The sequence below is a fragment of the Zalophus californianus genome, chromosome 4 (genome assembly GCF_009762305.2).
Source record: "Zalophus californianus isolate mZalCal1 chromosome 4, mZalCal1.pri.v2, whole genome shotgun sequence".
Lineage (NCBI taxonomy): Eukaryota > Metazoa > Chordata > Mammalia > Carnivora > Otariidae > Zalophus > Zalophus californianus.
In genome coordinates this window covers 144,174,419-144,751,134 of record NC_045598.1, presented here as the reverse complement: position 1 = coordinate 144,751,134, position 576,716 = coordinate 144,174,419, and the positions used below count along the sequence as shown (strand labels likewise).

Below are 576,716 nucleotides of genomic sequence, written 5' to 3'. Positions count from 1 at the left end.
AAGGATTCTGGAGTTGTTTCCCATCTCAGATCCAGTTGTTGTTTTTTTTTTTAATTGACTTGTGTATCTGTTAATTTCAGAATAATAGATTCAATTTGTAGCAAATGCTCAGGATTTTCTTCTATCAGAAAGAAATATTTGAGTGACACAATTTTTTAAATCTCACAAATGTTGACACTGGAATTCTATTTATCAGTTGGTAGACTATGTTTGCTATAGCAAATTTATTCAATGGAAGTTTATAAAGATAAGGCAATAGTTTTACTTACTTCCATTGGCTGGCTTGTTCTGATGGTTATTAACCATAATTCTTGGGGAGGAGATAATAAATTTGAGATACATCTCCAACCAGTATCATTATTCTTTGGAAGGACCCAAGTACAGGAAATCACTACCCTCCCATTCAGAGAAAATGTGTTTTATTGTCTCATTCATTTTTATTTCTTTAAAACATGGTAATAATGCAGAATCTTGTCCAATTTCCTTATTTCTTTAAGTAGTGATACAGAAGGGCAATTTCATAGAGTGCAGAATGTTTTCTGGAATGTCAAGGAGCTACTGTTCATAAGAGGAATTTTGGGCAAATACCCATAATAATCATCCTAAAGTTCAGTAGATGTCCTTTTCCAGATGGGGTATACTTGAAAATTGTAAACTATTTACTTAAAATATAATGTACACAAATAATCTTTGACATTTCAGCTCATGTTATATTGGATGAAAAACCCCAAAAAACGGATTTTTTTTAAGGAACAGAATTGGATAATTACTGAAAAGATTGAAAATGCCAAGTGAGCATATTCTTTCATTCTTTTGGACACGGTATGAAGCACTTTGTGCATTTTGAAGCACTTTAACATCTTGGATACATCTTTAGCTCTGTCATATTAAGAAATTATAAAGGTTAACATTTCTTTTTCATATATTGATACTTTATTTTTATTTTTAAATATAATGAACACTTCTTAAAAATAGAAAACTCAAAAGTATACAATTGATATCATTCTTTCATTATTTTAAGAGTAAAACTAACCAAAATATAACTTTTCTGAGAACATTTATTCCCTACTTTTTTACTAGTACTCTCTTATTCTTAAGTAATTCTTTTTTGTGTTAAAAAATGGAAAATATAGGTTTTGTATTACACATGTAGTCTATTCCAACACAAATGGATAAAACTAATGGAATTTTAAATGCTTCAGCTTATGAATGAAATTTATTTTCATAAAACATACATTTTGCCATTTTGTATTATACACATTTCAATTTAAACCAAAGATTCAGCTTATTTTTCTGGAAACACTTTTAATGATTCTTTACACTGAAGTCCATTGGAAAGAATGTCTTTTTAACTATTCTTTTGGAAACATGATGTATTATTATAAATGGAAACATAAGTAGCAAGAATTAGGAAATAGATTCCTCATTTTACTGTAGGAAAGAAAATGAAGGGGAAAGAAAAGATTTTATTTGAATCTTAAGCACTTCCATGTTTTCCAGATCAGAACATCAAACACAGTTACCTTAACTGTGCACTGGCTATAACCAGGCACTACATATGAGTTAATCATGTAATCTTTAAACCTCAGCTAGTAGCAATTTTGGCCAAATACTGAATAGCTGGGTATGAAAATCAGTAATACTTGATGAAAGCAGAAACTAATTCCTAGTTAGAAAATAAATCTTTTTAACATGAGAATAAATCTGAAATTTTCTGCTGACAATGATTATTATAATTTACTAACTAAGATCTTTTAATAGGGGATGTCTGCATGGCTCAGTTGGTTAAGCATCTGCCTTTGGCTCAGGTCGTGATCCCAGGGTCCTGAGATCAAATTCCACTTTGGGCTCCCTGCTCAGCTGGGAGCCTACTTCTTCCTCTGCCTGCTGCTCCCCCCTGCTTGTGCTCTCTCTCTCTCTGACAAATAAATAAAATCTTTTTAAAAAGTAAATAAAATAAAATATTTTAATGGCTAAATTTTAATGGTATGAAATTACATTGGAGGAGCAAGAACTTCTTGGCACTATCAGTTACTTGTTCTCTCCTGTATTTACAATAGTATACAATAGATGTACAAAATAGAAATACATTTTCAGCTAAGATTGGTGTAGGAACAATTTATTTCTGGGTACTTAATTTTTCTTTAACTCTATGTACCACTCTCAATAAATTTTTACATTTTCATTATAATGTAATCAAAGATGGATTCACTTATTGGATCAGAGGTGATTTATCATGGAAATTCTTTAACATGGTTTTGATGTTTTTTATTTTCAAGAAATTGACATTGGACTTTTAATTTAACCACACCAGATGAGAGGAATTTAAAAATACAGCTTTACTTTTTAAAAATTCTAGTGACCTTAGTGGAATTAAATAACTAAGAAAAAAATAGAATTCTTAATGTTTATTTAATATTATAATTAGTAGTATACTATGTGGTTCTATGATTATTAAGTTATGATGTAATTTAATAATATTATCCTGTCTTACTAAAATTTTTCTAAGCATTTATATAATTTAAAGGATATAAAATTTTTCTAAAGCCATGTAACACATATGTTCTTAGTGTTTGTATTAACTATTAATCTATTTTCCTATTTAGTTAATTATTTTAAGGTTCTTCATAATTGCTAGGAATTATTACTTAACATTTTTTCTTGTAAAACCACATTAGATTGATAAATTTCAACAAATAAAACACATAAGGTTTTTTTCACTTGGAGTTACAAATAAATGCCTACTTTTGCTAGTAAATATTCGGATATTAGCAATTAATCCACATGTTATACACCAGAAATGTCCTTAAATGAACATACAACTATTGATCCTTCTGAAGGTCAAATCTGTAGCAAGACCAAAGAAAATCTTTTGGCAAAATTAAAGGGTCAAAGATGGACTTTGAAATATCTCTAGTAGGTATTTATATTGTTTTTACAGATGGAGAAATTGAAGTAGGTATAAGTCTGAGTAAATTTAAGAAAATTTCCTCTATTTTATATAAATCTGATGAACGTGGACAAAAGTTTTAACCTGACAAAAGTCTTTTTTCCTCTACCTACTTAGGCAATGAAGTTTGAACTTCTCCATTTGCAATACATTTAGGCCAAAATATCTCAGGTCATTCTTTTATTCAAAAAAAATCTGTTGCACATTTTTTTCAAGATTACCTACTATCTATTTACAGTGCTAGGAATATTGCAGTGAACAATGTCTCTACTTTCATGAAACATATATTTTGTTGAATGGCAAGCAATTTTAAAAAGCTAATACATATATAATATATAATGAGCTAAGAAGACAATAACATAAAAAAGTGGGTCAAAGGGTGAGAAGAAGTGTTATTTTAGATTAAAGGTCACAAAATTCTCTTTGATAAAGCAACATATGAACAGAAACATCAGTGAAACAAGGGATAACTTTTAAATCTTTAATACAGAAGTTGTCTCCAATGGTGCAATGAAATAAGTTCATCAAGGTTTTTTTCAGCTTTACCTGTAAGTTTTATACTTTCATTTGATTTCATTGATATCACTAATTGGTGTCCTTTTGAATAAATCTCTTGAACATTTTTTATAAGGTCAGTCTAGTGATGATGAACTCTACCTTTTTTTTTTAATTCTTATTTAGAAGTTTGTTGTTGCTTTTCTTTTCTCACTCTGAGTATATATATCCCTTCTGGCCTATAGCTCCTACTGATAGCATTTTGGGAGTTCCCTTGTATGTAGCAGGTTTCTTTCCTCTTGCTGCTTTTAACAGTCTTTCTTTGTCCTTAACTTTGACAATTTAATTATAATGTATCTCAGTGTGGGTCTTTTTAGATTTTTTTTTTTTTTTGGTACGTTGGGCTTACTGGATGTGAATGTCTGTTTCTAACCCCCAGGTTAAGGGGAAAGCCATTATTTCTTTGACTAAGCTTTCTGCCAGGTTATCCCTCTCTTCTCCTTCTCAGACATTTATAATGTGCATATTCATCAGCTTGATGGTGTCCCATAACCCCTTAAGCTATCTTCACTCTTTTTATTCTTTTTTTTTGCTCTGATTGGATTATTTCTACTGCCTTATCTTTGAATTTGCTGATCCTTTCTTTCATTTGGTCTAGTCTGCTGTTGAATCCCTCTACTAGACTTTTCATTTCAGTTACTGTATTCTTCAGCTCTATAATTTCTGTTTGATACTTTTTATATTTTTTATCTTTTTGTTGAAATACTCACATTGTTCATACATTGTTTTCCTGACCTCAGTAAGCTTCTTTGTAACCATTATGCATTTTCACTGAGGTGGTTTCTGATTTATCTTGTTCTTTTGTTCAGAACATATACCCCTGTTTCTTCATTTTCTTGACACTCTGGATGGGTTTTTGAGCACTGGATAAAACAGCCACCTCTCCCAGTCTTGACAGACTTGTGGAGGAGGTGAACCTCATCCATCATTCTGGCCTGTGCTACTGATTGCCTCTCAACCTTTGTGATTGTCCAAACCCCCATCTTTGTTTATAGTGGCTCCCAGTAGAAGAGGTATGCCAAGACCAATCAATGTCCAAAGGTGTGGGAAATGCCAATATACCTGTTCAGGCTCCTAGAAGACTACTTATTGCCTGCCTCTTTAGCTCCCTGTTGCAGGCTAATTAGAAGCCCAACCTTCAAGCAGCAGCTGGGAATATCAGGTGTTACATATGCAGTCTAGCTCCCATTGGGGAGAAACTGGGAACTGGGTGTTTTTGCCTCCTGATTCTGTACTGAACCAGAGGGAATAGTCACTAGGAGAATTTATGTACCCAAATAGAACCACCACTTTGTCTTGTGTGCTCCCAGGGGATTAATGAATATCAAGCCCCATCACCTCCCAGAGCTAAGTGGTTTGGGAACCAGACATAACAGTTGGTGGGGTGGATCAGGGAACAAGGTCCTTTAGGGGAGAAGCTGTTGACTTTATTTTACCCTTGGAATGAGCTGTGCAGAGACAGAAGGGACATGCCCACCAGCTCTTTGAAGCTCCTTGAAGTGCATGTACACCTATTTGAAAACTGATTTTATTGTTTAATATGGTTCTGTGAGATGTGAATGCCAAGCCCTGTTGGCTGTCAGAGCTAGGAGATTTGAGGGCTCATCCCTCAAGTAGCAGCTACTACTTGAAAAGTTGGGGTACTAGATGTGTAGACTTGCTCCTTCCAGGAAGATGCTGGCAACTTAGTTTCTTTGTTCAAGCTAAATGGAGGAAGAAGTTGGGAAAGTGCCTAGTTCTTTTGGGCTCCAGGGATGATCCTACTCAGCACATAGATGCAGGCTAATTAATAGCCAAACCTTCTGGCAGCAGTTGGGAAAGTATGCAGTCACACCCCTTCCAGTAAAAAACTGGGAGATGGACATTTTTGTCTTCTCTCTCTGCACTGAGCGCAAAGGGAGTCCTTGTGAATCTATTTAACAACTGTTTCTTTATTAGATATCGTCCCGTGAGACTTGTGAATTAATTCCTGTTGGCTCTCAGAGCTAGGTAATTTGGGGGCCTGTCACTCAGGTGGCAACCTTGAAAGTTGGGGAGCTATATATGTGGTCCAAACCCTTCACTCCTCAGGGAAAAGCTGGGAGTTGGGAATTCCCTCATAATCATAAGATATTTTTCTGGGGGTATAGTTTGTGGAGAGAATGTATCTCAGTCTTCCCTACCCATTTTGATTTAGGTACTTTCTCAGCTACCCAGTGTGTAGGAGTCACTCAGCTAGTTTCTAGATTTCTCTCAGAAAGGAACGGATCTGTGTGTAGCTGTGCATCCATGGGAGGAGGGCAAGTCAGGAGGCTCTGATATTGCCATCTTGGTTTTGTCTCAACTCATTTATACTTATGTATGAACTGCTTTAAGAAAGATTCAATGAGAGGGGCACCTGAGTGGCTCAGTAGTTAAGCATCTGCCTTTGGCTCAGGTCATGATCCCAGGATCCTGGGATCGAGCCCCACATCGGGCTCCCTGCTCAGTGGGAAGCCTGCTTCTTCCTCTCCCTCTCCCCCTGCTTGTGTTCCCTCTCTCGCTGTGTCTCTCTCTCTGTCAAATAAACAAATAAAATCTTTTTTTTTTTAAAAGAAGAAAGACTCAATGAGAGAGATGCTAACAAAGTAAGTTTGTTGCTGTGTTTGCTTTAATTTAGTTTTGTTCTATTAGAGCTCTCTCAGTTGAAAAACATAAATATAAATGATATGTGGTATTTTTAGCTTTTTGAAATCCCTAGATATTTTTAAATGAGGTATAAATAGTGGCAACTCTTATTTCTTCTTTACTATAAAATACAATCCAACTTTGTCACTTAATTAATGACATCTATATTTGAACTCTTAGTTTCAAAGAGTTTGAAATTCAAATCAACCACATTGATGTAAGGGTACATAGGAATCATACTAACATAAACAGAGAAGTACTGAATCAGAAGCTCTTAATCTAATAAATGTCTGACACAAGCCTAAGGCAAAATGAAAATATTAGAATCTCTGCTCTTTCTCAAGACACACACATATATATATAACCCAGACTATAACACAAGAATATTGTTAAAATATTTATAATCTTCTCCTTCTGTGCATCTTTTTCTTCCTCCAGTGTCTTCAAAAGTAATAAAGTTAGATTCTGGTCATTATTGCCACCATGAATTAACTCATCCATTACTCTATATTTATTAAGCACTTTTAAATGTTGAATATATGTTCTAAGTAATTTTAAAGGCCTATGTCTTAGGCATTGTACTTACTTCTAAAGATATTCATGGGATTAAACAGAATTCATTCATGACAATGTTTATAGTTTTTAGTTGGTAAGACAGACATTCAAACTAATTATAATAGACATGTGATAATGTAATAACTTTTAAAAACAGAGAGACTGTATACAGAGCTAGAGTAGCTCAGAGAGGTGAATTTTTAACTCTCCATGGAATAGCCAGGGTTGGATTTCCAGAAGATGCCTAAAAATAGGAATGGAGATATTAGCTGAGGGACGATTACCCAGGCATGGAGATGAGAGATACTCCTTCACATGAAAATAAATGTGTACACATAACATTAGGTGGCTAGTACAAAATCAGGACAAACTGGTGTAGCATACTATCATATGAGAATTTTATCCTAACAGTGTTCAGAAAACAGTTAAGTATTTTAAGCAATTAAGCATCATGTTAGAACATTCTTGTCAACCCTTGGTATTGTCAGTCTCTTTTTTTTTTTAACTTTAGTCTTTCTAATGGGTGTATAGTGATGTCTAATTATGGTTCCCCTTTGCATTTCCCTAGAGACAGATGTTAAACAATTTTTCATGTGCTTATTGACAGATATATCACCTTCTTTTGTGAAGTGTCCATTTTAAAAATTTGTACTCTTAAGTTGTAAGAATTCTTTATATATTTCAGACACAAGTCCTTTGTCTGTTATACTTGTTGCAAAAATTTCCTCCCCACCCTCATGCCTTTTCATTTTTGCACCAATGTCATTCTTAAAGCAACTGTTTTTGATTCTGATAAAGTCTAATTTATCTATTTGTATGGTTTTGCTTTCTGAATGCAATTTAAGGAATCTTTCCAGGCTTCAATGTCACAGATTATTTTCCTATGTTTCCTTGTAGAAGTTTTATAGTTTGAGCTTTTCAATTTATGACTATTATCCATTTTGGGTAAATTTGATCTGAGATAAGTTTCAATGTCCAGATCCATAGAGATATCAAATTATTCCAATATCATTTGTTGCAAAGACTTTCTTTTTCAATTGAATGAGATTGGCAACTTTGTGAAAAATCAAATGGCCAAATATGTGTGGAGCTATTTCTGGACTCCCTATTCTGTTCCTTTGATCTGTTCTGAACATGTCTATCTTTTTGTCAATTCCAAATGATCTTGATTGTTCTACATTTTAAAAATTGCTCACACTAATTAAAGTCTCTATTATTTTGTAAAAATTTAAGAATCACCTTGAAAGTTTCTGTTAAAAAGCCTGCTAGTGGGGCTCCTGGGTAGCTCAGTTGGTTAAGTTTCTGCCTTCAGCTCAGGTCATGATCCTGGGGTCCTGGGATTAAGCCCCGGATCAAGCTCCCTGCTCAGTGGGGAGCCTGCTTCTCCCTCTCCCTCTGCCCCTCCCCTCCACTCCTGCACTCTCTTTTTCTCAAATAAATAAACAAAATCTTAAAAAAAAGTTTGCTAGAATGTTGTTAATATCTATAGATTAATAGAGGATTAATTGAGGATGATTAGAATCTTTCAATCCATGAACATGATTAATTGCTCTATTTCTCTACATTTTCAATTTCTTTGAGCAGTGCTTTGCAACTTTCAGTGTAGAGATTTTAGATACCTTTGTTAAATTTCTTATTAGTATTATACAATTTTTGGTGCCTTTACAGATGAAATTGGTTTCATAACTTCATTTTTCATTTTTTATTATTAAATAAAAATACAATTGTTTTTTTAAATATTGACCTTGCATCCTCAACTTCCATATATTGATATATTAGTTATAGTTTTTTATAGATGTTTTGGAATTTGCTAAGAAAAAAATTATCTGAAATTAAATAGTTTTACTTCTCCCTTTCCAACCTGTATACCTTCTGTTTGTTTGTTTGCCTTATCATAATGGCAAAGGTCTCCAGATCAATGTTCAAAATATGTTTGAGAGGAAGAATCCTTCCTCTGTCATGATCTTTCATTCTGAAGAAATTCTTTTAGCATTTATTATAGAGGAGGTCATATGGTAGCAAATTTTCTTCATTTTTATTTACCTAAATATGTTTTGAAAATTTTTAATTTATTCCTTAAAGATAACATTTGTTGTATGTAGAACTCTGTTGACAAAGTTTATTTTTCCAAGTTCTGTAAAATGTGTCATTATCTTTTTCATGGTTTCTAATGAAAAATATGTGGACTTTCAAATAATTATTTCTGTATTATGTAATGTGTCATTTTTCTTTGACTACTTCAAAGACTTTTTCTTTATGTCTGGTATGCAGTGACTTCATTATGCTGTACCTATATGTGATTTTATTTGAATTATATCTTGTGTTGGGTTTGTTGAACTTCTTAAAATTGTGTATTTATGTTTTTCACAAAATATGGGGAGTTTTCAACCATTATTTCTCCAATCATTTCTTATGCCCTATTCTTTTCCTCATCTGAATTGTAAAAATACATTTTTCCCATAGTAATTAATAATAATCTTGTAGAAATATACTTTCAGAATATGTAAATATCTGTGTCTCCTCATGCTTTTACCCATTAATTTTAGTGTCTGTTAATGATTCTTGCTTACAACAGGTATTACAAGGTGTTAGCCAAGTGGTGTTAGCCAAATGTGATTTTCTCTTTCCATTATTTTTCTATGTTCGTTAACTGGTCTCTTATTATAAAGAACTTTCTTTTTTTTATCAGTAATTTTTTTAGTTATTTCTGTATCAACATATATTCATGGCTATTTATTTTATTCTATGTGTTTTAATCTATCACTATCTCATATGTGGCCATTGGGAACTACTTCTTAGTTGGTTCCTGGATCATTTTGTCATGTTATTATCATTTCTTTTTTTTACCTCTTCCTTTCTTTGAGCACCATAAGATAGTCAAATCTCATCTTATTATTTTTCTTTCCCAACAACGAAATCAGCTATTCATGTGATGATTAAAAAATTAGGAGGGAAATAATTTATTGTGAAACAAGTATTAAGTGGTAAGAATTGTAAATGCATGATCTGTTTCAGACACTCAAGGAATCTTTTGGTCTTTCTCATCCATAAAATAATATCTGACTTGTTTGCTCTCTACTGTGATTTAACCATTTTTATGAACACTAAAATTTCATATTTATTATATTTTATCCAATATAATTATTATATCCAAGTCAATCTGAGAGTTTCCTAAATCCTTTTATGGCATTTAACTCCCTCCCATAGAAGTCAAGTAAAAAAATACATTTCAATTTGATGAACAAGTAGTTTCTTAATCTCCTTGGACCAAGGCAAAGAAGTGATTTTGGGTTGTAATTTCTTCTGAGAAAATAGGAATTCCGCAGAGAAAATATGTTCAATGACCTTTTAGTAACGTGCTGCCACATCCTGCCAAAAACTCACATTTCTGTGAAATGTAAAAAGTTTCCTCACAACACACAGTACCAATGCTGAATGATAGATTAAAATCTGCATAGCAGACATTAAATAGTATTAAACCTGGTAAGGGTCTATTCAAGTATAGAAATATAAATTATTTCACTCCTACATTCTTTTAGAAAATATTTACTATAGATATAACTTTAAAAAAGTTTTTAAAAGCAGGTAAGCTCATTCAAACTTCACTCAGTTTTGGAGAAAATATTAAGACAATTGTGCCTGATCAGTAGCCAGACATTACTACTTTTTCAAGATTCTTTAAATTTGCTACTTTACTTTCTGTTGACTAATACATTCCAAGTACAGTGACTTGGTAAGTGTTGGTTTTATGTCGAAATTGTTTTTTAAATATCAAATGGCAACTACAATAAAATTCACATTTTACTCCTAACTTTGATCATTGATTGATAATATGTTTATAAGTTCATTTTTGTGTCCATTTGCCACAAATTTATATTATGCATTTATTAGCATCAAGAATACAGTAATATATAACATAAAAGTGAATATTGATAATAATGTACATGCTAAGAATTCAGAATTTAAAAGGAATCTGAATGGTCTAATTAACAGTCAGAGTAAAATAAAAAGTGAGTTTAATGATAAGTTGGCAGATACTTTAGGTTGAATTTTCGTGGTAATATGTATATTGAATATGTTCAGAGGGCATTTCCTGTAGGTAGATGCATAATGATATGGGGCCCAAAAAGCTAGGTAAGGAAACAAAAATATACTCATCATTTGTTCATTCAGTAGGCAAATATTTACTAAGAGATAAGCACTCATATTTTATTATGGACACACTGACGGCCAGAGAGTGAGAGAAACAGACTTCCATTGTAAAAGCAATTGAACTAGCAAATATAAAGATATGCACATGGTACCTATCACAATTCAATAGATGGAGGATTTAGGGAGGGGGTGCTCTCAGGAGGCTAATTATAAGAGTTGATACTTGGTTAAATATTTACATTCTAGATACTAATAAATGTGATGTGATAATAGATAAATGTGGAAAAGAAACTCAACATCATTAATGATTAGGAAAATGTAAATTAAAACCACAATGTCATAAACTATTAGCATAAATATATTTAAGGGTCGCCTGGGTGGCTCAGTCAGTTAAGCATCTGACTCTTGATTTCAAGTCAGGTTATGATCTCCAGGGTTGTGAGAGTGAGCCTGGTGTCAGGCTCAGCACTGGGCATGGAGCCTGCTTAAGAGTATCTCTCTCCCTCTTCTCTGCCCCTCTCCCCTTTTTCTCCCTCCTTCTCTTAGAAAAAAAAAAAAAGAGTAAATAGATTTAAAAAGTCTGATCATAACAAGTTGCCAATGATATGGGGGAACTAGTATTCTATACACCACTGGTGAAAATGTAAAATGGTAGAGCCACTTTAAAAACTGGCAATATTTTTAAAAGTTAATCATATAGCTACCATACAACCCATCCATTTTACTCATTGGCGTTTATCCAAGAGAAATGAAAGTATATTTTCATACAAAGACCTGTACATGGATATTTTAGCACATTTATTTGTAATGGCCCAAAAACTGGATAAAAAAAATGTCAATCAGTAGACAAGTGGATAAATTATAATATATCCATACAATGAAATTTACTCAACAATACAATGAACTATTGATAAATGAAATAAAATGGATAAATCTAAAAATAATTTTGTGGAGTAAAGGACAAACAAACAAACAAAAACAGTACATTTGTGTGATTCCAGTCATAGAAATTCTAAAAGTGCAAGCTAACCTATTGTGACAGAAAGTCAATCAGTTGTTTCAAGAAAGATGAAGACATAGAGAATGGCAGAATTATTAAGAGACACAAAGAACCTTATGGAAGAGATGGATGTGTTCATTATCTTGATTATGGTTATGTTTTCCTGAGTGACTACATATGTCACAAGTTATTGAATTGTATACTGTAAATATTTGAAGTTATTTGTATGCTAATTATACCCATATAAGTGTATTTAAAAAAATAAAACTAGAATTCTTCATCTATCTTACCTTGTTCTTAACACAGTCTGGGTTCACAGAAATTGTTTTTGTACAGAAAGTCTCATTTTATTAAAGTTACATTAAGTAATCACTATTTTATAATATAACTTCATAAGACAATAAGATAATGATTACCATCATTTGGGGAGGAATAAATGAGGGTACAAAAGGTGGAAAAAATAAAAGAAACACTGTTATTAATATTGGGATTTGAGTAGAGCGAGAACTAAAAATGAATTTTGTTATTTGAGAAATTGTGGTTTTGGGCTTTGCATAATCTTGGGAGGAAAAGACGGAAGGAGGCATGGGTGAAAGAGGCCTGAAGGTGACAAAAATCAATTGTTCATCATTAAGTCCATTAGTTTTATCCCCTCTATTAAATTAGATTAAATCTGGTGCTCTCAGAGTTTTGTTCAGTTTTGTTTTGTTTTTCTTACTCTAAGATTATGTGATCTGTGACTCTTTTTTTTTTGAGGGGGGAGGGGCAGAGAGAGGGGTTGAGAGAGAATCTTAAGCAGGCTCCACCCCATCACAGAACCCAGTGCGGGGCTCCATCTCATGATCCTGAGACCATGACCTGAGTCAAAATCAAGAGTCTGATCTGTGACTCTTGAATAGAATTGCTAATGTCCAGGAGTTAAAAAAGTAATTCCATAGCCCTCCAACATAAACATTGTGTTTATGTCCAGCTAATTAAATTGCATAACCCTTTATGAATGCCATGTTGAAGAAAAAAAACATACTGGCTCATTATAATAAATAAGTTTCTCTTAAAAATGTCCTACTAAAAATAAAATGTGCATTGTGAAAGAATGATAAATTTCAATTGCTCTAAATTGTGAACAGAAAATCTTTCATTGTGTATAATACTCTTAATTCATCAACTCAAGTTGGTCATATTAAATATGTGTTCACATCTGTAAAAGGAAAATAATTCATTCAATTTGTAATACATATCATAAAACATAAAAGATTCATTGTAATATCTTGAAGCAGATCACTATTTGTATTTATAATTTTCAGAATATTGTTGCTAAATGAAATGAAATATGAGTTTTATACATTGAGAAGAACACATAGAAAAAGTTATGTGTCTTTGTTTTTTTCCACTAAGAATTATATTATAAACAAAGAATAGTATTATGAAATCATGTGTAAAAAGAAACAGGAATCAAAGTGCTAGAAAGTCTCTAAAGCTTATCTCTTAGCTATGAAAACAATATTAGAATGATAACCTTTAACAATTTTATGTGGAATCATTAGAGTGTTTCTATAAAACATGTCATACACTGGAATCACATAAAGTGAAGAAGCAATACAGTTTCAAAAAAGTGACAATTCTCTTTGGATTTCTTTTAATTAGTGAAAATAGCTACTAATGTAGGTCTTTTGTAAAAGCAAGTGGTATAACAGAAACTTTCAATAGTGGGGGGAAACCTGTAACTAAGTTTAATTTAGAAAATTATTCATTACTATTATTTTTTTAAAGATTTTATTTAATTTTTTATTTGAGAAAGCAAGAGAGAGAGCACAAGGCAGGGTGGAGGGGCAGAGGGAGAAGCAGACTCTCCCCTGAGCAGGGGGGCCCAATGTGGGGCTCAATCCCAGGACTCTGGGATGATGACCTGTGCAGAAGGCAGACGATTAACCGACTGAGCCACCCAGGCACCCCTCATTACTATTATTTTAAAAAAAGAAAAAAGGTTTCTCCAGAATTAGACTGCATTAAGCATCTAAAAAGTAATAATTGCATGCAGGCTGTGCACAGCTTGCACTTTGAAGAAATTTGTAAGAATTAAATGCTAGACTGTTCAACTACTTCCAAAAATCAATGTGAAAGGGGGTCAAAGAGGAGCACAGCAATTCTTGTGCATGGATCGACAATTATAAGCTAAAGGAAATGTTTAAATGTTTTGCTCCCCTTAGGGACATTTCTGCCTCAGAAGTCTCACTACCTTTAGAAGAAAATCATTTCCTTTGAAAGAGAAAACTTCCAAAGACTTCTCAGTCTGTGAACTGGCATCAGAAGAAACAAGCTTCTTTCTATGGCTATTTACATAACACTTACTACTTAATAGGAAAGTAAACATGTAAACCATGAGGAGGGAAAGGAGGTGAAAGATAAGGATGAGACAATACAGAAAGGAAAAACAAAATGGTATGACAAAAAAAGAAGAATTCAGGATTGTAAAGAACTATTATCTGTCATCTCAGACAAACATTTTGAAATGTAAATGATTCAATAATGAGTACTTTATTTTACAATATCCAACTCCCAGTTAATGCCACCCCTAATTATACATTTCACAGATAAGCCAGCCCTTAAGATTTTTGTATCAATTTTAAAAATGATGAGAAAAATAAATAAAATATTTTATATAAACTTTGCCAAATCTAGTTAGAACAATCTTTCCCAAGAATTGACTAAATTAATTAAGTAACCTGTAAATGCTTAGACATAAACTGTTACCATTCTGCTGTCAATAATGTAGTCATTTTAGAACTTCTCAGAATGTTTACCAAAAGTTGGAGGAAGATTAGAATAGAAATTCAAATTAGTCAATTCTATTTTATTTAGCATATCTCTAAAATGGTTTAGAAGATGGAGGAAGAGCATGAATTAAAATTGCACTTTCATCCAGGACCAGAAGAAAGTATGCACAAAGAGAAAGCAGAGACTTCTGGGGAGGTGGCAGAGTAGGAGGAACTTGAATTCACCTTGTCCCACAGATACACTTAGAAAATACCTATATCAATGTAAATAACCCAGAAAATGACCCAAAGACTGGCAGAAGAGACTCTCCACAACTAGATGTACAGAAGAGGCCACATTGAAGAGGGTAGAAGTATGGAGACATGGTTGGGAGGCAAACTGACCACTAGGACAGTTTGCAGGAGAGAGGAATTTCATGGGTGCAGAGAGAGGAGATGAACAGACCATACCAGGATCCCCAGGCACAAGAGACCCACACAGGGAAGACCAATATCCATAGCATTTGGCTTTGAAAACCAGAGAGGCCTAATTCTTGAGTTCTTACAGTCAGTGGGGCTTAACACCGGGAACCTTAAAATTCAGTGGGCTTGGTTCTGGCAGAGCCAGAGGGTGAAAGGTAACTGAGTCCCTGCCCTTAAAGAGACAGCACCACAAAGAACGCTGCTGAGATATAGCACTGAAGGAGCTGTTTGAGAAATACTTGGGGTATATGGGAGAGAGATTTGTTTACTAATCATAGAGGGTGCACTGGAGGGGCAGGAATCTTTGGGAGACTTCTCCAAGAACTAAGGAGCTGGTGGGCCATTTCCCTCCCCTACCCCCCAGCCTAGATATAGAGACAATTGCGAGAACCCGTGCAGTGTGAACATTCTCCACCTAACTTGCTAACAGCACACCCCACCCCCACATTCTTCAGCAGACTCACCCCCTCTGACTGGCCCTCTGCAAGAGTTCATCCAAAGTGGTGCCACAAACATGGAATTATGCAAGCAGTGCTCACAGAAGCCAGCACTACCTCAAAGTGACTCCTGTCCCAGAGAAATAAGAAGACAACCACACACACGGGTTCAACTGTGGCCCTAGCAGTGGACTGGGGGTAGACATCTGGTCTGACTGCAGGCCTCACCCACTGAAAGCCTTCCAGGGTACAATACAGGGAGAGCACCTTGCAGTTTGGTGCAATCACAGCTTTGGCAAGTTCCTGGTCAGACCCAACTCAACCAAGCTCAAGTCACCCCAGACTGGCCCATTAACAACACAGAGACCAAACCCTGCCAACAACAGGCAAAGAGAGCCATTGTAGATGACTGGACTGAAGGCAAACATAGCTCAGCCAAAATAGCAGGGCACACACAACACACATTGGTGACACCACCAAAGTGCCAGATTCTGGTGAACAGGAGACATTGACCTTCAGGGCACCACAGGACTTCTTCTTCATAAGGCCACTACATGCAAGAGCAGGAGACATAGCTAACACACAGAAACAGGCGCACAGAGTTAGATAAAATGAGAAGAAAGAGAAATATGTCTCAAATGAAAGAACATGACAAAATCACAGCAAGAAAGCTAAATAAAATGGAGATAAGCATGCTTGATAGAGAATTTAAACTAATGGTCATAAAGATACTCACTGGACTTGAGAAAAGACTGTAGGACTTCAGTGAGAGCTTCAACAAAGAGAGAGAAAACATAAAAAAAAGAACCAATCAGCAATGAAGAACTCAATAACTGAAATTAAAAATATACTAGGTAGAATAAATAGTAGAGTAGAGGAACTTGAAGAATTAATCAGTGACCTGAAGCTAAAGACTAATGGAAAGCAATCAAGCTGAACAGGAACACGAAAAAGGACTAATAAACAATGAAAATAGATTGACACCACCAAGCATAACAACGTTTGCATTGTAGGGATCCCAGAAAGAGAAGAGAGAGAAAAGGGGGCAGAAAATTTATTTGAAGAAATAATAGCTGAAAACTTCCTGAATCTGGGGAATGAAACAGACACCCAGATCCAGAAGGCACAGAAAACTCCCAACAAAATCAACCCAAGGAGGTCCACACCAAGACACATAGTAATTAAGATGGCAAAAAGTAGTGATAAAGAGAGAATTTTAAAAAGTAGCAAGAGGAAAGAAAACAATTATGTACAAGGGAAACCCATAAGGCTAAGAGCTAATTTTTCAGCAGAAAATTCGTAGGCCAGAAGAGTGGCATGGTATATTCAAAGTGCTGAAAGAAAAAAAACTTGAACCAAGAATACTCTATCTAGCAAAACTATCATTCAGACTAGAAGGAAAGATAAAGCGTTTTCTAGATAAATGGAAGTTAAAGGAATTCATCACCACTAAATCAACCTTACAAGAAATGCTAAAGGGGTTTCTTTCAGTGGAAAGGTAAGACAATAAGTAGGAGTAAGAAAAGTAGGAAGTACAAAAACAGTAAAATTAAGTATATCTATACAAATCAGTCAAGGGAATAATAAAATAACGTAATGTATGATACCATACACCTGAAACGTGGGGAGTAAAGGAGTAAAAATCTAGTGCTTTCAGAATGGGTTCAAAATTAAACAACCATCAACTTAATGTAGACGGCTATATGCATAAGATGTTATATGTAAACCTAATGGTAACTACAAATCAAAAACTGGTATTAGATATGTAAAAAATAAACAGCACAGATAGGAATCCAAGTATATCACTAAAGAAAGCTGACTAATCATCAAAGAGAGCAAGAGAAGAATGAAATAGGGAAGAACTACAAAGCAACCATAAAACAAAAAAATGGCAATAAAGAGATACCTGTCAGTAATAACCTTGAATGTAAATGGGCTAAATACTCCAATCAAAAGATATAGGGTGATGGGATAGATAAAAAAGCAAGACCTTCTATATTCTGCCTACAAGAGACTCACTTAAGACCTAAAGATACATGCAGATTGAAAGTGAAGGGGATGGAAAAGCATTTTTCATGCAAATGGAAGTGAAAAGAAAGCCAGACTAGCAATACTTATATTGGACAAAATAGACTTTAAAACAAAGACTGAGACAGAGAAGTACACCACATAATCAATCATAAAAGGAACAATCTAACAAAAAGATAAAAAAATTGTAAATATTTATGGGTGTTCCCAATACATAAAGCACATATAGACAAACATAAAGGAAGTAACAGATAGCAATCCAATATTAGAAGGGGACTTTAAAACCCCACTTAAATCAGTGGACAGATCATCCAAACAGAAAATCAACAAGAAAACAGTGGCTTTGAATGACACACTGGACTAGATAGATCCAGCAGATATATTCAGAACATTCCATCCTAAATCAGCAGAATACACTTTCTTCTCAAGTACACATGGAACATTCTCCAAAGTAGATCACATATTAGGCGACAAAACAAGTCTCAACAAATTTAAAATGATTGAAGTCATATCATGCATCTTTTCCAACCACAATGCTATGTAACTAGAAATAAACCACAAGAAAAAATCTGGAAAGAACACAGGTGTATGAGAGATTAATTAACGTGCTACTAAACAATGAATGATTCAACCAAGAAATCAAAGACAAAATTAAAAAAAAATACATGGAGACAAATGAAAATGAAAACACAACGGACCAAAATCTTTGGGATACGGCAAAACCATTATAAGAGGATAGTTTATAGCAATACAGGCCTACCTCAAGAAGCAAGAAAAATCTTCAATAAATAAGTTAGCCTTACACCTAAAGGGGCTGAAAAAAAAAAAAAAAAAACCAAAACAAGTAGAAAGAAGGAAATAATAAAGATTAGAACAGAAATTATATGGAAACTAAAAAAAAGCAGAACAGATTGATGAAACCGGGAGCTGGTTCTTTGAAAACATTGACAAATTTGATAAATCTTTAGCTAGACCTATCTAAAAAAGAGAGAGGACTCAAGTAAACAAAATCAGAAATGACAGGGGAGAAATAAAAACTGACACCTCAGAAATACAAAGGATTATAAGAGAATATTATGAAGAAGTATATGCCAACAAATTGGACAATCTAGAAGAAATGGATAAATTCCTAGAAACATATAAACTCCCAAAACTGAATCAGGAAGAAATTGAATATTTGAACAGACTGATTACCAGCAATGAAAAATGAATCAGTAATCAAAAAACTCCCAAAAAACAAAAGTCCAGGACCAGACAGCTTCACAGGTGAATTCTGCCAAACATTTAAAGAAGGGTTAATACCTATTTTTCTCAAATTTTTTCAAAAAACAGAAGAGCAAGGAAAGCCTCCAAATTCATTCTATGAGGCCAGCAATACCCTGATACCAAAACCAGATAAAGACACTATAAAAAAGAGAAGTATAGGCCAATAACTGATTGAACATAGATGCAAAAATCTTCAACAGAATATTAGCAAAGCAAATCTAAAAATAATAAATAAAAATTTATGCACCCTAATCAAGGGGGATTTATTTCTAGGATGCAAGTGTGGTTCAATATTTGTAACTCAATCAACATGATACATCATATCAACAAGAGAAAGGATAAAAATCATATGATCATTTCAATAAATGCAGAAAAAGCATTTGACAAAGTGCAACATTCATTCATGATAAAAAATCCTCAACAAAGTAAGTTTAGAGGGAACATACCTCAACTTAATAAAGGTCATAAATGAAAAACTCACAGCTAACATCACACTCAATGGTGAAAAATTAGTGGCTTTCCCCCTAAGATTAGGAGAAAGACAAGGATGTTCTTTCACCAATTTTATTCAACATAGCACTGGAAGTATGAGCCACAGCAGTCAGAAAAGAAAAAGAAATAAAAGGCATCCAAATCAGTAGGAAGTACAACTTCCAGTATTTGCAGATGACAGACACTCTATATAGAAAACCCTAACGACTCCACCAAAAAACTGTTAGAACTGATAATTGAACTCAGTAAAGTCACAGGATACAAAATCAATATAGAGAAATCTGTTGCATTTCTATACACTAATAATGAAGCAGCAGAAAGAGAAGTTAAGGAAACAACCCCATATACAATTGTACCAAAAAGAATAAAATACCTAGGAATAAACTTAACCAATGAAGTGAAAAACTTGTACTCTGTAAACTATAAAACACTGATGAAAGAAATTAAAGATAACACAAACAAATGGAAAAATAGTCCATGCTCATGGATTGGAAGAACAAGTATTATTAAAATATTTGTACTGCCCAAAGCAATCTACAGATTTAAAGCAATCTCTATCAAAATACCATCATTTTTCAGAGAACAAATGATCCTAAAATTTTTATGGAACCACAACAGACCCTGAATAGCCAAAGCAATTTTGAAAAAAGAAGAATAAAATTGGAGGTAACCCAAATTTAAAGATATATTACAAAACTGTAGTAATCAGGGGGTGCCTGGGTGACTCAGTCATTAAGTGTCTGCCTTTGGCTCAGGTCATGATCCCAGGATTCTGGGATCGAGCCCCACATTGGGCTCCCTGCTCCATGGGAAGCCCACTTCTCCCTCTCCCACTCCCCCTGCTTGTGTTTCCCTCTCTTGCTGTCTCTCTCTCTGTCAAATGAATAAATAAAATCTTAAAAAAAAAAAAGGTAGTAATCAAAACTGTATTGATCAACAGAACAGAATAGAGAGCCCAGAAATATACCCATGCTTATATTGTCAATTAATTTAGGACAAAAGAGGCAAGAATATACAATGGTGCAAAGACAGCCTATTCAGCAAATGGTGTTGAAAGACTGGACAGCTACATACAAAAGAATGAAGCTGGACCACTTTCTTACACCATACACAAAAATAAACTCAAAATGGATTAAAGACCTAAATATGACACCCGATACTATAAAAATCCTAAAAGAGAGCACAGGCAGTAATTTCTTTAACACCAGCCATAAAAATATTTTTCTACATGGCTCCTAAGGCAAAGGAAACAGAAGCAATAATATACTACTGGGATTACTAAAAATAAAAAGCTTCTGTGCAGCAAAGGAAACAATCAACAAAACTAAAAGATAACCTACTGAATGGGAGAAAATATTTGCAAATAATATATTCAATAAGGAGTTAATATCTAAAATGTATAAAGAACTTATACAACTTAACACCCAAACAACAAATAATCCAATTAAAAATAGGAAGAAGACATGAACAGACATTTGTCCAAAGAAGACATCCAGATGGCCAACAGACACATGAAAAGGTGCCCAACATCACTTACCATCAGGGAAATGCAAATCAAAACCAGCAATGAAATATCACCTCACATTGTCAGAATGGCTAAAATAAAAAACACAAAAAACAAGTGTTGGCAAGGGTGTGGAAAAGAAGGAACCCTCATGCACTGTTGGTGGGAATGAAAACTGGTTCAGCCATGGTGGAAAAATTATGGAGACTTCTCAAAAAAATTAAAAATACAATTACCATATGATCCAGTAATTCCACTACTGGGTATTTACCCAAAAAATAGGGAACACTAATTCAGAAAGATATATGTACACCTATGTTTATTGCAGCATTATTTACAGGAGCCAAAATATAGACACAGTCCAGGTGCCCATCAATAGATGAATGGGTAAAGAAGTGGTATATGTACACAATGGAATACTACTCAGCCCTAAAGAAGAATGAAATCTTACTATTTGCAACAATACTGATGGATCTAAAGGTATAATGGTAAGTGAAATAAGTCACAGAATGACAAATACCATGTGATTTCACTTATATGTGGAATTTAAGAAACAAAACAAATGAAAAAAAGAGACAAAGACTCTTTTTTTTTTAAAGATTTTATTTATTTATTCATGAGAGACAGAGAGAGAGAGAGAGAGAGAGAGAGAGAGAGAGAGGCAGAGGGAGAAGCAGGCTCCCAAGGAGCAGGGAGCCTGATGCGGGACTCGATCCCAGGACCCTGGGATCATGACCTGAGCCGAAGGCAGACGCTTAACCATCTGAGCCACCCAGGCGCCCGAGACAAAGACTCTTAAATGTAGAGAATAAACTAGTAGTTAGCAGAGGAGAGATAAGCAGGGGGAATGGGTGAAATAGGTGAAGGGGATTAAGAGCACACTTATCACGATGAGTACTGAGTAATGTGTAGAACTGTTGAATTACTATATTGTACACCTGAAACTAATATAACACTATGTTAATTATACTAGAATTAAAAAAATAAATTTTGAAAAATAAAGGTAATATTTGAGCTAAAAAATGTTTTTAAATTAAAAAAATAAAATTGCACTTTTTGTTTTTCTGGATTTTTAGAATTAATACTATCCTTTTTCCTCCATAACTAGAGATAATTATAGTTACAGTGGTCTCAATAACAGTGTTCAATGTACATGTGCTCTTTTACTTATGTACTAGATTAGCATATAGTTATATAGTACTTTATAACCATTATAAGTGTGAAGGAGATTAACATTTAAAATATGTGAAATTATTGATTGAGTTTCTGGAATTATATTTTGTAGAATCCATTAGTCTAGACGAGAACCAAAATGGAAAAAAAAAAACCCTCATGTGTTCTTTTACAATCATTAAGAGGTCATGATACTTTTCATAATCATTTCCACACATCACCCTGCATACCTACCCCCATGCATTTTTGGATGACCTAACTTTCCAAACTCTAAGACCTCTTCTAGTTTTCTTCACAATCCCTAGTGAAGGATCTCAACAGACTGTCTACTCTTAAATTCCAGAGCATGTCTGTCATAGCTGTTAAAAAGTTTTCTTGAGTACCCACCCGCTGTGTAGAATTGATTGTCCCAGTAATTAAGGAAAGAGCTAGAATTAGGTAAAAGAAAACAGCCCAGCATTACAAAAAAAAAAAAAAAAAAACAACTTTTTAGTTGATACTTATATTTTCTCTATTCTTTTTCTAGAACAGTGTAGCAGTTTATCCACAAGAAAGGCAATTTCCCCTCACTGAATCTGGCATAGGAATGAACCAGTTATTTAAAGTTTACTTCATATCCTGGTTTTCTATTTCTCCTGTGAAATATTTCCTAGAGACTTTGAAGTAGATCTCAGTAATGGTTGGTCCCACTAAGAGAGAGGATTTTTTTAATTTTACTTCTCATTGTACTGCTTTATGTCATGACCATTCAAAATGTGGAATGAACAAGACATCAGATGTATGTAACTGTAGCTCAAAATGAATGATACTGTGAGCGGTGGCGGTTTGAGATTCGTCGAAACATCCCTCGAATGTGGAAACCACACTTTAAAGAGGCATATTATATTCAACAGCTACTCTTATGACATGGAGACACTGTCAGAATTTTTATTAAAACTAATACTTCTCAAGACTTTATTATAACTACAAAAAAGAATTAGTGTTATCAGATATATGATAATTATTCATGAATATATATAATTTTATATATATATACACATTTGTCTTTTTTTGACAAGAAAACAAAAGGAAAATAATTAGTTTACATAGATTTGTGGTAGATACTTTTTTTTCCTTAACATCACCTCAGATTGTCAGAATGGATTTGAGGGCCTTTTATATGTGAAACACAATGTGAAAGTTGTTGCTTTTATTCTTTAAAAATATTGTTATAGTTCCCAAAGAACAAAAGTGATCTGGTAAGAACTCTTAAAAGAAACAGAATACAAAGCAAAAGGCTTTAAGCAGAAGCTACTAGAGAAGAGCTTCTTTTCTCAAATAATCATAGGGGTAACCAAAGTGCATCATCTCCTGTCGAGAACAGGCTGGGGCTTTGGCCGAGAGGTTGATTAACAAAGCTTGGATTGCTGACCAACCACTCAGAGTCGACTTCACTTGGTAAAAAAGATGTTAGTCTTTCAGGATCCAGAGAGCGGCAATTTTTTGCATATATGATAGCATGTAAAGCATATTAGGAATCATAGAGTTAACTGTGTAGTTACATATCATATGTGTATTAGTTTACTGGGGACACCTTAACAAGGCAACACAAAGTAAGCAGCTTAAAACAGAAATGTATTGTCTCATGATTCTGAAGGCTTGAAGTTCCAGACCAAGATGTGTATAAGGCCGTCCCCCCTCTGAAGGGAGGTCTGTCCCAGACCTCTCTCCTGGTGTTCAGTAGCTCCTTGGTATGCTGTGTCATAACTTCAGTCTTCACATGGCATTCTTCCTATGTGCACGTCTATGTCAAAATTTCCCCTTTTTATATGTGCACCACACATAGTAAGGCCCACCCAATTTCAGTTTGACGTCACCTCAACTCCTTATGTCTGCAATGAACCTACTTTCAAAAAAGATCACATTTTGAGGTACCAGGGGCTAGGACTCCAACAATGTGAATCTTTGACGGGACACAATTCAACCCACAACAACATATAAATATTTCCTACAAGCAAAAGATTAATATATTCTCACACTCAGACTTTGGAATAGTATCTGTAACTCTCATATTATTCATGCATAAATCAAAACATACTATGTTGTGGTAAGCAAAATGAAACCCATTTGTTTGTCTCTAATAAAGTTCCATTTTGGGGGAAACAACCGTGACTTGCAGATAAGCAGTAAGAATGATTTCAAAAGCTACTTTTATAAGATTTTCAAGATTTCAAATCTAGTGCCTTTATCTATTAAGAAAAATTTGACCTTGAAATGTGCTATTACTGAAGATTGATGGAATATGCGTTAACTGGAAGAGCTATTTGATTTTTTTGAGGGCATACAGAGAACCAATCTGAAATTGGCTGAAAGCTAACTCTTGTAGAACAAAAGTGATATAATTAACTCATTTTCACTTTATCTGATGATTTCTTAACTGACAAAGCCCTGTGAAACCACTTCTAACAGGAAGGAAAAAAACCACCTTTTTCTTTTATAAAAAATGTTAGCAAACAATTGTGGCTAGGCTTTAAAGTTTACACCTGTGATGCATATTTTATATCCAGTCAACATCAAAGGGAAAAATAAAGGGCTACTGATTTTCCATTTTATTGTACCTGTATATTTCTTCCTATGTCTTTAATTTCAAAAGGCTTAGACAGCAAAGTTATCAGTTCCTCAGATAAAGAAGGAGCAGACCTTTTAAAATATGTATGAGCAGATTTTCAATAAACCTGAACTGTCATAGACTCCAAATTCATTTTTTAAAGATTTATTTATTTATTTATTTATTTATTTATTTATTTATTTATTTATTTGAGACAGAGAGCAGGAGCATGAGTGGGGTTAGGAGCAGAAGGGGAGGGAGAGAGAGAGAATCTCAAGCAGACTCTGCACTAAGCATGCAGCCTGCGACGGGGCTCCATCTCATAAGCCAAGACCCAGAGTCAGACACTTACCTGACCAAGCCACCCAGGTGCCTCTCAATTCATTTTAACACAAGAAATATTTGTGGACTGCTAACTATATGAAACACATTATAGCAAGCACTATGAAAAGTACAAAGGAGAATAAGATACGGTCCCTTGCCCATGAAGAGCCTATAGTTCATTTAGACAAATGGAAATAACCACACTAGAAAACTAAAGACAGGAGATATCACTATAGAATTAATTTTTAAGTATAATTATTATACTTAATATATTATTATATTAATTTATATAATTATACTTAATATAGTTATTAAGTGTAATAATAACAGTAGCAATAACAATATGCTTAACAATGATATGGTGCTTTTTGTATACCATATGCTGTTCTAAATGCTTTATATATGCATATTTAATCTTAATAACAATATCATGATGTAGATACATTTATTATCCCTATTGTAGAGATGGAGAAAAACTGAGGCAAAGTGAGAATATATAAGTTGGTTTCTGAGACTGCACAGTTAGTAAGAGTTGCAGCTGTGATTCAAATTTAGTGAGTTTGTCTGCGGAATCTTCTCTCTTATCCATTACCATGTACTGTTTCTCCACTCTTCAAATCTCTGGTATCAGTTGGCAAATTAGGGTATTTTTAGTCCAAACACTAATACAACCCACCCAAAAGAATAAAAGTAACCAAAAAGATAAAGCTGAAGAAAGATCCTTGTCACCAAACCAAAAACTGTGAGAAATGTCTTTCAAATATTATCAGCTGGACGAGATTAGGAAAATGTTGGAAAAAAATATCAGATGCTAAAGATATGGAATAGGGGAGGCATTGCTGGTTTCTCCCTCTAACAGATACCTCTCAGACCTAATTTAAGGGAAAGATTTCACAAAAGTAAGTGGAAAGTCCAAGGAATGCTCCCTACTTGGAATGAGTCTAGGGGGATCATGGAAGAAGAAAGGGCATCCTTGAAAGACCCAGTTCCAGCTACAGGATAGCAGAGGCACAGAGCTAAAGGAGAAATGCCATACGCGCTATCTCTACTCCTGCAATCCATCCTTTAAATCTAGAGGAAAACTACCAGAAAAGCTAGGGTAAAGGAATGAGGGAAGGAGTGATCATCCAGACAGTTGCTATTTACAGTCAAGTGAACGGAAATTAAGTACAACAATGAGAATCTGGCACATAGGGGTTCACTTACTGATTTTTTTTTTTTTTTCTGAAGGAGAAAATGCCAATGATTAGGGGAGATTTGTTTAGAAATTATTTTACTCCAGACATACAAATTGAAATTTCTGATTGCCCTGGCTTACTTCCACATCCCATTTCAGAGGTGAGTAATACACAGAAAAGAAGCAGCATGGGGCCTATCCCAAGATATGTTTTTTAAAATCAGGAAAAGGATATAACAAGCAAAAAATGACCACCACCATCAACGATATCAAATCCTTGTAAGAAACAGGAAGAACATTCCACATTTTGTGCTTTTTAAATAGAAATATCACTACCAAATGGCCACACTATTTAGACCCAAAGGAAGAAGAAATCCCTTCCAGATAGCCAATTATAAAAGAGACCCTTTTGACCAAGCTGATTAGCAAAAATGTAGCTTGAATGAATTGTACACACTCATCTGCCTGACTAATCAGGATGAATGCTGCCATCCATTTATTTTTAGCAAGGTCAGAAGCCTCAAGTTCCCTGGACATCCGTTTTCACTAGGACTTACATTATCAATCACGTCTCCATCCTTAAATCTGACCTATTCCCTGTAACCTTTCTTTTCCTTTTATTGTGCCCTCAGGTATATAATGTCTGAGCTAGCAAACTCCTGTATATCAACAATCTTTTATTTGAACTTTTTCCAGTCTTTCTTATCTAGGCTGAAATGACTTTCCCCCAAGGGCACCACTTCCTCTCCTCAAAGGGAAGCTTTTTTAACTCTCACTTCCCAAATATGTTAGGCTCTCTTTGTCTCTTCTCTGTATATCCCTTAGTCTCCAACTAGAGCATCAGGAATATGGAGCAGGAAAAAGTATACATTTTTTTTTTAAATGCAGTGACGAATGCAAGGTAAATAAAAATTTGTAAGCTAAACTTAAATAACTGAAAAGAATGAATTAATTTAGTAAACTGGCCATTTGAGAAAGCAACTTGAGAACTGGACTGCTTTCCAGTTTGACTTACTTGGAGATCCCATTCTGAGCCTTCTCTTCTGTTTTCCCTCCTCTTCACAGACGAGCTCGTTTATTCTAAATCATTTTAAATAGCATTTTTGTGCTAAGAATTCAAATATTCATGTCTCAATCCCAAGTCATTCCCCTATAAACCAAACTCATATAACTCGATTTAATATTTCTACCTCAGGTCCTTACACAACTTACTTTCTCCCTAACTGCTGCTCAAACCAAACCAAACAAAAGCCTCACTCAGACGTTTCTTGTTAATAAATGGTGTCACTGTTTACCTGGTTACTCCAAACCAAGTCAAGTTTCATCTGTGATTCTTCCCATTCTCTCATCCACCTCTAGTGAATCCATCTTCCGTGTCAGAGGTTCTATCTCCAACATATCTGAAATCTCTCTGTCTACTTTCATGCAGCTCCCCTCCCACAGCCTATCATCTCTTCTTCGGATTACTGCATTACTGAGTTAGCTGCCCCCCGACAATAGTCTCCCTGCATCTACTTTCTCCAATTTGCCCAAATGCAATAAATTTGCACATGAGCAAATCAGATTGCTACTCCCTTGCTTAGAAACCTCTAAAAATTTCCTTTTGAATTTTTTTTTTAAGAGAGAGAGCACAAGCAGGGGGGACAGCAGAGGGTGAGGGAGAAGCAGACTCCCCGCTGAGCAAGGAGCCCAATGCAGAACTCGATCCCAGGCCCTGGGATCATGACCTGAGCCAAGGGCAGATGTTCAACTGACTGAGCCACCCAGGCGTCCCAAAATTTCCTTGTGAATTTAAGGTTATATCCATTCTCCCTACTGAACTGAGGATGCCTTGAAACAGGGGTCAGCAAACCATTTTCTGTACAGAGTGAAAAAGTAAATGATTTAGGCTTTGCAAACCCTATGCTTGTGCCACTGTAACACAAGAGCAGCCATAGGAAATATGTAAACAAATGAGTGTGGTAGTGTTTCAGTAAATTTTATTTATGACACTGAAATTTGAATTTCATGTAATTTTACATATTATTCTTTTGATTTTCTCCCAACCATTTAAAAATATAAAAAAACATTCTTAACCCATAGACATATGAGTTAAGTACAAAATGAGGTAATAGGTCGGATTTGGCCTGTGGGCCATAGTTTGCCAACCCATCCTAAATAATTACCCTAGACTACTGACATCTTTTTGTACCTCTCTCCCCTAGATCACTGTGCCCAGCCATATCAGCATTCTTTCTATTTTAAAATACTGCAGTCTTCTCTTTATACAGACCCTGTGCATTTATTCTTATCTTGAATTAAAATATGGCTTCCCTTATGGTGTGAATGGTTTGGCTTATTACTTATTCTTTATCACTCTACAAAAATATGACTGCTTTGTAACTTTTTTTTCCTCTCTAAAGTATTTTTATCCCACCCTAATATCCTTTACTCATAGCACTTATCACTCCAAGAAATTACCTGTGCAATACCATGCATATAGTAGTTACTCAATAAAAGGATGACAGAAATAAAATAATAATTCTTCATACTCACATATAAAACAATGGAAATGTGGAATCTTTGAAAGACAGAAAGTAGCATACCGTATGAAATACAAATAATAGAGAATGGTCACCGTTAACATATACATTGAGGAAGTTCATGAATTTCAAGGAAAAGAAGGGAATTTATAAGCAACCAGGTAATGGAAAAAGTGACATATAAAAGAGAAAATAACAGTTCCCAGTTGGTCTCATAATTTATTGCAACTTTTAGGATTAGAAAAATGGGCAATGATGTTAAATTCTTGGAGAAAGAAAGCTTAAATCAGGGGATTACTTTAAGAATGTAGAAGACTAAGACAAGAATGGTAGTGTGAGGAGTTCCATAGAGGCCATTCCCAGCTAGACCATAACTGGTAAAAGTTACTTTAAAAAATAAAGTCTCTGGAAATTTTTCTAAGGACAAATAGTTAATAAAGAAATACTTATTCAAGAAAAACCTACTAAATCTCAGTAAGAACATTAAGAGTCTATGGCATTTGAGCATTGACTCACATCCTCCTCCCCACCCCCAGCTCAGCATGGTAAAAACCACTCTGGCTCCTTCTTGGCCCAACTTCCTGTCAAGGGCTACAGTAGCTCTTCAGAAGGGGTAAACTGTCAGCATTTCTCATCAGCCAAGCTCCATGTGGCAAAGGTTAAATTAAGGCAAATGCAACTGCCCTTCCGCCACCCAGCCCCACTTGTAGGTTGAAGGCTGTGTTTCAGGCACAGCAGGTCAAGAACACTAAGACTCCAATCCCCTCTCTTCTGCTTGCTTATAAAGCAGAGATTCAACTCTGAGCAAGGAAAGTCAAAAACATCAGAGGCTGCCACCCCAACCCAACACCCAACTCATAAAGCAGGAGAGTCACTTTAAGACAAGTAAGCTAAACTATTACTCATTATTTAAACTTACATCACTATAAATTTACAAATCAAAGATATGGCTATCAATTTATAAATCCTTAATCATACTTCCAAAGATATATAACTGAGAAAATTTATTTGATTTTACTCCAAGTCTTATATGTAAAGAAGAAAATCTTTTTCAATAAAAACAATTATGGATTCTTAATTATGTCATTATGCATTGCAGATATATCTGATATTCAAATGTGCTTTTTTTTCAAAGCCATTTCTATGAATAAAATAAATGCCCATTATTAGATAGGAAAATTTTAAGACTAGATATACTTGAGTTCAACAGACATAGATGTACAAATATGGCAGAGGCTCTCAGAAGTTTAGTCATGGGAGTAGGGGGTCTTTATAGCCAGAGGACTGTCTTCAAAGAGAACTATCTACTTTCAATCACCTCCCTTCATATGTATTGCTGAAGTTGATTTGCTAATATTTTTAAGGATTTTTGTGTCTTGATTGATATTAGCCTAGCATTTCTTTTTTCCTATAATGTTTTTGTAAGATTTGATACCAGGTTGATGTTGACTTCCTGAAACATGGTAGAAAATGTTCATTCCTCCTCTATTTTCTGAAAGACTTCGTATAAGTTTGGTATTATGTCTTCCTTAAATGTTTGATGAATTCACCTGTGAAACTATCTGGACCCCGGGGCACCTGGGTGGCTCAGTCGTTAAGCGTCTGCCTTCGGCTCAGGTCATGATCCCAGGGTCCTGGGATCGAGTTCCACCTCGGGCTCCCTGCTCAGCAGGAGACCTGCTTCTCCCTCTCCCACTCCTCCTGCTTGTGTTCCTGCTCTCGCTGTGTCTCTCCCTGTCAAATAATAAATAAAATCTTTAAAAAAAATAAAAAGAAAAAGAAAAAAAGAAACTATCTGGACCCGGAATTATCTCTGTTTGGAGAGTTTGTTAACAAATGCAAATTACTCTGACTGATAGAAGTTTATTTTGAATTTTTATTTCATGTGTGCCCATTTATAAGTTATGTATTTCAAGGAATTTGTCCATTTCATCTAAATTATTGGATTTATTGTTATGTTACAATGTCCACATTTTACCTATTATTATTCTTTGATATCAATAAGATCTGTGGTGATAGTTGCTCTGTCATTTCAAATGTTGGTAGTCTTTCTCCTTTGCTTTTACTCTCACACCATCTTTTTTTCTCTATCTCTGTTTCTCTATTCGCCTTCCCCTTCCTCTCCCTCTATCGTCAGATTGGAAAACCCTACAAAAATGTCATCTTTTGTAAGATTTTGGCTAATTTTCCAGAATCTTAATATTTAATTGTATCTCAGATCTCTCTGCACTGCCACTCATCATTTTTACATCTAGATTTAATTTCCGGAGTGATTAGTCTCACCCAAGCAGTATTCTTAAAAATACTGAGGACCCCAAAAAGCTCTTGTTTGAGTTACATTTATTGACACCATATTATTAATAACTAAAACTGAGGAATTATTAAAACACAAAATGATACATACCATTAACCATCTGAGTAGGTATGTCATCATAGGGTAATGTGGCCTCTGGAGAACTCCAGAGTAGTAACTCTTAAAAGTGAAAAAAATAAAATAACATCTTAATATTATTGTGAAAATAGTTTTGATACTGTGAATCTTCTGAAAGGGTCTCATGAACAACAACAAAAAAGAGTTCTCAGACAATATTTCAACTACCATAGGGGTAGGTCACAAAGGATCTTCTGAAGTAGCTGCATATGAAAACCAGATTTTGTTAAGTTTTATCCAAATGGACATCCCCATCTTTAGTCTGCACATTATCTTTACTTAAATTTTTATCTATAAAATACTTTAAGGTACTTGAAAGCTGACCTGCCATCAAGAGATGCACTAATCATTTGACAATATCAGCTCCATTGTTTATTTTTTATCACCATTGTATATGTCTTGCCTCTTCAAATATAGTTCATTAGCTATACAACAGAATCTCATATATCTTTTTTTTTTAAAGATTTTATTTATTTATTTGAGAGAGAGAGAATGAGAGACAGCATGAGAGGGAGGAGAGTCAGAGGGAGAAGCAGACTCCCTGCTGAGCAGGGAGCCTGATGTGGGACTCGATCCCGGGACCCCAGGATCATGACCTGAGCCGAAGGCAGTCGCTTAACCAACTGAGCCACCCAGGCGCCCTCTCATATATCTTTTTTTTAAGATTTTATTTATTTATTTATTTGAGAGAGAGAGAGAGAAACAGCATGAGAGGGGAGAGGGTCAGAGGGAGAAGCAAGGTCCCCGCTGAGCTGGGAGCCCAATGTGGGACTCGATCCCAGGACTCCGGGATCATGACCTGAGCCGAAGGCAGTCGCTTAACTAACTGAGCCACCCACGTGTCCCTGAATCTCATATATCCTTAATAAAAAGCTCTGTGTAAATCATACATACTCCAAAATTTAACAATTTGTGTATTAATTTGTATTATGGACCATATTCTCCGGGAGCACCTAAAAATCATTGTAGAACTCTATATTAGCTTTTTCCATAAAGATTCATGAATTCTATAAAATTTTCTGAAAAAAAGCAGTGAAATATAAAACTGTGCTTTACAATATTGTTTTCTTTTCTTCTTGCCTATGTTACTTTAGTAACACCATAAAGAGCACTTACAATTTTGTAAACAAACACTTCATGCTGTATGTGGTTTGCTGACTTTTTAAGAAAATTGGTGGTATGATTTTCTACCGAATAATACCAATACCTCTAATCAGACTATAAAAATAGATTTATGCCTGGTAACAATGAGTATACCCAGTGCCCAGATCTTTGTCTCTAATACTATTTCTTCAATTAACAGAAAGCAGTGTTCCTTGGAAGAACTGCTAATTCTAGGGCTGGAGCTTAGAATATCCAAGATGAGGCTGGAGCATCTTATAGTAAGAGAAAATAAGGACATGCTCAAATATATACACACACACACACACACACACACACAAACTGGGGTATGTCAAAGGGACACACTGAAAGGAGCTCCCTATGGCTAAAGCTGTAACAACTTGAGCAACAAAATAAGCAATGTAATGTTAAATTATAACCCATGACATAATAGTAATATCAATCTAAATTCATATAAATAAATGACTAAATAAATAAGTAAATGGACAAATATAGACAAGTCTCCATGCAGAAGAATTCCAAATAATTTATGTAGATACCTGTGAAACATAACTCTCTTCTCCTTGAGTGGGCTTTGTATAGTGATTTCCTTACAAAGCTGTGAAAATGGAGGAAAAGAGTTACTTTAGAGTGGAAGAATCTAAAATTCAGTACCTTAGCCACGTTGTCAAGGTTAACACTAGCAGTGATAAGTCATGTTGTTACCATGTACCCTTAAAATAATGTGGGGAGAATGGTTACATTCCCGCTGTATTCTTCCTCCTTGAAATCCATAAAATCTGTGGAACCATGAGAAAAACATCACACAAACTCAAATCAAAAGGCAGACTATCCAATATCAGACCAGTACTCCTCAAAACTGCCAGGCCATCAAAAACAAGGGTAGTCTGAGAAACTGTCACAGTCTCAGAAGCCTAAGGAGACATGATGACTATGTATAATGTGGTATCTTGCATGGGGTCCTGAGGAAGAAAAAGAAAGGACATTAAGGTGGGGGAGGAACATAAGGAAATATGAATGAAGAATGCTCTTGAGTTAATAATGTATCAATATTGGTTTATTAACTGTGACAAACGTATCGTGCTGATATAAGTTGTTAAAGGTAGGAAACGGGTAGGGTAATGGGAACTCTACCATTTTCACAATTTTCTGTAAATCTAAAACAATCCTATAATATCCTGCCCAATTTCAATATCATTTATGGCCTTTATTATCATCAACTGATTACATGTGTTTTTCTCTGTGGTTATCGATAAAGTTAAATCCTATGCAAAACACCTTGAACTCTTTAAAAAGACATTGAATATGTAATTCAAGGAAAATATATGTAAAATTGTAATGTTATTTCCTCTGGAGAAGAATTACACATAGGGCAATTTTTAAAGGTTACTTAGTATAGTTGAGAGTTTATAACTTTATTTCTTTTCTCTTGGATCTAATGTTTAATTCCTCTGTTTTTAAAACTTCTCTGTGCCATAGTCTTACTTGTGTATATGCAAAGCAACATATGCAGGTTACTGTGCAGTGGGTGGAAGCAAGTCCCCTTCTATTCATTCTTCTCAAAAGCAAAGCACAAACAAGGTATTTGGCTGAGCCCCAGTTCTTGTTTTTCATTTCCATTTCACCTTAGTTTTATTCATGAGTTGCCAGGCTTTAAATTTTTTTTTCATTTCAAAGTGAATTCTGCTTTTTATTCATTCTTAGGATTCAAAGAGTACAAACACTAACAATTTCTATATATCGCAAATGAGACTTTATGATGAGGAGCAAATCTTTTCAGCTAGGAACATTTTAAATTTGAGTGAACTCTGACAAACGGCCAAAATTTATTTACAAAAGTTTCCACTGGAGGAGCTCTCACATTGAAGTTAGAGTAATGGCTGAAAACAGCATCATCACAATAATACTAACTTCCTCATAGAATTCTTGTGAGAGTTAAATGTGATCATTTTCATAATGTGTTTAAAATTGTGAGGGAACAAAGATGTTAGCTCATATCATCATTAGGATGCTTTAGTAAAAATATTATTATTTCCTGGGCATGTATATATTATACATACCAACTAGTCCACAGCAGAGTCTCTTCAAAAATGGGAAGAAACTGAAGATGTCATGAGACACACTTAATATTTCCCATCTGATTTATAGATTTAGTAGTTGAGAAAGTAGTCCTCTAATCAATGGATTTTTATTTATGTTAATGAATGTTAAACAGGTTTTTTGTTGTTGTTGTTTTTTTTGCCAGAAGAGTAAAAACAAAACAAAACATTTATTTTAGAAAATGTACTAATTCTTTATTAGTATATACTCATTCTTTTAGTTAGGTCAATCATTATTTGCCCGCCATGTATCTGACACTATTTCAGAAATTGTGTTTGGTCCTGATAATTCAAAGTTTAAAAAGACAGATGTTGTTCTTTTCTTTGGTTTATTATCTGCCAGTATCAAAGACTGTGAAACTTAATTTTAGGTGACTGTGTAAGTGGGTGAATATTTGGATCTAGACTTAAAAAGAGAATATGATGTAAATGTACACTGAATTGGAATATAACTTGGTAGATGAATTGATAATAGTCACTGAGGCAGTAGATATAATTATCTAGGGAAATAATAATTGAGAAAGAAAAAAGTTTAGGGCAAAGTCCTCAGAAACTTCAATATGTAATATTTGTACAGAAGAAGGGAAAGGAGCAGCCAAAGAAGTTATGGTGAAACCAAGAGAATGCAGAGTAATAGAAGCAAAGGAAGAAGCTTGTTTCAAAGAGTAAGTGATCAAATGTATTCAATGAAGCTTAGAATTAAAGTAACTGTAAGCCAAAAAAAAAAAAAAGTAGTCCACTGGAGGTCTTTGGAGACGCCTATGAGAATAGAATTAATGAAATCATGGAGTAGAATCTAGCTTAGGCTTAATGAGTGGGAGGCGAGAGGAAATGGAGTCCATGAATGTAGATTCCCTGCCCCCAATGAATTTGGTTAAAAAAATGTTGAGACAGCATTTTTGTTTTAAGGTGGGGCAATCTCGCATATGTTTGATACTTTATGAAATGTAGGAGAGGCACTTAATCAACAGTGCAAATTTCTGAGAATTTAGCAGGTGACATTTAGAACAAAACTGATCTAAGATAAGCAACATAGTTCTAGATTTTAATATGAGGCAAGATTAAAAAATGCTCCAGGGGTAGAGAGATTTGGAAATTTGATGATGGGAAATTGATGGACTAATTGGTTTCTATTTTATCTCCTAAGTAGAAACATAATCATATTTTGAAAAGGCAAGAAAGGGGCTAAGGCAGTCCAAAGTTAGAAGGAAGATTGAACCTAGATATAGAATGAAGTATGAGAATGATCTGTCTAGAGAAATCTAACAGAAATGAAAATCATTATGATGGCTCAGTTGAAGTCAGTCATGAGAGTCAGTATAATCTTCTTGATTGTATCATTTTTCCCAGTAGCCCCTGAATGCAGGAAGTGAAAAGATGGAGTAGGTTCCAAGCTGAAGTGAAGTTCTGCCAAATAAATATTATAGAAGGACAAGGGTGCAAAGGAGTTAAAAAGAATTCAAAAATTGACAAGTAATCACCTGTCCAACAAAAATTTTTGAGTGGCTACCATCACCATATTAAGCATTATGTATTACAGAGGAGAATTAAACAAGGTTCCTGCCCTTAACTATCTCACATTCAAATTTATTACACAGGTACTAAAAGAGTTAATTATAACACTAATGACTAAATGCTGCCTTAAAAATATTCATCAAGTACATTGCCAGCCAGAAAAGTTTTCCCTAACCATGTGGTGGTGAGGTGCTGATGTAGGTCTTATGTGGAGTTAGCCAAACTGTGAAGTTAAGTCCTCCAGACTACAAAGTCTGCCCAAGACTCCTGATCCCAACTACAAAGAGGTGGGGTCCAACTACAAAGTTAGAAGGAAAAGCCCACACAAAACCACTCTTATTTCTGACACCAACTATAAGTCTGGGAAATTCCCAAAACCATCCTTGATAATTCACTAAACAAACTCATAGAATTCACAGAAACTTGTTGTACTCATGGTTATATTTATTATAGGGAAAGGATACATTAAAATCAGCCAAGGGAAGTGATGCATAGAGTCGAGCCTGGGAAGATTTCAAAAGTGAGGCCTCTGTCGTCCTAAGGATATGTTATACACCTGGCATTGATGTGTAACAATATCCATGGTATATTGCCAACCCAGGAAGTTCATCAAAGCTTTGGCATCCAGAGCTCTTGTGGAGACTTCATTACATAGGCAAGATTCATTGGTTGAACTCAGTCTCTAGGTCAATGGATACCCTGTGACCCAAAGTCTCCACCCTAAATCACATGTTGGATCTCTCTGCCATGGTCAGCTGATACCCTAAGACTACTAGGTATGGCTGATCTCACCTTGACTCACCTCATTAGCATAAACTTGCAGAGTCCCAGGGACCCATCATGAATAACAAAGACATTTCTAACACTAGGAGAATTACAGATTATCTCTCAGGAACTAGGCACAAAGACCAGATCTCTCTCTTTGGGCAAGGCCAAATTCCTTATTAGAAAGGTCTGGAGTTTGAATTCAACCCCCCTTCACCCCAGAGTTTGTCCCACCTAGAAACAAGGCAACTGGCTTTTCACAGCAGTCAACCATTGACTATGAATGATGTTAAGATCCCAGGCACCTCCAGCTCCCAACTGCCCCAGACCAGTGTTTTGAAGAAAGTTGCAAGTGCAATTAGAAGCAAAATGCACAAAAGCTGTAAGATTTGCACAAAGAATCGAAATCTGGATGAAGCACTGAGTATCTACTATAGGAATCCATCATAAAAAGATGGATGTTTGAATTGAGTCTTGAAGAAAAGTGGATAGAAGAGGGGAAGAACTATTGCTAGACTAAGAACAAATACCCCCCCAAAAAGAAAAGAAAAATCACTGAAGCATGACCAGCGTAGAGACTTCCAAATATTTCAGTAAAGGTGAAAGTTAGTATGTAAGGCAAAGAATAACAAAAATAAATTCTGCATACATGAGTAAAGGTCAAATCTCTTAAGTCTTGCAAATCTTTGGAAGGAGTCTAGTTATAATACTGAGGCTAGAAGGGTCATTCAAGGATATTAAGGAGGAATTTATTGAACAATGATATTAATAATTACATAGACATCAGATATTTATTTTAGGTGTGTTTGCTCAAAACAACATGTGGCTTTCTTTTAAATTTTATTTTATTATGTTATGTTAATCACCATACATTACATCATTAGTTTCTGATGTAGTGTTCCATGATTCATTGTTTGCCTATGGTCAACTAATCTTCAACAAAGCAGCATGTGACTTTTAAGTACAACTCTTTTGATTTGCCAGCATAATCTTAAAGAGGAACAGTTGTGAATGATCAGTCTGGCTTTAACAGCTAATTGCAGTGAAATACAACATTGTTTGGTTGTGTTTGCAAGTAACAAAACAAGACCTACTCTCTATGTCTTATTCATTAAGAAAAAATGTATTATTGGGCACCTGGGTGGCTCAGATGGTTAAACGTCTGCCTTCGGCTCAGGTCATGATCCCAGGGTATTGGGATCGAGCCCCACATCAGGCTCCTGGTTTAGCGGGGAGCCTGCTTCTCCCTCTGCCCCTCCCCCTGCTCATGCTCTCTCTCTCTCTCTCTCTCTCTCAAATGAATAAATAAGAAAAATTAAATTAAAAAAAAGGAAAGAAAAATGTATTATCTCTGATAACAGAATCCTTGAGGTAAGATGACCCCACTGTGCATCAAAAACTAATGATGTAATGTATGGTGATTAACATAACAATAAAAATTTTTAAAAAATTAAAAATTAAAAAATAAAAAAAAGATGACCCCACTGTGGTTAATTTGGCTCTAGTTCAATTCTGTTTAACCTGTTTGCCAGAAGCCAATTTTCCAGATTTACAATTTTTACAATTATTAGTAAGATTTGAATTTTTAGAAGATGAGAGACTTAGCTGCAATTAAAAACTGGACCATTTCTTCTTCCTTTTATTGTCTCCAGTATGCATTTTTGCTTAGGTCAGTATCAGTCACTTGTGAATAGAATCAAGATGGAATGGTTAACAATATAAATTTTCTTCATATACTAAATAAAATCTAAGTCATTTAGGATTTCTAATAATTTGCATGAGAAAGCATGAAATCTTGACATGTCTCAATTTGAATTTAAAAGAAAGAAGATCCCTATCCTCTTGCTTTGTTTGTTCACTTTCCCCACTCAACATATTTTCTTATAAGGGGGACTAAATTGAGAGATATTGCTGAATATAAAGTTTTAAAATATTTTTAAAAGCTTTTGGCAATGTCTTAGGCACATACAAGGGCAATGTCTTCCCCTATGACATAGGAAATGTGCAGTATTTTAGCCTGTCTCATTTTAATTTACCACTGGAAAACTGAAATGTATTTATGATTTTGGGAAGAGAACGGGGATACAGGTTGAAGTATAGTTGTATTATAAGAATATTAAGACAACATATATATGTAATTTTAATCACTTTTAAATATAGAAATTTACAAATTCAGTTGTTTTAAATGCAAAACCAATTGGGAGACTTGGTATCATTCACATGAGAAGTAACAAGGGCCTGAATGAAGGCAGCAACTGTGAATTTGAAAAGGAAATATGTATGAAAGAGATCTAGAAATTAGAATCAAGGAGAGGAGTTGGTGGAGGGGTGTATGAGTTTCTCGGTTGTGTTTCTTGCTGGATGCAGTTTCATTCATAGAATAAAGGATATAAAAAGTATAAGAGGAAGAGAAGAATTTATGTGTACAAAATATAATGAGACAACTTTGGTTGCTGAGTTTGAGATACTCATTCATTCAGCAAATATTTATTCAATACCTGCTCTCTGACAGGCACTGTGGCAGTGCATGGGAATATTCAATAAAAAATATCAATGGCACATCTATGCCCTATGAGAAAGTTCATGAGCTCTCTCAATGTGGATGTCTATTATATAGTTGTATAAAGAAGGCTAGACCCTAGAACATAGAAAACAGACATAGGCTGGAAATAGCATATTAGGCGGTATTTTTGTATAGTTGAGAATAATCAAAGAGAATGCAGGCTCCAAAGATCAAACCTTGAGGGAGCACCAGATAGAGAAGAACTATACAAAAGAACTTAAAAACCCAGAAATGAGATGAAGTGAGTTATTTAAAATCATAAGCTAAATTTTTATTCTAACAACAATTCACTATAATACAAATTCCAAATAAATATGTTTTCTTCAGTGAACCTCAGATGCACTGGGAACTGAATAAAACACGATTTTGCAGATTTATGACACATTTTCATGACTGATCCATGCACAGTTTGTTTGCTTATTTATTGATTTGTTGGTTGGTTTTTAAAAACAATCTAATGCACAAAATTGGAAACATGGTAACAATCTCCATCTTATTTTATGGTCCCTTCATCCCCTGTCTGTCTTCTCCTACCTATGGTAAGCATTATTTTGAAGTCTGTATTCATCATTGTATGTATATGCATTCCTGGAGAGTCTAGGTATATTGTAAGAATTTTAAAAGAACATGTATGTGTAATTTTAATCACTGCTAAATATAGAAATTTACAATTTTATCATTTTTTCGTTGTTTTAAATGTATAAAAAGGTTATATTTTATATGATCTTCTGGGAACTTTTTAAAAATCTAGTATCACTGATTCATCTATATTGTTGAGTTTGCTGTAATTTATACATTTTAAGAACTGTATATTTTATTATATTAACAGATCCATTTATTAATTTATTACGTTCATGGACATTTTGGTGGTTTCAAGGTTTTGGCATTTTTAAGTTTTGCTGCCATGACTTTCTTGTCTATGTCTCCTCATTCCTCCAGTTGCACCTGAGCCAGAATTTCTCATGTGTGCCTTAAAGTGAGCTGCGTGATCAGAGCATGTGAAAATTCAACTATATTCTGAAAAGGTTGTACCAATTTACATTCACTTCAGGAACAGACATCAGCTCCATATCATTTCAACTCTGGTATTGTCACACTTTTTAATTTTACTGATGAAAGAAATGATATAGTATTGACAGTACTGATAAAGTGTTGCAAAGTTTTTCCCAGTATCTCAAGTTTGTTAATTTTCTTTTTTTTAATATTTATTTGTTTATTTGAGAGAGAGGGAGAGCGGGAGAAGGGCAGAGGGAGAGGGAGAGATAGAATCTCAAGCAGACTCTGCACTGAGCACGGGCTTGAACACAGGACCCTGAGATCATAACCTGAGCTGAAACCAAGAGTCTGTAGCTTTTTTTTTTTAAGATTTTATTTATTTATTTGACAGAGAGAGACACAGCGAGAGAGGGAACACAAGCAGGGGGAGTGGGAGAGGGAGAAGCAGGCTTCCCACTGAGCAGGGAGCCCGATGTGGGGCTCGATCCCAGGACCCTGGGACCATGACCTGAGCTGAAGGCAGATGCCTAATGATGGAGCCACCCAGGTGCCCCCAGAGTCTGCAGCTTAACTGACTGAGCTACCCAGGGGCCCCTCAAGTTTGTAAATTTTCTTATAATCATTTTTGAGATTATTTTTTAAAGATTTTATTAATTAATTTATTTATTTGAGAGAGAGAGAACACAGAGGGAGAGGGAGAGGGAAAAGCAGACTTCCCGCTGAGCAGGGACCCCAACGTGGGACTGGATCCCAGGATCCGGAGATCATGACTAGAGCTGAAGGCTGATACTTAACTGACCGAGCCACCCAGGTGCCCGAGATTATTTTGATGAACAAAAGTTATCAGTTTCTTGGAACTTTTGCCTTATGAAATAGTCTCATTATTTGCTGCATAACAAACTACTCCAAAAATTAGAAGCTTAAAAAAAAAACCACATTTATTTTGCTCATGAACTTACAAATTGGCAAGATGGTAGAGTGACAGCTTTTTTTCAACTTATTCATTGTCTAGCTGAATCTGGAATCATCTGAAGGCTTGTTCACTTAAAATGTCTTGCAGATTGCTGCTAACTGTTGGCTGGGACTTTAGCTAGGGTTGTCCACCAGTATACCTATACATGGCCTCTCCATGTGGCCATAGCTTCCTCATAACACAGTGGAAATGTTCCAAGAAAAAGTGTCCTGACAGAGAAAAAGAGTGAGAGCAAGAGCAAGAGAGAGAGGAGCTAAGGGGAAGCTATATTGTCCTTTATCAGTCTTAGAAAATATGCACCATCACTTTTGCTGCATTCTATTTGTCAAGCCAATCATAAAGGCCTACCAGGTTTTAAAGGGAGAGAAAATAAATTCCATGATTTGATAAGGGAGTGGAAGGTTCTGAAAAGCATAAGGGACCAGAAATACTGCAATATCATTTTAGGAAAATATAATCTTCCGCAAAAATTTTAGGTAAAACCTTGATTTGATTTGGATTTTCTATGGATCCAAGTAACGATTTGCTGAAGAAAAAACAATTTTAGTTCTACCAGCTAAATGTCATCATCAGCTGGAACAAGTATAAATATTTAAAAGGGCCCAGATCTCTTTTCACAGATTAGTCTAAAAGGATGAATTTGGAGCTTAGAGGCAATAAATAGTTAACAAACATTTGAAACTTTGGATATTTGGGGATAAAGCTAAAACGAATATGTTATAAGGTTGTTTGTGGAAATTTGTTTTCATTTCTGGTGGATAAATGCCCAAGGGCAGAATTGCTAGATCATAGAATAGAGATATAAGCTTAACTTCATGAGAGACTACCAAAAAGGTGTCAATATTTTAGAATCAGCTTGTCAATTTCAACAAATATGCCAACAAAGATTTTGATCAGGATTACACTGAAACTATCAATATTAAGAGAATTGACATCTTTAATACTATTGAGTCATCTAATCCATGAATATGATATATCTATTTATTAAGATCTTCTTTAACATCACCAATAATGTCTTATATTTTTCAAGGTAAAGTCTTGCACACAATTTGTTGATTTATTTTAAAATATGTTATGTTTTAAATGCTGTTGTAAATGGTAATTTAAAAGATTTCTAATTGCTTGTTGCTACTATAAAGAAATGTACTGATTTTTCTGTATTGACCTTGTATACTGAGACCATAATACATTCACTTATTAGTTCTAATGATTTGAGGGGGTAGAGTCCATGGAATTTTCTGATTACACAATCATATTATTCATAAATAAACAGTTTTATCTTTTTCTTTCTAAACTTTGTTTGTTATGTCTCTAACTTGCCTTTTTTGCAAGAGCCAGAAGCTCCAGTATAATGTGGAATAGAAGTGATATATGCAGATGTTTTTTGCCTCCTTTCCAATCTTGTGGTGGGGGGGAGAAAAATTCAATATTTCATTGTTAAGTATAAGGCCAGATTTTTATATTATAGCTATGTTGTCCTCATAAAATGAATTGGAAAGACTTTACTTCTCTGTTTTCTGACAGTTTACGATTAGTATAATTTCTTAAATGTATGGTAGTCTTACTAGTAAAGTTATCTGAGCATGGATTTTTTTGTGGAAAAGTGTTTAATTACAAATTCATTTTTTAAGTTGGTAGAAGTCTACTAATATTTTCTATTTCTTCTTAGCATACGTTGTGTATTTGTTGGAGGAAGTTATCAAAAGTACATGAATGCTGGTTGACTGGGAGCTAACCCCAGGCACTCAGAGGCTCTTCTCCCCCTCCCCAGTCCTAGGAACACACAATCTGTCCACTGTTCCCACAGAGAGAGCCACTTTGAAGGACATGGCTTTTGAGAGAGCAATGTGTTGTTGAGACTATCTAGGTAGTATACATAACTGAACTCAGTTAAAGCCTCTATATAAACTTTGAAAATTCTGGCAGATGAATGAGGAGATCTACTTGTCTTGTGGCCACCAGAGACAAGCCTCTTAAGTAAATTTCTTTGCTTATTAGACCCATCACCTATCAATCTGGAATGGCTTACCTCTTTCCTCCGTCTCTCCTTGCCCTCCCTATATTGAGACCAGTTTCAGATTTCACCCAGGGAATTCCTGAGGTTTTGAACCAACAGTATTTCAATATAAGTACTATACTTTTCATATCTAACATTTCCATTTTATTTATGGTTTCTTACTCATGTTTGAGTATATTGGCAATATATTCCCAATATATTAATAATATATTATATTATATATAATATATTTTTATATATAATATAAACTCATGTTTCAGTATATTGGTAATATATTCCCTTATATCTTTTGGTTTGTTTTTAAAGCTAATTTTAAATTCTTAAATTTTAAATTTATGCTTCACTATACTTCTGATAGAACCTATAAATTTTTTGTGTTTGATGTTTTGATAAAATTTGCTCTTCAAATGTCTTGTTTATTTGACCTATGAACTTATTTTTCTCCTGGAGATATCAGCTATTCTGATAGGACTGTGGAATAGTGAAAGTTGGTCCAAATTAGCTCCGAAGAGCTTGAGGAATGGACAATATTAGGTAATATTTTCTCTCTTTTCCCTTAGCTCATTTGTTTTGTTTCTTAAATTCTACATATGAGTGAAATCATATGGTATTTGTCTTTCCCTGACTTATTTCAGTTAGCATTATACTCTCTAGATCTTTCTATAAATAAATTCTTATTTTGGGCTCATATATATTTGATCTTACACACTGGAGATATTCAAATACCATTGATATCTGAGTTTCACAACTTAAATAAATAATCTGATATTTAAAAGGTTAAATTTTGTCTGCTAAAATTGTCAGAAAATATGGAAATTAAAATTATTTTGTGCATTATGATATTTCATTCGCTTTAAATCCATTCTATTTTTTCCCCAAGGAAACATTTTCAGAGATTTCTTACTCAAATTTGGAATAGAAGTGAGTTGTGATTTCAAAAGCATTTTACATGAACATTTTTTGTGATATTTAAAAAGGCAATACACAAAAAGAAAATTCAGAGACCATGTTAGCCAATTAGTCAGCCACCACATAAGCTAGAGAATAAAGCAGGAATTTGGCAGCTATACTGGTATAAAATGATTTTAAAATAATCACAAAGGCTTTAATACCAATTGACAATCCTTGCCTGAGTTAATATACACCTAAAATGGGACTCAATAGGTCATATAGTATAAGAATACACAGATTTAATATCTTGTCTTTATTTTTTTTTACAAGTTTGGTTATGCATTTAACATTGTCTGGAGCATTTCTAGGTAGTGGTGTAGGAGTGTTTTCAAGCCCTCCATACCTAGCCTGCCAAATCACTGGAATTAGAATTCTTCAAAGTTTTAAAATTTAGAAATCATACTTTTTAATTTAGAAAGTTTTCTCTGATTCCTTTGAAATTCTCATTATTTAGATGTTTTTTGTCTCTTCTATTGGTTTTACCACTAGGAGCCAGTAATTCTAATTATTCATCTTGATCTTCCTCCTCAGTTTACTGACTCTCCTGAAATATACTATAATTCATTGTTAGCCACACGTGATTTGGTATTTCTTTTTTTTTAAGATTTTATTTATTTATTTGACAGAGAGAGACACAGGGAGAGAGGGAACACAAGCAGGGGGAGTGGGAGAGGGAGAAGCAGGCTCTCCGCAGAGAAGGGAGCCAGATGTGGGGCTCGATCGCAGGACCCTGGGATTATGACCTGAGCCAAAGGCAGACACTTAATGACTGAACCACCCAGTCGCCCCTGATTTGGTATTTCTATAACATCATTAAAAATTAGGTCTTCTTGACAGAACCAAGTCATAACATTCTGTGTGACATGGCAGATTTTAATCATTTTGATCTGTAGCAAATTGAGCTAGTAAACTTTTTCTATTGCTGAGGTGTAAAGAGGAGGGATCTGCTCTGTAATTAGCTACAGGTAGTTCTTTCAACCACATACATCAGAAGCAAGTCCTTCCAAGGCAATGTTCCCATAGGCCTAACAGAAGTCTCTGGGTTGTAGTGGGAAGAAACTACACCTCAATGAGCAGACATGCACATCCTTTTCCTTCACATTTTTGTTGGCCCATGTCTGAAAACATAGGAATTGTATTTTTTCCCTTAAAATTCCTGAAGTTCTGGATTTGAATATGTGGGTCTCAAATGCAAATTTGAGCAGGAACTCTTTGGTAGAGAGAAAGTTGGAAGAGAGGGTCAGTAATTCATGATTACTTTGCTATATTCACAGAACACCTCTTCTAAGCCACACATTTGATTTCTAAAGAGCTAATGCTGGATGACTATATTTTTCTTCTCTCTCTCTTTTTTTAAAAAGATTTTATTTATTTATTTGACAGAGAGAGTGAGAGAGAGCACAAGAAGGGGGAGCAGGAGAGGGAGAAGCAGGCTCCCCGCTGAGCAGGGAGCCCAATGCAGGGCTCAATCCCAGGACCCTGGGATCATGACCTGAACCGAAGCCAAATGTTTAACCAACTGAACCACCCAGGTGCCCCTGGATGACTATATTTTTCATTGCCATATCTATAACAGGCATCTTCAAACATCAGAAAGTAAGCTGACAGCATTAAAAAAAGGTTAACTTAGTCTGAATCCTCTTTGAGGAATAAAAGTAAATAAAAATCAAATCTAAAAATATTTGGGGTAAAAATTAAGAGGAAACGGATTATATGTAATGATGCCCCACTCTGATTGTTTTCTTTTTCCATTATTGAAAGTTTAAATGCAGGCAAAAATGCAGGTAACAACTTTTTCCTGTAATATAGTTCTGATACTGGGTAAAGTTTAGATCAAAGAATTATTCTAGCCAACCTGTTTTTACTCATTCACATATCGATGAACTTTACTTCATTTTGTCTCTTATAATGACTGTTACTGGATTCCCAGGTCAGGAATAAAAAGATCTTAGATAACATTAACGTATTCACCAAAATCTCAACATATTAGTACACAATATTGGATTTTTATAAATTAGTGATAAGCAAAGCAAAATGGTATAGAACAAAGACAAGAACTTGAAATTTAAAACACCAGATTTCTATCTCTAAGACTAAAACCAAAATTATAAGTGAGCTCTTACAAGTTTCCATCTCTCTTGGCCTTAGACCCCCCATGGGTAAAAGGGCAGAGTAGAACTAGGTTACTCATCAAGTCAGTTTCAGTTTCAAAGTTTCACAATCAAGTCCAAGATATATGTTATTCTATATCTATCTCAGATTAATTGCATAGAATATAGATATAGATTACCATTTAATAGATGCTTTGGGAGATTAGAAACTTTCTTGTACCCTTGAAATCACGTTTACTCACTTTCTTCTCCTGCAACTATTCATGAACAAGATTCTTCAGAACTAGAAAATATTCTTGATAATGTAAAACACAATAAAAAGGAAAGAAATATGCTTCAGACTGAATATGTGCATGTCATATGCCTGTGAATCTTTCAATAGCTGTTTTAACTCAGACAAATCAATCTAATCTCAATTTCCTCACCTGTAAAATGGAAATGATACCATATATTATATCACAACAATAACCTGGGAGTTAAAAGTATGGATGGACTTTACATTTCATAAATGTAATGAGCATATGCCACCTTAATGCATTTTTGCATACTCAGTTAGCAAAATAAAAGTACTTTACTGCTTTCAAATTTTCATCTTTTTCCAGCTTGGTTTTCAGGAGTGTTTTATTTCTTTAGGATGCTCATTTTTCAATTGAAAGTGCAGCATATAATTTAATATATATCATCTCATCCCAAATAGCCTGTTTTCAGTTGCTGTGTACTTTTGGCACAACTGCACAGAGCTCTCCATTACAAATGTCACCTATGATAGATACTATTGGCTGTCAGGCCACTGGCATCTCTGGCCCATGGAGTAGGTCAGCAGGCAATTTTGCAGAGTGTCTGAGCAATCTACAGGAAGAACTTACTCAGCAGCAATACCAATTGCTTTTACTTAAAATTTAATTTGTATGATGAGTGCTTAAAGCAAGTTTTTACTCTTACCACCGCATCAATAGTTTCCAAGAAGAAATTTCAGAGACATAAACAAAAGGGAGATGAAGAGGCAGAAACTTAATGGGAAACAGAGAGTTTGGATGTGAAAGGCCAATTTCTTCTTTTACTTCTCTGACTAGCTGAGACAGCCCATGTACAAGTTTGACTACGGCAGTGAATAGGTCACAGGTTCTTCTTTCTTTATCTTTCTTTTAAAACTCCATTCCTCCTTAAAAGTGACAAGAGATACTCTCTCTGATACTAAAAACATAAGGAATACAGAACAAACACAGGCAGTCATAGAGACTAATTCAACCACTCAATCCATAAATCATAAGGCTCTTTGAGTCTCTTCACAAGGAATGATATGTGCTGCAAATCAAAACCATCATGAGATCACCTCACACCTGTTAGAATGGTTTGCATCAAGAAGAGACCGCAGGTGCTGACAAAGACATGGTGAAAAGGAAACTGTTACATATTGTTGACGAGACTGTAAATTGGTCCACCCACTGTGGGAGGTTCCTGAAAAAGATTAAAAATATATCTACCATATGGTCCAGCAATTCCCCTTCCGGATATATATCCAAAGGAAATGAAACCAGGATTCTGATGGGATATCTGCATCCCCGAGTTTATTGCAGTATTATTCACAATAGCCAAGATATGGAAACAACCCATATGCCCACCCATGGATGAATGGATAAAAAGATGTGGTGCAGGCAGCAGCTTGGGTGGTGGGGGGAGTGGGAGGTGCCAGGCAGCCCAGGTTCTTGAAGGCTTTCCCCACCTGCCACCCCACTAACACCATGCCCAAGAGGAAGGTCAGCTCTGCCAAAAGGGCAGTGAAGGAGGAGCCCAAGAAGAGATCAGCAAAGTTGTCAGCCAAACCTGCTACTACCAAAGTGGAAATGAAGCCAAAAAGGGCCACAGGAAAGGAAAAATCTTCAGGGAAAAAAAAAAAAGTGTAAACAAAAGGGGAAAAGGGTAGCAAAGGAAAAATAGGCTGAAGTGACTAACCAGGAAACAAAAGACTTAACCTGCAGAAAACTGAGAAACTAAAATGAGGAGATTCCAGCCTCTGATGAATCAGGAGAGAAAGAAGCCAAGGCTAATTAATACCATATAGCACGTCTTAGCAGGGGTCCCTGTCTCCCTTCTTGTACAATCCAGAGGAACATTTTTTATCAACTCTTTTATAAATACAAGTTTTTCAGTAGCTCTAGAAGCATTCCTAAGAAAGAAGGAATCCCACCTCATCCCATTTTTTAGTGTAAATGCTTTTTTTTTTTTTTTTAAGAGGTGAAATCATTTGCTGGTTTATTTTTTGGTACAACCAGATAATAGTGGGATATTGATTATGGGAGGCTTTGGTTGTCTTGGGTGCCAGCTTAACATTCCATGGATGGGGTAGTTTCTATATCCTATAATACAAAGCATACTAAGTGGCAATTTGGAGTCAGTCTTGCATTTAATATGTCTTGAACATTTTAAATTGCTTCCAATCCTGTGTTGTTTTCGTAGAATTGTTTCCTAAAGAAAACCACTCCTTGAGCTTGGCTCTCCCTGTCAGAATCTTGTGCACAACATCTTGGTTGTGGTAGTCCAGTTTTCCTACTAACTTTGTTAATGTGCTGTGCAACATTGAAAATTTGAGTAAGTAATGTATATGATATTAAATTGTGAATTAATGAGACTTAGCAATGTAATAGCATATCAACATTTAAAGATATTGGTACTTGATATACTGTTTAAGAAAATTTGCCTCCAAATTTTAAGCTGGAAGATCACTGCAATAACTTTTAGAAAAGAATCACAACTACATGATTTTCTAGATTTTCAGTACATATGTTAAGCATTGTGTACAAACTGAAATGTCTGTGCTGATCCTCAGAACAACAATAAAAACTCGATTATGAAAGAATTTCCCAAAACACATTTAAAAAAAGATGTGGTACATATGTACAATGGAATATTACTCAGCAAGGAAAAAGGACTCTATCCTTCCATTTGCAACAACATGGATGGACTTTGAGCACATCATGCTAAGTGAGATAAATGAGACAGAGAAAGACAAGTACTATACGACATCACTTATATATGAAATCTAAAAAAGTTAAACCTGTAAAAGCAAAAATAAAATGGTGGTTACTGGGTTTGGAGGGAGTTTAAGTGACGGTATTTAAGGAAACAAACTTATAACAAGTGGTAAATAAGCCATAGAGATCTAATGTGCAGTATAACGAATATAGATAAAATATTGCACTATAATTATGTAATGTGATAAATATCACTATATTAACAATCATATAATATATAAATTATCAAAGTAACATGCTGTATACCTTAAACTAACACAATGTGACATGTCAAATTTACTAAATAAAGAAAGGATGTAATTAAGCAGGGTAGTCACTGGACGAACAACTCTGGTATGCTGGAAAGGATAAAAGGAGTAGTAATTGGTTGAAGAATGGAGCAAGTTATTGAAAGTGAGGTAGTCAGTGATAATGTCTACTTTGCAGTCTTGGTCAAATTTTTAAAATGTTGTTCACAAGCACCGTGGTAGGTTTTGACAGTTAAGCCTGTGCAAATATATTCTCTTTAAGTTAATTTTGCTACTGTAGGATTTAGCCTGTATTTTAAAGGGCTACAAACAACATCTTCATTATAAGAAATTACAATAACATTTATCCCATTTTCTCATAACCCTTCCTAGCAAATGGAGAGCTCTATTTATAATTCAAGTATTAATGTTTAGATTAGATAGACTGACACAAATTAAAATACAGGATTTTAATGAATTTCCTAAGTCACTTTTTAAAACCAAGATTTTGCATGATTTCCTCACACCCAGGATTTATATTCTAAAACAAGAACTCATTTTATGAACCCAGTACACACATTGCATCTATCCCAATGTTTGAAAGACAGTGGTGTTTCTTAATAAGTGTTTGTTGAACTCATTATTGGTCTTACAATATGTTTCCGTTTAAAATAGTGGAAAATCTTTGCCTTTAATTTCGCAGGGGCAGAGGGAGAGGGGGAGAGAGAAACTTAAGCAGGCTCCATGCTGGGCATGGAGCCTAATGCAGGGCTTGATCTCACAACCCTGAAATCATGACCTGAGTTGAAATCAAGAGTCAGACACTTAAACAACTGAGCCACTTAGCCATCCCATAAATACTTTATTTCTAAATTTAAAAAAAATAAGATTTTATTTATTTATTTGACACACACACAGAGAGAGAATAAGCAGGGGGAGCGGCAGGCAGAGGGAGAGGGAGAAACAGGCTCCCCGCCGATTAGGGAGCCCAACACAGGACTCTATCCCAGGACCCTAGGATCATGACCTGAGCCGAAGGCAGACGCTTAACCAACTGAGCCAGCCAGGTGCCCCTAAATTTAAAATTTAATTAAATTTTCTAGTTGTTATTTGATCTTTTTGTTTAAAAAGCACTATGTGTGGTTGTTGGTTTGTTTTGTTGTTGTTGCTTTTTTTTGCTTTTTATATCTTTTTAAAAAAAGCCCTCATACTTTGAATATTGATTGTAGTCAATAAGGTAAAAAGTACCCCATCTAGAATGTAACTATTTTCAGTCATTATGTTTTTTAAACTTATTAATATCTATTTTTTATTCTTAATATAAGTGACAGAGTGCACATCTAAATTCATGCTGACTCTGCTTATACTGTAAGATATTACATGGGTTTTCCAACCTTTTTTAAAAATTAGTCTAATAAAACTGATTAAGTAATTATATTACAATCCATTGGAACCAATTCACGACCTGAAACAAAATCCCTACATTAATCTCATATTACTACATTAACTCTGATTAGCTGAATAGCTGAGAGGACAGAGAGCATAGTAGATAAGCCAAAAAAACTTTGATTTTTAATCTGCTTTTAAAAATTATTCTTAAATATAATATAGTTCCAGCTTTAGGTAATACTTTAAATGAACTGAAAATAATCTATTTCTCCATTTCTTAGCAACCTGAATGCCTTTTTTCTCCCTAGATATCATGGATCATACTATGGAATAATACTAACATTGTAGAAGATGGGATAAATAACTGAGTGTGTATTGACACTGGGAATCTGTTTCTAAAACATTTTATTATTGATGGAGACAAATTGTCCCATTTGAAGCTGAACCCTTAGACACAATCTCATTAATCACATAGAGATGTGGGTGGTTGTGGGTAGTTGAGTTGGAGACAGGTGATGGTCATGGTGAAATTCAGACTTACAGATTCAGCAAATGTTGAGCCATGAGTCATTTGGTTCTTCAAGGGTGCTACAATGAAACAAGGAGACCAAAGGAAACCAGAAGTTGTTCAGTAGAAGCCTCAACAAAACTGAGACTTCCCAGAGGAGTAGAAAAGATGGTCAGCTCTGCTCCATTTGCTCCAGAGAAACCTTCCAATTTAATTCATTGGATACCTCTGTTTGATAACCTTCCAAAAAGGGGGATGAAAATGCCTCCTCATTATCAGAGATCATATCTCAGGGCAGGGGATACTTATTTACTTACTGACTTATTTATTTTTATTTCATTTTTTATTTATATAGTTTTAAATTTGTATACCATCATAGGGGATACTTATTTAATAATTCGGGAAGAAGATGGCTGATTTTGACATACAGTCATTGGTATGTTTTTGAGATACAGTGACCTGTAGCAATCTGTTGAAGGGCTTAATTACCTACACCTTGCTCTTTGCAAGCCCCTTTTACTTTTGAAGTATTTACATATTTGTCATTACATCAGTAATGACCTGTACTCATTTGTTAAGGTCTGTCTTCTCCAGACCTAACTTCATGGTGTCAGGGACAACCTTTGTTGGTTTTGTCTTCTTCTCTTTCTTAGTTTCTGGCATAATGCTCAGCTTGTAGAAGATATTTTATATATGCTATTGACTTAAAGAAATACTGACTGACTCCAAGGGGCTTCCCTGCTACTAGATTCAGTGTTGGGGCTGCTCATACATATTTCTGGATCCCTAAAGAATCATGTCCAGAGCAGGGATTCCATTAATTTCAGATTTTCCTAGTATATAGCATGAAATATTTTCCTGTGATTAGTTTATTATTATGAATTTTAGATTTAAAAATTCAGTTTATTCAGTTGAACGTTGATTAAAGTTTATTGAATTGCCATAGTCATAGCTATAAACTTGAATACCTTACCCTAAAATTAAATGACAAAATTCTTCATTCATACTTGTTGAGGACTCTTAATATTTAGGCATTTTCAGAATACATATATTATCTCATTTAAATGGGCCATCTTAACACACTTACAACTTGACATATGAGAAAAGCAAATGAGAAGGAATGGAAATATACATATATCACTCTTTAGTGGATTCACAGTGCTCAGAAAGCTGTGCATATATGTAGTCAGTATGAGAAATAAAACAATGTTATTTAGTCACTGTTTATGAACACATACAGCATCTAAAATATGATGCAAAATATTTCCTGTTCTTCCCATCAAATTTTCTGTGCATGGAATCATTCTTGAAAACATGATCTAGGAATCTTCTATTGTTTCAATCCCTACTTCATCACTGCCTGGTTCGCCTAAGTTTTTTCCTTCGCTCTGTATTTTCCCCCACTTTTGTCCAGTCTTAGAGATAGTCTTATCTCCATTCTGGAAAGAGACAAGTAGATTGGGCTGAGCAAGAGGAATGAAGCTTGGAACATCAAAGTCCTCTCACTGGATCAAGCCAGTTCCTGTTGTTTTCTTGTTAATAGGAATTATTATTATTTTTTTTTTTTTGGTGTATTACTATGCTAAACCTTCTCCCATACATTCTACCAAAGGAATACTTTCCAGGCTGAAATAAGAAAGAAAAGAAGAGAATGGGGGCAAAAGAAAAAAATTGTTCCTAAACTCTCACATCCATCACATAATCCTTAAAGGAATCATGAAGAGTGAACTAAACCTTAGGAATTCAAAAAGTACTTTAATGAGCTCCATGGTTGTTCTTAACATTGCTACTTCTGGAAAAGCAGACTCAACCTAAAATGCATGTTTCTCTGAAGTAAATTAGCTCACACACCAGCGGTATGTGAGAGATGGTACCAACAACATGTGAAGTAATATGGGGTCATTTGTAATTCCCCCAGTGCTTCTAGTGCTTTATTCACCAAATAATGACTGTTGAATGCAAAACACACTAACATAAGCTGGCCCCCCCATGGACAAACATGGTATTGTACAGTGTGTCTACTGACCACAAATTCTTCCCCTCGGTTTATGTACTGGAAATGATCTCCCAAAACTCAGTCTCTTAAAACGACATTTTATTTTATTGTGTTTTTTTGTTTGTTTGTTTGTTTTTAGTTTTCTTTGTGTCAGTAATACAGTACTTCTAAGCTGGGTCCTTGGGCAAAGAATCTGTCCCAGGGATGCAATCAAGGCATAGTCGGGAACTTCAATCATCTCAAGGTTCAACTGAGGGGAAAGTCATTTCTAAACTCACTCCCTTGGCTGTTGGCAGGTTTCAGTTCCTTGTGGGATTTTGGGCTGAAGGCCTGAGTTCCTCCCTGGTTGCTGAGCCAAGATATCTTGCCACATGGGCCACTCCTCAGGGCCGCTCAGAATGTAGCAGTGAGCAACTGAAAGTACAAGAGAGAAGCAAGACAGAAGCTAATCAAAGAATGACATCCTTCACTTTTGCTGTATTCTCTTCATTAGAAGCAAGTCACTAAGACTGGCCCAAATTCACAGGGCATTGATATTAAGAAGCTGAGTCATGGGGACCTATTTGAAGGCTGCCGACCTACTAGACATCTGCATATTTTGCCCTTGACTCGATAATGGAACAATCTGAATTATTTTCTTATTTTCCATCTTATGTTCCATTTAGCAACATCACTCTTTTTCCTTTGAAAGGTAAAATGTTTTATATAGTGTAGTACAGTAATTCACCTAATCGTGATTGTATTACATCCCTGGAAGTCTTGATAAACAGATTACTCAGCCCTAACACAAATTTCTGTTTCAGTTGACCAGGGTTTCAGTGAGCCTGAGAATGTACATTTCTAAAAAGTTCCCAGATGTTGTTGATGCCACTGGACCACTACTTTATTTATTAGGAATCTATCATATCTTTTGAATGATGTTAATATTTTAAATTAGTACTTATATTATTTTTGGTTACAAAGCTGTATAGATATAGAATGATCTACATGAGCCTATTTTCCCCATAAGCCCTGTTATGTTTAGTGTCTGATTTTTCAAAAAATAAGATTTTTTTTCAAGAAGGCATACATTTATAGTATTGTGATCTGTATCTGAAGAGCAAAGCATTGACATATTTTGCAAAAAAAAAAAAATCTATCTTATGGATGATGAGTAAGCATATGGCAATAAAAGACCATACTTTTATTTCCAGTTCTGTGAGAATAAAATGATTAATTCGGGGAATGTCAATACCTGCCGTAACAATTCTAGTAAATACTTTTTTTCCATTTAGGAAAACAAACAAAAATTGAGACATGGCAATAGTTGACCCTTTCTTCTCTTTCTTACATCTCATCGACTCATAACTATGCTCACCTTGGAAAATGAAAGGGCTGGAAAAATTTAAGGACTTTTTCCTTTTTATTTGGTTACCTTCCTCATGTACAAGATATTTATAATCATTTCTCTTTCACATTTTTTGAAAATATATTCTTATAAGCTAACATTGGGCATGCAAGTGTAAAATTTGAAAATAGTATTTACTAGTTCATTATATATAAATAACCTCAAGTTAAGCTGACCCAGGCTTTTCGTGGTAGGTGGCCTTCCAAAGTGGTTAATCACTGGAATGGGACCACTAATCTCATTTATGAAGGCTTACTTTTACAACTCAGCTCAAGGATAATTTTTATGTACAACAAAAAGGAAGGAAAAATAAAACAAAACAAAACAACAACAAAAAACAAAAAACCTCCTCTAGATTGAAACATCGTTTACAATTGGTACAAAGAGATCATCTGAAAGGGTGCATCTGAAAAAGATCAAGCATAGTGTGCTCAAGTGTCTCTGAGGGAGCTGTGAGTCAAATTTGTGTCACCATTGAGACAGGTCCCAGATCTACAAGGACTGTGCACTGCGAGCGAGGCAACCCAATGTGTGGTGCACGCCCCTAAGTGCCGAAGGTGGAACATCATGATATGCACAGACGGCAGGCCTTGACAGAGTCAGAAAAGACCAAAGGATACCTCTGATGAAGTTTTCTGAGTTAAATAGAGGATTTAAATACATTTAAGGTCACATCCCATTCAGTAAGAAGGTTATCTTTATGCAAAAGTCAATCACTTTCAGGTCAGTGTATAGAGAACAGAAAAAACAATCTGTGTTTGAAAAATTAGGGATTCTTCAAAAGTTAGTGTCTTCTTTCTATGTCAAATGAGACACAGGCATTTTAGGACGACACATTTTTTTTTTAAAACACCATGACCATAGGGACACCTGGGTGGTGTAGTCAGTTAAGCCTTCCACTCTTGGTTTTGGCTCAGTCCTGATCTCAGGGTTGTGAGATGGAGCCCCACGCAGAGTCTGTTTGAGATTCTCTCTCCCTCTCCCTCCAGTCCTCCCGCTCCTGCATGCTCTCTCTCTCAATCTCTCCAAAATAAATAAATAAATCCTTTAAAAAAAAAACATGGTAACCATAATCATGTATTTAGATAGAATAATTATAGTTTTTCTCATGTAACAGGATGTCATGGACAACTTCATTTTCTAGGAGATTAGGGCTCTGCCTCATTTCCTCACAGTGTGGAAGTTTTTAATAAACTTCTAGGGTGCTAGATTGGGCATTTTGTTTACAGTTTTGCCTTTTTTGGATCAGTGACCAACCAGAGTGCCAGATATCATGCCATGGAACTTAGGACTTTTTCCTTTTCATTTTGGAAATTTTGGCCATGTTTTATGGCCATGTGATAAAAATGTTATACCATAGCTTCTTTGTAACCTTGAGACAATGAAAACGTCTTTTTTTTTTTAAAGACACATTTATTCAGCATCATGATCAGACTATTACATTTAGCAATCAACAGCATGGGTGCAAAAAAAAAAATTTACACTAAAACCCTTTGTTGGAATGCTTTACACTTTCCACAGAACAGAAACTAAAATAACCTGTTATACAATTAGTCACAAATCCAGTCCTCGAGTTTTTTGCCCATACACATGAGTATTGTCTAAAACAGGTCTTCTTTGTAGCAGCTAGGCCCTGCCACCACTGTGCTTGGCCGAGTTCACAAATCTGTTGTAACCTGTAGCTTCCCTGTTACTTCTCTGGCTCTCCTCTCCTGCTAAACTTTGTTTCCTGGCAGTAATTAAAACCTTCTGCCACTGCCATAGTTACTGCTGCTGCTGCAACCAACATAGCCACCTTGGTTTCATGGTTTGGCAAAGTATTGGCCTCCACCACCATAGGGGCCAGAGCTTCTGCCTCCAAAGTTTCCTCCTTTCATGGGTCCAAAATTTGAGGATTGATTGTTGTAATTGCCAAAATCATTATAGCTTCCGCCACCTCCAAAGTTGCTTCCATCATTACCAAATCCATTATAGCCATCCCCACTGCCACCATATCCACCACCGCCTCGACTGCCACCAAAGCCACCTCGACCACTGAAGTTCCCTCCACGACCAAAGTTGTCATTCCCACCAAAACCACCTCCATGACCACCACCAAAGTTTCCAGAACCACTTCGACCTCTTTGGCTGGATGAAGCACTAGCCATCTCTTGCTTAGATAGGGCTTTCCTTACTTCACAGTTGTGGCCATTAATAGTATGGTATTTTTGAATGACAATCTTGTCTACAGAGTCATGGTCATCAAATGTTACAAAAGAAAAACCTCTCTTTTTGCCACTGCCTCGGTCAGTCATGATCTCGATCACTTCAGTTTTCCCATACTGTTCAAAATAATCTCTTAGATGATGTTCTTCAGTGTCTTCTTTAATGCCACCAACAAAAATCTTTTTCACAGTTAAGTGGGCACCAGGTCTTTGAGAATCTTCTCTTGAGACAGCCCTCTTTGGTTCCACAACTCTTCCATCCACCTTGTGTGGCCTTGCATTCATGGCTGCATCCACCTCCTCCACAGTGGCATACGTGACAAACCCAAAGCCTCTGGAGTGCTTGGTGTTTGGATCTCTCATTACCACACAGTCCGTAAGCGTTCCCCATTGCTCAAAATGGCTCCTCAGAATCTCATCGGTTGTTTCAAAGTTCAAACCTCTGATGAAGAGCTTCCGCAGCTGTTCAGGCTCTTTGGGAGACTCTGACTTAGACATGACGGCGGTGGGAGGGGAGACTTTAACGATGCTTACTCTGCGGCGTCCATGGGCAGAAAGGAGTCAAAAACGTGAGTCTTAGTTGTCATTTCCATTATAACAGTGATGTGCAACAAATAGACTGGTACAAAGAGCTCTACAGATTGATGAGTGTGACATGACCTAGTAGTACAATTTGAGCATTCGAAAATGGTTTTACTACCAGGTAGTATTATTACTAAACATATTGGAAGATGGCAAAAGTAGTATTGGCTTTAATTTGATCAATAAAGATAAATATTTACCTAGCAGACTTCAGTAATCTTGTTTCTCATTCCTCTCTTGCCTTCCAGGTTTGCCTTCTCTTTCCTGTTAATAATAGCTCTTTTCAAACTTCTAAGTGTGGAAAATCATCAAGGTTTAGTCTTCGGATCTTTGCTCTTCTTTCTCCAAACTCTCTCCTAATCCAGTTGCATGATTTCTAACCTCTATGTAAATAGACGACTTCAACATTTTTATCTCAATAGCTCTCTGCTGACATCCAGTCCCATAGCTCTTAAATTCTGTCTGTACCTTGGTATATTGATATTCCCCATTATTATATTCAGAATGTACAAAATGAATTTATCAATGTCAATTCAAAATGTTACTTGTGATGTCTCTACTTTGTCCCAGCTACTCAGATCTGTTAAATCACACATTTTTCAGTATTCTAATTTCATAACTAATTGTTCTTTAAAATTTCATTTGCAAGGTGTTTTGGGGTCTGCCAAACTTAGAGATGCCTCCCCAATCTGGGCCAGATTATGACTATTTTTTCTTAATGAGATGGAAAATTCAATACTACACCTGTGTGTAGAGTGGCGGGCCCTCAAGGGTTTCATGTGCTCTCTAACTGCAATCAAGTGCAATGTCCATCAAGATCTAGATGTTATTCCCACTTTTCTCAGTGCTCTGCCTGAGGAGGATGCTTCATTGTTCAAAGCGCCCTGAGCCACAGAATTAGAATTGCTCCCTCTGTAACTGGAATAGACCAAAGGGAAGTTACCTAAGATTTAAAGATGATCTTCAGCAAAACAAGAGGATGTTTATTTAATCTCTTCTTATTATTCTGGAAATTTTGGAATTGTAGTGAAGTTTATTTCAAGGTTTCTTTTTGCATTGTATAGATAAAAAAGAAATGTTTGTCTCTAATCCATTTTTGAGGACTTACATATCCAAAGATAAAGAAGGCAAGATACCTAAATAAAGGAATTAGTGGCTGTTTCTCATTAAACCTAAAGGCTTGCAGTATATCTCTCAGGAAAAAACTTCAGAGATGTTTGGTTACTTTCTTTGGGACAACAATTATCATCTATGAATATTTTCGATTTCAATGAAATTAAAAAAAATCTTTAAGTGATCAATGTGTGAGGTTTGAGGCCACCTTAAGGTATTTTCCAAAATATCTTTAGTAACATAATGTGATCGTATTTCTTCCTTCCTCTCTGATTGCTACTGCAGTCTGGAATCCATTGGTCTCCAAAACTCTGGTTGCTCCTCTCTTCTACAGTTTTATTATACTTTATTATAATATTTTCAAATCACACTTTCAAAATGTCACTTGTAGCCTCAAAATCCCTTAGTACCTGTGACCTTCCTACATGCTTGGATTGACAATCAGAACCCTCTAGATTGTGACCGTATCCTTGAAATCTTGTTTGTATTTTCTTAAACCCTCAACCTTCACCTTTCCCTGCATATTCGTTGTATATTCTTCTTCCATGACTTTGTCCATGTTTTTGCTTCACTTTGAATTTTCATCCCCCATTTTTTTAATTAATCTATCTTTCAAGACTGTTGGTAGCTGCCGCTTTCTCCATGAGAACATTCCTAATCTTGCCAACACATATAGCTCTTTCCTTCCTATAATGTGATTGTTTTTATTTCTCATTTTACCTTTTATTTATTAGAACAGAAAATATACAAAGTAAGGTGTTTCCACTACTCTTTATGTTATTGGACAGTAGGAAAAAATGTTTTCTATTTTCTGGGGGTTTTTGATATGATGAATACAGCATGCTTGATTTTTAGTTAATATTTATTAGTTGATCAGTATTTAAAAAAATTACAGATGGTTCTCCTCAGGAATGGATAATTAGAGCACATTTTTTTCCTGCTGTGTTTATTATATGCTTATCTTTATAACAAACACAAAAAAAGCAAGGAGAAAGAAAGTGTGTTTATATCCTATAATAAGCCATCTTTTTAATTAACATATTATGATTATATTTGCATTCTTTCCTCATGATAATGCAAAGGCCTTTGCTTATATCTGATCTTTGTATGCTTGTTAATTCAAAGGTATTTGTTAACACTATGACTGCATTCTTTTCTTCTTAGATGTATTGCTTTTGTCTCTCTCTATTTTGGAAGCATGTTTTACACCTTTGCTCTCTGAATTAACAAAACTGTTTTTTTCCTTCTTATTTGATTATCATTTAAGTGAATGAGTCTGCCTCTGTCTTACATAGATCCTAAATAGATAATATTTAGATTTTCCTTCACCTTCCAACATAACCATGGAAGATTTTAAAATTTGATCATCTCTTTCTGATTTTATGTGGTAAAAATTAAAAACTAATACTAGCTTTTTAAAAATAAGCAAATTCCTAAAATAACCACCTCAATCTACATCATATTCATATGCACCATATCCTTATTTCTTATTTATATTTATACATTTCCAAGAGTGAAACGTTTTTACAGATCAGCAAAGAGATCTTCTCCTAGGTCAGGTAAAGGCAGTAACAGAAAATATAAGTGTGACCAAAGTTTTTGTATACTTTCATAAAAAGCATGTTGGCTGCGTAAGAGATTGGGATCATCTCTATTATTTGACTTAAAAAGCATCAAAGCAGTAACGAGACTCACTTTTAAGATTATATGGGAAGACTCCAGCAATGTGCTATTACTGAGGCTAGCAATTATTAAGGTAATGTTGTTGCTAAAATCTTACTGAAATTGTTTGAAAAGGAAGCATGTAATTTTATGAGAGAAATAGTGTTCTCGAAGGGTTGATTCTGTGTTCCTGCTATAGTACCTATTAAATATTGACGTGGTCATATATAATATGAGGTTATCAGAGGGAATGCTTGGTATATTTTTGAATTTAAAAGGGACTTGATGTCAAAAGACTTCATTCTTTCAAATTAATTATTTCTTATTTAGTAAGTATTATCAAATGCCTACAATATGTCTGTGTCCAATGGGGTTGTATAAGTTATTACACTGTCCCTCATGGAGTGGTCCTCTTCCCTGCTGCAGTGAAATCACTTTAATATTGTCCAAAGTACATATCCATGGACTTCACCCAAGAACTTCTGAATAGAACATCTGAGTTGAAAATTGGGAATTTGCCTTTCTAAGAAGTGATCCAGATGATTGCACACTAAAGTTTGAGAATTATTGGGTTAGTGATTAAAAGCATGGATCATTATAGTCATACCAACTTGATTGGAGTCCAGCCATTTTATTTGTAAGCTTGTCATTTTTATAGGACAAATTAACCTATTGTTTTGTCTCCTTGACACACTTAATCTCAGTAAAAAGAGAAAACGATAGACTCTCAGTTACATTGTTTTTATGAGGATTAAGAAGACAGCACAGTGAAGTGCTGAAGCAGAGTTCCTAGAATATTTGACCTGATGTATTGTGGGCCCTAAGATCTGTGCTCATTAACAAGAATATAATGGTAGTCTAAATATGCTAATATCCTTTTAGCTGGATTTTAAAATCTAGTGGAATTTTAAAGTTTAACAAGAATTCAACAAATATTACCTCTTCTGTTAATGATAATGATGATGATGACAAGGACAGAGATCTAAAAAGCTAAATGAAAATAAAAACTAAAGTAGGATCAAATGCTGTCTTTTAGAAAACATTTTTAAAAGAAGAAAGACAGACAGAGGCAAAGAGAAGAATATTTCTGGGAACCATCTATCTTCTCTGTGTTTTATACTTCACATGCTTCTGGCAATCTCTTTTTCTCAGTTACTTGTTTTTTTTATTTAAAGGCTGCTGGATCCCATCACAGTGACCCAGAAATGATAGATCTGGATCATGCATTCATCTTTTTGGAAAAAAATATGCACACATCCTGAGAGTTTTAAGTTTAACATAATTACATGGCTATTATATTTTCAGTAGAAATGATGCTCTGTCTTTATTTATTTTACCCTTCATAATTTCTCCTTTATTATCTTTCTTCCCCCAAGGTTTGCAAAGAATCAGGACTTGTCCACTGCATACAATAATGAGAAAATGAAATAAGATCTTCACTATCATGAGTCTTATATTCCAGTGACTGGGATTAGGATGATACAGATGATAAGTAAATACAAACACAAATGAATAAGTAAGCAAATAGATTAAATTCAGATAGTGATAAATGCTAAGAACAAAATGAGACATGGTGATATCATTGAAAGTGATGGGTGAGCTACTTTAGAATAGAGCATCAGGGAAAGACTGAATAGGTGATGTACCTGGAGGAATAAATTACTTGAAGAATTTGTCATTTAGGAGGATAAAAAAGGGTATTTCAGGCAAAACAACAACAACGAAAAAACCACCTCAAAAGTGGAAATAAACTTATCTACATAGAAGAAAACCAGAGTAACTAGAGAAGCATGAGCAAGAGGTTCCAAGATTGGTTTAAGAGATAATTTGGTACCAGGTGATATGTGGTCTTGAAGGATATGATAAAGAATTTTCAATTTTTTCTAAGGAGAAGGCTTAGCCATTGGAGAGTTTGAGCAATGGAAGGACGTAATCTAATTTATGCTTTTGAAAAAAGAGTTTGGCTACTGTATAAATAGTGGAATATAATGAGACAAGAATGGGGGGTGAAGATATCATTAAGATATAATTATGGGGCACCTGGTTGGCTCTGTCGGGGGAGCATGCAACTCTTGAACTCAGAATTGTGAGTTCGAGCTCCACGTTCAGTGTAGAGATTACTTAAAAATAAAATCTTAAAAGACAGATACAATTGTAATAGTCTAAGTGAAAAATGATGGAGATGGGGAAAGATGATGTTTGGGCTTAACAGACAAATGTCTGGATTGCAGAAAATATTTTCGAGGTGGAGCCAAGGAGATGTACTGATAGATTGAGTGTGTAATGTGAAGGGAGTGAGGAATCTACAAAATCTAGATTTGAGGAAATAGCAAATGGGGTTCAACAGAATATTGCATTTATTGATAAAATTAATTTGGCCATTTAAAATCTGAAATGTGTGGAACTCAATAATGAGTTCGAAGAAAAGGATAAATTTGAGTGCCATCTATGCATAGGTTGTAATTAAAGTCATACGACTTGATTGATTATCTAGAGAGTGTTCCCAGAAAACAAAAATATCTGGAGCAACACAGTCTCTAGAAGTCTGGTAGAGAGAAAGGGAGCCATCAAAGGAGACTTTGAAAAGAGGATAATGAAGGAAGAAGACAATCAGGCATCTTGGGTATCCCTGAAGGCAATGAAAGTGTGTGTTTCAAGAAAGAACTGTAATCACGTATATCAAATGCTGCTAAAAGTCAAGTAAAAAAGGGCAGTGAATTGACCACTGGCTGTGATCATTTGTAATCTCGAAAAGAGATTTTTCATTGGAGTTGTGGGGAGAAAAGCCTCATACAGAATGAGAAGTTAGGAAAGGGAAAGAATAATAAAAAAAGACAACTCTTTCATGGGAGTTTTGCATGAAAGAAGATGAAAAACCGGGGCAGTGACCAGAAGGAATGTGGGGTTATGTGATCATTTTGTTTTAAAAAGATATTAAATAATGTTGCATGCCAATTGGAATAATCCAGCAAAGAGAGAAAAAAACTTGCTGCTGCAGAAGAAAAAAGAAAACATAATTGCAGAAGCAATATCCTTGAGAAAAATTAATGGAAATGGAATTCACAACACAGATGGAAGGGCTGACTTTAAATGGAATCAGAAATTTGTCTTCTATCATATCATAATAAGAATTATACAGTATACAAGGGGGTGGGGTAATGAAATTGGTACAAGTCTTGTCCAAAGAGTAGTATGAGGATAAGTCAGTAATATAGTGTGCACACATATGAAGAGATCCTTGCCCTTTAAAAAGCTTACAGTCAAATAAATAACCATAATAATATTTACATTTTTTTGTATTGCATACTATCCTTGTCAACAATATTTTAATTATATTTAATTATTATACAAATTTTGGCAACTTTACCTGCTTTTATTATCCAGCAAGATGTTATTTTTTAGTCCTTGAACTTTGATGGCACAGAAGCATAGATAGAAGTTTGCCTCATTGCACTTACCCGTTCTTGTAATCATATGTTTGCAAGCTGTTGGCATAGACTGATATTACCTGTCATTTTTTCTGACACCATTTAAATCATAGCAATGGTTTGATAGTTTCCTTAAAATGATGCTATCATTAATTCATTTTCTCAATGAGCAAGTTCTATTTTAAGGAATATATTGTGTTCAAAGGATATAGAATATTTTTTGTCTGAATCAATGAGGGTTATGTCTCTTATATGAGACCCAGTGGTTTATTCTAGCTCAAATAAGTTCACATCAAGGAAAATACCATAGAGTAGTGGTTAACATCCTAGTTTTAACGTCAGGCAGATCTTAGTTTACATAGAATTCCCAGACTATTTGAACTTGGAAATATTTCTTATACTGTTTCTTAACTTTCTCATCTGAAAATAAGGATAATACCTCTCTCTTTCATTACAGTGATATTTTGATGATTAAATAAGATAACATTTGTAAAGCAACAAATGCAATGTCTGGCATGTTATATGGCAAACATTTCGTTTGTATTACTATAATTATTAACATCACTGCTACTACTAGAAAATATTTGAGTGCTTATTACCTATTATGGTAGAGTTTAAACTTTTTAAAGTTTTTAATATATAAATTCTTTTAAATCCTACAGGAGTACAAAGTAAATATTTTGTTTAAAAAATGATATACAAAGAAGTAAAATGATTTTATGAAGGTCACCCAGCTAATAAGTGGCAGAGCACATGAAGAATTTAAACCCTGACAATCTGAGTCCAAAGCCCAAATTCTTAGCTCCTACAATCTGCTGAATCTCACCACTGCTATTCATGAGGGAAAAATATTCCTTCTCTTTTATCCTGTTAAGGTGGGATATTTTCAGTAGCCTTTGTTCCTTATAACATCTTACTAAAGATAACTGTAGCAATGAGGATCTTAGTTATTGCTTTGTTCTGATGATTTTTCCCATTTCTGTGGAAAGGAAGAATGTTTGTGTACCTTGGGTGTACTCAATATTCCATAGGAAGCAATGACAGAAGTAGTAATCCCAATTCTACCAGAAATGGTTTAAAGGTTATTTAATTGTATAAAGGGTAAAATTATAAAAGACGGATTTTATCTTCCAGAAAGAATTCCTTAATCTTTCCATGTGAAGGAACGTGACCTCAATGACCTACAAGAGTTTTATTTCATTGGTACCTTATTCACTCTTTTTTTTTTAAGATTTTATTCATTTGACAAAGAGAGAGAGAGACACAGCGAGAGAGGGAACACAAGCAGAGGGAGTGGGAGAGGGAGAACCAGGCTTCCTGCAGAGCAGGGAGCCCAATGTGGGGCTCGATCCCAGGACCCTGGGATCATGACCTGAGCCGAAGGCAGATGCATTAAAGACTGAGCCACCCAGGTGCCCCGCCCCCCTTATTCACTCTTATGGACAGTAAAAAGACAACACCTCATGTTATTTGCATGACATTATTTTTATTTGGATGATGTGTTTTTCCCTACTCTCATCACAAAAATTGCAAGAGCCCAGATTTATCAATAAGAAAGCAATCTTGATTCTCTTCTAAGCATTTTTCCTACGCCTAAAGGCTCTCTAATTAACTTAGTAATATGGCTTACATAACTACTTTAGTTCAAAGGGCTCTGAATAAACATGTCCATCTTGGCATCATGTGATAGAAAGTGATGCATGGGGGCGCCTGGGTGACTCAGTCATTAAGCGTCTGCCTTCGGCTCAGGTCATGATCCCAGAATCCTGGGATCGAGCCCCACATCAGGCTCCCTGCTCCACAGGCAAGCCTGCTTCTCCCTCTCCTACTCCCTCTGCTTGTGTTCCCTCTCTCGCTGTGTCTCTCTCTGTCAAATAAATAAATAAAATCTTTAAAAAAAAAAAAAGAAAGTGATGCATGGTGCTGAGGCACAGAACTGGATTTTAATATCAAGTAGCATTAGTAAAATGATCTTTTCTCCTCCAGACAGGAGTAACTGAGATGGCCCTGAAATTATACCTCATATTTTCCATTATCAAAACGTATTCACATAGACACTCCTGAATTTCCTCCAAAGATGCTAAAATACTAATCATTGAATGATCATTGAATAGTGTTGAGATAAATAACTTTGCAGACTTTGGAGTCAAACAGATTTTCATTCAAATCCCAACTCTACCACTTACCATCTATGTGCTTCTGGGCCATAACTCGTAATAATACTTAACTTCATATTGTTGTATCGGGTGAGATAACACATAGAACCTACCTGGTACCCTTTTGAGAATACTGCAACCAATGAATAGTAATAATAGTCATGTATATCAATTAGAATATTTTGTTTTACAAATAACATAAAACCCAAACTAGACCAAACTCTAAGGAAATATATTGATTCATGTATGTAACTAGAGGACCAAGGGGAGGGTAGTCTTCAGGATTGGCTAACTCAATTGCCACTTGTGCTATGTCTATGGGATTTCCCTCACTGTGTTCTCCCTTGTTTTGCTTTATCAGGAGAGAGATTTTTGGAAAAAAAGACTCTTGTAATCCACATTGCACACTCTCACACCACACTGTCCAGAGAAAGAAAGAGGAACTATGTCCTTTCTCCATATATAAGTCCCAGCAAATATGCCATGAAACTTTTTGGGCTGAACTGAGTAACTTGCTCATGTATGAATCATTCCTGGGGGCTAGATAATTGGCCTGGACTGATTGGCTTAGGGCTAGACTGTTGTGTCAATCATTGCAGCTAGAAGGGCTTGCTTACCCTTACACCAGCAGGTCAGACATGGAAATCTGAAACTAAAATTAGGGTACTTTGGGGGAGGGTAAAAGTCAGGAATTGATGCAGAGAAGGCAACAAATAACGTCCATTTGGCTTTATTTTCATAATGAGTGTTCCTGTGGGTTTTTTCTTCTAAGTAATTGATGATGTTCTTAATATTTTTCAGTGAATTCTCTAATTGTATAAACAAAAATATATACCAATGCTATTTTTCAGCCTAGTGATGGATAACCTAAGAAAAGTCCTTCAAGTATCAAAGTCATAAAAATTCAAATACAGTTGTTCCAATACCTGGTTCCCATAATTTATACAAAAAGAATTACCGAGTATCCTTCTATTATTACATAAGTTATGGGTCAGCACATAGTATTACATTGTAGACAAATAAACTTGATATTGGTATCTGAAAATTCTATAAAATATACATTTATTAGTAGCATTTGAAATATGTAATTACAATAATTACATAGCAATTAAAATTATATTATATTATAGTTGTATGTTATATATTATATGTATATGTATTATATGTATATTATGTGTATAATTATATAAACCATATATGCACTATTATGATTCATATAAACAGTGTTATATTAATTTTTTCTTAGAATTATTTGGATAATGTTTCCCTTGTTTCTCAATAAGAATATTGATAAGTTAATTAGTTAATATCAAGTATAATCCAGCTTTCTGCATAAACCTAGCTACAAATGCATTAAGTATTCTGATGATCAACCCCTGGTGTTAATATGACTTGTTTCCAGGGTTTTTTTCTTCATTGTACTGTTTGACACATGATGAAGCTAAACCTCTACATGGCTATGAAGTCTGACATCCTGACGGTATAAATGTTACTTTCATCTGTTGAGATTTTGACCCAGCTTTCAATATTTATTCTCTTAATGGTAGATGGTATCTGTATACTCAAATGAAAAAAAAATTTTATTTTTTAAGTTGTTTGGATTTATTCATACATGATTTTGATTCCATGAAACAGCAAAAAACATAAAAAAATAGTAAAAGTTGTGAAATTAGAACATAGAATAAATTCAGGCAGCATTTGGGAACTGTTGTCTATTTCTGGAACTTTTGTGATATGAACAGATTTTTAGATAAGCAGGAAAAATCTCTTATAGAGATCTTCTTCAGTTAACATAAAATTTGAAGGTCATATTTCAGAATATTTTTATCAATTTGACAGAAGAGAGATGCGTGTACGCTTATTACATTTGGATAATATCAGATCTAATTTTCCCTATTTACAATAGGGTTCATAACTTTCATTGTTCTAGAGTTGTGCTACAACCTCACAATTTTTGACCCAGCCTCTGTGATTTACCAAGATACAGAAAGCAGATTCAATCTAATCAGCTCATTCCTTTTGCCATCTTTTATACTGCATCTCCTCTACTTTTCCTTCTAATCTTCACAAAGCCTTAAGAGCAGGTAGAAATGCTACATTTGCCCTGCAGCTAGTTGTGGATACAAAAGACTGCAGTTTTATTTCACAAACAGGTGTTAGAACCACAAAGATGAAAGACCTTACTCTCTGCTAAAATCTGAACCAAGCAATTGTATAGCACTTTCTACCTAAGGTTGGCAAACAAACCTCAAGATTGACTTCCCCAGAAGCAGATAATGATGATATCCATTTGGTTAGTATAACAAGCATGCACCTTTTCTTTTTTATTTATTTATTTATTTATTTGAGAGAGAGAATGAGATAGAGCATGAGAGAGAATGAGATAGAGCATGAGAGGGACAGGGTCAGAAGGAGAAGCAGACTCCCTGCTCAGCAGGGAGCCCGATGCGGGACTCGATCCTGGGACTCCAGGATCATGACCTGAGCCAAAGGCAGTCGCTTAACCAACTGAGCCACCCAGGCACCCAAGCATGCCCCTTTTCTATTAGTCTAAAAAAGCAAAAGATTGCTCAAAATGACTTTATGGTCACTTGGGGAAAATCAAAACATTCCACATCATCTGCCTACTTATTTTATTTTTTATTTATTTTTTTAATTTTATTTTATTATATTATGTTAATCACCATACATTACATCATTAGTTTTTGATGTAGTGTTCCATGATTCATTGTTTGCAAATAACACCCAGTGCTCCATTCAATACATGCCCTCCTTAATACCCATCACCGGGCTAACCCATTCCCCACCCCCCTCCCCTCTATCTCCCTCAGTTTGTTTCTCAGAGTATTTTAAACAGGAAGTTTCAATACACTGAAATATCCTAGCACAGAGTAGTCATCCTTGAAATAGCTGGAGAGCAGTGTAAGAAAAATATTTACTCTCCTAAAAACTGTAAGACAAAGATGCTATACTGTGCTCTATTAAATTTAAATTGATTACTGTCCCACACAACCAGTGTGCACAGGCTGGGCACTGACAATCAGCCATGAAGTGGGGGCTGCCTGTGGCAGTTCCAGAAACACAGCAAGGGATTGATTAAAGTGAGCTTTCCACCATCTGTGGTCACGTTATGCTTGGGATAGTTCATATATCTGCAAGAGCAGCAGTAAATATGCCAACAGAGGCAACAGGTTTCCTTGAAGCAGAAAAGAAAGTGGAGTCGATCAAGCTAAAGCTATAGCTTAAATCTGATAGCAGAGGATTCATAGAAAAGAGCTGACCTTGGCGTTCTGTGTGAAAAGACCATCCAGGATGGAAATATTATGTTAGAAAGACAATTCTTACTTGGAGGATTTATGATTAAAATTTTAATTCATTCTAATATTTGTCCAATTAAATCAGTTATAGGCATTTTGGCTGAGAGTCAACCTTTACATTAGGGAGCAATATTTTTTAAAAGGGTTTGGCTGGAAATGGTGGCTCCAGTGTTTCATTTTATTTGGACGAGAGGAAAAAAGAAGAGAAAGAGAAGAGGGAGAAGATAAATAATCGGACAAAAGGTGACTTTTTCCTCAAAAAGCAATGTTACAAATTATTGGACAATCTCTTAGTTCCATAAAATCTTTTTGTAGGAGTCATAATTTTTGTTCATTCATGCATGCATGCATTCATTCATTCATTCAACAAATGTGTATTGTGTGCTTACTTTGCATATAATGTAAGCGATGAAGCTCTAAGGGAGACAAACATCCTGACCTCCAGGAGTTTACCTTGTAGGTGTACTAAAACCTATGCAATTAGACAAATAGCTATTACAACCATATTTAGGGGTGTTTCATGTTCTTTGATCAGAACAGTCCAGCAAAAAAGTGGCACCTCAAATAGGCATACAACCATATTACCAAGTAATATTGTTCTTTCTCTTTGCAATAACTATTCCATATCTCTTCCTTGGTCTTCCAAACCCTATATATTTTTTTCTCCTCACTTGCACATTGTAATCTTGTATTATATTTTACATAGAGAATGGAAATTATTCCAAAAGATGTTTATCATCTTCTCACGGTCAAATCTACAAACCTATGGTGCATCTGCCAGGAACTTCTTTCTTTTTTACTGAAAAATGGGGGAAAATTTTTCTTTGTCTTAGTAATGGTGAATCCTTTCATATATGCTGCCTTCCCCATGACTTTGCCTCTTTGGTTCTTTCCTCTTCCTGAATCATTAATCTCTCTCTCTCTCTCTCCTGAGTGATTTCCATATGCCAGAAGTCGCTGCTTGACAATATGTTTCACATCGTGGCACACATATAAAGTTATACTAATTTTAAGTCACACTGGGGAAAACCGGTGAGACCGTTCAAGTACTGAGGCGAGTGGCCCCCTCTTCTCAGGCCATCTGGACCTTTGCAGGAGCAACTGTGAGCCTGAGCACTTATGGAGCCATCTTACAATCAAACAAATAGGCAAATAAACAAAAGCCCCTTTACCCCGTATGTCCATTCAGTTCCTTTCTGATATCCTTTATAGCTAAAATTCTTACAATAATTTTCTACATATGCTTTTTCCAGCCATTTCCTTATCTCTCATTTAAAGTAGTCTCTTCAAAATACTCCAATCAAGTCACCTTCTCTGAAATTGTTATCATCAAAAATCAACAAATCTACTGCATATCTCTCTGCCTCTCATTTGAAAGCTTCCTTCTTTGAACTCTATTTTTAGTTCCCTTTATGATGGACTTCAGAATTTCCTGGCTTTTTTCCTGTGCCTTCCTGATTATATTATTTCTCAGCCTCCATTGCTGGCTTCTCTGCTTTTATCTGACCTGAGAACTAGGTTCTGTTTCCTCTTCTCATCCTTCTTTCTTCTTCTCCTTAGATCATCTTATCCAGTCACATGGTTTTTATTACCACATATGTACTAATAAAACTAAATTTAAATTCTAAGTCTAGCCTTCTTGTCTTGGCATTTACATTCAAATGTTTTATTGGCATCTTAAACTTAATGAGTCCAAAATTAAATTCTTCATTCCTTTCTTCCCCAGTCTTCTCCATTTCAATAAAAATTCCACAAGACAATCAATTTTGTAGTAAATATTTCAAGAGTCACCTGGATTTCTCTCTTTTCTTACCTCCCATAACCAACTCATCAGTAAGTGTCAGTAATTCAGTCTACCGTATCCATAGAGAATCTATTGTCTCTTTATTTTCTCTTCTGCTACCATCTTAGTTTAGGTCACCATTCTTTCTCACCTGAATTACTGAGATAAGTTCTTGCCATTTATGCTTACCTCCCACCTTTCCTCTCTAACCTTTTTCTTTTCAGAAAAGCAAAATGGTCTTTGTAAAAGATAAATTATTTAATAGCCCTGAATAAAATGCTTCAAAGTACATAAAATAAAATCTATACCTTTCTATGGTTTACAATGCTCTAAATAATTTGGCCTCTGCTTTTGTCTTTACTTTTTGTCTCTACTTTCGACTCGGTCTACTACCCTCTCACTCACAGACTCCTTGGCTTTCTTTCAGTCACTCATCTAAAAGCCTTATCAAACCAATATCCTTTGGCCTATATATTCTACCCACTTTCTCTTTGTATGATTGCCCCTTGCTTATCTTTTAAGGTTGAACTTAATTGCTTTCTACTCAGGTTTTTTTGTTTTGTTTTGTTTTTTGACCGTCACAACTTGAGTTGGTCTCACCTGTCATTCCTTTTCACAGAATATGGTGCTTTATTTTCATGTCATTTATCATAATTTTTAATTAGGGGTGTCTGGGTGGCTCAGTCGGTTAAGCATCCAGCTCGGTTTCAGCTCAGGTCATGATCTCAGGGTTGTGAAATGCAGCCCTAACTCAGGCTCTGCACTCAGTGCAGAGTCTGCTTGTCCCTCTCCCTCCTCCTCTGCCCTTCCCTCTGCTTGCACACTCTCTCTCAAATACATACATACATACATAAATACAATCTTTAAAAAATAATAATAATTTTTAATTATATTACAACTATTTACCTATCAATTGTCATTTGTTTCTAGAAGGTAAAACTTACAAGGTTAAAGACCATTTTTGTTCTGTTCATAAAAACATAGCAAAGTGCTGCCATACAGTAAGTGTTCAATAAACATATGTTGAATGTGTAGGCCATTCCAATATGGCAGACTGAGACACATGTCTCACTTTATCTCTTTTCTTTCTCAATATCCCCACATAAAAATGTGGAAGAAACTTAAAGAGAACATGGAGATATTCAATTACTGAACACATTTTTAAACAAATAGTTGAAAAACCAAAAGGTAGTCACTATCATAGATTGACTAGAGGGAGCAGAGGAAGCCACAGTCTAGAATATACACTAATGTGGCTGCATTCAGGGAGAGGGCCAAGTCAAGCAATAAGTTCTGCAAAGGGAGAGCCAGAGATATGTAGCTGAAAGCATGGACACGAATTGAAGTTTTGTAAATGGAACAGTTGATTTACCCATTTCTCTCCTCTATATCCTATATGGATACAGAAAGACTTTCAGCCAGTCACTTAAGTCTAGGTAAAAATATTACAGATTTATTTTCTTTGGAAATGATAAAAACTATATGTAAAGGTAAAGCTGATACTGTGAGGTTTTTGTTTGTTTGCTTGCTTTTGTTTTCTTTTAAGATTTTACTTATTTATTTGTCAGAGAGAGTGCACAAGCAGTGGGGGTGGGGAGCTGCAGGCGGAGGGAGAAGCAGTCTTGCCGCTGAGCAGGGAGTCTGACGTGGGGCTCCATCCCAGGACCCTATGGCCAAACAAAGGTAATAGTTTATGGAATACACCACAAGGGAGCGGCCTGCCCCCACCCACTGCCTCCTTGCGGACAGCCTCTCCTCAGCTGTCCTGCCTACTGCTCACTTGTGGAGTATTCCTTTGTTCTGCCTCAGGTGAATTCTTTCACTTCAGGTGCCACAGGCTTCCACCAGATCATCACCCCACATTTGGGGTCCACCATCTAGTCAAGAGACACCTCATTTAGACACCACAAGGACCTAAAGAATTCCTAATAGAATGGAAGCTGAGACTTATGGCTAGATCTATGATTGTAAAATGGCAGCATTGAAAGTTTTTTGAAGTTGTGAAATACTCTGGAATGAAAATAAATCAGTATAAAATATCCATTAATAAATGGGGATTTATATGATGACAAATTTGTTGGTTATACTAAAGGTTAAAGATTATACAGAAAAACCCTCAGAGCAATAAAACAAAATATATTTTTCATCTTGATTTCTATACCCAGTCAAAAATGTCATCAAATGTGAGGACAAAACAAAGATATTTTCAGACCCATAAATGTTATCTCCCGGGAACCCTACCTTAGTAATTTAGTGAATTAAGAGTCTAGAAAATAACAAGGCTGGTAGACATGGAACAGGGTCAGGGAAAAAACAAAGAGATTCAACTTCTCTTGGAGTCCGTTCTGACAATTGTGCTGCAAGATCAGGGGCAACAATTCAAATTGATAAAGAAGGGGAAATGGTTGGCCACCATGAGAGAGGACTCTAAGAAGTATTAGCAGATCCGATGGAAGAGATATCAAAACAGAAACTTGGAAAATACAAAGGAAAGGATAAAGGTGCAGAATTTAAAAAAAGAGAAAACAATCAGAAAGCTTATTAAAAAATTGGAAGTCAGAGTCCAAATGAGAAATAATGCTTGATCTCAGCAATTTTTTGGATAGCATTTTGTTTAATGGAGATTGAAATTTAGTGTTTAGTGCTGCTATGAAATAAGAGTTTTCATATTTCATCTTAGAAAATGTCTTTCCAATCAAATAAGAATTGTTAAATACTGATATTGAGGCCTCAAACAAACACAACATCTGAGCAGTATCAATATCATCTGTTGACTCATCAAGAGCCACAGAAAAGCACTTGAAATCAATTGCCGTTTTCTTTTTGAGTATTGCTGTTTTACGCAAGTTCTTAAATCTTCGAACAATTGCTCTCACCAAAACGCTAGCAGTCTTAATCAAGTTTATTTTTTTTTTTTCTGGTTACCTTTGTTTGGCCATTGCAATAAAACACAATTTAATTAACTCACTATCAATAAATAGTTTTCCTTGCTTGGTTTACAAATAAGCCCCTCAGAAACTTAATTTGGTTCCCGCCTCATTTTCAGTTTTTGTTTTTATGAAGAAATTCTGCCATTACTAAATAGCCCATTTAAAGTTTTCTAATTTTTCAGTCACTTTCTTTTGAATATTGTCATGAGTGTTCAACTACTTGAACACTCATGATATACACTCGATGTATATCAATTCTTTTAGGACAGTTATAATGTCATTGAATAAGAAATGCCATCTTTCGGGGCACCTGGGTGGCTCAGTCGTTAAGTGTCTGCCTTCAGCTCAGGTCATGATCCCAGGGTCCTGGGATCGAGTCCCACATCGGGTTCCCTGCTCCGCGGAGAGCCTGCTTCTCCCTCTCCCACTCCCCCTGCTTGTGTTCCTGCTCTATCTCTCTCTGTCAAATAAATAAATAAAATCTTTAAAAAAAAAAAAAGAAACGCCATCTTTGTCCTCTAATTCTATAACAAAACCTACACACGACTCTGCCTTAAAATCGTGACATTTAAAGTCCACTTTTCTCTTTTTTTTTCTTGTTTTGACATGATGAGTATGCACGGGTAGAAAATAAATAATAAAACAGCACGGTACAATAATACATGTGGCATTCACAATCTTGTCAAGCTGTCACAGTGACGCTCTGAGCCACAGTCCAAGGCTGTGAGAGCACCACATATGGTCTCTCCCGCAATTACTCAGCTTCGTCATTTTAGCCCAGAAGCAGTCAGACACAATATGCAAACAAATGAGCATGGCTGTGTTCGAATAAAACTTTATCAGTAGATGCTGAAATCTGAATTTCATTTAATTGTGATGTACCACAGAATATTTAAAAAATACATTTTTTCAACTCTTTAAAAATGTGGAAACCACTCTTACCTTGCAGGTCTACAAAAACAGTCAGCAAACTGGGTTTGGTCCATAGGCCACTGTGGATTTCCTGATCAGTTTGGACTACCTCCACAGGCTTCCTCGCCCACTGGATTCTGGGTGGGTTTGTCAGCGGGGAATAGTGGCCGAGGACTGGTGGAAGGGAGAAGAGTGAGTTTGGGGCATTTCCTTTCTTGCTGCTGCCCCGTCTGTGGGATTGCTGCAGGCTACTTGTGTACTTCACCTGAAGCTTTTAAGGCTGCATCCCACTACTGAAGGTTTTCATTCCACTCTGGTAGCCTCCTACACATAGCTTTCTCTGTCTCTAGGTTACAGTAACTGCTCCTTACACTTGTCCCTTCATGCGTAGGGGTCGTAAGGGGACTCCAGCTCTAAGAGCCCTGGCCTTATGCGCCACTCTTATGGTTTGCTACAACATGACTTTATAAATGGTTAAAAAAAAAATCCTAATTTTTAAAATATATTTTCTGTTGCGATCCTAACTGGTCCAGGTACTAATACTAATTTCTCAGAGTTGGTGTATGGTGACATGATTTTCCATCACTTCATACATATTAGGCACTTGGTAGATGTAACTGGAGCCCCATGTCCTCTTTTTCCTTGTACACCTTCTCATTAAAACAATTTGTGGGGACGCCTGGGTGGCTCAGTTGGTTAAGCATCTGCCTTTGGCTCAGGTCATGATCCCAGGGTCATGGGATCGAGTCCCACATTGGGCTCCTTGCTGAGCAAGGAGCCTGCTTCTCCCTCTGCCTGCCTCTGTCTCTCTCTCTCTGATAAATAAATAAAATCTTTAAAAAAATAAATAAATAAAACAATTTGTGGTGAGCATAGGTGAGGCTGGAAAGTGAGAGGAGGGTGGGGTGAGGGAGAAAAAGAATCCTTACTCTGAGGGTTCACTCCAAAGTCTTGCAAGTAAATTGTCTCTCAATTTTCTCTGATTAAGTTTATGATTTAAAATGTCCTTTAGCTAGTGGTCTTTATATAACTTCTCCTAACTCTCCACTGAAATACCCAGAAAAAGTGCAAATTAAATGATGGAAACTCAACAACACCAACATTTAGGAATGATTTGCAGACTACTGCCAGAGTTGGAAATATTCACTCCCTTTAGAAGGTAGATGGAATTCAATTGAAAAACTAACCTGAGTTTCCCATGAGTGTTAGGGGCCAGAAACAGCAAAACTGCCAGCCTGGTTGAAGACAGGAAGACCGTCTGTTTCTCTCCTTGTCTCTTGGGACAGAAATGCATTTTCTTAACCAATCAGGGCACAGTCATACCTGCAAAGTATCAGTGTTAGTTTTGAGACTATTCTCCATTTTATAAAATTATTAATTAAGGTATAAAGAAGGCATAGCCTAGGCAAATTGCTTCTAATTTAAAAAAAATTAATTCAACGAACATCTATTGAACATCTACTATATGTCTGTCCCTATATTAGCTGTTGAGAGATTAAGACATTGGTCCCTCAAAGACACTACAGTTTGGTATGAAAATAAGAACAAACAGAATTTAGAACATGGTGTGAAATAACAGCATAGGGCTTAGGAGGTCAGGGAAGATTTCCTGAAGGAAGCAGTATCTAAAAGGAGATATATATATATATATATATATATATATATATATATATATATGTATATATAGTGATTAATGTTGGCTGAATAAGGTGATATGCATTAGAAAGAAGTGTGTATGCATAGTTCTGAAAGAAATATAGTCCCCCCCAAAAAAAAACATTTAAGAGACAATAAACGAATGAAATTTGGAAGGATCCTCTATCAAATAAAAAACAATTTCAGACCTTATATTTTTATATGTTTATTTATTTTTATAAGAGACACTACTTGAAAGGTGATTTCAAAAGGATGGGAATGGGACCATGGCAAAGGAGAGAGGATTACCTTTGCAATAGACAGGACATTGCTACAGTGAGCTCGTCAGGTTCTCAAGGGTTAGGCAAAAGAATTTTTCCTTTATTAGCAGGAGTAAACAAGGCTACAAAGAACCAGGTGTGTGGGGAGTGGGATGAAAGGTGGCATGATTGGATGGTGGCTCTGAGACTCTTTTACTCTGATGCCGGCTTATACTCAGGAGAGGCCCTTAAGGAGAAACTGTAATGCTGGCTCAGGCTGAGGGTGAATCAGATTTTAGGGTCGGGGAAGAAAGAGACTTAACCAGTTTGGTTAACAAGCATTTTGGGGGTGCTTGGGTGGCTCAGTCGTTAAGCGTCTGCCTTCAGCTCAGGTCATGATCCCAGGGTCCTGGGATCAAGCCCCGCATCGGGCTCTCTGCTCCGTGGGAAGCCTGCTTCTCCCTCTCCCACTCCCCCTGCTTGTGTTCCCTCTCTCACTGTGTCACTCTGTGTCAAATAAATAAATAAAATCTTAAAAAAAAAAAAAACAAGCATTTTGTTCCCATTGATCAGTGGAGCAAGCAGTTGAGCTAATCATTTATGAGCAAAGCATAGAATATGGAGAGTCTGTCTAGCCTTGTCATGGTAAAGAAGGAGGCATCCTTGAGTCTTTTCTTTTTTCATTCCTTAACTGGCTCCTTAATTACAAAAAGCTAATTTCTCCAAACCTAAATAAAACTAATTTGGTACATACAATTGTGTGTCAATGATGAGATAACATGCATAGAATTTGAAATAAAGGCACAACAAATACAAAATAATGCATAGAATTAAAGGAGTACTTTTATGAGAGAATGAAGATTATATATAGAAACTATTTGCCTTTGTTCTAGTCAAAGCTGTCTTTCCTTTTTTTTTTTTTGTTAATGAGTTTTATTAAAGCAATGAAAAGCCACTGAAGGATTTTAAGCAGTGTTCTAACATTTATATCTTTAACAGGTTTAGATATCTGACAAGGCCAATCCCCCTTATTTCCTTTTTCTTTTTGAAAAAGTTTTTTTTTTTAATTAACTTATAATGTATTATTTGTTTCAGGGGTACAGGTCTGTGATTCATCAGTCTTATACAACACCCAGTGCTCACCAAAACACATACCCTCTCCATTGTCCATCACCCAGACACCCCATCCTCCCATTTTCAACTTTTCAAGGAACTTCCATACTGTTTTCCGGAGTAGCTGCACCAGCTTGCATTCCTACCAACAGTGTAGGAGGGTTCCCCTTTCTCTGCATCCTCGCCAACATCTGTCATTTCCTGACTTATTAATTTTAGCCATTTTTTATTATGTTATGTTAATCACCATATATTACATCATTAGTTTTTGATGTAGTGTTCCATGATTCATTGTTTGAGTATATTGGCGTGAGGTGGTATCTCATTATAGTTTTGATTTGTATTTTCCTGGTGCCAAGTGATGTTGAGCACTTTTTCATGTGTCTGTTGGCCATTTGTATATCTTCCTTGGAGAAATGTCTGTTCATGTGTTCTGCCCCTTTCTTAATTAGATTATTTGTTCCTTGGGTGTTGAGTTTGATAAGTCCTTTACAGATTTTGGATACTAACCCCTTCTCCCTTTCTATTGGTTGTCTTTTGATTTGTTGACTGTTTCCCTTGCTGTGCAAAAGCTTTTTATCTTGATGAAGTCCCAATAGCTCATTTTTGCCTTTGTTTCCCTTGCCTTTGGAGATGTGCAATCCCTATCAAAATACCATCAACTTTTTTCACAGAGCTGGAAGAAATAATCCTAAAATTTGTATGGAAACAGAAAAGACCCCAAATAGCCAGAGGAATGTTGAAAAACAAAATCAAAGCTGGAGGAATCACAATTCTGGACTTCAAGCTCTATTACAAAGCTGTAATCATCAAGACAGTACGGTACTGGCACAAAAACAGACACATAGATCAATGGAACAGAATGGAGAGTCCATAAATGGACCCACAACCCTATGGTCAACTAATCTTGGACAAAGCAGGAAAGAATGCCCACTGGAAAAAAGGCAGTGTCTTCAACAAATGCTGTTGGGAAAACTGAACAGCCACATGCAGAAGAATGAAACTGGACCATTTCCTTACACCATACACAAAAATAGACTCAAAATGGATGAAAGATCTAAATGTGAGACAGGAATACATCAAAATCCTAGAGGAGAACACAGGTAGCAACACCTTCAACCATGGCTGAAGCAACTTCTTCCTAGACACGTCTCCTTGAGTCTTTTCTAAGTCATATGGGGAAGGGTGGTTCCTTGTCATAAGAAACTTCTGAAACACAAAGCATTGGAGATAAGGAAGGATTTCTTTAACCATCTCTGTTTTCTAGAATCACAGCACTCACTGAGGTAAAGCTCAACGTTGTTACTTTAACGTACTGTGTCTTCACTGGAGTTGTAGATTTACCATGAACTCCATCTGTATAAAATATCAGAGACCAATTCTTGTGGGTAAGAGATGATTCTACTTGACATCAACAGAATCAAACTTAAATATTTGCCCGATGCTGGGAAATGAATGATTTGTTAAAAGCTTACTCATGCATAACTTCCATCCCAAGTTGTATGGTTGTCATCTGATTGATTTAGGTACTTAGTACTGCTACCAAATTACCTTCATTCTTCAGAGCTTTTTTTAAAAAATTTTTTTTGTTATGTTAATCACCATACATTACATCATTAGTTCTTGATGTAGTGTTCCATGATTCATTGTTTGTGCCTAACACCCAGTGCTCCACGCAGAATGTGCCCTCTTTAATACCCATCACCAGGCTAACCCATCCCCCCACCCTCCTCCCCTCTAGAACCCTGAGTTTGTTTTTCAGAGTCCATCATCTCTCATGGTTCATCTCCCCCTCCGACTTCCTCCCCTTCATTCTTCCCCTCCTGCTATCTTCTTCTTTTTCTTTTTTCTTAACATATGTTGCATTATTTGTTTCAGAAGTACAGATCTGTGATTCAACAGTCTTGCATAATTCACAGCGCTGACCATAGCACATACCCTACCCAATGTCTATCACCCAGCCACCCCATCCATCCCACCCCCCACCACTCCAGCAACACTCAGTTTGTTTCCTGAGATTAAGAATTCCTCACATCAGTGAGGTCATATGATACTTGTCTTTCTCTGATTGACTTATTTCACTCAGCATAACACCCTCCAGTTCCATCTAAGTCATTGCAAATGGCAAGATCTCATTCCTTTTGATGGCTGCATAATATTCCATTGTGTATATATACCACCTCTTCTTTATCCATTCATCTGTCGATGGACATCTTGGCTCTTTCCACAGTTTGGCTATTGTGGACATTGCTGCTATAAACATTGGGGTGCACATACCCCTTTGGATCCCTACATTTGTATCTTTGTGGTAAATACCCAGTAGTGCAATTGCTGGATCGTATGGTAGCTCTATTTTCAACGGTTTGAGGAACCTCCATACTGTTTTCCAGAGGGGTTGAACCAGCTTGCATTCCCACCAACAGTGTAGGAGGGTTCCCCTTTCTCCACATCCCCTCCAACATCTGTCGTTTCCTGACTTGTTCATTTTAGCCATTCTGACGGGTGTGAGGTGGTATCTCATTGAGGTTATGATTTGGATTTCCCTGATGCCGAGCAATGTTGAGCACTTTTTCATGTGTCTGTTGGCCATTTGGACGTCTTCCTTGGAAAAATGTCAGTTCATGTCTTCTGCCCATTTCTTGATTGGATTATTTTTTCTTTGGGTGTTGCGTTTGATAAGTTCTTTATAGATTTTGGATACTAGTCCTTTATCTGATATGTCATTTGCAAATATTCCCTCCCATTCTGTTGGTTGTCTTTTGGTTTTGTGGACTGTTTCTTTTGCTGTGCAAAAGCTTTTCATCTTGATGAAATCCCAATAGTTCATTTTTGCCCTGCTTCCCTTGCCTTTTGTGATGTTTCTAGGAATAAGTTGCTGTGGCTGAGGTCGAAGAGGTTGCTGCCCGTGTTCTCCTTTAGGATTTTGATGGACTCCTGTCTCACGTTTAGGTCTTTCAACCATTTGGAGTCTATTTTTGTGTGTGGTGTAAGGAAATGGTCCAGTTTCATTCTTCTGCATGTGGCTGTCCAATTTTCCCAACACCATTTGTTGAAGAGACTGTCTTTTTTCCATTGGACATTCTTTCCTGCTTTCTCAAAGATGAGTTGACCATAGAGTTGAGGGTCCATTTCTGGGCTCTCGATTCTGTTCCATTGATCTATGTGTCTGTTTTTGTGCCAGTACCATACTGTCTTGATGATGACAGCTTTGTAATAGAGCTGGAAGTCCGGAATTGTGATGCCGCCAGCTTTGCTTTTCTTTTTCAATATTCCTCTGGCTATTCCGGGTCTCTTCTGGTTCCATACAAATTTTAGGATTATTTGTTCCATTTCCTGGAAAAAAGTGGATGATATTTTGATGGGAATTGCATTGAATGTGTAGATTGCTCTAGGCAGCATTGACATCTTCACAATGTTTGTTCTTCCAATCCATGAGCATGGAACGTTTTTCCATTTCTTTGTGTCTTCTTCAATTTCTTTCATGAGTATTTTATAGTGTTCTGAGTACAGATCCTTTGCCTGTTTGGTTAAATTTATTCCTAGGTATCTTATGGTTTTGGGTGCAATTGTAAATGGGATTGACTCCTTGATTTGTCTCTCTTCTGTCTTGTTGTTGGTGTATAGGAATGCCACTGATTTCTGTGCATTGATTTTATATCCTGCCACTTTACTGAATTCCTGTATGAGTTCTAGCAGTTTTGGGGTGGAGTCTTTTGGGTTTTCCACATACAGTATCATATCATCTGCAAAGAGTGAGAGTTAGACTTCCTCTCTATTGATTTGGATGCCTTTGATTTCTTTTTGTTGTCTGATTGCTGTGGCTAGCACTTCTAGTACTATGTTGAATAGCAGTGGTAAGAGTGGACATCCCTGCCGCGTTCCTGACCTTAGGGGAAAAGCTCTCGGCTTTTCCTCATTGAGAATGATATTCGCTGTAGGTTTTTCATAGATGGCTTTTATGATGTTGAGGTATGTACCCTCTATCCCTATACTCTGAAGAGTTTTGATCAAGAAAGGATGCTGTACTTTGTCAAATGCTTTTTCTGCATCTATTGAGAGGATCATATGATTCTTATTCTTTCTTTTATTAATGTATTGTATCACGTTGATTGATTTGCAGATGTTGAACCATCCTTGCAGCCCAGGGATAAATCCCACTTGGTCGTGGTGAATAATCCTTTTAATGTACTGTTGGATCCTATTGGCTAGTATTTTGGTGAGAATTTTTGCATCCATGTTCATCAAGGATATTGGTCTGTAATTCTCCTTTTTGATGGGGTCTTTGTATGGTTTTGGGATCAAGGTAATGGTGGCCTCATAAAATGAGTTTGGAAGTTTTCCTTCCACTTCTATTTTTTGGAACAGTTTCACAATAGGTATTAATTCTTCTTTAAATGTTTGGTAGAATTCCCCTGGGAAACCATCTGGCCCTGGGCTTTTGTTTCTTGGGAGATTTTTGATGACTGCTTCAATTTCCTTAGTGGCTATAGGTCTGTTCAGGTTTTCTATTTCTTCCTGGTTCAGTTTTGGTAGTTGATACATCTCTAGGAATGCACCCATTTCTTCCAGGTTATCTAATTTGCTGGCATAGAGTTGCTCATATGTTCTTATAATTGTTTGTATTTCTTTGGTGTTGGTTGTGATCTCTCCTCTTTCATTCATGATTTGTTGATTTGGGTCATTTCTCTTTTCTTTTTGATAAGTCTGGCCAGCGGTTTATCGATCTTGTTAATTCTTTCAAAGAACCAGCTCCTAGTTTCGTTGATCTGTTCTACTGTTCTTTTGGTTTCTAGTTCATTGATTTCTGCTCTGATCTTTATGATTTCTCTTCTCCTGCTGGGTTTAGGCTTTATTTGCTGTTCTTTCTCCAGCTCCTTTAGGTGTAGGGTTAGGTTGTGTATTTGAGACCTTTCTTGTTTCTTGAGAAAGGCTTGTATTGCTATATACTTTCCTCTCAGGACTGCCTTTGCTGTATCCCAAAGATTTTGAACAGTTGTGTTTTCATTTTCATTGGTTTCCATGAATTTTTTTAATTCTTCTTTAATTTCTTGGTTGACCCATTCATTCTTTAGTAAGATGCTCTTTAGCCTCCATGTATTTGAGTTCTTTCCGACTTTCCTCTTGTGATTGAGTTCTAGTTTCAAAGCCTTGTGGTCTGAAAATATGCAGGGAATAATGACAATCTTTTGGTACCAGTTGAGACCTGATTTGTGACCTAGGATGTGATCAATTCTGGAGAATGTTCCTTGGGCACTAGAGAAGAATGTGTATTCCGTTGCTTTGGGATGGAATGTTCTGAATATGTCTGTGAAGTCCATTTGGTCCAGTGTGTCATTTAAAGTCTTTATTTCCTTGTTGATCTTTTGCTTTGATGATCTGTCCATTTCAGTCAGGGGGGTGTTAAAGTCCCCCACTATTATTGTATTGTTGTAAATGTGTTTCTTTGCCTTTGTTATTAATTGCCTTATATAATTGGCTACTCCCATATTAGGGGCATAGATATTTACAATTGTTAGATCTTCTTGTTGGATAGACCCTTTAAGTAGGATATAGTGTCCTTCCTCATCTCTTATTACAGTCTTTGTTTTAGAATCTAATTTGTCTGATATAAGGATTGCCACCCCAGCTTTCTTTTGGTGTCCATTAGCATGGTAAATGGTTTTCCACCCCCTCACTTTCAATCTGGGGGTGTCTTTGGGTCTAAAATGAGCCTCTTGCAGACAGCATATTGATGGGTTTTGTTTTTTAATCCAATCTGATAGCCTGGGTCTTTTGATTGGGGCATTGAGCCCATTTACATTCAGGGTAACTATTGAAAGGTATGAATTTAGTGCCATTGTATTGCCTGTAAGGTGACTGTTACTGTATATTGTCTCTGTTCCTTTCTGATCTATGCTGCTTTTAGGCTCTCTCTTTGCTTACAGGACCCCTTTCAAAATTTCTTGTAGGGCTGGTTTTGTGTTTGCAAATTCCTTTAGTTTTTGTTTGTCCTGGAAGCTTTTTATCTCTCCTTCTATTTTCAATGACATTCTAGCTGGATATAGTATTCTTGGCTGCATATTTTTCTCATTTAGTGCTCTGAAGATATCATGCCAGTCCTTTCTGGCCTGCCAGGTCTCTGTGGATAGGTCTGTTGCCAATCTAATGTTTCTACCATTGTAGGTTACATATCTCTTCTCCTGAGTGGCTTTCAGGATTTTCTCTTTGTCTCTGAGACTCGTAAGTTTTACTATTAGATGTCGGGGTGTTGACCTATTTTTATTGATTTTGAGAGGGGTTCTCTGTGCCTCCTGGATTTTGATGCCTGTTTCCTTCCTCACATTATGGAAGTTCTCTGCTATTATTTGCTCCAATATACCTTCTGACCCTCTCTCTCTTCTTCTTGTGGGATCCCAAGTATTCTAATGTTGTTTCATCTTATCGTATCGCTTATCTCTCGAATTCTGCCCTCGTGATCCTGTAGTTGTTTATCTCTCTTTTTCTCAGCCTCTTTATTTTCTATCATTTGGTCTTCTATATCGCTGATTCTCTCTTCTGCCTCATTTATCCTAGCAGTTAGTGCCCCCATTTTTGATTGCACCTCATTAATAGCCTTTTTGATTTTGACTTGTTTAGATTTTAGTTCTTTTATTTCTCCAGAAAGGGTTTCTCTAATAACTTCCATGCTTTTTTCAAGCCCAGCTAGTATCTTTAAAGTCATGATTCTGAACTTTAGGTCCAACATCGTACTAATGTCCGTATTGAGTAGGTCCCTGGCTGACGGTACTATCTCTTGTTCTTTTTGCTGAGGTGATTTTTTTTGTCTTGTCATTTTGTCCAGAGGAGAATAGATGAACGAGAGAACAAAATGCTAACAGGTTAAAAACGTCCCCAGCAAATATACTCTATACAAATCAGAAAAGACCTGAAACCAGGGGAAAAGAAAGGGAAAGAAAGAAAAAAAAGAAAGAAAAAAAAACAAAAAGAAAAAGATAAATACAAAAACAGAACAATATGAAAAAAACCGAATATGATCAAATATGATCAGGCTAGTGCATAGATCAGTGCCACACACTAGATTTGGGGCATATTTTGGTCTGTTAGAAAAAAGTGCCTTCTAAAATTTTAAAGGAAGAAAGACTTATATATGTACAAAATAAGGGTTGATACAATGAAGGGATGGAAGATGAGTGTAAAGATGAAAATTATAAAAGATTTTATAAAAGGAATTGATACGATAAGAAGTTGTTTGAGAAAAGAAAGAAGATTTAAAAAAAAAGAAAAAAGAAAAAAAGGGAGAGAATGTGATCAGGCAGGAGAAAAGAACAAAGCCATACACTAGTGATTTAAGGTATATTTTGATCTGTTAGAAGAAACTGTATCTCAAAATTTTAAAGAGAGAACAACTTATATATATATGCCAAAAATAAGGGTAACTACTATGAAGGGATAAAATACGACTCTAAAAATGAAAAATAAAAAATGTTTTTTAAAAAAAGGGATTGATAAGATGTTGGCTGAAAAAGGGAAAAAGAAAAATTAAAAAATAACAGTTTAAAAAAAATTAACTTTGAAAAACTAATGAATCATGGTAAAAAAAAAAGCCATGAATTCTATGTGCAGTATTCCCCTAGCGCTGGAGTTCTCCCGTTCTCCTTGATTGGTAAACTTGGTCTTGGCTTGCTGGCTGTTCATGCTGATCTTCTGGGGGAGGGGCCTGTTGCTGTGGTTCCCAAATATCTTTGCCGGAGGCGGAATTGCCCCGCCCTTGTCAGTCCTGGCTAAGCAAGCTGCTCGGGTTTGCTTTCAGGAGCTTTTGTTCCCTGCAAGCTCTGGTACAGCTTTGGAGGACCAGGGTGAAAATGGTGGCCTCCCAATCTCCACTCGGAGGAGCTGAGAACTCGGGGCCCCGCTCCTCAGTACGCCTCCAGAGAAAAGCAGTCACTCCCGTCTCCCCAGTCTCCGGCCACATTCCGCGCTCACCTGGCCTGTGACTGAGCATTTCTATCTCTGGCACCCGACCCCGTGTGGAGTCTCCAAACCCAGCAGATCCCTGCGGTGCATTCCCGTGCCACTCCTCCCGGGGGAGGGAGGGGAGTCTCCCTGGATCTGCCACTTGTTGGGTCCCTGCTGGAGGAGCAGTGGCCCGACTGGGCCGCGGATCACAGTTTATGGGAACTCTGAGCTGAGAGCCCGTGCCTTGGCTCTGTCTCTGCAGCCGGGTTCCCCGCTCCAATACCTGGGAGCTCTGCTGCACTCAGGCACCCCCGGTCTTTCTGTGACCCCAGGGGTCCTGAGACCACACTGTCCTGCGAGGTTTCCACCCCCTGCTTAGCCACTGGAGCAACGTCCCTCAGCGGAACTGGCTTCTGAAAGTTCCAATTTTGGGCTCCGCAGCTCTATCACTTGCCAGAAGTGGCCGACGGAGGCCCCCTCCCCCACAGTCTATCCTCCCGAATATCACCTCGGATTCACTTCTCCGCATGTCCTACCTTCCAGTAAGTGGTTGCTTCTCTGTTCAGAGAGTTGTTGCTACTCTCTTCTTTCTCCTGTTGAGTTCGTAGGTGTTCAGAATGGTTTGATCCCTATTAAGCTGAATTCCTGAGACCAGATGAAATCCAGGTCTCCTACTCCTCCGCCATCTTGCCCCTATCCCCCATTCTTCAGAGCTTTTGACAATACTTTCCTTGTGGGGCCACACCTTCTAGAATGCTAAGTGCCATCAGCCATTACCCTTATTTCATGCCTGGTGACTTCTTGAGCTTTGAAGATCCAAATAACTGTGTGTAAGGTGATGAAGTAGAATGAGGAAACAATGCTCTCACTGTCTCAAAAAGCAGTACTTTCCCAGACGGGAAGGCTATTGAACTTTTTTTTACAGACCTTGGGTTTTTGGGCCAGGGGACAGTTAGTGGGGATAGGGTCAGATGGCTTTTAATCCTCTCTTAATTGTGTTTCTACAAAGAGGCACGAGGTAAGAACACAGTTTTTCTCCAATTTCTGCCAGATTCTGGCCATGGATAGATCTCTTTCCTTCTCCTTAGCTGGAGTTGTTGTGAGACTTGTTGTTGTTTTCAGGGTCTTCATGGGAATTTTCATGAGAAATCAGGAGAAGCAGTATTAGGTGGACAGCTTGCCAAATGCTATTCTTAAACAAAAAACGTAGACTAAAATCTTCTTTACAGAAGCAATTTCTGCTTAAATCAACAAACAGGAAGGCATTTTAGGTACTCAACAAAACTTTGAAAAAGCTCAAAATAGTCTATAAGTATGACAGATCATTCTTAGAATCAAGCAATTAGCCTATGCCCATAAGATTTGGATGAAATAAGTTTGGGCTAATGTAACTCTGTCTAATAAAGAATTATAGCACATGAATTAATGCATAGGAAAATCCCTTGTCATCTAGCTTAAAGAAAGGAAATTGGCCTAGATAGCCTTAAAACTCTCTTCAGACTGACAGAACTTTAGACAGGTTTCTTTTTTTTTATTGTTATGTTAATCACCATATATTACATCATTAGTTTTTGATGCAGTGTTCCATGATTCATTGTTTGTTCATAACACCCAGTGCTCCATGCAGAATGTGCCCCCTAGACAGGTTTCTTCCAGACTATAGGCCTCTGACCTCTCTTCCTACAGCATCTATTTTAGAATACCTGGAATTGTAAATTCTTCCTCTGCTCCTAGGCAGTCTTAACAAGGAATGCCTTTCTCAAGGACCTGAGAGTCATCCCTTTGAAATGTAATCACCAAGAAAGATAGTGTCCCTGTCTCCTAGTCCCTGTGGGAAAATAGAAGCCTAACTTCAATTGCCAATTAGCAAACACAAATGGCCTAATCACATTGACTGCCTCCCCACAACTTCCTCCAGTAATTTACTACTAGCTCACCTCAGAACTGAAAACTCTCCTACCTTTTATTTCAACAAGGTTGAGCTCAATCTCTCTCTCCTATTGCAATAGTCTTGAATAAAGTCTTCCTTGCCTGTTTAACTTTGGTATGACTTTTCTTTGACATTGTTTCTACATTTGTCTTTCAATAGAAATTATGGAGAATGTGTTTTTAGGTAAATGTGAACTTACTTGTTTCTCAGTTTTTAATTGAGTAGTTACTGAAATTTATCATTTCAATTAATGTTCCAAACTACTGTGGAGTTTAAAAAACTCTTTTTAAGACTAAAACAATGGAATTTGATGAAAAGAAAGTCCATGTAATGTAAGTAAAAACTAATGAGATAACATTTAAAAGATATTTTAATCTATGAATATGAAGTTTTCCCATTTCCCTTTTTCTTCTCTTCCTTCCTATCTTTCTTCCTTCTTCCATTTTTATAGGTCTTTCCTCTCAGGTAATTACTGTAGCTTAAAGGACACCAGCTGTTTTCCAATCTGTTCTAATTATCATTTATAAAAGTAAAAAAAATCAGTGAACTTTGGGAAATTTCACACAATTCATAGCATTTACACTAAACACAATTTCTTTTAAATTTATAAAATGTCTTATCACATTTAAGATAAAATATATGTCTTAACCTGTTTTACTTGCTTCATACTTTATTCAGAGTCAAAGAGGAAGAGGGTGATCTTTACATATTTGGGAACCCAGAGGCCTCCCAGACTGTCTTGATTCTGCCAGTCTGTACAGTGATTTATTTTGAGCTAATTCTAATAAATCCTCTCTCTCTCTCTCTCTTTCTTTCCCTCCCTCCTTCTCTTGTTTGGCCTCCTTTCTTGTTGTTATTATAGTTTTTTATGTTATTGTGGGCTAACTCATATTGCGGAGGACATTGCTATCATTGCTAATGGCCCTGCTGCCTTATCCAAAGACAAGTAGTAGTGATTTTAAAACTCAAATGTACATAAGAATTACAGTAGGTACTTGTTGTAAGTGCATATATTTGGACCCACTCTAAGTAATTCTGATTGGAGTACTATCTGGTAGGATTCAGAATTTGCATTTGAAAAAAAGCACTTGATTTAGGTAGAAGAATTGACTATGGGGAAACATCAAGATGGAGTAAAATACATATATCAGAGAAAATTAGAAGAGTGAAAATAATGATTGTGGGGGAGACTAGGTGAATAGAGGATATATGTATGTTTATTAAATAAGAAAAGTAAATGAGAAAGAGGCGCATTCCTGATCCTGGCCCTGTGGACCTTCTGTATGACTTCATTTTCAAATTCTGCTGGCTGTATTTATCTCACATCAGAAGGGAGCTGTACTTCAACCATGCTGTTCTTTTAAAATAAAATCTATTAAAGTTGAGATTATCTAATAAATTAATTACCTATAAATACAGTGATTCCCCTTTCCTTCTTTGCCAGACATATATTTACACTTTCTTCTGGTCATATGTTGCTGATATCCCAGGATTTTCATTCTGTTTAACCCTTAGAAGACTGTTAAACAGATGATTTCACCAAATTTGTCCTCAATCCCCTTTATAGAATGCTAGTTGTTACTCTATAATACTCCAAATAAAGTAATAGATGCATGCATTTCTTTTAGTTCTTTTAAGTGAGGCAGAGTCAGTTGGGAGAGCTAAATGATAAACGTATCAATAATGTGGCATCATGTAATATATATTATTGACTGGTCCTACATCAAAAGAATAAAAGAAAATAATCATGAGTAGAAATAGGAAAATTTTTCTTTTTTTTTTAAGCTATCTCTATGCCCAATGTAGGTTCAAACTCATGACCCCAAGATCAAGAGTCACATGCTCTACCTATGGACTGAGCCAGCCAGGCACCCCAGGAAATTTTTTTAAACAGCTTTTTATGGTTAAGAAATACAAATATCATATGATTTCATCCTTTTGTGGAATTTAAGAAACAAAACAAACAAGCAAAGGGGAAAAAAGAGAGGGGAAGAAACCATGAAACAGACTCTTAACTATAGGAACAAACTGATGGTTTCCAGAGGAAAGAAGTGGGGCATGGGAAATAGGTAATGGGGATTAAGGAGGGCACTGGTGATGTATGGACTTGTTGAATCACCTGAAACTAATACAACACTGTATATTAGCTAACCACAATTAAAATTAAACTTTAAAAAAAAGAAAAGGGGTGCTAAAATTCAAATTCAGGTAATTTGTTATTAGCAATCACTCTTATAATCATAAAACCCACTTACTTTTCAAGAAGATGCTGGTATTTGCCTTTTTGCCTATTTTGAAGTCCCTGATGTCTGAATCCCAACATACATTTTCTAAGTCATCTTTACTCTTTCTTACAATAAAATTCCTTTTCCTCACTTGTAAAATGCAATACTCATCTCACAGAATCTTATAAGGATTAAATGTGGTAATCACATGCTTAACTTATAGTAAATGTTCTGTAAGTATTAGTTCTTCCGTTCCTCCTCTTTCTTCTTCCTCCCATTGTTTTGTTCTTTTTCTGCTTCTTCTATACTTACACTTATTATTATATTTTCATGTTAAACTGAAAAACTTTTTAGCTCTTTAATTTTCTTTACCCAAATCCATATAGTCCATTTTACCATTTTTGTGACATGTCCTATGTTCTCCTTTGTTTTTATACTTCTGTACATTTCTTAGAATTAAACTTTACGTATTTTATAATAACTTGTAATCCCTTACAAAAGAATACTTTGCCTTAGATATTGTAGCATAATGCCATTCATTGAATAGATTTATATTGTGTCTACTGGAAAATAGGTGCCATTTTAACTTATGGATTTTGAGGATCCATTGGAATTTTAAATGTTGGATGTTTTAAATCAAATCCAGTGTTATTATTTTTCACTTCACTGATTAAAGTTGCAGAGAGAAACAATAGAAGTTCAAATATGATTTCTGAGACAAGTTGACATAATATAAAAAGTCAAGATGAAATTCCATAAAGATAAATGAGGTAATTAAGTTAAGAAGATAAAACATTTTGTATAAATACAAATAAGCCATGCTTAGCTTCATGCAAAGACCTAAGAAAAAGTTGTAGGCACCCTGGTTTACAAATTAATTATGTCATTTACATAGTTTCAAAAGAAACAAAGATACCAGGCTAAGTAAATTGTAATGAAATATGTGGATACTTTTTTACCTGGTCTTCCCAGTGTGGAAATGGGAATGATGATTAATGACCTCCATTAAATTGAAAAAGTCCAGGTGATTTTCTTAATCAAAATTTAAAGAACTATTTTAACATAGCAACATATTTGATAATTAGTTGGAGTGTTTAGATTCATATTATTTAATAACCGCATACACTTTATTAAATGTTAAGTGCCAGTATAAAAATTACAAATAGTGTAATAATATATAGATAACTACTGTGTGGCCTTTGTGTAAAGTATAGTTCTTTGTCCTTCTGGTTTCTATTCTCTTCCTCTTTGATCTTCCTTTCTTCCAAGCTGTTGTGTACTTCACCCAAGTTCCCATTCCTTGCTTAGTCAAAGTGTATTGCTTATTATATTGTATTACAGCTAATGTGCCAAATGCTTTCAAATCACAGTCTGTTTTCTGTAAATTTTGTTTAGTTTTAATGTATAGACAGTGGGCTATATTTATATGCTTAGTTTCTATTTCTTCAGCTTAAATGTACAGAAACACTAGAAAAATAACTAATATTTATAGAGTGCTTTGTAGTTAGAAAGCACTTTCACAGGTGTTGTTTCTTTGATATTTAGAACTACCCCATTTCTCTTTTCTTAAAAAATAACTCTGAATCTCTAGGAGTATTTGATTTGCTTAAGGTCGTATAGCTAGTAAATGGCAGAGAAAGGAGTCAAATTGCATCTCCACAATCTGCAAAATCTCTGCCAAATGACTTTCATAGGTGAAATGCCAGGAGTATACAGACCTCCTTGCTTTTGGCAGAAAAAAAAGATTCTCTCTCACTAAATCTTAAAACGAAATTCTTTCCTATTGCTCAGAATACGTAATCGAGGTTTCTTTTATTTTTTGATTAAGATTGCCCAACTCCAGAAACAGAGTCCTCCAAGTCGTACCCAACTCTACGATGGAGGATGTGTTACTATGTCTAGTATGGGACTGGATTTAAGCAATAAGGTTGGCAGTCTGGGCAATGCAGTCTCACACAACAGCTAGATTTTAGTTGGACTCTTCAGGGAATAAGCCCTTACCCTCAACATCTACAAGAATGATCCAAGCAATTCAATCAGCACCTATGATTGGTGTGGCAGACCAATCATCTAGGCCATTGGCAAAAGCCCAGAAGCCAGAAAAATTGTAACAGGATTCAACAGGTACAGTATTGGTCAGAGCTATTAAAACATCCTTGAGTTCTGCCCCCTGAGTTAAGATCGCCTCTCCATTTTTAGTTCAGCATAGCTGGTGCTGATGCTGAATAGTTCAGTTTGGGACATGATCAAATTTTAACTTAGTCAAAACATCAGTGATCCAGACCCAAGAATTTAGGAGAACCTTAGTGAATTGAAAACCCTATCAAGCCAGTTTTGCTTTCAAAGGCATTGGGTGGGTTGGAGATAAGTTTCCCCCTAAATTATAGCTGCCATTTTTTCATATAAAACTGCAATGTTGCTGGGGCCTAACCTGTTGCATTCTTGATTATACATTTTCCATTGAACAAGAGGGGCTTGTTGGCCCTTTCTACCTTGTTTGTTTAGTGTGAGCTGACCTACCTGAAAATGGGAATATCAAGGTAGAGAGTCACACACCTTCATGGTACAGGTACCCAGTTTCTATAAAAGCTCCAATGACAAGCCAACAGCTACTTTAGAAAAAGGGTTTTCCTGGTCAATAAGTCAGGGAGGGCATGACTGCAAAACCCCAAAAGATGCCATGGTGTGAAGGCTACTTTTCACTGTCAGAGGCTCCCATGGCAAACTCATCAGCACTAACATATGTAGCTCAAATGGGACATCAGGGTTGTGTGGCTTTAAAGCACTAGTATTGCTTATTGGTGCAGAGGCTTTTTCCAATTAGCGGATTCCAGCTGACACTTATAAGCATTCACACTACCAGCATGTAAAATATCCATACAATTAATCATCAATTCAGTAGTAGAAGCCATAACAACAACACACTGAATTGGCTCAATGGATCCCACCCACATGGTCACTTAGTTTTCCTTCCCCACTATGAACACTGCCTAAAACCCATATGTTACACTTGGGTACCCCTTCTTTCCATGGGACCAAGTATGATGGTGACTTCAGGGACTCTATCCGACAGAGCCATACATTTTGTGATTCTCCTCTCCCCAAAGTTCCCCAACATCTTCCTGGAGGCCAGAAGAACTGCACCCCACTCCTAAAAAGCTTTCTCCTTAAAGCAGCTGAGGTTGGCATAGAGGGAGAGCAGGGGTGGGTGGGGAGAGGGAAAGAAGGGCTGCACGCAAATAAGCAAGGTGCATTTCTGGCTTCAAGAGGTGCTGCACTTGATCACAAAAACTTATCTACGTTTGTTTCACAAGAATTTATCTATATATTGGTGGTCAGTTTCTCATTCTGCAGTGGGTCATCTCTGTCAGCGCTGTAACCATTTGGAGCAGCAGCAGACTCAATTCTAACCAATGCCTAATCAATTGCTTCCCATGAGATATTTGTTTTTGTTTTTCTCAGGAAATGCTTCCTCAGAGGATCAAAGCTCCCTTATAGCATCCAGGAGCCACTACAAAAACAAAACAAAGCAAAACAAACAAATTAGCAAAATCTTCAGCTCTTTTTCTGTGATCTTCAAGTGGGTCTAAGATTGGCATAAAAGACGGTTAAGAGGGGCTGAGCTCTAAGACAGCCCAGTTATTGCCATTCTTCCTTAATGTGCATTATCTGCCCTTCCCCTTTTCGCTGAAATGAAGTAGCCAAACTTTTAAGGATTCACCTGGTTTCTGCCCATACCTCCTGTGAATTCTCCTTCTTTCATGCTGGTATAGGTAGGTACCCATCTCAAGAACTGTGGTCTGAAACAAAGTAGAAATCTGTCCTCCTAGGACTAAGTTTAGCACTAGTTGTTACAATGGGTGGACCTGAGACTGCTCACCATATTGGTAAGTCCCTCCTCCATCCTTCCTCTCCCTCCCTCCCCATCTGCCCCCACCTAAAGGAGAATTAGCCTCTGCTGCACACTGTTCAGACAGCTGTCTGTGAACCTATTTTCCAGTGGCCGGCATGCAACTGTGCCCAATTTCTTTTTGATAAGAGACAATAAAGTTGAGAACCATTTATTTTCTGGTTGACCAAACAGTTTGATCGGCATGTTCATTATCAATTATCACAGGTTTCCCTTAAATTCTGTCAACCTGCATGGCTCTCATTCTTACTCTGCCAGAAATCCTTGTCTCTCTGTCTGTATCCTGCTTCATTGCTGAAACATCTTTCAAGAACTGTGAAAGGGTTGAGATTTTACCCAACTTGCAAGGTAGTAAAGTTAGCCTGCCATGAAACAGAGACAAAGATTCATGGATGCTGGGAGAAGACACAATACTCCCAATTCAGAGATAAAGGACTTTATTTCTCATAACAGTACCAGTAGTCAGAGTATATGAATTTTGGCATACATTACATGAATCCCAATTCTTCCAGGGAGACACGAAGAGAGCAAGATGACCGCTGCAAACAGTGGGTTTCAAGAGAGGACTCCTAAGCTTAAGAAACTTGAATCTTCTATAATGGGAAGTAAGCATGTCTGCCCCTTGTTTATGTAGGAATCCTTGTCTCATTATGTTGAGCAGCAAGCAAGCCTACTCTTTGCTTCAGAGTGAAACACTACGCCTTCCAAGTCTGATCATTATGCAAACATCTTTGAAAACAAAGTCCAGAACAAAAGCAGTTAGTACTTCACTCATGAGACATGCAGCTATACAAGAGATACACTGAAAACTGTTCCCTAACAATAACAGTAATGTGAAATTATCACTAAATATAATTCTAATTTTAATAAAAATTGTCAGACTCATTTAGGGAATTAAGAATATCTTTCCTAATAAACAAATACTTCCCATGTAAGTTTCATGCTGTTATCTATGCAATTAAAATGAATGAATGTCTCTTTAATATATTTTATTGAAGTTCAAATACTTGTTTATATTCCCCAAATTAGCTAGTAACATTATGGTTCTGTGTTCTGAGAAACAGTGCTAAAATGTTTGTCGAACAAGAAAGGATAGAAACAAATCATAGGGGACTGCCTGTGAGCTGGACAGCGTCAAGAAAACCTGACGAGTTCCTGCTTGATGTATTTTGGTGACATCGAAAGAAGGAGGCAGTTACTGATACTCAGAGGGCCTTAAATCCTCATCTGAAATAGATTAATACATGTTTACCATGTAATAGCATGCTTTAGATAAGAGAGCTAACCAGTATTGTATTTGGTAACATCTGCTTTTATTTAATTGTAGTAGTGACTTAATAGGGTCCATATGGAGTGAGGAGAGTTGTTTTGCAAAATTACATATTGAAACCCTGTTTTGGAGGGATGGAACAGTACTTTTCCCTTCAAAGGTGGCACTTTACAGTAATTTACTTCTTGCTAGCTAAAAACTACCATTTTTTACACAATTTGGATCATAAATTCTGATTTAAGGTAGTGATTTCATTAACAACACATTTTGTGAATTTGTAATTATTTTTACAATTGTGCTCAGCATATAAGCATATAATCAAGCAAATATTTTTTAAATATAATGAAAAGGAATAATGATGTCTTGATAACAAAGCTCACAATGTAGTTACATTTATTAAACACAAAAAGATTTGAGATATTTTAAATTATGATTTGAGATTTTTAAAGCTATGTTCAGAGTAAGAAAAATACAATAGATGGAAATAGTCATACTCTTCAGGGGTGATTTTCATTTAAGTCATCTATCAACAGAGATGAAGTATTCAAATTTTGTTTCACTTCTGTCTTCTCCAACTTGAAGAACTATGTCAATCTAGAAGAAGTGAGAGAGAGAGGAAATCCATGATGTTTGAACAATTAACAAAAAGTAATCTTTTTACATAGGCTCATGTGTTCTACATCCTCAAATCTTTGGGTCTATAGTTTCCAAATGTAACAAATAAATGATTCAATGGAAAAAGTAATGAAGTAAGACTTAAGAGAGCAGCTGGTCTAACCTTGAACAATTTCACTTGAATTATCTGCAATTAATTTGGGGGGCTATAAAATGAGGTGATTAGAAATACACTTGTCTTCTTAAGCCTTCGTTTGGATTAAGAAATGTGTAGGCAAATTAGATTAATGAATATGTCTACCTTCTTACTAACCAATTGCGCTTCCTGTCTATAAAGAATATTGAAATTATTAGGAAATACGATAATAATGAGCCCAGATTCATGACATTGACCAAAGACATTACCCAATACATCTTTTTTTTTTTTTAAAGATTTTATTTATTTATTTGTCAGAAAGAGAGAGAGAGCACAAGCAGGGGGAGCAGCAAGTGGAGGGAGAAGCAGGCTCCCCACTGACCAAGGAGCCCGATGTGGGACTTGATCCCAGGACTCCAGGATCATGACCTGAGCTGAAGGCAGACACTTAACCGACTGAGCCACCCACGCATCCCTACCCATGACATCTTATTCATCACCCAAGACACCTTAGCATTTTGACTGGAGAATCACTGGAAAAGAGCACCCTACCTTCTAAGGTGAGTCCTCCTGAGACATGGGCCACATGACATGGTGACAACCAGGGGTCCAACTGACCAACTGAATCTCACAAGTTCCAGTGTAAGGAAAGGGGAAACTGACATTAATTGACAATTTTTAGTTTTTACCAGGGTCATATACTAATACAAATTCCCTATGAGCTAGCTTATTTTGGTCCAATTCAGCAGAGATCTTAACATATAACAGCAAGTAAATGGAGGAGCCAGGTGTCTTCCCCATTTACCTGACATCAAACATTGTTTTCTATGCATTAAGTCACACTACTACTAAATAAACAATTAAATGAAATAACATTGCTCTTCTGGATGTCTCTTATCTCTTTGAATAGGTTTCACAGCTAGCTCCTTGAGGATAAAGATCAAGGCTTATTCATTACGGTACTTAGAGCCTCGCACAAAATCTGCACACACTAAGTGCTTATTAAATAACTCTTGCATGGAACTAAGACCATATCAAAAATTTATGGAATGTAAGAGTATTTTTCTCTTCAGTGTAAAAGATTTTTATTTAGATGAACATTTGCACCTCTCACTAGTTTTCTACTTGATATAAAAATCCAGAATGTTGAGATGTTTCGATGTGTAATAAGTATGGGAAAATGGCTTGAGAAAATAGAAAAACTAGATGAATTCCTGAGTACCAGCATAAATATTTTCATGGATTATTTAGGAATTAATAGCTTAAGTTATTCTCATTTGCCTGTTCAATTAAAAATAAAAGTGACTTAGGGTGCCTAGCTGGCTCAGTCGGTAGAGCATGCAACTCTTGATCTTAGGGTTGTGAGTCTGAGCCCCACATTAGGTGCAGAGATTACTTAAAAAAATAAAAATATTTTTTAAAAAGTATAAAAAATTAAAAATATAAAAATAAGTCTATTATCAATACATGCTATATTAAAAGCATTAAAAAAGAGAAAAGGTATCATAATGGTGTAGATGAAAGACTTGAAAACTTGAAAAAAATCAAGGAAAATGGAATGGAAAGCAACAAATGGTTGACTAAAGAAAAATTATTATATATGAAAGATAAAGGAGATCCATAATGCACATATTTCTGAATAGGGAATAAAACAAATGAAACAAAAATACTCAATGATATGGCAGAAGGAAATTTGCTGAAATAATGATACCTCTGAATTTTACCAGATTAAGCAGGTGCAACACATTCTGGAGAAATTGACCAAAAAAAAAAAAAAAAGTGAACAGGCTTCCAAAATAAAATTACAGATTTTTGAGGTATGATAGATATATAAAGAACTATACATATTTAATGTGTACAATTTGATGAATTTGGACATATGGAAACACCTCTGATACCCATGATCACTATCAAGGTAACGGACATATCTAATTTAATCTCCCAGACTTTTCCTTGTATCTTTTTGCACACAACTCACTTGTAAGTATTTTCACATAAATCATTCTTGTCTTTTCCATTAGAATGAGATTATGATAAGGATATTCTCTAATCTTTTCACTAGTTGTATTCTAAAACACAGTTAAGTTGGGGTTGCTCTCCATGAATTCATTACCATGCAAGTCACAAACCTCTACTGCATTTTGTTTTAACTCATCTCTACCATATTGAATCTGCCTCCTGATAAAATAAATCTATTGGTTGGAATACTAATTTTGCTACATGAAATAAATATGGGCTTTTAGTTGGAAAACATGGAGTTGAAGCATGACTACCCCTCTACTTGCTATGTGATTTTAGGCAAATTACATATCTTCTCTCATACCATTAAAAGCTGTAGATCTGTGGCAAGCAAGATTTGTGTTCTTGGTGATCAGCTGAACTGGTTTGCCATCACCTTCTTAATTTCTGCTCTTAGAATTCTATAGAGTTAGCCAATTAATCATATGACTCTAACGTGGCACACTATATGCATGCTCATGGTAGTTCCTGAGAATGAAAGACACACCCCATTATATCTTCACAGGAACTGCAGCTGATTTAAGTCACTGGATCTCCATTTCTGTCAAGACTTCCACTCCTATTGCCATTACCTAGGCTCCTGGCAACTCCTTTGATCTTTTCTCCATCATTTCTCTTTTGTTCTTTTTGCTTTCTGTCTCTCACATAATTCTCGGTTTTTGTACAATTGCTTGTTTTTATGAGTATTGCTTTACACCTGGTATGAGGTACACCAATTTCTTTTTTACTTATTTTTTAAATTTTATTTTATTATGTTATGTTAGTCACCATATAATACATCATTAGTTTTTGATGTAGTGATCCATGCTTCATTGTTTTCATATAACACCCAGTGCTCCATGCTGTACCTGCCCTCCTTAATACCCATCACCAGGCTAACCCATCCCCCCAACCTCCTCCCCTCTAACACCCTCAGTTTGTTTCCCAAAGTCCATAGTCCCTCATGGTTCATCTCTTCCTCCGATTTCCCCCCTTCATTTTTCCCTTCCTTCTCCTAATATCCTCCATGCTATTCCTTAGGTTCCACAAATAAGTGAAACCATATGATAATTGACTTTCTCTGCTTGACTTATTTCACTTAGCATCATTTCCTCTGGTCCCATCCATGTTGATGGAAAAGTTGGGTATTCATCTTTTCTGATGACTGAGCATTATTCCATTGTATATATGGACCACATCTTCTTTATCCATTCATCTGTTGAAGGGCATCTCGGCTCTTTCCACAGTTTGGCTATTGCGGACATTGCTGCTATGGACATTGGGGTGCATATGGCCCTTCTTTTCACTACATCTGTGTCGTTGGGGTAAATACCCAGTAGTGCATTGCTGGGTCATAGGGTGGCTCTATTTTTAATTTTTTGAGGCACCTCCACACTGTTTTCCAAAGTGGCTGTACCAACGTGCATTCCCAACAACAGTGTAAGAGGGTTCCCCTTTCTCCACAACCTCTCCAACATTTGTTGTTTCTTGCCTTGTCAATTTTTGTCATTCTAACTGGTGTAAGGTGGTATCTCAGTGTGGTTTTGATTTGAATTTCCCCGGTGGCTAATGATGATGAACATTTTTCATGTGTCTGTTAGCCATTTGTATGTCTTCTTTGGAGAAGTGTCTGTTCATGTATTCTGCCCATTTTTTGACTTGATTATTTGTTTTTTGGGTGTTGAGTTTGAGAAACTCTTTATAGATCTTGGAAATCAGTGCTTTTTCTGTAGTGTCATTTGCAAATATCTTCTCCCATTCTATGGGTTGCCTCTATGTTTTGTTGACTGTTTCCTTTACTGTGCAGAAGTTTTTTATCTTGATGAAGTCCCAGAAGTTCATTTTTGCTTTTGTTTCACTATCCTTTGGAGATGTATCTTGAAAGAAGTTGCCATGGCCGATGTCAAAGAGGTTACTGCCTATGTTCTCTTCTAGAATTTTGATGGATTCCTGTCTCACATTGAGGTCTTTCATCCATTTTGAGTTTATCTTTGTGTATGGTGTTAGAGAATAGTCAAGTTTCATTCTTCTGCATGTGGCTGTCCAATTTTCCCAGCACCATTTATTGAAGAAACTGTCTTTTTTCCATTGCATATTTTTTCCTGCTTTGTCGAAGATTATTTGACCATAGAGGTGAGGGTCCATATCTGGGCTCTCTATTCTGTTCCATTGGTCCATATGTCTGTTTTTGCGCCAATACCATGCTTGGCACACTTGGTCTTGGTAATCACTGCTTTGTAATATAGCTTGAAATTGGGCAATGTGATGCCCCCAGCTTTGTTTTTCTTTTTCAACATTTCCTTGGCATTCAGGATCTTTTCTGATTCCATACAAATTTTAGGATTGTTTGTTCCAGCACTTTGAAAAATGTCATTGGAATTTTGATCGGGATGGCATTGAAGGTATAGATTGCTCTGGGTAGCACAGACATTTTAACAATGTTTATTCTTCCAATCCATGAGCATGGAATGTTTTTCCATCTTTTTGTGTCTTCTTCAATTTCTTTCATGAGTGTTCTGTAGTTCCTAGAGTATAGATCCTTTACCTCTTTGGTTAGGTTTATTCCACGGTATCTTATGGTTTTTGGTACTATTGTAAATTGAATCGTTTCTCTAATTTCTCTTTCTACAGTTGCATTGTTAGTGTATAAGAAAGCAACTGATTTCTGTGCATTGATTTTGTATCCTGCCACATTACTGAATTGCTGAATGAGTTCTAGTAATTTGGGGGTGGAGTCTTTTGCATTTTCCACATAAAGTATCATGTCATCTGTGAAGAGAGGGAGTTTGACTTCTTTGCCAATTTGAATACATTTTATTTCTTTTTGTTGCCTGATTGCTGTTGCTAGGACTTCTAGTACTATGTGAAAAATAGTGGCGAGAGTGGGCATCCTTGTCATGTTCCTGATCTTAAGGGAAAGGCTCTCAGCTTTTCCCCATTGAGGATGATATTCGCTGTGTGTTTTTCGTAGATGGATTTTACAAACTTGAGGAATGTTCCCTCTATCCCTATACTCTGAAAAGTTTTAATCAGGAAAGGATGCTGTATTTTGTCAAATGCTTTTTCTGCATCAATTGAGAGGACCATATGGTTCTTCTCTCTCCTCTTATTAATGTGTTCTATCACATTAATTGATTTTTGAAGGTAGATCCACCCTTGCATCCCAGGGATAAATCCTACTTGGTCATAGTGGATGATCCTTTTAATGTATTGTGGATCCTATTAGCTAGGATTTTGTTGAGGATTTTGGAATCCATATTCATCAGGGATATCAGTCTGAAATTCTCCTTTTTGATGGGGTCTTTGCCTGGTTTGGGGATTAAGGTCATGCTGGCCTCATGGAATGAATCTGTAAGCTTTCCTTCTGTTTCTATTTTTTGAAACAGCTTCAGGAGAATAGGTATTATTTCTTCTTTGAATGTTTGGTAGAATTCCCCAGGAAATCCATCAGGCCCTGGACTCTTATTTTTTGGGAGGTTTTTGATCACTGCTTCAATGTTGTTACTGGTTATGTCAATAACCATATATTATGTTACAACTATTCAGGTTGTCAGTTTCTTCCTGTTTCAGTCTTGGGAGTTTATAGGTTTCCAGGAAGGCATCCATTTCATCCAGGTTGCTCAGCTTATTGGCATATAGTTGTTGAAAATAATTTCTAATAATTGTTTCTATTTCCTTGGTGCTAGTCATGATCTCTCCCCTTTCATTCATAATTTTATTAATTTGGGTCCTTTCTCTTTTCTTTTGAATAAGTCTGGCCAGTGGTTTATCGACCTTTTAATTCTTTCAAAGAACAAGCTTCTAGTTGTGTTGATCGGATCTACTGTGTTTCTGGTTTCTAATTCATTGATCTCTGCTCTAATCCTAATTATTTTTCTTCTAATGTGTGGCTTAGGCATCATTTGTTGCTTTTTCTCTAGTTCTTTAAGGTGTAGAGTTAGTTGGTGAATTCGGGATTTTTCTATTTTTTTGAGTGAGGCTTGGATGGCTATGTATTTTCCCCTTAGGACTGCTTTTGCAGGTTTTGGACTGATGTGTTTTCATTCTCATTGGTTTCCATGAACTGTTTAAGCTCTTCTTTTTCTTTCTTTTCTTTTCTTTCTTTTTTTTTTTTTTTTTTTGATTTCCTGGTTGACCCAAACATTCTTGAGCAGAGTGGTCTTTAGCTTCCAAGTGTTTGAATTTCTTCCAAATTTTTTCTTGTGATTGAGTTCCAGTTTTAGAGCATTATGGTCTGAGAATATGCAGGGAATAATCTCAATCTTTTGGTATTGATCGAGACCTGTTTGTGATTCAGAATGTGGTCTATTCTGGAGAAAGTCCCATACGCACTTGAGAAGAATGCATATTCTGTTGTTTTAGGGTGGAATGTTCTGTATATATCTACGAGGTCCATCTGGTCCAGTGTGTCATTCAAAGCTCTTGTTTCTTTGTTGATTTTCTGCTTAGATGATGCGTCTATTGCTGAGAGTGGAGTATTGAGGTCTCCTACAATTAATGTATTTTTATCAATATGACTCTTAATTTTGGTTAATAATTGGCTTATGTAGATGGCTGCTCCCCTGTTGGGGCATAGATATTTACAATTGTTAGACCTTCTTGTTGGATAGACCGCTTAAGAATGAAATAGTGTCCTTTTGTGTCTCTAACTACAGTCTTTAGTTTAAAATCTAATTTGTCTGATATAAGAATTGCTACCCCAGCTTTCTTTTGAAGTCTGTTGGCATGGAAGATGGATCTCCATCCCTTCACTTTCAGTCGGGATGTATCTTTAGGTTCAAAATGAGTCTCTTGTAGACAGCATATGGGTGTGTCCTGTCTTTTTATCCAATCTGCAACCCTGTGCCATTTTATGGGAGCATTTAGGTCATTCATGTTGAGAGTGATTATTGAAAGATATGAATTAATTGTCATCATGTTGCCTGTGAAGACATTGTTTTTATAGATTGTCCCTGTAAATTTCTTTTCTATATCACTCTTGGGGTCTTTCTCCTTTCATAGAACCCCCCTTAATATTTCTTGCAGGGCCGGCTGAGTGGTCACATATTCTTTCAGTTTCTGCTGGTTTTGGAAGCTCTGCTTCTCTCCATCCATTCTAAATGACAGCCTTGCCGGATAAAGTATTCTTGGATGCATGTTCTTCTTATTTAGTACCCTGAATATGTCTTGCCAGGACTTTCTGGCTTACCAGGTCTCTGTGGATAGGTCTGATGTTATTCTGATGTTCCTCCCTCTGTACGTAAGGAATCTCTTTCCCCTAACTGCCCTTAAGATGGTTTCCTTGGTTCTACGATTTGCCAGTTTTACGCCAGGGCATTGGCCTGTTTTCCTTGATCTTGGGAGGGGTCCTCTCTGCCTCAAGGACATGAGTGTTTGTTTCATTCCCCAGATTAGGGAAGTTCTCAGCTATGATTTGCTCAAATATATCTTCTAGTCCTCTCTCTCTCTCCACCCACTCAGGGATCTCAATAATTCTGACATTAGAATGTTTCATGGTGTCACTTATTTCTCTGATTCTATTTTCATGGATTCTGAGTTGTTTTTCCTGGCCTCCTCTTTTCCCTTCTTGTCTATTAATTGGTTTTCTAAAACACTAATTTGTTCTTCTGCCTTGCTTACCCTAGCTGTTATATTATCTAGATTAGATTGGATCTCATTGATAGCATTTTTAAGTTCTGCCAATTCAACTTTCATTTCTGCCCTTAGAGACTCTATGTTGCCATTAATCGATTTCTCCATTCTAGCTATCATCTTCACAATTGCTACCCTGAATTCCATCTCCGACATCTTGGTTTTATCTGAATCCATTTGTAAATCTGTGGCATAAGTCATAGTCTGAGTCTTTTCTATTTTGGGGGCTCCTCCTCCTAGTTATTCTGTTGAGGGGTGGTTAAGGGAATGTATAGAGTTCAAATTACTGAGCATAACCCAAGCAAGATGCACCTGTTTTCTAGGGACCTTAGGGTTGCTGGCCTCTTGTCTCCCAGCCTGTCTTCTGGGGAAGGGGCCTGCCACACTGGTACTCAAGCAACCCTGTTTGGGCAGAGTTGCCCTCCTCCCTGTGGTGGGAGATAGGCTCAGTGGAAACCATTTTTTGGGGGCTTTTGTTCCTTGGTGGCTTTCCCTGGTGGCTTTCCGTTTCTCTTCCGAGAGTCAGAGCACAAGAGACCATTTCCAACCCTTAGAGCAGAGAGATTGCAGTCTGTTCTTCTGTGAGCTCTCCAGGCCACACCATCTCTGGTTCTGTCTGTGCTGCTATAAACTGCAGCATCCTGGGTTGTGTGTCCCTCAGCAGCACTCCCAGTCCTCACCTCCAGGTCAGGGCACATCTCTGCCCTTTGTGCTTCTAAAACCACTGGCCGTCCCCAGTTTGCATGCGCGACCCCGCTGCTCTGGGTTTCCATCCCAGGGGTTGCCCTAAAGTCCTTTCCCCACCGCTACCAGTCTCTGAGTCTGTGCCCATCCCCAGCGCAGGAGGCTATCGCTCACCAGCTGTGTAGGATCCCCATGGCCAGGCTCCCTCCTGCTGCCGTTTATCCTCCGATACCTGCCAGCGGAATCACAGCTCCCTGTTTGTACCTCAAAATGAACCGCCTGAGATATTCTGTTTGTAGAGATCCAGACCTATCTTACATCTCAGGCTGATTCTGTGGGTGTTCAGAGTGGTCTGGTAGATATCCAGCTCAATTCCAGGGACTGGTTGGAGTAGGGTCCCCTACTCCTTTGCCATCTTTTCCCTCCGAGGTATACCAATTTCTAAGCATGAAGCATAATTCTTTTTCTTACATTTTACTTGGCTACTTTCAGTTGCTAGATGTTCACAGGTCACTTTTACAGAACCAGGAACATTTGTTAGTTTCTTCTTCCTTCCCTTTTACTTTCTCTCTCTTCCTTTAGCACTTCCTCCTTCCCTTCAAATCCTTCCCTTCTACTTTCTCTCTCTTCCTTTAGCACCTCTTCCTTCCCTTCCAATCTTCCTTCCTCCCATGCCTGTTCTCTTGTAATTTTGATTGTATTTCTTTCTTTAGCTTTAAGGAAGTCTAACGTTTGACTTCCAGATAAGTGAAGTGAACTTCTCTCATATATGTCACATATATACACATTATATATAATGTATATATATATAATTCAAGAATAGCTTTACATTATTGTACCTCTTTATACCCAAAGAAGACTTGCCATATAAAATATAAGATACCCAGTCAAATCTGATTTTCAGATAAGCAACAGTTAATTCTTTAGTGTATATCCCAATAATTGCATGGGAAATAATTATACTAAAAATAATTCATTTATCTGAAATTCAAATTTAACCATGAGTCTTGTATTTTTATACGTTGAATATGGCAATCTTAACTAAAGTATTTTTATAGGTCTAACAGGCATGCTTTTTTAATCAAGCAGTGTTGAAAATCATTTTATAATTTTTTGAATGATTTCTTTATTTATTTTAGAGAGAGAGAGAAAGAGAGAGCATGCACAAGCGGGGGGGGGGCAGAGGGAGAGAGAGAGAAGGAAAGCAGATCCCTGCTGAGTGAAGAGCCCAACAATGAAGCAGGGCTCCTTCTGACAATCCTGAGATCTTGCTGAGATCATGACCTGAGCCGAAATCAAGATTTACAGGCTTAACTGAGCCACCCAGGCACCCCAAAAATCATTTTATAATTTTTAACATTAGCACAACTCCACCAAGGAGATGTGGACAACATTCACATCAAGAAGATTAGAAATTACCAAATTAAATTGATAAAATTTTTATTGATGTATATTATACTTGTCATCATAAAACTACCTATTTTCACTTTTATGATAATTTAGTATTATATTTTATTTATTATAACTTACCTTTAATTTATTTTTTTGGAATTAAAATCACAAATATTTGTTTAAAATAGGTAGTCTCTTTATACTAAATCAATAACCTACTTATTCTAAACCACTTGGAAATTTTATTAATTTCCTTGAGCAACTGATTGTACAGAAGAAAAATTAAATACAAGAAGTTTGCAATTCAGCAGATGCTAAATCTTAAGTGATTGAATGGGGATAGGTATAAAACATGATTTTTTTTCTTCTTCCATCAAAGTAGTAGTCCTTAGGGTAGAACAATTTCACATATGTGTCAACATGAAAAGCTATTTTTACATAGAAGTTTTCTTTTTAAGTTATATAATTCATGAAGCAAAGTGATTATCATGTGTTGCTGTACCTACTCAAAAAAAAAAAAAAGCATTAACAGGCTTAAAAGCTTTCCTCCCCTTACACATACACACTATGATGACCCCTAGTGGTGAAGTCAGGCAAATGTGCCTGTACACAGCCAGATACACATGCATAGAATAGCTTTTAATCAAGAAGATTCATGTGGGTATAAAAACACCTTACTATTATATCAGTCCATGTGTTCCTTTGAATTTAATTCAGAGTAAGCTAGAAAATATTTTCATTTACTTAGTACAATCAGAGTATGAAACTTAACGAACATAATGGAAAAAAATTTCAGGTTAAATTGTGTTTATACCTAGTCCATTATTTTAAATTCTGACTTCTTGCAATACAGGTACTGATTGTGGATTTTGAGTTAACACTGATTTATATGTTCACAGTGTTTGAGAAATTTAGGATACTTCAGAAATCCTCTGATTTCAAATTCTTCATTTCTCAAAAAGAGTATATAGAGCAAAGAATGGCTGGGAAGCTTAAATTCAGTCAGCTATTTACTGACAGAGCTAGAACTAAGAAGTAGTCTCCAGACTACTAGCTCAGTGCAATTCTCATACCCAGCAGTGCCTTCTTTTGAAAAGGTCACAATATTTACTATAACAGGAAAAAAAATAGCAGAAATGTGTGGTTCTGTATAGGGACCTAATATTCATTAAAGTAAGCCTATGATATCTTTCCTGAAGGAAGGTATTAATCTTATTCTTTACACAATATATTCATACCCCAAGAGGCAAGAAATAAAGTCCTGCTTTCTGATTAATGTTAAGGTACAGCTAAGTACATATATCAGTGACAAATAAAACTTGGAAAATTTTAAAAATTGAATTTAATAATCTTAAGCCATTATGTTATAATAACAAAGGATCAAAAATATAACCATATAAAACTGAAAATATAGATTTCATTTGCATAGAGAACATTTTACATTCAATTTTAGTATGGAATTTTAGTAAGAGCTCATAAATATTTAAATAATTATGATATAATAAAGGTGTTTTTTAAATTTAAAATCTTGGGGACATTGTAGAGAGGATTCAAATCCCAGATAGGAAAATGAACTAGCTAATCTTTACAGAGTCCCCAGAAACCTTGAGCTTAACATTTTATGGTAACTGTATGTATGTATTGTTTTGTTTAAAACAATTGTAGGCTCATGAGGAGATTTCAGATATATTTTTCTCCTCCTGGTCAGAATCCCAAATCAAGAGTTTTCATGTTTTAATGTTCATTTTTATTTTTATTTATTTTTTTAAGATTTATTTATTTATTGTAGAGAGAGAGTGTGTACCTGCATGCCTGCAAGTGGGTGAGGGGAAGAACAGAAAGAGAGGGAGAGAAGCAGACTCCCCACTGAGCTGGAGCCCAATGTGGGATTCCATCTCATGACCCTGAGATCATGACCTGAGCTGAAACCAAGAGTCCATGGCTTAACAAACTGAGCCACCCAGGTTCCCCTAATTTCATTTTTTTCCAGATTTTATTTATTTATTTGTCAGAGAGAGAGAGAGAGCTCACGAGCAGGGGGAGGGGCAGGCAGAGGGAGAAGCAGGCTCCCTGCTAAGCAAAGAGCCTGATGTGAGAGTTGATCCCATGGCCCTGGGATCATGACCTGAGCTGAAGACAGGCACTTAACCAACTGAGCTACCCAGGCATCCCTCCCCTAATTTCATTTTAAATGAAGGTATTTGAATGGCTCTGCTGATAGGATATTATATATATATTTTAAAATTCAAAAATTATTTTAGCTATGAAAAGCTATATAATTTTGATATGGACAAATTATGGACAAGTTGATCAAGATCCTAAAGGCCATATGCACTTGGAAGCTCCACTGAATATTTTGCTTTGGAAAGTAGTCAAACTCCCATCTTTGGATGTCTTTAAGAAGTAGCTGAATGACTACTTATTAGGAATAGTTAGAATAAATGTTTTCATTCGGTGAGAGCATGAAATGAGGCATCTACTCCTTTCCATTCAATGAAGTGTTTCTATAATTTTTAGATTAACAATTGAGTCCTCACAGTCCTATGAGGTTTGGTCTTAATCCAACTTACATGAAAGCTTAAAATTAAGCAAAATCTCATGTAAATTATATCCAGCTAACTTCATTACCTTATTTTCCAAGGTAAAACAAACATCTGAGTAAGATTCTTTAAAGGTAGAAAATAAAAGTTATCTTAAGAATGACTACACTAAGAATTTTTAAAAAGTAAAATTAAAAATGGGTAAATGCAAATGTACCTTTGATAAGGATAAATTAAAATTCCAAAAGAGTTATTATGTTCCAGAATTATTTTGTAGTAACTCTTTTTTAAAGATTTTATTTATTTATTTATTTATTTCACAGAGAGAGAGAGAGAGAGAGACAGAGACAGAGACAGAGACAGAGCATGTGCATGCATAGAAGTAGGGGGAGGGGCAGAGGAAGAAGCAGGGTCCCCTTTGAGCAGGGGAGCCTGATGAGGGACTCCATCCCAGGGTCCTGGGATCATGACCTGAGCTGAAAGCAGACATTTAACCGACTGAGCCACCCAGGTATCCCTTTTATAGTAACTCTTAAATTGCATCTCTGAGTAGTATATTTGGTTGTCCTATGGAAACTATGAGAGTCTAAGCCAAGGCATAAAATATTTTCATGACTCCTTGGGTTAATATGATGATAATTTTACTTAGAAATATATGATGACAGGGGCACCTGGGTGGCTCAGTTGGTTAAGCGACTGCCTTCGGCTCAGGTCATGATCCCGGAGTCCTGGGATCGAGTCCCACATCGGGCTCCCGGCTCAGCGGGGAGCCTGCTTCTCCCTCTGACCTTCTCCCCTCTCATGCTGTTTCTCTCTCTCTCTCTCTCAAATAAATAAATAAAATCTTTAAAAAAAAGAAATATATGATGACAATTGATATAGAAGAAAAAATTTTTTCTCTTCCATTTTTAAGACTTTTATTTGGGTAAGTTTTAATCTTATAGAGAATAGTCACATATTTCACCAAAAAGCTAAGTAATTACTAACTGTAGTATCAAATTATGATTTGACATTGACTTATGCTCTTATATTAAAATCACACTGCTTACATTTTGATTATATACTCACAAATTCTATGTCTTAGCTCATTTGAAATGATTGTAGCTAATTTTTTCAAAGAAGAAATAAATTCTTGTAAGTCTCCAGATTTCCAGATATTGATTACTTTGTAATTTGCAATGAATGAGTCACTTATTTTTGGCCTTGCCTAGAAACACTATTCCAACAAAAATGGAACCAGATATCTTAATGATATTAATAAAACAATGACAACATCTAACATGTATGATAGATTAAATGAATCTCTTGGGGGCAAAGATTTTATAAATGTGTATGAAATAGTAATTCTCTATTAGACTACCAGACCATTAGAATGCTCTACTCTTCAATGAAGAGGGTAAGAGTGTAGTAAAAGTTGTAGTAGACAACCAAGTTCATTATCATATTAAGTTTGTTAATAATAAGCAACATGTGAATGATTCTGCCTATTCTAGAATTAAGGGAGTGAGATTAAATCATTTCAAAATCATGAAACATACAATGGAAGCACTAGATACACTAGAACTAAGATTATTCAACATCTTTTCTCATCTTTCTATTACTGTCTTTCCTCTAATTATAACTATAGTGATATGGGTTAATTCACTTTTATTTTTGTTCTTATATGTAGAAAAGGACATTTCAACTTAGATGTTTAGTTTCTCATTACTGTGGGAAATTAGCTCATAAAAGATTTTCTGAACTCCATAAGTATAAATTCCAATTCAATGCCTCTAATTTAATATAAAATATTAGCTTCTATATCGTACATTTTTATTGTTATCTTATGGCTTTTATGGATGCCAATCTAATTTCCATTCTGTTTTCCATTTTCTTTTCTGTGCCCATGAACTAATGAAAAGTACATTTAATATAGTACGTAATAGTTCAAAGGGGGCTAATTATATTTTGATAACAATATTAAGGACTGCCATTCTATAGCTCCTTTTCTTTTGCTACAAAATGAAAACCTTTATCATTTCTATTAATACCAATGAAACACACAGCACTTGTTACTCTCTAATATAACCTATTAGGGATATTCTCATAGTGTCTTCACTCGGAACATTTCTAACTTGTTTTAACTTCCTTTGTTAACTACAGTCCCAGTGAATCTTTGCTTCCTGCTTTCTGTGTGTATAGCATGACGCAGCCACATGCTGTAATAATTCCTTATGTTTTTTAGCATTTCAAAATTTACAGAAAGCTTCCACACATAATATCTCATTTAATCCTCACAACTGCCCAGAGAGTATGACATCCCATTTTATAGATGAAGAAAATGAAATTTAGAAACATAATCTTCCTAAAGCTATGCAGTGTCTAAAGGTATCCTCAATTCCTTTTCTCCATTTTTTAAAAAGATTTATTTATTTATTAGAGAGAGAGAGAGAGAGAGTGCAAACATGGGGTGGGAGAAGGGACAGAGAGAGAGAAAAATCTCAAGCAGACTCTGTGCTGAGTGAGGAGCTCAACATGGGGCTTGATCCCAGGGCCCTGAGATCACGACCTGAGCCAGAACCAAGAGTTGGGTGCTTACCTGACTGAGCCACTCAGGCACCCCTCCTCTTCTCCAGCGACCTACAGAATAATATGTCCTTTCTCATCAGATCTGTCACCCCATTCTAAATCATGACAAGTCTGATAATCCATTGAGGATTATAAAATTTTAGTCTATGGCAATTATTTATATGGTCTGGGTGAAACAGCAATGAAACTATGTCTCAACCTGGTGTGTTTGTTCATGGTGTTTTCCTGCATGCCTAACGTAGTTTACAATGAATCTTTTTCTTTTAGAGAAGCAATTCAGCTGTAAGGCAGAATATATGTGTCGTTCGTTACCCTTGCCAACTAGTCACAGGACTTATTTAACTTCAATCTCTTTATTGAGCCTCAATCTCCTCTTCTGAATGTTGAGGAATTTAAAGGAGAGAACTTTAAAGATTTCTTTCCAACTTATACATTCTATGTCTATGCTGAACATGATATATAAGAATAGTAGAAGAGGAATGCTTCAATGACTGGCATGAAGAATAATTGGAGACAAAAAAAGAACAAATGTATGCACAACATACTGGAGGCTACTGCAGTGGTTAGTAATGAGACGACAGAGTATGAATTTATAAGGGACAGTGATAAACTACAAGTGCAGGTGAAGGAATGAATCAAAGTGGTATTGGACAGAAAGACATGACAGCTACCAGTGACTGATTCAACGTAGAGCATAAATTAGTATTGGTCAGAGGTGTTCAAGGTTTAGTGAGAACATGGGTACAGATGAACAAGTGGGTCCAGATTGAAATGTGGGAACTAAGGGATACCCCATCTAAGGAAAAGGTGATAAAGTGGGTTGGGAACATACTGAGTTTTAGGTGAAAGTGATAATATGAATTCTAGACCATAGGATTGGGCTTAAGGCTAGAAATGTAGGAAAATCACTAGGGCAGAAATAACAGATAAAACTTAGTATCGAAGAGTCTCTCTGAGGAAGATGGTAGAACGAAAGAAGAACAAAGTTAGACTCTGGTGTTACAGCATACCAAGGTCACTGGGAAGAACATAGTAGTTGTAGTGCTGGAGGAATGGCCTTACAGGGTGATGGACACAACTATGGCCACAGACAAGACTCCCCCACCACCCTAGCCTAATGGTATGAAAGGCTCTATACCCGGTTTTCTTTTTCCTTCTCTCATCTGGTGAGTTCCTCATACTTCCCAGCCATACTGGACCTCCAAACTTCAGGTAGTGCCTGATGAAGAAATGGGGAAACAGTGGAGGCCATTTCCATTCACTCACCTATACCTAAATCTTATCTCTAAGTTTTGCACTGCTAGCTATTTATTTATGTTGATAGTAAATTCAAGTGAAAACAACCATAAAATCCAAACTTCATTCTTACCTGTCTTAGAAGCTGCCCAAACTGAGATGGCCTTTTTTAACTCTTCACATTTATCTTTTTTTACATTCTCAATCACTTGGTATTTTATGGTGGCTAACAAATGGTCAGTGGGGGAAAGAATGAACAAATAAATGAGCAGAAAACCAAATATTTGAGATACTCATAGTTAAAGGAGAGCATAAGTCAATGAAGGAAACGGGGAAAAAATCATACTATCTTCAGGGGCAGTGATAATAGCTAGCAACTTTTCAACTCTACCCTGTGTATGAATCACAGGGGGATCTTGGTGCAGCAGAGAATCAGCCTTTCCAACAAACTCTAAGACCCTGAGGTTCCACCAGGGACACACCTTAAATTATAAGGCTGTAGCTGGCTGTTCTACATATGCATGCCCCTGCTAATAACAGATGCATGAGAGAATGCCTATAGCTCAGCACTAATTCAATATTCTCTGAATTAAAACAAAACAAAGTGCTGCAGGTTTAATGGATGCAAATAGAGAAGAAAGCACATAAATTGAAATGATAGAGGAATGAACAAGTTTATGTAACTTTCCAAGCTGTAGAACTTATTTCTAAGGCTTTAGTTCATTAAGAAACTGGGTTCCATGATTATATTATTCACCTCTAATGTTATTTTGGGTAGTTGTAATCATTCACACATTTCAGCATGCCACTCAACTGCTCACTTATAAGTATCTATCATTTGCCTCTTGGGATTCATATATATCATTTACTTCTTCAGACACTTTCTCTCCTAAGTAATTTTTATTGAGTTGTTATTAACCTTTGCCGGGGGCAATTGTTATTTTCCTTTGGCTTTCTTATTCATTTTCTTTAATCTTTTTTGGATTCTCTGTTCTCCATTCGCTTGTAATTCTAAGATTATTCATTAGTTTTGTGGAATTGTGAGAAGAAAGGAAGTATGTGACAGAAAGCACACACAGCAAGGGCCAAGAGTTGTGAGGACGGACTTAATTAACACTCTAAATGGAAGAATGATATTCTATATTTTAATTTACTGAGGATAAAAAAACAAGTCCTTCTCTAAGAAGACCGCCAACTAAGAAGCTAACACTACTAAGACATGAGAGTAGGAACTTCTTCATAATCCCGACTCTTAAAAGATAAGGCTACATTACAGATGAGAGATGGAATAAGAAACTTACCTGACAAGGGAAGTGATTACATTTCCACAGGTACCCAGATGAGTCCATATGGGGAACTGTTTCATCAGTCGTATTAGACTAGCACAGATAGAAGTTCTACAAAGATAGTAGATATTAAATGCTTAATAGAACATTTGAAGTAAAAAATATAAGAACTTCTAAAAGCTGACTGTTTCCACAGAGTTGGCAAACATGCAACAAATGTAGTGAAAATTCACTTATCTCCTACTAAGAATTCTTTTAGGGTAAAAAGTCTAAAGCCTGAAATGGCACACAGGACTTTCCCTGATAAGATCTCTGCAACCTCGGACCTTAACCTTACTTTACACACACGTTGGTCTGCAGCCCTGACAAACCATTTGTAGTTCTTCAGATTCATCTTGTAATGCTTACTCCTCCATTGCACACAGGTCTGAAATATCCTTTTCTTATCTGACCTATAAATTTCTACTCTTTCTTCAAGATATCCTTTGAAAACCAGTACTTTTGTGATGCTTTCTCCAAGGACCTCAAGGAAAATCACTACCTTCTTCCACCCTGTTCTGTAGCATCTCACATATGTAATTACCTGAGTCCTTAAAACATTGCCATAATTATTACACGTTGGTCTCAGTATTTTATTTATTTTATTTCTGTTAGTATTTCTAGAACCTTGAACACACATTAATTCATTCATTGCTCATTGAATGCCCACCAAAGAATTTAATAAATGTTTGTAAAAATTTATCATTATTACAAATCATTAATTTGAGATTATCTTTTGAATTTATGATTCCCTACTCTTATTTCCTTGTTTCTTGGCTCCTCAAAAACATAAGTCTCCAAGAATACCTCACTCATATAGGCCCTTACAGTTTCACAGCTGGACTACAACCTTTTTAAACCATTACGTCTTTGCACCCAGTTTCTCCCTATCGCCAATCCTATGCATAATTCTGAAGATAATCTTTCTTAGTACCTATTCCTATCTAAAATGGTTTAGCAATCCTTGTTTGACTATTTGATGAAACGTTAACTCATTATTTCATTGCAAGCTCCTCCCCGTATCTTATCCTCCACATCTCTTTATTTTGAGCTCACGTATTTTCTTCAACAAACAGGTTGCTTGCAGTGAGAAACCCCTTTTCGCTGATAGCAGCACTCAACTTGCATTCCACTTCCTTGACAAAGTCTGCTAATATTCTGGCTCATTTAGCAAGGACTTCACCATTTAGAACTGTTTTCTCATGTACAACTTGCATAAATTTTTTAATTCTCCCTCCTTTCAATAGTATCTCAAGGATTAGGAAAAGGGTAAAGTTTTTTTTTTGTTTCTCTCCCCTAATTTTGCACTTTGCTAAAAATAACGTATATATTAAAATGATTGTTGATTTATTGACAAATACTCTCCACCACATTTTGTTACTTCATTTTGGCACACATCACTGTATAACTTCTATATAATGGTCTTGCTTTCATGTTGCCTTCTAATCATTGTTCTTTTTTTTTTAATGTACGTCATTTCAATCCATGGGTTATAAAACTGTTAAGAGGAGAAATGGATTTCTATATGGAAAGTCACTGTCATGTAGCAGGAACTGCCCTGAACTGGGAGTCAGAAAACTCAGGTCTGAAATCTGCCACTTGAATGGTTTGTTGGAAATATCTTTTATAACCATCATCTCTACATCTGTGAAACAAAAACAAAATCCTCAAAAATGTTGTGAGAATTAAATGAGATACTATGTGTGAAAACATTCTGCAAATTTTAATATGCTATACAATATAAGGTATTTCTTTTTATTATGTCTTCAACATTATTTTGTGGATAGGACATGTTGTGCATGGAGCAGACCGTCAGAAAAGGCTCCCTGAGAGTCTTGGGTCAAAGTAGGTGGGTCATATTTCCTTCAGTTTTTTTAAAGCATTAGCTGCAAAATCCTATTCCTTAGCTTTCTTGTGTTTCTCTTTAGTATACAAATTATTACAGTTCAGTGCAATTTTGGCAAAGCGTTTTTCAACGGTTTTCGTTTGCTTACCAAATATGACCTCTTGCAGGTTTATTTATTGCTCTACCAACTCACCCATGAAATTTGCCTTGTCAATTCCATCTTCCCACCTCACCGAGGTAGCTGTCACACCTGGAGCAGCCTTTATTCTCAACCTCTCCTACATTTCTTTCCCGCGGGCTCCTCTTCCCCTCTGCTGGCTGCCAAGGAGAAGCACATTTATTGGCATGGCCCGCAAACAGAGGCCTGCCTGCTTCCCTTCCCCCTTTCTCTCTCAGCCAAAGCATCACCTGCCAAGGGCTGGCGGTTGCTGCCCCCGCTGTCCACTGCCTCACACTGCTGCGGCTCGAGTCCTTTTTGGCAGCCTCTTCTGAAGTTCCCCTGCCCGCGGCTCTCCTGTGCCGCCGGCCAGCCGCCTCCACCTCCTCCTCCGGCCTGCGGCTCTCCTCGATCCCGCCAGCCTCTCCCCCCGCTCGGTCTGCGCGCAGCCCCTTCCTCCCGCCCTTGCCGGCCGCTTTACTCGCCTTCCCTCAGGCTGCTCCCCCTCTTTTCCTCCTCAGCCCTTCCCCTCGCTCTAGCAGCGGGGTTTCTTTCCAGCGTCCCCACCCTCCCTGGCCCGGGGCTTTGTTAACGCCCGGGACCACCTCTCTTGGGTCCCAGTGTGTACGTACGTCCACCGGATAGAACATTTTTGGAAAGTGAGCATTTTCTTCCCGCTTCTGTATTAGACTAGACACCAACCCCCAAATCCCGTGCCTACTCCCTTAGCCCGAAAAGGCGGGCTGTAGCGATGGTAGAAGAAATTCAGGGAAACAACGGGCCACAGGCTCGGTCGGTGGACCCCAACAAAGTTTTGGACGCTCGGGACTTGCCATCTCAGGCTTCCCAAACTTGACCAGCCTGGCAACCGACGCCAGCGTCCGAACAGCGCGCAGTGACTCCGGTGCTCCCGGATTCCCAGCGCTCCCCCGACCTTCCAGGGACGCTTGATTGAGGACGCCAGCCACTCTCCGGGACCAGGCCTGGGCCGCTCCCCAGCCCCAGCCAGGGTCCGCTGCCTGAGCCCCACCCAGTCCCCAGCAGGGGAGGGGCGCACTTGTTTCTAGATGCTCGGGAGAGGGTGGGCGAGATGAAAGAATGGAGCCGCCCGGGTTGCTGGGTTCCAGTCTCGGGGAAGAGGGGGTGGGCAGTGTGTCAAGGACCTCGTCCCAGTGCAGGGCCCCTCTGGAGGTCTGGCTACTTCCAGTGCGCGGTACAGTAGCGTCTCCCCTTCACAAGCCGTCTCCTTTAAGAAGAGCGCGCGCGTCTGTGTGTGGAGTTGTGTGTGTGCTCATGTGCAGATATGTGTGTGTGTGTGTGTGTGTGTGTGTGTGCGCGCGCGCGCGCGCGCGCCGGTGTGTGTGTGTGTGCGTGTGTGTGTGTGCGCGCGCGCGCTGAGGGCCCGAGAGCCAGGCAGACCCCCGGGAAGGAGGAGTTATGTAGATTACGGATGAACATTCTGGAGGGGAGCGAGGAGAGGAGGGAAGAAGAAGCAGAGGCGAGAAGCGAGGAGCGGCGGAGGCCCTTCCAGCAGAAGCAGGAGGTGGCAGCGGCGGCGGAGGAGTGGGCGGTGGAGGAGGAGAAGAAGGAGGAGGAGGACGCACGGGCTGGAGGCGGCGGCGGCAGCGGCGGCGGCGGCTGCTGCTGCGGCTGCGACTCGGCGCTTTGAGCCGGAACCGCCGGTGAACTTGGGCGCCACGTTCCCGGTGACGGGCCCCCGAGGATGGTGAATGCAGGCTGCTGCTGACCCTACCTCCGCCGCTGTTTCTCGGGGGCTGCCGAGTGCTGGGCCCTCAGTCTCCTACCCTTGTCCGGCTGTGGGTGAACCTGCAGGCTCCTTACCCACCCGGAGGACTTTTTCTGAAAGGAAACCAGGGAGGGAGGGAGAGGGAGAAAGGGAGAAAACGAAGGGGAGCTCGTCCATCCATTGAAGCACAGTTCACTATGATCTTACTCACATTCAGCACTGGAAGACGGTTGGATTTCGTGCATCATTCGGGGGTATTTTTCTTGCAAACCCTGCTTTGGATTTTATGTGCTACCGTCTGCGGAACGGAGCAGTATTTCAATGTGGAGGTAAGAGTATGAGAGCTTTCTTCCTTCTCCCTTGCCTGGGCTGCTCCCTGAAACATTGCGTTCACTCCTGGGATCCTGGTAGCTCAGAGCAGCCTGCGTCTCTACACATTGTTTGCTTTGCAGCCGCCGAGACCCTTGTTGAGTTTCCCTGTGTCTTAGGTGATGGATGCGCGCGAGACTGAGAATCCGTTATCCCCAGCAGCACAAAGCACGATGCTGCGCGCTCGGAGATACATTTGTAGCTGGTCCATGCTTGTCACCCAGGGAAGAGGAGAAGTCCTACATATAGCAAGCGTGTGGCTTAATAAAAGCAGTTTGAGTTTATGATGAATAAACTGTTCAGGAAATACAGAATTCATTGCTTGGCATCATGTGCTTCCTTGGTATTGTTCCTGAAATCTTTCTCCCCATGTTCTGTGCCTAACAAAGGGGGTTAAAATCAAAGAATCTAGAAGAGAGCGTGGGAATACTTCATATGTTTAATAACATTACTTTGTGATAAAACACTTGACTAGACAGTCTTTTTTTTTTTCATTTAGACATAACTTAATACACTGTAACTAGATCTGACTACAGAGGACATGAAATCCATCTCTTTTAAAGTGTCTTCTCTTCCCCTCCCCCGCCAATTGAAAATAAACGTGGCCCAATGTGATAGTTCTGAGGTGTGTTTTTAGTTTGATTTCACACTCTCAGGGCAAAACTGAGAGGTTTTAGTCTGTCATTTGCTTTACTTTGACAGCTTTGGGAACAGACAGACATAAAGCAGAAGGGAACTTGAGGTTAAGGACTTGTCAGACCTCTGCCGAAGTACTCTTCCTGTCATCAACTCAGCACTAAAGCCAGTAATGTGCAGTAAATCAATGAAAGTGTGTATACACCTGGGCTCTAACTCCAGTTTATAACATACACAGTGGAATACAAAGACAGTAAGAGGGTTTTAGTAAAATATACTACTTTTGATGAGATCTTCCGTCTTCTGACGTCTCAAAAGAATTACAATTAAGTCTCTGAAGAATAATGTGATTTTTAAAATATTGTTGATTCTTTTAAAGCTTACTGTCATTTTGTTGAGAGTGTGTTTACACAATAGCAGGACCTGTTGCACAGCATTTGGACATATTTCACGTAACAGATTTATATACAAAGTGTGCATAATAAATGCCATGTGTGAGGCCATATTCTGAATATAACTGTGTTTATATAAACTGTTCTTAGGACTCCATGTAATAAGTGATGGTTGGTAGAGAAACAAAGTATTTGAAAAAGTAAGAACCATTATCAAGAGTTAAAGAAGTTTACAGATGTTAAGTATGATTGTATTACACAGAAACCCCATTTCAAAAACCAAAACGTTTAACCTTTTGAAAAATACAACTTTGGTTTTCTGAGTAAAAAGAGAGATGCAAACGGGCTGAAAGTCCAGACTTCTCTTGATTGCAAATTTGAACTTTTAGAGTTATATGCCACCGATGGATTTTTTCTATCTAACACTGAAATCAAGAGATGATTTAATGTTGAAATGAAGGAGTAACTAGTTCATGGACTGAAGGAATGAAAATGGCAAGCTGTTATTTACGTTGTAAGCCGAAGGGCCTATTGCTTCAGTTTGGTGGTAGTAGTGATGGTGGTAAGGTGAGGCATGGGGAAGGTGGGTAAAAGTAAGTGCTTGGTTTTATTTTGCTCACTATGAAGTTAGAAGGGAGAGTCTGGATTGATGGCTTCTTGCTTTGGGAAAGTCTTAGATTTGCTTTCAGAGATTGTTGGGATGGCATCAGTGTTTGGATGATTATTAAGTTTTCTTTTTGAGGCTAGACATAAATTTTACCGTATTTCTTTATAGTTTGAATCCCTCAGTTCAATCATATTATTATGCAAGAAAAGTTGATTTTACTAAAAAAGAGATTTCATTTCAAATATACATGATCCCTTCTTCAATATGAATGTGAAAAAAAATCGTTCATGGAAAGAGTTATTTTTTAGAGTATTTAAGTTATGTCATCCATATTTATTATACAATGCAAACATGTAATTATGAATGATAAGAGGCTCGTGCAATCTGAGACCTTAAAAACCTCTTTTGATACAAAGGAGATTTCCTAATGACTTAGATTAGATTATGCTTCATAGTTTGTATTATTTCCAATTAGTTTTTTAAGCACTTGAGCATATCCTTAGTTGGGTTTATATACTTCCTTATGTGTAATGATAACCTCTGTTTTTCTTTTTTCAATCATAAGAGTAGCTGCTTGTTAATTCAACATACTATAAAGAACACCTGACATGAATTTCTGCCTGATTCACCTTTATTAGGTATTTCTTTTTGGTAGGAAGCTCTAATGGAAAGAATAGTCCATCACATATTCTCCAGAAAAGCACTTATATTGTGTTCTTCATTCTTGATTGCAAAACATACACGGGGAATGCTTATTTGATTGATTCTCAAGGACAGTCTTAAAATAAACAGTAATGGTATCAATCATGCATGAAGCTCATATGATCATAAATTTTTTTTCTAGCAAGCACACCAAGTTATTATAGTTGGAACGAAGCTTCTGAGAAATGCTTTTTATGCTGACAGCTGAGATTACAATGCTTTATTCCTCACTGAACTTCACAATTGGTGGGACCCTTGTACTTTTCATCCCTATAATTTAAGGTTCAAAAACATTTTCCCCCTGGAGGTTTGGGGATTGAGTAGAAATATTCATGTTAACTCTTTCCTGCCTTATTTTTAAGAATATAAGCATATAATTTCAGTTATCAGAACAGGAGATATTTTTTTAATATGCTGACGAAAGCCTGTTACAGAGAAAGAGTACATTTTATTTGTTTTTGTTTTTAAGAAGCAAAAAGAAATATCTAAACAGCTAAGAAAGGGTCAGACACTACCAGAAGTAGTACTATGGAAGAGATTCAATTCATTCCTCTCCTTATATGTTTTAGGAAGAACACTTTTTAGTCCCAGATTTTCAGTGTATATTTGTTTAAAGACTTTTGTATACTATGGGATCCATTTTTGGGGAGTGGGCCTTTCAGTGTGTAGTCATTACCATGATGCAAAGGAAATACATTGCTAATATTAACTGAAAGTCAAAGACTACTATCATTGGACAGCAATCTGAATCGGAAGTGTTCATTGGTCAGACGAAGCTAAATTGTTAACAAAGACTCAGGATTGTATCTCTATGCTCTAAAATATCATATTGTCTCTAAAATAATGGTCTTCTTATAGGGATTTTCATGATCCTGAGGCTCTTTATTTTTTTAATTTTTGTGGGGTTTTTTGTACATTGCAAGCATTATTTTATGAAATTTGAGATAGAATATAGTTCATGAGGGGCACCTGGGTGGCTCAGTGGGTTATGTTATGTGTCCAACTCTTGATCTCAGCTCAAGTATTGATCTCAGGGTCGTGAGTTCAAGCCCCAACCATCCCCAGCATGGAGCCCGCTTTAAAAAAATATATATATATAGTTCATGATAGTAATAACTTTCATCATCAACTTTGACAGTTTGTCAAATGTTAAATATATGAGCAACATATTCTTTATTGTTTTTTTAAAGAATCACACACATTTCTAATGAGGAAAATTATTTTAAGTCAATGGTAAAATAAAAATGTGGTATTCTGAATGATGCACATATGCATAAGAAGATTACTTTTTTGTGACAAAAATTCTTGATAAAGCAAAAATTGATTTTGTTGTTTTTAATTCACAAAAGAAGGGAGATTCTAGATTTTTAAAAAAGATTTTCATGACAAATACTATGAATCATGAGTGTAACCGTTTCCTGCCTTGCAGTATGTTTCTTTAACTGATTTGGTATTTATTCACCTTTGTCAGGTTTATCTGAATCTACTGGAAAGGTCAGAATAAACAACATGCCTTATTTCATTTGCTCATGGAAGGTTGCTGACACAGATCTGGTCAGCCCCCTTGAGTAAGGGACTGTTTTGATTACATCCCATAATTCTCAGTGTAGCAGTTTTTACTGGGCAGGAACAGGGCCTGTGTCACTGACTGATGCATGAAGGTTTTTATCTACTGCAAATTCCAAGCTTTTCAAGACATCCCAGGTATGCTGGCCATTCAGAATGTTCATAAGGACCCAAAACTATGACCAGGAGACCGGAAGACCCAGTAGCCCTCAGGTTCTTGTGTGTGTCCCCCCTTATGCTTTTCTCTGTTCAGAGTTGTCTGGTCAAGTTCGCCAGATCTAGGGTTGCTCATGAAACCCTTGCAGGTGAGTGTAGCCCAGCAAGGTAGGTTGTCTCTTATTATCCCTGAGAAATCCACAGAGAACAACTTTCCAATTCTGTTCTTTCCTACAGAGTTCGGTTTCCTCTTTCAGGGTCTTCTTTCCCATCAAGTAAAGAGAGTTGGATTCAATAACAGCTTTTTTAATCTCTGGATTCAGGTTAAAAGTGATAGATCTAAAGTTTTTACTTTTTTTATTGCTATTTTAGGTTATGAACATAAAATTTTAAGGTACTTGTTCATTGGTATAATTCTTTTCTCTGAAGTTGTATTAATCAATTATTTTATGTAAATTTATTTCACGGCCTGACCTACCCCAACTACTCAGAATGTACCTATTCAGAATATTTGGTAAATGACCATTTGGAATTATTTCAGGATGAAAAAAAAAAAAAAAGCCATTGGACATTGGAATCAATTACTTAAATTTGTTCAATGTCAAAAGAAAAAAATTCCTTATGCTCCTTCAGGAACTTTCTGACCGTTCAGCATGAATATTCAAATTGAGAAAGTCACTTTTCATGTTACTTTTTGTCACAATTTATTTTAAATATCTGTGAATATAATTACACCCACCAAATTGTTTTTTACTGTGGAGTAGTATAGTGCTTAAGATCACATATTCTGGCACCAGATTGCTGGACTCTAATCCCAGCTCTTTTACTTGCAAGTTAATTATTAAGTTAATAATGGACAAGTTCATTAATCTCTGAGCCTCATTGTACATACTGCCTCATAGAGTGTTTTGATGATTGAATGAATACATGTATATCATATTAGACCGATGGATAGATGGGAACATACCTTCACATAGTTTAACACTCAGTACTTTTTAAATATTATTAGTAAAAAAAAAAAAAGGATGCTGATATAAAGGTAAGTTATCATGATAGCATCTAATTACATAAAAGTCTATCAGGTTAGGACATACCAGCTGGTCCAGGAAGATTTTATTTTAATACCTTTTTCACTTTTAAAAAGTGTAATATACTGAATATCAACCACTAACATCAGTACATTTTCTTCCCGTGGGCTTTTCTTAGACAGTTTAGTTTAGGAATATGATTTGCACATTTTGTCTTGTCATCTGTTACTATCATAGAATGTCAAGTTCAGCTCACACCTTCTTTTACAAGACTGAGTTTGCAGAAATCTGTTCATCTTGTAATACCATGGAAAATAAACAGGACTTATGATTCAGTGGGCTTGTTTATTTTAATTGGCTCAAGGTCCATGTGCTTCCTATCTACAGTAGTGGGATTCAGTATATAACTTGGGCCAGGTCTTTTTTCTACACCTAATCCAGAACATAAAATTCTTTTTTTTTTCAATTAATAGAGGAAGGAGGGGGATGGGCAGCAAAGACATTTTTAAACAGCAACAATCTTGTTCTTACAACACTGGAAATAAAAGGTAGCTAACAATTTAATGTAATGGAGCCCTAGGCCAGAGGTCAAGGGATGCAGGCTTTAACTTTGGTTCTTGTACTAATAGCTTTGATCTTGGACAAGTCATTTCTTTAATGCCTGCATCTGCAAAAACAAAAATTGAATGAAACTATCACCAAAGACAGTTCCAAATTTGAAATTCTATTGTATTTAGCCTCGAAGCTTTACTTTGTACAGATGGAGGAAAATTGTACATATTTACCGTATGATTTGGGGGCAACTAGATGTCAAAGGTATCTGAAGTGGATATCATGAAGACATACAGAATGGGCAACTTATTGCTAACATTTGTTATCATCTGTAGTGACACAGGGTGTTCCATTTTGAAAATACTCCTAGCCTTCTGCTGAGTAATAAAAACATTGGCAGCAAATTATTTGTAATTTTAAAATCAATTTTTGGCCAAGGTAGCATATTTTAAAAATTTAATGTTAAAAACGTGGCTTGATGTTATTTTGAAAAATCGATATCATCTATAAGTTAGCAAATCTTAAAAAGGCAAGGTGAAATAAGATCAATTTTTTTTTTTTTGTGGTGGGAAAGGGTCTCAAATTCAAATTATTATCTATACAAAATATACAAAATGTATTTTGTAGTGAAATGAAATGCTTATACTGTCTATCCCTTTTACCCATTGTGGAAAATAATTTTGGCACATGGCTCTTTGAGGGCTATTTTTATTCTTCATAACACATTTGATTTTGAATGTGAAAAATCAGATTCCATTTGTTTTATAGAATATGCAGCTTATGTGAACAGCAAAAATATTCCATGTTAAAAGGATAAAATACTAAGTAATAATATGTGTGACACTCAATTTTTTTATTTGCCTTCTTTTTCTTTTTTCATGGGAAAGTTATTTATAGATTTTGAGGTTATTCATAAAACCATATTTGATTGTTGCTTCCTGTCATTTAGCACTCTGAATGAATGTTCTTTGTCTTAGTGTTTCACCACAGTCATTTGGCATTGTGCATCCATGGGTTTGGATCAGTGGAATATGTTGATGAGCCTTTTAACAGAAGTTTAGCCAAGGGAATAAGAATAATCCCACTATGGCCCCCTGACCTTTGATTAAATGTGATCTGCGAGTGTAGTATATAAAAGGAGGCTAGAGGGAGCTATTGAGCTGTTTAAAGACTCCAATGGAGTAGAAGAATTTGGTTTAAAATCAAGGACATTAGGTGCAATCACATGCCTTAAAATGAATCATAGCCAATGATAGAGAGTTTAAAGAAATCAATGAACACATGGTTTATGATTTAAGATGTGATATGGGTTTACTGAGAGCCAGTTGGCACCAGTGATTACATATTTGATGAACTAAGAAGGAAATTAGCACTTTTCAGGGAGGCCAGGAGTTCTGGGTATGACAGCTTGACAAAAAAATGTTATAATGCAGGACTGCCTTATATATCCCTTGCTTTTAGGTGTAGAGTAGGTGAGAAGCTATACATTATAGTGACTGCAGGTGCTTTTGACATTCTCATTTTAACTAAAATGTCTAGTGAGATAATTGTAGTCTTAACAGATGAGAGGTGGGCTAAATTTAATTTGACCGTGCCTTTTAGGTTATATGTAGCAAAAATCCAATTTTAAAAGCTTGTGAGACTAAAGTTATCTTATTTTTAATGTTTACCCTAGGCCTTTGTTGAATACATGTTTTTCAACGAAAGCAGATTTTAAAATACAGATTTTACCTATTCTTTTTAAAAAGTATGTATGTACGAAATGAGTCACAAAAGTGTGAAACTGTTACTTCTTTAAATAGGAACCTCAGACATGTTTTCAGTTGAGCAGATTATACTATGACCTGTGGTAGAAGGAGAGAGGATAAAAAAAGGCAGTCACTAATGCATGGGGCACACCAACATTTAATTAAGATATAATATCCTCACAAGCATCATTCAGATTTTTAAAATGTTTCTTAATCTAGTCAGTTAAATGAGACATGGATAAATGAAGTAAGCCATGGCCCCACAGATATTCTCAGGAGAAACAGTCCTTAGAGTGATGTATTCAAATGACCAAATAAACCCAAATAAAATACTCACTGGAATGGAATTTTACAGTATTTGTTTTAGTCACGCTTAAGTTAAGGGGGAATAAACTGCCTCTTTTTAAGGGAAGCTAGATACTTTTGTGAACTTTATTTCATGTCCCCAAATTGCATGCACCTGAGGTGATGTCAGTGGAATGCAGGCTTGTGCCTTAGCACAGGCTGATGCAGAGTCAGACCCTGAGTGATGTCAGTGGAGGCATTTTTTCCATGGGAACTTTCACAGTTGAATTCATACCATGTGGTAATAGTTTCTCATTGTTTATAGTGATTAGATATTTGAACTTGTTTCGGGTTTCTAATGGCTGTGCCTTCATTCCCTCTTTACTTTAAATAATTGCTAGGCAATTCCTCCTTGTGGACCTACTTGTTTCTTCTAGTTTGGAGTCTGGAGGGATTTCATATTTGAGTTATGGCTTATAGGACACCAGGCTTGAAAACCAGGTAAAATTTTATAAAAAGCCACATTTGCATCCCTTCTCCCTTCTTTCATTGTGAAGAAGGGAGAAGAGATTCAAATGACTTCCGGAATCAAATGTATACTCAGTGATTTGTATGAAATTGAGAGCAAATTTATAAAAACTCACTCCCAGTTACCGATGAAACGGTTTTGGAGATCTGGGTGTTTTAATATTGTAACAACTCTATTCATGTAACTTCCTGATTTACTCCTGCATGTGGATTGAGTAAAATTGTTTGTTCCGTTGGTGACTCAAGCAAATTGCTTAAGCAGTCTTTGCCTTATTTTGACGATTCATAAAATTGATTTATGATCTTTACTGTTGGTAGCACAGGTTTTGTAATCATAGCATTGAGAAAATGCCAAGCAATCTCCTTAAATAAGAATAGGGTGTATCTCAGTACCTTCGTTCCCACCAATGAGATGACCAGAGTTTAGAAACAATTATGTGCTGGCATTATAGTATAATTAGACAAGGTCCAAATAACCAATAAAACAGAGGTGCATAGAATTGATTTTATTGAATACCTTCTTTTAATAATAAAAACAATGTTAATTAACACTGGTTGCACATTTGCTGAGTGCCTGATTATGTTCTAAGTGTTTCAAATATATCAACTCATTGAAATTTCATTACAATCTTGTGAGTTAACACTGCTGTTTCTCTTTTACAAATGAGGAATCTGAGACATCAAGGGGTTGAGGAACTTGCTAAGGCCACATAGCTCTGATTCTCCCAAAGTGGAGTAGCCCAGAATCAAAGCAGTCAAGCTGGCTGCAGAGTCTGGGCTCTTAACCGAGTAAATAGAGGCAAGAATCTCCAATTTCCCAATAAGACAGTATGATCAAGTTCCACGGTTCACATCTTTTGTATTTCAAACTGAAAATAGATAATTAATATACAAAATGAAAATGCTAGGTTTACCCTAGCATAGAGTCTTGCCTGGAGTAAAAAACTGAATAGACTGCTGTTGATTTGATTTATTGATTCAAGATTGAGTATGTAGTGCTCCATAGTTTTACTCTTGAATACTCCTTATGATTTTTTCCCCTCATTAGAAAGTTGCTAACCTATGTTTAATTACATATAATATTAAATGTGGCATAATTTCACATTAATCATAGTATTTCCTTTCTCAACTATTTGCCATGTTGCAGTTTTTCTTTTAAATGTGATTTTTAAAAGTTTTAGGAAGATGTGATTACATTCCAACATGAAAAGACTAGAACATTGGAGAAAATGTAAAGGAAAACCCATGACAGGTCTGTGTTCTCGTGCCCTGCATGGAAGAATGTGTATGAATACGGTTACTACCTGGCATGTTCTGTGAGTTTTGGAGTTCGTTATTTTTATATGTTGCAATCAACTGGGTAGAAGCTATAAGGAAACCAGTTTATTTTATTACTTCTAATATATTTAATTGTAATATAAATGAGACTTTCTTCAGAGATAGGTTAATTTTGACATGGATCCATGCTTCAGAAATTAGTGAGCATCTCCTCACTGTTTGAGAATGGACCTGATATCTGGTTATTGTCTTTGTTGTGAAGGGAATGGAAACTTCAATTTGGCGGTTGACCAAAGACTGAAAAAAAAAAAAATCTTTAGTCCTTAAGATCATTGCTGTGTATAGCTTTCAGGGTTCACTTACTTCATTCATTAGCCTTTCAAGGAGAACTGTTTCTAAACCCATTTACAAAGGTGAGAATCTAGCTGATTGTATAACATTTCTCAGTGGTAAATATTCAACTATCTCTCACCTCCTCTACAGACAGTATATCATAATGGCTCTGTGCAAGAACTTGCAAAGAAATGCTTAGAAATCTTAGCTGTATCACTATAAGCTCAGTGAACTTGAGTAAGCCAGGTGATTGATCATGTGCCCCAATTTCTTCATGTGTAAAGTAGAGATAATGGTACCCAACTCATGGGTTTTTGTGAGATTAAAGAGGTAAAGGATAATGGGGCAAGATAAATAACAGGCTCTTGATTTACCCTACTTGGTGAAATAACCAAAATATAGGGAAAAAATGGTGTTCAAGTCATTGGACATCAGATAATGAAGGGATGTCATCCCTAAAAGATGGGAAACAAACAGAATGAACCCTGCAATTGTCTCAGTTGACCGTCTTGATAGAGCTTGCAGATAATAGTACAGGGTATGCAGAACCAGGTTGAGCCAGGCAGGCTCCCTGTGTTAGAGATGGAGCTGGGGGTAGGAGGAGACCAAGGTGACTAGAATTTACAGGTCAGAATTCCAGAAAAAAGAGAGCTTCACAGAGCAAAGAGCACTGGGGGTCTGTAGAGAGTTCCCTTGAATATTTAGTTGAGAACTGATCTGCTCATTCCTGTGAAGTAGCAGTTGGGGGCCGGGAAAAGAAGCAACTAAAGGAATCAGAAGGGACAATGCTTGGTGCTCACACAGGGCTGGGCATAGTGCCCATTCCCATCAGCCATACTTGAAAACCTCATTATTTACAGGCTAGAGGGCAGAGTACTCAGAACCATCCTGCTCCGGGAGTGGGAACAAAGTCCTGGACTGAATACTGCTTTAGTTCTGCTTTAAGAGTCTTAAAAGCAAGGCCTGAAAGGATCGAACTGTTTCTAAGTGACTTAATTGTTTCCCATAACAAAGCTCAATAAGATATACAGGAATACAAAGATATGCAGCACCCAACAGTTTAAAGTTCACAATGTCTGGCATTCAATTAAAAAAAAAAATTACCAAGCATGTAAAGAAGCAGAAAAACACAACTCATAATGAGGAACAGTGTCTATCTAAACTGATCCAGAAGTGACCCAGATGTTGGAATTAGCAGATAAGAATATTAAAACAGTTGTTATAACTGTATTCTTTGTTCAAAAACTTGAGACATGGAAGATATTGAAAAAGACTCAAATTGAATTTGTAGAGATTGAAACCACAATATGTGACATTAAAGATACACTTGAAATTTATAACAGATTTGACATTACTGAAGAAAAAAAAATAGTAAACTTGAAGTCAGCAATATAAGTTATCCAGAGTAAAACACAGGGAGAGAACATTTATAAGGTGAGTGGAACATGGTATATATGGGACAACTTCAGGTGGCCTAATATATGTGTAATCTGAGGGGGCAGAAAGAGTATTTGGAGATATAATGACTAAAGCTTTACCTAATTTTATAGAAAATCTATAAACTCATGGATCAGAGAATCTCAGGGAATCCCAAGTGCAAGGAACATGAAGGAAACTAAACCAAGGCACACCATAATCAAATTGCTCAAATGAGTGATAAACAGAAAGATTTATGAAAAATAAATTTTACAAAGTAACACTAGTAAAAAAGACATTGTTTTATATTTTTTCAAAGACCTGTAATACCCGGCTTAACAAAAGATAGTTGGATTTTCATATTTATTTCTGTATTCACACAATACTGTAAATCATGTAGCCTGTGGTAAACTGCACTGTCAATTGCAAGTAAATGAGAGTGAAAAGACAAATAGCATCATATTAAAATAATTTTGTCCTAGTGGACTGCTGTAAGAGTTTTAGGACCCCCAGGGGTTCCTGGACCAAACTTTGAGAACCATTGTTCAAGCAGGTATTCTGTTTTCTCTTTTCCTCCTGGATATACCAAGATCCATGTACTTCAGAGTCTTCATCAAAATGTTTAAGTCCTTCATTTCTTTCCTACCCCTGTACTCATCCCTTAGTAACCAGCAAATGTTATCTGGCCTTCTCTAATCCCCATCTGCAGCCCCCGCCAGAAAATGAGCCCATTATGCTTTTATAATAACCTTCTCTACTACTTATTCTTCAAAGTACCTTTCATAATTGTAATCACAGAGTATATTATCTTGCCTCAAAGTTGCATACTGTTACATGTATATAAGACAAAAGGCTCACTTTTTTTTTTAAGATTTTATTTATTTATTAATGAGAGACAGAGAGAGAGAGAGAGAGAGAGAGGCAGAGGGAGAAGCAGGCTCCCAAGGAGCAGGGAGCCCGATGCGGTACTCGATCCCAGGACCCTGGGATCATGACCCGAGCTGAAGGCAGACGCTTAACCATCTGAGCCACCCAGGTGCCCCAAAATTACTGTTGAAAATCCATTTAATAGCTCATTAATTGCTAAGACTGGCACATGGACACTCAGAAGCCAAGTATCAATGTCTTTTGTTTCTCTGTGCCTTTGAGTTTTGGTCTTCCTGTCTCTGGAACCATGTAGGCCAAAATTATATTTACTAGAGGAGAAATTTAAGGGGATTTGAATTAAATATTTTTTCTGTTTCCCTGGAGCATATGGCTAAATTTGGTAAATTAAATGCATGTGCCAAAAACCTGTTGTACAAGGTTTCTGTGTAATAGATTCATTTCTGACTCTCACAGTAAATTATAACTTTATGATGAGACAGTGTATCTGCCATGGTCACCAGTGTAATTCATGAGCCTACACTGCCCTAGGAAAAGTACAGAGCTCAGTAGATATGTGCTGAAGGAATGAATGGATTACATCATCCCCTTTCGTGGGTGTTAGTTTCTAGTTTAACTGATATTTTCTGACCCATTTCAATAGTTGTTATTTCCCTTAACTCATTTAGCCCTTATTAGGTGAAAATATGGTACTTATACCTTACATTTGCTTCAGTTACTTTATTAAAAATATTTAGCTTCTAATAATCAAAGATATGTTTATTTTAACGATCAGTGATTAACTGGTAAGGAGCTAGGACTTCCAGATTTTTTTTTAGTCATCTCCATTAAGTTACATTGGTGTATCTGGTATAAACAAGTACTTTATATCTTCCTTCACTGATGTAACATTTGTGTAAGTACCTATTGGCTTGACATTAGAAAAATTGGTCACTTTTTTCAGAAGTGTGTATCCAAACAGCTAGGGAAATAAATATAAAGGAAAAGAACCTTGTTCTAGTTCAGTGACTTCAGTTGTAGTTATTGCTATTAATAAATGGCAACTTTCCCAATACAGTTTCCAGGAAAGAGCAAAAACAATTTTACTTGTATTTCACTGGACATCTTGACTCATTTCAATCGCTCTTTTAGCTACACAGATGAGAAAAATGTTGATATGCTATCAATTTTTCCATCCATTAGCATGTAAAACCCTAAGAGTGCATAATCACATATAATTTGAATTTATAACTTATATGAAAATTGGATCATGTTTATTCTAACAAGTATAATATTGAAGACCCATGAAGAACTGACTCAAGAGATGTTAAAATTTGATGGATTTTCTCTTAATGAACACCTACACATTAGTAATTGGCAGGGTAAGAATAGGGAAAATAGGACTTTCTTCAGTCTTTCATTGATACATGTACTATCTATCTAGATTACATCTTCCTTGGGAGGAGAGGAAATGTAGTCCTCTGAATATTAAACAGTCCATTATTCACTTCTGGGTTTACCAGGGAAAATGAGTCTTCTGGTATAGCATCATATTAGGAATGGCAAGACTTACCAAGTCTTTTGGTTGAATACAGACATCTGCCGGTTCCATTCATTTAAACAACAATCTGGTTTTCTTTTCTTCTTGTTACTTGAATAACTTCCAGAGATTTTGTAGACACACATACATACTTCATTTCTCCCTCTCTTCCTTTTTATAGAAATACATTATTTAAAATGTTCTATATATTTTTAACATAAATATATGCTTTGGAGAATTTTTCATATCAATACATAAAGAACAACTTCATACCTGTATGGTATCTTATAACTTATGTGGTAATTTATTTAACAACATTATTCTTGCTGGACAAATAGGTTATTTTTAAGGTTGTTTCTATTATAAATAATAATACAATATGCTTACTTAAGCATGTGTGAGTTTATTTAACAAATAATATTTCTGGAAGTGTAATTGCTCTATTATTGGCTGTATATTTATCTATAATTTTGGTGAATTCTGCCAAATTGCTATCCCCAAAATACATCAATTTTCTGGTTTTCAGGAGTACTTGGGGTGTCTGGGTGCTCAGTCAGTTAAGTGTGGGACTGTTGATTTTGGCTTAGGGTTGTGAAATTGAGCCCCCAGTCTGGGCGTGGAGCCTGCTTAAGATTCTCTCTCTCCCTCTGCCCCTCTCCTCAGCCTCACGGGTGTGTGCACGTGCATGCTCTCTCTCTCTCTCTCTCTCCCCCTCCTAAAAAAAATAGTTTTCAGCAGTGCTTGAACATGGTTGAATCCACACACACCTGCCATTACTTGCGATTTTTTTTTTCCTAATCTGATGGGTCAAAAGATAATTTGATGCAAATTTAAATGAATATCAATATTCAGCATTTTAAAATACTTTAATCCACTTACATTTTTTATTGCAAGGTTTCCTTTTCCTGCCAGTCCTTGTCTTCTCTTTCTTACTGATTTCTAACAGCTCTATATGTGTTAAGTTGACCCATTCTCTGTCCTGTGTAATATGAATTTATTGACATATTTTGGTTTTGCTAATTTATTTTTCATATTAGTCATTTATATTTTGACTTGTAGTTTTGTATCATGCTTTAAGAAGTATCCAGCATTTTAAAACTGTTTTTAAAAACCCCTGTTTCTTGGGCACCTGGGTGGCTCAGTTGGTTAAGCGACTGCCTCCGGCTCAGGTCATGATCCTGGAGTCCTGGGATCGAGTCCCGCGTTGGGCTCCCTGCTCAGCAGGGAGTCTGCTTCTCCCTCTGACCCTCTTCCCTCTCGTGCTCTCTATCTCTCATTCTCTCTCTCTCAAATAAATAAATAAAATCTTTAAAAAAAAACACTTGTTTCTTTCTTCTTTTTTTTTTTCTGTTTAAATCTTTAAGTCAAATACTTTGGTGCAGGTACAGAAAGTGGAATCTAACTCATTTTCCCCAAAACTGGTTAACAGATGCTTTAGCACTATAAACTGAGTAATACATCGTTTCTCCGTAGCACTTAGGTTTTCTTGAGAACTAATAACTGTAAGGTACAATGCCTTTATAAGACAAATTCGATTCAAGCTGATAGATTCGTGGGTGGTCCAGAGCACCTTTGTTTCACATAGCTAGGCTAGGGCCACTCTGCTGTATATATTGCATGTAGTCTTAAAACCAGAGGAAAACTGGAACATGTTCCCTTGGTGGTGGTAAAAGCATTTGAGGACAAGCAGCCAAATACGATGCCTCTGAAGTCTTAGCCTCTTAACCATCACACAGTGTCTTCTGACCACATTCTTTTGTCCAAGCAAGTTGGTTACATAGTACGGCCCAAGGTCAAGGAGTTTGGATGTACACATTTCCTGTGATGAGGCCAGCACAAGAGTGTGGATGTAGGAAGAGGGGAAATATTGGGATCGGTAATTCAAGCTACAACATCCTCACTGATTTAAAAGCTGCCTTTGTCATATACTAATTTTCACAAATAATTTAATCTATTTTTGGATACAGTTTTTCCCACTGATAATATTTAAATCTTCCTGGGACAACTATTCCTTTCAGTAGTGTTTTGCAGGTTTCTATAGATTTGGAGTTAGTTTTTTCCTTTTCTGTTGCTATTTAGGATGGGAACTTCCACTATATTTACCAAGCAATTTTTATTTAAAGAACAACACTTATTGTGGTGAGCATTTTTTAAGGTATATACAGTAATTGTCACATCACTATGGGTACACCTGAAAGTAATATGTCAAGTATAATTTAAAATATAAAATAAGGGGCACCTGGGTGACTCAGTTGGTTAAGCATCAGACTCTTGATTTTGGCTCAGGTCATGATGACCTCAGGGTCATGAGATTGAGCCCTGCCTTGGGCTCTGTGCTGAGTGGAGCTTACTTGAGATTCTCTCTGCCCCTCTCCCCTCCCCCCCAACACTCTCTCTCTCTCAAAAAAATAAAACAAACCTTGATATTCCCCCCAAAAAAACAAAAAGAAAAGCTATTGATTTTTATATATTAATTATCAAATGCCCACCTTGTTAAATCATCATATTATATAATCCTTTTGTAGATCCTCTTGAGTGGTCTGGACACATGGTCATATTATTTAGACTTAAAGATAATTTTGCCTCCTGTTTTTTCTCATTCTTTTGGATAATTGTGCTGACTAGTTCTTTTAGAGCAGTGTTAAGTAATTATCGTGACACTAGGCACTTTGTCTTTATTCTCATGTTATGGGAGGTGAATACCCATTTATTTTCAATTGTCAATTAAACTTAAACATATTTAAAATCCTAGTTACTTTATCCAGGATAATTAATTCTTGAATCTTGTATTTTGCCTTTAAATTAAAGACTGATGGTGAGACCCAGCATGACCAACATGGCAAGATATTGAAATTTGGTATATTATCAGTATTCTCTATTTTTTCCCTCAATTTTAATGGTTTTTTTACTGTTTCTTATAGTTTCCATGAAAATTTCCTTAAATTTTGGATCTGTGACTTAGTAGTCATGGTATTTCCATGGAATATCACAGTGGTTGGTGGACAAAAATTGTGTTCTGAATGAAACAACAAATGGACTGATTAATTTTGTGATAAAATTTGGACATTTTATTCAAGACTTTTATTCAAGACTCCTGGCTTCATGCAACAGAAAGCGAGTTTGAATCACCTTGTCCAATATAGGAGGTTTATTGGAAAATACTAGTATAGGTCACAGATTGTGGGGAAGGGCTGACCAAACAAGCACTAAAGCTGAGACCTTTGCAGAGCTTTCTCTCTTACCCTCACTCCTGCTTCTCTTTGTTGGTTGGCCTCATTCTCTTGTTGCAGATTGTCTTTTTCCATGTTATACGGTTTCCTCTCACCTGGCAACCATTTCTTTATCACTTTTCTTGGAGAAAATATCTTCCTTCTGCCCATATGCTTATACTTCCAGCTCTGCTATGAAAAGCCCTAAGGAAAGTTTCTCATTAACCCAGTTTGGATCACTTGCCTATTCTTGTAGCTGAAAATACTTTGTGGGACCATGAATGGCAGGCAGCTCCTGTATAATCTGATAGTTGGAGTGGGGGAGTAGTAGTTTCCTCAGCAAAGAGAAGGCATGTTGGACAGAATTTCAACAATAGATGTCTAAAGCAGTTGAATTGATTTATTCTTTTTTTTCTTTTCTGCTTTTCTCTTTTATCTGTTTTCCCCTTCCTTCAGCATTTCCAACTGCTCCCCCTGACCACATATGCACAATGACCTTCATGGCTATTTTTCTCTTCCCCTTTCTTTTCTTTGTCATTATCCCTCCATTTCTCTGCATAAGCTAGGATTAAGGTGTGTTTTCTACTATAGGGTTGTTACCTATTTAGAGACAATTATCATGAGTAAAGTTTCAGTGAAAAGGAGCAATAATAGTCACCATGCAAAAGTGACTCTAAATAACAGAGCCTAGAAATTAGAATAAATGTGGCAGAGTTTTGAACTAGTGTGACTGAGAAAAACACAAAGCTAAGAGACATACTGTTGGGTTCAAGCAATAATTTTTGGACTTATCCTCAGTATCTGTGCTCAAGAGATGAGAGATAAATAACTTTTTTTGTTCCAGAAACTTCTTCAACTAATTTTATTTGACATGTAACAGCAAAGTGCTTAGACTGTTGTTCTTTGTCCCCCTAATTCTTCTTTTTCCATGTTAGGACCTTAACCATAATTTAGATTAATTTAGTGCTTTTTTATTTTTAATTTTTTAAAATTTATTTATTTATTTACTTATTTATTTATTTATGTGAGAGAGAGAGAGAGCACGCACAAGTGGAAGGGCAGTGGAAGAGGGAGAGAGAATGGAGCTGAATGGGGGCTTGATCCCATGATCCTGGGATCATGACCTGAGCCAAAACCAAGAGCTGGATGCTCAACCAACTTAACCACCCACGTGCCCCTAGATCAGTGCTTTCTTAGGTGAGGAATCTAAGGACCTGGTTGTGGACATAATCTTCACCTTAGGCTTCACAGAAAGTTTGTGGTAGAAACCAGAGTAGGAAACAGAGCTTGGGATTCCCATGTTCTCACCAGGGTTTATGAGGAAGTGTGCTGGTGTCAAAAAATGGGCATTCAGCTATGGTATCAATGATCAAATTACAGAAATTACCAATGTGATATGTGATTGATAAATATTATTTGGGTTCTTGCCTACTCTTGACAAAAATACTTTGTGAAACAATAAAAAGTTTTAGCCATTTGAGGATTGATATATGGATTTATTATTTATGTATTTCCTGAAAAAGTTTTAATAGGGCAAAGGGATAGAAAGAAAATACTAGGGCATTATCAAATACCTTCTAAATTCACACTTTGACAAGATCATTTTGTCTCAATCATTTTATTAGAGATATGCTCTTCCTCATTAGCAAAGATGTTTGTGCTGTAGCTATGATTCAGTTATCACAGTTCTAGGCACTATTAAATAAGAGCATCTTTGTTTCATCTTTGTTTAAATTTATCTGTAATGTTACAATTAAACACATTTCTAACTATATACACATAATCTCATATCCATGAATATATATGTGTGTTCATAAAGGAAAGATAGAGAATACAGCATATGTATGCATGCATATATTGAAAGAACTTTCTGAGCTATTTGGGAAATTAGCTTTTTATATACATCTTTTGATTTTCATCTTATTTTTAAACTTTGTAGCAAATAAGACAGTGATATTAAAGGGAGATAACTGTTTTCCTGCTTCCAAGAAAATGTAAAGAAGAGGATCAGACACTTACGCTCCCAGAGTTCTTTTTTTTTCTTAAGTCTTACTTGTGGGGTGTATTGCAGTTATAAAAAGGGAGAGAGGCAGAGATGAGAAGGAGGGATATTGAGGAAACAAGGGAAGCTGAGAAAGGACTTTTCCCCCACTGCACATCATCCCTGGAAGAATTAGTGTTGCTAGAAAGAATATTTGTCTTGTGTTGTAGAATTATTGTATGGAGCCCTAGGAGAGGTAAGCCTAGTCTTTTATTGAGCTTGGTTTAAAATAAAGGATGATATTGTTTTTATGGCAAGGTAGGGTAAATGATATATTAAATTTTAATGCATTAATATGAGGCAAAAATAAATATTTAAGTAATTCTACCTCTCACATTAGTCTTTCAACTTCCTGACTCTACTCACCTTTGAACACGTGTAGAAAGTTGTAAACTTTACAGTTCTTCGTCTTGTTTTTCCCTTCAGTCCATTGTTTCGAAGTCATTTTTGTGCTGGTGACAGATGGCATTTCATTAGCTGGTAGTAGAGTTACTCCAATTTCAGACTCTTGAAAGAACAAGCTCTTCATATCCAGCCTTTCCTTAATCTTAGAGGATAATTTATGAGATAGAAAAATAGAATAGAATTCCCATTCCAGTTTTTCCTGATAGAATGTAGTTTTTTTAATGTTCTGAATAAAAGTATGGCAGTTGATACTATAAAGATATTGGCCACTCTTTTCTAGAAAGGCCACTTGCATATGGTCTGCATTGCTTTTTCCTCTTTAATGTGAATGTTTTTGGCATTTTCCGCCATGGCAGACATTTATATTTGCTTTAATAGAAAGGAAATATAAGCCTAAGTATATAAATATGCATTCTAATTTGTCTAACATCTAGGACACACAAAACGTAGATGTTAAAGCCTTTGCTGTGGTTAGAGTCTGGAGAGACAAGGGATGCAGCCATAAAACTAGAAAATAAGGCAGTGTGTGTTTCCAAGTTCTGATGTTTGTAATACAAACTATCATTTATAGACTCAATTATAGGAGGTTGGAGAGGAATGACTTTGTGATAAGAGGGCTCTTATCTGTTTTCTGAAATACAGTTGACTAAATTATTTTTTCCCAAGACTTATCATTGCAGGATACAATACAACTCGTCTAATAGTATCATTATAAATCACCTCACACTGACTCATCTGATGAAATAGAGACAATTCAGTTCTTAGGTGGCAAGAGCTTTGGTAATATCTGGATAGCTTCAAAATTAGGAGGCAGAATTATTCACTTTTATGTTTGTATTGCAGGGATGTCAATGGTGGTGCTTTTGTTGAAGTATTCTTTGAGGGTGTGGAAGAAGTGAGTGATGGGAAGTGGCACTTCGGCTGCAGGATCCTTTCCTTTTTGGGTTAGTTCTTCCAGGTGGGATCCAGACAGAAGATCAAGAGACACAGTGTTAGTCAGTATTAATTGAAGAATTTGGAGTTCAGAGGACTTTAATTTTTTGCCTTTTTATTTAAACATCATATTGATGCAAGTAGGTAAACAGAAACATGAAGCAGGAGTTTATATGTTCATTTACTGAACAGAAGAGGTTAGCCATGAAAAATATGAACTAATGTGTTTGCAATATATTCCCCTCAAATTGGGAACAGATGCATGTGTAGCTACAGTGTGTAGGTAAACAGGACTGAGTTTTTCACTGAGTAAACTCAGCTTTACCCCCCTGTCCATCATACCTTTCTCCCGTGGAGTTGTCTCTACCTCATTTCCCCCATGTTGTGTAATTTTAAGATGTTAAGCTTAAAAAGAAAAATTTTGCATTTGTACTAAGCAAGTTACAACCTACAAATCTGGTGTTAGAAATGAGCTAAGGCGATTTTACTTATAGGTTGTCCATGTTTAAAAAATTCAGCAGATCCATTTTAAAGTTAAATGCAATCATATATTGAAATTCAGTTTGATTTTTCAAACTGTGTACCTTACCATTATGACATGTGTTTGAAGTAAGATATCGCTTATTAAACAAGATAGATAATACTCATTATTTATGTAGGCAATCATAGAATAAGTAACACTGAAAAGAAAAGAAGCCATTAGTATATTTTTGTTCATCCTCTCTTGCTGTCACTTCTTTTTGTGCTATGGGGCTGTGGGTGTCAAATTTCAATGTGCAAATGAATCATCTGGAGGAGCTTGTCTAAAGTGATGATTCCTTGGCTTCTTCTCCAGAAGGTCTATTTCAGGAGGTTTGAGGTAGAACTTCAGAGTCTCCATTTTGAAAAATGTCTTCCTTCCCCCTCCATGATTTTAATGCTGCCAAACCATTGATCTGGCTTTGGGAAGCATGGTTCTAGAATTTCCTCAAGGATTGTTATCTGAGCAATTCCACGTGTTTTCCATTCCTTTCTCTAAATTGAATTCAGGTTTATTGGCCTGTAATTCTCTGGTTCATCTCTTGTTCCACACGTCAGTTTGGCAATTACAAGCAGTACCTTTTTTACCTCCCAGTCTGCACTTTGATGCCTACATGGATCTGCTTTCTTCTACTATTCCTTACATGGGGGTTTGGGGAAGAGGAGATAAAAATGTTTTAAGGCTATTATGAGTTTTAACGGAATGTACTCAAAATGTTCCTGTCACATTTTTTTCTTCAGTTCTCCTAATGGTGACCCCTTACTGGCTTGTTCCCCTTCTCTCTTTACCTTCTAAAATCACTTTGAACAGGCAAAGGTATAAGTTAGCTACCTTTTTTACTTTATTTACCCATCATTTTCTTTTTTTCTCTATCCTTTTTAAGAGACCTAGATCTTTGCTTTGTGTGCAGCTGAACTTACTGAATTCACTTGCATATGAAGAATTGTAGAATTGTATGTAGAATTGTAATGTTTATTTGTGCTGAATATCTTTGCTCCAATTGTCATCTTCATAGATGTAGCTCCTTTGCTTTGAAAAGTAGTCAATATCGAGCACTTTGCAGATGTGCCAGACACTGTGCTAAATGTTAGGTATATTACCTTACTCCATTTTTAACTCTCTGGGAGATATGAAGTATTATTACCATACTCACTTTATAAACAAGAAAACTGAGGTCATTTAGAAGTTGAAAACTTGCCTAACTAATAATAAATGTGAAAGCTGGGAACCAATTCCAGAGAGTCTAACTCCAGAGCACACAGGCAACTTTGCACAGCACATATAGTAATAAGCTGGGGTAGACTCTCTGTTCTGACTCTCACAAGGACCTTGCTGGCAGAGCAGCCCTGGGTCTTTAAGGAATATATGCCGTCATTTTTTTCTCTAATGGGCAAGTCCTTAAACCATCCTGATCTTTGGGGTAGGCCATATTCAGAGAGGTCATCTCTATGGTTAGCTGAAATGACAAATGCAGCTTTATTCTCTCCAGTACCCACAAGGCACTGTTCTCAGGTCTCAGAGACTTTCTTGGTTATTACAAAGAAGTTGTCTGAGTTTGGGTTTCTTTGCCAGACATTGGCACTTCTTCATTAGAGCACTCTGCAGTCTTTCTTCCATTAATAGCGGCCATTAATAGTACCCATGCCCACCATACTGCCTTTAGCAACTTGCCCTCCTGATTACTCTTGGGGGTCACGTTTTCAGACCTGAGTATGCATGTAGAACGTCAGGCACATGTACTTAGCTTTGTGGGAGCCAACCCTTTGGACAAAGTTATATCTTAGCCAATCTGATAAAAATATAACTATGAAGGGGCTTCTGGGTGGCTCAGTCGTTAAGCGTCTGCCTTTGGCTCAGGTCATGATCCCAGGGTCCTGGGATCAAGCCCTACATCAGGCTCCCTGCTCGGTGGGAAGCCTGCTTCTCCTTCTCCCACTCCGCCTGCTTGTGTTCCCTCTCTCACTGTCTCTCTCTGTCAAAAAATAAATAAAATCCTTAAAAAAAAACTTTAAATAAAAAAATATAACTATGAAATACTAAAACTATTGAAATTCCAGTAAATACCATATGAACCATTGTGCAATATTGGTGGGAATGGTAGATTGGTGCAACCACTGTGGAAAAAAGTGTGGAGATTCCTCAAAAAATAAAAAGTGTAATTACCATATGATCCAGTATTACCTAGAGAAAATGAAACTGCTAATTTGAAAAAAATATATGGATCCCTATGTTTAGTGCAGGATTATTTACAAAAGCCAAGATATGGAAGCAACCCAAGTGTTCATTGACATTGTATACACAAACACACGCATACGCATGCATGTGCGTGCATTATGCAAGATTACTCAGCCATAAAAAAGAATGGGATCTTGACATTTGTGATGACATAGATGGACCTAGAGGTTGGACCTGATGGTAAGTGAGATAAGTCAGAGAAAGACAAATACCATATAATTTCACTCATATGTGGAATTTAAGGAATAAAACAAATGAACAAAGAAAGAAAAAACAAATAGCTTCTTAAATACAGAGTACAAACTGGTGATTGCCAGAGAAGAGGTGCATAGGGGGATGATTAGAATAGATAAAGGGAGGGGTTCCTGGCTGGCTCACTTGGTGGAGCACATGACTCTTCATCTTGGGGTTGTGTGTTCGAGCCTCATGTTGGGTGTAGAGATTACTTACAATCTTTAAAAAAATTTTTCAATTAAAAAACATAAAATAGATAAAGGGGATTAAGAATACACTTATCTTGATGAGCACTGAGAAGCGTATAGAGCTATTGAATCATATCATATACCCAAAACTAATATAGCACTGTATGTTAATTATGCTAGAATAAAAAAAAAAAAGCCACTATTGAAATTCCAGGACTGGATACCATAATATTACCATTTCTTTACAGTAAACATACAGGAAATTTATTTTTAATTTTAAAATAATAATTTTACTGTTCTTTATCACAGACAGTAACTTATTTTGAACTTACTCTATCTTTTTTAAACTGTTTTTAAAAATTACTTATTTACTTATTTGAGAGAGAGTGAGAGAGAGCACGAGCAGGGTGAGGGGCAGAGGGAGAAGCAGACTCCCTGCTGAGCAGGGAGCCTAATGTGGGGCTCGATTCTGGAACTCCGGGATCATGACCCAAGCCAAAGGCAGACGTTTAACCGACCGAGTCACCCAGGTGCCCCGAACTTTATTTTTAAAGAAAAATGTTACCAACTATCTTATTAGTAGTAAATGTGGTTGAAGCCACTACTTTAAATCGTTGTTCACTTCATTTCAGATGTCTTAGAATTCTTGAAGGTAGAGTCATATTGTTCTGCGTTTTATTCCAGCAGAGTGCCTGGCAATTAGTACAAGCTAAATAAATGATTGTAGAATGATGAAGACTGAGAAAATTTGAGGTGGGAAATAATACTGGGTGGTAAGCATATTCTTGGTATTTTATCCAGACTAGTCTCAGTTAGCATTTAGGAATAATGTACTCTCTCTCTCTCTCTCTATATATATATATATTTCCATTATGAATGTATTTCTATTATGAATCATTTTAATTTATCAAGAAAGATATTATATCTAAGGTTTTATTTGATTTTTCTGTTTTTTTTTTCCCTCTGTGTGCCTGTTATGGTACTGTTTTGTATCTTGTTAGAGAAAAATGGTGCAGTACAGGGTTAATGGTAATATCATCTGCATATAAAAATATATCCTGTAAAAGCAGTGTATTACCATCTGTGCTTCACTTATAATTTCCAAAGAAATTACTACACAATTTCCAGAATTACCTTACTTCTTTAACCGACATGTGTTTTATGAAAACAGATTAAGGGTTGGAGAACATTTCTGAATTCTTTCCAGAAACCACCATGGTTATTAGATTTGAGGAACAATTTGAAAAAAAAAAGGCATTTGAAAATATCTTTCTTTGATAGACTCAGCCCCTTTGGAAAATTGAGATCATTCCTAAAAAAAATGCTTAATTTAAATTGCTATTTTAAGGCATAAAATACATTCTCTATACTACAAAGTTTTCTCTGAAAGCACCTATGAATATAGGGTTTATTGGCACTGTCAAATCTATAAGTCTATCACCTCTCTCTTTCATTCTGTTTTATCTTCTTCAACTTTTTATATCATGGATTACTGCTACTAATAGCAGTTTTCACTAGAAATTATTGGGTTTTACTCAGCTGTTATTTTCCTTCCTGGGTCTTTGGAGAAGCTACCTTCTGTTTTCTAGGGATAAGCAATCAAGTATTTGGTTATTAATGGGAAATTAGAACACAGTGTGGTGCATATCTTCCAAATGAGAAGAGACTAATTTTAAATCCAGGAGGAAATATAGAAGCAATGTGTGCCCTTATTAATTACTAGTCATGTCTGTGAGTTAGGATGAGGTTTGATTACTGCAACCTTCATGCCATATCTAGACATATTTTGTAAGATGAAGGGTATACTTGCAACACTAATCTCTTGAAAATTCAGACTGCTTGAGCTAGAATAGTATTTTCACCCAATGCTGAGGGTTCTTCCACTGGTATTCACAGAACCCTAGAGAGTTGGCTATATGGACATCGAGATGCTGTGAACTCTCAGTATTTGTTTATGAGTATACTCTTAAGGTCTTTTCTTCAGATTTTCAAGGTGCTCCATAACCACCCTGACATCAGCTAAGAGTTAAAACTACTGACACTGTGACCTAATACTTAAAAAAGAGTTAATTAAATTATAAGAGTCTCAAAGGATTTTGCTAACTTCTAACTTACAAATATAATTTCTTATTAAATGTTAATCTTTTCGATAAAGAAGGTAATTCTTTTGGAATAATTCTTACGTAATAACTATTGATTTTGGCTTTCCAGTTACTCTTTTCAGGAGGCAGCATCCATTGTGCGATGGAATAAGAATGGACTTTGTATCCAGGCAGTTCCTAGTTAATAATAACACCTTCTCATAATACTAGCTATGTTTAACATTAGGGAAATGATTTAGCATTTCTGAGTCTCAGTGTCTTTGTGTATAAAACAAGACAATAATGCTTACCCAGTACTGCTAGTATGAAGATTAAAGATATTTATAAAGCATTTGGTAAACACCAAATTCTCAAAGTATAACTATTATTCACATTAAAAAACAAAACCTGTTATCTATTGAAAATACAATTTGGTATGTTAATTTTCTCTTATATTTCCATTTTAATCATTTTTCCTTGACTATTAACTTGAAATAAAAAATGTTATCAAAGATTATTCTCTAAAAATCTAGCCTTTGCCTTCCCTTGGACTTTAGTTTTTATTAACTTGTTCCGTGCAAGTATATTTTTCTTCTTAAAGAGAGAGAGCTTTAGTTTGCTGCTATCCTGATTTGGAAAAATACGTGCCTCTCTGCCTCCTTACGCTAAGACACTGAGTTCACTTTTTGAGTTCTAGTGAAAACAGACTCATAGATGAGAATTCTGAAGTGCCTGTCCAAGGCATAAGATCTTCCTGTAGCAGGAAGGATTTTTCTAGTTTACTTCTCTCATTATAGCTCCTTGTAGCTTTGGTAGTAGCTACTGGTTTTGGCACATAGCAATGAATACTATTCTTGGCTTTTTTTTTTTTTTAATCAGTTTGGAATTGGTGTTTAGGTTTCTTGTGAAATGAATTGGGAATTCTCATTCCCTCGCTCCCTGCCTTCTGCCATAGTGTGTTGCAGATTCTAATGCCTGTTGAGAAAGCGGTTCCTCACAAGTGAGGCGAACTTACTGAACTGTTGTTGGATAACTAAATTTAACACATGTCCATAGGGTCATAAAACCCTTGAAGTAGAAAATATTTAAAGATGGAAAAATCTTAGAGGTCTATAGACGTGAGGTCAGAAGAAAATTTGGGGATTATGTAATTCACATCATTTTCATTATACAGAGGAAGAAATTTCAGTTCAAAAAGGTTATAGACTTTCGTAATTGCATGTCTATTAAATGGAAGCCCCTAAGCTGACAGGGCCCTTTCCATTGTGCCACACACCACACAGCAACTTTTCTCTCTACGTATGTATCCTAGGATGACATGAATTGATCCGTAATGCGGGTGTTTACAATATATATTCAATTTTCATTTTTCATGGATTCCATATTTGCAAATTTACCTACTTGCTATAATTTGTTTGTAACTTCAAAATTAATCAATGCCATTTTCCTGGTCATTCGCAGACCTGCGTAGAGAAATGAAAAATGGGTGTCGCTGACATGCACATTCCTGGCTGAGGCTGAATGAGGCAGCCCTGTGCCTTCTTGTTTGGTGCTCATGGAGGGATGAGCAAAGGACAGAGATGGTAGGGGCGGCACAGTACAGTGCAAGAGGCTGTGGTTCAGTTAGACAGGTTCGAATCCCGACTCTGGCACTGGTTAGTAGGGTGGCCTCAGGCAAGTCACTTGACACTTCTGCATCTTGTTTTCTCTTTTATAAATTAAATTTGGTAAATAGTATTTACCAGTCAGAGTTGTGTTTAGGATTTAAGATTATCTAGGTGAGGTAGATGTGTGTGTGTGTGTGTGTGTGTGTGTGTGTGTTTATTTCCTCTGGGAGCCATGAATCAGTATTTGCCAATTAATGTTGATGGTGACTTTGCAGAACATAAACTGTTGTGAAAAACAAGAAATGACTATTTTTAAGTGAGAATTAAAAGAAATGTTTAGTGTAAGATAACTAGCATTATTGCAAAAGTACTTCCTGTGTGAGTGTATGTGTGTGATGTACGTGTATTTTATTTGTTCATGCTTTTGAAGTCTAGTGCTCTATTTTCTCCCTGACAGCAGACCTCTGATGTGAGAATTGTTTGATGACATGCTTTATGGGTCAACTACATGTGCTATTACAACTATTTTCTATTATGCTTGCTTTTATAATAGCTTTAATTTTTTTTCCCTGATGAACAAATAGAAATTTTATAAATATGGAAACATATAAAGAAGAACACAAAAGTGACCCATGTTCCTCTGACTATGGAATTTTCCTTTTTTCTCTGTGATCTCTTACCATTCTGATTCACCCCTCTAGTATGCTTCTCTCCCTGTCCAAGCTGTACCACCTGATTGGAATGTTCTCCCCAGTGCTTCTCAGTCATCTGACTAGCCCATACTTGTTGTCAGGCATCAGTCTCTCTGTCCCCACCCCCCACCATCTGTGAGAAGGGCCCTACCTCTTCTTTACCAACAGAATGAAGTTGTCTATTTTTTGTGTGACTCTCTCCTGTAAGAGACCTGTGAGGTCTCCCATGTAGACTCATGAGGGTAGAACTTTTCATGCCCTTTTTCTTCTTCCCAGAAGGTGCCCAATAACTATTTGTTGAGTGAAAGGATAAATGGGTGTAAATAAATCAATTAGAGAATAGCAAGTGAATAAATGCGTCTTCATCCACATCTCTGATTGTTTCCTTGAGTTAAATCCTAGATTATGGAATTACTAAATCAAAGTCTGTGGCCACGTTGCTTTTCCCAAAAGTTTGTGCCAATTTATACTCCCAACAGAAGTATGAGAATTTCTGTCTTACTGCATTCACATCAACATCAATTTATATATATTTAAAAAACTTTGCCTATATTTGAAGTGAAAAAATGAAATCTTCACTGTTTTAACTTGCAACATCATTGCCCACTGTTGAGTGGATGTTCAGCAATTATGGAATGATGGACTGTATACCTTGATGGCATGTTTAATCAACCTTCTGTATGAGGTTAAGTAGGTGTCAGAATGATCCCAGCATTGTTTGAAATACTTGGTGCCAACAACCTACTGTCATCTGATATAGCACCTGGTACTGTGGCCTTTCAACAACAACAAAAAAATGTGACATCCTGCGAGGTGTGTATTAATTGCTGTGATTACTTAATTGCATTCGGAAGAACCATGTTTTATGGAAGTTCAGAGATGTGTTTATTGTACCATTGCCCAAGCTTGAAAGGAATTATCATTACTATTGGAATGTTTATATTAGTTGTTTTAACCACTGAAATATGTATCATGTTTGTTGATAGTAGGTACATGATCACCCTGTGTCACACACAACAGATTTGTGACTCAAAAGCAAATGAGGCTTTGAGTTGGTACTGGCAAAGTGGTGTGACTAATGTTCACTAATGTTAGGCAACTTCAGAACTATTATTTGTTCATGAAATCAACAGCTGCATTTGTTTAAATTGTTATATTTGAAATGTATGAATATCATTACTCATTCAAGAAGTTCAATCAGACTCCGGAATTCATTCTAGATATTACTCTCCTATTGTTTAAATGATCTTAAAGAAATCGTAGAACTTCTTTGAACCACAGTTTCTTGATCTATAAAATAAGCCCAATACTGGTACCTATCTCGCCATCTTTTTGTAGTGATAACACAAAAACTTCCTGATCAGTCAAAGCTTTGGGCACCTTATCTGATACATAGGAAGTGATCAATAAACATTAGCTATTGCCCAATGCCTTGGATAGTGCCCAGCAAATAATAAGTACTCAGTAAATTATTTGGTGAAAGATTGTGCTTTTTCAACAGATATCTTAGGGCCCTACAATTCATTTATCCATTCATATATCCATTATTTTTGTTCAAATATTTATTGAGTGCCTACTAAATTCCAAGTCCTAATTCCAGGGCCTAATTCCAATTAGGTCAAGGGATTGTAATAGTAAGCAAAAAGAGGCATGGTCCCTGCATCAAGTCAAGGGCTTGAAGCAGGGGATACATTTAAATTAAACAAAAAGAAATTTAATAGTGTGGTAGGTACTATGAATGTATTTTGATACATGGTGTATCTGATGGTTTGAAAACCAATGGTGGGCTTTGATCTAGCTGTGCCAGGCTTTTCCTAACAAGTGACATTTGATCTATTTTCTAAAGAACAGGCAGTAGTTATCTATTTAAAATATGATGAAGGTGGGGAAGCTTCCCAGGCACATCGAATAATATACGGAAGGGGTTGGGAGGGATGGTACTGAGAACAGAGGGCTGTGAGAAAGCCTTTGTGGTTGTGGCTCAGAAAGAGTATGTAAGGGCTGGATGTAAGGGCTGAAATGTTGGTGGAGGATCAGACCACACAGAGCTTGATAGGTGGCTTTTTCTTCATTCTGGGAGCAAGGAAAGCCCTTGCCTGGTCTTCAGTGGGCAAGGAATTTGAGGTTTATGTTGCAGTGGAGAAAGTAAAGAAACTGAAGCCAGAGTACATATAGATAAGCCAGTTGAGTGGCTATTACAGCATTCTAGATGGGGAGATGATGCTGGATTTATGGCACTGAGGCTACAAAGAAGGGAATAAATGCGCTTTTTCAACAAATATTTTAGGGCCCTATAATTCATTTATGCATTTGTGTATCCATTATTTTGTTCAACAAATAGCACTGGTGATCAAAAGCATGGAGACAGGAGGAGTGGAATGTATCAAAATTGAGTGGGTCTCTGCCTCGCATAACAGGCTGAGTGACAGTGACATTCACTGAGGGAGGAAAACACTGGAAGAGAACATGCTCAGAGAAGAAAATCAGAAGTTTGATTTGGAATATAGAGTTTGAGGCATTTGTAGTGAATGATAAGAAAGCAATTTTTAATACTTATTTAAGGTCAGTGAAAGGTTTTGACTGTCACATATAAAGAAGTATAAATATATATACATATACATATATATATTACCCAGTCAAGGCAGGGCATGGAGAAGGCTGCCTATGTGGGAAGGAGGGAAAGGATATTATGAAGACAGAAGAGGACCTGGAGGGAAGGCTCTTATTTTGAGTGGCATTATGTGGGCGAAGGAATATATAAAAGCTATATAGAAGAGGAGCACCCGGAGGGACAAGAGAAAACAAGGAGTATACTGGGCTGGGGAAGTGAGGGAAGAAGTGTATTGAGGAAGAAAGTGGGAAACAGTTAAGCGTGTTGTTGAGAAGTGAAATGAGCTCATTGAACTCATCAGTATGGACCACTGCTGCTCACCAATTGATACCGTCTTGGAAGAATGATGACACTTTAATCCTGATTGGAGTAAGTTAGGAGTAAGCGTTTGGTGAGAAAAGAGATACCATGGGAATAGAAAGCTGGCTTTGAAGAGAAAGAGAAGGGGTCTCATTGGAGGAGGGTGAGATGACAGATAGTTCCACATTTTATTTTTAAGTAGCAGCTGCTTGAGTATGTTTAAAAGCCATTGGAAAAAGTTCTGGAGGCGGATAGTGGTGATGGTTGCATGACAGAGTCAGTGTCACTGAATTGTACACTTACAGGTGGTTAAAATAGTAATTGTTGTGTGTTTTGTAAATTTTTCACAATAATAAAATTTTTAAAAAGAAAAAGGAAAAAAAGGCCTTTGGAAAGATGCAATTGGGAGGGAGAGGTGATATATACAATAAAGAAAAGAGAGAATCAAAAGTCTTTACCTCCCAATAAGGCAGGAAGGGAATGGGACTAATGTGGTTAGAAAGATTTGCCTTAGAAAGAAGAAATAGCTCATCTTTCATAAATAAGTGAGAAAGTGAAGGACTTTTTACAGGGTAGCCTCTTTGGATTCTATTGTCTAAAAGGCCTTGGGCATAAGGTAAAATGGTGAGAAAGAATAAAACATAGTGCTTGTCCTTCTGAGAACTTACAGTCTGTCAGGGAGACAGACAAGTAAATAAGAAATAACAATAACATATGCTAAGTGCTGTTGTAAGGAAAATAAACCACTTACGGGAGCCTATTAACACGGGCACATAATAGAGATTATTAAGAATCAGTGAAGTTTACCTTGAGGAAATAACATTTAAGTTGTAGCCTCGTGGCTAAGTAGGAATTAACCAGGAGGAAACGAGGAGGAGGGGAGAGTGTTTCTGACAGAGGGGGAAAAAAAGCCTAGGAGAAAAGGAAAGAGGGAGGAAGAGGGAGTTTGAAGCATTCAAGGAAGGAATTAAAGCAGCTCATAGTTGGCTGGAATGGGATTATTTTAGGAAGTACTGATGCAAAAACTTGAGCTGTAGAGAGAGGCCAGCCATGCACATGGTGAGTAATGGCACTCTGTAGCCTCCTTCTGGCTGGCCATTTCCCCTGTCTGTCATCTCTCTTCAGAAGTACTTTCCAGTGCTTGCAGACCACAGAGCTGCTACTGACCTTGGTTTTCATGAGACAACAGGTTGTGAGGGAAGGAGCCCCGAGTTAGGAAGCAACTGACCTCCTCCCTCTAGGACTGACTCTACTACTCAGTGCTTGCAAGGGCTGGGATAATTTACTTAACTTCTCAAAGTATCGTTATTGTAAATGGAAGGAATTAAAAGTTAGATGATTCTTCGGATCCTTCTAACTAGTTTATTATTATTACTGTTATTATAGGCTAGATATGCACATATTCAACATGCACCATATTGATAGTAAAAGCCAAATGTTGACAGAAATTATTCAAAAGTTGTTTACCCATGACTGTACATCTGTGATACATAAGCAGCATCATTTGTAAAAGCTGTTAGACTGGTGTGATAAAACATTGCTTCCTGTATTTTGAGAGTTAATACACAGTACAGGGCTACCCTGGGGAATAGAACTAGTGACTCTTGCCATTTCAGGTTACTTTCATTAAAACAGTCGAAGAAAAATATTATCTTAATGGTGTCATCAAGTTAATTTTCTGACAAAATACTACCTGTTGGCAAAAACGGATGATGCTTTGGGACAGGTGATTTATGAAAATCTATGCATTTACTGTTAACAATTATCATTAATTGTTTCAACATTTATTCAGTGCTCAAATACAAAATTGTTAGTACCATCTCAGGCTTTGAAAAATACTTCAAATTAGTCTGTTAGTAAATCATGTTTTATGTTAATTGTTCAGTTAATTGTTGTAGTGACCATGAAATTCACGAGTTAAAACTTTTGAGCATGCTTCAATATATTTTATTTGGTATTGATAAATTACATACATGAATTAGAGCATATGCAAAACAGAAATAAAAAAGAATGTGATTTTAAAATATCAATATAAAAAGAAGTTCTGATATTTTATGCCATCTCCCCAGTAGATTATCCTCTACATTTCCTGGAATGAATAAAGTTTATATTGTGGACCAATATTCTATTACATTAAATCTGGAAATTTCATTTTAAGTATGAATTTCAATAGATTTTTTTTCTCAAGACAAAGGCAAAAGTATTTTATGTTAATCTGTCATCTCTCTATATTAAGTAAATGAAATATTCGATGCCCACTGTACTCAAATTTAAGACATAAATCTGAATTCTTCCTTTAAAAAATATTTTGGTATTGGGGCACCTGGCTGGCTCAGTCATTTAAGTGTCCAACTCTTGATTTCGGCTCAGGTCATGATCTCAGGGTCATAAGATCAAGCTCTGAATCGGGCTTCGTCTGTGCTTGGAGCCTGCTTGGGATTCTCTGTCTCTGCCCCTCCCCCTTGCACGTGTGCTCCCTCTCTCTATATATATTGGTATTTTTAATCTTCTGCCATTTTATTTTACTTGCTTATGGTAGCATGGGTAGAGTTCTCTTTTATATAACTTTACTTTTTTCATGTCAATACATGGAAAAGTAAGTTTTGCGGATGTAGTTTCAGTTTTGGTACACTTTTCAGAAACGTGTCTATTTCCTATATAGACAAAAAAATACATTAACACAACCATATTGTAGTACTAACTTCAGGATATCTTTGTTAACTTACGTGACAAGTAAAAAGAAAGTACAGAGCAAACCATATGTGTATGAATTATGCCACTTAAAACAGATACACTTTGGCTTTTTGTTGGCTCTGATAGTTCTGTAAAACCACAGGCAGATTATTTAAGATCATCCATGGATGGAGACTGCTTGGTAGTGAGAGATGTAGGAGAGAGATGGGGAATGATGGGGAGATGTCTGAATGCTGAACCACTGAGTTTCCTCTACCCCTTTGGGCCGCCTCTTAATTTGTGCTGTCATTAGCATTCTGGACTCAGGGCATTTCTCTCTCTTTTTTTTTAACACTTTAGTTCATGCAGGGCTTTATGATCCTTACCTAGAGGTATCGTAGCTCCGTGAGGCCTCATTGTGTTTCACTGAAGACTGTTCCTTATTAGAGTCCTTTTTAGATGGTAGCTGAGAGGAAATATGGCAAAACATTGAGTGTCCTCTAATAGTAAGCCTTTGTGGCAAACCCTCTTCCATATTTTGTTTTTTCCTCTTTATCACTAAAGGCAGTGTCCCCTTTTATGGGCCAATAGGGGTTGTTCCTCTTGGGACAGGAATTTGTGAGGTCCCAGAAAATTCCTGCCTGCAACTTTATGAGGTGGTTTTTACCTTGCTAATGCTTCCTTGCTCCTATGTGAGAACAATACAATGGGCAATTCATCCCCTCAAAACTTTCATAAAAGTTTCAAAAAGTTCTTTGATGTTATTCTAAAAGCCTCTGAAATATTTCCAGAAGGATGTTACTTTACCCATGCAACACATTAAATCAGTTCTGCCCAACAGAAATATAATGTAGCTATGTAGATAATTTTAAACATTCTAGTAGCTATGTAAAAAAATGCAAAAATAAACAGATTAAATAAAATTTCCATATGTTTTTAATGCAGTTATATCCAAAATATTATTATTTCAACATATAATTAATTATTGAGGTAGTTTACATTTTTGTACATTGCTTTAGCTTTTAGATGTTAAAAATGTGGCTCTATGCACATGTATCTACTGGCTATCAGAATGAACAGTGCAGCACTGGACCAGTAATTCACCCTGTATCTATTTCCCTTCATGGCTGTGTTATCCATGCAAATCCAGGATTATATGATGTACTCCATATAAAAAAGCATCATATTCTAAGCAGAACATTGTAAAATCTCATATTGCTTCCTACAGTCTGAAAGCTTTTCCATCCCAAGGCAGTCCTTTGTTTCCACCAAAGTACAAAAATGATTCTCCCATGATTCTCCCATTTTATGTCAGAACAGTGAAATTTCAGAATTATGTACTAAACTCTCTTCATGTTCTCATTTTGTTTTTAACTTAAGCAATTTAGAAGAGTTTTACTTAGGTAACTTTTAGAGCCTGAGTCATTTCTTCAGGTATAACCATGGCATATGTTCCATAGTAATATTATGTAATTTATGCAGTACTTTTAAGATTGGATTCTCCCAACCTTAGGTCTCTTATGCTTCCCATCACTTCACAGCCCTAGAGAATTAGCAACCTACGTGAAGATATGGCAGCACTAATATTACAACATACCCAGATCTCAGGACCAACTTGGCCACTGAAGCCGTTTATGACCCAACACTATACAGTGGGACTTCCTACACAATAGATACATTCTCACAATCCATTACAGATTTCATATTTTAGAGCCATGTGTGAAACTTAGTGCTACCTGGAGGAACAGATAAACAACATCAGAACAGCCAAAAATATAGGTTTTGGGATTTTATTTGGAGTGGTGATGGTTTAAAAAATATGAAACCAGGAGGAGGAGTGGATTTATGGGCCAGTGATGACAGTTTGAGTTTGCTCTTCCTTGTCCTTTTTTTTTTCCAAGTATTTTTAACAATTTTCCCTGCTATATGTACAATTTCAGGCACATGTAACCACCACCATCACCTTACTCATTGAAGACGCTCAGTACATTTTTGGGAATTCAGTGCAATCAGTAGTGCTGGTGGCAATGTTATAAATACCCTTCAAATACCACCGCATCAGGTATCATTGCATGAGTGTTTGGTTTCTCAAAACAAAAGCAAAAGTGTCATTCTGAGAATTCACTGGACCTGATGGTGATGATATCTAGATACTATTATGGTTGAAAAGTACATGTTTTGAAGATTATTCTGTGTACTAGTCTTAAACACAGTGCAGGCTTGGTAACCAACCATAAATTCATTCCATGTCAAATCTATTGTCCAAAGAGTAGCCAACAGAGTAATGGTGGAATAAACATAATTACCCTTATGGTTCACAAAGGTACTTATGAATTATATTTAAAGTCTGGATGAACATTAATTTTCAAAATAACTGATGCATCTGCCTAGAGCTAAATTTCAGCTATGGTAGATCAGGAGAGAGAAAAAGCATGATACATGTTAGTTTCCAGTCTGCTCTCTTCCAGAGACATCTATGAATCCCTTGATTAGAATCTTCCTAGAGCTTAGATGAATTTCATCCAAATAGCACATCTGGGTATAGACATAGATCTCAAGGCTTTGGGACTTCATCTGAAAGCCTGAATAAAATATTCATAATTAAAGGGATTTGAAGAAAATACTCCTAATCATAGTGACAAATTAAATATATAGGGGAAATACATCCAAAGTAATTAGTATTGAGCTGCTGAGCTTTTCACTGCTTTTGCTCATAATCAAAATTCCACATGTTCTGAAATGGGAATAAAAAGTTAAAATGTAAGAGTTGAGCATCTTAGTTGTACTTTGGTGGCTTAAGAATAGTTAATAGGTATTGCATATGTTCTTTTTCCTAAAGCAGATTTATTTCACTCTTTTAAACCATATAGTGTAATTAAGATATTCTAACTTTACTAATATTCAGTATACAGAAAAATAATCTTTGAGAGTGAAAATTTTATAAAGTGAAGAAAATGTTTACCCAACAATAAAGATACTTGTTTTAGCGTATTACTGTTGAACTTCTCTGATTTGTACATTCAGCTGAGTTTTTAACTTAATATTATTTTTTTAAACATGGGAGCGGAAAGAATGAGACTTGACCTAATTAACATTTAATTAATTTAACCAATGCAGAATGATTAATTAATCTTACAGGGGTTGTCATATTTATAATTTAGAGATGAGGGGTGTTAACTTCTCTTCAGGGACAGGTAATTACCAACCCCTAAGTAGTGCTGGGTAAAATATGTGAATCAGAATGACTATTTTATGCACTTGCTTTCATGGCATAAGATGTGGACTGATGAAGCAAGAGATTTTGGTATTGCAAGTACTACATATTTAAAGGAAATTTTTAAAATATTTTCTTTGAAATCACAGGTAACCATCTTTTGTCTTCATGGTTATTTAGGGTAGTGTTCAGGAATTTTCCAAGAGACTGAGCCGAATATTTGAATAAATATAAAGCAATGCATTTGAACACAGGAAGCAGAGAATTACTTTCATATCTTATTCAAGCTTCTGTAAAGACAGTAGAATTATCCCCAAGGGAAATGAGTAACACGAGAGACCAAAGATGCAGCAGACTGCAGAATATTGGCAGAATATTCAAACACATGCATGCACACACACACACACACACACACACACACACACAAACACTTTAGCATACATATGCACACACTTACACACTACACACAGATTTAAATTTGTAGGGATATAAGAAGCTATATACCATTTGCAGTGTAAGCAATACTTTTGTGTGTATGTAGTGGGCACCACACTGTTTTCATTATTTCTTAAGATAATCTTCATGCCTTGATTCTCTGTATCCACTTCTGCAAATTTTTAAAACTTATTTGCATATAATTTTAATTTTTGAAATGGTTTAATTTGAAATGTTAAAAGACCTGAGTTACACTAGCCTTAAAAAAAAAAATGTATGCACCGGGTCTCAAAAAAATGATTTGGGGTGACAATTAGGGAATGGGGATATCTGTGCCATCTTTACAACCCTGTTATTTGCAAAAGAACTAGTAGTGCTATTAGTTGATTATGTGAAAGGTTGAGCATGAGGACATCATATTCATAGCTTCCAGGAATATGAGGATGGATTACTACCTTGCCTAAGAAGAAAATGAACATTGCTATGTGTTTTTTAAGCATACACAATGACATTATTTATGATATTGGAGAACACTTTTCCCTGGGATTGTTGCTCTATGAATATTAACCATCTCTCATTGTGCAGTTTATTAGACCCAATTCTGATATTCTTATATTAAGTAATATATGACAAGGACTGAATAGAATGAAAGGGATTCTGAAAAAAAATGGCTAATCTTTTTTGGAAGTAAAATCATTATTCAAAATCTCTTCCAGTAACCAGGGGTAATCGAGCTTACTCTTAAAGAGATATTAAAGAAAGACATTACATGACTACTTAGTCTTATTCTATAATTCTGTATCAATTAATAAATAATATTTTTATTTCAGATATTCTCACATTTATTTCTCCTTTTCTTATTATTTTTAGTTATTAGCTATAGTTCCATTGATCCTTATCTAGACACACAAAGAGATTAGCCTACCATTTTGATTCTCATAGTTCCTCTTCAGAAAAGGGCCTATAAGGCTAAAATACATATATTCCTATCTATTTTAGATGTTTGAATTCCCCTCCAGTATCTTATCTGGCTAACTGTTGCTTTAACTGTAGTGACATCTATTGTTCTTTATTCCTTAATGCGATTTTCTCTCTAGCAGACAATAATCTTTTGTAAGGATAGATCAGAGAATTGGGTGATGATGAATAAATATGCATTTGTGTGCATATTCAGGATACTTTTAAGGAAAGTTTTAGCAACGAGTTGTTTCAGCCTGTTTTTTTTACCTTTGTTCAGGACTGTTCTTGGTAGTCATGTTGGCTCCTCTGATTATTTACTTTCACTCCAGGCTAGCCTTAAATATCCTTTTTCTGGTATGATTCTTTGGTCACCTAGCACCTGGAGATGTAGCAGATACTAATTCCCTTGCTTCCTTGAGGAGCATGGATTGAAAGAGTCTGGTCAGACTCAGTGGCCTTTCACAGAGTCCGAATTTAACGACTACCGATTGGATCTTTTACATTTGGGTAGTGCATCTGCTGGAATCTGTTTTTAAGTGAAGTTACATGTCGTCCGCTGTTTCATTCAGGCGGTTATTTTTTCATAGGTTTATTCAACACATTTCTCTTTAGCATCTACTTTGTGCTAAGAAAAGTACTGGATACTAGAGTTATAAATCGAAATAAGATCGTCTCTGTCCTCAAGGACTTTCCACCTTCTGTTGGTAAAAGCAGGTAAAGGTTCACACTCAAGAGTTTGGTGAGAAGTGCCAGCTAGCTGGCTACCATGGAAGCAAGCCCTGGGGGCTTCGGGAGGCAGAGAGAGCTAACTGTAGAACCTGAACTTGAAAGACTAGTTAAGTGTTTGCCAAGTGAAGAAGAGGAAGAGAGTGTAGAAATCCAAGAGAGGGGGTGGGAGCAGTATGTACCGAGGCATAAAGGTGACAGAACATCTAACATATTTAAGGGCATGCAAGGATCTGAGAATGTCTGTAGACTTAGGTATTGAAGATGGGTGAGAAAATATGGATTAGAGAAGTAATCAGAAACCAGGCACAAAGAGTGTTATAAAACACCCCTAAAGGTTTGGGTAATAACTGAAAGATAATAACCCCTCCCTTACAAATATCCTTAAATTCCCTGTTTCTTCCTTCATTGTAGTCATCAGGCAAGCCTCTAGCCCTAAGTAGCCTCAGCAATCCCTAGATCCTATGCTTGCACTCAGGCAACTTAGCACTGCTGAAGAAAAACACAAATTTGGTGATTGGTCTCACTTTAAATTCTTAGTCACAAATCTGAGACACTTGATGCTGCTGAATATTCTACTGCCCTTCCGTAGTGCGCTTGCTTTCCCACAGTCCAAGATGATTATTCTACACCTTCTTTTTCCATAAAATTACTTCTCTCAAAGGTCAATCCATCCAAGATTTTATATATGTAATGCCATTAGAACAGTGTCTAGTATACAGAAAGGGAATAATAAATGTTAGCAATGTTGTTGAGGAAGGTAACAGTTATGACCACAAGGATTTTGACGATGGTGATGCTTTGTGTCCTGTCCTGTCATCTTATCAGCGACTTTGATTCTGCAATTATTCCGTCTCTACTTTTGTAACATCAGCTTCTCCAGTCCGTCATTCCCGTTGGCATATAAACATATATGTATAATTTCTTTTTCTATCTGTGTTCTTACCACTCCGTCACCGCACATTCTCTAACACTCTAACAGCCCATCAGATGTCTACTACCATTCCATAGAATCTCGTTTTTATGAAGAACCCCAATAATATCTATGTTGCCAAGTCCAACTGGCCATGGCCTTGTTGTTCTTTTCTTACTTGACTCCTCCATCCCTTCTGAAGCACTTTCTTCTCTTGGTTTCTATGGCTGAATTCTATCCTGGATTTCCTCTTACTGCTTCTTCCTCTCTCCTTCCTGGCTTTTATGATGACTTCTCTTTACATTTTGTGAGCATCAAGAATCTTTGCTAATGACACTTCATTTGATTACCGAGTTCTTTCCTGGGAGAGAATAACAATGTTTATCATAGAGTTTTTGTTCTATTAAATTATTAAGGGGAAAGATTGAATTTGAAGATGCCTATTGACAGTTTCTAGTATTTGTATGCACTCAGCAACAATTTTATATAGAATTTTTAAATGTTTGAATCGGAAAAAGTGTTTCACAGGTAAAACCTCTGCAAATCTGTAAAATTATTAAAAACACAGTTCATTTCAACCATTCTAATTAGGAAACCATAAGATTGGTATATGGCCATTTGTTCAATTTAATTTGTAGCTACAATGTAGAGTTAGTGCCATTTTGTATCAGAATTTATGCATTATATATCACCCTGTGAAAGATTAGCCCGAAGCAAAATGTCATATTCTTCAGATGGGTGAGCTCAAAGGATTCAGGGCCAGTCTCTCATCAAAGACAGGTTCTTTACTATTTAGCTATTCAGAGCAAGAGAGACACCTTGTTTTTTTCTGGAATGATTTATTTCAAGTCAGCCTAGAAGCAGTGACTGAGCTCTGGAGTCTCATTACAGTTCTGTTTCATTTGATTTGTCCAAAATTACAGAATCATGGGACTTTGACTCTTACATAGGCTCTGGGGAAGAACTCTTGAGGTCAGATAGTCTGAGCTTCTTTTCAATATCCCTGACATGTTCACTTTTGGTGAGCACTGCTCCCTTTACTGCGTGCTTAGAAAACATGTCTGCTAGAATTTCCCTAGCGATCAATGCTCACTGGCCTATAATTCTAAAAATTCATCTCCTGCCAACCTTTTCAACATAGGTTTCACAATTGTATGCCTCTGAGCTTTGGCGGCTTTCCTGTTCCTCGTGACAACACAAATATCCACCATGGTTATGTGATCACATTTACCTGCAAATTATTCCGTTTATTATATATACATATATATAATATGTGATAGTAATTATGATTCTCTTCCTTAGAATTGAATTATTTGGGGTTTAAAGATAACTATAGTGATTTCTTAGTCTTCTCAGGTTGTTTTATCTTTCACTGTGTTTTTTTTAAGATTTTATTTATTTATTATTCTAGAGATGGCGAGAGAGAGATTGTGAGCATGAGTGGGAAGAGGAGCAGAGGGAGAGGGATAAGCAGAGTCCCCACTGAGTGCAGCGCCCACTTGGTGCCAGGACCCTGAAATCATGACCGGAGCCGAAATCAAGAGTTGAATGCTCAACCAACTGAGCCACCCAGGTGCCCCTTACCTTTCACTGTTTACAGTGGTTTTCCTTCGTAGAGAAGTAGAAACAAAGTAGAATTCAAGTCATTCTGCTCTTCCACATATGTTCCAAGCACTAAGCTTTATATCTTGTCATTTTTCTTACTCCAGTATGCTCAATTGATCGATCGATTGATTGATTTTTTGGTGCAAAATGGTGGTTTATTAAAGCACGGGAACAGGACCAGTGGACAGAAAGAACTGCTGCCCTCTCACTATGGGGTTGTGAGGGGTGGCTGATTGTATACTGTGGGGTTGGGGGAGGTAAAGAAAAAAGGGAGGTTTCAAAAGAACTTTCATATGCTAAAGAGGACCTACAAGATAATGGAGGTCTTGCCATTGTCAAGTTAAGGTTGTTTATCCCTCTAGTAAGACATTAACATTAAGGTAGTTGGGAGATTCCTGGAAGAATGTTATGCATGTCTCATCCAGGAGTGGGGGTGGGGGGAGGTTTCAGGGTGTCCGCTTATGCTTTGTCTTCAGCCTGCTTTCAGTTCCCTCTTCATTTCCCCCCCTGAACAATTTTGACCCTTAAATTTTTGAGGTTGTTGAAGGTGGACGGTCTTATCTTCTGTAACGTCTTCCTGCTGAATAGGGGCATAGAGATGTCCCTACCTGTGGGTCAATATTGGTCAGTTGGGGAACGTATAGGGGAGTTACAAAAAGGGGAGGCAGCTGAATCTAATGCAGTCAACATGTATGAACCTCCCTGAGTAGAAGGGATCATCTGTCAGCTGGAAGTTATGGCAGTGAAGGAGTCTAGACACTAGGAAGGGAGACACCAGAAATGACAAAATAATGTTAATATTATAACAAGAAAGAGAAGTCTGAATAAAAGATCTTTGATAGTTGACTTTGGATAATTTTCTTCCAGTTTAGGTGTTTTAAGCCATCACTAAAGGAAAGAGATCATTTAAAGTGCCAAATTGAGTATTCATGTCAGTTAGAAACCCAGAAATATTTTGGTGGTAATCTGGAATGCATACACAGTGTTACTCCAATATGATTTAAAAACATGTTCTCCTTGACCAAAGTTCAGAAGATAATGAGGATAATGATAATGATCTTGATGATAATGGTGATGATGACATGGTGCTAATAGTAATGATAATGCTGCTCCTAATATGACAGCCCTGGTGTTAACAGTGATAATACTACTACTAATATGACACCAACAGCTACACTCCTACACACACATGCCCATGCACACATACAAGTACACACACGTTTAACTCGGTATTTAATACATGCCATGAACTGTACTAAGCACCTTATATACACTTTGTTTCATTTCCATAAAAGCTTTATGAGGTAGGTTTCTTTTTTATTATTATGTTATGTGAATCACCATATGTTACATCATTAGTTTTTATTTTTGAATTTTTGAATTTTTTATTTTATTTTTTATTGTTATGTTAATCACCATACATTACATCATTAGTTTTTGATGTAGTGTTCCATGATTCATTGTTTGTGCATAACACCCAGTGCTCCACGCAGAATGTGCCCATCACCAGGCTAACCCATCCCCCACCCCCTCCCCTCTAGAACCCTCAGTTTGTTTCTCAGAGTCCATAGTCTCTCATGGTTCGTCTTCCCCTCCGATTTAGCCCCCTTCATTCTTCCCCTCCTGCTATCTTCTTTTTTTTTTTTAACATATAATGTATTATTTGTTTCAGAGGTACAGATCTGTGATTCAACAGTCTTGCACAATTCACAGCACTCACCATAGCACATACCCTCCCCAGTGTCTATCACCCAGCCACCCCATCCCTGCCACCCCCCACCACTCCAGCAACCCTCAGTTTGTTTCCTGAGATTAAGAATTCTTCATATCAGTGAGGTCATATGATACATGTCTTTCTCTGATTGGCTTATTTTGCTCAGCATAATACCCTCCAGTTCCATCCATTTGCAAGATTTCATTCCTTTTGATGGCTGCATAAGAAAGGGGAGCCCTCCTACACTGTTGATGGGAATGCAAGCTGGTGCAGCCACTCTGGAAAACAGTATGGAGGGTCCTCAAAAAGTTGAAAATAGAGCTACCCTATGATCCAGCAATTGCACTACTGGGTATTTACCCCAAAGATACAAATGTAGGGATCCAAAGGGGTACGTGCACCCCGATGTTTATAGCAGCAATGTCCACAATAGCCAAACTGTGGAAAGAGCCAAGATATCCATTGACAGATGAATGGATGAAGAAGATGTGGTATATATATACAATGGAATATTATGAGGTAAGTTTTATCTGCATTTAGTAGGTGGACAAATTGAGAACTTAAATATTTCTTCCGTTGTTGCTGAGCTGGGTGTTCAGATCTAGCCTTCTCTAGACCTAAAGCCCATTTATATAACCATAATACAATACATAGATACAAATTCTTTGTATTTTAAATTAACTTTTCTATTATCTGGCAAGTTCCTCTGTGTTTGCTTTGAGACTGTCCCTCTTACCATTTTACTTTTAAGCCAATACTTTTCTTTTTTTTGTCTGGGACTCTCAATTTTGAGGTCCTTTTCATTTTAGCATTTGTATCTAAGAAGTCATACTAAAATTTTTATCTGAAACACTGAGAATCAACTTCTCCTAAAATCTGAATTCTTGACTGACAATGCCTGATGTCCCACTATTAGCTCATATATAAATCATTTTCTATTAAGATTTCTCTGTACACACTTGACCAACACATGTTGTTGTTTTTGTTTTTTTTCTATTTCAGTCAGAGTCAGATCTATAGTAGAAACTCCTACACTTGCTTCTAGTATGGAAGAATGGGGGAAAATTCCACCGGGGGTCAAGAATCCGATAGTGTTCTTCCACAGTAAATGAGAATTCAAATAGGTCATAAGTGGTTGCACTTTCTCATAAGTCCTGTCTCCTGTCTGTCAGTTTTATAATCCATAAATTATCACTTCTTTCTTCTACCTGGTTTGATAGTCTTGGTATCCTCCCCTATAGAATATCATGTTTTCCCTAATTCTTTTTATATTAACTTGATTGGGATTTAAACTGTATCCTAAATCCAAATCAGTTGTTTCTACTTTACTTTAGTCTTGTTCATTTTGTATGCATACATCTAGCAAATACCAGGAACTGTGCCAGGTCCTAGTTGTATAGAGAGGTAAATTAAGGTAGATGTACCTACCTAGTTATCTTTCACATAGTAGTTGAAATGTCCCAAACTTGTTTGGATTCTGATTCAACTAAGCCAACTCTTTTTAGGAGCTCTGGTGGGAAGACAATTAGGTAAATATAATCAGTATGATGAATGTTGAAAGAGATACCAGCAGACTATAAGGCACAAAATAAAGAGCTTTAGCTTATCTAGTGTTTTAAGGAAACATCTTAAAGGAAATGACAATTGGTTTGCTACCCAGGTAAATGAATAGGAGTTGCCCTTGGGTGTTTATTTTGTGCCACAAACATTTTATAGGCTTAGGCTAGGCATCTATTAAGTCAATAACCGCTTAGTCCCTAACTCTTACCACAGGGAGCCTCTCTGATTCTCATTGTCCTTATCCAGAAAATGTGTGTAATAGATTATTATAGATAATCCATGAGATACCTATAATTGTTTTTGTAAACTATACATTGACTTTCAAATACTTTCCCTTATTATGCTTCTAATTATATGCCAGATGCTGTATGGGTTGCAGTGGGAATACAGTGATTGCAGGTCGTATTCTCTGATTCCTGCACAGGTTACCCACTCTTCCTTCTTTTTCTCCCTGGTATTTTTACAGAAGTGATCTGATAAATCTTAGAGGAAATTTGGATGTGGAATTATAACATTAGTTGTTCTGAACTTATTAAAGCTATTTTATTGACTAAATGACTTGGGTTTGGTCTTCAGTTTCCTACTTGAGAATTATGACATTTTAATACATGGATTCATAATAATTACAATACTATATATGTACATATATACATACATATATATAAATGTAGTCATGACATTCCAAAAAGTTTGAAGTGCTTAAATATGAACATGAGTCCATCACTTTAGTCCCATAACATCAGTGTTAGAAGGTGCTTTATACTTGATTCTAATTAGATAAAAAAAAACAGGCAAAGACTTTTTAATGCTTGAATCTAATACGGTGTTTTAGTATCGGTGAATATGTGAAACAGATATGCATTATAAAAGAATGGCTTGTGAAATGAATTCCTTGTATGATGTCTAGTTTTTCTTTAAATTCTACCTAAACACTGTTCTATTTCAAATGGGTCTCCATCAAGAGTAATACTAAGATGTTTTAAGAGTTCATAGAACAGGGCAGTGACCAGTGGTGTGGATGCCATTCTAAGATCTGGGTCAGGATCCAGGAGGTCCATCTGGTTAACACTTCAGTTGCTGGATCATTAATTATTTGAAGGGACTGATTAGGGCAGTGGCTATGTATGAAGCTGGATAGAAGACGTTTTGTGTTGTAGCAATCGGTCAGCCGGCATTGGCACATTCTAGCCAATCCTCAGTCCTGGTCTCAGTCTCAGTTTATTTGTTTTGCTTCATTGTATTTTTTATGCTTTTGAATAAATATGTCTCTCGTCTCTTCTACATCTCCCTATTTCATTGCTGAGATAGGTACAAGGTCCTTTTGTCATGGCTCGTCCTGGTTGCTCTGTGATAGGGTTTCCTTATAGTGAGAGCACTTGTTATTTTGCTCTTTTTCAGACTTAGGCTGCTCACAGTGAAAGACAAGCAGTGAAAGACAGAGTCAAGGCTGTTTGGGCTTAGATGCCTTAGATCAAGCCCCTTTGGGGGCTTCCGAAAAAGCCTGAGTGACCACTCTGACAGTAAGTTGCACTGTCACATCAAATTTTAGTCAAATCTTCAAATCTGACAGGAGTACCTGAGTGATTTCAAATTTTACCATGATCTACTAATAACTGATTAATGCTATTTCCATAAAAAAAGTTTAAAAATTATTAAGCAGTGATATTCTAATGTGAAAAATACCTTGGCACATCACCAAATGTCCTGCTCTTCTTGTGGTCAGCTCTGCAAACTCTATAAGGATCTCTCCATTATCAGCAAGTACAGTGGTTTCTGGTTGCCTGTTATATACAACCCAGGGCTTCAGCTTCTTACACTTGGGGGACTCTGCATAGATTGTACATCCCAAGGTCCTGTGAGAAACTTAGCCTGTCCTCGTATAGGGGATGCAGCTAAGAACCAAGGCCAGTGATCAGTGCTTTCAGTGTGGGGGTGTCACATTGGGAATGGAGAGAATGGAAGACTGGTAAGAGAGAATATCAAGACACAAAGAACAATAAAGGGTGGGGAATTAGGGAAGAAATGAGAGAGAAATACCTATTGATGGGAAAATGGACACAAACAGTGCATTTACATTGATGCCCATCATATGGACAGGAGGAAAACCAAAGCATTTACTTAAAATCCAGATGCTTGGAAGACTAGACCAATGAATTTGTAACTGACTTCTGGGGAGAAATTGGCTTTCAAAGAATAAGAAAAGTTGAACTATTATGGCCCCTCTCCCACCCGCTAGACCAAAGCAGCCCCTGTTTTATTTCTTTTATGTACTAGAGTTCCTATAAAGATTTCATTTGGGGGAGAAAAAAAAAAGAAGACATACAAATTATAGAACTAGACTACCTGCTCCTTAAAGGTCTTCCTTGTATGTGGAGGCATGTTTGTTGAATAGAAGATGAATTCATTTTTGATGGAAAATCTGTTGAAGATCCTAGTGTATTTTGCAGGACTCTCATACAGGTAAAACCTTGTTTAACTCTACCATTTTTCTATATACACCGTATTAAAAACTGTAGTTTCTTTCCTTTGATCTCTTTATTCACACTAGTATATAATGATAATTCAGTTATAAGTGTCATTGAATAAAAATGTGATGTGAATTTTAGAATCCATTATAAACTGTTTCTTAAACATGTTCCCCTTCATTTCTATATTTTCAGATTTTTCTTTATTTGTTAAAACTATGATGAGCTTACACAAATTTGACTGTATTGAATATAATATAACCTAAATTTCCTCATGAATTTTCCTTTCAGTACTTAGAAGTAACATCATTTCACCGTGATGTGCTATATCTGATAATTCTACAAACCCTTAATTTTTAGCATACAGAGGAAAATTTGCAACTAACCCTGAGGGGGCATTCTTTTTCATGCATTCATGAGTGTTTATTAAGTGCCTGGTACTCACCAGGTGTTGTGCTAGCTATATAGAAGTAAGGCAGGTGTGAGTCTTAGCTTACAAAAGCTCACAGTCTGGTGTGAGGAGTCAGGCGTATTAATAAGTGCAAGGGTGTTATGTCAGCAGGCTCTTTTGGGTATTTTCAGGGCACAGAGATCTCACAGTGAGTGGGAGTGAGGCTTGGTTATAGGAAAGTGGTTGAAATCCGAAGTGAAAAGATTTAATTTTAAGACTTGCCCACTAACACCTGGGTGGCTCAGCAGGGTCCTGGGATCGAGTCCCACATCAGGCTCCTTGCTCAGCAGGGAGTCTGCTTCTTGCTCTGCCCGCTGTTCCCCCTGCTTGTGCTCACTCTGTCTCTCTCTGACAAATAAATAGAATCTTAGAAAGAAAAAAAAAAAAAGACTTGCCCACTGCTAACAGAAGTGTCTAGGGCAAGTTACTTAACCCTTTGGACTCCACTCAGTTTTCTGAGCTGTAAAACGGCAATGGATCACCCCCAAATTTTATAAGAATCAAATGGTCATGCTTTCTAAAGTGTTTTGTGATTACATAAATTTCTAAAGGGGCATCAGGGTGGCTCAGTCGGTTAAGCATTGGACTCTTTTTGGTTCAGGTCCTGATCTCATGGTCATGAGATCAAGCCCCCCTTCTGACTCTGCACTGCGTGTGGCGCTTGCATAAGAGTCTCTCTCCTTCTGCCCCTCCCCCCCTCGCTTGCACCCATATTCACTCTCTCAAAAAAAAAAAATTCTAAAGAAATACTAACTTTTTCTCTGTAGGTCCTCCTATGTAAAAGCAAATGAAAGTGCATGATACTGGGGCACCTGGGTGACACAGTTGGTTAACCATCTGCCTTTGGCTCAGGTAATGATCCCAAAGTCCTGGAGTCAAGTCCTGCATCAGGCTCCCTGCTCAGTAGGGAGTCTGCTTCTGTCTGTCCCTCTACCCCTCCCCCCTGCTCATGTGCTCTCTTTCGTTCTCTCTCAGGATAAATAAATTTAAAAAAAAGAAAGTTCATAATATTTATAGGCAGGTATCAGTTAGCAAAATGTGGAATGACCAAGAATGATATCTTAGTTTCCCACAAATGTCCTATAAATTAGCACTCATCACATAAGCCATCTTTTTTCCACATGCATATTCATTTCCTGTGTTCTCCTGCTTTGGTGACTATTTTAGAATGGTTTTAGATTCTTAACTAAGGTAACTGGTTTCTGTGAGGAAATGTATAAAGCAAAGGTTTTCTGGAGTCATGCAATAGCTGTTTGAAGGTAATTGCCACTGATTCAGTGTGATTGAAATCCAAATGACAAAATTGGTTAGAAAAAAATTGCAGTATGTTCCCTTTTTCATGCTCTAGGGCCTCCCATTTAAAAAAACAATAACAGTTACTCACCTTGGGTAGGCACATTTCTTTTTATGTTTCTATAAGCTACTAAGTAGATGATCTGTCAGAGAGCATTAAGTGGACTATACCACTATGAGAAAATGTCCTCAAGGTTGTGCCATGCTCATTTTACCACGGTAGGAAGGAACTTGGGAAAAATAGGGTGTCCGATGAGTGGAAATACGATGCCATACCTAAGGGCCCTGGATGACGTGGCAGGAGACCTAGCTTTTAGGTAATGATGGGACAATTTTTCTGTTTTAAAATCATGAGAGTGGAGCCTAATTCAATATGATTGGTGTCCTTATGAAAAGGGGAGACGTGGGGGCACTTGCGTGGCTCAGTTGGTTAAGCATCTGACTCTTGGTTTCCTCTCATGTCATGATCTCATGGGTCGTGAGTTGGAATCCCAGGTCAGGCTCTGCACTTAGCAGGAAGTCTGACTGAAGATTCTCTCCCCATCCCCCTGTCCCACCCCCCACTTGATAGCTTTCTCTCTCTCTCTTTCTTCCAAATAAGTAAATAAATCATTTTAAAAATGTTTAAAAAGTGGAGATGTCATGTTATAAATAATTTAAGCTTCCAAAAGTAACTATGTGGACACAGAGACATGCATAGAGGGGAAATGATATGAAGAGACATAAAGAGAAGCTGGCCATGTGCAAGCAAAGGTGAGAGGCCTGGAGCACACTCTTCCCTTAGCCCTCCGATGGAACTAGCCCTGGCAGCACCCTACTCTTGGACTTCTGGCCTCCAGAACTGGGAGAGAATAAATTTCTGTCGCTTAAGCCACCCAGTTTGTGGTACTTGGTTACTTCAACCCAAGCACACTACTCTGCGGGGTGGATGGGGTCCTTGCTCTCTGCCATCCTGTAATTTATGTCCTGCTTTAAGTAATTATGCCAGAACAATTTATATATGCTGTAATACATGTGAGAGGATAAATGTCATTGGAAAATTGAAGTCAGTGTCGCTAGATGTCTAAAAAGAAAAAAGCAATTTTTTTTTTTTTGGAAATTGCATCTTTCTTCGTGTTATATTTGCTTTTGAACATATTTGTTGGGAAAATGAAAAATGACTTTATTCCAATGCATGGAGCAGAGTCTTGATTGTCACAATTGATTTTCTGTATTTGTCATTTATATAGAAGGGTGATAGCAAAGATAGTGGTATCTGAGCACTCCTCTTGAATTCAAAAACCTTAACTTGCTCCAGAATTGCCAATTACCTGAAAAGAAGGTTTTAAAAACAGAGTTTAAAACGCTTGCAAAGCCCAAAGAAATTCAGAAATCTAAAAAAAAAAAAAAAAAAAAAAAAAAAGGAAACCGCCAACAGCCTGTAGAACTGCCACTGTATTGATGGAAGCTAACAAACCTGCCCATGTAGATTCTGCTGAGTAGTAAGCAGTTCTTCCAGCAAGGAGCCTCAAGGTGTGTACTTTCTGCCTAATGGATGCAAAAGCAGTAAAGCGTAAGTGGGTGGTTTAACTTTTGTTTCTGCTGAAATCCCAGAAAAATGCTTTAGGATTTTATGAAGTGTAATATTGGTAGACAGTCCATATTACCATGCCAACCTCATGGAAATCTTTGAGAATCAAATAAAATCCAAGCACAATCTGCAAATCTGCAATGGATGTATTTCAAAAATTTTTATATTTTCTTGCTGTAATAAATGTGGACATACTTTTTGTTGCTTCAGTCAAGCCTGTTATGTGGCACTGACCTGAAACACACCTAGCAGTCTTCTACAGAGCCATATTCAAGTAAATTTTATTAGTCATTAAGAACTTTATAGCTTTTATGTTTTTCATGCTCACCTTTTTTCTGTTAATACATCTCTCTGCTATGCATAGTCCTCAGTATTTATGTTTTACTATTTCATTTCTTTGTTTTTTGTCTTTGGTGAGAGTGGAGCTTTGGCTTGAATTGATCCAGAAAGTGGAGCTTTGGCTTGAATTAGGACTCTGGGTCCCAAACTGAAATTCCCTTGTTCTGGCCCTGTGCTCAGTGCTAGAAAATGCAAATAGGGAGACATAAACCTTTGTCTTAGGGAGCTCATAGCTTTTAGAGCTTACTTACATACTACCTAAGTAATCTTGACCAGGTTACTTTTGGAAGCTTAAATTATTTATAACTTTACATGTTTGTTTTGGGAATTAAATGCTATAATGTGTCTGTCCTGCTTGGTATAGTTAGTGCTCAATGCATAGGATACACTCAGTAAATATTAGTTATCTTATTCTTCTTCCATCTATGGATAGTTAGGTGTGTGTGTGTGTGTGTGTGTGTGTGTGTGTGTGTGTGTGTGTGTAGTTATAGTTATGGGTATATAGACATATAGAGAAATGTTAATTCCTGATTTCCTTAGCCTGATATATCATTTTGCCCAATGGTTTGTAGGGAGTCTGAATTGGAGAAGGAGTTTTAATTGAGTAGTTGGATGGAAAACCTATCCTGAGTAGTGAAGTAGAGAGAAGTATTGATTATATTATCAAGTATGGTAGTGAAAAATGACTGATAGGATAGGAATTCAGGAGATTGTAGTTTAGAGGTATAATACTGTTATAAATTGTAGAGGGTATTTTTGTTCTTGATGAAACTGGAGCAGTGAATACACAGTAACATATTTTTCTGGAATGGAGAATATGACTGTCCATGTGCAATAATATTTGACTCATAGTTGGCGTATTTGTCTCCTAAATGTTTTCTAACTTTAATAAACTAAATAACCAAAATCAGTACAGATCTAACCCATTGTTTGCAACTACCTAGATTGTTTATTGTGATGCGCTTGATACTGAGGGGAATGATTAAATTAGAATCAATATGTTCTGCTTAATAAAGCAGGGAAATGTATTCTATATTTGAGGCATATTTTAACAAAAAGTGTTAAATCCATTCAGCACTTCAAAATGCAGTGTATTGCCTTGCCTATGGCAGATTGGACTGTTGAAATGGGCTGTTAGGGTGCTTAAGTACAGGGTATTGCTGGAAATGGGTTAGTTATTTGAGATCACCAGCATAAGAATTAGCCATTTAGTGTATTGAAAACTGTATATGACTTAAACCAACAATGCTTTTCAAATGGGATTCGTTTACCCTTAGAGCACTTAGATATTGAAGGCTAATAGCCAGTTGTTAAAGTGCCTGCCAACTGAGGAACATGACAGAATTCATTAGTGAAAAATGAGGATTTTTCAGTTCTGTAGCTACGTTTATACTTTATATACACTCTTTTTCCTAATTTTTAATCTATATTGTAGTTGCTAAGTCTCATCTGTCATTGTTTAAAATGTTGATTTTTTTCCCCGAATAGTTTTGGTCTGGGTTAATTGGCTTTCCTTCTTGGCAGAAGTAGAAAAGATCTGTCTTTTGGATTTTACTTGTAAATTGATGAAGTCATTTAAGATGTTAGATGATGGAGAGATGATATCCTATTTTTATTAGTAATGTGAATGCTCATTTAGGGCTGTGCAAAATAGAAAAAAAAGAAAATCACTGTATACTTGTTTTAGCAACCTATTCAGAGGCTTTCAATAATTGACTCTAGAAAATAGAAAAAAAATATAAACCTTTTTGGTGAAAAAGTGAGATGAATTGATGATGTCTTAAGTGGCAAGAAAAATAGGTCTTTTACTTTCATTATGTTTTAATTTGTTACTTTGTTATGCAAAAGCAACATGCACTCATTAAGTATGAGTGTTTTGTGAGAAATATTTCGTATGAATGACCATACAGATAAAAATTGTATTCTTTTTTTTTGCAAAGTAATAGAACAATATTATAGAAATGTGGAAAAGTAAAAAGTGAAAAGAATGAAACAGGGGAGGCTGGGTAGCTCAGTTGTTAAGCGTCTGCGTTGAGGTCAGGTCATGATCCCAGGGTCCTGGGATCGAGCCCCACCTCGGGTTCCTTGCTCAGCGGGAGGCCTGCTTCTCCCTCTCCCACTCCCCCTGCTTGTGTTCCCTGTCTCTCTCTGTGTCTCTCTCTGTGAAATGGATAAATAAAATCTTTTAAAAAAAGAAAAGAATGAAACATTTTTACCACTTCAAGTATTCATTTTTTTTTTTAAGATTTATTTATTTTAGAGAGAGAGAGAGGTTGTGGGGAAGGGGCAGAGGGAGAAAGAGAATCCTCAAGCAGACTCCCTGCTGAGCACAGAGCCAGACACAGGCCTTGATCCCAAGACCCTGAGATCATGACCTGAGCTGAAATCCAGAGCCTGATGCTTAACTGACTGAGCCACCCAGGCACCTCTCAAGTATTCTTAATGGTCTGTTTCTTTTTAATGATATCATTGTGGGCCTGTTTTTTTCTACTTTCTTGAAGTGTACATTTTTTCCATAGATATCTGTTCACTTCACTTGGTCAACCCAGTTAAATTAATGCATCTACCTTTAGTGGTAGCGATAAATAAGTGTTTTGGATGCTGAACAAGGAGCCAATAATTGAGTTATTTATTAGATGATGACTTGTTCACATCCATTTACCAGAATGACTGAAATTTAAGGAATCCAGCTTCAACTCGTTTCTGTTTCCACAGACAAACGTCGATGGGTAAGGTGGGATGCTTAGTAGTAGCTGGAACTAGGCGACAGGACCTACATGTGTCGTAAACATTGGTACCTTTTCCTAAAATAATCTTCAACATAATCAGAATTTTTCGTGTCTGTATAGGTTTTGATGGAATCAATGTTCCATCATTAACGTCTATAATCCTATTCGTTGAAAATTTCTTTTTTTCTATTATAAATAATAAGATGGATCTCTGTACATTTCACTTGTCACTATTTTTATTTTTTTTTATTTATTTTTTCTAATGTATTCATTGAGACAGAGAGAGAGAGAGAGAGAGCATGAGCAGGGGGAGAGGCAGAGGCAGAGGGAGAAGCAGGCTCCCCGCCGAGCCAGGAGCCCGATGTGGGGCTCGATCCCAGGACCCCGGGATCATGACCTGAGGCGAAGGCAGATGCTTAACCATCTGAGCCACCCAGGCGCCCCTGCTTGTCACTATTTTTAATTATTTGTCTAGGATTTGATGGATTCATTCTCCACAAAGTACTGTTACTACTTTAGATTATGGTAAATGTGTTACTATTAGTAGGACTGTAACAATATAAAATGCCTTCCCTTGTATATAAACTGCTTCCTTACCAGTATGTGAACATGATCATTTTCACTTTTGTTCTTTAAAATCAATACACTTGTGAGCTTTTGGTCTAATCATTGTTTTATATTCTCTTTGAGACATTTTTGTTGAGAAATCATCTAATTTCGTAGCTGAACCTATTTTTTTCCTAAAGCTGTCACTTTGGCTTGGCAGAAAGTATCCAGAGAGTTATATAAATACTACATGTAGATAGCATCCATCTATGGCTTCCTAGAGATCCTGACTCTGGAGCTAGGCAGACATGGGTTGAAATAACAATTCAGCTACTAGACAAGGCATTTAATCTCTTTGTGCCTCAGAGCCTTCACTTTCTTCATGTTGTAAGTGAAGATGATCAAAGGTGAAAGGTAGGGGGCATACTTCCTCATGTGGCTACCATGTGAAACTCTTTGGACTTCCACGATGGTTGCCACAATTACCACATTGTTCAGATGAAATCTCTGAATCATAGCTATGTAACATATAAATTAGGTAGAACTCGATCAAGTATTTTGATTTTAAATGATTTCTATCACCTAGAGGTATTTTTTTTTCCTACAGTATTCCCTCATTATATTATGCCTTCTCTCTATAAAAAGAAATAACAGAATTTCTAAGTTGTTGAAATAAGAGAACAAAAATAACATGATTCATTTTGTCCAGGTTAGAAATGGAAATATTTTTGGAGGTATAAGCCTTTACTCTTTCCTCTTACTGTAAACAGTTATTTAACACTTAGTGTGTACCACATGTTGGGGAAATCACAGGATAAAATTTTGTTCAAAAGGTATACTTTTTGTACATAAAGTTTTGTTTAGTCTTGGTTGTTTAAGTGATTGTCTTTGTTTTAGAACAAAGGGCTACTAAGGAGGGGGAGAGTTTGGGAAGGAGAATGAGGGCTTAGGCAGAGAGTGATTTTTCAAGTCAGGGGGAGACCTGATGTGGTGTTAGACATGGATTAGTATGCCTTATAGCCGATTCACTGGAAACTCACTCTGGTAAAGCTATTCATAGTATTTGAAATTGAAAACCTATTTTAGCTACTGATCTTAAGTATAGGCTTCTGACTGCAGAACTAGGTGCATTTTAATCATCTTTCTTCTTGAAGGCAGGCATGAAAGGAAATTATATTAACCTAGCAGATGTGTTAACACATGCATCCTGGACAAAGCTTTGGGGAAGGAGAAGATGAGAAGCAAGTCCTGGGCAAGAGAAACATCTTGAAGTGTGACTTTCCTAGCTTCAGGCAGTGAAGTTAGGTGCCCTTCCAATGTGTTCGACTCTTCCTCCCCATCAGCCTACCCTTTTCCTCCTGGAAAAAGTGTTTCTTTCAGAGAGTTGAGAAGTAACGTCCCTGACCCTTATATTTTCTTCCATTTAATTGTAAACTTTATTAAGGCAAGGTTTAGTGTAAACCTTTTTGTATCACCTTTAATGGGAGAGTGAGAGACCGAGTGTATCCAATAGGCAGTACACTCTATAAATGTTTCTAAAAATGAAATGCCAAGGTATTCGTTCATTTAGTCAGTTTAACAAATATTTATTCAGTGCATAGTATGAATCAAGCATTGTTCTTAATGCTTATCATGCATTGGCAAGCAAAAGAAACAAACAGCCTCTGTCCCCATGGGTTTATATTCTAGTGGAATTCATGGCAATAAATTATAAATAAAATTAGAACAAGCTTTACTGTTAGAAATATTAAGTCCCAGGGGCACCTGGGTGGCTCAGTCGTTAAGCGTCTGCCTTCGGCTCAGGTCATGCTCCCGGGGTCCTGGGATCGAGCCCCGCATCGGGCTCCCTGCTCCGCGGGAAGCCTGCTTCTCCCTCTCCCACTCCCCCTGCTTGTGTTCCCTCTCTCGCTGTGTCTCTCTCTGTCAAATAAATAAATTAAAAAAAAAAAAAAGAAATATTAAGTCCCATAAATGGTAGATTCCTTAAAGGGAATTAATCTATTTAGAAAGAGTTGATGTTTACTAGTTGCATGAACTATGCCAACAGTCAAAAGTAATAAAGTATATTTAACATTTTTTTAAAAAATTCAATTAATTAACATATAGTGTATTATTAGTTTCAGAGGTAGAGTTTAGTGATTCATCAGTTGCATATAACACCCAGTGCTCATTACCTCACATGCCCTCCTTAATGCCCATCACCTGGTTACCCCATGCCCCGTTACCCCATCCCCCCACCCGTCTCCACTCCAGCAACCCTCAGTTTGTTTCCTAGAGTTAAGAGTCTCTTATCGTGGGTGCCTGGGTGGCTCAGTCATTAAGCGTCTGCCTTCGGCTCAGGTCATGATCCCAGGGTCCTGGGATCGAGTCCCACATCGGGGTCCCTGCTCGGCAGGAAGCCTGCTTCTCCCCCTCCCACTCCCCCTGCTTGTGTTCCTGCTCTCTCTGTCTCTTTCTCTGTCAAATAAATAAATAAAAATCTAAAAAAAAAAAGAGTCTCTTATCGTTCGTCTCCTTCTCTGATTTTGTCTTATTTTATTTTTCCCTCCCCTCCCCTATGATCCTCTATTTTATTTCTTAAATTCCACATATGAGTGAAATCACATGATAATTGTCTTTCTCTGATTGACTTATTTTGCTTCGCATAATACCCTCTAGTTCCATCCAGGTCGTTGCAAATGGTAAGATTTCATTTTTTGATGGTTGAGTAATATTCCAGACATCTGGGCTCTTTCCATAGTTTGGCTATTGTGGACATTGCTGCTATAAACATTGGGGTGCAGGTTCCCCTTCGAAATGCTATGTTTGTGTCCTTTGGGTAAATACCTAGTAGTGCAGTTAATGGGTCGTAGGGATAAACTATATTTAACTTTCCATTTGTTTGTATTTTTGTCTCCCCATTAGCTACACTTTTTGTACATACATAATTCCATAGATGTGACCTCTAGTAAATCTTCCTAATTTCCTGGAAGGTGACCCCTTCCTTCATTCTCTTCCTTGTACAGGTCTCCAGAGTGTATTGTCCATAGGTATTTACTATTATGTGGATAGGGCTGTCATCCTAGGATTCCGAGCTCTTTAAGAGCAAGATAGTCTTTGAATGAATGCAGATCCTTAAGTTTAAGTGTAATCAACTTTTCTATGTGTAGATTCACTAGATCCATTGAAATAAAATAATATTCAGCATTATTAAATGTTGTAAGAAGAGCTATTAAAAAGATGCAAAGTGACAACTAGTTATAACATTTAAGAAAATTAAATTACTGAATTTTGAAATACAAGAAGGTGAGAAAAGACATTGTACAGAAAGCAGTTGTCATCTTATTGAGGGTAGGACAAAAGAAATTCAGCAGAATTGTAGTGAATCTATGGTTCTTATTTTTGAAAACTCTCATATTATTACATTTAGAATTGCTTAAATAGGTTCTGAAAGAAAGAGAGAATAACACTGAGCTGTGGTGACCTAACAAAAGCTTCCAGCAAAAAAAAGAGCATGGTCATAAAATGTGGACATTTATATTTCTGCTAAGGTGATTATAAGCCAGTGCCCCCCAGTTAGGAGTGTGTTGCCACTCTCCTGATTGTGTGTGTGTGTGTGTGTGTGTGTGTGTGTGTGTTATAGGATGTTTAGGGAAGGATGGCTTGGGAAGAGAGAAGGGAGGAAAGCAAGGTGATGACAGATAAAGTGACATATATATGCTTACTTCTGTAGGTTGACTTTCTTCTTAGAACAGGCCACACGAATTGGCTATAAAGTAAACTTTGTTTCTTTTCTGAGAGTAACCTGGGGCTTAGTCCCAGGCAGGAAACCAAGAACTCGCATATGCATGTAGGGTAGAGGAGAAGGCTGACCAAGGCAAGCAGCATGCCATTGCCTTATGCAAGCCAAACCCTGGCCCTCGTGTTGGTAGGTGTGACTTTCCTGATGTTTTGGGAGAAGCCAAGAAAGGGTCCAAAGCCCTAGAATGTTGAACATCTTTCAAGAACAAAAAAGAAGGCAGGAGCTTAAAGCAGTTTTTGATAGTAGATGTTCAAACTATTTATATTTGTCTAAATCTTATCCATCTTATAGTTTACTAAATTAAAAAGTAATGATTTTCTTTAATTGACAGTATGTAGTTATTTCCACTGATAGGCTAGAAGGTATATGTTCAGTGTGGTTGCCTTCAAAGCCTATCGTGTTATGATCGGCATCTAGGATATTTTCCTACAGATAGAAGGTATTCATAATTGGTTGATTAAACAGGTTCTCACAAAAAGGAATTCATATGCTGGGAGGAAAATTTTCCATAGATCAATCACTTAATTTTGGGAAAGACTTGCCAAATTCTTTGGATGTATTTTAAAATCAGATTGATCCTCATTAGTTACGGATACTTTAAGACTCCTTCATTTGGAGAGGAAAACAAATTATGTTTCAAGGCTTTACCTTCATTTAAAAAACTTTTTTTTATTATTCCACACAGAAATGTTTACTAGACAGAAGGAGGACATGGTGAAATAGCCCTTGTCTTATAATCAGAAGACCTGGGTTGCTATCTTAGGCTCCTTAGCTATGTAACACTGGGCAAGTTATCTAACTTCTGTGCCAGCCAGTTTCATTGCTTATGAAATGAGACATTTTGGACTAGAATAGTTGACATCTAAAATAATAATTCTATTCAAGTAATCAAGGCCCTCTTTAAGGTTGAATTGGATGTTCTTTAATGTTTAACTTTAGGCTTAGCTATTTTCTATAATGCCAACCTTGTATGATTTTTTAACAGAATAACATTATTCAAGAAAATAAAAGCATCGTTAGAAATCTGCCAACTTCACATCACAATCTTCTCTAGGTTTTCTTGTGCTCTTGAATCCCATAGGTCATTTTCAAGTGGTTAGCAGCAATAAAACAAATTGAGACTAAACCAAAATGTCATTCTTTTATACACTCACTTTCTGGGATGGTCTTCACATTTCAGTTTTAGTTCCTATACTGAAAGAGTTCAACAATTCAAGAAACACTTATGAAAGTTCTGCATGGGGATAAAAAGGTGCTTATGCCATGCTCCCACCCTGGGCGAATATTGAGTACGTGGGGAGTTATTCACAAAAGGAGTATATTTCAAAATGATGGGTGCTTGACCAAACTTAAGTCAGCCTCCTGAACCTTCTTCCAGGCCCATTTGTCATTTCCTTGTAGAATCTAGCTGTAGCAAGAACTCTGCTAAGTCGGTTTAACCAGACCCTTCCCTCGCCCCTTGATATTGGATCGGGCCCCTCATCCTTCACCATTTTTCAAGTGATGTATGATCACTCTGGCTTCATTAAGAATCCTGTTAGGTTGGTTTAGCCAAAAATCCCCTTACCCTTGATGGTTCTTCTTAGTAATTTTCCATCCACTGACCCCCACCCTGTTCCTTAGCCCTTGTCCTTCACTGTGTATTTGGAATTAAGCCCAGTTCTGTGCTAAGGTCTCTTATTCCCTATTGCAGTAGTTCTGAATAAAATCTGGTTTTACTGCATTCACTACTACCCAGCTCTGGTTTTTCTTCAACAGTTCTGGTGCCCTGACTTAGATGGGATCAGCTCATCATTGGACCCCCTCACCACTCACCTAGGCCGCTGAGTACATATCTTTGAACATTCTTCACTACTGATTGACTGATTAGGGGTCTATTGGTGAATCCAACTCCTAAGCCCTTGCTCTGTTCAAACATCAAAGAAGCTGGTAGGGACGGATTTTGATTCTTAAGACTCTGAGTATACTCAGAAGCTGGGTTAGGGTCCTAGACAGAGGCTGGGTTAGAGTCCTAGGCTTCTCAGTTTGTGAGAGGCTTGTCTCCGTAAGGAACAGAAGTTGTGTTAGCATCAGTTTTACTCTGATGCTTTTGCAAAAGTGCTTCATCTAAGAAGAAATTCATACAAATGACTCTGATAAGTCCAGGTTTCTGATAACTTTAAAATCATACCACTGAACTGATGGGGCACCTGGCTGGCTCAGCCAGTACAGCACGCAACTCTTGATCTTGGGGTTGTAAGTTCAAGCTCCATGTTTTTTATGAGTTCTTGTTTGAAATATTGCTTATTCTTTAATCTTTTGTTTCCAGATTTAAGGAAACCTTTCCCCTCTTCTCTTCAGCTATGTATAACTTACAACACATTTGGTACATTATGCCTTTGTGGATGGGATTGAAACATTTCTCTTTTACTCCTTATTTGATCCCTCTAGAATTTAGAAACTTTTACTGGATATTCTTATTTTTGTGGTAATATAGTTATTTGCCTAAGTTCAGTAAGAATCCGTTCTTCTTATAACAGGACATAATTGGAAATGTTAGTTATAATACCAAGACTTTGACTGAAATAAAACCCACCTTTGAAAAATTGCCTGGTATCTTGCTTGTAGAGTTTCTAGCTTTATAGATTAGTAATGAAGGTCACTTCCTGGCAGGTCCAGGAATCTCAGGATATTTTGAGGACCTCAAGAAGAAAGTAATTCACTCAAATTTATAGGTATTTCAGGCAAGATCTGATGGTGACTCCTTTGCTTGGATTCCTAGCCTTGAGAGGCTTTTAAAAGTCCAACCTGAGATTGATTATGAAGAGTTCCAGCAGAGCAAACTCAGAAGACCTATGTGGTCAATCACTATTCTTGCTGCATTTATGTAAATAATCAGGCCAAGTTTAAAGAGAAGAGACTTATTTTGCAAACAAATTAATTTTACTTTGATAGAAATGAGAGTGACTGCAGAGAGAAAAATTATGTTTCAATGGAAAATTATAGCATGCCTTTATGAGTATTAAATTCTAGTCCTGTTCGTTGTCTTAGGTTTTGTTATCTCCCTGTAAACTAGACTGGATCCTGAATTCTAGTTTCCTCCCATATCAGACTGCATCTCTCCAAATTAATGCCATCTTTTCCTCCCTTCTGACTTGGAATCATTGAGAACTAAAACTGTCTCTTCCCAAAGCCCTGCAAGCTGAAGTTGGATGACTTGGTAGAGACTTTCAAGGAAGTCCCCATAACAGATCATGTATGGGCAGTCTCTGTGCCTGATGCTGTATGGGGTACTCAGAAAGTTCACCAGTACACCCCATGCCATCACAAGAGACATTCAGACTGCAAACCAGGTTATCTATCGGGTTGTCAGTACGGTCCTCACTCCACCATCTAAAGTTACTCCAAGTCCAGCATCTAGAAATCTTCTTAACTGGTTTACCTCTGGACTTAGAAAGTGTATTTTTAACTCTTAATCCTTGTTTTTCTTTTACTCTCATATAAACTCCCTTCATTAAATGCCTGGCTTCTAATACCATCCAACAAATACCCTTTACTCCCAGGTCCCAACAGATGATTCAATTGGTCCTTAATGAACAGAAGGCAACCAAATGAGAAACAAACATATTTTTCTCTTCTTCAAATAAAAGAATGTCTTTCCTTTCCTTTGAACAAGAATGAGGACTGACAAAGATTCTTTGTTTGACCAAACTTTAGCCAGGATCTTGAATCTTTTGTTAGGCCCATCTGTGTATTTTCTTGACTACTAGGTCAGTTTCACCAGCATCTCCCCACCCTTGATGTGATCACCCTCAATATCTGGTGATCAGGTTGCTTATCCTCCACCATCCTTCAGATGTTATCTGATCACACTGGTCTGTCTTTGGCAAGAATCCCTTTCATCTAGAATTTCCCTTACCCCCCATGGGTCCTCTTAGTAATTTTTCATCTACTGACCCCCCCCCCCCCCCCGTGGCTCTAAATTCCCATTTGCCCATGCTGTATTTGGAATTGAGCTCAGTTGCATGTTGAGGACTCTTTTCCCCTATTGCAATAGTCCTGAATAAAATCTGTCTTCACTGCTTTAACAACTGTCCAGCTCTGGCTTTTTCCTTGACATAAGTGAAGAGATAAAAGGTAGGGTTGGGAATGTAAAACTCAGAAATCAAAGAAACCAGTCCCACTGGGTCACTGCCTGGCTTGATATGTCTGGAAGTGTCCCTCTGCGTCCCACCTTCCCAGTCACTAGCAGTGCCCAGCACTTTTCCTTTTCCATCAAGACCTTTGTACACTGGTGCTTAGGACTCTGCCCCTGTGCTCTGCTTCCAGATCTCTGCCCCAAAGGCTCCTGAAACCGTTTCTCCAGATGTTGAGCTCTTGTCCATTGTGCAGTTGCTATACTGGGTAGACATGGGCAATAGGGTCATTGACTAATGTTGGCCACTGAGTTGTCAGAGATGACTCATGAAGGTACAGATTGCTGCTGGGCACCAAGCGTCTTCAGTAGTATTAACAACAGTATCTTTTGGCTGCTCTTATTGCTGTGTGGCTATGCTGGTTTGGTGGCCAATATTTAGAATTTTGAGTGTGGGTATATAAAAGTTGGAGTTAGATTCAGGAACAAGTTTACTGTATTCTAAGTGTCTTTGGACTCCCCTTCCTAGGGTAGGAAAAAGGTCAAAATCCTACCTCAGAGGAGGCTTTATTTAAAAGAGAAAACAAAACATTAAGTTACATGCTCACATATTAGGTCATTCAACATCAGAGGTTGTTATGGAAAATCCTTTTGACCATTCAGTTTTTCATTTTGGAAAGAAAGAACATTAGCCCATTCATCTAGCTGGAAAGATTGATGCTCGTTAGATACAGGCTAATTGTAAATTAATAAAATTGCTTTTTACAAATAAAACAGTAATTTTGTTAGGTCCTGTCTTTTTTTTTTAAGATTTATCTATTTTAGAGAGAGAGAGAGAGGTCCTGTCTTTGATGAATAATATGGTAGAAGCATTTTTCCTTTATTTTTAAGCATTTAGAACATTACTGATTATAACATGGCTTGGCTTAGAAAATATTCAACTATACAACAAAGAATTGGTGAAGAAAGAATAAATGGGTTAAAAATAGTGCTAGAAAAATCACAAGCTGAAAACAGGAGATGAGCTGTTTAGTAAGATCAGGGAAACCAGGTGCAGAGACATTACAAAGATAAGCTGGGACAACCTTGAGGTTCAACCAAGAGGAGAGATAAGCATGACCTCTGGATAAATGAAAAGATAGAGTAGGAGAAAATGAAGCTTAGTATCTGCAGAAAAGTTCCCTAAAGCTATCACTGCAGAAATTGGGATCTAAATGATTGGATTCCACCATTAAAACAAAACAAAACTGCCCAAGCTGTATGCTTTACTGTGGCAAAATTAGACTCTTGCTCAGCTGTCCATCCTTGGTGTGTATGAGTATAGGAGTATTCTGTGTTCGCTGCACATATATTAAAAATTACAGTTAACCCTTCTCTTCCTGCTTATCTATCAGCAAGTAAGGATCTATTATTTTTAACTCAAATGGATGTATCAAACCTTTATTTACAATGAATGCTGTTCAAGGAGAAGTGCAATTATAGTAGAGGAAAGCTTTACTTTTAGGTTTGAAAAGCTGCTCTTGGTTTAAATTCAGCTTCTATTAATGATCTAGACAGATAACCCGATCTCAGAAAAGCTCTGTTTTCTAACTATAACTTAGGACATGTGTGTGTGTGTGTGTGTGTGTGTGTGTGTATGTGTGTGTGTGTGTGTGTGTGTGCGCGCACGCGCGCATGTTGTGTGTGTGTGTTTGAATTCTTCCCTCTTTTTTCAAATAAAATTTTTATTTAGTATTTATTTTTTTTAAGATTTTATTTATTCATCTGAGAGAGAGAGAGAGAGACAGAGAGAGCACAAGCAGAGGGAGAGGCAGAGGGAGAGGGAGAAGCAGACTCCCCGCTGAGCTGGGAGCCAGGATGTGGGGCTCGATCCCAGGACCTGGAGATCATGACCTGAGCCGAAGGCAGACACTTAACGGCCTAGCCACCCAGGTGCCCCTAAAATTTTTTTTAAAAATAAATTTATTTTTATTTATTTATTTTTTTAACCTTGAACATTTTTTTAAATTTTTTATTGTTATGTTAATCATCATACTTTACATCATTAGTTTTTGATGTTGTGTTCCATGATTCATTGTTTGTGTATAACACCCAGTGTTCCATGCAGAATGTGCCCTCTTTAGTACCCATCACCAGGCTAACCCATCCTCCCACCCCCCTCCCCTCTAGAACCCTCAGTTTGTTTTTTAGAGTCCATTGTCTCTCATGTTCGTCTCTCCTTCCAATTCCCCCCCCTTCATTCTTCCCCTCCTGCTATCTTCTTTTTTTTTTTAACATATATTAGATTTATAGAAAGGTTGTGATGACAATACAGATAAATCCCATATTCTCCAGAATAAGTGTCCCCTATTGTTAACATCTTACACAAGTATGGTACATTTGCCATACACAATTAATGGTCCAAGATTGATACACTGTTATTAACTAAAATCCACATATTATTCAGATTTACTTAGTTTATATGTCATCCAATTTTTGTTCCAAGTTCTCATCCAGAATACCACATTACACTTAGATGCCATATCTCCTTAGCACCTTTGTGCTACAATAACAGTTTCTCAGATTTTCCTTGTTTTTGATGACCTTGACGCTTTTGAGGAGTAGTAGATGTTTTTGTAGACTGTCCCTTAATTGGTATTTGTTTAATGTTTTTCTCACAATTAGACTGAGGTTACCAGTGTTAAGAGGAAGACCACAATGGAAAAGTACCATGTTCATTACATTGTATTAAGAGTACATCCTGTCAACATGACTTATCACTGTGTTGATGTCAATCTTGATCATTTGGCTGAGGTAGTGTTTTTCAGGGTTCTGTACTGTAAAATTGCTCTTTTCCCCCTTCTGTATTATACTCTTTGGAAAGAAGTTACTGCACATAGCCCACACTTAAAAAGTGGGGAATTATGTTCTACCTCCAGGAAAATCCTATTTTATGAAAGATATTGTGACAACTAAGTGTATATAAATGTATTTAAAACTAAATGTATATAAAAGGCCTGGAAAAATATACAGTATCATTTTTTTTAAAGATTTTATTTATTTATTTGCCAGAGTGAGAGTGAGAGCACAAGCAGGGGGAGTGGCAGGCAGAGGGAGAAGCAGGCCTCCTGCTGAGCAGGGAGCCTGATGTGGGACTCGATCCCAGGACCCTGGGATCATGACCTGAGCCGAAGGCAGATGCTTAACCGACTGAGCCACCCAGGCGTCCCATACAGTATCATTATTAATGGCAATCATAGTACTAAGAGTGTCAAATGGCTGTTGGGTGTGCTGTTTAACCAAGATTTCTACAAATAACTGATAAATGTAAAGTTGAAGGAATAGACGGAAAGAAAGAAAAGTGAATTTTAATTAAGGAAGCAACTGTCTTCCTAAGGAATTGCCTTATCAGAATTTCATTTCTGCTCTTCACAGTTCTCAGACATGTGCTCATTTATTTTTCAAATCTACTACTTGGTTAGTGAGTGTTTTTTTTGTTTTCTTTTCAAATCTGTTTGGCTTGAACCAGATGTCAGGATACCTAATTTGCATTATCATTTTATGTACCAAATTTTTACAGACTCTCTCTTTACACTCAATTTATAACCAGTCAACTTTTTAGAGTGATACAAATATATGGAGAGAATGCAACCCAATTATGATTTTTTTAGATGTGCCCATTGGATATAAAAAAAAGAACAAGAATTAAAAGCTATTCTTATACAGCAAGAATGAGTGACTGCAGCCATCTAGATTATATATATATCCTGAAATTTCATTCCTAAGTAAATATCCATAGAAAATTGTTTTTGGTGCACAAACGTACTCAATGTTCATTCAACAGAAACTATAAAAAATATCATAAGAGGGGGCGCCTGGGTGGCTTGGTTGGTTGTGTCTGCCTTCGGCTCAGGTCATGATCCCAGAGTCCTGGGGTCGAGCCCCATGTCCGGCTCCCTGCTCATTTGGGGAGCCTGCTTCTCCCTCTCTCTCTCCCTCCTGCTCATGCTCTTTCTCTCTCTCAAATAAATAAATCTTTAAAAAAAATGTTATAACTCAAAAGAGTGAAATTGGTAATTCATTATTTATTTAAGGCAATAGGGAAAATTGTCAGAAAAGAACTGATCATATACTTTGGGGGAAAATGCAATGAGTGGAAAACAATGATAAATTTAAAATTGTAAGTTGTGAATACCTAGAACTGGAAATTTGGCTACTAAGTAGATTTACAGGTATTTCCATGAAATGTAGAAAAGAAGAGCTGTATTTTTATTCATTTATTATTTTACATAGAAATGTATGCATTAAACCACCAACAAAAATCAATGGTGCATGGGGCACCTGGGTGGCTCAGTTGGTTAAGCCTCCAACTCTTGGTTTTGGCTTGGGTCATGATCTTGGGGTCATGGGTTGGAGCCCTGCGTTGGCTCCACGCTCAGCACAGAGTCTGCCTGGGATTCTCTCTCTCTCTCTCTCCCTTTGCCCCTACCCCTCTTGCATGCACATGCTCTCTCTCACTCTCTCTCTCAATAAATAAAGAAATAAAATCTTTAAAAAAAATCAGTGGTGCATACCATTTTTCAAATGTTTTTATTCAGCATCTTCCAGCATCTAAGTTAGAGCCAAGGAATTACAAATTTGCTGAAGGGCCATGATTGGTTTGGAAATTCAAGGTCAGTTTTAAGAAGGATTCCTTAAAAGCCAGAAAAAGGGTCCTATGTAATCCCTTTGCAGTCCTTGCTGTTGAAAGGAAGCAAGAGCACATGTAGTAGGCAAGAGGTAGTGTGAAGACAGATTTGGTTTTGAATCCCAGATCATTCATTTATTAGCTGTGTGATTTTCAAAAAGGCACTTAACCATTCTGTACCTGTTTTGTATGTGTAGTGGCCTAAAGATGATGTTTGTGAAGTGACCAGTACATTGTAGGTGCTCATTGAAGAGAATCTGTCATTGGAATTTATGTTTGACACTGACCTCTGGTTTACATGACTGCTACTTCACATTGACTTCTTTCGAAAAAAATTTTAAAATGCTTTGCTCTTATTTTGAGAAAATAAGTATTAAAAATTGCTAGATTCCTCAAGCTAGAAGTACATACACCACTCAGGGAAATTAATGTTACAATTGTGTAATCAATTATGTTGCTTTGACTGGACCAAAGTGTTAAGGCTGAATATCCTGAGGAGAGTTTTAAGTTCATTTAATTTTTATTATGTACTTAAAAATGTTTGGGGGATATAATTAAAAATTCTGGAAGACGATGTGAAATGTGACTTAAATTCCTGCAACTCTGTTAAATTCTGTTACATTTTATTCTTGTTAAGAAGCAGAAAACCACTTTTTTTCTGAAATTTTCTTATTAAAAATACTATTCAACTTTATTTTTATCTAGATCTTGATATTAGGTTTTGGAACTTTATTTCTTCATTCTTTATGTTTGACAGATAGAGTATTGGTTTGTTTTTAATGAAGCTGGGAAAATAGTTCAAAGGGGAAATAAGTAAAATGCATTTGCTATTCAAGAGCTGAAAGTGTAGGCAATAATGAAAATCTTCCTATTAACTGTGGTGATTGAGAAATCAGTTGGAGAGCTGTAATTGTCCATTAAGATAATGAGCACCATGAGCTAGAAACAGCATGTGTAGAAAAAGGGCTTGTACAATGCACCATAGGAAAACCAACTATTGGAGCATCATAAGCACTAGAGGAGTATAAAACTACAGAGAATTACAGACACTGAGGCTGCTTTGATAAATTTCAGGGACCTCTTAATGGCACTCTTAAACATGTTTAATATGAATTTTAGGAGGTAAAATATATTCATCATTTACCAATTATCTTTTTTCATATTTTATATTAAGTTGGTTATTGTTGATGATTACTCTACAAAACAATCTGATTTAATAGTTGAGCTCCCTTGGGCTTTACCAAGGAAAAATAAAATTGCTCACATTTGATTAAGTGGTTATAAAATGAAATTAATAGTAGTAGTGTCACCTTTAAACTCTTATGGCTTTTTATTTAAGGAAATGAAAAGTTTGGAACTTTTTAATCTTTTTTTTTTTCCCTTAATATGAGTGCTCAATAGTAGAATTATTTAGAGTGTCTTCTATATGCTGGCATGGTATCAGGTGCTTGGAATTGAAAACTAAGAAATACATGATACCTATGCCCAGTCTATTTAAAGAAAAAAATATACTCTTGTGCAAAATGTTCTATATAGTCAAGCTATATAGTACTTTGCAGAGTTTCTGGTTAGGGAGCCATTAAGCATTGTTGATTTCTGAAGTTGGATCATGAAAATGCAATAGAAATTTGCAAGGCAGCAGTGGAGCCTTTTGGGCACTGAAAATATATGTTTAACCAAAATATTAAGAAATGAAATAATTTGGGAATGGGATTGTTGTTCTCTATGGTGAGAGCCTATTTTGAATGATGGGGAAATAGAAGCAGCTGATAGAAAAGTAGGTAAGTTGGTTACAAAGATGAATGTTTGCCTGTGTAACTAGACTATTAATGTGTGCAAATAGTGTCAAAACAAAAGAAGTAAAATATTTTAGGAATATTATATTTAATTTAGTTAAGCACTTTAGTGCTTGTTGAAAAACAGAATCTTAAAATATGCTTCCTAGCTGAGCTGTCTTGCTTTGGAATATTAGAAACATACTTTGTTGGACAGAGACACAATTCCATCTTTATGCCAACCTCTCTATCCTTGCAGCCTGACTCTATGGTGTAGGATTCTGCAACAATTAGGGTTCTTGCTTCCCTTAGTAAAGTCACTGCCTGGAGGAGGTGTTGGCGGAGGGAAAGGGAATGATACTCCAGAGAAATATTTGTCTGGCCAGGGGGAAGGACGTTCTTAGGTGTCAGTCAGTAGAATATAGCTTCTATTCCTGAATCAGTCCAAGTTAAAGGTCCCTTTTGACATATGGATGTTAAAGTGGGGAGAATACCCTGCAGTCAGAAAGGGTTGGTGTTCTCTTAAAGATTAGAAGATGGATCTCTTCTCTAGCTGAGAATGTGATGTGAGTGTAATTGTAATATCTGACAGGTCTACATTACTTTTTTTTTCATCTTTACTCTGCTTCACTTCAGCCATTCATCAGACCTCTGCGGGACCTAAAGGCAAGTGACAAAGAACTGTTTAGGTCCTAGGCAGTTGCTGAGCACTCCACATAAGTGCCCCTTTCTGATCAGGGCCTATTTATGTTCATTCTTGCCTCTCTGACTTCAAATTTGGCTTTTTACTTAAGTCGGCCTCAGTCCCCATCAGGTTGACCCTCTATGTTGATCCTCCTAGATCCCAGGCATATCAAATGACACTGTGAACTTTGGACTCTTCTCTATCTTGCAGGTTTTATCTGTTTTTGCCCTCTGGTGTCCCCTATTGTCTCTAGGATTGCTGGGTTGCTGGTTCTGTGCTTTGCCAAAGATCTCTAAACTTTGATCCATCCCAGCCAGCTTATTTAAAGAGTTGTGTTGGCTGATAGGCTTTTTTCTTTTTCAACAGATGGAATATGAGATTTCCCCCAAAATCATAACAAGTGGGATTTCAAATTTAATTTGATGAAAATACTCTTTTAAGTCCTCGAAATGGGCCATAGTAATATTCACGGTATTGTGGTAGGGAAACACACTAAAAGTTTATTTTTAATTATGTCCAAGATGACTCCAGGAACAAAATTATTTTTATCAACTTCTGCCTGGGGGACAGTTCCTTTTTCCTGTTCTCAATTCAGAAATCTTTGTGCTACCTTTACACTAGGCAAGTCCTTCTTTGTGTATTGTGATAAGCAGATATGTGAGAAATTACTGTCCTTGGACATCCAGAGTAGAAATACTGGAAGCCTCAGAAGCCATGGAGATTAATTCAGGAGGATTAAGGGAATAGAGGTTCTCCAGTAAAGAGGCAGAGGGGCACCTGTGGGAACCTATGCCTTTGACTGAGACCTTACCTTTTTTTCACCCTGCCTCTGTCTTCTGTATTTCTGAAATTTTTCTTTACATTTTTCATTTATTTCTCCCTGATGCTTTGTGGAAACACTCCTTAATCTATATTGCCAGATCCCTAATTCATTCTTCACCCTGAACCATTCTACTCTTCAATCAATATGTTGAGTTTATTATTTCTACAATTATATTTTGTGCACTTGATATCTCCAGTTGTTTTTTGTTGTTGTTGTTGTTCTATCTTCTTAGGCCTGCTCAAATATTCAAATTTTTCTCTTACCCTTTGATGATATTCTTTATACTTATTTTAAATACTTGTCCTGCCTGAATTCATTAATTCTACATCGTATGGCATAGATGGTTTTGTACATGGTCTGTCATTTACAAAGGTTGCACTATAGGTGGGTAGAATCTCCAGAGATTATCAGCTAATGAAGCCCCAGCCTCAGCTTGTGTCTCCCAGTCTTTGGGAGTTGTGTGTGTGTGGATGGGTGAGGGGGGCACCTCAGGGTAGTGAGTGTTATAATCTGGAGAGATTTTTAAAATATCCATTCCTTGCTGAGTCTTTCCCTCTCCCCTTCTGATTCACTTGGTCTTGTGTGGGGCCCAAGGCTCAGTGTTTTTCAAAAGCTGCCTTGGTAAAGTCAATGTGTCGCCACATTTGAGAACCTCAGACTCCTAAGCATTGTGACAAGAAATGGTAGTAGGAGGAAATGCTTGAGGACAGCCGGGCACACATACTCTGTCATGTGTTGCGTGACTTTATTCCTGCAACTGGGAATGGTAATGAGGTGATTAATGATCCACCCAGGGCAAGGGCCAACAATATACCCAGAGCCTATCCTCCATCCACATCCCAGGACTTGCCTCTTCTCTGGCCTGCTGCATCTGGAGTTGCCCCAGGGTTTTCCCACATTTTCTTGTCAATCTCCCTCTCCTTTTATGCACCCTCTCCTGAATTGGAGGGAAGATGTTCTTGTTGGGAAGCACGATGTTGAGTTCTCTAGTCTGTTCGCCTTGCCCTATGTCCAGCAGCAGAGAATGCCCAGTAGCAGCCAATGAATGCTACACCAGGCACATCAGATGGACTCATGTATCTTGTGTTTCCCCGATGGCTGGCACTTCTTTATACCCCCGGGGTACTCAGTCATCTGCTTCTGAAAACTAATATAATGTTAACAATTTACATGATTAAAGTGTTATAAAAGCCTAAAAATGACAAGGTTAAAAGTGCTTTATAGTAGGAAATATTCCTGTGTAATAGGTGTTATATAAATCTAATGAATCGTTGAACACTACAACAAAAACTTATGATGTACTGTATGCTGGCTAGCTGAACATAATAAAAAATATTCCAACATAATTTTTTAAAGATTTATTTAGTTTTAAAGAGGGGGAGGGACAGAGGGAGAGAGGGATGGAGAAAGAGAGAGAGAGAAGCAGATTGCTGGCTGAGCATGGAGCCTGACAACGGGACTGTATCTCAGGACCCTGAGATCATGACCTGAGCTGAAATCGAGTCTGATGCTTAACCAACTGAGCCACCCAGGTGCCCCTCCAATATAATTTTGTTGAGACTCTTTTTAAAAATTATTTAAAATTTTCCTATTGTATTAAATACTGCCTTCTGAGTATATTTTAAACACTCAGTGAAGACTTAAGATAATCATAGTATTTCTGACTTTGCTCCGTTATGCCTTTGTAGTTCTTGGAACTGTTTAATAGTTTTATTCTTTATTAATTGGATATTATTATTTCCTATGGCCTTCAGAAGAACTGCTCTCCCGGGGTGCGTGGGTGGCGCAGTGGGTTGAGAGTCCAACTCTTGGTTTCTGCTCAGATCATGATCTCAGGGGTGTGAAATTGAGCCCCACTTGGGGCTCTGCATTCAGCTCAAAGTCGGCTTAGGACTTTCTCTCCCTTTCTCTCTGCTCCTCCACACCCCGCCCCCGGTGCTCACTCTCTCTCTTAAATAGATAGATAGATAGATAGATAGATAGATAGATAGATAGATAGATAATAGATAAATCTTAAAAAAGAACTGCTCTCCCTGATTTTCTGTTTTATTCTGTAATAGTTTAAATAAAAGGATAGTCATTTTATTTAGAATTATATAAAAAACAGTAAATACAGAATGAGGCTTAATTTGAGGAATGAAACTCATTTTGTGCCCAATTTTGTGAAATTTATTTTTGTATTTTTGGGAAACAATGTTTGGCATATTTCTTCTTTTAGAACTATGTTCAGATAGTTGAATTTGCTGGATTGAAATAACCACTGGAAGAGCTAGATGGTTACTCTAATTAAGTGGTATCACATGTGTCCTGATATATTATTTTCCTTAAACAACAGTAGAATTAAATCCCCCCACCCCCACTGCATTGCGTACTCTTTTTTTTCCCCCTTTAATTCTGGAGCACATTCCAAGCTCTTGAGCAGATACTATTCTGGTTCCATTAAACATTTCCATAAACATTCTACTATAAATTGAGGTGAAAATGGGGCTGGGTGGTGTTTATCATTCAGTAGGTTTTTAATAAGAACTGTCTTTATGTACACATAATATACCACCAAACTGAAATTTTCTTTTCAACCTTCTTAATAGTTGATGTGAGATAACTACACAGTCTTTAAGGTGACCAGATCGGCCACTCTGCTCATTATTCTACCTGTCACACAGAGGCATCCATACACTCTAGTCCTCAGGTGTGCTGTACAAGATGTGGATAGGTGCATGTTCCTGAATTGGATATGACCAAATTATTGGATGGATTCCATTTTCTAGATATAACAAGTAGTTTATAAAAATATTTGGTCTGTAACTCAACAAGACACCTGAATGATAAATATTAAATTAGAATATAAAATATGTTACTATAAATAGGACATTGAAATGAAAATCTAGGTATCTATAATTTCCTCACTTTTCCTTTTTTAACCAATATTGCCATTACACTGAAATGAAGGAACACTTTACATAGGTACTTGATTAAATAGGTCATTGGAACACTCTTTAATGTTTTTGTAATGCATGGTTTGCACAGAAAAACTTATTTGTGTTATGGAATATGATGTTTTGCAGTCATACCTTCCAATAGGGTAATTTAATGCCCATGAGGCAAATGAAATATACCATGAAATATAAATATATTCTTACTTAAGCTTACCCTCTGATTACTCAAAATTTTGGCAAAGCAAAGATAGCATTATTTTAGTCAGAATGGGAATAGTTTGCTTTATATACAGTGCTTATCAAAAGATCTTTTGTCTGACTTTGAAATCCTTTGCATTGTATGTACCGTTAGAGGCAGAGAACTTGTAGAACAGAGAAAATAGAGAGTAGAAGCAGAAAGTGATTCATGCCATGAAATCTTTACATTTTTTTTCCTGATCTATGCAGACATTGATTATCACACTGACTTGAAAATATCGGATTAATGTTGTCAAGGAGGTTTAAATTCCCAAGATAGGCCATTTTTTTAAAATAAAATTTAACCAATATTATTTTCAATATTACTCAAAATATATTATCAAATCACCGATTTATTCTTATGCTTGATAATTAACACACTATAAAATATGTAATTTTACATAACTGTGGAGGCACTGTGGACTTTTTCTACTTAGAAAAAGTGGATTGACAGAGAAAACAAGTATATGATCTCACTGATACGAGTAATTCTTAATCTCAGGAAACAGACTGAGGGTTGCTGGAGTGGTGGGGGGTGGGAGGGATGGGGTGGCTGGGTGCTAGACACTGGGGAGGGGATGTGCTATGGTGAGTGCTGTGAATTGCATAAGACTGATGAATCACAGACCTGTACCTCTGAAACAAATAATACATTATATGTTTAAAAAAAAAAAAAAAAGAAGAAGAAGAAGAAGATAGCAGGAAGAGAAAAATGAAGGGGGGGAAATCGGAGGGGGAGAAGTACCGTGAGAGACTATGGGCTCTGAGAAACAAACTGAGGGTTTTAGAGGGGAGGGGGTGGGGGGATTAAAAAAAATTGCTGAACTTTTGGGCAAAAAGAAAAAGAAAAAGAAAAAGTGAATTGACTTTCGTCTCTCCTGTTAGCTCTACAATGTTTCATTAAAATTTCAATGCATTCTTTTTTTTTCTTTAAGATTTTATTTATTTATGAGATATGAGATAGAGAGAGAGTGCATGAGGGGGGAAGGTCAAAGGGAGAAGCAGACTCCCCACTGAGCAGGGAGCCCGATGTGGGACTCGATCCTGGGACTCCAGGATCATGACCTGAGCGGAAGGCAGTCACTTAACCAACTGAGCCACCCAGGCGCCCAGTCTGTTTTTGACCAAAATTGAGTTTCTCCCCTGTAAAAATTGCCCCTTCCCCCACATCACAGAAAACCTGTAAAAGATGCCATCTTTGGAGTACACTAAACAAATCAGAACTCTACGCTTGTTTATCTGATAAAAGAATGATTTTTTCCAGCCTTGTTCGGTCCTTAACCTTATCATTTTGGTGGATGTGGCTGAGAATCTTTAAGCTTTCTCCATCTCCTGCGGACGTGATCTTCTGTATTCCTCTTGTAATCTGTCCAGAGAAATACGGTATTGCAGCTGTTCTTTCTTCCTTTGAGGCAGTTCCAGTGGTAAAGTATTTCTCTTTGCCTTATACAGGGTCTGCCGGCGAGAGACTAGCTCAGCTGTCAAAATAGTGTGACTGTTGATTTCTGTGCCTGTCAAGAGTGCACCCAGACTACTGCCAAACTCAGTGTCTGATATTTTAGGGACTCCTAAGCTCATCGACTTAGACTTTTAATAGTGAGACATAGCTTGTGTAGTTCTTGGTTCCCAAGCAGGGAGGACCTTCTGTGGTCAAAACTGTGATGTGAGAACATAAGTATATACATATACTGAGCCGGAAGGACTTCTATTCTAATACTTGTACTATATTGAGAATCACACCTGTTAGGCATAATTGGCAAAACAGAAAGCTGCAGGGTTGAAAGGGAAAAGGTCATGTAAAACATATGGCAAAGACAGAATAAAGATTTTATATTAAAAGCTCAGGGAAGGAAAACAAAGTGAAATTAAATCAGTCTGGGTCTTAAACTCTGCATTCCAGTGTGTATTGGTGTGGAAGGAAGGAGCAGAGAGATATTTCATTTGAGCCGAGGACATATGTTTGGCCTGAGGTTTATTGACAGCATTAGAAGCATAAATCCCTGGGTATTGGAGAGACATCTGAGTAGTATCTACTGAGACTAGGAGGGATAATAATTGAGTAATAGCACAGATATGTTCAAAACCTCTTTGGCACATAATTTTGTTCATGTCTATGAAAGTTATGAAAGTGAAGAAAAATGTTAGAACAGTTATGAGCCAAGACTCTGAGTAGCGCTGCTTGTGTTCAAACTCTGGGTCTTGCTTTTATCAGCTGAGTGACTCTTGACAGGTTATTTAACCTCTCTGCGTCTTGGCTTTCTGGTATTAGGATGAAGAGCATAAGCCTATGGTTAGAATCAAACAGATTAATGAATATAAAGTACTTACAACGGTGCTTGGTACATAGAGAAAAACTAAACACATGTTAGCTAAAAACAAACAAACAAATAAACAAACAGTAGAGTAACCAGGATGTTTATGATAAGGGAAAGGAATGATATGCCACAAGGGAAATTGGACCTGTTTTTACCACTTAGCCTTAAAGTACTCTTCTGCAAGTAGTTTTCAGGACCTCACCCCCAGAGTTTGATGTGGCTTTTGTATTCAGGTCCATAAATGTTTTTCAGTCACATTTAAGATCCTGTAAGGAATATGATATAGTTCTGTAAACTCACAAAATAATAGCAATATCATATACTTTTTTTTTTTGTTTTCCAATTTGTAAGGTTTTTTGGAGATAGATAAGGGAGGCATACTCTACAGATCAGAAAAGTGAGTCTGCTTAGAAATTTGCCTTTATGAATTTGTAATTTAATAGAATACAATTCTGGCTTCAGGCCAAAGAAACATTTATGTTTAGAGTGGTAATCAGCTCTTGCCTTGAGCAAAGGAAACATCGTCAACTTAATTCTAAAGGTTCTTTATTAGTATTTTTTACTGGGTAAATTAAAAAACTTTCGTTACTTTTACCTTCGGTGAAAAACAATTCTGGTAATTAATTTACCTTTGTAAAATACTAAATTGCAGCTGTCTTTTGCTTTGTACTTCCCTCTTGGTTAATACTTTGGCTCAAATGAATGGCTGTAAGAGTAAACTCTAACAACCTGAGCTTTAGATTATCTTCAACGGGCAACCCGAGGACTATTACCTAGAAAGCAGTTCATTATTCATCTCTTTTGAGCAGTTGCCCAAATGAAACAATGGCGTCATACATTATATTAACATGCAGCACAAAAGTTCTCTGCTTACTAAACAGTTCTGAGCTCAGGAAAGGCTTGGGCCGTCTTCCAACTGTTAACGTAGAAAACTTACTTACATCAGCAGAAAGCAAGTATTTAATGCAACGCCATGATCAATCTGAGGACTCTTGCCCTAAATACAGCTTTTTTAGCTTCTACTATCTTATTCTATCTTCCTCCAAATTCTGCTGCTGCATTTCCCTAGTGAAATCATACTGACTAGAAATAAAGTTAGGAAGACCTATATGACAGGAATTAAATATCTTTAGTCTCAAGGATGGCCAGCCAGGCCTGCTGTCACTCATAATTACAAATGGAGCCTTGGATGCTGTGAAGAGAGAACCAGGTGTTGGGCTTTGCCTAGCACATCAACACTCTGATGAGTCTTTGCATCTAGCTTTCCTGTGGCTCCTACGGGTGGAAGTATGAGCAAAATACATCTTCTGCCTTCCTAAATCATGCCAAAAAGAATGATTTCTAATGGCATTTTATCCAAAAATAAAGCCTCAACAAACATATATGACTTTAGGAATATATTTTTTAACTCATTTGTATTTATAACAACCTTTTAAGGCAGAATGGGACTTGAGCACTTCATTTCCACTCACAAAACGTGCTGTGTTACTTCAACAGCTTTACAACACTACTAATTTCGCTACTCTAAACAATGCTTTTCTTTGGAACACAAGCCCTATACATAGTTGTTACCACCAAGTTGGTTCAGTTTAACATACTAGTTTCTAGAGGCCTGATACATGCAGTTGATAACTACAGAGGGTAGAAGATTTAAAAAATAGATCCTAGAAGGTGAAAGTTGTTTTCACCAATATTTTTTCTTTTAAACATCAAGGCATAGCTCAGAACACTTCAGTGGGGAAAAAAAAAATTGGTCTTACTAAGGAATCCGCTTGATAGCTAAACACTTTAGACCACACGGTTAACATTAGGTTACATATGCCTTACAACAAATGTTACCTTGTCTTGTTAAAATAAGCCAGCATGGAACTAGGAAACAAAAACTAGCTGGGCTTTAGTTCTACATGTCACAGTATCACACTCAGAAAGAAATCTTATCTTCCCCCTAAGTATTGTCATGCCAAACAGATTTTTAAAATGTTAACCAATATAAAAACATCCTTGAAAATATATGATCAGAGGGAATGAAGATAAATAGTGGATACACGTACTAGTAGTTCTTGGGGCAGCGCTTAGATGACTTCTTCCGTGTGTGACGCATGTCCTTGCCTTCGAGGGGTGGCATCTCTTCACTGATGGTAATACTGCAGTCGTCAGCGGTGGGTTCGTCTTTGTCGATGCCGGGACCAAGTTTGATCATCCTGAAGATCCTGTTAGCATGTGTCTGGGGAATCTTCCAGACTGAAGCCTGAAGACAGGAGTGCACTTTCGTAGAGCAGGATGACCAGACGACTTTAGGAATATTTTTATCTTTTTTGCTCTAAAACTTGTTGACAACTGTGACTCTCATTTGGGGGAACCATTCTTTACGTCTGAAGGGGAGGCTGGAAGGAGGATGATCACTTATTGAAAGGACCGAGAACTCAACGTTCTTGAGAAGAATGCAGGATCCAGAAAAGCGTGTTCGCAAGTATAGTTAACTTTAGCTTCTGAGACCATTTGCTCTCAGATATGTTAAAGATGTGTATAGGTTAACTGTCACTTCCCAACCAACTGACTTATCTAGTCAACTGTAGGCCATTTGGGGGGAAAAGAAGAATACTTGGGTAATATATGTTAATAACACTCTTCTCTCCCTCATTTTTTTTATTATCATGTTATGTTAATCACCATACATTACATCATTAGTTTTTGATATAGTGTTCCATGATTCATTGTTTGCGTATAACACCCAGTGCTCCATGCAGTATGTGCCCCCTTTATTACCCATCACCAGGCTAACCCATCCCCCGGCTAACCGATCCCCCCACCCCCCTTCTCTCCCTCATTTTTTTCACTGATGTAGGGATGTGAGGATTAACTACTGTCTTCTCGCTAACCTGAAGAAGGCTAAAGATCAAAATTTTTTGGTCATAATATTTAAATTGTGACTCTTCCAGGCCTTTTATTACTGTGATTTGTATTGCCTATGATAAAGTTCTTCTATATTTACAGTTTCAGAGTACTGTTTTTACTTTAGAATGGACTCAACCCATTAGTTTCGGTATGCACGTGGCATTCAGATTGGAAGTTCACCCTGCCTGAGTGGAAGTTATGTAGACAACTTGGTAACAGTGCATTCCTGTGGTACCATCCCCACTACAGTTTATGAGAGCTTGGTTTTGAGTCTTCTGCTGGGGCACAGTTCTTTGTATTTCTGTGTCCACACAACTTTATTGTGAAGTATCATTTGGCTTAAAATATGTCCTCTTGTGAGGCGCCTGGGTGGCTCAGTCATTAAGCGTCTGCCTTCGGCTCAGGTCATGATCCCCGGGTCCTGGGATCGAGCCCCGCATCGGGCTCCCTGCTCAGCCGGGAGCCTGCTTCTCCCTCTCCCACTCCCCCTGCTTGTGTTCCCTCTCTCGCTGTGTCTCTGTGTCAAATAAATAAATAAAATCTTAAAAAAAAAAATGTCCTCTTGCACTCTAATTTTGTCTGGAAATATCCAGAAAGTATATTGTTGATAAGGCAGGGTAACTAGGTCAACTACCATTTGACAATTGACTTAGAAATTTTTGTCTAGAATTTTTACTACAAATTTTAAGATTCAAATGTTAGGAAACAAAAGTAAAGAAACAAAGTGATAAATCTATTGTTTTTTCATCTTTAAAAACGACTACCTATAATTGTGTGCTTTATTTCCATCACCATTAAATGGGAAAAATATATGTTTTATTATCTTCATTTCAAGATATTGACATGAGTTGTTTCCATAGCTTTCTTTTTTATTTTCTTTCCAATTCTAAAATGTTATATATTTTACCCTGTAGCTTAAATAGTGTTTTTCCTAATACTTCATTTATTTTTTTCCAGCTTTATTGAGATATAATTGACAAACAAAATTATAATATATTTGAAATATACATTGTGATGATTTGATATACATGTACATTGCAAAAATATTCCCCCAACTGAAATAATTAACATAACCATCACATCACATATTTATTTTTTATGTGTGTGAGAACACTTAAATTCTACTATCCTTGTAAATTTCAATTATACAATACAGTATTACCAACTATAGTCACCATGTTATACACCAAAGCCCTTATTCATCTTATAACTCAAAATTTATACCCTTCCCAATTTCCCCTACGTGCAACCCCTGGCAACCACTGTTCTACTCTCTATTTCTATGAGTGTGATTTTTTTTTTTTTTTAAGATTCTACATACAAGTGATGCCTTGGTGGCTCAGTCGGTTAAGCATCTGCCTTCAGCTCAAGTCATGATCGCAGGGTCCTGGGATCAAGTCCCGCATCGGGCTCTTCACTCAGTGGGGAGCCTGCTTCTCCCTCTGCTTGTGTGTGCTCACTCTCACTCTCTCTCTGTCTGACAAATAAATAAATAAAATCTTTAAAAAAAAAAAGATTCTATGTATAAGCCATACCATGCATATTAATCTTTCTGTGTTTAGCTTATTTCACTTAGCATAATGCCCTCCAGTTTCATTAATGTTGTCACAAATGTTAATATTTCCTTCTTTTTTTAAGGCTGAATAATGTGCGCGTGCGCACACACACACACACACACACACACACACCACATTTTCTTTATTCATTCATCCATTAGTGGACATTCAGGTTGTTTCCATACCTTGGCTATTGTGAATAAGGCTACAATAAAGATGGCAGTACAGATATCTTTTTAAGATAAAGATTTTATTTCCTTTGGATATATACCCAGAAGTGGGATTGCTGGATCATATGGTAATTTTATTTTTAATTTCATGAGGAACCTCCATACTGTTTTCCATAGTAGCTATACTAATTTACATTCTCATCAACAGTGTTATACAAGGGTTCCCTTTACAATCTCAGTGGCCTTTGTTATCTCTAGTCTTATTGATAAATAGATATCCAAACAGGTGTAAGGTGATATCTCATTATGGCTTTTATTTGCATTTCCCTGATTATTAGTGATGTTAAGCACCTTTTCATATACCTGTTGGCCATTGCTATGTTTTCTGTGGAAAAAAGTCTATTCAGGTCCTTTATCCATTTTTAATTCGCTTATTTGTTTTTATGCTATTGAGGTATATGAATCCATGTGTATTTTAAGTATTAAACTCTAATCAGATATGTGGTTGTAAATATTTTCTCCCATCCCATATGTTGTCTTTTCATTTAATTGATGGTTTTCTTTAATGTGCATAAAATTTTTAGTTTGAAGTAATTCCACTTGTTTATTTTCCTTTTTGTTGCCTTTGCTTTGATGTCAAATCCAAAAAAAAAAAAAAATCATTGCCAAGAATGATATCAAGGAGCTTACCCATTTTGTTTTCTTCTGCAGATTTTATGGTTTCAGTTCTTATGTTTAGGTCTTCAATCTTTTGAGTTGATGTTTGTGTATGATGTAGGATAGTGGTCTAATTTAATTCTTTTGCATGTGAATATCCAGTTTTCCCAGCACCATTTATTGAAGGGAGTATACTTTCCCCATTATATATTCTTGGCTCTTTTGTTGAAAATTAATTAACCATATATATGTGGGTTTATTTCTAGGCTCTCTATTCTATTCCCCTGGTCTATGTATCTGTTTTTATGTCAGTACCTTACTGCTTTGATTACTATAGCTTTGTAATATAGTTTGAAAACAGGAAGCTTGATGCCTCCAGCTTTATTCTTCTTTCTCAACATTGCTGTGGACTATTCAAGTTCTTTTGTGGTTCCATATGAATTTTAGGATTTAAAAAAATTCCACAAGCAATGAAATTTTAATCGGTATTGCACTGTATCTCTATAGGGCTTTGGGTAGTATGGGCATTTTAACAATATTCTTCCAATTCATGAATACAGATTATCTTTCCATTTATTTGTGTCTTCAGTTTCATTCATCAGAGTTTTGTAGTATTCAGTGTACAGATCTTTCACCTCTCTGGTTAAGTTTATTCCTAAGTACTTGAATCTTTTTGATGCTATTGTAAATGGGATTGTTTTCTTAATTTATCTTTTGTATAGTTGTTAATATGTAGAAATGTAACTGAGCTTTGTATATTAATCTTGTATCCTGCAAACTTATTGTATTTACTTATTAGTTACAATAGTATTTTGGTGGAGTCTTTAGGGTTTTTCTAGATATAGTATTAGGTCATCTGCAGATATAGACAATTTTACTTCTTCCTTTCTAATTTGAATGTATTTTATTTCTTTTTCTTGCCTAATTGCTCTGGCTAGAAATTCTAGTACTATGTTGCATAAAAGTTGTGAAAGTGGGAATCTTTGTCTTGTTCTTGATCTTAGAAGAAAAGCTTTTAGCTTTTCACTGATGATTATGATGTTAGCCGTGGGCTTGTCATATCTGGCCTTTATTATGTTGAGATACATTCTTTCTATACTCAGTTTGTTTAGTTTTTATTATGAAAGAATGTTTAATTTTGCCAAATGATTTTTCTACATCTATTAGGAGGATCATATAATTTTTTCCTTCATTTTGTTAATGTGGTATATCACATTTATTAATTTGCATATGTTGAACCATATGCAGTTTTGATTACCGATTTCATCCCCTTACTAGTAACTGGTCTCATAAAATTTCCTGTTTCTTCATTATTCAATCTTGATAGGTTTTATGTTTCTAGAAATTTATCCATTTCTTCCAGGTTATCTAAATTGTTGGCATATAATTGTTCATAGTAGTTTCCAATAATCCATAATACTTTTATGTTATCATTTGCAAGGTCCCCTCTTTCCCATCTGACTGCATTTATGTAAGTCTATCTTTTTTACTTGGTCTAGCTAAAGGTTTGTCAGTTTTATCTTTAGTTTCACTGATTTTTTTTATGTATCTTTTTAGTCTTTATTTATTTCTACTCTGATCTTTGTTATTTCCTTTCTTCTACTAGCTTTGGGCTTAACTTGTTCTTTTTCTAGTTCCCTGAGGGACAAATTTCAGTTGTTTATTTGAAGCTTTTTTTTTTTTTAATGTAGCTATTTCTTGATATGAACATTTCTCTTAGAACTACTCTTGCTTCATTCCTTAAGTTTTGGTATGTTGTATTTCCTTTTTCATTTGTCTCAAGGTATTTTTTATTTCCCTTCTGATTTCTTCTATTACCCATTGATTGTTCAGTAGCATGTTGTTTAATCTGCACATATTTGTGAATCTTGTAGTTTTCTTCTTGTAATTGATTTCCAGTTTCACACTGTTGTTATTGGAAAAGATGCTTGATATGATTTCAGTCTTCTTAAATTTATGAACATATGGTCTAACATATGGTCTATCTTGAGAATGTTCCATGTGTGCTTGAGAAGAATATGAATTCTGCTACTATTGGATGAAATGTTCTGTATCTATATGTTAGGTCTGTCTGGTCTAATATGTATTTTAAGACCATGTTTCCTTATTGATTTTCCATCTGAATGATCTACCCATTGTTGAAAGGTGGCTTTTTAAATACCCTACTATTATGATATTGCTGCTTAGCTCTTCCTTCAGGTATGTTAATATTTACTTTATATATTTAGATGCTCCAGTGTTGGGTTCATACATATTTATAACTGGGATAAGCTCTTGATAAGTTGACCCCTTTATTATTATATAATGTCCTTCATTGTCTTTTATTACAGTTTTTGCCTTAAAGTATATTTAGTCTGATATAAATATAGCTGCCCCTGCCTTCTTTGGTTTCTGTTTGCCCAGAATATCTTTTTTCATCCCTTCACTTTAGCCTGGGTGTTTCCTAAAAGCTGAAGTGAGTCTGTTGTATGCAGCATATAGTTGAGTATTGTTTTTTAATCCTTTCAACTACTCTTTGTCTTTTGATTGGAGAATTTAGTCCATTTACATTTAAAGTAATTATTGGTAGGTATGGACTTACTGTTGCTATCTTATTAAAGATTTTCTGGCTGTTTTACAGTTCTTTGGTTTCTTTCTTCTCTTGCTCTCTTCTTTTGTGATTTGATGAGGGATTTTTGCAGTAGTGGTATCCTTTGATTCCTTTCTCTCTATATTTTTTGTGTATCTACAGTAAATTTTCACTCTGTGGTTTTCATGAAGCTTATATCTTGTAACAGTCTACTTTAAGCTGATAACAACTTACCATCAAATACACAAAATACTACACTTTTTCACTCCCCCCAAATTTTATGTTTTTGATGTCATAATTTCCATATTTTTATATTGTGCATCCATTAGCAAATTATTTTTATTATTTTTTTGAATACTTTTGTTTTTTTAACCTTTATACCAGCATTAAAAGTTATTTGCCCACCACATAACCATATTAGAGTATCTTGAATTAAGCTGTATATTTACCTTGACCTATGAGTTTTATACTTCCTTATATTTTCATGTTGCTAGTTAATATTCTTTCATTTCAGCTTGAATAACTCCCTTTAACATTTCTTGTAATTTCAGTTTAGTTGTGGTGATCTCCTTCAGCTTTTGTTTTTCTGGAAAACTCTTTATCTCTCCTTCACTTTTAAAAGACAACTTTCCCATATATTCTTAGATGACAGTTGTTTTTGTGTGTGTGTGTGTGTGTGTGTGTGTGTGTGTGTGTGTGTTTTCAGCACTTTGAGTTATATCATCCCACTGCCTTCTGGCCTGCAAGGTTTCTGCTAAAAAATATGCTCACAGTTCTTAAGGGTGTTTCTTCCTATATAACACATTTCTTTCCTCTTGCTGCTTTTAAGATTTTCTCTTTGACTTTAACTTTTGACATTTTAATTAAAATGCATCTCAGTGTAGATTTCTTTAGATTCATCTTCTTTGCCATTATTTAGGCTTCTTAGATATGGATGTCTATTTCTTTCCCCAGGCTTGGGAGATTTTTCAACCATTATTTCTTTGAATAAGCTTTCTGCCCCTTCTCTCTCTTCTCCTTCTGTATAACACAAATATGTTCAGCTTGATGGTGACCAATGAGTCCCTTGAGCTATCTTCACTCTTTTTCATTCTTTTTTCTTTTTGCTCCTCTGATTGGATGAATTCCACCATCCTGTCTTTGAGTTTGCTGATCCTTTCTTCTACTTAATCTAGTCTGCAGATAAATCCCTCTATTGAATTTTTCAGTTTAGTTATTATATTCTTCAGATTTCTATTTATTATTTCTTAATGTTTTATATCTTTTATTGAAATTCTTACTTGTTCATGCATTGCATTTTCTACTTTGGCCATCATCTTTGTGATTGTTATTTTTAACTCTCTACTTGGTAAATCACTTATCTTTGTTTTATTAGGATCAGTTTCTTCAGATTTATTTTGTTCTTTTGTTTGAAATACATTTCCTTGTTTCTTGATTTTCCTTGGCTCTGTGTTAGTTTCTGTCCATTGGCTGAAACAGCCACCTTTTCCAACCTTTATAGACTGGTCTCATGTAGGAGATGAGCTTGTCAATAAGCACAGCCCAAGAAGTCTATCTGCTTCTCAAGCCTTTGCACTTGTCTGAGGCATTGTCTTTGTTTTTAGTGGCTACCGGTAGTGAAGGGTGTGCCAAGACCCATCAGTGTCCCAAAAGGGAAGACTGCAGTCATGCAGACTGATTAGAAGCTGGACCCTTAGGCAGCAGCTGGGCATGTATGCTTTTGACTACATACCTCTTCCCAGAAGAAACCGAAAGATGGCCATTTTTGCCTGCTCCTTCTGCACTGACTCCTAGTGGTGTGGGGAGTGCTCATCTGCTCATTAACAACTGCTTCTTTGTTACAGTTCTTTGTGACTCACAAACACAAGCCCTGCTGGCTATTAGAGCTAAGTGATTTGGGGGCCTATCCTTTGAGTGGCAGCTGTTGTAAAAGTTGGAGCGCTAGATAGTGTATCCAGTTCCATTCCAGAGAGACACTGGCAACTCGGTTTTACTTTCTGGTGACTTGATTTTATTGTTGGAATGAGGCTGAGGGAAAATACAGGGACGTGCCCCCTGATCCCCCTGGTGTCTAAGGAGGATTACAGCCCAGCACTAGTTATGTGCTCATTAGAAGCTGGGCTCTCAGGCAGCAGCAGTCAGTCCCCTTCCAGGGAGAGACTAGGAGGTGGGAGTTTTGTCCACTCCCTCTGTGCTCTGCCCTGGGGGAAGAGCCATGGCAAACACCTCTTGCGCTCCTGTGAAGAACTATTCCTTTATTTGCTATAATACTGTGGGACTCCAAGCCCTGTTGACTTTCAGAGCTGGGATCTTCTTTTTTTTGGGGGGGGGTCCTATCCCTCAAATGGGAGCCTTAAAATCTGGAGTGCTAGAGGTGTGGTCCAAACCCTTCACTCCTCAGAGAGAAGCTGGGAATGGAGGTTCCCTCACAATTGTATGACACTCTGCTAAGGGTGGGGTTTATGGCAAGAGTGTGTCTCAGCCTGTCCTACTCATTTAGGTGTGTGTATTTTCTCATTTGCCAAATGTGTAGGAGTCATTCAGCTAGTTTCTGGATTTCTCTGGAGAGAATTACTCCCTGTGTAGCTGTGTACATTCAGTGCATCTGTGGAGCGAGGGATATTTAGGAGCCTCCTGTGTCATTATCTTGGTCCTGCCCCTTAATATCTCATTTATATACTTAACAGTTGTTTGAGTAAATGTTATATTAATTCTTTAATTCTTATGTTTAAGGTCACAGCAAAAACAAATATTCTAAAATATCATCTTTGAAATACTGACCTATGTTATATAAATCATATTGCCCTTGGTATCTTTGCATATCCATCTTAGCTAAAAAGAATACTTAGTAATGAAATTTTTTCTATACATTTAAAATTGTCTCCTTGAGTTAAAAAAGAACTTAATATTAATGCTAACCATGCCTGTTACTTTTTGGGAAGCATTTCTTTTCTGAAAATAAGCTGAATACTATACCTCTAGGGTGATATTACTTGCTACCTTTTGCTTACAGTTTTTAATTTTTCTTACGTTGCATATGTATGAAATACAAAGCATTTTTCCAAGTTTTATTTTTTAATGTTGATGTTTTGAAGGAGATAATCTGGTGTTTTGCAATGACACTGAGAAAGGGTTGTTGGCTATATGCCAAAAAGAAACTTTCGTTTGCCTCGTGGTTGATCATCAGCCTGGCAGAAAGTTCTGTTTCACTAGGCTTTCGGTATTAGACTTCGACTACATTTCCATTTTCTAAAGGGCAATATAATTTTTAATGTATTTCTTTGAGATCTGTCCTTTCAACAGAAAAAAAAATCCTGGTGGGAAATTTGGAAGCAAAATTAGTTCTCATAAACTGTTTCATGAGTATAGAAGTGTAGTTAAGAAAGGATGCTTTTCCTTAGGCATATTTCTTCTAGGTCAGAATGACTACAGATGAAATATTTTTCTACATAGCAAAGTACACTTTTCTAATGATTAGATTGTATGCCCACAGTTTTGCATCTTTTCCCCCTTAAGTTTTGTTCAGACACATGAACAATTTCCTTACTGTGCAAATCCTTATGCTAATAACTGTTTACTTCAGATTTGTTAATGTGCTAGTAATTATATATAATCTTTGTGCAAGCAGGGATTTTTGTGTGACATCTTCACTTATGAGACTCAGAATAGTGACTGGTGAGTAGTGACTGGTACATAGTAGATACTTAGTAAGTACATATGAATGGACAGCTGACTGACTGAATGAATGAATGGGTGTAAGTGATCCAAGCTAACATTAGCTCTCCGCACAGAGCTGTGAATGATGTTGTTTTTGTGCTGAAGGTAGTCATGCTTTTCCTTATATCAGATTACAAGGTACCTCATTATTTCTACCTACCATGGAGAATACAGAAAAATCCATAAACTGCCCCTTTAAGAAAAAAGTATTCCTTTTGAGGACATTTTTGTTTGGTATTGGAAAACATCTTTTATTTAATACAACCACCATTTAGTTGAACTTTTTTGTATAATTTTTTGTACAAAGATTCTTCATGTTTTAAAGAATTTATTAACCTTACATAATCAACTTGATAATATAAACTTTCTTATAATGAAATTAATTTTAAGTGATTCTGTCATGTTTTTCATAACATAATCAAGTTGTAGAATTAATGAATCCTCCTCTAATATGTTTTCATTTGGGGCTTAAACAAAACTCATTGACTCATTTATCCAAATTCATATTTGAGTCATTATACTAAGGCCAACAAATGCAGCATCTCAGATGCCCCTGACCTTGGACATTCACAGTCTAGCAGGGGAGAAGAATAACGGTGGTTAGTGAGTTAAGTGATCTGGCAGGGCATGATGGGAGCATGGAGGAGAGGCATCAAAACCAAATTAGAGAAATCATAGAGCTTTTCTGCAGGAGTTGATGAGCTCGCTGATTTTTTAAGAAATAATTCCATGCTATTTGATGAAGAAAAGTGGTTGCTATGGAACAACGGCGGCAGGCGTTTAAAAAGAGCAAAGAGAATCTGTGAACATACAGAGAAGTAAAAAAGACATAATAAAGGGTTCTATATGGTTGATGGAAATACACGTACGTCAGGAACTCTCAAACATACAGCAAATATTTGTAAAATAGAAAGGGTTAAATGTCTTTTTTTCCTCTTTTTAGCATATGAAACTCTCTACCGAGGTGATTTCAGCCACTCCCAAGGAAAATTCACATATTTATCAAGACTACATGGGGGAGTTATTAAAAAAAACAGTCTGTGGACTTAAAGTTAGCTTTAACTTATTAAAAAAATGTTTCACGCAGAATCCATTTTCTGCCAATGTAGCAACTTGGCAGTAAGAAATAAAAAGAAGAACCACCTTTGAAAATTGAAAAGCATGCTTCTGAACAACTCATAGATTAAAGAAGAGATGATGATACAAATTATAAAATATAAACTGAACGGAAATGACCACTTTGTGTCAGTACCTGTAAAACAAATGTACAGCCCAAATACTACATTAGAACAAATGTTTAAAATGCATTAGCTAAACGTTTAATCTAGAAGTTAGAAAAAACATAGCTGAATATATTCAAAGAATGTCGGAAAAAGCAACTAAGTGAAAATAAGATCATAAATTCAGGAAGTAGAAAAATAGGCATATGATATAATAAACATATAATACAGTGGATCCACAAAATCACATTGGCCCTGTGAAAGGCTAATAAAAATGGACAAACCTCTGGTAGGATTAATAATTTCAAAAGAGAAGGCATAGATACACTGGAAATGGAAATATAACTATCAATGGAACAAAGACTGAAGCGCTCCTAAGAGAATATTATGAAGAACTTCATGCCAACAAGCTCAGAAGATTCAGATGGACGGACTCATTTCCTAGATCACTGCAGTGGCCTCCTAGTCAGTCCTTGACACTTGGTTCTTCCCTCCTCCCAGTTCATTATCCACACAGCACAGAGACCCGTTTACAAAGCAAATCTAATCATGCTACTCTTCTGCTTAAATATAAGCTGTAAATGACTTTCCACTAGTTTCAGGAGAAACTTAATGTTTCCTGCAAGACATGGACTCTTGCTCCCACCTCTCCATTTTCATTTGTCCGTACTCCGTCCTTGCTTACTGCTCTCCAGCCACAGTGTTCTCCTTTCCCTCTGTTCCTGAAATGTGAAATCTTTCTGTCTCAGGCCCTCCACCCATGCTGTGCCATCTCCAGTGATGGCACATTCTTTCACCACATTCTCTTGGATAATTCTTATTTACCTTCCAGATCTCAGCTAAATGTTACTTCTTCCCTGAGAGCTTCTCCGGCACTATAATCCCAGATTAGGTTGCCATGGTACAGCCTTTTCCATCATTCTGTGCTTTTCTTTGACAAGTCCAGACTCATTTAGGCATGATTATATTTAACTTATTTTTTATTATTCACTACATACATGTATACATTTTATAATGTCATGAGTCATGTCTGTTGAATTGACTGCTTTAATCCCCCCAGTACCAGCCTAGGATCTTCCCCATTGTAAATTTTCAGTCCACTTTTTCATTTATTTAGGAAAAAGTATGTGTGTGGGGGGGTTTGGCACACTTTTTATGTATTTAGTTCTCCCAGAAGTTATAGAAACTCAGAAGTGAACAAAACAGGCAAAATTGCAGCCCTTGTCGAGTTTAATTTGATATATATATGTATATAAGAAGGTGTGGATGTGAAACAAATGAGAAAAATGCTGTCAGGTGATGATGATAAGTGCTATGGAGAAAAAAAATATGAGAGGGATGGGATTGTACTTTTAAGTAGTATGGAGAGGAAAGACTTCATTGAGAAGTTGGTATTTGAGTGATGCTTTGAAAGGGCCTTCTGTAATACTTCCAGAAAAAGAGATAATTGCTCCTTCCTCAGGGCTTTTAAAAATTGTGTTTGTAACAACTTCACTATAATTTGTTGTTTTATTTCCTGTCTCTTGCCAGCTTTGATTGTGGCAGCCTTATGGTAATAGTAACTCTTTTATCCTTTAATTCTAATCATACCTATCTTGACCAGTTACTACTTTTTGAATATTAAAGAATACTCGAGTGAATGAAGGTGTTTAAAAGAATATTGCAACATACTTACTTTGCACATAACTTTTAAAAAACAGCTTCATTGAGTTATAACACACAGAATAAGCTACACATATTTAAAGTATACAATTTGGTAAGTTTTGATGTACATATACACTAGTTTTGTAAACCCTTCTTCCTGCCTCTCCTGACTCCCAAATCAACCACTGACCTGCTTTTTGTCACTATAGATTAGTTTCCATTTTATTAAGTTTATATATATAGAGAGAGAGAGAGACAGACCGAGACAGAGAGAGATGGAAATGAATACAGCTGTATGAGTGATTTTGTATAAACTCTTTTGTGTCTGGCTTCTTTCATTTAGCGTACCATTTTGGGATTTATACGTGTCATATGTATCAGTACTTCATTCCTTTTTTATTGTTGAGTAATATTGCATCATATAGATGTAACAGAATTTGTTTATATTTTCCCATTTCGTGGATTTACACAGTGTTTTAATCATTTGTTTGCAACTTACCTCTCCATAGAAATAGCAATAGTAATAAAAACTGCACAGATTGGGGGTTGGAAATGCCAAATTCTAAGGTTGCAAATAGAGAAACAAGTGTAAGACTGTTCTAGATATTTTCCAATTAATAGACGTTTGACATTAGTGTTTACCACATAAAGATCTGAAAATCGTCTATAATCATTGGCATGCTTTTTGGCTATAAGGATGACCAAAGAAATGCTTGAATATTGGTGGAATCCCTACCAGTTAAGTCTATTTTAAAAAATATAGTAAATATAAAACTGTGTGCTTAACTACTGCATTGGAAATCTTCTAAAACTATAATTAAAACCTCATAAAGGCATTGTGGAAAAGAAAACAGAATATAATCACTTTGCCTTTGCATGGAAAATAGATTCCTTTTAGATTAATCTGTCCCTTTCCTATGATGATGCTTAGATAAAGGGGGTATGAAAAATGTAATCTACATAGTTTTGTTTAAGTATTATTTTCTGTCACCACTTTCTTCTGATGTCTAGTCTTAGCCATAAATTAAGTAATCTTAAATAAGGACATTTTGCATCTCATTTTTCTTAGTTTTGAGTTTCATTGGCTTAAAAGGTATTTGTCTATATAGAGATACAACTCTAACTATCCACATGGATCTCTCAACGTCTTTTTTTGTAGAGCAGTGCTAGTCCAAAGGGTAAGTGGGAAGAGAGTGAAAACAAAAGTTCTGCACTGTACTTCCCCTTTCAATGGCCTCGTCTAGATGTTTGTCTACAGTGTTTTTATTTGTTTTTGTTTTTTTTTAAGATTTTATTTATTCATTTGAGAGAGGGAGAGAGAGACAGAGAGAGCACAAGCTGGGGGGAGAGGCAGAGGGAGAGGGTGAAGCAGGCTCCCCGCTGAGCAGGGAACCTGATGTGGGGCTTGATCCCAGGACCTGGAGATCATGACCCGAGCTGAAGGCAGATGCTCAACCATCTGAGCTACCCAGGCGCCCGTCTGCCAGGATTTTTATACTGGTGCAAAGAAGGAGAGGAAGTCATCCAAATAAAAAATGTTTATAAAGATGTTAGAATTTTCATATATTATGTATAAGATCTTTTTAGAATGAAAAGACCTACAGACTTGTAAAAAGTTACTTCAATTGCAAAGAAATAATATTGGAGTTTCAAGCCTCAGCACATGGCTGAGAGAGACTCTTGACAGGTAAATGTCACCTGTTTCTAGAGTCACATCACCAAATGCCAGCTTATCCTGCCTGCAAGAGGGGCCAGTTCAGACATCCGTGGTACAGGTTTAAATGCAAAGAATTCAAGATGTTTAAAGTGCAACACCTATGGAGGGGAAATTGAAAGGCAATCTACAAAAGAGTGAGATATGACAATATTTCCATGTTTGTGGATAATTTCCAATTCTTAGTAATTGACAGTTGATTCCTAGGCTGAGTCCTCTGATAATGGAAGCTGTTTGGCTGGAATTCTAACTGGTTTAACTGAATTGTTTTGATGTATTTATATCTCCCACAATTTTAGATTTAAACTGTTTTATTTTGGGAACATAGTATTGTACAGAGATTAAGAATACAGTCAGAAAAATCTGGGTTTAAAGTTCTGCTTTTTCATACTCTTTATTTTTAGGGTCATGATTGAATTTTTTAACATGTTCAAGATTCACTGACCACATTTAAAAATGGGAATTATTATTTCATTAAACTTTCTAAGATTGTTGGAATACTAAATGAGACACATACAATAACATCTGCTTATAATGCCCAGTGCATAGTTTGTGCTCAGTTAGTGAAAATTAATGGTAGAACTCATATTTATAAGTTTTGATATTTTCTTCAATGCATTTTTCCTTGTTAGTCACTGTCTCCTAGACACTGTCCTTGTATTAAAGATAATAACGTGAAGATAAAGAAAAGAGGCAACATCCTCTCAATGAGGATTCATTAATAACTAATATTTATCTAGCTTAGAAAGCACCGTGTATACATTATCTCCTTTAATCATTTAAAAAATTGAAGAAGTATGTATTATTACCCTGTTTTACAGCATAGCAAATGCTTATGTACACACACGCACACACAGTGAGAGCAAGAGGGAGATTTAAAAAACTTTTTATTTATTTATGTATTTATTATTTTTTATTTTTTAAGTAATTTCTACAGCCACTCTAGGGCTCAAACAATCTCAAGATTAAGTGTTGCATGCGCTATCAACTGAGCCAGCCAAGCACCCCACGTGAGAGAGATTTTTAAGGAATTGGATTAAGTGATTGTGGAGGCTGGCAAGTCCAAAATTTGCAGAGTAGGCATGCAGGCTGGAGATGCAGGGAAGAGTTGATGTGGTAGTTCAAGTCTGAAGGCAATCAAGTAACAGACTTCTCTCTCCCTTGGGAGAGGACTGTTTTTTTTTTTTTCTCTTAAGGGCTTCAGCTGATTGGATGAGACCCACCTACATAATGGAGAGTAATCCACTTCACATAAAGTCTACTGATTTAAATGTTAATCCCATCTAAAAAATATCTTCACAGCATAAATCATAAAAAAAAAAAAATCTAGACTGTGTTTGACCAAATATCTGGGTACCATGGCCTAGCCAATTTGACACATCTGGTTAGCGATCAGTTAACCTGTTAGGTCCCCAGGATACAGATTGGGGATCGCTTCTCATTCATACAGTGTAGATCAGTGGTGGCCCAGACCTAAAAGTGAGTCATAACAAGGAAAAAGAAGGTGATCAGGCTCTGCCCTAGGGTCGGTGTTAAATACTGATATTTATGTTAGGTGGGACCTTCCTTCATCTCGAGTATTGCCATCGGCAGCTAATGTCATCAGCAGTTAATAGTTAAGTAGTACTTATGTGTCGGGCACTGTTCTAAGCACATTACATGTAACCCACTGGGATACATATTTGGGGGTCATAGCACCAAGTAGAAAATGAGGGATACAGATTCCCTTTCAGATGGTCTGACTCCAGTACCTGTGTTCACGACCATTCACGACCATTCTACCATTCCACTGCTTCCTAATTGCCCTGTTCTGTTTCCTCTGCTTTACATGTTCTATGCATGCTTTCCAACTCCATGCACACATTTTCACTTTATGAAACTCCTCTGTTTCCAATAAATCGTTAGTTTCAAGGTAAAAAGTTGGTGGTTTAGTTTATTGCCAGTGCATTCCTTCTAAGATCTAGTTATTTGATTGAATACACCTATGCCCATGTGCTAGGAATTACATTCTGGTTGTCTGACTTGAATGTTGGGGGTTTTGAAGGTGACATATGTAAAACTTTTTTAAAAAGTCATTTGGATGTAATTGAATCTGTATTTTAACATCTATCTGATTATTCTGTGTTCATGATTTTTTTTTAAGATTTTATTTATTTATTTGACAGAGAGAAACACGAGCAGGGGGAGTGGGAGAGGGAGAAGCAGGCTTCCCACGGAGCAGGGAACCCGATGCGGGGCTCAATCCTAGGACCCTGGGATCATGACCTGAGCTGAAGGCAGACGCTTAATGACTGAGCCACCCAGGTGCCCCTGTGTTCATGATTCTTAATATTTTGGGGTGATACAGATTCCTTCAAGAAGTTGATAATGTTATGAAATCTCTGTGCCAAAAGAAAGAAAGAAATGTGCATAAACACAAAATTTTCTTGCCCTTCCAGGAGGCTGGATCACCTGAAGCCCTTCCTGGGGCCATGGGTTAAGAACATCTGACCCATGGTTTAAGCTTTATTTACCCACATGTAGTAACTTCAGGAATGCTGTAAACTTATTATATTACTTTCTGAAAGACATTTAAACAATGAATGAGTAAATGGAATGAAGGGCAATAAATACATACTTTGGGATTTTGAAAGGCCACCTAGCACCTTTCCTCCATTAGTCTTTGACCTTTCTTTACTGCCCTTCTTGACAGCAGGTCTGCCTTTACTGAGTCACCAGAGTTAAAAGGGCCCAGCTCTAATTGTGTCTGTAAGTAAAGGTCAGAGCCTAACCCTGAATTTGCTATATTTGTCCTAATGTCTTTTGAAGGAAACAAAAAATCTGCTGTAGTTAAAGAAGGGTCAAGGAAGAAAAGTTAGTTAAATTATTAAATCATAATGCAGGCATTAATTTTAAAATAATTGCTGGGGAGACCCCATGGAACCCTGAGCCATTAAAGCAGAAAAGAGCTTGGATACATCAGTCCTAAGGGCAAATCTATTCCTGGAATTGTTGGGTAAGAAAAGTAATTGTGTTCACTCGATTTGAATTACATCATACTCTTGCCAAAATACTTTAACTTTTATTAAACTCTCAGGGAAACATGAATACCACGCTTTTGACCTGTAGCATACCCAAAGTTCTAGTTTGTATTTTAGATGAAATTAGGGCTGCAAGATGAGAGAGTCATGTGAATAAACCTATTTGATTAATTAAATGAATTTCTAAGTTATCTACCTGCCATTGGATAATATAAGCACAATCCACTTTATGTTGTTTTATTAAGGATAAATGACTTAAGATTTTTTCTATCCCTAAAAAATGAGCATAAATCTCTGTATTTCTGAGAGATTTATTAAAGTGTACAATGAAACTGATTTAATCATTCATTGCAAGGTTCCTCTTTTTTCTTCTTTTAATCTTTAATTGAAAAAACCTCAAGAAGCTAGACATACCTCCTTAAAGTTGTACATAATATATGTCAGTTTGCATGTTTGGCCATAAAATAGAATTATCACTGTGCAATAATCAGATTTGACACCCACTTTGGGGATCTTTCAAGTAAAGTAATAGAATAATATTGGAAAGCCCAGTGCTTTTGTATGCTGTGCATTAAATATTTGTTCAGATGTGAATCAGCTTTGCTATATGAGAAGTTCCCATGGGACAGGGTCAGTTGTGTTCTGATATTTCTTTTGTTAGGTCGGTGAATTCATCATTCATTCAGCCTTTATTTCAATCTTGCTTTGTGCAGATGGTATGCTGGCAGCTTTGGCCATCAAAAACAGAAAAGCCCAGTCTCTGACACTCAAGAGCTCAACCTCAATAGTGGATGGTGCTCATCTATACAAATAGAATGGGCTCTTGCAATTAGAAGCATAGAGTCCAAGTCTGGTCCGGGGATAAGAGTTGTATCATGCAAGAGGCAGCACTTGGATTTGATCATTGAGGAGCTGGACTTGATAAGGGGAATATGGGATGAGAAGGATATTGAGGCTGATCAAAGGAACTGCCCAAACATAGAGGGAGAGAACATTGTAAGGAAAATGTAGAGAAGGGCACACCATTGGGTTTGGCTGCAACATGGATTGCCAATAGGGGGCTGTTAGGATAGAAATCTAGAAAAGCAGTCTGTGCCATAAAGTGAAAGGGTATGAATTTCTGGCTTAGAAGCTCTTAATTTATCTGATAGGCAACTTTAAAAGCCCTTATTTGTGGGGGGAGGGGGAAAGTGATATAGTTAAAATCACATCTCACATTTATTGAACATTTACTACCTGCTGAGTATTCTGCTAAGAATTTTCATATCTTATTTAAGCCTTATGGAAGATTTAAAAGTAGGTGTGTTACTATTATTCCACAATCTGTGGCTTAGGGACATTAAGTAAATTGGCCCAAATCACTTGGGTAATAAAATAAGTGACAGGGCCAGGGTTCAATGCTTGATTCCCTTGACTCCAGAGTCTGTCCCCCTTATTCACTATCCTATGATCTGACTCAGGCCTTAGGAAAATAATTCTAGAAACACTGTATAATTTAGGTCATTGAGAGAAGACACTAGGGATTATTAAAAAAAGAAAGTGATGAGACATGAAAATAAGGTACTGTTATTAGGAATGCATGGAATGGGCATTAGCATCAGTGCAAAGATCAAAGGAGGGAACTTGGCCTTGATGTCACTGCTTCCTGAAGGGAGATCTTCCTTTTTAAGTAGAGTACACTTACATGACACCTTCAATCCATATGATCCACAATATTTGCATATGTTATATTTTATTTTATTTATTTTTTCTTTTTTTTAAAGATTTTATTTATTTATTTGACAGAGAGAGATAGCGAGAGCAGGAACACAAGCAGGGGGAGTGGGAGAGGGAAAAGCAGGCTTCCCACCGAGCAGGGAGCCCGATGTGGGGCTCGATCACAGGACCCCGGGATCATGACCCGAGCCAAAGGCAGATACTTAACAACTGAGCCACCCAGGCGCCCCATGTTATATTTTATTGGCCTGTACTAATCACTGCTTTTTGTCAACTTGTTTTGTGTTTGTGAATGCTTCATTTTTCTAGGTAGACTCTAAATTCACTGAAAGCAATAATTTGCCTCTCTTATTGAATCTATTCTGCACTGCCTTAACTGAAAGCTAAATAGAGTTGTTGCCCAAAAAGAAATTGTCAACGTACATTGAAAGTCCATTTGCTGGGCGCCTGGGTGGCTCAGATGGTTAAGCGTCTGCCTTCGGCTCAGGTCATGATCCCAGGGTGCTGGGATCGAGTCCCGCATCGAGCTCCCTGCTCCTTGGGAGCCTGCTTCTCCCTCTGCCTCTCTCTCTCTCTGTCTCTCATGAATAAATAAATAAAATCTTTAAAAAAAAAAAAGAAAGTCCATTTGCTGTCTCTGTTGACAGTATTTGATTCATTTCACTGTGCGAGCTAGGTATTGCTGACTTGCATGAACTCTGTTTGTGGGGAAAGTATGTTTGCGCAGTAATCATATATTATTAGATGTGTAGGGAACTTGAGTACTTTTTCTTAAGACTAAAACTATTTTAAAAACTTCAGAATATGCTTGTGACTGTGTGTGTCTGTGAAGAGTTTCACAATACAGAACCATGTGTGAATCATTCAGTACAAAATCTCATTCTTTAGGTGGCCTTGTGGCATTTCTATTGAGAAAGATCATGAGAAATGATCTGATACTTAATAACAAGAACATCACAATATATTGTCTATTTAATATGTAGTAAATGTAGTTCTGTGGAATTTGGAAACCATTTGACTAGTTTAAATAATCTAAGAGGTGTCTTTTTTCTGGGTTCCTGATTCATTGGATGGTTGCTTCAGTGTCCCCATCTGTGAAATGGTTTTCTATGTAGTATATGGTTAAGTCAATGCAATTAAAGAAGTCAAAGCATAGTTTCTTATAAAATCACTTTGAAAAATAAGATGAAAGCTATTTTAGAAGTTCAAATTGGCATTAAATATCCATCAGGGTTTAAACTGACGATGGGGATCACTTCTTTACTTGCCTGTATGTGAACTTTGATCTTCATAGATAAAAGGCTGAAGAAGTAAATTCTTGATAATATCTAGGTTTTTTTTCTCCACTCCATTCCCTCTTTTTGTGGTTTGATGTCTGGGCAGCAAAATAAACCAGAATTTTAAAATATCTTGATCCTGGAAATATCATTAGCACCATTTCATGTCAGAATCTTGAATGTTTTAATATAATTTAGATAAGATGATGAATCAGAAGGATATTTTCAAGGTTATAATCTAAAAATACATATATATATGTTTATTACATTAAAATATTTTAGAAAAAAGTTTTTTAAAGGGTCACATCCTAATACAGAACTTGTTTGAACTTTAACATATTTTAAAATAAAGAAGTTAGGATCATTTTGGTGAAGTTGATATTTTAGGTATAGAAGAGAGGGAACCAGTCAGTGTTGTTTAAGCTGTATAAGACTTGGGAACCTTTAATATTTATAAGCTGATCACCTGGATGGCCTCCCAGTGACCTTCTATGGCTCTCATGAGCTTTGCTTGGAGAAAAGAACTGCATGGCTTAGATGTGACATGTACCATGATTGTTTTGCTTTCTGCTACCACTGGACTTTCATATCTAGACTCAGTGGAATGTGTGCTCTCTTAAGTACCTTCCTGTGCTAACAGAGTTTCTGGTTACAGATTTTAGGTAGACAGAAGCTGGATATTTTCAGATTCTACTTTCAGTTGATTCTAGGGGAGATATGTATATATAGCTCATCAAATGAACTGCAGGACACATGGAAATCTCATATTGACTACAGAATTAATAATTTTATGACTATATTGGGTTAAGTAATAGCTCAGTTTTGAGTTGGATAAGCCAGTTATTTCAGTGAATCATAGAATCTACTCTTTCTGGTTGTTAATTCTACTTTCTTTTCTCAAATCCGTTATGGATATAAAGAAGGATCAAAAAGGGAATTTTATAACTTTTTCAGCTTTCAAGTATTTCAATTTTATAACATTTTCAAGATGATATTGTAGATATCTCAAGCAAAATAACTAAATAATGTTTACTAAGATCCTTCTTTATGTTGGCACTGACATATATATTGCCTAATTCAGTTCAGCAATATTTTCAAGTTGGAAGTTTTCACTCCCATTTTATCAATACTTATACTGAGATTTGGAAAGGTTATATGACGTCCTATATTTGCACAGGTAGTAAATACCACAGGTCTTTCATTAGATGTCTTGGAGTGACTTGATTTCTGAGTTCTAGGATTTTGTAATATATGCAACTTCATATGACTCCCAGAGTAATTACGGATAATAGATATGCAGGTGGCATATATAAAACTGCATAGTAATCTTATAAAACATGATCACATTTCTTAGAAGATATTAATGTTGCTTCTGCATATTGATATTGTTATTGAAAAAAACAAACTTTAAGTAGCTCATATGTAGTATGACTTTCTACTCTTTACCCCATAAATTAGCTTCTTATGTTATCAAGAATCAATATAGTAAAGGGAAATTTTAGTTATTAAAATTTTTTCTATTGCTTTCTTTTCTATCCCTCACTAAAAGCGTAATTTGATCTAGTGACTATCCAGTGTAAGTATTTAGGTTCAGTTTGAAACTACAGTTGAGGTTCTCTGCACATCAATTTTGATGCCTAAACAATGAAACATCACTTGTTCAGATTGTCATTTTGCGGTTCCAGTAGAGGCCTTGTGTGTAATCTGCCCCAGAGTTATCTTTTCACATGTTAGCCCTTGACAGTATTTCACTTACCCTCGGTTACTTAAAATAGTTTATCTTTACCGTTCCTAGGGTGACGTGGTTGTAGGGCAGTGGTTCTCCACGTGTGATCTGCAGACCAGTAGCATCTGCATCACCTGGGACCTTGTTAGAAATGCAAATTCCTGGTCTCACCCCCACTTCCCGGTTCAGAAACTTGAGGGTAGAACCCAGCAATCAGTGTTTTTAAAAGCCCTCTGGATGACCCTAAGGCACTCTAAAGTGTGAGACTCCTAGTCCTAGGGATATGCTAAAATGACGATGAATGTTTACACACAGCTATAGCTTTGTTGTATGACAGTTTGTTTCCATGTAAAATTGTCAGATTTTTTATCACATTTGGGGGTATGTATTTTTCCAAGGTACTTTTTATGTAAGGATGAAAAGACACAACTACTCTGTAAAGAGGGAGAAATAAGACAAACAATTAAAACATACTGGGTATTCTAACCACATCGTAAATTTACCATTCTCTCCCTCCCATGTCCCTGTATGCCTTAAGTGCAGAATTATTTATTCTCAAAATCATTTATTTTTTTAATTAATTAATTAATTAATTTGACAGAGAGAGACACAGCGAGAGAGGGAACACAAGCAGGGGGAGTGGGAGAGGGAGAAGCAGACTCCCCGCCGAGCAGGGAGCCCGATGCGGGGCTCGATCCCAGGACCCTGGGATCATGACCTGAGCCGAAGGCAGACGCTTAATGACTGAGCCACCCAGGCGCCCCTCAGAGTCATTTAGACTTGGACACACATCCACAAGACTTTCATCTCCCTTGTTATCCACATTAATTGGTCTTTAAATTTAGCAGTTCTACTCTCACAATTTATTCAAGGCCATTCTTCTCTTTTTTTTCTCACAATCACCAGGTCATTAAGTCATTGCTCTGGCCCCTTAATTAATCAGGTGCTTTAATTTAATTTATTATGTATAAATAAAAGTCACTAAAATATTGCTTTTACCCTGTCATTCTCAAATAAAAACCAAACTAAACAAAACAAGTTATTGCTTACCTCATGAAAGCCAACTCTCTTATCTCAGCTAAGACTTCTCTGTAATCTAGTTATGACCTGTCGCTTCTGCCTACTACCCCTCCTTTTTTCCTCATGTTTTCTAGCCACATTGAGATTTGGGAGCATACTGTGTTTTCTGTTTTTTATTTCTCATTTTGATATTGTTTCTTTACTCTTTAGTTTACCCTAGAATATGTGTTCTTACAGAATGTGGTCATCTAATAGAATCATTCACCTCATTCACATTTTTAACTTTATTGAGATATAATTGACAAATAAAAAGTGTATATATATTTAATGTGTACAACATGATGATTCGATATACATATGTGTTGCAAAATGAAAACTGACATGGGAAACAAAGGCAGAAGAAAACTTACTAAATTTCCTTACCACTTACAGCCCACTTACAAGTCCTTGAAACAGGCAGTGATATTCCTGTAGGGACTCAACGGCCTCAATGTTGATACTTTGCTAAGGCAAAAGGCAATCTTAGGCTGACCCCTAGGATCCTGTAAGTCTACTTTAACATATAAAAATTCCTGGGGCTTCTGGGTGGCTCAGTTGGTTGAGCCTTCAGCTCAGGTCATGATCCTGGAGTCCCAGGATCGAGCCCCACATTGGGCTCCCTGCTCAGCAGGGAGTCTGCCTCTCCCTCTGACCCTCCCCCCTCTCCTGTTCTCTCTCATTCTCTCTCTCTCTCAAATAAATAAAATCTTAAAAAAAATTCCAAAGGCCTTTTTAGGGCACCTGGGTGGCTCAGTTGGTTAAGCGACTGCCTTCGGCTCAGGTCATGATCCTGGAGTCCCGGGATCGAGTCCCACATCGGGCTCCCTGCTCAGCAGTCTGCTTCTCCCTCTGACCCTTTCCCCTCTCATGCTCTCTCTCTATCTCATTCTCTCTCTCAAATAAATAAATAAAATCTTTAAAAATAAATAAATAAAAAATAAAAAATAAAAATTCCTTTGGAAACTTCCTTTATCTCTACTCCCCGAAGAGACATGTTGGCAGTCATCCCCCAAGCTAATGACCCACCAGTATACATCTGAAGAGTCTCATGACTAAGGTTTTATTAAATAGTAATAAATGGTCTTTTCCTAACAATAGCTAGCCCCCTCAAGGTTCTGGAAACCTTGCTTCCAAAATTCCTTAGAGACTTACCCTATCCCTAAACCCCTCCCAACTTGAAAGTATATAATGGACCACTTCTCATGACCCTGGTGCAGCTCTTTCTGCCCACGGGTCCTGTCCCCATGCTTTAATAAAACCGCCTTTTTTGCACCAAAGACATCTCAAGAATTCTTTCTTGGTTGTTGGCTTTGAACTCTAACATCGTTCCTACATCAAAAACCATAATCAAGCTAATTAACACATCAGTCACCTCACATAGTTAGCATTTTTGTGCATCTGAGAGAACACTTAAGATCTACTCTTCCAGCAAATTTCAAGTATATAATACAATATTATTAACTACAGTTACCATGCTGTGTGTTAGATTCCCAGAAGTTATTCAATTTATAATTAGAAGTTTGTATCCTTTGATCAATATCACCCATTTTTTTAATATGAAAAGAATTATACAGTCTAGAAATCTCAGAATATATATAAAATACACAGGAGAAAATAACAATACAATCTTACCATGTCACTCCAAGCTTATCATTTCATATTAATAATACTATTATTGGGGCGCCAGAGTGGCGCAGTTGGTTAAGCATCTGACTTGATTTCAGTTCAGGTCGTGTTCTCAGGGTCAAAAGATCAAGCCCTGCCTTGGGCTCCATGCTCAGCGTGGAGTCTGCTTAAGTCTCTCTCTCCCTCTGCCCTGCCCCTGCCTCTCTCTCTAAAATAAATAAACAAACAAATAAATATTTTTAATAATTCTATTGTTTATCTTCTTCTTTTGTGTTTTCCCATAGTTGTGACATTATTGTGTACTCAGTTTTTCTTATTTTTATTTTATTTATTTGCCCTCCCACCAACTGTGTTCTTTCTTTCTTTCTTTCTTTCTTTCTTTCTTTCTTTCTTTCTTTCTTTCTTTCTTTTTCTTTCTTTCTCTTTCTTTCTCTCTCTCTCTTTCTTTCTCTCTCTCTCTCTTTCTTTCTTTCTTTCTCTCTCTTTCTTCCTTTCTTTCTTTCTTTCTTTCTTTCTTTCTTTCTTTCTTTCTTTCTTTCTTTCTTTCTCTCTTTCTTTCTTTCTTTCTTTCTTTCTCTCTTTCTTTCTCTCTTTCTCTCTTTCTCTCTTTCTCTCTTTCTTTCTTTCTTTCTTTCTTTCTTTCTTTCTTTCTTTCTCTCTTTCTTTCTTTCTTTCTTTCTTTCTTTCTTTCTCTCTTTCTTTCTCTCTTTCTCTCTTTCTCTCTTTCTTTCTTTCTTTCTTTCTTTCTCTCTTTCTTTCTTTCTTTCTCTCTTTCTCTCTTTCTTTCTTTCTTTCTTTCTTTCTTTCTTTCTCTCTTTCTCTCTTTCTCTCTTTCTTTCTTTCTCTCTTTCTCTCTTTCTTTCTTTCTTTCTTTCTTTCTTTCTTTCTTTCTTTCTCTCTTTCTTTCTTTCTTTCTTTCTTTCTTTCTCTCTTTCTTTCTTTCTTTCTTTCTTTCTTTCTTTCTTTCTTTCTTTCTCTCTCTCTCTCTCTCTCTCTCTCTCTCTCTCTCTCTCTCTCTCTCTCTCTCTCTCTCTCTCTCTCTCTTTCTTTCTTTCTTTCTTTCTTTCTTTCTTTCTTTCTTTCTTTTAGAGCAGCTTTAGATTCACAGCAAAATTGAGAAGGTACAGAGATTTCCCCCACACATGCATGGTCTCCTCATTATCAATATCCCCCACCAGAGTGGCACATTTGTTGTAATTGATGAAACTACATTGGCTCACCATAATTATCCAATGTCCATAGTTTACATTAAGGTTCCTTTTTGTTGTACATTCTATGGGTTTAGACTAATACATGATGACATATATCCATCATTATAGTATCATACAGAGTATTTTTACTATCCTAAAATTCCTCTGTGTTCCATGTATTTATCTTTTCTCTCATCAGCCCCTGGCAACCAGTATTCATTTTATTGTCTCCATAGTTTTGACTTTTCTAGAATGTCGTATAGTTGGAATTACACAGCATGTAGCCTCTTTAGATGGTTTCTTTCACTTAGTAATATGCATTTAAGTTTCCTCTATGTCTTTTCATGAGTTGACAACTCATTTGTTTTTCGTGCTGAATAATATTCTCATATCTGGACAAACCAGTTTATTTATTCACCTACTAAAGGACATCTTGGTTGTTTCCAAGTTTGGGCAGTTATGAATATTTCTATAAACATATATGTGCAGGTTTTTGTGTGAACACAGTTTTCAGCTCCTTTGGGTAAATACCAAAGAGCTTGATTGCTGGATCATCTGGTAAGAGTATATTTAGTTTTTTTCTTTTTAATTTAATTTTATTATGTTATGTTAGTCACCATACATTACATCTTTAGTTTTTGATGTAGTGTTCCATGATTCATTGTTTGCGTATAACACCCGGTGCTCCATTCAATAACATGCCCTCCTTAATACCCATCACCAGGCTAACCCATCCCCCCACCCCTCCCCTCTAAAACCCTCAGTTTGCTTCTCAGAGTCCATAGTCTCTCATGGTTCTTCTCCCCCTCCGATTTCCCCCCCTTCATTTTTCCCTTCCTACTACCTTTTTTTTTTTTTAACATATAATGTATTATTTGTTTCAGAGGTACAGGTCTGTGATTCATCAGTCTTACACAATTCACAACGCTCACCATAGCACATACCCTCCCCAATATCTATCTTTTAGTTTTATAAGAAACTGCCAAACTTGTCTTCCAGAGTGGCTATCCCATTTTGCATTCCCATTAGCAAAGAATAACAGTTCCTATTGTTCCACATTCTGACCAGTATTTGGTTATTCTAATCATTCTAATAGGCATATAGTGGTATTTCATTATTTTCATTTGCATTTCCCTGAAGTCATATGATATGGAATGTTTTTTCATATGCTTATTTACCATCTGTATATCTTCTTTGGTGAGGTGTCTATAAAAGGTCATTAGCCCATATTTTCTTTGGGGTATTTTCTTTTTTGTCGTTGTAAGTGTGCTTTGTGCGTTTTGGATAGTAGTCCTTCATAAATGTTTTCTCCCAGTCTGTGGTTTGTTTTCTTATTCTCTTGAAGTTTTCAGTTTATGTAGTGCTTTCCATAAAAATTTTTAGGCTATTAAATTTTTGCTTTTAAATATAATTTCATTGATTTCACAATAGCCTAGTAGGAATGTTCCATAGTTTATTTAATAGTTGCCTTCTGACTGGACATGCAGGCTATTTCAGGCTGTATTCATGGGGGGAGGAGTGGCTGTGATAAATATTGGCATAAAGAAATCTTTGTATATCTCCAATGTACTCATATTTTTGGTGTTAAGATAGTTTCTCAGAAGTGAAGTTATTCCATTTAATGTTATAAATATGTAAATAAAAATCATTTGTAATGCATCATATAGAAGGAGCTACACATTATATTTTAATAAATGTACTTCCAGTCTTTGGCAATCATTTTTTTATATGTATTTGGTACCATACAAATTATTTCTTGGTATTTTTCTTTCTTTTTTAAGCTTTTGTTTATTTAAGTAATCTCTGTACCCCCTGTGGGACTTGAAACACAACTCCGAGATCAAGAGTGCACGCTCCTCCAAGTGAGCCAGCCAGGCACCCTTCTTGATATTTTTCTATTAACATTTAACATAAGCATTAGAGTTCATAAAAATAATTTTAATTGCTGTGCAATATTTCATTTAAAAGTTATCAGTATTTAATCATTTTCATTGCTTATACTTATTTTGATATGTCTGTTAAAATAATTCTTTAGGAAAATTTTTGTACAATGTGTCTTTCTGGTTCCTCATTATTTTCTTACAATAATTTCCTGAAATTGCATCAAAGGGTATGATCATAAATACCCTTGAAACATCTGGCCAAAATTGTTTCTAAAATGGTTTGCCAATTTATACCATTAGCAGTGCAGGAGATTGTTTGATTCAGTGCTCCCTTTTTAGCATTGAAGATAATGTTTTAATCATTGCTAAGTTTATAGGGGAAAACAGTATTTTGTTTTAATTTGCATTTCTTTGATTAGTCGTCTTTGAATATTCTATGTTCATTAGTCATTTGTATTTCTTCTAGGAATTTTCTGTATGTAGTCATTGCCAATTTCTAAATTATGGTTGTATGAGTTTCCATTTGCTGTTAAGATATTAACTCTTTGTTGATTAAAGTCATTTAAGAAAATAATGACAATTGTTTTTTATGTTCTTAGATATTTTGTGGAGTTTCCTTTCCAAAGTTAAACAGTGACTGTTGTGCTTCAGATACGAAGTGTCTGCTTATGAAACAGAAATTAATTTTTTTCCTATAGACATTATAGTCTTTTAATTTTTTTGAACAAGAGTAGAAAACACAATCAGCTTTATACGTGAGAGGGAACAAACATAGAGCCTAGGAAATGTATACTAGAGAGGGGCAAGGCAACAACCTGGACACTTAAGAAGCTGACTTATGGGGGAGAAGATTTCTATCACCTGACCTTAGGGAAAGAGGAAGTGAGTAGAATTAACATATACCCAACTGAGACTGACACATCTTTGTCAAGTTTTTGTAACAGGGTATTTTGGCTTAGTAAGGTTTCTTTATATTTGTGTTTGTAATTTTCTAAACCTCTTGTTAGGTTTGGGAGTTATAAATTTGATGTTATAAAAACCTATCATTTTTTCTGGGGTAATTTTTCATCTCTTTTCTGCATCAAAATCCCCTCCCTTATGAGATATTAAATAAGCATTCCCTATGACTTTATAAAAATGTAATTTGATGTTTTATATTTAATGCTTTAAATATCTTGGCGTTAATTATTATGCTCTATGTGTATAGTAGAAATTTGAATTATTTTCTCTTTCCCTCGAGTCAACCCATTGTCTGAAAGCAGAGATCCTTAACTGCTTTTGTGAGACAAACTGTGATCTGACAGATTATACCTAAGTATTATTCATCTTAATTTCCTTGCCCATTTTTTACAGGATGGTTTCTTAATGGGATATAGTTGACTGATTTGTTTATTCTCTCTATGTTACTTTCGTGTATTTGTATGTAGGAAGAAGAAGGAACAGAACAAACTGGATATTAAACCTCAGGTTACTGTTATCCTGTTCCTAAATATTTTCATCAATTTATTTCTAAGAAAGTTAAAAAACAAAGTAGGCCCTTTGAGTATATCTTGCTTTAGTGTGTTTCAAGAAACAAATTTCTCCTAAATGTTTTATACAAGAAGTGGGTTTTTTTAAAGCTCCTATTAGTTGCCATGAACACAGTTGAAAGGCTAATATTTTTATATTTGGAAAATATTTTTAACTTATATGAAAAAGTTTTCAAACTTTAATACATTAAAAAACTAATATAAGAGAAATGGGGGACACACCAATAGAAAAATGGACAGAGTATGAATCTGCAATTCACACATTTCACACAAACACAGAGTCTAATCTTCCCAATATTCTAATAAATATAAATGGAAAGAATAAGATACATTTATTGACAAAAATAATTATAATTCAGAGTGTTATCAAGAATGTGGGAAAATGGGGCGCCTGGATGACTCAGTCGTTAAGCATCTGCCTTCGGCTCAGATCATGATCCCAGGGTCCTGGGATCAAGTTCCACATCGGACTCCCTGCTTGACGGGAAGCCTGCTTCTCCCTCTCCCACTCTCCCTGCTTGTGTTCCCTCTCTCGCTGTCTCTCTCTCTGTTAAAAAATAAATAAAATCTTAAAAAAAAAGTGGGAAAATGGATGATTTCAAACATGGATTATGGGAGAACTGAAAAATAATGCAACTTTTCTAGAATGCAATGTGGCAGTATCAAACTTTAAAATATTTACACACATTGATTCTAACTTGGCACTTCTAAGAATTTTCACGTGAGAAGAATCAGTGTTATGCACAAATCTTCTTTTAAAGTGTTATGTATAATAATGACTAATTTGAAACAATCTAAATTTCCAGCAGTAGGGATGGTTTAATTGATGGTAAATTTACATCTAATAATCCTGTGTAACCATTATACTTAATGTTTTAGAGGATTAATGATACAGAAAAATATTCATGAGGTAGATTGGAAGGATGAAAACAATTCTGTATGTAGCATAAGCCTAATGCATAATTACATCTGAACATTTTTATATATTTGTTGGGGGAGGGGTGGGGTGTGTGTGTGTGTGTGTGTGTGTGTGTGTGTGTGTGTGTGTATTTGGAGTGTGGGTGGGTATGGTAGAGAATATGAAGGTTGGTAGGTGTGTTAGTGGGTATGTTTATGGATTTGGGACAATTGTGAGAAAATGGAAATGTGTGTATTTGGGGTATGTATGTAGGTTTGTAGATATGTATGCTTGTTTATGGGTGTGTGAATGTGTCAACAAATACTCAAAGATGAAGAAATTCAAAGGCAGTACATTGAAATGATCATCATAGCTATAGTTAAATAGGCAGGATTAATTTTCTTAATTATATTTTTTCTCCAATGGATATATTTTCAAGCATTTGTGTGTTTTCATGTATTTCATTTTATGTAGAGAAAGATTGTTACAATTAATTAAAATAAAAATTTTTTCAGTAATTATAAAGAAGTATCCCTAAGGATTATAAATAACCTCTAAATTCCAATAAATATGCTAATAAATTCTACTTAACTAGGATAAAATGATAAAGTGGATGAATTTTAAATACAGAAAATGGACAGGCAGCAATTTGTATACACATTTCTGCTTTACCGTGGAAACATTTCGTGTGTGAGGTGTGAAGTTTTAATTTGAACTAAATAATGTTAGTTGAGCTATTCTGTTTTCTCTCTCAGTGCATTTTCATCTGTTCCAAACACATAAAATATCTTATGGATGTTTCACATTAAAGCTAGTTAAACTTAAAATTATATGGTTTCAGAATGTATTTTTGATTTGAAAAAATCCTTTATGTCTCACTGTAAAATTAAAGTTATTATTTCAAATATTTAAACAGGTGGTACTTGTTCATAAATGATCTGAAGCGGTAGTCAGGATTTATTTAGCACTTCACTCAGGAAACATAGCAGAAAAGATCAGAGGTTAATCTAATCCGTTATGACAGAGACTCTCTCAGATTGTGTTCAGAGATGTTAATGGGTGTCCTGAAAAAAATATATAAATTAAAGGTTGTGTGGTCAAATAAGGTTGGGAAATGCTGTCTACTCTAATCCTCTCCTGTTGCTTTTCACTTCATATTAGCTCTCTCAGGTCCCTTAGAAAGAAACCTATTTAACTTTGTTTAATTCCGCATTTACCACATAAATTTGACTATGGAATTCTTTCTTTCTTTTTTTTTTTTTTTTGCTTTTTCATGGATTTCCCATTCACATGTTGTGAAAGTAGAATTCTATAATTGGAGAAATGGTGTGCTAAATTCTTCAGTTCAAGCATAGTAACATTTATTTTCAGGTCAAAATAGTTGTTTCCAACAGTTTTGCATGGCTAATTTATTCAGATCATCCTAAAAATAAGAACAAATTAAGGTAATAAGTAGTAATTTAGGATGAAGTCACCAAAATTTATTTCTAAGTATTTGATATACAAATTGTATAGTTGATCATTTTCATAAACTGCCTAAATAAAAAGTCTTTTGCAAGCAACAAACATGCGTATTAGGAAAGGTAACTAACTGTTGATGGAGAAAAATTAACCAAAAAAATCTGTTTATAATATATGTAGCTATTTTTATTGCCATATTTTGAGTCTTTCCTAGGTAATCATGTATATCCTAGTCAGACAAATAAATGATTCATATTACATGGTGTCCAGAATCCTGCATTAAATATTTGAAGAGCAACTAAAGATAAAAGTAGACCTCAATTTCTTATAGCCTGATGTTGCACAGAATGAAAACAGATCAATTTCCTTATCAGTAAAAACTGCCATTAGATACATAGGACCAATACCAGCATTTTAAAGTTTGAAACTGTTTTACACATGAGACCTTAATAGTACCTTCCTCACAGTCCTCCAGAGGCCCTCACATTGTGGCCTAATTCACCTTTGTATCCTTCTGGTCTACTACCACTCAGATTGTGACTTTTCCTTCTATAATCTGTGCATTTTTGGTTCTCATGTCCTTTGTCATGTTCTTACAGCTCATCTCTACTTTTTCTATCAAAATCTTGCATTTTTTAGGTCCATAGCAAGTACTTTCTGCCTGGTAAACCATTTATGATTGTCTCAGAATGAAGTGATCTCTTTCTCATGCAGATTAATACTATTTTTAAGTCTTTTTTTTTAAACAATTTTATGTATTTATTATTTAAAGCATGCAAGCAGGGGGAGGGGTAGAGGGAGATGGGGAGAGAGAATCCCAAGCAGGCTCCTTGCTGAGCGCAGAGCCTGACTTGGGACTCAATCCCAGGATCTCAGGTCAAGATCTTGACCTGAGCCAAAACCAAGAGTTGGAGCCTTAACTGACTGAGCCACCCAGATGCCCCAAAACTATTTTTGTCTTTTACGTCCACTTGATTGTAGTTGATTTATTGACCATTTTATCAATATAGATATTAAAAAAAAAACATGAAGCAAGAGAATGATTTCTTTTCTAAAATAAGTATAGAACAAGTATATAAAAAGATGGTCATTTTGTAATACAACAAGCCAAATACCTCTTAAAGCTGTGATGGAAGATAATACATTAACTTATTTGTATTTGTTTAAAATAATTATGTTTAGGGGCGCCTGCGTGGCTCAGTCGTTAAGCGTCTGCTGTTGGCTCAGGTCACGCTCTCAGGGTCCTGGGATCGAGCCCCGCATCGGGCTCCCTGCTCTGTGGGAAGCCTGCTTCTCCCTCTCCCACTCCCCCTGCTTGTGTTCCCTCTCTCGCTGTGTTTCTCTGTCAAATAAATAAATAAAATCTTTAAAAAATAATAATTATGTTTATAGGCTTCTACCTTTTTATGTCTTAGTGACACATTGGGTGAGAGTATCAAAAATAAATACTCTTCACTTTCTGAATTTTGATAATTAGTGTTAAAACTTTTTAATTTATCCCTTGACGTTTTAATATATTTTCTATTATTGGCGCCTGGGTGGCTCAGTTGGTTAAGCAACTGCCTTCGGCTCAGGTCATGATCCTGGAGTCCCGGGATCGAGTCCCACATCGGGCTCCCTGCTCAGCAGGGAGTCTGCTTCTCCCTCTGACCCTCTTCCCTCTCGTGCTCTCTATCTCTCATTCTCTCTCTCTCAAATAAATAAATAAAATCTTTAAAAAAATATATATATATATTTTCTATTATTTTGCATTCATTTGCATTTTTCTTTTTTGGGGGAAATTATTTCAATTCATTCTGCCTACTGATTATATTTTATTATAGTTTGGCAGTAATACTTTTTTATTTTCCAAGGGATTTTATTTTTCTCTTTTTTTTGTATATGTATATGAGTTCTCTCTGAGAATGCTAATTAGAAGGATTTTACTTTATTATTGAAGTATAGTTGGCATATAATGTTATATTAGTTTCGGGTGTACAACATAGTGATTTGATAATTCTATACATTACTCAGGGATCACCTCAATAAGTGTAGTCACCAAATGTCACCATACAACATTATTGCAATATTATTGACTATATTCCTTTTTCTTTTTTTTTTTTAAAGATTTTATTTATTTATTTGACAGACAGAGACACAGCAAGAGAGGGAACACAAGGAGAGGGAGTGGGAGAGGGAGAAGCAGGCTTCCCACCGAGCAGGGAGTCCGACGCGGGGCTCCATCCCAGGACCCTGGGATCACGACCTGAGCCGAAGGCAGACGCTCAACGACTGAGCCACCCGGGCGCCCCTATATTCCTTTTTTTTTTTTTAAGATTATTTATTTATTTATTTGACAGAGGCACAGCAAGAGAGGAAACACAAGCAGGGGGAGTGGGAGAGGGAGAAGCAGCCTTCCTGCTGAGCAGGGAGCCCGATGCTGGGCTCTATCCCAGGACCCTGGGATCATGACCCAAGCTGAAGGCAGACGCCTAACGACTGAGCCACCCAGGTGCCCCATTGACTATATTCCTTATGCTGTACTTGTGATTTACTTATTTTATAACTGGAAGTTTGTACCTCTTAATCCCCTTCACAGATCTCAGCCTACGCAGCCCCGACCCTCCCCCCCCAGCAACAAGCAATTATCTGTATTCAAGAGTCTGATTGTTCTTTTGTTTGTTCATTTGTTTTGTTTTTTAGATCCCACATATGAGTGAAATCATATGGCATTTGTCTTTATCTGACTTCTTTCACTTAGCATAATACCCTGTAGGTCCAACCATGTTATTGCAAATGGCAAAATTTCATTCTTTTTTTTTTTGGCATTTTCTTTGGGTATGGTTTTTCTGTGATTCTTTTTTAATGTCATATTATTTACTTTTTTTCAATTCTTAGTTTAGAGGTTTTCTTCAATTATCTGGTGATCTTTAGCTATCAGTACCTGTGTAAGACTAAGGCACTAAAAATTTACTGAATATTAAGGCTGGGCTTGCCAATTGGAGGCTTTGGCATAGATAGTTGTATAGCAATCTGGACTCTTGGTGTTCACTATTTTTTTTTTAAGATTTTATTTATTTATTTGAGAGAGAGAGACAGCAGGAGCAGAGCAGGGGGAGGGGCAGAGGTAGAGGGAGAATCAGGCTCCCCGCTGAGCAGGGAGTCTGACCCAGGGCCCCATCCCAGGACCCTGGGATCATGACCTGAGCCAAAGGCTGACTGAGCCACCCAGACACCCCCAGCTTTCACTATTAATAGAGAGTTTTCTTCTGGCATTTGATTTTTCTTGAGAAGTATTACTGCCTGAGGAAAATACACCTGGCTGCCAGCCTGAGACCTAGGTGGGGAAAAGACAGGGAGTCTCACCATTAAATATGCAGGCTATCATTCATCCAAGCCTCCTTCCTCTCCACACTGGTCATTCCAGTGCCTGATCTCTGTGGTTCACTCCTAACTCCTACCATGACTCCCATTCCTGAGTTCTGAGGCTTTTTGGTTAAATTTCCCAGAAACCAATCCTCATCTGGTTGCAGGATAGTCATCTGGGTACACAGCTGACCCAGAGTATATTTTTGAGAGTCTGACTGATTCTGATATGACTTTTAGACAATCCTTTGTGGGGTTTTTCCTAATTTAGTAGGATTTCAGGAGGGTGCAAGATAAATGCATATACTCAATCTGCTAAGTTTATCCAGAAATCTTAAATATCCCCTTTGTACATATGCAAAACATTAGTATTATATGTTATATATAATTTTGATATGACAGAGCATGAAAAGCAAATTTGTTCATAGCAGCCACCTCACAATGACCTCATCTGAGTGATTTTTCTTTCTTTTGCTGATAACAGTTTTCTTTGATAATTATGTACAGATAATTATGCCTCTAAGAAATAAAGATCTTGCAACTCCTAATGAATAGATCTACCTAGGCAACAATTATCAATGACTGATTAGATACATATTAATGGTACACAACACAACCTATGAAGTATTCTGGCTGAAAAAAGTATATTACACACACACAAATCTTCTTTAGCTCTAACTACCAATTTATAGGATATGTAGGGCATTGCAGACCATGATAAATGTCACCATAAAGGTGCAGTCAGCAGACTGTAGACATATGGATTGAAAGAATCTATGGATTGAAACAATCTGGTTCCTCAGTAACAACAAAATCAGAAGAAAAGAAAAAGATGAACTTGGGGGAACTTAGAAACTAAAAAATAAAAACTTAAAAAATACAATAATCAAAATGCATGGGACTTAACTTGGATTCTGGTGAAAGCAAACTATAAAAACCAATTACAAAGTAATTGGGAAAATAAAGAAAATGGATAGTTGGAGATACTGAGAAATTATAGTATATGTTTTAGGTATGATAATGCTATTGTAGTTATTTTAAAGAATTCATATCTATAAAAGTTGGTATGAAATACATTATTAGTGAAATGATATGCCTAGTGATATTTTTTTAGATTGGCTTTATAATAGTCTGGGTGTAGGAGTGAGGGTATTGATGAAACAAGACTGGGAATGTATTGATAATTGTTGAAGGTGGTATGAGTACATTCGATTAATTGACCATTCTCCCTGCTTTGGTCTTGCTTGAAAATTTGCATAATAAGTAAGAAAAAGGGGGGGCAAGAGTGGCTCAGTCCCTTAAGTCTCTCCCCACTCTCTCTGCTCAGTGGGGAGCTTGCTTCTCCCTCTCCCTCTGCCTGCTGCTCTGCTAGCTTGTTCTCTCTCTCTTTCTCTCTCTGTCAAATAAATAAATCTTTAAAAAATAATAAGTAAAAAAAAAAAGAGAGAAGAAGACTGCTTTGACTCCCTCCAAAGTTATCTGCTTCTGAAAAATTCAACTCAGAATTCAAAGCACTTTTTTTTTTTTTAAGATTTATTTATTTATTTTAGAGGTAGAGAAAGAGAAAGAGGGGAACGGGGTTGGTGCAGAGGGAGAGGGAGAGAGAAACCCAAGCAGACTCCACCTGAGCACGGAGGGCAAGGTGGGGCTCAGTCTCAGGACCCTGAGATCAGACCTGAGCTAAAACCAAGAGTTGGAGGCTTAACCAACGGTGCCACCCAGGCGCCCCTCAAATTCAAAGCACTTCTAATTCAAAATAAGAAAATGGAATTAAGGATGCTGGTCTGCAGTTTGAAATGTAAAGCTCTGCATTTGACACTACAGTGCCGGCGCCAAAATACACATATGGATCAGAGCTAAATATTGAAATAGTCATAAATAACCCTGGAATATTTTGAAGTTTTGTTTTATTCCAGCGAACATTGTCATTGTATAAAATATTCCATTAAATGGCTATCTGTCCTATAGCCCATTGCATGTTTAGCTTTTTCAGTGTACCAGAGGGCTCAATGAATCCTTAAAATGAATGAGATTCTGATCCCAAAAGGCTACTTAAAAAGAAAAAAGTCTTATGGGATAATAAAGCCATAGCTTTTCCTTTTTATGTGTTATATGACTTCTGTGCTCATCACTCTCTAGTGGTCCATGATCTCATGCAGAGGAAAAGCCAAAGTCTTTAAAACGGCTGTATGGCCTAATATTTCTTGACTCTCGGGAATTTTTTTTTTTTTTTTGACTCATCTACTATTTCTCTCCCCTCTCTCACTCCATTGTAGCTTCAAACGCATACTCTGGCCTTATGTCCTTGACAGTTGCTGCTGCCTCTGCCTAGGAACCTAGAAAGCTCTTCCCTAATATATCTGCATACCTCACTCCTTTACCTTCCTCCAGTCTTCCTCAAAATGTCACCTTCTCAGTGAGGTTGTGCTTGCCTGTCACATCACTAACTCGCCCTTCCCAATCCTCATCTCTTGCTTTGTTTTTTTCCTGTGGCTCTTATCTCTGTATGATATTCTGTATATTTACCTTCTTGTCATCATATTTCTTTATTGTTTATTATCTTTCTCACTTCACCTAACTGAGAGCTATATTAGGACCAAGATTTTTATCTTGTTTATGGTCTGCTCCAATGCTAGAGTGTCTTGCACATAGATGGTGCTCCATAAATACTTAGTGATTAAATTTAATGAATTATCTGACAATTTAAGGGTACATACTAAAATGTTACTTATTTTTTAAGAGTTTCTAAAATTTAATAATCATAAACCATTATTAGTTGTTTTCTGCAGTTTACTTAGGATGTTAATTCAATATCATATTATGAAGTTTGATTGCTGTGCAGTCTTCCTCCTGACAGTCTATCAGATTTCTGGTAAGATGTACTTGGCATCAGGGCACCATTAATGTTTTCTAGATTTGGTGAACATTTTCAGTTGCTGAAATTCTTGCTTCAGATTTAAATTGTCCTAATTTAGATTACTGAGATTTTCTTAGCTTCCTGTGCATCATAGACTAATGCATACTTTCAAATAGTGTTTTTGGTTTATGTTTATCCAGTGGTCAAATAAGAGATAAGAATGTATTATGACCTATATATTAATAATTTATGCCATTATTCCTAAGGGGAATGTATGCATAATACCCACCCTCCTCAATTTTTTCCTTGGTAGTTGTTTTGTTTACTAAAGAGAGATAGGTAATAAAAATAGAAAATTATAAGATCTTTTGCTTGATAAAGTGGGTCATAGTAAAAGTGAGCAAAGCAGAACAATAAAAAAAATAGTACAGCTTGTCTGTCGTTTTTCAGTGCTTTGTCACATATGTTCAAGAACCAAGGTCAAGGTGGGGGTGGGGAGCAGAAGAAGAGACCACCTCGCATAGATATGTGCATTTCCTGTGACGTGAAAGATATATCTCCAAACATCTATTGGCTTAGCCAGGTGAATTCTTTGAATTTTCCCATAAAGAATTATGTAATTTGTAAATTATGTTATTTTTCTATCTTTCTTATCATTTTCATATTTATTTTTTATTATGTGAATTAAATGAAAATGGTGATAATAGGGGTCAATATTTTTTTCCGATTTTAAGGAGAGTACCTCTAGATCAGAACCGCTTGAACTATCTTTGGCCTGGGGTTAGGGGTGGGGTTGGTGCTGGTGGAGATAGGAGGTTTGTTACACAGAGAGGGCGTTGATCACATGACTGAATATGTTAAGGATAATGAAACCTAGTATTCATATTGTCAAAGAAGGGCATTACAAATACAAAAGGAGAAAATAATTGTTTGAACCCTGTGGCGGGTTAACTGATAATTGTAAGCCACGGTTTTAAATACATATGTAAATGGATATAGAAAGAAATACAGATTTAAGTATATGTGAATATGTAAGAGAGCAATATAATAATAATGTAAATATATGTGTGTATGTGAACATGTATGTACACACCCAGTCCCTAGCTCATACCTTGGGAGAGCTAAGATCAGTGACAATCCAGTAATCATCTTTTCCCCAGATACTGCCTTCCTTTTTTAAATTTTATTTTTTAAATTTTTATTTAAATTCTAATTAACATATAGTGTTATATTGTTTTCAGGAGTAGAATTTAGTGATTCATCACTTAACATATAACACCCAGTGTTCATTACAACAAATGCCCTCCTTAAATACCCATCACCCATTTAGCCCATCCCCCACCCACCTCCCTCCATCAACCCTCAGTTTGTTCTCTATAGTTAAAAGAGTCTCTTATGGTTTGTTTCCCTCTCTCTCTCTCTCTTTTTTCCCTTCCCATATGTTTTGTTTCTTAAATTCCAGATATTGCCTTCTAAATACCATTCTCTATTAAAAGCAACTGCAACTTCTTAGAGAAATGACTGATTCCAGGACTGAGGCTAGGAAAGCATTAACATGACCCTAGAATCTCTTATTTTGCTAGAATGCAAGAAAATCCTTAAAGAATTATGTCAAAAGGACACAGATAATAGCTTGAAGACCCTCCTACTATTAGAACATCAAAGTAAGTAATGATAGTAATCAGTCATAACTCATTGAATAAAATAGCAAGCCATGAGTCCATACAGACATAAATACATAAGTAAATAATTTGAAATTTCATGAGGAACAGGGTATTTATCTAATTTTAGTACATTCCGTAACTTTACAGTGGAGAAACCTAGCAGACACCACCTAATCAAGTGATCAACGTAAACATTATCATTAACGGAACAAATTGAAATAAAGCACCACCTGATGGATGCTCACAGCATCACCTCAAGATAGTCCTGTCAGAGATAACCAAATCTAATCATGAGACAGTGTTAGGAAAACCAAAACTGATGGACATTCGCAAAAATAACTGGCTGGTATTCTCCCAAAGTGTCAATATCATGAAAGTGAAGAAAAGATTGAGGTGATATTCCAGACTGAGGAGATTAAGGTGACATTGTCAAGCAACTCATGCTTTTGAACTGGATCCTTTGCTATTAAAACTATTATTGAGGGGGCGCCTGGGTGGCTCAGTTGGTTAAGCATCTGCCTTTGGCTCAGGTTATGATCTCAGGGTTCTGGGATAGAGCCCTGTGTTGGGCTTCCTACTCAGCAGGGAGTCTGCTTCCTCTCTCCCTCTCCCTCTGCCCTTAGCCCTGCTCATGCTCATGTGCTGTCTCTCAAATAAATAAATTAAATCTTTTAAAAAAATATTATAGAGACAACTGGATAACTTTGAATGAGATCTGATGATTATATGATAATGCTTCAGTGTGAATTTCTTGACATTGGGGATTATATTTAGCTATCCAGGAAAGTGTTCATATTTATAAGAAATAGAGTTTTCAGGGTATTGTAGCATCATTTTATTGGCAGCCTATTCTAAATATTTCAAAACTATGAAAAGCTCTGTACTGTACCTGCAATTTTTTCTAGTATGATTATTTCACAATTAAAAAAGAAATCTGTGGTAATAAACCAGTTTTAAAATTTTACATCTATAATGGATCAATTTTGTAATAAACAAAAGTGATAAACACTTTTGTAAAATGCACTAAAATATTACATAATATCAAAATACTGTAATAGTTAAAAGCTTACTCTTATCTTCTGTACTCTGTCTTGTCACAGATAAGCCAGAAACAGTCATGAATGACTTCAGATTTGTACCTGTCTATAGACCATACTTTGAAGAACACTACTCCAGATTACATATAATCTTTTGTGATAAAATATGTATTCATTATTATATGAAAATGGTTTTCAGGTGGCACAAATGTACTTTTGAACAGGCATAGGCATTATCTAATGGTTTTCTAAAAGGCTGTTGAGATGGAATCTAAAGATGATGCTGTATTGCTGGATTTTTCTGTTCATGGAATAACCCCAGCTTGGTATATGCATTAGTCATTCATGTGAGTTAGGATCCTGGCAGGAACAGGTGGTGCACTCGACAGTGTTGAACCAAAAAGAGTTTTGTGAGGGGACTGTTTCCTGAGATTTAGGGTGGGTTAAGGAACCTACAGGGGGATGGTGTGGTGGCCTGAGATTACCAACAGCTGGAAGTCGTTATTATTTTTAGGACTAGGAAGGCAAGAGGGCAGTGATTCAATTTTCAGAGCCTGGTGAGATTCCTGAAAGAATAAATGCTCAACAGATGTGTAGCCATAGGGAAATGCAGTGAGGGTAGTGGAATTGGAATGAATATCTCAGCTTCTCCTTTCTTCTGTTCTCTGTTATCTACTGTTAGAGCTTCCTATTTGCTCAATCCAACTGGAAGTCAAATGGCAAGAGAGCCCAAATGGTACAGCCCATAGAGGTCAGCCTCCCAAGGTACAGAGCACTATAAAAAAGGCAGATGGAAACTAAACCACAAAGCATTTTGTAGAAGTGTTTTTAGATTCATTTGCTATTACTTTTTTAAGCTTCCTATCTGTTCAGTCATGAAACTTGTCTCCAACTTGCTTATTTTTCATTCATTGAATGAGTCCAGATGAATTCTGCCCACTTATGCTAAGCTCTCTTCTTCAAGTGTTTGAAAGATTTCTGACTAAAGATTATCACACTGTAGATAGGCAGATGAATCAAGAGTAGTGACAGGGAGATCATTACCCTTATAGGAGATCATTACCACTTTTCAGTTTTAGAAGTTTGAAGCCTAATCTAAGGCTAAGAGTGGAGAAATGAAGATGAGTCTGAGATGTATTCACTGTGCAGTCAGTCAGATATGTACAAGAGAGACGAGAAAGAGAATGTGTTGAAGGTAACTTGCAGATTTGGAATTTGGTTGCTTGACAGTATCATTTACCTATATAAATTACAACTTAAGGGCTGGACCACATTTTGCCTACGCTGGGAACCAAATGAGCAGTGATAAAGCCTCAGTTTTAAACATGGTGCCTGTGAGGTGCCTGTGGAAACATCTAGATGTAGATGTTTGGCAGAAAATGTGATATGCAGTTTGGCAGCTCTGAAGAGGCCTCATCTGGAATTACACTTGGAGGAGTCATCAATATTTATGTATTGATTAAAGACATTATTTAAAAAAAATTTTTTTTATTAGAGAGACAGTGGGGAAGGAGCAGAGGAAGAGGGAAAGAGAGAATCTTAATCAGGCTTTATGCCCAGCACAGAGCCTGACATGGGTCTCAATCTCACAGCCCCAAGATCATGACCTGAGCTGAAATCAAGAGTTGGATGCTTAACTACCGAGCCACCCAGGCACCCCAAGGCTTTATTATTGTTGTTGTTGTTGTTATTAGCAGCCTCCAAATATTGAAAAACCACAATGTGCCTGGTGCTTGGTAGAATCAGAGTTCACTAAGTTGCTTCCTTAGGAGAACATGAGTTCTCTACATGTAGAAAAATTGGAATACGTAGATTATTCTCAAACTTTTGGAATATCATTTGGGAGTGAGGAGAGAGTGGGAAGGAAGAGACATCAGCAAATAGAAAGAGAATAATCTGATTTCTTTCCAACTTGATATATGTTGTTAACTATTCTAAGTGATGACTGTTTTTCTTTGGTCTGTAATTACAAAATTAATATATAGCCTCAAGTACACAGTCATGAAGCTTGTGAGAAAAACAGCAGTTAGGATTAGGAGTAGAAAACAAAAATGTGCTCCTTCTAAAGCGATCTTGTGACTGTTATAATTGATCTTATAATTGGTCATTTTTTTGTCTTTACTCTGAGTTTTAGGGAATTCAGGGAGTTAGGTGAATGGCATCTATACCAGATATTAGAGTAGACATAATAATCTATATTAATTTTGCCACTGGCACATTATCTTATTGTCTACTCTTTTCCCCTTAAATGTCAGTGTTATCTCTTTTAATCCTATTGAATATATTTTTCTGTGAACAACATCATATATTGAATGGGGTAGAATATTTTTGAAATAAATCTAAATGTAATCATGTAATTCTGTTTCACAGAGCAGTTTTCCTTATTCCCCAACAATTCGAAATTGCAGGGTTGACCCATTTCACATTTTAATTTGCTGTATTTATCAGGTCAAAATAACATGTTAAACACAAATGAGTAATGTATAAGAATCAGTGTGGAAGATTTTAACATAATGTTTACTGGATTAGTAGTCTAATGATACTGCTACAGAAATACAGAACTCATTATGTTTAATCAGTGCAAGTGCAGTCCCTGAAATCTATTTAAATTGCATTGTTTAGGCAATCTTTGAATATTATGTGGGATATCATCTGTTATACAGAGAAAGGACTGCTTTTAACCAGACTTTGCCTCTGAGTTTTCATTTATTTAATAGGTCTTTTAAAAGCATAATAATAGAATAGTTAAATAGTAAAAGTAAAAGTTACCTGGAATCTTCTGTTTCAACCCTTTACCCACAAATTCCATTCATAAGAGTTAAACATCCTTAATGATTTCTTGTGTAAACAGGTAGAAGTTTTCTGTGCCCATGCAAGCATAACATATAGGTATGTGTGTACATGTGTCTACATATGGGTCCATCTGATTCTTCTTTATGAGTATATAATAATCAAATATAATCATTTGCTCATTCATTCAGTATTTATTGAGTACCTACTCCATGCCAGGAACTGTTCTGTCTGTAGTTTAGTAAGGCACACATAGTCCCTGCCCTCATGAAACCCAGAGTCCAGAAGGTGGGAGACAAAATAAATATCTATTTTGGAAATTACTCTAGAGGAATTAAATAGTTATTTAAATATAAAATAATAGGAGAGGTCTGTTTATTTAGGATGAGTTGTCAAGGCTGCTATCTGAGGAGGTACCATTTGAGCTGAGACCTGGAATATTGAAAGGAAGAAATGAGACACCAAGAGAAGGTCATAGTTTCTTCCTCACACTATTATATAGAATCTCCGTGAAATATTATAGCACAATTCATTTATCCATTCCATTCTCTGGTTAGGTTTCCTTTTAATTTTTGTTTTGTTCTGTTTTGTTTTGCACACAAGTCTCTGGTGCACATGTGTAAGAATTTCTCTAAGGAGGGGAGCCTGGGTGGCTCAGTCCTTAAGCATCTGCCTTCAGCTCAGGTCACGGTCCCAGGGTCCTAGGATCTAGCCCAGCATCGGGCTCCCTGCTCTGCAGGAAGCCTGCTTCTCCCTCTCCCACTGTGTCTCTCTCTGTCAAATAAATAAAAATCTTTAAAAAAAAAAATTTCTCTAAGGAATATACCCTACAAATTTGTTTAGAGTATTTACATCTACTTTAATACATTCCAAATTGTTTCCCGACATACTGTATAAATTTACATTCCCATCAGCATTGCGGAAGAGGGCCTCTTGCTCTACAGCTTTGCCAGGGCTTTGTAATGCGAAGTTTGCGGGGGGGGGGGGGGGGTGTTTTGTTAAGTTTTATCGGTCTTGATGGATGTGACCTGAAATAATCCTCTGTCAACTTCCATGACACTGCCGATTCTTTCCCTATTTCTCTGGTGTCTCCATTGTGTCTTTTTTTGGCCTCTTTTCTTTGCCACCCCTTAACTGTTGGTGTTTCATTTTTCTACTTTGTGTTCTCTCTCTTTTACTTCTTACCTTCCTCTCTCTGTCCCACTATTGTCCTCAAATAGCACAGTCCTTATGATTTTGTCAGTCCTGCTATATGACTGTTTACATCACCAGGAAACATAAGATGACAAAGATGTAGTTTATCTGCCTTGTTACCAGAGAGAAGCCAAATAAAGGTGAGGGAAGGCAAGCTCAGCTGATGCATATAAATCATGCTTGAACCCGTAGGATAACTAAGCCATGGATTTGTAGAATTAAGCAAAGGTAGCAATTCGTATAGATAAAATAAGTGCAGTTAGGGACATATTCTCAGAAGAAAAGAGGAAAAACTAACATTGATGCCTGTGCCAGACTTATCTTGTTAATATAAATTACAAGACATGACAGGAGACTGAGCGGAATCCAGGAAGTAGAAAACAGGATTCATGGTAGAGAGAGGATACAGCTCAAAGTACTGGAACCTCAGAGGATAAGATCCCAGAGAGGCTCATGAGATGCTCATCAGCAATGGTATGTGCTAGCAGAGGAACAGGTTTTTTTTGTTTTGTGGTTTCTTCCCAGGGGGTGTAGAGATCAGAGATATTTTGTCAGGAATGTAACAAATCTGTTACCTAAAATTGTCATATATTCTTCAGATATTTTGGAAATATAATTATGTTATATAACTAATTGTAACGTATACAAGTGTATATTTTTGATTCACTATTGCTGAACTATTTGGTGCCATACTCTATGGTAAGTACTCTTGTAGGGATATTTTATTGAATCCTCAATACAATCCTTAGGTAGTGATATTATCTCCATTTCACAGATGTACAAACTGAGACTTACAAAGGCCCTGTGTTTTGCTCAAGACCGTAACTTGTGGGTATGTGATCCAGGCTTGAGCCTGTATCCTCTGGACTCAGCGGCTGTGCCCATATCCACCTTAGAACATTACCTGTCACATGATGATTTAAGTGCTCAGTGAGCTGCCTGCACACGAAAGAGAGAGAGATAAGAAAATATAAAGACTTCAAGGAAGACTGGGACTTGATTGGTCAAGCCATATTGGTGTGTGCAGGATAATGATGGTATGGAACTGGTAGGAACATAAGCAAACCCTGGGAAACACATTCCATGGCCCATAAATCAGTTTGAGTAATATTCATATACATGTTTTTATTTTATTTTATTTATTTATTTGACAGAGAGAGACCAGCGAGAGAGGGAACACAAGCAGGGGGAGTGGGAGAGGGAGAAGCAGGCTCCCCGCGGAGTAGGGAGCCCCATGTGGGGCTCAGTCCCAGGACCCCGGGATCATGACCTGAGCCGAAGGCAGACGCTTAACGGCTGAGCCACCCAGGCACCCCAGTATACATGTTTTTAAAGAGGGTTGAGTTTGCAGAAGTAGATACATTCTGAGCTTTTGGAGTTTATTAAATATAAGAAAAGAGTTTTAAACCAGTTCAGGAAGTAAATGATAGCAATCATAGTGTCTTGAGCAGGAAAGTTAAAAAAAGGAAATGATATTTTAGGCTAATTAATCTTTCAGTACTAAGTAGGGTAGATCAAAATGGAAAGAATATGGAGCCAGGGAAATGAATTAGGCAATTAGGCAAGTGTTGCAATATTCAAGTACAAGTAAAGGAGAGCCTACTCTAAGGAAGTGACCTTGGAGATGGAAAGAGGACAGAGGAGCCTTTTTATAAACTAAGGAGATTTAAATGCCTTGAAATGCTTTTTGAGGTATGTTTAAGTTCTATCACCATCACCCCAAAGCTCTACCCTCAGAGTTTTGGGTGACCTATCCAGGTGCACCTTTGGTGCCCATATAAGCTTCCATCAGAATGTTTCCTTGTTTCTTTGACAGCTTGACTATGAACTCCTTAATGGCAAACACGTTGAAGTTTCTTTGTATCCTAGTGCCTAGCATTCAAAACCCCCCAAAAAACAGTATGCACATAAGTGGTATAACAATAGTAATAGTAGTAACAACAACTGCAACATACTTTATAGCTTGCAAAGTTGTATCTACCTCTCAAATGTATCCTGAAATCATCTACTTATCCATCTTCCCAGCTACTGCCAGCATTGCATTTACTTCCTAACTGCCCCTACTTTATTCATATTTTCTCCAATTAATTACCCACACAGTAGCCAGAATGACACTTTCCTAACCCAAACATGATCATATCACTTAGAGGTTTAAAACCCTTTTCTGCTTCCTATATCACACTCACACATATTAAATGCTATAAGTTATTGCATGACTTGATCGTGTAACTCTTTCCTAGACTCATTCCCTCTTAGCCAAAGTGGCTTTCTTTCAGTTCCTTGAAAATGCAAAGCTCTTTCATGCTTAGTCCACTTATCTATTACTGTGAAACAATTAGGCCCAAAGCTGAGTGGGTTAAAACAACAACAGCATTCATTTTATTCACAAATCTGTAGTTTGGGCAAGGCTCAGCAAGGGTAGCTTGTTTCTCTAAGTGCTACTCATAGGCTGGGAGCTAGAATCATGTGAATGCATATTAGTCCCTTGTCTCAGTTAGTTGATGCCAGCTCACTGGAGGGACTTCACATGAGAATGTCAGAGGGAATCTTCATGTGGCCTCTGTATGTGGCCTGGCTTCCTTACAATTTGGATGCTGGGTTCCCAGGGTGATTTTCCCAAGAGAGAGGCAGCAGAAGACTTTTCTAACATAGCCTTAAAAGTTGGGCAGCATCTCGTCCTTCCATCATACTCTGCTAATCAAAAGCAAGTAATAAAAGTAGCCCATAACCAAGGGGAGGGGAAATTAGACTCCTCCTTTTGATAGGACAAGTGTCAAAGAATTTGTACACATGTTTTAAAACCACCACCCATGCTTCTGGGCATATATGCCTGCCCATCTCTGCCTTAGTATGAGCTTCTCTCTTTTTTCTCCTTTGCTTTTTCTTATATTTGGAGTTTCAGTTCAACTCTCAGTTCATGTGTCTTCTTATCCTCTAAATCTAAATTAGATCCTTCATTTAGATTTCACAACACTCTGTTCTGTTTAAAGCGCTTATTACAATCTGAAATGACATATTTATTTGGAGATCGCTTATTTCCTGTTGGTCTTCCAAGCCATCAGTCTGAATGCTCCAGTAGACCAAGGGCTACTTTTGTATTGTTCAGTGTGGTGATCTTGAGGCCTAGCCAAGAACTTATACATAATAAGATTTTAGTAAATATTTCAGTAAAAATTAGTGCACCGTGGAAGAGTTGGGTTTTTTATTCATTTTTTTTAAATTCCTTCCTCTTTAGAAGAATCTGGAATACTTCTTATCCTTGAGAAACTTTAATTTCCACTCATTAATCCTAAAGCATATATTATTTTTAAAACACAGGTATCTTATTTTGGGCGAAAAAAAAAAAACCCTTCTAATTATAATTGTTAAAAAGCATTTATTCTCCAAATACTTTAATTATAATAGATGTTAAACTCTTTCAACCTTAATACTATGTTATTCCCTTAAAAAAAATTTTCACATTTCCAAGAAATATACACCTTCTGGGGCAAAGGATGCTTTCACAATTTTGAAGCACAAGATTGTCCCTGGAGATAAAAAGCTTGATTGGTGAGTACTGGCAGTTGGAATACATGTGTTTTTGTTGTTGTCTTTATTTTTTTAAGATTTATTTATTTTTTTATTTAAGAGAGAGAGAGTGCACGCACTCGCAGTATTTGGGGAAGGGGCAGAGGGAGAAAATCTTCAAGCAGACTCCCCACTGAGTGTGGAACCCAAAGAAGGACTCTGTCTCACAACCCATGAGATCATAGCCTGAACCAAAACCAAGAGTCCGATGCTTAGCCGACTGCGCCACCCAGGTGCCCCTTGTTGTTGTTTTTAAATATTCTTCCGTATTCACTCTGTCTTCTGGAGTTCTGTCAGGACAATTATTAATTGTCCTTCCCTACTTCAAAATTAAGTGCAAAGTTTAGTGCTTCCAAAATCTCAGTATAATAATTAATTGGTAAAATCAAACCTCTTTTCTTACCATATGGTGGAAATCAGAAAGAGATTTGCCTTTAGAGGACTATGCTGTTTCGAAAGAAATGAAAGTTTCACTTTTAGAGACTAAGAATACTTTTCAGCCTTTTGAGAGCTCCTTTTCCTCCCTCTTTGCTAGTTGCTAGGGTTCTGTTGGACAGATAAGTAATAATGTCATTCAATTTATGTTTTTTTTTTTCAGCAACATGTCCCAACTACCCACGGATGAGATTCAGCTATGTGAAATAAGACAGCTGATTTCTGACCTAGAATGACCTGTTTGGGCCACCCTTAATCTTACATCATAAAGGCTAGTTTATCAAGGACTCACTCTTTTTGGCTTCCTGGCAATTGTTAAGAACAAGAGCCATTCTAGATTCACACTCCTATGAGACTCATATCCCTGGATATCACCTACTTGCTCTGTAACCCTGAGCAAGTTGATTAACCCTTCTCAGCCTGTTTCCTCATCTGTAAAATGAAGATAATAATACCAACCTCACAGGTTTGTTGTGATAAAATTATATGAGCCAGTATATTAAGGAGATTAACACAGCACCTGACTTAATAAATGTAAGCTCTTGGTGTGTTGTTTACACTGAATATCAGTACTTCCTGAAAGCAATTTTAAAGCTGTAAAAACAGTTCCACGTTGATTTTTATCTCCAGATGTGGGGATGAAAGTTGAATCTCAAAAGGCAAAGATGAAAACTGCTAAGTGCTTTTCTAACATTGACCCAAACTGTCGCTCATACTTTACCTTGCTCTGTATTTCCTAGAATTATTCCAAGCTGCCTGGAAGTTACTAACCTTTGCTATGGATGCGATGAACTGAGATTTATTGTTCACATTTGGAGCCTAGTTGTATATGTGGGGGGGGTGAATAATTGGGTAGTTAAACCAACCCAGTGGGTTCTCTATTTATCTAGCCCTTGTAATTCCATTACTCCAGCTCAGAAAATTGTTCTAGGTGTTGTGCCTATCATGTTGAAAGAGATATATAAAGATAAAGAACAAACACATAAGTCAACAGAGCTACCATATAACAGTCATGATAAGTGTGGTGAGGGACTTAAACAGGATGCTCCCTGGTGTTTGTGGTAGTGGTAAAGTGGAAACAGGGAAGGTTTCTTTGAAGAAGTCTAATTTGACCTAAATTTTAAAGGATGGAGAGAAATGTATTTTTGTATTTCATACATGGGAAAGGTAAATGCAGTACCCCAAGGCAGGAAAGAATTTAGCTGGTTCTTGGCGGGGGGAGGATAAAAAAAGACCATATGCCTGGAATTACTATGAAAAGAAGTTAAAGATTCAACAGTGACTGTGCATGGACTTGTCGGCCACAGTAAGGAATCTAAATTTTACATTAAGTCACTGGGAAACTGCTGAAGGGTTATAATCAAGTGAATGATATTCCCTGATCTACATTTAAAAAGATATAGCACTTATTAAAAAAAAAAAAAGAAGAAAAGCAAAGAACAGAAGATAACAGGTGTTGGTGAGGAAGAAAAGAAATTGGACACCCTTGTGCATTACTTGTGGGAATGTAAAATGGTGAAGCCCCTGGAAAACAGTAAGGCAGTCCCTCAAAAAGTTATATGTAGATTTACCATAAAATGCAGCAATTCCACTTCTAAATACATACCCCCCAAAACTGAAAGCAGGGATCTGAAAAGATATTTGTAGACCAGTGTTTATAACAGCATTCTTTATAATATCCAAAAAGATGGAAGCAGCTAAAATTTTGACGGATCAATGGGTAAACAAAAAGGTGTATATACATACAATGTCCTATTATTCAGCTTTAAAAATGTTACATACTACAAGTTGTAACGTGGATGAACCTTGAGAACATCCTAGATGAAATAAATCAGATGCAAAAGGACAAATACTGCATGATTCCACTTACCTGAGTTACCTACAGTAGTGAAATTCATAGAAAGTAGAATAGTGGTTACCAAAGACTGGGAGAAGAGGTTAAAGGAGGAGTTATTGTTTAATGCATATAGAATTTCAGTTTGGAATGATGAAAAATTCTGGAGATGGATAGTGGTGATGGATACGTAACAATGTAAATGTGTCTAATGCCACTGAATTGTTAAGTTGAAAATGGTTAAAATGGTAAATTTGGGGTTGTGTTTTTATCAAAAAAATTAAAAAAAAGACAACTCGTTGGATGAGAGCGAGGTAGCAATATGAAAGCAGAGACCAGTTGGGGAATCTTGTAATTTTTGGTGATAAAATGATGGTGTCCTAGACAAAGGGGTGTCAGCAGAAATAAGGCTTGCTTTCAAGGTAAAGTTGGAGCTAAGGAGTGATGATGGATTAGATGTGAATGATGAGGAAAAGGCAGGATTAAGGGTAATTCTGTATTTGGGGTTTAAACATCAGTGTGATAGCAGTCCTGGCATTAGGGCAAGGTCAGGGTTAGAGGGTTAAATTGGTCTGTCATCAGCAAAGAGATGGTATTTGAGGGATTAATTTTAGAAGAGATAACCAAGGAAAGTGTAGATACAGTTGACCAGCAGTATCAAAGCTACAATAAGAAAGTGCCATGAAAGAGTGAAGAAGGGATAAGTCTCTGGCAAAGAGCATTTCAGTGTTTTTTTGTGTTTTTTTTTTTTTAAACTGTAAAACTGAAGTGGCCATACATGAAATAGTCGAGCATGGAAATAAGAATATTAATTGGGTGGGGCAGTTTGGACCATGCGAGCCTGTTTTGCATTGGCAATTAGAGAAGCCCTTAGAGGTAGGAGTGAGTGTTACACCCAGAACATAGGCAACCACGGTAAGATATACTTTCATGATTTAAAATGGGATGGTTTGTTTGCATAAAAACTGAACACTGTCAGTTACTGTAGATGTATTTTCAGATGGTCTGCCTTCTTGTTTTGAAATGTGAATAGGTCTCCTAGGATTTCCCAGGATAGAGACAGGCAGCTGGGTGTCTCCCATGTCTAAGAGGCAGCCTAGAATAACAGAGAGAGCCAAGCGTGGGTATCTGTCAGATCTATGTTTGAATACTGATCATTCCTCTTATAGTGGTCATCCTTGGGCAAGTTATTTAATCGTTCTGGGGTGTATTCTTTCATTTTGAAAACAGAGATAATAGTGCTTAACTCAACAGACGTGTTATAAGGGATAAAGACAATGCATGTAAATTGGTACATAGTGGGCAATAAAGGAAGGGTTGCTGTTCTTATGGACATCTGTTGGGAGTGGGACTCAAATTTCAGTGTGACCAAAGAATTCCATGGAGCAAAGTAACAAAGGCATATTTTGAGGCTAAATCATGAATGGCTTGGAAATCATCCTAAGAAATTTATTCTATAGGACTTGAGTAGCTTCAATAGTGTATGACTGAAAGGAAGAGCTTGGGAATTGTCACAGTCAGAATGTAATATATAGATATTGATAACTGTCTTCTCATCCCTTAGGGAGAGTAAGTATATCACATTGGAGAGAATTTAAGGAAGTAGCTTCATTTTTAAAAATAGAGTACTTTCTATCAGATCAGTGATCCTCCACACTTTTGATAGCATATCTCCATCAATCAATTTTTTTAACATTTACCCTCTCTTATTTATAATTCTATTCATGAACAGATGTACTAAACATGGTATATATTATGAAACATACTCAAAATAGAAATATTAAGATGAGCTAAGGATGTCATAAAATTTTAAAAAATATTTTTTGTTTTACTTATTAATTGTATTTATATTGTTTTGCTCCTATTAGGACTATCATTAATTATCATCCTGGAGAATTCTGACTACAGTATAATACTGATTTAACACTTGGAAAAACAGCAATTTCAAGACCCATGTAAAATTACCATGGCCAAAAAAGACATCTCAACACCTCACAAGGAAACGTACATGAAACTGAAAAAGTTTCATTACATCATTAGCTGATTGCAACTCATGAACCTCGTTTTATAATCCTACCCATCAATTATGCAAAACTTTTTTGGTAAAATTCAGACAGTAAATTTCCATATTCCATGATGTCTATCAGTTGTCCCTGAAAACTAATCAGGTGTTGCATTTTCATATTTTTAACAAATGGGCTTAAAATCCCACTAAAATTATTCTTTTTTAGCAGGCTATCTTATAGGTAGAAAATTCTGTTGCTGGAATTTTATTTTATTTTATTTTTTAAACATTTTTATTTATTTGAGAGAGAGAGCACAAGCACGGGGGCAGGGGGAGAGGGTGGTGGGAAGGGGACAGAGCAGAGGGAGAGGAAGAAGCAGACTCCCCACAAGTAGGCAGCCCAATGTGGGGCTCTATCCCTGAGCCAAAGGCATACACTTAACCAACTGAGCAACTCCGGCACCCCCTCAAATTTTATTTCTATTTTTTCTATATTTATTTATTTTTTAGAAAGAGAGCACCCTGGCGGGGAATGGGGGAGGGCAAAGGGAGAGGGGGAGAGAGAGTATTAAGCAGGCTCCACACCCAGCTCAGAACCTGACACATAGGGTTCGAGCTCATGGCCCTGTGGTCATGACCTGAGGCAAAATCAAGAGTTAGATGCTTAATGGACTGAGCCACCCAGGCGCCCCTGTTGCTCGAATTTTAAAGTAGGAAATTGAGAGAGTTTTTTGTTTTTTAAGAGAGAGTTTTAATAGGTGAAGTATTTATATCTTTTTGAGTACAAAGTCTTGTGATAATGGAAACATTTCTAAACACGCATTTTTAACATACTCTCTACATGGCACATCTTTCTTTCAAAAGTAGATTCTTTCTCCTACATTACTAAAACATCACTTTTACCTTGAGACAGATTACTTTCAAAGTAGCTGTTGAGTAGCGTACTATTATTTGCAGCCAGTTCCCTTTACAGAAAAAGGCAACACTGTTGTCTTTTTGTAAAAGAAATGCATAGCTTATTCAAGTTTGACAACTCTTTAAAGTACATTTTCATAAGATAACCAAGAAACATATATATATGGTACAAAATATGTTTTTGGCCATTCCCCATCATATCACAAAGTATTATAGAATTTCTACTTTTAAGATGATATAACCCACAAATTCATTTAATCTGTCACAGAAAAATAGTGGTGTTATAATGTGCTAGAATCAAGCTAACTGTTGCAGGTGATTCTGTAAACCCCTCCACACTGTGGAACTCTACCTCCTTCCTCCAGACACCTGCTGGAATGTAGGTGACAAATAAATGTCTGTCCACGTGAGGGCTCCAGTATCAATCTGAACATTAAATAAAAGTGAAGTTGATTTCCTCTTATTTTGTAGATAGGTGTATTCATGCATGAATGTGTGGATGCATGCATTACATAAAATGCTGTGGCATTTTGAGCCTACATCTCAATGGGATATTTTATACTCCTACTTGAAGACCCTGAGATTAATCTCCTTATCATTTTTTGGTGTGTTGGTGAGATTGAATCTGCCCCTAGAAAATAAGGGCGAGTTGAGTTGATCATCCACCTGACTCAGGCTCAAGGACATGCCTTTTAGAAAATTCACAGGATGCGTTGCCCAGCACTTCATTCACTACTGTAAGGAAGCACAGATTTGAGGAGATTTTTACTCTATTTAGCTTTGCGAGGTGATTTTGATAAAAAGTAGAATCATGTTAATAATTAATATAAGTAGTTACTATTTGGGTAATTATTTCTGTCCACCTGAGAAACTGGGGATAGTGAGATGACATAATGCCCTGCTATTGTTCATTGTTGGTTGAGTTTTGTCTTTTTGAGTTTTTTTGGTCTTGTTTTGTCAGTGTGTATGTGCGTGGACACTATATATTCATCTTTAAAAATGTAAAACATACTTAGGAAAAACCATAAGGAAACCAATATAGCATACTACTCAAACTTTCCAGTACAATGACTAGCATGTGATAGAATCCCAATTAAAAACAACTGTTTTTTTAATTTGGTGGGGGGTTTTGTTTTTATTTGTTTGATCACTGGAGCTCAGCCATTACTATTTGAGGGGATTTCCTCTCATAGCTATGGAATACCAACTGCAGTTCACTTGAATGCAGAATGGAAAAATCTCTCCCTAGCCTTTATATCATAAGTTTTTAGTTTCTATCATAAATTAGAGAATTTCATATTAAGGTGAAAAATATGGTCATCATGATCATTATAATTTTTACTAATGATCCAGCTATTTTTCCATCTCCTTGTCCAAAAGGCAGTTGTCTCTTGATTGCTAAGATGTTCAATGGTGTAACTTTTGGTCCTCCCACTGTTTGATTTCCATTTTAAGAAGCCATTTAAATCGACAGTAAAATTCTAAAGGAATTGAATTCTATATGTGCAATTTCATACACTGATTCATTCATGGTACGATGGGATGGTGATTTAGAACCCATTTAGATTTTTGAATGAACAGAAAGGCTAATTTCTGCCTCATTAACTTATCCTATGAATTTTCAATTTGACCAATTCTGAATGACTACTCCCACATCAATTTAGTTTTTTGGTTAATAGGTAGTTATAATTCATATTTATAGCCACTTTTCAGACTAGAAAATTTAGCCCCTAAATTCTGCCCTTCTTTGTAACTATGAAATATATGCTATTTCAGGGGAAAATGTCCTTTAACCTTTGCTAACTCTGTGGGTAATATACAAAATAGGGGAGGGACACTTTTTAGTTGTTAATTTTAGTTAATAACAGAATTTTAACATTTAGAAGTCTCACTGAAAAATGGAAAATAATTTTATAATATTGAAAACTATTAAAAATGCTTTCCTTTATCAAGAAAGTCAGTTAATTATATCAGATTATATGTTAATCATTACATACTTAAATTTTTTTGTTAATAAATATGTTAAAATTTAATATGAATTCAATAATTTTAAAAATGACATCCCAAAATAATAAAAAAATATATAATTGTGTAAATTGAAGTGATTGTTACTAAAATACCATAAAATACTATAAAGTAAATACTATAAATAAAACTGTTACCTTTGCCCTTTTCCTTCTATATTGAGTGCTGTAATTTGGATCATATGATCACGGGGCCCATGGACTTTGCATTTGACCATACCACACATGAGTTGCAATGAGCTTTACCTGAAATCACTTGCTCAGTCACAAATAGACATGATATCTGACATATATTCTAAAATATATCCCTACCTGCCTTAATAAATTCATTAGTTTAATTATTTAAATTCTTCTTGGAAAAATATCTAAGCATCCTTTCAAGATGTTCTCTCTGTATGTTGGGTCCTGCCAGTGATGGAATTTTAATCTGGTTCTTGCGTTTGTGATTCACCTGAGTAAATGAATAGGAGTATCTTAATGTTATATTAAGGCATTGATAAACTTACTAGCTTTAACAACTGGAGGAAAATTTACTTCTCTAGATTTTAGTACTGGCCTGAGAGACTAAATAAAAATATATATTCTAAAAATCCTCTGTTTATATTTGTTATTAGTCATGAGAACTGCTAATGTCTCCTTTTTGTTGTTGATAACCATCTTTCAGGATACCACACTGATATATGGGTGTGGGTAGCTGAGTCAATTAATACAGGTTTTTCCAATATGGTTACATGAAATATTAGTGACAAAGATATTCTTTATTAAGGGATTTACTAAAACTTTGCATGCATGCTACTCTTATTTATACTACAGTCTGGTAAAGGCAATATCTATTGGCACAGAATTTATATTTAAATGTCTACCTTTTATTGCTTGGTAAGTCCTCTTACTCTGCAGAGACCAGCGCTCTTCCGGTTGTTCCTCCATTTGAATAATCACTAAGGGCAGGAAATTGGTTTTGTCTCCAAGATAGCAAGATAATTTGACTATGTTAGTAACACAGGGAAGGTAATTCAAGGTTAGACTTTGTTGCTGCATTTGAGGTTCTGTGGTTGCTTGTCCTCATGATAATGACACGGACGAATTCCCAGACAGTAAAAGGAATCAAGTTTTGCCTCCAAAGAAACTTGTTTCTTGATAGTTTTCCAGTGCTCTCAAATGCGTGTGTCTATCCAGTAAGCAAAAGAAGGCAAAACAAAGAAAACAAAATAAAAATAAGTTGTCTTTCCTCACAACTCTGATTCTTTACATCTTACCTGCATTTCAGTCTTGCCCCATTCCAAGGACATCAGGAACAATTTCAAGAACTCTGAGCAATTAGTAAGCATAAAATAATAATATGATTGAGCAAAAAATGTGCTGGTGGCTTTATGTGTTCTCAGTCCTCACATCAAACCTGCAAATTCAACATTTTCCCCAAATGCATACATGAGGAAATTATTCCTTAACTACCCATTATATGCCTTTGAGAGCACTGAAGAAAATATTAAGAGACAAGCAATCTCAGAAGGCAAACTTATTTCCTGTCATCCAGGAAATTTAAACATTAAACATTAAAAACAATGTTTAAAACAGGGATATATTTCAAATAACAATGTACGAGGATGAAGTCTGTGGTATAGTCTTTAAGGGGATAAGGTGTACCTTCAAATATTACTTTGTATATTTAATTTTCTATCAAATAAGATATTAAAGGTTGTAATTTAATAGAAAAGAGAAATGTTTTCTATGTCACTTCTGTCATATTTCAATTTTTTTAAAGATTTTATTTATTCATTTGACAGAGAGAGAGAGAGAGAGTGCAGCAGCAGAGGGAGAGGGAGAAGCAGACTCCCCGCTGAGCAGGGAGCCCCAATTGGGACTCGATCCCGGGACTCTGGGACCATGACCCCCGGGACCATGACCCGAGCTGAAGGCAGACGCTTAACTGACTGAGCCACCCAGGCGCCCTCATATTTGAATTTTTAAAATTTCCTTTCGTTACTCTAGATTGATAAGGTGCTAAGGCTACCCACCATGCTCTATTTATATAACACAAGGGTTTTTGTTCTATATACATAGAATAAGGTGACTTATAACAGAGTTTCCTATACCTCTATGATGATTATGGACCAGTGTTTGAATCTGATATACACTTTTTATACCTGATCGTCATTCAATGGTGACTTAAGAGTCAGTGTTTACAAAGCTCTCTGGATTTTGGCCATAGTGGTTTTCTACCGTTGATGCTGAGTGTCCTGTCCACCTTGTATTTGGTCAGTTTTACATCACCATGGTGATCAACTTAGTCTCCTCTAAGGAGCGTTAGCATCTTACGTAGGGCTATTTGGTACAGATTTCTTTTCTCTATCATACCAAAAATGATCAGACTCTCAGAATTCTGTGGTGTCAACAGCTTAAACTAAGTAGTTAGTGTAAGACAAAAACAAACTCAAGAGACTATACTCTCTCGGTGTTTAAGATTATTTAAGCAAGTATTTGTTTATCCCTGCAGTTTTTGAGTTTTGGATGTAAAGATACACTGTGGATCAAATTAATACTTCAGGTTTTGTTTTTTATATTCATGTAGAGTATGATTGTCCACAGCAGTTTTAATAAGAAATGTTATTGATGGCTTGCTGGTTTCATACTCTTAACATGACACTGATATGCTTGATTTTCCACTGTTTTGTGGAAAGATGCATTGCAAGTTTCCACTGAGAATTACTTTTGGTCAATTCTTGATGATATCAAAGATTTCTTAATTAACAAATAACAATGATACTAAGAATGGTAAACTCAAGGTGACCCATAATCTCAATGACAGTTATCAACAAAAAACAAACTTTGACCATAAAATGGTAGGTCCCTGAGATTTTCTGATATTTTTCAATTAAAAAGAATTATTCACTTCTCAATCATTTAGAAAAAATTGACTTTCATGATAAATGGCATAATATAAAAGAGACCTTGAAGAAAAATCACAATTTATTTATTTTTTCTCCTTTAAATTACAATTTATTTTTTTATTATTCCAACTCATTTGTTTGAAAGGGTAACGCATAAATCAATATATATTTTTATAACATGCTATTTTTTTCATTATCCATTTAAAATTTATATATTTTATAGTCTTTCTATTTGTATAGTTTTCTCTTTGCTGTCACCATAAACGATGTGGTTGCCAGTAGCTTAGCACCCATGAGTAACCTAGCAACAAGTCAGCTCTCTAACAAGTAAGAAATAAATGCAAACAAAGTGTTATGGGAAAAAGAGTTCAATTTCAGAATATTAGTGCATGTATACTGTTAAATATCAAGATGAAATCTTCTAATTTGGGGGAAATTGCATTACAATGTAGGTATTGAATTTTCTAGTAAATAATACATTGGCAGTAAAATCTTGTCTCCTTCATTCAGAAAACAAATGGAATCTATTTCAGACTGCAGCACTGTTGACTAGGTAACTCTGAATATATGTGTCTTCCCTGGAAGCCTATTCATTACAGATTAGATGAGAGGAGTGTCTTGGCATGTTTTCACCAAGTGGTAGATGAATTTACTAGATGGAGTTTCAAAAGTAAACCTTCCTGACAGTGAGGTATTGTTGATCTCTTAAACAGTTTTAGAATAAATGTTTTATTTTATTTTCAAAGGGTTGTGCTTAGAGTTCTAAACTTTTGGGGGCATCATTTTCTTGGAAGTACTACAAATGAATCCACCTTGTTTTTTCACACATCAAGACTTTGGTATATTTAATATTAGTCTCTTTTGGTGAAATTTAATTTATGTCATTACTGTTTGTTTTCACTGAGAAAATAGCTCTCCTCTTTTTTAGTGGTCAGGTCATAGCGAAAGTATATCAGGTATTGGGGAAAAGCTGTAGCTTCATAGGATCATCATTTGTATGATGAATAGACCCAGGTGGCGAGGGAAAGACATACTGGTGAATACCTTCCACTAAATAGCACAGCTTCTATTCTGTGTGACAGGCAGAATTACTTGGCCTTTCTAAATTTGACAGGCAGTTCACTGCACTTCAAGAAATCTTAGTGTCCCATGGAAGATTGAGGTAAGGGACAGAAGGAGGGGATATGAGCTGAACATATGACTGTGCATTTAAAATGAATGCATAGAATTGTAGAACTGGAAAGCATCTGCTTTCTGGTGAAATTTTTTTTTCCCCAAATACCCTGAGTTTTAGGTTACTTTAAAATTCTGACCTTAAATGACTGAATTGTTGCTATAATCACGATTGGGATGTGAGCTCAACTCTGACATCTTTCTCTCACTATCCACACAGGATCTCCCTTCTCTGGGGAAGAGGAGAATAAAAATCATGAGATCCTTAAAGAGAGACCCAAACATACTTAACAAGATAGTCTGATTTCATCTATATATGAGAATTTTGGTCACTTACATTATTTGGATTGAAGTACGTCACCTTAAATAAATGAAAGACTATTCTTTACATGAGAAACACTCACCTACCCTTGAAGACATCTAACCACAATTGAATAGATTAATCCATGAAATTTATACTCAAAATGTCATGACAGAATAATATGGTCTATATTGTTGATGCTACTCATGATGGCTACAGCCCTTGGTTAGTTGTTCAGGAAAGTGACATTTTAGATGTGGTATATGCACGTTAACTACCCCTTCCCGCATAGATGTCTCAATGGGGTTATTGTTGAAACGGTATCATCCCTTATTTTGGGAAGTTGAGTTCCTAAAGGGCAGGGGTCATATCTTATTTGTTAGCCAGTATTGAGCATAGTTCCTTACAAACAATAAGCTTGGAACCAATGACTAACCTTTTTCTTTTCAGTTAGTGTTTGTAGGTGTGCTAGAAAGATCCACAGCGATCACCAAAATTATATTAAACTACAGAATATATGTTAAAAAGAGATAAAACACTTAAATAATATAGGCCCTTGTAGAGGAAATAAAGTTTAAAGATACACTATGGACATAACTTAGTTACTGTAAAGTTATTGTTCAATTTTGAGGTTGATCTAAAAGGAACTGTCCTTATTGCAGGTTTGGTTACAAAAGTACGGCTACCTTCCACCAACTGACCCCAGAATGTCGGTGCTGCGCTCCGCGGAGACCATGCAGGCCGCCTTAGCTGCCATGCAGCAGTTCTACGGCATTAACATGACAGGAAAAGTGGACAGAAACACAATTGAGTAAGTAATGGCATCCGCTCTCTTTCCTCTTGTGGTCTTTGAGCCAAACTTAGTAGTCTGAAAAAGTTTAAGTGAACTCCGCCAACCACAAGTGGAGCAATTTGTCTCCTGTCCCTTTTCTTTGGAATTTAACCTGTTTCAACCCTACTCCGCTAGGATGTCCGGTTTGTCAAGTCAAATTTACTCACTTGATTTTAGCGGCACTTTTTCAAAACGGGCAGGAGAAAGAACAATGAGAGTCAGAGTAAATGTATGGTTGAAGCTATTTTAGGAAGAGCTATGTCAGCGATGTGTTGGAGCTGGCTTGTTCTGCTGCTGCGGACATGTTGGGCACATCTCTTCCCTGTTAAGTGACATGATATCAGTAGCTTCAAATTGGCCAGAGTAGAAATATTGACACTAAGGAAAATGGGAAACAATACAAATCAGGGCTCTTTTTGGGGTGGAAGGGTATTAGAGAGTCAGTTAACAGTTTATTAGCCACCTATTTGTGGTAATTTTCTACATGAGTTAAATCAAGGAGAGGTTCCTGCAAGTCTCTCTTTTCAATTTTTCATTAGCAAATGGTTTGTTTTGACTCTTTAATAATATTTGTGATTTTATGGATCGATTCATCAATCATTTGTTCATTTATTTAGTCAACCAGTAACTCATTACTGGGCATTGCATCTGTGAAAGAGGCATAAAACAGATCAGAAGACAGAGTCTCTTCTTCAGAGGAACTTCAAGTTAACTGTGTAGCTAGACATAATCACAAGTTATTTTACCACAGGTACACTGTAAATTCTGTAACATTATGAAACAGCATTATTGTTTTTGGACAGCAAAGGAGGAAGTGATTAATTCTGTCGGTGCATGGAAGAATCATCTGTGTTTATTGAGTCCTTGATACTCACAAAGTAAATCTACTTCATCATTTAATATGACCATCATACATCAACTCTCCACAGTAGGGAAGACAAGGATATATTTTTCTCTCTACACTTTCAAATAAAGAAACTAAAAGTCGAAGGCTAAGTGAAGTCCAGAGTAGTTGCAGAATCCAGACCTTTTGATGTTTAGTCAGAGAATTTTCTACTATACCATGTTGTGAACCTCAAGAAATGACACAATTATTTTTCTTTTTAAATCTTAAATACCTGAAATTACTTGACTCAGGTATATATAATTTTTACATATTAAACTAACTTACTATATAATTTAAAAATTATATTTTGCCTTCTAATACTTACAGCATGGCATTAGTTGTATGTTCCTATTTTGTCAAGACAGTACGAGTACATAATAAAAGGCTTGAAGATTAAACATCAAAGCAGTTTTAAAAAATAAATATAATTACCTCTCCTAGCATTTTTAAGAAATACGTAAATATTAACTTTGGTATACCATTTTGGAAAATAGAACCAAGAATTAATATAATGCATTTTGCAAGAATGAGAAACTTGTTATTAATATTGGGAATAGGACTTGGATATTTTGACTCTGCTGCCCTCTATTCATTGCAGTTCTCTGTTAATAGTGTCCTAAATAAATACAGCTTTAAATTAATTTTAATTACAATTATAAATTAATTTTAAAGATAGCTTGTTAAGTTAATAAGCAAACCCAACAAGTCCTATATTTTGTTGTTGTGTATAGTACAGAATTCCATTTAAATCATACTTTCAATCCCAACATTTTACAAAGTGCTCTGAACAGCTTTTATGCTCCCTAATGCAGAGCTGTTATCTTCTGATTGACTTTCTTGGACCATATGACACAGTTTTTAAAAATACAATAAATTGAGAGCTTGGAAAACAAATTCCTTTGAATCTGCTTATTACCAGATACTAAATTCAGAAAGCAGAGTTCTATAGAAGGTGGCATCTGTGTTTCCTCTCCATTTTGAGAGCTCCTGCTGGTCATTGGAAGGACTCAAGATGGATAGGTTTGATTTCCTAAGATTTCCTAAGATAGCTGGAAAAAGGTCTTTGTCAGAAGATGATGGAAGAGGAATGTGTGCAGGATTTATTTAGGCCGCTTATGTGGGAAGGGTCTGAACAGTTTTTAGTTGTTCTCTGGCAGGACAATGTCAAATGCAGAGGTGCAGAAAAAGACCCCGTGTCCTTTTCTGCCACACAGTGGCTCAGATTCCAGACCAGGAGAAATGATGGTGTCAGTGTGTAGGAGTTAAAGTGGCATTTCTGTGAATTATAGCATTGTAGAGAAAAGATCAACTGTATAGGCAACCTTTAATTTAAAACCAACCAGTGTTTTGATCTGTTTTCTTTAACCAAACTTGTTCTAATTCAGTTTTTTTTCTTTTTTCTTTCCTTTCTTCTTCTTTTTTTTTAATTGGAAATGCATCTTTATCTTTACATACATTATTATTCTTAGATGAGCCCATCAAAGCCCGGTTAAACCCTCATCATCGGCCCATCCTAGATTGCCCTGCTTCTTCTCTCCCTATGGCATCCACGTTGTCACTCAGACTAGAAACCCTGTGCCTTCACTGGCCTCCTGTCTGGTTTTTTCCACTGATGTATCCCCAGTCTTGGGGTGGTATTGTGCAGGGTACTCAGCTCAAATAGTGTCCTATTTTTGGAAGTATAATCCCATAATCATGCTACTTAAGCAATTGTCTGTGCTTTTGTAATCTCAAATGAATGTGTCGTAACAATCCATGCTGAAGTTGTACTCTATTATTTTACACAGTCAAATTATAAAGTATGAATTTTTATCTAAACCTTATCACATAAAATATGGGCTACAATTATAGACCTAAAATTACTCCTCAGTATTAAAATAATGTCTTAAGATTCATTTTCATATGCTATAAACTTTTATCTAATTGTAGGCTCTTGTCAAGATCAGTTGGGTTTTTAAATTAAATAATTATGTCCTCTTTTGTCAGACAGACATTTGATGCATTCAGTCTGTAATTCTTGGGTAATTAAAAGTAATGATGCCGTTGTGGTGATCCCTATATTATGTTGAAGAAATTAACCACTTTCCAGCAACAAATTTAGGTATTACCTTAAATGGCTTATTATATTGCTTTCATATCAGTTAGCACTGGTGTTGGAGAGACAGTAATGAATACTTATCCCCCTACCCTAAAACGAGCTCATTATCATATGTTGCAATGGTTCTTCAAAATTATGGGTTGCTTAGCTAATTTTTATAAGCAAGCTTACTTGAATTCCTTAATAAGTGAAGCAATTTATGTTATGCATGAAAAAGGATTATTTTAGCATGGAGGGAAAAAGATAGCAAGGCAATAATGAAAATGAGTCTAATGTGTTTTTACAGTATTAATGGTAGGTATTTTAAAATGTTAATTCATCTTTTATGTGTACACATTATCATGCATTGAAGCATGCTTGATGAGATATCATTTTTAAGGTGATCTTTCTTTTTTATCTCCTTCCATATATGTGTGTATACATATACACACATATACATGTATACACACATGAATATGCAAATATACACATATATTCATACATATGTAGGATGATCTGAGTATTCTACTTAATTTACTTAATTTATCTTAATTAAAATTAAGACTGAATGTGTAGCTTTTTTCAAATAATTATTATGAAACCACAGTGGTATTTGAATTCTCCTAATTTGAGAATTGAAATATTTATTTAGCTATATCAAGAACAATAAGCTTTGGGGCTTAATTTTCAAAAGGTTTCATGATTTTCAGTCGTTTGTCTAATTATCAAGTAAAGACTCTCTTTCAATCTAGGTATAAAAGATAAGTTCATCAGTAATTAAATTTCTTTTTCTTTATTTCTAATTATAGCAATGGGACTGAAACACTATAACATTATAGGATGGATCAATCCTTATTTTGGTAACTACGGAAGGGTGGTTGATAGCTAAATCAGCCTCATTCCCCTTCTGGAAGGTGAAAGGTGAAAGCTTAAATGAGAGCTGACACTAACTGAGCTTTTTCTTCACATTGCAGATCATGGAGGTTTATTACATCTATTCTCTGTGATTAGGTTTTCAAGTACACTAACTGCAGTTTCAGCTTTGTGAATAACCTGTGTCCATGCAGGTAGTTCATGATTTGATCGAAAAAAGAAACTCTGGACCAGAGTGAGCTGTCAACCTAATGTCAACATTTTGAGCCCTGAGTTAATTCACTTTTAGAAAATCTTCTTCATGACTCTTGCACTTGGCTCTATGAGTACAAACAAAACCTAAGGATTTTTAAAGTCATAAAAATTAACATTTTTAAAACTTTGTAAAATGATCACTATAAATAGTAGATATTACTCTTACCTTCCATTAGAACATGGAAAAGTCTGGAGGATAGAAACCTGTTAATTATGCAGATGAACATTTTCTTACATTACATAGATATAATTTGTGAGTTATTTTTTTTTCTTGTGGTAAAGGTAGGCATATGTACCCAGAGCCACTGTGTGGTACCACTCCAACTCCAGGGGACACCATTCCTATGTTACACATTTTATTGAAATGCTGTCTTCCTTCAGCCCCACTATTGGGGCACCAGGTGTGTAGACTCAACCTGAAGGCATCCTTTACAGTCATGCAATGAGAGGCCTGATATGTTTGACTCGAATACCCAACTCTTTAAAAAAAAAAGTTACCGAAACCAACAGACACTGTTTCATATATAGTGGCTCTAATTACTGCAAATTTGTTTAGAAGTTTGTGGCTGCTTTATTCACATAAAACAGAGGATTGTGTCTCTGGTGCTATCTGTATTATGAAAACAACAGGCTATCCCTGTTTTAAATAACAAGGGATGTTAACACATAGGTCAAGGTGATCTGAAACATGTTAATATCAGTATGTTGCTGTTGTTGCAGCTTCTACTATGAGTCCAGCCGCTTCCTGATGTTTGTAAAATAATAATTATTATAAATTAATAACCATAGCAGGTGCTATTTGCCAGGCACTGTTCTAAGTGTTTCACATGACTTAACTAATTTAATCCTCACATTAATTCAATAATATTTTCACTTCTACATTGTAGATGAGGAAACCGAGAAATAGAAAGAAACAATAGTCAGACCAATGTCCCAGGGCTGGAGAGTTGGTGGAGGTGGGGTTGGAGCCCAAGCAGTCTGGCTCTAGGATCCCTGCTCCTAACTTTTACAATGTCACTCCTGTCAAGAACACTGATTTCAGATGTTTTTCCTTTCTAAGTTCAGTTAATTTAAGGAAACCATGAATGCTCTGCCCAACTAATCTGAAAATGCCATGGGTTCTAAACAATTAAATCAATACTGAATATCAGTATTGCATTTATGCAAACAGAGGGGGTGTCGTGATTTACACCTTGAAAGTACAAAATGACTTTCTTGTAGCTCCCTCCCACCGCCAATGCCAGTCCCACGTCTTTGTTTGCTTTGGAATGTCAACTTACAATTCTTAGCAAACGAGTCAGGAATGAAGCACATGTATATGAACTGCTGTGTATTGACACACAGAAGAAGTATGTTTTAGCAATGGAACTTTCACAAAAGAAGCACTGCTTGAAAATAGCCCGCACACATGCACACACACACATTCTCTTCAACCCATGTTTCTTTCAGGTGATACAGTTGTTACTTGAGGTGAGACAATCAATCAATTCTACTTGTACATGGAGAGTTTTGCACTCTCGTGTACAAGTATATATGGGTTTTATCAAATTCATATATGAATGCAACTAATATTTGGTGTATGATAACTAGAAATAAATCCCAGGGTCAGACTCTACCTGAATAACAATATTAACATGCCAACTTTACCTTTAGTATTAGACATTTAATTCATTGATGAGTCCTGTTAAACACTAATCATTATTTTTATCCACCAAGAACTTTAAAAACTGTAGTAGAAAGAACCTGACTCCTTATGAAATTAAAGAATGATTTAAATGTTTCGAGTCACATAAAAGGCCCAAAGGCCAATTTAGCTCAGATACCATGTGTCATACATATTTAGTGGCATGATGTGCTCCTGTCATATTTTGGGGATTTTGCATAATTTGATAAATAATTCCTGCTAATATATCTATGCCAGAATATTTGGATACAAATATTGGTGAAGTTAACATAGAGTGTTCTCAACTCGACCAACCCTTATTAAGAGTTTTTTGCATTAAATTACTAATCGATATTAGATTATTCCTGTACTTATGTGTATTTCTTACACTTAAGTCATCTGCTTTATGATTTAGTTTTACATAAAAATGTCTACAGGGTTGTCCATGCAATAAGCATTTGCTCAAGGCACACACCTGTGAAGAGTTACAAAGTCTTCAAGAAACATGGACAGTAAGGGGGATCAGCATGTACAAAAGAGACATGCAGACTCAATTCATTTGCTTCATTTTCTTATTGAAGACTTCACTGGGTATACCCCATTATTCCTGGCTTTCTGCCCTGACTCAGGCCAGTGGAAGACAGAGATACAAATTGGAACACATAGTATAATCCATGCCATGTTGGAATGGTAAACTGTATCTCTATGAGTTGAATAATGAAGGATGTTTAGGATTCTCAGTGTGAAAAAAGAGGAAGTTATGCCAGACAGAGGTCACTGCATACAAAGGCAGAAAGAGGTTTAGTTCTGTAGGAACCTGAGTGGATCTTAGAAAGTAGAGGGGGGTGGCAGGGGATCCTCCTTAAGTAAGCCTGAGTCAGATTCTTTCTATATAAGTATTTTCATGCCCAGAATATATAGAGAACACATCTGTGTTCTGGAAAGATTTGTCTTTAGGAATGAGAAGGACAGCATTAGTGAGAGAGAGAGAAGAGGAATTTTGGAGGCAAAAAAGACTGCATCCTGCTTGATTAGATGTGAGGAGAGAGCAGTGGAGAATATTATCTGGGTATCTAACTTAGGCATTAGAAGGATGTTAAGACTTTTTTGGCTGAAATAAACATCAGAGGAATTGTTACAAATCTGGGTAGGAAAATCAAAATTTTTTACATGTAAATTAGAAATAATGACAGGGTATCTTCACAGAGGTATGACAGCATTTAAGCCATTATATAGTAATTTTTTTTAATCATGCATGTCTTGCCTATAGACTGTGAACTCAAAAAGGGCTTCTTGCCTTGTTTATCTTTCTAGTCACACTTTTTTGTTATATCTCTTAACATGTTATAAAAGCTGAAAAATATTACAAGATGAATGAATAAGGATTTAGTGAGTAAATAAACAAAGAAGTTGGAACATAAGAAAAAACACATATTTAATGGGCAAAGCCTAAGAAATACATAAAGAATTCAGTAGAGATATCTTTCAGCACAAGAATCTAATACTCATCCATATAAACCCTATCCTTTGGAAGATGCAGTGCTTCACTGGAAAAATTTTTACTAGATCCAACATATGCATGACTTAAAATGGAAATTTATATTAATAAATTTAATTTCCTTTTCAATTGCTACCTTCCTCTTTTAATTTTATTGATTATTAAAATAATTTTAGACAATATGTCCTCATTAGCAATACATTTTATCCTGATAATAGGTAATTCCATTTTGTCAAATTTCATCCCACTATCCATTTCCAAATTATTTCTCTTCCCAGAATGCTAACTTAAATATTTTTCTTAGCAAAATGTAAGTGTAACCACTTCCCACACTTAGTAAATTTATTCATCTTTAATAATTATATATTATTTATTCTCTTAGTGCTTTTAGTGAAATAAATAAGCATAAAAACCTGCCTTAGGAATATTACAGTTTTTGCTGAGAATATAATTAATGAAATACCCATATGTAAAAGCCACTTAAATCATAATAACCTCTCCAATGCTTAATATTTGCTAGTTAAATCTGTATCTGTATCTTACAGTATGTAATAACAATTAATGATTTTTCATTTAAAAAATACAAAGTGTCCCTATCCACTTAATCATTGAATATCTCTTATATTCCAGGGGTTGTACAAGGTATATAGTCTATATATATATATATATATATATATACACCTTGTATATAGTATACAGATATATAGATCTTAGTATATAGATCCCCTGCCCTTGAGTGTTTACAGTCTAGTGAAATATCTCTCAAATGAAGTGGTTGAGGAATGCCCTTGAAGTATTAGTTAAAAATAGGAGAGCTCCATTCTCAACTCTACAGAATTCAATTCCGTAGGACCATATAGCCTCCTAGGAGTTGGGAGACTTTAATAAAGGGAAAGCGATTTTTTTGAAGTAACTCCACAATGCATTATAAATAGGATGGAATTTTTTAAGTTTGATAACCTCAGTGTCTACATTGTCTGTCTACGGGCAGAATAAAAAAGGAGAAATTTTTTTTTCAATACTTATGGTAAAAGTGTCATCTTTCTTAAAAAGCAAAAGTCATGATTTCATTGTTGTATGAAGTTATTATTGTTTATAAGAGCTCATTAGCTGATTTATCCATGTAACATGTAAACTATTTCTTTCATTTTCACAAAATGGACATCTTTAGATAGTCATCTCTATAGTCAATTATTTTCCATTTAAAGAGTATAGAAATTTTCAAGTATCTGATGAAATACAGCAAAAATTGATTCTTTTCTCATTTCTACTTTCTGAAGCATATAGCACCATGAAGATTTTGCACTAGCTTTGTAATTGTTAAATTAAATGTGCTAATGAATGATAAAGCCATTTTATGAGTCACCAAAGAAGCACTACTCAAAATCATGAAAATCTTTCTTCTTAGATAAGAAGCAAGACTACATCGAAAACAGGACATTTGACCAATGAGACTGTAGAAAAGAAGTTCCATGACTGTATTTGTATAAGTATTAAAAATTAATCAAAAAACAGCATGTCATTTTCCTAATATAATTATATTAAACCTTATTTGTACGATGCTAACACCTCATATCCAGGAAAAAAATTAAGCATTGAATTTGGTTATTAATTACTGATTTAAAAAAATGGTTCTTACTTATAAATTGGAGTAATGATCAAAGTGAAAAGAAGAAAAAAGTGGAGAAAGGCAAATGTTATTTAAATAATTTACTTCTATATAAGCTAGAAGAGAGAATAGAAAATACCCTCTCAAATCCTGAAATTTAAGGTCATGTAACAGATTTTAAAAATTGTTGAATGTTAAACCTGGAGGAGACCTTAGTGAAAATTTATTTTTAAAAGTCTCTTTTTATGGATGAGACTAGGAATTAGTGACTTGCCCTAGGTCACAAATCTTGTTAAAAACAGATTCTAGTTAGAAGCATAAGAGGACCTCAGTCTACAGTAAGCTCAAAATGAATTAGAGAAAGAAAAAAATATCTAAAAGAGCTGAGTTGGAAACCACTGATTCTTGATCATTCAGGGACAAAATATGCTTTCTACTTAGATTTAAATTGTAAGGAAATTGACAACTTTCTTCTTTATGTTTTCCCATTTTCATAATCACTGTCATAGATTACCTTCTCAATTGATTTCCTTTTGAAATTCATGATTAGGGTTGTTGGTAAATAACTGGAAAATACTGCTTTTTGCAGCTGGATGAAGAAGCCTCGATGTGGTGTACCTGACCAGACAAGAGGTAGCTCCAAATTTAATGTTCGTCGAAAGCGATATGCATTAACAGGACAGAAGTGGCAACACAAACACATCACTTACAGGTATAAGAACTGATGATGAATTGCTGTTTTCTCCATTTTTCACCACTATTTATTTTGACATTTTGTTTGACATCTTATGCACATTGACTACATGGTAACATATAGTTACACAATATATATAATGTTAATGTAGGGAACTGAGAACTGCCATTTAGAAGAGAATAAATTGCCTATTTGGAGGCCTTTTAAATATTTCTTAAATACTTGGTCTCATTTGTAAACTGTATCTTCAAGCTTCTTGAAAGAATACCAAATCCTGAGGGACTCTGAGATGAGTATTGTAACACGTTACATTCTTTATTTTTTTTTAAGATTTTATTTATTTACTTGAGAGAGTGTGAGAGAGAGCGTGAGAGAGAGAGAGAGCACATGCAGGGGGCAGGGGCAGAGGGAGAAGCAGGCTCCTTGCTGAGCAGGGAGCCCGATGTAGGACCCGAACCCAGGACCCTGAGATCAAACACTTAGCCAAATGAGCCACCCAGGTGCCCCATTACATTCTTTAATTAGGATTCATAATCTAAAAGTAATCAAATAATAAAGTTTATAAATAATTGTCATCTAAACAAAATGTCTTTGGATCTACTATTTATTTTTAGTATCAACTCAAGTCATTTTACTTTCTATCTTATTGGCAACAATGCAGATGGATCATTGTTTCTTATTTTGTCTTCAGTGAAGGATGCCAAAGGGATGCCAGTGTCTTCCAAACTGGAGGGACGTTTGCTGCTATTGGAGATGTTCCTATTTATTCATTAATTCATTGAACAACTGTGTATTGAGTCTCAGTTTGAACAAAAACAGTTCTAGGCACTGGGGATATAGAAATATGTAAAACATGGAGATTCTGTTTGTCCTCTTGGAATTTACAGTTATGTGATTAAGTTGAAGAATCATATAAATGTGATGACTGTTATGAAAGGGGAGGAACAAGATGCAAGAGGAATGTAAAACAGGGCCATCCAACCCACTCTAGAAAACCAGGGAAAGGCTTCCTGAAGAAATGACCTTTCAGCCAACACTCACAGAAAGAGAAGCATGTGTTAGACCAAAGGGCAAGGGAAGAGGCAGGGCACGTCAGGGGAAGGGTAAGATGTCAGGAATACATGAATAAAAGACATTTATAATTCTCATTCTTTATATAAATAACCCTTCACATATGCTTAAAGATAAAATTTAAAACTCGGTATATAGATTTTCTACCAGTATATCTGGTTTGTGCCATTTGAACTTATTTTAGTTATTTTGAGAACACTTTTCCTTTTTTTTTTTATAAAGATTTTATTTATTTATTTGACAGAGAGAGACACAGCGAGAGAAGGAACACAAGCAGGGGGAGTGGGAGAGGGAGAAGCATGCTCCCCGCCGAGCAGGGAGCCCCAACACAAGGCTCCATCCCGGGACCCTGGGAGCATGACCTGAGCCGAAGGCAGACGCTTAATGACTGAGCCACCCAGGCACCCTTTGAGAACACTTTTCAGTGTTGTTTTATATTCTTAAGCTAATCCTCCCAGATAGCATGCTCCTAGATTTTTTATGCAACTCATTTCAGTTACTTCTGCAGATAAGAAAAATCAAAGAGGAAGCAGTCTTAAGCCAAGCCCATGTAGTAAATGTGAAGTGTTGGAAAAATGCCTTAAGAAACAACAACAAAATACCTGCTACCTCTAAGTCTGTTCTACAACATTGCACAGCTACTTATAGTTGTAAGGAAATAAAAGATATAAGGACTTGTAAAGAAAGAACACTATCATTAGTAAGTTTATATCATTTTCTATATAGAAAACACAGAATAAACTCTAGATAATTTTCAGAAATAATAAAAGAATATGGCCAACTTTTTAAAAAAATAATACATTTCATGTTTTACTTTTAGGTAATACAATTTTAGGTTTAAAGAAAAGTTGAGCAGATAATACAAGTAGTTCCCATATATTACACCCCCCCACCACATATACACACTCATAGTTTCTCCTATTAAGATCTTGCATTAGTGTGATCCGTTTGTCAAAATTGCTGAGCCACTGTTGCTATATTATTCCTAACTAAAGTCCATAATGACAGTAGGGTTCATAGTTCTCCTAGTCTGTGGTTTGTCTTCTACAGAGCAGAAGTTTTAATTTTAATAAAGTCCAACTTATCAATTATTTTCTTCCTTTATTGTGCTTTTGGTGTTATATCAAAAAAATCATTTCCAAATCTGAGGTCACTTAGTTTTTCTTCTATGTCAACTTATATCACCTGAAAAAAAGGAGTATTTTTTCCTTCCCAATGTGTTTATCTTTTATTTTCTTTTCTTGTCTTATTACATAAGGGAGAGCTGTCAGTAAAATGTTGAATAGGAGTGTTGAAGGCAAACATGATTGCCTTTTTCTCAATCTTTAGGTGAAAAGCATCTAGTTCCTCACCATTAAGTATGATGTAGGCTGTAGGCTTCTTTCTAGATGTTTATCAAGTTGAGGAAGCTCACCCTATTCCAAGTTTGCTGAAAGTTTTTATTAAAAATAAGTGCTGGATTTTATGAAATGCTTTTTCTGTACCTATTCATATGATCATATGATCACATGATTTTTCTTCTTTAGCCTTTTAATGTGATTGATTACATTAATTGATTTTCAGTTGAACCAGCCTCTCATGCCTAGGGTAAATCCTACTTTGTCATGGTGAATCATTTTTTTTTACACATTGTTGGATTTGATTTGCTAATTTTTTGTTCAGGATTTTTACATGTATGTTCATGAGTGATATTGATATGTGGTTTTTCTTTCTTTTAAAGTTTTATCTGGGTTAGGTAGGAGAGTAATGCTAACCTCATGGAATGGGTTAGAAAGTGTTCCCTTTACTTCAGTTTTCTGGAGGAGATTGTAGAGAATTGGTATGATTTCTGACTAAAATGTTTAGTAAACCCAATGCAACTATTTGGGCCTGGTTCTTTTTTCTTTGACAGTTACTAATTTTTAATTAAATCTATTTAATAGATACAGTCCTGTTCAGATTATCTATTTCTCTTTGTGTAAGTTTTTATAGATTGTGTTTTTTCAAACGAGTTGGTCCATTAAATCTGTATTAGTCTGCTCAGGCTGCCATCACAAAATATCACAGCCTGGGTAACTTAAACAACAGAAATTTAATTTTCCCAGTTCCAGAGGCTAGAAGTCCAGATTAACATGCTGTCAAGGTTGGTTTTGGTGAGATTTCTCCTTCTGGCTTGTAGATGGCCACCTTCTCATTGTGTCCTTTCTGCTGTGCATGTGTGGAGAGAAAGATTTCTGCTGGGTTTTTGTTTTTTTTTTTTCTCTTCTTATAAGAAGTCATACCAAATTAGGACCCCGCCCTTATGACTTCATTTAACCTTATTTACTTTCCTTAAAGGCTCTATTTCCAAATATAGTTAAATTGGGGGCTGGGGTTTCAATTTATTTATGCCAGAGAAAACCTTATAGGTCATTGGGGAAAAGGAAGGCCTCTTTTACTTACTAAGTTCTTCTGTAATAATTAGTTATCCATATAGAAAACAATTAAATTAGGTTCTTACCCCATAACATATAAACAATTAGTAAATATTAATTAGATTAATGTGTATATTCAACTTTAGAAGTACAAAACACACAGCTCTGCATGTTGATATTTATTGTTTTCGTTTCAGATAGTGTATTTTTTCTGGCCTGATTTCCAGACTTAACGGTGTACCCTGTTTAGTGTCTCTGCGTACTTAGGTACTGACTACACCATTCATTTAAGAAAGAAAGAAAGAAAGAAAGAAAGAAAGAAAGAAAGAAAGAAAGAAAGAAAGAAAGAAAGAAAGAAACTGTTAAGAGCCATTATGTTCAGAACTAATCATAATTCCATTGAAGCTGTGTCCCTATACTGACAATTGTCTCAGCCCAGTTTTGAATACTCAAATAATTAGGTGTCTATCCCTGTAAGCTTCCTGGTTATTGATAAACACATAATGTGGTTAAGAGTCCTATTTTGGAGCAAGAAAGATCTGGATTTGAATCCTGGCTCTGATACTTGCTACCTGTAAGACCAGGATCAAGTTACTTAATCATTTTCCCTGTGTGAAAAGTGAGTACTGTAACACTACCTACCTCATAAAGCTTAGGAGGTAATTAAGTCAGGTCATGGTGGGGGGGAACCCCCCAGAAACAAACAAAATAGCTCAACACAGTGCTTGAAACATAGTGCTTAGTAAATGCCAACTATCATTTTAACTTGTTTTAATTTATGAGACAATTAACAGAAATTGTTGAGAGTATTCTAACAGAATTATACAAAGTTGAGGGTGAGAGCTAAGGATATTAAATTTTAAAGTTAGTGTATGTAAAAGTGTTAAAAACTTGCCCTGTGTAAAATAAGTACTGTATAAGCCTTTGCTGCTACTTTTATTACTATATTTAGAAAAACAAAAACAAAATATTACATTTCAGCTAAAAAAAAATTACTTGTTAAAAGGATAGCAGAAATGTGCCATTACAGAATGAAGCCATGAGTCGGAGTGGGGGTGGTGAAATCTAGGTTTTATTTGATGGCAAACTCATTGTGAGCCAATGGTACAGTGTGGCTAAATAAGAACTAAAATGAACAGCTTAGATTGATAGAAAGCAGAGTGTCCAAAGCAGTGATGATGGCAATTTTTTCCTCTTTGCTTTGTTGGCCAGGCTTTACCTGATGTATCCTTTTCTCTTTGGTCTACCACATTTCCAGCAGCTTCTTGGCAAATTAAAGTGCACCTCTAAAAAAGAAATCAAAATGCTGAGAGATCTTACAAACAGTCTGCATGAGAAAGGGCTCAAGATTAGAGCCAAGGATTCTCAATATGATGGAAAAAATATTTAAGGGAGAAATTTTCAGTTATTCTCAAATAAAAGGCTTTCAGAAGAACCTAATATTTTGAGCTATTGGAAAATTAAATCATTCATCCTACAAGTCTTCATTGTTGGACGCATATAAACCAAGCAATTTATTACTTGTCAAGGAAATTAGAGACCATTTGTGGAATGGTTGGAAAGTTAGATTATATAATTTTAAAATCTCTTCCTATCTTTAAAATGTGGAGTTGGAAGGAACCTTGCACAATGACTCCATTTAGAGGGAATGTCCAGGCTCCCATGCTTTCCACTTTAATGACCTCGGTGCTTGATGCCTAGGAATGGGAACTTCTGAGGTTGTACCAGAAGAATCATTTAAGTAGTTAGGGGTATATAACTTTGGCTGATACATAATTGACATGCTGGTAATAATTATAGTATAAATACGGGTGGCCATTCATCTCTTAATTGAATCTTTATGATCAATTTTTCTTTTGGCAAATTTTGCTTCTTGGGTAATTAGATGTTGTACATTCAATAAATGGTTATTGAACAGCATTATGTGACAGCACTGGCAATAGATGAGTTAAGCAAGGCCCCCACTCTCATAGAAAATATAGTCGAATGTGGGAGACAGGTGTGTTTAAGTGAATAATTGCAGAATAGTATACTGTATTGTTACTTCGGACCTTACAGGAACTTCATTACATCAGAGACCATATCCATTTTATGTTCCCTAGAACCTAGTAGAGTGCTGCTGTGTGTTATGCCCTAATTAAATAGCTGTTGAATAAATTAATGAATTCTTTGTAGGCTTTGGTTAAGCTTTATGCAAAATAATAGGAATGTAATGAGTAAGCTCATTTTTTAGCAAATATATCTTTATTTCCCGTTTATTAAATATTGTGTAAAATAAGCTTAGCCTAAAATCTTTTTCTTTATAAAATCTAAATTCCAAAATAATATGTAATAAGTGTCCCATGGAATATGTACTTAAACTGCCTGATGCATCTGTTTTTAAACTGGGTTATATTAACAAGTATTCATAATATATTAATTAATGTGATAATAGTATGTTATGTTACATTAATTGGTATTGATTTTCCTAGTAAATTCTCCTTTAACTAACCTTGATTTTAAATGAATGTTTGTGTGACTCCTGAGGATACATACCAGAAGTTATTATTTTTACTTTCATAACATATGCAGAGTTGGGATGTTTGGGTGGCTCGATTGGTTAAACGTCTGCCTTCAGCTCAGGTCATGTCCCAGGATCCTGGGATCAAGTTTCGCATCAGGCTCCTTGCTCGACTGGGAGCCTTCTTCTCCCTCTGCCTGCCACTCCCCCTGCTTGTGCTCTCTCTCTCTCTCTCTCTCTCTCTGACAAATAAATAAATAAAAATCTTAAAAAACGTAATATATGCAGAGAAAAGAAACCTAGAAGTTGCTAAAGAATAATCAGTTCCTCCCCAGAAGCTTTTCTTACTCTCTAAAACCAGTTACGTCACTGAATTTGATGATCCTGTTGACTTCACAGAGAATTCAGGTTGTGTGTCCAGAGGATACACGGCAGGTAGTAAAACAGACACTCTATAAATAAAACCCAAAATACTATGTACTTTAGTCTACCTTACCTGGAAAACTAGCATCTTGTGAAATCGTGAAATATTTAATATAAGCTTTTCTAGAGAAAGAGACTCCATATTCAATTTCAATTCTCTGACCATTTCTTGTACAGAAAAAAAAAAGTAAAGCCACATCAACCATACAAACATAATATGAATGAAAATATATTAGTCTATTTAGTTCTCTCTTGATAGAATATTATAATACATTCTGGATATGGATCTGAAAATAACTATATATTTTATTATTTTTCCTCTATTATACTCTTAGCAATTGTCTACTTTCCCAGTTACAATAAATTCCATTTAGTTGCCATTTTTCACAAAATGTTAGTATGCTTTTCTGGACAACTAATTTTTGTCTGTTGAATTTAGTATTTATCCTTGACCATACCAAAATAATTTTGACACAAGTATATATACAACTTCTGGATCTTAGCTAGATGCTGAAGTATTAGGTTTGTTTGTTTTTTTACTTCCTTTAAAATTAAAGATAAAACATTACACTCACTTTGAAAAAGATTTATCACTCTGTCAAAATTTAAAGAGCAAATAATCATTATTAATATATAGAGTAGTTATTAAATAAATTACTATGGATCCAGTGATGTTAAAACTAGAGAATCCTGACTTTACACAGTAATACTAGGCACTGGGTAATATTTACTATGTCACTCGAGTAACTTATTAGAGTTTACTTCATTTGAAAGGACAAAACCTATTGCAATGGCCTTGTTTCACATTTACTGTAATATTGTTCAAATGAACAAATGTTTGATATTTTTACATTTTACATTCATCCATTTTACAGAACTAATGAAGCAAAATAATTCCTCCAGTGTCATCAATAAAGAAAACACATACATATTTCAGTAGAGTTTTGTTAATAAAGGTCTCATTCCCTCAGAATTTCCTGTTTCTCTGAATGCCAAATTCTTACGCTTTTAAAAATTATCTTAGAAGTAGTGTAGTAAACTTAACATCTCACTTATCATTGTGAGATTTATATGTTTTCACTGAGAATAAAAAAGGCAGAGTATAAGCTTCTTTTAACCTTTAATACACAATACAAATGCCAAAATATTTAGTTTTTTTTCTTACTTTCATATTAGAGATAAAATGCTCTAACTTTGGAAAAGATTTATTACTCTCTGAAAAAGTTAAAGAGGAAATACTCCATGATTAATATGTGGAATTGTTATTAAATGAATTGGTATGGATTCAGTGCAGTTAAAGCTAGGGAATCCTGACTTTACACAGTTATCTTGTAAGTCAATTGACATACCTCACTACCAATTGTTCCAATGAATAAAGAGGTAAAAAAAAAATTTTCCACTTGATCAGCTTTATTATGTAGGGTTGTGTAAGGCATGGTCATTAATGAATTAATGGTAACATTTATTAATTTTTTTAGGTAAAAGTTTCAAAATTTAGCAACATGGAGGTTTAAAAGAATCAGTGAAATGGCATAATGGAAAAACCTGATAAAGTCTTCAAAAAATGAAATAAATTGTCTTATTAGAATGAAAAGTATGCTCACTCTAAGTACTCTGTCTACAGAAAAGCAAAGTAAAAACATTTTTTTTAAAGATTTTATTTATCTGTTTGACAGAGAGAGACACAGGGAGAGAGGGAGCACAAGCAGGGGGAGTGGGAGAGGGAGAAGCAGGGTTCCTGCCGAGCAGGGAGCCCGATGTGGGGCTCGATGCCAGGACCCTGGGATCATGACCTGAGCTGAAGGCAGACGCTTCACTGACTGAGCCACCCAGGCGCCCCAAAACATTTTAAAATTAAATTAGTTCTGTTAAGTTTTTGAAACATAACCTTCATTTTATTCATTTTATAGCATTTTTTGTTTTGCAAATATATATATTAATAACTTTGTGCATCATGTATTAGAACTACTAACAGTCCTATTATTCTTTATATCACATATCTCCGTTGCCCTTATTATTTCAATTATTAGTAAATACAAAATACATCTTAATGGCATAAAAATTCCTAAATGTCTTTGTACTTCATTCAGAACACTAACTTGGAAGTACACTTGTGTGTCTTTTAAAGATTTATTTGTTTATTTGAGAGAGAGAGAGAGAGAGAGAGGGCACGTGAGAGAGCACGGTGGGGAGGAGCAGAAAGAGATGAAGAGAAAGTCTTAAGCAGACTCTGTACTGGGTGAGGAGCCCCAGGTGGGGCTTGATCTCATGACCCTGAGATCAGGACCCTGAGACTATGACCTGAGCTGAAAAGGGTTGGAAGTTTAACCGACTGCGCCACCCAGGCACCCATTATGTGTCTTGTATTTACTAATGACATTACAAATGTTGTGGTTAAGTATATTTTGGAAGTTAATCGAGCTTGGCTTTGAAAAACACGGTGATGTATTTACAAATCCAAATGATACTCTACATTTTTTTTAAGATTTTATTTATTTGAGAGAGAAAATGAGAGCAGGGGGCAGGGGGGGAGCAGAGGGAGGAGCTGAAGGAGAGGGACAAGCAGACTCTGTGCTGAGCATGGAGCTGGACATGGGGCTTGATCGCACGACCCTGAGAGCATGACCTGAGCCGAAATCAAGAGTCTGACGCTTAACCAACTGAGCCACCCAGGCGCCCCCACATTTATTATTCTTCATTATGTTGCTTCATTTTTCTCAGAACCATTATATACTTATATACATATCATACTAATGATTTTTTCTTTTGTATGATTATCTTTTATTTCAAAACAAAATAAATTCTTCATTACACATTGAATACAACACCAATTCCCATTAACAATACCCTCAGAATATATAATGAAATGGTCTAATTCTTCATATCTCCATGACTACCACTCTGGGACATGTCTCTGTCTTCTCTTGCTTGGGCTTCCAAAATGTTCCTTTGCTTCCATGCTTGTCTTCTTATTCATTTTTCATCAGAAACAGTGATCTTTGTAAGTAAAGATCTTTGTAGAATAATACCAAAATACTTCTCTGCTTAAAACTCCCTAGTGGTTTCCTTTCACAGAGTATAACTTGCTTCCTGCCTGTTCTCTTTAATCTCAAACCACTGTCCTGAGTGTTCATTTTACACCATTTCCCTGAGCACTCCCATTCTTTGAACTGGCCAAATGTGTGTGAGCTCCTCACTGTTCCTTCTGGCTAGAAACTCGTGCTAGCTAAGCATGTGTGGCTCCTTTTGTCATTGAAATCCCATTTATCATCTACTCACCTTACCTCCTCACCCTTCACTTGTTGCCATCTGTAATTATCTTTTTGATGTTGTTGGGTTTTTGTGTGTGTATCTCTTATCACTAAAATATATAAGTTTTACAAGAGCAGAGTCTTATTCACAGCTCTATCTCTTATGCACCTAGAGCAGTAGCCCTTATGTAGTACGTTCTTTCAAATAATGTGTCATAAAAATACTTCCCTACAAATGAGGGTCTTCCTGTAGGGTGGGAGTAAAATAGAAGACTCCTAGGAAAATTAATTTAGATGAAATTCAAAGTTACAACATTAATCTGAATGCTCTTCAGCCATCAGACAGGAAATTTAGAGATTAACAAGCCAGACAGAAGCATCACCGGATGTCTCAATATAGAAATTTACCCTTTCTCAAAATAGAGTTCAGAGCATCACGCTGAAAGGACATGAAATTAAACAAGTAAAACAACAATAACAAAGTACTGTATAACGTTCTCCTTGAACAGGCTTGAATTATTTTACTCTGTCCATCCTTTGGCTCAGCTCAGAAAATATGGTGTCTTCCTTGGCACCTCCTTTTCTCTCACAGCCTTAGTCCAACCATCAGTACATCTTGGCAGGTGTATCCTCAAAATTTATCCAGAATTCATCTACTTCTCCATATCTCTGCTGGTAGTGCCCTGGCCCCCACCGTCATCTCTCACCTAAAGTTTTGCAAGAGTTCCCAGTGGGTCTGCCTGCTTCAACTCTTGCTTCACTTAGTCTATTTTCCACATAATGCACAGTCATTTGTTTAAAAAGTGTAAGTCCAATATCACTTAGCTCATTATGCTCCAGTTCCGCCCCTCGCACTTAGAACAAAAGCCAAACTCTTTACAGTGGCCAAAATCTTTGATTTTATGCTACCTTTCTGGCCTCATATCCAGCTGTGGCCATCTCACCATTCTTGGAGCTCACTAAGCATGTCTCCAACTTCAAGGCCTTTCACTGGTCATTTCTCCTTCCCTGGAACACTCCCTGCCCCAACTCCATTTCCACCTGGTTTGCTTCTTCATTTTCTTTATATACAATGAATGATAATTTACCATCAAATAATGTATATATGTATTAGAAAATAGTGAAAACCTTGTTTTAGATGTGTGGTCTAGCTTAGACAATGGATTCTTGAGTCAGAATGTTTAAGCTGAAAAACCAGCTCTACCACTCTAAATTTTCTCTTAAGTTTTCTACTGTAAAATGCTTGCCTGGCTCATAGTAAATGCTCAGTTAACACCATTATTATTATTTCGGTATGATACCTGCCTAATATTTGTAATTATTGAGACATAGCTACAAGTGGGCTAAAAATATAATTTGCATATTATTTTTCCACTGGAAAGTATATCTGAAATTTTTTCTATGCTGCTAAATAGCCTAAAATGGCAAAAAATAATTTTGAGTCCTATTTATATTGACATGTAATAGAGACACCATAACTTTACTACTCCATCATTTTAAATTGTTTAGCTTCCATTTCTCTTTTATTACTGCATTGCAATAAATATTCCTTCTTTTATGTATTAAGATTTTTTTAGTATAAATGTATGGATTCATGGACGTAAGATTGTTGGTCGAAGTGGCCATTTGATATTAGCCTCAAGAAAAGTAAACTAAATAAATAATGTCCAAGTCACTCTTTAATTTCATATAATTTTAAATTTTTGTTTTAATACAAAAAGCCATTCACTCACATTGCTTTTTATAACAAGAAAGAATTAAGTATATCATAAGAAACTATAATTAATTAACCTTTTCTTTAAAAAACTAAGAAATAACTTTGTGTCTGCTGAATTGGTGTTCATAGATAAAGAATAACACAACGACATTGTTTGGAAGTAACATGTGTGCACACAATGATGTGCCCCTAAAAGTAATGATAACAAGAAAGAAACTGAATTTTTCATTTCAGCTCGAGACTCTTGCACCTGTTTGATCATTTGGCAAAGCTGCCTTTCTGTTGTTCAGGAGGCAAAGTGACTGATTGATCCAGTTACCCTACTGTTAACCCATTCTGCAGAGAACTTCTGTTTATAGCCTTGCCAGATGAATACTATACTGCTGAGAATTAAATGACCCCAGTGTAATGAAACCTAGCTATAAAGATATGAGGCATTGATTAATTTCGTTCCTATTTAATATAAGGCTGTTTTTCCAGTATTTTACTCAACTGAATAGAACAAAATCTGTAAAAAGTCAATCTGTAATAAGTCAGATTGTATATTAAAAAGACATACTTATTATTCTCTTCTCTAAATTTCAGTATAAAGAACGTAACTCCTAAAGTAGGAGACCCTGAAACCCGCAAAGCTATTCGCCGTGCCTTTGATGTGTGGCAGAATGTAACTCCTCTGACATTTGAAGAAGTTCCTTACAGTGAATTGGAAAATGGCAAACGCGATGTGGATATAACCATCATTTTCGCATCTGGTTTTCATGGAGATAGTTCTCCCTTTGATGGAGAGGGAGGGTTTTTGGCACATGCCTACTTCCCTGGACCAGGAATTGGGGGAGATACTCATTTTGACTCAGATGAGCCATGGACACTAGGAAATCCTAATCATGATGGTAAGTGCATTGCATAGCTTTTTACATTGCAAATAGTTTTATTTTTATTTTTGGAATGCCCAAGTGATTTAGTAATTTAGAAACTTTTAAGGTGTTGATTCTAAATTTGTTTTTAAAATGATAAAACATGATATGAAGCTTTTTGATAACATTTTAGAACAAGAATTTCTATGGGTCAGTAGACATTACTAGTTTTTTGTGTGGTCTGTTGCCTAGAGATTAGAACTTTACACTGTGTTCTGTAAATAGAGTGAATTTTGTTTTCTATAAAATGTCACTTAAAAGACTTCATAGTATTTTAAGTCGTGGAACATGCTTAAGGAAATTCTTCTATTTTTCTACACTATATTGCAGTGTTTCCACTTAAAACTTAACCTGATTGACATTTGTAGTGTAGCTTCTGCCATCTTTCCTGTTCTTTTCTATTATCACCTTTCTAGTTTGTAAAATTTTGCTCCTTTCATCCTTATTTCCCTTTTCTTGGTCTCCCAATATGATACGACTACATAATTTATTTTTTTATATTATATCTTTAATTTTATCAAAAAACCACTTTCTGCAAATCTGTTCCAACAAATCTGTCAGATTTTTAATCTTTATTCTGATATGCAAAAATAAATTTAAAATAACTTGATAACTAAAAGAATAGTTACTTCGTATAAGAAGCATGTGTTTCTTCCTAGATTACAATCCATACTTCAATTTTATGTTTAAAAAGTGTTCACATAATTATAGGATCCTAGAGTTAGAAGATTCCTAAGCATCCACTTTTTTAAATTCTTGTAATCAAGACTTAAATATTTTTCTTCCTCACCATAGTAGAATTTTGTTGAAAATACAGCATGCATTGTTTTAGTGACAGCTAATCAGCTAATAAAACTCTTAATTCCTCCTTGATGAGTTAAACCCAGTCATCAAATTAAGCTTTGTTAGTTCATCAGAAAGTTTAGTTAGCGGGATTAGTGTAATAGCCTTGCATTTTGAGAATGCACAGGGTTCAAACATATTATGGGTAGAATGAAATAAGTTGAGTTAAATTTAAAATAACATCAATTTTCAAAGAAAGAAAATATAATAAATACCTGTTCCTGTTTTCCAAAAGAAAATAAAACATCTAGTATTCAATAAAATAGCCTTTTGCATTATTATTAATAGGCATATTGACTATGAATTTATGACTTCATTTTTAAGAACTGATTTGGAGACAAATGGAAGTATGTTGAGAGATTTCACTATATAGTAGTGTAATGAAAGCCAAAAACTTTGAAGTTGAGCAGGCTGCATTCAATTCCTGGCTAACTGATCATTAGCTCAAGAAGCCTCTACCATGCCGTATGCTTATTTTCACTCTGTATGTTGTATTGCAGGGCTGGGACATTGCAAGTAGACATGCTTTCTATTCAGGAATGTTTAACCTACTGTATGCCTGAGCATCCAATAATAAAATATCTGCAACATGATAGTAGGCCCACACTGGTTTGATACATAAGTCATTTAAAATTAAATGTGTTTATCTTATTTTAATTTTTTTTTTTTATTAAGTGGGCTCCACACCCAACATGGGGCTCAAACTCATGACCTTGAGATCAAGACCTGACCTGAGATCAAGAGTCGGATGCTCAAGCGATGAGCTACCCAGGCACCCCATCTTATTTTTATCAAAATTACACAGGCATTCTAATGAAGTAGTTCAGACATCTTCAAGTCAATTGTTAATATAAATGTTTGCATTCTAAATGATTGAGAAGAATAGCACTTATAAAGGTAGAATTTTGCTGATGGAGGCAAAACTGCATTTGTTTCTGGGAAAAGACTTCTTCTGGAATTCTAAACAGAGAAAATTATTTTTTATTCTAGTAATTATAATTCCAAAATTATATTTTATTCTAATAATAGATCTGATTGTTAAGGCTACTGTAATTCTGGATCTTTGAAGTTGTGTTAATTTGGGTGATGGTGCCTATCAAATGGCCTATATTTTCTCTTAAAATATTGAAATCCTTAAGAAAGCTGCACATGTTTTTTATCCTCTATTAACTGCATTTTTTAGGTATCAAGAAATACTTTTTGAAAATAAACAAAAAACTTTAAGAAAAAATCTATAGGGACATCTGAGTTGACAGAGGAAATGAGAATGTTTACACTGATTTAAGTATGATTGCTCTTTATGAATGCTTCTGTGTTTTGCACAACTTAAGAGGTTTTCCAAGGAATTTATATGTGAGATAGAATTGAAATAGAACATATGAGCTAAAGATATACAATCATGCCAATGGACTTTTGACTCAGGTTATGTATTAATACAATTTATACTGTAGAAGTATAATAATTTTTGTACATAGGCATACTGTTAAACAAAACAAATTATTTGATAATTAGTGTTTCATTTGGAAGAAAATATTTCTTTACTGATCAAATAAACATATTTTTTTCTTTTGAGTGAGCTTAAGGAAAATGACTACAAAATCATAGTGTTTCAGAATTGTAGGGGATTAGGGAGAAGTTACTGTCTGTTCAAGATGTAATACCATAAAGATTTACTGCTTAATTGAAATTCAGACTTTTAACTAGCAACAGCAGGACAGCTAAGGTGGTGTCATACTGAAGTATTGATCATTTATCAAAAGAACAGCCTCTAGCTTTGCTGTGTTACTGGTGCTTGTGGGGAGAATTAATGCATTTGTACATCCTACATCCTGTCTGTAAGATTACCTTTTTGTATCACATACATATAAGGAACAATTCTGACATCTTCATTGATAAACTTCTTTTTTTACTCTAGTCCTCAAATGCCCCCAAGCTTACTTAACTGAAAAATTTTCTTTCTTTCCTATTCACAGCTCTTAAGCACCTAGAAAACAGAGCAGCTTGATAATTTAGGAAAAATGCAAATGAAAAGAGCCTCTTGATAAGTACCCAGCTCATTTTCCACAGCATATTGCTCAGCTAATGAAGGCAATTTGAATTCTGTCTGCCTCAAAAGAGATAAACAGTGTCTTGGGCTGCCAGTAACCTTTAATTCATTGTTACCCACTTTCCTATCAATTTGCTTATAGTCATGATACCTTTCAAAAACTCAAAGTAAAACCCATTAAGTAAACTACACAATAATCATATTAAAATAAATAAATAAATACATCACACACACACACACACACACACACACACACACACACACACACACACACTCCCCCACCTAATAAAAATAATGCTACTTTTTTCTAAGAGTTTTTTTTTTCATGGAATGGATAAGCAAAACATATGCATAGTAATTCTAAATAGAAAATGTTACTGTGATATGTTTTTTTTGAAAAGTATACATTGCCTAAAGTGAGTTGGAAAATTTAACTCTAGCAAAATGTTAAGATTAATTTTGAGCATCATTATCATATTGTTTCCTTGGCTATGGTATAAAGTTTAAATGGCACTATCAGTGTAAACACAAACTTACCACAAAGATTCTAATTAGACAAGTGTGTACTGCAGTAATAAGATTTCAAATCGATAATCTCTAAGCAAAAAGGTTACCTATTAAAATGTTATATAAAACTACAACAGAAAAATATCTAGAAGCAAGTCTTACTATACCATAGAGTTGCAATTCTATTAACAGGAAGAATACATTGCATTGGCTCTGTTTATTATCAGAAAAATCACTGCCTGCAATAAGAAGATGATCAGGAGGTGCTCAAGGCTGTTGTGGCAGTCTGCCTAAAAACTAGGGAGGGAGAAATGATGATAAAAATTGTATTAAGATATCAAAACCCTTAAATCTATTACATCATTGTGATGGTTAGTTTTACATGTCAATTTGACTGGGCTAAAGGGTACACATATAGCAAATAAACATGATTTCTGGATGTGTCTGTGAGGTTGTTTCTGGAGGAGATTAGCATTTGATTCAGAAGACTGAGTAAAGAAGATCCTCCCTCCCCAATGTGGGCAGGCATCATCCAATCCATTGAGGGCCAAAATAGAAAAAAAAAAAAAAAAAAAGACTCTTTTCTTGAGCTGAGACACATCTTTTCCTGCCCTTGGAGACCAGAATTGGTTTTTGGGCTATCAGTCTCTGACTGAATTATACCTTTGGTTTTCCAGGTTCTCCAGCTTGCAGATGGCAGATCGTGAGACTTCTCAGCCTCCATAACCTTTTGAGCTAATTCCTATAATAAATCTCCTCCTAAATATCTGTATATATCCTATTGGTTCTGTTTTTCTGAGAATCCTGGCTAATATAACCATTAAATGTGAAGCAGCCAAATTCTACATGTAAGCCCACTCATTCTTTGAATAAACCTAGGTGAAGTTAAAAATCTTCATGATGTGATGCCCGAGTCAATGGACTTGATTTGTGTCGACTGGGGAGAGTTAACTTTCTGGAGGAGATACTTTGTCATTGGCACACTAGAGGTGCATTGGTGCCAAGAAGTAAACTTAGGCCTTAACCAGCTGTCTGCCATCTCCCAACTTTTTCTGCTCATTTTGCAACCGTAACTGCTTTATAATATTTTTCCATTGCTTACGGGATCTTGACTTTCATCTTTGAGGACAGGAGAATTTGGATGCCAAATAGGTATTTAACAAGAGGCCTGGAAGTGCTATAGTGTGTGGGAATATTGTCCAGATCAATCTTTCCTGTGCTTTTTTTTTTTTTTTTTAAGATTTTACTTATTTATTTGACAGAGAGAAAGAGCAAGAGAGGGAACACAAGCAGGGGGAATGGGAGAGGGAGAAGCAGGCTTCCCGCTGAACAGGGAACCCGATGTGGGGCTCGATCCCAGGACCCTGGGATCATGACCTGAGCCAAAGGCAGACGCTGAATGACTGAGCCACCCAGGCGCCCCTTTCCTGTGCTTTTTTAAAGATAAGGGAATCACTTGATATGACTAAGCAGTCAAGGACATTAATCTATCTTTAAAAACAGAGTACTTACTGAGATTTTAAAATCTAAAAATATTAGCTTTCTACCACACAGTTCTTACCTTACCATGTTTTACCAAAACTTGGACGCTCTCTCTCTCAAATTAACTTGGCTTTCCAAAACTATAATAGGGATATTTTTGTGTGTTTTTAAAAACATGACTTCTTTCCTGGAATAAACTTAATTTCACTGAGTTTATTTTATTTCAGTGCAGTGGTGACTCTAATGGTCTTGAGTTTTTCAAAACCTCTCAATTACATTGCTTCACACGATTACTGTGCGGTATCTACTTACTTACTAGATCCTTGTGTGCAGTTGGAGAAAAGCAGATGAATTGGTGTCATATACTCAAAACATTTCATTATATCAGTTTTAATGAAGTATGTAGATGGATCATGAACATTAAAATACATATAGTATAGAACTCTTAGTAAGTGAAACAGGTAAGACCAGAGATTTGAGTGGCTTACCACGATAGAATTTTATTTCTTGCTCATATGGTGGGGCAGAGGACTGTCCACTCACTTGATCTAAGACCCAGAAAAATCGAGCCTCAGCCATCATCAACACATGATTTCCAGAATTGCCTTGGTCATTACCATCCAGACAGTAGCTGGGAGACCTGAGATAGATTTGCTCACGGAGTGGTGTTATGTGCCAGACCTGGAAGTGGCAAGTAACATTCCTGACAAGTTCCATGAATTAGAATTCAATTCCATGGCCACACCTAATCTTGGAAAAGGCTGGAGAAAGGTGATTGGTTTGATGAGCAACTAGCCAGTGTCTGCACACCAATATGTTAGGAGGTAAAAATAATACTAGTTTGACATTAGATACACTCTGCATCTGTGAATTAGCTGCTTAATCATAATTTGCCTTATTGACCAATAAATATTGACCATTATTTAGTTTCTGTTATTCCTCTCCTTATATAGATTTGTAGAATTTGCTTTGTAATTTATCTTCATATATGTTATTTATCCTTACATTTAGGTGGTCATCAACAAGGCAAAATAGAGTAGAAATTTTGAATTTAGCCATTAGTTTACCAATATAAAAAATTAATGCCTTTAAGTTTTTGAGAAAATACAATTATTAAAATTAATAATTTTAGTGTTTTATTGTCTAAATTAAGATTTGTAGTTAACTTTTACCTTAGTTTTGCACCATTATTTTTTTGTAGAATTACAACCATACCATTACAAAACCTGGCATAGTACCACCTTAATAATTTCCTTACAGTTTAAGCACAACAAAACTATCCAGTAATTATTCCCACATTTAATTTATAACTCGCTTCTTCATTTGAAATCAAATGTTGCCACAATTCACCTCCTCCCCAGTGTATTGATTGCATATCAAGGCAGCAGCAGAAATAGCTCTTGGTGCAATCCACAGTGGAAATTGTAGTTTGTCATTGATTTAATGCATCAGAGAACAAGACCACTGTGGGCTTCAAGGAACGTTGCACGTGTCTTAGGCAAGGCTATAATAGATGCATGTGTACTGAGAAGTGGAGACTGACCTAAGATCATGTGAAATCAAGAACCTAAAAAAACAGGGAAATCAAGAAGTAGTTAAAAACCTCTCTGCTGGGGCGCCTGGGTGGCTCAGTTGGTTGAGCTTCCAATTCTTGATTTAAGCTCAGGTCATGATCTCAGGGTTGTGAGATTGAGCCCTGTGTTGGGCTCCACGATGGGCATGGAGCTTGCATGGGAGTCTCTCTCTCTCTCTCTCTCTCTCTCTCTCTCTCTCTCTTCCCCCCCCACCGCCCCGTCTGCTCCTCCCCCCTCATCCTGCACTTGTTCTCTCTCTCAAGGAAAAAAAAAAGATCCCTCTCTGCTGGTTTATCATCAATCTCATTCAAAGTTTCATAGAGCCAAATTTAATTGAGCTTTTAGTATGTCTCAGATACTGTTTTAAATTCATTGTATGTCCTTAACTCATTTACTCCTCACCACAAACTTATAAAGTAGATAGTGGAATTACTTCCATTTTGCAAGAAAATTGAGGCACAGAAAAGTTTGGTAACTAGCCAAAGGTTATCTAGTTGGTAACAACAAAATGAGAGCCTTAAAATGATACTAAAGAACCAGGGAAAGGGAGAATCTACTTGAAGACTCAGGAGAAAAGCCTATCACTGAAAATATTTTATCAAGTGAATCAAAACAACAATATTGAAAACAACTCTGAATACCCATAAAGGCTCTCTATGGAACAGCAAAAGAAACCTATTATTACTGTAAAAACTGAGTCTGTCATATGGAAGGAAAATCTTGGTAAGCATTTTCAGAAAAGCATGATAAGATAAAATGTTGTGAAATTCAAGGATAGATAAAGAAGACCTGGTAGATAGCTCCCGCTTAAGACTTATAGATTCTCCCAAAGGAGGGAAGAGTGGGAAATTTAAGCAAAAGAAATATACAAACACATAATAGCAAAAACATCGTATTCTAAAATAAGAGAGTACTATGCAATTCAAAGTCATTGCATTCATTGCAAAATTTACAAAATCAGATCCATAAATAAATCCATCCTACAAGTAAATATAAATATTCCATTAACCATGACACTGTTTATCTCTTTCAAAGTAGACAGATTTCAAAAATTGTGGGGAGGAGTTCCGTATACATTAATGGCATCATCTCTGGCCACTGCTCATAAATGCCAGTAGGAACCCAAATATTTCTTCCAATCAAAAATGTCTCTTTTTTGTCAACTGTCCACTTGGGGCAAAATCATCCTCACATGAGAAACACAGGTCTAGATGACAGGATAATTAAAAGTGAATAGCAGTAATAGCTAAAACTAGGAAGTTTGGTTTTATCTAATTTGTTGAAATTATTTAGTGACATGTTAATGAGATCGATTTCTCTTATGGCCCATTAGAATCCACTAAACTCTTTTGAGCAAGGGAATAAAATGAACATACCGATGATTTAGGAAATTTTACGCAGGTTGCAGAATATAAACTACCTCAGAAGGAGGAAAATAGGAGGAGTTGAGGGTGCATCTGTTCAGGGTTAGTTTCTCTATTGAAATTGTGCAGCCTCTTTTCAATACTATCTCCTATACCATCATTTAATTCAAAACATGTACTAGAGAATTACAGAATATTAAAAATGGGATAATAAAAAAAATTAAAATAAAAATGGGATACTGTTTGAAAACACATCACAGCAATAGTAGATTTTGTTAAAATAAGAACATATAATTATATATCAGGAACAATTTAATTTTTAACTGTAAAGTTTGACTTTTACAAATGTAAAAATTCTGATGACTCTACCCTACCCAAAAGCAAGAGTCTTTGATTACTTCTCTGTGGCAATTCTAGTTCAATGACTTTATTAAAGTCATTATTTACAGTTTTTTAAAAAAATATTCTGATCAGAATCTCAAATTATGTTTTGACTACATTTAATTTTAAATTTGCTCCTGCATAAAAGTAAATATTTGTTTCTGGTTAAACACTGAGGTATTCAATTTCAGAATTAGAAAAGTCATCTTAAGTAGCATATTATTATATAAGAATTTTCAGAATAATAACTTATTTCCTATTTACTGCAGCTTATTTTTACACATAGGAAATGGGACTTCACTCTAAGATTATTCCTGATTATATTAATCTAGAATATATACAAAATAGCCAGTCTAAATTCCCTTTCTCTGATTTTATCTTAACTTACTAGACCAAACTTTATCATTTTTTCTTCTATTTTATAGCAGAAGTCTCCAAAGTGTGTGTATGTGTATGTGTGTATGGTACATTCAGACTATTTTCTTAGAGCAAAATTGGTGCTTTTTTAGAACTTTCCTCCACTTGCCAATATTTACTTTTTTAGAACCACCTGATCCTTTTAATTTTATTATTAAAGGATGCATATTGGGTAGAATATGAGAGCAAGAAAACTGATACTCATTTAGTTCTAGTAGATTTACTCATCCAGGACAGTGCTGAAGTAGGAAATACTAACAAGAAAATACATTTTTATGCTATATTAAACACATTTTTACAATTACATATTAAACAAGTGGCAAGTAACCCCAGTTTAAAAGTTTTTTACCTAATGAAACTTTTCATTAGAGTCCTTTTTGAGAGTGATTTTATCAACAAAAATTTTAGCTAGATGAGTGGTATTAATGTTTTTCTACCTAGTAGAAACATGCAGAGGAAATGTTCACTTCTCTTTTGCAGCTTATTTCTTTGCAAGGTGATGCAGAAAAATTAAATTAGCTGTAACGTTTAAACCTTTAAACTTCCAACCTAATTCCCTTGACTTAACAGATAACCATGCATCTCATATTGAAATCAGTTTATATAATTATATTCACACTTTTCCTTTCTACCTCTTCTTTGACATTTATTCATTGTTTCTTACTGAATTTCTGCCTCTGGGGAAAAATGGATACATTTTATGTTCACCACTCCCTCCAACATAAAGTCCTACTCAGTCCTCAAGACCCCTGCCCTTGGGGTGCCTGGGTGGCTCAGTAGGTTAAGCACAGGACTCAATTTCCACTCAGGTCATGATCTCAAGGTGGTGATACCCATCCCCCTGTCGGGTCAGGCTTTGCGCTGGATGTGGAGCCTACTGAAGATTCTCTTTCCTTCTCCCTCCATCCCTCCGTCCCCATCTCTCTTAAAAAAAAAAAAAAATTGAGAAAAAGAAAAAGACCCTGCCTTTATCTAATCAGCCTGCCACACCTTGGCCTAATCAGTAGCTCCTTTAGATGTAACTTTTTGGTCCACAAAATATATAGCACATTTTTTAAAATTTAAATTCAGTTAATTAACATATAGTATATTATTGGTTTCAGAGGTAGAGGTCAGTGATTCATTAGTCTTATATAACACCCACTGCTTATTACATCGTGTGCCATCCTTAATGTCTATCACCCAGTTACCCCATCGCCCCCTCTCCTCCCCTCTAGCAACCTTCAGTTTGTTTCCTATGATTAAGAGTCTCTTATGGTTTGTCTCCCTGATTTCATCTTGTTTGATTTTTTTCCTCTCTTCCCCTATGATCCTCTGTTCTGTTTCTTAAATTCCACATGAGTGAGATCATATGATAATTGTCTTTCTCTGATTGACTTATTTCGCTTAGCTTAAGCGAAATAGTCTAGTTCCGTCCACGTCATTGCAAGTGGCAAGATTTCATTTTTTGATGGCTGAGTAGTATGCCACTGTATATATATATACCACATCTCCTTTATCCATTCATCGGTCGATGGACATCTGAGCTCTTTCCACAGTTTGGCTATTGTGGACACTACTGCTGTAAACATTGGGGTGCAGATGCCCCTTTGGATCACTACATTTTTATCTTTGGGGTAAATACCCAGTTGTGCAACTTCTGGTTATCAGAGTAGCTCTATTTTCAACTTTTTGAGGAACCTCCATACTGTTTTCCAGAGTGGCTGCACCAGTTTGCATTCCGACCAACAGTGTAGGAGGCTTCCCCTTTCTCCGCATCCCTGGCAACATCTGTCTTTTCCTGACTTGTTAATTTTAGCCATTCTGACTGGTGTGAGGTGGTATCTCATTGTGGTTTTGATTTGTATTTCCCTGATACCGAGTGATGTGGAACATTTTTTCATGTGTCTGTTGGCTATTTGTATGTCTTCTTTGCAGAAATATCTGTTCATGTCTTCTATTTCTTGATTGGATTATTTATTCTTTGGGTGTTGAGTTTGATAAGTTCTTTATAGATTTTGGATGCTAGCCCTTTATCTGATATGTCATTTGCAAATATCTTCTCTCATTCTTTCAGTTGTGTTTTGGTTTTATCGACTGTGTCCTTTGCTGTGCAAAAGCTGTTTATCTTGATGAAGTCCCCATAGTTCATTTTTGCCTTTGTTTCCCTTGCCTTTGGAGATGTGTCTAGCAAGAAGTTGCTGTGGCCAAGGTCAGAGAGGTTGCTGCCTGTATTCTCCTCTAGGATTTTGATGGATTCTTGTCTCACATTTAGGTCTTAGATCCATTTTGAGTTTATCTTTGTGTATGGTGTAAGGAAGTGGTCCAGTTTCATTCTTCTGTCTGTGACTATCCAATTTTCCCAACACCATTTGTTGAAGAGACTTTTTTCCATTGGATACTCTTTCCTGCCTTGTCAAAGATTAGTTGATCATAGAGTTGAGGGTCCATTTCTGGGTTCTCTATTCTGTTCCATTGATCTAAGTATAGCACATTTTCTTTACTATTTAAAAAAAACCGTGAATTCTTATGGAATAAATGAAATCAAAACTAGAGATAGGGTATCTTACAAAATAAATTTCCAGACAAAATAGATCATAAATTTTCATTTGCTTAATATATTTAAAATAATCATTTTAGTCAAGTAATAGAAGGACTTCAAGTAGAACTCTTTGCATTTCAGCCTGCAGTCAGTTGGCCCAAGTCACCAGAAGGAAATTAGAGAATCTATCAAGAAGCTTTGGGAAATAGTTCCCTTTACCTCTGTTTATTATCAACTCATATGAGTTAAGTCAAACTAACCTAACTCACCCTGATTTATGTTCAGCCCTGAGAATATTCATTCCTAAATATTATCCCTTTGATACCGGAGACTGGGGGAGTTTTGGGGCCCTGAGACCTCAACCAGCACACCAGCTGGTGCCAGGTTCTTGACTTCACTGGGAGAAAGAATTCAAGTACAAGTCAGAGTAAAGTATAGCAGCAGAACCTTTATTGCAAAGCAAAAGTACACATTCCAGAGGGGGAGTGCAGGCACACTCAGAGGATCTGAGTTAGGAAGAGTAGATGGGGGGGGGGGCTTTCATCTTTATGAGCAGTTATAATCAAGGGGTGGAATATACATGTAATATCATTCTACAAATAGGCAGAGATTTCTAGGAACTCAAATATCATTGCACATGCTCTATGCAAGTTACTATGCACAGGCACGATCTAATTTTTTTGGCATATACTCTAAATATACTCTGAATGTGCAATTGGTCCTCTAGCACCTCTGGTGGAGGGGTCATTCTCCATCATTTGTAAGCTAACAGGGTATTTGTGCACACGCCTGCCTGTTGACTGGAACAGCAACAGGATGCCTATGGCTCTGAGAAAACAGGGCTATCACAGCGTTTACTCAGTTGTCAAACATTCTGTCAGTAGTCAGACTCAGTTCCCCATCTTTTGTTCTCCTGCAATTACCCAGCCTTTTCCTATTCTACCTGTCTCATCGTCAAGACAGAAGGGTTGGGGCAATTATAGGAGGAAGGATATCAGTATCATCACACCTTCCCTCAAGCTGAATGTTCTCTTCATCTCTGTTCAGGACCCCATGAGTTTATACTCAGAAAATATGCATGCACTTTGGTGTAAGTAGATATCAAATGATAAGGTTCAAAAATAAAGTGAAATTTTCTTCATTTTTTTTTTTTTTGAAGCAGCTTCAACCTTTTCTTTATTTTTCATGGCACTGATCTAGGAGTAACCACACTTTCTACTCAAAATGACCTTGTGACATTGACTTACTTAGTTTTCATTTAAGATGATGCAGTCAGCTTCCTGCTTTGCTCTTCGTAGATTTGACCTAATGGGTTCCATCAAATCCTTTTTTCTTCAAAGTACCAATATAGGCATATACCTACTCTGAAATAGCTATATATCTCCATATCTTACAAATAAAGAGCAAAATGATTATTAACCTTCAGATAAAGATAAACTGTATTTCTCAGTGCCTATATCATGGCTATTAACAATAGACCAATTGAGATATCAATTCTACCATATTTAGGCATCTCTTAAACTAACCAAGCTCTTGTTTCCCTATTTGTAATACAGGCAGAGGATGGTGGTTATCAAGGTTATAACCACCATTTGAACACATTAAACCTGTCAAAACACCTACTGCAATGCCTGGAACATAATAAATACCAAAATAAATGCTAAAACAATAGTTTTCTTCCTGATAGCTGTAGTGGTGACTGCATATTTGATTTAATATTGAACCCATAATTTCTAATAACTCGTTAACTGTGATATAGTTTATAATATGATTAATCATATGTATGAATTCCTGGAGTGAAATTTAATAAAATGCAGAAGTTAGAAAGAAAATCATTAAAATCATCTTCAACACTTTCACTCAAAGACAACCATTGCAAAGTCTGAGAGATTTAATATCCTAATATATTGATTGCTAGATAAAATAGAGATATAAGTCTGGACAGTTGTACATATAATTATTATATTGTATATGATTTAAAAATATTTATATTTTTCACTGCACATTATTTGCCCATAGTTTTCCTAAACTCACTAAAACATCTTCAGTATAGCCCAATATTCTGCCACGTAAGTGAATATAATTTATGGCAGTTATACCAATGGACAAAAATTTAGGTTATTTCCAATTTTACCTGTTAGTTATAATGAACATATTTTTGCATAAATTTTTGTTGACACACTAGCTATTTATTTATTTTTCCTAGTTATTTCTCAGGAATAGAGTCACATATGGCCAAGAAACATAAACTTTTTAAAAGAACTTGATATGTTATTAGGTTATTTTTTAAAATGCAGAACCAATTTACACTTCCACCAGCAGTGGATAAGCATGTCCTGTTGAACATGAGTATAGTGGTAAAACAATAACCATGGTATAGTGGTAAAAATAATAATAAAAAACAATGATACTAGTATGGTCTAGCTGTTAAGCACTGTTAGGTACCATAGATCAATTTTCATTTAGTCCTCACTGAAACTCTATTATGTAGATTCTGCTCTTCTCCCAAGATTACAGATGGGGAAAGTGAAATACAAAGGGTTAAGTAGTGCGTCCAACGTAATAGTTTATAGGTGGGAATCCAGGTCATTTGTCCATATAGGATAACTCTACCGCATGCAAATTCAAGCACCTAAAGCCACCCACCTGAATGTAACTCTAATAATACCTAATTTTTTCACTTTGACCAATTTGAATAGAGAAAAGTTTAATTTCACCCATTTACACACTTTGTTAGTTGATTGGCACATATTTGTTAAATGATTGGCATATACATTTGTATGTGTTATTCAGTTTTATGTGTTTTGTGAATGTTCACTAGCTATTTCTCACCTTTATTCCTATTGGACTATTCTGCTAAATTATTTTCATTAATTTGTTAGAGGTCTTTAAATAGAAAGGATATTGATTGTTTATCTCATGTTCTCCCACTTGCTCATTTTCAGGAAGTAGGAGAGAGCTAAACTGCCTTCTTTCATGAGGAAGAATAAGGAGGCTACTATCTCTATTTGGCTTGCTGATGGGGAACAACCTTCCTTTATTTGTGTACCAGGTTGACAGTCATAGGTTATTTCCCTCTTGTTGTATTACATTTTTTTTCTGTTTCATCACAGATATTTTATTGATAACTTGGATGAGGCCAGTGTCAATATTTGATCTCACTGATATTTTAACTTTGATGATTTTTCAGATGGTACATCCTTTTGTCTTTTTGGAGTTTAAAAACTCCTGCTATTGTAATAGCAGAGTATATATTTCTTCATTTCTTCAAGCATAGAATGTGGTTTAGCAGACAGTACTTTATCCATTTTCTTTTTTTAAATTTTTGATGTGAAATAATTGCTTTTCTGAGTTCTTGTAGGTAGCAGTGCTTTCTAATCAAAATGTTATGAAATGCACTCAGTAAGGTTATTAAGACTTTTGCAAAATATATAAAAACACTATAAAGAATTTTGTTATATATTTGGAATCTTACAAAAAACTAATTCAGTAGAATTACGTTCATGTCAACAGGGGAAACCAGATTAATTATATCTTTCCAGTTTCCATAATTGGATAAATTATAGTTTGAGTTTAAGGCACATGTAGCTGTTGTGATGCTTTTAAAGTATGTCCACAAACTCTTTGACACTTGTTCCTTTGAAACATGGAGCTTAATTCTTCTCTCAATGAACATGGGCCATTTAGGGAATCACTTCTAATGAATAGAATGTGGTGGAAGTGATACTATGTAACTTCTAAGTCTAGGTCATAAAAAAGATACAACTTCTGCTTGGAGCTTGTAAGACCCCTCCCTCCCTTCTTCTCTTTCCCCTTATTCTTTCTCAAGACTTTTGCCTGTAGAGCCCAATCACCATGTTTCATAGAAACCCAGGTCATATGGAGAGACCCAGGTGGAGATGGACCTCCACCACCAATTTGCGAGGTCTGTGAGTGAGCCACGTCAGAAGTGGATCCTCCTGTGTCAGCCAGCTTTTCAGGAGGCTACAGATCCAGCATACATGTAATTGCAACCTCATTAGAGACACCAGGGCACAATTCCCCAGCCAAGCTTCTTACAAATTTCTGGCCCACAAAATCCATGAGAGACAATGAATGATTATTGTTGTTTAAATGCACTCCATTTTGTGGAGATCAGTGATACAGCACAAAATAAATAACACAACTTTATACCAAGGCAAAGAAGGACATTTATGAAATTACCCAGAAAATTCAAAACAAAATCACAGCAATATTTTGTAGATAATAAATACAGGAAAAGTAGGGAAAATTAATACAAATTACTAATTGAAATATGGCCAGTTTTTCCAATGGTCTTTACCTCTGTTCATTAATGAACATGTAAAACAACATAGTGTTAATAACTTTGATTCTTCTGCTTACATCAGAAAATAAAGAACAGGGTAGAGAACTGGCCATATTTCCTGCTTTTCCCATATTTTTTGGAAGGAAAGTTAATAATTATGTGGACAAAGAATGGAAAATATGCCCAAATATACAAAGATGAACCTTTTTTTCGCAAAGAAGGATTTTACTAGAGTCTTAGACGAAAGTTTATGTAATACACATGTGTGAAATACTGTGAGTTTAAATAGAATAACCTATAGGGAAGATGTAGAATATGTAGAAATAGCTACACATTTGACAAGAGAATGCTTAATAATGGGGTACTGAGAATAAGTTCTATAACCCATGATTTCACAAATTACTTAAAGATGAGAATGCATTGAGAAGCATTTGACTTTTTAAGAACCCTAAACACAATCAAGAAAAATGCTGAGGTAATCTGAAAAGCTAAAAGGGAACTCACAGAAATATGATTGGGCGTAAAATTGGAAGATGTGCTTATTATGAGAATGTGTAGGAATTTATCTGTAGAAAAATAATTCAAATGAGATGTACAAAATGTCAGAATGTGAACAATCAGCTATAAGTGAAGAACTTAGTATTTGGTGCCGAAATAGCTTAGAGATAATTTAGGGGGAAAATTTTTTTTATGTCCAAAAAAGTATGCTTAGAATTTAAATTATCAGAAGCATTTGAAAATGTCTTTATTGCTCACTGGCGAAGTCAAAAGAGTAGTTGAGTGTACCTTAAAAACATATACAGCAGAGCCAATGGCAGAGCTTATGGCAGAAGGAGGTTCCCATTGAGATTTAAAAAAAAAAAAAGATAAAATCACATGTGTGTGTTTAAAGATATCAAAGAGCCATCAGGAAATCCAGGACTTGAGATGTGAAGATCCTGATGGGGGTTTAAAAAAGAGCCAAAGAAAGAAAGGTGAACCCATATACTAGGTAATTTTGAGGCTTTTTGCAGATTCTGGTTGGGGCTTCAGGTAGAGATGCTATTATGATGCAGAGAATCCAGAAGAACTTTTAAGAATCTCATAAAGATGGAAAGACAAAATAATAATAATAATAATAATAATTAGAGTTTGAGGCCATGAAGGCAGCCAGGATTGAGGGACCAAGATTCCTAAAAGTAGGGAAACACTGAGAGGTAAGCCTCAATACTTGGTTGTACCCTTCAGGCTTTTGCCAAATTTGTAAACTGCACAGGATGAAAGACTCAGAGACAAGCAAACCACTAAAGCACCAAGCAGAGCTTTTAGTTGATTCATGGTGGTGAGGATACAAAAATTAGAGGGTAAGACCTGTTGAGGATGAGAGACTCTGGTAAACATCACACCTTCCAGCTGGGACATGTAGAGAGATACACATCAGGAGCAGGATCTTAAAGGGAATATAAATCAGACTTCACTCAGTGTCTGAAAGATTTCAAGAGATAGGCCCTCATTTTTAGGTACCTACCAGAGGATATGGTGACTAGTCTGTGGATGAAAATATCATCATCTAGAATCTTCTGATTTTTTATACACAATCCTTGGCACTCATAATATTACTAGGCAACCCAAAGAACTGGACCCAGAGATAAACATGTGTGCGTGCACGTGTGCATACATGATCCAAATATTGGAATTATCATTCTTAGACTTTAAAATAACAGGGATGAATATATCTAAGAAATAGATTAGAAGATGGGGAAGGATTTCAGCAGTTAAATGGAATCATTATGAAGGGTCAAAAAGAAACACTTGAACTAAATAACTGAAATTAAGAACTTAATAAATGTATTTAATGGAAGAGTGGGCATAGTAGAAGAGATGATGTATAATAGATCAATATCCAGCTGAAACATAGAGAAATCAAGACTAATTTAATAGAGAACAAATCAGAGATATACAAATATGTCACACTGAAAAAGATTTAACATGTGGAAATTCAGATCCTGAAAAGGGAGAAAATAGAAAAAGGCAATATTTAAAGAGAAAATGGCAGGAAAGATTCCAAAACAAATAAAAAATATCCCACCACAGATTGAAGAATTGTTGGAATCCCAGTAAGATTAAGCACAAAGAAAATTACTCAAAGACACATCATGATAAAACTACTAAAATCACAGGAGAAAATTTTAAAAGCAGTTAGAGGGTCAAAAAGGGGAGGAAGGCAAATTTCCTTAGGAGAAAAACAATAGCACTGACTTCTGACTTCTCAGCATTAACATGAAAGTCAAAAGATAAAAGAATGACATCTTCTATAACATGTTTAAAGAAGATAACAGCTAACCTAAAACTCTGTTTCTGCAAAAATATCTTTCAAAAATGAACACAAAGTAAGTTTCCACTCAAAGAAAATCCAGATTAACTTGTTGGTAACAGATCCACAGTAGAATAAATCCTAAAGGATTTCAGGCAGATGGTAGTGCAAAGGTCCAAGAATAGCCCTCAAGTAGGAAAATTCCCAACAGAGGATTTCTACCACCAGGGATCAAGACTGTTAGTAAAGCTACCATAATAACCAGAGTGTTGTAATGGCGTAAGGATAGATAAGGGGACTTTATTACTGGAACAATATAGAGTCCAGGAATATATCCTCACATGTATAATCCATTGTTTAATGACTGTCATTATATAGCAGTATAATAAAGAAAAGACAGCCTTTTTGACAAATATTTCTAATTTGACTCGATATCTATATGGACGCAAAAAGTTGAACACTGACAGCTAACTTCACACCATATATTTTAATGTGAAAGGTAGAACTATTAAGTTTATAAGTCTATCATAGGAATATATCTTCAGAAGTATGTATAGGTATCTATAGAAGTAAGTATATATAGAAGTATGTATAGGAATTTTTTTAAACAAAACATTTAAAAAGCCATAAATTGACTTCATTGTAATTACGACCATTTTTTCATTAAAAAAAATCATTAAGAGTATGAAAAGACAAGTTATTTGGAGGAGATATTTCTAATACCTATATGTAAAGGAACAATATGGAGAATATATTGTTGGAATAGAATCTTTATAGATTCTTGAATTTCTTGCAAGTACTAACTACTCATTTTTTCCTGGGGTATCTTTTTACAGTGTCTATAACAGCAGACAGCCTGGAAAGATGCCGACAATGTACTCCTCTGGAGCAAAGAGCTGTCATACTTAAGGTTCAGTGTAATAAGTATAACACCTTCCTCTAGAACAAAGAGTAGGCATATTTAGTGCCCATTATTTTTAAAAAAATTGGCTCCCTAATCTCAGAGTTTCTCTTCTTTAATACATCACATTGAATATGCAGAAATACATCCAGACCTATCCATGTGACTCTTAGAGGACTTGGGGTAAAGGGAAACTAATGAAAATACACTGATGCTCATGATGCATGATTAGCTGTAAGTAGTACTGTCCTCTTTCTTGGACCCGGGGGTCTCATGTCTTCTTCCAGCCTGAAATCATGGCAGGCTAACTTCTTACCTTCCAAATAGTGCAAAATCTCACCCTTCACAGCCCTTGATATGTATAAAGAATACCACCACATCAAAAATAAGTAGGCAACCCAATAATAAAATGGGCAGAAGGCTTGAAGAAGTATTTTGCAATAAGGAATATGTGACTAACTGTATGAAAATTGCTCAACATCATTAGTCTTCTGGGAAATATAAATTAAAACCACAATGAGATACCAGTCATCCTGCAGAGCGGCTAATAGAAAAGATTGACTATAGCAATTGTTCCTGGGAACATGAAACAATTGTAGCTTCATAAGGTGCCCCCGGAGGAGGTGAAAATTGATACAGACATTTTAGAAGACTATTTGTCACTTTTTCAGCTGAGTATATGCAGACCCAATGAATAGGCATTTTTATTGTGTGGGTGTGTACACACACACACAAAAAAGAGAATATTAAATCTGCAGCAGGTCTGGGGGACATGATAAGGTAACTTCTGAATATACTTATATGAGATTGCTATGATGCAGTGAAATTTGGGTTAGGAACTCAGAAGAAAAAGTGGCTTAGTATTATGCTCTTACAAGTCTTTATTGTATAAGTAGTTTAAGCATGGTAGTGACTAAGGAGCCATAGAAAGGGTACAGAAAGAAAACAAACTAAAATAAAATAAAATCCGTGTTTAATATTTAGAGGGTGGAAGAGAAAAAATCATGAAGAGTACCTTGGAGTAGTTGAAACAGTAGAACATAAAGTAGCCTCGTGGGAAGTTGAAAAGAGCTGAGTTTTAAGAAAGCAGATGTTAAATAAAAGTAGATGTCCAGAAAGAAATGATCTGGATTTCCTGAGAGATGGAAGGTGGATTTAAGTTGAAAGATAAGGGGGAAGTGAAGTAGTAGAGATATAAAGCATTCTTGGAACTTGGGCGTAAAGTGGAGAGCACTGTCATAGTTTGTGGGTTCCCATGTCTCCCTCAGTTTGGTAACATTAATTTTTTTTAGTAAACTTTTTTATTGTAAAATATACATATTATAAAATTTCACAGATCCTAAACGTACAGCAAAATTCATCTTCACAAATTAAAGAAAACATGTAATCAATCCCCAGATCAAGAAATAGAATATTGCTATAATCCATCTCTTGTGACAACTTCCTGGTCACTAAATCCCCAATGTCACTGTTGTCAGATTCCTATCACCAAAGATTAATTTGCATGTTTCTGAACTCTACGTTAAGGAAATCAAACTGTATATTGTATTCTGTGGATCACTTTTTAAACAGATTAATCCATGGTTTTGTATATTATTCATTCTCATTACTGTGTAGTATGCTACTGAATAAATAATACCGTAGATTAATTATCATGTTGTTGATATGCGGTGGGGTCATTCGAGTTTGGGGCTACTAAAAATAGTGCTGTTTCTGAACATGCTACTATTACATGTCTCTTCGTACACACTAGTCTATGCAGACTTTTAGCACTTGTAACACTTGTAAGACTTTCTTTACTTGTTAACGTATCTAACAATTTTGGACTGAGACTGGGACTTTATCTTATTGGTCACTGATACCACTATGCTAGCAAGACTTTAGATGCTAAGCATATGGTTTTTGAATGAATTGATATCTCTGTGATTTTAGCTGTTAGTATTTTTCTGTTTATTTATAAGTCTCCCTATCAGACTAAGCTAATTGAGAGTCAGTTCTGTGTGCTTAATCCAATACTTGGTAAGTGTTTGCTTAATGAATAAATGCATGTAGTGGAATTAGGTTTGGCTGAAATAAACTTTGATTAGGGACTTGTAAGAGACAGATCAATAACTAAGTCTTCAAATAGTTTAAAGGAAGAGAATGCATAAAGAATCAGTGGAATGATTTTGAGATAGTGGATTCATTAAGGAAATAGGAAAGAGTTATTGTTATCTCTTTTTTTTATGGAAAAGCTTATTGGTGAAAGTCCTATTCATATAATTTTTCCAGAAATGAACAGACTGGAGAATAACAAATCAAATAGCTGTCACTCTTAAGATATTTTAGGACAAGTCATCACAATAAGCCTACATATGTCAGTGGCAATAGATTCTCATGTAAAGGGTGGGACAGAAGAATAGATTAGCAGGTCACATATATAGCCAGGCAATTTGGAAGGAAAGAATAAAGGTGAAAATAATAAAGGGCAGATACAAAGAACATTTGTATTAAATCAGCTGCTAGAAGAAAAGCAGTATTATCTCTAGAAAGGTATGACCTATTAATTAATTGGGATGTGTTGAGAAGATACATAAGAAAGTAGAAGAGATATGTGGATTAAAATTATTTAGAGTTTCAGAAATCTTTGACAGTGCTTAATCCTAAGGACCATAAAACAGGTGATTGCTATCAAATTATGGTGTAGGTGGACCCACTTTATCAAGAAAAGAAAATTGGCTTAGAAACGGAAATGAAATCTGTGGAAAACACAAGCACTTCACTGCATGAAAATAGTGTTTCTTAGGAATATCTTTTCTACATATATAATTTAGAGAAATTTGAGTATCTTTAAGATGATTTAAACTCTCCTAGATATTGAATATTCAAATATAAAGGAATAAAACCCAAATCTCTTTATTTGTGTGAATGTGAAAACACAAAGTGCTTTTGGTAATCTAGGAGCTATGTGTCTTTAATAGCTTATTAGCCCAAAGGAAACTCTGGAGTTTTTAAAGTGATTGCATGTGGTTAGTATTTTTGTTAGAATTGGTAACATACTGTTGGAATTTTCTAATTAGCTGAGTGAGAAGTATATGTTATAAAATAATTTTAAGTTATATACTTACATGTCCATTTTTCCACAGGTGTTTTACATTTTTATTCATGAGGGTCTTGATTTTTAAGCATTTGTTCCTCAAAAAAGGCTCTGACTTTTCTTTGTTTTTGTATTCCATTTTCTATATAACAGACAGCTATGCTTAATGATCTGCATGCTGGTGACGAATTACAATCCACTTTCTTTCCTTTTTTTTTTTCACACAATTGACTTGAAGATGATTATCACAAGATGAAGGTCAGCAGGATACAAAATAACAAAAGTGAACATAATTAACATGTTAGTTGAAGATTTGATAGTTGTAATAGGAACTATGATAATTAGAGAAAAATGTAGTGAGATTTTCATATTAACTTTTTTAATAATATTTGTCACATTGTTAATTCAGGTTCCAAGTGTTACATTTAATTCTGCATCGTTATCTCTAGCTCTACTTTTGTTTGTCCAAAAAGTTGGCTACTGAACCTTAAGAGTCATGAATCTGAAAATGTATCTGCATAATCTCTTTGCCAAAGATTTAGAGGAAGGACTCTAGATTGCTCGTTATTATAACATGTGGAGACTGTGACTACTGTGGCACAACCAAATGGAAAGTATATTCTTCGTAAATCAACAAATATCATTACTCATCCAGTAAAGTTCAGTTTAACTACTACTAGTTCCTTTATATCTTTTACTTCCTGATTCTCCAGACTGTTTAGAAGAAAATTGACTGAGGAGGGCTCTTGTAAATTCTTAGTGTGCAGGTAAAGATGAAGAAGCCCCTGTATTTCTGCATGCTTCTTGGGAGAACAGTTCTGAACATAAATATTTAATTTTGGAATTTGGCAGGTTGGATCCGCTCTATATCTATTTAAGAATTATATTGAAAAGTAGCAGATTTTGAAGGTTGTAATTTTCCCCTAGAGCCAATTTATTAAAGTTAACAGCAGGATAATTTGATAGGATTCTTATTTCCTCTACGCTTAAGCAACATGAATTCCCCAAACAGTGTGTGAAATAAAATTCATCATAAATAATTTAGATCATTTATCATTGTTATTGGAGAAAATAAAGAAGGCACAGTGTTAAAGGGGAGAGAAATTGCTGACTTTGAAGACAAACAGACCTGAAATTTGAATTCTGGTTCTGCCAGTTACCAGTAATATTCCTTATTATTTATTTAACAATCCTAGCTATCCAATTTCCTCGTATGGAAAATGCAGTTGGAAAAACCTCCCTTCCTTACTGTAATGAGTGCAGACACCTAGCACAATATCTGAAAATGGTAGCAAAATGGTAGCATCCACTGTTATTATTGATGTTGAAGTAGCCAGCCTCCAAGATGGCTGCCAGCGATCTACTTTTTGGCAATTAAACACTTGCGTAATCCCCTACCCCTGTCCAGCTATGAGAGCTGGATGTGATTCACACCTAATGAATAGAATATGGAGGAAGTGATCGTAAATCACTTCCAAGATTAGATTATAAATGACTGCAGCTTCTGTCTTAAGATATTCCTTCTGTCTCTCTCATCAGTCACAATAGAGGAATCCAGAGAGCATGTGATGGGGACACTTAGGCAACATATGAAAAGACAATGTGATGAGAATCATGTCTTTGTCCAATAGCTAGCAGGAGCCGTGGCATGCCCACAATTACTTGACTCAGCTTTGAAGCAGAGTTGTACCAGTCAAGATTTGACAGCCCAGCCAACAGCTTTCCTACAGCCTCATGAAAAATCTTGAGCAGTTAAACCACTCTGCAATTCCTGACTCACAGGAATTTTGAGATAATTAATGACTTGTTTTAAACTGCTCATTTGTTGTGTACAAATGAATAAAACCATGATATCATTATTGAAGTTATTTACAAAGAATAACTGAAAAATCATATTTTAAGGATTTTTCCAAGGCTTTTCAATTATTAAAACTTACTTCTATATATATATATATATGTATATATATATATATATACACACACACACACACACACACACACACAAAATACTTAATTTCCACTTTTTTACAGAAGATATATTAATAATTTTAGTGGAATATACAAAATTTCTGTGTCTCCAGAGCTAAAAAATAGCTTTTGGTAAATATCACTTTGTTGTTAGGATAACTAAGGAAACAGAGCAGAACAAGGCCAGAGGGGGTAATGAAAATAGGCATGGTAGTTTCAAAGGGAAATTCTATTTCTGAAGAAGACATAACCCTTGCAGCAATAAGCGACGTGATGGAATAAATGGAATCATTCATATGTAGTTCAATTTTCATTTCTTAGGATTGACTGTCCAAGGTTGTTTGATCACAGTAAAGCAGATACTAAAATTTTAAACAATAAGAGAAAAGTAGTTAATGCTTTTTACTATTTATATATGGGGGAAGCATGAAAAAAAGTGCGAGAGGTGAAAATTAATAGAGTAAGGGGGAGTGTTAAGAATTAAACTGTGTATTGACAAACAGTGGCAGATGGGTTGCATAGGAAAGGCCGGACCAGATTATGGAGGGTAGTGTTTAATGGCTTAATTGCACTGTAATAGCAAGAAACAATTTTAATATTTCGAGCAATGGAGTAATATGATGATAGGGATATTTTATTAACACCTCTTCATGTGGCATAGCATGGTAGGTGTTCTCTAGAAGAGTATAATTAAGTTCCTCAGAGACTTCTGTATCTCTTGTGAATGACATCTATCACTGGTTGGGCATGCAGTGGACAATAAATTCTTACTTTATGTTATTAAAATTCAGGAAACAGTTCATGAGCAGACATTAAAGGGAATGATATTCTTTTTGGTGTCAGCATTGTTTCTCTTTTTCATTTGTGTCATAAGGTTACCTTAATTTCTTCTGTGTTGGTTTCAGTGATGAAGTTTATTTAAGACAAGTTTGTGTGTGTGGTGGGATTGGGGGTGATAAATTAACTGAGAATCCTATTCAGCACAGGGAAAAGGTTCTAGGTTCAAACAGACATGGGTACAAACTTGCCTGGGCCGCTCACCGGCTTTTAAGCTATTTACTGCAAACCTTTGTTTCTTCTGCTATTATTTGGGGGTTATTGTACCTACCAAAAGAGGTATTGTGAGGATTAACTTTCTGGACCCTAGTGACTATTCCATGGATGTTAATTTTCATTCCCTGTTAGTAAATGAGGAAACTACTTCCCAGTTAATTAGGCATTTTGCAATTAAAAGATAATTAGTAGTAGACGAAATTTCAAAATCAGGAATTTACATGCCTAGCTTTTTTTTTTAAAAGTCCATATTTCTGATACATTTTTAAGTCTTCCTGTCTGCTGGAAGAAATTCCCAAGACTGCATTGAAGTTTTATGAATTTATTTTTGTAGAGTTTGTGAAATTCATGAAACATAGATGCTTTGCTCATTGCTTTACTTTTAACACACACACACATCACACAAACACACACACACACACACACACACACACACACACACACACACGTCAAGACATTTAGGTTATGGTTTCCTTCCAAGTCATGTATCCTGGGGGGGTGGAATTCTTCAGAACATTTGAAATTCGTAAACACATTGCCAACAGACTATTCTCCCAATTTCTAAGCTAAAACTCTGGCCTTTCAAATATTTGTTTACTAAATAAAATGAAACAAGCTGTTCTGCTACACCTATGGTGAAATAATTAAAATGAGACTTACAGTTACAGAATATGTTGACTAAATCACAGCCAGAGGAAAAGCATTTCTATTATTAAAAAAAAGAAATGTCCTTTTGTTTTTGTTTTCATTTTCATTCTCTATTTTGGTTTCACCTCTCTAAAAGCAAACTTAAAGATAAATAGATAGGAAGACACTTAGGTGACATTATATCCTTTTGAAAGATCCAGAAATATTTTTCCTCAAAATTTGCTGTGTGAATGGCAGGCCAAACATGAATCTTCTGATTTTGTTCATATGTGCCATATGGATGTATATTTTTAAGTCCACTACTTGACTTAAATATTTTTGATGAGCCATTTCACTTAATACTCGTTGTTGATTGCACAAATAATTATCAAATTTGTGATTCTTTAATTCTTTATACATGAAGGATAAATTATTGCTCAATTAAAATTATGCATTTATTTTATCACACTCAGAACACAAATGTGAGCTCAGATCACTGTTCTAAAAAAAGAATTGCAGAAAGTCAAACACATTTACCTTTTCTCATTGGCATCAATAGCTATAAGTAGTTATAAATAAATTCATATGTTTCATATATTATATATTTCATATATATTATTTTATATAAGAATTCATATTTATGTATGTATTATATATAATATGTGCATTATATATATAAAATAGAAAGCCTGCTGTAAGAATACTTGATGATGTTAAGGTGCTAAGCTTATAATTACTTTTACATTTTGCACATTTTTGGTCTGGTTTCACTATTTATTATTCTGTGGAAAAAGAAAGGCTGGCAAGAGTAAGAAAGGAAGACTGCTTTAGAAAAAAGCAAAAAATGAAAAGGTTCCTTTTAAAAATTAATATTTTAAAAAATCATCTTGTTGAGCAAAAACAGGTTCTTCTGGGAAAATGCTTCATTTAGGGAAAGAAGAGGAAACAGGAGTTCTGAATGAGTCATGAAGTTATTATGGCTTCTTTACTTGCTGTTATTTGATTTATATATAAATGTTTTATAAAAACATTTGTTTATAATCTTTTAATAAATCTTTGGGTATAGAGGATTGTTTTTATATATATTTGCTTTTGCTTTTTTTCCTCTGAAAGATTATCCATACCTAAATGACTAAGTCTCTCATAGCAGAAAAATGAATTATCAGGTGGAAATGAACTAGAAAAATTCGGAAAACAACTAAAATTTTATCCTCCCCCCAGATTTTAAATTCTGTAATTCTTTACTCTGCTCCTATCAGAAAACAAGCAGTTGTACTGAATTAAGTCAGTCCCTTCTACCCATGTAAACATATCCAGGTGCAAAGAAACATGTTGTATGGCTTTACTCTTAGGGCAATACACAACCCACCCAATACACAATCTGTTCAAATCTTTCTGTAACACCCTTTCACTTCCTTTCCTGTTAACTCCTCTTGCTACCTAATTCCCTTGGTACACCCCTTCTGTGAAGGACTGTATTCTAGACCTCAAGAGCTGATAATTTTAACCTGTTCTTTAATTTTTGTTTTCCTTCAGGAAGTGGAAATGAACCAGTTAACTACCAGGTCTATCCAGGTGCGCAAATGAGCCCCACCCCATGTCAACTCCCTTAGGCTTCTTCCTTGCCCATCCTAAAAAACAAACAAACAAACAAACTTCCCCAACATTTTTCTGGAGACAGAGACTCATGATTGGCTTTAGTAAGTGTAAGGAGGAGGTTCTCCAAGGTAAAACAAAAGAAAAAAAAAAAAAACCCACAAAGTTTTTGGTGCCCAAACCTTTAGTCTGAAAAAGTAAGTAGGTATTAATTATTTTGCAAATTATTTTTCGCATATGTAAGGATATATTGGATTCCAGCTTTATGAAGGTTTTGATAGATAGGCTGATAGGAAACAGGCATTTCTCACCTCATGCACAGAAAGACTGACCTTGAGCTTGCAGCTGTGTATGCTATTTAGAGCCCTTGCCTTTTCCAGTTCTGCCTCTTTGCATCATAGTAAGCCCGGAGCTCTTACTCAAAAAGAGCTAACCTATCTCATTATTGTGACCCAGCCCTTGTGTATTAGCTCTTTTGTAAAGCAATGGTGTTACAGTAAGCCTTTCAAGCACCTCTGTCACAGGATAAACTCCTGTCGGTAAAGAAATGCTTAAAGCCAAGTGCAAATAGGAATTACAGTCTAGATATGCTGCTATAAGCTACTGCATGAAATTTTGTTTTTTGTGGGGTTTTTTTTACCATTTCTTGCTAATTATTCTTCATCCAGTACAACAATTACAACAAAAATCCAATTTCAGATGCTCCATGAAAACAATTATATATATGAACATTTATATTTATATTTATATTTATATAAAGGTGTTATGTGGACATATTTATATGTTATATAAGTGAAATATTTATATAAAGGTCTTAAATGGACAGCTTTTAAGATCATAACCATTTAGTATACTTTGAAAATGAAAATCAGAATCTAGGTTCAATTTTTCTCTAACAGTAATGATAGTAAAATATGAGGTAGTTTTTTACATGGATTTTGTTGCTCAAGGGGTTATGATGAACTCTAACTTCATAATAGAAAATAGCATAACTCAAAAGAATTATTTCAATCATTCTAGCATCCAAGTATTTTCTTTCCCTGTCTCAGGGACTCCTCTTTTCTATTCCCTTCATCACTATCTACGTTTAGGTCTTCATCACCTAATAATCTTGACTGTTGAAGGAGTCTTCTACCTGTTCTCTTAGGTTTCAGCCATATCCCACTCCAATCATACCTGCAGACTGATGCCAGGTTGCCCTAAGCAATATCGTCTTGATATTAACTTCTCATAGTACTCTATTGCCTCCTTCATAATGATCAAACTCTTAAAGCTAGCATCCAGAACTCCCCCATACTTGATCCTAACATATTTTCCAACCTTGTCACTCCCATACATTTGTACCAAGACTGTGTCGGTGCATGGGAACTGATATTTTAAATTCCTGTTTTGATACTTACTAGGTTTCTGACTGAATAAGCCAATGTAAAATGAAGAATTTAGTCTCTTAACTCAAAAGTTTATGAAGTCTATTGATTATAGAAATAGAAGTAATTCCTCACTAGCACTATCTCAGCACTAAACTATGTCGTAGGTTTTGTGCAAAGTATTTTCTATATACATGATGGTATTTAACCCACCGACAACCCTATAAGTAGGTGATGTTAGACCGACTTTACAAATAAACCTGATCACAGGGACATCAGTAATTTATTAAGTTTTATACACACAGTAGCTGAGTTAGAATTTTCGAGCTGGTTTGCCTTAAAGGATGTAAGTGGAGTAAAACTAACTTCAAAATCACATGCAATAATGTGCAAACGCACTCATTTTTCTTGGGAGAATTTGCATAGTTACTCAGATTCTCTGAGGAGCTTGTGAGCCCAAAAGAACTGAGAATCGCTGAACTAAACTCTCAGTTTCTTAATTAAGAACAGAGGATTTGGGCAATTTATCTCTAGAGACCCTGGTACTTCATATTGTCTGTCACATGGTAGAAAAATCAAGTACATGTTAGGATGAATTGTTTATCAGTAGTTCAGTAATTCTGTCAATAGTTCCTTGCACACAGTAGATAATGAGTAATTTTTTAAAGAATATATGTCACATAGTTGCTGCTGGTCTGGAGACTATAGCACATAATACCAGGATTGCTCTACCAGGCATAATGAGAATGATGACTGGGTAAACAGGACTTACCATTCGCATACAGTAAAAGGGCATATAATTCAAATCAGCTGCTGCAAAGTGGCATTGCAATTTATTATATGATCACTTTTGTTTAAACGGTCACTAAAATTGATCTCTTTTGCACTAGCACAGGGAGAGGGAAGTAGGCCTCCAGAATCATTCTGACCTTCAAATTGAGCCGCCCAGGGGAAAACGGTAGCACAGCTAAACCACACATGAATGAATTACATAGGACATAACTGAAAATGTTTTTATACTCCTAACTAGGCTCAATAGGAGAGGGGGAAAAAATCTTGTTAATATCATGGTGCAGTTAGCCACATCCAATCTTGATTTTTTTTTTTTAGCAAGACTTCTCTGAATTTAATAAAGACATGTCTAATTCACCAAACCACAGACTTCATATCCAAATTTAGCCTGAAGGAATAAAACATGTACTTTGGCTTTGATAATTCAAATATCTTCCTTGGGTGTCCACTTTACCTGGCTAGCATAGACCTGAGTTGTTTTAATTATATTGATTTATTCTAAGCTAATTAAATTAAAAATTGTAAGTGTTTGGTAGTAGTCTATCTTTGAAAATACCTTTATTGATTTTTGGAAGACCTATTAGATGGCCCTGTGTTTCCCTTACATTTAAGTACCTGGTGTTTAATTCTGCCTTGTTAGTGTGTCCTATTGGCTTTAAACCTAACCACATCCAAACAGGCAACTCCGTAACATTCCCAGCAAACCCTCCTGAATTGTTAAAGAAATGTTTTGAAATAAGATTTTATAAAAATGAAAGTTCAGTTAGCAGTAGTACTAATTTCTTCTCTTTTGCAAATATTTTCTTTGAGGCTTTGAGACTTAACTATAAATTCAATTGAAAATGACTGAAACTTTTTGAACAGCCAGGGTTGTACTGAGGACATACATTTTATTTTACTTTTTTATTTTATTTTATTTTGCTTTATTTTATTTTAGGAAATACATTTTAAAATATTAAGTTTAGCATGACTTCAGTGGAGAAAAGAAGGAGTAAGTACTGCTTTAGATTCAAACTCCTGGAAAGAGGTCTTACACAGCAGCTGCCCTCTGGTGCACAGTCGGAAGCCTTGAGGAGGTGTTTCGAGTGGAGGAAAAGAGAAATCCATTTCCTCAGCACACTCAGTTTGGGGCTGTGGGCCAAGACTGTGTGGAGGGCTTAAATCGATTCCTGCCACTTACTGGGTAACTCTGGCCACACAGTCTGTGGGAGTCTTCATTTCCTAATCTGTAAAACGGTGAGAATAAGAAAATTTAGCTACTATGGTGAGACATAGATAAGGTAATACATGTAGAGGACGTCCGGTATTTCTTGCTGTTGCTTTTAGAACATTCTATAAAAGCATCTCATTTCCTTTCTTTTAGTCTCAGGGCATCATTAATGGTACTGTGTACAACCAAACAGTTTCAAGCATAAGTGAGAGTAAATGAGATCTGTCATTCAAGAGAACTCAACAAACTTGATCTGACACACGTCGGGGCCGTTTGTAACTGTAACTTCATTGCATTATATTTGCCCATCTGTGATGACTGCAATAATAAACTGTTTTCCTAGTCAAACCATGCCTGGCTCGACTGGGAGAAAGCAGTTAGAGGAGGAGCCTGGGGGTCATTCTGAAGTTTGAGGCCCTTGGGGAACAGCCAAGTCTAGGGGAAGTGTTGAGGACAGGAACAGTGGGCAGGGGAGAGGCAAGAGAAGGGCTCCAAGCCTTTGAGGAACCGGAGACTTGATGGAAGAGTAAAAGCAGCAGAAAGAGATGTGAGAAAATCTGCCCCCAAATCAGCATCTGGCAGCTTCTATCTTGCAGAGCACAGCTGTGAGCTCACTCCTGTCTGAAGCTGGGCAGCTGGTAAAATACAGCCCAACCCTCTCCTGCATGGGCTGCCTGGCCGAGCAAGTTCACAGCCTCTGAGAGCGATTGGAAAAGGACAGGAAGCAAGCAAGTACAGGTCGTGAAGTTTCAACAACAAGTTCAGTGGCATAATTCTGATTCATAATAGGTGCTTAATAAAAACTATTCCAGTCTTGTTCTTTTTTCACCCTATCAGAGTTTTCTGGCTGTCTGGCAGGGAGCGCAGGTTTTGCCAGCCACCAAGGGAGCGGCCTTCTCTTCAGGGATGTGCAAAGAGAGTAGAAGTTAGTATAGGTGCAACCGAGGTGCCAGGCTTTACACATTTGAAGGAACATCTGAGGGGCACCTGGGGGGCTCAGTCGGTTGAAGGGTTGAGCATCTGCCTTCGGCTCAGGTCATGATCCCAGGGTCCTGGGATCGAGCCCCGCACTGGGCTTCCTGCTCAGTGGGGAGTCTGCTTCTCCCTCTGCCTTTCCCTTCCCCCACCATACCGCCACCCCGGCTTGTGCTCCCTCGCTCACTCTCTCAAATAAATAAAACCTTAAAAAAAGGAAAAGGAAAGGAAAGAAGGATGGCAGGAAGGAAGGGAAAAGGAAGGAAGGAAGGAAGGAAAGGAAGGAAGGAAGGAAGGAAGGAAGGAAGGAAGGAAGGAAGGAAGGAAGGAAGGAAGGAAGGAAGGAAGGAAGGAAGGATATTTGAGGCAGGGAAATAGCTGATTATTTCCATCTCTGGAAATTTTCAGTCACAAACTTTCTCTCAGACTTAGGGTTACTGCCAAATCTTTTGGTTTCTGTAGAGATATAGCTGCACTGAACAATATTTAATGCCCATCTTCATCTCGGGATTATTGTAGAAGTACTCAGATGCTTCAGTGTAGCCTCCTTTTCTACTCAGTTCTTTTTTTTTTTTCCAGTTTTTCTTCCCTATCTCCTAATTGTAATCAAATGGAGAAGAGTTAGTGTGTTAAACCATCCTGTATTATTTATAATCTATTGCTGCATAAAAAATCAACCCAAAACTTAGCAACTTCAAACAACAAACATTTATGATCTCACACAGTTCTGAGTGTCAGGAATCTAGGAGCAGCTTAGCTGGGTGATTTTGGTCCAAGGTGGGTCATGAATGTGCAGTGAAATAATTGGGTGGAGCTGCAGTTATCTGAATGGACTGGAGAATCTACTTCCCAGCTCATTCCCATGACTGTTGTCAGGAAACCTCAGTTCTTCTCCATAGGGCTGTTTACACAACATGGCAGCTGGCTTTTCCAGAGTCGGTAATTAGAGAATCAGAGAGAGAGGGAGAGAGAGAGAACACCAAGATGGAATTCATGATGTATTTTATGATCTACCACTAGAAATCAAATACCCTCAGTTCTACCATATTCTGCTACAGTGAGCTGACAGAGTGGGGGTAAAAACCAGGAGGGGTTTCTCAACTGGCAGAACATGCTGTATGGAAAGTCTCGTCCATCTTTTCTATTTATTAGGCCCTGGGGAAATTTATACTAATCAAAGATTTGATGATGGTTTCTGAATGTTACTTCTACACATGGATTTAAATATTTTAGGTTTAAATGTTTAAACATTTAAAATTATGAATCTGCTTAAATTTGTTCTGTAAGTCATTTAACTTACAAGTAAATATTTAGAGCATCTGTGCATCAGAAGCTGTCAGGGCAATTTGGTATGTGTTATGATCCAGTTATGTTTACAAAAGGCCAAGGATACACAGAGACAGAGGAATCAAATTTACCTGGGGAGTGGGAGAAGGCTTCACAGAGGAGGTCATTTTGAGTTTTGTTTTAAAGGATTAATGAGATTTTTGCAAGACTCACTAAGAGAAAAGCAGTAAGATATAAGAAAAAAAATGTTGAGTTTTAGAAGACAACATAGAGAACCATACCATCTTTACAAAGCTATAAGTTATTTAAACATACATATTTGATAAAAATATCAAATAGAAGCAAGGTAATGAGAAAGGAAAAACTCAGGTTAGTGATTACCCACGGAGGGAGCGGGACAGCCAAAGGTATGAGATGAGAGAGAAACCAGAGAGAGATTCAATGGTGCTGGTGATATTCTAGTGTTTGCTTGGGTCGGTAGGACTATAAATGTTAGAAATATTTATAACAGCTTTTTATGTATGAAATATTATATAGTCATTTTTAACATTCAGGATATGTTGCCAGCAGAGGGAATAGCATATGAAAATGCATGGAGGGATGAAACAGCTTGGAATAAAACATAAAGACATAATTATGACAAGAAAATTATAAATAATGCATTATCTTTCATAATATACAGTTCAGTGTTCGAAATTGTATTGGAGTATACAAAGGAAAGAAGATTAGAAAGACAATTGAAAGCAACCAACTCAAAACTCAAAATCTTACAAAAGGAGCAAGTACTATTTCTGTATTGAGAATCAGGAGGCTGATTTATCCTTTGTTGCCTGCATGGTGATAAGATCAAGGCATATTACCATTAAGAATCTCAAATAATGTGCATTAATGATAAGTTACAGAAGCAGTTACTATTTTCATCATTAGGAAAGAGGTCTGGTGCATTTTAATTGTCTAAATCTCATCATATGCCAACAACTTTTGTTCCTAGTGGAATTCAAATCACAGGGTGGTACTTTATTTAACAACTTACCCTTTTAAACTATTGTGAAGCTGCAAGTAAGGTTTAATTATATTATTGCCAATCATCTGAAGAATGGTAATTACTTGGAGCTCTTGGCCAGTTTTTCTGATTAAAAGTGCTATGGTGTACTGAACAGGTCAGAGGTTCACATCCTGATCCTATTAATTTTCTTCTTCCTTAGACAAGGAATGACTCCATCCTTGGAAAAGGTGCTTAGGAAAAATTTGATTGATCTGAAGAGAACAGATACATGAAATGAAATAACTTCTGCTGTTGTTACTACTTTGTTTTCCTTGTTGGTTTTTTGTATTTCTCTCATTAAGGAAAGAAAAAAGAAAAGAAAGAAATTGTGACTAAAAGACTATTTTTCCTGTGAGAGATTTGAAGTACTTTTAATAATTCAACAAGGTTAGCAGGGTTGACGCATGACTAAAAGCGGTATTTATCTGCCAGAGAGTGAGAGGACGAGTTCCTACGTATTTATTCCAGAACAACGTTCAGGGTACCTTATTCTGGGGAAGAGGACGTGATATACAAGGAGGAATGGTATAAAGGTTGGATTTTTTTTGCTTTTGAAGAATAAAAACAAAACATAATCCCTGTAAGGCTACATTGGGACTTTCTGACTAAGAAATTATATCTGTTTTGCCACAAGAAGGCCAAGAGTGTCTAAAGGTATTTTCTGAATCAGCGCTATCTTGCCGAGCTGGGTTGTCACTGTAGCTATTCCTGGGAAACCGAAGTGCCAACTCCTGTTCTTGGTTCAGCTGCCTTGGTTTCTGTTGGTCCTTTGGCTGCTTGCTAGATCTTTGTTTTGTCATTAGGTCTGCTCCTGGTGAAAAATTTCTTTCACTTTCTGCCCACTGATAATACATTCCAGCCAAACTTTACCCATATTTTCTGGGTGTGGGTGTGGCCAGAGGCGGGACCTACACCTGTCCTTCTGCCGCTTTCCATGTTACTTGCGGTTGCCACGTGTCATCAACATCAGGTGTATATCTTAACAATGGTGTCTCTGCTTCGAACTCACAAAGGTGTTCACTTTGAGTTGGTGTTAGATGTGTGGCATCTAAAAATGCCTGCAACTTTCCTTCCCCACACACTCTCCCCTGAGCTTACCCTCTGACACACAATCCTTGGAAGTCTTCTTGTTTTACATACTTGCAAACACTCTCATAATCCCCGCATCTCTTCTTAAATAACTCCTTCCTTCCTTCTGTTTTTTTAGCTCTCCCTGTGACTTGACCGTGGGGCCTAGATGGTCCCCAATAGCCGTGTTTCTTCAGTTTTCACTCCAAGTGACATCCTTAAAGAACGGTTTCCTGTTTTCAGCCTGACCTGTCTTTTGATTTTCTACTGCCTTTTTTACCATTCCCTCACATCCCTTGCTCCCTCCAGTTACTTTAATTCCTCCTCCGTAATAGTTAATAAAATCAGGCCTGTTCTGCATTCTCTAGCAATTTCCTCTAGACTCTGTCCTCTTTTCTTTAGCTATGAGCACAAGTATTTGCTGACATTTATTCAGCAATGAGTCGCTGACAGTGTTGGGTACTTTAGTTCCGTTGTCTGAACCATATAAAAATAGTGGCCTCCTCAGTCTTCTCTTATCGCATTCTCTTTCCATTCTAATTCTTGGCATGATGTCACAAAACAGATTTGGGGGGGAGGAGGGGAATAGGGAGAGGTAGGTAAAAGGCTATAAACTTTCAGTCATAAGATGAGTAAGGTCTGAGGATCTAATGTATAACACAGTGATTATAGTTGATAACATTCTTGGATGATTGAAGTTTGATAAGAGAGGAGAAGTCAAATGTTCCCACTAGAAAGAAAAAAAGATAGTTAAATATGTGAGGTGATGTATATGTTAATTAACTCAGTGGGGAAGAGTCCTTTCAAAATGTGTACATATATCAAATCTCCATGAGGGATACTTGAAATATCTTACGATTTTATTTTTCAGTTATACCTCAGTAGAGCTAGGGAAAATAAAGAAGAAAGTTCTGAGCCACATTTAGGTGAAAATAGCATTCTATTCTTTACTACCCAGATTCAAATTAGTCCTCCAGTCCCTGGAAACTGATCCATTCATCCAACTTACTTAAAGATTAGTCATCTACTATGTGCCAGGCAATGTTTTTGAACAGGAAACACAACATAAATGATGCACAGTTTCAGTCTTTAAAGAATTCAAAATATATTGGGAAGACTTACCGAAAGATGATGACAATACAGTGCAATTGCTATGACGGGGGATGTGCCAGGGTCTGTGGGACCCTAAAGCAGAGAGCCTTCGGGAACAGCACCCCTTGGGGAAATGACTTCATAGAGAAGGTAACATTTGAGCAGTAGTATCAGGTCTGCTTGATGTGCTTCCAACATGGAGGCAGGGTACAGAGGGGGATTCCAGAAAGAAGACAGTTAATGCAGAGATCTTAAGGAAAGAACAAGCACATTCTTCTCTGACCAGAAAGAGGAAAATAAAGGGAGGGGGGCGGAGATAAAATGTTGGAAAGGAAGGACAAGGACTAATGTATGAAGGGTCTTGGTTATCTTTAGGAGGAATGTGAAATTATCTTGTAGGCAGTGGAAAAGCGAAAAAAATTGAAGCAAAGACAATTACAGGAAGTTGTCCTTGCAACCGCTGTACGTTGTTTCCCCTGTATCCCCTCTAATTTCATCCCCTGTCTTCTCTTAAGTCAAGTTCTTAAATTCCTTTAAACATACTCAAGTAATAATAATCTCTTATATTTGATATATTGGAGTCTGAGGTCTAATTTGATTAGGACCCTTACCTCCATTCCTTTTTATCACCATAGGAAGCATAGGAGAAGACACCCCCCTCCCCTGGGACTCTAATTTCCGTAGGACTTCTACATTGCTGTCTCTCCCTCCATTTCCTTCCCTTCTCTATCTTCTGAAACTTTAGAGAAGTTTCAAGTCAATCGTTAGCAAAATCCCCTTAATAATCAACTTATTTTGAGACTATTTCCTTTGGGTTCTTTTTTGTAACTAACACTGGTCTCTCCACTGATTATACTCCTTCTCTTACATCCTTCTGTTTTCTCCTTCTACCGCAAGGGCTGGAGTCACGGTATATGTCCCGCCTTATTTCTTTTTAATGGTACTTCAAGATTATTCTCCTTTCCTCCTCCATAAAAACTTCAAGTTTTGACTGTGATTTTGTCAAACTGTCCCATCCACTGTCTCTCCTTGCTATAATCATCTACTAGTTCTCAAGTCATTTTCCCTCCTTCTTTGATGATCTCATTTCCTGGTTCAGTCCTACTCTCAACACTATTCTTGTTTTTAATTCTTGGTGATCTCATTGTTGATGTAGAAAATTTTGCCAGTGTTCTGGGCTCTTAGATATTGAGTCTCCTCTCCAATTTCATATTCCATCCCAACTCAGAGACTCACTTCCATGGGTATATCCTTGATATTGCTCTTTACAAATCGCAATTTTGAATATCTACTGTGACTATCACTGAATATTTTTCTAGCTCACTCCTGCTAATATCATGACTAAAAGCACAAAAACAAAAAAAACCTTTGACCACTTCAGAATTTAAGAGTTAATCTTAAATTGATCTTATTACCCTCCTTCCTCATCCCATGCTATCCCTTCCTTCCTTACATGACACAAATACCATGGCGAAGTCAAAAATCACTCCCTTACATATACCCACAGCGCCTTTGTCTTTCCCTCTGCTTTTCAGTTACCTAGAGATACCAAAAGTCCGGTGAAATCAATACTGCTACTTTGATATCTGCATACACACCGCCAAATAAGGCTGAAGAAGGAAGACATAGCGCATAATGAAGCCAATCTCACTTTAAATTCATGATCATGAATGCTGCCTGACAATTATCCGATATTTCCCTAGTCCTCTCCTTACAACTGACCTATTTAAATATTTCATACGTTCTTCTCTCTTTTTCCTATTATTCTCTCAGTTGATGAATATTCCTGTTTCACTAAGCAAATTAAAGCATTCAGAACTTAACACTCAAAAAAAGGAACTCTTGGCTTTGCTTCCTGCCTCTCACCTCCACCAACACAAAAAGCAACAAAAACATGTTCGTCCTATGGTTTTCTCCATCTCAGTGAATGGCAACTTCATTCTTCTAGGTGTAGGGCCAGAAAACGTGGTGCTGTCTTTGATGGTTTTCTTTGCTCACCCTTTGCATCTTGTCCTTTAAGAAACCCTGTGATTCTCCTTTCAGTATCACTTCAGTGCTGCTGAAGTGAGCACTGTGATTCTCCTTTCAAAATATATCAAGAATGTTATGCTTCTGTCTACCTCATTACTTCCACTTTGGTCCAGGTGACCAGCACTTTTGCCTGAATTATTGCACTAACTTCAGAGATTGAATCATGCTGCTTCCTTTGTCCACTGTACTTGATTCTCGAGAGCAATCACGAGAGTGGTCCTGTTTGAAATGTAAGTCGGGTTATGTCCCTCCTGTACTCAAAAACTTAAAATTATCCCCACCACAGTCAGACTAGAAGCCCAAACCATTACTGTTATTTAAAATTCCATACATGTTTTCATCTCTGACTTCATCTTTTCTCTGCCTTGCTATTTCTCCTTATCATTTATCACTGTGTCACATTCTGTATATTTTACTTTTCTATCTTGATTCTTTCCCGTACCTATTAAAATGTAAATGCCATAAGGACAGGGATTTTCGTATGTTTTGTTCACTACTATATTTATTGCCAAAGCCTAGATCAATGCCTCACTTATAGTAGGCATGCAGTAAAAGTAGTGGAATGAATGGATGATTTAATGAATGAGATTGTTTTCACATGGCTGCATTGTCTAATCTGTTGTGCATGCTAATACTTTTATAGTTGTGTGATTTACTGTAGTAATTCAAAGGATGATCTCTAATCAGACTCAGAGAAGTTTGAATTTCATCTGCACCTTGCTACATGAATTTGCAAGTTGCATTTAATGTCTCCAAGTCTTGTCTTCTCATTTTTAAAAAATGGACATCATAATAGTAACTGACTCAAAAGATAATTTAAGAATTAAATGAGAAAATGCAGGTAGAATGTTCAAAATGTCCAGGGCAAAGTTAGCAAACTTTTAATAAATCTAGTTAATATTTTTTAATTAAACCTAATACATATTATATTATTTTTCTTTTTGTGCCTTCATTTGCACATTTAAGTAATTTTATAAGTGGAGAAGATAAGCTCTTTGAGATTGGAAATGTGAACTTGTATTTCTTTTTAAACCCTTCCAATGTGTTTCACACCGGTATTTAATCAGTTGTTCTTTGAGAGTCAGGCACCTGAAGTGTTTTGAATGGCTCTTTTTCAGTATGCTAAGGTCATATGATGAAGCAGCCCCACGGTTTTCATCCATTTTTCTATGACAGACTACTCCGGAGTAGGAAAAAAATGTTATGTACTCAGCTTTTGTGTAAAAACAAGACAAAACAGAACAAAAACCTCCGAAGGGAATTACCATAATGCATTATAAAAAATGTTTGAAGAGAGTTTTCCTAAAAATGACACTCAGGAAGTTCACTGAAATCATTTGCAATTCATCTGTGCAAAACTTTACACTTCATGTTCAATCATTTTAAACTTTCCACTTAGGAACATAACCCTTAGAAGTCTAATAGTCCCAACTGTTGGATGCTCACATAGTTTAACTAAATTTTTAGAATTAACAAATATACATGTAGGACTGGCTCTTTTGCTCATGAGTTTAATTATGATGATCCAGAAGGGGGCAACATGTAGGGGTCATCAGCAGGGCTGTGACAGCACAAAGCTTCTCTGAGAGTCTGCACCAAACACACTTCACTGTGCAAGTTTACCACAGGTGGGAGAGATTTTTTTTTCCTTCCGTGAGAAACAGCCACTCTAAATAAATATATTTTGTTCAGATTGCGTATGAGTTGATTAGAATTTGTATTCACAAAGCTAGGACTAGAATCCTGGTTATTATGACTGCTAGCCTATGACTTTTATTTTACACTTCCGTATTGCGATATTCTAGGCTAATTTAAAGAAAAGCCTTCATCTAGGAGTTAAAATAACCTTGAGTTCTAATCACACCTCTGTAAAATGCAAAGATCTGCTGTTCTTGACAAGACTTGTTCACCTTTATGCCTTAGTTTACTCACCTGTGTAAAAGGAGGGATTGTGTCTGCCCTGTATTTTTTACTGCTTGTTAGCATTATGTGCGATGTAAAGATATTTAAAAGTACTTTCTAGTCAGAACGATATTTCAACAGCAGTAGTAGCAATTTCTGATGCTCCTGCTCTTTCTTCCACTTTTAGTCTTTGTTCTTTCCATTCAGTTTCTAAATTTCTGTGACTACATTAACATCACCTCCCACCCCCCACCTTCTCAGAAATAGCGCATTGGATTTTGCCAGTAGAAAATCCAATGATAAAATCACACTGATAGTGAAATAAAGAGCTCCTCCTCTTTTTCTTGGGTGAAATTTTGATAACACCAAATTGTCCTTCCCAATTCTGTACTTGGATATTAGTTACAATAGCATCTTTTCTTCTCATTTTCACAGGAAATGACTTATTTCTTGTAGCAGTTCACGAACTGGGACATGCTCTGGGATTGGAGCATTCCAATGACCCCACTGCCATCATGGCCCCATTTTACCAGTACATGGAAACTGACAACTTCAAACTACCTAATGATGATTTGCAAGGCATCCAGAAAATTTATGGTAGGTTACCACTGTTTTTGTTTGGTTAACCCTACAGTGAAGTCTAGAATTCCTGCTGTTTTTCTTCTTTGAGATGGATGCTCTAAGTATATGAGAGAGATAAATACTGAGAATTAAGAAAAAAAAATAGTCTGACCTATTGGCAGAAGTCTTATATCAATTAAGTTTTGTTGGCAGTAGTCCAGATATCTTAATATACAGATTATAGTAAATCTACACACTGATTAATTTTTCTGAGTTTAATTGAAACCTGCAGTTACAGCAAAGATCTGACAAACTTTAGTATTTAAAATCCAGGTAAAAAAATATAATAAATGAATATAACCAATAAAAACAGTGAGAAATATAAGATCTTCTTATAAGATACTGAGATTTTGGTAAAAACTGACAGATTGACCCTCAGTTTATGATACTTGATGTTAGTCAGTTACGGCATAAATCACTGTTGAGGTTGCAGAACATACTCTTGTGTAATGGCTATAATAAAATGACCTCAAAAGCATGTAATTATTGACTAAGTGAAAGTTAACAAACATGGAAGTGGAAGTTAACAAATGGCAAAGTTTACTTACACCTGATTCAAAATAAATTTCTAATATACTAAGATCATTTTTATTTATGGGGTTCAGTCAGTGAATACAAATTAAGACAAAAGGGAGAAAGACTATAATCCTAACTCCCTCAACAGAACCACTGACCTTTATAAAGGCATTTATTTCACACATAATTGTTAAGAACTTGACATTTATAATTTACATATAGAGAGTATGCTTTACTAAATTAGTGAAGTGATGCTTTCATTTTACAATACAAAGGCAAATGTGTGTTATCTGTATGTTAATATCCAGTATCCAGAAGGTGTCTTTTGCATTTTTAAATAGCATAGTTTAAGTTCACTAATTTGTATGGCATTCATTAGTTTTTCAATTTCAATATCTCAGTGGTAACCATTCTCTCAGGGTTAAAATAGGATTTGGAGGAAAAAAAATGTCAACTTTTGTGCTGCTCTTTATTTTGGGGATACTGAGAAAAGGGAAATGTCTCAGACTCAAAGCTAAGTAGCACATGTGTCGAACGTCCGAGCCTATGCCTAATTTGTGCCATCAGAAATTCCTCCTAAGTGGGTAACTGAGGTTAAGGAAGGCTCTTTCTCATGACCTCATGAATTAGTAGTCTAGACTGAAGGTCTGCAAAAGAATATTTTTTCCATATCTAAATATTAAGTGTGAACAGCTCTGTATTTCTTTTTAAAAACACAAATTCCTTGAGGAATGATGCTTTACATCTGTACCAAATTATATGTGTAAACTTTGGCTTAATTTAGAAACCTCTTTTTAGAAATACTTCTTCACATTAATATTTTACTAGTGGCATTTTAATCAATAGGTGTTTTAGATTCAGTATTCAAATGAAACACTCATCTAGCAATTTGTCAAAACATGTCATTAGAAGAAAATAATGAAAGTCAGGAAAAGGTTATAAAAACGTTTGGAGACACAGGATAGAATAAACTTTGATTCGTTAATGTTTATCCTCTAGAACTATTTGCATAGAATCATTGTCTATCAAAACCTAGGATTAACTTGGGTGAAGCTTACATGCATGGTTCCAGTATTCATCTTCATTTATGTATTATTTATACACCTCCTATTTCCAAAAAGGATTTGAAAGCAGCTTTTCCAATAAAGACTCTGGCGAAGCTATAAAAAATATCATTAAAAATTAACAAAGAAAGTTCAGTGACTTGGATTCAGAACTTAGCATGTTAAGGACTTTCTGAGAGACTTGGCAATGGTGTGTTGGGTACGATGATTTGTTTGTTCAGAAAACATACAATCTTAAAAACTTCTTAGCTCACTTAATATGTGCCCTCCCCTCATGAGTGATTGTCCTCGGCAGCAGACTGTCCAGCACTGTTCCAGTGTTAAGTGAGCCAAGTGCTTTCCTCATATTTTCAAAGGTCCACCTGACAAGATTCCTCCACCGACAAGACCTCTACCGACAGTGCCCCCACACCGCTCCATTCCTCCAGCCGACCCACGCAAGAATGACAGGCCCAAACCTCCTCGGCCTCCCACTGGCAGACCTTCCTATCCTGGAGCCAAACCCAACATCTGCGATGGGAACTTTAACACTCTAGCTATTCTTCGCCGGGAGATGTTTGTTTTCAAGGTAGGAGGCTGTGATTTTTTTTTTTTTTTTTAACGGTAGATCAAGTGTCTACGGTGTAGCTTTAGAAAACAAGTTCTCATTCATTCTCACACTACCTTCCCAGACCTCTCACAGTTAGAAGTTTCAAAAAAGCATCTTAAAAAATAAACGCACAAATGAGCTTAAATGTCTAGCAGAAGATTGCTGTAACGTTCTATTTGAGGAATGCATTTATGTCAGCAGAAGCTAAAATGCCTAGAAATGTGAGGGTAAGAAAATGCTGCATGTTACGAACAGATAAAAAAGCATAATTGAAATCATGAATAGGAACTAATAGGGATGATTTGCTTGGGAGCTTAGCCACTTCCAGGCGTGCTAGAGCTATTCTATCTTTGATTTGCACATCTTTATGAGATCCCTATGATTTCACTTGACAATTAAAGCATTGTTTTTTAGAAGTAGTAGTGATCATTTTGTTTGGGGTCTACTGGCAGGAATTTGAGTTAATATGAAACCATCATTTTGATTTTACAAAAGTTTATGTCATTTTCTTTAGTCAGACATTTATATATACCTGATTTATATTATTTTTTAAGAAGGTTACAAGTAAAACTAACATTACATTTTGCTAAGTGTGCCTTTTAATGTCATTGGGTTCTCAGACAACACTAACAAGCAGTGTATTAAAGTAAGTTACATAATGAACTTACAAAGTAAGTTTAATCTAATGTTGAAAGGTGAATATAGTGTAATAGTGAAAAATATTTTCTCCCTCAATATTGTAAACTGATCTGAAAAACTGATGAAAAAATATAAGTATTATGTTGGCATTAGCATATTAAAATAACCACATCTTAGCAATACCATCCGTTTAAAAAGAAAATAATGTGCTCTCTTTTTGGGTAGACGTGAATCAATAAATAATGAAATATTGTCCTACTTATGCAGAATTTCCTGTCTTCCAGAGGCTACACTTTAAAAATATAATTTCATATAATTTTTAATAGACAAAGTACTCTATTTCCTTTATTGGAAAATAAGATTTGGATTTGATATAATATGCACAAGAGCATCATACTTTCCAGGAAAAATCGATGCTTTTGTTCAAACACATGAATAGATTTTTGAATTCTGTAAATGCTCTGCAATGCTTAATTAGATATCTCCCATTCAATTTAAGTAGATTAATAAATTTAGATTCAAGGAGTAAAAAATAAAAGCTCTCTCTCTCTCTCTTTCTCTTTATATACAGCCACTCGTTGTGGCTCAGCCCGCAGCAACTAGTTGAAATGAAAACAAAATGCAGTCATTTGTGTATTCTACAAGACACTAAATGACATTTGAAGGATTTTGTTTTCTCCGATTTGGCCAAATTCCAACATCCCAGCTTTATAGCTTGATATCATAGTCATATCAACAAATTGATAAACTTATCTGAGAATATGGTGTGAAGTGGACTCTGGGTACATCCTTTCCATCCTTCCTAGCTGTCTAACTAGATGGCCGATCTCAGAAAAGACTGATATCTTCAAGTGTAACAATCATTTTCACCAGCCATTCTGCTCTGCACACTGGGAGTGTTCTTGACTGACAAAATAAGGTCTTGTGATCACTGGTTCCTGGAATCAGGAATGGATAAAAAGCACATAGACCAACTCTCAAGTAGAATACAGTAGCCACTCTTAATATCAGAACAGGTATATGAGAAATATGAATAAGGTCTGCTTCTCTAACCTCTCATGTTACCTTGGCTTCCTTAATCAAAATTCTATTGGAGAGGGGCGCCTGGGTGGCTCAGTCGCTGGGCGTCTGCCTTCGGCTCAGGTCATGATCCCAGTGTCCTGGGATCGAGCCCCGCATCGGGCTCCCTGCTCTGCGGGAAGCCTGCTTCTCCCTCTCCCACTCCCCCTGCTTGTGTTCCCTCTCTTGCTGTGTCTCTCTCTGTCAAATAAATAAATAAAAAATCTTAAAAACAAAACAAAACAAAACTCTATAGGAAAGAGTTCCGAAACTCTGTCTGAATAATTTCTTTTTTCCACTGGTCCCTGCCCTCTTTCTAAGAATAATTACTGTTGAGGATATCTTCTGATAGGCATTGCATTCTTTTTCATCTCCACTTACTTGATGGATTTTGTATGACATGACTTGATAATTTTCATACTCATCTCCTCTTTCGTAGAATGCCCAGGGTGGTTTACTAGGCACCAGGGATGTACGAATAGAAGGTAGTATCCCTTTCTTTATGGAGCTCATATTCCAGGAGTGAAGACAAACATGAATTTAAGTACTTTCAAGATGTAGGAGTAAAAGGTACAACATGGACATGAAGAGAAAGTACTGAAGTCTAGCTGAATAGTTCCAGAAAACTTGACTGAGAAAAAGCTTATGCTGAATTTTGAGAGAAAAATTTCTTAGGCACATTAAAGAAATTGGTATTTGGTGTACTAAAAAGTTGGTGTATTGAGGGAGAGAAAATAGATATATTAACTCTAGTGCAAAGTGACAAATTATATAAATTGGAAATAAACAAGAAAGCATGATTGAGTGATACCTGCTCTTAATTAATAGCTACTATGGATTGGGTAACTAATATGTCCCTAAATGTATCTGGGCACTTTACATCCATAATCTCTAAATCTGATAATAACTCTGCAAGATGCACAGAATTCTCTATTTTACAAATGAGAAAACTGAGAATCAGAAAAGTTAAGTAGTTAGTCTGAGTTACAAGGTTTGTAAGTGGTAGTCAGTAGATGAACACAGGTCTACTTGATTCTAAAATCTGTGTTTTTCCCACTAAGCTTTGTTACCTGAAAGAGTAAGGGAAAGTTCAAATGAAAGGTGGCAGGCTTTAAACTATATCTTAAAATAATAAATATGCAAGAAATATTTATTGAGCTCCTACTGTGAGATGTTGTTTTAGGCACCGGCCATGTGTTAGTAAACAAAACAGCTAGACCCTGGCTTCTTGGAGCTTACATTCTAGCTTTCAAAGTGCTTCACACAGAGGTTCTCCATGGGTCACTGAACTATGTGGGAAAGCATCCACAGATTCTGTTTTCCTTTATTAATAACTGCTGGCCCACTAAGTTATCCCTTTATACCTAAATAGACTAGACTAACTTTACCTCAAATTAATGTCATTTCCCCATACGTGTTCTACTTGCCTGAAATTACTCTCTGCCAGTCTCTCTTGTGCATGCCTGCCTTTTAAATTTTCTTTTACTATACTCATCATTAGTTTCATAGTTTGCTCCTTATCAACTATTCCTTCAAGTATATTTTAGGATCACCCACTCTTTGATCTCACTTTTACTAACGTAACTTGATTCTCTACTTTTCTTCACTACAGATTCTCTACACAAATTAGAAACCTCTTGATCTCCTCAACCTTACTCACCCAACACTCATTTCACTGTGGTTTTAATATCTGGGGCTTCCTTGCAAGCCTCTGCTTATCTAAAACTTCCCTCCTCAATGTCTTCCACATGTCCCAACCTCTCTGACTATTCTTCAACCCCAGATCTCTTTCTAGTGATTTCTATATTTATTCTCTACATTCAATTAGCATATTTTAAATTTCTATCTTCTCTATTTCTCATGGTAGTACATTCCTTAACTAGATTATAAACTTCGTCAAAGCAGGGACTGGTTCTTTTGGGCTTCATAACGCTCAAGCTAATGAGTAAGGATCTCAATATAAGAATTATCTAATGAAAATAAAACTACTATTTTGTTTATACAACAGTAATCAACCAATACGACGTTACTGAAAATATTTCATTCTGCTAGTTTGTTATTCCTTGCCCAAAGATTTCCGTATGCTTTACTTAAAATCCATATGTGTGTTTTTACTTAAATTCTGAAAATCTAGATATAAGTAAAAGGTAATATCATCAGATAATTTTGTTTTCTTATTAGAAAGGAACTTTTCTTTAGAATGGTTAGTTGTAGCCTAATTCTTTTTAGGAGCAAAATTCCTCTTCAGAGATTTGATTTACATTGAGCTTTGCAGACACTCATTTATTTGAAGTGAGTTCACCTGGACATGTATCTAAATGGAAATATAACAAGCATTACATATATAATGTACAACATATATTTTAATTATGTGTGTGTGTATGTGTGTGTGTGTGTGTGTGTATTTCTGTCCCATCCTATAGATAAAATCCTGAATATATTCACATGAGAAAGTTAAGCCTTCCATGCAGCTTCATAATCTTTGGGGAACATAAACCATCTAAAGCAAGAAAATGAAAATCAAAACAAAATGCCAAGGAACAGAGGAATAAAATAGTGATACGAGAGAAGCTTTGTCCTTCCTCAAAAGAGGTGATTTTTAAGAGTGTTCCCTGCAGAGTTTATACTGTGCATATCACAGGAGGTTGCTGTTGTGACCAAGCTGACAACAGGAAGATCTGACTGTTCAAATGAAGACTCAAAGGTCTTCGGGACTACAAGATAAAAACATGGACTATTTAGCTATTTTGTGGTGTAAAAGAAAGCGGAATTAGCCAAACTTGTATAGGATATGTTTCAGCACACAATATTTTGTTATATGGGAAAGAATGCAGTAGTAACTCTTCTTCCTGAAATTGAAGATAGGAAGAAAAACTGTATCCACACCTGCAGTTCTTTTAGCATGTGCAGACACGTGTGTGTGCATGCACACACGCTCACACACACACACACACACACACACACACACACAGAAGGTTTCACTTGGCAACTGACCAGTTCTTTAAATCAAGGGGAACAAACAAAGGCCAGTGCTTGACAACAGAGCCAGAAAGGATAGTGTTAAAAGTCACTTTTACACTGTTTCGTGGAACAGCATTCACGGAAGTACAGTAAAGTGTCTTCCCAATTAGTAGAGAAGAAGGCTTAAGGCTCTGAGTAAGGAAAGCATTTCATCGTATACCGAGAAAACCACAAAAAAAAAAAAAGAAAAGAAAAGAAAGCAAACCAACCCAGAAATCACTTGGTTCTTTTTTCTTTATCAAATTCTTGTCTATTCATGTTTATTCATCACAAAACTATGTGTTGTTAAATATGACCATCTTCACTTATGACTACCTACTTAATTCTACTGAAGAATCATAGTTACTTTTATTTCCAGAGAAACAAATCTGTCCAGGTTCTGCCCTTATTAATACTAGCTTAACTTCCATTGAAAGTACAGTGTCTCATTAGCCAAGCCTAGTAAGTACAGGGTATGACCCAATTTCATTTGCAAGATGGTGGTTTTGTTTCATAAGAGAAGAGATTGTATATGAGAGACAGAGAGAGAGAATGAGAGAGGTTCAAGAGGTGAGGAAATGAGGAGACACTGCAAAAGGGTAAAACTTTCAGTTATAAGTCCTGGAGACCTAATATACAGCATGGTGACTATAGTTAATAATAATGTATCGCTTACTTGAAATTCGCTAAAGTAGAGCTCAGTTGTTCTCACCATGAAAAAACAAATAGGTAACTATGTGAGGTGATGGATAGATCTATCAGTTTGATTGTGGTAATCATTTCACAGTGTATACTTATAACAAATCATCAAGTTGTATACCTTAAATATACACCATTTTTATTTGTCAATAGACCTCAATAAAGTTGGGGCAAAAAGCCAAGGTTCTTTCAGTTGCCCACAGGCTGCATGATCACTGCATTTTCCCTTACCTCTCTGATCTCACCCCCTCTTTCCTTGCTCATTTTTACTCACTCAGTGCCAGCCACCCTTGTCTCCCTGCTGTGTTTGAACTTGCCAGGCACTCTTCCCTGTCAAATACCAAATACTCATGTATCTTCCAGATTTCTTGGCTGTTTGTAAAGCAGCAGAAGGCTATCTCCAATCTCTGTTCCTGCACAGTCTGCTTCTACATAGGTCTGCATGGAGCTAGATATATGAAAGGAAACAACAATATTTGTAGAAATAGAGTTTTTGTAGAATAGAGTTTATGGTGGGTTATATAAACTTTGTGCCATTTTTGTGACTCTGAAGACTAGATTTGCCATTTACAATTGGAAGAATTCTCTCCCAGCTCTTAACCTAATCATGTCATTCATTCTTGTTGCATACTTGTATGTCCTTGTTTACATCAGTATAGGATAATGCTTAAAGTTTTAGACATTAGAGATAGATTTGGAGTCAGAACCCATTTGTCATAGTCTCCAGACAAGGAGCCTGCTCCTGTATTTACTGCTGGATTGTGCCATGCCATGAACATAGCAGACAATAAATAGCCTTAAAAATATCTCTGAGCTTATTTTCCTTATCTGTATAATGGCTAACAAATTCCATCATAGGTATATAGTAAGCTCAGGAAATGGTAGCTTTTTTGTAGCCAGACAGACTTGGCATTTGGAATTACTCATTATATTCATTAACTCAAATTCCCATGCTGTTTGAAATTATTTTTTAAAATAATTTTTAGCTGAGTAAAGATCACAAAAAAATGGCTCTAATTTGTATTTTTAAGGGAAAGGAATGGAGTGGTTTGTGATTGTTGTTGTTATTCATATCATTTTATTCAATGAAATAATTTAAAAAGTATTCTTTTGTCAGATGGGCATGCATGGGTGGTTCAGTCAGTTAAGCGTCTGATTGTTGGTTTTGGCTCAGGTCATGACCTCATGGGTCGTGGGATGGAGCTGGTCTGGCTCCTGCTCCATGCTCAGTGAGGAGTCTGCTTGAACATTCTCTCCCTCTGCCCCTCCCCCCACTCGTGCGCTCTCCCTCTCTCTCTCTCAAATAAATAATTTAATCTTAAAAAATATATATATTCTGTTGTCAGAGAATCCAAAAAGTGTTTAAAAAAGAAATACTTAGAGAAATTACACAACAGAGGGTAATCTAAAACTACTCTGAGTCATCGTTTGATTCAGTACTACCAGGAAGTATTAACTGATATTAATAGTATGTTGTAATTGGGGCTCAATTTACATTAGACCAAAGGGAGCTATTGACAAGACACTGCAAGCAGAGTATTAATTAAATTTCCTTGGAGTACAAAACCACAGTCTTTCGAATATTTTAGGTAAGTAAACATTTTAGGTAGCAACTGGAATTATGTGTAATACTGAATTTTAATGTCAATATTAATTGACATTCAAAATATTTGTATTCTCTATGGCTTAAGATTTACTCCTTGAAATATTTAAATTCTTTACTGACATTTCCTGACCGTTGGGGCAAGTGTCTTAAGTATTCAGAAGAATGGATTCACAGTCACCTACATTTCCAATCTTCTCTCTGGTCACCTTATTTTTAGGTGACTTCAAACGTTTTAAGCATATATTTGGATACTTGCTTTGGATTCAGTAAAACTGTTTTTATTAATAATATAAAGTAGAACATTTAATATATGCTTACAAATAGACCCATAAATACAGAGAACAAATGGGTGTTTGACAGAGAGGACGGGATAGGGGAATGGGCAAAATGAGTGAGGGGGAGTGGGAGATAGAGGTGTCCAATTACAGAATGAATAAGTCACAAGGATGAGAGTACAACAGAGGGGCAGAGGCAATGGTATTGTATTAGCAGTGTATAGTGACAGATGGCAGCTACATTTGCAGTGAGGGCAGCATAAATGCAAGCTGGTGCAGCCACTGTGGAAAACAGTATGGAGGTTCCTCAAAAAGTGAAAGATAGATTTACCCTATGACCCAGCAATTGCATTACTAGGTATTTACCTAAAGAATACAAAAACACTAATTTGAAGGGATACATGCACCCCAATGTTTATAGCAGCATTATCAACAATAGCCAAACTGTGGAAAGAGCCCAGGTGGCCATCAAATGACAGATGGATAAAGAAAATATGATATATATGATATATGGAATATTACTCAGCCATAAAAAAGAATGAAATCTTGCCATTTGCAATGATGTGGATGGAGCTAGACAGTATGATGCTAAGCGAAATAAGCCAGTCAGAGAAAAACAAATAACATATGATTTCACTCACATGTGGAATTTAAGAAACAAGACAAATGAACATGGGCGGCAGAAAAGAGAGGGCAACCATGAACCACACTCTTAACTATAGAGAACAAACTGATGGTTACCAGAGGGGAAGTGGGTGGGGGGATGGGTTAAGTAGGTGATTGAAATTAAGGAGGGCACTTGTGATGAGCACCAGGTGTTGTACGTAAGTGCTGAATCACTAAATTCTACACCTGAAACTAATATTACACTGCATGTTAACTGGAATTTAAATAAAAAATTAAAACAAAAATCACTATGTTGCACACCTGAAACTAATGTAACATTATATGTCAACTATATTCCAATGGAAAAAAGTAAAAAAAAAAATACATCTATATATGCTTGCAGTGCATATATTGGAGACTAAACTATGTTTTATCATGTACAGTTTGATATAAATTTATAATATGAATAGAAAAATTCCATATAATCATGCAAAAATGTTTTCAGAAAGTATATTGTGAGCTAATTTGAAAAATCCTCTCACTCCAAGCAATATCAATCTTCCTCTTCTACAGTTATTAATAATCTAAATCTTTTCAGTATCAAAAATATGTTTTATTCCATGTTTGTCATAATCTATAGCTTTATATTGAGATTTTTACAAAGAAAGTGCTCACATTCACAATTTATTGTTTAGAGCACTTTTACCTTAATGCAAGATTAATAAGCAGTTTCGTTCAAAATTTATACTGTACAGGGGCGCCTGGGTGGCCCAGTTGGTTAAGCCACTGCCTTCAGCTCAGGTCATGATCCTGGAGTCCCAGGATCGAGTCCCACATCGGGCTCCCTGCTCGGCGGGGAGTCTGCTTCTCCCTCTGACCCTCTTCCCTCTCATGCTCTCTATCTCTCATTCTCTCTCTCTCAAATAAATAAATAAAATCTTTAAAAAAAAAGATTTATACTGTACATAAAAAGTAGATTTTGTTTTATATTAGAAGTTTTTAAAATAGCACTTCTCCAGTTTTTATCTTTCATATTTGGCATTTTTGACTGTGCCACTTTTGACTTCTTATATTTCTGTAAAGCAAAAATGAGACTTTATTTTTTCCATTCCCTTTTTAAACTTTCAGTTAACAATGTTGTGATTATCATTGTGCTTTGTGGAGTAGGTGAAGTTATTTAAATATTCAGCCAGCTCTTCAGAATTTCTTAGAAGCATTTGTTTATCTTTTGCTTGTGGAAATATATAAAACATATAGAAATACATAAAATAGAGGCCAAAGCTATCATTATTTGCAAATTATATGATAGTCTACCTGAAAAATTCCTCGAAAGTCAATGGTGGTGATGGTGGGGGGTGGGGGACTAATTAATGGTGTTATGAAAGATGTCCTGAACCATAGTAAAACAGTGAAATATAGCTTTAAGTTCTAATAAGCTCTTTGACTATATAATTGAAAAATATTTTTCTTGACATAAAAAAGCAACTCACAGGATTAAACTTAACTAGCGGTACTTGTCCTATTGGCAGCATTCAATAAATATTTATTAAATGAACAACGTTTTGGGGCACTTGGGTGGCTCAGTCAGTTAAGCATCGGACTCTTGATCTCAGCTCAGGTCATGATCTCAGGGTTGTGGGACTGAGCCCCATGTCAGGCTCCGTGCCAGTGGGGAGTCTGCTTGAGCTTCTCTCTCTCCCACTCCCTCTGCCCCTCCCCAAAACTGACTCTTTCTCTGTCTCAAATAAAAAAAAAAAAAAGATCTTTTTAAAAAGTGAACAGTGTTGGGCGCCTGGGTGGCTCAGTTGGTTAAGCGACTGCCTTCGGCTCAGGTCATGATCCTGGAGTCCCGGGATCGAGTCCCGCATCGGGCTCCCTGCTCAGCCGGGAGTCTGCTTCTCCTTCTGATCCTCTTCCCTCTCGTGCTCTCTATATCTCATTCTCTCTCTCTCAAATAAATAAATAAGATCTTTAAAAATAAAAAAAAAATAAAAAGTGAACAGTGTTTTTACTTCTCACTCTATCTTCTTTGCATTTAACTTCCATGAGGGAGGTTCTTGACTATTTTGTTCATTCTTTATGTGCTTCTTATGATACTTTAAAGTCTCAGAGCATTATGTTATGTTTATTTACGTGACTATTTTTAAAGAAGGTAAAATTTGTGTCAATAGCAAATGAGTAAGATTGAAAAAAATATTTCAAGTTTAAGCTACAGCATTAGTATATCTTACAATAAAAAGGGAAGTATGCATAGTTTCCAAATTAGTAATCCCCTGCATGGTAATTCATCCTGAAATAATAAAGTAAATCTAAAATGAACAATGATATTCATCATAGCTTTCTTGCCAGTAGGAGAAAAATTTGCATGCAACCCAAATTATCCAGTAATATGGTAGTGGTATAGCAAATAAATAGTATATCAACTCAAAGAAATATAATCATTTAAAAGGTTAATTATGGAGAATGAAACAATAGGACATGATTATTATGTATACACACGTATAAAATAGGAAAATTTAAAATTTTACATATCATGAATTGCATTATTTGAAAGATGTATTGACAAAACAGGGAAATTCTAGAAAAATGATGCTAGACAAATCTTAGAATGATGGAATTATGAGTAGCTTTTAAAAATCTGTAGTGTAGAGATGCTTTATATACATTTAATAGCTCAAAATATAGTGGCATAAAAGAAGCTTGGTAACTGTGAAGGTTGTAACACATTAAGGGACAGTGAAGCCATATCATTTTCAAAAAATACAGGTAGGCAAAAGCTATTAAAGTATTCAATGACTTTTACCTTGGACTGTGACTAAAAATGTCCTTGTTCAAAATTACAGTGACAACTTTCAATAATATAATTTAACCTGGCTAGCAAAGATGTCCAATTAGATGAGAATCTGTGCCCACTTGAGTAGGATCAGCCTCTAGTGAATCAAGCTCACTAAATATTTTGTTTATCTACAGTTTTGCAATTTTGTAGGCACCATGGTGAGAATTTTTTCAGTTTACTATAGAAATACTTTAAAATCATGCAAAGTGACGTGATATTTGGCAACTAATCCAGAGAGTATTGTTAATTTATACAACATGAGGACTGCCATATAGCAGTGTTTGTCAGTTCAACAAACACTGATAAACTGTACGCTGCGTAAGGCACTGAGCACAGAGACTGGTACACAACAGATGTTCAAGTAATTTCAGCAACTACTAATATCGTCATAGTTGTTGATGACATTGTTATTATTACTAGCAGTATCAGTGTTGTGAAAAGCATGTGGTTGACCTTAAAAAGTTGCAGAAGAGTCTATGACAACAATCCTTGCTCTTAAGAAACTAACTACTGGTACTCTTTTATTCATTCTTTTTTATTTTTTAATGAAGTTTTGGCTGGTTTCCAAAGACTAGCTAGACATTGGGAATGTTCTTTCCCTCAGGGAGATAACAGTCTAGCAGAGGAGGTTTCAGTAACTAGATCACCGTAATGCATCATGATGGGCTGTAATAGGCTAAGGCACAGAGTGCAGAGAGGACACAACGGAAGGCCACATAAACTGGGAAAGACTTCACGTAGAGGGCATCTAATCTGCATCTGTAAGAACAGTGTAAAGTTAGCCACGCTCAGAGGTCAGAAGGGGTATGGTGCAGTAGGGAGCTAATCAAGTTTGTTATAAACACCAAAGCAGGGAAATTGACAAACGAGGCTGGAGAGACACAAGTGGGACTCCTTCATAAAGGGTCTTACATGCCCCGTTGAGAACTCGAGGCTTTGTTCTGCAGGTTAGGTTAACTGGCCAACAGAGTTGACCCAGGAGTGACTAGGTTGGAAGAGAGAGCAGAGCTAATGGGAAACATTGAGCAAATATTAGCTCTGCGAGAAGAACTGCTAAGAGCAAGATAGAACCCCATTCCTAAAATGTGGGATTGAAGACAACTAGCAAAACAGGGATTTGAAGATGAGGACAAAAGAGCAGCTCTAAGAATGCTGCTCAAGGAGCGGGTGGCTGGACAATGAGTCACAGAGGGCCAGGACTGACTTTAAAAATAAATCAAACAAGCAAGCAGGCAAGCAAGCTTGCCTTTAAATGTCACAGGGAGCTGAAATTATGAAGGGACTCAGAGAGGGCCAAAGAAAAAGATGTCCTATTGGGAATTGGATGAGAAGTACCAGGTCTTTCAAGAATATTGAGAATATTGAGACTTCTGTAAAAAATAAGTTACAGTGTTTCCCTTTCTCTGTAAAAATATTATTTACTGAAACTTCACTCAAGGAGAGGTGCGTCGTATTCTTAATCTGTCAGGACAGGAAGCATTTTTAGGGAGAATTAAAAGTGGTTATTGTGAAACCACTGCTTTTTAGCGTCTCACCTGGAACAGTTGCTGAGTCTCTGCATTCATTGGTCTGTGCTACTTTATTTGTGAAGTGCAGTTATTTGTGGCAGTTACTGGTGAACGCATTAAGCAAACAAAGACTGTTTATATCCTTGAGCTGAAGCTCGAAGGAGCTGATGTAAGAGCTGGCCACTTGTGTGCCCCTGACACAAAACCTCCTCATCCATAATCCTGAAGTCCCTTGGAATAGAGAACATGTTCCAAGTAGTCCACTGCATTTGCAGTTACTATCAGAAATAGAAATGCTGAAGCTTCTGGTTGGTTCCTAAAACTTTGTCATGTAATACTATAATTGTGTTATCATGTATATCAACCCTGTTTCTCTGTTGCTCACATAAACAAAAGATCAGATAGAGGATTAAAAATAAATTTGGTGATGAGAATTCTGAACACTGTTGAAAAAAATCATAGGATTTACTAAATATACATATAAGGTCAATTCCTCTATTTCCCCCTTGGGTATTTTTGGGAGATTTTTTTTTCCTTGCATAAATATATGGGAAATAGTTTATGTAGGAAAATACAGGAAGTGGTTATTGATACATAGTCATATTTAATTAATTTATTTAGTTGAAAATCTGTATTGAGTCTCTGTTGTATTTAAGAAAATATATTGGGGCACCTGGGTGGCTCAGTCGTTGGGCGTCTCCCTTCGGCTCAGGTCATGATCCCAGTGTCCTGGGATCAGGCCCCGCATCGGGCTCCTGGCTCCACGGGAAGCCTGTTTCTCCCTCTCCCACTCCCCCTGCTTGTGTTCCCTCTCTCACTGTGTCTCTCTCTGTCAAATAAAGAAAGTCTTTGAAAAAAAAAAAAAATACTAGGTTATAGTAAAAATGGAAAAGCCCAGGCTTTGGATCTTGTATGAGCAGGATTCCATAACTAAGCCTGAGTTTTATTCTCTCAGATTAGAATCTCTGTGCCTGCCCCAGTGCTACTTGCTTAAAGAGCTTACTGCTCATTGTGGGAAACAGACATTAATCACGGACTCGGAAGACAAGTAAAATTGTACCTGTAGTAACTTCAAAGTAAAAGTATATGGTGCAATAAACACATATAAATAATTGTTTTGTTTTAGTTTTTAATACCTGATTAATATCAGGAAAGGCTTTTCTGAGGAAGAGATACTTGAACTAACAATGAGCTATCCCCTATTTCATGTAAGAAAAACTATATATTCTGTTGAAAAGAAATTTAGACTAAAAGTCAGGAGGCATGGGTTCTGGTGTCAGGATATTGTTACCATGATGAGCATTTCCTTTTTGGACTCTATATTTCAGAGATACCAAGTAAGGCAGTATTAGCTAGATAATCCTTCTCACAATGAGATAAAATATATGAAATGTGTTTGAATGTTTAAAAGAGCTGCACTAATGTGAGATGTTGTCATCATTGGCACAAATTTTAGAATGTTTTTTTAATGCATTAACACCAATATGTCACTTTTACAGTTTTAAATTTCATGAAGTCAGTATATGTTATATTGGAAGCTACAGGGGTCTTAAAAACTAGGTTTCTAAAGAGTGTGGTTACCAAAGTAACAGTTATCAGAAGCGTTATGAAACCTGAAAAGTATGACAAATTAAAATCAAGATTGGGAAGTAAAGTTTTAACTAAATACCACCCATTTTCCTCATCCTCTTTGGCTTTCATTTAAAGAATTCTGTTTTCCCATAGTGGATAAATTGATTCTTATAGTCTTCTCAGAATATGTATATAGAGTGGCTCTTGTGAAATTATTTCATTCAATTATTTTGTGAAAATAATTCATTTTGAACATATCCTTATTACAGCATTTCTAAGAAGAAATTGATATCATAATAACAGGGTAATTTATTTTGCTGTAATTATGGTGATTAAAGTAAACAATTCATCATAAAGAACCCATATATTTGTTGTTCATGGAATGAGTGCAAAATAATGGTCATATAATTCTATAAACATCTAAAATTTTACTCAAGTTTACCTGTAATTTTCTTTACAAATTTATAGACTTGTTCACTTATTTTGGTTTTATTTTTTATGTAGGTAAATTGACTTTCATAATATTGTACTTGGATTTACTTTCACATCAAACTTAGAGCTGGGTCATGTTGATACTGGGCACTAAAGTTGTTTCCTACTTGGCTTTCCTTTTCTTAAAAGTCAATGAGTGTTAAGAATTTCCAACGAAGTATTTGGTTGTCGGGTTTTGTTTTTATTTTTAAATTTGTAAATCTATCCTTGACCCTTGAATTAAATACTTGCCGTGTGATAAAGAGTTGGCCTAGGCCAAGAGGAGGTCTGACCTTTTGCAATGGGCTTTGTGGAAGTATTCCCTGTCATACCTGATAGCATTGTCTTTGTTTAGGGTGGGGGCTGGCTACACAAGAAAAACAAAAAAAATCATGTGATATAGGGTGGGTAGGGGCTTTGGGTGATGTGGTATCCATTGACCTAGATACTGAATCTAATCATGTGGACAGCCAATCAATCAGACATGCCTGCAAAACAAAGCACTGATAAAAAATCAAGACACTGAAGCTCAGGCGCGCTTCCCTGTTTGACAGTAGCCCGTGGATATTGTCACACACTGATACCAGGATGGTAATGCACCCCTAGGACAATGGAAGCTTCTCAGATGCTACTCTACAAATCTCTTCGTTTGGTTGATTTTTGATCTGCATTCTCTCCCTGTAAGAACTAAAACTTTAAAGTATAATAGTTTCCAGTGATTTTTTTTTTTTTTTGAGTCTTCAAATCTTAGAATATTCTTGGGAACCCCTGAACTTGTGGTTGGTGTGAAAAGTGAGGGTGGTCCTGTGTGGAGTCTTCCCTCTATCTAACTTTATAGTTGGACCCTACCTTGTTGCAGTTGGGGTCGGAAGTCTTGGGCAGTCTTGGCAATCTGGAGGACTATGCTCTGAACTTCAGTTTGGTTAATTCTAGGAATTTGACAATATCTAAATCCCCAAAATTCCTTAAACTCAGTGACAGCTCCACATTCTTCGGTTTAAATCCATGTTTTGAAAAATTAAATAGCTTATAATGTATCATCTTTTCTACTAGAATGCCTCCTTGAATCTGAACATAGCTTTGTAATTCTTCAGCAAACTTATTTATAGATTTCCTTATGATTGATTTTCATTTTCACATTGGAAGGATGGGGCGTTCTCATGTCCCAAGCCCCAGTCTTCTTCTATTCCCATAGTTTGAATAGAATGTTTGAGTAGCTAATTATACATAGAAACAATCCTTGGCAACTTAGGATAACACTTAGTCCAGCGGTAAATTCTATACTTAAGGCCTCAGATGAAAGACCAAGAACTTAAGTTCCTTGTTTTTTAAACTAGTTCTATTTATCTTGTTTATTTTTAAAAACACCAAAAGACAAAAAACAAAAGCAGTGATCCTCTGAATAAACGAGAAAGCAGGAAATAAAATTCTCAATTTTGATCAAAATGTCATTGGCATTTGAATTTGAAATAAAGACACTTGAAATACTGATTTCATTTTAATACAGTGTGGCCAAATAGGACATTTTCAGTTTTTTTTTATTAATAATTCAGTGTATTAAACATTTCTTCCTCATATCCCTATGGGATCTAGGGAAACAACTCATAATCAAACTCAGTATTTGTTCATTGAAACTTATAAATTGTTCCAATAAACCAGAGTTAAAAGTCTCTAAAAAGTCTCATGTCAGTTCACATCCAGCTCTCTGCCAAATAAATTTGTTCCAAACTCAAGGAGCAACTTTCTTTTTTCAAGCTGTTTGAATTTTACAATTGTGAATAAGAGATTATAGACATAAACAATGAATATTGTACAATAATGTAAATAAATGGTATTTTGACTATTTTTCTTTTCCTTTAATGATATTTCAGGAATAACATTATCTGTTTGGAAATTTCATGAGGTACAAATAGTAAGAAGTTGTGTGCAGTAAGAAGTTTAACAAGTTACAGTTGGTTTTTTTCTATCACTCTCTTATTTACTGCTCTGTTCCCAATGCCTAGCAAAGCACCTAGCTTTGGGAGGTGAAAAATAGGTCATTATTAAACGAATGAACTCTAGATAATCAGTTACTTGAAAAGTCTTTTGAATGCTCAGCTAATAACGTGACCATGTTATTCAAGAAGATACTTTCAGGGACACCCCTACATTTTCATAGAATCATTTGATAATTAAGAATAGATTCATGTTTAACGGCTATACTCAATTTTGAAGTGTATGTCATGAGAGCAGAAAATCATCATACAAACAATATTCACTAATTCATCAAGAGGGGTTTTTGTTGTTGCTCGTCCTTTAAAATATTTGTAAATAGGATCATCACTCCTATGAATTTTCATTAAGCTTTAGCAGAGTTGGAAACTTGCCGACAATCCCCATTTTCCCTACAACTTTATGTCTAAACTGAAAGAGAAACTCAAAAATTCCATTCTGTAAGGTGTTTATGGTATGTATCTCTATGATCCTAGGTCATAGAGATAATTGAATTACCCTGATGTACAGAAGACCAAAGCCAGAACCCAAGGCTCTTAGTCTGTACTCCTTACTATGCTATTTGGTTTTGTTTCCAGTGGCAAAAGAAAAAAAATCCTTTGGACATTTCAGTCTATCTGTAATTGTAATAATTACAATAAACTTGCAAAAAATTTAAGGCAATTTTCAAAGCAAAATTAATAGTTTTTTTTAAATGCCTTTCAGCAAATTGTTGCCTTCTTTTCCGCTATACCACTAACCATTGCCAGTAGTAAAATATTAATGTACTGTAAAATTTGTGAAGCTGTGCCTTTTATTTTTGTACCTAATCAACTCTCTCTATAATTTTGTAACCAGGTGGCCCACCCTGAATTACCGTTGCAAGCTATATGCATTAATAATATGGAAACTACAGGAATGAAATAACCCTTTGAAAGTGGTTAGGAAGGCCAAAGAAAGAAAACTGAAATCCTTTTGACAAGCAGTTTCTGAAGCTGCTGACATTCCTTTAAAGGCTTTTTCATGTTGGCGCACAGAGAGGCTTTGCATAGCACACCAAGTAAAACCTATTAACTGCCGCTCCAGTACAAGGAACTAACAGTTTTCCATGAGACCTGGAAAGAAAATGGACAAACTTTCCTATTGCTGACCTTTCAGTTTGAAATTATGTTTTTGAAGTGTTGGATGAGGGAAAGAAAGACATAACTTCTTTTGGGATGTGTTGCTGGTCAATATCTACCTCTTTCATTTCCTTGAGAGCTGTGTTTTGCAATGACATACATATTTTATAAATTATAGAATAAAGAAACATTTTGAACCCTGGATCCGTGCTACATAAACTAAACAATAGAACATAGCAAGAGGGAAAAATGTACTATTTCTTTGGTTACCTCATGTTTTACAATTTTGGTCAATAAAAACTTTTGGAAATGAAGCAATAACCCCTCTTACTTGGCATTGAAAACAGTTTAATGTAAATTTAAAAATTAGTTAACAATATCATTATCTAATACTCTTTTTTACTCTTCTAATTGCTGTCAAGAATTTCAGATAATTATAATTTTTTTACAAATTAGTCTACAGATTAATAATGGCACAAAATAATCTTAATAAGTTATTTTGGTAGTAATAATATTTGTCAATAGAATACTGTGGTTATCTTGCCTGTATTTGTTATTTGCAAGGATTCTGTTGGTTATTTAGGGGAAACCAACATAGAATAGTTATTTTAGAGTTAAAGCATGTTTGGGCAAAAGAAATGAATATAATTATCCTACATTAAAAATATACCATCATGCTGCCCCAAAAACCCACAGTATGTAGTTATGTTGTATGTGAAATAAAGAGTTCTTTCTGTTATTTCCAGTAACATACTCCACTCTGGTCTAGACCCAAGATAGACCTGCCTTATACTAAATAAATGTTATGGTACTTCATATTAAAGTGAGAAGTCAGTGTGGGTTTTGGGCAGAGACTGATAGAGCATGTACAGCTTGTTTTCTTAAAGGTCTTTAATTATGCATTTCAGACATGAAACATACATAGTATCACTGAAATTGCTAGTATATACATGAAAATAAAAGGGAAAAAACACTGTTAAATGTTTTATTTTGTGTTTAGCTATAACCCAGACATTCCTGAAACAAGGTATAAAACGTAAGCATTTGTAATCTGCCTATCCAGGTAAGACCTAAAATCATGTCTCTTCTGCTTTAAAAATGCCATTTTGGAGTTATTTTAAAATATCAACAATTATTTGTATTATTTTTTAACTTTTTAAAAACTTTTACATTAAATTTCATTTGTAAAATATACAAAGAACAACCAAAATCTGGATATAGAAGAAAATTAAGGTAGTGTAAATCAGAATTGCCTTGTACTTTGAGATGCTAAAAATGTCTAGGATGGAGGCCAACTGTTATTCAGTGGTGAAAGTCACTGTGTTTCAATGTATAGTCCTTGGGTTTATAGGTAGGCTGCCTCAGTGGCTCAGGCTCTAAAGAATTCAGTTAACAGGGGCGCCTGGGTGGCTCAGTCATTAAGCATCTGCCTTCGGCTCAGGTCATGATCCCAGGGTCCTGGGATTGAGCCCCGCATCGGGCTCCCTGCTCCGCGGGGAGCCTGCTTCTCCCTCTCCTACTCCCTCTGCTTGTGTTCCCTCTCTCGCTGTGTTTCTCTCTGTCAAATAAATAAATAAAATCTTAAAAAAAACAAAAGAATTCAGTTAACAAAGTCACAAAAGACTGGCTGATGGATGAGCTAAAATGACAACTTATCAGTTTACAGTAATAATTATAATTATCACAAAGAAAAATATGAATTATTTTTGCATTATAAGCCATAGAATAATCAGAAGGCTGTTTCTGAAGCAGTTGGAAATCTTGTGTCTTTGGAGCCATCATTTTTTGATAGCCTGATACTCCCAGATTTACTGCTAGCACATAGTTGAAATTGTACATGGTTACATCTGTTAAGTTTTCCAGATATACACTCCTTAGTATTAAGTCCACCTCACCAAAATCTGCCTATTTGTACCCTTTTCTGGACAACGTACAGTCAAAATCACCCATTTTTAAAACTTCCACTTATAATGTTAACTAACTTGAATTTAAATAAAATCTTGCAGGAAAAAAAATTAAAAGAAAGAAAACAAAACTTCCACTTAGAGAGGATTTCTTTAGAAGAGTGAGGACCTGAGACTTACATACCTTTGTCATTCTTCAATAGATTTGCATCCCCAGTTTCCCCAAGAGATACCCTCCATCTCGAGTGTGTTATTACTCCAGATGGCCAATCTCATCGATTACAAGCTAACTCCTTATTTAACTTTCATAAAGGTAAATTATGTTTATAATATATAATTCTGAAGTTACTACATTTCAAATATAAAGTTTGGAGAAGTTAATAAAGATCAAATGGGAGAAAAGAGTGAATGTATTTTTTATTTGAAAAAAATGCCTTTATATTTTACAAAAGCACATTTCCACCATGAATAACTTTAATCCCCATCTCTTGTTCAAAGCATTCATTGATTTATTTGTGTGATAAATATTTATAAGTCTCCTGCCTTTGCCCGGCAGCCTTCTAGGATCTGGGATATTGCAGTGAACATCACAAAATCCTTCTCCTACAACAAGCTTTATTTTAGTGGAGGAGGGACAGTCAAAATCAAATAAATATATGCAAATATGGAAGGACTCAATAAATGCAATGGTGAAAATGAAATAGAGCAATATGAAAGAAGTTAGAGATTGAAACAGGGGTGAAGGGGCTACTGTAGTTTGGGTGGTCAAGAAGGATCTTATGAAGAGGTGGCATTTTAGTGCAGGTTTAAACAACAAAATTAACCAGCAATGCAAAGATATGAGGAAATAGCATTCCAGTCAGACCCACAGCTAAATAACATTAAGTTTTTGTTCCTGAAAGTTGTGGTTTGGGGCCTCCACCTATGATCCCACAATTAGCATTTCAACGGACTATCTCAGCAGAGCTGTAGAAACATTCCAAGTTCCTGATCACTAGGTTATAGTGTTTCTGCTAAAAACTGGCTCTAGAAACACTGGTGCCTTAGGATTATCTCAGTCAACATTTTCACATAGTCTTGGACCACTACTGCATTTATTCTAATGGCAATACAGGAGCCTTAAAACAAATCAGGATGTGGAAAAAAATCATAACATTCATCAGGCACTCAAGCAGCACTGTTTAATAAAACTTGCTGCAGTGATGAAAATGTTTTATGTGTATATGCTGTCCAGAATGGTAGCCACTAGTTATATATGGCTATTAGATACTTCAAATGTAACTAGTGCAACTGAGAAACTGCTTTTTTAATTAATTTAATTTAAATGTAAATAGTACCATGTGGCTAATGGCTACCATATTGACAAAACAGGTCTAGAGAATTAATTTTAAATAATTGATCAGTGTTTTGGACCAGACAAGTTAATTAATTCTTTAAAATTCTGATGTCACACCTTTGGAGTATTATAAGGGATAAAATGAAACATATCTTAATCTATACTTTATTGATTAAAAGCATATCTTAAACACAGTATATTTATAATGAATTAGTCATTTTGCTGCCACCACACCTTCTCATTTGTTTTTCCTTTGACACAGGCTGAAATCTAGTTTTCTCTCCTTGACTTTAGAGGTAATGGTGCAATACTCTACATAGGAAAGAAACTGAACCGGAACAATGTACAAAAAGCTATTAAATTGAAAAACACATTAGTCTCTGTTCCCTTGATGTGTTTTGTGTTCACAGTCATAATTTCCACTATTTCTGACTAGTAAGAAAAAGCAGTGACAGAATCTGATTGAGGAAGAAAAATCTGAAAGAATCTTCTGGGGAAAAAGTAGGTATTACTGGTGTACTAAAAAAAAAAAGAGAGAGAGAAAGAATGAATGAATGATAGCATAAAAATATTACAAAGCAATAGATAATCCATATTATTTGTTGGTCATTAACAGTAGAAAATATCTCATTTTTATCACAGCAATGGATATTTTATTTAGGTATGATTGCTTGTTACTAATCTCAAAAAAAAAAAAAAAAACACCTGCAGAAATCAGCTATGAAAGTAATAATGTTCACTGAGCCCCAAAATGAAGTTACTATAGGTGGAAATGCATTTAAGGTTAATAGGAAAGAGGAAGAAAGACTTTCCATTTCCAAGATTTTCCAGAAACAATATAGATTATGTTTGTTATTCTAGCTTGGCAGATTGAACTCAATATATGTAATGTTCGAGAATGGCTTTTGGTAGTCACATTAATTTTGTATAAACCGGATCATATGAGACCTATTCAAACCACCAAAGTAGTAATAATTACAATATTACCCAAGGCCATCTTGTTTTTTTTTTTTCTAATCTTCAGCTTTGGCTTTGCAATTGAATGAAGCAATGCATATTTCGTAAAGTTCTATAAAAATATATCGTAGGACACATTTTGGGTTATAATCAGTAATATACAGGTAATTTTTTAAATTGTCAAATAATTGATAATTTCTGTTAAAGAGTTTGACCACTAAAAGATAGGTGAGCTGGACCATATATCACCAACTCACTTTATGCAGGAGATAACTCATTAACTCAGTTTTCCTTTCAGAAAATAATGGTGTAAATGTTGCCTGATACAAAAAAATCTGAGCCACAAATATCTAACATTTAGAAACATTGTTATCGATAGCAATGGTTTTTATATTGTTTTTTTAATTTTTGCATAGAGCATTTATACACTTAAAGTAAAATGATTCATTTTTTAACATTCATTTAAATATTAACTCTTTCAGTTCAATTAAAATAGTACTTTCTTCATACAATAATCAATAACCAAATTTTCAGGAATAGATATGTGGCATAAAGTGAGATTCATCTATATTCATTATGCTGTAAAATGAATCACAATTGCAAATTCTTTTTTAACAACACAATAAAATTCAAGAAAAGTTGAAAAGCTCTGAAACCTTGCAAAAAAGATAAATATGAATTTATTTTGGTCTTCATATATAAGCAGAAGACAGAAAAAATTAAATGTCTCAACTAAATAATCAGGTTTCCTCTCTTCCACTTCCATGTGAATTTGAATCCTCATGAAGAGATGCAAGCAGGGTTACATAGTCTCAGTTATACTGGAACTTTCATCTATCTCTTCCAACAGACAAGTTTGAAATGGGCGTAGCAAAAATGAGCATCTGAAATACATGCTATATTGAGCAGAGGAATTTTTCCACATACCTAAATATTTTACATAAACTCATCTTTTTTAATACTTCTATTTTTTATTACTCCTTAACACTTAATTTGCTTATTGCTTATTATCTGCAGTATTGTTCACTTGATACTCTCACTCAGGAATATGTTTCATTATTTAGCATTTACCACTTTACCTAACTCAAATTCCTTCTTTTCTCCAGGCACTGCCAACGTGCTTCCCTCCAAAAATCCCTAGACTTTCTTTTCTGACCCTCCCCAGGTATAGCACAATCTCTGTCAGAGCCCTCTAATTCTCATTTCTTCAAAAAAAAAAAATTAACATTTTATTTATTTATTTGAGAGAGAGAAAGAGAGCACAGAGGGCGAGTGGGAGGGAGAAGCTGACTCCCTGCTGAGCAGAGAGCCCAATGTGATGCAGGGCTCAATCCAGGATCCTGGGATCATGACCTGACCCAAAGGCAGACGCATAACTGACTGAGGCACCCAGTTGCCCCATAATTCTCATTTCTTTTTACTTCATTTCCTCCTAATTTTAGTCCTTCATTTCTATACCTGTTTTCTTATATATTCTATTTTATTGACTTGGCATTGGATGCCCCATCAAGCTGCTATCTTTTCATTTCATACTGCATTCTGTGAGGTTGATTCTAGAATTGCCTCTCTTTCCTTAGTTACTACTCCACCCCTCCTAGAGCACCCATCTCCATCATCTGCCACTTAAATTTCTGGTTTTCAAACCTCATTTCCTCTTCTCCCAAAAAGATATGTCCTCTCCTGCCCATCATCACCCTCATTCTGATGGGGCATAGATTATTCTGTAATCTCCTTTGGTATGATGTGTGTTAACTTCCTTTTCTATAATATTCCAAAAGTTTTCCTATGAAAGCCTAGTCAACTCACCTTCAGAAGCTTCTGAAATTCCTCTCAAATTGTCAATCTTCCAGCCAAGTGAAAGAGATATTCTCTCTCTTTAATGCAAAAATATTACCATGTTAAACTTCTATACTTTGTCAAAACATCAAATCCTATATACTATATTTAATCTTCTGTTATTAGATTCCTTATTGCTTAGAATAATTTTCATAAATTATTTGGCCATCAGTAGTTGTTCAGGGCTCCATTATTTGAATGATTAGGAAAGTTCTTTACTTATTGTTATTTTGGAGAAGTTTCTCCTCCCCGCCCCCCAACGGTAAGCAAATAGTGCTTATTCATATTTGTTGCACTTGCTAGAAATGAACCAGTAGCACAAGTGCTTTCCATTTGTTAATGGTGATAATCTGACTTCCTTCAGGACTGCCTGAGAACTCCATCATCACTAGTACATCCAGTTGTCTGTTGACGATTTTCTTTGAGTTTAAAGAAGGGCGGTTACCTTTTGAACTCCATTTTTTAGTAAATAAACCACAGCAAAACATTGGCAACACAAGGAATGTTTTCAAGAGCATATTAGCATAAAGCAATTAGGCAATGGTAATGAGGATTAGTCTCTCCTGTTATGGCAACAACTGCTCCTGAACCCTGAAACAGTCACTTAGGAATCTTTCAGGGTTTTTTACTCTATAATTTCTTGGGAATTCTCTTCCCAATCTACTCTTATCTCTTAGGAGCAAACCTCTAATTCAACATAGGCCTTTAACACCTAATTTGTTGACAACTCATTTTGTGTTCCTTGGACAGGAAAAAAAAAAATTTTCCCCCTGGCACATTTCCCTCCTGGGCCTTTCTTGCCTGCCTTCCTCCGTGCCCTCCCCGCTCACGGCCCAAGCCTCTGCACTTGCTCACAGCTTTAAAGTGGAGTCTATTGATGACTCTTTACTTCTGTTCAGTGTGTTATTATTTCTGGCTATCTGCACTATCCACTTCTTTGAGTTCAGTGAGTTTCCTTTTGTGATTGAAGAAGAAGCCAAAAATTAATAATCCATAGCACTAGCTCAATCTTTGGCTCTCCCTTGTGATATCATGAAACATCTCTTTTCTACCCTCCATGGCATGAACATGTGCAGCACCCTGACCACCACTCACCACTCTACAAGATGCAATGGGAATAAATGGAAAGGTTACCTAAAGGGCAAGAGTCCTTGGAGAATAGTCTTTGTTTTAAGTAAATATCCCTAGAGGTAGTGAAGCCTGAATTGAGTCTTTAAAAAAGGGGGCGGGGGGGGGGGGTAGGGGTGGAGAGAGAGAGAGAAAGCAAAGAATGATAATGATACTCATGGGAAAGAGGGTAACACATAGAAACAGGCTGGCAAATGGATCATTTCCATACAGTGGTCTAAGTACGCTGATAGATGTGCGGTGCTTACAGGGGCGGTAAAGAGGGGGCCTGAGAAAGCCTTTCTGTGTGGATCCTTAAGTTAAATATTGACCCAACCCAATCCCCCTGCATCCGGGCCAAGGAAAAGATTTGCTGACATGTCCTCTCTCTTTCACTGATTTTCTCTTCGAACACTTTTCAACACCTAATGCTGGTCATTGTGGCAGGGTTGAGGAGTACAGTGTTTGAATAAGATAGATGAGGTGCATATTCTGATGAGAGACAGGGGAGCAAATAAACAAGATGATTTCTTAGAACAATAGGTATTATGAAAAAAATAAAACATGAGGAGCTGATAGAAAAAGATTGAGGAAAGACAACTTTAGATTGGGTGGTTAAAAACTAAATTGAATACACTGCCCTATGTACCTTGAGTAAAAATTGCCATAAACTTTATTCAGCAGGAACATAGTTTTTATTGTAAATGAAGCATCTTTCTTCAGGTCAAAAATAAAGTGATGGTAATTCTTGATAGGTGTGCTAATGACACAGCTGTTTTCCGGCTCATTATATTCACTACATGGTAGTTCCCATTTTATAGAGGCAGCAATAACAGCATTTCATACAGTCTTTTGAAATTAGTTGTTTGCCTGCTCCCCTCTAGACTGAATGTACACTCTTAAAGAGTTCATATTTTTGGAATCCAGAACTGCTAGTGCAGTGGGAGGAATGAAACCTTTCATATTTTTCAACACTTAATTATATGATATGTGAATTGAAATTTAGATCTCTCTGCCAATATTCATGATCCTCAGATCCCAAAGGAGGGGGAAAAAAAGTAAAATGTCATAGTACTGTGTGGTGCAATTATATCTGGAATTTGAGGCTCCTTACCTTAAGTGCAGTGCACTGATGAAGCATTTTTTAGTACACTGTTCTCTTCTGCATCATAACCATCACAAAGTGGTTTCTGAACAAGAGTGGATGCAAGAAGAAACAAGAAAAAAGGTAAGGACCTAAAAAGAAAACAGGGTCAACATACACACATTTTTTCTCTTTCTCCTCAGATCTTTCTGTTCTGGGACCTAAGCAACACTTCTTTACCATTCATTATTCACATATATAAATGGATTAAAAACCATAAATATTTATGTTATTATGTGTTATATTATGCATGAATAATTATGAATTTTTAAGTTTCAAAAATTAGTATTAAGTCAGGACTTAATAAATGCTAATTAACAAGAAAGTGATCCACATCTGACATATCACCTAACCTTTTGGTATCCAGATTTTTCAATCTAAATTAATCTAAAAACAAAGGATTTTTTTTAACATTTGGAGGCTATAAAAGTTATTGTGTATATTTAGCATAAGTCGTAAATAAAATATTCTGCAAATGCCATATCTCCCTTCCTTTGAAACACAAATATATTTTATTTATTAAAATAATTTACAAAAAATAAAATAATTTACATTTCATTCTTCCTTGAAACTAGTCAGACATTAAGGAATATTCCAGAATTGTGAGTTTTGAAATGATTTAGAAGAGTCACCTGTTAATATGTTACTTCCTTCCCCTATTATCGTGAATCTGTGTTTTGAACATTTTTCAAAAATGTAGACACTATCCAAAGTGATTTGACCCATAGAGGTGGAAGAATTTTCCTTTTTTCCTTGTAGGTTCTTTGGCTGGTCTAACAATTAAACTGACATAAGACAGATTAACAGGAGAAAAGTAAATTTAGTTCCATATGTATGGAGCCCAATAAAATAGAAGACCCAAAGGCAAGCCAGGCAGTTGAGGCTTATATGCCATCATGAGCTAAGGAATGGGATAGGAACCTGGGTCTTCAAAGGGGAAGAGGGTAATTCACGGGACATAAGAAAAGCAGATGTTTGGTAATTAGATGTTTGCCCTGCCATACATACTGGTTGTTCCGATAAAAAGTTATCTCTGGTAATAGCTCTATTTCTCCACCAGGCCTCCTATCTAGGTAGTTCAGGGGGAAGTAAATTTTTTTCTTGAACCTGCTGGGTCTTGATTGCCTTCAGCTCAAAATATCCACATGCCAAAGTGGCACATTTTGGGATGGCATATTCTGCTCCCCTTCAGATCTGTTGAGATGTACTGCAGCATTATTTCTCCCAGAATTACATCTGGTTAATCTTTGAAAATTGTGATGAGCCCTGAAAATTGTGCCTGAAAAATCATTGCAGAAATTCATGACTGTCTTAGTGAGAATGTGTATTTTAGTGGTTGCTTTGAACAGGTTTTCTCCTAAAGTTTATATACCAAAACCCAGTTTGTGTCAGCTCTTTTGATAAGATAATGAAAGCTTCCCAGAATGGCATTGTCTTTGCCAGATACATCGATTAAGCATCCCTTAGAATTTTTTTTTCCTCCAAGTTATAATTTTACTTTTTCTTTCCCAGTGTTGAAAAAGAAATACAGCTAATTAAATGTAAATGGCCTTGTTTTCTTTCTTTAAATACTACAATATAATTCTTGGTACAGGCAGTAAATTTGAATACAATAGTGTGATATCAAATTAGTGCGTTTATAATATATTTGTATGGTTTTATAAGGTGTGATTTCTTTATTTTCAGTTCACATATGCTACTTTTGAATGGAGCATGAATTACACTTAATTAAATGGCACGGACATAGTTTTGTTTCTTTTTTAAAGCATAAAGATGTTGGTTGTAGCATTATTTACAGTAACAAATTTAAATGGGGGTGCCTGGGTGGCTTAGTCAGTTTCTACTCTTGGTTTCTGCTCAGGTCATGACTGCAGGGGTCCTGGCATCCAGCCCAAGCCTGGCTCTGTGCTCAGTGGGGAGTCTACTTGAAGATTCTCTCTGCCCCTCCCCATCTCTCAAATGAATAAATAAATCTTTAAAAAAATAAAATAAAAATAAATGGCTCAAATGGAGGCTTACTAATCTTACATTTGCTAGCCAGAATACTATTTAACCATTGCAAATACTTAGTGATAATATAATAATATTTTATCATAAAGGGATTGCCTATGTATTTTCAGGTTTTTTTAAACTTGAGTATATACTTTAAAAATTTTATTATAAAAAATTTCAAAAATACAGAAAAGTTGGAAGAATGAATACATACACCCTTTATATCTAGATTTAACAATTGTAAGTGCTTACCTGTATTTTCTCTGTGTGCATGTAAGAGAGAGAGAGAAAGCAATGCAACATGCATGCCCAAGTTTTCGGTGAAACATTTGAAAGAAGGTTGTTGATAGCAGGAAACTGCATCTCTAAATACCGTATCTAGAGACTAGGTAGAGCGTCATGAGCACAAAAGGGACCTGGAATGGATGTGCAGGGGCTGGAGACAAGGACCGAGTTCAAATTCCATTTTAGATGCAGTAGGAGGCAAATCGGTAGCTTTGAGTTGGCACTGCAGTCTGTGAGCTACAGTGGTGGCTCGGAGTAGGATGGTGACAGTGATGATGGCAAGGAATCAAGAGTTTTGAGATGCTATTTCCGAGGTGGGGAAGACTGGAGGAAGCCCACAGTGGCATGGCAGGCGAGGGCTGAGAGAGCAACTGATGCCTTCTGGAAATGTTCAGCTTGGACACGTGAGGCATTCACAGATTCACATCAAGTTTTTGGTTAAATAACAAATACATATATTAGAAGAGAAGTAAAAGTAGATCAGGTCTACTAACTGGCTTCTAAAAAGAAGTCTGAAAATAGCACCCTCTCCTGAGCGTAGATCCATAACCGATCTTTGTATTCAGACAGCAGGAGGATACTTGTTCTCTAGACTTGTCAGCAAACAATATGCCTGTATTAAGACAGAATTTTAAAGGGAATTTAAAAAAGCAAACCAATTTCTCTTGTATGTTATTGTCTCCTGGTGTACACCCTGCAGTACTCTGTGTATTTGTTATCTTTGTGAACAAAGTGGTCTGCCTGGGACCCATGCTACATGGAAAGAAAAATCTGTGTAAACTTGTATCTAAAGTGAAATATTGGGGTTTAAGTAGGAATTCCTCTTTGATAGTTTTTAAGCACTATTTTTTTCATGAGTTGATTTTGCAAATGTGCTAGTTTTGACTATTTTTAGGGTATGTTTCCACCCCTCCCACCCCCTTTTATAAGGGTGGTAGCCAAAAAAAGGCCAGTAGCAAGATAGAAACAACAGATTTAGAGCTCAGATTCTTCTTTCTTTCCCTTTACACCGAAGGCCAAAACAAAACCTACGTTGTTTGGAAGGGTGAAACAATTTTTTTTTCCTGCATGGTTCAAAGACCTTTATATATCATACCTTTCTAAATAATGGAATAGATACTAAACATCTGCCTGTTCAAGTGGAACTTGTGTATTCTTGTGACATCTGCATAGCTTTTGACTTCTAAAAGGATAACTTACCTTTACTTTGTCCTTTCCTCCTTAAATGTGTTTCCTTTCAAGAAATATTTAGTAAGCTTCTACCATGTGCAAGACATTTTTCTGGAAATGGGGAACCACAAATGAACAAAGACAGATATCTTTGCCATTGTGGAGCTTATATTCTAGTGGAGAGAGAATGAACAATAAATGAAACGTGTACTGTGTTAAACAGTGATCAACATGGTGAAGGGGAATAAAGCAAGGGAGGGTGAGATTGAAAGCACATGTGGGTGGGTGGAGTGAGGGAATTCAATTTTAGATAGTGTGGTCAGAGGAGGTTTCACTTAGAAGGAAAATTTGCATAGAGACTTAAAGAGCATTTTAAATATCCTCTCCCTATGAATCGTTCACAAGCTCGATTTCTGAAATGGCAATCTAGAGTGCCTGCGATATGTTTACAGCCTCTGTGACAGAGTGCTTGCTGAATTATTTGTACCATTGCTTTCTACCACTCTGAGAAGGTGTGGATAAGTTGAATAGAAGCACAACCTGAATATTGACGATTTATATCACTCTCCACCAAGGCTGCTGTCAATCAGAAATCATTCTGAATTCACCTATGATTCCATACTACTCTCTGAATTTTTGCAAATTGACTACGCCTATCTCGAGGCAAAATTTCCATTTCTTCCTATATTAGTGGCAAGTTGAGATTGTGTTCCTATCTTCACACAGCAGCATATGTCTGTCCCAAAGAAGCCACTGGCCTTGTCTCAGTATTAGGGAGATAGAACAATGTGAAGTGCTTCTCTGAGAAAAACTGGAATATAGTTCAGGCTTTTTTTTTTTACCTGATTTTTTTCTGACCTTTCAGCTCAGAGAGCTTTCAGTTTCATTGTTCCATTAATAATGATGGTCAGTTATTTCTTTGTCCGAGTCCATTTTTTATAATTTTTGGATATCTATTACAATAACTGAAGAATATTTTATGTGGAGGGGCACCTGGGTGGCACATCGGTTAAGCATCTGATTGTTTTCGGCTCGGGTCCTGATCTCAGGGTCTTGAGATGAAGCCCTGCATTGGGCTCTGCACTCAGCATGGATTCTGCTTGAGTTTCTGTCTCCCTCTCCCTCTGCCCCTCCCACTCATGCTCTCTTTCTCTCTAAAATAAATAAATCTTTAAAAAAACCAACAACAGTATTTTAGGTAGAGAGTGACATAGTTTTACTACCCAGTTAAAAGCTCTCATAGTTCAACAAAAAGATGCTGGCGTTCTTTTAAATTATCAGAATAGGGGCACCTAGGTGGTGCAGTTGGTTAAGCCTCTGTCTCTTGGTTTTGGCCCAGGTCATGGTCTTGCAGTCCTGGGATGGAGTTCTGTGTCGGGCTCCACACTCAATGCAGAGTCTGCTTGGGTTTCTCTCTCCCTCTTCCTCCGCCCCTCCCTGCCATGTTCTCTCTCTCTCTCTCTCAAATAAATAAATAAGTAAATCTATAAAAAAATAAAAATAAATAAATTATCAGATCAGAATATCATCTGCTCACATACTATTAGCAGTAAGCCCTGGATCTTCATGCCCATGTTAATTTTCCTGGATCAATTTTTTTCATAGAGTACCTTTGTATTTTAAGATCAGTTTAATGTGTCTGCTATATGTGAATCAAGATATGTATTAATTCCAGGTTAGCTGGCACCATAAAAATTATCAAGAAAAGGTTAATAACATAAGATACTGGTAGGAAAGAGATGCATGGCTAGAGCCATAATATGGCTTAAGTCTGAAGAGGGAACAAAGAACAGCAGCTAAAACCGTCAACAGGATTGTGAAGGAAAGTAAAATAACTAGTTTCAATATAATTTCAACGATAATAACAGCCAACTGTGTGCCAGGTCCTCAGAAAGTCCTAAAACCAGTAATTAGGGGCGCCTGGGTGGCTCGGTCCGTTAAGTGTCCGACTCTTGATCTTAGCTCAGGTCTTCATCTCAGGGTTTTGAGTTCAAGCCCTGCACTGGGCTCCACTGGGCCTGGAGCCTACATAAAAATAAAATAAAGTAAAATAAGACAGTATTTATACTATGAGTCAGTTATTAGTTTGTAACAACTCAATGACTAGTATCTTGACCAGGATAACCGTTATTAAGGGACAGAGCAAGAATAGGATACAAACTTAGAGCTGTTAATGAAGCTACTTCCTTCTTTTTATAAAAAAAGTTCCTAGAGAAGACAGCTCAGGATAACTAGAATGAAGTACAACTATCCAGAGATTCCTAAGAAAATTTTTATATTCGGATTGGTTTAGACAGGAAAAGGTTCATTTTTATCATTTCACTTGAAATCCAAGAATCCCCAGTTGATTGTGTGTGTGTGAATGACTATATGAATAACTCGCAAATCCTAGAAAATCTAGTCAGGCTAAACTATTGTAAGCCAAAAGATTGGGAAAGCCCTACAGTAAATCACTCATTAATGTCTAAGTAGGGGAAATTGGAAGTATTTTTGTGAAACAGACTTATCTAAGTAGTACAAATATATGATCTCCAAGTGAAATGTTGTTTGTAAATACAAAATTTTGAAATGAAGTGAAATAGTATATTTTAAAATATACCAAGTTTTTCTAATACTAAAGCACTTTGGATAGTCTTTATTCTGAAATTTTCCACAGAAAATAACTGAATGTCATCAGGTATAACATTTTTTTGGAAGTTATTTTTTTTTGCCATTAATAAGAATTTATGGTGAAACATATTGTATGCAAGCTAATGATTAATTCAACATTTATAAATACTTGCTATGGGGCAAGTCATGTGTTTTCATTAGAGATAAGAGTAGACACTTTTTACATAAAATGACTGATGCTATGATTGAGTAAAGTCAGGATATTGTGAGAGCATATAGGAGAGGCAGTCGACCCAGACTGGAATCACTGTGATGATTTTTTTCAAGATAACTTTGTTCATTTAGGGTGACCATATAATTTATCATCCAAACCAAAATATATTTGAGGGTGAAAGAGGACACTACTTACAATTACAGGGGATGATGGGTATAATGTGGGCATAGCCGGAGGGATGGCCTCTTTATTCCATCCCTACCATTTTAGGTGTGGAGATCCTGTATATGTCTGTGAATGTATACAAGTCCAATGCTGCTCTCTTATTCAGGAATACTGACTTCATCCACAAATCTGGGAGTGATTTGTCTGTGCTACTTCTGTTTTGTTTTTTTTTTTTTTTTCCATCTAAAAACCCTGGAGATAATGTAAAACGCTAAAGTTAAATATTTTTATATTATCTTTTAATCACATTGTATGGATTAAAGATTGGGCAGTTAGCTACAAAAACAATTGTGATCACTGTAAGCAAGTTGATTAGCTGTTTCTTTGATGGTTTTGGTGTGAGACAGTGAAAATGATACTAGTTTAGTTTTAGAAGGGTTACACCATTGCACAGGGAAATGCCATGGAGGCCTGCATGTTTGTTGAGAGATGCTTTTGCTTGGTTTGCAGGACCAGTGGTTTTGGCGAGTGAGAAACAACAGGGTGATGGATGGATACCCCATGCAAATTACTTACTTCTGGCGGGGCTTGCCTCCTAGTATCGATGCAGTTTATGAAAACAGTGATGGGAATTTTGTCTTCTTTAAAGGTAAGGAATTTTTCCCATGTCTTGCTCTGTTGTATTTTGGTCATTTTGTCCAGGGCTCTATAGCACACATAGAGATGAATAAGTAAAACCTGTTGAGTGAGGTTAGGTAGCTAATTCATCTTATGAAAGGAAATGCATATGTTGACTAGAAATATAAGTGAAAAGGAAAAAAAAGAAATATAAATGAAGTAAAGTCAATGATAATGTTTAACTCTAATTTATGTTTTCTTATATGGCGTTCTCATATATAAGTCAAATTTAGAAGGCATTGTGTTATTTCTTAGAATTTTTTAGATTTGGCTTAAAATATGAAAAGAAATGAATGAACAAATTGATAATAAAAAGCCATTTTTCCACTAACCAAAGGTTTTTGAGTTTTATGTTTTTTTTTTTTTAGAGTATTTGGAGTTACTTGCTATTTTTATAAAATGAAATCTATTTTACTTATTTTCATATACGGTATAATCTCTTAAGCTTTACTTGATTTAGTAAGTTTGTTAGTTTCCAGTAAACTAAGAAATTGCTCATAAAGGCAAGGAAAACTCATGAGTAGGAAAAAAATTCACCCAATTAATTTCACCCAATAAAATTTATTGGTTGTTATTTATCTAAGTGACAAATTTTAATTGCACAAATACTAACTGCCTGGCATGCAAAAGTAAGATTACCTGGTAAAATGAACTTATTCGGGGCATCTGGGTGGCTCAGTCAGTTAAGTGGCTGACTTCAGCTAAGGTCATGATCTCACAGTCCTGAGATTGAGCCTTTTATTGGGCTCCATGCTCAGCAGGGAGTCTGTTTCTCCCTCTCTCTTTCCTCTACTCCTCCCCCTTCTTGTGCTTTCTCTCTCTCTCTAATAAATAAATAAGATATATTTTTTTAAAAAGTGAACTTAGTCAAGTGCTTGGTATTCCATCCTCAAAACTTGCTTCAAAACAGTAAGTCATAAATCTGTGGGGGGAAACACAGGGAAAAGAAAGAGATTGAGTTGGAGGACTGACAGAATTGTGAGGAAAAGGTATAGGATAGAACTACCCTACAACTCAGCAATTGATATTTACCCAAGGATACAGAAATACTGATTCAGAGGGGCACATGCACCCTGATGTTTATAGCAGCATTATCAGCAATAGCCAAGTTATGGAAACAGCCCAAATGTCCATCAACTGATGGATGGATAAAGGAGATGTGGGGTGTGTGTGTGTGTGTGTGTGTGTGTGTGTGTGTGTGTGTGTAGCAGAATATTACTCAGCCATCAAAAAGAATGAAATTTTGCCATTTGCAATGATGTGGATGGAGCTAGAGTGTATTATGCTAAGTGAAATAAGTCAGATAAAAACAAATTTAAGACACAAAACAGATGAACATAGGGGAAGCAAAAAAAAAAAAAAGAGAGAGAGGAAATACTGTTGTATTTCCCCTATCTTAAACCAGGGATTGACATTTTACTATAGAGAACAAACTGAGGGCTGATGGAGGGAGGGGGGATGGGCTAAATGGGGGATGGGCATTAAGGAGGGCACTTGTGATGAGCACTGGGTGTTACATGTAAGTGATGAATCACTGAATTTTACTCCTGAAACCAATATTATACTGTATATTAACTAACTAGGATTTAAATAAAAACTTGAAACAAACAAAAAAAGATATTTGAGCTGAAACTGAGAACTAGAGTGCAGAACATATCAACTGATTGACTGATTGATTGATTGATTGACTGTATTAGCCAAGAACTTAAAGAGCTGAAAAGAAGTTTAAACAGGCATAGAGGTAGAAGGAAAGAAAAGGGGATCTTAACACCTCAAAAAAGCAATTATTCCCAGATTCAAACTAGATGAATTTATAGTAATGATGAGGATAATGAAAACAATAGAGTATGAGAAACACTTGAAATATTTTAAGTGAGATACAAACTATCCATATAAAATGAAAGTGTATACCTGGGATTTATTTTATCTTTACAGATTGTTCCTGGAGGAAAGAGGAGGGTGTAGTACATTAGTTTTAAGCACATAAGGATTCTGCAATCATACTGCCAGTTTTGAACAGTTAATAGCTGTATGAACTGGGCAAATCACTTAATTCTCTTTGTCTCAGTTTCTCCATCTGGGAATGGGGTTAGTATTACTCCCCATTTCAGGATTAGCTTGAGGACTAAATTAATTACTACATGTGAGGTGCTTGGCACATACAAGTTTTTGATAAATCTCAGCTATTGCTATTACTAGTATGGTTATTGGTAATTTATTGCCCTCCTGCTGTCTACAATAAGCATATAAATGAAGTGGACATGCATTGTACCACTGTGGACAAAGAAAGGATACCATATAAAGATTCTGAATCTTAGGGGCATGATATTTGGAAGGAAATTACCCTCCCCTACACTCTTCGTTGGTCCTATGAGCAGTAGCAACAGAAACAAAGGAAGAATAAGCCCAAGGTAGCTTTCAGCTTGAAGGCCATCCCAGGAGGCACCATCCCACCACAGGATCCTTAGTGCTCTCTGACAAAACTGCCTGAGCAAAAACTGCCATAGTCATAAATCAGTGTTCTGACAGCTCTTTTTATTGCCGTAGGGCCTTCTCACTTTCATTCATTTTGCTCCTCTCACCCATTCACTTGTGGAACGGGTAAGCTCCTTTTCATTTTGCAACAGCCAACAGAAAAGGCACCTCCTCAGAATGTCCCTCTGCCCATCCTCTTTAAAGTGGAGGGGAGGGGGGTGGGGGGGATGGGTTAGCCCGGTGATGGGTATTAAAGAGGGCACGTACTGAAGGGGGCACTGGGTGTTATGCACAAACAATGAATCATGGAACACTACATCAAAAACTGATGATGTAATGTAGGGTGATTCATATAACATAATAAAATTTTTAAAAAATGTAAAATTAAAAAAAAAAGTAGTACCTTCCAAATTGCACATGGAAACCACAACTTCCAACACAGCACATGGAATAATCTGAAATTACCTACAGCATTCAAATGTAAATTTCATGAGAGATTTATCCATAGTTTCTTGCACACTACTGTATTTTCAGTTCTTAGAACAGTGCTGGCGCATAGTAGGTGCTTAACAAACATTTTAACAAAAACAATATGGGTGAATATGATTTGACTTGGTATGGTGTTTCTTATATTATGATGCTAGCAATAGGAGTAACTTTGTTTCCTGTTACATATTTATTCAACTTCTAGAATGTTGTACTTGTCAGTGGTCTCTCCTGATATACTGCTAGTATCAGGAAATGCCTAATCTTAGAACTCTTGTCATTCCAAGGATCCTGCTGTGGTGCTTCCTTCCTCCACTTTTCTCTCCACAGTTCTTTCAGGTAAACCTTCTCCAAACCCAGCCATGAATACACAGCTTCCCTGTTCCAAATATCTTTGCTTTTCCAGAGGGAGCCAGAAGCTCTGGGTAATGCAGTAAGACCACCCCCTCTTCTAGTATTCACCTTACCGCTGGCAGGAGAGTTAAGAGCTCCAGAACATGGGACTTGAGTTAATACACCACTCCCTTCACTATCCCCACCACAACACCACAATCACAATCAAAATGACCATCTCAGCCTGCTGCTATCTATTTATGACCTTTATCACCTCAAAAAGTACAGCTTTTCTGAGGAATCAAATCATTCCTCATCCTAAGACTATCCTCCTCATTTTGCTATATGGGCCGTAAAGCAGTCTGAACCTCATCTCTAGCAGTCCAATTTCCCCTCCTTATTCTAAATCTCTACATACCATCTCAGAACTATATATTTCACTTATTTATTGTTTATCTGTATTCTTCTTACTAGAATATCAGCTCCATAAGGGCAAAGTCTTCTCTCCCCCATTCTTTTTCTTTTATACTGTTGTATTCCCCATATCTTAAACCATGGATTGACAGACTTTTCAGTAATGACCAAATAGCAAATATTTTAAGCTTTGCAACCCATACCATCTCTATTACATATCCTTTTTTTTTAACCTTCAAAAATGTAAAAACTCTTCTTAGATCATAGGCTGTACAAAAATAAGCATTGTTCATAGTTTGCTGCCCTCTGGAATATAGTAAATTTTTTTTATATACCTGGAATATAGTAAACAGTAAACAAAGATTTATTGAATGAATAAAGAATAAAATTCAAGCCCTAATCTGTATCCATTTTCACAGACAGCCCTATCAAAGTTAGTCTCAGCCTGTCCTGGCCATACTGGACCATTGCTACTAATGGATTTAAACATTACTCTTCTTCAGGTTGCTCCTTCCTTTAGCCTTTTTTACCTTCAGTTTCTTTCTCTTTGTCTTTCCCTTCTTTCCCTTTATGTCCTTTATGTTTCTTCTCTTCTGATCTACACGAATACAATAGTACTTGTACTTAACTAGCTTTGCCTGTTATTCACCCTATTTAACTAAAGTCCATGTTGGGATATAAACTTATTTAATCATGCATTTCCTAAGTGTACTCAGTATTAGCCTTATTTTCATCTTACCTAAGAATTTGAAGGTATGCATTTCAATATAAGTAAAAATGAGTGTTTAATTATAAAGTCTAAATACTATCTTAGTAATATAAAAATAGGCATAATGTTATATTCAAATGAATCTTTATAAATATCTGAAGAAAAATGGGAAGCCACAGATCCAATTAAAACTTCATACTTTGGTATAATTTATATAATTTTTAAAACTTTGGGTGAAATTATATGTGTGCATATATGTCATATGCAGTGGGAGTTGTCAGTATATAAATTATGAAAATGTAAGCAACTTGTCCTCTATAAATGTGATCAGTTCTATATTCTTAATAGAATCTTACTGCTTTTCAGTATGTTAAAGTATAGCATATCAAAATATATTGATGTGTCTTCTGCTTCCAACCACAATGTAAATAATAGGGGTCAGATTTATCCTCCCACCTAAACCCACCAACAATTGGAGAAAGCATATAAAACAATGATTTTCATGACACTGGACAGCAAGAAACAAAAGGTAGTAAACCTGAGAGTCAGGAAACAAAGAGAAATGAGCCTGGAAATTGTCCCAGTTTCCTGTTTTGGGAGAGTTTCCAGGCTATGGAACTAGATAGTGGAATCCAGGTGGTGTTCAGAAGACTGTCTCAGTTGAGAGGAACAGAGCTCAGGGTCAAAGGACAGCAAGGTGGCCTCGGTGCACAGAGCAAAGCAATGCAGAGGAGAGAGATGCACAGAGTGCAGACACAGAAATTAGCAGAGGAATCCCCTAAAGTATGGGAGGAAGAATTGGTCAGCATATGTATGTAGGGAAACTACTGATGTGTAGAATAAGAATCATTTAGTAGGATGAAATAGGACAGTTCCTGACACTCACACAGCACTAACAGTACTGATTCCCACCAGCTACCTCTCCATGGCCATTGGATAGAACACCGAAAAGGATCTTACCTCAGTAGTGGGAATGCTTATCCTAGAATGTTCCACTCCTACCTAAAAAATCTTCAAAGACCTGAAGCAATCAAATTGTTTCCAAGTAACAGTCCTAGGACAAAGCTCAAGAATATTTCTAAGGATACAAAAATATTCATCCAATAAGGAAAAATTCACAGCATCTGACCTCTTGCATAAGAGTGGGGACAGACAACGATGTCACATATCAATTTTATTTATTATTGTACTGGAGATTTTATGTAGCATAATGAGGCAAGATATATAATAAATAAAATGATATTCACAGTATGACTGTCCATGTTGAAAATTAGATGCAGTCAACGCATTATCTCTAACGGACAAGTGAATTTAGCAAGGTTGCAAGATATAAGACCATTATACAAAAAATAATTGTATTTCTCTATATTTTCAAAAACTGGTGAAGGGTCTGAAATTTTACCCTATTTGTAAGCTCACTTTCATGGATGTTGGTAGAAACACAGGATTCCTAAGTCAGAGAAGAAGACAGAGACAAAGGCATTTGTATGAGTCCCCTGAGCCCCTGATTCCCAAAGGGTGTTGTGAAGAGGACCAGGTGAATCCTGTACATATAATCAGTTGCATTGCAGGAGAGGAACCACAAGCTTAGAGAACCTAAATATTTCATAATGAGCAGTAAGCTTCTTTAAATTTTATCCCAAAGGGAGACATTTTCTTTATTATACTGGACAATAAGCACATCTTTTTCCTTTGCTGTGGAGGAGACAGACTCTATAACCCAAGATTGTTGCTATACAAATATCTTTCAAAATATAGTCCAGAGCAAAGGCAGTCATTGCCTCTGTTCACCAGACATGCTGAAAATCAAGTGACTTATGGAAAATTGTCTCCCATCACAAAGTAGCAAAGAATAGTCAAGAATTGAAAATTAAAAAAAAATTACAGTAGCATCAAAAAATGTTAAATACTTAGAGATCAGTCCAAAAGATACATGAATGACCTCTACGCTAAAAACACAAAATTTTGCTAAATAAAGTAAAGAAGACAAATAAATGAACAAATATGTCTTATTAGTTTGAAAACTCAATATTGTTATAGCTCTCACCAAATGTATCTGTACATTAAGTGCAATAACAATCAAAATCCCCACAAGGCTTTTTGTATTAATTTAATCACGCTGATTCTAAAATTCATGTGCAAAATGCAAAAGACCTAGTATAGACAAAACCATTTCTAAAACACTAATTGAATTGCAGTCTTATTTGAAAGCTACAGTAATGAAGACAGTGTGGCATTGTCATAAAGATTAAAAAAAAAATCAGTGTAACAGACTACAGAACAGATGGACAAGTAATTCTGACAAAGGTACAAAGGAAATTCAGGGGAAAAAAGATAATCTTTTCAATGAATGATGCTGAAACCATGGGATATCCATATGCAAAAAAAAAAAAAAAAAAACTCTAATCCAAACTTTGTACCATATACAGAAATTAAGTGGTCCTAACCTAAATAGGAGTTATAACTATAAAACAACTAGAAGAAAAATAGGAGATAAATATATGTGACTTCGGTTTAGGCAAAATTTCATATGTTTGATTTCAAAATCACAATCCATAAAAGAAACATTGATGAATTTGACTTTATCAAAATTAAAAGTTTCTGCTCTTCAAAAATACTTTTAATAAAAAAATATGCCTTAGACTAGGTATATGCAAACCATATATATGATGAAGGGTTTGTATCCAGAAGAAATAAAGAACTCTCAAAACTGAAAAAGAAAACAAGCAACTCAATAAAAATGAGCAAAGAATTTAAACAGAAACTTTACCATGGTTGATCTATGGATGGCAAATAACCACACAAAAAGATGCTTACCAGTATTAATCATTAGGGAAATGCAAGTTACAACCACCATGAGAGGGGCACCTGGGTGGCTCAGTCAGTTAAGGGTCCGACTCTTGGTTTTCTCTCAGGTCAGGATCTCAGGGTCGTGAGATCAAGCTGCACATGGAGCTCTTCACTCGGTGCGGAGTCTGCTTGAGGTTATCTCCCTCTCCCTTCCCCACTCCGCTCGTGCGCTCTCGCTCTCGCTCTCTCTCTCTCTCTCTCTCAAATAGATAAATAAAATCTTAAAACACACCCCCACACACACAATGAGATACTACTGCCTACTTAATAGAATGGCTAAAATTAAAAACACTGATCATGCCAAGTGTTGAGAGTTCCTTAAAAAGTTAAATACATAGTTACTGTATGATCCAGCCATTGCACTTAGATATTTTCCCAAGGCAAATGAGAACATATGTCCAAAGACATCTACACAAATACTCAAAACAGATGTACTTGTAATCACCCCAAATCAGAAGTAATTCTAATATCCTCAACTGGTGAATGGATCATCAAGCTGGTATATCCATATAATGAAATGCTACTTAGCAATAAAAAGGATGAATTACCAATTTACACTACAACATAGATGAAGCTCAAAGTAATTATGCTCAGTAAAGGAATTCAGACAAAAAAGAGTACTCATATTAAGCTCTAGGAAATGCAAACTGATGCATAGTGACAGAAAGGTGCCTGAAGGCAGGTCAGAATTGAGCAGGAGTACAAAGAAGCATGAGAAAACTTAGGGTGATCTATATGTTCGCTATTTTGATATATTGATATTTTGACAGATACATATGTGAAAACTTAACATATTATATACTGAAATAGGTGCTATTTATTGTATGTTAATGGTACCACAGTACGGCTTTACTAAAAAACAGCTTTACTAAGGACGTCAGTTTATGTTGGAATAGTTTAAGTAACTATTTCATAAATTTAATACACTGGCGACTGTGGGTAGTAAAATTTTGCTCCTGCATTATTCTATAGCATGTTAATTATGAGCACCCAAATTAACACTATGCTGGTTTCCGTCCCTTACTTTAACTCAGTGATAATTAAGCAGAGTGTCCCCATATAGCAGAGATGCCTCATTCCCAGCAACCTCTCTTCTTGGCTGTATTTCTAGTATCATTGAGAATAGTAGAATGTGGAACTAACTAAATCTTAATATAGAATTAATCCATTTACTGAAGATATATTTAAAATATTAATTCCAATTTAGTCTTAGACTTTACTGCTTACAATGATTATTACTGTAGTTTCTAATTAAGTATTTATATTGGAATGACTATGTAAAATGTAAGTTGATGCCCGCATTTGAAATAATTTCATCATTGTTATTTTATATTGCTTATCTAGGTTATTTTTACTCTCTATTCTAATTTCCCTACTCTTATTTTTGTCTATTTTTTAGTTATGTTGTACTATGTTATCACATCTTTTTCCTTTAAGAGCCTTCAAATTTTTGTGTAATAAAGCAAGGTATAAGTAAGTAGATACATATTTTAAGGAATTTTTTCATTCTGCCTCACATATGTATATGTGTGTGTACTGTTTTTAAGAAGCAAATATATAATATCTCCCTTTACTAATCAGGGTTTCCCTCAGTGTAGCTTGCTTATATTTGAATGTGGGCCTATATACAAACCACACAATTTCAGCTAGTCAGCTATTTTAACATCACTCAGGTAAATCAAATAGAGTAACATTTTGTAAGCACAATCAACCCAGATGTTTATATTCTCAATTACTAGTCATGTTCAGGCTGAATGGTTATGAGATAATATCAAAAATAAATTTTGAAAATTGAGTTGGTACAATTCTCTCAAGAACTGAAAATAATTTTTAAAATGAACATTCCAGTGCTGTCAAAATCAGTAACAGTCAAAATCAAGTAGTTGAAAGGTCTCAAAATTCATATTGTTGCTATCACTTAACTTTAAGCAGTACTTATCATCCTATTTGACAGTTTCATTTCAAGAGGCAAAAATCATTTATAGAATTGGAAGCAAAATATCTAGGATGTTAAAGAGCAGGGTAATAAAGGTTAGGAATAAGAAGGCATACAAAAGATGTGTATCATAAAAGAAGAGTTGTCTAAAATATGTGGCACTGGAAAGTGGCAAAGAAAATAACTGGTTAAAAATTATGTAATTTGCATTATTCTTTTATTTCAAATACTCCTATAAACTAGCAGTTTCCTTTTGCTGCTTGCAAATCTTCACTCTTGAAAGGTTTAGGGTGTGCTAATGAAGTTCATATGAGGTAGAAATACACTGTTTCTTACATGGTGCAATGGATAACCTGAAAGATCTTCTACTATAAATAGATGAATGCAATGATTACTTATTTCCCTATAGGAGGTAATGGAAAATTATGCCTAAAGAGCTACACTAGATTAAGGAATCTACATTCAGTGGCCTTGATACACACAAAAATAGATTCCTAACATGTGAATTGTGCTATTTCTTGAAGTATAATATTCAGAGAATTTTAATATTAGTGTTTATATTATATATTGGCATGAAGTAATCATCTGAACCAAGGGACCAAACATATAATATTTGGAAAAATCTTCCTTGATCATTTACCTCTACTTATTTGTAACAATTCAAAGAGTCCATGATATGTTTTTATTATGGCTGTTTTTATTCACATTTTAAACTACAATATTTTCCCATCAGTAAATCTTGTGTCTAGTTTTTTTTCCATTTTCCAAAATTTTTATCATATCCTCTTATTTACTATGTCAGGTTTGAGTTCCCTGGGAAGCAAACCCTGAAATAAAGTTACGAGGAGAGAAGTAAGCCTCTGAAAAGCAAAGAGGGAAAAGGCAAGACTAGCCTGGAAAGCCTTGGACTATGCTATAGATGTGACAGGGTCTTGGCGAACCAAACAAGGAGCTCGAGAGCAAAGACTGCCTGTTCGAGGAGTCTCACGTAGAGTAGAAATGGCCAGGATTTAGGATGTGCCATGCTCAGTCATTGGCTGGATGCTGCCCAAAAAGAGCAGGGCTTTGGCCCATCCCAAGGCACTTAGCTGACTTCTTGGCCCCGTTATCAGATCCAAAGGCATTTGGTTGATTAATAGGCCAGTTCTTTCTTGAAGAGAAGTTTAATAAGCTGCCAAGTCAGTGGCTGCCACATTTGTGGAAATATTCAAAACTCTCTGCTTACTAAATGATGTTGTAGAACCTGGCAAAATAAATGCTGGTAATAAGTCGTACAACCTCCATAGTTGGGTATTTGTTCAAATTTCTTGAGTAAGCAGCCTATAAACAATATAGAATATAGAACTTAATTCAAATAATTGGCACTAACATAGATCAGTGTACTTAATCATTTATTATTGATATTATTTATTTGAATTGGTATCAAGCAAATTTGAACAGTAGGATATTGCATTCTATAAAAATAGTAAGTGCCATATATTGGGTACCGTGATCTGAGTATAGTATGGGTATATTATACATTTGATTTCTCCTTATTTCCAGGTCTCTGAATGGGAGGTGCTAGTATCTAATGTATGAAATAGGAAAGGAAGATTCAGATTTAGTTACTTGCCCAAGATCTCACAGCGAACAATTGGCAGAGCTGTCAACCCTTAGTTCTATCTGCTTTCAAGGCTGTTTGATGTTCCACTAAGCCATAGAATCTAATACAAAAAATATTAATTCTTTATTACTTTTTTTAAATCCCTGAAGTGTTCTCTAAGAATATGTCAATGTTGAACAATAATTAGCCCAATAAACGATAGTTATTAAGTAATCTAAGTGCAGTCTTCTTTTATATGAAGAAAATCCAGCCTTTAAGGAACTAATGTTCTCTTTAATGTAGAAGGACACATAGCAAATATGTTTGGCTTTGTGGATCATATGGTTTTTCAATCATAACTACTAAACTCTGTCATTGTAGGGTGAAAGCAGACTAGACCATATGTAATAAATAGATGTGACTGCATTCTGATAAAATTTTATTTACAAAAACTGGTGGCCCTAGTTTACTAACCAATGTTGTAATAAAAGATACAAAATATAAATGTGTAAGGAGAGTTTTGTGGCCTCCACAAGACAAAAATAGAGTTGATTTTTTTAGTTAATAAATTATAAAGGGTATCTGATTACTGAGGATACAATGAACAAGGCATGAGCAGAATACAGTGGATTAATTAATAAATACTTCCAATAATAAATATGGAATGATTACTTGATAAAGCAGGAAGGAAGCAGAAAATCATCGCAATTCTGAAAGCCAGACAGAGTGTAAATGTGTTCTATTGAGAGAGTCCATTTGGAATAGCAAGTTGAGCACTGAATTAAAATACCTGGACTGTAGTACAAATATATTAGCTATTGGTTGTGTGCTTTTAAGCACATCACTTCACTTCTTTGGCCTGTAAAATAAATGTGTTAGGCTGGATTCTCAACCATTTTTCTGATCTAGTACATCTGAACAATACAGTGCACTCCCATTAGTAACAATGCGCCAGTCCAAGGGTGTTAGAAAAGCATGTACAAATCTTAGCTTGATAAAAATTTTAAAAAGTCATTAGAAAATACAGTTTTCCTTGTAGGAATAACCATATAATTTAAAAATTTTTCAAGGGATTATTTGCTTAGTGCCTGTTTCCTCTGCTGCTCCAGCAGCTTTATAAGAGCAAGAATCTGTTTCTTTCACTGGTATCTACAGTCCTAGCTTAGTGACTGGCTATAAGAGGCTCTTAATAAACAGACATTGGATGGATGGATGGATGGATGGATGGATGGATGGATGGATGAATCTCATTGGTGAATTACTGGAATAGGTGGTCTGTAAAGTTGTCTCCAACGGTAAACATTCTTTGAGGTTATTCTTTTTATTTATAAAGCTTCTCTGTCTTTAACTCAGACTTGTTGATATTTTCCTCTGCATTCTGCCAAGTACAATGTCAGTAAGGACCAGTTCTTTCCACTTGCTCCAGAATATGTGAACCTCATAGGAAATCCAGTAAATGCCTTCATTATGCCAAAGAGGCAATATTTTCCTTGAGAATCAGACCATCTGATGGTAAGGTCGTTAAAAATCTACCTCTCCAATGTTAAAAAAAAAAAAAAGTTGCATATGAATCTCCCATACTTAAAAATATTAACAAGAGAAATAAAGTTACTTCAACTTTGTCATGTGAAAGTCTTATCAAGATACAAAAGGAATTGTATAATTGTATTAATTAGGTGTTATTAATAAACACCTGGAGATTTAACTGTGTAATTCATAATCTTTGTTGAGTTATTTTCTTAAATTCTAAGCCACAAATACTCAGCAGGCAAGGTGTTGTATTTCTTAATTTTTTTGTGTATAACTGCTGGGATCTCATCATATAATTCTATAGGAAATGTTTGCTGATGAGTTTTCTGTTTTGCTTTGTTTTTTGAAGGGAATATGAGTGCATTAAAAAGGAAAAAAAAATCCCCTGCTGTATGTTCCCAACAGGGGGAAAAATGCTAATTGAATGCTAATCTTCTATACAAAGTCCTTGATTATTAACCGTGAGAGGCTCATTCTTTCTCCCTTTTATTGACTGAAAACTCTTGACCAACAGTATAGGGAAGTACTTCTGAAACACATTTTTTTCTTTTTTAAAAAAAAAAAACAAGAATTTCCTGGAAGAACTGTACTCTTTTTCTTTTTTCACATAGTATTCCCTTCTGAGAAACCCTGGAAAACATAAACTAGGGTTCTGTGAACATACTCTCATGCTACCTGCACCAGGGCATCCTGGATATCCGTGAGCCTAGTGATATCACTGTACAAGGCCTGGAAAAAGTATGAAGAAATTTTCATGGATAGGATAGAGATAAAGAACTATAAACAGAAGTAGTATAACGTTTAATAGAATGTTGCTGCTTAAAAGAAGACATAACCAACCGAGTTTAGCAGATAACAGGTTTACTCTAAATAGCAAGCATGGAGGGCACTGGAACTATATTATCCTTTCCTAAATAAAACTGAGATGAAAAGAAAGAATGCAATAGTCACTGAGGTAGAGGCTAACATAGAACAGAACTTTCTTTTTATTGTATTGTTTTAAGACTTTCTATTTTAAATGCTACAGAGATAGGACTAAAATATTGAGCAAGCTGGGAAACAGTTGTCTGGATTTTCCGTCTCACTAACTCTGGCAAGAAAGTGATCTGGGCCCTTGGGGTATTTTTTTCTTTAGAAAATATTCAGATTAAACAATGGCTCAGGATAGGGGTATATTTTTATGATAGTATTTCCCAACGCACAGTTAAATATAATTACTTAAATGGCCCTCCAACACAATACTGGGACATGCCTTTTTATTTTCTGACTTGTTAGTGGTTAGAAAACTCATTTTTTTTTCTGCTTTACTAACAAGATTCAAGACTAAGGCCTACAATGTTATTTATGTAGCCTTTTCATTTTTGTTTTGATCTTATATTTGGTTATTCATGTAAAATTAAACATATATCTTTGAATTAATAATCATTTATTAAGCACCTACTACTTTCCAGGCATTATATATAATGGTGTCAGACACAGTGTTTGTCCCTCAGGTTGCTCACAGCCTACAGCAGGTGGCAGCCTTGTGATCCATTAAAGCACTAAGTTATATGTACTAAAAGTATACCAAGTAATATGGTAAAGGGGAAGACTACATACTTTGTCAATGTAAGAGGCCCACCTTATTCAGATAGTAACTGCTTTCCAGAGAAATGATGTTAAGCTAAGTTTTGAAAAAGTCATACCCATTTTCCAGAAATGGAAATAAATGAAATGGAGATGAAATAAGAGACTCATATTGAGAAGAATCTCGAGATGACATATAGATGAGTTTGTGTTTTATGCCGAATGCAATGGTAAACCACTGAAAATTTTAAACAAAAGAGAGATAAAATCAGGTATGCATCTTAGAGAGATCACTTTAATGACCTTGTGGAAGACAGATAAAAGTGGGACTGAAGGCAAGGAGATAAGAAAGGAGGTTATTGAAATAATACAAGCTAGAAAACAAAAGTGTTGCTCTTAAGGCACATGGATGGAAGACAGTATGGTGCCCTGGCTAAAAGCCAGGACTTTGGCTAACAGACTTGGGGCTCAAGCATATCTCATACCTTGTGTGATTTTTGGATGGCCAAAAATTAAAACCGAACAATAATTACTCAGTTAAAAGAAAAATAAACCCAACCAGATTAATTGAGTTTAGGGGCGGGTGTGTAACAGGAAGTCATTCAAGAACTGGCTACACTTGCCATTTCTCTAATAAGCCTCCTGGTCTCTCCCTGTTTGTAGCTTTGCTCTTTGCATCTACTCCATTCTCTTTTCTCTTTCAGTTCCTTTCTCTGGTTACTCAGTTTATATATCCTCATAAGGTATGCTTGCCTATGGCCATCATGCTCTTCGAGCCTCATACTATATAATGAATAGGCATTTCCTTCTGCTGAGTGGAATGTCTCTCAATATTTCCTGGGTCACATTCCCAAGAAAGAAAAATGAATGGCTCTGCTCATCTCTGCTCATCTGCCTAAACTATGATCCATAACGCTGCAGCATTTTGACTGGCTCTAGCCTTGGATGGTAATATAGAGAGAAGATATGGAGAATAGTGAGACCTACTTCAGAGCTTGTGAAAAAAACAATTACCTTTAGAAGGGATAATTGAAAAGTTTACCTATATCAGTGGCAATAAGAATGAACTGCAGGGGAGAGGTTTAAGGAAAAGTTTAGAAATCAAAGCAGCTGAATGTAATGATCCATCAGATATGAAACATAATAAACAGGGAGGTTTCTGATGTGATGCATTGAGTAATTAGCAGGCCATCTACCCAAATAGGGAAAACGGGAAGAACGGTCCTTTGATGAGTTCAAATTTGAACTTATGGGTCAACTTTGTCGAAAATCCCAGCAGGTAGCTCTATATACTGTTTGGCTCTCAAGAGCTATTTGGATTAGAGATAGCCATTTATGACCACTCTCTTTTTTGGCTTCTAAGGTTTTCTTTTACTTTAGTCTTCCTCCCTGCCTCTTCTACGTCCTTTGCATTTGCCTACTCTTACCTCTTCCCTTGTGATCTCTTTGAGGGCCATATATTTCTAGAAGCCCAGTTTTGGTTCCTCTTTATCTTCTCCATATATTCTTCACTGGATAATTTCTTCAAATCCTAAATTAATAAATACCATATTTATGCTTGTGACTTACAAACTGTAATCTTCAAACTCACATATCCAGTTGCTTACTTCACATCTCAAACTCTCAGTTTGAAACCCTTATAGCCCATACACCCCAGTCTTCTTTGGCTTATTTTATATCATTATTATTCTCTTGTTTAGAAAAGTCAGAACTTGAAGATTATCCTTGTTACTATCTTTTTTTAATTCCCCACAGCCAGCCCAAAGGCAATGTCTATCAATTCCATCTCCAAAATGTGGCATGACTCCATTTTCTTTCTTCCATGACTATTGCTGTCACCTTGTTACAGGCTATTAGCAAAGAACTTTTTAACTATTTGGTGGCTTCTTATTTCACTTAAAATGAAGTTTAGATTTTGACAAAGACCACATGATCCTTACCTCTGTCCTTAGCACATTCCTACGACATTGTGGTCTAGCTCTCTAACAAGGTTCTTCCCATTAGGGCATTTGTCCTTGGTGTTTCTACCCCTTCAAACTATATTCACTGTGCTGGCTTTTTTGAATTATGTAAATTACAATTCACATGTCATCTGAATAAAGGGATCTTTCCTGTGTCCAGTACAAGCAACCCCTCCACCCAACGCCATCACTTTTACATTAATGTATTTTTTTCTGTATCTTTAAAATACTTTTCTCTCTGAAATTACCTTTGTTTTCTTGTTTAAGGTCAGTTTTCCCATACCCCTTCCCTAGAATTTAAGCTCCAAGAGGCAGACGTGTTGCCTTTCTTATTCACTGCTACATCTCCAGTGCCTAGAATACTTCCTAATAAGTTTACTAAGTTGTCGATGAATGATTCAATTAATTCTTGCAAAAGACCATTGATGGATCCTCTCATTTCCATTCTTCTCTTTATGGTCCATTTTCCACAAAAGACAAAAGTCATGTTTTGAAAATATAAAACAGATCACATCCCTCCATTAATTTTATCTCTTTGATGGTTTCCCAGTCACTCAAAATAAGACTGAAACCTACCATATACGTTTGCAGTACCACTCTCTTCTTGTTCATTACACACCACTGATCTTTTCATTTTTAATCATACCAAACTCCTTTGCTTGGGATACTGTTCCTGACATTCAGCACAGAGATATCATCTTCTTCTCTTTCTTTAAATTTTGGTTTAAGTGTTATTTCTTCAGAGAGACTTTCCTGATCGCCTTACTTAAAGGAATTTCCCCCTTGGGATTTCTTTTTTCTCAGCCCCTGATGTATTTCCTTTGTAGCATCCAGTAGTTTTTCAACTACTACAATTATATTTTTGTATATTTGGTTTTCATCTGCCCAATCGACTAGAATGCAGGATGATCAGTATAGTGAACAGGTCTGTCTTGTTCTCTTTAGTATCCTTAGTACCTAACATGATAATTGGGACACTGAAGGTACTTAATAAATGTTGTTTTTTAAAAATGATATCAAATGGTAGTAGAGGCTCTTGAAGTAAATAAGATTACTCCTGTTACAAACTAGAGACACCTAACTAAATCTAGCCTGAAAACATGATATTTTTGCTTTGTGTTGTGTTGTTTTAGGCAGGAACATGTTTTTAATTTTTTTTTATTTCCTTAAGGTGTAACATGAATGCTACAGGCTATCATAGTCCTCATCTAGGAGTAGTAATGAAATATTCTAACAAGTAAGGCTTACATCTATCAGAAAGAACATAGGATACTTTGTCAGATATTAATAGATATTAACTGTTTTACTTCACCAGATGCTAACCCCAGAAGGAGTTAGTGATAAGAGATACTAATTGCAGAAAGATCCAGAAGGACCAGGGGAAGAAGTCTTGGGGTGTGGGTTTGAGGGGAGATAGACATTTAGGGCAAAGTATGTTTGCTGACTTTCATTAAAGTGTCTCAATATTTGAATAGCCTGCTCCCTCCACTCCTACCTGGCCCTTGTAAGTATTTAAGTTTGGGACCCCCACCCTTACCTCCTACCTCCTGATTTAGAATAAGAAGAGAGGAGGTCAGAGAACAAAGCCCTAGGAAATGTCAACATTTAAGGACTGAGGGGGGAAAGAAAAAGCCCAGAATGGAGCAGCTGGAGGAAAAAGACCCCCCCCACCCCCAAAAATGGTTTTCTAGCAGCTTAGAGAGAGAAGTGATTTAAGTGAGCAATTGTGTCAATAGATAAGGGTAGAGAATTATTTCCTTGAAAGACATTGCTGACTCTAGAACAAAAGTTTTCAGTGGAAAGTAAGTGTTAAATCAGTTTTCAGTGGAGTGAGGAATGGTTATAGACTACTTGAGAGGCATACCAAAGAGGGGAGTGGTAGGCACGGTACAGGACACGAGGAAGTGTGTTGTAATTTCAAAACAGCAATAAAACTGACTCAAGTTTGTCTTCTTAATATTGCCATACTCTAGCAATTCCAAACAAGGTTAGGGTTAGAATTCTCCTCCCCTAGGTTACGGCTCTTATTAAAGAGAGGGATAGTATAACCGTTAAAAAAGGGCATAGGGTCAAAGGAGGATGACTTTCTAAGATTAAAGGAACTTGTGAATGTTTGTAATAGGAGAGGACCAGCTTAGAGGATGTGTTTCAATAGAGTAAAGGTTATAACAATAAAGCAACCTGAGGATATACAGAATGCACAAAACACAGTAATGATTTAGCCTTAAATAAAAATAGCATGTCTAATTCCTAGAGGAAAAATCCTGATTCTTGATTCAGAATTGTTGTATTATGGCAAGTTGTAGATCTTTTTTATTTCTTAAATTAATTCACAAATTCTAATTATATTATTAAATAGTTACTCATTTTATCCACTTTTGAAGATAATCTTCTAATAATAACGTCTGTATTCCAAATGTGACTACTACTTATTTTATGGATTTCATGTAAAATTACTTTAAATTCACTGTATTAATAGATATATTCTAATTTCTGATATTAAATTATTATATTCTGCATTTGCACTTATTTCATACAGGTAACAAATACTGGGTATTTAAGGATACAACTCTTCAACCTGGTTATCCTCATGACTTGATTACTCTTGGAAGTGGAATTCCCCCGCATGGTATTGATTCAGCCATTTGGTGGGAAGATGTTGGGAAAACCTATTTCTTCAAGGGGGACAGGTCAGTACACATTTCACATGAGGAAAATGGTTAACTAATGTTTACAGAAGTTAATATTTCTACTCTATAATAGACTGTTGATTAAGAATCTGTGTGAATATAAAGATAATTAATGAAATCAAAAATATTTTAACATATTTTTAAATAATATTCAAGATAAATCTTCCTGTAACATACCTAAATAATATGACCTTCTTATGAATATATGTATTCTTCCTCTTCTGCATAAGCTTAACATGCCTATAAATCTGTGTAGGCAATGTATATGTATCTTACAATGCATTTTCTTGTCATTTTACTTAACTTTATTTAAAAAACACATTTTCACAAAGGCTTTTTTTTTTGGCTTTCATATTGAAAGTTAAATTTTTATACTTTGCATGCTGTTAATTGTAAATGTTTTCAAACAATTTCAGTTTAGTCATGAGTTCTATTTCTTAAGAAGCTAATTATTTAGGTACCAACAAGTCAGTCACTTAGCTTAAAGTGTAAACTCTCTTCCCTGCAACTCTCTTTCATTTCTTTTCCTTTCCTTTCCTTTCTTTTTTTATGGCATTAGTAAAAATTAAGTGAACTGTTAGTCTTATGACTTGTAGCATCTACTAGGCATACATAGCTTCACTCCTGTGTATCTTTGATATAAATTACACATAAAATGCAACTTGAAGTCTATATTTTTTATTAATTTAAATTAATATTAGGTAGAAAAAGTAATAGAGATGAAAAATAAATTTTTAATTACACTATTACTAGCTGGGTCAAATGTGACACTCAATATAATTTTTATTAGTATGTAGAAGGACTTAAGTATGCATTTTACTGAGTTTTATAGTAAATTAAAAATACACATCCTTACACATAAACACACATATGAACAACAGGCTTTAATGCCCATCTAGCTAGTACTGAGTTTGCCATATAATCTTCGCATAGTATAACCTTATAAACTGTCTCCAACTTTAGGAGAAAACTGTGTGAGTATAAAAACTTTATTTTACAATTTGCAATTTTTAACATTGATTTCAAACATTGAGCTTTATCTGTGAACCAAAAACTCCTATAATTTTTCTCCATGGATAAGAATGTATACTTTTCAATTTATTCTGTTGCTAGCTCTCTATATATTTGATTTGTATATACTTCTATAACAAAATGTTTTAATACACGATCATGAAACTAAGGTGCTAAATGATTACAAAATCACAAAACAAAAAAGGTCTATCAAACAAAAATTTTATTAAAGGAGATGCTATTTATAGCCACAAAAAGTATATGATTCTCAGCAAGATATAAGTGTAATAGAGTATGGTAGAAGAATGAAGAAATTGCTGGCTACAGCATGGTGACCACTAATGAAAATAAATCTGCAAATTTAGAACATATTCTTTAAAATAACAACCCTGAAGGTTGTTAGAGTTTAAGTCCGCGGCTGATTTAATTGCTTGGATGTACTCTTTCAGGACCAGGTTCAATAAGGAGTTTTTTATTGTTTTGGGTTTTTTTGTTTGTTTTTGGAGAAAAGTGTAGAAACAAAAGGCTGACAAAACACATTTCTGCAGGACAGAACATGAAACTTAGCTTTCATGCAACAGTTTTCACAGGATTACACAGATGGTAATAAAAACTGCCACTCTATTATCAGATAGCCTATTTTTTTCATACATGCAGGCATTACTTTTAAAATGTTTCCAATATAAAAATTTAGCACTTATTGAAAAAATTAAGTTTAGAAACTAAATGCGCACTGCCTCAAATCAGTGAAATCAATGAAGGTTAGATACCAAATTCATACTAAAATAAAGGCAATAGTAAATAGGAAAAGGAGTTTTAGTTCATTTGTTTCCTACTTGAGAAGCTACATGCAAATATAGCAAAATATATAGAAGAAATACTTTGAGCTCTGCCTAAATAATTGGTTTTATAGGTTTAAAAATATTTAAAAGCAGGAATCCAGTTAATTTCCATGTGTGTGATCTTGTGTAAGATTTCATAAGTCATAGATGTTTTGTAAGCAGATTACTTCATATTCACATAATTCTATAATTCCAGAATCACAATTTACCAATATATTCATTCTGGATTAAAAATATGTGGACAAGACATTAAACTACCTATAACAGAAACAAACAACAATTTGGCTGTCACTTTTATATATGAAGTCAGTGTATCTTTCTTCCTTATAGATACTCTATATTTTTAATACTTAACCAAATTTTAATGTTTTATTTATTTTCTATGTATATTTTTGAGAGAAAACACTGAAAATTGTTTTGTCCTTCCTTCTCCTCTTTCTCCCACTGCCTTCTTTCTGCTTAAGGAGGGTGGCGGGGCGGGTTGGGGGGGGTGGGTGTCGATTAATAGCTTTCTATTTCTCCAAGGCTAAGATTAGAAAGGGTTTTAGAGGTAATCTAGTCCAGGTATAAAAAACTCAATTGCTTTAAAGGGCTGGGCAAATAAGAAATAAACTACTGGATACAGCAATAATATGTAAGGCAGTAGTAGGGAGTGATGGGTACTGTAGTGAGCTGGAAAGTACAAATACACTAGAAAAGCACTCAAAACCAGAATCATTTATTTAATTTGCTAGACAAACAAAGCACAGCTTTAAATTAGATTTGGTCCAAGTGCTACCATATGTCAGCCCTGCATCTTGTTCATGTCCCATCCAATGTGTAGACACACTCAATTATACTCCACAGGAATTCATCCTACTCTAAACCCAACTGCCCATGGTGACAGTATGACTATGAGACAGCCTTTTCCATTCTCAATAGCTCTAATTCCTACTTCCTTAAGATTTCTATAGTAGTCCTGGCTTAGCCCTCATTCATTTATTCAAAAAAATATTTTGAGCACATATGATGTGACCTGTGCTGGAAAGGACCACAAGGCTTCTGCTCCCATGGCACTTAACTTCTATTAAAGGAGACAATAGTAAACAGTAAACAAGTAAATGAGCCTGAAACTTTAATGTTGAGAAAAGCTACAAAGAAATAAAGTAAAGTGACAATGTGATAGAGACTCATGGGTAGTAAGGAACAGTTAGAAAATTAGTGTGGAAGTCAGAGAAGCCCTCACTTATGAAGGGGACACTAAAGTGGGGATTTGAATGGGTGAAGTTTCAGCCACATGAAGCTGTTTGGAACAATATATTGTAGGCAGATGACGTAGTAGTGCAAAAGCAATAATACCGCAAGGTTTAAATCAGTTAAAACATTGTGTCTAGAGAATAGCAAGTTAAGTGGTAAACCAGGAAGTCAAATAGGTAAGCAGGGACCAGATTATTTGGGGCCCTATAGATCATAGCAAAGATGGATTTTATTTTAAGTACAATGGAAAGGCATTGGAGAATTTTCAACAGGAAAGGGAAATGATCTTATGTATTCACAAACATCACTGTGGTTTCTGTGTGAAGAATGGGCTTCAGGAGTGGAAGCAAAGAGGGTAACTGGCAGGTTGCTGGAGTAGTACAGGGAGATATGATGGTGGTAGTGGAGATAGAGCAAAAAGGGTGGGTACAGGATATATTTTGAATGTAATCAGAACAAGTCTTTGTTATGGCTTGGATCTTAGGGGTGAGAAAAAAGAAAATTTAACTTCTAGGTCTTTCACCTGAAAAATTGAGTAGATGGTGCCATTTCTGGAAATAGGGCAGACAGGGGAAGGAATATTGGGGAAAAGGGATTAAAGGATTGAAATGTTCATCTTTAGATTGAGATGCCTGTTTTACATGCCAACTGGAGGAATCAAGTAGGTACTTGGATAATTGAGTTTGCTTCTCAGTGGAAAGATCAGTCTGAGGTATACATTGGAGAATGATTGACATAATTTGTATTAAAAGCAGGGGCCTACATCAAATCTCCTAAGTATTTAAGAGCTAGCTAAAGAAGAATAGTTGAAATGATGGCTCTTTAAATAGATCTATAAAGTCAGATTAAAATTTCCACTATTTCACTATTTTACATATAGCCTGGAACTTAGTTCCTCAGATTCCTACTTGCCCTTTTTTTAATACACTATAATTTGATACTCAGATACATTTTGGATCCTCCTAGCATTTAACTCTAAAATGCTATGTTTCTAAATCATCTCTCAGCATCTTCTCACAAATATACACAGGACCCTATTGCCATATTTCATTCTAAGCTTGAATTTTAAGATATTTTCAATGAAAGACAAAATTTAGATCCACTTTGGTTTTTATTATTATTACCACTAATAGTCAAACAGAAAAACATATTTATTTCCTCCAGCTTAACTTGTGTGTTTATGAAGTAATTACTCAATATGTTTTTTAAATCATCCAACACAGTATAAATTGATATTTCTAATTCTGTTACATGTTTAAGAATGTTTCTGAAAAGTGGAATTTTTGTATAACTACTTGGGTATGAAAAAAAGAAATGGTCCTATATTTTGTGTAACCTAAGAGAAGCAAGTGGTCTTGGCTCTGTAGTACAGAAATGAGACAAAGTAGGATGAAGAAATGGCTGTGTCATGTGAAATAACCCTTGGAGCCACTTTTTGTTCAGTTTGAATTCAGTATCCAGCAACATCCCATTAAAGTATGGCATTCTAGAATTTTCTATAACTTTTTTTTCCTTAGCAGAGAAAGTGTTTAACAAAATGTTGTATACCATTACATGGACAGTTTTTGTCTCTTATGGATATAACCCATGATCAAGTAAAAAAAAATGATGAATACATCTCATTTCTAATTATAATTTATTTTGAAGCATTGATTCACAATGCTTTTCTCAAAGAATCAGCAATTTAAAGTCATAATTCTAAAGTAGAGATAACGGATATATCAGAAGAAGAACTTAAAATAGCTTTTATCATTTGCTGACTCTCCTGCCAAAATTCCAATTTTTTCCATTATAATACCCAAGTTGTAACCCCTCAAATGGTTCATTTACACAGGTTTCATCTGAATATGTTAATATGCTTCTCAATGAACCCCTAAGCTCATTTTTCAGGAAGAAAAAAAATCAGTGGGATGAGCTTTTTGTTTACACCAAAATATGTTTAAATATGTTGGAAATTAAAATGCAAACCTGTATTTATGAATAAGCCTCAGCACCTCTTATAAGGCAGCTCTGAATATAGTTAGATGATTCTAACTATACACATTCAAGTTTACTGGATATATATCAAAGCTGCCACACAGCAGATAACCTGAGGGTCCAAGCCTATGTTGAGTATTTCAGAGATTGTGAAATGATTCCAAATTATAGTTTTGCATTATCTGTTAGTGATGAAAGAGAAAAATTCTGATAAATTCATACCAGAATTATGTTCCTACAAGAGAGTGTAATAAAATTCACATTCCATTTATGTTTCCTTGAAATGTGATCTCTATGAATCTTATGTGCCTGGCTCAAAAAAGTATTGATGGGTCAATGGATCTATGAATGAACAGAAGGAGAAAAGAAGGAAATTAGACTCAAGCAATATATCTTAAGAGTTTGAGAGACAGCAGTAAGAGTAACAATGCCCTGCCAAGGGAAATAATAACAGTAATATGCTAAACTATGAACCCAACAGCATTAGAGTCTCAACTCTGCAACATTTCAAAGGAGCAAATGTGATTAAATCATTATCTTTTAATGCTCTAGCATTGACTGAGTTGAGTGACCATACATACTAAATCTATGTTTAGGACATCATCACAGAAAACACTGTAATATGCAATATAAAAGATTGTTGAGGGATTTAAATGAAAAATAAAACAATGTATGTGTATAAATTTACTTTATAGCTACAAAAACCTACATAAATTATTGGTATTGTTACAAGAACGTTGTTACAACTATTTCTCAGAGAACAACCCTAGTTTCTAAGTATGTAGTTAATCTTTCTTAACTCACATACAGGGTGTGATCCCATTGTCCCAAGGATTTTTAATTGTTCCAAACTTCTGGCTTAACAATATGTAAAAGCTTACTTTAAGTTATAGCTTATATCTAAAAATGGTATTTATTGTAAAATATGTCATTATTTAATCTATCATGGAGGGAAAAACCCTACCAAGTAAACTTTGATACAGTATCTATTGTCAAGTGCATTCTGATTTTAGTGATGTAAAATGTGGAAAAAAATGTTTCTTAGAATCCAAAAATAAGGCATTTGACTAGTTCTCTCTGAGAGGTTTTCTTTGTGGTCAAGTGCAGGAACTAGTTGCCGTATATTGTAAACCCCACCGAAATATTTACTTGAGAGAAGATATCTTGAAATTTTGAGCGTGATCTCAACCACTTTAACCATTCTATACTCATCACAGAATGTTTGGTGAAAAAGAATATTCACAAATATTTTTAAAGCAGATGATCCCATGAACTAAATGTGAAAGAAATATACTTCAAAACTGGTAGAACAATACGCTAATGATTCTGCCTACTTGTCTTCAGAAAGACAGGTCCAGTCACCTTTATATTAGCTCAGTCTTCTCCATGAAGCTTTTCCTGACCTTTCCATCGGATCTGTTCTCATCTTCTTGTGATAGAATCTGCAACAAATACCTATAAGAGGGTATTTATCTTTTTGGATAAAATCTGCCTTGTGGTTACTTATCGGAATACTTTCTGAAATAATATTTTTCTCTTTTCCATTTAAACATTGAAAATGGAAGAGTTGCCAATATTCCACATGTTACTTGAGTGGATATTTCTAGGGAATTACAGCAAAACCTAGTGTACAAAACCCCACAACTCTGTAGATAAAGAATCTTCCATAGGCCTAGAATAAAAAAAATCCAGAAAAGACCATAAAAACTATTTTTTTCTGATTTCAGCCGAAGTGCCTAATCCCAAGATAATGCATTAAGTATGTCACTTCCCAAACCTGTGTTGGTAAAACATTAGCTTTAGCAGATGTTAAGAGATATTTAGTGGAAAAGAAGACAAAAGGTTGTTACATAAATTTAAATTTGGAAAACATATTTGGTGTGCACAGAGGAAAGAGTGGGGACTTTAAAAAAAAAGATTTTATTTATTTATTTGACAGAGAGAGCACAAGCAGGGGGAGCAGCAGAGGGAGAAGAGAAGCAGGCTCCCCACTGAGCAGGGAGCCTGATGTGGGGATCGGTCCCAGGACCTGAGCCAAAGGCAAACATTTAACTAACTGAGCCACCCAGGTGCCCCAAGAATAGGGACTTTTAAAATCAGATAGAACTAGTTATAAATCTAACCCTCATTGTCCTCTTAGAATTCTCCTCTCTTAAAAGGGGCCAATGATGACTATCTCATAGGTTTGTTGTGATTAAATGAGATAATGCATAGATCATAGGCCTGCCTTAAAGTATGCAACATACTGGAAACTGTCAATGGTTTCATCCCAGTTTTGTCATTCCTTTTGAACATTCAGGACATAAACTCATTTAATTCTTAGAACATTTTAAACAATAATGAGTGATCCAAAGTAGGTCTGGTTACAGTCTATTCACTGGATGTCTAGCAGTTCTGTGAGAGTGGCTCATGGGCCACCCTGTGAAGGCATGGGGTTCTGAGAGTTCTGACTCTTGGCAAGTTTTCCTTTTATTTGTTCTTCTGTCTATACACTAAGGACTCCAGTCAAGACCTGCCCTAAAGTCTACAATATACCCAATTGCCTCATCAACAATTCTTCACTTTGATGTCTTGCAGGTACCTGAAATTCACATATCTAAAACCAAACTCATGATTCTTCAAACCAACCCAACTTACCTTCCCCCATTTCCTTATCTTACTGAATGGCAACATTATTCTTCCACATGTTCAGGCCCCAAACTCTTGAGTTATGCTCAACTTCCTTCTCTCGCATCCTGCATTCAATCCATTAGTAAGCTCTTTGGGAGTTTCCTTCAAAATATATTCCAATCTCTTGAATTATCATTAACTCTACAGTTTACATTCTAGTCCAAGGTTATTGCAGTGACATCCTAATTGGTATCCCTGCTTCTATTTTTACCTCCTTAAGTCTGTTTAACTCACAGCAGCCAGCATGTTCCTTTCAAACATAAGCCATATCTTGAAGCTCCCCTGCTCAAAATCTGTGTTGGCTTCACATATCCCTTAGTGGAAAACCAGAGGCTTTGCTATTGTATAAAGGTCTATCTAATCTTAGACTCTGGTTCCCACTCTGACCTTTTCATCCATATGTTAACCTCAGCTTATTTTAGTTTATGAGAATAAACTAGTGACCCCAGCCTCTTTGTGGATGCTTAAGTACTCCAAGTTTGTGCTTGCCACAGTAACTGTCATTAACTAGTTCCTCTACCTGGAAAGTATTTCTCCCAAAAACTATATATGTTATACCTCACTTCTTTCTGCTCAAATGTCTGATAAAGAAAGGACCTCTCTGTCCACTAATTAAAATTGCTTCTCCATATTCCTAGCTAACTTTATCTGCTTGTTTTCTTAATCTTACCACCTCCTATCACAGTATGTATTTACTAATAAATTGTTTTATTACCTATAATCCATACATATCCTAAAATACAAGACTGATGAGAGCTGGAGAATGTCTGTTTTGTTCAAAGTTATATCTCTGATACCTAAAATATGCCAGGAACATAAAAGGTACTCCGTAAATATTTCTTAAATGAATAAATGAATGAATAAATGAATCAAGATTCTGCTGAAGATGATTCCAAAAAAAACAAAAGTGCTCTGCTGCCTAGGATTTGTAAAAGAGTGCCTGGGTGGCTCAGTCAGTTGGGTATCTGCCTTTGGCTCAGGTCATGGTCTCAGGGTCCTGGGATCGGGCCCCGCGTCGGGCTCTTTGCTCAGCAAGGGAGCCTGCTTCTCCCTCTGCCTGCCGCTCCCCCTGCTTGTGTTCTTTCTCTCCAATAAACAAATAAAGTCTTAAAATTTAAAAAAAAGAAAGATTTATAAAAAGTCATGAGACCTCTTATTTATCCATAGGTTGGCGATACCTTTTTGAATCGTAAATATATCTAGCAACCACAATGTATTTAGCTAGAATTTTTAAATTAATTTTAGCAGACTGAATAAATATACAATAACAATACCCACTTTTAACATGTGCAAGAAATAGAGTGAACGCTGTTTGTGTCCAGTGTGTTTCTAGCGTTTTTAATCAGTCCTGTAAATCATTAACAGATAGCATATAGCAAGGATTTAATGAGTGTTAGCTATTACTGTGTATACATAATTTCCTTCCCTACGCACGTGTTTTTTTGTTTTGTTTTGTTTATTATCCTTTTTAGGTATTGGAGATACAGTGAAGAAATGAAGACCATGGATCCTGGCTATCCCAAACCAATCACAGTCTGGAAAGGTATCCCTGAATCTCCTCAAGGAGCCTTTGTGCACAAAGAAAATGGTATGCAGCATGTGCATTATATATTTCATGAGTTTACTAAATATTTCAACAATGAATTCTAATTTTTCATTATGTTAAATTAAATCATTAGGGAGTACCATACTAGGGCTATAATGTATTATATTTACATGAACTTTCCATCCTAGATTTATGTTTAATATTATGCTCTAGATGTTTTTTAACCTCAGCTTATATTAGTTTATGAGAAAAAAAATAAAGGCAATTTTTAAAAATGGAGGGTGTGGATACCTTCAAAGTAACATCACCTATTTTTCTATTAAAATTCCTATAAAGTTAGTAACAGACATACACAGGACAGGAGCTGGTCACAAGGAAGGTATGTTGTAAGTGTGGGCTGAGACACAAAGACACCTGGCAATTATGCATGTTGAAGATTTTAATTTTTCATGTATCAGCAAACAGGCAAGATCCCAACTGAATACAATTGGGCTAAGTGATTGTATGATTGCTTAATAGCAAGAAGCAGAGCGGAGAGCTGACCACGTTCCTTGCTCTCCATCTCAGGATTTGAGTTTCAGCCAAATCCTAAGTGGAAAGTTAGCCAAGGGAGGGAAAATCCATATACTCCTATCTGTGGGCATATGTAAAGTCTCAACATTTCTCTCCTCATTCAGAAAGCAGTAAATAGGAATAAACCATAGTAATAATGCAAAATAGGATTTATACACAATATTCCAGAACAAAGGAAAGAAATCATTCTGAAATACACAGAAAAAAACATACCCCATCAAATGATTTATAAGAACCATAAGAAAATTATATACCATACCCATCCTCAATAGCATGAAAAGTCTGTAACATATGCAACAAGAATAAAATAAACATCATTTGCAAAAACAAAATTAAATATATCAGATGAGGAAAGAAAGTTAACTGAAGAAATAGGAGGAAAATGAAAAACACCATCACTGAAGATTATAATTAACGATCAGCATATATTGCCTGAGTTTAAGACAACCATACACTGAGTGTAAACCTGAAGGAACTGTGACCCAGGACCAATAAACACCAGTCAGAAAAGTCAAAGTACACAAACTATTTTGACCCTTGTTATATGAAATGACATACTACATTCTGTATGATAGTGCCCCACAAGTAATATGCTGTAGGGAGAGGCAAAGTCAAAAAGAACCTTGAAGCCCTAATCATAGCACTTGTAGAGAATTATAGATTTTGTGTATATTCTATAGGTTCAGAAAATTAAAGGACCAAGTTAAGATACAGAGCCTGTATGTGATAAAAGCAAAAATCCATAGAAGAGGACAGATAAAGAAGAAAACATATCTGTCAAAAAGATATCAATAAGAAAATGAAGGAAGTAACAGTGCAGTCACATCGGAGGCAATTAATCAGATCAAAATAGGGCCCAAAACTCCAACTATGCAGATGAGGATGAAAAGGACCAAGAAATGAAAAAAAAAATTTGAAAAATGATCACATGGAGGCAGAAAACTGAGATCACCCCTACGAATTATAGGTGTCACCAAGGAAGAAACTAGAGGGAGGAGATTTCTTGACGTTAGAATAAAGGGGTTATTAAAGCCCAGATAAAACCAACTCTAGCTAATATTTACAGAAGTCTTAGCACTGCTGTAGACTGTCTTCAATAAAAGTTATCACATTCCGTGCAAAAATAGTGCAAAGAAAATTCAACCAAGATCTTACTGCAGTGTTATTAACTCTAGGAAGTTTGGTAACAGTTTCTTATTTCTTGTCTTTATTTTATTAATTTTCTAAACTGAGTTTATCTTTTAAGATAAAAATAACTTTTAAAATAAGTAATAAATTGTTTCAAAAGATTGAAAAAGTAGACATAATACACATAATCTTAATTCCTTACCACATTAACAGTTTTCTTTTTCCCTGTTTCTATATACAAGGCCACTAATACCTGAGATTTGATTTAGATTCTCTGGAAATAAATCATATTTATATAAAAATAACAAAAAATCTTGCTACCCCTGCCCCATGATTTTTCATATTTTTTTCCATCTGAATATTTAATAATATTCATTCAGTATAAATCAGTGAAATTGTGCCGAAAAGTATATTCTAGACTGAATCAACTCTTTCATAAATAGTTTCTAAACAAGTATGAAGCAACATCTCAAAATTTTTAAATTAGACTATGTGATTGTATTCTTTTTATGTTATATTAATACAATTAACAAAATACTATCAATTTTCACAGAAGTGAAAATTTTATGTGTTGTACAAAACAGGACTGAGACTTCCAAGAGCATTTCCCCAAGATCTTCCCACCTCAAGGGTCAATTACAAAAGAAAAAAAATAAATAACAGTTTTCTTATATTCAGAATTTCATGATTTCTTTTCACATAGCAAAAAATAACTTTGTAAAATACTGACAAATGAAGCATTTTGGGAAAATCAATGCTTACAAATGAATACAAACTGCAGATGAAACGGCAATATTTCTATGTCTTCTAGACCTTTCCTGGTCCAGCCCCCCCTTTGATATCCCTCAACACTGACCTCACTCTTCATCTTTCAGAATATTCTCCTTGAATATCCTTTTGTGATCATCCTATCTCTTGTACTCAAATCTCATATTACAGTGATCAGCTTATATGCTCATGATCCCCTCTAGTGCAAACTGTTTGAAGGCAGTCACATACTAAACATTCAATAAATATTAGTTGTATAAATTAATTTTATCCCTCCCATTATTCTAAAAATTCCCTCCCTGGAGGCAATCTCTCATCTGTCTGAAACCCTTGTTCTGTAATAGCAATATCAAAGAATCTAGAAGGCTTTGGTCTATCAACAGCAAATTCTCCACTTTTTATTATCTACAAATTTCATGCTTGTAGCTTCTTACCTTAAATTCATACTTTATACAGTTTCTTCCCTTAGGTTTGTGTATGAAAGATAACAAGTTCAAATTACTAAGTAAATGCATTTATATTTATATTTTGACTCAGAGTAATCCCCTGTAACTCTATACACATGAACTTCCTTGGAATCTTCTAGTGATAATCTTAAACAAACAAATGGAAGTCCACAAATTCAGCAACTCACCTATAGAATTTTGAAGGATATTTTTCATATTAAGGTGGAACGTGCCTCCATATACACCTACTGCTATTAATTCTGCCATCTTTACAAATGAAATTTGAATTCTTGTGCTATTTATTGAATGCCTATCATGTATCAGATATACTACATAAAGTCATTACCTAATTTAGTTGTCCAATATAAATACCTTTTTATGTCATATATTATTATTTATAAATAAGTAAGTTGGCATCAGTTAAAGTAACTTATTCATAATCATAAAAAAGGTAAGATTATATATTTGAGGTTTGAAACTAGAACAGTCGAGCCCCACTGAATGTGATGTAATGCACTACCTCCAAAGAGGAAAAGTTAACACCTTTCTCTACAGTATATCATTAAAGTAACTGATTATCTGCCATGTCTGGTTAAATTTTTCATCTTGTCATACTACACAAATCCAGGCTTTCTCAGAATGTAGCTTCCTGAGCCATCATCCTCCTGCTTTTCACCTGTAAAACCATCTTAAGTATTTTTCATTTTTCTCTTTACTTTTAGTCCTTGAAAATACAACAATCTAAATGAGATCTGACTCATGCAGAATATAGTGGAATGATTTCTTCTTGGCACTCATTATTTGACCATGTTTTAAGCAACAGTGAGTTTTTAACACATACTAAAGTTGTAGTAAAGAATTGCTTCATTCCCTCTCCTTCAAATTGTTTCTATGTTAATTGCTGTCAAGCCATATCACCTAGGTATTCTATATTCCCTCCTTAGAAAATGCAATCTTAAGGCAAATACAAGACTCTACTTTTCAGACTGTTGTCTTTCACCTTACTGATTGCTGTTAAAACAGTTTTGACTATTTTAGCCTATTCAATTAGTTTGACTCTTGATTCTGTTGATTTGCTGTAGTCCCTACTCCCCACTCTCATTCTCTGTTAAAATGTACAAGTGTGATTCAAACACATATTTCCACAAGAGTCAGTTTATTCATTCACATTTATTAAATACTAATTAACTTCTTACTAATAAACATATAAAAGTGGAAGACAGAGAGCACACAGACATTGTCATCCAGGGACATCTAAGTTAGAACAAGAGAATTATGATGGACAGTGTCTCGTTACATTTTAGGACTAAACAATAGAAAAGTCACCAGTAAAATCTGGTCAAATATGGGAGAAAAAAAGTGATCACATAATACATTATAGCCCCCCTGAATTCCTTCTCAGGATTTCTCAACAAGTAATAATTCGGGTAAGAATTCATCTGATGTTGCTATTCTTAATAAGCATAACATCTTACAAGAGTATATCATCAAAGCTATTCTTAAAAAGGAAAAAAAAAATGAGTACATAAACATTTCTTCTACCAACTGCTATTTCATATTCTCATTACTGAATGAGATGAATATTGTGAGATTAAGTTTTGACAGATTTCTATTGCAGTCCACTTATTTTCAAATACTTTTATTATTTAACTTCTACTGACTAGACGTGTTATCTCTAACAAGCATATTCAGTAAACTACAATTCTCCTCTATATGGAGTGTGCTACTATAAAATTTGGCCTCCATAAATATGAAAATGGAAACTTCTGAACTTTTGTATGGTACCAAGTAGGTTCACAGTGATTAGCTTTGACTAAAAATTAAAGATGAGGACCCTTCCAGCTGTTGGTTTCCAGTTTATAAATATAAGAAGTATGTTCACCTGTTCTGAAGGTCTGTTTAATTCTAAATCAATGCCATTATTCAACAGTGATTGTCTAATGTACTGTTATTTGGCAAGTCCTCAACATTTCTTCATCCAAGCTTGTTGAGTAATTACATTGGATTTCATTAGTGTGATCAAATACCAGCTCCCTGCTGAAATATTTGAATCTATATCACCTGTTTTCACTTGGCATGTTACTCTGATTGCAAAATTGCCCTTCAAAACGAAAGGCAACAGCAGATTTTTATGGCATTGAACAGAATTACTTCCAAAATGAAGTGACCTGAAGTGATGGTCTAGCCTAGATGAAATTTTTTGAAAGTGTCAGAGTTTTTTGTTGTATGGGTTTTACCTATCACAACCTGTGATGTTTAATCAAGATGCGTTTGTTAAAGGACACAGTTTTTTAAAAAATCATTAAGTGTTCAGGTCTAGAACTAGATCAAGATTTAAATTCTGCTTTCACCAGGACTTGGACATCTTATCTCTAAGCCTCAGTATCTTTGCCTGAAAAGTATAGGTAAATAATTCTACTTGACAGAGTGGTTATGAGGATTAAAATATGTCTTTACTGAGCTTTAAACACAATACTTCTTCCATAATAGGTGTTTAATAATACAGGATAAAGAAAACCCTCATTAATGATTACTAACCCTAAAGTAGGCATACTGTTCAAAATAGTTCCCAAAATATAGTTTTTAAGTAATGATAACATTAAAATATTTCTTCTTGGTTTCTTGAAGTTTGTCTCAAAGCAGGAATTAAGTCCAATGAGTGCAGTCACAAAGAAACTTGACATGAAGAAGCTCTGGATGAAAAGAAAAACTTTTTTTTTCCCCCAACAAAAACAACAATTTAGAGAATAGTTCTAAGAAAAACACACATATCTGTAGCTTAATTGTCACGAGCTTTCAAAGTCTATTATCTGCATACATAATTTTGGAACATAAGTCATATGTATTGCTAGTTACATGAACCTTCCACATACTACATCCTTCCCCATGAAATATGTTAGTTGGAACTATTAAAGATAGAATTATAGATTTATTTATAGTCGATTAATCCTTTATTATGTAAGTAAATAAGAACGTTAAGTGAAAAGGGCAAAAGGAGTAGGGACAAAATGGGTATGATCTAGAGTCAGAAATAAGGTTAGTGCAGAAAATACCCTAAGTACCTATTTACTTATTAAGATTCCTAGCAAAGAAAACATCTCGTTTCATGACTTATGAGCTGTTATGATTTCTTGTCCAAATTACAAAAGCAAACCTAGCGTTTAAGTACAACTGCTCCCAATTCTAAGATGATTAGAAATTTCCCCTGAGGTGTTTCCTGGAGTGGCCTCCTCATAATGCATTGTACAATGTCTTCAACAGCAGTCTGCAGGGACCTAGTGCTTCAATTCATAAGGCTGTTTCAGCATATTTCAGAATAGGTTGGTATTATCACCCTGATGGGTAAATCTGAAACTGCAACCTTACAAGTAAGAAATAGGATAAAGTTCTCTTTCCAGACTAGGAGTAGATTTGTTCAGCATGATCTTTCAACTGTCCTCTATAGATATTTTGACTCATGGCGAAGCTTTCCATAGATGGGCATTAGAGGGCACAACTCCAGATTTATTTCAACAGAGAGCTAAGCTGAAGATAATGTTTTCTTCCTACCAAAATGGAAGGGCCTTAAAATACATCTTTTAGGGGTGCCTGGGTGGCTCAGTTGGTTAAGCGACTGCCTTCGGCTCAGGTCATGATCCCAGGGTCCTGGGATCGAGCCTCACATCGGGCTCCCTGCTCAGCAGAGAGCCTGCTTCTCCCTCTCCCTCTGCCTGCCGCTCTGCCTACTTGTGCTCTCTGTGTCAAATAAATAAAATCTTTAAAAAGAAAATACATCTTTTAAAAAGTAGCCTAATGTAAGTTAATAAGAATTTCTATACATATACACTTTCAAAATAAGTGGTACCTATGTGTGTGTGTTTCCCCTTCTAGGCTTTACGTATTTCTACAAAGGAAAGGAGTACTGGAAATTCAACAACCAGATACTCAAAGTAGAACCTGGATATCCCAGATCCATCCTCAAGGATTTTATGGGCTGTGATGGACCAACAGACAGAGATAAAGAAGGACACAGCCCACCAGACGATGTAGACATTGTCATCAAACTGGACAACACAGCCAGCACTGTGAAAGCCATAGCTATTGTCATTCCCTGCATCTTGGCCTTATGCCTCCTTGTATTGGTTTACACTGTGTTCCAGTTCAAGAGGAAAGGAACACCCCGCCACATACTGTACTGTAAACGCTCTATGCAAGAGTGGGTGTGATGTAGGGTTTTTTTTCTTTCTTTCTTTTCCAGGAGTTTGTGGTAACTTGAGATTCAAGACAAGAGCTGTTATGCTGTTTCCTAGCTAGGAGCAGGCTTGTGGCAGCCTGATTCAGGGCTGACCTTTCAAACCCAGAGGGTTGCTGGTCCTGCACATGAGTGGAAATACACTCATGGGGAAGCTTCCATGATGCACAGTATCTGCCGTTCTTCAGTCCTTTGTCTTTCTTTGTCATTCAGTTCTAGGCCTTTCCTCTGCACGCTCAATGCCCAGTAAATTTTCAGGATTAACTAAAGAAGAGGAAAAAAAGAAGAAAAGATTCTTCTTAAAGGTTTCTAATATTATTTTCCTTCTGAAGTCTGAGCCCATATCTGGGGGAAAAAAGCAAAATGGAAAAACCCATGAATTTTTTGCTTTAAAGCAAAGAAAAAAAAGGTTAAACAAAAAACCCACAATTGAACTTTCAGGAAAGTGTGAAGACCCAAAACAGCTTTGTCTCCAAAGAAGATAGCTCTCTGACTGCTATGGATAGTCTCCTACACTTCATTTTTGTCAGGTGGGAGATCTGGAATACACATGCAGGACTTTAGACTGTTGGGACAGCCATTTTCCAACAAACAAGGGGCCAAAATATCTGCAATATAGTAACAGCCTTAATAATACATCCATTTTTCGTTTTATACAGCTGTTCTCAGCTATGTCCTCAATGTTTCATCACATTTATATTCATAGCTATATTCAAACAGGACCTTTTGATTGTTTTGAAGTGTTTCTAATCCCCTTCCTGCCACCTGACCCCTACATCATTGTGATAATCTCCCCAAGTTGTATTAGGCCATTGCCCCAGGCCTTTCATGGGTCTGTCAGGAATATTCATTAAGAGCAAGAAGCAGTATGTCTCCAAAGTGGTTTAAAGTGACAGTTATTTTACAAGGATATGTGACACTAGTAATACATTGGTGTAACCCTTTGAGAACTATCAGACCAGCTTTCAGAGTCTTAGGATTGTCAGTCTTGCTATCTGGTAAATTATAGAACTGGGCAATGGTAAAAGCAGGCACAGGTTCAAGAAGTTCAGGTTTTTAAAACAGATATCCTATAGCCCCATGTAATTTTTAAGCGATTTGCGGTACTACATAAATGCGTTTATAGTAAACAGAAATGTTACTTGCCAAAAATTTTTCTGGCAAATAAAAAGGTATTTTATTAAGAAAATGCTAAGAGTGAAATTTTATTTGAAGAACTGATTATAATAGCTTAAGTCTTTTTTCCCTTAGACATATTGAATTTCTGTTTTAAAATCCATTGCATGAAAATTCAGTTTGCCTTGGTACATGCAGTTAGCATTGCCATTTTAAAAATGACTTAAAATGATGACTCTGAGATTGCATGAATATCCTCCAGTACATTACCTATTGCATGTCAACCATAGTTCTCAAAGGGTTAGTGTGGCTTCTGGCATTTAGCCATCCATTTGATCACTGACAGAGCCAAGAGACCACCAAAGCATTTCATTGTTGAGTGTAATTTGTCCTAACAGCAGTATTGTCATTTTCATGTGACCTGCAGAGCAGGTTTGTATCAATATTTTTTTCCTAGAGAAAAGTCAGCAACTGACAGACCTCTTTATTGATTTTTAGGAGCTGCTTCTTGCAGTGAAAGGCTTTACAGCCACTGGGCTGTGAACTTATTAGAGATGGTCAGACGGAATGCACCCCATGAGTCAGACATTGGCTTTGTGTGAAAGCCAGCTTTTGAGGGGATTAGCTTTTGAAACAATGAACAGCTTGCCTTGAACTTGATTATTGATCTGTTGACTGTCATTAACAACAACTTAAACATTGTCTTCTGTGAAAATTTTCCTTGAGGAGTCCTGTTCTGTGTCTTTGCCCTTTGACCTTTAACTTGCAAACTGGCACAAACTGAAGGAAATCTGGTATTGCTTCTCCTTTGGAGTGTTAATTGTACTCTAAAACCCTAGTAAGGATGAGCTGTTTCCTTAGAGTAGAGAGAGAGAAAGTGTTGATGGTGGATCTGCAGATGGACACTTTGCTATTTACATGCACACTCGAAAAATGCCCTATAGGTAGAAGTGACTTTTAATTTTCCTTTAATATAATTTCAAGTCTAAATTCATCATTTTAAGTACAAATATAAAACTATAGGGAAAAAAAAAAAAAACCTCAAAATACTTGAATGGCCAGTGTGGCTTTTATACAAAGCAGGAATTTTATACTAGTGAAAATTTCTTACTCATTTGCTAATAATACACATTTCCAGATGATTTTTAATGAGTGTAGGTACACATTCTTATTTGGAAATGGATAGTTTGGCTGCCTTGAATTTATATTTATACTCAACATAACATGAAAATTAGAATATCTTTCGGTTAAACAACATGTTTATGAATTGGTTTGGGAAAATATTTTGTAATCATGGGTGGCATGCTGCAAAGCCTTTGCAGATTGTTATTTCTTACAACCTGAACATATATAATGTAAGGATAAGAAAAAAAGAACAGTTAAAAAAGAGGAATGGCTTTACAGCAAAACATTATGTAATGCAAACTGTATTTTGACAAGATTATCAGAGATTATGTATGTGAGGGCCAAGAAAGAAAGCATGGGGAGAGGACCAAAATCAGTCCCATAGCTTTACTTCAGTGCTTCCATTCTAGATGATGCTGATATTATAAAGAGTTAGCCACTTCTACTGAGTATGGAGGACTATATACGTAAGCTCACTCATACAGTGTTTGCTTATGGGAGGGTTTAATCCTTTTAGGACCTTGATGTCAAGAAAAAAGATGACTGGAAATTATATTTTGCTAAACATAGAAATGAGGAACTATGTTATTTGGGGACATGGGTAAATCATTGAGGAATTCCATCAACCTGCATTAAACATTGATTTTATTTTTTTTCTAAAATGAGAAAGAAACTGAAGAAGCAATCTTTTGCCTCTTTACTCATTTGTCACAATATCCTGATCCATCATAAGACTATTAGTATATAAGGGCTGGAAAATAATCATAGCATTAAGAAAGGAAAGACCCTATCATTATGCTTGAATTCTGAAAATGTCATGGATAAGTGTTGGGTCATATTTACTTCAATATGAAATGAGATTTATGTGATAAGAAAAGGCATATACAGCTTCTCTCTTTACTAGAATAGTTAAATTTTCAGGCTGTGAGACTACAAGAGATAAGAAAATATTAAGTTCCATATAATCACAAACATCAAGATTCTATTTGTTTATTGTACACAGAGCACTTTGTGAGTATGGTTGCTGACTCCTCTTCCTCTTGGGGTTTGGGGGAAAAAAGTCTCAATCCTATTGGAGTAGTGAAAGGGACAGTGACCAATTGGTCTAGCAAATAAGAATAGTGATTCAAAAACGTGGAATAAATTTCCATGGGTCAACAATATAATGTACCAAGTTCAGTATCAATAGAAACATACAGTCTATCAAATATTTTTCATCACACATCATTAATAGCATGGAAAGTTCAGACCTAGGGTTTCTCAAATTGAAAAACACATTCATGATCACAAAACATAATTCTTCTGTTTCATTTTTAATACTTTAATATAAACACAAATGTAAACAAAGTAATGTTCCTTACATAAATTAACTCTATAGTCTATAATTTTAGCCAGATATTATTGTTCTGTATATTATTAACTGGACTGAAATGAAGTATTAAAATAAACAGTCTGTATTCCCTATAAAACAGTAAATCTACATCAGACCATAGAGGAGGTTGTGAATTTAACTATTGACCCCTTTTAGAACAAAGTGTCTGCTAACATGGCAATCAGAACAGGTGAATACAGAAACTCTTTACAACTGCAGAGATACCATAGATAAATTAGAGAACATTATATGATACTAGCAAAGACAACTTCTGTTATAAATCAGAGGGCAAGGCTTTTCTGAATCAGATGTAATAAATTACTAAGTAATAATTTACAGAAAATAATTACTAAGTAATAAAGGATAGAGACTGATTTACTAAAATAAGCAAATGTTACTTTTACTAGTCAGATTGGTTGTAATCTTTTTCTATTGACATAATTTGTTTCATATACGATATACTTATTTTTATTCCCTTTCTGTGGGTGATTAAAAAAACACAATGTGGTGGATGAGAACACTGCCCAACTTCACTGGTAGTTCCAATATGTGGATGATGTGTATATACTGGATCCTAGGTATAGTAATATAATACTTCCAAGTTCTGCATATTATGCTGATATCTCTAGTATCAAATACACGCCCACACTTTGTGAATCTTACATAGAGTAACAAATGTGTCCATATTGACTAAATTCAATGTGCTATCTGAAGAGAGATGGATGTTATAATCAAGTAGACTGAGTTAACACAGAGTCATGAAAAGATTTTTTTTTTTTTAAGTTTTGGAATTATTTCCAGAAACTAATAAAGGCGGTGATTTACTGATAGTATTGAGTCTGTGAGATTGTAACATATACTGAAACAACCTCGTGGATGGTGGTGAAATCTTTTTCAGCAAACATAGCAAAGAGTTCATTTAATTTTTGATGCTCTCAAGAGCACATTCCAAAATAACACAGATGTCAAAGAGAACATGCCGTCTAAACCAAAAATGTTAAATTCAGATAAGCTATTTATAAATAGCTGTAAATATAATCTCAGCCAATATATGATATCACAAAAGGTTTCAAGTCAATAGTATTAGAGGATTTAATCATTCCATTGCATCTCATGCACCTTCATGATATTAATTTATTTTGACTGCAGGTTATATAACTGCGAAAGGATATCTATCTTTGTTTTAGGTTCCTTGTTGCTGAAAAGGGAACCATAGCTACATCAGAAATATTTTATCAGTAATATTTTTAAAATTAGAATTTTATATGATAAAGAAAACAGCAACCAGGTGGAGCACCACACCATAAATATGAAAATTAAATACTATATATATTAAACATAATGGAAATGGAGGAAAAAGAAAAATGAGTGTTTTGTAAAATATAAAAACATACTACAGCACTCCTTAATACAACTGGAAATTTTACTTTAGCAAGTATAAAAATAGAGAAAAATGCAACTTCAAGCTCTTCATGTTAGTAATGGGTATGTGATATATCAATGTATATAATTAGCCAGTTGTTTTTAGATGTTACCCTGCACAAACACATCTGATACTAATGCACTGCCTTATAGGCTAAAAATGTCAAAAGTTAGGTGTTCAGTAACCTCAATTGGAAAGATATATGTTAGAATCTCCTGAGAAAAGCCATTTCTCTAGGACAGAAATTTACCTCAGTAATCACGTAACATAAACACTTGGCATAGTAGCAAAGAAATTGCCTTAGTGTTCTAATCTCACCTAATTGTAACCTTTGTCTTTCTGTCCTATTCAAATCATTTTTTGTTTCCACTGGTATCATTGTGAAATGATTCAGAGATATTTCAGGTCAGATGAATAACATCAATTACAAATATCTCTTTCAACATTTTATACGTATTTCTACTTTGAAATTTAAACCAATAGTATAAGAATGAACACTGATCCAAACAAACACTGACAAATTCACAGAAATTGAGTGAAAAACAGATATTATAAAATTTGTCAATATTCTGGTAGAATACTGAAGTAGCAGCCTTCGATTTTTAAACAGAATTGTGAGCTTATAATTGGACAGAAACATGCATCTTTTTTTAGAACAATGCTAATTCTTTATATGAAGTAAGGGTATAAGATCATGAGTACTATAAAACAGTACATAACTAAAGCTCTTAAAGGAAAATGAGGGCATACCCAGTTAACTCATGGTTAGTGCCTAAGTATAAAAAACATATGAAAGATATTTATGAAGATTTTAAAAATTATATGCCTTTCCAATTTAAAGAGCAGTGCGTCTTAAAAATCTGTCTTATACTAACTAACATTGGACTGGGGGTAATATTCAAGGTTGCACTCAATGTGGCCTTACATTCAAGGGCACACTGGGCATTGTAAGACAAATACATCATAAACTAGAATGTTGTGCTGATTCACATAACTTTGCCATGTGCTCTGCTATAGAGCTGAATTTATATGCCCTTAAGAAGGGAGAAGAAAATCAATATAGATATGAAAATATGATAATTGTATCATGTTAGGCCACTTAGCTTCAGAGTAAGATGTCGTTAACCCTTATTTCACATAGAAAAACCGGAAGGAGAGACTGGTGAACAAGAATAAAATGGTTAACTTTTCGACTTACGAAGATGTTTCCTGAGTATTTTATCTACTTGTTTTTCTCCATGAAAAAAAAATCACACAAAATACAGACATATCTGTAGCATTTGGTCTGTAGCTAGATTTGATCCCAGGCATAACACTTTTTGACACAGGCCTTTTTATAAATGCCTCATATACGATGAAGCTTTGGTGAGATGTGACTGCATGGTAGGTTGCTTTTTTTCTAGGATAGGATATGGTGCTGCTTGTACTTGCCACATTTTATATGAATATATGTTTCTATGTTGGCCTGTCTTGCTAAGATATGGATGAATAAAGCCTGGTGTGAGCTGTCTATTTGCAAAGTCACTAGAATGCATGTTTCATTTGTTCTTTCGTAATGCCAATTTGAACGTTTTCCCTCTCTATATATTGGTAACCCAGTTGTGAAGGTAAAACATAGTTTTCTTGAGTGATTGATTCAATCCTTAAATCAATGTCATAATTTTTGCTACCACTGAAACAACACCACAGAGGCCACATTATTGCCTGTCTTCTCACAGCTCTTGAGTAGGTCCTACTGCCTGGGTAAAATTAGGGTTGTTTTTGGTTTTGTTTTTTTGTTACTTCTTTTCTATCCGAAGTGGAATACATTATTCTTTTCTATGTTCATAAATACAAAATTTCACAATCTTTGTTACTTTGTTACTTTCAAACAAACCTTATTTCTTAACAAGGACGATTGGGTGTCTGGTTTTTCTGCTCCTCCAATCCTTGTTTGCTTTCTGAAATTATTTGTTTGCTTTCTGTGTGTCACCCCAAACTACAGATGGTTGGGAGGGATATATTATTTTGTATTGTCTTATGTAGTCTGTGCCCATATTTGCATTCCTTCCCATTTCCACCTTGCCCCCTTTTTTTTACAGATTTGATTTTTCCTTCTGTTTATGAAAACCAGAATTGAGCAGCACTGTATATCAGGCATGGGCCCAGAAAATATATTTTTGTTCCTCAGTAATTTCCTTCACAAGTTTCAGGCAAAGACAGTTCCCAATCAATTTCACACACCTTCCAATCTCTTACATTGGATTCTAACTTTTTTAGAGTTATTCCCCTGAGAAAAGTGAAATGCTGAGTATGAAGGCTGTTGTCTGTTGATAAGCCACCTAAGGAACTTTGCTTTTGGAGAATGTATCTTAAATAATTATACAGGAAAGTAAATACCATAAGATAGTGTTCTCTTTAAGGTATATCATGTGTACATGAATGCCTAAAACCTCAATTCTTTATCTGTTTCCCTTTATGTGTAAATTACATAAATTATATATTATAAAGAGAGAGAATGAAAGAATAAGGGGTATTATAGTGGCAGCTTTTTGCTGCATTGGTTTTGACTGCATCAGCATTTTTATTGTGGACCTCTATTTTCAGGGGTTTTAGAGACTCACCCATAAAAATTTGCTTCAAGCTTAAAAGTCTTGAAAGATTTTTTTTTAGGTATATAATTTTAAACAAATATATTTTGTTTTTATATTATAGGAAGGAAATAAATGGAGTTTACTAGTTCAAATTTGTGCTACTATAACTTTTAATAAACCTAATTTTTAGCAAAAACATAGTCCATAGTCTATTGATGATTTTTTAAAAGAATCAATTATTGATATTGAGAAAATTGCCTGCTTCATCAGTGTAGTAATCTATCTTCGGGATGTTTTAAAATCTGTATACCTATATAAACATTATCTTGATTCCAGTAGTGGATCAGTATGATAATGAACACAATTTATGCCATCCATATGAGCTATCTGGTAATATAGACTTGGAAATATATATATAGTGTGTGTATGTGTATATGTGTGTGTATATATGATGTGTGTGTGTGTGTATGCATGTGTGTGTATATATATATATATATATATATATATACACACACATACATATTTAACAGATTAAGGGGAAAAAGCTCCCATAAATTTAGTTTGTCAAATAAATACCATATGCTATATTAAAAAATAATTGCACATACATTTGTCTTTCAGAGCCAGAATGAGATGCAAGCAATTGCAAAGGAAAGTTGTCTCTTGGATAAACAGTAGACATTTTATAGCTTCTTATGAAAATCATTTTTCCTTTCTATATTGTGGTTATGGGAAATTAAAAGAATGTAATGCATAAAATTAATGCAGACTTTATTTAAATAACATTAAAAAAATGAAGCAGAGAGAAACACTAAGAAATTAAATATTTAGGCTATTATCTTGTGGTTGTCTGACAATACTTGCCTTTATTTTAATTCCCCATGATATTTTCAGTAATGGAGAGGATATTAAAATCTAACTTTAAATTTCTGGATTGTTAACATTACATTCAACACTACTTCATTAAGTTTCTGATAATATGTAGTCTTCTGTGTGCAAGGAAAGAAATAAATAACACATTTATTTGCTGAATGAGCTTTAAGGTTTGGAAGTTTTTAGTGATTTTTTTGCCCACACAGGATTCTATACATTTATTAACATCTTAAATCTGGCATATATATTTTTTTTTCAGATAGCTTCTACTGACAAACACAAAGCTTGTTTGTGTGCAAATATAAGGCAAATAAATGGTGCTAAAGTGTATTACGACTGTCAGATATAATCAGGCAAAATTTTGTGGTGCTTAATTTTTTCATTGATTTTATTGATCAATGCATCAAACAGTGTTTATTATTCACAAATTGTCTTTTATTAGTAAATCAAGGCCTCATAGCACATTGTTAAATAAAATGGTTGACTAGTCCATGTAACAGCTCACCAAGCTACTATCTCTTCAACTCCTTATAATGTTGCGTCATTAAAGGTCAAGGGGTCATGCTATTAATCTCATCGCTGTAGACCATTAACATGACTGAACTTTTCCACGAAGTACTTATGTTTACAATGCTATAACCCTTTGACTGCTGCGGCAACCTTTAACCACACAAATGTCACAAGCTAGAATCATCAGCATGGTTCTTGCCATGGCAATCAAAGAGTTAAGGGATGTGCAGTGATTTGTTTTGTATTTATTAATTTATATTTATTTTGTTTCCATTCAAGGAGGGGACTTGGGGTGGGGCAGTTTTTGTCTGCTGTAAGTGTCTTAACCTAGGGAAGGGTTAAATGGCTTTTTATACTATTGCATCTTCTGTATTTACCATCAATTCATTGTGTTGTAATTAAAAAAACTGTCAATAAATAAGAGAAAAGAAAAACAGTTCATATACTTGGTGGTTTTACTTAATGAATGATATACATACATTTATAACTAATATGGAGGCTGTGATCTATAGCAGTAGACTTTACTATATATTCCTTCCTAATCAATATGAAACAGAAAATGAAAATTCTTAAGTAATTTAGGCCAAGATTTCCTGTGTTTCCCTGAATGAGCAAGTATATTAAACTGGCCATATCAACTGGAGAATTGTTTATGGACTAACTAGATGTATGTGACGGGCCAAGGACAGGAGCAGGAAGCATTACTGCATCAGATATATTTCAGGCAAGTAGCCATGAACATAGGATTTGTTAAGATTTCATCACTACCTAACAAGAATAAAGAGTAATTTTTGGATAGGTGAGTATAACTTACTGTTTAAAGTCATACATCATGACTGTCTAGGTAAATTTAATCAAAGGAGTTAATTGTTATATCAAAAATCTTGGACAGAATCCCATTCAAGAACTTTTTTTCTTAATGATAGGACTACAGTAAAGGATGGCCATGAATAACCATGAATAAAGAACTGACTTGTAGAAAACATAAGCAAAGATAAACATTTCCTTATCTACATTTTTATAAATTATCTTGAACACAGGATCAACTATGAAATCTCTTACAATGTCAAATACTTGCATGTAATCAAGTGCTGAAGCAAGAGTTTCCTAAAAATCATATCTAATATGTATCAATTATTCCAAATGGTCATCTGAACTTTAGGAAGAATTAGGAATGCATACTGGGAATAAAGAAAAATATGTTCCTTCATGTGAAAATCAAGACTCATCTATGCACCAAGAAACGAATCTTATAAATTTTAATCCACACATAAAAGAGGAGCACTGAAGCAAGGTACCTAAGACAATCATAAGGGATTTCATTGTCTGAAGTAATAAACAGTAGACTAGAGGGACAGAGAACTGTTTGTATTCAGTCTTTGAAATCTGTTTCTAAGGTGCATCCCTGAGAATTTGCGTATCTATCTCAAAGAGTTTAAAGGAAGACTCATAGATAAGAGTTGTTGGACTTTTGAAACATGTCAGCCCATAAGAACCTAAAAGGTTAGCCAAGCAACAATATATTGTATTTTCATTTGTAAAAGGCTTTTTTTTTTCACCTTAACTACAGTGTTTATTTACAGCCTTCATTATCCCATTCGTGCAGCCCAAACACTATGCATCTTAGAAATGATTAAACAACAATGGCAAATTTCTCACCTCTAAAATATCCCTTAAATTGGGCTACTGATCCGGTATCAATGGAGATGTATGTATTGCGAACCTCCTTTAGCCACCTTCTCGAAGACTGAGGAAGCACCAGCATCACAGCATCAGGCCACGAAGGCCAAGTCCCTGACAGGAGGACAAACCACACTGGACAGCAGTGTGAAGTCCGCTGAACAAACACTGCTCATTGTAAAAGGCTTTTAAACAAAAGATAACGTTTATTTTTATAAGGCTGTCAACAATATGAAACCATAAATAATCAGGCAGAATTCAAGAATAAATCTCCTTTTTTTTTTATTATCAAAGAGGGGGAAAAAAGCGACAAATATCAATCTAACCTAGTAAAGTATTTTTCTTACATACCTGAATTTTATTTATTTAATATCAAAATATAGTATTATATGACCTATCTTGCATGATTGTTGCCATAATCAAGGACCAAACTAGAATGATACTATATAGCACGCTACAGAAACAAATACCATTGAGGTGAATGACAATGTTTGCATATTTTAAATCTTTTACACAAAGTATTTGAATGGGCAGAACTTCAAGCCAGTTTGACACCCTCTGCCACCCCCTCAGTTAGCTACCTCCAAGTGTCACTAGCTCTCCGCTCTTCCTTCCTTCTTCTTCCTCTTCCTTCTCCTCACCTTCACCTCTTTTCTCTCTTCTCTCCCCCCTTAATTATTCTATTCCTTGAAAAATATATATATAATTCACTCCTTTCATGTGTTCTTTACACTCATTCTTTAAAATTTTGTGGCACTCCTCACCACCCATTTCTTTAAATTTAACTAGTCTAATTCTCTATCTTACCTGGCTTCGTAAGAGTATTTAATACTGATGGTTACTCTGCCATTAATACTTCTGCTCCTTCAGGTCAGGACCTATTAATTTCTTATTCCTTTTCTATACCTAGGGCTGCTGCAGAACCTAGCTCATAGTCTGTGCTCAGGAAAATGTTGGCTTTTAGATATTAGGGCTTAAAAATCTTTTCCCCTACCCTATCTATCTTTTTAAACTAATTCTTGTGAATTTACCTAAGTCCCCTCTATGTTCTTAACTTCCTTTATTCTACATTCTCTCCTGGACCCTTCTGCACAAGCATGGCTTTAGCGTTGTGGATATGATGTCTCACAAAATCCAGGTTGACAATTTTCACCCACTTGCTGGACAAACTAATCTGGATTTTTCTTCTGTTTCCCAGATTCAATCTCCTAAATATAAAGCATCAACATCCCTTTTTCCCCCCAAAATAAGCATGCTTCCTCCCGAATTATTTAATTTATTAATACACTAAATTCTCTTGGTTATTTATCCATGAAAATATTGTGTTCTTGGCCTTTCCCTTTCCCCTTGCCTCTGATGTCCCCCCCTTTTGATATTTACCAGGTCTATGAATTCTACTTCAACAATATTATTGGCATCTAATTTCTCCTTGACATTCTTGTCCTAGTTAGGGTTCATAACTTCTTCCCTTCTGAATCTTCTTGCCTAATTCAATCTCTTTCTTTTCTAGCCTATGTACACATTCCTGGCAGAACAATCTTTTCAAATTAGAGTTTGAATCATATCAATCCTTTATTAAAACAAAGATTTTTATAGGAAGACCCTTAAAAATCTATTTTTAACTTGCTTTTCAAACTTTTTCACCAGTATATATTTTTATACCTGAACCATCCAAATACTTGCCACTCCTCACCCATAGTTTGGCTCATGCTGTTCTCTCTACTTTGAATTTCTATTTGCGGTTCTACAAACCGCATTCTTCTTGGTTTGTTTTGTTTTTGTTTTATTTTTGGTCCCTCCTCCAGCATCTAATTCAGTGCCTTGAATGAAGAAGCTCTAGAAATGTTTACTACACTAAATTAAATTGTATTTTTAAGTTTTGTTATTATACAAGTTTTATTTTGCTTTGTTATATATTCTCTAACCTGTTTTCTAGGAGTCTTATGAATAAAGATATTTTAAAGTATTTGTTTCCAAGATAAAATGTTTTAAGGAGTTGACCTTGATTCTTTCCAAGGCATTACTTTTTTCAAGACCTCATTAAATATTGTTTATCAAACCATAAAGAAAGCCTCAAGTTTAGGCTAATCTCTTTTTAATATTTACCTTTTACCTCTAATAGGCACCTTTTAAACCAGAGGAAATTTTCCAGGAACAGTAGCCAAGTAAAAGTGGGAAGACTCTTTGGGAGGCACCAGTGAATACAGAATGTTATCAGGACTTAAAATATTAAAAAAACCATGGGCGCCTGGGTGGCTCAGTCGGTTAAGTATCTGACCCTTGATCTCAGCTCAGGTCTCGATCTCAGGGTTGTGAGTTCAAGCCCCACGCTGGGCTCCACACTGGGCGTGGAGCCTGCTTAAATAAAAAAAAAAATATTCAAACTATCAAGGTCTGCTTACTTAAATGTGTGCATAGATATAAGAGAAATGGTTATTCACATTCTTATCATATTCCCTTACAAAAGAGACAATGTGAAAAGACTTTGAAATAGTAATCACTCTGCCTACTCAAAGGAAAATGCAGTTCAAATCCTCACAGGGCCAGTGTTGGTCTAGAAGACAGGATGTTGACATGGTGCTCAATCTGGAAGGTTTTAAGTAAGAGTTTGGTGACGGGTTCAAAAGGGAAAGAGTCAAGTCACAGACAAAAGGGACGACACGTACAAACAGTTCAACAGCAAAAAAAATTACTTGTTGCTTAGAACAGTTATTGGCCTTTACACTAACAAGAGCTTTCACCAGAGAATTCTTTGTAGATTTTACCTGGCATGTAACATGTGTCTAAAAGCAATAGCAACACCTTCAGGTCAAATGATGGATCAGTGACAGGCATATAATTTCACTTCCTCCTGAAGTGAAAGCCCTACTAAAACTATAAAAAATGGATTTTCTTTTTCTTTTTTCTTTTCTTTTTCTTTTTTCTTTCCTCTCTCCTCCTTCCCCTCCCCTCTCCTCTCCTTTCCTTTCCTTTTTTTCTCCAAAAGACTTAGGAGAAGGGAATACAGGGGGAGAAGACAACACCAACATTTGGGAAGCTGGAAGCAGATGGGTATCTGGTAACTGGCTCAGCAGACCCAAGGAGTCATAAACTGGCAGGAGCAATCAGAGAACAACCTCAGAATACATCACATAGAATGCAGAAGGCTCAGGGAATGGAAGCATCAAGGACCTGTGGAAATGGGGTGAACAGAACTGTATAAATTAAGAACTGAAAACTGTTTACAGGAAACAGTTAAATACTCTAGGTCCTGTCCAAGCCTCCCTGCTTTGGGGCAACTGCTCTTCCTCTCCCCAACCAATAACTCAAGTTTTGTTCTGTGGAGATGGTAAAAGAAGGTCTCTGAATTGGGGAATGCCGGTGTTCTCTACCAAAAAGAGAGGATTAAGTGAACTTCTATGTTTGGAATGTTAATACAGACACCTCCCAGACTTCCTCTGCTTCATCACTGGGATGTCAGCAGGTAGTTTTGGGGAGAATTTGTTGTTGTTGTTGTTTTCTTTAGCCAAAAAAATTGAATAACTCTTCTCTGGTGAATCTGACAATCCAAGAAGAAAAACAATAAAATATGAAATCAGGGTTTCTCCAACAAAAGGCCAGCAAGATTACCCTTTATTAAAGTTTGTACTGACAAGTCCCACCCATGCAGTCAGTGTTTCCAATTAGCTTTTTGTTTTCTCCTGTGAAACAGGATCAGACAGCTGAGGATTTCTAGGCATCTAAAGAAAAGTTCAAACAATCACAGTGACCCAAACAAACAAACACAAAAATAACAAGAAGGAAACATTATGCATCATTAAAAAAGTTTTACAACAATCATTATCTCTTAGAGGGAAAATTTTTTTTAATCATTTGCAAAGAAATTGAAAACTGATAGGAACAATTAAAAACTCAATAGATTGGAAGACGAAGTAAATTTTTTTTCTTCCCATGTTCCATTCCTCAGATATACAATATACTTCACTAAATAATGAAAGATCCAAGAAACACTGAATTCAGAAAAACAGGAGTTTGAACAAAAGGAAGAAAGAAGTAAAGGGATTATCCAAAAGAGTGGTGAAGGACACTTGCAGGATTACAATGGTGCACCAGTCATAAAAGACAAGCAGTTCAGACTGGAGCAGCAAGGCCGAGAGAAAAGCATGTTAAGGGCTCCATCTTCATGACTTTTGTCATTGTGCCATCTTTTTCAACCTATGAAGCTACAGTGAAATGTGCTCCATTAGAACAAGAAAACAAATGAATACTAACACATAAGATCTGAGGAATAGGAGCACCTGGGTGGCTCAGTTGGTTAAGCGTCTGCCTTTGGCTCAGGTCATGATCCCGGGGTCCTGGCATCGGGCCCCGTGTCAGGCTCCCTGCTCAGGGGGGAGACTGCTTCTCCCTCTCCCGTTCCCTCTGCTTGTGCTCTCTCTCTGTCAAATAAATAAATAAAATCTTAAAAAAAAAGATCTGAAGAATAGAGATTCCATTTTTTGAGAAATTCAAAGAAGTTTCCTACAATAACACAAAGATAAATCCTGGAATAACAGGCCTAAAGAGCAGCTAGTCCAAATAGGAGAATGGATGACTCTAGTAGATGTGTGTGTGTGTGTGTGTGTGTGTGTGTTTGTGTGTGTGTGTGTATACATATATTCACAAATAAACATAAAATGAAACCAATAAATTACTTGATGCGATTGATGTTGTGGGAAATTGTACCTAGAGATTTATGTAAGATGTAAGGATAATTAGCAGTAGATAAAATAAAAAATGAAGCAGTTGTAAAAACTAGGCAAATATTAAAGGAACAGTTTTTAAAAAATATAGGTCCAATTCAGTGCTCAGTTCTGAATAGCTATAGGCATGATAATGTAAAAATAGAATCTTTAATCAAAAACTGTAATAAACTCTTATTTAGAGCATGAAGGAGGGGAAGCAGAAGAGATGACACAGGAAGACAGTTTAGTCTTCATCTAACATAACAGGAAATCAAGAGATGATGTCTAAAATTTATTTAAAGTACATATGTATTACTTAGAAATAATGAGGTGTTCAATTCCAGAAGGAAAAAAAAAAGCCAAAAATATTAAAAGAGGTTTTAGAGATGAGGAGTGGGGGATAAGGGTAGGAATGCTTCTAATTTTTATAGTGTTATTTCAGCATTAAATGATGTTTTAAATGACTTAACTGTATTAATCTGTTAATAGAAAGTTTAAGTTAAAACACAAAAACTATCTATGGTCAGCAAGTCCAAAATCTGCATGAACATAAGGATGCTCTGCCCATGACTCCACTGCTTTTCCTCTGCCTCTGGACATTAATCATATTAATTTGATTGCAGTTTTTCTTTTCACCCACTTCCATTCTCCACCCTTCTTTTATAGTGTTTGTGGTCCCTCACTCGGCAGAGAAAAAAGGGAGTAATGAAAATCCTGGCAGCCCTTTTCAAGGACACTTGACCCTTGCCTTAGGGAGATATTTGGTCAAATGTTTTTGGATGGTGACAGCTTAAGAAAGATAGATGTTTCAGTTTATTGAGTGTGAAAAATATTCTTCAAAGGAAGGGTTAGTGGGGTAATAGTCAGTAAAATTAAACTGGAATAAGATGTCAACCAACTCTAGGTCATCTGCCCTACCAGAAATAAGAATCCTGAAGAAATCGGTAAGATTTAAGATCTGATACAAATTTTTGTAGGCTCTAAAGAAATACTTATAACTTTTAACATGTTATATGTCAATTTAATGGTGTTACAGTGAAATTATAAATTACTCTTTCTGAAAATTGTCCATTCTTTTGGTATTAAATCTTTTACATTTTAAATATTACCTAGGACAGGGAATAAGATGTACAAAGTTAAGTAGGGAGTCAAATTTTCTAAATTATTGTACCTCATTGTAATTAGTATATTATATATCCTAAGACACATAGCACAATATAACATAACATCTGATAGGTAATATGAGAAATATTATAGGTATAACAAAATCATGAGAGAATCTAGATGGTGACTCTATTTGAGACTATCATGAAAGACTTTATAAAAAGGGTAATGCATTAAAAAAGTAGGTTAACAAGTGAACAACAGGAAAGCAGCATTTTAGGCAAAAGCTATAATTTATAGAAAGGCATACAAGTGTAGGAGAGCATAGCACATTTGGGAAAAGTAATTATTCTGGAACTGGAGCCCCATGTACATGAAGGAGAACTATAAAAGATAAGTTCAAAGATTTAGGCAAGTGCTAGATCATGAAAGGATTTGATGCCTCTAAATCTTTTTGCCCAGCCTACTTGGTGATTCTATGAGCTACCCACTACACTTTTTTTTTTTTTAAGATTTTATCCATTTATTTAAGAGGGAGAGAATGAGAGAGACAGCATTAGAGGAGAGAGGGTCAGAGGGAGAAGCAGACTCCCCGCCGAGCAGGGAGCCCGATGCGGGACTCGATCCCAGGACTCCAGGACCGTGACCCGAGCCGAAGGCAGTCGCCCAACCAACTGAGCCACCCAGGCGCCCCTACCCACTACAGTTTTATTGCATTTTTTTGGATAAAGTCAGGCAGAATTATTTTATTTTTTTCCATTTTTATTCAATGTATGTAAACTAAAACAAAAAACCAGCTCACCAATTTCTCTAACTCCTCGCCCCCTGCCTCTTGCAACTACTAATTTGTTTTCTATATCTATGAGCTTGGCTTTTTTGTTTTTCAGATTCCACATATAAGGGAGATCACTCAGTATTTGTCTTTCCCTGCCTGACTTAGTTCCCTTAGGATAATGCCTTTGAGGTCCGTCCATGTCACAATGGCAAGAGTTCATTCTTTTTTATGGCTGAATAATATTCTATTGTGTGTGTGTGTGTGTGTGTGTTATAAATTTTAAGATTATTGTATTTCTGTGAAAAATATCATTAGAATTTTGATAGGGATTGCATTGAATCTGCAGTTTGCTTTGGGTAATACCAACATTTTAACAATAATAATTCTTCCAATCCGTGAGCATAGAATATCTTCCCATTTATTTGTGTGTGCTTCAATTTATTTTATTAATTTTTTTCAATATATAAGTCTTTTACCTCCTTTGTTATATTAATTCCTAGGTTATTTTTTTCAGTGCAATTGTAAACTGGATTATTTTCTTAATTTTTCTTTCTGATGGTTATTAGTGTGAAGAAATGCAACACATTTTTGTGTATTGATTTTGTATCCTACAACTTTACTGAATTTGTTATTAGTTCCAACAGTTTTTTGATGGAGTCTTTAGGATAGAGTCTTTAGTCTTTGCATAATATTGTGTCATCTGCAAACTGTAACAGTTTTACTTCTTCTTTCCAATTTGGATGTTTTTTCATTTTCTCACCTAATTTCTCTGGGTAGGACTTCCAGTACTATATTGAATAAAAGTGGCAAGAGTGGACATCCTTCTCTTGTTCCTGACCTTAGAGGAATATCTTTCAAGTTTTCACCATTGAGTGTGATGTAGGCTGTGGGCTTGTCATACAGGCTTCATTATGTTAAGGTACATTTCCTCAAATTCCATTTTTTGAAGATTTTTTATTATGAATGGATGTTGAATTTTGTCTAACACCTTTTCTGCATCTATTGAGATGATCATATGATTTTTATCCTTTATTTTGTTTATGTGGCTTATCACATTGATTTGCAGAAGTTAACCATCCTTGCATCCCTGCAGTAAATCCTATTTGACTGTGGTGTATGATTCTTTGAATATGTATTGTTGCATTCGGTTTGCAAATATTTTGTTGAGGATTTTTGCATCTGTATTCATCAGTGACATTGGTATGTAATTTTCTTTTTTGTGGTGTTCTTGTCTAGTTCTGGTAATGCTGGTCTCACAAAATGTAATTGGAAGAGTTTCCCCCACCCCTATTTATTTTTGGAATAGTCTGAGAAAATTGGTATTACTTCTTCTTTGAATGTTTGGGAGAATTCATCAGTGAACCCATCTGGTCCTGGACTTTTGTCTGTTCAGATTTTCTATTTCATCATGATTCAGTCTTGGCAGGTTCTATGTTTCTAAGAATGTATCCATTTCTTCTAGATTGCCCAATTTGTTTGTATGTAATTATTTATTATAGTCTCTTATTTCTGTGGTATTAGTCATAACATCTCTTCTTTCATTTCTGATTTCATTTAACTGTATCTTTTCCTTTTCTTGAGTTGTCTAACTAAAAGTTTGTCAATTTTGTTTATCTTTTCAAAGAACCAGCTCTTAGTTTTAATTCTTTTCCATTGTCTTTTTGGTCTCTATTTCATTTATTTCTGCTCTTTTTTTATTTCCTTCCTTCTACTAACTTTGGGCTTCATTTGTTCTTCTCTTTCTAGTTCCCTGAGGTATAAAGTTAGATTGCTTATTTGAGATTTTTCTTCTTTTTCAACATAGCAAGAACTTCCCCCTTAAATGTTTTTGCTGCATCCCAAAAATTTTGGTATGCTGGATTTCCATTTTCATTTGTCTGAGAAATTTTTTTTATTTCTCTTTAATATCTTCTTTGGCCCACTGGTTATTCAGTAGCATATTGTTTAATCTCCACACATTTGTGAATTTTCCAGTTTTCTCATATAATTAATTTTTAGTTTCATACCACTGTGATCAGAAAAGATACTGATATTATTTGAATCTTCTTAAAATTATTAAGACTTTTTCTGTGCTTTAACATATGATCTTGAAAAACATTCCATGTGCACTTGAGAAGGAGCTGTATTCTGTTGCTTTTGGATGAAATGTTCTTTAAATATCTGTTAAGTCCATCTGGTCTAACATGTCATTTAAGGCTTATGTTTCCTTACTGATTTTCTGTCTGGATGATCTGTCCATTTATGTAAGTTGGGTATTAAAGTTCCCTACTATTGTATTGCTGCCTATTTCTCCACAGTGGTTTTCTTAGGCATGCTACTAAGACCCTTGACTGAAACAGTTGTTGGCAGGGGAAGCTTAGTGACATAGAATTGGGAATGATTTATCTGCCCTAATTAGACAATGAATGGTGAAAGTTATTTTAAAGAGATATATACATTTGATACCTAATGGAAGATGGAGGCAAATCAATCAAATTATCACCTACATTACCTGGTATAAGGTACAACTGAAGTCAAGGCTTCAGAAGACCCAGTTGCTACTGCTACATAGCTGTATGAAAGACATGAGAACATTAAAGACTATAAGCTAAAGACCTTACTTGTAATAACATATGAAAGCTTAAAGAATGAAAGTTTAAGTTAAATTCATATTTTCTTGGCTTAGGCATTTGCTGAAAACTAAGGACTTCCTATGAATTTCTTAATTTTTGCAACCACAGGTTTGAGTGAACTAAAATAAAACCCTTGTTTGATTCAATATGTTGCCAAATTTCAGTATCCATTAATTCGCAGCTTCATTAGATGTATTTCATAAAATGGAGGGTTGGGTTGGTAAAGAACAGAACTATAGTCATTGAAATTGGAGGATTTATAGTATTCAGAGTATTCTCAAATTTCCAGTCTACTATGAGCTTAAGTATCTCCTTCCACGCCTTAATTGTCTCCAGATCTAAAAGCTGGAGTCATATTCTAACATACCCTGAGGAGGAATTAATTATAATGTCAAACACAGGAGGAAACAGTTTACATACCAAAGTTACAAAATTTAGCTACTTTATGCATCCAGGTTCTAGGGAATATGTATGAGAATGTATTCTGAAGGTGCCAGACCAAAAAGGGAATAACATATTTTTTAACTGGCTAAATTTAGCAATATGGTTTAATTACTAGAGGTTCTGTAACAAATGAACTAGGTCAAGCAGCAGGGAATATTGTACAACTGGAATCAAAACTGGTTCACATAATTGATGAGATGCCAAAAATTCCTTGATATGATAAAGAAGAAGGATCTGAAGACTTAGTGAGCTGGAATGTTGGGGTGGATATATCACATGTAACTCACTCAACCACACCCAACCATATTCCCAGATGGGGGTCCAGAAGCCAGTCTCTGTGATAGGAGGAGGAGCATCATCCACTTTGAAAGAACATTTTAGTGGTTGTTCTCTGCTAAGTCGGAAAGCTAATAACAGAAACTATAGATGAAAAGGGTTTGTTATTTCAACGAGGATTCTATTACTATTTCAGTGATAGATTCCAAGAATGGAAAAGCCCAAGTAACAGTAATTGATCACTAGAGGCATAAGGGGTATGTGGTTACCATTAAAATCAGTGGATCTCTGGAGGTAGCTATTTAGTCATAAAAGCCCCTGAGAGCAAAATAAAGAGCATCCCACAAAGTTCTATCTGAAGTGTAGAACTGATAAAAATAATAAATCTGGTGAACAGAGATCTGATTAAAGCCTCATTAGAGATCTAGAGCTTTCTCAGTTGACCTGAATCAGTTATCAGACCTGAATAGTTCACAGAGTCAACATCTATTGAAATAAAAATGAAGCATCTGCTTACCCTTGAGAAAGAACCTTTCAATATTATCACAATTTTGACAGTGAATCTTTCCTTTTCCCTTTCCTAAAGGCCATTTTCCAGGATAAACATGTTCCAGAGTAAGATAAAGAGCCAGTCTTTTCATGGATATTTAAACACTGACTTTGCTCTAATTCGATTTCCTAGGGATCGAAATAGCAACTCTGATCTTCTAGGCAGGTGTCTTATGGAGAGAGATTTTGATTCAAGGTAGCCCCTAAAGGATATTAACATATACCATGGTTATTTACCTAATGAACTGGGAATATTACCTTTAGTATTTGGTAGTCTTTTCTTGGATATCCATCTATGTTAAGAGTGATCATTATAAGTAGGACCCAGTGGAAGGTCCCAGGGTGCCCTATTCACATAAAATTAAAACTATATCTCTGGAATGATGCATTAAAAATTTAGAGCTATCATCAAAGATTTGGAAAAATTCAAAGCATACCCATTTAATACTCTGCCTTAGCCAGTGAAGAATATGAATGGGTTTTGGAGAATGATGGTAGATTGTCATGATGATAATCAGATGATGATTTAAATTGTCACGGGTATTCCAGAATCTTGTATTGGAATAAACTTTACAGTCCCTGTCACTTACTTGCAGCTACTGATCTAACAGATGATTTTTGTTTGTTTGTTTATTCCAATTAGTACAGAATATCAGATTCAGTTGTTCCACTTGGCAAGAATAGCAGCATACCTTGCCATATTGCCACGATGGTATGTCAAAACTGTATTATAATTTGGTTTGAAAGGAGATAAATCATTCTTACCCTTACACAGAATTCTTGCTTGCCAACTACACTGATGACAGAATGCTGATAGAACAGCCAAGAGATGCACATGCATACATGTCAACACATGGGATATGAATATGGGACAAAGACATCTGCCCTATACAAAGAAATTTCTAGATGTCTAATTATTCAGGGCATGTCAGAATATTCTCTATAAATTAATAATAATAAATTATTAATAAGTTGCTATACCTTACAGACATTACCATCAAGAAAGAGGCAATGTACTATTGTGGATACGGCTCTTTAACTCATTTACTCAATAATCTAAGAATGCTAAATTTGAGTGGAGCTCAGAGAAAGAGGTATTTGTCCACAGTGTAAACAATCTGCTATCTGGCTATCTTTACCCAGTGCATCTTCTTATGTTCAAACTGTCTTTAGAAGACTCAACATACAGCAAATCTGTGATAAGAGAAATCTTTAGAGCTCTGTAACAAGAATCATGCACTTTTAGTCAAGTAACTATTCTCATTTTGAAAAATGATTCTTGACTTGTTACTATGCTGTATTAGATATTAGACCACCAACCACAAGCGCTGGCACTTTTCATGAACTGAGTATCTGATGTACCATGCCAAAAAGTTAAGCACATCAGCAGGACTCCATTATCAAGGGGAAGTGGTATATACTGGATGAGGTCCAAGAAAGTCACAAATACACAAGCTGCATGAAAAGTAATGCACATTCCCCATTTACCTGTACCTGCTGCAAAATCACCCCTCCCTCAAGTTACAGCAGCAAATAGGAGGAAAAATTTCCAGTTTGTTTTATGGGTTACTTGAAATGCTGGTACCAACAGAAGAGTACTGTTGTAGCATAGGAGTCCAACTCAGGAGTGGCTCTGAAGGAGAGTGGGGAAAAGAAATTGTTCCAGTGATAAATTTTCACTTTGCTAAAAGAGAGATGGTCTGAAGTGTCTACACTGATACACAGACTGTGGCTAATAGTTTCACTGGATGATCTGGGAGTTGAAGGGGAAAGATTGGAATCACAGTAACCAATTTGTCAGTGGACATTCTTCATTGTCTCAGTTTTTAGAAACAGAGTAATCATTTTCACAACAACGCTTTCTCCTTATTAAAATTAATATCTACTTAACTAATGGCATTGCTCGTGGTTTGAATTTTTGACTATAAAATATGATACTTTAGATGTAAGAACATTTTTTTTTTCCTGAACAATATCAGAGATGTGACATTGTCATCTGGCTTGTTCGTAACTATCCAAGTTTAAAAGTTTAAAAAACTAGAAGCAAAGCTACTAAAATATTTTAACTAATATTACCATTTTCACTTTTTCTCACTTTTCCCTGAGAGGGTAGTGTAGTGTGGTAAGTAGAGCTGGATAGGAGTCCAGTGAATCACTAACTAAATTTTGAGAATCAGGCAAGTTATCTCCCTGATCCTTTTGTTCTCCGTCTATACAAAATTATTGTTTTACTAGTCCTTTTCTGTTCCAGGATTCTAAAGATGACTGAAATGAGAGGATTATTAAGATGACAAGGCTTCATAAAAAAACAAACATTTATATGACAACATGGATAAGCTGCTATTACAACAGTTCTTTTTGGGGGCTATTTTGGAGTAAAATAGTTTCATCTCTTAAATCACACATTTTAGAAACTGATTTCACATCACATTTTCTTAAATACAGTACTGCAGTGTTTCTCAAAGATTGCTAATTATAATGAACATTTAAGGCACTGAGTGGTCATAGATTCCTGAGTTCCACCTCAGGCTTGCTGAATTAAATTTAACAAACACTTCAAATATTTTTGATGTTTGGCCAAAGTTTAGAAACACAGTCATTTGCTATTGCTAATCCTTCCCTGAGAATATTAATTGCTTAACCAATAAAAATCTTAACTTTCCTGGGAGCAGGGGCCATGTGACACAGTCTTATCATTTCCCATAATGCCAAGCCAAAGTTTGGGGACACAACAGATAGTATATATGTGTGTACATATTTGGCAAGGTGCTTTTAATTTAATGAACAAGGATTGTAGAATGAAAAGGTGATTGAAGGTGTATTTTCTTCTAAATAAAAGAAGACTTTTTAATAGATTTGACAGCTGGAACCGTTCCAATTTGAATTTGTTTGTGGTTGTGAATTATTCAATACACTGACAGTGATGTTTGATTTGAAACTCATTCATTCGTTCACCAGTCACATGCAAAACACCTCCTAAAGAGCATTTTTAATTGCCCAGATGTTTCTGTGAAATTACTGCCATTAATCACAGTATTGATTATGCTTCTCCTGTTTTCCGGCAGTCTTCTATTTTTAAACAGTCCCCTGAAGTGACATACGGAAGCATCCTTGTTACCCATGACTTTCTAGTTTGCAATATAATTGATAGATGAAAAATTCATTGTGAATCATTTAAATCTGCTGCTGTTGTTGAAAAGGTGGTTATTTTTGTCACTTCCTGTTTGCCACAAAGCATGTTCTATGCTGCAGTTTCAACAACTGGGCCACTTTTTCTCCAGTCAGCATTTCCCTGCACATAGAATTGGCCTTAGGCAAAACTGTCTAGGATGCAAAATTTTTTGGCTCTCCCCCAGCTCACTTGCCAGCACACCTCCTCAGCCTGCCCCTACTTACTGCTTTTCAAACTACAGGCTTACAGATTGTATTCAGTTTCAAAGTTCTCAGCTATCAACCAGCTTAGCTTAAAATGTATAAATCTGTATATCTCTTAGACATATCTGCATCTGGATAATCAATACACATTTTACCTCAAAACCAGAACACATGTATGGAATAATAGTTTTGAAAATCACTTTTAAAAAATCCTAGCACTTACTAAGGACTATCTTTTAGGCCAACTTAATTACTTTTATTTTGGTGTAGGACAGATTATCAGTTAGTGTTAAATGATGTCATTCTGGGCCTCAGTTCCCTAATTGTAAAATAAAATTACTGAGCTGGATTATTCAAAGTCACTTTTGAGTAGCTAGAGGAGAACCAACACATGCATGCAACCCACAGCTTCCCCATTTGTTTTTCTATCCCCAGCTGTATCTTTTATCTCAAGGAGCTATACACCCAAGCTCCTTCCACCAGCTCTCCAACCGATGGCTACTTCTTATGTACCTTGATGACACATTCTACTCTAAAAAGGATAGACCCATACAGTTCTGGAAGCAGGTTCAGAGCTATTTGGGCTGAGAATTCCAGATCCCAAGTGCCAGAGCATGTGTGTGTGTGTCATCTCTGGATTGATACACCTGCTCAGTCCTGTGGATTCCACACCTTGTGAAAAAGAATACAGCCAGAAGAGCTCAAAAAGCAGGAGCCTAGTGCAGAGACCCTATTGCCCAGGTGGAAGAATAAGACTGGGTATGGCTAAGGGACTATTCTGTTCCATCCTAACTTGAATGCTTTACACTTTTACTGTTATGTTATTCTATGTTGTCCACTGATCCAGTTCTTGGTTAATTCTGTGGTCATGATGGACGTAACCAAATAGTCATTTCCTTGTCGTAGAACTCTTAAGATCTCTCTCTCTCTTTTTCTTTCTGCAAATGTTAATAGTTTTATCGTAAATATCCTGTATGTTTATAACTATTCCTTTTCCTATTTTCTATGCTACAGTTCCATGAGATGCTTGGAATACAGATTTATAAGCTCTGCAAAGGGCTTGCTACAAGTCAGATATCAGAATAATTTTTCTCTCCGTTATTCATTGTGATGGTAGGAAGGGTTTATATAAAGGTGCTCTAGCTTTAGGACTGGAGGAGAACGATGCCTATGTTGTCTGTCAAGTGAAATTCTTCTCCATGCAGAAATCATTGTCTAGTATATCTTGTGTTTCACAATCAGATGTTTTTCTCCTTTCTTTCTGTAGTTTTGCAATTTAACCATTCCAACACTACTTGTATGAATTACATTTATAAATTAAACACTGCTGTTAATTCCATTGTTAATGAAACTGTTTTCAAGGCTCTTTCTACTCTGATATCATCTGCCTGGAGCAAAAATATTTTTTAAGGAAAAATAATTAATACATTCTACAGAGGAGAGAATTTCTAATTAAGGAGAAACTAAACTGATCCCTGACTCTCATGCCTAGTCAGAAACAGTTCTTATTTTAAAAATTAAATTCCTTAGAAATAATTTTAAAATATTAATCAGAAGGAAAAAAGTATTAAAAAGTAGTGGCTTATTTGTAGACTTTTAATTACAGAAACTAGTAAAACAGAAACTATTTTGGCTCATATTTTCATATTATATAGCATTATGATTAATGTTAATAAGAAGAGCTATTGATATATCAATCTCATGGACTTTGCTAAAAATAAGGAGTGGCCATAGTTTTCATATCCGATATTATAAACATGAGAATAATTTTTTTCTGTTGCTCACTGTGGTGTTGGGAAGGGTTTATATACAGTGCTCTAGCTTCAGGACTAGTAGTGAAGTAAACAGTGGGTTTCTTTCTTTAACAACCTTCTTTAATCAGTTTCAACTTGAATTTTCTGTACTGTAGTCTTTAATTCCCCAGAGTTCTCCTACAAGGCTTTGCCAGTGTTGGACTCAAATACACACTTGTAAGAATGGTTAATAGAAGCCTTTCCTAACTATTAGCCTTATCTATAACTTTATATTAAAAGCCATGAATTCATATGCATAACTTAATCTAACCACCCACACCACATTGTTTTCCCGAAGTTGTCAGCTCTTAACTGAAAGAACTTGAACTTGACTTCAGATTTCTCTGACTCTAAAAATCCTCAAACTCAGTGAGATTATTGTCCAAGCCCCATCCACTCTATAGATATACCCTCCACTTTCTCCTCCTCCATCAATTAAGGCTAATAGTTAGGAAAGGCTTCTAAAATCTGGATGTAAATACTGAGTTGTGTTGATAATTTGCACAATTAGGACAATATCAAGAGGAGGATTCCAGGCACTTTAGAGAACCTCTGGAAGTCCCACAAATAATGTGCATGTGTTGGAGGGAAACGTTGATGAATGTTCTGTTCTTATTCCTGATTTTTAGTCTTTCAAGGATTTAAAGAAACAGTATGCCACAAATGCTGCTTCATTCAATTAGTCCAATGAAAGTGTTCTTAAAACAGGTGTGGAAAAAAAAATCTGGCATGCTATAGATGAATGAAAAGAGGAGAAACAATGTGATGTGTATTTACTCTAGCTATATAGTTTACATTTTAGAAGAGACCATATTTAGTCTATTGAAAGTGAAGGAAGTCACCAAATTAATAGATGTGAAAAGGATGCATTTGTAACATCACTTCAGAGTTGCTGGAAGTTGACTGGAGAGAAAATCCAGTTTTGAATTTATTAACTGTGCCTCTCATCAGGGTGAAGAAATGAATAAAAAATTATAAAAATATATTACAAGCCATTTTTCAAGACCTAAAAAAATAACATGAACTGCAATCCTTTGTCAAATACAAATGCACAAAGTAACCTTTGTTTTAACTATCTCTTTAAGAAAGAATAAATAGTGATGGGGGGCATTCAAATAATGTAATTGATGGAGGAGGAGAAAGTGGAGGGTATATCTATAGAGTGGATGGGGCTTGGACAATAATCTCACTGAGTTTGAGGATTTTTAGAGTCAGAGAAATCTGAAGTCAAGTTCAAGTTCTTTCAGTTAAGAGCTGACAACTTCGGGAAAACAATGTGGTGTGGGTGGTTAGATTAAGCTGTGCATATGAATTCATGGTTTTTAATATAAAGTTATAGATAAGCATATATGAAAATATATTTAAGTATGTGTATGTATATGTGTACACATACATATATCCTTTGTTGCTTCAGAGGACCTGCAATCCATGACCTTCTAAGCAGCAATAAGCATAATTATAGCACTCAAGTCTTGGTTTTTAAATACCATTATTCACTAAAATGATCCATGGCACATTAGAGAGGAGGTTGATTCTAGGGCTGAGACGGGGAAATACAAAAAGAACCTGGAATATCTTCGTGTGCCAGGAAGTGAGGAAGTGTTTCAAAAGAGATGGGGTCATGTCAAAAGGACAAAAGTATCATATTGAAGGGGGTTCAAGTGGTCAAGGTAGTCAAATTTGGAAAAATTTGAGTGTGAAAAAAATAGAGTAATGGATTATAACACAGTAGCTAAAATATAAATTTGTGGGTTTCTACTGATATAAATATATAAATGAATACATAAATAAATGGGGCAGAAGGGAACATTCTTCCCTATAGTGGGATGCTAACCGATGAATATAGAAAGAGCTAGAAAATCATCAATGGATTAAAAAACTGGTGGATTAAAGTTTTATGGGATACAAAATATTTTTATAGTCTGAAATTATCTCTTCACAAACTGCTTACTAATTACAAATGGAAAACAATAACTTCCAAGTGAAGAAACCTGGTAGATTCCACAATAACAAAATGATAAAGTTAACATTACCAACATTAGGAAAACATTACATGCCTTCTAATAGGATTCACTAAGGAAGAAGAGCATCATGGTGTTTTTGCCAAAAATATATAACCTGAACCTAATGATGAGGAAATAAAAAAAAAAAATCCCAAAATGGGGGATCCTCTACAAAATAACTGGCCTGCATTCATCAATAATGTCAAGATCAAGCAAAACAAAGAAAAGCTTAAAAATTTCCAATTAAAGGAGACTAAACAGACATGACAACTAATTGTAGTGCCTAACCCTGGACTAAGAAAATCATAGCTATAAAGTATTTTATTGGGACATTTGACAAAATTTGAGTATGAGTTACAGATTAGAAAAAATATTTTGTATCATTTTTAAATTTCCTGGTTTTGATAATTTGTCAAAAAGAATATATTTTTATTTAAGAAATACAAAATGAAGTACTTAGAAGTAGTGGCATGATCCTTCCACTTAACTCTCAAAAAGTTCAGAAACACAGAGAAAGAGCGAAACAGAGAGAAAATGGATGGTCAAGCAAATGGGGCAAAATGTAAAAAATTGTGAATCTTGATAAAGGAACAACATAGTTGTTGTTATATTATTTTTGACACTTCCCTGCAAGTCTGTAATTATATTAAAATATAAGGGGTAGTAAAAAAAGGAAGGAAGGGAGGAAGGAGAGTGGGAGGGAGGGAGGTTGGCTGTGGCCTTAAGGTAGAATGGGTTTCCTCTGGTTTGGTAGTTTGCAATGTCTAGAATGAAGGGGTCAGGGAGGGATGGGTGGCACTTTATATGAACATCCATCCAAACTTATTCCTGCAGGGCTAGTTACCAGATTTGTTGGTACTCTGCTGCTGTCATACTCTTCACTTATGACCATCAAAATATAATAAATATAGGTTACTTCTGGGTCACCAAGGAAATGTTAAATTGACCTGGTTGTTGGTGTATACTTACTATTTACTACTCCGTTGAATTGCAATGTGTCTTTTTGTTGCAATGTTATAATGCTGCATATAATCTATATGTTTAAGAACAAAGTAGAGATTTCAGAGCCCAAATGGTTATAAAATATCTCTACCCACAGCTAACATAGCGACCACCAATTTTTGATCTGTTGTATGACTTGGTAGTTGAAACACAGTAACTATTCATTTGAGAAGGAAAATTTCTTTTTACTGTTAAGAAAATTAAGTGATGATTATTCAAATAGTATAATATGAAAGGGATGTAACAGAACAAAACCCCAATGGCCTTTGAAAATCTAAATTGGAAAATTACATTTCTCAATGCAATTTTAATTAAAGCAGTTGAATTTAAGTAGTTGAGATAAACAAGGAATTGGAAGCCCTAAACCTTAATTTATCACTTTGATAGGGCAGATTATAGAAACTGTATTTTAAATGTAGGTCCCCGTTGGTTTGAGCTACAGAACTCCATCAGATACTGTGCTGCCAGGCACTCCTGGTCTTTCATTTAATTGTCTTCTTGCATAGTTGATTAAATAAAGACTAGTGTTTAGTATCGTCACAGTATTTTACAAGCTTTAACAAATGAAGCCAACAGCTTTTCTATGAGGTGGGCTAGCCCCAATGCTTTACTCTCATTTACAGATGGATAAATAGAAGACTCAAGGTTTCAAACATTATAGTAACAGAAAAGTAGAAGGTCATACATGGTAACTTCTACCTAGGTCTCTGAACCATTTCTAGTATGTTTCATGTGTTGATCACAAGAAAACTTCGGATATTTTAACAGTTGTTGGGATTATACGGCACTGGTGAGGAGACCAAGCCTAGCTAGTTTTCTGTATTTCCTTTAAACATTTCACCAGAGAAAGAAGGGAAAGGTTGTTTTGTAGTAACCACTTATATTAGTTTTCTGCTGCCACTGTAACAAATTACCATAAACAGTGGCTTAAGAAAAACACAGATTTATTCTCTTACAGTCCTGGAGGTCAGAAATCCTAAAATCAAGGTGTCATCTGGACTGGTTCCTTCTAGAGGCTTTAAAGCAAAATTAATTTCTTTGCTTTTGCAAGCTTCTAGAAGCTGCCTGCATTCCTTGGCTCATGGCTCCTTCCTCCATCTTCAACACTAGCATCTTAACATGGTCATATCTCTTTCACTGACTCTACCCCTGCTGCTCCCCTCTTATAAGGGTTTGTGTGATTATCTGCCCCACTGGGATAATTCGGGATATTCTCTCCCATTCTAAAGATCCTTAACTTATTATATCTGCAAATATGCTTTTACTATATAAAGTAACACATTGACAGGTCCAGGCATTAGGATATGGGTATCTTTGGGTGGTCATTTTTCAGTCTACCATACCTCTGAAAATGTATGTAGGGAGGAAGGTAACTGATATCCATGTTGTCTTCCCTTTATACTCTTTGGATTAGAATTCCTGAGGTTTTAGGTGGCTACTGAGACAAAAAAGTTAACCCCAAGCACACGCCTCAGCTGGAATGGAGAACTAGGGAAACAATATAATACAGTCAATCAGAGTGAGGGCTTTGTAATAGAAAGATCTGGATTCCAACCCTATACGGTACTGGATGAGCAAATCTCTGGTTGATGAATGAGCAAGCGAGTTAAAACAACAAAAAGATACTATCTTATATCAATTCTCCAAATCTCCTGCACTTTTTTTTTTTTACAAATTTATTTCATACTACCTCTTAAAACATCTTTTCCTCTGACCCAAGAAATTTCTTGTTGACATATTACCTGAAACATATTGAAAAGTCACCATTATGGATTATTACCCAGAGGAAGAAAATATCCCCTTTATCTCTCTTTTCCCTCCCTCCTAACCGAAGCTTCTACTACTAGTCTTGACTTGGCCATTTACCAATAAAGAGACCTTAGGCAAGCCACACAATTCTCTGAGCCTCAACTTTCCTATTTCTAAAATGGGCACAATAATCCTTACTTCTGTTGGTGAGAAAAAAAATTGACTCTACCCTTCAAAGTTCTTTTGACTGTTCTAAGAATTAAATTAACATGAGACCAACAAACAGAAGAAAATCAAGTTTAATTCCATATACAGAAGAAAATCAAGTTTAATTCCATATACAGGGGTTCCCAAAGAACATGAGGCGCATCGGAAGTCAGGCAATTGAACTTATATGTCATCCAGAGCTAAGGAGACAGGGATAAGAACATGGGACTTCAAATGAAAGGAAGATAATACACAGGAAGATGAAAAAGAGTAAATGTTTGGTAAACAAATGTTTGCTGGACCAACAGAAATAATGGGACATAGAAAGGAATTTTAATAGACTTTGCTAAGTTTCTCCGTCTACCACACCTAGTTCATATTATACTATAGTTATCTATGATGATAGCTACCTTTTAAATTCTTTTAGGCAGCTAGAGGGAAGGTCAGCTTCTTCCTGAGTCTTCTATTTCTTAAGAATAATCAGCTTAAAATAATCCACATGCCAAAGAGACATATTTTGGGGTGGCAAATTTTCCCCTACACTTCAATAGTTTTGTAGGCTTTTAGTGAGATCATGTGTGAAGACCAGCTGGCACATATTAAATGGTAGCTAAAAAACAAAAATAAATCCAAAAACCTTGGGATATGTTCCTCTCAAGAAATCCACTCCTCAAATTCCATTTTAAGCAAACACTTTTAGGCTATTCAGCCTGAAAACATGAGGAGTATATGACAACAGAACCAGTAAGGGTAAGGATATAAAAATCTTCTCTTTTAATAAATAAATATATTTTACATATATATTTAAAAAATAAATACCTACGTAGTACTAGGTACTATAGTATAAGTACTAGGCACAATTCTCCAGATGTGCAGTTTCAGAGAAGGTAAGTCACTAGATATAACTTGAAAAGCGCTATGATCAAGAGAAACAAATTAGTTATAAGTACATGGAGCAGACAGCCTCTTCTTTTTGACATCTGTGGAATAAGGTGGTGAAAACAAATTGGATAACAGCACAAATGACACTAATTCCTGGGTAAGTAAACATACTTGACAAAGAACTTGCATCCTTTGTTCCTTTGTTCCTTTGGTCCTTTGTTTTTAAGGCCCTGGGCAGATAAGAAAGAATTGCTTCTCAGGCAACACCAGAGAAACTACAGGTAAAATACCAGTCCAACAATATCAACACAAAATCTTTTTCTTTTTTTTTCTTTAGCACAAAATCATTTCTATTCACCCAAATTAGACCTATGTCCTGGTTGACTGCCCATGAAAACAGTAGTATTTTCTTCAACTAATTACACCGTTTCCTTACAAAGAATAGTCTGAACTTTATCTGATTTCTTCTCTAAATGATAGTCCCTGTTCTAACCAAACTGCTTCATTCAGTACTGTGCTTTTCAGTGGAAAGGATAAGGAGCCAGTCCCTTGTAGTTAAGCCCTTTTGTTCTTTATTTCTGCTCCTATCAAGTATCAACTGTCTCCACCTAGTTCCTCCCCATTCGAATATTCCACAACCTAAAGTCTAAGTAATTCCCAAACCACCACAAAAATATCAGTCAAGAGAACAAACATTCAGAGGGAAAAAAGAGTGGGTGTGTGTTGGGACTCTTTCTTTCTTAATGAGTTTCAAGCATGTTCCATGTATCACTTTCATATTCTATTAGTGCAGACTGGAATATGATTTATGAACTTGTATTACTTTTAGTAAAATTCCACTGAAATAGAACAATTCAGGTGTCCTCCAGAATTGTTTATAATAGGATTTTATCTTTATTAGAAAGAAAACAGCACTAGTTCCAGCTGTTCTTACTTTGGATAAAATTCACTTTTCATCAGTAGAATGTACAAAGTTTAGTTTGACAGCTGGCTTCATATAGTTAAATGCTATTTCATGTTATTTAGTTTAAATTTTCTCTCATAATGCTAGGAACAGATAAGATGAGACCCAGGTGCTGAATGGCAAATTTTTAGTTCTGATCGAATAGGCTTTGTCAACAAAGTTGGAAAAGTGAAAGAAGAATTAAAACAGAACTGCTAAGAAACTTATGTGAATGAAATCTAAAGACTATAGCCTGGTATTTTCATGAGTTTTGCCAAAAGTATAAAAGAAAATAATAAAAACTGGTCCTATCAACAGAACTATATATTATAGAAAATAAAATAGCTACTAAAGAAAACTCACAACAAAATGAAAATGCAGTATTTGTGCTCCTTTCATGTCTCCTTCCCAATCATAATCTCTCAAAATGAAAATTAAAAAAAAAATCCAAAACATCCATGGCTAATCATTCTTCACTTAGGAGACATAAACTAAGAGGTTTTCTAGTTCACTGGATTTCAGTGGAGGAGGTAACCAACTAACCAACATCTAATTCTAGGACACTTCATTTGTGAACTAGACCATGATTTCAATACTATATGCAAACAGAGGTATTAAAGTTGCTTACTTTTTATTATGACAGCAGGTTGAACCATCTCCCACAAAAGTCGCACAATCAAGTGCACTATCATTATAGTTGGGAAATGGTGTATAGTTAGAGCACTGGAATTGGAAAGTGTACTGGAGACTCTTCTTAGCTCAGCTGGGCAAGCAAGGCCATTGGCTATTTAGAAATCGGGATACAGGCAGCCAGCTCTCAAAGCCAGGCACACCATCAGCAGGTTCATAGGCTTGAAATAAATTTATCAGGCAGTATTTTTAAGCCTTAAAATTTTCATTATTTTTCCTGGCATGTTGAATTTCAAACCTCATCTATTTTCTCACCCCTTCATACAGCATGCTGAAAGTTGCCAAAATATCTCTCCCTAATATAGACATCCTGGAATAGGGAGGTGACTAGACACTGCATCATCTTTGGAAGCTCTCAGCTAACCTATGAAAGCAGCCTTTCACTATTTCTCTGCTGTAGTTATTTCCCATTTAATATAGTCTAAATAGCAATGTGTACATGGGGCATATGTAAGTGTGTGTTGTAATGGTCATCTCTTTTAGTCTACTTCTTTGGCCATAAACAACAAAGTGTATTAGGTAACTGAAGAGATTATCCAGAAAGATTCTAAAGCATTATTAAGAAATTAAATATTTAAATAATTAATATATTTTATACTTATAAATAGTCCCATCATATCTACTATATGCAAAGCTCTGTAAAAGGCTGTGTAAAACAGGAAACTAACTGAAGCATTTGGTCATACAGATATTCATAACCCAGCAAGGGTGGTGGGGGGGTGGCAGGAGATAGGGTCGTATAAATTACAGTAGACAAACCATAGTTAATAAATAGCATAGCTAACATTTTAGGGCAGTTACTTTGTGCTGGGCACTGGTACTATATACTTTACATTTATTTTCTCATTTTTTCTTCATACTTTCATGAAATAGGGTATAAGAAAAACCACCTGGTTTTCCATCTGTGTCTTTCTTTCTTGTGTGTCTCCTTTACTTTCACACTACTGTCACAGGCACATAGGACACTTCTGTTCACCGAATGTATGGAGGTTTTTCCCCACACCAAGCAATTCTCTGTGACACCAGCTGGGTGGCATACAATTCAACTCAATTCTGGCATTATTTACCCAGAGGTAGCATCAGATCCCACAGGTTAAAGGCTCAGTCCCACAAAATTGCCTCCCCCACCCCCAACTTCAGATGCCAGTCTTAAGCCCTGGATGTTCCCTGTGCTTCTGACCAACCTACTATAGATGGAGGTTTCCAACGATCCCCTCGTTGGATTTGATTAATTTGCTAGAGTGGCTCACAGAACTCAGGTAAACATTCATGTTTACTGGTGCAGGATCATCACAGTGTAGCTGTGGTGTGTCACCCGCCCTACGTGGATGTGTTTGCCATCCTGGAACCTCTCCAAAACCCTGGCCATTGGGATTTTATATAGGCTCCCTCACATAGGCATGATCAATTTATTAACTCCTTTTCCAGCTCCTCTCCCCTCTCTGGATGATGGGAGGTGGGGATAAAAATTCCAAGCTTCTAGTCATGGCTTGGTCTTTCTGGTGATCAACCCCCATCCAGCTGCAATCTAAGAGGAACCCACCCAGAGTTGCCTCAATAGAACAAAAGATGGTCCTAGTACTCTTATCATTTAGGAGTTTTCAAGGGTTTTAGGAGCTCTGAGTCAGGAACTGGAGACAGAGACCAATATATATATTTCTTATTATTTCACAGACAGATACTATTATTGTCCTTGTTTTATGTATAAGGAAACTGAAACCCAGAGTTAAGGGATTTGCTTAACATTACATAACTAAAAGTGATTCATTCATTAAATGATTCATCCATTCATTTATTTATCCAATCAATAAATACTTACTCTGTACTCGTTATGTGCCAAACACTGTTTAGGTACAAATGAGGTAGAGCAATCGACATAACATTCAAAATCCTTGCTCTGAGGAAGCTTACATTTTAATGGGAATAGATTGGAAGACAAACAGAATACAAATTAACACATAATATGTCAGGAGGCAATAAATGGAAAGAAGACTGAAACAGGACAAAGTGATAGACATAATGGTTTGTTGGTAGGGATGTACTATTTTTTTTATAGGGTGTCAGAGATAACCTATCTGAAGAGGTAGCATTTGAACTCTTTTCATTTAGTTCGAAAATTCAATAATGTCACAACATTTTTTCTTATGAAAATAACGTGTGCTGAGGAATATTTAGAAATATTAAAAAAACATAAAAGAGGAAATAAAAACTCATCAAACAAAATCCAAAGCGAAAAGCATCCATTATTCCACCACCCATAGGTAACTACTATCACTGTTTTAATGTTTGTCCTATGAGATAATCAGAACATCAAGACCATACTGCTTAGGCAATTTTATATTATGTTTTCTTTTCCTATTTTGGATTTATTTCAGTATCACTGCATATTCTTGTAACATATGATTTTAATACTTGCATAGTATTCAACTACATGAACAAGCCACAGTTTATTTAACCTTTCTCTTGTATTTATCCTTTCTGTTGGATGTGTATATTACTTCAAAGTTTTCACTATTATAAATAATACCTGGATGATGACTTTTGTACATAACTTGTAGGCTTCTCCTGTTAATTACCTAGAACAAATTCTTAAGTGCTGAATTCCTGGGGAAACCTGTACAAAGCCAAATTTACTTTCTAGAAAGCTCATAAATCATTTTTCCAACAACCTTGCATGAGTACCAATTTATAACACCCTTTCTAATTGGATTATTTAATATGTACTTCAGCTGATTTTATAAATGAAAAATGTCGTTATAATTTACATTTGGGATATTGATCTTTTATTGAAAAACACCTAAATTCAGATCCCCAAATCTGGATAATTGATGAGAATCCTAGCTTATCTGTTATAGGGAAAGCAGGTTAGTTGAAGAGACTTCTTTCCAATTCTGATCTGTAGAAAGAGTGATGGCAGAACTCATTTTTGGCTTAAATCTCTCATTCATTCATCCATTCATTTTTTAAAGATTTTATTTATTTATTTGACAGAGAGAGGCAGCAAGAGAGAGAACACAAGCAGAGGGAGTGGGAAAGGGAGAAGCAGGCTTGCCGCTGAGCAGGGAGCCCAGTGCAGGGCTTGATCCCAGGACCCTGGAATCATGACCTGAGTCAAAGGCAGACGCTTAACGACTGAGCCACCCAGGCGCCCCTTTTCATTCATTTATTATCCAGTTATAAAATAGTGCTTACCATGTGACAAACAGTATTCTAAGCTCTGAGGGGCTAAAATCCCACTAAGTAAACATATAGTCACATTTTGATAACTGCCACAAAAAATGTAACTCCACCAGCATACAGACTCCATGAGAACAGAATTTTTGACTATTTTTGTTGACTATTATATCCCTAATACTTAATACAGTACTTGGAACATAACAGGTACATAGTGAATATTTGGCAAATGACATAATAAATAAGCAAAATAAATAAAGGAAGTTAATAGGATAGAGAATATTTGATGTGTGTTTGTGTGCACGCGCATGCTAATTAATATCAGATGGTTAGAGAGGGGCTCAATGCCAACATAATGTCAGCAGATGCCTTGGTCCTTAAGAGTACTGGTAAGAGGGCCAGTGTGGGTACTTTGGAGACAGGGAGGAAGAGAGCAGAAGATGCACTGTTGAGAAGGAATGGGGAGAGGGGACCATGTAAAGTCACGTTTGGTCTAAGTGAGATGAAAATCCATGGAAGAGTTTTAAACGAATTAGTGACAAGATCCAAATTTCAATTATGCATATTAAAAGGAATACTCTTTCTTCCAGATTTTAGAGGCAGAGAACATAAGCAAGTGTACCATTTAAGGAGAGGCTGTTGCAATATCCATGATGTGGTGACAATGCCTTGGAACAGAATATTAGCAGTGGAAACAGTAAGAAGTTCTGGCTAGATTTGGAAAACAGAGCCATCAGAAGCTTCTGTTATTTAGGATGCAGTATCACAGAAAAATTTGAGTCAAGGGAAATTCCAAGAATTCTGGCCCAAGTGACTGGAAGGACAGAGCTGTCTTTTGCTGGTAAGAAGTTATATAAAGAACATTAAAAAAAAGTGTTTTTTTTAAATAGGGAATTTACGAAATTATTTTAGGATATGTTTAAATTGGTTTTCACAACTTTGTGAAGCAATAAACGGTATTTAATGTTATTGAAAATGCTTTAAACAGACTAAAATTCTCCACTTTAGGAATTAAAGTGGATAACAACTGAAAAACAAAATGAGTTTATTTTGAATTATTCAGAGTCATATATATATCTTCATAAAAAGCTGTTCCACTAAAATTCAGAGTAACATTCCCTTTGAGTCCTCAAATTTAGTAACATATCAAGGTGAGGGGGCAGTCTTCACTTTGCTGCAGAAAATGTAGCGGCTTTGGCTCCTTGATAGCCCTTGAGTTAAAAATATGTCAAAGATGCCTTATACACATGTCAGTACCTAGAGGATACCCAGTAATGTGCTGACAGCACCTAGCAAGTGGTCTTTGTGAGCCCAGGGAGGATGATGTCTGAATTGTTACTGCTAATCTAACTTTATCTTTATCCACAGGCTAGTAAGTGCTTGAAAATACCAATTATATAGTGTTTCAGTGTTGGAAATTTATACATGAATAATTTTAATTCTTATTATAAATTAGTATTGCCAGCTGAAATTGACTGTGTGAATATCTTTACACCTTGCAATAATTTCACTTTACATTCTACTCATAAATTTAATCCTTAACAAATAATTTCCTAACCCTTCTGTAAAATATTCAAAACATATTTCAATGCTTTCTTGTAATAATGTAGATGTGGAAATGATTACCCAAAGGGAAACTCCTTATGTCTTAGCAATCTAAGGCATCTATGTTATGATGCTATAGATTTTTCTCTAGGTTTCTTGAACTATCAACAACTCTTTTAATTAAGAGGAAGAGAACTAAAAGACCACAGTGATAGGTTTTGGGAAACACTGTAGGGTAATGTTTTATGGCAATATGAAAGAAATATATACCACAGCAGTGAGGATGTATAGCTTCCTCCAATGCAGAGGGTACTGGTCAAGCTCAACTAACAAGAGATATTAATAATGAAATTGGTTACAAATACACATACACACTTTTAAAAAAAGGATTTATGTGCAGTAAGTTACTAACTGGATCATATGAAGTATTCTCAAAAAGAAACAGTAATTTTTATTTTGAGAAAATTCACCCAAATTAATTCTAAAGTTCATGCAGTCATCCTATTTCGAGGTTCACACTAAAAGCTTTTCCCTCTGATTTTTCTCTATTAATACAGAATCCCTCAGGAACCTAAACTCAGGAAGCCTCCTGCATGCATCATAAATTTTCTACTGACATATTTAACCCAACTTCCTCTGTTGGAGCCTAGTGTATTAACAAATAACTCCTCTGACTTCCTAGAACACACACCTTTATTGAGTTACAAAACGACCGTTTTCAGGCCTATTGGAACACAAAACAAAGCTCTCCTTTTTTACCATGGGCCCAGTGAAGGCCACTTTGATTCCTCCATCAACACTAGGAACTGCCAGAAAAATTTCATTTTTTTTCCTGTGCCTGTTGGCAGTAGGAGAGAAGTTCTAATGAGTTCATTGTCAGCAAACACACTTTCTTGGATTGCAGATTGCTAAATTACACATCAGTTACACTTTTAGTCTCTGGATGTGAATGTGTCAGTGTTCTTCCTCTCCTGAAACTTTGCCAATTAGGAAGCAGATTCTCCTATCCTGTATTTCAAAGCCTTATTCATGAACTGACATTAGTGTTACAATTTCAGTAATGGACCCTAAAAAAGCATTACGACTAAATGGTTCTAATTTCAATTATGAATGACATCGTATAGAATGAATGCTTAGACAGATGCTTCAGACTCCCAACTAAATACACTATGTTCTAATTGCTTTGCAATCTTTCAATTCAAATCAAGTGAACACTTCAACCCTGTTGCTTCAGTCTTTCCAAGAAGGTAAACACTGGGCTTTAATGGGCTGTGCTAATAATAACTACGCAAAGCAGTTAAACAAAACTCTAATTCTTTAGAAAGCTGGCAATAAAAAGAAAGTGAAGAAGGCCTGTAAGTATGAGATTAGTGCTAAACTTAAAACAAAACAAAACAAAACAAAACAAAACAGAAAACCTTTGGAAGCTCTGATAGCCTATTTAAAGAGACAAAGAATTCTCCTAAAATTTTTGTTTTGATATATGAAGGCAACAAAATGAAATTCAAGGTAGACGAGAGGACTTCCCTTTCATTTCTTTCCATTCTTAGATCCTTATCAGGGAATAGTCCCAACTAGCTCAGAAAATTTATTTAAAAACCTGTTTTACTTGGATGGTTGCTGTATTTTAATCTCAGAGTAATTTAAAAAAATACTTTTCACAACTCTATCTAGTTACCCATTTCTAAATATGAATCAAAAATAGGGCTGTGAGAAACAACTGACAATAGAAAGCAGGACACAGCATGAGGCTAGTTATATGACAATAATTTCTTGCTTTCTGAGGATTCTAAGAAAGAACTGAGGCATTAGGCCAGGGTGAGTATTAGGACAATAATTCGAGAGTTAGGGGAAACACGGGATAAAAACTCAGTGATTCCTATTCTCCCTGAAATGTTTAATTTGACATACAAATGAAATATATTCATATGATAAAACATTTAGGCACTCAATAATGTTTGCTGAAAACATTTAGGAAATGAAAATGAAAAATGCAGAATTCATTACTTTATAATTATACAACCATAAGTCACTGTATGTTTTTACAAAGTACTTCCCAATCCTAGTCTTCACTTTAGAGCAAAAGAAATAGAATTGAATTAGCATTAGCCATAATGACTCTGAGCTGAACAGCACTTTACAACTTTCCCATATATTATTTCATTGTTGGGTGTTAAATGCCCTGTACTACACCACTCCAAAGCATGCCGAAAGCAGCATTCACTCCCCCATACCCAGAGTGCGATGAGCTCATCGGGCCATTTTGCCACTTCATCAGTCCCTGCATCATTATCTGGAGAAACATGGTAAAAGAGCAAGTCCAAGTGTAACTATTTATGGGATACTGCTGAGGAGTGTAATTATGGAGTCTCAAATAATTTACCATAACAAGATTTTAGAATGTTTTAATTTCCCAGCTTTCATCAGTTAGAGAATTCCTACTAAAAATTCCAAATTATAATTTTAGAACACAAAATAAGATGGACAAATCAGATCCAATAAGCTTCTGTTCACACCTTTTATTCAAGAAACTCTAATTCTTTTGAACTCCAGTTTGTCCAATTTACAGAAGCAGACTGTTCCTTCCTTTCTAAATATTTCAAATTGTCTCATTTTCTTAAGTAATATGAGGTTGTTTTAAACTAGTTTTGTGTGCCCTAAAAATATGATTAGGTAGAAGGATTGTGAAGCAATATGCTGTCAACAGATAAAACCCATTATCAATATATACTGATCAGCTCAAAATAAACATGAAGCCCAAGTGACACACTCTGTTTAACAACAACAACAACAAGAGTAAATCACTGAGTTGGATATGAGAAATGATTTTAATTACTGAGAGTTTGGGTTTACTATTTCCAGGTACTTTCACATATTTCCTTATCACAAGTGAGATATTGTTGCACAACATTACAGTTGGGAAAACTGAGGCTCAGAACATCTAAGAAAAACAGTACTGGACAGGGTAGCACATAATATCCAATATGATTTTAGTACCAGAGTTTCTACCAACTTAAGCAGTTTATTCAAACTTGCCAAGCTTCATTTCCTCATCTATATATTGGGGATAATAACAATACCTACACCTCATACAGTTGTGAGAATTCAATAAGAATATTAATATAAGGTTCTTAGCATAGTGTTTGAACATAGTAAGTATCCAGTAAATGTTAATTTATTATTAATATATTAATTACTATAAATCAATATTATATATTAATATTATATATTAATAACTATTGTTATTAATAATTTATACTTTATCCAGAGATACTGTCCAAAAAGTGGCAGATCTGATTTGATGCTAGTTCTGAGTCCAGAAACTTTGCTCTTAGCCATTACATTGTTTGTAAAATGAGAGCATTCTAAATGTACCACATGATTTTCTAGTCCTGAAATATTGTGATATTGGGGCACAAAGATGTTTGTTAATTCCTCATTTTAGTTATTCTATCCAAATGTGTATTGCCACTATCAGATCACAGAGATCACTAATTATACAATGAATTTAGTCTACAAGAAAGTTAAGTGGTGATTCCTTGCTTAGAATCAATTATCTAACCTTAAAAACTTGTGCTAAAATGAGGAACATATCCGTGTAGCATAGGGTACTTTATTTATAATAATGTAAGTTTGAAATAAAAAAAAGTCAGGTTCCTGTTTGAATTCTATAAATAGAATAGGCATCATCTCAACTACACGTATGGCTCAAAATTGGCTCCGCCCACAATGGACTTTTTTTTTTTTAATTTTAACTTTGAACCACAAGGCATATACATTAGTAGGTTAAATTTTCTTTGCTTTATTGGTGAAAGGAATTAGGTGAATCCCACCAGGGAGCTAATTGGGTTTGAAAAGCCACAAATAATCCAAATACCTCAGTTAAACTGACTTAAATGGAACTATCTTGATTTTGAGTTATCATTTTGCATTGTCCCTTTCAAGAGTACAATATTATGTGGAGTTGCAGGACATCAATGGGAAGATTAAGTAAAGATTCTGAGTATCTGTGACTGTATCCCTAATTACGGCTTCACATAGAGTAGTTGGTTCAGCTCACAGCATATTATTTGACAATGGCTGAGCTTTATTTCTGGAAAGAGGAGCTCCGAAAACTGTTTATGTTTAAAAAAATGATATTTCTTCCACTGGACTGAGTTCTTATTTATATATAATTGTGACTTACTCTATTTTTTCACTGGTGACTATTTCTCATATTCATTCACCCATGAGATGTTCATGGTCAAGGGTAGATCTTGAGAGTGTTTAGCAAGCAAAACTCCTAGTAAGATAACTAAACATTACGTACAAACATGTGTATTTAAATTTACCTTTAATATACTGAATGTTTCAATATGAAACTTAATAGAGGCATATTAATCATTTACTGAAAAAAGAAAATCCACATTCTAAAGCTAACCAAATATAACATTTGAAAAATCTACTATATAAGAGGAGATACATGATTATCTGCTAATATAAATTGGTCTTGATCATGGACTATCTCAAAAAACTGGCTGCCATTTCATTTATGGATAACACCATCAGGAAATAGAGTAATTTCTTCAAGTCTGTTCTCTTTCACAAAATTTTAGGCTTTATTTCAATTGTGGTTTTCCTTTGAGATTGCCATTATTTGGTCTTTGTTATCCCTTAGAAAATGGAAGAAATGTAAATCTCTCTTTGAAGACTGATTTACAAAGATGGGAAAGAATATGGGAAAGGCTGTTTCCAGTCTCATTTATAGAATAGTGTCTCTGTGTGAAGGGAAACCAGTATCCAAGTATATGTGGAAAAAGAGCTTTTTAACAAAGAAATAAAAAAGGCTATGAGTTTGAGAGTCATCAAGTTTATCTTTTTCCTCAAAATAGGACAAAAATTAAAATATTTCAAAATATAGTATGGGGCTTTCATTCTTGCCACCTATTTGCTATCTCACAGCCAACCCATACTGTCAAATAACCTGGGATGAAGAAGAACCAAAAATCCTTCAACCACAATCTGGCTCAGTGAGAGCACTTTTATCTATTTCTGGACTTCTAATGGAAACAACAAAAAAGGGTTGATTGTGTGCCTCAATCTAGTCTCCTATGGTTCCTGGCCACACTCTTCATTTGTGATGTGAGCTATGCTTCTGACTCTGAAAGATGAGTTTCCACAAAGTATTGTGACCAGATTCCTAGTTAATGACATGATTTTCCCAAAATCGATGTGTACATTGGAATTTGCCCCCAGTAAGCCTAATAGATATATCTTTTCTCCATAAGGCACATCAAAGCCATCCTGCACTTTGGAATACCAGACAGCACTTTAACTCTATACTTGGGGACATCTTAAATAGCAAAATCATCAACAAAAAGCACAAAATGCAAAAACTATGGCTGTGAAAAAGTCACCTGTTTACAGTATAAGAGCTGAAGCAAGAAGACAGTGTCACTTTGTTTGACTTAGCTGGTAATATATGCCTTGGGCAACTTGAATTTTTCACTGTTCTGTGAATGTCCAGGAAGGACTGAAAAAGCACCAGAAGTACTGGTGTTATGACTGGGTTACAAATAAATTTTAGTACATAAGTAAATTAAAAACTACAGAATATATGAATAATGAGGATCAACTATATATAGTATCTATACATACACTGGGTATTTTTTTAAATTTCTAGTTGCATAGGAGCTATTTCCTTATTTTTTTGTGTGTATGTACTATTAATATTTCAGTATATCCAATCTTGGTGGAGTCTTAAGAATACATAAGTAAGTACAAGTGAACATATAGTTCATGCTGTGCTCATACATTTTCTAGTCAACTCATGTTCCTAATGCTATAATTTATAAGTGGCCCACTGTATGATTGTCCTGTTGATACTCTTTGGTCATAAAGAGCTCAACTCCAAAACTGTTACAAAATATTCCATATTGACATGGGCGTGTGATAAAGGCAAAGTTAGAAGGCTTTGTGGTAAAGTCATGATCATCCTTATGAACATATTTGTTCCACTTTTTTTTAAAGCATTTATTTATTTGGGGGGGGGAGGGGAGACCGGCAGAGGGACTGGGACAAGCAGACTCCCTGCTGAGCAGACTTGATCCCAGGACCCTGGGATCATGACCTGAGCTAAAAGTAGATGCTTAACTGACCTAGCCACCCAGGCACCCCATTTGTTCCACTTTTAACAAAAGAATGATACTATGCTGGGGCACCTGGGTTACTCAGTTGGTTAAGTATCTGACTCTTGATCTCAGCCCAGGTCTTGATCTCAGGGTCATGAGTTCAAGCCCCATACTGGGCTCCATGCAGGGCATGGAGCCGACTTAAAAAAAAAAAAAAAAAGAATGATACTATGCTGTGATATGCTGTGATTCATGAGATTAAACAAGAATGCATGTTTTCTATTTTTGGGGAATGTACAAACTATAAAAGAGAAAATTCAGATTAAAAATAGTACTCTTTAATTAATTAAATCTTCTCAATATCAGTATTAAGTTGGGCTTACATTATTTTATTCATTCGTATTGAGTAAGTTTCAATTAACAATATTTGCAAAATTTAGTTAAGGGTGGTCAGTTAGGACAGCTAGATGGCCCAAATAGGGATCCAAAATATGACCATGGTTTCATATGCATTGTAACAGAATAAACTGAGATAACCAGTTATAAACAGCAGTAATACCAATTAGTGTATTTTAAAAGATTTTATTTATTTTATTTGAGAGAAAGTGAGCTAGAGAGCACAAGCTGGGGGAGAGGCAGAGGGAGAGAGAGAGAGAGAAGCAGGCTCCCTGCTGAGCAGGGAGCCCAATCCTAGGACCCTGATATCATGACCTGAGCCGAAGGCAGACCCTTAACCAACTGAGCCACCCAGGTGCCCCATCAATTAGTGTATTTTAAATAAGAAACCACAGACTGAAGGTTTCTTGGGTTTTTGAACTCACATTCTATCTAATTCATGAGAGGTGGTGTGGTAATGAGATGTATTTCTTGGTCACTGTCATCAAACTCTATTTAATCGGATGATACTTTTTTCAATGGAGTTGAATTTTTTTAAAAAGATTTCATTTATTTATATGTCAGAGAGAGAGTGTGCGTGCATGAGCAGGGGGGGAGGGGCAGAGGGTAAGCAAGGAGACCGATGTGGGACTCAATCCCAGAACACTGGGATCATGACCTGAGCTGAAGGCAGACACTTAACCAACTGAGTCACCCAGGCACCCCTATGGAGTTGACTTTCAAGCAGAGTCATGGAAGATGCAAAAGAAAGTAGTTCTTGTGATGCATTAAGTATACCTAACTATTCTTAAGTATGCTGAGACAAGGTGAATGGATGAAAAAACAGGGAATTAGAGAAGGAAGCCATTATGGGGCTTCCCAGGGCCTGTGCCTGCAGTGAGGCTGTGAATCACTGGGTCAAAGTTTCAGTGGTCAATTTTAAGCAGGCCATGGAAAAACAAAATCTCTCCAGAAATTTTCTCCCCAATAGTATGCGCTTTGATTTTAGAACATCTCTGAAAAAAATATAGATTGAAGACCTCCCCCAAGATATCAGATTCATAGGAGGTACTAATATCCCAGGGTTGGAGAAAACCCCAAAAATAATTTCTGGAAGCTGTTATTTATAAGCACTTAAGTACCTGACTAGGTCTCTAAGATTTATATTTCTGAAATTTGAAAGAATTGGTTTTCTTGAGGTTTCAGAAAACCTACTATATGGGCCTAGGGATTATCTTTTAAAACCTTCCTGTGGTTACTAAGATCAATGACCACCAGGGTAGATAGTAGAGAAAAGTTAAGACAAAAGAATTGAGCTGCACTGATGATATAAACTCATGAGCTATTATGGAGAAATATGGGCACATTTGTCATACTTGAATGCAGGAATGAGGGCCAATTGTAAAATTCTAAGTTTTCAGATCTAACACTGATACAGAAGAAGAACACTAAGAAGAATTTAGGGAAGGGGCACCTGGGAGCCTCGGTCGGTTAAGTGTCTGCCTTCTGCTCAGGTCATAATATCAGGGTCCTGGGATAAAGCCTTGCATCGGGCTCCCTCCCTCTGCCTGCTGCTTCCCCTGCTTGTCCTTTTTCTCTGTCAAATAAATAAATAAAATCTTAAAAATAAATAAAGAATTTGGGGAAGACTCTGGTTGGTTTGTTTGTTTGTTTTTCCCCCTGGAAAATTCAACATCTTTTTATAATGAATACAGCTGTACATTTATTTTTGGGGTATTTTAATGAGTCTTTTGGGATTTTATGTATCTGATCATAAGTAGAATATATTAATAACTGATTTTATATATCTATAGGAACAGGGAAAAGCCTCAGTTAAGACAGCTTTAAAAAAATAACTTTGATTTGGGCACCTGGGTGGTACAGTGGGCTAAGCATCCAACTCTTGGTTTCAGCTCAGGTCACGATTTCAGGGTCCTGAGCTAGAGCCCCACCTTGGGCTCTGCACTCAGCGGGGAGTCTGCTTAGATTCTCTAACTCTCCTTTTGTCCCTCCCCCTGCTCCTTCTCTTTTTTGCTGTCTAAAATAAATAAATCTAAACCATAATAAGTTTGATTTAGATATTCTCTATTGTATACAAAGTTTTTTACATAATAGAGACTGTTTTTATTTGAATATGTATGTTTGTTCCTTAAAGTCTGCAAGGTGGATCACTTCAGCAAGTGAGCAAGTGATCTAACCATTTAACTCCCTTTGCAAAGTTTTCAGTTATTATCCTCCAAAATGACAGATAGAATAGGGTATAGAAAAGACATTGCCTCCAATTCTCCCATGTTGTATAGAATGTCTTACTTATTCAGGACAACATGAAATAAATGTATGCTATAACCACATGCAACATCATATTAAATTTTGCACATGACATTTGCAATATGGAAAGCTAGACGCCAATAACTTTTTTTCAAACAATACTTTAAAAATTCTTTGACAACACTTAAAAGGAGAAAGTTTAAAGCAAAAATTTACCCTGCCACTCTGTGCCACTGTAATACATTCACTGTTTTATTGCTTCAATATAATCTTTAAGACCTTCCTTGCCCAAATTCACATACAATTTTAAATATTATCTCATATTTCCATAGTCTTCACAACTTTCATATTTTAATGGCTGAAAAATATTGTGTTAAGTTGATGGAGATTCACTTACATGATCAATCTTCTGTTGCCAGATAGTATGTTTTCCTCCTCCCTTGCCCCAACCCTGGCATTACAAAAAAAAGAAGAAAAATTTGTAATTTATACCTCTGTAAGCCTTTTTCTTTTTCTTTTGAATACTTTCCTTGGGATGGATGTCTTGGAATTAAGTTACTGGTCAGCAATTTTATTTTGGTTGTTTCTTGCCATGTCTCCCTAGGGAGAAATCACATACTTAGCGTTCAAGTGTATTTGTTCATATATAGATTTTCCAGATTATTTTAGATCAAAGTATGCCATATGTTTAAATGGAAATATTAACAACAGGAATAGCCATCATTTCCGAACACAGAGATTTAACTTAATAAATTAGTATATTTAGGGCGCCTGGGTGGCTCAGATGGTTGGGCATCTGCCTTCGGCTCAGGTCATGATCCCAGGGTCCTGGGATCGAGTCCCGCATCGGGCTCCCTGCTCCTTGGGAGCCTGCTTCTCCCTCTGCTTCTCTCCCTCTCTCTCTCCCTCTATCTCTCATGAATAAATAAATAAAATATTAAAAAAAAAGAGTACATCAGATAAACTAGAGCAACACTCCCTACCCTCCATACCAAGTGCTACAGACAAGAGTATGCTTCGAAATCAGACAAACCTGCATTCAAATCCAGATGTTTCTACCTACTTGGTTATTTTCCTCTTCCTCATTGGGAAAAGAAAGGATAATACGTATCTCCTATGGTCACTGTTAGAATAAAATAAAATGAGGAAAAAATTACTGAGGTCAGAGCTTAATAAATCTAAGACCTTTGTGTTCTTTCTAGAGATGATGAAAAGTCATCTGGGCCCTATCTTAAATTCAGTATTAGTTAATTTCTGGGATTACAAAGTGTCTGGTTGTCCCATAGTTTATGGATAGCAAGCACATTCAAATGGGAAGAATGGCATTGCTATGACTGTCTAAAGATTACCAATTCCTGATTTACTTTTGTAGCAGAAATGAGACAATGTGTGCAGTTATGAACTCATGGGTGCAGGTGTGAGTTTGATGATATTGCTTCTTTATATCCGGCCCTTATTTAGGCTTTGACGTACTTGTGTATGTCTAAGCCTCTATAAAACTATGTTTATTTTCTGGACAAAAGGACAAAATTATTTTACTGGTCAAATTAAAGGAAAGCTCCAAATATTTGCAGCCCCATGTTTGACAAAACAAGCCAGAAATATTGGCCAGTTTGAATAGTATGCTGGACAGTACTAAGCGGTAGATTATTTGCATGTAGAAAAACACAGACTGACCCCTAGGTAAGGCCACAGTTTATACAGAGCTTGCATGATTTGCCTGTGAAGAGAACACATTCATCTCTTTGGTACTTGAAGGCAGAGAGGCAGGCCTGTGAAGAAAGAAAACTAGTAAAGACAAAGGATATGAGACAGCAAACAAATGCAAACATTTGTCCTTAGTCATATATAGTTTTTGCTATCCTCCAAATAAATGGTATTGTTAGGAACTAGTCTCTCCTGAGGGATCACTGGCACCCCCTCACCAGACAACTTCCTGAAGGTTTGAAGGAAAGTCTAAACTTTACAGTGTCATGGGGAGCTGAAGAAACCATTTATTCTGGTCTTGCATGACAATCATGTGAAAATGACTTTCATTAATTCAACAGTGAGTTCTACGCACTTCTAAAGATGTCCAGCTGTATCCTGCTGATAGTCACAAAGACAACTGTCAGGAATTCTAAGTGTTGCACTCTGCTTTACCATGGCACTGCATTTGCACTTGTCTCATTTCTCCCTTGTTGCTTTTGTATTTCTTGCCATATAATTTTATTAAGAATTTTTAAAAGAGAGAAAAATCCCATAAACTTCAAGTAACATTTCATCAAAGATTACAAAGAGGATACCACCAAAGAGAAGCAGCCCAATATTCAGTCACATTAAGAGTCCCTACTATGAAACCCATGGATTTGACAGAAGGCTTTGTTGAGCTGCTCAGATTTTTTCATTCGTGTGAGGCAACACTGGCAGTTAGATACCTTGTTATACATTTTGTTCAGGCAAAGTATGCTTAATTTACATACACCTGACTTTTCAGTCAAACAACTGGGGTAATGCAAAATTTCTCAGGTCATAAAAAGAACAATTGAAAGGATGCAAAGAAACAAAATTTAGATGGATGTAACTCAGAAATGTTATTTGTCACTGCAGATATTTCTTTTATTTTTAATTTTTTAAATTGAACTTCCTGGAATCTCTAATCACTTCAACTGGACAAGAGTAAAAAAAGGATGTTTGTTTCTACCTCAATCTAAATAGAAATCTTGGAATTCTTAAGTAACAGTTAAGTCAATTTCTCCCTACAGATAAGTTAGTCTGAAAGAGTACCCAGATTTTAGAGGGATATGCAGTCACTTATTTGAGGCCATCTTTTACCCTCCTCTTTTGATGCCCTTCCACTATCAATGTGACTAAAGTAGAAAGAGCATATTTGAAGAGCACAGGAAAAAAAAAAGTTGAAAACAATTCATACATCAGTTCTAGTTGAAACATAATTATGACCCATAGGAAAAAAAGTTTGTTTCAGGAAAGTAATAAACGAACCAAATACTTAAATCATGTCCCCTCATCATGGAGAATGTGCCACTAGGTACCGCTGGTACCTGCCCAAGCCAGAATATGTAAATTCAAGACCTCCTCCGCCCCCACCAACCCGCTCAAACGGAGAGAGCTTTTCCTTGGGCGCTGTTTGTTTCCTAACCGCATCCTGATAGAGCCCTAAATTAACAATTTTTTCAATCCCTTCCTTGAGTCTACCGACGCATAACCCGCTCCCTGAGAGCACTTTGGGAGTCCGCATTATTTTAGAGCACTTAAACGTTTTAAATTACTCTTTAGTTTGCAAAATCACTAATTTATTGTGTCATGTTAATGAACTGTCCCAAAGCACCTTTCCAAAGAGGAAAATGTTTCCAGAGAGTAGTTGATACACTGAACAGAATCTATTTAAAATTTATTCACGTAAGATTTTGAAAATATTAATCAGCTACCTGACAGTCTGGGTTTTCATATTTTTAAACCTCAGAGCATCAGGGAAGTAGCCACTATTTAATCATTTCTCAAGAGGCATCCTGCTCTAGTGGAAATTGCAAGGATCAGGGAGGGAAAACAGGTTTTAAGTTGTACCCAACGCCAAGTGATCGGTAATGGCTTCTTAAAGTGCTGGGTAGAAAAGGATTCTGGGATGACATGGAAGCGAGGCACAAAGGGGTATTGAAATTGATTAGCGATGTCTGTCATGCGCTCAGGAAAAGACCATGGCAGTTTATGTGCCACAGATACACAGCCTGCATAGACTATGTAGATAAAAGCCCTAGATTCCAACCATGGCGTTCTAATTTTAAAGTTCTAGATCTTGTGTAACTAAAGCTTTCAGTTTCAGGTTCCTCATCAGTAAAGAAGGGAAGGATATACTTGTTGCTGTTTTCTTCTCAAAAGCAGAGGAGAACAAGTGAAAAAAAAAACTTATTTTAAAGCAGTGTTTACTGATTTTTTGTTTTGAGAAAGTTCTTCAAAGTACAACCAAAAAAAACCATTTTGTCCCAATATGAAACAAAGTTATCTTTAATAATTAGGCACACAGAACAGTGTCCAAGCTCATTTTGAGCCTCCTTGCCATGCAGTAAGACCAGCCGCGCTGGTCTGGAGAGCCTCGGAGAAGAACATGGCGGGCCAAACTGTCGCCTTTCCCCAGCAGCACCAGACGAGAATCTCGGGAGAGCTGGGGATGACCGGTGCGCATGCTCCCAAAGCCCAGGCCGAGGGCGTCCCGGGACCACAACCCGCTGGAAATGCGGAGTCAGTGCGGGGTCTGCTGAAGCCCAGTGGGCAGCGATTTTCCAGGGGAAGGAGCGGAGTGAAGAGCAGCAAGGCCCATAAAAGGTCCTGGGGGAGGTAACAAGGAGTCCAGCCTTGAAAGGAAGTGCTCTTGGACTGGGCCTTGTGCTTCTAGAGAATGAAATGCCAGCCTGGATTTGTGCGGTGAGCTTCCCTCCTATAGAGCCGTATGAGGATTTAATTACTTCCCTTTTTATCGTGGTTAAAGAAAAAATTTCATTGCAACCTCCTTAAACTCATATTTTCCAAGTTAATTGAGTATACAGAAGACTGCCACCCAGTGAGCTAGGTATACACACCAAATGCTTTGGTTCCCATTCTTTTGCTTTGAGATATGTGCTGACATATTTAGGTGTGAAATAATATGTCTAGAATTTGCTTCAGAATAATGGAGATATAAATGAAATATGAATGGCCATTAAGTGATGACTGTTGAAGCTGCATGGTAGTTCTCATGACTCAGTACTTCTGTACTTGTGAGAAATTTTTCGTAATAAACTTAAAAATAATAAAACAGGTACAAAAAATTCTTTTAAAATATTTTAAGGTCACAAAATCTGAAAACTGCACAGAGGAACGTATATTTTATTATAAAATCCCTATTATTTCAATTAGACCGAGAACTTAATTTAGTTGCCATTTGTGAAGTGTGGAAAACTTTTAAGATCATTTGATTAAATGTAAATGCATCCTTTTTATTTGTGTTACTTTTATGTAATGCCCTAAATATGCTGCTAAACATGTGCATAGAATATTATAAATTATGAAAGAGTAAATATTTCCTCAGATACCCAAATTGTTTTACATCACACTGAGTAATAACTGTTTTCATTTTTAAGTAATGTTTTCATTATTATAAGACACAGGTTCAGCAAGTACAGAATTATAAATCCATTCTCTTCAGATTTAAAATGGCACAGTTAATTCTTCAGCTAATATATCTCAATATATATTATTCATTTTCCCCTATTAAAAGATAAACTGAGGCACATTAAAATTTACAAGAGTTTATTTGAATAAAAATGGACTAGAATCAGGCAGAGCCAAACAGAAAGTGGTTAGGAGCGCTCTACCAATAGGATTGAAGGAAGAGGTTTTTCTAGAGAACCTGGGAAGCAAAGCAAGGAAATTATTCCATTGTCTATACCTTAAATGCTTTCTTTGGAAAAGCCTAGCTGGCTGTTTGTGATTGTTCTTAAGTGTCCTTTTTTTTTTCAGATTCCAGTGAATGACTCTGGCTGAAGTTTTGGTTTGCTTACATAAGCTATGAGGACATTAGAGCCACCTCAGCCTAATGGCCTTCTTGTTTAATTACTTTAACACCCCTAATTTTGTTTCTAAAAATTAGAGCTATATATTTGTATTAGGCAAGAGGATATTTTTTACTCTGTTTGCTACCTCTGTATTCTGAGGACATCTTGCTAAGAATCTCTCAAGTATCTTGTGAAGTTGATTTTTTTATTCATTGTAGTGGCAGCAGCTGGTAGATTTGAGAAGCAAGAATGGTAATTAACAGTGACAGAGGACAGAAAATTTAAACTGAAAATGACCACATTCCTTTATTTGTAGTAGAAAAATAAGCTTTTCATAGAAAAGATTGTAGCTCTAAGAGTTGGTGTAAGAAACCCAAGGAATATCAACTAGTAATGTAATTAAATGTAGACACTCTCTATGCAAAACTAGGACAATCAGCTGAAAACTGAAAAATTGTTGTCAGCTAGTTGTTTTGTCTGTATGATAGGGGAAAAAAAGGTGGGTTGAGGTTTTGTTTTTATTTTTGCATTGTTCAATTGATTCATATTTTAAACATTATATTAATTAGGTATTTTGTTCTGTGGGGCACAGGATTAGAAAACTGTATAACAATTTCAGAGGGGCAACCGCATTAAAGTTCAGTAATGGTGGTTGTTGTTGGTTGGTTAATTGATTTAACGTCAGGCAGGTTATTTTAAGTCTCAGGAGGAATGTTTTTACAACTGAACAAGAAAGACTTCTTTAAGAAAGTATAACCTTATGAGTTAATCAATTTTTAAAGCAAGCACTTCTTTCTTCTTTCCACACGGTATAGAATTTTAAATACTGAAGGCAAATTAGAAGGTGTAAACTGAATTCATAGGTAAAATACAGTTTTTCAATTGGATACAGAAAAGGCAAAGGGAAAATTCTACACTTGATATATAATCTCTTCAGTTATTTACTATCTCATTCAACTCCAGTGACTTTTCATTTGTTGCTGCGTTCACTTAACTGCTTCATTAAGAAAAATACTTTCATGTAGGACTCAAAATTTTCCTCAGAAATACCAGTACTAGAAATCTGGAGACACCAAAAAGGAGCCACTTATAAGGGTAAAAAATGCTGAATGAAAAATTTTGTTTTATCTTGTAATATCCTGCACATTTTGCGCTCTGCATTGCAGAAACTCGTATTTGTTTAAAAAAGAAAAAAAAAGATTTTTTAATGATTTACTAGGAGACCAGAGATAAGAATCTATAATTTCCTACCTGGTGGTAGAGTAGTGTAAATTATGCTTTCTCTGGATGTAGAGTGCTTAGTTTCAAATTCCACTCTTCTTCCTAGTGGTGTTCTTGGTCAAGTTCCTTAGTTTCTCTATGCCTTAGTTTCATTAACTCAAAAATGGAAAGATTAATACCTCTTACAGATTCAGAGTGAGAATTAAAAGCAAAAACATTTGTAAACTTCTTACACCAGTGACTGAACACATGATAAATACTCTGGAAAATCAGCTATTATTTGTATCGGTCCTTATATATAAGAAAATTTGAACTGTAAAGAGTTAAATGCCTATCGGGTATAGCATCTTCATATATTCTCTTTTCTACATGTTACAGTACTTTGAGGAACAGCACCTTTATAAATACAAGAATGCAACCACTTTTCAAAAATCAACCCTTCTGTATATATTTATTGAGCATTTACCAAATATTCTGTTAGACACCAGGAATACCTAGAATGCTAAAGAGAGGGTAGAATGCAATCTTTTTTAGCTATTACTGGAATTTTTGTAATTACAATGATGTGCATTTTATGTTAATTCAGATTTTGCTAGTTTAAAATAGTATAAAATATTAACAAAATCTTGTTTTATGAACCAAATTTTCAAAAAAATAATGCAAGTGCTTATTTGCATTTATTTCTATGAGATACTCAGTCTTAGATTAAGTGAGTTTTGAATAATACAAAGTCTTCAAGATTACATGCTTTACATAAAATTTTTATTACCGGGGCACCTGGGTGGCTCAGTTTGTTAAGTGTCTGTTTCGGCTCAAGTCATGATCTCAGGGTCCTGGAATCAAGCCCTGCCCTGCATTGGGCTCTCTGCTCAGTGGGGAGTCTGCTTCCCCTCTCCCTTTCCCTCTGCCCTTCCCCATGCTCATGCTCACTTGCTCTCTCTCTCTCAAACAAATACATAAAATCTTTGGGAGCCTGCGTGGCTCAGTTGTTAAGCGTCTGCCTTCGGCTCAGGTCATGATTTCAGGGTCCTAGGATAGAGCTCCGTATTGGGCTCCCTGCTCAGCAGGAAGCCTGCTTCTCCCTTTCCCTCTGCCATTCCCCAGCTTGTGCTCTCTGGCTCTCTCTCTTGTCAAATAAATAAATAAAATCTTAAAAAAATAATAAACATCTTTAAAAAAATAAAAATAATAGACTGAGAGGGTTTCCAGTCAGTGGTTACCCTCTTTTGTCAAAAGACTTTAAAGAAAAATTTTGATTGAAGTGTGACATATACCTAGAAAGGTACACAAATCGTAGGACTACATACAGTTTGATGAATTTTTACAAATTTATCACACTATTTTAATCAACATACACCTCAGAATCAACATATTACCAGAAAATTAAGAAACTTTTCTTAGGCTCCCTGCAGGTTGACTACCCCACTATAAGGGAAACCTCTATCCTAACTTCAAATACCATTGATTGATTAGTTTTGCTTGTTTTTCTACTGTATATAAAAGTCATTCAGTATATATTCTTTTGTGTCTAACTCATTTTAGGCAGTATTATGTTTGCATTTTTTTTCCTCCACACAAATGTATATGGGACATCCCATTGGGGTTACAACTAAATATTGTATGTTTACATATGGTAGAGGTTGTATAAATACATTTTATGCATGATCATATTTAATAACAATCTGAGAAATAGGTGGTACTATTACTTGAACTTGATTGATGTGAACACTAAGCCTCAGAGTGGTACATAATTTTCCCAGGATGTGCAATTGTAAGTGGTAAAACTGAGAGTCTCAACTCAGTTCTAACTTCAAAGCCCAAAGAATCCTCAAACTTTGTTATAGCTCTCATATTAGAAATATTATTTTACCAAGACCTTGGTTCATGCATGAGAGATATACTTGATTTGGGAGAAGAGCCAATTTTAAAATCTTAGCTTGCTGATAAATATTGTTGGCAATGTACAAAATTGTATTGACTGGAGTAATTAATGGTATGGCGTGATATTTTATAAATCTGTAAAAGGAGCTACTTTTTCCCCCCTGAAATTAAATAACCTAGTATTAGTTAACCATGTGATGAGTAATAACAGTTTTTCAGATTTCAAAATCAGAAGTTACACAAAAATATGTCAGATAGTCAGGAAAAAGTCATTCACTGCAGCTCTCTCTTCTGCTTTGCAAGTAGTTGCCATAATTCATATTCTGAGCATATTCTAGACAAAACTCAACATATAATGGTAGGGGTTTTTTGTGTCTTAAATACATAACAAACCTCTAACTTCCCTTAAGCTAAAAGATTCAAATATTTGGTAGCAAGAATTAAAAATAAATCAATATTTTAAAGTAATAAAAAAGAGGACCTCTTTTCAAAGAATAGTTCATATAAGAAGCTTTTAACAAGTGTCTACCAACAGGGGCACCTGGATGGCTCAGTCAGTTAAGCATCTGCCTTCATTTCAGCTCAGGGCATGATCCTAGGGTTCTGGGATCAAGCCCCACATCAGGCTCCCTGTTCAGCGGGGAGCCTGCTTCTCAGGCTCATATGTCATCAAGATTCTAACGTTTGAGCTAAATGCATTAACTTGGCATATAGAATTACATCATTTGGAAAAGAGGTAAGTATGGTTTGTGGGTACAAAGAAATATAGTTTCAGGTGATCAAAAGGGCAGATAGTAGAAAGACTACTAGTTTTCCAGTATTAGATCACTCTTCTATAATATCATTTGTATTAAAAATTAAACTTTCTTCAATCATAGTTTATATTCTCCAGGTTCCTTTGCAATCATACCTATCTTTTACTAAGTTTTATAAAGATTTACTCACTTTTACTAACTTTAGCAATGGTGTGTGAAGAGGTAGTGTGTGCTTCCTTCAGGTTATACCCTTAAAAAGGCATGCCCTCCTTACCCCATTCCTTCATCTAGCTTTCTGAAACATGAAGTTGGTGATGAGTTATCTGGGGTCATGTGGACAAGGAAACCATCCTGGGGTACTGATGCTACAGCTGGTCTGAGTTGCTGGCTGCCATATAAGCCCTTGACCACCAGCTTGTCTCCTAAGGGAAATAAACTGTCTTGTTTAATTCATTTTAATTTGGCAGTGCACCACAAAATACTGATTTGCCACAATTTCGGGTGTGCCAAAATAATGATCTCCTCAGCCCTTAGAGTAGCCAGGCAGAGCCTGAAGCTGCTAGAACCATTCGGCTAGTTACCATTTTCTCAAAAGATCTTAAAAACAAACAAACAAAACCCACAAAATATAATTGACCTACAATGTTATATTAGTTTCAGGTGTACAACATTGATTCACTAATTCTATACCCTACTCAAGTTCTCAGCAGGGTAAGTGGAATCACCATCTGTCACCATATAACATTATTACAGTATTATTGACTATATTCCCTATGCTGTACTTTTTCATTTAATGCTTTTCTATGTATGTCATTACATTAGAAACAAAGGGAAATACTGCCCTAATCAATACAGAGTCCTGTTGTTTTAGGTTATGGGTAGCATGCTGCATTGTAACCTTGAGAATGCTCAGTGTAACAACAAGAAATACAACACAGAAGTAACTAGTCTAAGGATGCCTGGCTGGCTCAGTAGGAAGAGCATACGACTCTTGATCTCAGGGTTGTAAGTTCGAGCCCCATGTTTGGTGTAGAGATTACTTAAAAATGAAATCTTAAAAAAAAAAAAAAACGAAAGAAAAGAAGATGAATAAGGAAGCCACAGACTGGGAGAAAATGCTTGCAAACCTGACAAGTCTTATACCCAAAATTATATAAAGAATCTCTGTAATTCAACAATAAAAAAAATGCAATTCAAAAAAAAAAAGTCTGCAACTGGTGGCAAGCAGAATGTCCTTTTATGATAATCCAAAATAGCGCTCATCCATAAGCCCTCAGCCTGAGAAAGTGTAAAATCAGCTTGCAGCTCTGACCTACATACACCTGGTGTCCTCCTCCATTCTTTCAGGTTATTGAAAGGATCCAACAGGGGCGTGCCTAAGTAGGAAACAAGAAGGCCTCAGGGATCTCTATGCACCGACTCCACTGCATATGCTTCATTGTGTTCTCAGCCCAACTTCCTAGCCAAAGCAATAAATCCCCTATGTGAAAGTAATCCCAGCAAATTCCAAGTTGTCATTTTTGCCTATCCTCAACAGACATCATCCTCGGTGGTCTGGCCTAGACTCCCTATTACTCTTTAGAATAATTTCAAAGAGGCTTAATGTAAAAAAATAAACCCAGAGGGTAAAGTAGATCATGCCATTAACATTAACAAGAGTTGTAGATAAGCAATCCATTGCAAAAATATTTAATATAACTCTTTGGCCACAAGCATAAGAAAATTTCTAGTTGCCTTTTGAATTTATACAGGATCAGAGATCCTCAGAGTTGGTCATAAACAAAACTGATTTAATGACTCCTTGTTTGGAACACTAAACTATTCACAGATGTTAAGAAATAAAGTAAAAATGGGTTGGCAGATAGGATGCTGAGGCCCTACAGCCTCCACCCACCTAGTCACTTCCTTAAGGGAATGAAAACTCAGTGTTCCTTTTGACCACCCTGGGCTTGCTAAGTCTCAAAGGTCTCTATGCATCTGTGACTAATGGTTTCTTTTCTGTCTGGAGTTTAAGTGTGAAACAATTTGAAGAGGACCACACCTTCCCTGTAGGCCTTTATTAACATGAGAGGGGAAAAATGAGTGTTCCTCCCAACTGGGAAAGTGGGAACTAAACTACAGAAGTACCTTATCTAGTGCCATATTAAACAATGTTATAGGACATGGAGCCAGAAAGCTCCTTTTCTGGAGTTGTCCCCTGACTCTAACCAATCTTCCCTTCTAAAAGAAATCTTGACTGTGGCGTTTGCCATATGGCAAAATTGTATGGCGTATGACACAGGATGTAAGAAACCAAACACAGACTGGCCATTGACCTAGGATCTGTGGCCCAGAATGGAAACGGGTTGGTAGATCTTCTCTTTTAAGAATCTGGAGGTTTAAGGAAGAGGGGTGCCTGGGTGGCTCAGTTGGTTACACTGCCAACTCTTGATTTCAGCTCAGGTTGTGATCTGGGATCAAGCCTCTCATTGGCTCCACACTCAGGGAGTCTGCCTGAGGATTTCTCTCCCTCTGCCCCTCCTCCACTCTGTCACGCTGGTGTTCTTTCTCTCTCTCCCTCTCTCTAAAATAAATAAATCTTAAAAAAAAAAGAATCTGAAGGAAGAAATATGAAGCAAATGAACTACTTGACAATAGGAACTAAAGAAGCAAAGTCATGGTATGAAGGAGTTACTTCTTTGCCTAACAAACTCTTGTTACACAAATTTCAGCATAAACTTGACTTTATGATGACTTCCATTACTTTTAGACTAAAATTCCTTGCCTGCAGTGTAATGAACTTGTCCTGGTTATACTCACCATAATGACATATTTAAGATCTTTTCCTTCTCATACTGTAAATACATATGATTACTCAAGTGAGAAACCTGGTCATTCATGAATCTTCCCTCTTCTTTATTCCCCAAATTCAAACTATCAGTAAGCACTGTAATCCCTACTTCCAAAATATATTTCAAAGCCAACTACCTTTTTCTCATTACCAATTGCCAGTTTACTATTGTCTCTCCCCTAGACAACAAAAGCCTCCAATAGTCTAAGTGGTTTCCAATTTCTGCTTTCACCTCCTGTCTATCCATTTTTTACCAAGCTAACTGAATGATCTTTGTAAAATGTAAATTGTTCCAAATCACCTACCTGCCTAAAATGATTCAGAAACTTTCTGTTGTGTTTAGAAAAAAGTCCAAACTCTTTGACACAGAATATAAAGCATGCATGATCTTTCAGCTGCCTAACCTTTGTTAAAAAACAAAATTCAGCTGGGTAAATTTGAAGACCTAATTGGCTTAATTCAGCATTTCACGAATTGGGCATCACATCCCATCTAGCAAGTAGAGAGGAGCTGCAAGGAGCTGTACAAAATGGAAAGTTTTTATAGATAGCAAGGGGTGAAAAGGTAAGTTTTCTAACGAAGAGTTGATTGCTTCAAATTATGTCACCTATCTTTGGGGGAAGTTGGGGTCTGTCATGCAGATTACCTCACTAGTGTTGACCAGGAAACTTCAGATTGACTGGTTAAAGGTCACATTTCTGGGAGAGGTTGAAACTTCAGTTAAGTCCTGGTTTGCTGTCCTGAGGGCAAGCGACTCCATTTTGGTCCCTTGTTTCTCGTTTAATATCCTTGTGGTGAGCACGCTATGAAGGCACACACACAAATTGTGTCTTTCCCCAGTGTCAGCTTTATTCAATCATAGAGCAAAGTTAAATCACAATTATAAAGCAGGTTCAGGATTCCAGACTCGATGACCGTTCACCATGTGATTAAACTTGGTTTCTTCCACAACATACAAAGCAGGACGGAAGACAAGCCACACAACAAACAAAATTAACAGAAGGGTGCAGGAAGTAAATGAACCAAACGCGAAATCATCCTGTGGGCGCACAGTTGAGATGAGGCCTCGGTATGTTCTGTGTCAGCTCTTGGCACTTACTGCTTCTGATGTTTAAGCAGTGAAGGATCTTGGTTCTGTTCAGAGATCAATCAGGCAGAGCCTTCTGGGGTAGTTGCCTTTTTTAAGGGGTCGGACATGGAGGGGTCAGCTGAAGAGTCTGACAGTTTGCTGCCCAAATCCTTCACTTTTAAAAGGAATTTAGTTTTGAGTCTCTGCAGACCTACTCTGGTTCTACTCGTTATCAGTTCTGGAGTGTCAGCTGACGTTGGTCCTGGGATATCTCCTAGCTGCGGGACCTTCACTGCTTGCGTCATTGCTTGACACAGGCTCCTGCTTGACCTGAGAGACTCCATTTTGCTCTCTATAATGCTGAAACCTCATCTCATGCCATTTCCTCCTTGCTTGGGTTCCCTTTCACCACCTACTTTTCAGTTCTTCGAATGTACTAAGCTGTGTTCCACTTCAGAGCCATTATCGGGGCATCCTGCCACTTGGCTATCCTCAATTTTCAGAGGGCATTTCCTCAAAGGGTCCTCCTTACTGCCTGTTCTAAAATAATTTTTCTTGTTATTCTCTCTGAAAACAACTTTTAAAGTCCTTTTCATATTTTGATAGTGTGTTTATTTTTATGATTACTTGTCTCTCCCTGTGAACTGCCAGGTGCATGTGGGCAGGGGCCATATCTTCTTGCTTTAGCACATTAGTATAGTGCTTTGCTCATAATAGGTAAAAATAAAAACAAATGAAAACCTCTGAGTAATGAGTGATAATACATGCTCCTTTGTTCTTTGGAATTAAAAAAAAACTATAGTAAAGTGAATCTATTTAATAGTCTTGAAGAAGGAAAGAATGTATGTGTGTTGATAACATAATTTGGTATTCAAAAGGAGAAAGGGATACCACTATCTTAGATTATTTTTTAGATTATTTTTATTCATTTTTTGGTGGTTAGCTTGTTGATTATCTGTCCCTCCCTGTTGAATGTAAGCTTCCTGATGGCAAGGCCTTTGCCTATGTTGTTCATAGCTATATCTCCAGCATCTCTAAAAAATGATTTTAATATATAAATAATATGTGGATTGGGGTGCCTGGGTGGCTCGGTCAGTTGAGCATCAGTCTCTTGATTTCATCTCCAGTAATGATCTCAGGGTCATAAAATCAACTGGAGTGGGGCTTCCTGCTCAACGGGGAGTCTGCTTCTCTCTCTCTCTCTCTCTCTCTGTCCCTCTCCACACTGGTGCTCGCATTCTCTCTGTCTCTCTTTCTCAAATAAATAATTCTTTAAAAAAAAGAAATGAATTTAAAAATTACTGTTGAAGAGTAGCAGAGGATGATGCAGGTACAGAGAACTACAAATAACATTTAGGAACTTACCATGTAAATTAGAACATATTCCCTTTTGGGGTTAGTTCTTGGCTCTTGGCTAAACTTTTGTCTAATGACAAATTTATTAAAAGGATGTGTGGAAACTTGCATTATAAGTGAAACTTGTGGATTTCAACCATGGGTAAAAGAAAGAATTGAACATCTACTGTCCTAAATAGCAATTCTATTAGAAATATTGCAATGGAAACCTTGTATTTGAGGAAGGATAATGTAATCAAGGCTCTTTACCAAAGAGATTACAGGATTCAGAAGGCAATTTCCTGGTTAGTACAACTTAAATTCATTCCTGTTTTTGACTTATACATCAAAAGGAATATCTCCTAGAAGTCTGAGAATATTAGTTCTCTAATTCAAACAACCTAAATATTTGGCTGCCTTAAATCTGCACTAAGATACTGTCATATCTGTGCAGCAAATTTAAAGGGATGCGATATGTGTTTGTTTCTCAAAAAAATAGTTCCTTGAGTACTGCCTTCATATATACTGTTCATTCGTTTAACACTTACCTATCACCAATGTTTGGGAAATTTTGCATAAATGAGTGCTGCTTAAAACAATTATTTACAGTCCCTATAGAGGTCCAGTGAATGGACCAGATCTTTCATTCTCAATCTTTAACTTCACGTTAGCATTGTCTGGGGGCAATTTTAAAATGATCTATCCCTAGGTACCACCAAAGGGGGGGTTCATTCCAATTATATTTGAATTTCTGGTCGAAGGATCAAATATGGATTTTTTTAAAGCTCCTGTGAATAGCTGGGGTTGCTGGATGAATTGCTATCATTTGTTAATGAAGCAGCCCTTTTCTCTTCATGCTTTTCTGAGCTGAGTTAATGTTCACTGAACACAAAATGGGCCAGCATAAGTGTCTGCCATTTTCTCCATTTGAGGCCATGAATACTAAGAGACTTTGCCTTTTTCACTTCTTTTCAGTCAGCTTTGTATTAGCTTTGATTTGTAAATATCCTTTTTAGTAGAGAATAGATAACAAGATTTTTTTCAAGCCTCTATAGCCAGTTGTGTTGTCTGTTAGTGAAAACTTGTAGAACTGGACACAGTCAGTACAGGCTCCTTCTACACATAACTAAGAATAGTTTCTGGTCAGACTCCACAGATCACTTGTATTATGCATAATATGTCACTTTGAGTTTTCACAGTTTAAAATAGTCTAATAAATGAAATATTTCTTTTATTAAAAGACTAGTCTGCCAAATTAAGAATCTAGCACTTTACAGAATGAGAAAGTAGAGTGAGTATTAGGGGCCAGGAAAAATAGACTTAGGAGCTTCAGGATATTTTCTTCCCATCTTATTGTTAAATACCCTTTCAGGTCCATCTCGTCATAATTTATTTATTATAATATGTATCCCCAAAGTGATGAAACTTTCCGTAATTGTGTGATTTTCAGCTGAAGTGTTGCATAAAGGCAGAAAATGAGACTTTTTCCCCTGGTTGTGTGAGTAGTGATATTAGACGTTATCGGAAAAGAGTGTGTTAGACCAAAGACGAGATAAAGACTGCCAGGAAAGCCATGTCAGTTCATGGTATTAATCTTGTCCTAAACGGTATTGATCATGTGCTGGCATCCCTGGAACAAAGCCATTTATGTGGAAGCCAAGGAGAGGAAGAGCAGGTGGCCGGCAGAGGAGTCCTGGCACTCACAAAGCTGCCCCTGTTTAGTGGCCCAGCCTTGAAAAGCTGCCTTGCTGGCGGAACTGAGTGAATGAATCCCAATGTGATTGACACACTGTATCAGTGGATGCTTCTGACTCATCATTAGCATGCACATGGAACTAGGAAATTTAAATGAATTGCCATAATCTTTGTACACCAGCTCAAAATGCCAGTCTGTTAAAAGTCGTTTCTTTTTTTCCAATTAACTATATTTGGAGTAGATGGTTGAGAATGCACTTTTGGCCCAACAAATTAATGGGGCTTCAACAATTCACTAGGCATAGTTGTTCTTCAGGGAAAAGAAATTAAGAAAGCAATGGCTAAGCTGATATTCAATCATGACAGTTTCCTTTTAGTTGAGATCCCTATTAAAAGCCAATTTACTAATCCAATTCACATTGGGTTAGTAAAAACATCCTTTGACCATATTTTTATAGAATCAATTATTCTTTTTGTATCTTTACCAAATTCGTGAATCATCTCTACTAATCATCATCTCCATGATATCTAGTTTCTTTTTTCTAGCAAAAACCTTGGTGGACAATGTACATGGGCTTAGAATGATGAGGGGAACATCATGAAGTTTTCCAGAAATTAGAATGTATAAGCAAGCAGTTTAAAGAAAAGCTACATATGGTGCTTTGTGGACCCAGAGATATTAGTGTCTTTGCTTCATGATTATCAGTTCCTATCAGGTTTAATATGCTGCTATTGAATATAACTTATGAACAAAGCAGGGTTTCTTGGTAAATAAACATCGGTTTTACAAATAACACAGGCATAGGCACACAGATGGCTCTGGCCTTGTTTATCTTTCCCTTTATCTCTGGAACCTCCTAAGGCTGCTCAGTGGGAGTCAGTATATAAAAAGCAACCAAACAGTGCTGATAAAAATTTTTTTTTTAAAATAAATTTAAAAAGACTGTAGGTTTGGGAATAGATGGCTATGATGATGATGATTTAATTTGAAAAGTAGTAAGTATTTAAGGTTCTGATCCTGGGATAAAAGGTAGATTTCCTGGCTTTATTAAAGATGATACTTCTTGCTCTTATCTGAGATTTCTCTCTGTCATTGTATATGTTTCTCCCCTTTGTTATAAGTCTCTGAAAAATCTGTCAATTAACAATATTTTTGTGTACCTCTTTCTCCTTTTCTTAGTGTATCCACAAGTAGGGTGAAGAAGCTAAGGGCCGCTCATATAATCACATGAATCAGTTCAGTAAGTGAAGTCCTTTGTAATACCTAGTTGCAACCAACTCTTTGAAAGGGTGGGAGATTTTATTAGGGTAAGATCATTTTGAAATAATTGGGAGATAAATCAGACTTTCGGGAGATACTTCTTTGGGAAGCAACAGGTCATATTACCAGAAATGAAGAGGAAATTTTCTCACTTTTTTATTGCCTTTTCTTTTTAGTATCTTTCCCTTTTTTCCCCCTTCACTTGATTTTCTGCTTGTTAATAAAAAGACCATTTGAGAGCCTAGCTTCAGAAGATATGTACAAAAGCATATATTAAAGAGAATTGTGAAAAGTTGATGAGAAGGTTATAGTGACAATGACAAAAAAATGGTACTAACATCAGGGTGTAAAGGAAAAGGTGCTTCCAAGAATTTATCTCCCCACCTGAACCTTCTGAAGTGAGGAAGTGGCCATGTCTTTGTTTTATACATCAGACACTGTGTTAGGTAGTTTATCAACCTTGTTCATTTAACCTTTAAAAGAACCCTGTGTGGTTAGTATTATTCCATTCTTGCAGGAGACAGAAGATCACAGATATAAAGGAAATTGCCCAGGGTGACACAATGAGAGGTATTGTACCTAGAATTGAACATGATTCAAATGATGATGCACAACATTGTTTATGTGGGAAAATGTGACCTTATAAATAACATTTAAAAGTACAATCATTATATATTGGGGATGACCTGCAATGAAACTGTTTTAAAAGGGAGAAAAAGTACTTTGAATCAACATTATATATTTGAGAATAACAAAATCTGTCACTTTTCTGGTTTTGAGGAAAGCATTTGCAACAAAGTAATATGATTTTGAAAGTTTATGTGCATTGTTAGGTTGATCACTGTACAAAGGCACCTTGCTGAGGGGATGAGTAGAGCCAAGGTCCATCCACTAGGCCTTGAATTTCGAAGGTACCATTTTCTTTTTTATGTTTTTTAAAGATTTTCTTTGAGAGAGAGAGAAAGAGCATGAGAGAGGGGAAGGTCAGAGAGAGCAGCAGACTCCCTGCTGAGCACGGACCCCAATGTGGGACTCCATTCTGGGACTCCAGGATCATGACCTGAGTCAAAGGCAGTCGCTTAACCAACTGAGCCACCCAGGCGCCCAGAGGGTACAATTTTCTGATTGTTTTCTCTTCCCTAAAGGAGACACATTTTTCTGATTGATTGCTTTTTCTCCCAAAGGAGTTCCTTTTTCTATTTTTACAAAGATGAACATGCTTCTTTCCATGATTTTCTTCTCTCTTGATAGCAGAACTACATGTTACTGGATAGCAGAGGGCTCAATACGAAAGTCAGCCAGTGTCAACCAGATCTTAGTAATTAAACAGTTTTAAAAGTTTAATCATGACACGGCCTGTTAAATCAGTTTCCTCCTTGAAATAGAAACTAGTATACACTCTCCTAAAGTCCCTGTTGCAAATCATGCATAAACACTAGCAGGCCATCCAGAAGAGACTACTGTTAAGACAGAGCATGGCTGAGTTAACATTCTGGTAAGAGTGACCATGAAACAATTCTTTCAAATGCATAGGATACAGAAAAACAAATGCAGAAAAAGGTAATTTGGATAATTCAGAAAAATTCAGACAAATAAAAGAGCCCTTTAAAAATAAGGTCAGTATCAGGTGAGAAAAGTGTTTAGGGAATATTAATTCAGGGTTTATTATTTTCCTACAAAAATGGTGTAACTTCAAAACCTTTTACATGAGAAACGAGACAAAGATTTTGTTGTCTTTATGCAACTTTAATGTGGTTAATGCAAATTGATAGTGTTGCTAATTATAATGACTGCATTTTTATCTAGATGGTTTTCTGTGTATAAAACCTGCACTTGTAATATTGATGAAGTGTTTATAGACATTTGGGTGGAATTTGTTTTGTTTTAAGGCAGCTTTATGATTATTACTTCTATTAATATATAAACATTTTCTCTGTCTTAGCAATGAAAGTCCTTCCTTAAGTAATGAGAAACAACAAAAACCAGAATATATTACCCACTAAGGAAAAGTAGTTGAGCATCATAAAATGAATACACAAAACCTCAAAATATAGAATTCTTTAAATAAAAGAAAATCTATTTTGTTTCAGTGGCCAGTAATGAACATTAAAACTAGTAAAGCAAAAATCCTTTGCGACTATTTAAGTGAAGACAAATCAACAACTAAGGGCTGCAAAGTACATTTGAGACTGCCTCATTAATATTAATTTTAGATACATAGAAGTATCAGCTCATTGTAAGAAACACTATAGGATGTAAGTATTCAAGAAAAGGAAAAAATAATTGGGCTATTTCTTCTGCAAAACATAAGTATGATTTAGAGAAGTGTAATTTACAGAAAAATGTTTGTATTATTCAGATATTTGAAAATGGATTTTCAGAGTTGGCACATAAGTCCAGTTAGAGAAAAATTATATCTGTATTAAACATAATGAATTCAAGAATAATACAATTGGATGTTTCTAATATAGAGATATATATATGGTTTATTTGTTTTCACTTTTGTTTTTCAGAGAATTGCATTACATTTGAACATCACTGTCATGATGTTCACTATAAAAGTTAGATTCTAGCTCCCCAGACTCAACTAGCTCTCTAAATTGTAATAAATAACTTCTCTAAGCTTCAATATCTTCATCTGTACAATGGGACTCAACTTATCAGGCTGTTACACTGATTGTTTGAGATAATGCCCATGAATACTCTCAGCATAAAGCAAAAATAGCACATATTTAATTAACTTCATTTAATATAGTTCAATTTAGTAAAAGTGGAGTACTGTATAAAAGCAGTTTTTGTCTTGGTGATTTTTATTTTATAATATATACAGCCTTTTTTATGAAGTGTACATGAGATATTTTTAAAATAGAAATAAGAGTTGTCAGATTGAATAGATCTATCTGAAATCTCTTAGCAAGTGGTGGCATTGGGTTGATCTGACTCCAAAGTGTGTGCTGACCACTACATTATGCAGTTTCATATTTATGAAGCATGATTCAAGTTAATGTAATCTCTATGAAGAGACATTGACTGTGAAATAGTCCCACTAGGATTCTTTCAATAGAATATTTGTGTTTAAAACACCAAAGGGACCTGTTGTAGGATAATTTCAATAGAAGTGGTGCTAGCTATTATTAAAGTGATAATAGAAATAATATCATCAGTTTGTGTAGTCTATATAGTGTAAAGAAGTAGCCTAAAATGAGTGAGGATGGAATTGCTTTGGAAAATTCTCGGATGGGGTCAGAGATTGCTTAAATAATTATTTGAAATGTTGAAAGGGTGAGAAAAAGAATTATAATCAAATTGGGTGGGAAAATAATGCTCAAATCAAGACTCCATTAGGGTGCCCTGATATAGTGCTTAGTGATGAAAGCATTTTTCAGCTAGGGATGCTTGTGACCATAAGCCAAGAGGTAGTATAGCAGAGTGCACATGAGGTTTTTTTGCCTACTGCCTGAGTTTATATCCCAACTCCAGTGGATACTGTTTGTGGTTTGTAGGGTAAATTAGTCAACCCCTATATAGTTCACTGTTGTTTTCTCATGTGTAAATTGGGGATAATATTACTTCTCCATAGTTTTATTATGATGATTAAATCGCCTATTAGATGTAAAATGGATGGAATAATATTTGACATACAAAAACATCTCCTGAAAAATAGTTAGCATTTGATAAATATTTGCTGTTCTTGTTATTTTTATTGCTATTATTTTATTATGGGATTCTTAAGAGTTTCTGTATTCTTTCTCATTTGCATTTCACTCTTAAAACCTGCTGCAGCCAGCCTTTTGTCATCAGCCTTCCTTTAAGCGTTCTTTACAAGTTTACCAATAAACTTCCAGTTACATAATCCAATAAAACTTTTTTAGTACTTTTCTTTTTTGACCTCTCAGTAGTATTTGTAATGTTGATCTATTTTTTCTCTTTGAAACTGTCTTCCTTCAGAGTCTGTGAGACTCTATGAGTTTTAAGAATCCTGTGATACATGTCAAGCCTTTAGCAATGTGTCTGGTACACAGACATGCTATATGCTAGTATATAGTTGTGTTATTTTTATTTTACCTATCTTCATGTGAAAGTTCCATATTTCTCATTATCTTTTCAATGATACCTCTCATAAGTCATACCTATGTCATAGCAAATGCTATGGTGTATTCTCTTACCTACTACAAAGCTTGCTGGAGAGTAGGCTCACATTGTATACCTTTGATTCCATAAATACTCAAAACCCTGCACACAGATGTTTATAGCAGCTTTATTTATAATTGCCAAAATTTCATAGCAACCAAGATGTCTCTCCATAGGTGAATGGATTGATAAATGGGTTCATCCAGACAGTGGAATATTATTCAGCACTAAAAACAAATGAGATGTCAAATCATGAAAAAAACAGGGAGGAACTTTAAATGCATATTATTAAGTGAAGGAAGCCAATCTGAAAGGCATATATGATGCCTTTTCTTTTGTATGATTCCAACTGTATGGTATTCCGGAAAAGGTAAAATTATGGAGACGGTAAAAAGATCAGTGTTTGCCAGGAGTTTTGAGGAGAAGGAAAGGATGAATAGGCGAAGCACAGAAGACTTTTAGGACAGTGAAACAGTTCCATATGACATTGTCATGTGGAATAATTTCACTGCCAGTGTCATACACATCATTATATATTTGTGGACATTCATGGCATGTGCAATGCTGAGAGTGAGCCCTAATGTAAACTGTCGACATTGGGTGGTTATGATGTGTCTGTGTGTTTGTTTATTGATTATAACAAATGTACCTCTCTAGTGCAGTATGTTGATAATGGAAGAAGGGGTGTGTCTGAGGGGGACAGGGAGTATATGGGAGCTCTATACTTTCTGCTCGATTTCGTTGTAAATCTAAAACTGCTCTAAAAAATAAAGCTTATTAAAAATAAACAATCATATCTTAAGGGGACAGGCTGATCAGTGAAGATTTACCAGAGCAAACAACATTTGAACTGGAGTTTGAAGCATTAGTAAATGTAATTGTAATTGTAATTGTAAATATAAAAGGCAGACAAAAGAGAAAAAAGCATCTTGAGCAGAGGGAACAGCCCACATAAGTGTTTGGAGGCTTGAAAAAGCATTTTGAGTTTAGAAGAGGACATAGGCAGATTAGTCAGATTAGTATTGCTGAAATATAATTTAGCTAAACAAATACTCCTAATTTTAAAAAATGATATAATTTGTAAGTCTCTAACTCAAATTTAATCTTCTTAAATCAGTTCTTATCTTTTGATTGTTTTTTCTTCTCTGAAAATAGTCACCAATTATAAACATAAGGTAAAAATATTTTGATAAGCTGACAATTGATGAACATAAATGCATCCGGCCTCAGTTGAGGTAAGAGTCCTTTTGATCTGTTCACGAGAAAACAAGGACCCTCTGACTCATACAGCTTCCTTTGTGTATCTGAAGACCATGCTTAAATAGTGTTTAATCCACTGAAAGAGACACTGTAGTTCACTAAAATGACATCCTGTGGCCTCAAAAGGAGATTTTTGATTCAGTTCCTACAGGACATAAAGTGTTTTTACAGGCCTTACAAGAAAGCACTGTTCAAGTTGTAACACTAAGGCTTCTTTCATCCCATAGAGGATAAAATTTATGGCAAAGAGTATTTACTCATCTCTTCTCACAATAGTTAGGGAGCAGAGCACCAAGAAAGGGTAGTTTAGATACCTCACTTGTAAGTGGAACTAATCCTGGTAAGATACTATCCAGAGTAAAAGTACTAGAGCACAACATAGTGAATCATTTTTTTCTACAGACTATTTTTGGGTTATTCAGCTTTATGAATGTACCCATTGATGCTCTCCTTGAGTTAAGGAAGCATTTTAAAACATGAAATGCTATGGAAAATTTGTAATACATAGTTTATGTGTGTGTGGGGGGGTGTTTTTAATGGGAAAAAATCAAGCCTTGAATAGCTTCTCATTCACTGTTCATTCATTGCTTCCTTCTTTCATAAAATGATTATTGAAAGACTCCATATGCAAAGCATTGGGGAGAGGACCTTGAGGACACTAGATACAGAATCTTCTCTCAAATGCTGCTTATAATTTAAAGGGAGCTTAAGTATTCTGGTTTTGTTGAGTGCAAATGTGCAGGCATATTCACTGCATATCACATTTTGACTGCTAATACTAATTGCATATTGTAAAGTATATCCAAATACACTTTTAAACTGTTCTTCATGTCATTTATTGTGTTAATACAGCAGACAAACATTCAGAAATGAGGTGTTTTTCAATGCTCAGAATCATTTGGAAGCACCTAATAAAGGGATTGACTACTTTCTATAAGTTGTTTTTTATGATAATAAATCATGTATACAAGTAATTAAGATTGGTCATTTTTTATTGTTCTTGATCTTCTGAATGAGTATTGCATAAGAACTGGTAGTTTTAAAAATTCTTTTTCATCATTAGGAATTTACTTCTTGATAGAAGGAAAAATAAACGAGGACAGAAAGTGGTAAGATAGGCTCCTAAATATTGAAACAGAGAATTTTCTCACTGTGAATGAATAATAATATCCTTTTCTTAACAGCTTTCAGAACCCAGATCAGGAGGAGATTTTCTTTAGGAACTATGTGGCTTAAGTAACAAAGACTCTTATTAGAGATATTGATGGGGTCTCTTTTTGTTTTGCTTATTCTAGACATATATTCATATAATAGATATTTCTTTTGAAAGTGTAAAAGTTTACTATATGGCAAATTTCAGCAATAACAAACTAAAGATATCATAGAAATAATCTACTTCTATTTTCTTTCAAACAATTCCTAGAATAAATCATAATAATCAGTGAATTGAACATCTGAAGATGGCGTCTACTTTGGACATGCAAACATCCCATAATTTTAAATACTATAATATTTTATACCATCCTTCTCACAGAAACTATTAAGTAGCCATTTCCCATCTGTGTACGGTGATAGGTCACCCAGATGGTATTGATGTTTGCTCAAAAGACGTCTTTGAACATCTGCTGTATTGAACATTAAAGTTTTTTTTTTTCTTTTGATCAAAAATTGTGGGTTTTTTGCCCTTGTTATACCATGGACAATCTAAATAAATCCATACTAGAGGACAGAAAAGCTACTGGTTTTTCCTGATGAGGGTCAAAGAGAGCAAATTATGAGGGCAAATATAAAGAAAAAAATGAATCTAAGTTATCATCTGTGAGTTTTATAAAATTGTGAAAATATGAATCCAAGATCAACTGTCTGTCTAGTTTTTTAAATGTTCGAATTCAGTGTTCAGGTTGAGCCAGTGGTATGCTGGTAAAATGGCTTTCTGGAAAGGAAAAAACCCGTATCACCAGCACAACAACAAAAAACAAGCCCGGATTTGTTGTAGTATTTGCCAATTTCCATGGTATAAATACTCCCACCATGGAGAGTTGAAGTTAACTGATTCAGCAGCTTCTCACAAAATTCCTGATTTTTAACAATTAGCCATTGTGAATCAGTAAGAGCTAACTCCAGAACACTACTCATTGTATCCATGATAGAAATAACATATGCTTCTTCTCATAAAGGATGCTATAAAGTCCAATTTGTTCTACATAAACAGATGTTTCAGTTTACCTTTCCTCTTAAGTAGCCATTTTTAATTGCTATAGAATCTTCTACCCAGGTAGCATATACATTTGAGTAATATAGTTAGTTACCCAATTGTTTCTCTTCTCCATTTTCCTCCAATAAATGTTTATTGCTTATTAATGGGATGTGGGTGCTAGGATGCTTAGAGGGAGGTTGAATTTGAAGATTATAAAAAATGCTGCAAAATAAATGCACCACTTGACCTATATAATTTGTATTTCATCTGACTTTTTCTGAACTTGTACTAAAATTTGACATCACTAACCCCACGATGTATCCATAATATATGAGGCCAGTAAAATATCTTATTATTCTGTAATTCAAGCCAGTCACTTCCTTTATAACATCAAGGCCATGTTATTATGGACACTCCAATAAACAAATTTCATAAGGGAGATGATATTATGAATACTGAGTTATCTGTTATAGTTTATAAGAATTTATGAAGACCCTGACCCTCATTTTATTTTTTGAGGGGCTAGTCCTCAAGCAGTCCAAAAGCTTATCTGAGCCTTTTTTTAAATAAAATTGAATATATTTGTTGTAGGACATATTCCAAAATTTATCAGCTTATGATAGTAATAAACATTTATTAGTTCACCCAGTTCCTGTGGGTCACAAATTTAGGAGAGGTGTAGCAGGGTGGTTCTGGTTTTGGGTCTTATGAAGTTCAGTCGAGATGTCTACCAGGTCTGCAGTCACTGAAGGTCTGACTGGGATTATAGGATCTGCTTCCAGTATGACTTGTCTGTGGCTGGCTAGATGGTATTGTCAGTTGGAGAAATCATAGTCTCTTGCCACATGGGCCTCTTCAAAGGGCTACTTGACTAGTCTCACAACACGACAGCTTTCCTTTAGAGAAAGTGGTCCTAGAGAGAGCAAGGTGGAGGTAGCAGTGTTTTGCATGATCTATGCTCAAAATCCAAGCATTGCAATTTCCACAACATCCTAGTGGTCACATAGATCAGCCCTGTAAGAGGAAACCACACTAGAGGATGAGGAAGAGAAGGGGAGAATCACGGGGGGCATCTTGGACCACATGGAGTTTTGTTTTGCTTTTTTTTTTTAAGATTTTATTTACTTTTTTGACAGAGAGAGACAAAGCAAGAGGGAACACAAGCAGGGGGAGTGGGAGAGGGAGAAGCAGGCTTCCTACTGAGCAGGGAACCCAATGTGGGGCTTGATCCCAGGACCCTGGGATCATGACCTGAGCCAAAGGCAGACGCTTAACGACTGAGCCACCCAGGTGCCCCTTGTTTTGGTTTAAACAAGGTCTTCAGAAAAGTATCCTGATGATCGGGATTTTTGATCAACTGAGCCAATAGAGTGATAGGCCAAAAGATTTCAATGAAAAGTGGCACTAACCAATGTATACTGTATGAAATATAAAAATTATTATGAAGTCCTTTTTTTTTTTGCCTTGATAATTCTTTCTTTAAAAAATAAATGAACATGGTCGGTGATTGACTCAGAGGACAAAAGCAGGGTTCGGTTTCATTTGTGCAATAGTAGAACAGAATAGCACAATCCCCAAAGCCGAACTATCTACATTGAAAACCCTGTTTTTCCACTCACTAGCTGGGTGACCTTGAACAATTAAATAGCTCTCTGCCTTAGTTTCCTTATTTGAAAAATCCTATGATAGAACCAGTTTACAAGATGATTTTTAGGGTTGGACTACTTAGCATACATAGAGTGTTTAGAAGAATGCCTTCATATAATAAACGCTGTATAAATTTTGGCTTGTTTTTTCCTCATTGAGTTGCTAGTGTTAGACTCTAACAAATATCTACCATTTTTTGGAGGAGGTGGACATACTATATATACATCACAGATTTTCCTATCTTAATTCCTCATGGCAAAACTGCAACATAGGTTGTCATTTTCATCTTACACATGAAGAAGCTGAGATGAATCATGGTAGGGTGCTAGCTTAAATGAGATAGTAGAAAGGATTGGGCCCCAGATTTATTTGGTGGTTCTGATTCTGAGGATATTTCTGGGGTTTAGCAAAAAAGATAGTAAAGATTTTGCCAACAGCTGTACACATTAAAACTTCAGTTTTGTTAACTGCCCCATCTTATGGGTGAAATAGAATGACTTAAGATATACCAAATTTTTGGTTTGACCTCAATATTCTCTATCTACTCTCTGGCCAAAATCTGCTTTTCCAGTGCAGGTTTAGTCTGAATATTTCCAAATAATCAAATGTCTACTTCACTGATATTTTCCTCATAACCTTGATGCTGTGCATTGATAATAATGTGATTACATACTCTAACGTATCTAAAAGCATAACAACATTGATATTAAGAACAATATATGCCATTTACATTCATTTTTAATGTCTGAGTACTGACTTTCAAATATTGGTTAGTATTGTAGATATAATATGGAGTGAAATATTTTTGTGTGTTTTTTATGGTAAAATTCAATCCACTATATTAAGTATCAATTATATTTATGTCACAAGATTGTGAAAAATTCTAAGAGAAGAGAGAGCACAAGCAGGGCGAGTGGCAGAGGGAGAGGGAGAAGCAGGCTCCTGGGATCCCAGGACCATGGAATCATGACCTGAGCTGAAGGCAGGTGCTTAACTGACTGAGCCACCCAGGCACTCCTATGAAGAACATTTTTGAACAAGTACACATTTACAAAAATTAATAATTTGAGGCAGAATAATACAGATGAGATTATAATATAACTTTATAATTTATGTGTTTGTAAGCTATATGTCCATTAAACATTAATAATTATCATTCATAATATTAAACAAAATTAAGCAGTCTTTGATTTTTTAATTATTTAATTTCATTAAGCCACAAGGCTTGTCAGTAAAAAAGTACTGTTTGAGGGGCACCTGGGTGGCTCAGTTGGTTAAGCGGCTGCCTTTGGCTCAGGTCCTGACCTCAGGGTTCTGGGATCGAGCCCCACATCAGGCTCCCTGGTGAGTGGGGAGCCTGCTTCTCTCCCTCTGACCCTCCTCCATGCTTGTGCTCTCTTTGTCTCAAATAAATGGATAAAATCTTTAAAAAAAAAGTTTAAAAAAGTACTGTTTGAGGAGTTTTTACTTCTTGTAAAGAATTAAAAACGATCTAAATATTACATGAAGAAGAAAAATTCCAAAATCGTGTGTGACAGTACCAACAATAAAACTTCAATTCAGACAGAATGTATATAAAAGTATAAAGAAAATAAGAAAACATGAGAGAAAAAGATGTCCCCCCAACATACTTGTTTTTATGAAACAACTAAAACACTGACTTTACAGGAAGCTTTAAGAGAAAAACTTTTTTAGAGAACTGAAAATATAAATGTTAAAGTCCCAACAAAACCTTGTTGAAATAATTGCTACTAACTGGCAACTCTTCAAAAGTTAAAATTGAAGGGTTTTTCAGATTTGCTAGGCTGATTTTGTCCATTTATTCTGGCATTGTAGCTCTGTGACAGCCAGTGGGCTACATTTGATTTCGTAGTTTCTTACAAGATAAGAAAAAGCATATTATTTTGAAATGGAGTAATTAGAACAATATACACTGAACATTTCATTGAGAGTTCAGTCTCATCTCTGTGTAATGACAGGGAAGCTTGCTCTCTTATATGGGGGAATAGGCTGGGAATTCAAGTGTATACTTGCAATTATAACAAGAGTCTCTGGTTGAGAAGACCACCAAAATATGTACTTTAGGATCAGAAATAAGGGATAAATTATAAAATCACCAGAAATGGGGATGGACCTTATTTATAGATTTACTTTGTTCTGAAGCCAGGATCTACTTATTTGGTGTGCTTCCTAAAATTTGTAACACAAATTCTAGGGATTTCAGCACTTCCCTGAACAGATCATTTCATGTGCCAGTACATACATTCTTTTTCTAATATTCAAGAATAAATCCTCTTTTAAAAAATTTTATCCAACAATAATAAGTACTATTCAGGATTTAATGAGCCTGGTTTTCTCCCCTGTGGGCCTGAATAAATGCTCTCTGGAGCTGCCAGGATTTATGCAGGGAAGGGAGTGGGGGGAGGAAAGAGCACAGCTTCTTTCCTGTGTTCAAGCACCACAGGATTCTGCTTAGCCCCAGGAAGTAACTGCACTCTATCCCTGAAGGGGCAGTGGGAGTTGGGGAAGGGCAGAAAAAAAAAACAGGAGGGAAAGAGAATGCACCATTTTCAGCAAACAGAGCACTGATTTGACCAATCGATAGGAATCCAGGAAAAAATTTGATGAACAAATTCTACATACAGTATTTTAAATAAATAAGAAAGAATGGAATATGAAAGGAATATGCATTCAAGAATCAGTCCTTTACTGCTTAGTCACTAAATGATCCTGGATAAATTGCCTAATTTCTAAGCCTTAATTTTCTTACCTGTAAAAATTCAAATAACTCTTTCAGAAGATTGTTTTAATGGTGAAATTTAAAAAAAAAAGTACTTCCCAATGATTGTTTTCTGCCCTTCAGTCTTTCTTCCCACTTATTTCTTTAGCAAAATATAGAAGTAAAAATACCACATGTTAAGAGCATGTTTTAAATATTCTTTTGCACCTTTCTTATTCACTCAGTTTAATATTTACTTAATGTGCTTGTCCTGGGGAAGAGTTGTTAATACAGAAATAAATAACACTTTTAGTTCAGAACACAGACACACAAACAAATGAGTAAATGCAGTAAACTCCACTCTAGATAGATATAGACATGGTTCCAGAAAAACACAGAGGAAAGAAAAAATTCATGTGAGGGAGTTAGGGTTACTGTGACAGGTATGAATCTTCCTCCACAAAGGCAAAGAAATGTCAGACTTTAAGTCAAATGCTTCTTGAGTATCCCACTGTACTGAAGGAAAATCCTATCTCAGTTGTTATTAGGTGGCCTGTGCCTTCATTAGACTTTACATAGGCTTCCTTGCTACCTGTAAAATATGAGATAGGTGTTATCCATCATTGTCTGCACCCACATAATTTGGCAATTTGAAGTTTTGTGGTAGGCTGAATAATGGCCCCCAAAATGTACCCACCTCCTAATCCCTGGAATCTGTGTGTTTCCTTATATAGCAGGGGGAGCTTTGTGATTAAGTTATGGATTTTGAAATGGGGAGAGTATCCTGTATTATCCAGGTGGGCTCTAAATATAACCAAAAGAGGTCTTTATAAGAGGATGATAAGAGGGTCAAAGAAGAAGTAGCAGATGTGATGATGGAAGCAAGAATTTGAAGTGATTTCAGGAAGGGTTCATGAGTCCAGGAATGCAGGTTGCCTCCAGAAGCTAGAAAAGGCAAGGAAATGGATTCTTTTCCTAGAGCCTCTAGAAAGAACCAGCTTTGCTAACACATTGGCTTTAACGCAGTGGAACTGATTTCAGATTTCTGGCCTCCAGAAGTCTAAGAAATTTGTGTAATTTTAAGCCACCATGTTTGTGGTAAATTGTTACTGCCGTGGTAAGAAATTAATACATGTTTCATGCCACCTTGGGTCTCAGGACATTTTGTCAAGGTTGGGGATATTAATGTTTGGGACCCTGGTACACCCTTGTTCCAGAGAGTAGAATGGAGATCTCAACTGTTGGGTTACCAACCCATATTATTTTCTGAGTTTAGGTAAAAGTTTTTTTCTCTGTGACTGCTACTAAGAGTGGTCAACTCTTTCCAGCATAATTCTCTGCTGGGCCTTTAGGGAAAAGGTTATTAACTGGTGAATTTGTGGGTTACAGTTAGCCTACAGGTTTGGTTTTGATTAGTGTATATTTGAATTTTTATTTAAAACTCAAGAAATTTCCTGTTAAGTAAATGTAGATTTCTGCCTTCTTTTGAAAAGTTGGAAAGTCTGACAAATATGGCATTCCCATGAGGAAACTGTTGTATAGAGTTGTCTCTTTTAGTCAGAGTGTGTGCTTGCCAGTTAGAAGTCTGCAGTGATACTCCCTCACTCATTTAACTTGCCTGGCTAATGTAGACATTTGAGTTTGTGATCAATTCTTAATGCCATTAAATTCAAGAAAGAGAGTATCTTTAGTCACCTGCTGCTTGGGACCTTGCAACCCAATCTTCGCTCAAGAAGGAAAGCAAAAAGGGTCTGGAGTGTTTATAACAGGATGGGAATAAAAACAGTATGAACAAAATCAACCATAAAAATAAATAATAAATTATTTTTCCATAAAAGTTCCAAAGAGGCAATGACATTCGAACTTGGTCTTAAAGGATGAAGACACAAGAGTTAGTGTGACAGGGTGGTAAATTATCATGGACTGTGGCTTTCTCACTGACCCAAACCCTGAGATGTCTTAAGAGTAAGAAGAATACCTGGAGCTGAAGAACTAAAGACAGGCAGAAGGTGCTGGGAGGGGCTGGAGAAGGTATCATTCTGGGGAAGACAGAAAGCTCAGATGGTAGAAGGCTAGAGGCAGTGGTCAAAGGATGAGTTGGAGAACAAGCTGGAGGAAGGACCTTGAGGTTTTGTTGTTGTTGTTGTTGTTGTTGTTTTCCTTTCTACTCCATTAACTGGATCGTTGGTGATTATTGCCTGTCTCATCAATGATGTGAGACAGAATCTGTTAAGGTAGATTGAGTTGGAGATACATTTAGTTTGGATTTAATGGGGGATATGTGTTTGGTTTATAGTTACTTCTCTGTAGTTATTTTATCTGCCCTGATAAAAGAATGGCTATACTTAAAAGCTCAGAACTGTTTCTAGGTTATCTGTAATATAATATAGAGTATCTTATCTTACTCATAAATGTGCATTATCCCAGCATTCCTGGCCTGGTGGGAAGGACCCCAAGGTTTAAGAAATTGTAGAAAGCAGTAATAATCCTTATTGACCTAAATGATTCTGTTTGTATCTGTATGTACAACCTGGTTTGAATTGGGATATATTTTTAAAGTCATTAGAAAACAAACAAAAAAAGAAAACCATGAATTGGCATTTATACCCAGAGCTCCTTCTAGCCTATGTGATGAATTAGAAAACAGAGTCCCTTCCTGTGCAGGGACTAGCCCTGAGCTGGATTGCAAGGTTGATGAGCATGGGGGAGATTGGATTTTCACCTCCCATGTTGCCCAGGCACCAAATCCTGTTGTCTAGTGCACAGCATGACAACTGTATGCAGTGACCCTGTAGCACACACACAGACAGTGAGAGTCAAGGGTTGGGGAAAGAAGTACAAGTGGTAGAAATCTTAAATGTGTAGGAATAGAGGTTGTTGTTGTTGTTTTTAATTTAAAATAAAAAATATTAGTCATTGTCATGAAGGTTCTTTAAAGTGGTGGCATTTTACTCTCACTGTTTATCAGTATCACCTGGGAAACTGGTATAAAATAACAAACCCCTCCTTGGGTCCCAACCCTGGAATTTTTATTTAAATTGGTTGTGGGTTGTTACTCCGTGATGTTACTCCGTGGCCTGCATATCTTAAAGTATAGCAATGGCATCGTAGAAGTTCTTTATAAATTTGAGAAAAAAATTCCTCAAACAAGATTCTCTACTAAGTGTGGTATGCCATGTTCTATTTCACGGCCATTCTTGTCATAGGGAAATTTTTATAAATGTGTAATAAGTGAATGATTTTATTATTTACTAAATGCAAAAAAAGGATAACAGGCATAATTAGGGTTGGAATTTCATCAGTGATATAGATTTTAATCTTCTAATCCACCATTGATTAATATGCTTTGGATAATATTGAGAGTAGAATAAATTTGTTTATACTGTAATTTTGGATTATATTTTCTACTTTCCCATCATCTCCTTTTCCAACTATCCTTACATAATAAGGGTTGATCATACATTTTCAAATTTGGAGGTTTTGTTTTTGTTGGCATGATGGGAGATAGGAGTACACAGATTTCATAGAAATTCCTAATATGGCTGTAAAATTGTTGTAAACTCTTAATAAATGGCCACTCACCTAGATTTATGGAGGCTCAGAGAGAACAATTATTATAGTTTAGTTGTTAAAATGGAAAAAAATTTAAGGCAAAAGTTTTGTGAATTCAATTCAAAGAAATTATTCATATAGTAGATAAAATATAATAAAGTGAAACAGAACACTTCATGAAGAAATGCAGAGCTTCTTGCTGATTTATGGATTGTCAGAACAACACATTCTCATTGAGGAGGACTGACTTTGCTCACAGTGGATTAAAGTTTGTCCCATAGTACACAGAGTTATAAATATATTACAGAAATAAGCAGAAGTGTAGCAATAGATCATAGTTTAAATGACTGCTTTGTATAAAGTTATTTAAAAATAAATATTGCAATAATTATTATCTGTGGTCATTTTTCCTTTGGTGTCAGCATCTACTAAAACAAATAAAGCCATTCAAATTATTCTTAGGAAGGTACTCCACTTCTTGTGAGGTTTATTTTAAGAGATCTGTCTACATGAACATGCCTATTCTCTGCTCCAAATCAAACTAGAAAAGTATTTTTTTAAAAGTATGAAAACAAACACTTAAAGTTTCTTCTCTGTTTGTAGTGCAGTTCAGATTTCTATTTGGAGAGAACATTAATTGTCCAGCAATGCGAAGGGAGAGTTAAGTGGAATGTGGAAATGATTTTCAATATCCTTTCTAGATCAGTACCCAGTTTTAATATAGAACAGGTGTGTGTGACTTTACATGTAAGTCAAAAAATAGATATGGTCATTAGTGTATTCAAGCATAGACAAAAATCTGTCTAAAGCATTAAGAAGCAAAGAAAATTGGAAAATTCTGAAAATGTACTTGAATTTCTCCTTTTTTTGTCTTTTCAAAAATGACAATTGTATGGAAATTTCTATATTTCAGTAGAACACAAAACTTTTTGTTGTTTTCTCTACACCATTCTTTTCAGATTTTATAGAGGAATACAATAAGGTGAAGTTCTTGCAAGAAAGAAACCCATAGTAGGCAATATATTATCTTCAAATATTGCACATTTAGACATACACATAGAGCTGTTGTCCTACTGTTTTGTTTTTGTTTTTGTTTTTGTTTTCGTTTAGATTGAGTCCAGTTCCCTAAGCTAAATGCTGAGCCAGACACTGGTAGTGATAATAACTGAGGAACAGAGTGAAAGCACAGATACATCTCCAACTGCTCAGGGCTGAGCGATGGTAAACAGCAACAAGATTCAAAACACAGAATTGGTTAAGGAAAAGCTTACATTTCTGTTTGCTATGTTTAAAAGAATCTGTCTTTCAGACTCGAATTTTTGAACATTGTGATACCATATGGGCATTCACTGGGGCCTCTTTATACATTAGCTAGACTTGACTTTTCTGAACAGCATTCACCAGATGTGATAGGAAGTCTACAAGGGCAAATTTTCAAGCATTAAAAGAACCAGTGTTCTCTGTAGATATGATTGTTTTAAGAGTGTGTGGTGGCATTCATACAAGGAAATTTCATATCATGTGAGACCAGAGGCCATCACAGAGTTCACGCTGGAGAGACATACTGAAATACTGTTGTGGTGAGTTTCTGTCAACTAAGTTGTTTCATTATTTAAGATACTGAGTATGTCCATGCAGGATATTTAAGAAAGTTTAAAATAACTAGAAGACCTGACATTTACCTTGGAAGATAATTGCATTTAATGGAGGAGACAAAGGGTTATTTGCCATATACTTTTGTTCATATTCAGCCTCCAGTGCCCTTTCTCCCAATCTCCATGAGTCAGGCAATTACCCAAGCTTCAACATCCAATTCAAATGCCACCTTCCTGCATGATGGTTTCACTGTTCTTTCAGTGAAGAATTCAGCTAGAATCCATGTCTCCTTTCTCTACCCCATTCATGTGATGAACACTAATTGCACTGTCTTTTTTCTACTTTGTATATCCGATTACATACTAGGAGCTCCCTGAGGACAGGAAACATGTATTAAATAGCATTGCTGAACATTCTAAATGCTGAAAGGTTAGTGAGTGATGCTGGAGGAAAAAGAAAATCTTAAAATTAATCTCTAATTTTGCTCCTTGCACATCCCATGGAAATGGAATAAGAACTAAGAGGAACACAATAGGGGTTTTTATCTTTGCTCACTATACAGAGGTTTTCTTGAGGACCTCAAGCTTTTTCACTTTCTCTAAGAATGGCCCCCAGACACGCACTCAAATTGCTTTCCTGGGGATAGGCAGACATGAGTTTATATCCTATTTATGGGCTTTCTTAAACTAGAGAAAAGGAGCCGATACCAAGCATGATCTATCACTGTGATACCATGCTCAAATCCAGATGGCTCAGAGCTCAAAGGTGTGAGAAGTTCAAGGCAATTGTAAAAAACATTCTGGATTTTCCAACAACTGTACCAGGGCTCTTCCTCTCTTCTGGCCATTCTACTTTGTCTTGGGCTGCAAAAGTCAGCAACACTTTTTGTCAGCTCTCAGATCTTCATAATTGTTCCTTGGCAAGTTCTAGTGGTAGTTGAGTATATACATCTGTGTAAACATGAGCATTATCTGTGCTTTAAGAATTAACCATAAACATGTTAATATCACCAAGCACTGACCATGCATGTTTTCAAAGAGAATAGCAGAAACACACACACACACACACACACACACACACACTCACACACACACACTTTTAAAGAAGTGAAGGGGGTGAAGGATACTCTTAGGGCTATAAAGGTTATAACAGGGAAGAATGGAAATGGTGAAGGGCTGAACTTACTAGATAATTGGATGTGAGTGATGAATTTGAGCTTCATGAAGAGAGGAAGTCTTGAGCACAGTTTTGAAGACAAAATTAAATAAGGTAAATGTGATTTATTTCCCATCCTGAGAGCAATCCACTGATAAAGGTGTGCTTTTTAATTAAATGTCTGTGATCTGGTATCACATTCAATACTATCATTGTAAGGGAGGAAGATATTTTCCTTTTACCTTTCTAGGTTCTTTGAAGTCTAATAATTAAATTGACATAAGACAGATTACTGGGAAAAACAAATTTAATTTCATATATATGGGAGCTTCATAAAAATATGAGACCCAAGGGTAAGTTGGGGCTTATATTCCATTCTGAGCTAAGAAACAGGATAGAGGTCTGGGAATTCAAAGGGAAGGAAGACAATTCATGGGAACTTGGGAAGAGCAAATATTTTATAAACAAATGTTTGTCGTGCCATGCAAAGACAATGGGACACAGAGAGGAATTTGAGCAAGTGGGCCCTGCCAAGCTTACTATAGCTTACCATAACCAGAACATGTTTTTTGTAGTTATGTCTGGTGATAGCTCTCTTCTTAGACCAAGCCCTCTAATATTCTTATAGGCAGCTAAGTGTTAGGTAAAAAGCTCTTCCTGAGTCTTTTGGGCCTCAATTGTCTTTAGCTCAATATAATCTGCATGCCATAGTGGCATATTCAGGGGTGGTCTATTATGCTCCCTTTCACCTTGTACTTGCTAAAGGCTATGGTTGAGATCAGCACTTGCACAAAACTTCCGATATTGCTATAGTTTGTGAAAGCAGGAAACCCTAAAATGTGAATCTTGACTTTGTCAAGTATAAGGAGGAAAGACATTGTAGATAACCACAAGAAGAATCTCACCCTTCAGTGCTTATCACAATTCCTTTTTCTGTCCCAAACTGTGAGACTATGCAGAGAGCATCTTTCTTTGCAAGTGTTCTCAGAGAAAATTGTTGTAGAAGCTAAATTTTGACATACCCTACTAAATGGGCTTAGCAGGGCTCTTAGCAGGGAGGTTTAATTTCTGTATGTTGCCAGGGAGGATCCAGAAACCATTTCCTCCTGTGACCAAAGGGATTTCTGTATTTCTTGACTCAGAATTGAAAAGATTTAAAATTGTGCAGAGGCTCTGGTGAGGCAGAATAGTTTTCCTGTCATTGAACTGTCTTCTGTATCATTAAATTAGCATTGCTTTGGAGTTTGAAAAGGAAAGGCCAATTGCCAAATAAAACAAACTCTATATGTTCTGATGTTAATGGTTGACTGGAAAATGTCTTTATCTTTCTCAATGACTGTGTAATTTTTCCTTTAACCATATGGAAATATAATTCAGCTGGATTGCCCATTAGGAGTTATGAATTTCAAGTGTAAGAAAAAAACTCTACCTATATAATAAACTGTGCTTCACTGACAAAGAAATATGTTTTGTTTTACAAATAAGAGAATTGGGAGAGAAAAAAAGCCACAAGAAGTTGTGTAAAAAAAGTTGAATATTAAGGTGGTGGTCAACATAAGATGTAACACATTTTCTCAGAAATAAATGATCCAAATGATTTGTTTTTTTCCATTAAGTGTGACAAGAAATTTTTGAACAATTGCTAGGAAAACTTCCTTATTAAAGGCACTTTGGAACATTCTGTTAAAACTTTGCTTTATCCACAACTTTCTCACCCTTTTCCCAGCCAATATCAAAGTCTTCCTCTGTTGCTTCAGGTTAAGGTTTTTGGGATTGTTTTTGTTTTTTGTTTTTTCTTTTTGTTTGTTTGTTCTGGGGTTTTTTTGGTCTGGTTTGGTGAAAAATCCTCCTCATGCTTTAACCTGCCCTTAGACCAGTTCATGATTCACCCTCTTTGCCAGAGCAGCCCCTAAGTGCAAATCTGAGCAGGCCACTCTTTTGTCTAATTTTTTTTTTTTTGAGACACAAACAAAATCTTACCTGATTGAATTGATGTCAAATTTGAAACTTCAAATTCTGCCATTTTCTGTCTCACACATTTTGTTCAATCAAAATGGTTATTTATTTAACAAATAGTTATAGAGCACTTACTCTATATCATCCCATTCTAGGTCATGTGGCTAAACAGACCCAGTATCTACTCCTGTTGGGCTCACATTCCAGGGCCCTTTGTTCTCAAAGCTCATTATGTTATTCTACAAATCCATGTCTTTCATTATGGTAACTTTGTTTTTCCCACCTTCATCTGGCCATGTCCTTATTTTCTGAAGATTCAACTCAAACTACATGTCTTTCAGGAAGTCTTTGGTGGTGGTTCTGTACTCTGTCAATTTAACTGAGTTGGACTGTGGTAACTAGAATTCCTTTCCCTGCATTGTTCCAAGGTAGAGTTGATTACAAGGACATTTTTTTGAGATTTGGAAGGTGAAAATGAAGCAGCAGTCATTTTTAGACTCTTAAAGTCAGTGTGGGTGCTCAGCACTGTGGCCTTGGATCTGTTTGCTCACCTGCTAGTATGCGTGGCACCTAGGCCTGCAGTTCTCCCAGCTGCCACCAGCTCTTCTCCTTCAGCATGTGCATCTCTGTGGCAAAATATGCCAGCTTCTTCTGTGTATCTCCTGCATCATTAAGGCTGGAAATGGTTCCAATTTCTCCTTAGGGTGTCCAGTTTCTTCTCATGAATTCTCTTTATCTCTGTGAATTCCAATTTGTCATTGTTCTTCCTGTCTTACATCCATAGTTTATTCCTGAATTGTGGCCTAACTAATCTGTTGCCATCTCAGACCCAACACTAAATGCAGAAGCCAAAGTCTTGGGTCGACTTGTCCACCACCAGCCAGAATTGTGGAACATTTAATTCTTGTACTGAGTCACTTATTCAGTATCACTCACAGTGATTCTGCTTTTCTGACTGAAACCAGACTGATACAGAGGTTGTTACCAGAAATGGGGTGTCAGTAACAAAACTCTAAAATATATGGTATTAGCTTTCAGACTAGTCAATGGGAGGACCAGGAAGGGCCCTGAGGAGATGGTTAACAGAAGCATGATGGGCCTCCAGGATACTGTTGGTGAAGGTTAAATGCAAGTGGGAAAAGGAGAATTTTGTTATATCTTGGGGAAAAATTTAGTGCAACCCTTGTCTGCTATAATGTAGAAAATAGAAAATATACCTAAGGAACTGATGGAACTGATTAAAAGAACTTCCCAACAGAATGTTTAAAGTATCAGCTAGTTTCTTTTAGCCAAATATCATAAATTACAGAGAGAGAAATGAGCTAAGGAGGGAAATATTCAGTTTTGAAGCAGAAATTAGAAAACATGTAAGTATCCAAGATTTGTTGGAAGTTGATAATAAAACCACTTTCCTATCCTCTATCTCCCAAACAAAATATTCTCTGCTAAAAAAAAAAAAAAAAAAGGCTTCAGGGCAAAGATCAAATCCAGGATGCAGATAGGAAAATACAGCCTTTGGGCAGGTCATAAATGAGGTCAAGGATGTGACTGTGAACCTTTTGTTATGACTTAAATTGGTGGCTCATAGACATTTTGACACAGATTAAAGGCAAAAGACCTTCTAAGTATCTTAAGGATATGTCTTGCATATCCTCTCCTCTAAGTAATATGGTTTTTAAGAATCTTGAGGTCATTATCTGACAGCAGCCTCATGAGGACCTAAAGTAGAGAAAAACTTACTTAAAAATTTTGTAGGTGTGACTTTTTTTGCCTAATGGAATGTAATATAACTTCATGTATTAAAACAAATTTTTTTAAGGAATTCTGTTATGTTGGACTAAAAGGTATAGAGGCAGTACAAAATGAAATGAGACTTTTGGAATCCCAAATATCTACAGATTGGAGTTAAACTGAGAAAACTACTCATCTCAGAAACTAATCAGATTTTGTAAACTGCTCAGACAAAGGCTACATTTAGGAAAAGGAAGAATGATTTAGAGAGTAGAAATAGAAGACTGGAGGGTGGAGCTAAGATCTATGGAATACAACTCCCAGCAACTTGGAAATTAACAACATGGACCCTGTTGGATATTAGAATTGCTGTAGACCAATAACATTTTTTTCTCCTTTCCTACTTTCCAAACAGGAGGGCTAGTCTCGTGATGTGTGAATTGTGCATTTGCTAAGGACCCTTTGCTTAGAAGGGCCCTGCGTTAGTTTATCTTTTTTTTTTTTTTTAAGATTCTATTTATTTAGTTAGCTGAGAAAGAATGAGAGAGAGAGAGTGGGCGAGCAGAGGGGAGGAACAGAAGGGGAGGAGCAGAGGGGAAAGAATCCCAAGCAGACTCCATGCTGAGTGAGGAGACCAATGCAGGGCTCTATCTCACAACCTTAGGTCATGACCTGAGCTGAAACCAAGAGTCAGATGTTTAACCAACTGAGCCACGCAGGTGCCTGTGGGCTAGTTTAATTCTCTGCTGTCAACATCTTGAAATTCTTAATATTTGAACAGGGGCTTTGCATTTTAAATTTGCACTGGAACCCACAAATTATACAGCTGGTCCTACACTGGAGTGTTTATTGCAGGTAGTCTAGGGTTCTCCCGTCATTTTATATTTTGTGTGTGGTGGGGGTAGATACCTTGCCTCTTGTATCACTAGTCTCCAGACTGAAGGGAACCTATGGAACCATGTCCAAAGAGCTTCATCTGTGCCTGGATTAGATGATGAAATCCTGGGCCTTGTACCTGAGCCAAAGGCTGTTAATGGGATGAGACTTTTTAGGGGGCTTAAGAAGTCTGCTGAAGGATTCTTCTTGAATCCACATGGGCCTTTGATTACTTCAGCCAATAGAGTGGTACAAGTAACAGCATGTGGCTTCTGAGGTGAGGTCATAAAAAGTCCAGGCAGCTTCCTCCTGGTTCTCTTAGGATGCTCACTGTTGAGACACTCCTTAGAACCCAGATGCCATTCTGTGAGAACTCTAGATCAAATATAGGTGTTCCAGTCAACAGTCGCAACTGAGCCCAAACGTTAGTACCATCCCAGGTGTGTATGCAAGAGAAGGCTGGAGAAGATTCTAATCCTCAGCCTTTCAAGTTTTCCTAGACCATGCATAAGATATCATCGAACAAAATCAAGCCATCCCTGCTCTACTGTGTCCAAATTCCTGACTGCAGACTGCATCAGTATAACTCAGTGGTAGTTATTAATTTACTGCCACTAAGCTGGTGGTGGTTTGTTATGTAAAAATATTATACATTGTGTTATAAATTTTATTATTAAAATTAAAAATATTTTATATACACATATATTTTTATTTTTAGTAATAAAATTTTATATATATATAATATACACTAAAATACCTTCTATAGCTAAAATTTTATATATTTTAAAAATAAACTTAAATACCTAGAATTTTATATATATATATATAATAGACACTAGATATACACTAAATATATATATGTGTACATATATATATAATATACACTAGAATACCTTCCTTCTCCTGCCCACTTAAGTTTGATTAGATAATATTCCTCTAAATCTTCATATTTAACTTTGCAACTGATTCTTTATTCTTACTCTACTGTGTTGCAATTTATATGCTCATATCTGTCTTACTATTAGTGGAGAGCAGTGCCATATTCATCTGTGTAACCAAGTGTCCTGCACAGAGTGGGTTCCCAAATACTATTTGATGAAATATTCAACATAACTGCAAATACGGTTTCTTCCTTAACTACTGGCCACTCCATTTAATGACTTCAAAGACTCAGCTCAGGTATGAAATTATTCTATTTCAAATTCTTGCCTCAACAGTAATTAAATTGAAAATCTTTGAGTCAGGCAAGCTAAGTAAGCATTAAACTCACAGTTCTGCTCTGAGCACGGCTGCATTGACAAGACTTAACAATTCACCACATCCTTCCTGATCTGTGGCTTATTTTTCCTCTGACATAGGCGTAGAGGTCCAGGTTTATGAGAAGTAAGCAGTAATGCCTGGCTAATTCTGAAACCCATTCCCCTGCCTTTGCCTAACAGGTGATCCAATGCTTTACTCCCATCCAGTCATCAGGAACCCCCCTGCTACCCGCCCCCCCGCCAAGATAAAATCCTTCCTATGGGAGAAGATTCCTTAGCATTTCTAGCATGGTGGTCAAGAGATCAGGCTTTGGAATCAGAAAGACCACAGTCCCAATTCATCATCTACCTCATTGAACAGAGTATCTGAAGCACTCTGAGTTTCATTTCCTCACCTGTGAATGGGGATAATAATAGTATCTAACTCACAGGTTGTGGTTAGAAATAAAATAAGAAAATGCATATAAGATTTTTGCCATAGAGTAAACATTAAAGAAATTTTAGCTATTATGCTCTCCACACCAGTATTCAAGGCTTAGCATCAAGTCTCTATTTCAGCCTCTCTACCCTTACTTCTAAAACGGGTTTATGCTTCTTTCCCAAGTCTTAGTTCCCATCTTTTGCTCCTGGTTCTTTAATATGGCCCTTTCCCCAGATCCTTCTTTTGCCCTAGTTGTTTTTCTTTTTCTTATTTATTTCTTTGTTTCCTGGTAACCATATATCCACTGGTACCTCTCCCAGTAATGTGACTTGAAATGTGACTCTGACTTATTCCACAAAGGTCTAGGAATCCTGCTCTGGATCACAGTCCTGAAGATGCAGTTACTATCTGGTGTTCAGCCACAGTGATGGAACCAGATTTGGAGTCCTTCATCTCATGTATTTGATTCTAACATTTTTTTTCTACTGCCCCTACTAGCCTTCTAGCCACTGTCTAGTTTGACTCTGGAGAGCGCCACACATTTTAAACTCCATCTGAACTGCCAGATTGAATCTTCTGAACAGAATTATCTGCCCCAAAATGTCTGTACGTCATCAACCACACTCAGTTTGATCCAAAGATAATGCAGTATAAAGAATCTTTGAGTAGAGCCTGGAGGGACTTATATATCTCCTGTCTCAGGCCAGGATTGGTTCTAGAAAAAATGAAGAAGATTAGGGCTGTAGAAAGGGAATAGCTCCTCTCACCTGAGGGGTGGAAAAGTAAACATAGAGGTCTTTGGGGAAACAATGGCCTGATTAAAATTGTGGGAGTGGGAAGTGAAGAGGAATGGAAATACTCAGGAGACTAAAAACAAAAAGTCATGACAGAAGGGTATGAAGGAACTTGATACAAAAACCAATTCAAGGGCACGAGGTAAATGGTGGTTGCCCCTATTAGACTAGGAAGTTGAAAAGAAAGGGAAATAACTTTATGATTAATGATTCATTGTGATAGAATTTGAGGTCATGGCAGAATTATTTGGTAGAATTTTTTAGTAAGAAACTGAAAATACATTATTAAAACTCATATAATGACTCAGGGTAGGATTTAAAGTTTTGGAATTCAGCAGAGTAGAAGCTGTGTGAATGAGTGAGAAAAAAAAGTAATATAAAGTGGGCACATTGGTGGGCTACACACATCTAAGAGGAGCATGTGATGAACCAGTGGGGAAAAACTCAGAAGGAGATGTTGAAGATTGAAGGAGAACAAAGCTAGTCTATTAATAGGGATGCCTTGAGAAGTGGGTTTCAAGAAGAATGATCACTAGTAACAAACGCGTAAGAAAGGTCAAGGAGGATGAAGTAGAGAAATAACTATTGAATTTTAAACAAGATCATTGGTGTCAGCCAGGAGAGCGGTTTCAGTACACCTATGTGGATGAAAGCCAGCTTTCATGTGATTAAGAAAGGTGGTGAAAAATTAAGCAGTAAAAATTGTATTTCTAGCATCCTGAATCATTAATCTTAATGTACTCCTGCAGTTCACTGACTCTCCAAGTTGCTGGAAACCTTTGAGATCTCATAGTTCAACATCTTAGAGTAAAAAGTCTGGGGAGTTGGTAATAAAACCTCTACACTTTAACTTCCAGGAACTTTTTGGGAACTCACTATCTCAGGACATAATGTATTCATTTGTTAAAAGGTCTTTCTTACTAACTCATGACATAGTAATTTGAGTAGATATATGGTTCTCTTGGCATTGTTTTACCCATTTGTGCTCTGGGTATCTAAATAACCATGGTTCTGTAGGTTCAGACATTGACTTCTCCTTTTCTTTTTTTTTTTAATACCACGACAGAGGCTTTATCAATGCTATTTTCAAAATAAATATTCAAATTACTGTGGCTGATGAGCCTGGCAGTAATTTACTCCCTACATTCATAGAAGTTAGTGGGAGCTTTTGTTTACTCCACAAAAAGAAAAACAAAACAGATGATGTAAAAATTGCTATTGGAAATACTGCAGACCAATTCGTATCACATCTCATTTTCTGATAAATATCCAATTTTAAAAGAATAAGTCAAACTTATACAACCTTTGGTCACATGTTGCTTTGAAATATTTCATAGTTGAGTATGTGTGCTTTTCTTTGTTTCAGTCTTTCAGAAATATAAGAGATTTTGTTGTCAAATAGCAGAGGTGAATTGTAGTCAAATTCTTATAACTGTAGTCCCAAACAGAATGAGACTTTTAATATGCTGTGTTTATTGTTTATTTACAGTCACATTGACATCTATCTAGAGGAGAGTAAAATAAATGGAATGAAGTGCGAAAGACTAACTTTCACATCTGTTTGCAAGATGAGATTTTAGTGACTTGGGAGAGTACCTGACATTTCCAAAATTCACATTCCTTGAATTCACTGAAGAGGGAAGAAATACTCGTGTCTGGTGACCTCATCAGAATTGTTAAGGAGAGGACTTATACATAAATATGTCACCATATTATTAGATATTTTAGGTACATACCATCATGAGAACACCTACAGAAATAGATTATTTCTAACAGTCTTCAACTACAGAAAGCCCTATACAAAATATGAAGAAGGTGAAAACTCCTGACCAAGCCATATTGTCTCTCCTAAAGGTCCTTCTAATCATAGGATTTCTTCCCTACAATCTCCCTCTAGTTTAATAATACTATCTTTCTAACCGAAATCAAAAACTAATAGGGAGCTTCCTGTTCTTAGTCAATCCTGGACAACTTAGAGTGTATGAAGGGCTTGAATTGGATATTGAATACATCTGACTCAAAGCATGTCCAATATGCCTTGAGAAGTAATGTGAAATGCCAGAGGAGTTATTTTAAGAGGTAGAAATGCTAGAGAGGACAGAAAGGAACATTCAATAGATATTGTTTTAGAGAAAGCTATTATAATGAATAAGATCACAAAATTGCCTATATGATTTAATTTGAGATACATATCCTCATTGGCACATTATAGCATCTTGACCCACATGGCACAGTGTTAGTGTATCTTTGCGAATGCCATATATCTTTCCAAATAGCTAACTATCTACAAACTGTAGCCCCAGTTCTTCTATGGGATTATAGTGTGGGATTGGAGATGGGGGTCTGCTGAGAGCTGTTATCAGAGACAATTTAACAGGATTTATAGTATTTTTTATATGGCTTATGAGTCCAGCTTCCCAGTGGGATCCTAGTAAGAGGACCTGCCCCAGGTTAGGATACTAATAGTGCTATGCTAAAAATCCACTTTGATAGTTTCAAGCAAGATAATCATTCTGTTTCTTATTCTTTACTTTTCTGAATCTGAATTTCTTATCCTTCTACCTCTTTGATCCTTATGACTCTGTGTTGAAATAATTTCATCTTTTATATTCCCTATAATGGCAGAGGCATGGAGGATAATGGTGTTCAACATGTTTTAAAGACCTTGAAATCAGAGCTACAGGGAAAAATGGAGGTAGACATTGAGAATTAATAATGCTGATTAATTTCAGAGTCTTTCCAAGGAGTACTTATGAAAGGCAGTGCCAACTTTGGCAATTTGTTTTACTGTTATACTGTAGTATTTAGCAGGATGGAAGCAGTCTCCTTAATTTATACCATTTTTACATGTCATTGTTATGCCTGTGCATGAGAAAGCATCACAAACCCTCTTTGTCAAGAATTATGGTTGGAGGAATACATTCTTTATAGATAATTAAGGTTGGAGGAATATATTCTGTGGAATTTTCCCATGTTCATTCACAAATGACATTGTTTCTCTTTAAAAAAAAGTTTAAATTCTGTTGGATATTTTAATAAAGAGCAAATATCCATATGCATAAAAATAATTTAGACTGCTGTTTAGCATGACCAACAATAATCAACTGTCTATAACTTTATTCAGTATACATTGTTGAATTCATACAGCAAAAAAATTGGGTTTATGATTTAAAAAAACAGAAAATAACAAGTGTTGCCAACCATGAGGAGAAGTTAGAACCTCTGTACATTGCTGGTGGGGAGATAAAGTTGTTTAGCTACTGTGGAAAGCAGTTTGGTGGTTCCTCAAAAACTTAAGCATCGAATTACCATATGAACCAGCATTTCTGCTTTTAGGTAGGTTTGTAACCAAAAGAATTGAGAATGGTTATCAAAGGAAAACCTGGGGGCGCCTGGGTGGCTTAGTTGGTTGAGCAGCTGCCTTCAGCTCCGGTCATGATCCCAGGGTCCTGGGATCGAGTCCCATATCGGGCTCCCTGCTCAGCAGGGACCCTGCTTCTCCCTTTTACACTCCCCCTGCTGTGTTTCCTGTCTTGCTCTCTCTCTCTCTGTCAATTAAATAAATAAATAAAATCTTCAAGAAAAAAGAAAAGGAAAACCTGTATGCAAATGTTCATAGCAACACTCTTTACAGTAATGAGAAGGTAGAGACAGCCCAAATGCCCATGGACAGATGAATAAACAAATTTGGTATTTATATATAGTGGAATACTATTCAGCAGTAAAAAGGAATGAAGTACTTAATGATGAGTGCTACAATGTGGATGAACTTCAAAAACATTATGCTGGGTGAAAGAGGACAAACACAGAAGTTTACATATTCTATGATTCCATTTATATGAAGTATACAAAATAGACCCATGGAAAAAGAAAGCAAATGGGTGGTAGCCAGGGGCTAGTGGAGGGGGAAGGAATTGAGGAAACTACTAAAGAAGGACGGGGTTTTATTATGGAGTGATGGAAATGTTTGGGGACTACATAGAGGTTGTGGTTGCACAGCATTGTGAATGTACTGAATGCCACTTAATTGTTCACTTTAAATGATTTTTACATCATGTGAATTTTATCTCAATAAAAATGTTTGTGTTTATATAAATAACTGTTTAAATTCAAGATTTAGGCAGTTTTTCCCAGCATGTTATATTGGGTGCAGTTTTATTCGCACCTTATAGAGTTAATCAGTTTCTGTTTCCTAAAGGAAAATGACAGAAGTCAAGGTTTCTAATTCCTGCTTTAGGAATTTCTACCATAGCTATGTCCTGCTTTAAACTGTATCTAGTAATTAAAACAGTAGTTGGAAAACAGATTACTGGGGACTTACTCACTTTCCAACATATATTTTACACTTCAGAATAATTTTAAATATTGGATTGCTCCATTATTTAAAGTTGGAAGTTATTTTCTAAAATGTAACTTCCAGACATTTCAGGAACATCTCTTCGCCAACAAAATTTCACAGCAATCTTCCAGAAATTTAATTGCTTCCTTTATCATCCAGCTGGAGAAGTGGTTTACCTGACTTGCTTGGCTCTATCAAGTGTTGGAGGGAGGCACACTTGGGCACCATCCACTGGTGGTGTGTGGCTAAGTGGAATATTATTACAATAAGCACAACAGATTCCTCATGTACCACTCACTTGGTTGCTCTGTTACTGGCAAAAAAATATCTTGAGTTTGCCTCTGCACCAGTGCATACTATTATAGCTGGTTCCTATTAAATGTAATAATTTGGTTTTTGTCTTTGGGATATTTCTTACTGAGGCCAAAATCTTTGGTAATGTGATTGGATTGGGACAAAGGGACAAATATAGATTGTTTTCCTCAAGTATCTTGTTTCTAATACAAGCACATGATTGAATCCTTTGTTTCATTTTAATTCTTTTATTTGGTAGATACTTGATAGAATGAAAATAATTGCTATTGATGGCCCCATTAAATGAAATTTAATTGGTAAAGGAAGAAATATTTTCTTCCTTTCACTCGTGAATTCAGCCTCTGAGACCATAGAAATACATAGGATGTATTAAAAGATTGGAAGTGTAGTCATATATATCTTATGTTTATGTCACTTTTTCTCATCAGAATAAGTTTTGTTTACACACTACTGAAATAGGGTGCATGTCCACTGGCTACTGGAAAATCCTGCCTAATACCACAGATATGTACATTATTGGAATTATAACATAAGGACATGTTTTTATTAATGACAATTATAGATTTATGCTCTTCTATTCAGAAATAACTTCATATATTTTATTTGTACAATATGTACACTCAGCAAAAGGCTCATCTTTCCATTAACTTCAGTTATAATTCAGTTTCCTAATATGGTACTGTTTCAGTAGGACAATGTATTAATTCAAAGACATAAATCCATTACAGTTTTCAAATAGTAGCAGCAAATTACGCATAAATTGGAAGTGCAAAATCATAACCAAAATCTGTTTAAAATTTGGATAACAAATATTGCCTTGGAGATACAAAGAACAACAGAAGTACATTTGAACAACTCTAAAAATTTAACTACTTATATGCACAGTAAGTAACCCGAAAATCATGCAGACTAAAACTTAACAGATCTAAGGATAAGAATAATCCAGAAATTGAACATAAAACTGTAATATTTTTATATTTAAGCACTTGAAAATAGAAGTATGGCATGGCAGGACATATTATTCATCTCACTACTGGCATATTCAGCTCAGATCAGGAGTTTCATAGAGTATTAATTTTTATTATGGACTCCACATGTTTCTGATCTTGAAGAAGTGAAAATCAGACAATTTATATATTGGGAAAAATGGAAAGAAATTAATATCATTTAATTTGAAAAAGAGAAAGATGAGGGGAGTCAGTCATCTTTATTTTTAATTTCTTAATTTATATAGTGTCTACTACAGGTAAGACACAATGTTCTTCCCTGCTAGGCACAATCATGAACTTACTGCACTTCCTTCAAGAAGATTAGTCTCTCTCTCTTTGTGTGTGTGTGTGTGTGTGTGTATGGGGGAATGACTCAGGTATAAAAAATAACTGTAGGAAGAGATGGAATTACATTTTAAGGAGATTTGGAGGAATCAGTTACAGCTGGTTGAAGACAACCTTTCTGGAAGGGTAAGATTTGCATTTGGCAAATGACATTTAAAAAGAAGTAGGTGTGGAAGGCAGAACCTGTGTCTCTCATTCACTGCTGTAACCCAAATGATAACAAGTCCCTGGAACAAAGAAGTGCCCAAAACATACTTGTATTTGATAAAAGAACTGTGGGCAAAAATTGGGGAGGGGACTTAGGAAGACATTATAGGTGGAAGGAACAACATAAGAAAGGCTATAGAAAATAAAAGAAGAATTTGGGGAAATGATGGCCCATCCAGTTTTTCTGGGGTTTTATGGATGTGTAATAAAAAAATGGAAGCTTACATTTGTTGAGCACCTGATTTTCCAGGTTTTGTACATTATCTCTAATTCCCATTTTATACATGAAGAAACTGAGGGTTAAGTTACTCATGGTTAAAACTTTATTAAGCACTAGGCTCTGCTTCTGATAATGGTCAGGTAAACCTCTCAGACCAGCCACTCCACAGATAACAATTATGAACTCAGAATAAAATGTGAAAAACAAGCATACAGCATAAGCAAAAGGAGGAACAGTTTGTTGACACTTAGGAAAAGGAAAGAGGCTGGGTAAATTTCATTAGGCTCAGGTCTTTAGGAAGTTAAAAGGAAAAGCATTAGAAATGGTGACTATATGGGGAAATAAATCCATGTTTTCCTATTAAGACCTTTAAAATATAAATGACTACTTAAAGCAAAAATTGTAGCATTGTATTGTGAGGTTTGTAATGTCTTGTTCATATGATAGCTTAAGAGAATAAATAGACCTAAACAGCAGCAAAATTTCTAAATTTCACATGCTTTAGTACAATATTATTTTCTGTGTGATGTTCCTAACTTCTTTATTGAATTTATTATTTTGAAATATATGTAGATGCACATACAGTTGTAAGAAACAGTACAGAAAGGTACCATCTACACTTTAGCCACTTCCCCCAAAGGTGACATCTGACAGAACTATGTAATACAATATCACAAGCAGGATAATGACATTGACATTGTCCTTTTATGGCTATACTGACTTTGCCTCCACATTCAGTCTCTTGTTAACTCCTGGCAACCATTAATCTGTTTTCCATTTCTAGAATTTTATCTTCTTAAGAACACCATATAAATGAAATTATGCAGTAGGTAATTTGGGGGTATTGGCCTTTTTCACTCAGCATTCTTTGGAGTCACCCAGAGTGTGTTTATCACACTAGTTTGATCCTTTTTATTGCTGAGCAGTATTCAATGGCATGGATGTACCACATTTTATTTAACCGTTCACCTGTTGCAGGACATCTGGGTTGTTTTCAGTTTGGGGCTATTACAAATAAAGCTAGAATAATCATTCATATACAGGTTTTGTGTGATCATAAATCTTTACCTCTCAGAGATAAATGCCCAGGAGTGCAATTGCTAAGTGATATAGTAGTTACAGATTTGATTTTTAAAGAAACTGATTTCCAAATTGGCTGTACAATTTAACATTCCCATCAGTAATGCATGAGTAATCCAGTTTTTCCACATCCTTTCCAGCAATTAGTAGTGTCACTATTTTATTTATTTCAGCCATTCTGATAGCTATGTTGTAGTAACTTATGATGAATTTAATTTGCATTTCCCTAATGGCTACTGATGTTGAACATCTCTTCATGTGCATATTTGCCACCTGCAATATCCTTGTCTGTGGCGAAATGTCTCTTCATGTCTTTTGCATATTTTTAATTGGATTTTTTATTTTTTACTGTTGAGTTTTAAAAGTATGTCTATTCCATCTTCCTGAAAGTGAAAGCCTACAATGTTTAAAAAAAAAACAAACCATCTTTGTGTATAATAAACTATATATTTAAAACATACAGTTTGAAAAGCTTTTATTTACATATACACCTATTAAATTGACAAACTGGTCCTAAAATTTATATGGATGTGGCAAGGACCTAAAATAGCTAAACCAATTTTGAAAAATAACAGTTGGTGGACTTCCTGTCTTCAAGACTAATTATAAAGATTTAGTAGTCAAAATTCAGTTGTCAACATATTGAGGCATTGAAATAAGGATTCACAAACAGGTTGATGGAACAGGAGAGAGGGTCTCAAAATAGACTCATGTTTAAGTAGTCATTTTATTTCATTACACTGATAACACAGCAAAGCAATTGGAAAAGAAAGGTCTTTTCGATAAATTGTACTGACCAACTTATGGCCCTGTGGAAAATAGTAAACTTCAACTCTTATTTTATACACCATACCTAAAAATTAATTCCAAATGGATCACAAAATTCTATGAAATAATGAAAATCATGAAACCAGAAGAGACTATTCTATCTAGAATATGTATAGAAGATTCTTTCAGTAGCTCAGGTGAAAGGTAATAAGGAATTGAAAAGAGGGAAAACATCTGAGCATCTGTAGAGAGTGAGTGGTTTGACAGGGTTCCACAACTGGCTGTGGGAGCTAAGGGAGTGAAAGTTATCAAATGTATCTGTGACTTTGCCACTTAGTAGCGATGTAATTAAGAACATCTCAACAGAAATAAGGAATGAAAACCATGTGTTCCCATCTGGATAGGTTATGAACACCTGAAATGTTCAGAAGGGTTGTGACCAAGTTTCTTCACATAACCACCGAAGAAAAATCCACAAATGTAATATTAGATGCAAGAGCAATGGAGGGCAGGGAGGGCTTACCTCTATGGAGAGCTGTTTGACTAGTTAATGAATAGCCAGGCGGCTGTGGGATTCTCTTCTTTCCTCAGATAAGATGTGGATTGGGAATGAGTGATTGCCAACATCTGGTGAATTTTAGTTAAGACGCAGTGAGCCAAATTATTTATTTTCTCTGTCTGTTTTGTATGAGTCATCAGGTAGACAAATCAATGAGGTTACTGAATCAATTTTTGAAAAACTTTTTTAGTTTTTTAAGCATCATCCCTCATCTTGGGGTGATGAAAACATGGTTCTTCAGTAGATTGCTTCTGCTCTTGCAGTCTACCAAATTCCACATCCATCATTAAAGGGCAAGATTCATATACCCAGTATACATAAGTACTTAATTATTGAGGCGGGCAGACTAGAGGAAGAAACTTGTCTCTATCACAGATAATTCTGAAGAAAATATTAAAATAAAAATAGAAGGTTGAAAATGTTAATTTAAATGTTTTGAATTTGTATCTTCCAAAGGAAAATATAGATTCATTTTATACAAACATCCAGAACCACTGTTTTACAATACATAAATGAAAAGATATTTGTAATTTTACCAACTAATTCAGTTTTGTTTGCTAATTTATTTCCTATATAAATGAGACAACTCTTTTATGAGATAATGACATTTCACTTCACATTACTTTAAAATTATACATCTTTTCAGGTATTTAACTTAATATTAAATTTTCTTTTAATTTCTGAAGTCTGATTTCATCTTTACATTGTTTTCCATTGTCTCCTTTTATTTCCTCTTTTCTTCATTCCATTTTGTACTAATAGATTGATGACTCTTGAAAGAACTTATATTGTATTAAGTATAGTTTTGCAAAAAAAAAAGTCTAATGCAGTGTTTTAAATATAATTAGACAAAGTAAATGAATGAAAGATGCTTGAAACCCATATCAAGAATTTATGGTTCTGTAATAGATTTTTCTGTGATACACATTAATACTATTATTTTTAAGCAAATATTGTTATTCTTTGATTTAACTAATGTGGAACTTAAGAAACAATGTATGTGAGAAGACAATGCTCTTTAATGATATAAACACTTAATGTGTGATTACAATTTTCTGTTATTTAATCCAAAAAGACATAGAAATCTTGCTCATACAAAACACAAATTTTCCTAACAGCCTTTTGCTCCATTTTCAAGTTATCTGGGCTAAGGTCATTCCTACAGGGGGGAAAAAAAGACCACCTACTAAGAGGCTATAATAATTTGCATTTTTTATATATTCTTATATTTTAAATTTCAGCTAGATAGTTCCACGTTTGTCCTGCTAATACTCAGTGACACTCTTGATCACTTGGAATTTAACATATCAAATCTAAAGTCATTATTTTCTGTTTCATTAAGGCATAATATTACAGTTTCTCAAAATCCTTAATTTTTTAAAAATTAAAAATCTTTAAAAAGATTTTATTTATTTGACAGAGAGAAAGAGAGGGAGCACAAGCAGGGGGAGTGGCAGAGGGAGAGGGAGAAGCAGGCTCCCTGCTGAGCAAGGAGCCGATGCGGGACTCTATCCCAGGATCCTAAGATCATGACCTGAGCCAAAGGTAGATGCTTAATGGACTGAGCCACCCAAGTGCCCCAAAATCCTTAATTTTTAACTATGACATTAATATTCTCAGATCATAAAGGTCATAAAGAGCCTTTCTTAAAGAGGAAAGGCTTTTACACTTCTACATGTGTTTTTACACTTCTATCTACAACTCTGCTAGCACAATCTAAAACCTCAGTAGTTATCTGTAGATTCAAATTAAACTTAAGTTTAGGACCCAAATCTCAAATGTAAAATCTTCCTTTCTCACATATTCTCTGTATTCCACCAATTTCAACATTATGACAGCTGACCTCCTCCAGGTTTTCTGTGCAGAACAAAGTGTGAACTGTGTATTACGATCCCATTTAAACTCCATGCCTGCCTGAATCCAGATCCAGTTTGGTCATTGGGCATTGGCTGTCAAATATCAACTGTAGTCACTATCAGCTCTGGCTTTTTAAATCCCCATAATAACCATGAGTAGGTCAACTTTGTTAATCCCATCTTAAGAAGAGGGTCCTGAGACTTAGAGAAGTCAAGAGACTTACTGGATTCTGCACTGCTAGTGATAATGGGAAGCAAGAACTAATCCCAGGCCTGTTCAGCTCCAAAGCAGCAACACAGTCATCTGTGTTTCCATAAACAACCCTATTAGCCTTCATCATTTTTCCCTCTGAGTTTCTAACCTCTATTCTGTCTTGGATATTCTACACAGTGTAGCCAGACTAATAATCTTTATTTTTTTAAATCTCTGTCCAAGTATGTAGAATGATTTCTTACTACTTGTGGGATAAAATCCAAATTCTTTCCCTCTTTTATGGGTCTTGAGAGGAGTTTTCCAGTGACAAGAAGAGACAAATTACAATAAATCTTAAACAGCAAGAGAAGGGATATAGAAAAAATTAAATTGAGGAGGCTAAATTTGTACTGGACATTTGGATTATACATGTCCTTTTGAAAGCTGAAGTTTAAGAAATATATAGCTCTATTTCTCAGTCAGCTTGGGTTGCCATAACAAAATACCATAGACTGGGTGGCTTCAACAACAGGAATGTATTTCTTGTAGTTTTGGAGCCTGAGAAGTCCAAGATCATGATGCCAACTGATTGGGTTCCCTGAGTGAGGGCTCTTCCAGGCTTGCAGATGGCCACCTTCTCACTGTGTCTTCACATGGTGGGGGCAGGGAGAAAGAGAGAGAGAGCAAGCAAGCTCTGGTCTTTTTTCTTTGTAGAAGGATACATGTTTCATCATGGGGGGTCCAGTCTCATGACCTCATCTAAATCTAATTATCTCCTAAAGGTTCTACCTCCAAATACCATCACATTGAGGATGAGGACTTCAGCATATGAATTTGGGGGGACATAAACAGTCCCTAATAACAATATATACATACATATAGTTTAATAGATTAAAAGATGTAATGGAAAGACATGAGAAGAGATAAAGATTTTGGGGTGGCTTTGATAAGCATAAATTCAAGACTATAAAAATGTATTATTAGTAAAAAAAATAGTTTTATAAAAGGCAACTATCATTTCAAATCTCTTTTCTGTGCCATGCATTGTTCCAGATTTATGGAAACATGGTTAAAATCTCTATTCTTTAAAACGAGGAAATATGTGAAGAAAAAACAAGTTAAAAACTGAATGTACTGATCTAGAAAATATATATAAATATATAGTTAAATAAAATGAGGAAATAGAGGGTCAAAAATCTAAGTGTGTTGCCCAAAGTTACACAGCTAAAAGGTTACACATCTCGGATCTTAACTGGCATCCTGAGTCCATACGCAGCATTCATTCTGTTACACACACTGGATCATGACTGGACTGCAGGTAGATAATAAAATTTAAAAAGAGTAGCAGTTTTCATTTTTGGAAAACAGACCAAAACTTACTCAAGGTTCATATCCACTTAGCAAATAAAAGCCCAAAACATTAAAAGCTGGAGCAGGGGTGCCTGGGTGGCGCAGTTGGTTAAAGTGTCTAACTCTTGGTTTCAGCTCAGGTCATGCTCTCAGGGTCATGACAGCATCGGGCTCTGTGCTCAATGTGGAGTGTGCTTGAGACTGTCTCTCCCTCTGTGCTTCTTGCCCCACTTGCTCGTTCTCTCTCCTTCTCTCTCTCTCTCAAATAAATAAATCTTTAAAAGTTAAAATAAAATAAAAGCTGGAGTAGATTTTGGCAGCCAGGTTTCCATTGGCTAAACTGGATTCAATTTGGTTTGGACCTTTGTATATAACATATACTTTATAAGTGCCTGCCAACTGAACAGGGTCTCCTATAGAAGAGACTTACCAAGAAAAAAAATTATAGAAATACCACTTTCTCAGCTCTTCCCCAGAAAGCTAAGCAAGGGTAACACAAATCTTAATATGATTTTTAGGGATAATTTCAGTGTGTAGAGGATCTTTTACACATTATTTAATAAACCAAGATATTAAAAATAAAATATATCCACATTATCACCATTTTTTAAAGAATTAGTTTTTCGGGTATATACTTTGTAGATAATTAAAATTCAGTCATGTTATATATAAATGATGATAAAACCATGATGTTAATAATGATATAATACATCTCGCATTACTCAAGCCAGGAAAATTTATAGTGTTCACCATAAGTTGTACATACCACCTCAGTAATCTGGTATGACCCAAATCAAATTCCAACATTTAATTTTCATTTGAATGTCTGAATCCCACCTTCCCATTTTATAAGAATATTTTTTGATATGTGAAGGGTTATTGTACCTTTGAAAAGTGTTTTTGGTTAATATTTCTTAAAGAAATATAGCACATAAACATATCCCATAGATTCTAAATTACAGAGTCAATACTCTCTATGTGGGTGCATCTGTATTCCCTATGGATTTGTATGGCTGGATTGCTAATAGTACAGTAAACCATGATCCTATTATAACTTATTACAGTCTTGTTTGCTGAACTACATATCAACATTTCTGCTTTATTGTCTTATTGTTAAACCGAAAATAAAAGGTAATTAATTTCACATTTACCATTTGGAACAGCATAATGACCTTGAAATTCAAATAACAAATGAGCCACTTTTTCTGTTGAGACTTTTTTACTGCTGTCCCATGTTCCTCAAGGCATTCCAACGCACAGTACTCTGTTTTAATTCACGTAAAATTTAGACCTTGACTTTCAGTTCTGTGACCTCCTAGCTTTTCTATAAGGAGTATTTCATCTTAATTCTCCTAGATGAACATGATAGCTTATACTGTTGCACCCAAATACTTGAACATTTAAGTATTGGAAAAAGAGAGCTGTTTTTTTCATATAAATCTTTATTATACCAAATTCAACTTATATTAGGTGCTGAAGCATCTGAAGTTCAATGTCCTATTATTTATTACAGTTCTTGTAGAGATAATATAAACCATCATGACTATGAAGGATTTATTTCAGAATAATTATCTTCTTTAAGTCATAAAATTCTTGAAAAGATTTTGATTATGTTAATAGCTTAATGATTATGGCCTAGACCTGAAGCAGGGGCCAATTCTGAAACTGAGTCTATGTGCATATCATAACTAGTTGATTGGTCAGTTATTTTAAGCAACTGGTTGCAAAGAAAAATAAATAAAATAGATAACCAGATCAAATCAGGTTTCTGGCAGTGCCATAAGAAACTATTGGCTGAATATTTTACTCTTAAATGGAAATTTTTTGTAGACATAGCCTCAGGCATATATAGAAGGAGCAGCTTACTTTATTTTTGTTTTGACTTGAAACTCTGCTCTAAGATTCCACAGCCTTTGTCTTGAATAGTTACACTGGATCATTTCTCACAGAGGCTTAAAAGCTTGACTGTGTCTAAAACACAACATTTTGTTTTCTTCAAGAAAATTATGACCTTTGTAAAGTGAGGTCATGAAGTAATGAGATGTTCTTTATATTTCGGGTAAATTGGCAGTGAAGGTAATTCTAAAACAGAAGTTCCAAAGAACATTTTAAATAATGAGAGCTTTGTTGGAAAAAGCACTCAACATCTGGATATGACCATCTTGAAGGACAACACTTGTTTTGTTATAGAAATTCTGACATATCCTTGTTTTAAAACCAAACAGAACAACATAAAATCCATTGCATCATTTTGGTTTAACCATCTATATCACTTGCTGTGGAGTTTTAGAAAACTGAAGATAATGTATTTTTCTGCAAGTTTCTTTGATTAAAGTGTTTTGGGGAACTTGGCTTATTAATTCTAGTTTAGGCCAGTTGTGAGATAAACCTACTGTAAACCAGAGAAACAATGAAATTGTTTGAAGAGGCTGAGCAAAAAAAGAAAATGATGATGAGGGAAAGAGCCAGTAGGACCTAGTTCTGTAAGTCTGATTCTAGCCTAGATTTTTGACATAAAGTCAGATGTGATATGTAGTCTAGCTCAGCTTCTGAAGGTGGGACAGAGAAACATGTTGTGGGCAGAATTGAGAGAAAAAACAAATTCCAGAACTCCCTGGCATTCTCAGGTCCAAGCGACTAGGTGATTGCTACCAACACAGTAGCTAATGTGGACTTAATAAGCATTTAACTCTGTTGTAATTTGTGATCATGGTTATTTTGTCAAGTTTATTTCAAATGGTCTGCTTTTTTTCTTTAGAGAAAAAATAGAGAAGAATGGGTAAATTTTTCACACAGGACTCCATGTGAAAGTGCTGGTGAATAGGGAAAAAAGCATCAACAATATCAATCTGACATTTCCCAATCCACTCCTTATTAGAAGCAGTTCAATTTTCTATATTTGAAAGAGCAACCCTTTACTAAATCAGGGATTTTGCCTGTTTCTTCCAGTTGTTCCTTATCCTTGAACACCTCCTAGAGTAAGAAAACCTCATGAACTCAATGAGCGATTGAGGTAGCTCAGTTCCTCCTTCCTTGCTTTATTGCCTATTGCCTTTTTGCTGAGTGTGAATCTGGGTAAAAGGTTATAGAAATTGGGAAAGGGTATGATTCAATGGTAGCTGAATGGGTTCTTCACACAAGGCACACAAATTCTACTGTTGTTTCTAGAGTCTCCCTTTGTTAATTTAAAAATTTCCCTTTCTTTTTTTTTTAAAGATTTATTTATTTATTTTGAGAGAGTGAGAATGAGGGGGAGAGAGAGAGAGAGCACATGAGAGGGGGGAGGGCCAGAGGGAGAAGCAGCTTCCTCGCTGAGCAGGGAGCCTGATACGGGACTCGATCCCGGGACTCCAGGATCATGACCTGAGCCGAAGGCAGTCGCTTAACCAACTGAGCCACCCAGGCGCCCAAAAATTTCCCTTTCTTTAAATCTGCATTCAAATCTAATTGTGAATGAGCCCCGGAGAGGTTATCCTAGACACTGGAACTCACTCTTGTATGAAGCAGTCATGTTCAGCTTTGATGTCTCAGCAAACAGCTGTGCTTTAAGCTCAGATCTTTTTTTCTTTTTTAAGATTTTTATTTATTTATTTGTCAGAAAAAGAGAGAGCACAAGCAGGGGGGAGCAACAGGCAGAGGCAGAGGGAAAAGCAGGCTCCCTGCTGAGCAAGGAGCCTGAGGCAGGACTCAATCCCAGGACCCTGGGATCATGACCTGAGCTGAAGGCAGACGTTTAACCAACTGAGCCACCCAGGCACCCCAAGCCCAGATCTTTTTTTAATTTTTTTCAGCAAGTGGTTCAGTTGATACATTAGCCAGGACTTGAGATTTTTCTTTGAGAAATGGTACTAAAGTTCCTCTGGGAGTAATGGGTGTGATCGTCCTTCCCCCAGGATCATGTGGAGTCACAACATAGGGCTGCACTTCCCTTGTCTTGCTGAGTTCCATGTTTGGGGCAGAAGAACTGGGCTAAAGTTCAGACACTTGGCACACAGCAAATCAGAGTGGGGATTTGTTGTGTGGCCGTCATCACTATCCATTTCCAGAACTTTTTCATCTTTTCAAACAGAGAAGGCCCCGGGGGACCACCTATGGTAGCATAAGGATAACTTGCTAAAACAAAATTGAATAGGAGATCAGTTAATGTTATTACTGTGGGGTATGAGATGTAAGCCATCTTCTCCATCTTGGCCATAAAATCTCTGTAAATTCAAAATCCAGAAGCTGTTTAGGGTATTTGGACTTCCTAGACTGCACCCCTCCCCCCCCTTTTTTTTTACTTGTACACACACATTCACAGCAGCATTATTTACAATAGCCAAAAGGTGGAAACAACAAACAAATGTGATCTATACATACGGTACAGTATTATTAAGCCTTAAAAAGGAATCCTGACATGTGCTACATGAATGAACCTTGAGGATACTATGCAAAGTGAAAAGGACAAAAACTGTATGATTCCACTTACCTAGAGTAGTCTAGAGATACCTAGAGAACTCATATTCATAGAGACAGAAAGTAGAATGGTGATTTCCAGAGTCTGAGGAGAAGAGAGAAATGGGAGTTGTTATTGAATGGGTACAGAATTTCTGTTTGGAAAGATGAAAAATTCTGGAAATGGATGGACAGTGGTGATGGCCACACAACAATATAAATATTGGCACTGAACTATACATGTTAAAAATGGTTAAAGTGGTAGATTTTATCAAATGGTCCACATACACACATATAAATTGACCCAAACTGAGAAAGATTCAGCCTGCCTAGGTGAAGAGACAGCTGTCTTTACATAAAGCAACAGACTAATTCACATGCTGCAAATTATTTTCCTGTAATAGTAAGTAGACCAGAAACCAACCTAGGTCAATTTGAACCCAAACATTGGGGGAAATCCATAATTAAAATCATTTCATTGAATCACTGTATTGTACATCTGAAGCTAATACAACACTGTATATTAACTATACTGGAATTAAAATGAAACCTTAATAAATAAAAAAATAAAATGATTTCACCATGTGTTATTTTAGTTTTGTAATTTTCACATGCCTTTTTATGTTAAATTCAATTTTAAATAAATTGATATTATTGAAAATACATAGTACAGATTATATATTCGAGTTCTAGAATCCAGATTTTCTCTAAGAAACAGGTAGGGGTCTGACACCTAAGGATATGTTTTTTGACAGTTACTGGATTCCGCTGGACATTATTGACCTAATCTTTTGCACCTTGTTTTCTTGTTGCTAAGCAACTCACTTGTTCAACAATCAAGTAAAATGTTCCCTTCCCTTTCTCTCCCTTCACAGAAAGTAGAATAGGGTGGAGCCTGAATATTCCACATGGTTATTCATTTAGCATGAAAAGAAAATAAAAAAAATTAATTATAAATTTACCTGGAAAATATTGCATCCTTTTTTTTGAAGCATAACTAAAATATTTGGAACACATATACCTGAAAATGATGCCAGTTTTACCTACAGGTTTTCTTATTGTACCACATTTTTGCTTTCACTAATTGACAGTGTTTCAAGAAATTACTATAGCATAGATTGAAGTGTTTGAAGCATATGCTAAAGGTTAAAGTATTAAAGAATACAGGTCTAAAGTGTCCAACAATGATCATCTAACAGGCTTAACACTGTTAAATTTAACATGGCTAGTTCTATGCAATTCAATCTTGTACATTGCTATGTGTCAAGTTGAGAAATATATTATGTTCCAATTTATAAAAGGACCTACCTCTTGAGTAGTATACTGAGAAAAAGAAAATCAAGTGTTAAAAGGTCCCAGCGGTATCCTAGCAACTTACTTAGGGTCTTGGAAACAAGGACTTGTGCATTGAATCAATTCCAGGAATTTGTGGCACTAGCCAATGTTGAGATGGGGAAACTGCCAAGCCTGGGAAGAGAGGTGATAATTATTATATGCCAGGTGGTGTTTGTTATCAGTAGGCTAACTTCTTCCATTTTGTTTCCTCCAATGAACATAAGATTACTATGGTTTTAGTTAGTGCTGTTTCTCGACAGAAAAGTCTGTTGCCACCCAAAATTAACAGAGTTGACAAATGTATAGTGAATATTTACTACCAAGCCTGAATAGTTACATAAGTTATATTGTTTAAACCTTTCCATAGTCCTTGAAAGTAGCTATGATTACTCACATTTTACAGCTGTGGAAATTGACGCTCACTAAGGCAAAGTGATTCACCCTAAATGGCATATCTAGTCACTAGCCTGACTGGGATTGGAATCCAGGCCTCTGATTTGTGTCTGAGCAACAGAGCTGCTGCTAAGGAGTAAAGATGAATTCAGTGTTTATAATATAAATCAGATCTATTCATCTCTGGGTTTGCAGGTCAACACAGAGCCCAGGAGAATGCTGGACTGTTAATACACAATTCCTCTGCAGGCTAAAGGATGTGTGTGCTTTGTTCAAACTTAGTTTAATTTAGTTCTCATGGTACGATTTTACTGTTGCTGTCATATTACTGATATTCTTTCTCTCTCTCTCTCTCTCTCTCTCTCTCCCTCTCTCCTTTTACTTTCTTTCTCAGGGTTGCTTTAATATTATGACCTGTGAACATATTTTTTTTCCAGATTCATCTTTGATCTTCAAGTACTTCTACCCAAACATCAATAAGATTCCAGGGTAGAAATAATCTCTCTTGAGCTTTTGTGTTGAAATGAATTGGTTTCAGCCTTTAATCTTGGAAAATAATGGTCAGTTGCCATGATTTCACATTTGTTTACTTAAATGCACAGACTTTTCTGTCTTGTAAAATCTGGTCTAGGTCAGCATGTACTGATAACCTACAAATCAAACCCCAGGATCCTGCATAGGAATAGCTCTATCTCTATTTGTCTTCCAGTTAGAATTTCTGCATACCATCAGGTTTGTAATGGATTAATTCCAAGTTTTTGGCCAGAAGTTAATTTAAATTCTTGCCTCACTGACTTCCACTCAGCGTCTCTTAAATTGGTATGAGACTCAGTGGTAGTAACTCATGGATGTTTGTTGTTTTCAAGATTAATTTGAAAAGCACCATAAGAGAACTCACCTAAAGGTGTAAATTAGAGTGAAGAGATTTCAAAGAATTAAACATCTTTGAAAAATCTTGTTTTTATGTGATATGACCAACAAGAAAGATTAGCAGCTATCCCTTCCTCTTGGAGTTTATATTCTATCACAAGCCAATGCAAACTGTTTACCAAAAAACAGATGTGCTAATATCTTTTACTTCCCCATATTCTTTTCCTTAGAGTCCATTCTTTTGAAAAATAGTAAAATGGTACATGCAGCATTAATGCTTTTCCAGAATGCATTTTTAATATTTTTTCCAATGTGAGATTATCAGAGAAAAGAGCAAAGAGCCACAAATTATGCAAATCTTCCCACTGCGATTGAAAAATTTGGCTGCATATAAAAATTGTCACCGGTAATTGCAGAGTCAGAATGAATTGTGGCCTTAAGGCACTTGAACAGAAGGTCTAATGAACCTTGCATCTCACAAAACGGCATAATATGTGGCCATTAAGTTAAAAACAAAAAACGTACAGCTTGCCACCATGGAGCCACCAGAGCAGTTGGATTATGGGTGGAACGTGCCCTTGTATGCTACATATGTTATCTTGTATTATTACCACAGTGAATTTAGAAATAAAAGCTGTTTATATAAAGTGAGGCAGCTAAGCTCCGTTACAGATATTTATTTGGTACTATACTCTTTGTGCATATACCTGAGATCACACATGTATATTTGCTCTGCTTATTTTAAATTTAAATGACGATTTTTTTTTCAAACCATTTTAAAGTATTGACTTCACCCTAACACCTTGCTTATCTAACATGTCATGTGGTTACTGGTGATTCCGTTGCATAAACACTGAAAAACAGCAAACACCAGATATAAGCACACACAGTAGTTTCATCCCACACCCTAAAGTTCAGGGCCCTTAGAGTCGTTGAATCGGTGTTTATGCTTATATTAGAAGGTTGGTTTTGGATGTAGTATGTAGTCTTGTGGAAATTTCTTTCTTTAACTAGATTGAGCACCAAGCAAAATAACATTTACCAACTGAACAGAATCACAGTGTAAAATTCCAGAGAGCTTGCCACGTAGGATTTTAGTTTCACAATGCTGGGATCTTTAAGAGAGGGCACGTAATACAGAATTGAGTCATCCTTCCCTTTTGCAAATGCATCCTGCTTTTTTGGAAAATGGTTGCCATGCATATTTCTATCAAATTTCATCCACTTAGAAGTAAGGGAGAAAGAAATACCCTAAAAATCATTGTTTCTGAAAAATGGATAGAAGAGGTGTCTAGAATGAATGCTGTTTTTGACCACATGGATCGGTAAGGTCTAAAAAGGTAACAACCACGGATTAAAACGCAAGTTAAAAATAAAATGAAGTGAACACTGAAGAGCAGTCTGAGCATCCATATTAAAAGTACTGTTGCATTGACTGAGAAACTAACTTATCTGTACGATATTTTTAGTATCTTTTAAAGCTTGAATCATTATGTTGAAATGATTTTACAGCTCATCATAAGATCAGCTATAGTTACTATATATCCTCAGTGAATAAAACAGATGAAAAAACAAGGGATTAATGTTTGTCATTGTAGAATATAAAAATTAGCAGCAATTTCTAGGAACTGAACTCTTAACTGTTTGGTTTTGTTTTTTTTTTTAAAAAACCTGATTACTATATCCTCCTGACTGTTAGTATTAGAAATCAAGAAGTAATTTGTTGAGGGAAGCTTAAGCTGTCTGCAGTGTCTGATGCAGTTTTACTAGGACCTTTAGTGAAACTCACATCTAAGCAAAGGAATATCAGAGTATTGATTAAATATGAGTCTCAGCTGGAATAGCTATGCTTGATTCCATTCAAATCACATACTTTCAAGAATTTAAATTCAGGTATTATTTTTAGGTATTATTTAACAAACCTTTTTGAAATGACAATTTGTGATTCTGGATTTTATTTTATAAGGGCATTTTGCTGATGGAATTTTAGTAACTTTAGTAAACTGGAAGTAGATATGTTGCCTGGAGGATAAAAACTAGGACAAGAATTCCTCACATTAGCAGACTGTAGTCGGCTTTGCACAGAAATGGGTACATCATGTGTGGTGTTTTCTCTCACAAATGTACTATACATACTGAACAGATGATGTCAGGAAAGTGTTCTATGCTCATTCCCCACCCCCACCCCCCATGTTTCTGTTTTTTAAAGGTTGAGATTAGGGGGAAAGCAGGGAAATGTGGAGTCTGCCTGAGCAAGAAAACAGGATAGCAATGACAAAGATTGAAGTGCAGTCTTTTTGTAGTCTTCGCCTTGACCATTCTTACATGTACTATTTATTCATGTCTGTGTTTTTTAAAAAAGGAAATTAATGTATGAGTTGAAAAGATCATCTTAGTAAAAGGACTGTAGCCCCGTGATATACTTAATGCCGCTAATCTTCTCAATATCGGGGAAACTCACAACTGTATCAGGCTTCTAAGTCATCATGTGGGCCCCAGTGCACTGTCCCCTTCCAATTTAGCCTCCATGTAAGACTATGCTCTTTCTAAAACATAAGCGAGATCATATTATTTTCATCTTTTCTACTAAAAATAAATCCAATAAAAACATCCTGAAAAGTACTGTTTTTGGAATATGGGTGAAAGAGAGGTCTAACATGAGTACTATTTTTCATTTCATAGATCTGCTAGGTCCAAAAGACGAAACAGTCACAGACTGTAAAACCCAAGTAATGGATAAAATGAAATGCACAGAATAGCAGTCTGAGGATCCATGTTAAAAGTGATGCTTCTACGGACTGATGCTGAAAACTTTTGATATGCCCTTATCCCATCAGAATTCCTTTGCTTGGTACAAAAGGCTATACGTGATGAGGTCCCTTTCAGTTTTTGCAGCCTTATCTTTCTGCCACTCTCCTTGGGGTATTCAGTATTCCAGCAAGACCACATCACTTAGGAGGCTTAGAAGGAACCAGGCAGTGTTTGAATCTGTGTGCTTTTTGGAGTATATCCACTTATCTGATAAGCCCCTACTTTACTTTCTGTGTCCAGTCCATATTCTTTAGGTTATCAGACTAGTTTGGCTGCCTCTCATGGGCTAGTGAAGATTCATTTTGAAAATGTAGGGGCAACAGAGGGTTGCTAAAGCTTTATTTTGCAAAGTAAAGATAATTAACATCAAACAAAATACAAGTAACAAGCTATCAGCTGCAATCACATCATTTTATTAAAAAAAGAACATTTTAATATAAAAAAGGAAGAATGTAAATAAATTCAATAAAAATAATTAGCCTTTCAGAAATATCAGTCTATGTTTCTTGTCAGTCTCATTTTATTCTGGACTGGCAAAAACTTCATTAGACAGATTCTATTCTACAGAGCAGTATTTTAGAAAAATTTCCAGGGCGGAGGCAAATAAGGACAATCTCTTTCAATTTCCGGTGATTGTTACAATTATTGTTCAGTACCACAGCTATTTTTTTTTTTTTGCATGCTGTTTCCCTTTCTAGAAAGTAAATTATTAATGACATAATCTAAGTTTTATTCATCTTAGTATCATCTGCACCTAGTGGAGTACCTAGTATATAATGTGGACACAGTGTTGGTTGAATGAATGGAAATTTAAAAATGAAGACAATGCATCCTACTGTTGGACAGCTTTAGTTGTTAGAAAATTTCTTATGCTGAATTGAAATTCTTCCCTAGATCTTCCAGTTCTGTTGCAAAAAACAATTCTATTTCCTACTCCCAAATAGCAAGCCTTTAAATACTCAAGCTGATCTTTTCTTTAGGCCACATACCTCAGTTCCTTAAAATAACTGTAGAAGGAAAATGTTTAGACTCTTTCCAATACGCTGTTCCTTCTAAATCAACTCAATCAGGTCTCTTTTTATCGTTCTTAAATTATGGCAATATGGTGGAGGCATTGTGTAAAAAGATTTGGATGCAAAAAATCTGGATTCCAGTTCTTACTTAGCTGTTACTTAGCTTAGTTGAAAATGCAATCTGGGATGATTGACTAAAATTTTCTGAGATTTCGTTTCATTATGTGTGAAATTAGGATGATAATGATCAAAAATAATGTGTGTAGAATCTCTGCATGTGGTCTGGAATAAAGTAAGTGCTCTGTTAACTTCTGTAATAGACCTAATATATAATAGTAAAACACAAAAGAAAATGTGTGTCATTCACATAAACTGTCCAAGGCATTTTCACATGGGTGGGATGGGGCTGGGGGGACTCTGAACTGAATGTTTTTGTCCCCCTGAAATTCATATGTTGAAACCTAATCTCCAATGTGATGCTATTTGGAGGTGGGGCCTTTGGCAGATGATTAGGTCATGAGGGTAGAGCCCTCATGGATGTATTAGTTCACTTATAAAAGAGACCCCAGAGGGCTCCTTTCCCCATTTTGCCATGTGCACACACTGTGGGAAGATGCCCGGCTATGAACCAGGCAGTGCGCCCTCACCAGGCAGGGACTCTGCCAAAACCTTGCTCTTGGATGTAGCCTCTAGAACTCTGGAGAAACAACAAAAACCTATTTTTTGTTTTTTGTTCTTTAAATATTTTATTTATTCATTTGAGAGAGAGCACAAGCCCAGGGAGGGGCAGAGGGAGAGGGAGAAGCAGACTCCCCGCTGAGGTGCGAGCCCCACGTGGGGCTCCATCCCAGGACCCTGAGATCATGACCTGAGCCGAAGGCAGACGCTTAACTATCTGAGCCACCAGGTGCCCCAAAACTCTTGTTTAAGCCACCCAGTGTATGGTATTTTTGTGATAGCAGCCCAAATGGACTAAGACAGGGGTTAAACTCCCAGTGGTCTTTCAGAGACCCAGGTTGGTGGATCCTCTGTTATCTTTAACATGGGCTTCCAGGGTCACCATGGATGACCTCCCAGTTAGCAAGAAAAGGGGATAGAGTGGAACAGAGGAACAAGAAAGGGGGGCTTTTATGTGCCAAACATGGAAGCAGCATATGTCATTTTGAGTCCCTTTGCTAGTTTAGGACTTACAGGGTTATGCCAAAGTTCAAGCAGTATGGGAAATATGGTTGAGCCAGGTGAACCAGAGGAAGGGAGAATGGAATTTGACGAACCATGCTACACTGTCCATTATAGCTCAAGAAAGTCTATTAAATTAGATTAAGATGGCTAATGTTACTTTGTAGTCTCATTTTATTGTTGGATCACATTAAATTTGTGGTCATGTTCACAATTTGTGAATTTTTAAATGTAAATTGTTCTCTACTCCTCTATAAATCTGGGTAATATTTTTTAAAATAAAAATATACTTTATTAAAAAATTTTTGAAAATCCTTTATTCTTATTTACAAAAGAAAAACACAATGACTAATAATTTGGAAAATACATGAAAGCCTAAAAAAAGAAAAGTAGAGGTTTTCCAAAGCACATAAATGAAGGTAAAAATAAATATCTTTAAGATACTATGAAGATAAGATTTTATATCTATGAGAAAATATATTGGGCAAATTGGCTTCCAGGGTTAACCATATTTGTTAACATTTGGCAGTATAAACGTTGCAGTTATTTTCCTATGCAAATATATAGTTTTTAACCAAAATTGGATTATTGTCTTTTATATTTTCTGTGATTGGCTTTTAAAATATATTATGAACTTTTTCTTTTGTAATTGTATTCATTTTTCTATCCTGAGCAACAAATTATCACAACCTAGTAGCTTTAAACAACAAACTTTTTTTTTTTTTTTTTTTTTTTTTAGTCTTAGCGTTTCCATGGATCAGGAATCCAGGCTCAGCATAAGTAGGTTCTCATCTCGGGGTGTTAGTCTGGATTCAAAGTATTAGCTGGGCTGCATTCTCATCTGGAGTTCAGCTTCCTCTTCCAGTTCATTCAGGTTATTAGACAGTTAGGTTTCCACTAGTTACTGGACAGGTCCCTCTTTTCCTGCCAGCTGTTAGCTGGGAGTGGTGCTCATTCTCAGCTACAAGAGGCTGCCTGAAGTCCTGGCCACTTGGCTGCCTCTCATGGCAGCTTCCTTCTTCAAAGTCAGCAGAATAATACCTGTTGTGCTTTGCATCTCTTCTTTCAGGAAGCTCCCTGTCCCTTTCAGGGGCCAAATTGATTAGGTCAGGTCCATCCAAGGTAATCTCCCTTTTGATTATTTCAAAGTCAATTGATTTGAGACCTTAATTGCATCTATAAAATCTCTTGATCATATAAACTAACCTAATCACTGGGGTGAAATCCATCATATCCACAGGTTTAGGCAACAATTGGAAGGGGATTATACAGGGCTTATTCCTGGGGGGAGGGGATGGAATACAAGAATCGTGGGGGCCATCTGAGAATTCTGCCAACCACAGTCATTGATTTTTTTTTTTCATGCAGTTTGTAATATATATTAAAGCTGTTGGCCATACATTTGTGATTATCTTCCTGTTGGGCATAGGGTATAATGGCACTTCCCTGCCCCCTTGCAGTTAAGGATGGCTACATGACTTCTTGTGGCCAGTGGATTGTGAAAGAAAGTGATATGTGTCACTTCTGAATGGAAGTCTTAAGAACCAGTGAGGAATTTAGCAACTTTTACTTTCTTTCTGGCACAGCAACCAGAAATGACTGAGATGGGGCTGCTTTGTTCTTAAACCTCAGTTACTTTGATGCACAGAGCCCTGTTGCCAACAGGCAGGAGCAAGAAATAACTTGTGTTGTTTGAAACCAGTAAATTTCAAAAAACCAGTCCATTATAACAGGAAAATGCCACCTCTCATCTTTGATACATTACACTTTGGATACATATACTTATCTATAGTTAACCTATAGATAAAATTTTACATATATTCTTGCTAAATGTTACTGTAATGATTTTGGCCTAGCTTTCCAGCTTGCCAAAATAATTTTGAATTTGATTCTGTAATCATCTTAGCAATGCCTTTCAGTTTGGGATCACCTGAACATTTGATAAGTAGCCTTAGATGTCTTAATCCAAATAATGAACACAAATACTGATTATGACTGGTTCACTGATTGAGCCTTCTGCCATGTCCCTAGAGAGATCCTCCATATGACAAACAACCATTAATCACCATTCCCTGGTGCTGTTATTCAACAGAATTATGTAAAATGTGTGTCTATGATTTAGTGTTCAAAAAAATAATAGGTGAAATAAATAAAAGATGTGATAAAATAAAAGCACAATATTATGTCATGATTTTTTAAACTATTTTTAACAGTTCTATTTAGGTGTAATTTACATGCCATGAAATTCACTCATTGTAAGCATCTTTTTCAGTGATGCCCATTTCCCCTTCCAATTTCCTCCTTAAGACTTCTTGCAGAAACTTGTGCTTTGTCCCAGGATTGTCAAAGGCTTTTTGTGCCCTTCTCAGTTCCTATGCAATAGCTGTCTTTTGCCTTTGTCCAGTAGGCTTTCCCATACTGGCTGTCTTACAAAATTTGTGCTTCCCAAGACATTTCCCCATGTCACACAATCTTGAACTTGAGGTTTCTCTAGCCTGTATTATGTAATACTTCTGTTTTCCAACATCGACTACATAGGGTCATTATACATCTGCTTTTTAAATTCATGTTGTATTTGTCCCCTAGTCATCTGAAAGTAGTCAAGCAAATCAAGGTCAAGATAATATTCATGGAATTATAAAAATACATTTATCTTCCTCCCTGTCCCTCTCTGTGTATATACAAATTACATATTAATGGTAATCAGCAGTATGAGATTCCACCAAACGTGGATATAAACTGAATAACCTGGTTTCCACCCAAACTTGGTTATACATAGGGTAAGCATATATTCTAGTTTACCCTGAACAGTCTTGTTTACTTCTTTTTTCTCAGGGTAAGTATTAATTGTTCCCTCTTTCAGTCTCAGATAGAGCCTCTTTTGGACGACAAATTATATGATCACCCTAATATAGGGTTTGGCTTAAAAAAAAAACAACTTCTGGGGTGCCTGGGTGGCTCAGTTGGTTAAGTGTCTGCCTTCGGCTCAGGTTATGATTTCAGGGTGCTGGGATCGAGCCCCACATCAGGCTCCCTGCTCAGGGGAGAGTCTGCTTCTCCCTCTCCCTCTGTTCCTCCTCCCCCTTGTGTGCACATGCTTTCTCTCTCGAATAAATAAATAAAATCTTCTAAAAAACTTCTGAAATCACTACAAGTGTTCAACAAGCCCTTCATCATAGCTGCTCCCCAGGTTTGAAGTTTTCAGGGAATAATTGGAATTTGCAAACCCGACAGTGAACAAGCTATCATGTAGTATAAACAAATAAGGAAAGGTCATCACATTGTTCTTGTGCTTTTCATTCATTTGGGGTTTTACCAGGAAAACAAATACTAACATTTTACTACACAGGCTAACTGATCCCTGGTAATTAAGAAAATGTCTGGAAAATTCTAGAACTTGTGTAAGCACTACAACTTCCCAATCCATACATGCAGATACACAGCAGCCCCATGTTTGCTGATGTTTGTCATATAATTGACTCAAGTACAGGTTACTAATTTAGATTATCGAGGAATTAGTGTTGCTGTTGTTTTAATTTGTAAATGGTGTATTCTAATTCACGAGATTGTTGTGTAAATTAAAAACAACATAATATGATAAAATATGTGAAGTACCTCTCACAGAACCCAACACAACAAACATTAGAATTTATCTCTTGTATAAATGCTTGTTAATAAAGTGGCTGCCAAGAGCACCATTTGAGAGAAACAATAGGACCATCACTAGAGTGGTGATGAATGCTACTCTATAGATAGTGAAGTCTGTCATAGGTGCAAGAAGAGGAGAGAGTGTTCCTTAGTGTTCACATGGTACATTTCCCATCTGTGAAATAATTCATATTTATAATTAATTTAGTTTTTTTCTTAATATTTTTTACTCCCAAGTAAGTTATTTTAATTGTTAATATTCATGGATGTTAAAGTTTTAAATTTTATTATTTGATCAGTTTAACGATACTCTCAAAGGAATCATTTTTTTTCTCCTTCTCCTTCACTCAAAGATGTTTCCTCCTGCAGGCACCAGAAGGTTGTAAACAAGCCTGTGGTGTATGAGCTTTTGGTGACGACGAAGGAAAGAGTGAAGAGACATAGCTGTTGGGTTCATGTCTGTTTCATTTCAGACTTAATATGTTCAAATCTGACCTATTTAAATAATATCTAAAAATGTTGTTCTTAATACATCAGTGCTCAATTAAAAAAAAAAGGATGCTCCTTATTGGCTAAGAGTAGGAAAGTCATTGGCAAAATGATGAGGTAGGTAAAATTTGTCTTTGAAATTCTTCACCGCTATGTTCAGTCCCCTCACCAACCACGATCCCAGTCTGATTTATGAATGTCTTCCAGTCTCCCATCCCCAACCCTAGCCTCAGTGCTTTCATGATATAACTAAGAAGACAAATGAAGAGTAATTTTCATTATTTGTTACTATCTTAATGGTTTATCTTCATGTCTTCACCCCCAGGAGTATCAGTATTTAAAAAGAGAATGTTAAATACAAAGAAATATATTGGTGGTCAGAGGATTATAAGCATTTGTAATTTGCCTAGGAGAGAAAATTTTGGCAAATAAGCCTCACATCATCTTACAAATAAAATGTTTTACACACACACATGATTTCTTATTCCATCTCAAGCCTGACTGTGATTAGAACACTATGTATAATCTTTTCATTGTGTTCATTTTACCCATCCTCCTTTATCATTTATCACTTTTTAGGTTGAAGCTCTTGCTCCAAGTATTTTACTGTATTTTATGCTTAGTTTGTTCATTCTTATTACTATTCTTTCATGAATTTCATCTGTCCCTAATGACCTTCCTTCTCTAGTCCATCTATTTAAATTCTTTTCATCCTTATAATATTCAGATTGAGCACTGTTTTTTTGCATCAACCAAGTATTCGTTAAACTCATCACTATGACAGATATAGTGAATTATATTAATGGGTTCAGAGACAACATGAATTCATGAAAAAAGAAGAAGAAAAGTGGAATATAGGATTGAGTGGTTTGATAGATAGCATTATGGCCCTCCAGATGTGTCCATGTCATAATCCTTGGAACCTGTGAATATGTTAGGTTGTATGGCAAAAGGAAATGTAGGTTGTAGATAGAATTAAAGTTGCTAATCAAGATAGGGAGATTATCCTGGTTTATCCAGTTGGCTCCAACATAATCCCAATAGTCCTTACATAATAGAAGAAGAAGACAGAAGAATGAGAACAAGAGAGATGGCATTGTGAGAAAGATGTGAACAGCCTTTGCTAGCAACTATGAGCCAAGGAATACTGGCAGCTTCTAGAAGCTTGAAAAGGCAAGAAAATGGATTCTGTCTCAGAAGTTCTGGAACAGAATTGCAGCCTTGCCTACAACTTGATTTAGGTCAGTGAGACCCACAGAATACTTAAAACTATAAAAAATAAATAAATTCATACCATTTTCAGCCACTAGGTTTGTGGTAAGGTGTTACAGCAGCAACAGGGAACTAATACAAGCACGATGGAAAACTCAGGATCCAAATAAGATGTTAACCGGAAGTACAAGAATGATGAGGAGTTTGAAGGTATATTGTGTTAAGAATAGCTGAAGAAATTGGAAACAATTACTTGGAAAATGGCAAATTGAATTGGGTTTATAATAATTACTATTATATATTTTATAGACATGAAAAATAACTTAGTTAATATTTTCAAAATATATGCTAGGCTTTGTAGGATATTAATATTAATTTAATCTTCAGAACAATCATATGAGCTAGATACTCCTATTATTTTCCACAAAAAGTTAATTGAAATGCAGAGAAGTTAAATAACTTGTCCCAAGGTCTTATGGCTACTAAGGGGGAGATGAGATTTGAACAGACACAGTGTAATTCCAAGACCTTTTATTCCTAACTAATATGCTATTCTGAGGGAGGGAACTCTTCTATTCTATGATTTCAAAGGAAAAAACTGGGATCTGAGAGGTAGAAATGACAATGATTTATACTAGCTCTGGTGAAAGAAGAAATGCTAAAGCACAAAGCTGTCAATAGTTAATTTAGTTGAGATGTGATGCACATTGATTTGGTTGAGAAATAGTAGGGATGTGGTTGAGTGAAGGCAGAGATTTATTGCTAGAGAAGGAACCACCTGTGTCCCAAGTGAGAAAATCAGATGAAAGTGAAGAAGGTAAGTAGTGAAAGTGCCTGATGCCCTTGAAAGAGTAGAAAAGTAGCGGGAGAAAAGATCTGGGATGCTTCAGTTTCTGGTGCTGTCTCCGGAAAAATACAGTATGCCTGAAAGAACTTGATGACTGCCAGGAAAAGGGGAAAGGGAAAAAGCTGTAGAAAACTGGTTATTAGCATAAACAGACACTTATTATCCATAAGCAATAACTCAAAGGAGTAATTCCGTCACATATCCTAAGTTGAAAAATGAAGATTGATAGAGTCGCATTAATATATAGGAAGAAAACTTTGGTTTACACTAAATCTTCATCTTGAAAGCAGCTTTAGGTCAAAGGAGTATATTTTTATCTTGAATACTTACTATTGACCCTGTAATTTGCTGTGCTTATACCTGAAAAATGTAGCTGTAAATAAAGAATAAGGAACAGTCCTTTAACAAAATCAATTAAAATTACTTTCATCCTGTAACATTTATAGACTACATGAAACATAGACAAACTTTATTGACACTGGAAATTGGCATCTTCTTGGATTTGGAGTTAAGCAAATGATTTTTCCATTTCAGCGTCTTCCTTTCATTTAGGTTAAAATCTCCACTAAGAGGCTTTTCCTTCCTCTTTGTTTGAAAACCCAACACATGCTAAGTATCAGGCAAGAGTAACATTTTTTGTCAATTCAGTTCCAGTCCAAATATTATATTGACCACGTTTACAGAATTTGGTTGTTTTGTTCTTACACCAAATAATAAATGTTCCCATTGGTATCCAGTAGGTGGCTCAATATTTTGGTTGGCAGATTATTTTCACTTGGAGAATTATTCATATATTTTAAAATGTGTTGTAACTAAAACTGAATACTCAGGTGCAAGACCTGTAGAACAGGGGTAAGATTTCTTTAAAACAAAGTGCTTCAGGGCAAATGTTAAACTGATTTTACATGTGGCTACAAATGATCTGGACTTTTCCTTTAAATTGTTTATAAGAACTTGTATTTTTTTTTTAAAGACCAGTCTTTGAAAAGTCATAAGACAAATTGATACCTCTTAATTTATCTCATCTTTGAAGATTGTGTGTGTGTGTGTGTGTGTGTGTAAAGGAAGGAAAACTGGGAAGAAATCAGAGAGGGAGAAAAACCATTAGAGGCTCTTGACTCTGGGGAAACAAACTGAGTGTTGCAGAAGGGAGGGGTGGGGGGAGGAGGTAACTGGGTGATGGGCATTAAGGGGGCACGTGATCTGATGAACTCTGGGTGTTAGATGCAACTAATGAATCATTGAACACTACATCAAAAACTAATGAGGTACTATATGTTGGCTAATTGAATTTAAAATTTTTTTAAAAAGGAAGCTATATAAGATGTGGGAGATTTGACACAGGAAAAGAGAAGTAACAAACCTATTTAACTAAAATTTATCCTATTGTACCTTGAGTTCCTAAATTCTGTAATAGAACATGGATCTTAGAATTAGCCTGAAACTTAAAGAACCAGTAGATTTTTACCTATATGTAAATCAGTCTTCTAAGGGAATTATCGTAACCTAAAGGATAAATGAAAAATCAGTCACGTATTTTATTTGCCTGATCTCTAGGAAGACACTGTGAACTGGATCAGCCTTCTTCCCTCTCCCACATCTTCACAATTGGTGTCCCTCTTTGCTCAAACAGCGAGTTGTAAGATTTCTGCTCTAACCAGACTCTAACAAGTCTACTATAAGTATATTAAGAACATTCTTGAGATCAAAGATCTTTCCCCCCAGGAATGCAAACAGGGTGCAGTTGGAACCTGTAGGGTGTGCTTTGCGCTTTAGATGTGTGTAGGGGAGTGAGTACAGGTCCAGATGGAGGGCAGGGAGATGATGGGCTGGTAGGTGCTGAGAGTCAGCAGTGGGTCAGAGGATGGCATATTCAGGGAAGCCTGATCTCATGGAATATCAGGAGTTCCATGGGGGTGGGAGGAGAGTCCCAGGAAGAGAAACACCTAGGTTCTTCCCAGACTTGACCATGAGGCATCTGGCTCACATCATTTACCACACAAACCCCAGTCCTCGTGGATACCTTGCCACCTACCCACCCTCACTTAAAGTTATAGTGCAACAGTGCCTTGCCCCAGCCAGGTGTGTCCTTGAGATCAAGGATGAAGTTATGAAAACTCAACATGTAACATTTATCTGGAACATGAAAGGCACTCAGTAAATGCTTATTGAATGAAGATGAGAAAAATTGATTTTTGAAAGCTAACCTGCAGTCTCATTATCTTTACAGAAATCGATCTATTTAATTAAACAAGAGACCTGGATCATCTCTGCAGTGTGGATGACCCTAAACGGGACATCCTAATAAATAACTGTATTATCTATCTACCAGCACTTTCTGTGTAGAATTTTAGGTTTTTATTTTTATCAATAAATTGTTGATTTTCTGAACTATTTCTATTGTGCTTTTATGGATAGTACCTAGTCTCTGAAGATGACCTCTATAAACAATCTCTCTCCTCCTTTTATGCACATTCCTCTACTTACAGCTTGGCAGCTTACTTACATCAGAAGGTTGAGCCTAACCTTCCCCACTCCCACCAAATCTCCCAGCCTTGATTCTGTGATGGCCTTGTGACTGGTTTTAACCAAAAGAATGTGGCAGAAGTGACATTCTGGGAGTTCTGAACCAAGACTTTAAGAAGCCTGGCAGCTTTACTTTCCTGACTTTTGGAACGTAGCCTTCATGCTGGGAGAAGCCCAAAGCACATGGAACAGTACTTAAGTGGGTATCAAGGCTCTCCGATGGACACTCCTGCTGAGCTACCAGCTGACAGTCAGAGCTCATTACCATCCATGTAAGTGAACTATCCTGACATAGCAGTGCAGTTGAGTCCCCAGATGACTGCAGCCTCTGTTAACATCATGGGGAGCAGAACGGACCAGGTGAGCTCAGGATGCTCACGACATTGTAAGAGATAATAAAGCAGTTGTTGTTTTAAGTTACTTAATTTTGGGATTGTTTGCTACACAACAAAAGACAACTGAAACTATAGGCTCCTTCTAGGACATCAAGATAGCTTAATTAAAAAAAATTTAATAACATATGACTTATAAATCCAAAAAATATTTGAGCTCCAGCATTGCTCTGTGGAAATTATAATATTAAGCTGTCTTATTAATATAACATACAATAACTGTCTTACTAAAATAAAATACAAGAGGGGCACATCGATGGCTTAGTCAAGTGGCTGCCTTCAGCTCAGGTCATGATCTCAGGGTCCTGAGATTGAGCCCTACATTGGGCTCCCCACTCAGTGGGGAGTCTGCTACCTCTCCCTCTTCTGATCCCCCTGCTTATGTTCTCTTGCTCATGCGCTCTCTCTCTCAAGTAAAAAATAAAATCTTAAAAAACAATAAAATACAAGAGAAAATTATTTCAATTATTGGTATTAGTCACAGAATTCATGTGTTTTCCTGCATGTGCATACTATGCATTGGCTTGTAGTAGAGACCATACTTTGCCCCCCAGTATTTGTTTTCTTCTAGTATCTGATTTTTGGTTGGACATGTAACAGCTCAGAATGAAGACTGCATTTATCAACCTGCCAAGCTGCTTTAATTTCTGGTCTAGAAGATATAAACAGGAATATCCTGTGCAAGCTTATAGAGTCTGCTTGCCTCTTCATCATTTCTTCCTACTGATGGAGATGGATAATGGATTTAGAACACATCTTAGATCAAGAGGACAAGGTCATATATAGAAAGGGCCCTGGGTCCCAGTGAGGTACCCTGTTCACCTTGCTCACCTTCTCACATGATAAACTGGTTCTAACTTGTTTGACCCATCATTATCAAGATTCTGTAATAAGTGTAGCTAGTCTTAATCCTCAGTAACAGATGAAGTGAACCAGTATTAGGCTGAAGCCATTTGCTAGTAGCCTACGTTTTTATATGTATTTTTGCAACCGAGATTGCTAGAGCACATTTTACACCCTCAATGCTCAGTTTCCTTCATATAAAGTAGATATGATCATAACTACCTTCAACTAATTTTCTTCTTAAAATGCCATTGTGGGGTGGGGGGCGCCTGGGTGGCTCAGTCAGCTAAGCGTCTACCTTTGGCTCAGGTCATGATCCTGGGGTCCTGGGATGAGCCCTGAGTCAGACTCCCTGCTCATTGGGGAATCTCCTTCTCCTTCTCCCTCTTCCTCTCCCCCTGCTCATGCTCTCTCTCTCAAATAAATCAATAAAATCTTTTAAAAATGCCATTAGGAAGTATGAATTATGTGATAACTAGCATCAAGATAACTCAGAATCTTCCCATTAACAAAATACTTCAACAGTTTTTCATCTCTAATAACATATTTGAGTGTTAAACAGAGAGAATAAGGAAAGAGAAGATGCCAGTTTGGGGAAAGAAGATGTATGTTAATGTAAATGATACAAAATGAAGCTGTCCAAAGGATTATATGGGCAAGTTGAATGATAATGTAGCATAAACATGCACGCACAGAGGAGATGTGAAAGGACAGACATAACGGGGCAGATGAGACAACTGTGAAGGCAGTAATTTTAACATTAACATGCCTGTGGAGGATGTTACTTTAAGGCACTAGTGTAACACATTAGTATGTAATTAAAGCAGCATGTTGAGAGTCATAGTGCTTGCTTGTGTCTGTCTGGCAGAACATGACTGAGGCATAGGAGAGAATTAGGTTTAATATTACCATCTTAATTTAGTGAAAATAGTGAGTTTTCACTCTTCTGCAGAATAGGTGTATCCATGAAAGTGTTTTGGTACAAATGCTCAGCAGCCTAGTATCATTGCCCTCTCTTTCTTCCCTTACCTGTGGGAAGTACCTTTTCTAATTATAATCTTCCAATTACCATCATCTCATCTGCTGTTACTTTTGTGTGAATGATGGTTGATAAAGGCTTTGCTTCCTGGATTGGTTACTATTTCCCAATGGCAAAATAATATGCATGAAAAAGGAGATACAAAAAGATATATTGAATTTATTTTTGTTTTGTTTTGTTTTTTTCCAAAGTTTTTTTTTATTATGTTAATAACCATACATTACATCATTAGTTTTTGATGTAGTGTTCCATGATTCATTGTTTGCGTATAACACCCAGTGCTCCATTCAGTATATGCCCTCTTTAATACCCATCACCAGGCTAACCCATTCCCTACCCCACCCCCCTCTAGAACCCTCAGTTTGTTTCTCAGAGTCCATAGTCTCTCATGGTTCGTCTCCCCCTCCAATTTGCCCCCCTTCATTTTTCCCTTCCTACTATCTTCTTTTTTTTTAACATATAATGTATTATTTGTTTCAGAGGTACAGGTCTGTGATTCAACAGTCTTACACAATTCGCAGTGCTCACCATAGCACATACCCTCCCCAATGTCTATCACCCAGCCACCCCATCCCTCCGACCCCCCACCACTCCAGCAAACCTCAGTTTGTTTCCTGAGATGAAGAATTCCTCATATCAGTGAGATCATATGATTTATACATGTCTTTCTCTGGTTGACTTATTTCACTCAGCATAATACCCTCCAGTTCCATCCACGTCATTGCAAATGGCAAGATGTCATTCCTTTTGATGGCTTCATAATATTCCATTGAATATATATATACCACATCTTTATCCATTCAGCCTTTGATGGACATCTTGGCTCTTTCCATAGTTTGGCTATTGTGGACATTGCTGCTATAAACATCAGGGTGCACGTACCACTTTGGATCCCTACATTTGCATCTTTGGGGTAAATACGCAGGTGCAATTGCTGGGTCGTAGCTCTATTTTCAACTTTTTGAGGAACCTCCATACTGTTTTCTAGAGTGGCTGCACCAGCGTGCATTCCCACCAACAGTGTAGGAGGGTTCCCCTTTCTCCGCATCCCTGCCAACATCTGTCATTTCCTGACTTGTTAATTTTAGCCATTCTGACTGGTGTGAGGTGGTAGCTCACTGAGGTTTTGATTTGGATTTCCCTGATGCCGAGCGATGTTGAGCACTTTTTCATGGGTCTGTTGGCCATTTGGATGTCTTCTTTGGAAAAATGTCTGTTCATGTCTTCGGCCCATTTCTTGATTGGATCATTTGTTCTTTGGGTGTTGAGTTTGATAAGTTCTTTATAGATTTTGGATACTAGCCCTTTATCTGATATGTCATTTGCAAATATCTTCTCCCATTCTGTCGATTGTCTTTTGGTTTTGTTGACTGTTTTTTTTTCCTGTGCAAAAGCTTTTTATCTTGATGAAGTCCCAATAGTTCATTTTTGCCCTTGGTTCCCTTGCCTTTGGGGATGTTTCTAGGAAGAAGTTGCTGTGGCTGAGGTCAAAGAGGTTGCTGCCTGTGTTCTCCTTTAGGATTTTGATGGACTCCTGTCTCAGATTTAGGTCTTTCAACCATTTGGAGTCTATTTTTGTGTGTGGTGTAAGGAAATGGTCCAGATACATTCTTCTGTATGTGGCTGTCCAATTTTCCCAACACCATTTGTTGAAGAGACTGTCTTTTTTCCCACTGGATATTCTTTCCTGCTTTGTCGAAGATTAGTTGACCATAGAGTTGTGGGTCCATTTCTGGGTTCACTGTTCTGTTCCATTGATCTATGTGTCTGTTTTTGTGCCAGTACCATACTGTCTTGATGATGACAGCTTTGTAATAGAGCTTGAAGTCCGGAATTGTGATGCCACCAGCTTTGCTTTTCTTTTTCAATATTCCTCTGGCTATTTGGGGTCTTTTCTGGTTCCATACAAATTTTAGGATTATTTGTTCCATTTCTTTGAAAAAAGTGGATGGTATTTTGATGGGGATTGCATTGAATGTGTAGATTGCTCTAGGTAGCATTGACATCTTCACAATATTTGTTCTTCGAATCCATGAGCATGGAAAGTTTTTCCATTTCTTTGTCTTCCTCAATTTCTTTAATGAGTATTTCATAGTTTTCTGAGTACAGATTCTTTGCCTCTTTGGTTAGATTTATTCCTAGGTATCTTATGATTTTGGGTACGGCTGTAAATGGGATTGACTCTTAATTTCTCTTTCTTCTGTCTTGTTGGTGTATATAAATGCCACTGCTTTCTGTGCACTGATTTTATATCCTGTCACTTTATTGAATTCCTGTATGAGTTCTAGCAGTTTTGGGGTGGAGTCTTTTGGGTTTTCCACATAAAGTATCATATCATCTGCAAAGAGTCAGAGTTTGACTTCTTTGCCAATTCAGATGCCTTTATTTCTTTTTGTTGTCTGATTGCTGAGGCTAGGAATTCTAGTACTATGTTGAATAGCAGTGGTGATAGTGGACATCCCTGCCATGTTCCTGACTTTAGGGGGAAAGGTCTCAGGGTTTCCCCATTGAGAATGATATTCACTATGGGTTTTTCATAGATGGCTTTTATGATATTGAGGTAGGTACACTCTATCCTTATACTCTGAAGAGTTTTGATCAAGAAAGGATGCTGTACTTTGTCAAATGCTTTTTCTGCATCTATTGAGAGGATCATATGGTTCTTGTTCTTTCTTTTATTAATGTATTGTATCACATTGATTGATTTGCAGATGTTGAACCAACCTTGCAGCCCAGGGATAAATCCTACTTGGTCGTGATGAATAATCCTTTTAATGTACTGTTGGATCCTATTGGCTAGTATTTTGGTGAGAATTTTTGCACCCATATTCATCAAAGATATTGGTCTATAATTCTCCTTTTTGATGGGGTCTTTGTCTGGTTTTGGGATCAAGGTAATGGTGGCCTCATAAAACGAGTTTGGAAGTTTTCCTTCTATTTCTATTTTTTGGAAGAGTTTCAGAAGAATAGGTATTAATTCTTCTTTAAATGTTTGGTAGAATTCCCCTGGGAAGCCATCTGGCCCTGGGCTTTTGTTTTTTGGGAGATTTTTGATGACTGCTTCAATTTCCTTAGTGGTTATAGGTCTGTTCAGGTTTTCTATTTCTTCCTGGTTCAATTTTGGTAGTTTATACATCTCTGGGAATTCATCCATTTCTTCCAGATCATCTAATTTGCTGGCATATGGTTGCTCATAATATGTTCTTATAATTGTTTGTATCTCTTTGGTGTTGTGATCTCTCTTCTTCCATTCATGATTTTATTTATTTGGGTCATTTCTCTTTTATTTTTGATAAGTCTGGCCAAGGGTTTATCAATCTTGTTAATTCTTTCAAAGAAGCAGCTCCTAGTTTCATTGATCTGTTGTACTGGTCTTTTGGTTTCTATTTCATTGACTTCTGCTCTGATCTTTATTATTTCTCTTCTCCTGCTGGGTTTAGGCTTTCTTTGCTGTTCTTTCTCTAGCTCCTTTAGGTGTAGGGTTAGGTTGTGTATTTGAGACCTTTCTTATTTCTTGAGACAGGCTTGTATTCTATATACTTTCCTCTTAGGACTGCTGCATCCCAAAGATTTTGAGCAGTTGTGTTTTCATTTTCATTTGTTTCCATGAATTTTTTTTAATTCTTCTTTATTTTCCTGGTTGACCCATTCATTCTTTAGTAGGATGCCCTTTAGCCTCCACGTATTTGAGTTCTTTCCGACTTTCCTCTTGTGACTGAGTTCTAGTTTCAAAGCATTGTGGTCTGAAAATATGTAGGGAATGATCCCAATCTTTTGGTACCGGTTGAGACCTGATTTGTGACCTAGGATGTGATCTATTCTGGAAAATGTTCCGTGAGCACTAGAGAAGAATGTGTATTCTGTTGCTTTGGGATGGAATGTTCTGAATATATCTGTGAAGTCCATTTGGTCCAGTGTGTCCTTTAACGTCTTTATTTCCTTGTTGATCATTTGCTTAGATGATATCTCCATTTCAGTGAGGGGGGTGTTAAAGTCTCTCACTATTATTGTATTGTTGTTGATGTGTTTCTTTGCTTTTGTTATTAATTGCCTTATATAATTGGCTGTTCCCATGTTAGGGGCATAGATATTTACAATTGTTAGATCTTCTTGTTGGATAGACCCTTTAATAATGATATAGTGTCCCTCCTCATCTCTTATTATAGTCTTTGGTTTAAAATCTAATTTGTCTGATATAAGGATTGCCACCCCAGCTTTCTTTTGGTGTCCTTTGGCGTGGTAAATCATTTTCCACCCCCTCACTTTCAATCTGGGGGTGTCTTTGGGTCTAAAATGAGTCTCTTGCAGACAGTATATCAATGGGTCTTGTTTTTTATCCAATCTGATACCCAGTATCTTTTATTGGGGCACTTAGCCCATTTCCATTCAGGGTAACTATTGAAAGATATGAATTTTGTGCCACAGTATTGCCTGTAAAGTGACTATTACTGTATATTGTTTGTGTTCCTTTCTGGTCTGTGTTGCTTTTAGGCTCTCTCTTTGCTTAGAGTACCCCTTTCAATATTTCTTGTAGGGCTGGTTTCGTGTTTGTAAATTCCTTTAGTTTTTTTTTTTTTTTTTTTTGTACTGGAGGCTTTTGATCTCTCCATCTATTTTCCATGATAGCCTAGCTGGATATAGTATTCTTGGCTGCATATTTTTCTCATTTAGTGCTCTGAATATATCATGCCAGTCCTTTTTGGCCTGCCAGGTCTCTGTGGATAGGTCTGTTGCCAATATAATGTTTCTACCATTGTAGATTACAGATCTCCTCTCCTGAGCTGCTTTCAGGATTATCTCTTTGTCTCTGAGACTCATAAGTTTTACTATTAGATGTCGGGGTTTGACCTTGTTTTTATTGATTTCGAGGGGGTTTCTCTGTGCCTCCTGGATTTTGATGCCTGTTACCTTCCCCACATTAGGGAAGTTCTCTGCTATAATTTGCTCCAATATACCTTCTACCCCTCTCTCTCTCTCTTTCTTCTTCTGGGATCTCAATTATTCTAATATTGTTTCATCTTATGGTATCACTTATCTTTCAAATTCTGCCCTCGTGATCCAGTAGTTATCTCTCTTTTTTTCAGCTTCTTTATTTTCCATCATTTGGTCTTCTGTATCACTAATTCTCTCTTCTGCCTCATTTATCCTAGCAGTTAGAGCTTCCATTTTTTATTGCACTTCATCAATAGCCTTTTTGATTTCGACTTGGTTAGATTTTAGTTCTTTTATTTCTCCAGAAAGGGTTTCTCTAATATCTTCCATGCTTTTTTCAAGCCCAGCTAGTATATTTAAAATCGTCATTCTGAACTCTAGTTCTGACACCTTACTAATGTCCATATTGATTAGGTCCCTGGCAGTCGGTACGGCCTCTTTTTTTTTTTTTTTTGAGGTGATTTTTTTCCATCTTGTCATTCTGTCCAGAGGAGAACAGATGAATGAGAGAACAAAATGCTAACAGGGTAACAATGACCCCAGAAAAATATACACTAAACAAATCAGAAGAGACCGAAACCGGGGGAAAAGAAAGGGAAAGAAAGAAAAAAGAAAAGAAAAAAGATAAAAAACAAACAAAAACAGAATATGATCAAATATGATCAGGCTGGTGCATAGATCAGTGCCACACACTAGATTTGGGGCATATTTTGGTCTGTTAGAAGAAAGTGCCTCCCAAAATTTTAAAGAAAAAAACTTATATATGTACAAAAATAAGGGTAAATATGGTGAAGGGATGAAATATGACTGTAAAGCTGAAAATTATAAAAGATTTTATAAAAGGAATTGATAAGAAGTTGGTTGAAAAAAGAGAAGAGGATTAAAAAAAAAGGGAGAGAATGTGATCAGGCAAGAGACTAAAACAAAGCCATACACTAGAAATTTATGGTATATTTTGGTCTGTTAGAAGAAACTGTATCCCAAAATTTTAAAGAGAGAACTATGTGTATACCATGAAGGGATAGAATATGAGTCTAAAAATGAAATAAAGATTTTTTTACAAAGGGATTGATAAGATGTTGGTTGAAAAAGGGGAAAAGAAAAATTAAAAAAATAGAAAAAAATTTAAAAAATTAACTTTGAAAGACTAAAGAATCATGGTAAACAAGCCATGAATTCTATGTGCAGTATTCCCCTAGCGCTGGAGTTCTGCCATTCTCATTGATCAGTAAACTTGGTCTTGGCTGGCTGTTCTTGCTGATCTTCTGGGGGAGGGGCCTGTTGCCGTGGTTCCCAAATGTCTTTGCCGGAGGCGGAATTGCCCCTCCCTTGCTGGTCCGGGCTAAGTAATCTGCTCGGGTTTGCTCTCAGGATCTTTTGTTCCCTGCAAGCTTTCCATACAGCTTTGGAGGATGAGAGTGAAAATGGCAGCCTCCCAATCTCTGCCCCGGAGGAGCTGAGAACTTGGGGCCCCACTCCTCAGTGCACCCCCAGAGAAAAGCAGTCAGTCACTCCCGTCTCCCCAATCTCCGCCGCACTCCCTGCTCACCCAGCCTGTGACCGGGCGATTCTATCTCTGGCACCTGACCCCGTGTGGAGTCTCCAAACCCAGCAGATCCCTGCGGTGCGCTCCCCCGCCGCTCCTCCCAGGGGAGGAAGGGGAGTCTCCCGGATCTGCCGCTTGTTGAGTCCCTGCTGGAGGAGCAGTGGCCTGACTGTGCTGCGGATCATGGTTTATGGCAACCCCAAGCTGAGAGCCCACGCCTCGGCTCCGTCTCTGCAGCCAGCTTCCCCACTCCGATACCTGGGAGCTCTGCCGCACTCAGGCACCCCCGGTCTTTCTGTGACCCCGAGGGTCCTGAGACCACACTGTCCCTGCGAAGATTCCACCCCCCGCTTAGCCACTGGAGCGACGTCCCTCAGCAGAGCTGACTTCTAAAAGTTCCGATTTTGTGCTCCACGGCTCTATCACTTGCCAGAAGCGGAGAACGGAGTCCCCCTCCCCTGCCGCCTATCCTCCCGAATTTCGCCTCGGATTCACTTCTCCGCATGTCCTACCTTCCAGAAAGTGGTCGCTTTTCTGTTCAGAGAGTTGCTGCTATTCTTTCCTTTGATCTTCTGTTGAGTTTGTAGGTGTTCAGAATGGTTTGATCCCTATCTAGCTGAATTCCTAGGACCAGATGAAATTTAGGTCTCCTACTCCTCTGCCATCTTGTTCCTCCCCGCCAAAAAGATATATTTAAATTATTTTTTAATAACAAGGGATTGTTTTTTACCACAGTACCCCCCATTTTTAAATTACCACAATAGGGGCACCTGGGTGGCTCAGTCAGTTAGGCGACTGCCTTCGGCTCGGGTCATGATCTCAGGGTCCTGAGATCCAGCCCCACATCGGGCTCCCCACTCAGCAGAAAGCCTGCTTCTCCCTCTCCCACCCCTTCTGCTTGTGTTCCCTCTCTGTCAAATAAATAAATAAAGTCTTAAAAAAATAAATAACCACAATATACTCCCCCCTCACACACACGCACACACACAGACATAAACACATAAGAATACATTCTCTTAATTTTATTCCATAATATGCTCAGCAGTGTTTTTCAAAAATTGAAGATGTCTCCATCTTGCATATATTAAATTTATTTCATAAAGCTCAAGTATACATAATTCTTGTCATTTTTTGTGTATTTAATATTATGACAAATGCCAGTTTTATCCCTATATGTATAAAATCCCTTTTCAATCCTTCTAAAATAGCTTATTGTTTTCCTGTAGAAGTGAATTTCAAGCTTTGATTATGTGCATTATCTCTTAAAATTTATCTTTCTGATTTATTGAAGCAACTCCAGCTATTCCCTAGTTAACCATATTTTTGAAGCTAAACTATATCTTGATGGAAATGCACAGTGTCAAAAAATAGATGAGAAATATGTGGACATTTGCCTGGCTATCCATATCTTCTTAAAAATGGAAATGATTCACAAAAACCTGCGAAAGGGAAATTTGTGATTCAGGAAGAGTAACATTCAGACTGCTACAGATTGTTTCTGTCACTAAAGACTTCTCTGGCATATTGAAAGATGCAGTTTGGGATTCCCCTTTTGTAGAGTACAAGGAATTTCCCTGCTCCCTAACTCCCACATAGATATTTTTCCCCTACATAGATATTAACTGGTGTCTGAATTCCTTTAAAAGTGGTGAGCTAATAAAAAAGTCTTTATGGTTTGTTCTTCATTCTTTGACAAAGTCATACATTCTACTGCTAAGACAATTTGGTATGTGGAAGTCTCTAAAGGTTTTATATATGAAGAAGGCAGAGGTATCAGGTTTATAATTTCACTAACGCTCTGATTGAAATCTGAACTTGATCCCATGTTCCATCCTTGTTTTCATGAACTCACATCTTGATCCATTTCACTGCTACAGATCACAAAAGAAAGAACGACATGAGCCTACAAAGTGAGAATTTATAAATTTAGAAGAAATTAAGGAGGATAGTTTCAGTGCCATTAATTGTTTAGGTCATTCCAGGGGCACGTTTTTCAAAATAACTATGATTTTTAGTACTGGATTTCTTTGTAAAAATAGCATAAGTAAAATTTGTCAATTAGAAAAAATATGGTACCATGTCAAACTCATCTCATAGTACCTGCTAACCACCCATGAAGAAATGAAGGAACTGTTCCCATGGCCATTCTCTTGTTTAACAAAGCCAATTGATGTCTTTTGGGAACTTTCACCTCCAGGTTGGAATTTTTCACCAGTACTCTTGTTCACTGGCAGGTATTGGACTCTACACTGCCAACTTCGAAAAGATTCATTATTCTCCTGTGCATTACTAACTCTAGAGGTAGGCAAAAATGCCAGAACTCTCATGAGCGAAATACAATCTCATATGATACATATTTTTTATCTGGTTTCCAGACTCCTAGAGTTAGATAAATGATGTAATTTTGAGAATTTTTTCCCTCTAAATTGAACCCCAATTTAAATCCTCTTTGGAAGCAAATGTGAAAGTGAATTTTATTTTCTCCTTATTTTGTGTAGTATTTTAAATTCTATCTGCTCTTGTGTAGCTTAAAAGTACTATCTTTCCTTCAAGATAGTTTATATAGAGTGAGAAATGAGGTGGTATTTGGATAATGACATGTCTTAATTCATGAAGTTCATTGGCCAAAACGGATAATGTCAACAAGTACACTTTTGGATTGCAGGTGGAATTCCATCAAATAATATAAGCTTACACATTTGAGATGGTTTCAGGTGTTCGCCTGGGCAGCTGCACTGCCTTGCCTTTGCATGTAGAGATAAGCCAGAGAGAGAGGACAAGGAGAGCAGAGAGGGAAGACTCACTTTAGCAGAGTCCTTAGGCTAGTCTTTTTATAGTGAAGAAACAAAATATTTGCTAGCCTGCTGAAATGGATTGCCTTTATTGATGGAAATTAGTTGTTTGATCATTAAAATGTGCACAACTTAAGTGTATTCCTGGTTGTGGTTATGTGTTTGCTTTTTCCTTTTGGGTTCATAAAGACCATCAATAATTAAGCAACACCTGGAATCCCTATAGCAATTTTGAAAAGCATTAAAATTAAAAGATCAAAAAAATAAAATTAAAAGATCAAATATACTTTTTCTGTGAACCTGTGGAGGGGAAATGACAGCCCTCATTTTCCCTTGAGGTGTTCAAAGGTAATGAGTTATAAAAGTAGATAGCTAACATAGGTTTTATTTGGTTAGCCTGGGCTGTATTGCTGTTAAAGTATACAAGCTATACTGTTGTAAATTCTATACTGTAAAAGAAAACACTCCTGTCTGATGGAGAATGGGTTCAAACATTCTTATTGTATGCACAGTACACCCATCACTGATTTTACACTACTATTCTCCTTTCCTAGAAACTCTAAAACCTATTTTCTATTATTCATATTTTGTCATTTCCCTGCCTCAATGAACTTTATGTAAAACTTTGGACTACAGATTTTGTAGGAAATATATATATATATATATATATATATATATATATATATATATATTTCCTAAAGTTGGAGTCATTTATCTAGACAGATGGTCATGCTAGTTGAACACATTGTGCATAAATGCTACATAGCATAACCAGAGTATAGAATGTTCTCTTTTATAAAAAGAGTTTGGTTGAGAAAAGTCACCATACATTATGGAGAAAAAACGTACTTCACCTATGTGCTACAAATTTTTCAAAAAAATTATTGAACACAAAGATCAGTGTGATAATGATTTATTTTCTTTGATTCAATGGCTCATCATTATGTATAGTTGAGCTGAATTCTAGTTAATGGTTTATTTTAGTAATTTTTCACACAAATTTGCAGGTGGGGAAATAATATTGAGTCTGTGTTTATGTTAGGATTTGACATATGCTAAATCATTTCAATCTTATCTTTCTCATAGAATAGCTATGATTAATAGTTCAGTTTTACAGTTGAGAAAACAAACTCAGAAGCATTCATTACTGTGCATAAAGACATGCATTTGAAGGCTGGTGCAGTGGTCTTACTTAAAGTACAGCTCTCATGCTGTTCCTGTCCTCAGAACCTTTGGTGGTGTCCCATTATGAACCAAATAAAACACAGATCTTCAGGAGATATCACCATAAATGGATTTCATTCTATGTTTTTCTTTACTTCCAACTTCTATAACCCAGCACACCCTGAAAATATTCTGAGATTCCCTATCTTTGTTCCTGGTCCATGCTCCTCTCCACCTCCATATGGAATTCTTTTTGTCATCTCTGCCAATGAATATCCTCTCCCTCCTTCATGGTCCAGATCAATTGCCAGCTACCCATGAGTGTTCCTCAGTTGTTCAGGTAGAATGAGTATTCCCTCCTCAAGAGAAAAAAATAATATATCTTTATTACCAACAATCTTCTGTTCAGGAAATCAGTTGTATATGTGTCTATTTCATTGCTTCTGGTAAGTTATATTCTCCTAGAAAAAAGTTATGCTTTATTTATATGTATCTTTTACTTTACCCATTATAATATCTTGCATAGAGTAAGCACTTAATAAATATTTTTGAATTGGCTTTCTGGTTGAGAGAATATTTTATAAATTAGCTTTTTGTATATTCAGAAATATTGGAAATGGACAAGGTCTGATTAATATAGGAGTGTCACACTGATACATGATGCATATATTCTAGAGATCTCTACAATATGTAGCATGAATATTTGATAATGTTCTATTTTATTGTTATAAATTTAGTCCTTTGATTAACTTCTAGAAAGCAGCTCATCTAACATCAGATATAAATATTGAAAACAATTAAAATTAGGTAGGTTTCCTGTTTATACTAAGGACACGTGGCATATCTTTTTTTTTTTTAAGATTTTATTTCAGAGAGAAAGAGTGTGAGTGAGAGAGGTGGGGAAGGGAGAAGCAGAGCAGGGAGAGAGAAGGAGGGAGAAAGAATCTCAAGCTGACTCCACACTGAGCGGGGAGCCCAATGCAGGGCTCAATCTTGATGATGACGTGAGCGAAAACCAAGAGTCCGATGCTTAACCAACTGAGTCTCCCAGGCTCCCTGACTCATGGTATATCTTTAGCTCTCTACACCATTCTTTCAAAACAAGATAAATTATTTATTTTTGTTATCCTAGATATTCCTTTGGCAGTGTTCAGTCATTTGTTCATAGTGACAATTGCCGGTTATAGAAATAATTTTTATAATCACTAATAGCAGTGACTTAGTATTTCAACAGTTTGTTAGGTCGGACTAAATCGTAGATCATAGACTCTTAAGGATCATTTAGTTAAGGACTTCTTAGTATTGGTTTATAGATTTAGAGATGTAGGTGATCCCTTTCAGCTTGCATGCAAAATGTTAGTATTTGTATGTTCTACCACTTTACTGCTGTAGCTTTTTGCATTTTCTCATACATTGCTGTGACTTCCTAAAATCTCAATAACCAGTGAAATCATCCCACTAAATTTACATATCAGCCCCAGAGAGATGTAAAGACAACACACGGCATTGGCATCCTGAAACCAGAACCCAGGTCTTTCAGTTTCATGTACAATTTTTCTGGATATTATGCTAACTGATGCCATATTGAAAATTCATAACATTAAAGATAAACATAGGAAAACGATATATTGAATGACAATAAGAATCAAGCTTACTACTCATTTTTTTGTCCTTTTAATTCCTAAATTAATTCTGGAAACAGAATTAGTACAAGATATATAGTCACAACATGACAAATTCTTAGCCTTTATTTCTGTTTATTTTTTTCATATTAAACATTTTCTTTGAAGCAAGTAGAAGCTCTGCATCTTGTGATAAGTCTCTGAAGTACAGAGGAAATGAAAATCTGACAAACACCTCTAATGAAGTAAGCAATCATTTGAATTATTTTTTTGTTTAGGTAAAATATAAATGATTGTACTTTTGACTTGAACAAAATTCAGCATTTATTTTATCATTATGCATTCTGACAATTCATTTTTTAATACAACAGCAAAGCCCCCACCCCCCCCACAAAAAGGAAAGAAAAGAAAAAAAATTAAGTGAACTAAAACAGGTATGACAAATATTAAGAACCTTACTCATTTTCTAGATAAAGGGGAAACGATTACTGTTGATGCTTCATACATAGTAAGTTTTCAGTGCATTTTATCAATTAAAATACTAAACAAACACTGTTATTTTATCCTATCATTATTATAGTAAACTAGAACTTTAGATCAAAAATCCAATTTCCTAGAACAATTTGTTAAATGTCTGATTCTCCAAAGGCCTGTTTGTACCCCTTCTGGTGATTTTTGTCTTGCACAAATTCATGACTCTACAATTTACAGTTATGATACATTATAAGTAATACGTTTTAAAAATCAATGTTTCATAATCAAAAATGACCTTTTTCACATATATCGACCATCTGAGTTACTGATTAATTAAATTCCATCTGTATTCTTTCTAAAACAGGAATTCAAGGTGGTTCATCTGTTTCCTGGGCTGGAAGGAGGTGATTTTCTTGAACTTGGCAAAAAATTGCAAATTTTCTGACTAGGACTAAGTATAAACTATGGCCACAAAACATATATGTATCCCTCTTTTCCTCTGTACCTCTCTTACTTTTTCACTTCCTCTCACTCTCCCTCCCACCACCTATGCCAAGTTCTCTAGCTCAGTGAAAGAGAATTGTTTGACTAACATGGCACTCTAGCCTAAAGCATTTCTAGAAGTATGTATATATTCCAGCAAATCTGTCCCTAAGACTCAGGTCAAGATCCATGTCAAGATCTTCTCTGAAGGGTGTGAGATTTTACCCTAATTGCAAGCTAACAAGTGAGCCTGCCAGTTTCATAGGTATTGATGCAAGATACAAGACTCTTGGCACAGAGACAAAGGACTTTATTACTTGCAATAGAGCAGACACCATTAACTTCATGTTTGCATTGTTACCCAAGTCCCATAGGCCTGGGTGAAGGGGCAACCAAGAAGGATGTGTGCATGTAGTGGGGTTTGAGGAAAGTTGAGGAAACATGAGCTTAGGAAACCTCATTCCTTTAAAATGGCTGTAAGCAAACCTGCTAACCATTTGCCACAAACAGAAGTATCTCTTTATTATCTTGGGATGCAAACAAACCTCTCTTCTGCCCCAGAGGAAGACCCTATCTCTAACTAATGGTTATTCCCCATACAAGTATCTGTGAAAAGATAGTCCAGAACAAAAGCTGTCACAAGACATGTGGAAATGGGAGAGACCCTAAGAGTTTTCTTGTATTGCCCAACAAATAGTGGCAGACATGATCCTGTTAGTAAGAGTGTATGTAGAGACATGAATTTATGCCCTCTGGTTTATGTTTGCATGCTATTTTCATCTTAAGCAAAAATAATTGAAATGCAGAAGTATAATTAATCTAAAGTTGTTATGATAAAACTGGCGGAGATGAAATAATAATGCCCAGTGCTGGTGAGAATTTAGAAAATGGGTACTTCTGCTAATGTTAGTGTAATTGGGCACATTTTTTAATAGGCAAATTTGTCATTATGTATCAAAAGTCTTAAAATGTGTGTGACAAATGCTCTAGGAGTTTTTCCAAACAAATCAATACAGACGTGGACCGTATTAGTTATGTTTTCTATAAAAACAAGAAAATAAGAATTACTTATAAATAAAAAGAGGTGATTTAAGCAAATTCTAGTTCACTCATATAATGTACTATAATATATAAAATAAAAACCATGTTATGGAAAAATTCTTATCACCATTGTAAAATATTCACAGTATAGGGCTAGAGGCTACAAAGCAATGTATACTACAATATTTTTCTACAAAGGAAGTACATATCTTTGTATGCATGTGAGTATATAAATGTAGAATTACTGAGAAATTACATACTAAAATGTTTGTTAATGGTGATTGAAATGAAAAATTGAAATTACTGGTTATCTGTTAACAAATTTATTTGCTTTAGGCTTTTCTGCTTTTCTAAGATTTTTATATTATTTTTGGTAACTATTCATGTGTTATTTTATAATTAGAAATATGTTTTTTAACTTTGAAATCAGACTTTTTTTTAAAGATTTTATTTATTTATTTGACAGAGAGAGACACAGCAAGAGAGGGAACACAAGCGGGGGAGTGGGAGAGGGAGAAGCAGGCTTCCCGCAGGGCAGGGAGCCTGATTCGGGGCTCGATCCCAATCAGGACCTGAGCCGAAGGCAGACACTTAATGACTGAGCCACCCAGGCGCCCCGAATTCAGACTTTCTGATGTGAACTAGAGAATTATTTATCCTGTATTTCTAAATGATTGGTTATAACAAAGGCATAAGAGGTGAGATAGTGTCTTTAGATCATCCCTCACCATCCATCTTGGGTACAAACATGGTGTTGAAAAAAAAATAAGTTAATAATAAGCATAGAATTAAAATATATGAATTATTTCATAAATTGCATTTTCTTCTTTAGGAAAAAAATGTATATACTTCTGATCAAAATTACTGAATGAGATATCAAAATGTCCAGTATTTTAAATGCCAATGTTAAGAAGAGATAACGTCCTAACAATTGTATGCAGTTTTGATTTTCATATTGGAAAAAAGGACTATTTATACCTCCATGGAATTGTTTTATGGAAAATGCTTACACATGGCAGCTTAGAGCATTCTGTCATCATTTAGAATCAAATCACAAAAATTATAAAATCAAGCTAGTTTATATTTTTAAAACTATAAAATATATGAATTTTAAATACTAGCCAAAAATAAATAAATAAATAAATAAATACTAGCAAATGAAAAAAAGGTTTTTTCTATTTTCAATACCATGAATTTTAATTTCAGTACATACTTTACTATACTTTTTCCCATACACCAAATCTAACATTATTTTTTAGAAATAATCAACAAATCATGCTTAGTCTTGCATAATTAATTCAAAGTTAATAAAATAGTGTTCACCACTTGTAAAATGGGAAATATTAAAATTTGTACTATAGTACAGATTTTACAAAATAATTTTAAAATAAAGTTTTAATAAAATACTAATTTAAATATTAACTTTAAATCACATCAAATTTGCTATAAAAATGATAAAATTAATTTTTAAATTCCTTACTGTGTTCAGAAATTATATATAATTGTGTAGGAAAGATCTTGGTATGCACACAAGACAGAGAAGGCACATATGTTTGGAGCACAGTGATTAAATGTGAATATTTTTTTAAACAAAAACACACACCCTAAGTACAACAAAAACCTCATCTACCAAATCTCCTATCTTCAACTCTTATAAATTGTCTTATGTGGTGAGCTAATGTGTTTTGTTTGCCCCCCACCCAGATGCACAGTTTACTCTTCTTCCTCTACTGTCTGCCCTAGCAAGCTGTCCCAATAGCATACTCAGTGATGTTTCAATGACATCGCAATAGCATACTCAATGATGTTTCATTCAGCCATGGTGGGAGTATTTACCACCATGGAAACCCAAACATGCTGTAATTCAGAGGGTTTTTTTTCCCCCTTCTGTTCCCAAGAGCCAGTGGTTAAACATTTACCAGCATAAGGCTCTGCCTCTTATATATACCCAAGGCTATTAATTACATAAATTATCAAAAAGTTTAAGCTGAGAATTAACATTAAGAGTGTGTGTGTGTGTGTGTGTGTGTGTGTGTAAAACTGAAAGGAAATTGAAGGAATTACCTGTTGATGAGAATCCCTACCACTCTTCTCCTGATAGAAAAATAAATGTGATCAGATAGCATTTAAGATGAGGCACAATGAAAGAGGAGAATTCCTGAACAAATGAAATAACTGTTATTTGGTAGTATATTAACTCGAGTGAAGTATTGGGGAAATTGAGAGAATGTTAAAGGAAAGGAACCCTATTTAATCTTTATAACAGAGGAAATAAAATGTGGTATTCTTGTCATCCTTACTAGTTCATCAATATTTACTGAATCAAATCCAGCTTCCCCTCTTCCCTGGAATTTAATAGTTAGAAAGAGGTCTGCTATAGTATCAATTACTTGAAGGATTATGTACAGTTATAAAAGTATTGGGAAGGACAAGAAAACAAATATTAATCAAAACTCTTAGTAGTAATTCTTACTATTGAAAAAAATACATACCTAGAACAAAAAGCGTAGATAATTCCTTTACCACAAGCTTTTTTTTCCCCAAACTAATACCCTTAAACATATAATGAACAGTAACTCCAAGGTTTCTGAAGTTATAATAATGTGCTTATCAAAGAAAAAAATAACTCCAGTTAAATACTTTCCTCCTTGTAACAAAAGCTGTAGTGAAGATATATCACAAACAGATGGTGCAGAGGATGTGAGCCGGCTGGATGATGGCAGGATAATATCACTAAACCAGAATAAATTCCTGCTTGAGCCTGAGCATGGAACTGCTCAGAGAAATAGATAAGAAGCCAACATATTGGGGTTGGAAACACAGACATATCTGCTTAATATCCAAGTAACGGATCTCAAATTATCAGGAAAGATTGAGGATGGAATTGAGTTGTAAGACAGGTCAAAGGGAGGTAGTCACATTCTTACTGTGATGGTAATGTAACGGCAATCCTAAGGAACTCTGTAGAGCCACACAACCCTGCAAAGCTTTAAATAAATGCACATCTACAAATTCCACCAAGCACTCCACAGTTTCTGCAAGCCAGGATTGCTTAACATATGGCATGTGGGCATGCAGACCCTTTTATATGTGTAGATCTATATGCAAAAATGAGGAGGAATGTGGAATTGAAATGTGATAATTGTCCTTTTGTGCTTGCTCTTTTGGGTGTGCCTATGTGTGTTAAGGATTAATGTGGGTGAGAAAGGAAGTAAGGAGAAGGCAGGAGGCCTGGTTCACTCTAATCATCTACTTGTTGACTCCAAAAGCAAAAAAATTGGACATCTGTATGCATTGATCCTTCCCTTACTGAAGTATAAGGCTAATGAAAAGCAAATAATGTTCAGTTGTGCAGAAGTTTAAATATAACATCAATAGAGTTTTAGATAGGTTAGGTGTGATACTATATTTTTGCATGATTTATCATACAATTGAATTTTGAACTAAAAATGTACATATTAGAGACTTGAGATTTATCTCAGCACGAATTCAACAACTGAATATAACTTAAAACAATTTATATATTTTATGTTTCAAATCTTTTCTCAAAGCATCAAACAATATGGCTTAATTAAAAAACATGAGGCTATCATTAACTCATTTAGATTATTCATTCTCTCACTGACAGCTATATCTTAAATCATGTTATGATTCTATTCACCAAAATCCGTGATTTAATTTTTTTTTAAAAAGTACTTTGATGGACATCAATACATTTTAAAACTCATCTGTGCATATCTGAAAATGAATGATGCTGTAAAGTTAGTATTTGGAGAAACTGAAAGAAAGAAATTTCATGAGGCATTTTGTCAGACTCTTCTGACAAAATGAATCATGAAAACAATCTGTTTTTAAGTATAAGATAATTTAAAAAGCCTAAAGATTGATGAGCAGTGCCATGCAAAAGTGTTAATTGACTACAGTAAATATTATGTGTAAGGCACAGAGCAGTTGATGGTGGGAGTGTCGAGAACTTTTTAAAAAAAATGTATTTTTATTGAAGTACAGCATACGTATAGAAAGTGCTCAAATCACAATTACACAGCTTGATGAATTTTTGATGTGGGAGAAACCCACATAACCAGCACTTGGATCAAGAACCAGAATATTTCCAGCCCCCAGAGTTCCAACTTATGCACTGTTCGATCACGACATTTACTCCCAGGGGTAACCTGTATCCTGAATTCTTCCACTGTGGATTAGTTTTGCCTAAAACACGTTCCTTTTCAAATCTCTCTTCTCATTCCATCCTTCTCCTCCTCTTTGTGCTCATCACTGTAACATTTATACAGCTTTTACCACATGCCAAGAGCCCTACATACACTGTGTTATTCAGTCTTTAAGACAACCCTATAGAAAAATTTTTTAAAAAATTAAAAAAATCCTATATCATTATTATTCTCTACATTATATAAATGAAGAAATTGAGGCTTAGAGTATTTAAGTAAATATCCAGTAGTAAAACAGATCTTAGATTCTTATCACTCCAACTTTAAGACATCATACTAACAGGACCCACCTTGTTTTCACATGAGTAGTTTTACTCTTACAAAGCTTTGATTTCTTTGGAAAAAAATATTTGTCGGGGCACCTGGGTGGCTCAGTCATTAAGTGTCTGCCTTCAGCTCAGGTCATGATCTCAGGGTCCTGGGATCGAGCCCCACATTGGGCTCCCTGCTCGGCGGGAGGACTGCTTCTCCCTCTCCCAATCCCCCTGCTTGTGTTCCTGCTCTCTCTGTGTCTCTGTCAAATAAGTAAAATATTAAAAATATATATATATATATATATTTGTCAATGCACAGGCACAGAAGCTAAAATATTGTTATAGCATCTGCCTATACACACACATGCACATATCTATATATAGTATATATACATATATACATTAATTTCATTGCAGAGTTTATGTATATTTGGGGATATGAGAGAACACATTGTTGGAGAAAGATTCATGTAAGTTTTCTGTTGAGAATCACTGCAGCACCAAATCAGTATTTCTAATGGGAATGTGTATATGTTAAGGCAGAAAAAGAATGGTTGAGAAAGACTGGTCTAACCAAAGAGAATGACACATTACAGTCACCTAAGGAATAATTCAGACTCTGAATTCTATGGTAGGATGTAAAAGAAGTATAATGTAGCTCAGCAAAGTGAGCATTTAGTTCTGTTGGGGTGGATGTGGGTAGACTCAGGAAGTCTTCAAAAAAAGATTATTTTTCTACTAGTTCTAGAAGGGATGATAGTGTTAAAAATGGAGTATTTGAGGCAGAGAAATTAATTAGCATGATCAGGCACACAGGGCCACAAGCAGTAAAGGAGGACTGCAAGTAGTAAGGTGTGGACAAACTTGAAATGGAAAATGTAGAAAGGTCCATTGTAAGGCTGTGGATTTTCAGAACATAGCTCCCAAACAGGTGGCCTCTTTGAACTAAAAGAGAGTCATGTCTAAATGCAGTGTGGCATCTTGAATTGGATCCTGGAACTGAAAAAAGACATGAGTGAAAAACTGGCAAAACCCAAGGAAAGTCTGGAGTTTAGGTCATATTAATGCACTATAGTTTTGACAAATATACCATAGTTTTATAAAATGTTAACATTAGGGATGAAGGATGGATGAAGAAGAGAAGTACTCTGTGTACTATTTATGCAACTGCAACTTTTCTGTAAATCTAAATTTATCCTCAAATTAAAATTTTATTCAAAATTTAAAAAAAGTGTTAGGTGTCAAAGAGATAGTTTTCTCATTTTGTTCTTTCCTCTTCTCACCATACCTTGGGCATATAGTGACTTGCTCCATGGCCACTTGAAAGAGGAATATAGCAGAATAAACCCTTTACTAACAAGAAGCAACAAAGGAACTTCATGTAGCTGTTGCATCCTAATCATTTTGTTCCTTCCCACCTTCTCTCACCACTTACCCCAAGAACAGCAAATCTTGAAAAGGAGCAGAGGAATGTGTTTGTCTTAATCAGCTTTGGCTACTATTACAAAATACCATAGACAGAGTGGTTTAAACAACAGGAATTTATAGCTCACAGTTCTGGAAACTGGAAGTGTGAGATCGAGTTGCCAGCAGGATTGGTATCTTCTAAGGAGTCTTTCCTTGGGTTGCAGATATCCTCATATGGTCTTTCCTCAGTGTGTATGGGGAGGGAGGGTGGGAGGAAGACAGAGCACAAACTCTTCAGCTCCTTTTTAAAAGGGCACTAATCCCATCATGAGGACCTCATCCCTCATGACCTCATCTAAATCTACCTCTGAAGGTCCCCATCTACAAATATTATCAAATTGGGGGTTAGGGCTTCAAAATAAGAATTTAGGGGGGAACACAATTAGTCCATAACAGTATTAGGGCTAGGCTTACTGGGCAAATGGAGATAGATTACCTAACAGTAAGACCAGCCTCTCTACCCCAAGAGCATTCCCACCCATCCCAAACTCACTAGAGCAGCAGTCACTGACCACCAAGTGTTCTCTCCTCTTGCCAAGTATCAGGTTGGTAAACATGAGCACACAGGAAATATAAGGAGATGTTTGAGGAACATGACTCAAAGGAGAATTAATGAACTAAAAAATATATATGCATTTTTTATATTGAATAACTCTGTGATTGATGAGGTGAATCAGATCCAGATGAGTGAGTCCCAAGCACATATCCATACAAATCTATTGCAGAATTGCCTAGAGTTATATATACAGGAAAAGACCCAAGGAGAAGTAAGTTTCTATAAGGGTTCATATGGCTCTCCCAGTCTCAGACATTATCTTCAGTAACTATGTATCTCCCCAATAGGGAGATAATGTTGTAGATTGTGTCATGTATTCTGACTGTACTTAACTCATTTTGAAATCCTTAGATAAGAAAATACTGTTGCCATATCCAAGCATTGCTTGTGTGTAATGCATTTATCAATCTGAGCCTACCAGTGACATTTGTTGATACAATGGCCACTGAGATAAAAGATTTAACCACAACTGATAGGTTGAAATAGATATGTGGAGCTGTACTTCTAGTTAATACCAAACCACTCCTTTAGAGGCAAACATGGAACAATTGTGAAAGGCAAACTAAGCCATAAAGGAACACTTAATATCTAAAAAGTAAATATCCTATAGATTATGTTCTTTAATGACAATGTAATAAAATATTAAATTGAGGGGGGGAAAAAACTAAAAAAATCATTTCTGTTAGGAAACTAAAAGTATATACCATTATATTAAGGGATAGCATAAGGCAAATTAACAAACACTTAGAATTAAAAAACAAGAAACGACAACATATTGAAATAAATACATAGATAAAACCAGTGAACTGAAGAACAATAACCATACACACATACAAAAATAGGTAACAAAACTGGAAGATAGTTCTTTAAAAATATTAATAAGATTGTTGAGTCTTTGGCAAAGCTGGTGCATGAAAAGAATAAAAGAAAAAATCAGAATGAAAGAACAGATATTACTTCAGCGAGAACAATAATCAAAAAAACAATTGCAAGGATATTATGAATAACTACTAAGTAATAGTAGTACATTTGAAAACCTAGATGAAATAGATAATTTTCTTGGAAAATATACAATTTCAATATTGGAATAAGAATAAAAAGAAAAACTGAGTAGATCAGGGACTATGGACTTCACAATTCCAGAGCATTCAAGAAATAATAATAGCCAACATTTGTATAACATTTACAGGTGTCAAGCACTGTTCTAAAACCTTTACATATATTAGTATATTTCTCCCCAACAGTTCTAAACATTATATGTTGTAATTGTTCCCATTTTACAGATAGGAACTTGGAGTCACAAATTGGTAAGTTGCCCACAGTCACACAGCCAACAAGAGGCAGAACAGTGATTTTATTGCATGAGGTCGTATCACACTCATCTTCTTAAATACTCTATAGAACTGTCTCTCTAAATTGAAATACCTTAATTTGTTGATTCTAAAATGCATTTTTTCACAGTTTAACATCTCCAAAATCAGGATACATCTAACACTGAAAACACCATTACTTCCCATTGGCCTGGTACATTTTTTAAAAATATATCATAAACTTAGATGTTATTTCCAGTTTCATGAAAGGAAAAAAAGATGCAACTTTCAGCATTTCAGTCAATCATTTGAGGAAGAAATATGAGTCTTAGCTATTTTCTGAAACACTTTTTTTTGAGACTTTCTAATAAAATCAAAAAGTGTCAGCATCAAAATTTACAGATGGTATTAGTGTCTTCGAAGAAATCATAGAGGTGAGACTGCTGCATTACCAATGCTTTTGTAAGCACAAAGGCTGGTGCTATACAGAAAACATAGGCCTTGATGACTCTAAGTCTAATCATATAGAGCTCTAAAAAAGTCTGAAAAAATATTTTCCAAAAGATTTAAAATATTCAGGGATAAGAAATTCATTGTGTAACTTTCTTTTCATAGTGTATATAAATTGTACATTTTATAATTGCTGATATCTTGGCTTGGCTATAATGAAATGTGGTAATAGGCAAAGACTTCAATCCACATGACAGAGACTTTCACTAAATATCTATTATCCCTTTTTCCTTTAGTGACTGAATTACTTTGCTCTGCTCTATCTGTCTCTGCCTCCTGTCTCAATTTTGAGTATACTGAAACCAACTAAGACTACAGTTCCCAGTATCCCTTGAAGCTAAATGAGACCATGTGACCACATTCTGGCCAATGTTTGTGGTGGAAGTGGTAGTGCAACTTCTAGGTTGTACTCCTAAGGGGAAGAGTCAGCTGTCTGATTTCTTTTCTCACATTCCTGTTTACTGGAATGTGGCAGCATTTCAAGCATCCATTTGAGACTGTGAGATGCCAGCCACATTCTGAGTTTGTGGAATCACAGAGAGAAGGAGCCAACTCTGTGTCTTACAATGAATGTGACAAGTATGTACTAAAGAATACCCAACTAAAGATTCCTGAGTTTTGATTGGTGGAAAAGCAAAGACTTTTTTTTTTTCTAGAAGGCTATATTTTATCTAGAGTTTATATGTTAAATAGGATTTATGTGTTCTGAAATTTACTAGCAAAGCATAAGAAACCAAGAAATACATTTTCAAGAGAAAGAGATATTTTCTAAACAATATTCTTCAACTTTAGTTACACAGAAAACAGATGAAGGTTGAGATCACAGCCACTGAGTTGATACTCTAATAAAAAAACAATATCTTGGGGCGGCTGGCTGGCTCAGTCGTTAAGTGTCTGCCTTCAGCTCAGGTCATGAACTCAGGGTCCTGGGATCAAGTCCCCCATCGGGCTCCCTGCTCTGCGGGAAGCCTGCTTCTCCCTCTCCCACTCCCCCTGCTTGTGTTCCCTCTCTTGCTCTTTCTCTCTGTCAAATAAATAAATAAAATCTTAAAAACAATATCTTAACCTTATATCTTGCCCTGATTAAATTATGAAGACTTTAAAATATCTGAAACTTTGTCAGAGACATGGGAAGAACTCCTCTAAAATGAAAATTTTTTTCTCAATTGTTATAAAGTATAATTTATTATTAACTTTGGCAGGCTTGTGTATGGTGTGTATGGGTGTGGGTACATGTACACATATGTGCACGTGGGTGGGTATGAGACAGACCTAGGATTTAATAAAACATGTTTTAAGGTTTTAATTTAGCTTAATATTTCCAGTTTTAAAAATAGAGCCTTTTCATCCCCCTCCTCCACCAAAGCATGTTGTTTTATAACAAACCTTAAGGAAATGAGATTCAAGATTTTACTAAAGAGCTTATCTTGGCAAAATTAGAGTTGGGGCACTTCCAAGTTCCCACATGGAAAATAAATTCTCATGAGAGATGACCTTTTCATTTGGAGTCAGATATTCGGCTAATATGAGGAGTCAGTGGATGAAGAATTACATCAAAAACACGTGAAGTTTAGTAGGTGAAACTACCAAACCATAATGAAATGCCAGTGAATTACTTTGTTCCTTAAATTAATTATTGTAAAAAGGAACTCATTTTTATTTGCCTCAAAAAGTGTATGTTTTAGAGAAGAAATTAGAACAGCTTCATATAAAAACAACCATATTTTTATAAATATAACTATTTTAGGGATCGTATTAATATTAGCTATGATAATATTATTATGGATCATGATATTTGCAAAGTGCTGGGACTGATGTTAAGTACTTTGCATACATTTATGTTAATATTTTCATCTAACAATTTCTCAAGATGAGAAAACTGAGGTACATAGAAATTAACTTGCCCAGGGTCATACCAATAGTAAATGATAGTTATACAATTAAAAATCAGGTCCAAGGGGTGCCTGGTAGCTCGTCTGCCTTCTTTATTTTAAATATCCTTCTCCAGGGGGCACCTGAGTGGCTCAATCAGTTAAGTGTCTGCCTTCTGCTCAGGTCATGATCCCAGGGTCCTGGGATCAAGCCCTACATCTGGGCTCCCTGCTGAGTGGGGAGTCTGCTTCTCCCTTCCCTATGCCTGCCACTCCCCTTGCTTGGTTCTCTCTCTCTCAATCTCTCTCTCTCTGTGTGTCAAATAAATAAATAGAATCTTAAAAAAAAAATCAGGTCCAAATTCAGTCTCTTTCTTCTGTATCACAAAGATTCATGTTTTGACTAAAAACCAAATTAGAAGATATGAGGAATTTTAGTATATTTAAAATGAGAAAGGGGATTCTAGATTGATTGAAATACCTAAGGACTGCTTAGCCAAGGTACAGGAGATATAAGTACATTTATTTAATGCTGCCTAAATACTATTTAGGTATTATTTCTATACATTTAACTGTTCATATTATACTTTCTGGCTATCTGAAAGCAATCACTCACATATAGACAGATAGGATTTTGTACTTGTTTTAGTAATCAGCTTTCCTCTTTTGGGCTTTAGATGTAAGCTATATAAATGTTTTTATGTATGTGTTTATACAAACATACTCAAAGATATTAAAATAACAGATGATGCTAGTTATTGTCTAGAATTTTATCAAAAGAAAGTGCAATTTGTGAGAAAAAGAGCATAAACATTAGTGTGGATTTGTTTTATTAGAAAAGGACATTTCTTCAAAGATCTAAATATATCTTGGGATAGAGGACATAGAAGAAAGCTAATATATCTATATTATAACAGTACAGCCCATTTAAAGCAATTTGACGCTCATTGAGTACATTCAAATGACTTTTTAAGATTATGAAACCTGCCTTGTCTTGCCAAGGACAAATGAATGGCCTGCTACTCAACCAACTGTGTTGTTTCATATAAGGATTAACATCCCTCCACCTAAATCATTAGCTTATAAAATTGAAGACAATTTTTTGGCAGAAATTAGCTGAGGTTCCAGGTGGTATCTCTCTGCATTTTTATTGGCATGACAATTAAAACCACCTCTAATAATCAGAACATTATATTAAAAAATAAATATTGTAGTTAGGTAAATATAGAGGGTTTAAAAGGTCTGTGCTTTTTTGTTCTAATATTAGGTGGGAAAAATTTTATCAAGAGATTCTGATATTCAACAGTGATATTTTCAAATATTAATGGCTCTACTGTCCACAATTCTTCAGGAAAAACTGTTAGTCTCTATTAATACTTTATATTTGTGCTTAATACCAAGATAAAAAAATATCCTCTTTTATCAGTTTTTTTAATAGGCTATTTTTTAGAGCATTTTTAGGTTCACAGAAAACTTAGTGGATTTTTAGGGCAGTGCATTTGATACTATAATGGTGGGTTCTTCTCATTAGTCATTTGTTAAAACCCAAAGAATATACAATACCAAAAAGGAACCCTAATAAAAACTATAGACTTTGTGTGATAATAATGTGTCAATCAATGTAAGTTCATTGATTGTAACAAACACACCACTGTGGTGCAGAATCTTGATAGTGGGAAAGGTTATGTGTGGTGTGGGAGTGTAGAGGGTGCAGGAAGGGGTAAATAGAAACGTTCAGTATTTTCCACTAAATTTTTCTGCAGATAACAGAGCAGGATCTAGTGGAATTAATTCCAGGAATGTAAATTTGGTTTAGCATTTGAAAATCAACCAGTTGGATATCATCACATTCATAGAAAGAAGTTAATAGATCTTTTCAAAAGATATAGAAAAAGGTTTTGATAAAATTTGACACCCATTCATGATTTAGCTTTTAGCAAACTAGTGCCAGACAGAACTTCCTTAATTTAATAAAGTTTTCTATAAAAAACCTACAGATAACATCATTTATACTGATGGAATATTACATACAGACAGTCCCTGATTTAGAATGGCTTGACTTACAGCTTTTTGACTTTATGATGGTGCAAAAGATATAAGCAAGCATTCAGTAAAAAGCGTAATTCAAATTTTGATTTTTGATCTTTTCCAGGGCTAGTGATATGTGGTATGATCCATACTCTGTTGTGATGCTGGTCAGCACCTAGCTGCAGCTCCCAGTCAGCCATACCATCACAAGGGTAAATAACCAATGCACTTATGACCATTCTGTACAGAATGCAACCATTCTGTTTTTCACTTTCAGTACAATATTCAATAAATTACATGAGGCTATTCAACACTTTTTTATTATGTTATGTTAATCACCATACATTACATCATTAGTTTTTGATGTAGTGTTCCATGATTCATTGTTTGCGTATAACACCCAGTGCTCCATTCAGTAGGTGCCCTTTTTAATACCCATCACCAGCTGACCCATCCCCCCACCCCCTCCCCTCTAGAACCCTCAGTTTGTTTCTCGGAGTCCATAGTCTCTCATGGTTCGTCTCCCCCTCCGATTTCCCCCCCCTTCATTTTTCCCTTCCTGCTAACTTCTTTTTTTTTTTTTAACATACAATGTATTATTTGTTTCAGAGGTACAGGTCTGTGATTCAACAGTCTTACACAATTCACAGCTCTCACCATAGCACATACCCTCCCCAATGTCTATCACCTAGCCACCCCATCCCTCCCACCCCCCACCACTCCAGCAACCCTCAGTTTGTTTCCTGAGATTAAGAATAGGCTTTCCAACAACCCAGACCCTTCCATGGGAACCAGGAGTCACTTTACCTTCTTTATACTACAAAGTTTGTTTCCCATAGTGCCTGACTATCCACTTTGTTCTTAAATGCAACTTGGGTGACTTTGTGTGATATGCAGTGTCCTCCCTTGGTCTTTGAATATATATATATATAATTATCAAACTATTATCAATCTTATCTGTCCAGTGTTGGGAGTCATGTGTTCAGCCATTTCCCAACCTTGATGGGAATCCCTCCCTCATCAATGGGATGAATGGGAAAAGATTAAAATAGGCAGGTCTTGTACTTGAGTAAAACAGTGGGTGAGAGACTGGACCCCTAATGGAACTTCGGATACTCAAGATTCCTTCCAGGAATTGGAGAGAAGGAACAGAGGTCTGCCTTCTCTAAGCATATTGAGATTACTAATGTACAATGTGGGCAACTGACAGCTGGTAGAGTTGAGATGACTCCTGCCACACGTACTGGTAGCTACACAGCTCTGGTAAAGTCCCTGGGCATGTGAGAATATACCACATAGCTCCAGAAGGTGTCTAATATACCTAATGCTCCCAGGAATGTCCTCAGTATACATATATGGATGAATGAGGTTCAACTGATGGCTCCCTCCCTCATAAAGGCTACTTTCATAGCTTCTCTCTGAAGCAAATCATTCCCTGCACTCCTAAGGCCTTTGTCCAGTGTGAATTTTCTGGTGCTGAAAAAAGGCCTTTGGCTGAAGGTGTTTCCCACATTCACTGCACTTACAAGTCCTGTCTGGGCTGTGAATTTTCTGGTGTTGAATTAGGAACACACATTTGGCTGAAGTCTTCCTCACATAATACCTTTCTCTGCTGTAAACATTTGATGCCAAATGAGGTTGGACCTTTTGCTAAATCATATCCAATATTCACTTCATTCACAGGACCTTGTTTCAGGATGAACTCTCCAGTGTTGAATTGGGCTAGGGATGTAGCTAAAGAATTTCCCACACTCACCACATTCATTTGGCCTTTTTCCATTATGAATCCTCTGATGTTTAATTAGCTGGAGATTTTGTATTAAAAAAGTTGCCATATTCAAAATGCCCTTCTCCAATGTGAATCCTCCAGTGCTCAATAAGATTGGAGTTGTAGATAAAGGATTTTCCCCATTTGCTGCAGTCAGAAGTCTTTTCCCCAGTGTCAACACTTTGATGTTGAATGGGGTAGAAGCATTGGCCAAGGAAATTCCCACAATTGCTGCACTTGTAAGGTGTTTCTCCCAATGTATAATTTATGGTGTATGGATTTATGGTTAAATAATTCCTGCATTCATCGTATTCATAAGGATTTTTATCCAGTGTGTATTCTCTAGTGAACAAGTATCTATTGTGATTAAAGTTTCTCCCATACTCAGTGCATTTGTAATGCCTTTGTTCAGTGTGAAAGGCCTCTTCCCACTTGGTGTTCCCGTGTGGCTCTCCATCCTTCACTATGAGTAACCTGATGTTTGAGAAGACTTGAGTTGGTTGGGGAATCCTCACCCTCCCCACATGTGAAGGACTTCTATGAACGTGGACTCTATAGTTCTTCAAATCTGACATCCTGCACTTCTGAAGGGTTTCTCTCCACTGTGTAGTTTCTGGTGTGGTGAAGGTTTACACTAAACCAGAAACCTCTCTCACATACACAATACATTATGACTGCCATTTGAATACACAGTTGGAAAATACCTTTCAAGAGAGGGCCACACATACAATGGAATGGACCTTCTGGTTAAACATATCTGCCTTGGGAGCCTTGACCTGTGACTCTCCATGTACAAAACATTCAGCTCAGGGCCGTCTGGGTGGCTCAGTTGGTTAAGCGACTGCCTTGGGTTCAGGTCATGATCCTGGAGTCCCTGGATCGAGTCCCGCATTGGGCTCCCTGCTTGGCAGGGAGTCTGCTTCTCCCTCTGACCCTCCCCCGCCTCATGTACTTTCTCTCTCTCTCTCTCAAATAAACAAAAATCTTTAAATAAAAAAAAAAAAACATTCAGCTCAGAAGGTGCTTCTTCAGCCTTTACACCAACAACAGGTCAGGTCCCTCCAAGCCCTTCTTGCTATGGCTGGAATCATATCTGATTGGTCAGGTACTATATTAGTCTCACAGGGTTGCCATTACAAAATACCTCAGACTGAGTAGCTGAAACAACAGAAATTTATTTACTCACAATTCTGGAGGCTGGAAGTTCAAGATCAAGGTGCTGGCAGGTTTGGTTTCTCCTGAGACTTCTCTCCTTGGTTTGCAGAGACAGCCACCTTCTTGCTGTGTACTCACATGGCTTTTCCTCTATGTACATGCAACACTGATACCTTTTCCTCTTCCTATAAGGACATCAGTCATGTTGGATTAGAGCCTCACCCTTATGACCATATTTACCTTTCTAAAGGCCCTATTTCCAAGTACAGTCACAGTGCAAATTGGGGCTTCAACATACCGATTTTGTAGGGACACAATTTAATCCATAACAGGTGCCAAGAGCTCTCTCTGCTCCAGTTGGATAATTTCTAGGACCTAGAAGATGCAAATCTTCTGCAGGTCCCTAAGTAGTTCTGCAATCATAAGAACCAAAAAGCATCCAAAATGACCACTACTATACAGTTGGATTTTTTTTTAAGATTTATTTATTTATTTGACAGCAAGAGACAGCAAGAGAGGGAACACAAGGCAGGAGAGTGGGGGAGAGAAGCAGGCTCCCCACGCGAGCAGGGAGCCCAATGGTGGGGCTTGATTCCAGGACCCTGGATCATGACCTGAGCCAAAGGCAGATGCTTAATGACTGAGCTACCCAGGGGGCCCCTATAGTTGGGTTTTTTTAAAGACAGAATTTGGATGGGAAAGGGAGAATGTGCCCCATACACATGAAGACTATAAAATCTAAATATTCTTCTGAAGATCCAGTTGGCAAGAGGTAGCAAATTTCAGAATTTTGCACACTTTTTTGAGTCAAAATAATAATTATATTTCCAGGAATTTATTTACAAAAACACCTAATGGACATGCCCAGAGATTTGTTGATTTTCTACTACTTTCCTATATGTAACATACAATTTGATACATAAAATATATGTAGGAATATATTTTGATAAGCAAATTGTTATATAACTCATATATCCCATACTGGAATATCACATCATTATTTGCAATTTGTCAATATAATAATAGCTTGGGGGAAAATAAAAGGAATAGTATGCTAAAAGTAAATGATATAATATGGCCCTAAGATGTCTACACAATAAAAAAAATGCATTTTAGAGAGGAAGAAGTTTGTGTGTGTGTGTGTGTGTGTGTGTGGTGTGTGTGTGTGTTGTGTGTGTGTAGTAGTAGTAGAATGTCCATAGAGAGGAAACTTTGTTGTTGTTAAGCAAGTGAACAAGTAATTGTGGCCAAATTGAGTCTGAAGATCAAGTAAGTTACTTTTTTTTTGAACACAGATACCTTTGTTTTAGAAAAAATTATCAAGATAGTTACAAAAAAGCAAGATAACTACCCACCTACCTAATACAGGAACAATAATTTCAAATGTAGATACTGTGGACTGAAATATAAAATGTGATGCAAATTGGGTTTATCTTCAGCCAAACTTTGACCTTGAAGAATTAGAGAAAATCTACTCCTAAATATTTAGATATTGAATTGTTTTTTCCCATATGGTTTTTAGACAGAACAACACAAGATTTCAGGAAACATATTGAAAATGATGAGACTTGCTTTTTCTATGCCAAAGGGGGGGGAAAAAAGAAAGAGCACATCCTGTGAGTGAGGGTGGGGTTTCCCCTGAAGGAAACGGCCCTTCCCACTGTCCTTCCTGCTATGGAGAGAATGGGTGTGTTCTGGAAAACAAGGAGAGAAAAAACTTTTTCCACTGTCTAGGGCCAAAATGTTGAGAGTCTTTGTGGTAAATGGGTCCACAGAGTTTCCTTGGTAATGTGTGGGGAGTAATAACTAGTTATCTGACACATGAAGTGATTAGGAGATAGCAGTGGCCCTCAGTCTATGTCAGGTCCTTTGAGTTCAGAGTTACCACTGCTACTGCCAATGAAATACCTACCTCTTTCTGATTATTAAGATCGATTACTCCTGCTGGATGGAGACTCCTTTCCTTGCCTGCTGTCAGTGCTCTGCTGGTAAATGTTTAACAGCCAGTTCTGGGTGTAGGGGTAGCATCTGTAGCATTTGCAATTTGTAGCATTTGCAGTTTCCATGGTGTAACTACTCCTATTTTAGCTAATTTCAAGCTACTAATGCTAAATTACTGTTGAGAAGGGATGCACATAATTGGCTCTGGCAGCCAGTTTGAGCCTGCTGGTCTCCTGGCATGAGAAGCTTGAAGAAGAAGAAGAAGAAAGACGAAAGAAGAAAGAAGAAGAAGAAGCTTGAAGTGACAGAACAGCAGCTATAGTTTAATATTGAATGGGAATATTCCTGTGCCCCATTATAGATGCATTTCCTTTCTGGAATCATGATCTCTAGAATTGTCTCTGTAATTGAAATTTGCAGGGACAAATTTTCCAAGTGAGTCCCAGAGAATGGTGGTAAGCTGGGTTGCTCCTTCTACCCCTTAGTTCATGGACCTATGAACTCCACCACTGGGGATACAGCACCATATAATGTTTGTTGATTCAGGGTACATACTGCATCTTAGAAGATGGTTCCCTATGCTTGCAGTATCTTATCTCCAGGTTTGTACTTTAAGGGTATTGTCAAAAGGTCATTCCATTGATCTAAACATACTGTCAGTTTCTTTGATAGAACCAGTGGATCCCCTAGTCATGTGCCCACTGTTGTATCTCATTTGCCATGAAGTGTGACAAAGAGAGCCTTAATATTCCTTTACCTCCCTTTTCTTGTAGCATTTACTTTAGAAAAGTTATAAATTCTTTCTGTATTCCTTTGACATGTAAATGTTTTTATTTTATTTTTTAAAGATGACAATTTTTTGAATGTATAGATTGCTCTAGGTAGCATTGACATTTTAACAATATTTGTTCTTCCAATCCATGAGCATGGAATATTTTTCCATTTCTTTGTGTCTTCCTCAATTTATTTCATAAGTGTTCTGTAGTTTTCAGAGTACAGATCCTTTACCTCTTTGGTTAGGTTTATTCCTAGCTATCTTATGGTTTTTGGTGCAACTGTAAATGGGATGAATTCCTTAATTTCTCTTTCTTCTGTCTCATTATTAGTGTATAAAAATGCAACAGATTTCTGTGCATCAATATCTTGACATGTTGCTGAATTCCTGTATGAGATCTAGTAATTTTTGGATGGAGTCTTTAGGGTTTTCCACATAAATGCAATCCCTATCAAAATACCATCAGCATTTTTCACAGAGCTAGAACAATTAGTCCTAAAGTTTGTATGGAACCAGAAAAGACCTTGAATAGCCAGAGAAATGTTGAAAAAGAAAACCAAAACTGGTGGCATCATAATTCCAAACTTCAAGCTCTATTACAAAGCTGTAATCATTGAACACTACATCAGAAACTAAAGATATACTATATGTTGGCTAATTGAACTTGAGGGGAAAAAAAAAGCTGTAATCATCAAGACAGTATAGTACTGGCATAAAAACACAGAGATCAGTGGAACAGAATAGAGAACCCAGAAATGGACCCTCAACTCTATGGTCAACTTATCTTTGACAAAGCAGGAAAGAATATCCAATGGAAAAAAAGTCTCTAACAAATGGTGTTGGGAAAATTGGACAGCCACATGCAGAAAAATGAAACTGAACCATTTCCTTATACCATACATAAAATAAACTCAAAATGGATGAAAGACCTAACTGTTGAGATAGAAATCCATCAGAATCCTAGAGGAGAACATAGGCAGCAATCTCTTTGACCTCAGCCACAGCAACTTCTTGCTAGACACTTCTCCAAAGGCAAGGGAAACAAAAGCAAAAAATGAACTATTGGGACTTCATCAAGATAAAAAGCTTCTGCACAACAAAGGAAACAGTTAACAGAACTAAAAGGCAACCTATGGAATGGGAGGAGATATTTGCAAATGACATATCAGAGAAAGGGTTAGTATCCAAAATCTATAAAGAACTTATCAAACTCAACATCGAAAAAACAAATAATCCAGTCAAGAAATGGGCAGAAGACCTGAACAGACATTTCTCCAAAGAAGACGTACAAATGGCCAACAAACACAAGAAAAAATGTTCCACATCACTTGGCATCAGGGAAATACAAATCAAAACCACAATGAGATGCCACTTCATACCAGTCAGAATGGCTAAAATTAACAAATCAAGAAACAACAGATGTTGGTGAGGATGCAGGGAAAAGGACGCTTTCACGCTGTTGGTGGGAATGCAAGCTGGTACAACCACTCTGGAAAACAGTATGGAGATTCCTCAAGAAGTTAAAAATAGAGCTACCCTACAACCCAGCAATTGAACTACTAGGTATTTACCCCAAAGATACAAATGCATTGATCTGAAGGAGCACCTGCATCCCAATATTTATAGCAGCAATGTCCACAATAGCCAAACTATGGAAAGAACCCAGATGTCCATCGACAGGTGAATGGATAAAGAAGATGTGGTATATACATATACAATGGAATATCATGCAGCCATCAGAAAAGATGAAATCTTATCATTTACAACAACATGGATGGAACTGGAGGGTATTATGCTAAGCAAAATAAGTCAATCAAAGAAAGACAATTATCATATGGTTTCATTCATATGTGGAATTTAAGAAACAAAACAGAAGATCATAGGGGAAGGGATAGAAAAATAAGACAATCATAGAAGGAGACAAACTATAAGAGGCTCTTAACTATAAGAAACAAACTGAGGTTTGCTGGAGGGGAGAGGGGTGGAAGGATGGAGTAACTGTGTGACGGGCATTAAGGAGGTCATGTGATATAACGGGTGTTATATGCTACGGCTGAATAACTGAACTCTACATCTGAAACTAATGATACACTATATACTATATGTTAACTAATTGAATTTAAATAAAATAAGTAAAAAAAAGATTACATTTTTTTAAGACATCTCTACACCCAACGTGGGGCTCAAACTCATGACCCTGAGAGTAAGAGTCACGTGCTCCACTGATTGAGCCAGCCAGGCACCCCTGACATGTATTTTTTTTAAAAGCCTCCTACAAGGGGCGCCTGGATGGCAAAGTCAGTGGAGCATCCGACTCTTGGTTTCGGCTCAGGTCGTGATCTCAGGGTCATGAACTTGGGGTTGTGGAATCAAGCCCCTCGATGAGCCCCTCACTGAGCCCCACGTCAAGCCCCACTTTCAGCCCTGCGTCAGGCTCTGCTCTGAGCGTGAGATTGCTTAAGATTCCCACCCCACCCCCAGGGCTCTTTCTCTCTCTTAAGTAAACAAATCTTAAAAAAAAAGCCTTTTCCTGTTTTACAACCCAGGAAAGTCTTTCACCTGGAGTCATTCTTTGAAATGTAGTCATCAAGGAAGGTAGGGCCTGTATCTCCCAGATTCTGTGGGAGGATAGAAGCCTAACTTCTGTGAACACTAATTAGCCAATATAGATGACTAAACGCAGAGAAAAACATTTGCAAATTCAAGAATAAGTCAGTGTGTTTGACATATCCCATTGATCAACCTTCCCAGTAATATCCTCTGGTATTTTTCCACTAGCTCACCCCAACACTTAAAAATCCTCCTGTCTTTTGTTTCAACAGAGTTGAGTTCATACTGAGCTTTGGCTTCTCTACTCTTTTGCAGCATTTAAAAAAGTCTTCCTTGACTATTTAACTTTGTTTAGTGCAATTTTTGCTGTGACACTGGGTCTCTTGGTCTGAGGTGATATTTTGTGAAATGCTGAGTAGGTGGCTCTAATATTGTAAATTTTTGGATTTTGGGGCTAGCTGAGGCCATGGAGGTGGGAAAGGCATGCAATACATGGAAAAAGATGGATCCTTTTTCCTTTCAGATTGAATGAGTCCAGTATAAGTCAACTTGCCACCAATAGTCTGGTACTTGCCTCAAGTGATGATTATATATTTCAGCGTTTGTCCTTATGATTAGCAAAGCAGATGTCAAGCAGACTTATTTTGGCATTATGAGTGGGACCTATGTTATTGAGCCCATACATAGCCTTTATCACTGCCGTCATAGTTACATGAGTACATAAGACAGCACTGGGGTGGTTGATAGCAATGACAAGTTGTGTTCAGCTGGCTGTTTTCTATTTGTCTGTTTAATGTCCCTCAGTGATGGATATTCTCTGGTCCATGATACAAAGATCTTCATACTTGGTTCTCACCCAGTTAGACATATTCACAGATCTCCTTTTCACCATTTTTTCCTCCAGGTATCTGACCCATAAACAAAGCCATTTGCCAGGGCTAATGAGTCTGTATTTATTTTTACCTTAGGACAATCGTCTTTTCACACAAAGTAGATAACCAGGGGCAGTGGCCAAAGCTCTGTTCATTTGATAGATTTCTCCTCATCACTCCCTTTCAAGTGACTTTCTTAAGTGGGGCATATAGAACTGCAATGCATTTTTGGGTTGGACTCATATTTTGGACCAACCTATCCATAAACCAAACTAGGCTTTTTCCTTCCTATTTCAGTTAGTCATAGGGAATCCTCATGCTACTCTAAATGCGGGCTGAAGAACAGTCTCTGGTATAGTGGCTGTAGGTACCATGGGCTTCTGAGCACCCTGCTCTCTCTATATATAGGTCCATGGGATTGTGGTGGCTGGCAGTCCAAAATACACATGACAGAACAGCCAGCTGGAAACTTAGGTAAAAACAAAAACAAACCTGAGAAAGAAAGAGAGAGAGAGAGAGGAAGAAAAAAAGAAAGAAAGAGAGAAAGAAAGAGAAAGAAAGAAAGAAAGAAAGAAAGAGAGAGAAAGAAAAAGAAAAAGAGAGAGAAAGAAAGAAAGAAAGAAAGAGAAAGAAAAAAGAAAGAAAGAAAGAGAGAGAGAGAAAGAAAGAAGGAAGGAAAGAAAGAAGAAAGAAAGAAAGAAGAAAAGAAAAAAAGAAAGAAAGAAAGAAAGAAAGAAAGAAAGAAAGAAAGAAAGAAAGAAGAAAGAAAGAAAAGAAGAAAGAAAGAAAGAAAGAAAGAAAAAAGAAAGAAAGAAGAAGGGAAGGAAGGGAAGGAAGGAAGAAGGAAGGAAGGAAGAAAGAAGAAGAAAGGAAAGAGAAAGAAAGAAAGAAAGAAAGAAAGAAGAAATGAAAGAAAGAAAGAAAGAAGAAAGAAAGAAAGAGAAGAAAGAAAGAAAAGAAAGAAGAAGAAAGAAAGAAAGAAAGAAGAAAGAAAGAAAGAAAGAAAAGAAAGAAAAGAAGAAAGAAAGAAAGAAAGAAAGAAAGAAAGAAAGAAAGAAAGAAAGAAAAGAAAGAAAGAAAGAAAGAAGAAAGAAAGAAAAGAAAGAAAGAAAGAAAAGTAAGAAAGAAAGATAAGAAGAAAAGAAAGAAAGAAGAAGGAAAGAAAGAAAGAAAGAAAGACAAACAGGTAAAAGGTAAAGTCACAGTCCTGAGTCTGAAAATCCATAGGTCAGACCAGCAGTCTGGAAACTCAGACAGGATTTCTATATTAATCTTGAGACAGAATTCCTTTTTCTGTAGAAAACCTCAGTTTTTACTCTTAAGGGCTTCAACTGATTGAATGAAGTACACCCCCATCATGGAGGGTAATGTTCTTAAAGGCAACTGTTTTTAAATGTCAAATACCTTCATAGCAACATCTAGAATAGGGTTTAACCAAACTGGACACCGCCATAGCCTAACCAAGTTGATGCATAAAATTAACCATCACGGTATTTATCTCCTTGTAGAAGGTAGGATTTTATTTACTTATTTATTTAATTTTTCATGCTTTCAAACATTTGGACAGTTTTATCTAATAACACAAGAAACATCTCATTTTTTGGTGAAAGTCTTTTATTGTTTGTTATATAGGCCATTATTAATTCATCCTGCCTAGAATTTAGTGGAGGTTATAAGCAGAACTATCAACTGAAGATAAATGTTCCAGTAACTCATAAAGCCTTAAGAAGAGAAGTTCAACAAACATCAAAATTATTTTAGTCATTATTAGGGCTAATAAATAGTTTTTTGATGGTGGTATTTCAAGTTAATGACCAGGAAAATAAAAATCTCTTATTTTTAATCCATACTTGATTTAAAACATGTCTTTGTTGATCATACACTCTGAGCAAGGCCACTGTGCTAAGTGTAGTAGAGTTTTCACAATTTCATGGCAATAAACTCTTATCCCCAAGGAGGGGAAATTTAAAACGCTGAAATGTACATTAAGAGTTGGTGTTATTACAGTATTTAAGAAATGCAAAGAAGAGAATTATGACCAGTCCCATTCCCATTACAGTCATCTAGTAAATCAGAATGCACATCTTCAGTAAATATCCTTACCCTGACTTCTCCCTGCTGAGATGCTATTAGCCTCTGTTAAGGTAATATTCTCCCTAATAGTGCTAAGCAATAAACTGAGCTTTTTCTCATCAACAAATTGTTCTAGTTACAAAGACTTAATTTTAAAGGGATTTGTAAAAAGGTGGGGAAAAGTGCTTAAAAATAAACCAAAGTCATTTCAACCCAAAATTTTAAAGCTGCTATTTATTTTAAACACAGTTTATGTAATGAATTCCCCTTCATTTCCCTCCCCCCTTCCAAAGGGTAGCTCTTAGATTTCATTAAAAAACAAATGGAGATTTTTTTTTCTGTTTTAAGTTGAGACCCAGATTTTATCTGTACTTGGTGGGGGTCCTGTTTGTTAATTAGCAAATTTACATGCAAATCATTTCTAGTTTCCAACACTAACATTTCTAGCTTCATTACTGGCAAATTTTTGTAGTAGTAGGGGGTGGGGATAGAATTAACATTTTCGCTTTTATTTTGTCAGGCAAATCTTGCAAAATTCCTAGGACTGATGAACAAATAAGACCTTGCATGTATATCTGGAGGACAGAAATCAATTACACATGTCTAGGAATAAACAACCAACTTTGGATGCAAAGAACATCAAGTGAAGTCTTCAAAAGGTGTAATTTAAAGAGCATTTTTAGCTTCCTAATTACTTTATTGAACTTTTAACTTCCTTCTTAAGTAAAGATTGTTTCTTGTTACAAATGGCTTTCATTAGGAGACGTGTCCTTTTTACCTTCTGTTCTTGGGAAAAACAGACTATTCTGAGTAAATTGGCAGGAAAGAGAACATGGAAAACTGTCCTATTGGGGGATGAGTCAAGGCCTTGGCTTTATGTAGCTGATTTACATTAGCACTTGAAAATTGTACAAGAACATTTAATAATCTGTTTAAGTTTTCATTAATTACTGACATCCTACTTTAGCTCAGCTATGTTTGTGATAGTTCATAATCACTATATTCCAGGATCTTCTTCCTTCTGGCTCACTACTAATTTTCATTTTTCATATATTCTTAATGGAGAAAAAAAACACTTTTTCATGACAGTGTCTCACACTAGAGAATAAAGGACAGTAAGAAATAGTGTTCATCTGTTAAGATTTATGTAATATTATGTCTCTCTTTAGATTAAAAAATTGTCCAAGAAAAATTTACTGAAATAAGATAGGACAAAGCTGATTAAAAGATTATTTTGGAATTGTGAGGTACTTGCATGAGGGGTAATGCTCTTTAAAGCTGCTTCTATGCACACTTCATCCCTAATCATTCCTTACCTATTCTTTATTCCACCGTACCCTCACACACATCTACTTTTGGTACAACCATCCTGCAGATAGTGTTCTTCTGGCATTAGTCACTATCAGTCTCCTAACATTAGTCAGTGCATTTCCTATAACTCAGAGCCCAATCCTTTAGTGAAACATCATGTTTTCATGGTAGCAGCTCTTAGTGGACTGTGTCCTTCATCCATCAGTATGATTACTCTACTTGTAAAGGCAAGTTATCTGTTCTGGGTAAAATTCTGTTTCCTCCTATTCAAAAATATATGCTATTTGAAAGGTTTGTTATTACTTCTAAAAACATTTCAATGATTTCCTCTTCTTAAAATTTTAAAATCCTCACAAACCTTGCCAGGACTGCCTGATTTGGCTCCTGACCTCTCTAAATTTGTCTCTTACTGCCATTCTCTCATCACTTTACTGAGATATAATTGACATACAATAAATGTACATAGTTAAAGCTTACAATCTGATGTTTTGACATACTTATACACCAATGAAACCATATCATTATTGTCAAGATGATAAACTTATATATCACTCTCTGAAGTTTCTTAAAGTCCTTTTATAATTCCTCCCTCCCAACCTCTTTCCTCTCCCTGGGAACCAGTGACAGCTTTCTGTCACTGTAGGTGAGTTCCAGAGTTTTATATAAATGGAAGAATACATTTATATACATTGTGTGTATTCTTTTTAATCTGGCTTCTTTAGCATAATTATGAGAGTCATTCATGTTGTTAATTGTATCAATAGTTCATTTCTTGTGACTGCTAAGTTGGATTCCATTGTATGAATATGCCATATTTATTCACCTGTTGATGGATACTTTTGTTGTTTCTAACTTTTGACTATTTCAAATAAAATTGGTATGAATATTTGCACAAGTCATTGTATAGACATATCTTCCTTTTTGGAAGAATACTTAGCATTAAAATGGCTGGATAATATATTAAGTGCTTGCTTAGCAGTTTAACCTGCCAGGCTGTTTTTCAGGGTGTTTGTATCATTTTGTATGTCTGCCAGTTGTGCATGAGAGTTTTATTTTCTCCACATTCTCACCAACACTTGATATAGTCAGTGTTTTAAACTTAGACATTGCTAATAGGTTTGCATTGGTATATTATAGCTTTAATTTTTTTTCTTTAATTACCAGTGATGGTGAGCATCTTTTTATGTACTTATTTGAAATCCAATATATATTTCTGATGATGTGTCTTTTCAAATTTTTATCCATTCTTTTAGGTTAGTTTTTTGTTTGCTGTCCATTGTCATCGTTTGGTTTCAAGTTTTCTTTACTTGAAATGTATGGATGCAAGTTCTTTATCAGATCTATGCTTTGCAGATAGTTCTTACTAGTTTGTAGCTTACCTTTTCATTCTCCTATCAGTATCTTTAAAAGAACAGAAGTTTTTTTAATTTTAATGGAAGTCAGTTTATTTTTCTTTTACAGATTTTGTTTTTGATATCATACTTAAGAATTCCCTAACCTAAGGTCACAAAGATTTTCCCTATGGTTTTTATAGTTTTAGGTTTTATACTTAAGTCTAGGATCAATTTTGAGTTAATTTGAATATCTGGTGCAAGGTATTGATCAAAATCCACTTTTTGCATAAGGATATTCAATTGTTTCAGTATAATATGTTGAAAGACTATCCTTTGTCTACTGAATTGCTTTTCGATTTTGTCAAAAATCATTTCTCTATATACATATGAATATATTTCTGGCCTCTGTATTCAATTCCATTGATCTATTTATTTGTCTTGATGCAAATACCGTGCTATATTGATTACTGCAGTTTTATTTTGTCTTAAAATCAGGTAGTATTAGCCTTCAGGCTTTGTTCTTCTTTTGCTAGGTTGTTTTGCCTATTCTAGGTCCTTTGAATTTCATTATAAACTCTACAATCAGCTTGTAAATTGCTAAAAAAAAAGTAATTTTTTTGTTTTATTGAGTTATAATTTACATACCATAAAATTCACACATTTTATATGTGCAGTTGAAAGAGTTTAAATACGTTTATAGAGTTGGGAAACCATAAAAATTGTTTTAAAATATGTTCGGGATCCCCAAAATATTCCTCTTACCTGTTGGCAGTCAGTTTCCTTTCCCACCACCAACCCTAAGTAAACACTAATTTTTTGTTGTTGTTTATGTTTCTCTAGATGTGTCTTTTCTGGATATTTTATATGAATGGAATCATATATAATATGTGATGCATCCAACTTCTTTTACTTTATCAGTACATCATTCATTTTTATTGTTGAATAGTAAGTATTCCATTGTATGGATAACCAGATACAGTTTATCCATTAACTTATTAGTGAACATTTGGGTTGTTTCCAATTTTTGGCATCTTTGAAGGATGCTATATAAACATTTGCATGCAAGTCTTCATGTGGACATATAGTTTCACTCTCTTGGGTAGGTTCTTAGGAATGTAATTGTTGGGTCACAGGCTAACTTAACCTTTAAAAAATAGATTTCATTTTTCAGAGCATTTTTAGGTTCATAGCAAAATTGAGCACAAAATATACAGAGTCTCTATAAATCCCCTTCCCCACAAATGCATAACCTTCTCCACTATCAGCATCCCTCACTAGAGTGGTACATTTGTTACAGTTGATGAACCTACACTGACACATTATTGTCACCCAAACTCTGTAGTTTATATTGGGTTTCTTTTTGATGTTGTTAAGTTCTCTGGGTTTTGAGAAATGTACAATGACATATATCCACCATTATAGTATCATACGAAGTATTTTCACTGCCCTAAATATCCTCTGTGCTCTGCCTGTTCATTGCTTCCTCTCCCCTAATCCCTGACAACCACTGATCTTTTTACTGTCTCCGTGGTATCACCTTATCAGAATGTCCTATAGTCAGAATCATGCAGTCTTTTCAGATTCATTTCTTTCACTTAGTAATATGCATGTAAACTTCTTCCATATCTTTTCATGGTTTGATAGCTCATTTGCTTTTATCACTGAATAATATTGTACTGACTGGATGTACCAGTTTGTTTATCCATTCATCGACTGAAGGGCATCTTTATTGTTTCAAGTTTTGGCATTTATGAATAGTAAAGCTACTATAAACATCTGTGTCCATGTTTTTGTGTGGACATAAGTTTTCAAGTTTTCAACTCATTTGGGTAAATACCCAGGAATGTGATACTGGACTGTATGGTAAGAGTGTGTTTAATTTTCTAAGAAACCAACAAACTGTCTTCCAAAGTGGCTGTACACCGTGTATTTTCCTCAGCTATGAATGAGAATTCCTGTCGCTCCACACTTCTTTCAGCTTTTGGTGAAATTACAGATTTTGGCCATTCTAATAGGTATATAGTAATAACTCATTATTGTTTTAATTTTCAATTCCCTAATGACCTATGAGGTAGAGAATGTTTTCATATGCTTACATGCCATCTGTATATCTTCTTTGGTGAGGTGTCTGATCAGGTCTCTTGCCCATTTTTAAATCAGGTTTTTAATTTTCTTATTGTTGAGCTTTGAGGTCTTTGCATATTTTGGATTACAGTCTTTAATCAGAGTATTTTGCAAGTATTTTGCAAATATGGGACACATTTCATTCTCTTGATAGCATCACTTGCAGAGCAGAGTTTTTTTTTTTTTAAAGATTTTATTTATTTATTTGACAGATAGCAGATAGCGAGAGCAGGAACACAAGCAGGGGGAGTGAGAGAGGGAGAAGCAGGCTTCCTGCCGAGCAGGGAGCCCGATGCAGGGCTCAATCCCAAGACCCTGGGATCATGACCTGAGCCGAAGGCAGACGCTTAACGACTGAGCCACCCAGGCACCCCCGGAGCAGAGTTTTTAAAATTATTTTAATGAGGCCAAGCTTATCAATTATTTCTTTCATGAACTGTGACTTTGTTGTTGCATCTAAAAAGTCATTGCTGTACTCAAGGTCACTTAATTTTTTTCCAAAGTAATCTCTAGGAGTTTTACAGTTTCGTGTTTTACCTTTAGGCCTGTGATCCATTTTGAGTTAATTTTAGTGAAGGGTGTATATCTGTGTCTGGATTCATTAATAAATTTTTTTTTAATTTGTCTGGTTTCACAAGTTCATAGTTGGGAAAGAAATTTACTTTAGGATGAATTGTATTTTGAATGTCACTTATAACTGATTTAGATTATATTTAAATAAGACTCTAGATGAATCAATACTGGAATGAGTTAAGACTTTTTGGGGGGCTGTTGGGATGGAATGAAAGCATTTTGCATTTGAGAAAACCATGAATTTTGGGGAGTTCTGGGGTCGAATGATATGGATTCAATTCAATCCCTCAAAATACATATATTGAAGCCCTATCCCCCAATGTGTGATAGTATTTGGAAATAGGCCTTTGGGAGGTAATTAGGGTTAGATAAGGTCATGAAAGTGGGTCTTCCATTATGGGATTAATGCCCTTACCCTTCTTGTATCTCTCTCCCTCCATGAACACACACTGAGGAATAGCCATGTGAGCAGACAGTGAGTTTGCACCTATCTGCAAGTCAGGAGGGGAGTCCACACCAGAACCCAATCTCCTAGCATCCTAATCTTAGACTTCCAGACTCTAGATCTGTAAGAAAATAAATTTCTGTTGTTTAAGCCATCCAGTGTTTGCTATTTTGTTTTGGCAAAATGGTGACAAAATAGATGGTGACTGAGCTGAGTCACCATCCATTTGTGAGGTATTATCTTTCCATAATCAGAGGAAAAACCTATCCACTACTCTGTTTTGTTTCCTTTCTTTTTTTTTTTTTTTAAGATTTTATCTATTTATTTGAGAGAGAGAGAGCACAAGCTCTCTGCGGGGAGAGCCGCAGAGGGAGAGGGAGAGAAGCAGGCTCTCCACCGAGCAGGGAGGCTAATGTGGGGCTCCATCTCAGGACCCTGGGATCATGACCTGAGCCAAAGGCAGACTCTTAACCGATTGATCCACACAGGTGTTCACTCTGTTTTGTTTCTGTTTACAGTAATCAGGACCCTCTTGGTTTTTTGTTTGTTTTTACAGAGAGAGCAAGAGAGAGGGAAGGGTCAGAGGGAGACGGAGAGAGAAAATCCCAAGCAGACTCCCTGCTGAGTGCAGAGCCCTACCCCGGGCTTGATTCTAGGACTCCAAGATCATTACCTGAGCCGAAACTAACAGCTAGCCGCTTAACCGACCAAGTCACCCAGGTGGCCCTGGACCCTTTTGGTTTTTATAGATAGAAACTGAACACACACACAAAAACTTAAAGCAATAAAGGAATCAACTGGGTTATGTAACTGGGATGTCTAAGGGAAGGCTGAATCATGAGGTTAAAAATATTATTAGAATTCCATCTCAGCCTCCTATAACTCTAATGACCTATACCTGGAGACAGTCTCCTATGTAGAAGCAAAATGGGTACAGGACAAGTCTCTGTTTCAGATTCCCTGCTGAGCAGTATCATTCCTGTTGCCTTCTACACCCTCCCTCACATCATAATAGAGATACCTGAACCACATTTTCCTGAGCTCCTTATCAGCAGTTTCCTGTTAAGACTTTAACAATGAGTAGCACATTTTGAGGAGGTTTGAAAATTCTAAGAGAAGGAGAAGCCATTATTCTCCAGCTGTAGGCAGGTATGTGGGCAGGGAGTCTACAGACATGGGTTTTACCATCAACTTCCAGGCATCCTGTTAGAATCACCCACATTGTTGCTGCCAGCATCTGAAATGACTGGAAAGCTTTTCTGTAAATCTCATACTTCTAATTTCCGTGAACTCCAGCAGTGGTCTTTCTGATCTTTATTTTCCAGCTTTTCCAAGGGCTGTGTAAGCCTCTCATAACCCATTTCAGGACCCTTCCTGCTTGAAATGCTTAGGAGAGTCTGTTTTCCTATCAGTATATTGGGGGATATAGTAAACACAATACATCCCTTACAAGCTGTTGGTCTCAGAGAATAAGAAAAGGACCCCTTTTAGTATCCATATCGATTTCCTCAAATAAACTAATTTTACTAATTATGTTATTTGCCCATATCTGCAAAAACTCAGTGTGTTTAGGCTCAGCCTTTGGAAGTTCCCTATATTTACAGCATGGATGGTGGGACCCTTTGTAGACAAGAGTCACAAACAATGGAAAAGTGGAAGTTTCCAAAAGATCAGAATAGAAGTGATAACAGAAGAGCAAGATATCTACAGTGCTGTTCTTTTGATCAACACATAATATCTACACTACTAAGTATTTTTGGTTTTGCCTGTTATAAAATAATGGAATAAACTGTATTGCTCAATGAAGGTACATGGTACTTACTGGAGACAGAGACTTCAAAATTCTGTTAGCATTTGAATTTAAAAAAGAGCAGTTATATCCAGTTTAATTCATGTAATTATGGCTATCGATTCACTGACAGATTAATGAGGGAAACATCCCATAACTTAAAAAAAAGAACTATAATCTTTCACCTCTCTAAAAGAGTTTTAACATTTTTTCACCTTAGCAACTAATTAATAAATAACTTCAATCACATAATTTTTATATACAGAAATGATGCACTTATTACAAACATCATAGCATTTTCTTATATGTTTCCTTATAAATTTTGAATTTTTAAAATTTGGTACATCAAATTACAAGAAATTGAGAAATAATAGAATATCATGTGTTATGCTATTTCTATTTTTATAGTATAGAATATTTTAGACATAAAGTGCACTAACAATGTTTTAGTTAGGGTAAAAGCTGAAGAGTTCTTATAGAGACATAAAAACAAATGATATAAGCAAGATAAAAGTTTGTTTCTGCCTTTTATATTACTATTACAAAGCAGCTGTTAAAAATTGACAGACAGTTCTCCTTAGATTCATTCAGAGGGTCCCCAGATCTCTTCATTTTGTGTCTCTTCCATGTCTTATGGTATTATTTAAATTTTCTTGATTGAGACTGGCCAATGCTATGTGTTGGTTGAAGCCCATTGTAAAAGAAAGATGTGGATCACAGAGGAGACATACCTGCTATAATTGACATATATTAATTTCAGCTGTACAATATAATGATTCAATATTTGTATACACTGCAAAATGATCACCACAATAAATCTAGTTCCCATCTGTCACCATGCAGAGATACATGATTTTTTGTTGTTGTAATGAGAATTTTAAAAGATTTACTCTCTTAGCAGCATTAAAATATATAATACAGTATTATTGAATATAGTCCCTATGCTCTATATTATATCCCCATGATTTATTTTATAACTGAAAGTTTGTACCTTTTGACCCCCTCTACCCATTTTGCCCACACCCAAAACCCCATTCCCCTAAGGCAACCACCAATCTGTTATCTGTATCCATTGGTTTAAGTTTGTTTGTTTTGTATTTTAGATCCCATGTATACGTGAAATCATATAGTATTGTCTCTCTCTAACTTCTCTTAGCACAATACCTTCAAGGTTCACCCATGTTGGATCTTGCAAATGGCAAGATTTCCTTTTTTTAATGGTTCAGTAGCATTCTATCGTGTGTGTGTGTGTGTGTGTGTGTGTGTGTGTGTGTACACTCCTTCATTCATCAGTAGATGCTTAGGATATTTCCATATCTTGGCTATTATAAATAATGCTGTGGTAAACTTAGGGTGCATATATCTTTTCAAATTCATGTTTTCATTTTCTTTGGATAAATACCCAGAAGTAGAATTGCTGGATCATGTGGTAGTTTTATTTTTAATTTCTTGAGTAATCTATATACTGTTTTGTATAGTGACTTAATTAACTAATCAATCACTCATTTAATTAATTTATCTATCTCTCCAACATTCATTCATTCACTAGTTCATCTAGAACTACATGCATGATTAGGGGCCTGATTGCAGGGATTACCTTCTAGGAATACTTCTGATTCATATTATATGTAAATGCAAAATTGAAAAGAAAAATGATAAAAATTATATGTGCTGATTATATGAGAATGTAAATTAGTGATTTTTCTCAGCAATAACAGAGAGGCACATGCTTCTTCACCTGGAACAATTTTAGATAGTCATTTGTTGGGTGAAATAGTGGCAGTTCTTTCAGATTACTCTTACAGCTGGCTTGGATTCTATGACTAATATTATACAGTATCCTGTATATAGTGGTATCTGTGTTACATTTGAACGGACTGTTGCAACACATTGTGAGAACATTTCCACTGCCAGTCAAGTTTCAGATGGCTTCATTCAGCTCACCTGACCGGCCCAACTTGGATGTCTCCTAGTTACTCATCCATAGCTTTAAACACAGGCATACATTGCTTCATTATAGGTGGCTCTGTAAGATTATAGGTTATTTTTTATTTAATGCAAGATCCCCCAAACAACTATTTTGACAACTCATGGGAATGAAGAAATACCATTTGGGAAAAAGCAAATTTTACAGCAGTGTAGAAGGTGGGACTTGATCATTGCTTTTTTTTCATCATTAAACCTGGTTTGGAACTCACTGTTTGGGATCCCCCTAAGAAAGCAGATAATGACTTTATTTTGAAAACTGCTGAGTATGTTTTTTGCCCCCCAGTACCTCATTTAACAGTGCCTGAAATGCCCATACTCATTCTTTGTGTTAAGGCAATGTACTAAATTAAAATTCTTAAGCCTATAGGCAAATAATTATTTTAGCTATTAACACCTAGATAAAAATTGCATAACCAATTATTAAGGCCTGGCAAATGGACTAGATAGGATTTGATTGGGAACAAAGGAGAAAGAAAAAAAGGATGGATGGGTGGATGGAAGAAAGGAAGAAAAGAAGGAAGGGAGAGGAAGCGAGGGAGGGAAGAAGGGAGAGAGGGAGAGAAAGGAAGAAGAGGAAAAAAAGAAAGAGAAAGAAAGAAGGAAGGAAGGAAGGAGGGGCGCCTGGGTGCCTCAGTCTGTTAAGCTTCTGCCTTCAGCTCAGGTCATGATCTCAGGGTCCTGGGATGGAGCCCTGGGGAGTCTGCTTCTCCCTCTGCCCTCCCCACTGCTTGTGTGCTGTCTCTCTCTCAAATACATAAAAAAAAATCTTTAAAAAAAATGAAAGGTATGAAGGGAGGGAGGGCGGAAGGAAGGAAGGAAGGAAGGAAGGAAGGAAGGAAGGAAGCCAAGAGGAATACTTCAAGAAGTGAGACTGAGAATAGAGAATTTCATGCAGTAATAAAGCAGGAGAAAGCTTCTGGGTAAGGGGAAATATCAGAATGGAGAAGAGAGAAACTACAAACCCTTTTATATGCTTCATAAGTTTGCTTAGTGTTTCTTGTGTTGATGCTACACTTTCATTTTTCTTCTGTCTTCTCAAATGATTAAGGTCTTTTCTATTTTTTGTTTTAAACCAATTTATTGAGGTATAATTGACATGTAAAAATGGTACATATTTAATATACTCAATGAATTTGGGGATATGTATACATCCATTATATCATCACCATCATCAAGGCCATGGATATATCCATCACCACCCAAAGTTTCCTCCTGCTCCCTATATTACTGCTGTGTGTGTGTGTGTGTGTGTGTGTGTTTGTGTATGTGTGTGTGTGTGTGTGAAATAAGGACATTTAACATAAGATCTACTTTCTTAGCAAATTTTAAGTATACAGTGCAGTATTTTTAGCTATAGGCAGAGGCATGCTATATAGTAGATCTCCAGAATTTATATATCTTGTATAACTGAAACTTTGTACCCTTCGACCAGCATCTCCTCATTTCTGCCAGCCCCTGGTAAGCACCTTTCTACTCTCTGCTTCTATGAGTTTACTTTTTTACATTCCACATATAAGTGAAATGTTACATAGCATAATGTCCTCCAGGTCCATTCATGGTGTCACAAATTGCAGACTCTCCTTTTTTAAGGCTGAGTATTATTTCACTGTATGTATATACCACATTTTCTTTATCTATTCATCTGTTGATGGACATTTGTTTGTTGGCTATTGTGAATAGTGCTGCAGTGAACACAGGAGTGCAGATATTGCTTCAAAATGGTGATGTCATTTCCTTCTGATATATACCCAGCAATGGGATGTTGGATCATATGGTAGTTCTAGCTTTTTTTGAGGAACCTCCATATGTTTCCCAGAAAGTCTGTACCAATTTGCATTCCCACCAACAGTGTATCAGCATTTCCTTTTCTTCCCATATTCAGCAACACTTATAATTCTTTTTTAAATAATAGCCATCCTAATGGGTGTGAAGTGATGTATCAGTGTATTTGACTTGCCTTTCTCTGAAAATTAGTAATATTGAGCATCTTTTCATGTACATGTTCACCGTTTTTCTTTGGAGAAATGTCTCTCCAAAGAGAAATGGGTGGCTTGGGTATATGCCAAATTCTTTTGCCAATTCTTCAGATTGGGTTATTTATTTTTTATTATTTTTGCTATTGAGTTTTGGAGTTCCTTATATATTTTAGATATTAATCGCTTACCAGATATATGATTTGCAAATATCATCTCCCATTTTGTAGGTTGCCTTTTCATTTTGTTGATTGTTTCCTTTGCTCTGCAGAGCTTTTTGGTTTATTTTTACTTTTATTGCCTATGCTTTTGGTGTCATTCAAAATATCTTTACCAAGACCAGTATCAAGGAGCTTTTTGTCTATGTTCACTGCTAGGAGTTTTAGGATTTCAGGTTTTATGTTTGTCTCTAATCCAGTTTGATTTTGTGTATGAGAAAACTGCTCTGCCATCCAGTGGCTTCTACTAAACCTTCTCCAGTGAGGTCTGCACCTTGTTTCCGTGTTTGTTCTTCCTTAAGTACTCTTCCTCTTATAGTATGTCATACAGTTTCATTATATACTACAGCTATTTTATCAGTTTAGTAATTCTTCATATTAAGCTTCTCCTGTTAAATCACAGAGAGTTCTAGCTCCAGTTGGGTCCAGTACAATGCTATAGTATTTCTTATAATTTTATTTTTCCCCTAAACTAGAGATTCTTTAAAAAAATTTTTTTTTTAAGATTTTATTTATTTGACAGAGAGAGCACAGCAGGCAGAGGGAGTGGGAGAGGGAGAAGCAGGCCCCCTGCCAAGCAAGGAGCCCGATGTAGGGCTCGATCCCAAGACCCTGGGATCATGACCTGAGCCGAAGGCAGATGCTTAACCGACTGAGCCACCCAGGTGGCCCTAAACTAGAGATTCTTAATGGGTGGCTTGGGTATATGCCAAATTCTTTCAACTGCATCAATGGATAAGGCTTAAGAGGAAGTGTCCATAACCCCTCCCCCTGATTTTTATGTATATCTTAGAAGAGAGGACCATTGCTCTCAACAAATTCTCAAAGATGTCAGTGATCAACAGAAGATTAAGGATCATTTATTCTAATCTATAAAGTGAGTCTCAAACCTGACTGCATTTTAGAATCACCTGTGCAGCTTAAAACTACCACTGCCCAGGCCCCACCCTAGATCAATTAAGCCAGAATTTCTAAAGATGGGACTTGGTTTCTTTAAAAGCACTTCAGGGGATTCTGATGTGAAGTCAAGGTTGAGAAACACTGCTTTAGATGCTCACTGCCATTTTGGTTTCTCGTACTCTTTATACTCTCAATCATTGCTTTATCATTCTTGTTTATAATGGAAGACTGTTGGACAGAAACCAGGCCCCCTCTAGGGCATCAAAAGTGCTCTTACAAAAGTGCTCTTACAGCAATTTAATACTCGAATTTTTTAAATATTTTATTTATTTATTTTCAAGAGAGAGAGAGAATGACTTGGGGGAGGGGCAGAGGGAGAAGCAGACTCCTCGATGAGCAGGGAGCCCGATGCAGGATGATCCCAAGACTCTGGGATCATGACCTGAGCCAAAGACAGACGCTTAACCGACTGAGCCACCCAGGCACCCAATACTCTAATTTTTAAACCATTTTCCTCATAATGCCTTCAATATAAAATTACTCTACATTAGTAGTCATTCCTAAGCAATGAGCAGATGTGGGTTATGACAAATAAATAAGTCAGTCCTATTTCTTTTATGTGGAGGGCAAAAAGCCCTACAGCAGGTAAATAATGCCCTCATGGTTATGACACAGAAAAATATTCAAGATAAAATGATCTTTCAAGTGCTAGAAAATGACCTTTTGGAGAAAATTTCCCAAGTGCTGTTTAGAGGGCTCATTTAGAAAATGCCACCTAACCACTGAGTAAAGGCATGTTCTGAACAAAATGATTTTATATTTAGTTTGAACTTTATACAAGCAATTTGGCTGTTCCTGATATAACATGCAGTGACAAGAAAAAAGAGATTAACACCATTCTTTCTAAGTATTGAAGTATAAACTGACTAAGCATGCCAAATCTAAGAGTCGATTTACTTTTTCAAATAGTGTCATGATAAGTTTTGTGATATTCTTTATTTCTGCCACAAAGAGATTAAGATATTTTTATAGAAAACCTTAAACATCATGTGGCACAAATTATGTCATATAAATAAAGGAGAAAATAAAATACATTGTTATACATATTCCACATTCTTTTCTGGTTTTCTGCAAATATTCTTAACAAAATTTTATCAATGACGTGTTGACCGGCTGGGCTTCAGAGTTCCTGTGTATTTGTTGTTAACTGCTGTTGACTAAATGTGTCCCCCGCTACCCCAAATTCATACTGAAATTCTAACCCCCAAGGTGATGGATTAGGAAGGGGGGCCTTTGGGAGATGGAGGGTGAAGCCCTCATGAATGTGATTAGCATCCTTATAAAAGAGACCCAAGGGGCACCTGGGTGGCTCAGATGGTGAAGCATCTACCTTCAGCTCAGGTCATGATCTCCAAGTCCTGGGATCGAGCCCCACGTTGGGCTCCCAGCTCAGTAGGCAGTCTGCTTCTTCCTCTTCCTCTACTCTCCCTCTGCTTGTGCTCTCTGTCTCTTTCTCTCTCTCAAATAAATAAATAAAATCTTAAAAAAGAAGAGAGAGAGAGAGACCCAAGACAGCTTCATCATTCCTTCTGCCAAGGTAGGACATGAGAAACAAACAAGGAACCACCTGTCTGTGAACCAAGAAGCCAGCCCTCACCAGACAGCCAATGTGCTGACACCTGGATCTTGTCATTCCCAACCTCTGGAACTGTAAGAAATAAAGTTCTGTTGTTTATAAGCCACCCAGTCTAGGGCATTTTGCTATAGCAGTCCAAACTGACTAAAACAGAATCTTACTAAGTAAAGATGTCACGTTCTTGATTTCCAGCTAATTCCCTCATCCTGTCTAACAGAATCCTACTTAAACAAATGGTTTTTCTATAATAGATCTAAGGTCAGTAGTATATTCAGCTGGATCAAACTAGGACATTATTTTAAAGTATATGATTGATCATGGAAGACTGTCACCAGTGCTGTGAACCTAATGCTTTTGCCCTAAATCTGAGTAGTTTGGTGAGAAATTATTTGGGCTCAAGAGTGGAGGTAATATTGACATAAATGAAACTTCAGTTATACAGATTCTTCCTGATTTGAATTATGACCATTACTTTCCTCTGTAGACTATGAAGTCTATTTCTTGGAAAACATATTAAGAACATTTGAAGGAAAGTAGTGGGGTAACAATATTAAGGAGAAAAAAAATTAGGAGAATTTAGCCAGTGATTGACTTTAGTACTACTGATTAGAATAGACTTAAAAGTACGTAATACACACACACACTCTCTTTGAAATTTGGACACTTTCTATATATGAATGAGAGACTGACACAAAGGAGCTAAAATAAAACAAAGGTTCTGTAAAAAAAATCTATGAAAAGACTTAAAATGGATTATTTCCTTACAGAAAAGTATAAATTCACTCAGTTTTACAGTGTATAAAAATTGGCTATTGCAATTTTACTGAGAATTAAATATGAGATATTTAGGTTGGATAGAAGATGTTTTTGGTCAGATAGTAGTGTATTATTTTCCTAGGGCTGACATAATGAAGTTCAACAAACTGACAACAGAAATTTATTCTCTCACAGTTCTATAGCCTAGAAGTCCAATATCAAGGTATTAGTTGGATTCGTTCCTTCTGGGTGCTCTGATTGGGAAATCTTCCCCATGCTCTTCTCTTACCTTCTGATGATTGCCAGCAATACCTGGCACTTCTTAGCTCAGACAAATCACTCCCGTCTCTGTGTTCATCATCACATGGCATTCTTCCTGTGTGTCTCTATGTCCAAATCCCCCTTTTCTAATAAGGATACCAGTCACTGGATTAGGTCCTACCCTAATCTAGTATGACCTCATCTCAACTTGATTACATTTGCAAAACCTTATTTCCAAGTAAGGTCACGTTTACAGGTACCAGGTGGTAGGGTTTAAACATAGCTTTTTTGAGGACACAATTTTACTCATTACAGATAGTATTTCAAGAAGACTTAGAATATTCTTTCAGAGATTTTTGGTTATGCAAACATTTTAGAACATTTTAACTTTTTTGCTCTTCAAATTATATGCTATTTTTACTATGTATTTTAATTCTTTATGTATATTTTAAACCTAAGACATTCTTATTTATACAGTCAGTATTCATGTAGATTCATTCATATAACTCTTTCCTTTCTTCTTGATTACTTCTTGAATTTCCCATGTGTATTTAATTGTATGTATGTGTATGTGTATGGAAAACCTACATGCAATTTTTCTTATCAAAGTGATATGGACAAAATGGACTAAATGTCTTTTTATTGTCTCCTTAAGAACATGGTTCTATAATAAATTCATTTAGTGCCTTCAATAGAGGTCACTTTACTCGAGGCAATGTTTTTCAAGTTTTCAGTTTGTCAAATACCACAACTTTAATTCTGTGCTGATAAATAAAATGTACCTTTAGTCACTATTGAAATAGAATCAAAAGTTGAAGATTAAAAAGTGAGAGAATTTAATATCCAGTGTCTTTCTGTGTGTGGGAAAATAGGCACTCACAGCTTCATTTGTTGGAGGCCTTTTTTTTTTTTAAAGATTTTATTTATTTGAGAGAGAGAGAGTAAGATAGAGAGAGCCCAAGAGGGAGTAGGATCAGAGGGAGAAGCAGACTCCCTGCTGAGCAGGGAGCCCGATGTGGGACTCGATCCTGGGACTCCAGGATCATGACCTGAGCCGAAGGCAGTCACTTAACCAACTGAGCCACCCAGGCGCCCTGTTGGAGGCCTTTTGACAGTATGCATCCATAGCTTGAGAAAAGGGATTTCACATAATTTATTCTAACAAATTAATAATATGTGCACAAAATGTATGTAAAAGTATTTACTGCAGCATTATTTATAATAAAAAACTAGAAACAATTTAAGGGTCTGTAAGGAAAAGTTACTGACTCAATAGGAAACTATGTATTATCCATAGTACATCTTCCAGCATTATCTTGTTTCAGGAGAGGTATTTTCAACTCTAATTGCAGATGACTCACAGTGATGCAAAATATTTTTTGTCTCTAGGCATGTAAATTCTATGCTCTGGAGGTTGAAATGACTCCCCACCCCGTGCTCCCACATCATGAAAGAGATGAGTTTTGTTCTCATTTGCACATTCATTTCATTATTATTACTGCTCTATATATCAATCTCTCTCCCCCACCTCACTCTCTCTCACTCACCCACAGATCCTCTCTTGAAGTGTTTTGTTTTGTTTTTTAAAGATTTTATTTAATTTAGAGAAAGCGAGCAAGCATGAGTAGGGGGAGGGGCAGGGGGGAGAGAATCTCAAGCAGGCTCCTGAGTGAGGAGCACGACTCGGGGCTCAATCTCACGACCCTGAGATCATGACCTGAGCCAAAGCCAAGAGTCAGATGCTTAACCAACTGAGCTACCCAGGTGCCCCTCTTGAAGTGGTTTTGTTACCTCACCAGTTTCCTCTTTTAATGTGTTAAATAAAATCTCTGTCACAATTTTTGAATCTGTGCAAGTCACACAGATTTACCTCAGTTTGTTAACTGCTGATTTTACCATATTTTGTAAACTAGTATTTAACATGTCTTAAAATGGAGGAATGGTTGAAATAATATCCATAACAGGGAACACTGTATTAAAATTATCTTGTAGGGTCGCCTGGGTGGCTCAGTTGGTTAAGCATCTGCCTTTGGCTCGGGTCATGATCCCAGGGTCCTGGGATTGAGCCCCAAATCGGGCTCCCTGCTCAACGGGGAGCCTGCTTCTCCCTCTCCCTCTGCCTGTTCCCCCTGCTTGTTCCCCCTGCTTGTGCTCTCTTACTCTCTCTGTCAAATAGATAAATAAAAATTTTAACAAAAATAAATAAAATAAAATAAAATTGAGAGACTCTGGACTCCAGGAACCAAACTGAGGGTTACAGAAGGGAGGGGGTTGGAGGGATGGGGTTGCTGTGTGATGGGTATTAAGGAGGGCATGAGTGGTGATGAGCACTGGGTGTTATATGCAACTAATGAATCATTGAACACTACATCAAAAACTAATGATGTACTATATACTGGCTAACTGAACATAATTTTTTTTAAAGTCCAAAAATAGATAGATAAAATCTTTAAAAAAATTATCTTGTAGGTGAATTGATAACATAGACATGGCCTAATGAAGTGCTTAAAATTTGGTCAAATCAAAGCTCTATCACTAACTGGCAGTGTGAACTTGTGCCTCAACTGTCTCCTGTAAACAGAGGTAATAGTGATACTACTTCAACTGCTGCATCATGTGAGCTGTCATATATAAGATACTCAGACAAGTGCCCGCACACAATATAGAAAGCATATGCATACAATATATCGTATTTTTAAAGGGTACACAAATAGACAATATGGCCTAATTTTATTTTTTTTAGTATAAAAATCCCTGTTAGTCTTTTTACTTGCTCCTTTTAGTTAGTTCTCTAATACAATGGGCATATATTAATTTTATAAGAAATAAAAAACAATTTAACTAAAAAAAGGTCACAGTGATTTTGTGAGCCATTTTGACAAATATAATGGAGAAAAGACAGAAACCTTTCCAGGATGAAAAAGCAATGACTAGGTCCATTGTTTTCAAATGCCTTTCTTTGTTCACTAGCTTTACTCTGTGTCCTGGAATTAGCCTGGGTAGTAAGCTTGTCACCAGTCATGCATATGAATGAAAAAAGGGGCAAAAGATAGCAAAGTCACTGCTTCCTTTATGGAAAACAGAAGCCTGTGCATGGGCAGATGGTGCTTTATCCCTAATTTGCAGGGTATGTGCATCTGGTGGTTCTGCACATGTAATAAAGCCCGTGGTTGGAATGAGGAGCTGAGTGCAACCTAGGTAACTGGCTTCCCTGATAAATTATGAAAACAAGAGACAGGCAGAGCTAAACCTGGTGCTTCTTTATCTTTTTTTTTCTGCATCAGTAATAAAATATATATGTATGCTCCTTCATTATTCTTGCCAAAAATTGGAAATTAGGAGCTTAAATTGTCAGGCTTATAAAAGAGTCAACAGTAGTGCTTCTAACACCAGAACTTAATAGCACAAACCTCAGTCATTTGAGGGTCAGAACTCAGGTAATGAATTTAGATCTACTTCACCAAAGTAACCTACTCATCATGATGCTGTCTTCCTAGATTTTTAGTTAGTACCTCCATAGTATGATTTTAGTGTGACTGTCCCCAGATGGCTCCCTGTTCTGCTGACCACTCTGGAATACCCACTCATTGTGTTTGTGATCTCCATGAAATCTAGAGAGTGCAGATATATTAACCAGGAGGTACACTGCAGGAACTCATTCTATGAAACAGTGACCTTAACAAGGCAGAAATAAATCAGTAGAAGAGAGGATCCTTTAAGTTATGGGCTACAATAGGCCAATTCTGATGAGAGTACACTTATAGGGCCAAGGTCTGCCAGTTTGAATCAAGTGGGGGAATCCTGGAAATTAGGAGATAATTTTTGGTCCTTGATATATTCAACAAAAAAAGTGAGACACAATGAAATCCACACCCTGAAGGCACTGAAATAGGGCTTCACAGCTTAATAACATTGTGTCTAGGTTTGCATTATCATGGAGGAGGGATGGTTTGATAAATATTTTGTACACAAGAATCTTTTCTGCCCTCTAGGTGGTTGCAAAATATGACCAAAACAAAACACAAAATAGCAATTTTTTTAACGTTTGTCCATTAATAATGAATGCCCATCCTTATAAAGAATTTAAGGTAGTATGTGTAACTGTGAATCTCTACTTCCTAAGGTACCTTCTCACTATTTGGGGAATCTAAAAGCAATGAGAAAAAAAAAAGCAGTCCTGTATTTTACATAATCACAGATGCTTCTGCAAGTCATATTGAGTGTACCATTTTGGCAATGACAATATAGGTATAAAATATATTATTGCTTTTATTGAAAGAACAATTTTGTTTTTCCAATGAAAAACTATGTATCATCTCTAGTTTACCCATCTTGATTTGTCAGTTTGTAGCACTGGTCATTGTCTTTGAGCTATTTTGTAACTCTTTAAAATTTAGGTAAATTCTGTCCTATCTGGAAATACTTTTAATTGACTTCCTACCCCCATGGGAAAAAAACACATTTATAATTCATGTGAACATCCCTTTACTGCACATAAATTTATGCTTTTCTGATATACCTTTGATCTGGTTATTATTTCTGCCTTGCTTCTTTATATCATATGAGTAAAATAAATTCTTTAACATGTGTTAATTTTTATTTCTGTAGGTAAGTCATGATTTTACCTGTTTCTCAAATTATCTTTTAACAGTTTTGGGGGTTTTTCACTGAGATGGCCAGTGGGTTCTTTACCATAGGTAAACTGTTGCTAAACAGTTGCACCTTGTGGGTGGTTTAATCTCCCAGAGATTAATCCAAAGTGGCTGTATAACTTGGCTGACTCTTAGTTTTCTAATTTTACTTTTACTTTCTACTACTTTTGTTTTGGTTTGGTTTTGGCTGGTAAGTTATTTCATATTCAAAACTTCATTTTATGGTTTGATCATCTGATGAGCTCTGTTAATAGATTAGTGTTTTATAGAGATCTATGTGGGGTGAGACATAAAAAATGATATGGTTTGTTAGTTTTTTTAAATTGGGAATGTGGTTTTAAGGTCTCATCGTTTAGTTATTTCTATAAACAGACTAATGAATTATAAAGATCATGTCTGTTGGGTGAAAGAAAGTCTTTTCTGTTTGTGTATTTGTCTATTTTGAGCTGAAATCAAAAATTTGTAACCAACGGGGGGGAGGGTAGAATTTGTAACCATTGGAAAATAGTTCTTTGATGTGAATTCTGAGTTTTGTAATTCTGTGGTTATTCTTGATCCATAGCTAACATTTGAAAATTGAAATTATAAATTTTGTCTGTGTCTGTATCTCTGGTTATAGATCTCTAATTCAGAAAAGCCTTTATGTTTCATTGTGTGAGGTTGTAGGATTTTTCTATATCCACTGGTATTAATAAAATAGATTATAAAATCTCTTAAAGAATCTCTACCTGGTTGGTTTATAGAAATAACTGCTTATAAAAATAGGATAGTCCTAAAATCCTCAAATAAAAAAACTGAACTTATAGTACTTTCAGTGTGCTAGATTTAAAAGGTCTTTTGTTGAAACAGACTTGGAAAGATTTTAAGAATTTAAATTCCTATGATTTAGGTAAATCATTGCAAATGAGACTAGTTTAATAATTTTGGTTTAATAAAAACAGCTTTGTCTATTCTGATTTATCAGTGTTAAATATAAGGGTAGATATTTATTCACCTGAGTATATTCTTCCTCAATTTATATAGGTTCACTGAGCAAATAAGTTAGCATTACTTCTACTTAGTGTTTAAGGATATAAAAAATATAAATTTGTGTTTAACCAAGTTCTTTATTCTGACAATTTTATTCCAACTAATTATGTTGCTTAGAATGTCAACTTGAAGATATTTCTAAGATCTTCAGATAATTTAAAATTTTGGATTGATGTTAAACCAAGGTAATTAATGTGTATTCATTAGATAAGTAGATCATTTCTAATTTTTTAATTTTTTAAAAGATTTTATTTATGTATTTGCCCAAGAGAGAGAAAAAAAGAGCACAAGCAGGGGGAGTGGGAGAGGGAGAAGCAGGCTCCCCGCTGAGCAAGGAACCCAATGCAGGACTCGATCCCAGGACCCTGGGATCATGACCCGAGTTGAAGGCAGCCGCTTAGCCCACTGAGCCAACCAGGCATCCCACACCATTTCTAATTAAGATACAATAGTGAAACATTAGGGCGCCTGGGTGGCTCAGTTGGTTAAGCATCTGACTCTTGATTTCAGATTAGGTCACAATCTCAGGTTGTGAGATTGAGCCCCATGTGAAGCTCTGCAAAGCACTGGGTGTGGAGATTCTCTCTCCCTCTCCTGTTCCCCCCCCACCCCACCCACTCAGGTGCATGTGTACTCTCTCAAAAAAAAACACTGCAACATTAATCGCTAAGCTTAATTTTAAGTTTATATGCTTTTTTATATGCTATCAGAAAACTGTATCTTTGAGTCTGCTAATGAATGTGCTAATTTTGCCACTCTAAAAAGTTTAGTATATAAAGTGTGGGGATAGTTTTCTCTAAAATATAAGTTCTTTGGTTAAAGTTATAATGGCTCTTCTGAAGTCTGGAATGAGACTCTATGTAAGAAGAGTTGATGAGAAGTATGTCTATGTACATACATCTATTTTTTAAGGAAAAAAGTAGTTTTCTCCTAGTGGGAGTGGTTTCTTTGGTCTCTGAAACCCAATGCACTTTATAGGCATATTGAGTGTTCTAAAGAGCTTTTGTGGATTATAATCATTAATCTTTAGTGTATTAGAAATTAAAACAAAAACTTTAAAATGCATACTTATCAATTAACTTGAAGATAACAACAATGAATGCATTGCATATTAACAACATTTTAGTAATATTAGAAAGTTAACTCTGACTTTATGGAGCCCCTAAGATTGGTCCTAAAGTTGTGTCAGTTTTTTCCAGAAGAGCAAAAAGCATAATAATTAACAAAATTTGGAAATGAATTTTGTCTTGCATTAATACTTGAGTTTGAAAAGCTATTTAAACTCTCAGCAAATTGTGCCCAGCTTGGAGGGACCTGTTTACTTGGTTTACTCTTTATTACTATCACCTGTAATATGAAGGATTATTATTTTTTTCTGTGTAATATGCACAAATAATAAAGATTATTTGCCTTACTGGAATAACCTTCCATGGTTCATGTTGACTTTCTAATATCCTTATTTAAGAAAACCAAGTTTTCTCACTTTGGAAAGAGTTAAGTTTCTTTACAATCATGTTATTTTTTATCTTTAATTTTAAATGTTTTATTGTCACTTTAAAATGAATGATAGTATTGTTTCTCGGGCACTCTGATCTGATTCCTATGTTAAGTTTAAAAATCTCTTGACAACTTTTGATTTCTTGGTTTTTCCAAAATCAAATCCTCAATGTAAAGTAAAATTAAATAATTTTCAGTATATCTTATACCTAAAACTATCTCTGAGCTTTCTAGAGGGGCCCTGGAAAATCGTAACACCTTGTTCTTTTCAACTTGTAAAAAGAGAAGTGCTGGAAATAGTGAGGTTTATTTGATTTATTACTATTGATGAGTTCTGTGGGAGAGTTGTAAAATCAGAAGATGTACTCAGATTGGTTTAGGTAAATGTTATTAGTATAAATATTTCAGAAAAATGTATTCAATACGGGATATTCCTAAAGATCTGTCAGTGTCCTTGTGTCCATGTCTCTATCAGTCTTGGTGCTGCTTTGGCTGATGTTAGGCATGTAGGGTATACTTTATTTGTCAGAACTTCAGTTACATTTCCTTCTTTTCTTTCTTTCTTTCTTTCTTTTTTTTTTATTTTTTTTGGAGGGGAGGGAGGGGCAGAGGGAGACGGTGAGAGAATCTTAAGCAGCCTTCACGCTCACTGTGGAGCCTGAGGTGGGGCTCGATCTCATAAACCTGAGATCATGACCTGAGCCAAAAATCAAGAGCGGAACACTTAACCGACTGAGCCACCCAGGTGTCCTGGCTTTAGTTACATTTTAAACCACTGTCATTGCATCATTACTTCTTTAATTTGAATATAGCATCTTCTAGGTTAGTAGCTTTCAAGTTGGATTCACAATATTTACTTATGGAGTTTTATTAATATACAGCGACTTAAGACCTACTTCAGACTTAACTGAATCTCTCGATACCCTTACTGTATTCCTGGTCTATTCTTACTATATGCTCAGTATAATCGTGATATGTCAAAATTATTTTTTATATCAAGATATTTTCCTGTAAAGATTACTTATATCCATTTTTATAAATTGGTATAGCATGTATTACATTCTTTGAAAATAGTATTGTATTTATAGTTATTTTGCCTAATGCTTCGAGGATTGACTTTATTATTTTGTTTTACATGCCATAGAAACAACAAATTTCCTTGTCAGTTTCATTATTCTCATTATGAACTCTCATTAGATCATTCACTTTTGAAAATGGTAAGTTAGCCAAGCTATTTTAAGTTTGTTGTTATCAACACACAGTTTTGTTGTTGTTGTTGTTGTATTGTTTTACGATTATGCTTCCCTGAAAGCTCTGCAGTCAGCTACAGGTCAAGAGGCTCTGTCTTCAACGAAGGACTGAAAGCACTGTTAAAAAGTAATGGAGGATAGTCTGAAGAAAGGCAGGTGAGGAGCCCCTGTCCTAAGAGGAAACTACCCCAAAAGGAAAAGACCCCGTCCTGTTATTCTGCAGCACCCTGAAAGCAGCCCTCCACCACCCTTTCTCATGTAAACAACTGCCTGATAGATAGATGAGCACATGGACAAAAACCTGATTTGGTGACAGGAGCATGGAAGGTTAATCAGATTAAAACAGCCCAACAAGCGCATTAAAACCCCTAGACTTAGAAACTCCAAAAGCAACCCTCTTGGATCCCCTCCTCTTTGGGAGCTTTGTACTATGGCCCAATAAACTTTGCTTTGCTGCCCATCACTCTTCATCTGGTCTACCTCTTCATTCTTCAAAGTGGCATGACCAAGAACCACAGGCACTAAAGGAAAAGAAATCCTGAAACAAAGGGACACTGTCAGGTAACTTCGGATACAGGCTTCTGATGGCATCACTTAAACAAACTTTGACACTAAACCAGTGAAACTGAGTCAGGATTTCCGGAATTTTACTCAGGAAGCTTTGGGGTTCATGAGACTCTAAACAAAAGGTACAATGAAAAAGAATTATAGAATACTGAATTAACTGATGAGAGACAATTCTAGAGTTTTACTTGGAATATTGTTGATGTTTTAATGTTCTATTTTCTGGCTATATAAGGAAGCTCTGTCTCTTTCCTCTTATACCTCATAATAACTAGTAGACTCTATTTTTATAAGCTGAAATGAAATGTTTGTAAATGATACCTTATTCTTCCTATCTGAGCCCTCCAAACTTCAGAAGCTCATATATAATATTATTTCCACAGCAATATAGCTTTCTGAATAGGTCCAATGCCAATCTATCCTTTTTTCTAGGACATTACTGGTAACATTGGTTATACAACTAAAGCCTTGCATGGATTGTCATATTTACAAGATTGATGCTCATTTATTAAGGTAGAAGCAGACACTACTGAAGAACTAAGATTGACTTTATGGAACTAGTTTACAGACCCCTTTTGGGAAAATTGGCATCAAGTTTACAGGTTGTTTCCCACTTTTACAAGTGATTAAGAAGATCACTTCCTGGCAAGCCCAAGAAACTGGATACTTTTGAACCTTGTGAAAACAGAGATGCATCCAAATAAAGTTCTTGGCTTGGCTTTGAGCCTCAGAAGGCTTTTAAAGGTCCAATCTTAGATTCCCTATGAAAATTTTCAGAGGGAAAAGAAAAAAGGAAAGAAAAAGAACTGAAAAAGGCACATACGGCAAATTAATACTCTAGCTGCACCTATGTAAATAATGAAGCCAAATCTAATGTGACTTAGATTTCTTTAAGATTATTTTTGACCAGGGGTGTCTTGGTGACTCAGTTGGTGAAGTGTCCAACTCTTGATTTTGGCTCAGGTCATGATCTTAGGGTTGTGAGATTGTGCCCTGTGTCTGCTTAAGATTCTCTCTCTGTGTCTGCTCCTCCTCCCCCCTCCCTCTCTCCCTCTCTAAAAATTAAAAAAAAGATTATTTTTGACCAAAAGAAGGGAGATTATAGAAAAAATTGTTTCAGCGTAACACTCCATCCTCTATAACATGCCTTTCCAGTTTTATCTTATTCTAGCCCTGTTTATTATCTTTGAGGTATTTTGCAACTCTTTGTAAGCTGCAGATAACTGATGATATGTAAATTCTGTTCTGTCAGTTAATGATTTTAATTAACTTTTTTCCAATGTGGTAAACACAGTTGTGTCTCCACTGGCAATTTGTCTCAACATTCTCTTATTCCATATAAATTTGCACTATTTTGACTTTTCCTTTCAATCAGTAATAACATATCCTTGGTTTCCTCACATGAATAAAATAAGTTCTTTAATACATGTTTATTTTTATATCTGCATAAGTCATATTTTTTCTTTTTCTGAAAATTATCTTTTAACTTTTTTTCAATGATATTGACAATGAATTGAAAATTAGTGACTGAACAGAGTATAGTGCTTGCAATAACTACTCTATGGATTATAATACTATCAACACTGTAAAAGCATTTTTTAAAATTTTTTATTGTTATGTTAATCACCATACATTACATCATTAGTTTTTGATGTAGTGTCTCATGATTCATTGTTTGTGCATGACACCCAGTGCTCCACGCAGAATGTGCCCTCTTTAATACCCATCACCAGGCTAACCCATCCCCCCACCCTCCTCCCCTCTAGAACCCTCAGTTTGTTTTTCAGAGTCCATCATCTCTCATGGTTCGTCTCCCCATCCGACTTACTCCCCTTCATTCTTCCCCTCCTGCTATCTTCTTTTCTTTTTTCTTAACATATGTTGCATTATTTGTTTCAGAAGTACATATCTGTGATTCAACAGTCTTGCACAAAAAACATTTCTTTCTAACGTGGTAAGTACTTAAAAATGCTGTAAACTATGTACCTATTAATTAACAAAGAGAAAAAACAAAACTATTATTTCTGCCATATTAAAGCCATTTTTCACCTGTTTGTAGCACTAAACAAAGCTGCAAGTTACAAGCTAGAGATTAAAAATACATAAGCAAATAAAAAAAACTTGGGATTGAGCTAGTTTTTTGGTAATTAGGTAGATCTTTTTTTTTATAGTCTTATTAAACCTGGGTATACATATTTTAGATTTTCATTCCCTATTGGTATTTTGGTTTTTGCACACTGAAAACCCATTGATGTGATAAGCCAAATAATGTTTCATCTATAGGATATATGGGTGAGCAAAATTTGCCATCCCAAAATGTGTTTCTTTGGCATGTGGATATTTTGGACTGATTATTTTTAAGAAACAGAAGACTCATGAAGAAACTTGACCAAAGCCTCCCAACCTCCCAATTGCCTAAAAGAATTTAGATAGAGCACCTGTTCCAGGAAGGGAGCTACCACCATAGATAACTGTCCTACAGTATGAACTAGATACAGTAAACAGAGAAGAACCTAGCAAGGCCTGTTTTTATCCAAGTCCTCTCTATGTCCCATGTCTCTGGATGGCCCAGCAAACATTCCTTTACTAAACATTCCTCTCTCCATTCTTCTTGTGAATTGCCTTCCTTCTTTTTGAAGCTGTAGACCTCTATGCCCTTCTCCTTAGTCCAGAAT

The 576,716-nt window shown here is 36.0% G+C and overlaps 1 protein-coding gene and 1 long non-coding RNA gene across 3 annotated transcripts; one reads left to right on the top strand and one right to left on the bottom strand.

Annotated features, from left to right (window-relative positions):
- Window positions 1-95,357: 95,357 nt before the first annotated feature.
- On the bottom strand, window positions 95,358-115,583 carry LOC113913235. Its single transcript, XR_003517128.2, has 4 exons — window positions 115,431-115,583; window positions 115,216-115,340; window positions 113,153-113,248; window positions 95,358-95,645 (listed from the first exon to the last, which is right to left on the bottom strand). It is a non-coding gene; the product is annotated as an uncharacterized LOC113913235 (long non-coding RNA).
- Window positions 115,584-116,666: 1,083 nt separating this feature from the next.
- On the top strand, window positions 116,667-396,383 carry MMP16 (matrix metallopeptidase 16). Of its 2 annotated transcripts, XM_027577340.2 has the most exons (11): window positions 116,667-117,255; window positions 254,726-254,874; window positions 264,346-264,468; window positions 276,391-276,695; window positions 303,616-303,654; window positions 316,880-317,041; window positions 319,002-319,213; window positions 351,828-351,966; window positions 370,377-370,527; window positions 379,736-379,851; window positions 386,595-396,383. In XM_027577340.2, exons 1-11 carry the CDS (start codon window positions 117,124-117,126, stop codon window positions 386,927-386,929), a joined length of 1,863 nt encoding a protein of 620 aa, XP_027433141.1. In that variant the 5' UTR covers window positions 116,667-117,123; the 3' UTR covers window positions 386,930-396,383. The 2 variants fall into 2 exon arrangements, with proteins under 2 accessions (XP_027433141.1, XP_027433151.1); XM_027577350.2 differs by lacking the exon at window positions 303,616-303,654.
- Window positions 396,384-576,716: the final 180,333 nt, after the last annotated feature.

What these genes read in the sequence shown, in the direction of transcription:
- MMP16 (XM_027577340.2), top strand. Translation starts at nt 117,124, where the DNA reads ATGATCTTACTCACATTCAGCACTGGAAGACGGTTGGATTTCGTGCAT. An exon ending in GGGAGATGTTTGTTTTCAAG is followed by an intron (nt 319,214 to 351,827) that starts GTAGGAGGCTGT and finishes CTTGGTTTGCAG; the next exon opens with GACCAGTGGTTTTGGCGAGT. An exon ending in GAATTTTGTCTTCTTTAAAG is followed by an intron (nt 351,967 to 370,376) that starts GTAAGGAATTTT and finishes TATTTCATACAG; the next exon opens with GTAACAAATACTGGGTATTT.